We start from the raw sequence: 576,716 nt of genomic DNA, 5'->3' as shown, positions 1-576,716 counted from the left end.
ACTGTGTGTCTGTCAGTTGTGCAGGTTGTCAATTGCAACTTTCTATCCCCATAAAAGGAAATATACTTCCCCATTTTGAGTCAGTTGTCTTTGACAATATGGAAGGGCAGGGAGAACAGAGAGCATTCTAAAGCTGCCTGTGAACAGACTTGTAGCATACCAGAAAGTTACTTCCTGTCTGCATGCCTTTCTCATCTGTCCACCGTCATTTTTTTCATCTTTTTTCAACATCAATATTAGCCACAGTTTTTGTCATCACCAGTGTCTCACTCCTTGAAGTTCTAATTATAAACTCACCCAGTTCACCAGTTTAGGACGCACATCTGTAAATTAAGCTCATTAGAGAACAAAGCAGCAGCAGTTTTATTTAAATTAGTCAACAGAGAGCTGTAGTTTAAGGCTGATATTTATGAGGACATAATTAGCCCAGACTAGGCAAAGATTGCAAATCTCCAATCCTTTGGCAAACACTCTACACAAGTCTTCACAAACCAGATAAAGCTGTATTAACCACTATGTCATACTTTACCCTGCATTACACACTGTAGGGCATAAAAATATAAGGCATAGCCCAATTCTCAAATAATTTGCATCCCAGGTAAAGAGCAAGAACCTAAAGGGTTTATAGTGAACATTCAGGGGCAAAGGAACACTATGTAATCAAAAGTTAAAATTGCTTGTGTAAAGAAGGCAGGTAAGCAGATGATAGACATTCAGAGTTGTGATTGGTTTAATCAACTTATTAAATGAAGTATAACTGGCCTTAAAACTTAAAAACATAATTAAGTATTTAAAAAAAAAGATGAGAAGGCAAGGTGTAGCAAAGATGGAAGAAAAGAAGAAAAGAAATCAGAGCATACGATTATGGTATCTCCTTCCCCTGCCTACTAAGGATAATTCATTGATATCTTCTTGACCTTTCTCTTCAATTCTAGTACCTTTTAAGACGTGTTGCTAATTTGCTAGGTCTTGTGTTTTATTATGCAGCAGATGGAGGTATAAAGTTGGTAGGAAAGCTGCGGAGATTTATATTTGAAAACAGATTGCTTGCTGGAGAGAAAAATAAATATTCAAGAAAAGAAGAGAGAGAGAAATTAGAGAGAGACAGAAAGTGAAATCTTTGGAGAGATTGGAGAATTTGGAAGGGGAGAGGAGAGTCTTTGAGGCAGTTGGATCTCCATGAGAATATTAAGAGAAAGAGGAATGGAAAAATAATTTAAAGAAATTTGGATGTAATCCTCAGGTATTTTTCAGGGAGGGGGGTTTCAAAATACTTGTTTTGAGTGTTTTAAGACTATTTCCATGAGACTTTCTTCCCAGGTTTCTTCAATGGTATTGTATACGAGACATAAGTATAGCATACCTTCACGCATATAACCTCATCCTATATCCCCATGCACCCTGAGCTACTTTTAAGTCATAAGAAAATGGCTTTAGAAAGAATGCGTGAATTACACAAACACTTGGATCCTAATCTCAGAATTTTTCACTCCCCCTTACTATAACAGGGATGTGGCCGCAATGACACACAATTAAGAACAAATTTAAGTAGGGGTACCTGGGTGGCTCAGCCGGTTCGGTTGAGAGTCCGACTTGGGCTCAGGTCATGATCTCTGTGGTCTGTGAGTTCGAGCACCGCGTTGGGCTCTGTGCTGACAGCTCGGAGCTCGGAGCCTGGAGCCTGCTTGGGATTTTGTGTCTCCCTCTGTCTCTGCCCCTCCCCTGCTCGTGCTCTCTCTCTCTCTCTCTCTGTCAAAAAATAAACATTAAAAAAAAGAAAAAACTTTAAAAATAAAAAACAAATTTAAGTAGAAATCAAATCTCCTACTAGTTCTTCCCTACTAAAATAATTATTTGGTTCTTGAAGAATGTCTTAGAACAAAACGCAGTTTTATGTGAGATACAGCTTTGTGAGAAAGAGAGAGCAGAAAGAAGAGGGACAGGAATCATAAAATGATTACAAAGTAGCATTTTTCATCTGGAATTCTCTTTCTTTCAAAATTCCAGCTTTCTCAGCGCCTTTGTCTCATGGGATGACAGATCAAGCATCTATTATCACCCCAGCTCATTGCTCTTGTCTCCAATCAGATTGAGAAGGGTGTTAAATTTTTCAACTTTTACGACTAGCCTAAGAGAAGAAGAAGACAGAGACAAAGTAGGAAGAAAATAGGAATGGCAGCTGGGTAAAGATAGACAGATGAGTGGATAGTTGTAGGACCCTCCTCACTAGCTTGTGAGAAAAATCTAGCAACTCCTTTAACTTAATCTTTTGCCTTCTTTACTCAAAAGAAAGAACTGCCTTTAGCAACCTATTGTGGCTTCAAACCTGAAAATTTTAAGGCACTGAGAGAAGAGAATTGTAAACGGGGAAAATACCATCCTTTAAGAATCAACCTATGTAAGGCATTTTGGAAGACAATAAATGATTGAAAATGGTAACACCAGTCCTTTCACCCATTATGGAAACATAAAAGATTTATGACAAGTAAAAACAAAAGGAGTGCCATTGCATTGTTCTCTCTGTCCCTTCTAATAACATCCCTGATGTATCCAGGTGCATAATAATGATATTATTCATCAAATATTAGTCATCCTGGCTGAATTAGACCACTGCCTTTGCAGGCTGTCATCACTGCATGTGGATTTCTCTGATGCGGTTCACCTCCCTTTGCCATTTCTAGCACATTGCATGATATTCAGTGTATAGCTGGCAATACATTGATCTTAATCTAATCGCCAGATTTGACCTTTCATATTTTAAGGCATGAAAATGACTGCCATCTTTCATAAGAAGCACTTTAAAAGTTTTGGTGAGCTCAGCCTTCAGATTAGTTACACAAACACCCAGTAATTTGGAAAGCCATTCATTGAATTTTCCAGAGAACGAAAATGGTCTAATATCTGCATGCTTTTTATTATCTAAGAGGCAAGTGAATAAAGAAAGACAATTAATGGAGTGCCTTTACAGGTGTTACACTTTACTACCTCTTTATCTCACCTCTGTCTGGTGTTTTCAAAAACAAAGGACCCACAACTGAAAACATCTGGCCAAATGAATAACCCATTCTCATCTGAGTGTCTCACAGGTGCGATGTGGGAAAACAGAAGAAGGGAAGAAAGAAAACATAATGAGATATTTCATTTTGTCACTAATGGTTCTTTGAAGTCGCTCATTAATCTTTTAGACCATTTTGGCACGTTAATGTCCAACTCTAGAATATTAATATTGCTAAGCTAAGAAAAAGCGAAGTCATTGCCTTTAAAGTTCTTTCTGCATCCTAGCTCTGTGATAATTCTTCCTATTTGAGTCATATTTTAATTGACTCTGACTTTGAGTTTGCCAATCCCAGCAGTCTGACAGCTACTTTATTTTATACTCCCTGAATTTTTCAAGAAGAAGATGGGAGCAAGATATAATCTTGAAAACTTTTTAAGTCCTAAACTATCAAGAAAATTTTTCACAAAGAATGCTGGATGGGTTTGGATGGATGAGTATCCTTCCATGAGACCAAATGCCAGTCATGGAAGGGATATGTGTAAAGTAACAATCGCATGCCCACATGCACCATCGAGCTTGTTCTCTGTTCACCTAAAATCAAAGAATATCCTTTAGTAACTAATCTTGTATAGTTAATGCTTTTCGGGTCAACAGCTATAGCCTCAGTTTTGTTTTATTTTTTTAATGAAAGTGACTGATTATATCATATGAAATAAATTTCCAGGGTAAAGAATAAAGATTTAATCAGAGCGTTCTTTATTTTCTTGCTTATTAGTTTCCTGTCATTGCTGTTACAGAGGACCCAAAATTCAGTGGCTAAAAACAACACATATGTATTGTCTTATAGTCCTGGAGGTCAGAAGTCCTAGAAGCAAGATGCGGGCTAGGCTACATGCCTTTTGGATGCTCTCTTGCCTTTTTAACTTCCATAAGGTACCAGCATGCTTTGGTTTGTGGCTGTATCATACACCCTCTGTATCCTTTGTCACATGTCACATCACCTTCTCCAAATCTGCCTCTCTTATCTATCTCCCTTTTATAAGGACCGTTGTGATTACAATTATTACCCAGGTAATCCAGGGCAATCTCCCCATCCCAGGGTCCTCAGTTTGATCACATTTGCAAAGTCCCTTTTGCCATATAAGGCAACATATTAATAGGTTCTGGGAATTAAGGGGTCTTTCTGCCTGTACACTTAAAATCACACAAGCATTAATCTATTCACTTTAGGTCTCTCATCTCCAATTCCTCAAAAAGTAGGTGATGAAAAGATGTAAAAGCACCTTTTTCTACAGTATACCGGTTAGTTTTAGGGTAGTCCAAGGAGGTAGAAGAATGAATTCCAGAAGAGCCTCCCTTTCTCCTCCAGGTTCAAAGATTTCCCATTCATTGATTAATGAGTGATTTCTTGTCCATGCTAACAAATCCTTATAATTAGGATAAAGATTTTGAGTCAAATTATCATCAGCAGCAACAGAAGCACCACTGCAACCCATAAGAGGATTATCAATTGATGTAGAAACACAGGGACAAAAACAAAACAAAAAACTTGAGCAGAGAACACTTAGGTGTAGATAAAGTCTACCATTCATTCTCCAATAAGGTGGAAATGTTCTCAGTACAGCAACGCACGTTTTTAAACTTTCGTTTTAATTCAAACGGAGATTCAGTCGTTCCTAGTAAACTATATAAGTGTGTGTGTGTGTGTGTGTGTGTGTGTGCGCGCTTATCAAATCTTAAGCAAAAGATTCCCTTACATAATCAAATGGATCCAGCCTATAATTACCACTGAATGCTGAGTGTGCAGGGTAGGCAAACTGAGTCAGAATTAGCCCTTACAGAATGGGGCCTTAGCAGGATATAATCCTGTCTGACATGTTCACACACCAAAAAAATAATTTATGTCAATTCAGTATCTATTTTTTTTATTTTTCCAGGATTAGTGTCACCAACAATTTCCACTTTATATAATACCAGATTAACAAAAATCTTTTAATTTTGCCTTAAATCCTGATTTTTTTTAATTTTAATATTTTATTTTTTAAAATTTGCATCCAAATTAGTTAGCATATAGTGAAACAATGATTTCAGGAGTAGATTGCTTAATGCCCCTTACCCATTTAGCCCATCCCCCCCCCCCACAACCCCTCCAGCAACCCTCAGTTTGTTCTACATGTTTATGAGTCTCTTCTGTTTTGTCCCCCTCCCTGTTTTTATATTATTTTTGTTTCCTTTCCCTTATGTTCATCTGTTTTGTCTCTTAAAGTCCTCATATGAGTGAAGTCATATGATTTTTGTCTTTCTCTGACTAATTTCACTTAGTATAATACCCTCCAGTTCCATCCACATAGTTGCAAATGGCAAGATTCCATTCTTTTTGGTTGCCGGGTAATACTCCATTGTATATATATACCACTTCTTTATCCATTCATCCTTCGATGGACATTTGGGCTCTTTCCTTACTTTGGCTCTTGTCGATAGTGCTGCTAGAAACATGGGGGTGCATGTGTCCCTTCGAAACAGCACACCTGTATCCCTTGGATAAATGCCTAGTAGTGCAATTGCTGGGTCGTAGGGTAGTTCTATTTTTCGTTTTTTGAGGAAACTCCATACTGTTTTCCAGAGTGGCCGCACCAGCTTGCATTCCCACCAACAATGCAAAAGAGATCCTTTTTCTTCGCATCATCGCCAACATCTGTTGTTACCTGAGCTGTTAATGTTAGCCATTCTGACAGGTGTAAGGCTGATTTTTTTTTTTTTTTTACTGTAGTACTATAGCACATGCTGGGAAGTAAAACCTAGGTCACTGTAGTATTTTTATTTTTAAAAAAACTGTACAATAATCAGTAAACATCCATTGTAATTATCACTATAACTGTTATGTTTTAAAAAGTGAAGCTAATTAACGTTTATTCTAAAAATATTCATGCTAACATTCCATAATTGAATCATTTTTTTTTAACACCTGTTTCACTCAAACCTTTCTAAATCTCACCTGGGACAACTTGACACTGAAAACCTTCTGTAAAATGTAGAGGTGAGATGAATTTCTCAGGCACAGGGTCCATGTCTCATTCCTACTAATATTCCTAATATCTTCTGGAGTGTCTGTCACTTTGTAAATGCCCCCCAAATATTCACTGAATTGGGTTTTATTGTTTATAAGAATGAGCACTCACAAATTCACATGAACAAAAAAGTCTTTTAAGTGGTTGACAACTTAGAGGAGGCATTTACATTTAAACAGGCGCCTCGATCTTCTAATGGCTCAATGAAGTGGCATTTTTTTGTTTGTTTGTTTTATTTGTTCGGTGCCATGTTCTTCTATGGATTCTCAGTGTTTAAGAGCTCAAATATCTTTGTGCTTTTTAAAATCCTGGAACTTTAAAAGATAAGAATGTTAACCTCAGCACCTCTGCCAACCACTAATTGTCGATATGTATTCTGTCGATCTGAAGATACCTCCCACCCCCAGCTCCCACTAAGTGGAGAATTCTGTAGCAGTTGTGCAGCGTCCCTGCACTCCGTTAATCACTTGTCACGCTTCACCCAAGAGATGTCTGCGTTCCAGAAGCAGGCAATGCCACTGCTATAATAGGTATATCGTAAATTAGTTGTCAAAGTTTTTCAAGATGCCTTGAGACCCTTCTATTTGCAAGGCGATTTCTAAACACAGCATTATTATAATATTTCAGAAGTTGCTATCCGCAGCAGGCTACGTTGTACTTGATTGGAGCTATTGACCCACTGCTCGGTGAAAGGAATCAGATGCCGAGTAAAGAACACCAGTCCCATTCAGTGAAAAATGTAAGATTCTTTCTACTGTCGTTTCCCAGCTATGAAGACATCAAGTCACACAATGAGGTGTTTTGTCTTTTCGATAGTGTTTGATGAAGGCCAGTGTTCGCTGTACTACAGGGTGTATTCCTAATTAAAACTCTGTCACTTTCTTCATGTGTGTTTAAGGAACGGGTGCTAGCTTTTAAAAAGGTTTGTTTCCAAATTTCTTTAGGTTCATTTCATGTATGGTGTTTCTAATTGTCCAGTTCTTGTTGTGTAAGTCCAGCGATCACTACTAATAAGTTTCTCAATTTGTAGTGAATATGTAACATCAGCAAAGCCAGTTATGAAAAGGTTGAGCCTTAGACACTTAACCGCGAGGTGTTGATGACCAAGTTAAGAGAAAAGGGTGACATTAAATGCTTTTTAAAAGACTGGGGTTAAAAAAAATGGGGAAAGCCTGGGTTCATTGCTGTGTTGTTTATGCTTATGTTGTTAGAAACAGTAAAACTTTAATATTTGAAAAGGAGCTGCTGTCAGACCGTGAAAATATTCATTACAGATAATATTATAAATTCAGTTTTACAGCATTTTAGGATTAACAAAATTGTTTTTAAAATTGTAAAAACTAACTGTGACTAGTGTTTGGTTCTTTTAAATTATCGTGTAGCTCATTTTATATTAATAAATACATCCTATTTAAGATCAGTGCTATTAGGGGCACCTGGGTGGCTCAGTCAGTTAAGCGACTGACTCTTGATTTCAGCTCAGCTCATGGGTATCATGGATCATGAGTTCAAGCCCTGTGTCATGCTTCTCTCTCTCCCTCTCTAAATAAATAAACAAACAAACTTAAAAAATAATAAAATAAAATAAATGCATCTGTTTGTCCATAAAAATATCAACCAGCTGTAGTGATTAAAAACAGCTAAATTTGGGGCGCCTGGGTGGATCAGTCGGTTAAGCGTCCGACTTCGGCTCAGGTCACGATCTCGCGGTCCGCGGGTTCGAGCCCCACGTCGGGCTCTGGGCTGATGGCTCAGAGCCTGGAGCCTGCTTCAGATTCTGTGTTTTCCATTCTCTCTGCCCCTCCCCCGTTCATGCTGTGTCTCTCTCTGTCTGAAAAATAAATAAACGTTAAAAAAAATTAAAAAAAAAAAACAGCTAAATTTATTATTTGGTATAGCTGCTGATGTTGCAAAACAATCCCTCATGCGTCTCTCACATTTCTCCAAATTTTTGTGTGAGGCACTGAGTAGGTTTGTTCTGGACTATCTTTTCCAGGATGTTTGTATAGTAAACTGCGTTGGAAGGTAGAGATAGTACTTCCTGCAGGAGCAAAGGACAGGCATGTTTACTGCCCGTTAGAAAAGATTCATGTTCCCTAAGCTGCCAGATCAACCCCTGTATTGCAAACCACTGCCTGTGCAGCTACCCCTTTGCCTGTTTAGTGCTACCTCAGGGAACCATGGATTGGAGAACCAGCCCCAAAGTGTTGGTGTGTTGGCTACTGTTATTTCTGTGGATAATAAAGTGTAGCCTCTGACTTAGGAGTCATGTTCTCTCTCAGCATGTATGAAATGGTGACAAACTAACATGTTAATAAGTGGGATAACATCTCAGACCCATAAGATATATAGATACAGATATAGATAGATATAGATATATAGATATAGATATAGATATAGATATAGATATAGATATAGATATAGATAGATATTTTTTTCCAGGCTTGCCACTGATGAAGTGGCTACAGACACCACTATGTCTTTAGGATTCTTCCCCACATTCATCTTTCCACTTATGCTTATGCTCAGGTCTAAGCTTTGCCTCTTCAGAGAGCTGAATTAAGTTCTAGCATACACTTTCAAAAATGTTTCTCTGATACTACCACATTTTAGATTTAAAATTTTTAAACATATGTAAGGAGTTTCTTCAACACACTGACCTTTCCGTTGCTTGAATTCTTTCCCTCAACTCATCATGTCCTTTAGATTACTTCCCTCTATTTACCCCCATGGTGATAGGCTACATCATATTATTAACAATAAGTGCCATGCTTCCATGATTTTTATTTCATGAGTTATTTTTTAACCACCAGCTTCTGTTCCTCCAGTGAACTCCTTCTAGTATTCCAACTCCATCAACACCTCAACTCAGTTGGATTCTACAATCCATTGAACAAACAATCTGATGACTTTTTTTTTAGCATTCATCCACTTTATGGGTTCTCTTCTTTATGGCTTAAGTTTAAGTTGATTGTTTAATACTTGTAATGACTCCTCTATATATACTCTCAACACTGTCTCCTCTCACATATATATATAAATTTTATTAATTGTTATACCATGAAGGTTGTTAAAAAAAAAATCACACCAGACAAGATGAGCAGACAGAGGCTGATTTTATTCTGCTACTATTGCTAGCAATAGGTAAAAGAACGTAGATCAAATCTGGAGGCACAGAGTTCTCAAAGGGCTACAGAGTTCTCAAGAGCAGGAACGGGGTGGATAATAGGCCATATATGTTTGCTAATATTGCTGTTACCCAAAGGAAAAGTAAACTTTCCCCTATCTTCATGACTAGAGGTAGTTTCACAACTTCCCCCCCACCCCAATTTCATTTGCTACTCTCCCACAGAAACCGACAGATATGAACTCCATCTTCCTCAATGATCACATTTCCAAGAGATGGTTCACATTTCCTGGGTGGTAAAACTGGCAGGAGTTTAGGAAGGATTTACATACATTTCAAAAGGTCAGAGATGGTATTTTTACATTTTCAAAAGTAAACGCTCTAAGAAAAGGTAGGCACAGGGCCTCTAGTCAGGAAGAAGCTGTCTCAATTTCAGTCGATCTGAGGCGATCTTGAAGGCCTGGCATCCAGTAAGAATGCGATAAGTAATTGTTGGAAAACTAATATGATTTAAACATTAGCACTTAAAAAGCTAGAATTTTAACTCCAGTATTTTGAAAATCAGTAATTTTTTAATTCGTGTTCCACTACCTCTACCTAATTGTCAGATAGTTTCCATCAAGTGAACGTTGCATCTTGAGGTGAACGAGAGCCAACCTCTCTACCTGCAATCTTGTAGCCCCTTACTACATCCCTCCAGAATAATTATCTTGTAAAGATAATTGGATAGTTCTGTATTCCTCTCCGTGTCACAATTCCCATACACATCTGGTTTAAATTTTCCATTTTGTTCTGTCAGGGCTTAAGAGATATCGTCAAGCTCCTGTACCATGATCCATCAAACCCTGTATCATAGGTCCTAAATATCGATCCGAACTGCACTCTTGACATTGTCCTCACTGTACCACATTCTGGCTTTTTGAACTGTTGGCAAGAACTCAGACGTCTTGCTTTACTTGCCTTTGGGCCATTACATCTATTGTTTTTCATAATATTGTACAGTCGTTTGCTAATTTTAGAGTCACTGATGCTCTCTCGTCCTTAAGGAAGTCACCACAGCACCTTCCCTGTTCACCTTCTAAGTCTCCAATGGTAAAGTCAATTGCCCGTCTGTGCTGTCCCACCAGGCTTTTCTTTTCTCTCAATCACTAGGTTGCAATACATTACACTCTATTTTTTACTGTTTTTCTATTGGCTTATTTGGACCAGCTACTTCACTATAAACTCTAGAGGGCAAGGAATTCATTCTTTTTTAGTCTTTGTCCCTAGAATATCATAGAAGGGAAAAAAGTGGAAGAATATGGGGTTTGGAGACAACACGGAACTGGGCTTGAATCACAAACACTGGAATTTTGGCAAAATTAATTAACTGCTCATTCTTCAGTTTCCACGTTCACAAAGTGGAATTATAACATCTGTCCCATAGGATTGTTATGATGATAAAATGATCACACTTAAGGCAAATTACACATGCCTGGTGCCTAGTGACCACAATATACACTTCCAATGTCTATGACAGGGAACAAATTTGTTAAATCCTCCCATGTGTTTGAGCCAGAGGTACTTTAGAGAATATATATGTGTAATCAATTATCAGTGTTATAAGTTGATATTTGCGTGGTGTGTTTATCTCATTCAATTTCAAAATCCCAAAGGAAAAGGATATACTCTATGTATTATCCTTTTACCAAAAATATTTATCATAGATTGTGTTAAAAAATCTATGTTAAAATTACAATTATTATAAAATATTTACAACATGGATATTTCCTGTAGAATGTATTTATTACCTATTGACTGCTGAAAATGTAACAAAATATTTTTGAGTATTTCAATTTCTGCTGAAATGTTCAACTCTGTGTAATTTTTCAAACTCAAAAATTGCAGTATCCTATGACTAGTCAAACCCTGACTTCTCTACCTTTTTTTTTATTTTAGAGGAAAATAAAATATTCATAATCTCAAAAATCAATTTAACAGCAATTGTTCAATGTCATTTATTTTCAACAATTTATGCTGTGTTTCTCAGATGTTTTTTAAATGTGTGCTCTGCCAGAATACTGATTATTTATAAAGTACGTCTGTTTTGCATGAAAATTAGCTAAAAGACATTTCTTCACAGGGCATTTATTCAGAAACTTATTAAGTCATTCTTTCATAATTTAACTTAAGGCTTAAACTCTGGGAAAAGAGGGAAAAAATCTGAATGTTCAAATGATCTGAAGCTTCTTAAAACAGAGCTTTGGTAATAAAAGTGATGAAAAGTGTTACTATGTTAAAAAATTCCAGTCCTCATGTATATTAAAACTTTTAATCATTATTGACTTGAATTGGAGTTGAACCAATAAGTCAAAATGCCCCTTATTATATGCTTAGTTAAATGAATTTTTATCTCTTTATAATTATGAAAGAATAAGCAGAATTTTCTTAGTTTCTTAAGCAATTGTTAGTATACCCAACAATTTATGGCTATAACAGTGTCCCTACATTCATTTTGCAGGGACGCCTGGGTGGGTCAGTAGTTTAAATGTCTGACTTTGGCTGGAGTCGCGATCGCTCGGTTCAGGAGTTTGAGCCCCGCATAGGGCTCTGTGCTGACAGCGCGGAGCAGCGCGGAGCCTACAGCCTGCTTCTGATTCTGTGTCACCCCCCTCTCTCTTCCCCTTCCTGGCTTGCACTCTATGTATCTCCCTATCAAAAATAAATAAACATTAAAAAAATTAATAAAAAATTCATTTTGCATACCTTGTGAAAAGTACTCCATAATTAATCATTATTCCCAGGAAAAAAATTTATCTACCCATGAAAGAGTACGTTTTAACTAGAAACGAAACGCCTAAAGCATAAATTTATCTTACATTGTTTTGTTTTTCAATAAGTTATATTGAGTATAGTAAATACTTTCCATGTGTAAAGGAGGGGTTTTCTGCAACACAGAAAAAGCACGTTTTGAATAAAATTCTTCTCAAACTGATAGCTCTTATCATTTGCAAGAAGAAAATTAAGATGCCTCAAGGTTACGGTTATAATAAAACAATCCAAGAGAGACATACTAGGAAGGTACAGTACCTAATATTTCTGAATATATCTTTCCCTGACTATTTACTTCATTATTGTTCACTAATATACACTGATATATTTCAGTTAATCACATTGTAAATGCTTCTGAATTTTTTTTAAACTCTACATTTCTGCCAATAGTCTCATTGAAAATTTGGCACTATCTGTGGTGCTGCAGAGTAATTAGGGAATAGAAATAACTAAGGTTATCATGGAAATCTGTTTTGGCTTTATTTTTAAATTTGAAATGCAAATGGCTAATATAGTTCATTATAGGTAACTTCGGGATGTTTATGCTTAACATGAGGCAGGTTATCACATAATGTATATTAGAAAATTTTTGTTCCACCAACATTTATCCTGAATAATGCGATAAGTATCACTTTATCTTATACCTTTGTCAGAAAGAAAGAAAGAAAGAAAGAAAGAAAGAAAGAAAGAAAGAAAGAAAGAAATTTGGGCTCTGCTTTCCATGAGCTATCCTGATTTTTTGGATATGGTATTTTATTTTAAAATTTCACTAGTGCGAAAAAGAGATAGAAATGAACACAATAAAATTAACATAAAAATGAGTTCAGAAATTAACATGATGTCTTCTAAAAAATGAAACTATAATTATATCCTGAATATTCAATAATTGTATTTATTTGCATTGGCTCAATAAATTTATGATTGAGTAGAAAAGTAACCCAAATCCTAATGGCTTTCTTTTTCTATTTATGACATCTATTAGATTCTTCCATTTCACAGCCCTGATATTGTGAGACATCTTTAGAAGCTTAGCGAGACATCTTTTTTTTTGTATAATTGACATACAATAAACCTCACATATTTAACTTGTACCATTTGTAAAATTTTGCATATGTGTATCATTATCACAATCAAAATATTGAACATATCCATTACCATAAATGTTCCCTCATCCTCTTTTGCAATCTCTCCTACCCACTTCTCTTCCCTCCCTAGTCCACAGGCAACCTACTGAATTGCCTTGTGTCATAAACTAGTTTATATTTTCTAACATTTATAAAAATGGAACCATACAATATGTAACTTTTTGTGTAGCTTCTTTCATGCAGCATGAATATTTTGATATTTGTTTATGTATTTTGAGTGTAACAACCGTTCATTGATTTTTATTGCTGATTAATATTTCATTGTTTGGATATATCACAAATCGGTTATCCATTTACTTGCTGATGGACATTTAGCTTGCATCCAGTTTGAGGCCATTACAAATAAAGACTCGTAAACATTCATGTATAAATCTTTATATGAACATAAGTTTGCATTTCTCTTGGAGAAATATCGCTTGGATAAATTTGCTTGTAAGAAGCAAGATCAATACACAAAATCAGTTGTATTTCTACATAATAGCAATGAGAAATCAGAAAGGGAGATTTTAAAAATACCATTTATAATAAAATATTTGGGGGTAAATCTGACCAAAGATGTGCAAGACCTACAATGTACACTTTCAAATACAAAACATTGTTGAGAAAAATTAAAGAAGATAAACAAATAAAGAGATACACTGTTACAGTTCCAAAGATTCAATATTGGTAAGGTATCCCCACATTGGCCAGGCCAGTAGATTCAACAAAATTCCAGTGAAAATGTCAGTAGGCTTTTTATTTAGAAACCGACAATCTAAAACAATTTTGATAAAGGATCTTAAAATTAAAGGACCTACAGGATCTAATTGCAAGACTTACTGCAAAGCCACAGTAATCAAGACAGTGTAAAATCGCCATGAACATTGACAACTTGATAATAGAAGACAATGAAGAGACCAGAAATGGTGCCACATTTATGGTCACTGATTTTTTTTAATAGAGATGAAAAAGGCATTCAATTGGAAAAGATAACTGTTTCAACAAATGGTGTTGGGGCAATTGAATATTCATACAACTTCAACCCATACCTTGCAAAAATAACTCAAAATGGATTCCAGGTCTAAATATAACACTGAAAACTGTAAGATTTCTAGCTGAACATTGGGAAAAGTATTTGTAAATTTAACGACGTGAACATTTTTAGTTAGGGCACTGAAAGTATAATCCATAAAGAGAGACAAGTAAAAATTGTTGAAATTTAGTAAATTTAATTTAAAATCATCTATAAGGTATTGAGTGAAAGGGAGGGAAAAATGGAAGGAGGGAGGAAGCAAAGAAGAAACATTTAGATATTTTGAATATTTATAGACTTAATTTATAAAATGTAAATGGGATAATTAGAAATAAAGTTAAATTAAATTAGTTTAGTGGAAAAGTTACATCAGAGTAAAATTTAAAAGGGATTACACTATTTTAATTGCTGTAGAAATTTAGCTCCAGGATGGCCTGGGTGGCTCAGTCGGTTAAGCGTCTGACTCTCTGTTTTGGCTCAGGTCATGATCTCATGGATTTATGAGTTCAAGTTCCTCTTTGGGCTCTGTGGTAACAGTGCAGAACCTGCTAGGGATTCTCTCTCCCTCTCCCTGTCTCTTTGCTCCTTCCCTGTTCACTCTGTCTCTGTCTCAAATATAAATAAATAGACTTAAAGATTTAAAAAAAAAAAAAAAGAAATTTAACCCCTATGTCTTGAGTGAAAATATAGGTGCATTTTTTTAAACTTTATTGAAGTGTAATTGAAGTATCATAAACAGGGCATACTTAAATTTTATTATTTAAGCATTTGGCGCACAGATCTGGTAAATAATCACCACAATCAAGATAAAAATGATTTTAATCACTTCCAAAACTTTTCTCACGTCTTTTTGTAACTCTCCCTACCCCAAAACCTGTTCTTTCTTGAGACATTATTGTTTCACTTGCATTTAAAAATTGTAATAGTGAGAACATACAGCATGTACACTTGTTTTTGCCTGAATTCTTTTACTTGACATAATAACATTGAAGTTTATCCCACATGATTATGGGTACAGGTATTCATTTTCATTTTTTGAAAAGTAGTGCTCGATCATAAGATGTAATATGTTTACCTATTTATCTACTTGATGGACATTTGGGTAGTTTTCAGGTTTGGGCTATTACTAATAAAAATATGAACATTTTTGAACATGTCTTGGGTAAATGCCTATAAATAGAATGGCTAGGCAGTATGGAATATACGTTTTCTTTTCTTTTCTTTTCTCTTTTCTTTTCTTTTTTTCAAAATGCTGTCAAATAGTTTTCAAACGTGACTGTACCATTTATAATCCCATGAGGATGGTATGAGAACTCTAGTTGTTCTAGACCCTCACCAATACTTGGTATGGTCAGTGTCAACCTTTTTATTGTTAGCCAATCTAGCGAGTGTGTCTTATTGTGTTTAGTTGTAGTTTTAATGAGAATCACTCATTCTCTGAGTGATGATGGTAGGCATTCTTTTTGTGTTTGTTTGCTATGGATATATTTTCTCTTGCGAAGTGTTTGTTAATTACGCTGTTAGTCTTATTATTGAGATACGTTTTTCATAAATTCATAATATGTGTCTGTTTTGTGCTGCGAATATTTTCTTCTAGGTGTCACAGGATTTTCTTTTAATTTTTATAATTTTTTTAATGTTCATTTAATTTTTAGAGAGAGAGAGAGAGCATGAGCAGAGGAGGGACAAAGACAGAAGGAGACACAGAATCTTCCTTTTATAAGTTGCTTTGGTAATTCTAAATTTTGTGCAATCCCATATAACTTTCAGAGTCAGCTTGACAATTCCCACAAACGTACTACTGCAATTTTCATTGAGATTGTGTTATATCTACAGATCAAGTACCCAGTTATCTCTCGGTAATGTTAAGTCTTCCAACCCATGTACATGATATATCTCTCCATTTATTTAGATTTTCTTTAATTTCCCTCAGCACTGTTTTGTAGCCGTCAGTGAGAAAGTTGTGGACACATTTTCTTAGATTTATTCTTAGGTATATTTGGGACTTGGGAACTACTATAAACGGTTTAATTTTGTTTTCAAGGGTTTGCTGGAAATTGCTTTATAGATTGTCTAGCATGCTCCATATAAACAATAACATCATATGATGATTGGGGAAGTTTTAGGTGTTTCTTTTTGAATTGTATGCCTCTGCTTCTTTATCTGGTGTTACTACAATATGTAAGCTATCCAGAACCAGCATCCTTTCCTGGTTCCAGATGTCAGAGGAAATAGTTACGTCTTTCATCATCAAAAATGTTGTTAGCTCGAGGTTATTTTTACCTTCTCTTTTTCAATTTGAGAAAGTTTCCAAATATTTCAAGTTTGAGGAGTTTTTACTAATGGGTATTATTAAATATTTAAAATATGTTTGTTTCATCTATTAAAACTGTTATATTTTTTTCTCCTTTTTTGTATCAATATGGTAAATGACGTTGATTGATTTTCAGATGTTACACCAAACATACATTCTTAGGTTAAAACATACTTGGTCATTATTTATTATCCCATTGGATTTATCTTACTACCATTTTATTAAGGATTTTCATGTCGATATTCATGATGAGTATTGATTCATGATTTCCTTTTTTGTAATTTATTAGTTATGCACGGCATTAGGCTTATGCTGTTCTTCTAAGCCTGCTTAAACAAGTTGGACAGTGAGTCTTCCTTCTCTGTTTTCTGAACAGTTTGTATATGATTAATGCTATTTTGTTTTTTGATATTTGATAGAATTCACTGAAGAAACCACCTATGACTGGAATTTCTTTTGGAAAAAGGTTTTATTAACAAATTCAATATCTTTATTAAATATAGGGCTATTCAGAGTTCCTGTTTCTTCCTGTATCATATTTGATAAGATTATTTTTCAGGAAGTTTGTTCCTACCATTTAAACTGCCAAACTTGGCATAAATTTGTCAATGCTTTCCTCTCATTCTCTCAATACCTATGGAATCTGTGGCTATAATCTCTTTCTCATTCATGATATTGGTGATTTATGTTTTCTCGTTGTCTTATTCAGTATCGCTACAAATTTGTCAGTTATGGTGACCTTCCCCAATAACTAAATTTAGGCCTTGTCATTTTTCTCTTTATTGATTTTTTCGATTTTATTGATTTCCACTTTTTATTAGTTATTTTCTAGTATGTGCTTTGGTTTTCTTTATCCATCTTTTATCTGAAGGAAACTGACTTCATTGATTTTGCATATTTCTTTTTAGCGTAACCATTTAAGTCTACACCTTTCTCTGTAATAAGTGTCACAGGTGCAGCCCTTAAATTTTTATATGTTTTATTTTTATTGCCATTCAGTTCAAAATTAATCACCCATTATTTTTGTATTGGATTTGGGAATTATTTAGACATGGGTTGTTTCAATTCCATATATTGGGATCTTCATAAATGTCTATTATTGATTTCCCCCTTTCATTAGGGTCAGAGAATATACTCTGTAAAACTTCAATCACTTTGTGTTTATTGAGAATTGTTTTCTGGCCCAGTAAATGCTGTATCTTGGTGAATTTACCATGTACATGTTCAGCTCTTCTATAATTTTCCTGTTTTTTTTTCTTCTCTCAGTTTTAGAAAGAAGGATGTTAAATACACTATAACTATGAGCTTCTATAGTTCTCCCTTTACATCTATCAGTTTTTTCTTTATGTATTTTGAGGCATTATAATTAGGCATATACACATTTATTTTTGTTAATTCTTGTTAACACACTGTTCATTTTATTATTGTAAAAGTTCTTTTTGTCTAGCAAAATCCTTTGTCTTGAAGTCTGTTTCATCTGATACTAAAATAGTTACTGCAGAGTGCCTGGGTGGCTTAGTTTGTTAAGCGTCCGACTATTGATTTTGACTCAGGTCATGATCTTACAGTTCGTGAGGTTGAGTCCTGCATTGGGATCTGCACTGTCAGCATGGGGCCTCCTTGGGGTTCTCTCTCTCCCTCTCTCTCTCTGCCCCTCCCTTGCTCTCTCTCTCAAAAATAAATAAATAAACATTAATTTTTTTAAAAAAAGTTACTCCACCCTTCTTCTATTTACTTTTCATCGTATGTCCTTTTTAATCAATTTACGTTCAACCTATCTAAGCTTCATATTCATATTATTTTTATATTTAAAATGAGCACCGTGCAAGCAACATATAGTAGTCCACGTGCAAATATCTGTCTTTTCATTGAGATGTTTATACCATAATATTTAATGTAATTATTGTTATGGCTAGATTTAGCCAATATATATTTCTCCATCATTTCCTATTCAAAGGCAACTTCAGGATAATTTCATTGTGTGTCCCTTCAAACCAAGTTTTACTCCTTAAATATTTCTTTTTGAGGATTTTGTGTCTTTTCATCACTTGCTAACATATATTACAGTTTGTATATATTACCTTTAAAGTGAAGTCTTCAAAACTGAAGGGTTTGGAACAAGGGTTCCAATTTCTCTGCATCCTCACCAACACTTCTCTCTCGCTCTCTCTTTTTAATAATAGCCATCCTGACTATTGTGGGTTGATTATCACGTTATACTTTTGATTTGATTTCTCTGATGATTAAATAAGTTGAGCATCTTTTCATATACCTGTTGGCCATTTGTATGTCTTATTTGGAGAAACGTCTAATCAAGTCTTTGGCTCATTTTTTAAAAATCAGTTTATTATTGTGTTGTTGTTTGTGTGTTTGTTTACTATTGAGTTGTAGGAGTTCATTATATATTTGGGAAATCAAGCCTTTATCAGCTATATGGCTTGCAAATATTTTCTCCCATTCCGTGCATTGCCTTTCCCTCTGTTAATTGTGTCTTTTGCTGTGTAGAAGTATTTTAGTCTGATGCAGGTCCCACTTGTCTGTTTGCTTTTGTTGCCTATGCTTTTGGTGTCGTATGCATGAAACTATTGCCTAGACCAACGTCACAAAGCTTTCTCTTTACATTTTCTTCTAAGAGTTGTACAGGTTCAGTTTTTACATGTATGTCTTTAATCCATTTTAAGTTGGTTGCTGTGTGTGATGTCGAAGAAGAGTCCAATAATTTTTTTTGTTGCATACAGATATCGTTTCCCCCACACTATTTGTTGAAGAGACGATTCTTTTCTCAATTTATGTTCTGTAACGTCCTTGGTGAAGACCAGTTAACCACACATATGTAAATTTGTTTCTAGGCTCTCTATTCCGCACCAATGGTCCACATGTCTGTCTTAATGCCAGTATTATACTGTTTTAATTATTGTGTCTTTGTAATACATTTTGAAATCAGAAAGTGTGACATGTCAAGCTTTGTAGAAATTGGAACCGTGTTTTTGAGAATGCAAAATGCTATACCAGCATGGAAAATATATGGTGCAGCTGGTATAGAGGGTTCTCAAAAAAGTCAAAAATAAAACTGCCATAAAACGATAAACTCCACTTCTAGTATTATCAGGAAGAGTTGAAAACTCGTCCTCAAAGAGATATTAGCACCTCCATGTTTATTGCCGCATCATTTACCGTGGCCAAAGTGTGGGAACAACCTAAATATCCACCAAGGATGAACGGATAAAGAAAATGTGGTATATACATACAGTAGAATATTATTTAACCTTTAAAAAGAAGGAAATCTGCAATATGCAACAGCAAAGATCAACCTTGAGAACATTATTATAAGTAAAATGTCAGTCACAGAAAATCAAATACTTCATGATTCTCCTTGTATGAGGTTATCTAAAATAGTCAAATTTATAGGATCAAAGAGTAGAGGGGTAGTTGCCAGTGCCTGAGGGGAGGGGTCATGGAGATTTGCTAAACAATGGGCATAAACTTTCAGTCAAACAAGGTGCAAAACCTCTAGAGATCTGCTCTACAGCATTATACCTGTAGTTAACAAGCGTGTATCGTACGCATAAACATTTAATAGGGTAGATCTCATGTGTTCTAATCACAAAAAAAATAAAACCATGTAATTAACTGAGATTTAATTAATGCAACCCAAAGTATTATAACATGTTCTGGTTCTCGATATTATAATTGTGTTAATGCAGATCAAATTACATTGGCTTTTGTGGGGAGCACATCACGCTATTTTCTCACATTTAACATTCTGAACACTCAAACTTATAGTGGCCAACAGGTAACAAGCTATCTGATGTAGGCATTTGAAGGAGGTGCAGCAAATCCAAAATTCAGGTCATAGAGGCTTTTTACCTTTCTACTCTGTCATTGTTAGTTTTAGGGTTTCATTTTCATAGTTCATAGTCACAGTTAGCTCCTATATCTCTGACCATAGCATCTAAAACCAGCATCTAAAACCAGGGAGAAAGAAAGCAGATATGTCAAAATGTTCTCCTTGCCAGAATATTCCCCCATGATTTCATCCTTCATCTCATTGAATGTGCTTGCAAGCACTTCAAGCAATAATATTTTTACTACGTGCAATGTTTCCCACTGTGTGCTCATGCTCCTTAAGTGTTAGCTGATTGTGGGAAGTGACTTCCAGCTTAGAGCTGCCCACAATGTTCTGACACACTCCACCCGATTTGAAGAATGCTCTCCTATCTGTCTAGGTGCTTACAAAGCCTTTCTTTTAGTCTCTTCTATAGTCCGTGCTGTGTTCTCTGAGTTTTTATTTCAGAAACAAGAATATTTTTTTTATTCCAATCTACCATAACCTTTCCTGTCTTTTAGTTTCCTCGAGGATCATCATTACTACTTTTAAGTAATATGGGTGTGAAGTGATTTGTTATATACAGATAAATATCTGTTATGGAACATCTCATTGTTTTGAAATTATTATATTTTGGCAGCTTAAATACCAAGAAGCAAATCTCAACTTTTATTTTCTAGCCTGTTTTCTTCTGGAAGCAAGGAGAAATGAAACTCACATTTACTGTTTGGCTACAAAGATAAGGAATAATATGCTAGGCACTTAAAAAAAACTTACTCAATAGTAACATTGATTTGCGTTGAAATTTAAAATTAGACGTAATACAATGGATGAAAGAAAAATGGTTATCAACCTAGAAATCAGTGTTTTCTTTATGACTGCTTTTTAGGAGCACCTTTTTATGGTTCATCTGTATATATTCGTGCATAAAGTGCATTATGGCAATATTTGTGACTAAATTACTAGTATATTTGAGAAAATAAAATCCAACTTATCCAAAATTAATATATTCATAGGGATAAATGGGAGATATAGAAAGACCACCTAGAGTCTGACAGGGAAAAGACTCATGTTTTTTTTTCTGTATTTGTAGCAGTACAGTAATTACATTAATGAAATGATAGTATGAATCACAAAGTTATAGTATAATGACCTGCTTGAGAAAGTCACAAAACTATTAAGGATTCCTATCAATACAAACTCCAGAATAATGTTATTTCTGCTAAAATTTGAAAAGAGCTAGTAAGCATTGGTTTCGAGCAGAAAGCTGAAAGATCGAAATGAAGTAAATACATCCTGCAAAAAATGGTCATGAGTGTATTATTGTCTACTGATTTTCATCACGGCTATAAACTGCAAGATATCGACAGCAAATATTTCTATTACTTTATGACATTTGGCACAAAATTCATTTTTCTTCTTTATTGATAGGCAGAATTATTCAGTTTCTGAGACCAAAAGGAAAAGAAAATCCTTAACAAATACAAAGGATACAAAGATAAAATTAGTCCCTCTGGTAATGTTACTCAAATGCCTCTTTTCAGGAATTTATCTGGGCAAACACAATGCCATTTATTAAAAAACTTAAAACTCTTGATAAGCAAATACTATGTAAATGCAAACACTGCTATGGTTGTTATTTCTCTCAGAACTCTAGGCACAGTCTCCTTAGAAACATAATTAAAATTTGCATACTCTTATTAAATGAAACTATTTGAGGGCAGTCATTTGGTTGTTCTCAAAATAGAATTTTGTTTTCAGAAGTGGTTTATGAACTTTATTTAAGGCATCCCCAAGGCTTCAAAAGGAAAATGTTAAGGGACCTCCTGCAGGAGCCCTGCCTAAAATTCCCATGTGTCAGCATGGTTTTGCAAAGCGTGCTTTAAAATGGAGGAACATTTTGTAATTGGAAATCAACAACCTTAGGCCAATACAAGAGGACCCAAGAGGATCTGAATTGTATAAACTCTGTGTGTGTGTAAAATATATACTGGCCAAGCCAGCTACTTATGAGCTGAAGACAACTAAAAGCAAGATAAGTGACCTTAAATTGTCACCTTTCCCATACACCGGGGGCCAAACCGCAATATTGTGCAGTACGATAACCTGTTAAGAATGGACTCTTGACTTGGGAGCCAAATAAATAAAACAAAGGGGTAAGTGAGCACAATGATAGATAAACACAGTTCCAAGGTGGTTTCCAACTGTAAATCTTTATGTGGAAAAAAAATTGTTCAATATTGCAAACTGGAGGGTCATCATGGGTAACCTGGCCAGCAGAAAAGTTGCACTGATATAAAAGGACTATAAATATGGCGCCCTTTTCGATTTGAAAAGAATGAAAAGGAACTATTTTATCTTTAGCTAAGAAAAAGGTAGCCTAGTGAAATGGTTTTCCCCAATGTATTCCCTTATTGTAGAGTAGAAAAGTAGCATTACACATACAAAGAGAGAAGGAGCTTTGTCACTGCTTCAAAAACCTTTGGCAAAAGTGAAAAGAAAGGAAATAGAGAGAAATCAAGCTCTGCATAAGCACCCCCCGGGAGTTCCTGTAAGTTTCCCAAAGCAAGTAAATGTGTACATTAATTCGCTTGACAATTTAGGCAAACATGTAGCTATCAGTACATTTGCAGGATACTCGCTGGTTTTATTTCATAAACTTCACATCGGTGCCATTTAACTAAATCCTAAAAACAAAATATATGGAGGAATTTCAATGAGGTAAAGAGCAGGTAAAACGGGAGAGGAAAATCCACAATTTAGAAAACAGATGTAAAGGAATTAAGTTAATAAGGTATACAAAGATTTAGAATGTGAAAACTGATCCACAAGACAATCAGACTACTTAATGAAAATAATCTTTTTCAATTATGGTAATTCCACATATAAACAAACATAGGGTTTTCCAACTTCATAATGTCTCAGATTGCTCAGTTTGTATTTTTGTGTGCCGTACTTTGAAAAAGCCTAAAAAATGACTTTTCTATACACAGACAGTTATGTAATGACTCTTTCTGCCTCGTGAATATTTAAAAGTAGTAAAACAGAAGAGGAATCTGCTTAATCCTGTCTGATTTTCGAATCAAATATTATAAAAGAGGAAAACATCCATTCGTTGGCAATGCTGGCACAGCAGGATTCTCGAAGAGTCATGACACCCAGAAGTTTCTTTCCAGGAAGCAACTTTATTCGTGCCTGCATAGCTCAGTTGGGTTCCTAAGGAAGAACTGAGCCCCAAAAGCCATGTGACATAGTTGTGAACTGAACATCATGTTCTGTGTTAGTCAATAATATCCTCTTGTGGGAGAAGATATTTGGAGAGTTGACTTTTGCATCGCTATTCTAAAAAAGTTGTATGATGTTATTACAATAGATATTGATTAACGTTTTCTTGAATTGATTAACCTATACTTGATGGTATTCCCATCACTATAATAGTACTATTCTGTTCTCAAAGAGTGATGTTGGTATATATGTACTTAATATATATGTGTGTTAATTTTATCATGCACTTCTCTGGGAAGGCTAGAACTTTATGTTAGTTTAAACAACACATCTTTGCAGTGCCTGGGTAGCTCAGTGGGTTGAGAGTTGGACTTTGGCTCAGGTCCTGATCTCACTCACAGTTTGTCAGTTCGAATCCCGCACTGGGCTCTCTGCTGCCAGCACCAAGCCTGCTTCAGGACTTCTGTCCCCTTCTCTCTCTGCCCTCCCAGCTTGTGCTTTCTGTCTCTCTCTCAAAAATAAACATAAATAAATAAATAAATAATAACACATCTTCATCACGATATGCTATTGATTCTACCTGGAATACCCGTCTTTACCTCATCTCTGTTGTATTGTCCCTTTTTTTATTTATTGATAACTACCTCAAATTTTGTTTCTTCCACAGCAGATTTAGCATAATTGAGGGCATAGGCTCTGATGTCAGGCGATTTTTGTACAAAGCCTAGCTCTAAATCTACCTGGATGACCTTAGAAAAACTGCATAGCCTCCTGAAGTTGTACTTTATTATCTCTCAAGTAGAGATAATAAGAAAAAACAACTGACTAGTTTAGTTGTGGCCATTAATTAAACTAATATGCATAAAGCTCATCCCTTGGTAGTCTGAATATCCATGCTTGCAAATGCTTGTATTCTTATCATCTCCTCCTGTTGTCAACACCCCTATTTCCTGCTTTCTACAGCAGAATCGCCTACTCAAGTCTCCAGAACCAAGGTAACAGCATTGTAAACTGGTTGAGATCATGATACGATCTTGAGGATGAGATGATTGGGTTCATATCCATTTCTGTCTCCACCTGTCACATGATAATTTTACCAAAATTCAACTCTCTTCCCCAAAGCATAATGTGTTGGAGGAGGCAGTCAAAAGAACATGAACCCCAGCTGACCCGTGAGCTGTGAGCTGGACCCTTTCTTTGGACTCTCCCTACCCTCCGTGTACTGGGGCTAGTTTCAGATTTAGCCTGGGAAGAGCCAGAGTTTGCAAACCAACATGGTGATAATTACACCTACCTATTGGAAAATTAAGTGAGAAAATATATAAAAGTCTTTTTTAGTTGACTATCTTCCATATGATAATTTGAAATAAAGCAAATATTACTCTTCTAATTTTTGGTGCTAAACCTTTCTGCCAAGTTGACATAAATATCACATAAATTAAAATAGTGGTTTGTTTAACTTTATTCTGTGAATGACAAATATCTCAAACCAACCAATACGTGCAATTTATATCTTAAGTTAAAAAGCATTTTGTGAAGGAGTTATTTAAGATAGTGAGCTAGAATATTTCGTTCACATAAATTATGTTTCTAAAATATTACATCACAATAAAGTTTTTTACAACACACCACATGAAAGCCCCTTTCTAGTTTTTAATGGATATAAAATCAAGTGCTAAATGTTATTTGTTTTTCTGAGTTCTGCACTTTGGGATATCTGGCTCGTGTTCATAAAGGTTAGAAATGATACTGATCAAAATTAAGTCTATAGTATAGAGGAATACCTTAAGAAGTTATCTCCAAATTAAGGAAGAAGGAGGATGAGACCTAATACTAAACACAGAGCAAATCGCTAGCTCACAACATCTTTTACCAAATGTCTTCCAGAAAGTTTGAAACAATTTAAATTCCCTCTAGAATTAAATGGGAATAATAAATAGAAATAATACATTCATTGAACTCCTAACAACACTGATATTTTTTAATCTTGTTCAAAACAGAAAATGAAATGTCTCCGTTAGGAAGTGTTTCCCTTCTATGAGACATGATAAGTCATTTACATTAATCTATTGCTGATATATTTATTTTTTTCTTTCTTACTTATATTGTCTTGTTCATTGTGTTGTATGTCTAATGTCCTATTTTTATTTTTCTTGCCTTTATGTATTATATTGAGTGATATTGATATTTTTTTCTAGTAACAAAAAATTCTTTGAAAATTCACCTGTGTTTTTCTATCAATATTGTTTAATTAAAGCTATATAGAACACAAGAAATAAACCCCTGTGACTTCCTATTTATTTGCATTTAATAACCATATAACTTTGTAAAAAATCACAATGATAAATGTATTTACACTTAAAGGAAGGAAAATAAACTGCCCATAGAAAGCATCTGTAGATGTGGATGTACTAGCCAGGACCTTTTCAGTTGTATGTGACAAAAAGCAATCTCAAACTTGCTTAAGCAAAAAACAAACAACAAGCTAAGAGGGTGAGGGAAGGTGGGCTTAATTAGCTGAAATAACCGAAAATTTCAGTTATGTCATTTGCATAGTTTTCTTTCTTCTTTTGACTTCATTCTCAAACCCTATGTGTTGAAATCAAGAAAAGACTAAACTTTATTAGCTTAGTCTAGATTGAATGTTTGCTCCTCTAACATATAAAATGAGATGTGGGAAGTTATAATTTTCTATAAGAAAATCATTGAGCTGTTCCCAGAGGAAAAAAGCATTGGCTCCTGGACAGAATATCAACCAATGTGGGGTGCCTGGGGGGCTCAGTCAGTTAAGTGTCTGACTTTGGCTCAGATCATGATCTCATAATTCGTGAGTTCCAGCTCCGCATGGGGCTCTGTGCTAACAGCTCAGAGCCTGGAGCCTGCTCTGGAATCATATCTTCCTCAATCTCTGCTCCTTCCCCGCTTGCTCTCTCTCTCTCTCTCAAATTCATAAAACATCAAAAAAAAATTTTTTTAAAGAAAATCAACCAATGTATATCTTACAGTGAAATCATAGATATATTTAAAGTAATTACTTTTCCTTTATTTTTCAAAATGTTTAAAATGTGCACAAACTAACTTAAAATCAGAAAAACGGTATAAATGAAAAGATATATTATTAGTAGGTACACTGCAAGTTCTGTAACATATGCTGTAAAAAGAAGAACAGGCCCTGATGAAAAAATAGATATATGTGTGTGCTCCAGGCAAGGATTACTATTTCCTAGGTCCTCTCACTATGATATTTATTGATTTCACTGGATTCAGTATAATAATATACAGTATAATTCATATTGTTGAATTATATATATAATTTTTTAGTATATTTTAGAGATAATATCAAAAATTACACTAATTAGGAAATCGGACATCAAAGTATCTTGTTTTTTTGTGAATGTAGAAAATGTCCATGCGATATGTATATTTTGCTTGTATACGCCTCAAATATTTCTGTTATAACAATGTCTAGCGTCATAAAGGTGATCTATTCTAAATGGCATCAACTTTTTCTAGATTTATAGTCAAGATCTACCTAAAGAAAATATCATTGATGATGATTTCAAAGAAAGTTAAATACATTAAAAAATTTTCAGTGCAATAATTATTCACTGTTTTGTGTCTATTACTTTGCTAAAAATCTCTGGGAGAATTAAACTTTCTCAAAAGTTGATAACCTTGGATAAAATGAAAAATAGTTAAAAAATAAAGTCAAATTAAATTAATCTCAGGACTGTGTGTGTGTGTGTGTGTGTATATATATATATATATATATACATATATATATACACATCACAAAAACATTTTTTAAAAAATTATGTATCATTAGAATTTGCCAACTCTAAGCATTTCAAGTTTATTCTTTTTGTTTATAAAATTTTAATAGCTCAATAACATGTCATTTCGGAAACATTCTTTTTTTTAATATTTTTTTTTAAAGTTTATTTATTTTGAGAGAGAAAGTGGGGTGGGAGGAGCAGGAAGAGGGAGAGCGAGTCCTAAGCAGGCTCTGCACTGTCAGCACAGAGCCCAAGGTGGGGCTCGAACCCATGAACTATGAGATTTATGACCTGCACCAAAGTCGGACGCTTCACCGAGACACGCAGGTACCCCAGAAACATTCTTAATTGCTCATGTACCTTACTTCAAAAACTTTCCCTAGAAATTCCTCTGTCTACATTTAAATGAACTTAAATTCAGGGGCGCCTAGGTGGCTCAGTCAGTTGAGCCTCTGACTTCGGCTCAGGTCATGATCTCACGGGTTCATGAGTTCGAGCCCCATGGCCATGAGTTTGAGCCCTGCAGCCATGAGTTTCCAGCTCCGCGACGAGCTCTGTGCTGAGGACTGGGAGCCTGGAACCTGTGTCTCCCTCTCTTTCTGCCCCTCCCTCACTCGCACTGGGTCTCTATCTCTCTCAAAAATAAATAAACATTAAAATTTTTAAATAAAAAACATTAAACATCATAACATTATGTTTAAAACAAAACAAAATAAAAACATAAATTATTAATAGCATGATTAATAAATTATATACTGTAAATAAGTGTATACATATATATAAATGCATATGCCATCTCAGAAATATTTTTTATTTATTATGATGTGATCCTTTTCATTCCTTTTTATCAGCTTTATTTTCCCTGCAAAGTTCTTGGTTAGAAACTATTAAATATAGGTATATGATGTTAAAATTATTCCTAAAGGATGTAAGTAATAGACCAGAGTTTTCCTTGCTTCGAATCATTTAAGAAGTCATGAACAAAACTGCTCACTTCACCAACTAAAGCCAAGGTCTGATTGGGTTAATAAATATTATTGGAACACAGGCACACCCATTGTTTATACATTGTCTCTACAGAGTTGAATAGTTGTGACAGACCACATAGTCAACAAAACCCATATTATTTTATCTCTGGTCCTTTACAGAGTTGAAAGTTTGCTGATACTTGGCGTAGAGTGTTCTCTTACTTTTATACTACCAAAGGAATGGGTATCATTGATATTCTAAGATAATTAAATCATAAATTATATTTATCCTAGATACCTTTAAATAAACAGAAATGAAATCAGGTAAGCAGTAAGGAAAGCAGGAGTGACTGGAAACTAGAAGCTTTGATGAAGGTAAGTTTGCTTTTCTACAGTAGTATTTAACCAGTGATCAAAAGATATATTTCCTGTGTTTATTCTTGGCTTCCTTTTATGTTAGGCATATGAAATTTGTTGGCCACATTATCTCTGAAACATTTATTTATCTACAAAATGGAAATAACAATACCACTGTTCCTTCTTTTTTTTTTAACACATGTTGTCAGAATCATATTAAACATTGCAATGACTAGAGCACCATACAAATATGTAGCAACTGCTGTCTATTTCTAACTGAAAACATTGTAAGAATATCATATCTTGTGTATAGAAAGTTATCTACTGTAAGATAAATTCAATCTACTTAAGAAGGATCAGTCACCTGTTTCAAATTCAAAGTGTCAGGACCATTAGGCTTATTAACTCTTACAGAGCCAAATGAGATTTGCTGTAATTGTTGAAACAATACGGCCATCCCATCTTGGTACATGGTAAGTGTTTGGGTACAGCCACAGTGGAGATTGCCTCATTCAGTGAGGTGCACTCACCTGCCAAGTGGGTAGGTGGCTCCTAAAATAATAGACATAATCCAATCTGATTGTACTTCTAATAAAATGTTTTCTCTATATTGAACATGAATTTTTATTTCAATCTTGGCTTTACCAACCTCTGTTCTTTCATTCCCAGTACGAAAGTTTTGTTTATGCCCAGACTCTGCTTTTATCCTCTTACAGATTGAGGGACGTAGAGCTGTTTTGCTGATTTTAACCACTTACCCTTTATCTTCATGTCTGATTAGATGGCTCTCTCTATATGCATATTATTCACCAACCTCTCATCTCATAATTATCGTTCTCCATGGTAATGATTTTACATATAGACATTGATATATAGGTGGGGCTATGGATGTAGACATAATTTATAGTTTATAGATCTCTTCCATCATCTGGTCCCAGCTATGAGTTCAGCCCATCTTGCTTTTCCTTCACTTCTTGCCTCTGGCATTAAATGTAACCATCCACATGACACGGAATCAAAATTCTCATGACCTGATTACTGCAGTGTATCTTGAGATGAATTATTTAATTCAATTTTGGCCTACCCCAAATGAGAAGTTTAAAATATACTTTTCTGTAAGTCCATTTTTAAAGGGTTGAATTTAATTATATTTTCCCATCCACAAATAGGTCTATTTTTGTAACAATTGGTAGCTTAAGGTTCATCAAAGATAGGAAAGTGGATAGATTTTTGGATGATTTCATATTCCTATTCTCCGCAGGAAACCCAGCCCACAGTGGCTCCTACTATATTAAGGTGGCATGAGTTAAGGCTGTACGTAACCTCAGAAATCAAAAAGCAAGTATAAAAAAAGTTAATGTTCTGGGAAGAACAATGACGCCATACTAAGAACCTCTAAGTAAAGTTGCTTGCTCAAGAAAGTATTAGATTACAACTGAATAACCCATTTCCTGAAAATTTTCCTTTGTATATGTTAAAGCTAAAGAAATCATGTTGATGTTTCTAAATAAGAAGCAAATGTCATTAGAAGGTAATTAGGATCCTGATTGCGATTCTAGTGAAAGACAATGGTCTACAGACCAAGTAAGGTAAGAATCTTTTTGGGTAGCTTCAAGGGCACCAGAGAAGATCAAAAACACTAAAGAGTAGGATGTTCAGGCTCTCCCTCTTCTAAGAGATACACGTGCATTGGTGGTGAAACATCTCTTAAAATGATCCCCCTTCTAACCAATTAAAAGGAGAATATTTTTTACTTTAGAGAAAAGCTCCAATGTAATCTCTTTTCTAAACCTAGCAAAAGCAAAACCAAACTTAAAAATGTGACTTTAATTGTTTAACTCTTAATTGTTTAACTCAGTAATAAATGGTACTGATCTATAAGCTGAAAATTATTGTACTTGATTGTTTTTCTTAAGACAATTAAAAGGTGGCGTATCATTACTTCTTCCCAAATAATAAAATATATCTCAAAAGATTCGCTTTGTATATTTTATTTGTACTGAAGTTATCATGGTAATGTTTTTGATAAATATGTTTCTATTTTCTGTCAATGAAGTGAAATAGAAGAGATACATACATTACGAATGTGAGTTGGAAATAAAGTATGTAGCGCTGAAATTGTGAAATTCTCATAACTTTCTGATTCATATAATTGGTGGCAAATGATACTGTCTGTAACTCATTATTTTGAGACCTGTAAAAGGACTTCACAAAGGTGCATATTGCCTCATAAAGAATACGTTCCAATCTCATTCATCTAGCCCATAAATAATAAAAATCCTTATTCTTCAAATTGGATTATGTCGATACAAATGCTTACTGTTTCCATTACTGCACACATTACCTAAATATTATGCTCAATCAAAATGTGTTAGATGTCTTCAATGGTTTTTATAAACAATACCATGTGCTAGCATGGAATTTTTAAAAGGAAAGCAATATTTCTTTTCTCTGGGTAAGCTTCTCTTTCTGTGGAATCACAGTTAATAAAGATTTTTCAGAATAAAGTATTTGGGCAAAAGATTTTTTAGAACAGTTAGTGAGCCCTCTCTACTTTTCAAACCGTGACTGTCCAAAGTATGCCTTCACTTTCTCCTACGTGATTCTGGGCCAACTTCCTTTCACAGAGGTATATAAAGACATAAAGGAAGCAGAAAGGAGGACTGATGAGCTATCCACACATACAAGCGTCATGAAAAAATAAATTATGTCATTTCAATGATTCTGCATGTGAATTAAGTGCTCTTATGTATGCTTTTAAAACAGACATTGTGAAATACAAAGATGAACAGTAAGATCCATGTTATAATTTAAATGTTTAATTTTTCTTTATTCAGAATGACATCAAATTTAAAAAAAAATTAAAGCAACTGAATAATAAATCCTATTAGGTCAAGAGAGATTATTGGAAAAAAAGGTAAAATTGTATAGTTTGGGACCTTTAATGGAATTTTTTTTCACGTTTATTTATTTTTGAGAGAAAGAGAGACAGAGCGGGAGCAGGGGAGGGGCAGAGAGAGAGAGAAACACAGAATCCGAAGCAGGCTCCAGGCTCCTAGCCGTCAGCACAGAGCCCAAAGCTGGGCTTGAACTCACAAACCAAACCATAAGATCGTGACTTGAGCTGAAGTAGGACGCTTAACCGACTGAGTCACCCAGGGGCCCCTTTTTTATTTTTGAACGGGGGGCCCATATTTTTATTTGAGTGCCACAGATCTGTAGCTGGTCATGCTGTTGGGAAGAGAGGGAATAAAACAGGATGGGCAGAGGGAGAAGGCCAGTCAGCCAACTCCGCAGGACATCTCTAAGCGGTCATTGTCCCCTGTTTTCTGGTCATCGAAGGCAGGCTGTCCTGGACGGGCAGCTCTCCTGGACCGGGAGAGTTCCCAGGGATGTGCTCTGAGGCAAGCCCTGCGCCCACATCCCTCCCGCAGCTGGGGAATGCCAGCCTCAGCCCTGCAGGGGAGCTCTGGGCACAGCAGCACAGCATCCAGTTCAGTAAACAGTGAAGGTTGGACCCTGTGTCGGATGGTATCATGCTGTATGTCCCTACCTAGTTTCAAATTGTTTTAATTTTGTGCTATTTGTATGAGAGCCCCCGATGGAAAATTCCTTGCAACACGGTTTCTACCCTGCAAGAGAATAGCCCATCAAAGAGAAATTGGGAGGTATCAGACATCTGGCAGCTTGATATCCCAAAGAGGAAGCCTCCTAACTCAAAGCATATAGATCGTGGAATCTGAAAGTCGTTCACATAGGCATCCTTGGAGTGGACTCAGGAGAAAGAGGCTGGAAAATGAACACTTGATTAGGAACACAATCGTTTTGTGTCTGTCTGTTGTGTTTTGCCACGAGGGCTTTATCCCAAGTTAAGGTGGAGACACATAATCAAAGCTTTATAGCTCTGTCTGCATTAAAAAGAAAAAAAAAAAAAAAGAACATGAAGCAGGAGTCTGCTGGATACTCAGGTCGAGTGACTTTCTATTAGGGTATGTGTGCCTCTCAGAATCAGTTTGCCCAGTTTTATTTTTTTTTTTTTATTTTTTGTAACTTTTATTTATTTCTAAGCGACAGAGAGAGACAGAGAATGAGCAGGGGAGGAACACAGAGAGAGGGAGACACAGAATCCGAAGCAGACTCCAGGCTCTGAGCTGTCAGCACAGACCACGGGGCTTGAACTCAGAAACTGCGAGATCATGACCTGAGCTGAAGTCAGTTGCTTAACCGACTGAGCCATCCAGGAGCCCCAATTTGCCCAGTTTTAAATGAGTGTTTTAAAGTATTTTATTATTGTGATCATTTTTTTTAATGTTTATTTATTTATTTTGTGTGTGAGAAAGAGAGAGAGCAGAGGGGAAGAGCAGAGAGAGAGAGAGAGAGAGAGAGAGAGAGAGAATTCCAAGCAAGCTCCACGCTATCAGTGCAGAGCCCCAAGCAGGGCTCCATCACACAAACCGTGAGATCATGACCTGAGCCTAAAACAAGAGTTAGATGCTTAACCTAAACTGAACCATCCAGGCACCCCATAAAGTATTTTATTTTTTCAGTGAAACAAAGAACACTTTAAGAGTAGGTATAACCTTGGGGGGCGCCTGGGTGGCTCAGTCGGTTGAGCATCCCACCTCGGCTCAGGTCATGATCTCACAGTCTGTGAGTTCAAGCCCTCCATCAGGCTCTGTGCTGACAGCCCAGAGCCTGGAGCCTACTTCGGATTCTGTGTCTCCCTCTCTCTCTGCCCCTTCCCCGTTCATGCTCTGTCTCTCTCTGTCTCAAAAATAAATAAACAATAAAAAAAAAAAAAAGAGAGACAGAGTAGGCATAACCTTCAAACAGCTATTCCAAATATTTTCCATTTCTCTTCCTTTGATACATTAAAGCTGATTTACTTTTCCATTCTTTTCCCTTGGAATAAGGCTATGGTGGCATGAGTTTTGCAAATAATGCAGACGTGTTGATTAACGGCTGAGAAGCTCAGCAGTACCGAATGGCAGAAGTGGGAGGGAGGAGCCCACAGATTCTAATGAGCACTTGGCAGCAATAGCTCCTTCCTGTGGCCTTTGGCCAAACCCTGCAGCAGAATCTTACACATGCGTGTTTGCCTGGGCCCCTTCCTGTCTCACCTTCAGGGCTGGCTTCAAGGGTGCAACCCATGCAGTAACACCTACAAGGGCCCCAGACATGGTTTAGTACTTTACTGTCACTGTCCTGAAATTCTAATATTTTTCAAAAGGAAGCTCAGCACCTTGATCTTGCAGGGGCCCACCAAGTTATGTGGCTTCTCCTGCCCCATTTTCCAAAATCTCTGATAGGGTAAGAATGTTGAGAGACCAATCTCGGGCAAGTTTTGACATCTGGAAGCAAAATAGCACCCTCCTAAAAATAACAAAATACCCTGTCTGCATAAAAATGGTGAGAGTAGGGCTGCTCTGGCAGAAGAAGGGCAGAACCCTACCCCTTTGGTCTTAACCTTTAAATTAAGTCTGCAGGATCTTCGGAATCTGTGAAACAGGTTGGAAACCGTTGCCTTAGGATTTAGCCTAATGCCAACAGAAAAATAAGTACCCAGTTGGTAGTCACTCCACTAATTTAGCAACTAAAATTTGCCCATACTTTTTTTTTAAATAAACTATTTTGTTTGGAGGGGGGTTTTCTGTTGTTGTTAATTTTCTAAAATGTGTTTTTTTGGGACCCAGCCCCCGTGAGACGGCAAACAGAAGACACTAAAAGTGTTTGATGACTTAAGATAGTAACCAGTTAATGGTGTTTCCTCTCTATCATCCATCACACTCACCTCCTTTTCTGATTATATCATCGAACCCTCACGACTGAAGCCCAGAGAGGTGTCTGGTATTCTGCAACTAGACGATTACACAGCTGAAATGTGGTAAAGATGGGATTTCAACCCCAGATGATCTGACTCCAACATCCTTGAATTAAACATCCATAAAATATTGGAATTGATTATGTGTTTGAATATGCTCAAAACCTGTATTTGTTAGTGAACAGCTGTACTAAAACTAATTATGATTAGAAAGACATCATTGCACTGAGTAGCAAATGGGAGTCGTTTAAGATGTGTAAGAATATGAGACAGTCATTAGAAAAGAAAAGTAAGTGTCATGGATTAGTGCTAACATCTAACTCATATGCTTGGGCTTTTGAAAGCAATTCTTCCTCCTTTATAAGAGGGGAGAAGAATGTTAAGTAAATATCTTTAGAAATTTGGTCTGGGTCCAATGTTTGTTGGTTTTCATGAGCTGAGTAGAACAGAAAAAGAGATTAGAAGGAAATAAAAGGATATTGAAATGTCAGTGATGAAAATACATGAGGCAATTCCACAAGTGGACTCTTTATATAATGTAGAAGAGTCAATTTGCATGTGAAAACTGACTTTTCAGAGATATATAAATATTTTCTTCCGAAAACTCCGTCACCAAAAATAACTCTTCCCACTGAAATCATTATGCTTCTGGGAATTGGACAAGTCACATCACTTACAATTCATTTTCTTGAGTTCTTTCACAAGAAAGTAATCAATTCAGTTCAAGAAAACAAACCATCTTATGGTTGGCATCAGCTGCATGATCGAATGAGTCACTGCAGATTAGCAGTTCTGCCTCCTTTAAAAAAAAAAAAAAAAAAATATATATATATATATATATGTTAGACATATATATAAAGAATTATGCGATGAACTTAAATGGACAAATTATGTAAACAGACATTTTATTAAAAAAAGGAGAAAAGAAATAATGAATTACCATTCATTTTACTAATCCCAATGAAAATAAAGATAATACATTTTTTTGCCAAACAAATTGGCAAAGTTCTTATTTGCCTTTTTTTTTTTTTTTTTGAAAATACCTAAAGAGGAGAGATGAGAAGGTGCAGTGAAAAATCTGTTTTCATATAGAATTTGTAGAAGTAAAATTTAGGTCAATATCTTATAAAAGCAATTTGTAATGAATATTAAAATGTCATAAAAACACTTATTTCCTTTAAATCAATATTTCCATTTCTGGGAATGTATCTTTGGGAAATAATAAGAAATAAAACATTAAAGAAAAATTTTACCGTGAAGATATTCATGATGTCATTCTTATTAGGGAAAATCTAGAGGAAAATTGCATTCTATTATTAAAGAATGTCTTTGGGAAATTATGATACAGAAGTAATGGTTACATAGTCATTAAAACTGTTTTCAAAAGTAATCATTTACAGATATATTTCAATCTCAAATATATATATGAAAATATGTCCAGATCTAAATGTATAATTAACCTACCAAAGAATCCATATATAAATTGTAGTACATTCATAAATACAATATATAATGGTGAAAATGAATGACATATAGTCACAGATACCACACTGATAAAATTTATGAACATAAAATTGAGAGACAAAAGCAAGTTCAGAAAGATATGGTGTTGTTTCATCTATATAAAGTTCAAATTATGCAAAACCAAACAATCCTCTATAAGTTCACATGGGTGAATGGGGGTGGGGAAGTGGGACTGTAAGAACACAATACAGTGAGAAACACAGTATTTAGGATAGAATTATGTATGTACACACAGAGGGAGATAGGATCTGGGAAGGCCTAGGAAATTTCAAAGTTATTGGTAATTTTCTCTCTCTTAAGCATAGTGGTGAATACTCACATGTTTGGGTTTTTTCACACACGCACATTTTTCACACATGCATGTATGAAGGATGTATAGGGCTATGTCGAAATTGAATATAAAAGTTTTCTAAGAGTGAAAGGAAATAGAGCAAGCTGCTTATCATAAATGGTCTCAAATATTTTGACTAAGAATGATGTATTTTTCTCCTCTAAAATCCATCTAGGATTCAACTTTGTCATTATATTTAAGGTCAGGAAAACATCTGCTAATTAAGCCCAGAGGCAATTAACCAAAAAGTTTGGCCTTCAGAAATGGCTTGGTACCGGAATGTTTTCTCAAGAAGATGTATTATAAGTATTTCTAGTAGTCTCCGATTGTGCAAGTGAAAGCAAGATGGATTGTAGGTTGTTTGTTTGTCTGTTTATTTGTTTTTGGCAAATCACAATGTTTATCACAAAAGATTACTGAAAGGACCAAATCAAAGATACAGTATGCAAGCACATTTTGCAAGGTCACAGAGTATGAACCAAACATTAATTATTTCCATCACTCATTTTTTTTTCTACTGAGGAAGGCATTAGGAAGACTAAACTTAAAATTGTGTAGAAGAAATTTAGGAAAACTTTCCTAAGTATAAAGAGACCATGTAATATGTAACGAAAGATAATGTAATCAATTCTCATACAGTCATTTCAAACCTTACAATTTTATGCAAGGTGCTAACACAGAATATATGTATATATATATATATATATATATATATATATATGTATACATATGTATATATGTATACATGTATGTATATACATATGTATATATGTATACATATATACACATGTATATGTATACATATATACATATGTATATACATATATACGTATATACATATATGTACATATGTATATATGTACATATATACATGTGTATATACGTATATACGTATATACATATATGTATATATGTATACATCTATCTATATATATATGTATAGCAAGACAGCATGAGAAAACCAGCTGTTATAGGAAAAATCTTAGTATATATAGATTACATAATATTAACACTTTTTAATCAAAGGTAATTTGGACATTACCTAGTTGACTACTAATTCAATCTTTTTTATTTTATAAATGCAAAAATTAAAAGTTATCAAGGTCACAAAGAGTTGCAGAATCAAATGTCTTTAAATTATTATGGAAAGACACAAAGGTCAGGATGGCACAGACTTTGATCAATATATTTGCTTTAAATACAATAACCCAAATTATAATTCTAATTTTATAGTTTAAACGCCTCCTTTCTTTTGGCATCCTCTTAGGCTATATTCCAGGAGAGGACCGTTATATGTTGTCCAATCAGCAATTGTGTACTCAGTATAAGAAGTGGATTTAATTTAATTTAATCCACAGTTACAGATTGCCTGCTGGGAATAAAGCGTCAGTCTAAGCTCTGAAAGAGACAAGGAAGAGTATTTGCCCCCAAAGAGATTACGATGTGATGTGGTCTATGCCCCCTTTCTTCTGTAGAGATAATAAAAAGGTTAAGGCAATAATATGTATTGAGCAGCAAACATATGTGCAATCTGTTTGCAAGTTGCCATATAATCATCAAAATAGCCCTATAAGGTTGGTCTGTTGTCCCATATTTCTCTAACAAGATACTCATGGAAGCAGGCAAGTAACTTGCTAAGAACACCCACAGTTAGCATCTAGCAAAAATGGGATTGAACCAAGTTCTACGAGTTGTTGAAGCATGAATTCCTCCACTCATCTCTGTGAACTCCCACCTCATCCTATGGCCCAAGAAAGAATCTGAGAGGCCCACTAGCAGAAACACCTTCTTTTACTTTCTAACTACATGGAATCTATTCAAGTCCAGGACTCTAAGAAAAATATCCTCTCTCCAACTTGTTTAAAGTAGATGAGTGCCTCAAGTAAAAGGGACAAGAAAACTAGGAAATGTCCTTTGATTCCACTTCTTGCTCTGTATTTCCTCAGTTAATAACACTCTAGCTAAGTTTTCATATTTCCCAGGAAAAAATGGGCAACATACTTCCAGACACTAATAGATTTCTTTCAGGATCCCAAATAATTTTTAAATGAATTTCCTCAGTGCTGGATAGCACTTCAGCATGAAAAATATAATACTTCAACTTCACTTTCGTTTACAATCCTTCTTCCCATTTAACAAAAGCCGACTCATTAGTGGTATCTAAAAACAACTCTGCATTTTTGTCGGCGTATGAAATGCCAAAACTACCAACTTAAAAATTAAAAAAATAAACAAATTATGTAACATTACGTAGAATCATGCAGCCTACAAGGAAAGGTTCTTATTAAATTCAGCTACTTTTAAATAAATGAATTGGGTGATTTGGGTTATACGTAAGAACTTAGTTGTGTTCATTTTACATATGATAGCTACTGAAAAATTCTTTAACTTTCTTACATTGGGATAGAACTAAAAAACTCTCAAAAAAGAAGACACTTTTTAAAGTTTGGGTTTTCAGTTAAAGATGCTTCTGGATTGTAATACAGAAAACAAAAATTGATAGTCCCACACGTTTTTAACAGCTGTGCAAGTCTGGAAAGCAGATCTTAGAGTGTGTACTTGTAGTGATCAGACAATACAGAAATCTGGAAAGATAATCACCCTTTTAAAATATTGACTTAGTAGCCCTTAGTCTTTCTCTTAATTTCTTATTCTAGAACCCAGGTTAAGACAACCGGTCACTTCATCCTAGCTGCTCTCTGCAAGGACATTCAGGACCTTCCAATCTTGTCAGTCCCCAAGATGTGATTGAAATAGAGCTACGACAGAGAAATTCGATCTATGACAGAGATATTTCATTTACAAAATAGAAATCCTTGAGAAAAAGGCTAGAGTTAATATTGCATGTCTTAAAATGGTAAAGAACTTTCTCCAACAACTGAATTTTCACCAACGTAAGAGTCTTCATTAAATATCAAATCAAAGTAAATTACTTTGAAGACATCAGCTATGTGCTTGGAGGGAAAGGAGTGTGACACGTCTTTTTCTGATAATTCAACAAAATACAATATTTTTGTTAATGTCTGAATGTTGCCATTATAATCCAATTCTTGTGAGCTGTTACTTTGCAAGTTTTTTTTAAGTCTTTGAAAACTTAAGCCAAGACTAACTCCACATTGGAAAAAAAAAAAACAGATGTATATTACAGGAAATCATGGCAGGATCCCAGTCTTTATTATCGCATCATTAATGTTGCTGTCATTTTCCTATAATAGGCACATTGCGATAATTTGTTTTAATATGCAAAAAGTTGGCTAACAATAGTACTTAGAATTTCTCCTCTTTTAGCTTTTTATTTTAATTCTTGTTTGGGGAAATTATGCTTTCTCAAACATAAAATTTAAGCCTGAGTTCACACTTTATAATATTGATATTTTATATCAATATCAAGTTGACATTTGGCACTAGCTCAGATCAGAAAATATTAGCTTTCTTTCTTTAGACATAACCAGGAATAACTAAAGGAATTGGGAGGACAGGAAATTCTTAGCGATGCTAGAGAGATAGGATACAAACATTACAGTGTTCGAACTCCATCTTCTATGGCAACCCCCTGCTCCTGTGACTGAATGGCTCCCATCATAATATTTGGAACATTAGGTATCAGTTTTCCACAGAGCTCTTCGAAAACAGCATTACAACCACATTATTTGTATCTGGCGGGGAACTCTAATACCTAGATTAGATTTTTTTTTTAATTTTTTTAATATTCATTTATTTTTGAGAGACAGAGAGTACACCCGAAGAAGGGAAGGGGCAGAAGTAGTAAGAAGTAGACACGAGCAGGGAAGGGGCAGAGAGAGAGGGAGACACAGAATCCCAATAGGCTCCAGGCTCTGAGCCGTCAGCACGGAGCCCGACGCGGGGCTCGAACTCACAAACTGTGAGATCATGACCTGACCGAAGACAGACGCTTAACCAACTGAGCCACCCAGGTGCCCCTCCCTAGATTAGATTTTAACGATCGTCACCGTATAAGCCGTGATAACAGTGTCCTCCTTATTGTCCAGAAATATATTTTGAAGGATGTTTAGATGAATGAAAAATAAAGTTCAAAATAAAGTGTTCCAAGAAAAACAATCAATTTGTAATGGCCTCTGTAATGCATGGGATCATCTCTCAGGAATCAAACATTTACATTCTTTTCTTTCACCTCCCCTCGACTCCTCTTCAGAGCTCTTCACCTTTTGCACACGATGGGCATTTCCTTTCCAATTCATTACACAAAAGTTGCAGGAAGAATGATTGTCCACCACTCTCAAACTTTGGTCTCCTCCTGTTTGTCTTACAAGCATTCCAAAACAAAGGGCTTCTTCTGTTCTTAAGGGTTCAAAGGCTTTAATTCTTTGTATGGACAAGGGCTAATTCTGAGTAACCTACCTTGTGAGTGATGAAGGATTAATAAAATTTGATATTCATAAGCAAACAAACAAACAAAGACATAACCTTTAAGAAGGAACAAAAAGCTAGCGCACTTCTGGAAATATGGCTTACTGAGTCCTTCAGCCTGCAACTTCCGACAAAAAGGTAAAAATGTATTTTCTCAAATCATTCGTTGTAGATGCCCATGCCAGCTTCCCTTTTGGAAAATTGCCCTGTCTGTACACTTTGGAAGGGCACATTTATGTACTGTAGGATTCTACATCCTCAGCCATGATGAGATATACATCCAGCCCCAAATTAGACACCTATTGTCTTAGTAGTGACTCGTTTCAAGATTTAGAATTCAAAGACACAGTCAATAGTTAGCCAGTGTTGTCGGGCTTATGACATAAAATAAAATTGGGATTGAAACTGCCACATTTGGACATATGGAATACAAGTTACCCCAAGAAGCAGATAGACAGAGGGTAAAAGATGGAGACAAGGTCATAAGACATCTAGATGCGTGAAAAACCGTGCAACTCCCCTTGCAAGACAGAGCAAGAAGCTTTGATTCATGACCTTACGGCTCAGAGTTCAGTTGGACTTTATTTCTTCCCTATGAATGTTTGTGTTTATCTTATATTCCTTAATAAACCTCTTTCTTTTTTTTTTGTAAGTTTCTTTTTTTTTAATTATTTTTTTAACGTTTACTTATTTTTGAGACAGAGAGAGACAGAGCTTGAACGGGGGAGGGGCAGAGAGAGAGAGAGACACAGAATCCGAAGCAGGCTCCAGGCTCTGAGCTGTCAGCACAGAGCCCGACGCGGGGCTCAAACTCCCGGACCGCGAGATCGTGACCTGAGCTGAAGTCGGACGTTTAACCGACTGAGCCACCCAGGCGCCCCAATAAACCTCTTTCTTAAGCTCACTTGAGAATTTAGATCACAACTGTAAAACGCAGGTTCGTACAGGATAGATGACTTATTTCACAAATTAAGAAAGTAATTTGTCTGTCAGTCCCTAACTTTATCACCTTTCGGCTTCACTTCTCACTCTGGAAATTGTGCCTCATCTATTATCTTCATATTCCTATGTACATAACCACCTAACACATGCAAGAACTTTGCGTGGATATTGAAGTCAGCTGAAAGCCTGAGACAATTTCAAAAAATTGTTTCTCTGATGAACCGAATCTAGTTTTAAAGTGCATTTACAAACAATACACAGAATTTGTGATTTATAGAAATAAATGTAGGAGCTGTTTTAGAGTTGCTTTACAGGTGTACCTTCTTATGTATCAATTCTATCATTCGAAGCCATTTTGCTCTGAAAGGTTCAAATAAAGCTTTGTAACCTGAGAAAAGACAGAGCACATAGCTCTTGTGCGGTGCTTGAGAGAGTGTTAAAAATTGAATATCAGTGTCTGTAAGGACTACTGTCACTACAGCATGCCCCGTTTTATTGAATTTTCTGCTTTCCACCAAGAAGGAGGGATCTAGTTTAGTTGTTTTATTTAGTTGTGTTATTGTGTGCTGAAGTTATTTCATTTCTCTATGTCTCAGTTTTCTCAACAATAAAATGAGAATAATAATAATAATAATAATAATAACAACTCACCAATACCATAGGGTTGTTAGGATTGAGATTAACATCTGAAAGGCATCAAATATGCATACTGTATCTGGGATACCGGCTGGGACATATAAAACACTCAACACATATTAATTATACTTTTCACTAGATTAAACAATATCTTATGCAATGTGTCTGGAAAGAGGTTATTTTGAACATCTTTTTGAGACACAATTCATATAACGTACCATTCAATGTGTACAATTTAATGGATTTAACATAGTCACAGAATTGTGTAACCATCACCACAATCAATTTTAAGACATTTTCATCACCTCGGGAAAACATTGTATGCTTTAGCTATTATCCCCCAATCCTCCATCAACCCCAAACCTAAGCAAGTGTCATCAGTATTTTGCCATTGTATAGTTGCCTATTCTGAACATAAGCCATGAGGACTAGGCAAGAAATGCATAAAGAAAATTCAATTGTCACCCCAGTATTATATTTTTCTCAGTGAATCTAGAAATAGTGAACTTCAAGGGATTTCCTGGAATTCGTCAATTAAAGCATATAATAGTCTGTTTTTTTGCTTGTTTGTTTTGTTTTGTTTTTGGTTTTGTTTTTGCCCTTAGACTCCTCCCTCTTGACATAAAGACAGCAACAAACCCCAGGAACTTGAGCTGCCCCATGTGCCGCACATTGCCCTTTTGACCCGTATCCCGCATTGAGCTGATAATGCGACAATTAGGTCCTCAGTTTGTTTAAGATCAAGCTCACTCATATGTGTACAGTGCAAAAGGGGAAAAAAAAAAAAAGTAGAAAGCTCCTTTCTAAGAAACATGTTCAGGAAACCCAGTTACTGCGATCAACTGCAAAAATGGATTTTACGAGTGGTTTACAGGAACACATGTAAAATGGTAAAATCAGTTCAAATGTGACATTTGTATTGTTCCTATTCCAAGCCCGTACAGATGGGCCATTCGCTGCGTAAGTCATTCTCATGACTAAGATAACAAACCATCATGTTTTCCTTGGACAAACTACCTCACGCAGTAACAGTCTCGATCAGTTACATTTCACAAAGTTCCAAGCGCAGCCATGTTACATACAGTGCAAAGAATTGAAAATCTGGAAATAATGTTCTGATACTTCTTAAGACAGCTTCCTTAGTGTCTTACACTTCTCAGATTCACAGGCGGGATTATGACACCCTCCCACTCTATGATTTCGAAACTATATTTAGATAAGTTTTGTGTATGAGTGATATTTAGGCAACAGGATTCTCTGCAGCTATTTATTTCTTTAGATGTTTTGGAACTTGATAATGAAGAACTAAACCTGACATGTAAAGCCAAGCTGCGGGAAAAATATCCTAACCGTTCAGAAAAAGAAGAGCAGTGTAGGCTACAGAAATCGGCGTTGTTTTTGGTTTTTTGTTTTTTTCTTTCTAAACAGCAGAATCTAAATATATAAGCGACGTGGGGTTTTTGGTCTTGTTTTATTTTCGTGTTGCTTCCTAGATTTCCATAGTTAATCCATATGGCAGTTTTACAACCCATGAAGTCGGCCATTTGATTCAACAAATGTCTGCCCTTGTCACCAGATTCCTACCAATGCCACCACTAGGTGTGTGGTTTTCGGTTCCATCCAACTGTAAAGATAATTTCTCTAATAAGGGAGAACAGGGCATTTTTCAAGACCTTATACATTTTGTACATTAATATGGAGTGCGAATCGTATGTTATGACAGAGAAGAGATAGGAGGCTCCGTTTTATTTTACAGATCTTTCTTTACTGTATGGTGAATTGCCTATAAAATTGTCAGAAAGAATTACACAGAATTTGTTCAACTACTATGATAAATACGTATTTCGTGTGTCTACCAATTACTTAGATTTTTTTCCTGATACTATGTTACATGAGAATCTGTAAAGAAATTAGGGGCGCCTGGGTGGCTCAGTCGGTTAAGCGTCCCATGTCGGCTCTGGTCATGATCCCGCGGTCCGTGGGTTCGAGCCCCGCACGGTCCGTGGGTTCGAGCCCCGCATCGGGCTCTGTGCTGACAGCTCAGAGCCTGGAGCCTGTTTCAGATTCTGTGTCTCCCTCTTTCTCTGACCCTCCCCTGTTCATGCTCTCTCTCTGTCTCAAAAATAAATAAATGTTAACAATTTTTTTTAAATCTGTAAAGAAATTATAAATCATCGTCCCTCACCATAAGACACTCATTGTTTAACTGTCAATACAGGACTCAGAACTTTTGCAAAGTATGTCTATCTGTCTGTAGGTATATCTGCATGTACCTCTAGGCAGATAAATATTCATTTACCTATGGATAGAAGAACGAAAGAAAGAAAGAAAGGAGGGAGGGAGGAAGAAAGGAAGACAGAGGAAGGAAGGAAGAGAGAGGAAGGAAGGGAGAGGAAGGAAGGAAACATTGGCGTGGATGTATCAGTCATTCTGTTTACTTCAAAAACCAAATACCACAGCTATTGTTTGTGTGCTAAGTTGAGCATATTTAAATAACCAATGTGAATAGATCAATTTTTGCTATTTATTTGTGGATCCTTAAATCATCCTGATTATGAAAGTATTATAACTAAAAAATAATATATTCACTTCTAATCATTACATTTCTCTGTAATTTTAAAATTGGCCTTTTTCATTTGCACCAAGAACGTAAACATGGAAAAAATCTTTAAGGTTAACTGACGTTTGTGTCTTCTCTGAAAATAAAACTCTATTTCTTTTCAGTGACAGCATCTTGTGTTTAGCTGCCTGAGTAAATATGATGAGGTCAGTTCTCGCTACAACTGTCACTTCCTGGTCACAGAGAGTAAAACACTACCTATCTTAACCATCTGTGATAGGCAATCCTAAATTGTTAGCATTATCCAATTTTACCAATAAACAATCAGGAGAGAGAAGTTCTTGTCTCACTTTGCTCCTGTGAAGAACAAGAAATTCTGGTTTTACTTTCTTGACAAGGAAACAGATACTGCTGCCTTTGCTATCAATAAAATTTTGACGTGGACCCGCTGCACTCTGACCAGAAAAGGCAAAATACATTGCAAGTCAACTCTCAAAATTCAATTGCAAAGTGTCCTGTATCCATAAGCTCCTATAGATGCCATCACTTTGGATAGATGTTTCTACACGACTCTGTCGAGTCTATATCAGGGTTTATTAACCTCAGCATTATTAACATTTTGGCAAGATAAATGTTTGTTGGGGCCTGTCCTATGTATTTTAAGATATTTAGAAGCAAACCCAGCCTCTCCTCACTAGATGCCAATAGCATTCCTTTGAGTTGTGCAATTTTTGTACATCCTCAGCAATCCTTAGTACTGTTAGTCTAAAATTTTAGCCTGGTAGATATTCATTTCCCTGAATATATTTTTCTATTACTCCATTTAATTTAGTGTCTATATTACTTGGTTTTCAATCTTTCCATGTTCCTTACATTTTAGGTATAATTATGGGACTAACAAATTAACATTTATTTTATAAATTAACATTTATTGAATTGGGTTTAAAGTTTTAAAATATACTATAACAATTTCTATTTTTAAGTTGTTAGTTTAGTCCATTTACATTACTTGTGATTGCTAACATGCTTGGATTTTTTACATCCTCTTAATTAAATACAAAATTACATACACTTTGAGTAATCTGCTCCAACATTGCCTTTCCGATAAATCCTGTCGTGTGTGTGTGTGTGTGTGTGTGTGTGTGTGTGAATCTGTCTTGGACTTTATTTAAGTGGAATAATAGAGATATACAATTTTTTATTGTGATGATGAACATGTAACATGAAATTTACTTTAACCATGCCATCATTTTTCATGAAAAATTTGGTAAAACATAAAGTTTATTATCAAGTTATTACAAAAATACTTACACATTATTTGCAGGCTCGTTCATAATTGTAATGATGTATCATTTTTCTTCCATTGACTTAGTTGACCTGTATGATTTTATCTTAAAATAGTCTCTCGTAAACAATTTATAGCTGGATTTTAATTTTATATGATTAATATTATATATTCTACATTTATTGAAGTTAATGATGTAATTGTACCTATTTTATATTTTCTGTTCATCAGATATTTTCACTGCTTCTTCCTTTCTCCCCTTATACATGTTGGATTAATAATATTTTTAATTGTGCCTCTGTATCCTTCTAATAGTTTGGATACTACAAATATATTCCTCTTTGGTTTCTCCCAAATTTTTAAAACTTGGAGAAGACATTTTTTTAAACTGCACGCTTAGTTATACATATTTATTTATAAAACTCTTGAAGTTATCCATTTTTCCTAATGTTCTCTCAAAGACAACATGAATCTTAACAAATTTAAACTATGACATAACCCCACACTTTCCCAGTCTTTTTATTATTGCCTAAAGTTTTAGTTTTATTTATTTTTATACACAGATTATGTTGCTCCTTTTTTATAATGAATAGCCAACTAAATTTACCATCATGTTATACCTACCAATTGGTTTCTTTGCTTCCTGTTTCTTATATCCCATCCTTTCCCTCTGGGATTTTTTTTTTCTCCTTACCAAAGAAATATCCTGTTATATGTCAATTATATTTCAGTTTAAAAAAGGAAGAAAAGGAGAATTTGGCAGGATCCCCATCCTCCATGGAAGTTGTAAACAAATAAACAAGTAAACAATTTAAAAAGCCACCTTCCTTCCTGTTTGATTTGTCTAACAGTAGTATTTGCCTTATCTAATATGTATATTTTATACGCATAGATATAATTAGAGGTCTTGGCCTTGATACTCAGACATCACAAACATTCAGATCTACCCAAGTCTTTTGGAATGCTATTTAGCAAGTACTATGTATGGTCAGACACACACACACACACACACACACACACACTCAGAAACTTAAAAAGCTTCAAACAGATATGCCTCCCCAAGCAAACTCCTAGAGCCCCTCCCTGTCTACTTTATTTGCTGATGTTTCCAACTAAAAAAAAAAATCTTTTTTTTAATGTTTATTTTTGAGAGAAAGAATGAGAACAGGGAGGTTCAGAGAAAGAAGGGGCTAGAGGATCTGAAATTGGCTCATCACTGATAGCAGAGACCCCTACGCAGGGCTAGAACTCACTAATGGTGAGATCATGACTTGAGCTGAAGTCTGACCCTCAACAGATTAAGCCACTCGGGTGCCTCCCTCAAATCCTTTAATAAATCTTTTAGTGGTGATCTGCATGTGGTAAATCCTATGAATTTTTGAAACATCTAAAATATTTTAATTTTTTACTCTATTGAATGCTAATTTTGTTAAGTACGATTTCTGTTTTCATAAGTATTTTGTAGATATATCTGCTGCTATCCAACATATGTTGTTGCTGATGAGAAGTCTGCCAATATTCTACTTCTCATTCCTTAGTAGGAAATGACTGTGGTAGGTTTTGAGATTGTCTTTTTACCCTTGATGTTTGCAGTTTTGCTCAAATGGAACAAAAATGGGCTTATTTATTTTAATTGCTTGGTGGTTGGCATGCACCTTCATCTAAAAACTCAGGTCTTTTTACAATTCTGAAAAAATGTTATCTGCTACCTCTTTAGTTGTAACTTCTCTGCTATGTGTTCTGTTTTCTTTCCATGCAACTCTCATTCGTTGTATGCTGGGACTCTCAATCGTAGCCTCAATAACTCTTAATTTCTATGTGAATATATACACATTCATACACACATGTATCTTTATGCCTTGGAGGGGAATGCCACAGTATCACCTTCAAGTGTATTAACTCTCTTGTATCAACTAGTGTATAGGGTTTATAAGCCTATGGAGCTTAACTATCCAAATATATATTTATGTTCATTACATTATTGATATATTTTTGTTTTATTTCTCAATTTTTGGCTCATAAATTCATGTGTTTTACAACTTATATTACTATTTCTCATATCATTGAGAATCCTAACTATGGTTGCTTTCAATTAAAATGTCACAAATTTTAACACAAAGCCAATGGAATATGGAATGAAGTCATTTTTGTTATTGATTTTTTGCTCGTTGTCTTTCTCAACATTATTTTTTTTCCGTAAGTTTTGTAAGAACGGCTCATTTTGAACTTGAACCATTGGCTGATCCCCAAGGCTGTGTCTCTCTCAGTGGACAGAAAATTCTTTTGAGCTGCCCCTTTGAGACAAGATGACATTCACAACACTAATTGAAGTGTATTAGCTCTAGCCCCCTTCTCTAATGAAGGCACTGAACATTTTTATGACCATGCTCACCACCAGTATTAAACCACTAGTCACTGGTCTACAGGTTTATTCCTGCTCACTTTTTTTTTTAATATCGCTGTCCAATTTGTGCTCCATAAATAAGTTCATTTTGATCTTTTTCCAAATATAAGTTTTCTGCTCTCTTTATTTATTTATTTATTTATTTATTTATTTATTTTTCTCATGCTTAGGACTGACCAGAGAATGTGCTGGTTCTATTTTGTTAGCATTCCTCTCTTCTTAGCTTGATTATCTGCCCTTCTCTGTCCCTATACTTCAAAAGGGCTGAATCGTACACAGTCTGTTACCTAAGATCCTTGGATTTTTTCCAAGGCAGGCACAAGGAGATCAGAGAGCAAAACAGAAAGAATTTTTATCTTCCTTGTTCCCACTCTGCCCCGAACTGCATTGCTGTCAGGGGCTGTATCCCTCCATGACTAAGCCTCCGTCAGCTCCTGTCCAGAAGCCCCTCTTCACAGGCTTCCGTTTTCATGATTTCATTTCTTCCTCTCCTTCCTTTAGGATTGGGGTGGCAATAACTTCCCCTGCCTCAGTGTCTACAAGCAATTCCTTAATTTTAGTCTCTGTTTTGAATCTATCTGAACCGGATTCTGCTTCCTGACAGGACTGACACACAGAAGGTATGACAACATTTTCAAATAATATTCCATCTTGACAAGAAGCCCCTTGGTGTCACCCTTAACCACCTCCAAAGTGGCTGAGCACATTACTGTATTTGCTAGTTTATGAAGACACCCGTGTTACATAAGCCCGGCAGCATTTGACAAATATCTCAGTATTTGAGAGCATAAATACATACTTCTTTCTGTAACAACAGGGTCAGTTGTTACCAAAAATAAGCTTGGTTTGATCTGGCCCTGTTTGACTAAATGTGGCTTCCTCGCATATACAGTCCATATCCAATTTCAAATACAACCCCAAAGGAGGCACTGTTGAATCACTGCCACGCCACTCTTCTAATTATTACTGCTATTGTTCTGGGTAAGATATTTGGAAATCCGGGCACACTCTAAATTAGCTTTCCATGGGGTGAAGGATTAGAAAATTAAATGCCCAACAGACTCCCTACAAGAATTTCACCTTCTGAGGTGTTCCAGGAGTTTCCCTAACAAAATTGAAGAGTGTCAACATTTACCTCATGAAACGAATGTTCTATTTCTTAAAGCGCGGCTACATACTCTCCTGTTTGACACATTCATCAAATCCCATAAGGCCGTTGACGGCAAACAAAATTATAATGGCATCTTGTCATTTCACACCCATCACAAAATCAGAAACTGGCAGAAGGACAAAAAGATCTTTCCTGGGGTGCGTGGGTGATAATCAGCATGTCTAAAGATATCCCAGTTCCTGAGAGGTAACTCCTTGATTATACACATTCACATTTGCACAGCACACATACATGGTTACACGTTGTTTTGAATATCTAATTGCTCATCTTTGGTTCATTCTTATGTGAAAATTTCCGTATGGAAATAAGCCTAGTTAAGATTTAGCATGGGGAATAAAAACTTACAAGGAAAACAAGAGAATAGTTTTTCACCGAAGGGGAATGGATACCTTATTTGGGCACAAAACTGTTCTTTTTCTGATGCAACATCAGATGACAAATAGGGAAGGGGCTATGAAATGTATTCTGCCGCAGGCTTTTATTCAATTAGATCCAATCAATTTACTTTGAGTCCATATCTATGTCCACATACTGACGTAGGTCATGGAGATTCAAAGACAAGCAAATTCTAGTTCTGCCCTCAAGCAGTTTATGAATTGATGTACTGACTTCAAACTCTCATAGGCATTACAATACTACTTGAGAATAAATGGATATAATTAATTCTGATTAGAACCTTGAAGTTAAGATCCATATAAAAATTAACAGTGGTGACGGTCTTACGGTGTGAAATTATTTCAGTAGTAGAAAATGTCAGACTGAATATTGGTCCGAGACCAATTCTAGAGGCTAGTATACCTAAGGACATGGGGACATAACAGGACATCATGTGTCCTGGGAATAAAGAGCTAATTTGAACTTCAGTGTAGCATAGTGATTCGGTGCAGGCATATTGGGCTCAGACAGACACGGGTGCCAACATTGGTTCTCCCACTTATTATAAATGTAGTAAATCCCACACCCTGATCACTGTATCTGAAAATGCAGAAAAGAATACTATCTAACTTAGAGGGCTGCAATGAATATGGAATGGAATATTGCAAGTAGTGTGGTTAGCACAAAACATATATATACATATAAAATTCCATAATGTAAAATATTTCTAGGGCTTAGACTGCTTGGGTGGGTTTTGGGTCATAAAGTTGGATAACAAGTTGCAAAGTTAGCGTGGAGTCAGACAGGGAAACCTTAAAAGACCTCAGGATACTCATCTGTGCATGCACCCAGTTTAATTCAGTGCTAGAATATTTTATTGAATATAATCCCATAAATAATCAAAGATTTTATGTCTAGAGAATTCAATATCTTAATAATCTTCCCTACAGACATGAAGCTTCAAGAGAGAATATTTTTGTCTCTGTGCCACTGCATAACTGGCTAGGGAAATTCTGGAATAAATCAATAAATTTTCAAAAAAAAGAGTCTTTTTAAATAAAGAAAGAAAGCATCTTGTGTATAGAATAAGCAGAATAACAAACATTCTCTTATGCTCAAAAAGAATTAGCTTGCATATCTTGGGAAGTTCAAAGAATATCTATAGCCACTCTTCCTGGAATTACAAAATAAGTTGCTTGCAGTTAAAGGAATTTAAGGGGTGAGGGATAGGAGAGGAGGCATTTCATTTGCTAATAGGAGCACATGAGATATGCAAGCCACCTGATATAATAAGGACTCTGGAGGTTGGAAGGCACAGAGCACCCCCCATTACGAGTTATGCCTCAACTTCTCCTTGGGCAAAATGATCTAATTGCCTTGAAAAGCTGACATTTGATGATTCTCTATTCCCCTTCCTTTCAAAGATTCTTTTCTGCCAACAAGATTTTATAGAATTCTGGACCTCCACAGTGGCATATGTTCTCTGTATTGCTGTCGATGTTTGCTTTTCTACCAAGAGAAACAAGTAGAATCATTAGAATATTCCATCCTTCTCCACTTTCTCCAATGAGCACGCCCATATTCTGAGGGGGCACAGGTGGCCGTCTTTGTTGTAAGAACTAAGCATTTTTTGCCATGTTTTCCTGCCTCCCGCAAGGACAAAGATTTCAGTTTCTTCTGAAGCATTAGGTGGAACTCATAAGGTCTGTGGTTCCATGCCAAAGGGTTGATTCTTCATCATCATTTAAAGTAGAGCAACAAAAAATGTCAAGTCTTGACCATTCAAGGAAAATATATATTTTCCTATTCAAGCGAAACTTTTGGGAGACCATTACACTTTGAACAACCTATCTCTTTTTTTTTTAATAGATGTCTTTATTATTACTGGAATAATTAGCTTTAGGTTGTTGTTTAGTTTGTTTTTATCAAAGGAAGATAACAAAGAATTAATATGAGTGCAGTAAAGTTTGCCACACCCCCCTTCTTTCTGTTTGAAATGACACTAACTTAGGTAACATATCAGAAGGACTTTACAGAGTATCTGGGTATAACTGAAAGTGAGCTGAGATAGTATGTATAGAATAAAAGATGCTGTATGCAAAGAAATAAAATCTTATTAAAATAAAATTCTCCACTCTGAATGTTATCTTATTCCCTTAGTAAATTCTGCATCTTAATTTTCCAAGCCTAATATGACATATGTACTTATGAGCGTGCTGGAAAATATGGTTTGGAGTTAAATTATATATAGTGTAAATATTTTTGCATTAACTTGACCATTCAATTATTTATTAATTCTTTGCTCTGGGGAATGCATGCTCCCTGACCTCGCAAGGGAATGTGCCTCATTTTTCACATTCTGTGACCCAGCTAGGTTAAAACTAATTCCTGTATACATAAGCTTTGTACAGGAAGTGAGTAATTTTCATTTCATTTCTGTATAAGGAATTAGTCAGATATTGGCAATGAAACACAGTATGTCATCAGTATTTAAACTGTACAAGATTTCTAACTATAAAAAGCAAACTTCTATAATACAAGATCAGATCACAGCAAGCAAATTCCAGGTTAATACAATTTAATTGCTACACACTCTTTATTGTAAAGTATTAATACCTCAAAAATACTTATTAAGGGCAACCGGTTGACTCAGTTGCTAGAAAACACGACTCTTGATCTCAGGGTTGTGAGCTCAAGCCCCATGGTGTGTGGAGAGTTTACTTAAAAATATATATTTACTAGAATCTCACTATATGTACAGCTCCAATTAGCTACTAAGGCAATATGGGATGCAGGAATGAAGCAGAGAATGAAATTACTGGTGTGCTTACTCTAAATTTTTGGATAATTTATTTGAGTCTAAAATTCCTAAAGTGTAGAAATAGCATATTATATGGAGTTAAGAGCATGCCAAGTTTTAAAAGCTCCTTATTGCCTAGGGTTCTGGACACATTACTCAACTCTATTTCTTGATATATTCATCTGCAAAATGAAGGGAATAATAACACCTATACCTTAGGTTTTTGGAAGAATTAAATGAGAAGATCAGTGTAAAGCATTTAAAAAGTTTCAGATACATAGTAACCACTCAACAAATATTTGTTCTTACCTACTATATGTGTTTGCTCCAGCCCAGGGTATGAAAGGTATATAGCTCTATAAATGTATTTATTGTTCCATAAATAGTGAAGGAGCCATCGTAAGAAAAGAGACTAGGGGTGCCTAGGTGGCTCAGTTGGTTAAGCGTCCGACTTCATCTCAGTCATGATCTCATGGTTCATGGTTCGAGCCCTGCCTTGGGCTCTGTGCTGACAGCTCAGAGCCTGGAGCCTGCTTCCGATTCTGTGTGTGTCTCTCTCTCTCTCTCTCTGCCCTCCGCAACATGTACTTTGTCTCTTTCTCCCTCTCTCTCTCTTTCTCTTTCTCTCTCTCTTAAAAATAAATAAAACATAAAAAGAAAAAAAAAGTAAAGAGACTAGGAGGAAAAGAAAAATAAAGATCAAGAGGAAAAGGAGAAATATTAAAACATCCAAAAATGTTGGCCCTGCTCTCAAGTAATTTATATTCTCACTAAGGTAACAACGATACCTTAGTAGAATCAATTAAAATATAGTGAGGTAAGACATAATGGTACTCACTCTAAATATTAACAGTTCCAGAGAAAGGAAAGAACAAATGAGCTGGAATTGCCAGAAAAGACTTCTTGAAGAAGTTGACCCTAGTCAAGTTGACCCTATAATTTCCATGGGTAAGTGGCAGAATAGTGCTTGCTTTTCTGCATTTTCCACTTCTTCTGAGATACAGAATCAAAATATACTGAATTATATCACTCAACTGTTTTGACTTGGTTAAACCATCCAAAGATTTCTCTTCTTATTTGTAAATGGAAGTATTACATTGGTGGCGTAACTTCATAGAGAAAGAAGTAGGTTCCTGTTTTCTCAGAATCCCAACGAATGATAGTGTTGGATCCTTTGTGCCTCAGTGTAACAATAATTCTGCGCCCAAATTTTCAGTTTAAAACAGTAATGACTTCAAGTTGAAGGCAAGTGACACCCAGACAAGTTCCCCACGACCTCCAGAGATGAACCTTTACTTTCATTTTAGTATTTTAGTTTTCAACAGACGTGTGTGTGTGATTTTCTGCCACAGTAAACTTTTTTTTTTTTTAATTTTATTACTGTGCACTAAGTATTGTCTGCCCAGCTTTTCCTTGTTCTGGGAACTGCCCCTGCCTAAGCATATCCACTTGTGACAGGAGTGATTCTTGGCGGTCTTGCTCCTACAGCATGATCCTGCATCCTGCTTTCAGAGTGATGATTGAGCCAAAGATCCAAGGACGGCATCCATTTCCTTCCTAAGAATTTGAAATAGGGACCCAAAGAGACAATTTCTCTTTTAAGGTCTGTCACCTAACCTGCCATACGTTAACGCCATAGCTGTACTTGTCCTGTTTTTCACCACATGAACTTGACACTCACAAAGCTGGGAAGAGGGAGGTGGACGAAAATACAAGAGCAAATGAGAAACAAAAGAAAGTCCCCTTGTCTTGGGTTCATTTCCTTCTTCAGACTCAACCTCACCTTCCATTGCATTTGCTTAGGTGAGATGCCCCTGCCATTATGCTAACGGACTAAAGGAATTGTTTTTGTTGTCTATGCTATCTTGGATTAGCTTCTCTTGCTTGCAATTAAAAAACAATACAAAACAAAAAATGAATGTCAATGATAAGGAATACAAACTTAAGATTTTTTGCTTGTATATTCCAGCTTACTTCTGATTTGAACAATATATGAAGGTCAGAATTCCAATAAAACTTCTCTGTTGGCACAGTGCAGTGAACCTACAGCAATAGAGAGAGTCTCTCAGATCATCTGGAAGGTTTTATGGAATTAAGAGATACCAGGTGTAATAGAAATGAAGCTTGGACCTATTTAAAAAAAGAAGATTGAATCTAAGCTTCTACGGATAGTGACCAACTCATCCTGATTTGCCTGGGACTTTATGGGTTTCAGCATTGAATGTCCCATGTCTCAGAACTCCCAGGATCCCGGGCAAACTGGGACAGTGGTCACCATACTACCAAGATTTGACTAAAACCACATTTCCTTAAAAACAATTACCTGAGTGGCTCAGGCAGTTAAGTGTCTGACTCTTGATTTCAGCTCAGGTCATGATCTCAACAGTTCATGGAATTGAGCCCCAAGTCAGGATCTGTCCTGACAGTGAGGAGCCTGCTTGGGATTCTCTCCCCCTCTCTCTGCCCCTCCTCTGCCTGCATGCACACATGCTGTCTCTCTCCTAAATAAATAAGTAAACAAACAAACAAACTTAAAAACATTATCCTTGAAAACAATGGTCATTTCCCCCTCTTCTCTTCAATCTGGTGTTAGTTGAATTTAGAAGAGATTACTTTCTAGTCGCTCTCTTATTTTTTAGCGGCAGGAACTGAGGCTAAGAGAGTGCCTTGCTCAAGATTAGGGAGGAATCATATTCACTTGACTCCCCAGGGTTTTTTTAATGCTATTATAACATGTTACTTGATAAAAATAAAAAATAAAAAAAAAAAACACTCTCAAATAACTTGAAACCCTTTCTTCAGAACATTTTAAATCTTTTGAGGATGGGAGCTTGAATGTGCAAGCCAGCATTTCAGCCAGCGCAAATGTCAAGAGCACGGGCTTCTACAGCGTAAGACCCGTGACCTCGTCTGGGCTCCACTATCTCCGCCTAACCTGGAAAAGTCCCTTACACTCTCTTACGGTGACTTCCTTCACTAGTGAAATGAGATAAGCATAATCATACTTCATAGGGCTGTTGAGAGGTTTAAAAGTGACTGGGCATGGGAAAAAAATGTTCACCGCGGTACCTGGCCCCTGTGAGGCACCCAGTTAATGTTCGCTATTATGCATTATTTCATTCGGTCTGGTATTTACCATCACCCTGTGACGTAAGAAGAGCGTGACGCTACAACACTGGTCCGCAGTTTAGAAAATCAAGAATTAGGATGAATCGAGGGAACATACCTGGAAAGTGACGACAGCTCCTGTCCTTGAAATCCAATTCTTCTGACTTCAGGTTCAGCACCTGTTTCTCCACACTTTATGCCAATTTGCATAAAAGCTTAAGAGCCCTAAGTGTTTTGTTTGTTTTTATTTTTTAGGAAAATAAGACTTTAGTAATGGCCTTATTCAAAGAATGCCAAAGAAATGAAACCAAATGTAAAAAGAAATTCACCCAGTTTTTTTTTTTTTCATTAGATGCCACGATCTCTGAAAAGATTCATAAGATTGAATTTTTCACTTTTTAATCTCTGTTGGGAATTATGAGGAAATAGCTATTGTCACTTCAATTGCCAGGAATTATTCAAAATGAGTCACCATATGGACATAAAACATTATCTGGGAACCAAAGAATATGCTACTCAGAACAAACAAAATAAGTCATGATACTACTTATTAAAAACATATTCATTGAATTTATTTAATATAAAACCATGACTTTCAAGTGAACAAAATGTATACAAGTATTGTTTTGAGGAGATGACTGGTATAGGTGTTGAGTGTTCATTATCAGAATTCCACCCCCCCCAGAAAAGCTCACATTTCAGAAATCATTTAGAAAAATATAGAGGAAAGATAAAAACAAATTACATGGTAGGAATTCACATGTGTTTTTGGCTTTGTGATTTGACTGAGTGTATGGAAGAAATCTGATTTATGAATTTACAAGACCCAATCAATAGAGTTTATGCTGCCAGTAAATTTGTTTGTAACAGTTTTAATTGAGTGCTTTTTATCCTTCCATATAGCCCATACCATCTTTGGGACGACCAATATAAATCTTTCCAGCAAAACAGCAAGATAGAAGTATGCCAATATACAGGACATAGGAAAGCAAATCTTTTTTTCCCCTCACCCTATACAGAAAATAGTTTGCAATCATGTTATACATACAAAATAGATTATTTAGTTATGAAATCAGAGTAGTCATAATTCTTTATGAATAGTATGCTAGGAAAAAAACCTCCCTTTTATTTTGGAATAAAATTTTTTGATATGCATAGCTTTCATGTATTATCTTTTCTATTTCCCTAATCATCATCTACTTTGCCACCAATTTACTGTTTACATTTGCACCAAAAAAGCACGGAAGTCCTTAGTCATTGTGCAAGGACACGGCATTGTATCTTTAGTTCATTTTATTATTTTACAAATTTTATGTTGGGTTAAATCATTTCATTTTTATTTGAAAAATGTTGTTTCTTATATATATATATTAACTTTTTAAGTTCACAAATTTTTTTGGTTGCTTGTTTTTAATATCTCCTATGTAGATAGTGCTGTGTTAGGCATTGATAAGAGTGACTCAATCATTGTGTGATGGCATGGCTGGGCAGGTTAGAAGGTCGCATCTGCACATTGAATACTATCCGTAGATCTCTTTAATTTACTATCAGTAAGGGATCAAAGTGGCTTTATTTGCTGTAGATTTCTAATTATGTATCCATACATGATGTTAGCATGACATTTTATTTTATTTTAACTTTACTAATATGGTAAGCAAAAAGTAGTACCAAATTGATGCTTTTTAAAAAAATTTCTTTAATTGTTTTAAGGTTTATTTATTTTTGAGAGAGAGACAGACAGAAAGAATGCCAACAGGGGAGGAGCAGAGACAGGAGACACAGAATCCAAAGCAGGCTCCAGGCTCTGAGCTGTCAACACAGAGCACGACTCGGGGCTCAAACCCACAGACCACGAGATCATGACCTGAGCTGAAGTCGGACGCTTAACCGATGGAGCCACGCCCCTAAAAAAATTGTTTTTTTAACGTTTATTTATTTTTGAGAGAGAGACAGAATGCGAGTTGGGGAGGGGCAGAAAAGGTGGGAGACACAGAATCTGAAGCAGGTTCCAGGCTCTCAGCTGTCAGGACAAAGCCTGTTGCTTCCGAGGCTTGAACTTATAGACTGTAAGGTCATGATCTGAGCCACCCAAGGCACCACTGATGTGTGTTTTTTTTTTTTTTTTTTTTTTTTTGTCTATTTAAGTTTATTTATTTATTTTGAGAAAGACAGAGAGAGCAAGCAGGGGAGGGGCAGACAGGGAGGGTTAGAGAGAATCCTAAGCAGGCTCTGCACTGACAGCTGCACAGAGCCAGATGTGGGGTTTGAACTCATGAATCATCAGATCATGACCTGAGCCGAAACCAAGAGTCAGAAGCTTAACCGACTGAGCCACACGGCGCCCTGCCCCTGATGTTTTGTTTTTGTTTTTTGAGGTTTTTTGAGCTTTATTGAGGTATAATCGAAAAGATCGCATGTATTTAAAGTATACAGCTAATGAGTTGATATCTGTATACATTATGAAATGATTATGACAAACTAACACACTAGAACCTCACATAGTTAACAATTTTTTGTGTTTGGCAAGAACACTTTAAATTTACTCTCTTAGCAAATTTCAAGTGTACAATACAGTAATATTAACTATAATCACTATACTATACCTTAGATGCACAGAAATGACTAACCTAAAGCTAAAAGTCTATATCCTTGACCTACATCTCCCCATTTTCTCCACCACCCAGCCCCTGGCAACCACTATTCCACTCTACAATTAGATTGTTTTTTGTTTAATTTTATTATGTTAATTTTATATGTTTATTATTCACTTAATGCTCAATAAAGTTCAATTAGATCACACTTATTTGTATCAGACAGGATCTTGTAGTACCTAAACAAAAGTAAAACAACAAAAAACCCTCTTTACCTTCCTATTGCGGCTCCAGCTAATTCCGCCTTTTAGTGCTACCTTCCACACTGAAACTTCTCAAAATAAGTTCATTGATATTATCCAGCTCATCTTCCTCAATGCCTGTTCATTCTTAAATATGAAAACTAAGATTTGCCCCCTCGTTACATGAAAATACACTTGTGAAAATCACAAATGATTCCCCTGGTACTGAGTATAATATCCATTTCATCATGTTCAGCTTCCTCTGAGCAATATTTGCAAGTTTCCAACATGTAGGTTTTTGAAATTTTTTTCCATATTTTATGATATCACACTCTTTTGATTGGCCATCTATCTAACTGGCCACTCCTTCTAGAACTCTTTTGCTTTACTTCTAAGTGTTGGAACATTCCAGGGCTTGACTCAAACCCATGTTCTCTCTTTTTCTCTCTCTCTCTTTCTTTCTCTCTCCCTTCTCTCTTTATCTCTACTCTCTCTCTACTTCAGTTTCATGATTTTTAAATAGTCTTTCTGTGTAATAACTACCAACTTTATATCTCAACCTTAATTTGCTCACTCACCTACAGACTGGTATAAAACTATCTGTGGGATATCATTCCTTGAGTATCAAATAGGTATCTCAAACTTAAGATGTCTAAAGTAGAAATCTTAAAATTTCTTCACATTTCTTTTGTCCCTAAAGTCTTCTCGGTTTCAATTAAAATTCCTAGGAGATATCTAGTGACTCAGACCAAATCCTAGGAACACCTTTAATTCATGCCCATATACATTCCCACATCCAAGCCATCAGCTAGTTACCTCCAGCCTCCAAATTATGTCCTAAATAGATTGTACTGCAACCATCTCTCATAAGGACTAACTGGTAACTTTGTTTTCATCCTTTCTATGTACCTTTCACTTTCTGTGTAGTAACTAAAGTGATCCTTTAAAATGTAAGTGAAATAAAATTGTTCCTTACTTAAAATACTCCTTAGCTTGACTTTCTTTATCAAAAAGTTAATGATGACTTAATTCTCTGAACTTATCTGGCATCATTATGCCCAGACTCACTACACTATAATTATGCTGTTTTTTTCTTCCACAAAGTAGCTTCATTAAAGTTTCCCCAAGCAAACAACTCTGGTCTTTGTACTTTAATCATTTCAAAAATGACCCTTTGAACATCAGCTTCTGGTAATGGCATGGTTTGTACTAGACTAATTATTCTACAATTAACAATTTTAAATTCTGGAACAATATTTTTAAAAACATATTTGAAGCAGTTAGAGAGTAGCCAAAAGCAGACAGAAACTGGAGGGAGTCAATACTTACGGGAAATGCATTGGATGGGATTTGTGTTATGCAGCTTTTCACCAGATGGCACTCTCCCATAGATACTATGCTAGGTGGCTGAAGTTCAAGCAGAAAGCGGTGGCCTTACTAGCCTGAGAAGTCAGTGGATAAATTTTGTGGTTACCAGAGTGCGCAAAAAGAAGAAGAAGAAGAAGAAGAAGAAGAAGAAGAAGAAGAAGAAGAATATTCTAGAAAACCAAGAGATATATTGTATGAACCTCCAAAATCTATACATAAATCCTGACCTGATGCTGCACTGACCCCTGAACTTCATGCCCAGAGTTTCAATGGGAAGCAACTATTGGAAAGAATATAACACAAATTTCAGCCTCCCCTCTCCTGAAGAGACGTCATTTGGAACGTGTTTCCAGACAGGCTAACTGCCTTCTAGGACAAAAATTAATAATTTTCAGAAGATCGCAAAATCCATAGTTCCTACCAATATTCATCTCAATGTCTACAATACAATCTAAAATGACTAGAAAAAAATATGACCTGTAGTTAAAAAGAAAACAACAATTAGAAATCAACACTGAAATTACCTAAATATTGGAATTATCTATACAGTCTTGAAAAAATATTCAAAGACAGTAAAAAAAAATATGGTCCTAATGAGTGACCAAATGCTAAATCTCAATAATAATAAGGCAACATAATATAAATAAACACAGTAAATGCTGTACAATATGTACAATGTAAAATGTAAAGATATATATCATATCTGAAAAAAAACATTATTGGATGGGCTTAACCAAAGAATGAAGATAACCAAAGTAAGCATCACTGAACTTAAAATTAAATCAACAGAAGTTATCCAAAATGAAGGGAAGAGGTAAAAGAAAGCAAAGCCAAACAAGGTCTTGGTGACCTGTGTGACAGTATCAGAACATATAAATATGTGTAATTGGAGTCTGAAGTAAAAGGAAATAAAATGCTCCATGTAGAAAATCACAGTGAATCAAGAAAGAAAGAAAGAAAGAAAGAAAGAAAGAAAGAAAGAAAGAAAGAAAGAAAGAAAAAAGAAAGAACTTCAACCGAAATATCTCATACCTTACACACTAAAATTACTCTAAGTGGATCATAGGTGTGAATAGAAAATATAAAACCACAAAACTTTTGGCTAAAAAAATGAAAATATCTTCATGACCTGGGATTAGACACATGAATCTTAGATCTATAACCAAAAGTTCAACCCGCAAAATGAAAAAGAAAAGAAAAAAATAATAAAATGACTTATTAAAAGCAAAAAACATCTGCTCTGTGAAACACATTATTGAGAAAATGAAAATACAAGCTACAGACTGAAAATATTTGCAAACTATAAATCATTTAAGGACATCTCCTAAAACTATATAAAGCACTCTCAAAATAAGAAAGCATACAATATAATTTTTAAATGAGCAAAAGTCTTGAACAGATACCTTATCTAAGATTACAGGGATGGCTAGTGAGCACATGTAAAGTTGTTCAACATCATTAACTATTAATGCTAATAGTAAATAGATGTGCTAATTAAAACCCCTAGATGATAAAATTATACACATATTAGGTTGGTTCATCTGGATAATACCAAAGTATTGCTTGATAATATCAAGTACCGATGAGGATACAGAGGATACTAGAATGCTTATACATTGTTGGCCAACCAGCAATGATACCACTCCCTTAGAGCTAGTCTGGCAGTGTTTTATACAGTTAAAGACACCCTTACAAGATCACTGTTTTTGGGTATTTAGACTAGAGAAATGAAAACATGTTCACACAAAAATGGGCACATAAAATTTTAATAGCCACGCTATTTATAATCATCCCAAGCTGGAAACAACCCAAATGGGTTGAATGGGGGAAAAAAATGTGGTAAAGTCGTATGTAGAATGCTATTCATTTATAGAAAGGGATAAGGTATTGATACATCTCAAAGTCATTATGCTAGGTGAAAGAGACCAATCCCAAAAGGTCATATCTGTTTTACTCATTTATAAGTTTATTTGTATGACATTCTCAAAGAACACAGAAGTATAGAAAGAGGCTTAAGGGTAGACACATGGAGGGAAATGTCGCTATACCTAAGTAGCATGAAGGAGCTTTTGACGGTGATGTAAGAGTTTTGTCTCCGATTATGGTGGTTATACAAATCTATGCATGTATTAAAACTCATACAATTCTACATCAGAAAAAAAAGACCATTTTAAAGTATGACAATTTAAAAGTAAAATTTAAAAAAAAAGGAGGTGCCAGACCCCATCTCTTTGGGAATTTGTAGTTTTTGAATAGTCATGTTACTAGGGAAAAAAAAAAAAAAAACACTGCACACAATTCTTATGAAGTTATAAAATAGGCCTCAAAATATCTAAAAACATGACCTAAACAATGATAGATGTTCACTTGCCTAACATTCCCTTGTTTCAAAAAAACAGACTTATTTTATTTTGTTTCAAGCCATATCTTAAACAAACCTCCTAATATTAATTGTCTATTTCCCCAGGAAGGCTGAGACCACAACATATGAACATTTCCTCAAATCGTTTAAGCCCCTTCTGTTTTACTTTGCCAGAATTTCATAGTGCAGAAAGACCATTACTGATCCTGGTTATATTAGCTGGCATGGTACAAAGTCCTAGACAAGTTTCACTAATATTTGATTGTTGATACAAAAAACTTCTTGGACTGTTTAACAAAATACAGACTCAGTTACAAAGCCAATAGGAGATCCTTGGGAATTTTAAACGAGGATGTGCCTGTTTCATAAAATGAGGCTGATTCTGTGAATAATATTATTAAAGGTCAGTGCCACAGCTGTGCATTTGATGAGCAGCTGTATGAGCTACCAAGAACAATGGGCTATCTGATTGGCACCGGACTTGGCCGTGCCAGCAGTTAGGGTGGAAGGATTTTGAACGGATTTAGAACAAGTAGCTACTGGGCCCGGCTGTGGACACCCTAACTGTTGGAGAGTCTAAAGCAGGAGGAACATCTTTTGAGAATAATATAGACATCCTTTGGAGACCAGGGTTGAATTGAAGAAAGAAGAACAGAGAATGTTTCTAGAGGCAACACATACGGTCTTTGCAAAAACAGTAACCGAACTTAAATTTTTTAGGTTTAAGAATATCAAAGTGGAATGTTTTTGACAGCATTTATTGAAATGGTGGAAAAATTCACACAATCCCACTTTCAACTGGCAAGGTGACACTTCAATCCTATTTACTTAGATCTAGAATTTATCTTAGATTTTTATGAGCCCAGGGTAACATGGTAAAATTTCTTCTCAGGAGTATGATTGGAAAATAAAGGAACATATGATGTGTTGTTCAAGTAAAACAAGTGAATCAGCAGCCTAAAAAGCACGTGTGTGGTTCTTATTTATAAATAGCTTTTTTTTTAGTCGCATTTGTCATTATTTGTAAGACCACCGTGTGTGTATGTGTAATAATTTTAGCATTGTTCTTTAAATATATATAATACCAAATATGGAAAAAACCCTCTCACTGAGATGTTCTTAGGTTTCAATGCCAAAACTTACTGTTTCATCTTGCCTTGATTATAGACAGCTTTCCTTTTCTACAATTGTTTCTGTCAATTACATCACCACCATCTTTTTGCCTTTTTTTAAACTCATTTAACCCTTGTCATTATAACAGACACCTTTGCACTTGAACTGTACCATTGGTTCTTTCGGCTGGCTTACCTTACAGACTTTTGACATTCCAGCCTTTATAACTGCTTAAGCCAATTCCTTAAAATAAATCTCTGTCTGTCTCTTTGTCTCTCTATCTGTACATGCACACACACACACACACACACACACACACACACACACCCTAATGGTTCCATTTCTCTGGAGAACGTTGACCAAAACAGTTACCATTCTGTAAGAGATTGACTATGAATGTAGAAGAATGATCAACAAAATTAGTCAGCCATGCCCAAACAAGTTTGTTTTGAAAGATGTTAGATTCTATGGACAATGTGATTGAATATCTAACACCTTGAGTCTGCCCATAAGCACCTACCGGTAGTATGAGAACTTTAGATGGAACAGTCTTGGTGTAAACTTTCTTCAATAAATTCGAATTAAAGTGAATGAAAATACATATGTTTGGCATCCAAACAATAGTAATCTGTATTTTTGAAGGTAGAATGCAGAGAAATTTTCTTTATAACAGTATCTCTTGCACCAAAACATTAATTCTTTTTCACTGCTCCTTATGTCTGTTAAATAGCAAAACTTCCTTAATTCACTTACTATTGTTTCATATTTAGGCAAAAAACAAATGGCTCAATCTTCTTTCTTCCACTGTGTATCATTCCATTAAATGAAAACGTGTGTCCAACTGCAGAAACCAAGCACTGGGAATGTTTGTTTTCCGAAAGCCCTTCAGGACGTTGAGAAGGCAGAGTTACATCCAATCATACTTACAGATACATGCTTTGGTCTTTTAGTCTTCGCAAACCTTCTAGATTTCTCTTCTTTCCTTCCTCCTCACCTCCTCACACTCACACACACATACCCTCTAGATCATCTCCAGGACATTTTATGTCTCCAGATCATCTAAAAAGTGGGTAATAAGGCTGAACTTTACTTCTGCAGCCCAAATATCTCTTCAGCTGGCAAAACAAAAGGAGGGTCCTAGCCCTCCTTAATCTAGCCATAATCTTTACTAAGGCAAAAAGGATTTTATATCTTTATAACTTAATTTTCAGGTATAAAACATAAAGTTCTTAATCATTTGGTGAGTTTCCTGTGTTTTTTTTTTTCCTCTGGCCCTCTTCATCGAATGCCTGTATATTTCTGCTGGCTTCCCCAGGTTTTCTTAGCTTTCATATCAACTGATTATTTCTTGGGCCATATGATTTTTATACTTCAGAAATGTCTATTTTCTTCACTAGCATTTTATTATGTGCAGTCTGACAATTAATGTTATAGTAGTCAATGATCGGATTTTTTCCACTACCTACGTTGTCAGCATGTTTAATTTTTTATACTTTACAGTTATTCACACGTTTATTCTTTATAGAAATGGATAATATGCTACATAGTTTATTTCTGCCTCTTAAATCATTACAGCCTAATGCACTGGTGAGTAAAGCTTTCTTTTCAGCTTCTTAGGAGATTATTTTAAACACAGTTGGCTCCTGACCATCCTCCATTGTGAAGATTCGAACAAGAAGAAGACTGTCTCAGCCTGCAAGTGGAGTTCTCAGAGGCACAGGGCATTGGCATCTGTTGGGGACACAGACCATAAGCTAGAAATATGTCTGCTGGAGCTAAACTGGACGAGAATAGGAGTCAACTTTTAAGTTGGCTGATCATTACGATAAAAGAACTGACTTATATTTTTATTCTTTTGAGAAGAAGAATGAGCTGGGATCCTGGCCCACTTATCCTGAATGATTACATAATGCGCAGTTATCAGTGGTAATAGAGAATGAAGATGAAGAAATTCTCAGGAAATCTCTCTGCCTCATTTTAGGCATAATTTAAATGTCAATGATAAGAAATATTTAATCTAGTTTTACTAAAGTCTTTTCTTTGGAACATTAATTCTGTTTTATGTCCTAAAAAAAAAAAGAAAAGAAGAAGAAAAAAACTCTCTAGAGAAATAAGTTTGGGAAATGCTGGGTTCAACAGAGTTTAAAACAGTTTCTTTATTATAGGACAGCTAGAAGCCTTTAATACCCTAGTGTGCATTGTGAATTTCTAAGAAGGGGGATATGATATGCAACATTTCTCCAATGTATTGGGTTTAAACACCTTTTTTTCCCCCAAGAAGATTCTCAGAGAAGAATTTTATAGATGATACATTGATAAATTCTTTACCTTCCTTGATAAACCTGCCAAAAGAGCAAAATTCCTAAGGGCAAGTAAACATATGGGAGGAGAAATCAAAAGTTCTGGGTAATCAGTCTGCAAATGCTTCAGAATGAACCATACTTTTAGTAATAATTGGTCTCCAGATTGTTCTGCAAATATGCAGTTTACAGGAAATGTAAATCAGCTCATGCCCCTACCAAACACCTTCTTAAGTAAACTGCTACATTTCTTAAGCAGCAATACTTTCTTCTGTCTCTCCAAGCTAAGGGTGCCTTCCACCAGCATCCAGTCTGCTAGTGGCTGGGAAAGGGGCCAGCAGAACCATGGGTGAGCACTTCCTTACTCAAAGCGAGTGATCACATTGATTAGTAGCTGCTCTGTAGGAGCTGGGAGACAGATGCCTTGTTCTAATTACAGTTTTAGCACCTTCCACTCCATATTTCCCTGCTGCTGAGGGTGCTGTGAAGTCTTTGCAGATGCTTATCATTATCAGTTAAACTCCATTTTGAATACAAAGTAGTATTATTACCTCACAGGAACTCAAAGTACAGCATAAATTCACATGGTGCAGTCACAGATCTCACCTGAGTAATACAAAGGAGACTATTTGTTAGCCCCTTGTTGACGCAGAGACATTGAAGCCTCTGTTGGCTTCATTTACCTCATACGGCATCATGATGAGGACGAGGATCACACTTGAGATCCTTCCTAGCGTCTACATTCAGTGATCATGAGAAAGCAGAGGGATCAATGAGACAGGCTGAGTAGAGAGCTCTGGTCAGGGACCTAGAGTAAGCCCTGGCATTTCACGCAGAAAGCTCTTCTCAGTGGGCTTCCACTGGACCTCTTGTCTGGCTTTACAGTTTCATGTTTCCCTTTAACTTCTTGTGAAGGCTGGTGTTCTTTTTCTAAATCAATCACTCTTTCCCCCCTAAACACTCTCCACTGCAACTCTAATCCACTCCTGTAGCTCTAGCTGTCAACTCTAATTGGAGAGCTTACAAAATTGTGCCTAAACCCCTGGCTTCACTCATGAACTACAAAGTCATATTTTTATCTTCTTGGTGAACATCTTCACATGGATATTCAACTGATGACTCAGATCAGTACATTAAAAAAAAAAAAAAAATGTTTCCATCTCCACTCTCCTAAGCTCATCTTTTAAAGAAAAAGTCTTTATGTATTTCATGTATTTGTCCTGGACTAAAGATTATAAAGTAGACCACTTATTCAACAAATATTTATTGACAGCCAATTAAAGAGAAGAAATTGCCCTAGAGGTGGGAACATATCAGCGACAAAAACAGGAAAACAATCTCATCCCTCCTGAGCTTGTATTCTACTGGATTATGCCAGAAAACAAGCAAGTCAAATATATACTATGTCCTAATGTAATAAAGTTAAGGGAAAAAATTAAGCAAATGAAAAGACTCAAAGGTGAGCAAATGTTTGATACGTTTTACAAATAGCAAAGAAACCTAATGGGACTGAAGCAGAATGAACCAGGAGAACACATTAGTCCAAAGATATAGTGGGATCAGATGACGCGTTATGGTTGTTCTCAATCCAGGTGGCCCTTTAGACTTACTTAAGAAGATATTTTTTTTTAATATTCACTAAGACTTGTTAATTTGGGATCTCTGACTACGAGGCCCAGATAACTGGCCTTTTAATCTTTCAAGGTGATTTTAATACATAGCCTGTGTCAAGAACCACTAAAATGTGGGCTTGTTGTCTACTATAATGGCTTAATCTACTCTAGCTGAGCTAAAATGGTACGATCTTACTTTCATTTTTAAGAGATAACTGTCAGATTCATGGAAAACAAACTGTGGGTAACAGTGCCAAGGGCGTAAGTGGGGAGACAACTTGTGGGCTTTGACAATAATTCAGGTGAGAGGAGACGGCGGAGATATGTCCTTGAGTAGAAGCAAGGGAAAGACATCTGATGCATAAGAGAAGGGTCTGAACTTTTCTAAGATCAACAGTTTTCCAAGAAATACAGGGATAAGGACAGACAGTGGGATTACATGGAAAGTTTTTCTGATTGTGTACCACTAAATTTTGGAGTGTTTCTAATTTCCCTTCTTCCATGATGTAGCTCCTAGGTTAAGAAAAGTCTTGCCTTCCAAGATGGCTTTCAAATTCTTCTAGGTTAGATGGATATACTTTTTAATATTGTGACATCTTGCTTTTTTAGTGCCGAAGTAACTTATTTCTCCTTCCACTTGCTAAGTCATCCATATGTCTCATAATTTGGCAATTTGCTAACAATTATCCTTCAAAAATAGATGATACATTGTGAGAAATAACATCCTGTGTGAGTTTACCATGAGAAAACCATGAGTCAGATTTAATGAGTTTTCTCTCCCAGCCCAAGGGCCCTTACAAACATTCTGTCCCTTAATTCCCCAGTGCCCATTTTTCCAAGAGAGTTTTATCATCTGATTCCAACACACTTCAAGTTGAAGTAAATCTAAATAAAAGATAAAAGAATCATGCCTCCTGCTTTAACATGTGTTAGACTGATTATATCATTTCCAAAGGATCTACTAATAAAATCCAGATGGGACTATCCCTCATGTATAACATTTTATTAGTTCATAAAAAAGTGGAATTTATTAAACTACTGATTGGATGTATGTAACAGTCCCCGGAATACTGATATTTGTGATTACAGAAACTGTCTTCCATGTAGTGACTAAAAATAATATTTAACTAGTTTTTACATCATAAAACAACTTTTAGAAAATCCTAAAATTAAGGTTTTGTGTATCATTTTGTTGTGAAGGAAAATTTTTCAGTGCTTACATCTGATCGTATTATTCTTTCTCCGTGTCTGGTGTTACGGGATCAAATTAAAGAAGCCCAGATAGAAATATGGCTTCCACATTCCAGCAACCATGCAGCAGCGGGAATAGGAGAGAAGCACAAAAACCTAATGAGGTGAATGTAGCTGAAATAGTTACTGATAAAATTCCATTAATAATAAATGGAGCCATTGATAAAATTTCAGTAACACTGATAAAAGCGGTGTAAACAGGACTGTATCTGAGAAAATTCATTACGATATAAACCCCATATGGGAAACAGCTTTGAACTATTACTCTTTTAATGACTCAATACCTAAGTCAGTATCCGGCCCATGCCTCAATATATATTGTGAAGTGCATATTGAATAGTGAATGTGTAGATAATGTTTCCTGCTTACGTGCATTAGTCTCTGGTCTATAGTTATGACACACATGCCAAAGGCTGATATTTTTTTTTTCTAATTGGGGAAGCCATGTTTTCTAATCTCTCTCCTGTTTATTTGGTTTGGAATGATCATTGGCTGCCTATCTTCCAAGCCCACTTCTCCAAAGGATTCTCTGAGCTGCCCAGTATCCTCTTGACACATTCCTTTTTCTCTTAAATTTGTCAGAGATAATTTTTGCTGTTGAAAACTAGGAATCCTGACAGAGGATCCCTGTGCTCCTTGGAGCCCAGAGGAGGTTTCCTCCCAGGGATGCAGCTCGACTTACCAGCTGGGGGCCCTGCCTGTTCTTTATTGGAACTTTCTTCCCTTAGGGCAGACCTAAGGATTTGGGGAGAATAAATTGTGAATCTGATGCTAATAATAATTTATACTTTCCTTGCCACTTTTGTTCCCCACAGAGCTCAAAATGTTTTACAAACCCAGCATTTTGTTCTGTGGCTATTATTCCCAAGGATATTACACTTGAGGAGAATATGTATTTCTAGAAAAATTGCCAGTGAATTGTTACGTGTGAATAGAAACTGAAGAGAATCTTGCTTCTGACCCACAGCTAAAAGAACACTCTTTTGTTCGCTTGATGATATTAATAATCATGAGGGTGATACTTTAATGCTACATGTATGCATTAAAGAAGAAAAAGTTCTAGAACCAGACCTTTAGTTATTTCAACTACTTGGATCCTTACATGAGGAATGAAGGCAGGTCTATTTTTTGCTATGTGCTCTATTGTTTTGACATTCTGGGCTGTTAATAATCATTATTTCAATTTTTATTTTCTTTAAAGGATATAGTATCATAATACACAATGAAAATGGCCATCTATGTTATGCCTCTATATTTTTAGAAAAATACCACTTTTTAAAGCAAAATACAAAAAAAAAATCACCTAAATGTAAGCTGCAGGATTTGATCCATTTGGACAACCAAGCTAGGAAATTCATTTTGGCCTCCCCTGCCTGCCATCATGCTTTCCAAATCTCCATCTTTAATTGTGTGATAAACCATAGTGTTTATAAGTAACTAACAAACTATGGATTGAATGATTTCTATAGGAGGCAGCCTCCAAGGAGGTCCCCAGTGATTCCTTTCTCCTGGGTTCACACTCTTCTGTAGGTCCACTCTCTATCGCACTGTACGATGGCTAGTGTGACCAGTTACAGATGTTATAATACTTACAATGTTGTAAGTATTCCACTTCTGGGATTAGGTTAAAAGACTGCAGCTTCTTTTTCGAATACTCTTCCAGCCCTCCACCATGTTATAAAAAGCCCAGGTGGTGACAGTCTGCCACCTCTGACCCTCTGGCAGCATAGAACTGAGAAACCGAGGCCTGCCAACAGCCGCATGAGTATTTTGAGCCTTGTACTGATTGTGGTTCCAGTTAACAGTCTGACCACAACCTCGTGCGCCAGAACCACCCAGGTAAGCCACTACTGGGTTCCTGGCCCTCAGAAACTGTGAGCCTATATGCATTTGCTGTTTTCAGTTGCTAAATTTTGCAATAATTTTTCACACAACAATAGAGAGCTAATACCATCTCCATGGTGCTAATCTGATAGAAAAGTGTTATTGTAAAAATTAAAATTGTCCACGTACAGGGTGATTTGAATACAGGATACCAAACAGGAGATGCTTCATTAGTCACCATCGTCAATGATCAGTGCCTCTATCCTGAATTTCATTTACAATTTCTGTTTAGCTATTGGTGATATTGACTAAAAGTAAATCAGAAGAGAATGAAAGCAACTTTGAACATCACTTAAAGTCTTGCATGCATTTTTATTGACTGCCTTAAAAACATCTTTTGGATTTAAATGATCAAAATTATTTTAGTTTTCTATTGAAGTCTATGCTTCTAAGCAAAGACTTTGAGTGTTAAGGGAGTATCTCAGGGAAATCTAAAAGATGTTCTATCAAAATCTTCAGAGTCATTAATTCTTTTGTTTTATTATGCAACAAATTAAGTGTCTTCCATGAGGCAGATACTGTTCTAGGCAAAGGGAGTAAGACAGCAGTAAACAAAACAAAGCAAAACAAAACAAACAAAACAAAGCAATCTCTACCTTCAAGATGTTTACATTCTGGCAAATCCTACAAAGTATTCAGGACAGATGGGCAACAAACTCTTTAGTCAATGTCAGGACTATTACTCCCATAGTCATGCTTCTTCATAGGACAAAATATTTGTTTATATTGTACAGAAATCTGTCTTCCTATGAGTGACATTCCCTAGTTTTAGCTTTTTCCTCTAAATGCCACGCTGTGTATCTGCACCCTTTATCAAATGTCTGCCCTTCAAACAGCTGAAAGGTGGCTCTTAGATTTCCTTGCAGTATTTCACTCACTCCCTCATTTTTTAACCAGGCTACAACGTCAGTAACTTTATATGTTTTTGAAAATCCAAATATCTGAAATTTAAAGAACAGCAATTGCTTTAGGCTAAATGGATTTTTATGTTTGTACATTTTTGCTCTGTGATAAACTCTACAATATCCTAACATCTCATTATTAAGTTGTTCCCCTCATACATGTTTATATGGCATGAGCTATGCAGACAGTATCTGCTTTTAAATGTTTCATTATTGGAAAATGGAATTTTAATGCATTTTAAAGATGCAGATAAAATGCCCTCTTGTAGCTTTGCTTTGGTGGGCACAAGGTTAAAGTGCAGTTCTCATGATGCTGCCTTGTGAAGAGGCTGTTTGGAAATCTAGTAGAGTGAGGACTCATTCCCTCTGCCATGAAGACATAGAAACAATGAAAAGCTGCCCATCTTTATGCTTTATCAATGGTAATATACTGCACCTTGAAGAAAGAAAAAGATGTTAAGTATATGCAGCAAAAAAATGGTGAGCAGTGAGAGATGAACAGGACGGAAAGAAAAAGGATGGCTTGTGTTTAAAACATATTTATCATTTTGAATGGGATACCTGTTCTTGATGGCTGCATTCTTTGACAAGGAAGTAAAACTTGAGTATTTGGAAGTCATCGTCAGGGGAAAAAAAGGAGATTGATCACTTTTCTTCAAAATGCAAAGGAGCTCTGAGTGCATCATTTTGGAGCTTTCCATTGTCTGTCAGTGACTCACACTATATCCAACTGTAGCTCTGCATTTTCTCCAAATTTGAGAAGACAGTGTATGACTCATTGACAGACAATAGCAAATTCTTTGCAAGATAGCAGGGGGCATGAGAAACAAACATCTGGGAACTAAGTTGTAAAGAATTAATTTAAGAGTTAAGATGATGCTGTCCACCTCCATCTGTACATTTGTTCTGCAACATGTTTATTTGTTCTTCTTTAAATGGAGAAAACACACACACACACACACACACACACACATATATATATATATATATATATATATATGTATTGTGTCACAGTGGAAATAATAGCTTTAGATTGCTAGCACAGCTTTCTCAATGATGTATCACTGGGTTCACAAATTTTCCTATCATAGGCAAAGTTGAAATACCCTGAATTGTTTTTATTGTTGTTTTTAAGTCATGTACTTATATTATACATCTTTTTAAATTTAGGGATGTGGCAACTGAGTGGCTCAGTTGGTTGAATGTCCAACTTCCGCTCAGGTCATGATCTCGCAATTCTTGAGTTTGAGCCCCATATCAGGTTCAGTGCTGTAAGTGTAGAGTCCACTTTGGGATCCTCTGTCCCTGTCTCTGCACCTGCCCCACTTGCTCTCTCTCAAAAATAAATAAACATTTAAATAGATATATAGATGACAGATAGATAGATGATAGATAGATAGATAGATAGATAGAAAAATTAATTTAGGGATGAAAAAGAGCACTGGCAAAGAACTAAAATATAGTAGACATTTGGCCATACTGAAATACTGCTCTATAAAGACATCAAATTTTGAATTTTATCTAAATCTTAAGACTTCTATTTTTATGCAATTCTCTTTATGCTTATATGTTAGTGTTTATCTTAATACATATGATTTTCATTTGATCTCAACTGAAACCAAATATTAATGCAGTCTGTTTTCCCTTTTTATTTCAAACTTATTTTACACATTTCTGAGAGTTCCTTTTTTTCCATCTAGTTATCATATATATGCATATATGTATACATGTATGATATATATATCATATATATGTATATATATCATATATCATATATATATCATATTGATAAAATGCAATTAAAGAACCATAATTAACTAGCTTAATTCTTTTTGGAGGGTGTGAAGATAATCAATATACATAATATTTCTCTACCTCTAAATAAACTATTGGATTTTAGTAATTAAGCTCCTTAACATCTTCAGTTAGACAGGGGTGGAACATAGCCTGGAACTTAATGATTCAATGCTTCCAGTTAATACTTTTAAAAGTGGAAGATGAAGATCAAGCCACATGTCAGCTTGTGCACTGATTGCAAGGAGCCTGCTTGGGATTCTCTCTCTCCTTCTTTCTCTGCTCTTCCCCTGCTCACGCTGGCTCTCTCTCTCTCTCAAAATAAATAAATAAACATATTTTGAAAGTAAAAGATGAAGGGGCACCTGGGTGGCTCAGCCGGTTAAGCATCCAACTTCAGCTCAGGTCATGACCTCACAGTTCATGAGCTGGAGCCCCGCATCAAGCTCTGTGCTGACAGCTTAGAGCCTGGAGCCCGCTTCAGAGTCTGTATTTCCCTCTCTCTCTGCCCCTGCCCAGCCTGCACTCTGTCTCTATCTCTCTCTCTCTCCCAAAAAATAAATAAACATTAAAAAAGTTTTTTTAAAGTAAAAGATGAAGCTAATATATTAAATGTTTCATTTTAAGTTAGAGACACAGATATTTATCTATTTATGTATGTACGTACATATGTATGTATGTATGTATGTATACACACACTGACACACACACACACACACACACACACATATATATGTGCAATATATATATTGCACTCTACAGGTCTTTTATAAAAGTCCCAGTTTTTCTTAAGCAGTGGATAATAAGAATTTTTTATCTAATAATGTGTATTAACACAGTAAAAAAAAAAATGCCATTCATTTGTAAAGAACTTGTTCCAACTGTTTTACCATAGCAGTTAGTCAAGAGTGTCTAATGAAAACCTATATTCCATATCACATGATGCTTATCTTTTCCTTCAATGACTTTTCTCCACACACTAGGCAGAAAGCAATTGTTTCCAGTACAGATGACTTTATGAAAATTGTTGATCCTAATGATTTTCTATGGAGAGACCCTTTTGTTTTTGTTGTGGTTCTGAGTGTATGTTTATGTGTGAGTGTGTGTGTGTGTATGTGTAATCTGATTTTCTGAAATTACTGTGAAAACATAAAATCTTGTGTTTTGCTGGTGTTCTTGGAAGATTCCACATCCAGACTCATGTCAATATAACTAATTCCTCCAAGATCCCTGAAACACCAAAATCTACTTCCTGTACAAACACTGCTATTTTTTTACACTTAAAAAAAGACGTAGCATCAGCTATGTTCTAGGCATTGTCTTATTGCTATAGTTATCAGGATGAACACTGTGTGTGTTGGTTCCCAGAGAGCTCTTTCTCCTTGGAGAAATAAACCAATAAGCAAATAACTAGATAATAGTATCGTATGTATCAAAATGAAATCAAATCGATAGAGGCTAAGGATAGACTCTCTCTTCCTTGGAAAGTCAGAAAAGATTTTATAGGAGAAATAATATTTGAGATGGATTCCAAACAAGTTTTGCCAAGTGGCTGAAAAATAAAGGAGAGAATATAGTCCAAGTACGCGCAGGAGAAGTAGTATAAACGTTTACAAGTATGAGTTGCATGGCAATCCAAATAAATCAAGTTTACAGAACTTATATAAGATGCATGGAGTAATTGACAGGGCAAAAGAAGACACCTGAATTGTATTTCTCTCAGGAATGTGATGGGTTGCCATGTATATCAGGGGTTGAATGTTATCCTCTAAGTAAAATGAAACCACTGAAGATTTCCAAAGGAAAAGACATGCTCATATTTACATTTCAGAAAAAATTTTTGACAGCAAAGTGAAGGATGAACGTTAGGATAAGGAAACTTGAGACATGGATTTCAGTGCAAGTGAGAGATAACTAGGGTCTGTCTTCAACCTGGAGTGGAAGTTGGAGGGGGGAAGAGTGGGCAATAGAAAGAAACATGAACAAATTCAATCAAAGAAGTAAAGGCAACTATTCAAACATTATATGAAGAATCAAAAACTGCCTCACTATAAATTTAGTTATTAGCTGTGCCTTCTGCTCTGGGATTCCTACAAAAAAAAAAAAAAAAAAAAAAAAATATATATATATATATATCATATATATATATATCATATATATGTACATATACATGATATATATATATGATATATGTATATACATGATATGTATATCATGTATATACATATACATATATATGTTATATATAAGATATGCATCTTATATATAAATTTAGATATATATCATATATTATATATAAAATTAAGATATATATGAAATATGTTTTAAATCCAAAATTTTTAAGGCCAGATATATTTATTCTCTTTACTTATTTATAATATGTCATCATTTTTCCCTTATCATCTTGATGGCTGTCCTACAGATATGCTCAATTTCTCAAGGTTCTTCTTAAAATCTTACACTCAAATTTTTATTATTTAATTGATTCATGCTTCCTATTTATGTACTTGATATTGTATATTTCAATGTCCCATTGTCCCTGTTTCAAATAGACACACAAGGCTAACTTGTCTATTTTCTCTCTTCATCGTCCTCAGATTGTAAACCAGGGAATTAATATACAAAAGCAACTATGAGAAGGGTAGTTCTAGCAAATGAAATAGTCCATCTAAATGAAAGTTAACATACAGCCTCATATTGGTAAAGTGCAATTAAAGAGCCATAATTAATTAGATTAGTTCTATGAGAAAATATAAAGATAACCAAAATGTGTAGTATTTCTCTAATTCTAAATAAATTACTTGGATTTTAATAATATAGCTCCTTAACCTCTCTCTTCAGTTATACAGAGCCAGAAAATATCTTGGAACTCAATGATTCAATGTTTTCAGTTGATACTTCTAAAAGTAAAAAAAAGAAAAAAATGAAGCTAACATATTAAATGTTTCATTTCAACTTAAAGCAACCCAGTTAAACTCACAGAGTAGCATTTTTTTGCAGATAACTACCTATGTAGCAATTGTATGAATTTTTAAAAATTAATTTTAACTTATTTTTCCTCTGTATGTCTCCATTTTACGTTCCTTCCTAGGCCAAGACTACTCTACTTGGCATGATTTTTTTTTTGCTGGTCAATGACTGAAGCTGTATTTATCATATCTCCTCCTGACTTTTAAAAATTGATTCCTTACTTGGGAATACTGGACTGACTACTGCCTAGATAATTATCCAAGAGCACTGTTGCCTCTATATGCATCTGCAGTCCTTAGGCAAATGAGAAAATGTAAATGCAACTTTCAGAGTTTCGCTTAATATGGGCAGCTGACACTTCTGGGGAGAAAATATAATTGCTATCCTCATATACACTCATCATTAAACTAATAATACTGTTATCTCTCAATCGTTGTTGATAAAGATGACTGTACTAACATAGACGTGTAGTTTTTGTCTTTGATTATGGCTGCGAGAAAGGCACAGAAGTTTTCATTTCAAGGGAGCAATTAGAGAAATGCACGGAATCTTAATTTCTCAATGTGCTCAATAGCAAAGGAGGACATCTGGCTATAAGCAGACCAACATGCAATCAAATTAACATTATAAGAATACCACTGGCGATTCCTATTTTCTTCCCAACATAAACTATTTTTGAATTCTTTGTAGTTTAAAATATGACAATTTTATATAGATTTTCAGCCAAGAATTCATTTCCAAAGAGCATTAAAGTCTTAATCGTTTTTGAAAAGTGATCGTCTTTATTTCTCTCAACAGGTCCGGGTAGGATTGGCCTAGCAAAGTGCAGTTGTCATGCTGAGGCTTCTATAGCACTCTCTCTGGCTCTGTTTTCTCCAGAGGGACCACAGCCTGCTTGTCTTTAAGATAGGAAAGAGCAAGACTGTTCTTTCAAAAGGAGTGAGACCTTTAGCTTCCATGAGTCAGTGATACCCTACAATATTTTTGGCAGGTACTACCTCTGTATGGGATTAGACAGCTGGCTTTGAGGCTAGTCCCTGATGAATGAAAATAATAGCCAGTCAGAAATATAATCAATATTGAAAACAAATCTATATAATCACGTTTCAAAAAGATAAGTATATTGTTTTCTAAATAATGACCATTGATGTATTGATGTCCATGATTCAACTTTTGAGTAATGTAATCATGACTTTACAATTCATCAATTTCTTAACAATATTTGAACAATAAGTAACTCTGTGTGTGTGTGTGTGTGTGTGTGTGTGTATGCAATGTAAATACATTCTGGAAAACATGGTTTGCTCAGCAAACAAATGTGTTTTATGGCTATCTTGGTAGTTCTGTTATTGGTTAAGACACAAATTTGTGTATCTCATGTCATGTGCTGTTCAGTGATTTTCATCATTCATTATTCAAAAATAAAAACCAATTGTTTGCTTTATTATAACCAAGCCATTCAAATGGAAACAATGAAGGGTATGTAATAATAAATCTTCTCCCAGTCTAGACTCCAAGTCCCCTGCTCAAGAGAGTAACATTCTAAATAGTTTATTGTTTATTCTTCCAGAAATTTCCTATGCAGTTATAATTAGATATGGTATAATATCTTTATATTTTCTAATTTTAATTGTTAATAACGCTTCCAACATTTCGAAGATATTTTACTTTTATTGTGAAAATGATGAAAAAAATAGATTATTCCAATGGAAAATGATTACAATTAACTTAGCCACATTGTGTTTTTGCAAAACATTGTTGGATACAGTGCCAAGATATAAAATGAACATCAGGGTTTCAAGGGGAAAAGGAGAAAAAAATTAGATTAATTTCATTTTGATGACATGTTCTTCATATATCATATTTAAAAAATGCAAGTTGGGGCACCTGGGTGACTAAGTCGGTTAAGCGTCCAACTCTCGATTTCAGCTCAGGTCATGATCTCTCAGTTCATGAGTTTGAACTCCACATCAGGCTCCACACTTGGGATTCTCTCTCTCCTTCTTTCTCAGTCCCTCCCCCACTTGGGAGCGCTCTCACTCTCTCTCTCTCTCAAAATAAATACACATTAACAATTTTTTTAAAAAAATGAAAGTCTTATTTCAGAAAACTTTATATTAAGAAACCCAAAATCAAGGTGAACACTCCATCTTAAGTGTATATTGTCTTGCATGTAAAGAAATGCTATCAAAAACCGGCGGGGAAACAATCTCTATATAAGTTTATTATTTCCCAGAGGGGAAAACAATGAACAGCACTAAGAATATGTTGGGAATTTAGTAGTTGCTCCAAAGAACTGAATTTTAAGTATAAATGTGGTCATGTGCAGAACCAATCTTCTTGTTGGACACAGGGTAAGTTTATAGTCATTTGTGCCAAGATATTTTTTCAAAGATTTACATTGCTTGTTGGAGAGAAAATTCCAAATCAGGATCATGGGAAAAGCATAGAGAAGGAGAAAAGAAATGCAGGAGACAGAGGTATATTCAGAGTTGACAACATGAGATACTCAAAATGAAATAATGGGAAGCACAGATGAAATTATGGATAATGAAGTAACTTTCTTCCACTGTCATATTAGAATAAAGTTAGAAAGCAAGCAAGGTCTCTTCCCTGTTCTCCCAAATCCCAAAGGATGACAATGTCCTCCTTTAACATGGTCTCCCAGCTACTACCCTTATGAGCTAACAATTGTTCTCTGTTACAACATCTTAAGCGCTCCATCCAATATAATGATGATGATGATAAGCTGTACCAAAAAAATGTAAATGATTTATGTTCTAGCCTGTTAGGACTCTTGTTTTAGGATAAAAAATTCTTGAAAAGGCTAAGAGAAAATTTGATAGCCTTTTCATGCTAATCTGGTTTCATAATTCATTAACAGTCAAAATTACAACCACTGAATCAGTCAGTGGAAGAGAAGTACCCTTATCATATCTCTCACAAAATACTTGTGGTATGAACCCCGATTCAATTTTCAATCCATTAATCATGTCAGCAAGTAGGAATCCTGAAATGTCAGGGCATTCATTCCCATTTGCAAAAGAGAATAAGTATAAGGAAAGTTTTGCCTTATGGAAGAATTGTTAATAACAACAATATGGAAATATTACTATAAGATATTAAATAGTTAGGGAACTAAAGCATAATTAAATTATGAGGTAATTAGTTCAAGACTGGAGTATCGATAAAAGGAAAAGGGATTATGTGTGTGGTTACAACTAAGGAAAAATCGTATTATATTACATTTTGCATTATCTTTTATTTGTTCAATGTATTAGAATAAATATTGCAGATAATGAAAATAAACACACTCGTACAGGACGGAGTGTCACGTAAAATCAAGAGCCAATCTGAACAATGGAATAACAAAGAGTAAAATGAAAGAAGAAGAAAATTCCTCGTTAGGTTGGAAAGATTTTAAATTACAAAAAAAAAAAAAAAAAAAAAACCTGAAAGCCAGATTGGTAAAAAGAGAGAGCCAAGGAAAATGAAATAACAGGATATAATGAGATAAGAAAGTGTTATAAGGAAGAGAAAGCATGACATTCTACCAAAAAAAAATCATAATATAACAAAAATTCACGGGCAGATTTGGATGTATCTGCAAAGCTCCAGCAATCAATCAATCAGTGTATGTCAATAATACCCAAACTTTTAAATGTCAACGGAAATAATGTGTTTTCATGTTTGCCCATTCTTGGCTAACGAGGTAATTGCATAAAGCTTGTATTTGGAATGAACTGAATACACGAAAATGCATTTCAATTAGAATCTACTTCAACCAGGACTGATGTTACTGATTTAAAAGAAGCAATTTTAGCACATCTATTGTCACACTTTCCCCTGTTCATTTAAATGATGGTTGACTTGATAGATAGATTTTAGTATGAATATATTTGCTATTTAGCCATAAAGCTTTTATTTTTTTTTTTTATTTTTTTTTGGGGGGGGGGGACAGAGAGAGACAGAGCATGAACGGGGGAGGGGTAGAGAGAGAGGGAGACACAGAATCGGAAACACGCTCCAGGCTCCGAGCCATCAGCCCAGAGCCTGACGCGGGGCTCGAACTCACGGACCGCGAGATCGTGACCTGAGCTGAAGTCGGATGCTTAACCGACTGCGCCACCCAGGCGCCCCAGCCATAAAGCTTTTAAACTAAACAATCAAGAAAGTTCTTTTAGTGTTTCGTGCCCTCACAAAACATATGGGATATGTAATTAGGACTTGCAAAATACCAAAATATAAAAACTAAAACAACGTGATTTTGAGACTATGCGACATTTGCTAATTTTCTTCCTAAATTTCCTGTTGAAGGCACTATGTTAAAGGTCAGTAGTAGTAGAAAAAGGTTAATTTAGAAGTGGCTCCTTAGGATAACTAAAATAAACATTTATTGAGTCCTTTGGCCTGAAGCAGAATGACTGTTAAATTGCTTATGATACTGGTAGTTCTTATCTGAAATAAATAAGGAAAAATCCACATCTGTTCATGCTTAAACTGAAAATAATGAGCACATTGTTTAGTGATAGGGCCTCTGGAAGATAGCTCAGCAATCTTCCTTTTTTTCTTTTTTCTGAAACAAAATGTTAAATAGTCTCCTATATAAAGAATTTGACGAATTCATGAATCCTTTAGAGGATTGAAAAGAAAGAAGCAAAATGCATATGTTTAATAAAAAAATCTTCCAAGTTTAAAAAAATATTTTCCACTGGAGATATCCAAACTGATTTGGTAAAAACTGGAGCACTAAGTGTAAACGCACATTTTTGACTGCTGTTAACTACAAACAATAGCAAATTTTAAGATGTGGAACAGGCCCATGAGATGCCCGTGATTCCTGACGGCTCCAGTCTGGCAGTCAATGAATTCTTATTAATATACATGTGCGCAACCATTTTTTTGTCAAATGAAGATATAGTTACAGCTAAGTTGCATCTTGGGAAGGCATACTTAGGTTGGGCTCACCCACATAAAATAGCCAGACTTCAAGTTAGCAATTATTTTGTCTCTGTCATATACAAAAGTACAACATTAAGCGTTAAGCAGAGGGGACAGATTTCGAACAATATTAGAGAATTCGCAAACAGGTGTGTTATGGAAAAGAGAAATTTAAGAGCTTCTCGTGGCTTCACTGACCTTCACATCATTTCTGGATCCTGACAAGGAGCTTCAGATCACAGAAGGTTCAGCTTTTTTTTTTTTTTTTTTTTTCTTTCTCTGATAGAAAGACTGACTCTTTACCAGGCTAATGCCTCCTCCTGTCACTTTAGATCCCAACTTAAATGCTACTTCATTAGGCGTGGTTTCACTTATCCTTGAGATTAGGCCAGGTCCCAGAAATAGGTGCCATCCTGGCCATTTGCCTCTTCTTAATAGCACCCATCACAAATGTAGTAATTTATAATTATGTGATTAATACATTTTTTGCCAGCTAGACAAGCAGAGAATGAAAACCAATGACTCTCTTCCATTCTCAGATATGCTATGTTCACACGGTATATTCAAAAAAAATAAATATTCTATGTTGAGTGAATAGTTTATCCAAAAGAATTTTTACATTTATTTCACTTAAGTATATGCAGTGATCTCATTACCATCTATACTAGGAAGAAAGACATTCTACAGTTATTTGTTCATGATCAAATAATTATTAAGTGGTCTAGCATATATTCTATTCCAAAACCCATCCCTCTTTCACCACACATGTCGACTAAGGTTCTGCTAGCTTGATAATTATATAATAAATATCTTCATAAAGTAAACATTTCTCAGTTTTTGGTCCAGCATTTTTTGTACATCACCTCCTATTTACTGTATGGGTAATGTCACTTTTGCTAAACATAAACCGTCACCACTTTTAGAACTACAATAATGTCCCTCTTTGAAGAATCAATTTCAGTGTCTGGTTGAATAAGGCATTTACAATAGTCCAGTAGAAACTCTAGTCATGGAAATTTTACGTGTCTGAACCACATGTAAAATATTATTACTGTTTTATTAGGTTAATTCCTGTCACAATAGCAGATGTCGTTATCCATAGCAATCTAATATTAGCCATTAATGATTGCCATTCTAGAAGGGTATAGTTGTTGATGAGGACTTTAACTAAAACGAAAGTGATTACTCATCTCGTTTTTTTTATAAAATATTTGTCTCTGAAGTAAATTTATGTACTTAGCATTTTCAGTTGCAATCCAAAGCTCTTTGGGGAGGAAATGATAATCTGCATTCTCAAAAATGCATAAATTTTGTTTCATTAGAAGACATTGTGTTGATTCTAAGAAAACTAGTAAGCCTAAATTTAACTCTGAATATAACGGATCTTCTAACAAGAATAATGAATTATAACAATTGTACTAAAATAGGTGAAAATTGTCAGCATTCCAGAGCTCAACGTGAAAATTACTCAAAAAAAATTGAAATTAGAAGATCTCGAGCTCTTATTGTCGAAGACATGCCTTGACAACACATAATATATTGCACAGATCAACCCATTTTTTTAAAGCAATATTTTTTAGTGTGATCTTACGGTCATCAAGTGTAAGCTATTGAACAGGTGACGATTGAATGCTTAATTTACAAATATAAAGAAAACCACCCAGCATAACCTCAGCCATTCCATAGAAAAATATAAATTAAGTGAGAATTTGTAACTCATTACCTCACATTTATAAGAGGGAAGAGAGAAGCAAAAATACAGGGGCACCTGGGTGGTTCAGTCGGTTTAGCAACCAGCTTGGCTCAGGTCCTTATCTCTGTTTGTTCATTAGGTTAGTTCAGGCCCCACATTAGGCTCACTGCTGTCAGCCTGTCAGCGCAGAGCCCGCTTCAGATCCTCTGTCCCCCTCTCTCCGTCCCTCCCCCACTTGCACCCTCCCCCAAATTAATAAATATTTTAAAAATAAGAGGCAAAAATACAAAGTAACATTTAGAGAGATATAGCCCTGCCCACTCATGAATTTTTCTTACAGTGCCTGGACCCAATTCTCTTAATGCAATAGTTTTTCCCAGTCTAGATGAAATAGTTACTTGAGTCCAGTTAATACCCATTCTATATTTAAAAGCTCCAGGCTATTCATGACTTCATTACCTTTTTGTACAAACATGAGAAAGCAAAAAAGATGTGCTTGTGCAACAGTAAGGAAGAAGTAGGTTTACTGATGAAATAATAATTTGAAGAAAAATAAATAGAGCCATAAAAGTCAGAAGTAGCATATGAGCATGAAAGATATACATTCACACACCATGTCAAGTCATTTTCTCAAGGCTCCAAAAAGAAATTAGCAATAAGCAAGGAAAATGCAGCAAATCGGGTATTGTAATCTATTGGCTAGGGTTTTCAAAGAACAACCCAGGGGGACATTTTAGAACACAGCAAACGAGCTATATACAACCACATCTCAGCAATTTACCCTTCCAGAGGGCAAAAATTAAAGAGAGAAAAAAAATCAAGTGGAGAAGGTAAAGACGTGCTTTTACCTACACGTCTACAACTCTCATGCAGTGGAGTCAGATGCTTGGCATTTCTCTACGTACTCGACGCCACTCCAGTGTATTAGGACAATTCAGAAGAGCGGGCGCCGAGCAGGTTATGTGTAATGGCAGGGCACGCATGGCAGCCAAGCCTAGCTGTTGAGCACCGTGCACCACGCACGCACTTGGCATATAGAGTCACAATCTCTGAAAATGACCGGGAGGCTCATCAACTTAAAAGGAATGCGGAGAATTTAGACAGAGTTCAGGGTAGAATGACAACAATAATGGAGACCTCTAAGGAAACATTAAACAGAGTCATTAGCCTGGAGAAATCTGAGAAGCTGCGTATTTATCGATCTTTAAACAAATTATGGCTTATCCCTCAAAGGAAAGGAGTCTATACTTTTTACCCCATGGAGTACCAGAAAAAGGAAATGAATTTAAATTGCACCAGGAGATATTTAACTTAGACATAAAGAGATCTTTCCAGGTAGAGAGAGAAAGAGAGAGTGGTTTAAAAAATTAACTTTCTCCGGAGGTCATTAAATGTATGCCATCTTAATTGGGTTAAGCCTAATGCTGTCTCTAATTTTCTATCACATGTTTCCTTCAGCGCTGTTAAATTCCTGCCCCTGTTATTTTGGCAATATAACAAATTATATTTTTATTATGATGGTATCTATTCCCTTGACTGAATGTCTTTCACTCTTTATTTTTAATATGTACAGAAAAATACAAGGAATAAAATCAAAATGACTTGTGCCAGCCCAGTGCCTCTTTCTTTGTTCTTTCCCATAGAGATATTTTAGGGAATATTCTTATCTCCACATGGATTTCAATTTTAGAAAAGGTTAGGACAGCTTGACTGTTTCTAGGAATCTGGAACAAAATGAAAAATATTCCAAGTATTCATCAAGCTAGTGTTAAATAGAATTTGAAAACATTCCTCTACCCCCTGATGGGTGATATTGAGAAGAGGTTTGGGGAAGGCTCACAGCGCCGTGCCCTCCTATGACCAGAATGTCTGCAGTTTCTTTCCCTCAAGAGGCTATTCCTAGCAAGCCAGGTCACCACGCTTTCCGGGCAGAATTGCACCAAAGTATCTTTAACCTAAGGAATACTTTTTGAAGAAGTCAAAAAGGAATTGTTTTTAAGTTTAAGAATTTTAAACTCCATTTTTGGGAACTTTTGTCCCAGTCTTGTTGGTACTGACTCCAATCAGATAATTCAGGGGGAAAATAGAAAGCCTTCGACTATTCAAACAATTCAGTGAGCTCTGTCCTCCAAAACATTCTTGTTTCAATGTTCTAAAGCAAACTCTCCCTTTATTTATTTAATCCTCATGCAAGACTCTAAAAGGGAAATTTAAAATACAGGAGATGGATCCAATTGTTGCTCCTACATGATTTCAATTTTTAAAAGTGACTCACATGGGGCACCTGGGTGGCTCAGTCAGTTAAGCATCCGACTTTGGCTCAGGTCATGATCTCACAGTTCGTGGGTTCAAGCCCCGTGTTGGGCTCTGTGCTGACAGCTCAGCCTGGAACCTGCTTCAGATTCTGTGTCTCCCTCTCTCTCTCCCCCTCCCCTGCTTGTGCTCTGTCTCTCTCTGTCTCTCAAAAGTAAATAAATGTTAAAAATGTATTAAAAGTGACTCACATCTGTCAAGGTGGCAGTTATTTAAAACATTAGTTTGTCAAATTCTGAAAAAATACCTATACATGCATTAATGTAATAGCCAGTAGCCACATGTGGCTATTTAAATTTAAAAGAATTAAATTAAAATTAAATTAATTATATTTAAATTAAATTTAAAACCTAGTTACTTAGTCACACTAGCCACATTTCAAGTGCTCCACAGCTACATGGGGCTAGTGGCTACCATACTGAACAGGACAGATCCAGAACATTTTCATCATAACATAAGTTTCAAATTTTTTTTACCTTATTTTTTAAGATAATTTATTGTCAAGTTAGCAAACATACAACGTATACAGCGTGCTCTTGGTTTTGGGGGTAGATTCCCGTGATTCATTGCTTACATACAACACCCAGTGCTCATCCCAACAAGTGCCCTCTTCAAAGACCATCACCCATTTTCCTCCCTCCCCCGCCCCTCCATCAGCCCTCAGTTTGTTGTCTGTATTTCAGTGTCTCTTAGGGTTTTACCTCCCTCTCTGTGTGAAACTATTTTTCTCCTTCCCTTCACCCGTGGTCTTCTGTTAAGTTTCTCAAGTTCCACAAATGAGTGAAAATATATCTGTCTTTCTCTGACTGACTTATTTCACTTAGCATAACACCCTCCAGTTCCATCCATGTTGTTGCAAGTGGAAGGATTTCATTCTTTCTCATTGCCAAGTAGTATTCCATTGTACATATTAGCCACATCTTTTTTATCCATTCATCAGTTGATGGACATTTGGGCTCTTCCCATGATTTAGCTGTTGTTGATAGCACTGCTACAGACATTGGGGTACGAGTGCCCCTATGAATCATCACTCCTATATCCTTTGGATAAATTGCTAGCAGTGCTATTGCTGGGTCATAGGGTAGGTCTATTTTTAATTTTTTGAGGAACCTCCACACTGTTTTCCAGAGTGGCCGCACCAGTTTGCATTCCCACCAACAGTGCAAGAGGGTTCCCGTTTCTCCACATCTTCACCAACATCTATTGTTTCCTGAATTGTTAATTTTAGCCACTCTGACCAGTGTGAGGTAATATCTCAGTGTGGTTTTGATTTGTATTTCCCTGATGATGAGTGATGTTGAGCATCTTTTCATGTGTCTGTTGGCCATCTGGATGTCTTCTTTAGAAAAGTGTCTATTCATGTCTTCTGCCCATTTCTTCACCGGATTATTTGTTTTTCGGGTGTTGAGTTTGATAAGTTCTTTATAGATTTTGGATACTAACCCTTTATCCAATATGTCATTTGCAAACATCTTCTCCCATTCTGTTGGTTGCCTTTTAGTTTTTTTGATTGTGTCCTTTGCAGTGTAGAAGCTTTTTATCTTAATGAGGTCCCAATAGTTCATTTTTGCTTTTATTTCCCTTGCCTTTGGAGATGTGTTGATTAAGAAGTTGCTGTGGCTGAAGTCAGAGGCTGTTGCCTGTTTTCTCCTCTAGGATTTTGAGGGTTTCCTGTCTCACATTTAGGTCTTTCATCCATTTTGAGTTTATTTTTGTATATGGTGTAAGAAAATAGTCCAGGTTCATTTTTCTGCATGTTGCTGTCCGGTTCTCCCAGCACCATTTGCTAAAAAGCCTCTCTTTTCCCATTGAATATTCTTTCCTGTTTTGTCAAAGATTAGCTAGCCATACATTTGTGGGTCTGATTCTGGGTTCTCTATTCTATTCCATTGGTCTTTGTGTCTGTTCTTGTGCCAATACTATACTGTCTTGATGATTACAACTTTGTAGCAGAGGCTAAAGCCCGGGATTGTGGTGCCTCCCACTTTGGTTTTCTTTTTCAACATTACTTTGGCTATTCGGGGTTTTTGTGGTTCCATATAAAATTTAGGATTGTTTATTCTAGCTTTGAGGAGAATGCCAGTCCAGTTTTGATTGGGATAGTATTGAATGTATAGATTACTTTAGGAAGTATTGACATTTTAACAACATTTGTTCTTCTAATCCATGAGCATGGGATGTTTTTCCATTTCTTTGTGTCTTCTTGAATTTCTTTTATAAATTTTCTATAGTTTTCAGCCTACAGATTTTTTACATCTTTGGTTAGGTTTATTCCTGGGTATTTTATGGTTCCTAGTGCAACTGCAAATGGGATCGATTTCTTAATTTCTCTTTCTGTTGCTTCATTATTGGTGTATAGAAATCCAACCGATTCCTGTACATTGATTTTGTATCCTGTGACTTTGCTGAATTCATGGATCAGTTCTAGTAGCTTTTTGGTGGAGTCTTTCAGGCTTTCCATGTAGAGTATCATGTCATCTGTAAAAAGTGAAAGTTTGACTTCTTTGCCAATTGGGATGCCTTTTATTTCATTTCATTGTCTGATTCTTGTGTCTAGGACTTCCAACACTATGTTAAACAACAGTGATGAGAGTGGACATCCCTGTCGTGTTCCTAATCTCAGGCAGAAAGCTCTCAGTTTTTCCCCATTGAAGAATATATTAGCTGTACGCCCTTCATATATGATTTTTATGATGTTAAGTTATGTTCCTTCTATTCTGGCTGTCTTGAGAGTCTTTATCGAGAAAGGATGCTGTATTTTGTCAAATGCTTTTTCTGCATCTATTGACAAGATCATATGGTTCTTATCCTTTCTTCTATTAATGTGATATATCACATTGATTGATTTGCAAATGTTGAACCAGTCCTGCAGCCCAGGAATGAATGCCACTTGAACATGGTGAATAGTTCTTTTAACATACTGTTGAATTCGATTTGCTAGTATCTTGTTGAGAACTTTTGCATCCATGTTCATCAGGGATATTGGCCTCTAATTCTCCTTTTTAGTGAGGTCTCTGTCTGGTTTGGGAATCAAGGTAATGCTGGCTTCATAGATTGAGTCCAGAAGCTTTCTTTCTGTTTCTATTTTTTGGAACAGCTTGAGAAGGATAGGTATTAACTCTATTTAAATGTCTGATAGAATTCCTCTGGGAAGCCATCTGGCCCAAGAATCTTATTTGCTGGAAGATTTTTGATAACTGCTGCAATTTCTTCACTGGTTATGGGTCTGTTCAAATTTTCTATTTCTTCCTGTTTCAGTTTTGGTAGTGTGTGGGTATCTAGGAATTTGTCCATTTCTTTCCAGGTTGTCCAGTTTGTTGGCATAAATTTTTCATAGTATTCTCAAATAATTGCTTGTATTTCTGTGGTGTTGGTTGTGATCTCTCATTTTTCATTCATGATTTTATCTATTTGGGTTCTCTCTTCTCTTTTTGAGAAGTCTGGCTAGGGGTTTATCAATTTTGTTTATTTTTTCAAACAACCAGCTCGTACATTCATTGAGTTGTTCTACTGTTTTTTTTTATTCCATATTATTAATTTCTGCTTTAACCTTTATTATTTCTCTTCTTCTGCTGGCTTTGGGATTTCTTTGTTGCTCTGTTTCTAGTTCCTTTAAGTGTGAGGTTAGGTTTTGTATTTGGGGTTTTTCCTGTTTCTTGAGATAGGCCTGGATTGCAATGTATTTTCCTCTTAGGATGGCCTTTGCTACACCCCAAAGGATTTGGACTGTCGTGTTTTCATTTTCATTTGCTTCCATGTATTTCTTAATTTCTTCTTTAATTGCCTGGTTGACCCTCATCACATAAATTTCTATTGGATGGTGCTGATCTAGATAAATAAAGACATAAAGGCATTTTATATGCATATTTATGACATATGATACCTCCTTCCCACTTTATCATCCCAGAAGTAAATATAGAGACACAGTCTTTTATGACCTCAGAAGATGGCTTCATAAGATGGATACCTTCCCTTCCCTTGATAGCAAGCAGTAGTCAAATGTAACACAGCCTTTTTTGTTTCTTCTCTTCTCTCCTTGCTTCAATTTTCACTCCTTAGTCTCTTTTCCCTCACTCCTGCATCCCTCTATTGCACTTTATGTATATGGTAATACATAAAGGTTCATCTTAGGCTTTGCTTTCTGAGAAATCCTGGAAAATTTCCTAGAAAAAAAGCCTTGTAGGCAAGGGGATTTTTCAAGTCCTTGGGTCAGAAGCATGCTTGTAGTGTTGAGATATGGCTATGTTCTTGAACTTTGGCTTTCATGTCTATAAAATGTGCTAGTTGGGCAATGTATCAGTATTTACAAAAATATGAAACTCATATATTTACACATACAAATCCTGTGTATTTATAAGATTACATCAATGTTTATTGTCTTTTTCATTTATGCTAAGTTTCCCCTGCTTTTATAACTTTGCAATCTTATATGAGGGCATCTAATGGAGTCTCAGTGGAATTTTTATGTAAAATGATTGCTTAATAAGTCTTTAGTTGGTTAACTGCTCGTATACATCTACTTTTGAAATTCAAGTGAGATTTTTTTTCCCTCTTTCTCTGACCTAATAGGCCAGGATTTTTCAAGTCTTTGTGGGCATCTGCATCCTGTGGAAACTTTCCTAAATGCCTGCCTCCCATCTAAGATATTGTTTCAACTAATTTGGGAGGAAGCCCCATAATCTGCATTTTTCACCAGGATGAGAAGGCCTTCCCAATGAATACCCTTTTGACATTGTATTTTAACATTGTATGAACAACAAATGATAAGCCTCATGGTATTTGGGTGTTTTAGTGGTTTAGAACACTCGGTTATAAGCCAGCTCTTCCCATAAAAGGTTTATACTTCCGTGGCACAGACAGGTATAACATAAATAGCTATAAATTTTCAATTTAATACATTATTTATCCATAGAAACAATTCACACAACTTATAGAGAAGCAAACTTTAACTGACATGTCAAGGATGAAAACATTTTAGTTATTAATTGCATAGAGCTGCCTCTACTAAAATAATTCCGGGTATTAGTATTCAACAGATTTTCCTTGTGGTAAATGATAAATCCATTAAAATAATGATTTTTAAAGATGGATGATGGCAAACCAAAAACAGTAGGACCATTATTCTAGTAAAGTTTGGCATTCACTCTACTCAAGAGATGCAAATTTTCTTATATGAAGATGGAGGCATTAAATGTTAGTAGATGTTGTGATGTCTTAAAAATTATTGCTGAAAAATCTATAATTATTTTTAAATATTCAAGATACATGGGATATTCAGAATACTATGAATATTACGTTACCACATGACTTTCTTTTCCAAAATCTTTCAAGAATTCTTTCCCACTTGCTTGTGGAAGTAAGTCCATTCTTCTTAGCTTTTTCTTGTAAGCCTTCTGTGATCTGCTGCTGATTCAGTCTTTGGATTTTATCGCTTGAAATCGCCTAATAGTCCCACTCATGCACTCTATGCTTGTTTCCAAAAAGGTAGTGTTTCCCACAGGATGTCCCTGAAAGCACTAATTTGGGGAGACTAATAGGTGTTATATTTTAATTTAAAAAATCTCCAAAGTCAAATGCATCTGGGAATTGATATGATAAGCAAAGTTAATCAAGTTTCTTTTCTATATTCTCAGAGTCTTTAGGATGCTAGTGTGAATTAATAGCCACGGATTGGATGTAGAGTGAAATATTTCCCAAATGAATTTTTTCACAAAACACCTTCTTTACAGAGTACCTATTGAGAACAATGTTGAAGGACATAGTTCAGGAAAACTTGAGATGTTGAGAAGAGAACAGGGTTTGAAATCTAGCCTTGGGGTCAAATCCTCAATATTCACCAGTTGACCCTGGACAGGTAAATCTATTGACTTGTGTTTCTTGCCAGAAAAATTAGAATTATGTCTAACTTAAAAGTCATTGTAGTAATTAATAAGGAAACATATATTAAACACCTGATATTGACCTTTGTCATAGAGTATATGGTCAGTAAATATTAGTTTCATTGTTTTTCCTTAACTTCTCAGTTTCCTCGACTCTATGTAACTCTGATTCTGGAGGTGATAGAACTCTTTGGGAATCAATCATTTCTATGTGTCCCATTCTTTAAATAATAGTAATTAACAATAATGATAATGATGATGATAAGTAACACGTAACTTGTTTCTTCATGCGATTTTTGGCCTCTCCTACTGTTGTTACTCTTTCATCCTTCAAATTCACCTTCTGTATGAAGCCTTCTCTTTAATCCTCACACTAAAGCTAGTATCTTCTCTTGGATTCCTCTGGAAATATTTCTTGCACTACTATTTTGTACACCCTTAATTTTGTGGGAAATAGATCGTAATGAACTACTAAATTGTAAGTTCTGTGTATTCAGATGTCAACTATTATTTGACCAGCGCAAAATATTTAATTGAGTTGAATGTGTAAATGATCGAGAAATGGCTTATTTTCTCGGAAAATTACAAGCAGCAAGACTGTCTTCTTAATTAGGCGACAATGAAGTTTCAACGATTGCTGAAATCAACAATCTGCCTGTTGATGCCTGAGCCACCTTTTTAAAAATGAATTGAAAAATTTTCTATTGCTTTCAGTGTTCATTGGATGATGAAAAATTTCAGTTTATCCATGCCTCTTATTAGCATTTTCATGACCGTTGACCTAATATTCTCCTGCGAAATTTTGCTAATTTTTCTCTTGGGGTTCTCAAGAAATATCTAAGTTCTATACTTCCCTGGATTTAAGGTAAAATGTATTGGACTGCATTTAAAGGTTGTACATTAGTTCATAAAATTAAAATTCCTCTTCTTGTTTTCTGCTTAAATATCAGTGTTCAGAAGCTGCAGGGACACCTGGGTGGCTCAACATGTTAAGCGTTCCACTCTTGGTTTGCTCTCAGGTCATGAACTTGCAGTTCGTGGGTTTGAAACCTGCATCCACACTAGGTGTAGAGTTCTCCCTCTTGGAATGCTTGGAATTCTCCCTCTCTCCTTCGCTCTCTACCCCTCCCCCACTCGTGCTGTCTCTCTTTCTCTCTCTCTCTCTCTTTCAAAATAAATAAATAAAACTTAAAAAAAAAGAAGAAAGAAAGTGCATGACAGATTGGATGAAAAACATGGATTTTTAGCCAGATATTCTTGGCCTAAAATCTTGGGCTGGCCACTTATTTACATGTATGAACTTGAAGTTTGGAGAATTTAAGCACACTCCTAACTTTGTTGAAGGGAGATACTTCATAGGGTTTTTGTGAAGAGTTAATAAAATAATATATATGCAAATACTGTTTATTAGTAAATGAACATATTTTAGATATAATTAGATAGTGTATCTAAAGTTTATATAAACACTTGTTGTTAATAACATTTAATTTCAGTGCTCCAAAATACATGTGGAGTTATTTTCATATTCTTTACTTGCTTCAATATCATTAAACAAATAGGAAATTTGTTGATCCACATATGGATTGAGAATGGTTGGGAGTCCAGGGTATTCCTTAGTCTTCATCCCCAGATATCAGTACTCAGACTTTTAACAACCTTCGCACTAAGTACTAATTATATACTAAGTTACATTTCCCTGGAGGTAGCTCTTGCTTAATCTTATGCTTTAGTAGAAAGGCCCACTGAATCACACAGCAACCGAGAAGGAGTAAGTTCCACATCTGAAAGAGAAAGGAAGTTATGAGGGCATAAAGAATTATTAGGATTATGAGACAAAAATTATTTTAATGTACAGCCTGATGTGATATTTCACCACGTCAAGACACAGGGAGGCTGACGTAGCAAACGTGAATACTAGTGAGCCTCAGATTTACTGAGAAGGACACAGCTCACATCAAAAGTCACACTACCAGGCCTCTTGGAAAATTGCACTAATTTCACACCATCCTCCCCATTCCCATTCTCCTAGCTGTAGAAGTGGTTGCTGGTAAATTTGGATAAATTCATTTTTGATATTGGCTCCCTCTTGTTCTCTAAGTCACAAAGGCGTCCACAATTCCTGCCAATCAAAATTAATGTCTAGTTTTAATAGGTGTTTCAAGTGGTCTTTAATTAGAGGAGAATTATTCAAGGAAAAAAGGGAAGCATTATGCTTAATACTTCAGAGAAAGGAGGAAGAAAGTGCTATAAAATCAAAGGAGTGTAAAGATACTGAAAGGACTACAAAAACCTATTTATTCTGAGTGAGAAAATAACTTTTATCCCAAAACAGTTCTTATTGAAGATAATCAATTTGGGATTCTATTTCTACTGCTATTCTGCTCCTATCTCTGGGTATTCTTTTTTTTAAGTTTATTTATTTATTTATTTTGAGAGAGAGAGAGAGAGAGAGAGAAGCAGAGACAGAGCATCCCAAGCCGGCACTGTGCTGTCAGTGCAGAGTCCGATGTGGGGCTCGATCCAACGAACCGAGAGATCATGTCCTGAGCTGAAATCAAGATTTGGACACTCAATCATCTGAGCCTTCCAGGCACCCCTATGTTTTTATTTTATATAAAACAGAGGTCAAAGTTCTTAGAAAATATTAAATGAGGTCAAAAATACAATAGTCATAATAATGACTTGGCGTAAATTGTGTATTTTAAACTGACCCAAACATGCACATTTTTACTTGACATTTAATTTAAGTTCCCTTGGTATCTAGGAGAGAAAGATTATTCTTTCTATGTAAATAATTTTTCCCAGTGAAGAGTGAAATGTTCTATTTCTTTTGTCGTGTCCAAGTTCTTTGTGTTTCACAGACTTACCAGCAGAACAGTGCTCTCTGCCTCATGCCTGTAATAATCTTAAACCTTCTTCTCTTTTGGCTCAGATAACCTAAGTTGAGTACTCTTTTTTTCACAAGCACCCCAAGTCTTTCTTATTAGATCAATTCTGTCTTCCCAGGTTACACTAATCCTGGTATCTTCAGAAAAGAAGCATACATGGTTGTTGTTTTTGTTTTTGTTTTTTGTTTGTTTTTTTTTTTTTTTGCAGATACCAAATTATTTATGACAAAGGAAAAGAGCAGCCACACAGAAACCTCTAAAGATAGAGAAATTGGCAATGTGTTCTGAAGTGGAAACATGAAGAGGGAATAAAAATAATAGCATTTCCGGAAGAACTGACCCTGCTTGATTGGATTTGTACAGTGTTCCCACCAAACTAACTCGCTCACTGTCCCCAGGCACATTTTACACCTGCCCTCCTCCCTGCTGGTGCTCTTGTTCCCTCAGTTTTGTGCGGTTACCCAGCTGGATTGCATCCAGTCTTTAGCTATTTGATAATGCCTTACTTGTTCAGAAGCTGGGGCTGATCATTTTATTCTCTGAATAAGCTTATTATCTATTTTTATCAGTAGCTATTTTTCAGTTTCCTGGGACAGTTCTCCTTGTCTTATCGTGCAAGCTCCTTCCTTGCTTCCTGCTGAACTTTGTGATTCAAGTTGGACCTGGCTTCCTTTTCCAGATCCCACTGTCGGTCGGCCAATATGGAGCAACCAGTGTCAGCACCTGACCAACGTCAGGCCAATCATATTATCACACTCCCATGCCTGGCCAATTTACTCCCTTCTTGGTATTTTGTTAATTGGTGTATTTGTTTTATTGTGCTTTAACTCCGGACAAGAAATATCATTCAAAATCCATCTATTATAGTAAATCTAAGAAATGTGAACTTGGGGCCCATCTCCTAGTAGCCATGCTGAAGTGGCTAATATTACAGAATAAAATGAGAAAAGGGGTGTGTGCATAGACAAAGACAGTGATTAAGACTTTTGGAGTACAACTGCAAGCTCAGTTTTAATCATGTATGAGGTCTAGCTAGACCCTTGCTCCCTTGGGGTTTTTTCAAAATACATAAAATGATGTACCTTCTAGAAAATACGTAATGATGTACGTTTTAGAAATTAGAAGATAGCAAGTTAATATGCCAATATTTTTCTTTAAAGTTACAGGATATCATGATTTTATTGGTCTTTTATATATGGGGGGTTTCAAATTGCTTGGGAACAGCAACTATATTTTATGTTTTTTGCATCCTTTGCGGCAGCACCACAGCAGAAGGGACTCTGTGAGCGCTTGTCGATTGACCTGAGAAGACACAGTTGTAAGGCTTCTCCCACTCTTTCGAAGTTGTGTCTTGCCACTCTAGTCAAATCCTGGCATTAGTATTAACAAGCTAAGAGGGAAAACATCATAAATTACCTTGTATTCATTAAAAGCAATGTATTTGGTATTGGAATAGAACATTAACTTTTATATAAAGAGATAATAAAGGCCAACTCGTCTGTCTTCCAAATAAGGAAACTGAGACGCAAGAAATTTAAGTAACTTGCTCAGGTGCATGCAGATATAATCAGAATAAGGATTGAAAATCCAGTTCACCCAAACTCGGATTCCTCTGAATCACAATCACATCTTTACATCTCTTGTAATAGTTAAATGAGCTATTAAAATGAACTACTTGAACGTTCTATCAAAATGCATTTTCAGATAGCTGTCTTCATTACTGACATATATTTAGGTGTTCAGATATATTGCCATAAATCAGATAACATAAGCTAGTGGGTTCTGTGATTTTTTTTTATTTCCTACACAAAAAATAACATTGGTGTCCAATGCCTCCAAACTACCTCTTATTTATTTTATTTCTTAATCAGCCTTATATAAAACTTTATATTCCCATCAATAAAATAAAACAGGAAATGAGACATCAAATGAGACTAAGAACACCGGTGATAGTAGTATCCTAGAAACAAAAATCTATTCACTTAGCTTTTTCTTATTGTGATTTCTTTGGAATGGAATCATATAGTCAAGTTCACTTTTATCAAGTCAAAGTACTAAGTCATATTGATTACTCTTACTAGGATAAAAAGGCTTATCTCTGATTGCACACCTGGTCTTCTACAAAGTGTTATGACATTTCAGAATATGTGAAGTATACACAAAATTGGCTGTTTGATATTCTAATTTGTGAATCAAAAAAGACAGCTCTTCATTTGCTTCATTGATGGCGATTGTGTTGGGTGAGATCAGGAATAAAATTTTTGAATTTGGGAGTGATTTTAATAGTCTGAAGTATTTCTTTCACAAAGGTAATACAAAGTTGGAAAGGACTAGAAATTAAAAACTTTTATTGCCAGGCTAAAAATAGGAAAGTCAACAAAACACTAAAATTACTAGGTAGATAAGGATCTGTCCTATTATGTATTTCACCATCGGGAGGTCAATTACCCTTGGCTGTGTTTCCTCACAGGTGATATTCAGATATCTCCAGGAATCTTTCTTTATCTGAATTTCACTTTTTCTTCTCAATATCTGATTCTAACCTACTTAAGACTGACAAATACTTAATCACTCATTCATTTATTTGAAATTGAGGTTGAAACCACCACTGAGGCTTCATAGTGACTTACCTATAGATGTGGACGTAGTCACGCTTAAGAACATTACCAGTGCTTCTTAAAAGTATGCATGAAATTTCATTAGATATGTCATTATTTAAAGACTTCAGAATGATATATATATGTGTAAATGCATATCCATATGTATATATATAAATACATATCATATATACATATACATATACATATATATATATATATATATATATATATATCATGGTTGCACTAAACCCAGTCCAGTCATTCCTACTAAAATCCTAGAACAATGATCTGACTCCTAAGCAAAACAATCTACATGATAGATTCAATATGTAAATAAATAATTAGAAACAACTAACTGGGGCAGATTAGGTAGAGTAGCAATATTGTAATCTCATAGGACTGGATGGAGAAACAAAACAATAAAGGAGGGGCGGCTGGGTGGCTCATTCGGTTGAGCGAGCGCCTGACTGTTGATTTCAGCTCAGGTCATGATCTCCTGGTTGGTGAGTTAGAGCTATGCGTCAGGCACTGCCCTGACAGAGCGGAGCCTGCTTGGGGTTCCCTCTGTCCCTCTCCCCCACTCGTGCTCACTCTGTCGCTCTCTCTCTCAAAGGATAGATAAATAAAAAAGAAGATAGATTAAAAAAAAAGAAGAAACAAAACAATAAAGGCAACTGAGAAGAATCAGCTAGTGATGTAGAGGAAAAACCAGGCACATTATAAATAATCTATGTTAGCTTTCTTTTCTTCCTAAGTAATTGCTTTACAATATATACCATTCGTGTATAATACAGTGATCTCAGAGTAATGCTATCAATTATTTTTCTTTGTAATTTTACAAATCCCTTTAGATATTGCCATAAGAAACATCTAAAAATATATAATATATTATCAGCTTTTGTACAATGATCCTTAAGTCTTTTTAAGTTATTTTAGGGCAGATCATTCACGGTGAGAAATATCACTAACAGTTATAGGAGAGATATGTTTAGGAGACAGGCTAATATGTCATTAATAGTCAGGAGTATTTATTTAACAGAACATCATGTAATTCTTAATAATTGTACACATACTTGAGGTAACATAATGGGATAAAAAATATATTTTGGGGAAGTAATTGAAATCCCAGTTATTACACTTCATGTATTATTACTTTTCTGAGTTGCCCCCAAAGAATGAATTTTAGCAAATAATAATCTTGACCATGCAACTTTTTGCAAATAATTTTATTATTTATTGAGGTAAAAAAATTTGAAAATCTCTTGGTAGGTCATGATATGCTGTAAATACATTGCTTGCTTTTAACGTTTATTTATTTTTGAGACAGAGACAGAGCATGAACAGGGGAGGGGCAGAGAGAGAGGGAGACACAGAATCCGAAGCAGGCTCCAGGCTCCGGGCCATCAGCCCAGAGCCCGATGCGGGGCTCGACCTCACGGACCGTGAGATCATGACCTGAGCCGAAGTCAGACGCTTAACCGACTGAGCCACCCAGGCGCCCCCATTGCTTGCTTTTATATGAAAGGGTCCACAATATATGGTATTTATATATATTCTAGTGTAAATAGAATTATAACAATTCATTTAATAATTGAATTCCCACTTTCTTAAAAGTATATTTATTTAAGTAATCTCTAGACCCAACATGAGCTCAAACTCACAACCCTGAGATTAAGAGTCACAAGCTTTTCCAGGCATGAGCCAGGCATGAATTCCCAGGCACCCCTGAATTCCCAGAACTTTTGACTGATTGAAATTGAAGAAGCTTAAAAACTTACATTTGGAATTTGATTTGCATTTTTTTGTTTCTTTGTTATCTAGTATTTTTTTATTGGATTACAGGCATTATGCATTTATGTTGAGTGCTGTGTTATTTTGACATTCTTTTAAGTGATTAACTTTTTCTGGCAAGCACTAAAATTGCTTGCAGATTAACGTGATATTTGGATCCTTTCTTTTATAATATTTTAGGCTAGATCTAGAATGGCCCTTATTCTTGGGTTGAGTAAACCTTTTGTGTAAAACCTGGCCCTTTTAGGATAGTTACTGAATGCCCATGTATTAATAAGGTGAAAAGTAAAACAATACCCAACTGTATGTGCATTCTAGGAGTTTTCTGTAGTCCTACGGTAGTTTTTCTTTTGTCAGAAGTTGTGCTTGACTAGCCTCATGGTGTTTTTCCCTATGCATGTATAGAGTTGCTATTCAGCCAAACACTCAGGGAAACCTCTTTGCAGATTTCTAGAGCTCTCTCTCTCATTCTCTTCTTTCCTCTTAGATATTTCACACTGCAAATTTGAGCTCTCTTGACTTCCACAAACTCCAGTCTCTGTCTTTTCAACTAGTTTAAGTACCACCAGATTCGAACATGAAATGTCATTTCTTTTAATTAATGAAGAGATTGAAATATCAGATAATTAAGTTATAAACACATTGGCTTATTTTAATACTAACATTTTAAATAACAAGACAGAATAGAGGAGGATTTTTTTTTAGGAAAACCATAGGTCTGATGGGATTTAAGGATTAATAGTTTTCTCTTATTTATGGATATGACTTATAAAATAAGTGACTATAAATGTGATTGATGACCAAGAGTAATATAAGATGTTCCTAAACTGATAAGTCATATTCTAATGCAAAATTATTTGAATTAAAATGTAATTTTGGAAATCTGATGATTTTTACAAACCTTTACATTTTTATTCTTTTATTATTTTTTTAAGTTTATTTATTTATTTTAAGAGAGACATAGCATGAGTGGGGCAAGGACAGAGAGAGAGGGAGAGAGAGAGAATTCTAAACAGGCTTTATGCTGCCAACACAGAGCCCAATGCGGGGCTCAGACCCACGAAGCCACAAAATCATGACCTGAGCCAAAACCAAGAGTCCTACGCTTAACCAACTGAGCCACTCAGGTGCCTCAATAAACCTGTACATTTTTAGATTCAGGTTTTATGCCACCACTTACCACCTGTACAGGTGTTTCTTCCTCCTTCTATTTGTTTTTTTTTTAATTTTTTTAACGTTTATTTTATTTTTTAGACAGGGAGAGACAGCATGAATGGGGGAGGGTCAGAGAGAGAGGGAGACACAGAATCTGAAACAGGCTCCAGGCTCTGAGCTGTCAGCACAGAGCCCGACGCGGGGCTCGAACTCACGGACCGTGAGATCATGACCTGAGCCGAAGTCGGATGCTTAACTGACTGAGCCACCCAGGCACCCCTTCCTCCTTCTATTTGAAGTTCATGAATTTTCTATTTAATTACATAAGTACTACAATGTTGATTTATTAATTAATTTGCATTTCTCATTATTTTAATATCAGCAAAAAAGTTATTAAGTGACTTCCAGGAATATGATAAACAATAGAAATATGATGGAGGTCCATCACTGAAAAGTTCACAGACCAGATAAAATTTCAGAAATGTAACTAGGTAATTATAATTGAGCATCTTGCTGTCAGGGTATAGCAAAGACAACAAGTAAAGTGGCTTTGGAGAGGGGGCTGGACAACATTCTTCTTAAAGGTAACATGAAGATGGGATTTTGAAGAATGAATAGAAGTGGTGTATATATATATATATATATACCTACATATATATGTATATATATACATATATGTGTAGGTATATATCGTTGTATATATGTAGATTTATATTTATAAATTATATATTTATATATGTATGTATTTGTATATAGGCATTCATAATATATGATAATACCAATATATGTTATGTGTATATTTGTATATATAAATTTCAAAGAGACAGAGATCTATATAGATAAATATCTATTTCTATATGGATATGTGATAATGTTTGCTAAAAACATCTTGATAAAGTGGTGGTGCAAATACATAAGGATCCTTTGGAATTCAGAGTTTCACTTTAAGTATCCCAGACTTAAAAATCCATTTACTACCTAGTAGAGTGGTTCTGCCCATTGCAACATTTTTATAGTTACAAGAAAGTACGTGCTGTTTTCAAAGAGGTGCGATTTAAAAATAAAAATCTTTTTACCAAAACATTGGAGTCAGTGACAACTCTGGAAGCAGCTTCCAGAATTAATATAAATCTCATTAAGGTTAACTCACATTTGTTTTTCTCAACTGTCATGTGAAGGAAATACAGAATTACATTAAAAAGTCTAGATAAGTGATTAAAACTATAAAGAACGAAGGACAACCAGATAGTAAGTAAAAAGAAAAACCAAATCAGTTGACATAAAATATTTTCAAGAACTTCACAGGGTCGCCTAGGTGGCTTAGTCAGGTAAGCGTCTGACTCTTTATTTCAGCTCAGGTCATGAACTCACTGTTGGTGAGATAGATCCCTGAGTCGGGCTCTGCTCTCTCAGTGCAGATTCTGCTTGAGATTCTCTCTCTCTCCCTCTTTCTCTCTCTCTCTCTCTCTCTCCCCCTCCCCTGCTCTCTCTCCCTCTTTCAAAAATAAATAAACACTAAAAAAATAATGTTATAGTATTTTCAAGAATTTCATATTTTTTGAGAAGCATAGTTTCTGGCTTTGATAGATACACATGAGCTCTTAGCTCACAGTATCTGAAAGTTTTAATGTCTTTATTCACAAAACACAATAAAAATCATTGTCCAAAGAGTGCTTCAACCTTGGCCTGTATAAATGGCTTTATTCTGCTCTCATGCAATGGATGAATTGTAGTTTATATGATTAACAGAACTAGAGTGTGAAACAATGAATGAGTGTAACTGCATATCGTGGGGGAAAGCAACAACAAGATCAAGCCCACTGAAAACGCTTGTGTGATCTCAGAAAACATTGCAGTGGCACTCATCTGGGCTTTGTCACTGGGCCTGTGTGTGATCTGCTGCCCATCACTGAACTTACCTGGGAAAGTGCTATCTCATCTCAAAGCCAAGGGGGTAGGTCTATATCAGCTCTGTATTTCCTTTGGGCTCTAAAATTCTATGATGAAAAAAATTTTATTGCCTGATGAGTGAATATATGATCAATGCTCAGCAAAGTGCTGTGTGAGGTAACATGGAACATTTTTTAAATCTCTAATTAATACCCTAACCATCTTGAGAAATACTGAGAAAGACTCTCAAAGTATAAGCATATAAAATACATTTTTGGTAAATGAGAACCCAGGAGATTCTAAGTTATATCATACCTAATACAAGAGATATTCTGAGACTTAATTATAATGATTTACCCAGCAAGGAGAGAAATAACAGAAATCTTTTACAACCCACTAGTCAATAGCAAGACAGAAGTTTACAAATAGCTGCCAATAAATATAATCATAAATTTAACGACATATAATCTTTTCTTTCTCCCTTCTTAAGGAAGTAAACGATAACTGAGAATTAATTCAAGGATAATTCCAAAATAGTTTATTAAAGTATCCTTCTTATTACTGATGCCAGCTTTTAGCAAATTAAGTTTTTTTGTTGAAAAAGCATGTGCAAATAAAAAGGGATAGAAGCTCTAACCCAAAAAAGAATGCCTGTTAATTGCCTCCTAAAAAAATACAACAAAGGCCAAGTTACTGAATGTACAGCTGCAGTCAACACTCCATCATTGACCTATGATGGACAATACTGGTCCTGTACAGACTCAGGCTGCATTAATGCTGCTCGTTTTGTTTCTGAAGACAAAAAGAATTAAAAAAGGAAAAGAAAAAGAAAAAAGTATATGAAACAACTTCAGTTCTCACTAAGCCGAATCTGCGATCCCATCTGTTCAGATGTCATGCTTTTAGAAGAAAAAAGAAATCAGCCTCGAAAGCAAACCTCCTTCATCCTAATACGATTAAGATATTCAGCAGAAAAACTAGATAAAGTCTTTGGGTTTTTACTCAACTTGAGCAAGTGTAAGTAGTGAAGCCACCATTGTTTAGAAATATCTAGGGCAACTTGCTCTTCTCAGGAAGCGTGTGAATGACGCAGTGCGCTGGACCTATAAAAAGTGATGTCACCTCCTCTCCTTGGCACCATTTGAGCAGTGAACTACACATTTTCAGGGTAATAACTAAGAATCCTGCTAAGTTCTCCCATTTTATTAAAGGCAAAGGGGTGATTTATCTGAAACTATCCAATAGTAGCATCACGTTATTTTTTTTCCTTTTAATTTTTTTTCTTTTAATTTTTAAGAGAGGACACGTAAGTGCCCATCAAAACAATTTTACTGTGTCTCCTTTGTGTCTCAGCAGGACAGAAATTTGATATAAACACAAAATGCTATTTCCTGATGAAATGCTTACTAGAGAATAACTAATGGGCTAAACACAGTTTAATTGTAGACTTGATTAATTTTTTTTTAGTCCCTGTTTGTATTGGCTTCTCGAGGGCAATCAATATTGCATTGCTTTAGGATTTATAATATTGGTGAATAATCTGCTCCATAATTTAAAACACAGTCAAAGACACATTGTTCAGCTTTAGGAAAAAGCTTTAGATTCTGTAATTTCTCAGAATTAAGATTTATCTTATCATTATTGATTATGATAATTCTACATGTTCCAGTAAGGCTTAAAAACAGATGATATATTAATGATTTTGCACTTTATTAAATACAGCTAATTTTATGATACTCTTTTTGTATCAATCTGGGTATAAGAACTTATTATCTTAATGTTCCTATTATCATGACTCGGATATATTCTCCTTCGCAAAAGGAAATATACAAAGGAGACTGAAGGCCTAAAATCTCCATATTGGATACCAGGAATTGGGTAAAGGAGGAATCCAAAAACACTTACAATTGATTAAAACTACCTATGCAGACTCATTTAAAAATATGCTGAGTACATGGATCTTCTATTCTTTATGCTGGTTAATGAAAGGAATAATTACGACATTCTGTGATATGAATGAAATTAGAGAGTTTCTTTTTTAACATGTTCTTAAGTCTTTAAGTATTTTCTTTATAATAGATAGTGAACACTCATTATGTGCCAGACACTAGACAAAGTATTTTAGTGTTGTCTCTTATATGTTATTCAGTGTAATTTTCTTTACAACCTTCTTACTATTCTCATTTTTTACATATGAGAAATAAAAAAATAGAGACGTTAAGTAATTGGCACAAAGTCATACATCTACTAAGTGGTGGAACTTGGGATTCAAACCCAGTCTGTATAGAGTTTGATGTATACCCAAGGACCATAGAGTGGTTAAAGATTTTGTTCGAAATGTTTTTCATTAAATAGAGAAAAAAAAATCAGAAGCGTCTAAGTACATTGTATGCTAATTATTCCTCAATTCACTTTTTAACTGGTATTCAGGTCATGTAGACATTGGAGTCAATGGTCTTGATAATTCTCCAATTTAAAAAAAAATCTGTATGTCTACAATTACATTTGGGTAAGTTTCCTTGACTATAAATGATCAATGAAAAATTGAAGACTAGCATTTGAGGACAGCTACTATGGAAGTCTTCTGTTTGGGGAAAAGCTCAATAAATCTGTTAAATTTTAATTTTTTTCTCTAGGGCAATTTAATATGTAATAAATGTAAGCAGAGAAAAAGTTATATACTTATGTTATGCATTATAATCCTTAAAATAGAACATGGGATTGTTTGTAAAAGAGCAAAAATGAATAATTCAGGAAACAAAGCAAATAGAAGAAACTAAATTTACCTATTGCCATAGATATTACCTATAGCAATAGTTTAATGTGGAATATTTGCAATTTTGCTGTTTCGCCCTGGCAGCATTCTATGTGGGTTCAACAAACTTAATGATAAGATAAAAAAATAATGATTCAATATATAAAATATGGTCCAGCCTTTCTTTAGAATTTAGAGACATCTTTTGCATTGATGATCTCACTTGATAAGATGAAATAATGACTATGCTCTCTTATTTATCAGGCAAATGGGTATCAGGTGGAATTTTTCAATACAGACCCTGGAGAAATTCTTTATTACAAGGTTTTTTTCAATAGCTGGGGTCAGGTGGTGCAGTCTCTTCCTAATGGTAGAGTCATGATAGAATTTATTTTTATGGAAGGTTAATAGGATGACAGCACAAAAGCTGGAATGGTAAGAGTCAAGTTAGAAAAGCATTTAAGAGAAAAATTGGAGAAAATGATAGCGGGCGTTTTAACCATGTTGAAATTGATAATTGTACATCCACATCAAAATTTCCAAAAGGTGGTTAAAAATACACTTATTTGAAAATGATAAAAATGAAACCATCGATGTAGAATGTAGATATAAGAATCGTTCATTTAGTAGGAACAATTTAATCTTGAAACTAGAGGAAAATACCAGCCTGGAGCACAGAACCAAAAGGAGACAGGAAAGTGAAGGATCCAGTCAAGGATTACTTAAAGGTTGGGCATTTTGATTGCTCTATGCATATGCTGATCTACACTATAATAAATAAGCAATCTTTTTATTGTTCTCTTTGTTTACGAAAGAGAGTGACACTGCTATTATCACTGCGATTCTGTGTCCCACTGACAGCTACCTACTTTATACTTGTTATATTTCCCAAATAAAACAGTTTATTTTACTTCTATATTTCTAAGATTTACTTGCGGCATAGAACTGTTTTCCAGGAAATAAAATCTTGACAAGCCATACAGAAGGCGGTATCTTTGCCTCATAACTGTCCCTTTTACACAATTTACTCTCACCCCAGTGAAATTGTCCTTCATATGGCTGATTTTTATAACATCTCTTCATACGTAATTTCACTTATTTTTACCTGTAGCTTGAGGGTTGCTCCACCGAGGTCTTTAGCTTTGAATCTTAATCTTGTTATTTCTGTACTTGGATACAGCCTCAAGAGGACACAATGGTGCATTGAAACAGTGTTATGGGAAACAACCTTATGATGGCAGAGAATCAGTAGGTGAAGGAATAGACATGATTCTGCAACACAGTTGGTGTAATAAAAACTACTCTTTACCATTCCCTTGGATGGATGAAATATTTTGACCAGGACACACAGGTAACTTGGCATTAGGGGCAAAGATAAATTTATGGAGAGAACTTGGAGCCTACACGTGTTCTCCTGAGATATAAGACACATACTAAGAAGGGCCACTATCCTAACAGAAAGAACACTGAATTAATGGAAATGTCTAAATCTTTGTCTCTGCCGTTATCAATATGGTGAGTAACTTGACCTCTTTGAGCTTAAATGTCTCCATCTCTTATATAAAAGAACTATATTAGATTATCTTTGTGAATAATTCCATTGACTTCTAATAAGCTGTAACTGCTATAAACAGAGGTTAGAGAGTTAGTTTTATTACAGCATAAAAAAAATATATAGTCTATGTAAATAGCCATCACCAAAACTCATTTAGGTAGAGAACAGTACTGTTTAGAAAAATATATCAATAGGTGTTTGATTATAGAAGACCTTAAGAGTTATTATTATAAGTGAAATGGTTCTAAATAACACATGGGAAAACATTGTTTATGGCTCCTTGAAAGAAGAAAGATGAGAAAATGAAATTAAACAAGGAATATGGCAAAGGGAATTTATTTTAAGATGAGTCTCTTCTCAGTAACCTCCAAAAGCCATGGGAAAGCCCACTAGAACCATGAAATACTTAACTGTGTAGATTGCTTATAGAATAGATTCAGGGGTTGAATTGTAAATCCTCGCACTATGTCAGGGAGAAGCAGATACAATCCTCAAGAAGCCTGGAGCATAGAATCAGAAAGAAGCATAAAATAGTAAGCTTTTGAAATTCGCAGAAACTGTGGGGAAGGATTTGAATTCCATCACAGATGGAGGAATTGGAACTCAGGCCAAGCCAAACAAAATCTTCAAGAGCAAGAAACCATGATATGACATCTGGCTTACAATTTAAATTATGAGTTGCATCATTGCTCTGCTTTAAGTCTCTTCATTTACCCATTGTCCTGAGAAAAGCATACAAAATCAGTAACATGAATTATAAGGCTACACTTCACTTAGCCCTTGTCTACCAAAACATCATTGTTCACATTTTTCTAGCTATTGAATTCCTTTTACTAAGCCAGACTCTGTATAAATCGTGGCCCCAATATTTCATCTTTTCTATAGCAAAAATCTACCCCTCCCTGTTTCCATTTGACCCTGGATAACAAAGTCTCAGCTTCATTTTTTTTCCCTCCACTTGGACTTTCTTGACCCTCTAAACTAGGTTTGATCTCCATGTTTTATGCTGTCCCAAAATATTTTTTGGTTATAATTTTTTCATACTACTCCTCATACTTGATTTTAATTTTATCTTTGTCCTTCCTTTTAAACCATGAGGGCAGAGATCATGTCTATCTTTTTTACCATTTTTTCCACAATAGTTAAATATGAGCAAAATAAATTCGTACAGAATGACTGATTTATGAACATAATGAATGATTTCAGGTTCTAGGACAGGTTTGAAATCGTCCATGGGGCTCCTGGGTGGCTCAGTCGGTTGGGCGTCCGACTTCAGCTCAGGTCACGATGTCGCGGTCCGTGAGTTCGAGCCCCACGTAGGGCTCTGGGCTGATGGCTCAGAGCCTGGAGCCTGCTTCCTATTCTGTGTCTCCCTCTCTCTCTGCCCCTCCCCCGTTCATGCTCTCTCTCTGTCTCAAAAATAAATAAAACGTTAAAAAAAAAAAAAAAAAGAAAAAGAAATCGTCCTTACAAGTTCAGAGTTACACTGTGACAATACCGTTCTTCAATCACAGAGTGGTCACATTTGCTAAATGATAAAAGCATCAGGAATTATGCCACCTGCAAATATCAGTAATCCAAAGAGTAGAGTAGAGAAGCCACATTCCATCACTTATTACATGCACGATAATGTCATTAATCTGGTGATTACCCAAATGGATTCAAACATACCAGTTTCTAACCACCCATTCTCTGGTCATTTGTTATAGATTGCTTGATCAATCACTCCAGTTTTGTTTTTTTTTTTTTTTTTCAATCAGGAAAACTAAAGAAGCCCTATAACTGGCCTGCCTACTCGCTTAAAACCCAGTTTACATCCAGGAGCCACAGGGATCGTTTCAAAACATAAATCCAGTCTGGCTAGGCTGTGACTTAAACCCTTAAAAGCATTATACTCAGAAGTCAGTAAACCAAAATCCTTAACATGATTTACAAGACCATGCATAATCTGCAAGATTTGACTTATGCTTACCCTCCATAACTCCTATCATTCATTTGTTTGACAAACATTTATGACAGCAATATATGCTAGACATTGTTTTAGTTGCCGCGGATGCAGAATTCCTGCCCTCATAGAGTTTGCTTTGCCGGCCGGATGAAGCTAAATCAATCCCTTTACACTACCTCCCCACCCAACACCTTCTCTCTGGATCCCATTACTACTGCCCTTAGTAAGTCACAAATGAGTTGGGGCGCCTGGGCGACTCAGTTGGTTAAGCAGCGTCTGACTCTTGATTTCAGCTTAGATTATAATCTCAGGGTTCACAAATTCAAGCCCCCATCAGGCTGTGTGCTGACAGCACAGGGCCTGCCTGGGAATCTCTTTCTCTCCCTCTCTCTGCCTCTCTCTCTCTCTCTCTCTCTCTCTCTCAAAATAAATAAAATAAACTGAAAAAAAAAAGTCACCGGTGAACGTCACATTGAAAAATCAAGTGATACATTTTTAACCCTCATCTTGCCAAAGCCTGTGGCAAATCATCCACTCGCTCCCCCTGTAAACACTCATGTGTCATGACTTTTCCCTACCTAAACCATGACACCTTCTCCACCTCCTGTAAAAAGTCACCCAAGGCAAAGATGAGAAAAGTATGGAGAGAGAGAGAGAAGCCCCCAGAAACCCTAATATTTAAATGAGTGGATTAAGAAGAGAATGAATCACTGCCCAGGTCCCCAGATCAGATGGGTTTACTCTGTTGCACACCTCTTCATACTCAAATGCAGCAGGAGCCTGTGTTACTCCTCCACGGAAATGTTCAGAGTTACTTATTTGTGTAATTACTTATTTAATCTTTATCTTTCCCACTATATCCATTTCCCCATTGAACCCTCGCAAGTTTTCAATCTTGTCCCCTGTTGAATCCCCAGAGGTAGCTTGGGGTCTGATTCACAGTAAACATTTAAAATTGTGGAATAAATGAATGTACGATCCTACCTTATTGGTTCATCCATCTATATACTTTTCAGTGCGTAGCTGTGTGACTATGTATATGACACGCAGGTGGTGAAAAAAGATAGATTAATGCCCTTAAATGACTAGGAATAAATCAATATACTGATGTTGGAGTAGGTCATCGAGAGAATGTGATCACTGATTGACCCTTGAGCTGGATCTGGGCAGCTGGAGGCTCCTTCTCCTTTCCCTGTCTTTGGAATATATGTTTGCCCACCATTCCCACAGTAGGAACTGGTTTCAAGGATGCAGCCTTGAGAATACCAGGTGTTGTTGAGGCCACCTCAATGTGACCATTAAGGTCTCTGTATAACTTTTAAGATTCTAACAGGCTGGTGTGAATAATTACTTGCTTTGAAGCTGCCTAAGATAAGACTCGTGTAAATTCCCTCGCTGAAGGCTGCCCCCCTGCCAATCTGGGGTGATCTGCCTATTTCTGAGGCCATATACTTGCCTTCCACATATGGGGGCCACTTTGTGAACCAACAAATGCTGAGCCAGCCTAGAGATCAAAGAGATAGGCCTTGGGAAAGAAGTGTCCACAAGGGCAATCTGGAGTTGACCATCAACTTCTGTGTGGGGAAAGGTGGCCCGTGTGTTAGGTGCTTGTGGATGACTCCAAAATGCTGGCTGGTTTGATGTTCATCAGTTCTATTGATCTGAGGGAAACTGACAGATCTTAGGAGTGGGTACAGGCTATGGGAAAGGCTCTAGACAGAGAGGGATCTTGAGAAGTCAAAAGGTTCCTCCAACTGGCTCGTAAGTGTCCAGTAAAAGTAACTTGGGTATAGATGTAGTTTGACCTTATTGCTGTCAAGACCTCATCTAAAAAAATAGACTGGCAACCCAATGTTTTGTTGGTCAGCCTGTGGAAAACTTGCACAACAGTTCACATCTACACCATCTGCTTCTACTATCCCCGATGCCTTTCGTGCCCCTACCTAGGCCTTAGGGATACAGTCTTATTCCGGGTGGGTGCTTCCTATGCCCAGGGCATATCATGTAGGCCAAGATTGTCTCCAGGTGAGGGCCACTGGAAGTCATTGGAAGTCTCATGTTGAGATTACTATTCACTGGTCCCCCAGAAATAAACAAAAGGTGATGATTCTGGTTATGGTCAGGATAGTCCTTTTGAGGTTACAAATTGAGTGTTTTCCCCCATGAGAATATGAGGTTTTTATCTCTGAGATACTGGAGAACATATTAGGCATTGACATCCTACAAGGTCAAACCTACAAACTTCTCTTTTTAAGTATTTTCTTAAATTTCAGGGTAATATTAGTTTCAGGTGCACAATATAGTGATTTAACACTTCCATATGTTATACAGTGATCATCACAGCAAGTGTACTCCTTAATGCCCATCACCTATTTTACCCATCTCCCATTTTTCCCTACCCCCGCCCCTGCCCTCCCATCTGGTAACTATCAGTTTTTTCTCTATACTTAAGAGTCTGTTTCTTGGTTTGCTTCCCTCTCTCTTTCCCCTCCTTTGCTCATTGGGTTTGTTTCTTAAATGCCACATACGAATGAAATCATACGGTATTTGTCTGTCTCTGACTGATTTATTTTGCTTAGCATAATACTTACTCTCTAGCTCCATCCATGTCATTGCAAATGGCAAAATTTCATTCTTTTTTATGGATGAGTATTATTCCATTTTATTAATTTTTTTAATGTTTACTTTTGAGAGAGAGAGAAAGAGAGAGAGAGCACAAGTGGAGGAGGGGCAGAGAGAGAGGGAGACACAGAATCTGAAGCAGGCTCCAGGCTCTGAGCTGTCAGCACAGAGCCCGACGCAGGGCTCGAACTCACAGACCATGAGAGTGAGCTGAAGTCAGATGCTTAACCAACTGAGCCACCCAGGCATCCCCACCACATCTTCTTTTTCTATTCATCAGTCTATGGACACATGGGTTGTTTCCACAATTTAGTTATTGCAGATAATGTTGCTATAAACATCAGGATACATATGTAACCCTCTGAATTAGTATTTTTGTATTCTTTGGGTAAATACCTACTAGTGCAATTTCTGGATCATAGAATAGTTCTATTTTTTAACTTTTTGAGGAGACTCCATAGTGTTTTCCAGAGTGGCTGCACCAGTTTGCATTCCTGCCAAGAGTGGAAGAGGGCTCTATCAGTGAATTCTGTCTCTGGGTTAAGGTAGTCAAACCAGTGCTGAAAGGAAACACCAGCTGGGAACCAGTCTACCGACCCCTCACAGAGTTGTAACCATCAAATACAAACCGTCTGGGAGCATAAGGAGAGGAGAAACTAAGAATTGGACTTAATGGGTATTATAGGCCCTGCATATAGTGCTTTGAACAGCTCAGTATGGCCGGTAAAAAAGCCAGATGACTCACCGAGAATGATCATGGACTACTGAGAATTGAATAAGGTAGTATCCCCTCATCCACACAGCCGTGTCCAACATTGCCGCCATCTTAAATACCTTGGCCATGATCTTAGGAGTACTCTGCTGTACTGAACTTATCAAATGTGTGTGTGTGTGTGTGTGTGTGTGTGTGTGTGTGTGTGTGTGTTTTAATTCCAGTATACCTCTAGCATTTGCCTTCACGTGGAAAGGGCAAAAATGGACCTGTCAAGGTCCCCAAGGCTTCCCCAAGGCTACCTGCACAGCCGCACAATATGTCTTGGAATGGTAGCCTAAGAGCGGTCCCTGTTCTCTTTCCCCACACCCGTAAAATGGACCCAGTGTTGACGGTATAATGTTAACATGAGAAGACTTGCCTCTATTGCACAACACTCTGCAGACTTTGCTGGAATACCTATGAAGGAGAAGATGAGCAGTGAACCACAGAAAATTCAGGGCGCAGGCACTGCTCTAAGGGTTTTAGGAGTTGTCTGGTTAGGTAAAACAGCTGCAGGCTGGAACTGTTGAAAAGCATTGTCTGAAATGGGACACTCACCATGGAAAAAGGGGAGAAGCTAGCGGTCCTGGTCTGGCACATCCCTCCCCCAGTCCGTTCTCATGGCTGACAGGGCTGCTTCCTCAGATCAACATGAGTGGTATGCACAATCAGGTCAAATTCTTAAAGCTAAAGCCTCATTATCTAAGGTTCAGGACACATATGTAATTTTGATAGAAGGGGAATACCTTTCCATACAAATTTCTACTAAGATGGTTGATGGGGGGGGGGGGTGGGAGAGAGGGGAAAGTGGATGATGGGCACTGAGGAGGGCACCTGTTGGGATGAGCACTGGCTGTTTTATGGAAACCAATTTGACAATAAATTTCATATTAAAATAAATAAATAAGTAAATAAATAAATATCTGCCATTTAGACTTTAAATTTCTGTTGCATCTTATAGTACATATAGAAGCCCTTAGTAAATTTACCCAGAGAGACTTAAATGATAGCCAGTAAACCCTATGTTTTGCTAACGCTAAAATGTCTCTAATGAGAAAAGCTGTCCTCCAAAATAGAATGGACTTGGACATTAGTACTGTCTTTCCAGTATCCAAACAGAATGTTGTGTGTTCATACCTGATGAGTCTGCTAATGTATTATATTTATTAAAGCACATGATGGGGCATCTCGGTGGCTTAGTCAGTTAAGCGTCCAACTTTGGCTCAGGTCACGATCTCGAGGTTCGTGGGTCCGAGCCCCCATCGGGCTCTGTGCTGAAGCTCCGAGCCTGGAGCCTGCTTTGGATTCTGTGTCTCCCTCTGTCTCTCTGTCCCTCCCCTTCTTGTTCTGTCTCTCAAAAATAAACAAACGTTCAAAGATAATAATAATAAAGCACATGAAGACACAAGTGAATGCCCTGAATGACGTGACCCGCAGCCTAGAGGACTTAATGAATCAGCAGTTCAGATCATGGGGCTCTTGGTAAAAGAAAAAAAAAAATTGTCACTTCTTTTTAGAATCATTATCCTAATCTGTGTTTTCTCTCGCGTGTGTCTATACTGTTCCTGCAGTAGCTGCCTCCATCACACACAAATAACCGCCAACTAAGCCACCTCCATGCTAAACGAACAACAAACAAAACTCAAACCACACAAACAAACAAACAAAAAAACCCTTGCTCACTGTTCAGGACATATCCGAAAAGGGGAGCATGTAAGATTGGATGAGCCAGTCATGAGGAAGGAAGTGTTGGAGGAGGTCATCGAGAGAAGGTGGCCAGTAGTTGACCCTTGAGCTGGACCCACAGTTGGAGGGTCCTCACCCCCTCACTCATCCACAGAAGTTATATTCTCCCCATTATTCCCACGAGGGGAATTGGTTTCAAGACAACCACCCTGAGAGAGCAATATGTCATTGAGACCATCTGAACAGTTAAAGCCTCTACATAAGGGTGGGCCAAGGTGGAGATTTACTATCTCAAGGTCTCCCGAGACAAACCAAGACAAGCCTTGTGTAGGTTCCCTTGTCCATTATCTGGAGTGGCCTCTCTGCCTGCTTTTCTGGTCTGTGCTTATCTTCTATGCACAGAGCCAGTTTCAGATTTCACCCAGGGAACTCCCAAGGTGGCCACCCAATAACTGAAAATAAAAAGTATTCCTAAGTTATGGTTACTCCTGCAGCAACATAATTTTACCAAAGATCATTGATAAGGGATTTAAGTATTTCTGTTATTTTATTATTCTAATAATGTTTCCTAATTAAACCTTAACCTAGAAAGTAAAACCAGATAGTGATTAAAGGTTGCAGATAAGAGTATACAGAAGAGAAATGAAGCCGAAAGTTGAGAAAATTAAATACAAGACTCTGATAAGAGACCCAGATTGCATTATCACCTCCTTCTTGTTATAAGAGATGTTTCTTTGCTTTGTTTATTTTATCCTATCATAAATGCACCCATTGTTCTTGTAACCAGTAATGTGAATCGAGAAAAAATGTGCAGAGTATTATACTGAACAAAGGGAGTGAAGTTTTCTTCCATCTGTGTACTTGTCAGTAATAGCTGTCTAACTTAAGATTCTGAGATATAACTTATTCAGAGATAGAGAAATATTTTCAAAGTCATCATAATTTTAAAAAATGGTCTACAGGGGGCACCTGGGTGGCTCAATTGGGTAAGCACTGACTTCGGCTCAGGTCATGATCTCGCGGTTTGTGGATTCGAGCCCTGTGTGGGGCTCTGTACTGATAACTCAGAGCCTGGAGCCTGTTTCGGATTCTGTGTCTCCCTCTCTCTCTGCTCCTCCCTTGCTCACATTCTGTCTCTCTCTCAAAAATAAACATTAAACCAACTTTTAAAAAGTGTTCTACAAAATTCTTTTGGGAACACTGCTTTTTTTTGTTTTTAGTTAGAAATTTTACTTCTATGGAGAGTACTGGATAATGAAAGAAGTGGGACATTGATATCAACATACATGCTTTATAAGCTATACCAGTGTACATATGTTTGAAAAATATTCTTATCTAAGTTTAGACTGATATATATATACAAATATTAAAATAATCACAGTCATGTATACAAATATGTTCTTTGGTAATAAGATATGCATTCCACATAGTGTTTCTTCATATTTTATTTCACCTCCAATATTTCCCAATTTGAGATCTTTGGCAATTTAATAGAATTATCACACATATGATAGTTATGTATTATATAATAATAATATAATATAATTATAACCAGTTCATTAAACATATGCAACCAACTTCTTCAACTGAAGTTCTTGAAAGGGCTACTCTTTTTTTTTCTTTTAAATCAAAGAGTAGATCTATATAATAGAAACAGAAAGTGAACCAAATAATTTGGAAATAAACTGTTTCCCTACCAAACTGCTTCTTTTCTATAAAAATTGTTTATATAATGGTCAATAATAGAAAATGAATCATATAAAAGAGAGTGTTGGTCATGAATGGGTTCTGGAGGGGTTTTTTATTTCCCAAAACTACATTAAAAAATATTGTGGTATAAGCTGATGAGTATTTTTCTGGAAGAAGAACTTTATTTTTTAATTTTTTTTTAACGTTTATTTATTTTTGAGACAGAGAGAGACAAAGCATGAACGGGGGAGGGTCAGAGAGAGAGGGAGACACAGAATCTGAAACAGGCTCCAGGCTCTGAGCCATCAGCACAGAGCCTGACGCGGGGCTTGAACTCACAAACTGCGAGATCATGACCTGAGCCGAAGTCAGACACTTAACCGACTGAGCCACCCAGACGCCCCAAGAACCTTATTTTTTAACCACTTCTCAGTTATATGATTCTCTAAAATTAAATACTAATCATATATAGAAAAGGATCTATAAGTCCACAGTGAAATAGGTAGTGAAATTAATGAGACTTCAGAAGACTTTTTGTACCCAGCTGTCATCATCACACTAAACTAAGGAAAAGAATAAATTTAAGATTTATTTCATCTGTGAATTAACATTTAGACTTTCATGTGTTTAAGATTCATGATAAATGATTTTAAAATCAGGAATCTACAACTGAAACAACTTTAGGGATGTGCATAGAAGTCAGGTTTTAAAATGGTTGAAATGATTGATTGTCACATCATGTGCACAATTTCAGAGATATCAAAATGACAGATCAACTGATCTAAATTTGTCTTAAATCTTCTTCGACAGAAAGTAGAGTAAAAATAAATAACATTTAAGGATTGAACTGAAATCTTAGACGTTATATGGAGATGACCTATGTCTCCAGACAGATAACTTAATGCTTCTTAAATGTGCATTTTCACACAATGTAACTTTGTACAAAATAGTAATGCTCTTAATGTGTTTATATACAATGCAAATATATACTGCGCACCAAGATGAGGGCATTGTGTTGCAAGTCAATAAAAGCAGCAGCATCTAACCCTGTGCCTTCCAATCAGATGACAGTGGCAAGACAATATTTTATTAGAGAAATAGAACTTGTTAGAGAAATAGGTTACTGTTATGGAATGTAAGTCTATTAATGCCGTAAATTTATCTTCACATGTGTCATGTAAGATGCATTAGTACCCATTAGATGCAGGTAGAAGCAAAACATTAATGGAGCTATTGTTGACATCTTTTCACCGCAATATCCTCCCAGTCATGTGTGCAGTGCCTCCGAACAGAGCTTCCTTCTAAATGGTAGACCATTCTAAGTGATATGCAATTAAGAAATGTGCTATTCTACCGCATTAAAGCACAAGCCAAATGCACGTTATTAGCATCCATTTCCAGTACAACTTGACAAGTGAGAGAATGTGTGCAAGAAGGAAGTGATCACTTACTTTATAATAACAGTTTAAAAAAACGATACTTACTATCCATGTAGTCAGGCTAGAGAAGCTTTCTTTCAGTTCTTTGTAGTTATCTTGACAACTCGAGAAATAAGTTCATACTTAAAGAACATCGAATTTTAGGTTAGAAAACACTGGGTATGTCTTTCAGCATTAATTTCTAGTCCTCCAACATAGAAATAAAAAAATACCTATGTTGTAAGTATGATGGGAATTATTTAAACAGTTTGGTAAGAAGCAAGTACTTTGTAAATACTATTAACATTAGTACTAATACATAATTAAACAACTGACCTAAAAAAGTATATTTGGTCATAAAATTAACATTGGCTTTTCCCACATTCACCAATGACATTGTTTCTCCCATCTATTTATGGAATCATATATCACAAATATATTAAAGATGTAAAGTCAAATATAAAACTCTTAAAAAATATTAAAAACTTCTAAATTATTAAGTTTCATTTACTTAAGGAAAAATCTTACATCAAAATTTCCTAACAGTGATGGATTATGAAGAAAACACATTATGTTCTGCTTTAGACAAAATGATTTAGTTGTGTTTAAAGCACATAAGTCCTGGGGCGCCTGGGTGGCTCAGTTGGTTGAGCATCTGACTTCAGCTCAGGTCATGATCTCACTGTCTGTGAGTTTGAGCCCTGCATCAGGCTCTGTGCTGGCAGCTCAGAGCCTGGAGCCTGCTTTGGATTCTGTGTCTCCCTCTGTCTCTGCCCCTCCCCTGCTCATGCTCTGTCTCTCTTTGTCTCAAAAACAAATAAAAACATTTAAAATAAATAAATAAAGCACGTAAGTCCTGTCTTATAAAATTTTCTAGTTTTCTGGAATTAGTGAATTTAGTTCACATATAAAAACTGGAAGAAAATTTAGGTGCACATGGGTGGTTCGGTCAGTTAAGCATCAGACTCTTGGCTTCAGCTCAGATCATGGTCTCACGGTTCATGAAATCAAACCCCGTGTTGGGTTCTGTGCTGACAGCATGGAACCTGCTTGGGATTCTCTCTCCCTCCCTCTCTCTCTGCCCCTCCCCACTCACTCTCTCTGTCTCAAAATAAATAAACTTAAAAAAAATTGAAAATTCATTAATGAGATGATTTACAATATACTTAACTAATGGATCCAAATATGTACATTTTATTATATCTATCCCGCTCTTCCATTAGGAGTGATTTCCCAATCCAGAGTGTTGGGGGCTGACATGTCACCAGTAATTGTCATCGTTTCTGACTCAGACTTCAGCAGCAAAGACCAAATCACATAAACTTGCCTCTGTTTTGTACACACTTCAGCAAATAATACCTATTCTATTACAGAGACCCTTGTAGATTACAGATCTCATTTAATCCTCATATTGTAACTGTCACATTACATATATAAAAAGGGTATAAAGAGGATCAGTGAGATGAGGCTTCACAAGGCTTCAAGGGTCAGAACCAGAATTTGAAATTACATTCCAACTCAAATCCAGAGTCCTGGCCATTACCCTAAAGCCGCTTGCGTCACTGCTAATCCCTAGACAATTGTCTATGCAAGGGGGAAAGGTGTCATTTTTAAAGATTCCATAACTCAGACAAAGAATGATCTAGCTCTGTGAGAGGGAAGAGCTAAATCACTCTGTCTACACTGGTGTATCATGTTAAACACTGTCCTTTGTACATCTAACAGATGCAAATTTCTCTGTATGATATAATTAAACTTCCTTGGAAAGAGTTCAAAACCAGCTCACATTACACTGAATTTTATAATATGGCAACTAACATTACATTAAATTTGACCAGGGTCATCATGTACTATGACAGCAAATGGAAGAAAATCACCTTGTAAGAAATCCTGTCTAACTGTAACATTTGTGTCCAAGAATATCAGAATTAAATTTGAAAGGTATTTCTAATATTTCCAATATTGTACTCAGGTTAAATACATTCTTCGTGGAGAGTAGTTAAGAGGCAAAATGTAAGGCTCTGATTGGTTAGCTACCTCAGTATTTCCCTCTACAAGCACAGCTGTGCTGTGAGCGTGTCCTTTCGTTCCTTAATTGGGGGGACTGGGGTAACTACCTGTGTGGAAAAGACTATATCATATAACACTGCTGCATTAATTTCGATTTGAAAAGTAAAATAAGGCAAATGTCCATAAATAAGAACCTGAATAAATTGAGACATTCAACATGAAATTATACAAGCCAAATGAAGTAGATCTCCTTGTGTTTATTAGGTGAATGAAACAAGAAATAGGGGTGCCTGAGTGGCTCAATCGAGTAAGTGTCCGACTTCTGCTCAGGTCACCAACTCGCGGTATGTGAGTTGCAGAGCTGGCTTTGGATCCTGTGTCTCCCTCTCCCTCTCTGTCCCTCCCCTGCTTGCACTCTCTTTCTCTCAAAAGTAAATAAACATTAAAAAAAAATAAAGCAAGAAATGTAACAGTGTATATGGTTGAGAAACCATTTGCAAATCAAAAGGACACACATGCACGCACATATGAATACAGATAAATATATAAGATATTTATCTGTGTATTTATATGAGTGTGTATCCTTTTAATTCCTCTGTCTCATCTATCTATCATCTATCTATCTATCTATCTATCTATTCCATGGCATATTGATGTACTCAGCGCATTTTTAAATATGTCTCTATACATTTTATCTATGAGAGAGAGAGAAAATATGTCTGAATACATTTAGAAGGATTCTAAAAGACTAGTGGCAGCAGTTACCTTTATATAATGAGAAGACCTAGGAGCTGCGATGCCAGGATGACTCTATATCATCTCTTTATGTTTTGAATTGTTCATTGTGTATAGAGGTATGCATGCTCCCATATATATACTTATGTATACATTATATATCGTGCACATATGCATGCATGTGTGTGTCTATATATATATATATATACATAGATGTGGTTTGTGTGTGAGAGAGAGGCCCCCAAAATACCACCTGCTGCCTACCTTTCTCTCTTTTTGTTCATATCACTTGAAAACCACAAATTTGACAACAAGATAATTGTTATTTGTTTCATGGTCTGATGAATTGAGTGGCTGATCTCCTGGCCTGAAGCAACGGGAAATGCAAAGGTGGTAAAAAATAAAGGCACAGTTACAGGCTGGGACCAGAATAAAGTACTGCCCACAGGAGGTGCTGAGACTAACAGCTGCTCAGGAGGAAACACCTGGGTAGAAGAAGCGAGAAGTTCAAACCACTGCCCGATGCTGAGGCGCTCCCTGATGTGCTCTAACCGTCACCTTCTTAGTGCCAGCTTTTTACTCCAGAATAAGTCTTGCCTTTTAAAAGGTTCACGGAGAACTTCTAGGTTATTCCAAAGTGATTTCACTATCTTTCCTGGTAAAAGTGTAAATAGCTCCACTCTTTCTGGAATGTGTTCATTAATGTGCTTAGCTATAGCATAATTTAGTATCATCTGTTGACTGTCAACTATGTATAAAGCATTTTGCTACATCCTTAGACTATACATAGACAAAGAATGACGTCCCTGAGCTGAAATTAAAGATCTTTGAAATCCAATATTATTTGACTAATCATTGTGCATGGAAAGCAAATCTTATATATGAGTGTCAGGATTTATAAAAACATAAATAAATAAGAGAGTTTGCTGTCTAACTCCAGCGCCCCCTGTAGCTCACCAAGCTCCAAGCAAAGAAGAGGGAGCTAAGTAAGGTGGTCTCTATACCATGACTCCTAAAAAGCTGAAACTGCCCTCAAACCCAGCTGTGGTAAAGCACCCAGGAAGCAACTAGCTACAAAAACCGCTCTCAAGAGCGCGCCCTCTACTGGACGGATGGAGAAACCTCATCATTACAGGCTTGGTACCGTGGCCCTCCCTGAAATTAGATCTTACCAGAAGTCCACTGGACTTCTGATTCCCTAACTTCCTTTCCAGGGTGTGGTGCGAGAAATTGCTTCAGACTGATCTGTGCTTCCTCAGTGTAGCTATTGGTTCTTTGCAGAAGGCAAGTGAGGCCTATCTGGTGAGCTGTTTTTGAAGACACCACCCTGTATGCTTATCCATGTCAAATGTGTAACAATTATGCTGAAGGCATCCAGCTAGCATGCTGCGCCCGTGGAGAATGTGCTTAAGAAACCACTATGATGGAACATATTTCATTCTTTAAACAAAATTCTTGGGGCGCCTGGGTGGCTCAGTCGGTTAAGCGGCCGACTTCAGCTCAGGTCACGATCTCCAGGTCCCTGAGTTCGAGCCCCGCCTCAGGCTCTGGACTGATGGCTCAGAGCCTGGAGCCTGTTTCAGATTCTGTATCTCCCTCTCTCTCTACCCCTCTCCCGTTCATGCTCTGTCTCTCTCTGTCTCAAAAATAAATAAACGTTGAAAAAAATTAAAAAAAATTCTCTTCTTTTTGTGAGCCCCATGGGGTCAAAAAGTACCTACGTATATGGTTGCAAGTGGAAACACACAGGACAGAAATCAGGTCTTGGCAGTTTTTCCATTTTCACTTGTGTGTGAATTTTTAATATAAATGTTGGGACCTAACACATTAATGCAAGTCAAAATGAACAAGTCTTAGTAGTTCAACCCTATAACAATTATAAATAAACCCGTTAAATATTTTTGGACAATGCCAGCATTTGGATTTTCTTAAAACAAGTAAATTTTTTATTGACAGCAAGGAAAGAAAGAAGAAAGAAAGAAAGAAAGAAAGAAAGAAAGAAAGAAAGAAAGAGAAAGGGAAAAAATTTATATACACTAAAAAATAAACTAGTTTTATGGTTATTAAATAATTTGTCATGGAAACATCTCTTCTCCTTTATCAGATGTACTAAAATTTAAAATATAGGGGCACCTGGGTGGCTCAGTTGGTTAAGGGTCCGACTTCAACTTCGGCTCAGGTCAGGATCTAATGGTTTGTGGGTTTGAGCCCCACATCAGCTCTATGCTGACAGTTCAGAGCTTGGAGCCTGCTTCAGATCCTGTGTCTTCCCCTCTCTCTGCCCCTCCCCCAGTTGTGCTCTGTCTTTCTGTCTCTCTCAAAAATAAACATTAAAAAAAATTAAATATATACAATTGCACAATAATACATATATAATATTCAGCAACTAAATGCAATTTATAAACAGACATCTGAGATGGGGATGTTAGGATTGCAGAGAAAACTAGTCTATAGGGAGAAAGAATAATGGAAATAGCTAAAGTAACATTAAAGAAAAAAAAAAAAAAAGATGCTGCTGCCCCAGAAAGATGAAATGAACCTCTGCCTCTCTGGATGGCTTTCTATTTATAGAGTTTAGTCCTTCCTGTAACTTGCCTTCTTCCTCCTCTAGAGCCCCACATCACATTCTCTCTTTTCTTACACCAGGCTAAATTTCTTTTTGTTACTCAAGAAATAAAAATAACTCTGGACAATAGAAAATGGAGACTCAGAGAAACTAAGTAACTTCTCCATGGATGCCCAGCTTGTAAATGTCAGGTCAAAGATTCCAACTCCCATATGCACAGTTACCCTGTCATAAAGCTTTGCCCTGCCCTCATATCAGAAGCTCTAATAATAGCCAGTGAGGGGCTAAGTGTCGGATTTTCAGTGCAATGCAAAGCAGTAAGCATAGAGGTGTAAAGAAGTCAATTAAACTCTCTTTAAGGCCTTGCAAATGTTTCTATTTAAATACTTTTAGCATGTTCCACATGTGAACCACAGCTTTTCACAAAGTAGTGTTATCAGATACAATCTGCATCTTTTCCTATGTTAGAATCGCTGCTACGGAAATACCGCTATCTAATTTAGAATTTATGTAATAGAAAACCAAGGAAAAATTTTAAAGGTTGTGAATATTTATAATGCTTATAATGACAGGGAAAGTTGCATCAGAAAATAAGAGTTGCGGAATATTTACCCTACTGTGTGTGAGCTGGCTTTACTGCCGTTTCTGTGAAAGGAGAAGCCAGAGAAAATGACCAGCCTTATCTAACATGCTGACACAATTTTTTTTTAAAGCCTCATTCCTTTAAACTATTGTTTCTAATGGTGTAATAAATGGAAATCCATTGCCATAGTTTATTGCAGTGTTTTCTTGCTAAGAGGGATTCCATGATCAAATAATATTGGAAAACCCGAGTTCAATAAAGTTAAATAGGTGTTTAGTTTTATTTGATGTTGTTTTGGTTTGATTTTACTGCAGGGCTCCTCAGAGCCTTTAATATGCAAATGTGCATTGTGAAGCTAAGTAGAGTTTATCCGAAGCCTTTCCCAAATTTATTTTATGACAAAAGCTTCTCCACTTCAGTTTTTCTTTTTCTTCTTTTTGGGGGAGTAGGGAAGAGGAGGAAGAAACACTTATGTAGAAGAAGCAACAAAATGGTTGAGAATATTAGTTCCCAAGAGACCTGCTCTGCCACTGACACAAGTAAGTTGGGTAACAAACAAACAAAACCAAAGGAAACCAAACCAAACCCAAAAAGAAACAAAAAAACCCCAAAAACCCCACCTAAAACAGAGCAGTTTCACTCCAAACTGATTCAAGCTTCTGGTTCCACCTTACCTCCAGAGACTCAAAGTCATGGAGTAACGACTCCGCATCAGTGCTTTTTTTAACTCCCCAGGTGATCACAAGGTACCGTCATGACTGGGGCCCATTGCCATAAGAGGAAATACACTATTTCTCTAGCACTGTAATTATAAATCTAAACATAAACTATGAAAAATAATTAAGGGCACTGGAATCAATAAGGCATAGGAAAAGTTACATTATAAAATTATTTCTTTAAATCATGGCTTGTTATATATGCATCATTAAATAATTACAGCAAAGGGTGGAAAAATAGCAAATTTACTCTTGGTTAAAAAAGAATTCTGCCTGAAATGAAGATGACATCTCGGAAACACTGTGAATAGCATTTGATCTACAAATTAAACACGTGATGTATTAATATACTTGTTATTGATAATATAACATGTACTTTTTATAATAATAAATTTTAAATAGCTGAGGAAAAGCTATTGAAAGCTAAGGATATAATGATTTGTGTCTATATAATCGAGGTAGGCTAGAAAATAAGGTTTTGGGTTAGATATGAAAATGATACCATATTTCATTATTAATAATCAACATATTGTACACTCTAATATCACACATATATATCTTGGATATCATTAATTACTTTTAATTACATATTTTATATAAATTATTATATATAAATGTATACCTGACTATATACACATATTTATGTGTTCATTCATTCTGTATAGAGATTCACCCCACGGCCATTATCATTAAATCATATATTATATTTCCCTTAATTTTCAGAAGAACCCTTGGAGGTAGATATTACTATTACCTATATTTTACAAATGAGAAAACTGTTCACAGTCATGAAGCTACTAAGTCAGACATAGTAGAAGTTTACTGCATATTTGGTGAACATATGCATAAAGAAATTCAATACTTAATGGTAGATATAGAGACAGACATGAATGAAAGCTCATCTGTACACTGAGTATAAGCCTTTACGTTTTTTAAAAAAATGTTTAAGTAATCTATACACACGGCATGGGGCTCAAACTCATGACCACTGAGCCAGGCAAGCATCCCCCCACCCCCCGCCTCTCTTTTTAATTTTTATTTTTTTGAGTGTAAGCCTCTATCTTGTCTTAGAACCTTCTCTGCCAAAAGTCCTGTGAAAACCGAGGAAGAATCCATATATCCTTTCATTTGTTATATAGGTGTAGGTAGTACCTTAGTTCTTAAACAAGGAAGAATATTAAAATACAGATTCCATGGTCCAACTCCAAACTGAATTAACATCCTGCTAGTGAGACCTGGAATTTGTGTATTATTTATTTGTTTATTTATTTTTAATGTTTACTTATTTTTGAGAGAGAGAGAGAGACCACGGGGTGAGGGCAGAGAGAGAGAGAGAGACACAGAATCTGAAGCAGGCTCCAGGCTCTGAGCTGTCAGCACAGAGCCTGATGCAGGACTTGAACCCACGAACCAGGAGATCATGACCTGAACCAGTTGGACTCTTCACCAGCTGAACCACCCAGGTGCCCCTGGAATTTGTCTCCTTTTAAACAGCTTCTTAAGTAATTCATATGAGGTAATTAATAAGAATTGCAAGTATGAAATTTAATGTTTGGGTCTTACTGGTACTCCATAGGAAGGGCAAAGCAGCTGCATGGACAGAATGAATATGTTCCTAGTTAGTTTCCTTTCATAAAAGCTACGAGGTAGTAGTCATACCAGCAAGAAATGGTGATTTAAGTTTTGGGCTCTGACAGACAAAGCTGTGCTGAGTCCCAGCTGTGCCATTGACCGAGTTTGTTACAGTGGGCAAGCCCCTTGATGCTTTAAAAGCGATATGCCATTTTGGTTCTGGCATCTGGGTGACTCAGTGGGTTAAGTGCCCAACTCTTGATTTTGGCTCACATCATGATTTCAGGGTTCCTGACATCCAGTCCCATGCTGTGCTCTGTGCTGACAGCGTGGAGGTTGCTTGAGATTCTCTCCCTCCCTCTCTCCCCCTTCCCTCCCCCCTCTCAAAACAAATAAACATTTAAAAAAGAAACTATGTGCTTTTCTATAAAATGGAGATAAAGGAATGTCTTATCTCATAGGGGTTTTGCGGAGGCTTAAAAATGTGTTTCCTCCTGAAGGAAACAATGTCTGACACTTAATAAGCATACTATATATCTCACCATCATTGAAACATCAGAAAGTGTTAGAGATCGAAAGGAGATAGAGCTCTGATTGGCAGTATGTCTTGTTTTCCCAGATTTATTCATTTATCTTAAATGTTTCTTGTTCTGGAATAACTTTTTCTCCCTTCCCCCACCTGCACCCCCATTAAAACTCTGAGTAATTGCACCATTCTTAACAATGCCCTTTCCATGTAAGGGGAGAAAAAACTTTTAAAAAAATCTCTATGGAAAAAAAAATTCTGTTCTGTTTGTACTTAAAAATATGATAACTTGACTCTCACCCTCTGAGTCAATTCTAGAGTGTGTGTGCCATAAATAAACTGTTTTAGCTCAGGGATATTGAAAGTAAATATTCCGTACTCTTTGAAAATAAGAAATTTTGCAAATGCATGACAAGATTGGATTGTGTACCTAGTATTTATATAATGTACGATGCAAAATACAATTTGTAGACCTAGTTTTAAATTCAATTCTAATAAGGAAACCGATTTGACCTGTTGGGGGAAAAGTTGAAGCACTAATCCAATCACTAATCCAATCTTCATTGCCATAAAATGTAATTCCTGTCTATTTCTTTGGTACTAATGATGAGGCTAAATAACGTATATATTTGTATTTACATGTTCAGCGATCCTATGCTCTGTGCAGTGAGTGATGTTCTTCTGCCACTTGGTGGTGCCTGCCAGTTTCAGAATTTGTTTCTTGGTGGCACTTTAACACTAAGTACAAAGCAAGCTAAACAAAATCACAGCATTCCTATTGGAAAGGCTTTGCCTGAAACTGTTTAGTAATTTAAAGAACCTCTGTGCAAGTAACTGCATTTGTTAACCAGTCACAACCAGTAATTAACTCCTTTGGAGTTTTAAGTTACTTTGGGCAAAATGTCTTAGGAAGAGTACATATTAGTAGAAAGCATGCCAAAAATTTACTTAGCAGAGAATTCAATAACAGTTCTACTCTGCTAAGAGGTGCTGTAAAATTCTACTTATACAGCCAAGTACTGAATTCCTAGCAGGTCCCGTGTCATTATCATAATTACTGCATAAACACTTTTAAGGACTTTGCCTTTAGTTTTAAGCATGACTTATTTTCATAAGCCTGATTAGTTACCACACCAGCCTTGCTATGGAAAATGACATGCCCTCACTCTAAACTGGGAGTTGTTAAATCTTGATCTACATTAAGTGTATATTTATGTTGCCTTTTCTGCTGAAAGGGTGCAGCGAAAGACATCCCTGATTCCTTGTTTTTGCAATATCGGCTGGCAGCTGTAGCTAATGGGCATTCCGTTTCCTTAAAGAATTTAGCTGCGCTGTCTGGAAGCCGATTTTCTGATGCCTCCAACGTCTGGTCTAATTGATCTGTTTTAATGGAGTCTTTGTCGGTGAGAAGCGAGATGCCACCGACTAGAATGCTGGGATCTGCTACTTAATTGCTAGGAGTGAGAGACACTGAGGCTCAGAAATCTTTGGAAGTGGGCGAGGGTTGGGGGGTAATCTTGGGGCGGAGGCGGAGATGTAAGATAAAGGGATGGGTTTCACACAGGAAAAAAGATGAGATTTCTTTGAGGCTCTGAGGTGCTGCACGATCACATCTCTCAAAGGAGAAGTTAAAAAGCAAGGAAGTGGGAGGAGGTTGGAGGTTAAGGTACTTAAAAGGATAGCTCGGGCACAATTTGTTTTTCTGACGGTGCCTGCCAAAGATAGATAGTCCCTGCTTTCAAAGTGTACTGATGCCTCTTTTAAGTGATTGGGGATGGACGCTAATTGCCTGTGAGATACTATCAAACACGCTCTTCTAAATTCGGGGAACCAGAAGGAGAGGGGGAAAGGCGAGATTCTAAAAGAGAGAAACAGAGATGAGGGGAAAGAAAGAAAGAAAGAAAGAAAGAAAGAAAGAAAGAAAGAAAGAAAGGGAGGAAGGTTGGAAGGAAGGAAGGATGGAAGAAAGGAAGGAAGGGAAAAAAAAGAAAGGGAAGGAAGGAAGGGAAAGAGGAAGGAAGGAAGGAAGGAAGGAAGGAAGGAAGGAAGGAAGGGAGGTAAAAAGGAAGGTGGGAGGAGGCAGAGAAGAGAAAGAGGAAAGAAGGAGGGAGGGAGAGAGAAAGAGGGAGGGTGCTGCGAGAAAAAAAGAAAAAAAAAGAAAAAAAAATCCTGAATCACTAACAATCACACAGAAAAGAAAATTCTTCCTTGTAGGTCATCCAAAACACTGTGACCGCAATAACGACCCGGGTCACGACGGAAAAATCTTCCTCTCCATCCACGTCCCGGGAAGCTCTCGGTCCGGTTACTAGCGACTAAAATACCATTAGGCTAAAGAGTGTTTAACTGCGTGAAGAATGCAGCAGGCGGAAGGCGGGTCCCGCTACGCCTTTGCTCAGCGCCGGCTGGAGCGAAAGAAAGAAGGGCACCGAGCGAGATAGTCCAGTCGAGTTAGACCTTCTCGCCTCCCCGGGTCGCCGGCGATGGGGCGGAGAGATCCGCTAGAGCGCGCAGGGCCGCTCCCCGCGCCGCCCGAGTGAGCCGCTCTTCTGGGAAGCCGCTTCCCGGGGGCTGCGCCCGCAACCCACCCGTTGCTGCCGCGGAGGAGCCCTCCCCGCCTCTCCCCAACCACTTGTGCGGAGCCAATCTGACCTCCGGAACACACTTCCCCGCGCCTCCCGGGCAGCCGCACTAACACGCTCCCGGCTGGAGAGGAGCGAGTAACGAGAAGGCTCCAGAGTCTGGGCTCCCCGGGCTGCGTCGGAGCTGCAGGGGGCCAGGGAGGGGAGGGAGAGAGGGAGAGAGAAGGAAGAGGAGAGGGAGCCTGCAAGGCTGGCTGAGTCAGCTTGGCGAGCAGCCTCCGGGTCGCAGGCTCCGGGGGAAACTGCTGCTGCTTCCAGGCCGGCCAGAGCTGTTCTCACACCACCGCCTCTCACCCTCTCCTGGTCTCTGCCACCTCCCCAGAGAAAGGTTCCTGGGCTCGCGCGGCGATTTCCCCAGCTTGAATCCGGATACAGGCGGCGCGCTCCCGCACGCAGGAGCGCGGGGCGCCAGCAGGACACCCTCTCCTCTGGGCCCGCTCTCCCCTCTCTGCCCTGCTGCTCCCGCTTCTCCGCCACCTCAGCCCTCGCCGGCCGCAGCTCAGAGAGACGCCACCCAGCCGCGGCTGGCACTCGCAGCCCGGGGTCACGCACTGACGAGGGGAGCTAGATCGGGGAGCCCTAGACCGGACCCAAAGCTCAGGGGTGGGGGGGGGGATCGTGGGGCGGAAAGTGAAAGGGCAGGTGGTATATAAAGCTGTGAGAGTCGCCCACTCTGGAGCCCGCGCTTCTCCCCCGAGCCATCCCCGCCTAGCCGCACTCGGGCCAGCGCCTGGCGAGCTGGCCCATCTGTGGCATCCGCCGTCGCCTCCTCCTTGCACCTCCTCGCCGACCCCTCCCTCGCGGGACCTGCATCCCGCTCCGCCAATCAGCGCCCGCCTGCCTCTTCCCACGTGATCTCGGGCGGGCTAAGGACCTGCTGCTTCCCAAACGCCAGAGGGATGCGGGCGGCAGAGCGCGAGAGGCGGCTGCGGGGCTGTGGGGCGCTTTGACTCTCCTTCCACGCAGCCTCCTTGGACTCCTCTCCTCCGCCCTCCGGACTCCGGTCTCCTCGTGGTCCCCTGGCTTCCCAGATCCCCCTCCTTATGGCAGCAGCCCCCCGAGTCTCCGGCGCAGCTTCTCGGCGGACGACCCTCTCGCTCCCGGGGCTGGGCCGGGTCACTGGATGTTGCTGAAACTCCGGAGACCATGCGCGGGTTTGGCTGCTGCTTCCCCGTCGGGTGCCACTGCCGCCGCCGCCGCCTCTGCTGCCGCCGTCCGCGGGATGCCCAGTAGCCCGCTGCCCGGCCCCCGCGATCGCGTGTTCTTCGGAAGCCGTTTGCTACTGCAGAGTTGCGCGAACTAGTCATGGTGCTGTGGGAGTCCCCGCGGCAGTGCAGCAGCTGGACACTCTGCGAGGGCTTCTGCTGGCTGCTGCTGCTGCCGGTGATGCTACTCATCGTAGCCCGCCCGGTGAAGCTCGCGGCTTTCCCTACCTCCTTAAGTGACTGCCAAACGCCCACCGGTTGGAACTGCTCTGGTAAGTCCACAACCCCAGCGCCCGACCCCCTTCGGCCCCGCAGAGGGGACGCGTTTCCAGCGCATACCAAGCCCACCTTAGTGCGTCTCCTCAGCCCCGTGCCTCTTACTGCCCCAAACCTCTCGGACGACCGACCTCCACCCCGAGGAGCACTGGGAACCTTCCAGGCCGCTGCGGAAGCTGGGGCGGGGGGGTGGGGGGGGTGACGGGGTCTGGGGTGGGCAAAAAGTACACGTGTAGGAACCTTTTGCATCCTTGCCCTTAGAGCGGCGGATATTTTAAGAAATACTGGACGGGATGGTTTTGTGGATCCACCGAAATGAGCACCAGTCTTTGGGGGCTGGGGGGGGGGCGGGGTGGGGTGCGGGGTGGGGACTAAAACAGAACATTTCCATCATGAAAGGAAAAAGTCTGGCTAAAACGAGCGAGAAATAACTTTATGGGAAGGAACAAGCGAGAAAGCGATAAATCCAATAGTGACTGCAGGGGAATCACTGATTTCTGGCAAAAGTGCCATGGGGTGCCCTGGTCTTGCTTTCAAGATCAGGTCACACGGATTCTAAAGGAGCTTGGGGTTTAAGAGAATCAATATCTCTCTCTGTCTTCCCCTTTCTCTCTTCCTTTCCCTCTCTCCGTCTCTTCCTCTCTCCCACATCCTCCTTCAAAGACGTGTTTTTGCAGCCCAGAGATGCTTCTCTCTTGCCTCCCCAAGCTCCTGATGGGGAAGGGAAGTTGAGAAAAGAATCAGTCGTCGGTCTCCCAGGCCTGGGTGGGCATAGCCGAGGCAGGCAGGCTCCTGCGGGCGGGCGGAACCGACCCGGGCGGACGCGGACTCCATTCTGGGCAAGCTTCCTCCGAGTGGGTCCGGCGCTCTTCTTGCTTGCCGGGGTCCCTTCAGAGTCTGAACGCGAGAGCTTGGCAGGCTTTGCTCAGCCGAAGCCTCCTAAGTACATAGGGCCCGAGGATGGGAGTTGCTGTACTCCGGGCTGGCTTTGCATTTCAGTGTGACAGCCCAGAGTATACCCGGGCGGGATTGTGGTGTGATTTCATTGGCATTTTAAATTGCATTCACATGCCTGGGTATTGTCCCCTAGGTCTGGTCTGTTCTAGTTTTAGCAAGCGTGCATGTAATTTTTCATCTTCTGTAAATACAATTCTGCTGTAGTTAAATCTGGCTCTGAACAAAGTGGCTTCCAGGGATGTATGTAAGCTGAAGTGTGTGTAACTTTGGAGAGGTGGGAATGGCCAACTGTAACTCATAGGATGAAAGAACATGTAGTCCTAGGTTGTTACTGCCATGAGGAACATTATCATGCATCATGATAGTTTGTGCTTTTTTTAAAGACAGGTTGAGATTTGCACCCTGTTAGATTTGGGTCAATAGATTGCCTTTGTTCTGTTTTCGGCAATTTCTAACTTTGGTATTTTTGTAAAATTTAGCATGTCTTCTTTAACTTATTCCTGGTTCATGGGCGCATGTATGTTATTTTTGAAAAGCTAAGTTCCAGTTTTCAGGTGTCTGATCACTTTTTTAGGTGCTTTATCATAGGGCTATGAAACAACCTGTGCTTGAAATGAATGGTCACAGCTTTGTAGACCAACATGCCTGGTTTGCTTCATCCCAAGTACAGTATCGCTTTAGGAAATAACTAACTTAAATGGGAAATTGAGGTTGGCAATCAAGAGATGTACTATGAGCCGGATATCTTAAGGAGATTTGCAGAGACTAAAGAGAATAAACTTGTTTTCAAGGCAGATTTTCAAGAACCTGGCACCCCCCTCCACCCTGTTAACTTAGAGGTGATCAATCTTCATTTGAGCCAGACAGACCATCACAGAAAACACTGTGCCTGTTTATCTTTATTATTGGGGCTTTGTTTCCTCTTTGTCTGGAGAAATTCCAAATAAGGGGTTGCTTCAGACCTTAAGGCAAAAGAATGATTAAGGATGGAAAAATGGTAAAATGACATTCAGAGACCATCAACAGCTTTTTTCTAAAATGTAGGCTTGCGGGGGGGGGGGGGTCCATAAACTGTACTCTACTTAATGAGAAAAAAAAAATAAGGAAGCTGGGGATCAAGTTATAAACCTTCATTCACTGCTGCCAGTATTAACTCTGGCTAAAATAAAATAGCACAATCAAAAGAGAATATTAAAAGATAATTCACTAAAAAAGAATTGTGAAAAAAAAGAAATGAATATTGATCACTTAACTAGATTTTGGAGGTTATCAGTAGAGAATGACCTTGCAGTACAGCTGTGGTTAATGGAATAAAAATTTAGAGCAATTCTTTTAAAGCTGCAAGATAGTGCTTTTGTTGTGGTTGTTTTTAAAATCTGTAACATCTTTAAATGACTGGAATATTTTCTTTAAATTTGAGGTTATGATGACAGAGAAAACGATCTCTTCCTCTGTGACACCAACACCTGTAAATTTGATGGGGAATGTTTAAGAATTGGAGACACTGTGACTTGCGTCTGTCAGTTCAAGGTAAGAAGTCTGATATTTGCATCTTCTTCTTCATTGATGAGACTACAAAGAAGGGATCTCCCTTTACAAACCATCACTTGGCAATTTATAGCTGTGCAAGCTAAGAGGAAAGCTGGCACCAAGCAAAAGTGTTGTCCTGCCAAGAGAGCCAACGGATGTCAAAAAGACATAGCTTTTTGGAGAAATGTGTATGCCAGAGTTATAAATGCCACTGGAGGTAGAAAGCTTCAGGCTGTTCCTTTGATGTGTCAGAAGCAAATTAGGTTTATGTGTCCCATCGAGCAAGAATTTTATAATTCAACAACTGCTGGGGATAGTAGCTACAACAATCAATGGATAAGAAGTGTAGATTTGTACTTTTGTTCTTTTTGATTGGGGCTGTCATTTCTTTTTTTTTATCGTACTGTTCTGTTTTAATGGCCTTGGGTCTTATGATCCTGGCAATCCAGTTAAGTTTTTAAATAAACTCCTTATTAGCGTGACTTCAGAACTACTGTGCTAGTTTTGGAAATCTTGGAACTTACTAATATATATCAACTTTTCATGGGTATCACGTTGAATTACAGCTGGATCTCCCAAGAACCCCAAAGAGTGCAAATAGCTGCAGGCTATTTTATGAATGTCAGGAAGATGGAGTTTGCCTCATGTTAAAAGAATAAATAAAATAATTTTTTTGTAAGTAGAATGGGAGACTGTAGCACTTGTATCATCAAAACTACATTATGCGTATCTATTGAAGATAGAACTCATGTCATTATTACAGCCATCATCTACCAAATGCTTTATACCACGTAAATTATAAGCCCTCTTTTCTCTCAGAATGTTTATATAAGCATATGTACCCTCAACTACCACAGCTATTGTATTAATGTCTTATATTCACCTTTGAGTGTTGCTGAATTACTTTTGTAAGTACACATGAAATCTAACATAAGGTTCAACCAAGAACCTTTTGTGCAAAAACAAAACTATATAAGTGAGATCAGGTAAAACTTTTCCAAGACTGGGTAAGCAAAACTAAAAAAATAAGAAAAAAAATGTTACAGAACAAATGAAAACATTAAAGTGAAATTCAGGTCTAAAAACTTGTTATAGTATACAATATTTAGAATTGATGAAATTAAATATTTTGAATTGAATTCGACCTCCCAGTGAAAGAGATAAGGGAATTCAGATTTAAATATAGTTTGAATGGTTTGTAGATAAGTTAAAAGCTTCTTGCAAATTATTTTCTTCTTTCTGAGAAAAGCAATAAAACAACTAATATTTGCAAAGTGCACCACCTCCTGGTGGGTGAATATTGCTGTGACCACACTACAGTCTTTCAGACCATACTATAGTGTTAGAAACATATTTGTGCATATTTAATATGCACGTGACACGAACCTCTAAGGTCTCCAGCTGCACTGAACAATGTAATTATGTTTTTTCAATGAACTACATGGGAGAGGTAGAGCATGAAAACTCTCCAATTCATACTTTCCCCAAATGTTAACTCAGGGAAAAGTACATTTGGACAAATCAGTAATTAAAGGCCCAAAGGATTTTGTGGATTTTCCCCCTTACAGTTTGTGATTCCCATAAATTGGTCTTACTTGCATGACCCAGGGTAGGCATAAGAAGTGAATTAATGAAGAGTATAAAATGAACCAAAAAGAACGTTCGTCAAAGGAAAAACCATAATTCTAACAAGATTTCGACAAGAGAAAAATAATGGAGTTCACAAAATTCTAAATGGGTGCATGCTACTACAAGGAAATGTATAGTTTTGTTATTAAAGAAACTGTATTCAGTTTTCAGGTTCCACAAAGGGTTTTGGTAAAACGTTTTATCAACAAAAATATTTGTGCTTTTCATGTTTTGGTCAGCCAGTTACATTTGTCATTAATTTAAATAATTGTTCAGTGGAATTGATTGGGGAGAGGGCAATGAAAACAAGTTTGAATAAGAAAATAAATGTGTTTTTTTAATGCCTATAGTATTTAAATTTACTACTAGATTTTACTGCTATAAGCTTATGCTTTGTGATAGATGTCAGTCTGTCAAGAGAAAATAAACATTCCCTTCATGGAAAATTTAGACTCTACACATACTAAGACTGTAGAGTGGCTGATTTAGGTTCAAGATCAAAGAAAATGCACAAGTTGTGCAAAGAATAATAAGATATTTTAGGCTAAGAGTATCTTGATTCATTCCTTTCTAGTACATTCCAATGAATTTGAGGTTTTGGGGTGTGTGTGTGCGTGTGTGTGTGTGTGTGTGTGTGTGTGTGTGTGTGTGTGTGTTTTCCCTCCATATAAGGGAGATGTCTTGATAATCTGTTTTCCTATATCCTAGTCTAAACTAGCTGAGGTTATCTACTCCTAGTCTCCTGTATTTATGGATACAGTCACAAATTCTTTCATTCAAATTAGAATGTGAATGATGGTCATTCTGTCTGAGAGATAAATTTCAAAGGGAAGCGTGGGTGTGATCTGTAGTTTGCCAACTTGGATTATTATTGAAGCACTAAAGAGAACATATATTTGCCTTCACTTCTCTTAGATGATCTAAAATAAACATAGGGGCATCTGGGTGGCTCTGTTGGTCAAGCATCCAACTCTTGATCTCTGCTCAGGTCATGATCTCGCTGTTTGTGAAATGGACCCCCCACATTGGGCTTTGTGCTGACAGCGTGGAGCCTACTTGGGATTCTCCCTCTGCCTCCCTCCTTGTGCGCCTCTCCCCTGCTCCTGTGCATGCTCTCTCTTTTCTCTCCCTCTCTCTCTCAAAATAAATAGATAAACATTTGAAAAATTAAATTAAATTAAATTAAATTAAAATTAAATTAAATAAACACATTCTACCCTTTACTTGTCACAACTGAGTGAGTTAATTGTTTTATCCTCCTTTTACCGATGAAGTAATTCAGGCCCATTACCATTATTAAGTGGTGATCTTAAAGTAAGAACCTAGGTCCTTTGGCACCAAATCCAATTATTTCCCAGGACATTATACATGCAAAAATACATGAAAATATCAGTAACAGCAACAACAATACCAAATTATTGTAGACAATTCAGTATCACAGGTAGTACACCTGAGTTTTTGGTGATGATATGAGTTCCAGAAATGGTCTGCAGCCTCATTTCTATCTAAATACCAGATGACATGCTGATAAATCTTCTGATAAACCAGTTGTGGAGAGGAAAATTTAGAGACAGTTGGATGGATGGATAGGTGGATGGAAGGAAGGAAGGATAAAGTAAGAAGAGAAGGAAGGAAAAAGGAAAGGAGGGAAGGAGGGAGGAAGGACCATATGCAGTTTTTCATAGATAGCACTGGTCATACAATGACCAATTATCAGTTTGTAATTCAAAAATATGATGAAGTTATGCTTTTCAGATATTATTTAACTCCTATATTAAATGTTTTCATTTGATAACCACGTTTTAGATCTGCAGTTCTTCCACTTACTAGGACTGCATAACAAATTGCCCAGAACTTAGTGACTTAAAAATAATGAACAAAACAGATGGACATAAGGGAAGGGAAACAAAAATAATATAAAGACAGGGAGGGGGATAAAACAAAAGAGACTCATAAATATGGAGAACAAACTGAGGGTCGCTGGAGGGGTTGTGGGGAGGGGGATGGGCTAAATGGGTAAGGGGCACTAGGGAATCTACTCCTGAAATCATTGTTGCACTATATGCTAACTAATTTGGATGTAAATTTTTTAAAATAAAAAATAAAATAAAATAAATAAAAAATAAAATAAAAAATGAACTTTTTTTTTTTTTCTCATGAATCTACAATTGGACAGGGCTTGATGGAAATATGTCATCTCTGCTTCCCTTGGCATTAGCCGAGGAAGGGAGAGAACTCAAAGGCTTGGTCCTGTACTCTCCTCAGGGCTCTCACTCATAAGTCTGACTATCAACTGGAGACCTGGGTCCTCAATGTGGATCTCTCTGTGTGTGTTAGTTTGGCCTACCTCATACCACAATGGCTGGGTATTAAGGGCAAGTGTCCAGAAAGAGAGAGAGAGCCAGACAGAAGCTGTATCCTTTAATGACCTAGCCTGAGAAGTCACACAGAGTCACTTTCACCATAGCCACAGGCTTGCCCACCCTTAAAGTCGTATTTTCTTTCATTTAAAGAAATGTGGTTACAGAGAAGAGAAAGTTGCTTATTGAATGATCAAAGGATTGGGACATGTGCAGGTTTTTTATCTTTTTTCTTTTTTGGAAGAGAAACATACCATATCCTAAGCCATTATTCTTAAGCCTTTGACAACTGGGAATATAACAAGAATTCACTTAGCATCTGTGGAGTGCCTTCTACATGCCAGATTCCATGGAAAGTGCCAACAATCTAGAAAATGTAAGTTATACCTAGCTTCTAGATGCTGAAATCTCAGCTAAAAGAAATCTTCATTAACCAAATAAGCAATAAATCATATGAAAAAACTTCTCACATACATTTTTTGTTCATTTGTAGTAAAATGAATTCCATATATTCTAGAGTGTCAAGTCATTGAACCCACCAGTGTGATATGTAGCTACTTTCTTAAGCAATGTGGACACTTTGGAGCAAAACCATTCCACTGGAAAACACATATTTGGAAAACAAACTTAAGATTTTTACAACATCTTAAGAAAAATAGGATCACTGTTCCCCTGAGAGGAAGTTTGTACAACACATACATTTATGGGTCTAACCATCTGGGCCTGAGTCTTGTTTTTTTCCTCTTACCAGCCAACTATGTGGCCTTTAGCAAATCGCTTAACATCTGAATCTGTCCCTTCATCTGAAACTGAGCAGTATTATGATTACCACTAAAAAGTATTTCCAATAATTTGGCATATTTTAACATAGTACTTAGCCTATTTTTATGTACCAGGGTATCCTGTTTTCCTTTATTTCTTTAATTTTAGACACGTGTGTTTAGTATCAGCGTTAGACGGGGTGTCAGCTGTACTCAAAACAATACATACCATGAGAGACAAATAGTTAACGTTTCTTTTCCTACATGGATATTCCCAAGTATTTTAGAAACATGACTCTGTTAATCCTCCTAAATACCTTAGTTAACCACTTCAGATGGGGAAACCGAGCTATAAGCTTGTTAAATATTTAACTGTTGAGTGATGTCCACAAGGTGCTACACCAAGGCAGTGAGAGAAATTGGAGAAAGGACCAGACTTGGCACTCCTGAGGCTTAATGATTTAGAGTATGCTTCCTCCTTGCATTATTCATATTAATGAGTGCAAGTCGTGGTACTAAAGGCCAAAAACATCGTGCTGGTAATCTACAGTTGAGCTCTCTTCAGCTCCATACAAATCTCCCTTTTGGCTTGTGCATGGAACTTGGCAGCTCTGTTTTTAGCACTGTTCACATTTGGCTTACTGCGTCCTTCAGAAGTGGCATAGGAACACTTTATCAGTTTATTCCATATTTTAAGATGCGTATCAGCATTGTGTACTAGCACTTGTCAGAGATAATAAATACTTCCCACCCCTCACCCCCTGTCCGCTGACTACATCTGAGTATTCTGCAGAAGTAGATGAGAAAGATAAATAGAGAGGTTCCAGGGGTTGGAAAGAAGAAAATGTGGACCCAGAGTAATGGAAACAGGTTTGAAGATGGAGATTAACAGGTAGCCAAGGACAAGAATGCCAGAACTTGAGCATGAGAAGCCAACTAGTCCAGCCATCACACTAATTTTGACTACCTTCTGCCTACTGAAAGTGTCAGCAAGACTATGTCACCAGTTGTTCACTTCTCTCTGATCTCTCCTCCATGTGCTCAGATACCATTTTAATGTCAGTGGTTCCTAATAAATCCTCCCAGGCCATGTTTCTGACATGAGCACCATTTATGTGGTACTACGTCAATTCTGCTCACTGGAAGATTGACCTATGGTAGGTCAATTCTGAGATGTAAGTTAAAAAATCCACATATGTTGGCGCACCTGGATGACTCAGTCAGTTAAGCATCTGACTTCCGCTCAGGTCATGATCTCACTGTTTGTGGGTTGGTTAAGGTCTGCACTGACAGTGCGGAACCTGCTTGGAATTCTGACTCTCCCTCTCTCTCTGCCCCTCCCCTGCTCTCTCTCTCTCTCTCTCTCTCTCTCTCAAAAATATAAAAACATTTTGAAAAATGCGTATATATTTTAGAAAGCTTGTGGAAGGCAGCCCTTATATAGGTTATCACCTGATCAGAAGTGAATACCTATTTAAATATCCTCATTAGTAAAAGGTTCTAATCAAGTTTAAATATAATCACATAGGATAGGGGTGCCCGGGTGGCTCAGTCGCTTAAGTATCTGACTTTGGCTCAGGTCATGATCTTGCGGTCCGTGAGTTCGAGCCCCGAGTCGGGCTCTGTGCTGACAGCCTAGAGCCTGGAGCCTGCTTTGGATTCTATGTCACCCTCTCTCTCTGTCCCTTTCTCTTTCTTTCAAAAATAAATAAACATTAAAAAAAATCATTAAAAAATATAATCACATAGATAGACTGAGTCTGGAAGCCAACAGTATAACTGTGAAAAGGAATTACTGCATAGAGAGCTTCCAGAATATGTAGATTAGAAATTGTAGAAGTGCAGATTTCTAAAATATGTCATATTTAAAATATTTAAATGATTTTAATCACATGTAAGTAATTTCTAAATAGATGTGATTTAATACCTAAATCATCATGTTAGCAATTATGGAGATCATAATATGAGTGTCATACAATTTGGACTTACTATTGGGAGAAAAGTGTATCACTATTAATAAGTTCTATTTTAGTTTTTCAGTAACAGATACAGAGCAAGACTCATAAAATAAGACTTTTCATTTCAGAGAACATTGATTTATCCCATTTTATTTATAAATTACTAGGGTGATTAAACCATTGTTACATAAACAAAAAGAGCAAGAGTTAAATGGTTGATTGAGAGGGAGAAAGTACAGATATTCTAAGAAAATAGAGTAAAAAAATAAATTTCAGTTTTTTTATTATAAGATCGTAACCTTACTGAAAATCTGTTCTTTTTTTTTGGCATAAATCTTTGAGTCGAATTTAACTTATGATAGCGTTTCAGGTTTATTATCATATACATTAAAACTTTCCTAGCCACCTCACCAGATCATTGGTTAATTTTGTATGTACAAAATTATGTATGTACTTACAGCCATGAGAAATCCAAATCTTTTAGTAAGAACTAGAAACAGAAGAGTGTTTTCACATGCATATGTATGTATGATTTGCTTTACTTAGTTTCTAGCATGGTGGATATTTATAAGTAATCATCGTCGTTATTATGTTTGTTACAATTAAACAGTGAAGCATCAGTAGTAGTAATCATGAGATAATCACATCTCTAGTGTAATTAGCAGGTATAGGACACAGCCAAATATCTCTAATGCCTTAGAGTGTGATTATATTACAATGAGTATACCCTGTAGGTTGCCTCATTTACATTGTAAAATGTGTACTTTTTTGTAATGAGGTTGTTTTAAAAATGAACTTTTCTTTTTATGAAATATATATTAATAGTCATACTTTTCAATAATCAATCAAGTTTACATATATATGTTTTACATACTTATCAGTAAACTTTTCTTCAATAGTTATCGATTTTTCCCTTGTATTCCATTTGCTGTTTTTTTTCTTGCACTATATCTGTCCATATCTGATGATCTAAAGATACATGACAAATGAATTAGTAATCCAAATGTCTTACCCAAATATTTAGAAATGTGTGAAGATTAAAATTCAACAGAGAAAAAACATAGTAAGGCGTAACTGACTTCATTCGTATTGCAGCTATATACTTCTGCTCCAAACACGGATAGGCATTACTTATTTTTAATAATGTGAATGTTGTAGCGTGTTTTGATTCTTTCCACCAAGCCAGATGGACATATATCTGAAAAGCAGTATTAAATAATGTTGATACATTTTTTGCAATATCTTTGTACAATTGCTTGTCCAATCACTTCGTTGGAATTACCTGATCAATTCAGAAGCTTTTTTTCTCCCCCTCGCCCCCCATCTGAATCAAATGACTGATTGGCCCGACTTGACATTACTTTTGTGTATCTTTGAATGATGCCCTTGTAAGGTCAAAGACTTAATGGAAATGATGGGGATTACTGAAAATGAAAACAAGTACTTTCTTTTGCAAATGATTATTTCTGTTCAAGGTCTCAAAGGTATGCAGACTCCAGTAGTAACCATATGCTTATATCTGTGTGTTCCCCAGTGCAACAGTGACTATGTGCCTGTGTGTGGCTCCAATGGAGAGAGTTACCAGAATGAGTGCTACCTGCGACAGGCTGCATGCAAACAGCAGAGTGAGATACTTGTGGTGTCTGAAGGATCATGTGCCACAGGTATGTATATGATCCTAAAGACTCCCGAGACCTTTGGGAACCTTTGCTTTTCCTGTTATGTTATCTCCAGATAAATCATTCAGACTCTATACTGGCTGGATAAGCCTCTTATTCTTTTGCACAAGGCATGCATTATTCTTATTTTTGCCTCGTTTACATTTCGAATCACTTATGGAAGAAAGAGAAAATCTACCATAAGGATGTTGATTTTAATACATATGTTATTTAATGAAGTGCAGACAGTTGAATAATATAATTAGAGCTCTAGATTTACTGCCTATGTGCCAAATATAGAGAAACTTATCTAAGCACGGATAAAGTTGGTTTGTTTGTTTTGAACAATAGCGTCATCTGCCAGAGGGCAGTTTTGCAGATCTGGGTTTAAAAGTGAAAGTTTGGGTAACCTCAGCAGCACTAGAAAATATGAGCTTCCTTCAAAAGTGAAAATACAGAATCATGCCAGGAAAAGTCTATTTTAATGGAAAGATAACAACTATTGGGTAGATCACACGTATTTTGTAGATAACAGGTGTTTTTCTATTCTGGGGAACTTTGTACAAAGTCATGTGTATGATGGTTGGGTCAGGATGGTAAATGAGCAAGGAGAAAGTCTTGTATTCTTTAAAAGATTATCTTAAGTCTGTTGATGGCTAGTAATTGATTGTGTTCCACATTGTACCAGTGACTAGTAAAGTTCCTAAAAACTAGCAGAAGAGAATGATATTATTACTCACAGATGATGATGTAGGCTTTTTTGTTTTGGTTTTGGTTTTTAAGTAATCATTTCTGTTATATGATTCTTTGCCTCATTATGTGAACGTCCTTCCTGGTGCCCCACTTGCCTCTTATTTGCTAGAGCAAATAGATCATTGCCACTTCATCTAAGAAGTAACGAATGAAAATGACAGCAACATGTGAGAGGCATTGGACTTGCTTCCCCAGTAGGGAGGAAGGAGGGCCAGCATGGTACTATCATAGTAGAGATGGGGGAAACAGAAAGAAAGACAGGGAGCAAACTAAATATGAAAAATCAATCTGCCATACCTATGGAGAAAATTTAAAATGATATGTTAAGACGAATCAAATAGGGGGGAAAAAATGGAACCTCTGACTCTTAGAAGCCAAGAATGTTGGAGGCAAATACCAGAGAGTACTGAGAAAAGGGTTTATCTGTTCAAGATCATTTAGCTTATCAGTCTGTCTCTGACTAGCCAAATGAGAGTCAGTGGGCAGTTATAATAAAGAATCATTAAGTTATGGTATGGCTAGGAACATTTGGTGCCAAAATCTTTCTTTCTTACTTGCCAACCTCCAACTTCTTGTAGGCTCAGGCAAGCACATTCTCCTGATTCACACAAATCTTTACATTCTAGTTCCTAATGTATTGTTTATACTATGAAAATAAAGAGTGAGCCAAGTAGAAAATTTAATCGCAATTGAGTAATCCATACCTACCTGATTCGCATACTTAGATTTCTGTAGGATTTAATTAGTAAGCCAATCTTGCTGAATGTTTCCCATTGACTTAAAAACCTAAAAGGTTTTTGATCTGAATAATGATGGAGGGACCAAAGTAATTTTGATTAACCAGGTCTGACTGTAAATAAATTAGAGTTCTGACTTTTGATCTAAAAGAAATTTTCCTTCTTTGTAGATTTTCCATTTATTTTTAAAATGCTATTTGACACTGAATAGAGATGGCAAGTTGTGATCTCTAGGAATAAAAGGCAGTAGAAGATATAACTTTATTATATTTCATTGAACCTACAAATCTTTTTTTTTTTTTTTTGTCCAAAAAATGGTTTCCTATTAGGCAGTCTGCTCAATAGTCTCACTCTCAATTTTTTGTGTTATAAGAAGTGCATTGGCTAGGAGTTCAAATTTTCAAGTTCAACAGCATGACTTCTTAGGTGTTTTTGTCTCATCAGTAAGGATTTAGTAGACTACTTGTCTCTGGTTTGCCAAGATGGCTTATTTTATATTAGAGAAGCCTCAAAACTTTCCATCACTATTTCATAATGATGCCATAGGCCTGTGGTTATTTTTTCCATCTACTCCTCCTTTCTTCCCTACTTACTTGGTTTGGGTCTAATAAAACAAAAATTGTCTTAAAGATCACTATTTCATAATGATGCCATAGGCCTGTGGTTATTTTTTCCATCTACTCCTCCTTTCTTCCCTACTTACTTGGTTTGGGTCTAATAAAACAAAAATTGTCTTAAAGATCATGTCCCTTGACTTTTTAGGAAGATACATGGGAAATACAAGCCACTATACTGCTGCCATTTTTTTCTTTTCCCAAACCATGTGTATTTATTAGAAAGCCTATAAATGAATAGGCAAGATGTTTACTCAAAACCTTAATTTTTATGTTCCAGGCACAGTGATAAGCATTTAAAACATGCTATTATGCAGTAAGCCTCAAAACAACCCAACGACATAGACATTACTACACTCATTGAATAGAGGACAAATAAGCTTAAGAAGGTTACATAACATTCCTTATGCTATCAAATGAGTAATGTTTGGAGATTTGAATCTATAAGCTTTTACATATTTCCTCTTATGTGACTATAAGGATAAAAAGCCGAATAAGACATGGTTCTTGATTTTAAAAAGTTTACAGTCTTCAGAAGAAACAAGAAGCTGTACACATTTAACTAAAACATATAGAATATATTCGTGTTATAATATAACAACCTGTTAGGCTCTGATAGTTATAAGTAATACTGAATTAAGCTTTAAAATTAATTCAAATAAATTTACTTCAGATTTTAGCTGTGAAAGTATGTAAACATTGACCATTCAAGCACTGTCCTATCCAAAAGTGACGGGGCCATGAGTTCTGATTGTCAGTTCAGTTGACAGCACTATTCTACTATGGAGATGAATGCATCAGCCTTTGTTGATCTGTTACCATTAAACAGAGAAGGCATATGATTAAAATCCTTACTTGGTCATACATTTAGTAAGAAGGGTTTTTCTTATAAATTGTTTTACCAGTTAGCTTGCCTTAAGGAAAGACTCTGCTGGGCTAAAGACACAAGTTAATAAATGACTTGGCTTTCTGACTTCATACAGTGTTAGACTCTATGAATTTAGTGAATATGAGTCTCCACCAAGGCTGATTATTTAAACTACTACTCCTTCAGAAGTGCCATTTGATATCGTTCTTGAATCATTGAGATTTCCGTGTGAGATGAGGGCATTTCAGACAAAGAATACCAGTATTAGTCTTAATCCCCAGTATTAACATTAAAAATACATAACCAAATGTATTTAGAATGAAAAGAAGTGGAGCGCCTTGGTGGCTCAGTCGGTTAAGCGTCCCACTTTGTCTCAGGTCACGATCTTCCCGTATTTGAGTTCAAGTGAGCGTTGGGCTCTGTGCTGACAGCTCAGCTCGGAGCCTGGAGCCTGCTTTGGGTTCTGTGTCTCCCTTTCTCTCTGCCCTTCCCCTGCTTGTACTCTGTGTCTCTCTCTCTCTCTCAAAAATAAGTAAACATTAAAAAAAATTTTTTTAGAATGAAAAGAGTGGAGAGGCAAAAGGAAGATGATGTCCACATTTAAGAGATAGAACCAGATGGAAACTCAATGGTCTTGACTCCCACCTAGAAAACTGACTGTCCCTTGGAACTGAGCTGTCAGAAATTGACACCTTTGATCAACTGTAATTATGTAGGAGGGAGGGGAGATGGAGAAAGAGAAATGTCGAAGGCAGGGTATCATTTTTTTTTTCCTGCCAGCATCACTTAGGGTGTATCCAATTTTAAGCACAAAGACAAAAGTCACTCCTCTGTTGATTTTAAAAACAAAGGATGAAGTTGGTGGCAGATAAACTCATCCACAATTGTGGTATTTGGAAAACATATTAGCAATTACATGAAAAAATAATCATCTATAAACTGTTTTTTTTCTTTTTGTGTATATGTGATGTATAATAATATGCCTTAATTATGAGTTTATTTGCCACATGTCTTAGCCTGTTTAATTTCTGAATCTCACTCTTATAAGCATTTTGTTTTCCTTTTTTTTTTTTTTTTTTTTTTTTCAGTTAATGGCACCAAATTCATCCTGGTTAAAATAAAAATATGAGAGATTTTACATAGTCCATTTTAGGAATTGTATCAAAGCTAAATAATAGTTTTTCTTACAAAGTTTAAGAATGAAAATAATACAGGGGCGCCTGGGTGGCTCAGTCGGTTGGGCGGCCAACTTCGGCTCAGGTCATGATCTTGCGGTCCGTGAGTTCTAGCCCCGCGTCAGGCTCTGTGCTGACAGCTCAGAGCCTGGAGCCTGCTTCGTATTCTGTGTCTCCCTCTCTCTGACCCTCCCTTGTTCATGCTCTGTCTCTCCCTGTCTCAAAAATGAATAAACATTAAAAAAAAAAAAAGAATGAAAATAATACAGAATTTATTTTATAAGTTATATTATACAAATTAAATTAAATTGATGTGAATATATATTTTCAGGTTAAATATTAGTAATTTTCTCCATTATATGATTGTTTTAATGAAGAAAGTAAACATGAACTAAATAAAGTCATAAGTAGTTTTTGAATATGTTTTCAAACAAAAATAAAGTATTTCTTTTTCCCCCAGATGCAGGATCAGGATCTGGAGATGGCGGTAAGAGTTACCTTTTTATATATTTGAAGACTTACCTGTAGATATTATTTATGGGTATTAACTTATGTGTTTGCCATTACAGATGTCTGATACAAATTCACCTTTTTCATTTTAGGAAAAGGGAAAACAAAGTATCATTCTACTTATTACATAAATGTGTATACATGCAAATATTTTGATATATTTATGAATCATACTTAAGAACGTCTCATCTAATCTTTCTTGTTCATTCGTTTGTGCCTGAGTTATCGTTAAGAGAGATATGCATTTCAAAAATTCCTAAAGGAAGCCTCCAAGAACATTTAGCAGGGCAGAAAGAACTCATGAGGAAATTACTTAAATATTGAGATTTTAAAATATATAATATTGCCCTAAAATACCAGGTATTGGTATTAACACATACATAACTATCATGTAAACAAGATCTTATTTATTACATCAATAATTTGAAACTGAAGGAGCTTTAGTTCATAAAAAAAGGTAAAAAAGATAAACAAAATATAAGCCCATGAAAATAAGATATTAGGTTTACTTCTTTGGCTAAATTAATCTCTATTATTTTTACTAATGTAAGACGTGTCTTCATTATTAAATTATGTGTTTAAGGAAGTATGCAAAAGAGAGGTGGAAACTTTTAAATTTGACCTGATGTCAAATAAGCCTTTATTTATGAATTGAATATTCATTGTAAATATCCCAAAATGTTTTTTCAAATGAAATCCAAACAAAATTCCACCTTTATGCACAAGAAAAAAAAAAAAAAGGTATAATTTCAATAAGAATAATAAAAAGAGAATGTATAAAAACATACATTCTTGAGGCCTTGCTTAAGCTGTATAAAATGATCAAATGTATGATTCCAAGTCAATTTTAGTGTTTAAATGCAGAATTTGATGAAAGATAAAGAAAAGAAGGCCTTGGGTTCAAGAAAGATCTAACTTATCACAGTGTCTAGTTTGGGTAATACTTCAAAGATTTATCAAGTTGCTTTATGTAATGAAAGTCTTATTAGTTTAAGTACTACCCAGAGAACACAATTACAGCAAAATATTGGAGAGCACTTTTTCCCATAAAGGCTAAAACTGAACAGAAGTCAAGATTTAGTACCATGAGAGCGTTAAGATGTATTTAATGTCACATGACATTGAACAGTCATTTGATGTTAGGACAGTCTCTCACTACTTCTAAGAAATTGTTTTCCTGCCAGCCCCTCTGGCTGATTAATATAGTGTTCCTAAGAAAGCTTCTCTAATTATTTGGAAAGAAGAGCTTAGAACAACTTAAATGGTAAAGAAAAAAAGAAAGGAAAAAGTTGCTTGAGTAGATATTTCACCATTAGAATATTAAGGAATTAATCAGTTTTAAAAGTGTTGCTTTTGGAAGGAAGTAGTTCGTATGCAAAATTCTGTTTATTTCCCAGCTATATTTAGTCTTTATATATAGATTACCTACTTTTGCAGATAATTACATTGAGTTTCGACTGTTCCACTGTTCACGCAACAAGTCTTGTTAATTTTTTAACATCTTTAAAAACAACAAACTCGGGACGCCTGGTTGGCTCAGTCGGTTAAGTGGCTGACTGCAGTTCAAGTCATGATCTTGTGGGGTCCATGAGTTCTAGCCCGCGTTGGGCTCTGTGTTGACAGCTCGGAGCCTGGAGCCTGCTTCAGACTCTGTGACTCCCACGTCTCTGCCCCTCCCCCAATCACACTCTGTCTCTCAAAAATGAATAAATGTTAAGAAAAAATTTAAAAACAAAAACTGGACCACAGAAAATCTTCATTGGTCTTTCTTTTAAAATGCCACAATATACTTTTTTCCATTTGAGTCCCCTATCGTATCACACATCATTTCTTCATTTTAATTTATTTCTTAAGAAGACATGGTTTATGTTTCTGATGGTGGATTCCAGCTTTCATTCATTGTAATTAGCTCATGCATGTGGAAGTGAGGTCGACATCACTCTTCCTTGTTTCAGTCCGTATTGAGATCTTTGGTTCAGTGCGTTATCCAGTGATCTAAATAAGGTAGTATGTTTTAGGAAATAATTTCGATGCCGTGAATATGATGTTTATAACTTGAATTTTGTACATTCTTTAGAAACCACTCTCCTTTTCTTATTTTCACCTCCTTTTTGCTTTTTACTCTTCCTTTCAATTATTTGTGCTTTATAGTAACTTTGAGGAAAAAAAAAAACAAAGCAACTTCTTAAAAGATAATTGTTTTATAAAAAGGAAAGGACATATAACCCATTTAATTGTGAGTTGTACTCTTTTTTTCAATAGTTGTTGTTCTGAAAGTTGTGGTATTGAGTATTTACTCTGTGAAAACTATTTTTTTAAATCAAAGACCAAACATTTTTTTAAACTAAATTACTTTTTTTTTCTAGTCTTTGTCTTACTTTGCTCTGAAATACTAATAGTTTTAATTTTCTTTAATTTTTTTACTCTACTACAAGGTACCAAAAGAGCTGAGTTAATTAAACCTAAAGAGCTAGTTTAGGGTAACCTGAACAATTCCAATCCACATATCCATTGGATTGTACATAAAATATATTTGATTCACTACCCCTGCTATTAAAGAAGATAGTCTTGCCTCTGTATTCTGTCAGAGTTCCTGTTACCAAGCATCAAAGGAGCCAGAATCCGTTTCCTTTGAATTAACCAGAAGTGATTAAATTACCTGTGATTGTTTGGTTAATCCATCAATCCTAGCTAGTGATTGTTCTAACAGGTCTCCATAGGATATATTCTCAATAATGTGTATTTAGTTAATAATTGGGACATATTTGCAAGCACTTTGTATGGTTAATGGTTATTTTTCTAATTTCTTTTAACAAAAGCTAATATAATTCCCACCTGGAATGCATTGATCTGAATAGAGAAGTGAACAGATTTATTTGCAAAAACACGTTGTATGTGTAGCTATTATAAATGATATCATGAAACCTCCAAATCCAAAATCACTTCAAAATACATAAATTTTTATTTTTTTAAGATTTTCCTGTATTTTTTAAATTAATGAATTTTATATTAGCAATGAAGGTTAGAACTAATTATCTTAAAATAATTTAAGTTTAACCCATTTGCACAAGGGCATATCTGTCATTTACTACATTTGAGGGAACATTTTTACCACAATATGAAAGCGATATAAAGGTTTCATTACATTAGTATATATTTTATAGGGAATTTTGAAAATTTTAACTATTGATCTATTTATTCAGATGAAACAGTTCAAAGGGCTAACTTTACTTAGGTAAAACATGTTTACTAATCTCCAACATGATCTGCAAATATGCGTTCATTTATAAAAGTAACTTACAGTGTAATAGGAAACACTGCATACAAATCTTAAAGGTTGGGTTTTCCCATGCCAGTGACTGTGTCCTTTTAGTGTTCAAGAAAACTGACTAATGCAAGGAATAATTTTGTATTATTTGTTTTAAACATAAGACTTGCTGCTTATGGAATTCTGTTTTCAGACAAAAAGTTGGAAATGCATCTACCTCAAATACACTTTTTGGATAGTCTCACACTTGAAAAAAAAAATCAGGATAAACTACAATTAACTATAAATGTGTCCTATAGGAAGTTAATGTGTGGTAACGTGTGGACCAAAGTCCAAAGAATTTAAGAACATAGCTGAAAGAAAAGGGTTGGCGTTTCAAGTACTTATATATATGGAGATTTAATGTTGTAAATAAGAAAACGGGTGTGTGTAGGAGGGATAATAACATCTTATCCTCCCACAGACTTCCTTAAGCAACAAATACTGCAGTAAGAAAAAAAGTATTAAAGAAACCTCCTCTTAAAATCCAGGGGTGTGTGGGTGGTTAAAGAATAATTTTTAACCCCTGCTTTTCTGTCAAAGCCTTTTAGTCCTATTATAAAGACAAAGCCATGAATATTTTCCTTTATTCTCTTAAAAATATTTCTGGATTTACTGGATTTTTGATAGATTTCTAGAAATAAAAAATAATTCTGGTGAAATTGTTTTTTAACTGGTTAAAAATATTTTAACTATTAAAAGAATTATAAATGTATTATCCTGCTATAGGTCTTGAAAACTCCACAAGTCAATTTTAATAACATCTTACGGGAAGTTGTATGATAATATCTGTAGAAATCAAATGTTTCTAAGGTTAGATACAATTGGGTATATTTTCATTTTGTGAGGTAAAATGAAGCACTGGGCTTATTTATACAACTTATATAATTACCTAGCTTCAAAAAAATTAGTTAATAGATGGATATCAGATATGTATAGTAACAAATCAAGTTTACATCCATGACTAGTATCAAGACTGATTTTTAATATCCAGGCAATTGTTGAGATAACTTTACTGTATGAAACCAGTTATGATATATTTTTATTTAATGTAAAGTTGCCCTGTGAAAATTAACTTTGTATGGTATTACTCAGATGTCTAAAATTAGGATGTTTACTTTATATACATTTTGGGTTGAACAAGAGGTGTTTACAGTGCAACAAATTTTAGACCCTAGGCTGCTATTTCTGATTAATGTGGATTGCCAAAAATGGGGAAACAGTATTGTAAAAAGTTTGAGAACTTAAAAATTGTTTTTTAAAAATCGTTATGTTTCTAATATGAATTTGAGGATACTCAGGAATTTAGTTGAACAAGCCTGACAGAACCTAGGAATTGTGGCAAGGTTTCTGCAGCTGTAACAATGAATATGACACAGGTTTTTTTTTTTTTTTTTTTTTTTTTTTTTTTTTTTCTCAAAAGGAGATTACATGTAAATTCTCTTCTTAGCACACAATGGGAAAAATTATGATTCTAATTATCAAAAGAAAAATAATTCCCTGCAGAAATAAAATGTTAAATATACTGTAAATAACAAGGAGTTGAATATTCATTCCATAAAATGTTCTTGTGTAAGGCGAAGAAATTTTTCTCTTCTGTGTTCCTGTACACATTCCCTTTCCTGACCTCGATTTGTGTCTTCTCTACTTCACTGTCATGGTCAAGTTCCAGCAAACACAATATGCCTCACCATGCATTTTCTCCATGACAGCCAAAATCTGACGGGCATCACTTGTAAGCAGCTTCAGCTTAAATACTGATTCAATAAAGAAATTCTACCATGTATGCAAGGGCTGAGATTCTTTCAGGGCAATACACAGGGGGAGAAAGTGGAAACTTGCCTCACTTTAGCTGTCCTATGCCTGAGAGCTGCTCTTTTGCCTGGAGATGGGCGTATAGCCATCTGAACTGCAACTGAAATCTTATCCCAGCTTTTCCTGGGCTGCAATCCATTGTGCTTTCCCTTCATCTCAAAGAAAAGCAATATTGCAATGGAGTAATGAAATAGAGGTAGAATGAATGAGGAACACGTAATGGATAATAAAATTGGAAAAAATGCGGAAAGCAAACAGAAGAAGGGAACAAAGTGAGAATGATGGAAAATGAAAAAGGAGGAGAAAGGAACCTTTGTTATCAACTTGGCTATACTTTGTTTTCAACCTGATTACCATCTTAAACATAAAAATAACTTTTCACCCCAGTAGAATAGTAAGAGTTGTCTGAATTTCTAGAGAAGATTGCTTGAGAATGTGAAATGGATGGTACCAACTTTTGTCTGAATCATCTGTATGGGTTAAAAAAAAAAAAAAAACTAGGAAAAGAAATGCAGTCATTGTGTGTAGGGTGATAGAAATGCTTTGGATTACAAATCAGAAGATATGTATTCTAAATTTTTAATTGGCTCGAAGGCTGCCTATTTGATTTTTACCCTCGTCTCCTTGGAGAATCATTTATCTTATCAGTAAAAGAGAATAATATCTACTTATAGGAAAAATGATTATAACAAACTAATGCAAGGAACTTTGAACTCCAAAAAATTAAAAATGAAATTAAAAGAATATATATTACCTTTGCTCTTTATTCCCATTTATTCTAAGAATATAATTTCTCTGAAGAGTTTAATTAGAAGTTTGAATCTTTTAATCAGTTATTTTTAAATCCACGGTTTAAAGTATTGATGCTGAGATAATGAGAAGAACCCCACGAATCCCATCACAGTTTTCAGTATTTGGAAGAGGCAGCTTGCTCCATACCTTCAGGGGAAGTAAAATTAGGGTTGATGTCAGAGGAACTGGACTTACGCAAGATAGACAAGAAATGAGGAATAATGTTTAAAATTTCAGAACAGTAAATAATTGCTCTTGAAACTAAAATGGCAGGCATATTGCCTCCACAGAAAACCAAAAAAGAAGAAATGAGATTGATTCACAATATAAAGAATTCAGTACACTTACAAGGAAGAATGTACATTAGAGTTCCAAGCATTGAGAAGTTTTTCCAAGACTTGAGCTTCTTAGAAATTCTTTTAAAATAGGTGGAAAGATTTGATTATAGTTCCACTTGATATCAGAGCATACTTAGATAAATCTTTAAGGATGCTGATACTTAATACATAATTATTTGGGTTTTTTAAATTTATTTTTTATTTATTTTGAGAGAGAGGATGTCTGAGCAGGGGAGGGAGAGAGGGAGAGAGAATCCCAGTCAGGCTCCATGGTGTCAGCACAGAGCCTGATGTAGGGCTCAATCTCACGGACTGGGAGATCATGACCTGAGTCAAAATCAGGAGTCTGAGGCTTAACTGACTGAGCCACCCAGGTGCCCTTATAATTATTTGTAAAACATTCCATGGTTTGTAAAAAGCACTAAAATAACATTAATTTATTTATCCACAATAATAGCCTTTGGATGTGTGAATGATGACCATGAAGGATAAACAGCTTATCCTCAAACCCAAAAACGGTGCATATGATAACCAAGTCAGTCCTTGAACTCCAAGAATGAAGGAAACTATAGTGGCACAACTATACCTCTTGCGGTAGCTGTTTATAACAACTACACCAGACCCCATATTCTGTGGTTTATGTAAATCATAAATGCTATCAATACTCATATATGATTTCATTATCCCATCTTCTTACTCCCTTCTCACTCCCATTTTTATTTCTGAATTCATCTGTTCTATTCAATGTAGTACCCAAACGACTATGGGTTTTTGTTGTCTGTTATCTAAGTTAATCATACTCCAAGTCCATGGCACATTATGATTGCCACTTATTCTCCTCTATTCATTTTCTCCTTCATCCCCCATCCCTAATCCCATTCCTTTTTGTTCCCTAAGTATTCACTGTAAGGTATTCAGTATACTTTAAATTACTGTTGGTGGTAGGGGGCAGTATGGATATTGTGTAGCAGCAGCAGGAAGTAATGATTAAAAACACAGGTTCTGGGGTTGCCTGCATGGCTCAGTTGGTTAAGCGTTCAATCCTTGATTTCAGCTCAGGTCATGATCTCATGGTTCATGAGTTCAAGCCCCGTGTCAGGCTGTACACTGACAGCACGGAGCCTGCTTGGGATTCTCTCTCTCTCTTTCTGTCTGCCCCTCCAGCGCTTATGCTCTCTCTCTCTTTCTCTCTCTCAAAATAAATAAATAAACATTAAAAAGAATACATACATACATACATACATACACACACAGGTTCTGGATTTAGAGTCTGTAGGTTTGATCCCATCTCCACCACTTTCTAGCATTGTGACCATGGGCAGGTTACTTAGACTCTGTTTTTAGTTTCTTCATCTGTGATCCTGGCAGGGTTTCCGAAGAAGTAGACCTTGAGTTGAGATCTGTGCATTCAAAGTTTACTGAGTAGTAGTCTCAGGATCAACATCTGTGCAAGGGAGGAAAGTAGGACTGGGCAGAGGGAGAAGCTGAACTGGTGCAGTTTAAAAAAAGCCACAGCAATGTTCCTACAGAGCTCTTAAGATGGGAGGGCCCCTATTAATTGTACTGAATCACAACAAATGGGGCTGACCTTCACATCCCTCCATTGATACCCACTGATGTGGGCAACCCCAAAGAAGGAGTGTTGCCTTGGGCCAGGTGGCTCTCTTCTTCTGCACAATAGACCAGGAAAGAGACTCGGCAATGAGCTGTCTGTATGCAACACTCCCCAATAGCTGAGAAGGGGAAAATGTGAATATTGCACCCTGGCCTCCTTTATGATCTTTAAAATTTAAAACAAAGGGAAAAAACAGGCAAAATTTCTGATCTCGTAGAGCTTATTTCTTGTGAAGAGACCCAAACAGTAAACAAATAAACAAGGGAAAATATAGATTGTCACATGGTAATGACTTCTGTGTAGAGGGAAAAATGGGATAAGGAAAGGTTGGGGGAGGGGTGCTGCTAATTAGCACGGGATGATCCCGAAGGGCTGGACAAAGATAAGGAGGAAATGAAGGAGCAAACTGTGCAGATAAGCAAAGGGAGGGCATTCCAGGATAAGTGCAAAGTGTACTTGGGTGATCCAAGAAGATCAAGGATGCTAGTTGAACTAAAGCAGGGGAGAAGGTGCTTGGAGTTGAGGGAAGGAGGTGGGGTTGAGCCTGTAGACCTTCCTACAAGGTTTGGTTCTTTCTGTGAGTGAACTGGAAGCTGTGATCTGACTGGTGATTTTGTAAGATCTGTGTTGAGAATGCACTGTGTTGAAGTAAGGGAGGAAGTGGGGAAGAAAAGAGATAACGTTCTTTTGTCTGGTGGCTGTTGATTTGCAGGAATCTGTGGTATATTTTCTAAAGTATCTCTTGTTTGTCTTAGATCTGTCAGTTTGCTACCTATCTGAGGGACATTGTCTGTGGTCCTTTATTGAACAGATACTCTAGGTTTTGCTATAGTCTAATCCATTTTTTTCTCTTAAGGTACTTCTTATTTGGGGTTTTATTTAGGATGTCCTTCTTCTGTTTTGATATTTTTAAGCAAGCAGAAAATTTCACTTGTTACCAACACATAGGAATCCCTCTGTATGCCACAGTGCATGCCAAATTGCACAGAATTGGTTTCAAACTTGGATTTGAAAATATAGCTTTTTTTTCACCATACTAAATGTTCAATACATATTGTAGCATATGATTTTCCATGTGTACTTAACAAAGAGCAATTTCATTTTCTCTGGTAAATTACACAGTTGTTATAACTCTGGAATAGAGAAAAATCCAGGAATAAATAGAAAACAATGTTTAAATAATGTTAGCATCCTGGCTCAATGAGTCAAACCAAAAGAATTATTCCAGAGCTTGTCAGTTAGTAAACGGGTTCTGAAAAATCTTTTAGTTTTGTATTCCTTGCTGATCTCTTTGAGAAGAATAAAAGGGGAACTAACCGGATTTTAAATAAGGTCTGATGCTTCCAAAAACCTGTTCTACAGATGGATCATTTAAGCTGAATCCAGTCCTAATTAAATATTTCTTATAACCTTAATCTTTCCCCCAATTTTCTCATTTTCCAGCTGCTTTTCTCACTCCTTAATCCCATAGTTTGGCTGAATCGGTGGCTGTTTTGTCATTACCTTCTTTGGGTAAAGGCCACAAACAGAAAACTCATTATTATGAAATCAGTTAAAGAGGAAACCCATTTTTATGATGGCTTCTGTGTAAAATTGATGTGCTCTGCACATATTTGTTCCTGGCAAAATTGAGAAATTTCTCGATTTTGGAAGCACTACATTAGGACAAGAGTCATTCCAGATACACTGACTGTCCTCTCCGGAGACCATAGCACTAACAGAAAAACATGACCTTTGGCAAGTAGAATTTCTGACACATCGAGATTAGTGGGATTGGTGGAAACTTGGTGAAAAAATATGTTGAGCTAGAGAGCGTCATCTTTTCTCAACCCTCCGAGCTTTGCGATGCCTTTTGAGATTTTAAGGGTTGGAGAGTTTACAATGTTGAGGACTTATTCAGTTGCTCAAAAGACAACCATAATAGCAGCTTGGATGTGGTTGTCTTTGAAAGTAGGTGTTATTTTTAAATATAATTAAAGAGAAACACAGCTGGCAGTTTAGAAAAAGAAGGGAATTAGTAGTAAAGTTATTATACTGCAACTTAAATGGTGGGATGGTATGAAATGGTTATATTCTGGAAGCTCACACTCTCACTGCTTTTGAGGTCCATGCTGTCTAATGTTCAGACACTGATTAGAAAACTCCCTCGGCCTTTCACTAAGAGAGAGCTCCTGTATGCCGAGCTGTGCTTTGAAATGGAATGTGGCAGAGTTATAAAGCCAGTCCAGTCCTATAAATCAGCATGCTCTGTGGATTTTCCATTGTGGACAGTTCTCAAATCTATATCTCCAGACTATCCACCAATCCCCTATTTCAATCCCTAGGCATTCCTTGTCTATAACGTTGAAAAAAAGCCCCCTAACAGGTCTCCCTGCTTTCAGTCTTGTCATCCTAATTTTTTTCTTACTCACACAGTCAGAATGATTTATATTAAACACTTATCTGAGCATATCATTGCCCTGCTTACAACCCAACAATGGCTGTCCATCTTCCTTAGAATTAAAGTCAGTCTTCTAGTAGGAGAAACAGAGACCTCCAGAATTAGTCCAGTACCTGCCTCTCTATACTCATCACTAGTCTTCTTCACCTCAGACTTGCCACTCCAGTATACCTTTTCATTGACAGTAGTTCATTGGGATACAACACAATTGATTTCGTGCCTTTTTGCTTTGCTCATGCTCTTCATTCTTCCCCATGCTTTTGCCTAAATATTAGTCACCTTCCAAGACTAAATCAGGGATCAGACTCTACAGGAAGATTTCCCTCGATCTCCTGATTGGTCTAAATACCTCTCACCGATTCTCCTTTGTATCATCAAACTAATTCGTTGAAATAATCTGTTTGTATATTTGTCTGGAGGTAATTGTTATTAATACTCTTACATACACAGGCCACAAGGCCTGGTGCTTAGTAGGAGCTCATTAAATATTTGCTCGGCTGAACTAAGGCTCTGACACTAACAGAAAACAAGTGTGCTTGAATTTCAAAATGTTTCCTTCGCATTTGCAAACTACAGCTTAAGTTATTTGAAATCCAAAATAAAAGTTGAATGTGAAGGGCTTTATGTACTGAAAAAACCTGTAGAATTATCTTAATTTAATAGAAGAGGACTGAAAAACAACAGACCCCAAAATTAGAGCATGCCCCATCCCACCAAGAACAGGCGAGAAGATGATATTCATAAACCTAAGCACCCACTTATATATCCTTATGTATACAAAACTCAAAGAAAATAAAGGTAACCAAAGAGGATTCTGGTGAAAATAGGCTGCAAGCTTAATCTGAAAGGCTTTTCTCCGTTGCCTTTTCTTTGTTTTTGAAGAGCATCACCTGATACAAGTATATCGATGTGTTCACTTGTGATTTACCTCATTCTCCTAAAAGTCGTGTGTGAGAAAAAAAAAAAAATTGAAGTTATTTTAGGATTCTAGTTAGTTAGTTTGTAGGTAATTGAGGTAATTTTACCCTATGTGAGTACTTTATTTCACATCCAAATTACTTATTAAAATACCAAATGACTTTGGCCAGAGAACAGAATCATTTGGAAATCCACTTGATGCTTTCATTTATTTGACATTGAACTGGTGAAAAAAAGCCTGTCTTTTCTGAGTTTTCAAGGAATTACAATGATTACCCCACATAAAATGTACTTTAGCATCAAAGAATATTACTTGCAAAATAGAACACTGGGTATTTGTTCCTTCCATCTAGAAAGCTTCTTAACCTAATGAAATAAGAGCGGGACTCTGTGAGCTTCAGCTGTTATGAGATATGCAGCAATATAGGGAAGAGGGAAAAGGAGCCTCCACGTGATGCCACGAAGATTCTAGAGCAATGATTTTAGAGTATGTCACCTCACTGTTCGAGACTGAAAGTGAAGATACTACCAGCAGAATTCCACAGAACTGTGCCTGGCATGTATTTAGGCACTTAATAAATATTGGATAAAATAATGGGTGGATAAATGAGCTGACTGGGCAATGATATCCACTCCTACAATAGCAATTAATTGATGTGTATGTGAATACGGACTGATGTGCATGTGAATAGAGACATCATTCTTTAAGAAATGAGAAGAGAGTGATTATATTTATTTTATCAACTCCAAGCCACACCCCTCACCCACCCTTTCCACCCCATCTATTTCCCCCCATCCATGAAATAGGAACAATGTGCTAATGCTGTGCTCAGATATAAAAGAACAGATTTGTGAGGGATAAAAAGGAGAGTTTGGAGGAACAAGGCAGGAGGGCAGTCTGATGAGAGAGAAAAGGATGTTCCAATGCAAAATTTCAGAAGAGAGGAGAAAGCAGCGAGGTTTAATATTTTGTAGAAATAGAGTTTTAGTGTCCAAGTAAGAAACAAAACAGGTGGAATTTTAAATAGACTGGGTAGACTATTGTTTCTTATAGGTTCCAACTTTTAACATCTCTTTGCATTATTAACCCAAATGATATTTACTCATTTAATGCACTTCCCTCCTCGATTGTTTCTATACTCCCTACACATTTGTTTTGAGAAGAAACCGAGAAAAATGTGTCGCAGGCATAGATTTTCTTCCTAACTCTACCACGTATACATTTTCCTTTCCATCTAAAATAGCACTTAATGCTGCCGGCACATATTTCATTAGGAAAAAATCAGTTTCATTCTGGCCAGACAAGACAAAGGTGGAAATCAATGTTTAATACTGCTGAGTAGGAGAGCTGAAACCTTCCCCTCCGCTGGAACTTCTGAAAATGTGTTCTGTGGAACTTGAATGCTTCAAGATGCTATTATACCAGAGTCTCCAGGTAAGTGAGATTGGGAAATGCAGTATATTTTCGTTCCTTTTGAAGAGTCACATATTGGATGACGACCTTGTTTCCGTTTGCCCGAGACTTTTCTAGTTTTTTTTTTTTTTTTAAGATTTTGTTTTTAAATAATCTCCACACACAGCGTGGGCTCGAGCTCACAACCCCGAGATCAAGAGTTGCACACTCCAGCAACGCAGCCAGCCAGGCGCCCCAAGACTTTTCCAGCTTTAGCACAGAAAATTCAGCAAACTCCTCAGCCCTGTTAAAAGTGGGACCATTGGTCACCTTAGTCACATGCAAAAGACTGAAATATCTTCCAGTGAGAAGCAGGTTAAATTCTGTTTAAACCATGTTTTTCAAGAACTCCTGACCATGAAACATTTTTCTTAAACAAAGATATTAAAACTCAAAGGACTGGTCATCTGTGGTACACCTTGAACTCCAAATGATTGGCTGGATGAATTTATGAAAGGGACTTCTGTTATACTCAAGGAAGTATTGGGTTCAACAAAGAATTTTTTCTGAATTCAGAGATATTTTTCTCACTTTTTCTAAGTAGTTTTTAGCTCTAAATATCCGAGAATTAAAAAGTACTATTTCTGACATTTCTAGCACACGGTATTTACTGATAATGCTGAGGGAGCATTTCTTTTGACAAAGTTCCTAATTTTTGTACCTCTGGGACAAGGCCAAGCAGACGAAAAATTCAATAGCTGCATACTACTCCCGGAGCTTCCTGGAATGATAAGGAATAGACAGAAAAGTGCTTCAAATAGGGTGTGATTTTTAGGTATGCTGCTTTCCAACTGAGTAATAGTAATTAGCACCGATAAAGACACATCGGTGCTAATTTACAAAGATGTGTGTATGTATAGTTACATAAGCCACTAACATTCATATAGCTTCTCTTCTCTAATAATTAAGCCCAGTGTAACACTCTAAAGACTAATAGACTAATACTTTTATTAACAAACTTAATGAATGCCTGCTATGTGTCAGGTTTTTATAGCCAGGCAGTAAATACTTACTATAACTGTTCAAGAAAAGCATATCAGCACCGTTTTCCAATGAAGAAAATAAAAGACACAAAGTCTGAGTTACTTGTCCAGGACCGTGTAGTTAGTGGCACAGCCAGGGGCTTAAACTCAAGCCCCTGAAGGTCCTACTTGTCCCCTTTCTCTGGTGTTTCATGTGAAGTCTGCCATATATTTTAAAGTCAGGGATTTAAATTTAAAATCTATAATCTTTTATGTAAAATATATTAAACATCTATGAATTTGAAAGGGAAGTAGCTGTGAAGTAGGAAACTTGCACTAATTAGGGAAACATCTATGCTATTTATTTTGTGTGATGTGACCTGGGGTTGAACTTCTTGGTGTGTGCACACGTGCATGCACAAACACGCACACACACGCGCACACACACACAGATTTCTTATTCAAAGAATGTATTCCATGTGGTTTTTGTACTTATCCATATATTAGTACTTAGTACCATATATTAGTACATTAGTACTTATCCATATATTATACTGTATATTCTCCTAGTATGGATAATATAGCATCCTGCTATTATACTTTGTGCCAGCTGTGCTTTAGATGTTTGGGATACAGAAGAAGTCCCTGTTAACATGAAGCCTGATTCTCAAGGGAAGAAACAGACATAAAATAAGTAAATAAAGAGATAAGAACATTTCGTCGAGTGATCATTTCTTTTAATAAAGTAAAGCAAAGTGATGTAATACAAAGTGACTGCGTTTTGTGGGAAGAGAGAGATTTGCACTGAACTCCTGAATTATAGAAAAGAAAGGTGCTCCAAGATCCAGAGGCAAGGCATCTGAAGCAAAGAAAGAGCAAATGTGAATGCTCTAAGGGAGATCTTAGTGAAATCCAGAAACAGGAAGAAACTAAGTATAGCTTGAGCAAAACGATGAGCAGGAAGATGGGAAGCAGAGAGTGGAGAAGTGGTAAGGAATTGGATTGTATTCATAATGTCAGGGGAAGCCTTAGAAAGGGAGTAATATAATCTGGCTTATATTTTTGAAAGACTACTCTCTGCTGTGTGGACAATGAATTCTAGATGAAATAAGAGAGGAAGCAAAGAAACCAGTACAAAGGATTATTGTGGCAGGACAGGTAAAGATGACCTTGACCTGGCCAGGGTAGTGGCAACAAAGGTAAAGAGATGGTGACAGATGTACTGGTGCCCCGTATTTGCTCAAATCACTTTCCATCCCTTTCCATAATGACGCTGGTATGAGCAAAAGTGTTATATGCCAATGTAAAGAAGGATCTGGAAAGGGAAAGGAAAAAAGATAATCCCGTCACCTCATTTTGTAGTCCTCAAATTCTCCATTCACATTCCACATGAATGAAAAGAGAGCTTTACTTTAGGACATGAAAATGTTTCATAAAAAGTATCACTAAAACAACAACAACAAAAAGACTAAGCCCATGCATTGAGCCTATTATACTTATCTAAGGCAATTTTCTCAGACTTCAAGAGGAAAGCAGATTGATGTACTTTTGGGATTTTCAACCGGTGGCTTTTCAATAAAGCCTCCATATGATAATAGTGTTTTTGTTTTTCATTTACCATTTTTAATGTATACCACTTAAGCGTCACCACTGGTGTGGCAGTAAAAGGTAAAATATAAAACTACGCAGCTCTATAATTTGGCCTTTAAATGGCTTTATGTATTTATATTCTATGTAGGATATGTAACAGATTGTGATAACAGAATCCAATATAATCAAATTGCAGCCTTACGAATATAGCAAATATCATGAAACAGCTCCCTTCTGCTGACTCAAAGAGTGGGAGTTCCATTTCTTTCGTTATATTTTTTCTGTAACAGCTTATCACTAGCAACACCTTTGTGGCAGTTCCGCTCTGTCAATGCGAATGTCCCCACAGTAGCACTTTTACCTATATTTACCATGATTCTCACATTGAATTTTTTTTCCTCTGGAGACAACTAATTTGAGTGTCTTGAAACATAAAACTTACGGCTCCCACTTGTAGTTTCCCAGTTCACATAGGTATATATTAGAAGTCACTTTCAAACGCAAAAAAAAAAAAAAAAAACAACCCAAAAAACAAAAAAATCCCAAGGCCCTCGGATAGACTTTGTTCGACCTCCATGCTGCTACCGTATCTTATTTCTCTAAAGCCTGTAGCTTCTCACGTCTGCTGTTATAGGGCAAAATGATACATGGGCTGCTAGAGAGATATATGAACACCACTACATTTAAACTCTGCTTGTCGGTATGTTGAAATGCAAATGCAGACACCAGAACATCCTGAGAGTGGCATCATTTAATTCACTCTCTCCTGTCCAGTCTTGGGTGGGGATTTCAAAGGTGCTGTTAAATGTTTGTAAAGATGTCTTTGGCAGAGACTATTTTTGAATGAGTATGGTTGTTTTTCTGTTTTGTTTTGTCTAGGGTGGTTATTTGATTTTTTTAAAACTTGTTTAGCTTCTCCTCCTCTTTAACCGTAAATTGTGATTCTGTTATACTCTGGAACTCACAGGGGTCACCCTTACTGGATTCATGAAGTGGGAATAGTGTTGTACCAGTAGGGGGAGCTCATACCATGCCTATATTGTGGGTTGTAGCAAAGTTTCTTCTGTAGGTTTGTACAGTTAGGGTGGAGCTATTTAAACTCTAAAGCCAACAAAGATCATGGATTGGAATAAAAGTTATTTACCCCAGTTGAAAAGTTGTAATTTGCTAAAATTGTAAATCTCAACTACGGTAAAAGTTTAGGTGACGTTGGTGGATGAATCTGCATGCCATGGTTGAATTTTTTTCAGGTAGCTCAAATGTGGGGCTTTAAAACATGTGAAAAGATTTCTTCCCTGTCATATGTGTACTTTCCTCCGTAAGTAATAGACTCAACACCTAATGTGAAGGGTTTTTGTTTGTTAATGACTGTGGGTCAATGTAAACATGGCAGGTCCCAGAGGAAAGTGCCAGTGGATATAGGGTTGAATGGATACTGCTTTTACTTTTAGACTTGTTTTTCCTCATAAATGTGTCTTAAATAAGTTTACTAAGTTGGTGTCAAATATTGTCTGACAGTCACCGGGATCATTATTAGCTAACTTTCACCCAAATCACTGAGGACTCAGGGCTTGAAGCATCCTTCTCCCATTCTTTTTCCTTCCTCAAGGTTGTTATGGCCTTTGAGTTGTCAGCACCTTTCAAAATACTCTCTGCAATTTTAGACTCTCTAATATGGTGGACGTTGAGCACTTTGTTGTGAATGTAGTTTTTTCTTCTCCCCCAGTATTTAGTGTGTTCACAGGAGATGCTCATTTCTTACACTTTATTGAGCACCCATTTAATACCAGGCACTGAAGGAGAGACCCAAGGTTAAAAAATAAAAATGAACAAGACTGACTTCTCCCCACAACGAACTGATGATCTGGGCAATCCAGCACTAGCGTGCTGGGAAAAGAGTGGTTCCAAAGCCAAGTTTTCTCCATCAGAAGAAAAGGACACAGTCATCTTCAACCTAGTCTGAATGTTTGACTTTCAAATCATTTCTCACTCAAGCCACTTGTCTAGTTGCTTACATTATGTATAATAAATTTGAAAGTTTTTGCGTGTGAAAGTGCACAATGCCTACGTTTGGATGGACCTCACTTATGTCATCACTTCTGTCGTATAATTTTCACCCAAAGGAATGTGCTATTTCATTGGTAGAATCTGTGTGGAAACACTGGTGTGCCAGTGGCAGGATGGGAGACAGAGCAGAGAGGAATGTGAGGTGAAGTGGGAAGAGGAGACTGGAAAGTGGAAAAATGTTCCCGGGCATTGGCTCTTGCTTCCTCAGGGTGAGCCCCACAATTATCTAGCAGTTTTCTAGCAATAAAATAGCTGTCCTATGGTCGCTAAGCCTTTAGCATGACAGAGTGATGACCCTAGACTAGATTCTCAGATTTAAATACTTCCTTGACTCCCACAAAGCAAAACCTCTTTTCTCCTATCTCCCTTCAAAATAGACTTTCTTCTTTCTGCTGTCAGTGTTACTACTGTGCAGTGTTCCCACTTCAGTGCCTAATTACCATGGCATCATTGCTGCTACAGTGCCTTTCCCTGGTCTTCCCCCATTTCTTTTTCGATCTATTTTATGTTTCCTGACTTGGGTTTCCCTGAAAAAGCTGTTCTATAAGTATTGTCCGTCCTTCCTGAGCAGACTGACTATGGCGATGCGTAGAGGCCGCTCCTTGGGAAATGCTTGTAGCTGCAACTTCCGGGCCCCTTCTCGGCCTCCATATGTAATTGAGCATTTATAATATTGGGTTTTTTCTTAAAGGAGTTCCATTAAATGGTATATATTCAGGCTCTACAGAAACGTGGATCTGTCTCTATGAGTTTTAGTATTTAGATCTTTGGTTCACTTTTCAATTGTTGTGTTGTTATGTTGTTGTTTTGTGGTTCTGTAGGTAGGTTGTTGCTACGCCGGTTCTTTTCTTAATGAATGTTTTTAACTTGTTTATTTTTCTCCCAAGCGGCTTAGTCCACAGTTGTGTCAGAAGTCAGGTTTTCTAACAAAATTTCATGGATCTTTCAACTATTTTTATAAAACATGGTATTTAAATCTCTAACACTAGGTCTTACAGTATAGATATCCTATGACTCAACAAAGTATACAACATTTAATATAATGTAACATATAACATATGTTAATATATAACATATAATATAACATGTAATATAGATATCCTATGATTCAACAAAGTATACAACATTTGAGCCAAATGGTGATATACACCATTTGTATGATTCACCCAGAGACTCAAATTTCAGGATCAACAGTGACTTTGAAATGAGGCCCCTCGTGAAATCTACTGGATATTTAAATTCCATGCACCTCGACTTCCCCCCACCACACACACACACACACACACACACGCACACACTCTTGCTCCAAAGATCTAAGGCTATCAAAATTTTAGAAGGCAGTTCCAACAACTGTCCTTCCTAGGCAGTAACATCACAGTGGAAAATTTCCTGAGAATACTAAGCTTCTGGCAGTCATACAGTTTGTGTAACTCACTAAAGCAAATGGTGACCCAGTGATTCTTACTGCCCTTGTTACTTTTCACCGTTTGCTGTGGTCTCAGAGAAAACTTAAGTTCATGTCCTTGATTTAGACTTTCCTGTCTAGAACTGATAACGGCAAATGATTTTATTCATTCATTAAACATTTTATGTCTGAGGCACTTGTTCTGGGGGTATAGATGTGAAAAACAAACAATAATCATGTTAACATGGCAGTGACGTTTAATGGAGTAGGGCAATGAGGTGGGAGATATTGAAGGACGGAGAAAGCCTTTTTAATTATCTAGAGCATTTCCTTAAGGCAGATCCACAAACTTTCAATCCCAAGCAGTAAGAGTGGGCCATTGCTCAGAGGAACTGCTATGACAGTTCTTTGTATTACAGATTTTATTATGTGTGGGGTCCGTACAGAGGTGGAGCTATACAATGGCAGTAAACTGAACATGAAGTCATTAAAAATTAAGTTTTATGTTATTCTTTTGTGTGTCATGAGAGTAGCAAAATTAGCACATTCAGTTCCCAGAATCACAGCTTCATCATAAAGATGAGTCATGGTGAACTAAAGGGACTATATTTTAATGAACCAATCTGGTTACTGTAGCCCATCTATGCTCAGCAGCAGACTGCCTAGGGAACAGGAGACAATCTATTTTTCAAATGATGAATTAGTCCCCGATGCTGTTCTTTCTTGACTCCCCTCTCAAGACTATCTGCTCTGTTCCTCCTTGAACACACTCTTGCCTTGGGGGTTTTCCTTAACGACAAATAATAGTAGGGCAAAACAATCAAAATTGTTGTGGTTGCAATTCCCCATTTGGCATTTGTTAACAAACAGGAACCACCAAATATTTATTATGTATTTACTGTGTTTACAGCACAGTGGGGTTAAGTAGGAATCTTTATAAAATAATCTCTTCTCCTTGAGGAGGAGCCTGTAGTCCTTGAGGAGAGTGAAAGTATGCAGATTGGAAAGAATCAGACCCAAAACCATGATGTGCAGTCATTCAGAAAGGAATGATTGATCAAGCGGTAGAGAGAACCTCGGAAAGGAGATAAGACATGAGTTAAACTTTGAAAAGTAGTTTGGGGTTTGAAAAATTTGACATTTTTTAATCATTTCCCAATTTGATTTTTTTTTAATTCACAAACTAACCATTTCCTATTGACCAATGGATAGTGAACACTTATTTTTATTCCTGGTTTCAGCTGTTCATTTCGTGAGTACTTTTAGTTATTTACCTAGCTCTAGGAGAAATTCATACTAGAGATACTAACGTGCTGAGTAATACATTCCAATGTCAGAGAAACTTAGTGGAGACAAAAAGATAGGAAAGACTAGCAATTTCCAGTCTCCTCATTGTAACCATAGGCAATGTTTATGACTTGTGATATTCTGATACAAATATTTTAGGCAGATTTTGAATAGATTGTCTTCCACTAAGTATCACGCAGTATTATTTTGAAACGATGTTAATAGCGCCAATATGTGCCATGTAATGTACTTGACTGATAGTTAAAATGCTTGGCTAGTATCATATCTGTCTTGTTTTCACATTAAAAATAATAACTTTAGATGTCAAACTTCCTGACACACAATATATTAGAGGTATAATTTTCAAAGCATATATCCAAATAAGGGTTCTCCTTCAAATTTGATCCTTTGTGAACATATTATCACATTTGAACAATAGTGATACCATTAGTCAATGGATTTTCTGAGTCTGTTTCATTCTTTCTTAGACAGCCATTATATAACTGCACAAATACATTTCCTTACATTATTATGAGATCTAATTAAAACAAAAATGGCCCAGCTTGATCATCTTCCTCATTCATTCATGTGACACATATTTGCATGGCCCTCATATATGTTCCAGGCTCTGTGCCAGAGAGGCATGGATCCTGCCTCTGAGGAGCTTTGTTAGTACAAGAGGCCAGGCAAGAGGTTGGCAAAAGAACAAGAAGAAAAGGGCCATTTGAGACAAAGGAAATGGCATGTAGATACATGGAAGTGTGGAACAGCATGGCATTTTCAGGGAACAACAGATGGCTTCGCATGACTGGAATGTAAAATTCAAGGAGAGGAAGGAGGAAGGGTGCACATGATGCTAAAAGTGTTATTGTAAGCCAGACAACGAAAGATCTTTTTAAGCTTAAAAAGACTTTGTATTATCAAAGGTTTCATCTGTATTTTTTTTTTTTTTTACCATAGTCTAGAAGACGGTTCTGGTTGCTCAAGGATACTTTTACTAAAATTTGAGGGATTCAGGACAGGAAGAACAAATGGCGTAGCCAAGCCTAGGAGTATGTGTGGCCTCAAAGCGACGTCTACTTTTTGTGAGCTAATTATTTCTCCTTTTGAACCACAGAATGTACCGAAACTCAAGTTTTGTGCGTTTTTATTATTTTAGTGCTTAAAATGCATTGTCCTATTTAATTTATACAACAACCCAAGTAATAGACATTCATCTCTCCATTTTACAGAAGGGAAAACCAAGGCTCAGAAAAAAAAAAATCGCCCAAGATTTCCTAGTTACTAAGAGACAGAATCAAAATTCGAGCTCAGTTCTGTTTGACACCATGTGTAATGGTTTATACCGTGCTGCCGCTATCCCTTACGCAGGCCTCATCTATTTCATGTCTGAATGCGAACGCTATCCGTGCTGGAGAACACTTAAATCTTTTATTAAATTGTCCCAAGAGTCAGATAGGAAATGTTGATGCTGATTTCTTTAAATCACAACGTTCATATTAAACATTCCGGAAGTTGCCAGAGAGAGAATTTTATAGCTATCTTATCTTCAGCTTTCTATAGGAAGTGCATCTCGATCCGTTAATTCTCGAATTCGTTTAAAGAACAAGTGAGAAGTCTCTAAGTGAGCTGAAACTTTCAAGTGTGACCTGAAAAAAAAGAAAAAAAAAAACCTCTCTTGACCTCAGTTTCTCATCTCTGAAATGAAGGGTTTGGACCAACAATCCCAAAGGTCCCTTTTCTTGGTCTCAGGATTCTGCACACCCTCCAAAATAAATGGCATTTACTTCTATAGATACAGTAAAAGCTGGCGTCGAGGTGAGAGAACAACTTCAAGTGTAATTATTTATAAATGCCAAATTCAGAATCAGACTTCAGAACTGTGATTTTTGTGTTTATTTTTAAGTACTCTCATGGCCTGCATATTTCTGGCATATGTAGGATTTGTTACTGGTGATATACCCGGTTTATAAACAGAAAATTGTTCTTTAAAAACACAAAGTAGCAATGCGTTTCACATTTAAGTCAATAGAAACAAAATAATCAGGAATACCTACTTATGACATCGCGAGTGTTTGTTATCATGAGAGGCAGTAAGGTGGAGGGGCAGTAAGTCTGTGACCCGACTTTGGGTTCAGCCCTGGTGCTGCTACTTCCTAACGATGGAACTTTAAGCAAGTGCATTCCACGCTGTGTCTTCCTTTCCCCGTCTGTAAGACAGCTTCTGCCTTGAAGGGTTGCTGGGAGGATTAAACGTGACAATGTAGGTGGCACATTTACTACAACAGTGCCTGACCCATATGAACATTCATCAGATGTTACCTGTTGATCGCATCTTGGACGAGGCATCATTTATTTGAGTTAAAGAAACTATGGGGTGCCTGGGTGGCTCAGTCGATAAAGCGTCCGGCTTCGGCTCGGGTCGTGATCTTGCGGTTTGTGAGTTCGAGCCCCGCGTCGGGCTCTGTGCTGACAGCTCATAGCCTGGAGTCTGCTTGGGATTCTGTGTCTCCCTCTCTCTCTGCCCCTCCCCCGCTCATGCTCTGTCTCTCTGTCTCTCGAAAATAAATAAACATTTAAAAAAATTTTTTTTAAAGAAACTATAGAATTAGTCGATGAAGCAAAAAATGGTGAAGGTAAGCTCCAAGAGGACAGGGGTTTTATTTTTTTCTTTCATAGCTGTATCCTCAGTACCAACCTAAGTGCTTGGCTCAGGTTAGGTTTCTGTAGATATCTGTGGAATGAAAGAATCGATCAGGAGTAAATGGTGTTGAAAAAGAAAAAAAAGAGTAAGTAGTGTTGAAGGTTCTGTTTTCCTGTTTATTCTAAGCTTTCCCTTGTATTTTAATGTATCTTATATTCAAATGCATTATCCCGTATGCTATAAATCATATAATGAGCACTAACAGCTGTGGTCTCTAGCCCGATGCCTGTTCCAGTTTCTTACGATATTGCAAGCAGAGATATCTGAACATCTTAGGTATCATAGAAACAATTGTCAGGCTTCATCTTTTCAAAAAAAACAAAAACAAAAAACCCAAAAAACTCAGACCTCTTCTTATCGGGATGTTTCGTGGGTCTCGGCCGTCCTCTTCCTTATAACAGTAGCTGTATTGATACAACTGTTGCAGTTGCTACTTGGGCAGCTGCCCGCAGCACTGCCAACTGTTTCCGAGGGTTTTAAAGTGATTTCAGAGAGAAAGCCCACCCAGGAACTCCAGAAATCCTGACAGGCCTCCCCTTCCTTATTCAGTTGGAAGCTGTGACCTAGAGCCATAGATTCCAAATTTAAGAATCCTGCCCATCTGGATACAAACCCTTGCCTGTCTTGAACAGTCTACGTTTGATAAAAATCCTATGCACAGTCTCAGATCCAATAGCAGTATTTCAGAATTACTGAAATATGTATCCAAGTGTTTATAGGGTCTTCACAATCTTTATATTATTTTATTAAAAACCCGTGCTTTCTCCTCTTTATTCTTTCCTACACAGACATTGTCCCCAAGTCAGCGCTGATCTGCCAGAGTGACAAGGACAGTCACTTTAGTTAATGAAACTAAATTACTCCTCCCAGTAGGCTCAAAGTCAAAAACATGCTGATATTTAAGGTGCCTCCCAGCTTTCTACTATTTTAATATTTTAGTTGTCTAACTGATTTTATTGGAAGCAGAAGCTTTGAAAACAGAGTTATGTATCCTACCAAAATCTCATGGTTGTCTTCCAGTGAGGTACATCGGCCAATGGAAGAAAGTGTACTTTTTGTTACAGGAAGAGTAACAGGTACCCAATTTAATGTTTCTGGGAAGGGTATGGAAGATTTTGCGTTAAGATCTCATGGGCTTTCTGGGAGGAAAAAGACAAAAAAAACAATCAACCAACCAACCAAACGAACAAAAAACCAACGTGTAAAGCCATTCTTCTAAGATGCAATATTAGAGAAATCTATTAGAGTGGAGGCAGATGCTTTCCAAAGAGCATAGTGGGAAGAGCAAGGGAGCCTTTCAAATCAGCTGCGTGCAGATATATGGTGGCTGCACTGTGCCTCACCTCGCGAAGGTATTCCTACGGACTGTGGAGGTGGAATTCAAGTAGGACCACCCCTCCAGAGACTGCCTGAATACCCTGCAGCCAAAATAAGAGAACCTGACCACTATCAGCAGTATGGAAGCACAAATAATTTACTTAGATTATTCAGAAGAGATGCTACTATACCCATTGCCCCCAAACAATGAAATACATGATGAAAGTAAAATGATAGTACTTATTAAAGTTGATACAAAGCTCTGTCTGTCGTCCTCAGAGGAGACCTAGGCATCAAAGTAATTTCTAAATAGAAACTCTCCACCATTCTTGATCTGTGGAATCTGAGGAGTGAATATTAGTCAGGTCTATGTCAGAAATTTGACTTGGCATGCTCATCGTGCTAATGTGTAGAGTTTTCACGTTGCCATTATGTCCTCAAGCCATACCCTCAATCAGAACCATCTCTTTTACGTAAAGCTCTAACCAACCCTGCCCTATCCATTAGAGATCGTTGATAGTGTCCTATATTGTTTGGTATCCCCCCATCTCTGCCTATGCATACCTTCCACTTCTCTGTGGGACAAGTCACTGAAGTGTACCACTCCACGTCAGATCCCTTTCCCTTATGGTCTTCGACTTCTCTAAATTAAAGGAACCCAGGAGAGCCACTGGGAACACCCAGAGAACCTTCCCTATTTTCAAAAGCAACCATGTCTCTAATCAAAAACCAGCTAATGGAATTAGCATTGCATTTAATTTCCTCTGCCTTCAAATTTAAGATGCAGGCACTGTTTTGTATTCACCCCCTCCTTCCGCCCCCGTGAAAGAACATAAGCTGGTTTGGATAAAATTGTATCTAAAAATGAAAAAGCTGTTTTATGTTTATTTACTGATTGAACCCGTGCCAGCAGTTCTGGTGCATTCCCAAGTACGCACCAGCCACCTCATGCATATTTGAGCAGCATCAGCACTTTTACCTCCAGTCGAGTGTACAGTATTTCAAGTATTACAAGGTACACGCATCTGTGGCAGATCAGCATCTCTCAAAACAGAAAACAAACACTGCAGACAGTCGATAGTCTGCATTTTTCATACCGCAGGTGTTGGTTTCTCCCCTAGGAAACACCAGAATGGTAAATCAACAGATATTAGCCCTCATGAGTTATGATCTGCCTTCTGAGTGCCGATTTTAAATAGTCTAATTAGAATGGCAAATGGTTGGCAAAATACGTGATGGTCAGCCTGCCCCATAGTCGTTAGTTCATCACGGGCGGGGTGGAGCTGATGCCAGCACCTGGTCATTGGCCCACATCGGTGAGTCTGCACACAAGTGGCCGGGCATCAGCACATCATGCATTGCAAAACTGACAATGCATCCATACGTTGGCAGATACGAAGTGAGTATATGCCGGGAAGAAGTGCAGTGAAAAACTGGATGCAGAACCATCTGTGAAAATTCAGAATTTTTCCCAAACTTACCATTATCCAAGTAGATCATGCTGTATAAAATTCTTGCAAATTATTTGTAAGTGTTAGCATTAAAAGTTATATGAACACATAATTTGGTTTAGTCTCTACCTTTTCGTTATATCTAAAATCTATTTCTTTTACAAAGGTCGAAAGCATCTCAAGCAAATAAACTAATTCTTGGACTTATAATATTATCAAGAGCAATAATTTAAAAATTTGAAGGTAGACTCTCCACAGAGTGTTGAAGAATTTTCTTAAAATTAACACTATTATAAGTTTAAATGAAATACTAAATTAATATTTTTATGCCTAAGATTCTAAATTGTAGGGTTCTAATGGAGACTGACATATGACTGGTTCATTCTTACTATGCATGCAAATTAATTCACTGAAATAAGATTTTGATTAACTATATTCTTAGGATAGTTGTCTCTGCTTATAATAATAATTAGACAGCAGTTTTCTTTATTTCTCAACCTTTTTTTTTTTTTTTTTTTTTTTTGAGAGAGAGATAGAGACAGAGCATGAGCAGGGGAGAGGCAGAGAGAGAGGGAGACACAGAATCTGAAGCAGGCTCCAGGCTCTGAACTGTCAGCACAGAGCCCAACGCACACTTGAACTCACAGACTGTGAGATCGTGACCTCAGCCTAAGTCAGACGCTCAACTAACTGAGCCACCCAGGCACCCCTCTCAGCTTTTTATATTAATGGCTCATAGGTTATTCTGATATAGTTCTTTTGTACGTATCAGACAAATGCAATTGTTAAACAAATTGGAAATCATTAGTGAATCAAATGATTCTTTTAGAGAATTTTTTTTTACTAGTTTATGCTCACTTCTAATAAAATAAATATTTAGTAGCTATCAACTATGTGCAAGCACTGTACTAGCTACCCTCATAGCTGTTATATTTTGCAATTTTTACAACAACCCTCAAATAAGAAATTTTGCAATTGATGAGTATGACGCTGTTCGTGAGGCCATTCATTACTTTTACAGCAGTAGCAAATCTTGTTTGCATGACTCCTGTACTATTATGTGATGTCTTGGTCTCTCTCTTGCTTAATTGCCTTCCATGAGGTTGGAAATAATTACAACATCAATGGTGGCAAATACTTTGGTGCCTGTACAACAAAATGGAAGGAGATCTCTGATTCTAGGGCCGACTTTAGTCCTTTGAAAATGGTATAGATGTGGAAGGGAAGAGATCCTATGGCCAATTACCTTATCTTATTGTTGCAAGCTTCACATTTAGTGTTTAATAGTACAAATGACAGCTCTTCAGTCCCTCACAGGCACCTCAGTGTTGTCCTGAGCTGGACAGTATGGATTACTGAGTTATGTATGAGATAAAAATTGGCAGACGTCTTCGTGCACTCAGTTCTTGATTATGCATGAATGCATTCATTATTCTTTTGCGGGTAACACATGTTTCTTTGGATTACCACCCCCTAATTGCTATTATGGGACCTCCAGCCCTCTTCCTCCCTAAACAGATCTTTCCCAACCACTCTAGTGTCCCCTAAGGACATGACTCACAAGATTCCCAAGCAGTTACCCTCAGCCAGTGTGGAACATGTACCAATTTTCATCCTCCTGGGCCCGATTCTGATTGGTCCTATTGCTCAGGACACTGGGTGCAGGCCTGCCAGGAGTACAGCTTCAGTCCACTGGCGGTGTCACTTGTTCATGCTACCCCAAGGTCAGATTTCGTAGACACACATCACTAAAGCCCCTCCGCAGGAGTGGGGAGAAGAAGGAGGCCACGACATTGTGGTTCCTAACAAGTAGCACTTCCAAGTGTCAAAGTTTGTGTGAAAATAACAGTCTTTAGTTTCTGCTTATACTTCTGGCCTAGAGGACTAATCTTTGAAATTAGCCTGCAAGGGCACCTGGGTGGCTCAGTCAGTTCAGCATCTGGCTCTTGATTTGGGCTCATGGTTTGTGGTTTTGAGCCCCATGTCTGGCTCCTTGTTGTCTCTCTCTCTCCCTGTCTCTCTCCCTCTCCTTCTGCCCCTCCCCTTCTCTCTTTCTCAAAATAAAAAGAAAGAAAAGAAATGAAATGAACCTGCAAACTCCAATCACCTCTTCCTTGATTGTCACAAAAACAAAATCTTCCATTTCCCAGTTTTTCCCTGTAGTTCCTTAATCAGTGTATTTGCTTCTAGACTTGGGTTTCAGATATCTCACAATTAGCGTGTAAAAATAGAATGCTTGGTTTCTCTAAACTGTTCTCCATACTACAGCCATGGTGATCACCTTAAAATGATACTTGGGTCAGTGTTTCTTAAGTTTTGCTGGACGTTAGAATTGCCTGGAGAGCTTTTTTAAAAAACCTGGTGCCTGCATTCTTAACCTACGTAATAAGACATTTCTAGGGGAGAAAAACCTCTCAAAGGATATAATGAATGACCTACCCCATGTAGAACTTTCTAAAGAGAATTAAAATATAAATTCAAGTGGTGAGCACTGGGTGTTGTATGTAAGTGATGAATCACCAAATCCTACCCGTGAAACTAATATTATACTGTATGTTAACTAACTGGAATTTAAATAAAAACTTGGAAGAAAAAAATGTAAACCCCATGTGCTAAATTCAGCATTTTTCTCCAAGGCTATGGAATAGTAACAAGGACTTGAACCTGAAGACAAAAGAGAGGCTGATGAGGGGAAGTACGCTGAGTAGGCAGTTCTTTCCCCCAGCTCCACTTGTTCCCTAGGAAGTTATAATATCACCGAAGGTAAAAGGAAATTGTGAGGTACCTACTGTGTAGACCATAGAGCATGTGCTCAGGGATTACTTTGCAACGCCTTGAATGTGATACACTTTAGGGAAAGTCACCCAAATCAGAAGATAATGAGAATGGCGCAAAGAATTTAGGATGCAGTGTAACGGCAGGATATACTTGTTGGGCAGATCTCTGGGGAATAATTATGTATTGTAGGATACACGAAAATCACCCTGAAAATGATGAGTTTAGTTTCTGTTATTTAGATTTGGTTCTTAAACTTCGCAAAGCGCTTTCACCTGAACAGTGTAGGGCTGAGCAAGTGAGGGTTTTTCCAAGATGCTGAATCAAAGCTTAATTAAGACAAATGAAATTTCCTACAGTTGCCCTTATTCTCGGTGGCATGACTGACACCTGGCTGCTCCTTTTATCCTTTGGTTAGTGTAGGTCTACGTTGTATTGTCAATAACAACAATTCCTACCCCTCACTGTTCTTGTTTGTATACTTTTTAAAGGTACAGTTTGGTAGCTGAGTTTCCATTGAGAAAAAAAAAAACCCCACAAATTTATAAAAATAAAAAAGATAGTTTAGCTCATTCATATGCTCGCTAATTAATTTTTAAATTAATTTTGTAGCCATGTAAAATGAACAAGATATGTCTCAGAAATCACACATGGTACTTATATTTTTTGTGTTTGTTTATTTTGGGGAGATAGAGCATGAACAGGGGAGGGGCAGAGAGAGAGAGGAAGACACAGAATCTGAAGCAGACTCTGGGCTCTGAGCTGTCAGCACAGAGCCTGACACGGGGCTCGAACTCACAAGCCTTGAGATCATGACCTGAGCCAAAGTCGGATGCTTAACTGACTGGGCCACCCAGGTGCCCCTACATGGAACTTATTAATATCAACTATAAATACTGTGTGCCAACAAAACACTGGTTTTCGGAGCTTTATTTATTTTTTTGGCTTTTTAAGTTTTTATTTTAGTTCCAGTTAGTTAACATACAGTTTTATATTAGTTTCAGATGTATGATACAGTGATTCAACCATTTGGTTTTCAGAGCTTTAAATGGGGTTGTTCTATAATGGGTTTTCTGGAGCAAGTCAATACCAGGCAGAGGTTGTACTTAATAAAGCACCAGAATACTAATATATTGCCATTGAATGCTCCCCATGGGGTTATGTGATATCTTGTTTTCATTGGATTTTGTGTTTAGTCACTTTCTTCACCAATAAATTGTATAAAAGCATATGATGAGAAGGATAAGATACACTTCTTCTCTGATTGGAATGTATGATCATAATACATTTCACTGCAGGTTACTTACTGTTCTTCAGGGTACAGTAGTATAATCATTACTATCATTACTGTAAGTGCTAATTTTGAGTCCAGTTATATGGTGCAAGTGTAGAAAGAACTCTACCAACTAAGCTCTTACTCTGAGCTTCGTATCTGGGCAGTTTGTAGATTCAACGTACCTCTAAATATTTCTTTCCCATCTTCTCAGTTCAAAGCTCCATTTCTTCAAATATTAAAAACTCCCAGAAGAGTCTTTAATAAGCACTACTTTCTAATAAAGAAAAAGCCCAAATGAAGCTTGAAAGATGGAACAAGCATAATTTGAGCTTTCTCTTCAATTCCTTCTTTCTCTCCCTTCACTCGCTCGTCTCTCTCACTCTTGTATACACACCCACTCGTACATATTTTTGGAGGCAGAAGAGCACTGCTTGCTTTTTGTGCAAATTAAATTGCAAAAAGAAAAAAAAGTTGATGTGAAGCTGAAATTCACTCATCAGACTTACAAGTGCTTCTGGAAAAGCTTTCGCTGAATGCCATCCTGAAGAACGCAGTTCCCTTCCTCTAGAGGCCCTCCACATGAACCACGTGACTTCCCAATTCCCCCAGAGCCTGTAAGACAATAAACAGGATTTGAAGGCAAAATTAAGGCCTGAAAATTGTAATCACAAAGTGATTGGTAGATTGCAGTTTGTGGGGAAATGGGAGGGAAAAAAAATAAGCCATTCTCCTGTTTTTTCTCTCTTTGTGGTTTTCTTGTCATTCTCAAAAAGCTGGAAATGCTGTGGGACTTAGGGACTCCTGGACATAGAAGATAGACTAAAAATACATTTGTTTAAAATTTTAAAAAAAGTCAGCTCTTGAATTTGTCTTTTTTTGAGGTAATCTGTTACACAAGGCTGCTATAATTTGGCTTTCAGCAGTAACGACTAGTTATGCCAAAAACGGATCATAAATAAAGTCTAGACAAATGCAGTGTTTTTATTCCAGAGGCAGCCAGCAGATGCTTTGTATACCCCACACTCTCTTGCCGAAGAGATTAATTTTGCACCATGCTTTACTCTGTAATGCCTTGAAACAAAACAAATTTAAAATGTGTCCTTTGGCCATTTGGACTTCCTCAGATCACTCACTGCGGCATTCTTCAATAATAATGAAGAGTAAACTGTCTTTTTAAAGGCTCCTCTGATAGTCAATGACTTACTACACAGCTCCACATAGGCGAGGAGATCACAGGCAGAGTAATCAGTACTCCAGAGATGTTCTTCAATTGTCAAAATTCTGTAACATGTCAAGTGTGGGAAGAAGGACAAGGCAAGGAAACAGAAACCTAGGGGAACAGAAATCTCAAGTTTCTCCATGGACTGTCGATCAAGACTATGATTATAATTTCTGATAACCTCGTCTTCCCCTACTATGACATTCATTTTATAGTGGAAACTGAAACCTTTCAGATCTAGCACCTTCTCCTCAGAATACATGTTATATTTGGACAAATAACATAGCTGCTTTTCCAAATGGAATAGTAACAGGATCTTAAAAACCAGGCTTCTTTTCTTTTTGACTGAACCGAAGTATCACTGCTGATGAAAGGAACAAAAAGGTCAGTGGAACTTGTCCTTGAAATACAGCCCAAATTAATAACTCCATGCAACCTCCATGTAAGCATTAGCTGTAGTGATTTGTGGGGAACATGATGGAACTTTCCACTCATTACAAGCAATTCTCCTAAGCTCGATAGACAGACTTTCCTTAATTGAGGAACAGACATTACCAATGAATTTTTATGAGTTTATTTGTTCTGGAATTTTTTTTTCGTAATGCAGTCAGTTTATTATATTAAAAATGTATATCACAACTGAAGCAGTTTTGTAAAATAGGCATTAATACAGTACTGTATTTATTTGCATCATGGGGATGCAAGGAAAAAAAAAAAAAGCAAACTGCTTACTACGTGAAAAAACACAGCCATCTGATAACTAATGGCTGTGGGGCTGGAAGTCCCAGAAAATGCTTCCATTGGACCTCAGTCAAGTGTTTGGAATTGGTTATAATGAGATGGAAGGGTTAGTTTGGAAATCAGTCGAGATGTGAACACAGTTGGATGTTAATTATCTTTAACATTAGTCCAGCCCACAGTGCATACCTGAGTATATGTGTACCCACTGTGAGTTAGCCTTTACTCTGCTGTTAGATATCAGAGCATGTTTTCAATATATACACAAAAGTTCCTGCTCGTTTCTGTGATACCAGTAATACTAGAAAGAGAAATCTTAGAATGCTGAAACGAGCTATTTTAAAGGTGAAGGGTGCCCCCTAAAAGCAGCAGCCTAAAATAGAATCAGACTGTGATCTTTATATACCCATCATAGCTTAATGATGTCCCTTAATATGTTACCGTGGTTAAAAATAAAGCCTACACGTTAGGTCATGAAGATTAAAACTGAAATGCTTATATTTCCTTTATTGCGATTAAAGTTCTTCCTTTGAACTTTCCACATAAAAAATTCCCATGCAGCCTCATAGAGCATCAACCCTGCTTAGCTTTCACTAGCCTGTAAGTGGGGAAAGTTGTTCAAGGGTAATCACCGTACCGTTAATACATCATTGGATGCTCTTATGCAAGATTCTCTAGCCAATATTTTCCAACACTTTGTTGGAAGATCTTTTTTTATTTGAAAGAGTTGCTAGAAAATGTGCAATTGGAAAATAATTTACACATACAGACATACACAAAAATTACAGGCTGTCGCTATGGGGCTCTATAAAGCTTACAAATTCAGAAAATAGGATATTCACATTCTCTCAATGAATCAGAAATGTAACAGTCCACATGACTAAGCAGACACTCAGAGAAGAGCTTGCAAATCAGGCTGCAGGGAGAATGCTGTCATCAGACTCTAAAAATCTGACATAATTATCACTTAAGGAAAGTCAATGTGGAAAATTAATTAAAATATTTTTAGGCCATTAATTTTTCCAGTTCTCATACTCATTCCGCTTTCCATACCCAACCCTGTAGTGTCATAATCTAACCCAATATCAAAAAATACATTAAATGTCCGACTCTTTAAAAACCAAACATGGAGTCTCTGTTATTTTTTTCTCCACATTATTTTTTTTCTTTTGGCCAGTAGCCTGTATTCTAAGAATAATCTAGTTTTTCCTGACAATAAAGATTTTAAAAATTTTCCATAGTTGCTATAAGGATGGCACCTTGAAAGGGTTTCAGTTATTTTGTCTCGTGTGACATTTACATTTTTTCAAAGATCCTTTATGGCTATTTATATATCTTGCCCTAATGAGCTCATTCTTTTGGCTGTCTTGGGACAGTAAACACATAAGTAAACAAACTTTGTTTCACTCACCTGCTACCACTAGATGTGAGGGCTTTTCATTTAATCAGTTCACTTAAGTAACTGAAGTACTTTTCAGTTTTTTTCTTCAAAAGAGTTCCAATTTTTAGAAGTGCCGCATCGACATAATAGAATATATTTATATAGGATTTGCTATATCCTTCTATTTTAAGTTCTATAGTTAAACTAAAACATTTAATCGTTGCAGCAACCTTAAAACATTTAGATGAAAACTGAGGAACAGAGAAGTTTTCTGAGATTACATAGCTGGTAAATGGCCGAGTCAGGGTATGAACTTGAGCAAATTGTGTCTAGAATCTGACCTTAGTCACTATTCTGTTCTCCTTCATAGAGAAATTTACTTACGTTTTTTCTTTTTTATTATATATGAGGTACATCCCCCAAAAAGGTTACATAAGATGAATGGATATATTACGCTAAAAATATTAAATTATTATTGGGGCACCTGGGTGGCTCAGTCAGTTAAGTGTCTGACTTCAGCTCAGGTCATGATCTCACGGTTCATAGGTTCGAGCCCCAATCGGGCTCTGTGCTGACAACTCAGAGCTTGGAGCCTGCTGTGGGTTCTGTGTCTCCCTCTCTTTCTGCCCCTCCCCTGCTTGTTCTCTCTCTCTCTCTCTCTCTCAAAAATAAATAAAAACATTACAAAATATTTAAAAAATATTAAATTATTATTAATTGAAATCATTCTGATTCCTAGCATAATATAGACTTTAAAAATGTCACTATCTACTTTATCTAAAAATAAGGATCTTTTAATTTTTTTGTTTTATTTATTTTATTTTGTTTTTGAGAAAGAGAGAAAGCAGGCAGAGACAGAGAGAGGGAGAATCCCAAGCACCATTGGCACAGAGCCTGATGTGGGGCTCGAACTCAAAAACTGTGAAATCATGACCTGAGCTGAAATCAAGAGTCGGATGCTTAACTGACTGAGCCACCCAGGCGCTCCATAAATAAGGATCTTATTTTAAATAAAAATTGTATCTTAAAAGTTGCTGCTACGGGTTGTCACATTTTTCCTTATTGCTTCCCTTTTCAGCTAAAAATTTTACAGTACAAAATGTATGTATGCATATTTAAAGGTTCATGTGTGCAGTGATAAGATGCCATTCACTAGGTATTTTATAGAATGCACAAACAGAATTATAGATGCATAAATATACATTTTTCTAATGAAATTGTTCTTTAAAATGCATTGGTACCTTGCAAAAAAGGTCAAAATCAAATTCCTGTATTAAATAATGTTACTGTTAGGTGGCTCAGTTGGTTAAGCATCCAGCTCGGGGGTTTCGGTGCAGGTCATGATCTCAGGGTTCATGAATTCAAGACCCACATCAGGCTCCACGCTGACAGTGCTGAGCCTGCTTGGGATTCTCTCTTGCTGCCCTTTCCCAGCTTGTGCATGAGCGCAGATGCTCACACACTTTCTCTCTCTCAAAATAAATGAATTTTAAAATAAATAAATAATGTTAATGTTAAATAATAATATTAAATATTGTTAAATAATTTAATGTTCTATATACTGTGGCTAGCGCTATAGAACATCTACTTTTACATCCTTAGAAAATGAGTTTTGTTCTGTTAAAAATGTGTCTCCAGTTGTCCTTAGGGAAAGAGAAAATATTCCAAAACATAATACCCATTTGTTTCAAGTATGTCAGCTCATAATGATTACTCATGTGTATTATTGTTTTAATTAATTAAAGTTTGTATTTTTTAAAAATTCCAGAAAACTCTCAAATCTTAAACTAGTCATTATTTGGCCCTTAATTACTTTAATCTTAATACCAGAAGAGTTATCATTCACAAAGTCAACTTGGAAATAATCCCACAAGTAAATATGATATTTAATAGAGAAACTACAAATGTTAAACCACCTATTATCAAACTGTATAAGAGCACTATTTTCTCTTTGGATAAGATAACATAAAAATGAATGAAAGCAAAACAATTCTGCGTTTGACCTTATTTTATTTAAATAAGCCGTTTAACCTCTGGTCATTCACTTTCACTCTGGAATGAGATTCAAAGCATCGAATCAACCTTGATACACATGTGCACACATGCACGCACGCGCGCACACACACACACACACACACACACACACACACACAATTTATTTAGCCAATCGTAAGGCTGTTTACAAAACAGAGGACAGAATCAAATTAAAAGAAGTGTGGAAGACAATTCAGTAAAAACATTGCTGAAGGAAAGATGGGTAAACTGAAGAACTGACAACAGCTTCTGTCTCTGTTCCACTGCTATTGGGCAAAGAGAGTGGGATACTCAGAGAAAACAGAAAATGGAGTGGGAGCAGAAAGATGGAAATGTGTAGAGTCAATTTTTTAAAATAAACCTACTTATCTGTTCCCCAATCTCATGCCCTCGATAATTAGGAAAAATTAATTTTTCATACTAATCTTTCTTCAAATATAGAAAAAGGAGGCAAATTTTTCCCAAGTGATACTTAACAAATGAAATCAGAAAATGAGGAGAGTGATGTTGATGGTGACAATTTAGGAAGGAATGCAAACCCTTATGAATGTGTTTTCTTTGTTCTCCTCAATACACTTGAACAGAAATTTAAAACAGACAAACAAACAGGAATTATGTTTTTCATACTAGATAACTCAAGATTTATTATTTTGTGTTTCAATATCAACTGAGTTTTCAAAATAACTTAGTAACACATGCAATGTCATTTTTTAATGTGACTGCTTGTATAAACACATAACTAATAAATGTTTATGCAGAATTCAGACTGGCCTAAGAACAGGAAATTATGAAGTTAAAACTCAAGAGAAATCAACAGTTGTAATGCACGTATGATCTTTCTAAATTAAGGGTGACTATTACAGAAATATCACTAAGAAGAGACTGTAAATAGGTCTTACATCCTTCAAAGAAACTCACTTGATAAATGTAGAGAATAATACAGGAAGATGCACCTACTACTCAGAAATTAGCAAAAAGTTGTCATTGTCATGGGGATTCTTAAATTATAAAAGGAAATAAATCAAATGATTAATGTAATTAATTTTTCTTGAAGTTCAACTTATTCAAGGTAAAAGCATATTTATTATGTGAATGTCTAGCCACCTGTGATATTAAAAAAAAAGAATAAATACCAAATTTGCAATATATGTAAATTAGGCAAATTTTGTCATTGAAGTCCATAGCAAATACAATAAAGTATAGTTACTCACCGATGACTTTAATTTTCTCATATGAATTTGCATAAATACATGAATACACTTATAAAAATAAAGGCCTGAATTTTTGTTACTTTTTGCACTTTTTAATAGGAACAAAATAAATCAAAAAGTAAATGTAATAGCTATACACACCAGAAGTCATCTGATGTATAAAAATTGCTGTAATACTGATCAGTGGACCACACCTTCAGATGGAATTCAAGTAGCTTTCAAATGCCCAATTTTGCTGCTAACTGTAAGAAAAACAACAGATCCGGACTACATAAGAGAAATAGATCAGACACATAAGTGAATAATATGGGTGCTTAAAAAAACAAAAAAGCAAAGAAAGGATTGGTAGAGCCCACAGTAAACTAAAGAGTTCACACCTTGTCTAAATGAGCAAGTTAATTTCTCTAATGGTTGTTCTGTATGAATATGTACTCATACATGCTAGATCTGATTTTTCATGGGAAGCAGGAGATCTAGATTTTAATGCAAAAATTAACTTTTAAATATGGGCAAGTAATATAAAACCTTGACATCATTTAATGGATCACAAAAGAATAGCTGTTCAGTAACTAGTGTGTGCCCTTCCCAGAGGTCTTCAAGTAGAGTTGTCCTAAATAAGTAGGCTAAATCAATCAATTAGGGAATTTGCTGATTGGAATCTGGTTGGAATCTTGTTGCATTTTCTCAGCCACAGCTTTATGAATATAAAATAGCCCACTGTGTTTTATCAGTGGGGGCTTTTAATAAATGATAATTCTCTCAGTATGTAGGTATAAGTATGCATTTCATGAGGCCAGTGGATCTCAGGTGCACACCAAATAAATCCTGTCTATTAATTCTTGCTTTCCGATCATAATTTTTTTTTTATTAGTTACCAATCAGTTGTGATCAACAACAGAAGTTTAAATAGGTGCCAATCCAAAAGTTTACCAATTGCTACTCTCGTCATTTGTCGATCTTCAGACAGAATTTTTGCCTCAGTTGCGACAGGGAACCACTATCTTTGTGATACAAATTAATGTACTCTCCTCATTCATTCATGGCATTAGAATAAAAAAATAAAGGTGTTCAGTGTTGTAAAGTATATATGGTTTAAGTGAAAAGATACCACATTTGGCCCCCTGAGAAGTAACTCATTCGTCAGAATTATCTCTGTATGACAGATTAAGTTCACTGCTAATAGGAGAGCTCAAGTTTTCAATCTACATGTAACAAATTCATGGTACCCAACATTTATATTATGCTTAAATTTTAAATTTGCAAACTACATTCTCATATAAGATCCTAGATATAATAATTTGATTCTAAATATAATGAAAACCCACATGAAACTCTTACTTTTCCTTTCAGACTCCCCAAAGAGGGTCTTTCAAAAGTATTCTAATGAATTGCTTTCTTATGTTTCCTGAGAAGACGCCACCATTGCCTGAAAATTATGGCTATGTTTCTAGTTTATATTATCATAGTGTGATAACACTCACTTGAGTCTGTACCATTTTTGTAGTTATATTTATTCATATAAACTTTTGAGGATTAAGAGAGATGTTTTTATGTAAAGGATCTCACTTAGTGCTCTGAATTATAGATGGTATTCAATAAAATATAATAAAAAATAATAATAAATAATTCAATAAAATATCTTTAGTTGCCTCTATTTTGGCTACCTGTTTTCCAAATGCCGCTATGGCATTCAACTTATACACATATGCCAATTCCTAAAGTAAAATTCCAATTATGGTGATTCCACACTCTTTTGGATTCTTCTTGCCTCTAGAAGATGGGGCATAGCTTTCAAAGCCCTCTCTGAGCCTTATCTTTCCTTCCTTCCCTGTTACCATCAAACTTTACCCCAACTAAACAACTTTCTTTTTAGCCTTTCTCTCAGGGTGTTATCTTTACTATAATTTCCTGTTTACTTGAAATTATTTTACTACCTCTTTTCCTCACCAATTATAGCCTATAAAAATCTTACACATCCTTGGGGCCCTGTTCAGTGGGATATTTCTACACTACTTTCTTTCCTCTTCTTCCAGAGCACTGTGTGGTTTTTAAATCACTTATCTCTAAGTATTACAGTCTTAAAATTAATGAAGTACACACCTCAGCAACACTGACAAGACCATAGGTATGTTTAGGAGAGTCTTTATCCCATTTGCTTTTATATACTCCCAAAAGGGGAAGGTTGCCTTCCACATGGTAAATGTTCAATAAATATTTACTGAATTGATTTGGTAGGAACTATAGGAGTCATTAAGACCAGCTTCTTAAACCAACTTAGAAATCCCCTCTACACCTTCCCCACAGTCCTGCCTCTGGAAGAAACATGTGGAATCTCACTTCATTACATGGTATCTTTCCTTGTTGGAAAACTGAACTTATTAGAAAGTTCTTTCTCGTTTCAGGCGGAAATATTTTTCTCTTCATCTTTTCCTCAGCTCTTCCGGTGCAATTTAAATATTAGAAATTTTCCTTTTCCACATGGCAACCTTTTAAATATTAATATTGTGCTTACTGTAGTCATCCTCTTCTCCTGCCAAACCTCACCCACCCCTTAGCCCCACCATCTGTTTTCCTAACATGACATTATTTCAGTCACCCCTTCTAAAATGTTACTTACTTTACCAGTGTACTTCTTTTTGAAGAACTCCTAACTGGGCAAAACGCTCTGTGAATGATTTAACCAGGCCAGGATGAAATGGAAGTATTATCTCCCTTCGTGTGTGCGCCTTATTCCTGCAAGTCAGCCTACAACTTTAGCAACCAAATTATGTGGTTGCTTTGTAGTGAAATTCAACAAAACCCAGCTATTTGCCAGGCATCATAAGGCCCTTCCACATATGTTGTCTTGGTAAATTTGTAGTTGATTAAAGCTCTGAAGTCATTGTCACACCAATTGTTAATAGAAAGATCTTCTGCTTTCAACATGTACGATTGCTACCTGCACACAAATCTAGGATTGTTCATTTATCCTAGTTCAGTTTCATTATATTGGATTTGCCTCATCTCTTTAGTCCGTCGAGATCAATTTATATCCTGTTTCTGGTGTCAAAGATAATAGTTTCTCTAGCTTTGAGTCAACTACATATTTGATAGGAACACCATTTAGTTTTCAGTTAAGATATTTATAGAAAAAAAAGTTGAGCTGAATGGAGCAGAGCCAAGGAGGGAAGCTACCTCCTAAGAGTCCATTCTTCTGATTCGTAATTAGAGCCCCTAAGGAGAGCTCTTCTACAGAACTAATTCAATGTCTAACATTTGTTGCACATTCTCTGTCTTAGCTACAAAGGCATCTTGAAATTCCTGTGTTTTAATTAGAATCTGATAGAAATCTCATGAAATATGAAATCAGCTTTTCGTGTGCCTTGGTCAGAGTGTATTCTTGGTATTGTTTATACTTATTTATTCATTCATTTGTTTATTCAATTTTCATGTTCACCACTCACTAGAGGTTCCAAACTAATATTATGACAGCATTTTACAAACATTTTTAGGCTTTATTTATTTATTTATTTATTTATTTATTTTTAAGAGAGAGAGCATGTGTGTGTGCACAAGCACACAAGGGAGGGACAGAAGGAGAAGGAGAGAGAATCTGCTGACGCAGGTCTCGATCTCACCACTGTTAGATCATGACCTGAATTGAAATCAAGAGTCAGACATTTAACCCACTGAGCCACCCAGACAACCCCCAAAGTTTTTTAGTTTTAACAATTATCTGACAACTCTATAAATCCCATACTTTACTTCTATCCATTTTTGAAAATTGAGTTATTTTCCCATCTCTAATCTTCCGGGGTTTCCTCTATTCACCATCATTTCCTAGTGATTATGCAGAATGATTTGTTTCACAACCTTTCAAATGTAATTCATCTGTGTCTGGACTTGAGCATTCATTTAAAGAGGCTAAATGCTCTCATAATCTTTGCTTTTATTTTGTGCTTCAATTACCTCTTTATGATGCTATCATTCCTAATGTGAAGATAATTCTCCCAGTGGAGAGAAATAGAAGTAAACCACCATTTTATCACATTTAACAGTATATCATTTTCCTAAGCAGTGACTGTATCCATCATTTAAAAAATATTTTTAGTCTGATAGTGAATTTATAACATATACACACATATTTTATGCATATTAAAGAGAAAACTCTTTAGTGCACTTGGCATAAGTAAAAAATATTTTAGCCTCTTGGTCCTATTCTTAAAGATTGTTTCTTCTTTTTTGTATTCATCTTTGGTTATATGTTCTTCCCTTCATATTTTACACACGTCTCATTTAAATTAGAGCTCATCAGAAAGAGAGCCCTAAGCAACGACACTGGTTTCCTTGGATACTGATTCTTTATTTTCCTCATCAGTATCATTTGTGATTGTATTATCAGATTTTCAAATTTTATTCTCTATTTCCTTTAAATTTTCTGGCCATGGAACCCCAAGGGGAATATGATAGCTATTTCTTCTTAAGTTGTTTTTTAATATGATTTCCTAAAAATTAGGATGTGCTTTAGTAGCCTTTTCTCAACTATTAAAATAACATGTATGCTTCCTCTAAAAGTTTCCATTATATCAGATTCAGGACTAAGCTCTTCTTTGCTGGTAAAAATTAAATCAGGAATAGAAACTATCTTCATTGCTTTGTTTTCAACCTGAGGAATGCTGTTTCAGCAAGACAACACAGTTTTTTGATATTCTTGATTAGGACAAAGGGCATTCTAGTAAATATCTAGGTGTTTTAATTTCCCATAAGCTGTCACTTTTAACATTCTGTAACCTGTGTAATGAAATATCAGCGTCATATATGCACTTACTAGAAATGTGGATTCTGGGGGTGCCTGGGTGGCTCAGTCGGTTGGGCGTCCGACTTCGGCTCAGGTCACGATCTCGCGGTCCGTGAGTTCGAGCCCCGCGTCGGGCTCTGGGCTGATGGCTCGGAGCCTGGAGCCTGCTTCCGGTTCTGTGTCTCCCTCTCTCTCTGCCCCTCCCCCGTTCATGCTCTGTCTCTCTCTGTCTCAAAAATAAATAAACGTTTAAAAAAAAAAAAAAGAAAAAAGAAATGTGGATTCTGATCCTCAGCCTGTATCAGAAACTCTGAGGAGGGGTATCTCAACAATCTGCATTCCCACAAGCCCTTAGGGTAATTCTTCTGCCCACTGAAGTTTGAGAACTACTGTTGTTAAACATCATCTATATCTTCTGGCTGAGAATCAATGCAAAGTATCCCTTAGCTACTTATTCTGGCTCAGATATTGACTATTAATCTCACAGGTTTTAAGGACAGATACTTCTTATTACCACATAGTAGAATGTCCCTGCCTTTTCCTATTGACTTATTTCTTTTGAACAAGGAGTCCTCTATATCACAGATATAATTGCATCACCCAAAATAGTGTGATGCATGTAAGATAATTCAAGTTCTAATGTTAAATTTCCAGTGTTTTCAAAATATGTTACTCATCAGACTCTGTATAAGTATGTAACTGAGGCCTTTCATTTAGTCTGACTCATTCAGGATTATTTCCTCCTGAGAACTTCTTGGCACCCTCTCCCTTATTGTTCTTGCTCAGACTATAACAGCCAATCTATTTCTACTCTCTCTACTCCCAGACTCCCTTCATTCTGATACTCTGATCTGTTCTTCTATGAATTGATCTAAAGCACAGCCCAAATCCTGTCATTTCCTTGTTGGAAATTCTTTATTGGTTTTGGACTCCTCAAACTGGCATTTGAGGCTCTCTGTAATATCACTTCATCCATTTTCTCCAGAATTTTATTTCATGACCCCCTTCTTTATAACCAACACTCCAATTCAATGGGACTAAGTATTGTTTCTGGGACTTTCCTGCTCAGAGGCCTTTGTTCATGCTTGTCCTAACTCTTGGCATGCCATTTACCTTCATTCTCTTATTTCATATTCCCTGGGGTACAGCACCGTCATGAATCCTTTGCTATGTAACTTGATCAGATGGCATCTCTCCTCTTCTCCTCTGATGAACACCATAAAACCTGATGAAATACTACCAGGCACCTGGGTGGCTCAGCTGATTGCACATCTGCCTCTTGATTTCCGCTGAGGTCATGATCCCAGGAGTATGGGATTGAGCCCCTCGATGGGCTGTATGCTGAGCATGGAGCCTGCTTAATTTTCTGTCTCTCCTACCCCTCTGCCCCTCTCCCCAGCTCTCTCTAAAATTAAAAAAATAAAATAAAGAAAGAAATACTACCTTGTACAATGCATGATTGGGTACTTATCACATACTTCTATTAAGAAGGGACTTCTGGGGGCGCCTGGGTGGCTCAGTCAGTTAAGCGTCCGACTTCAGCTCAGATCATGATCTTACGGTCTGTGAGTTCGAGCCCCGCGTCAGGCTCTGTGCTGACAGCTCAGAGCCTGGAGCCTGCTTCAGATTCTGTGTCTTCCTCTCTCTCTGACCCTCCCCCATTTATTCTCTGTCTCTCTCTGTCTCAAAAATAAATAAACATTAAAAAAAATTAAAAAAAAAAAAAAAAAAAGAAGAAGGGACTTCTGGGCACCTGGGTGGCTCAGTCAGTTAAGCATCACAGTCTTTGTTTCAGTTCAGGTCATGATCTCACAGTTTGTGGGTTCGAGCCCTGCATCGGGCTGTGGAGACTGCTTGGGATTTTCTCTCTCTCCTCTCTCTGCCCCTCCCTTATGCTCTCTCACTCTCTCTTTCTCTTAAAATAAAGAAATATGCTTAAAAAAGAACAAGGGACTCCTGACATGTGCTTTATCCTTAACAGTATTTATGGAATTGAAGTAAATATCATCCTGTAGCAAACATGCTATCATTTCTTCTATGCATCTTTTTCTTCCCTTTTTATTCTTCTCCTAAAATTTTCTCAAATGATATAGTTAATTTCAAAGTGCCTAATAGGAAATCCAGGGCTTTGCTTCCAAATTATATAAACTCAGTGATTCAAAATACTAATGTATTATCTTTCTGAAGAAAGTATAATGAGCATAATGTTCTTTTGATAAGTGTAAAATTAATTGTTCACCATTGAATGACTTGTTTTGAATGGAAATAGGTTTAAAATATTAATTTTAAAAACTTGGTGTTAAAAAAACACAATAAATGTATATGTGTGGGGGGGGCGGGGAATAAGTAAAGGAAGAAAACAGGGAGAGAGAGAAGGAGAGAGAGAAGAAAAAAGAAACAATTCACCAAAACTGAATTGATCACAAAGGTCTTCAGTCTTTCTTTCTCCTCCTGTCAGTGATAATCACTGTCACAAACTGAACTTAAGTAGAAACATAACCTATTGGATGTAGGAAAAGAATTATTTTATCCACATTTGCATACAGGTAAGTGGTGGCTATATTGTAAGAATTATAGATTATAAAAAACTATTTATTGAAGATACCATGTATTTGGACAGTATGTTGTGGAGTTGAAAGGTTTTATGAACCATAAAAAAAAATAGCACAAGATAAGGAAGTTGACTTCATGAAAATAGAGGAAAAGGCTTAGCAATTAACCTTAGAATGAAGTATCTTTCCTTTCTTACCATGATCAACTCACATTTAAGTCTTTAAATGGAAAATGACTTGTATTTAACCTTTTATGATTCAGAGAGCCATTTAATTGTAATTATAGCTAATCCAATTAAAGATGGATTATAATAACTGCTGAATTAATAGGTCATGAAATACTGAGTTTAATTAGTAGATTCCTATGTATTTTGGAAGAATGAAAAACTACTCTTTGAAATATGTGAAAACTTTAAAATTTTACTATAAACTTAAAATTGTGGAGCTTGTATTATTAAAAGAAAAAAAAAGGAAGAAGCCCATGAAATAATGGCATAGCATGAAATTTGGGGGAAAAATCTAAGTTCCTAATTTTATATTTAGTGAATTTAATTATTATTCTGTACCCTCAATCATGAAAGAAAAGAATAGTAAATATTTTTAATTTCTTGTTTCTCTGGACAAATTAAGATTATTAATATATAATAAAAAATAATTGAAAATAGTAATAATATCACTATTGAATGACAATTTTACTTTTAAGATTACAAATCACAGTGCAACACAATTTAAATCAAGTGTAGACATTCTGTATCTGTTTGTTGCATACTTACCAAAAACCATGCAGTTTCAGTTAAATTAGGACAAGTGACCTATATTAGTATCAGATGGGCATTTTTTTAAAGAGCTATGGAAACATGAATAAAAGAGATTTTTTAAGAAAATTGGTGACTCTTGGTATGGCAAATAATTACACAAATAAAATTAAATAACTATTCTATTATGTACATAATGTAGATTATACAGTGTGGTGTGCTTCAGTCTTTCCAGCTACTTCTACATGCATATTGAAAAGGACTACTCTCTCATAGATGTACACATTAGGGTGCGATCCTTAGACTAGGTAGTTCTGGAGCAAAACAGACAAATCCCAAATCACAAGATCATATTTCCTTAATTCTGTGCTGCAGTATTTATATATTTTAACATTTTAAAAATCAGGATACATCTTAAAATTGAAATGTAAGAACACATATGAGGTCTTTAAACTTTTATCCCACCACATGGGGGATTTTTCAGGGTGACATGAGCTAAACTATTAAAATGTTTCCCTCTGAAAGTGTTCTTTTTCCTTCGATAGCACAAGGACTCCCTACTTCATGGCCGGAAAGCATTGCTCTGAAGATGACACTATTTACATAAAATAGCTGGCTGGTAAAAAGTGTCAGGATATTTCACATTTCCCCCTTATAAATCTACCACTGGGTTATGTTTTCAAGATGACTAGAGATGCACAAATGGGAGAATTGGTAGACTAAACAAACAAACAAAAAAGATCCAGAATATACAATTGGGGAACTCAAGAAGCAGATTCTCAGGCCTGCAGGATTATTGCAGGAGTCCTAGTAGTTTATTCAGCCTTGCCCACCTAGGTACACAGAAATATAAACTGGCACCAGAGCTAAAATACCTAATTTAAGAGCCCCAGGCCAGAACAGGTTAAGATTGCTCTGTGCACAACACTCACGCACAAGGGGCACCCAGGAATGTCCCAGAGGAAATATGTGGCTATTGAAAGATATACAGTGGCAATATATAGCAGATACACAAATTACCCAGAATGCACACACTCGAGAGTCCCACTACCTCTTGAGGGATGCCAGAATGTTCTGCTGCAGCACTTAGAATGGAAACACATTTTCTGAGAGCAACAACCTCCTATGAAGAAATTGCTTTCTCCTTTAGCATTTGGAAGCTGCTGAGAAATCCATAATCAGGGTTTTCTTAATGTTGTTTTAAACAGGCCCATTATCAGAGCTACATCTCCCTGAAAGCTTCAGACTTCATTACACTATTAGAAAAAAATTAACATATTGTACCTGATAAGCTCCTGGCATATTCAAAATATTACAGCCTTACTAATGCTGACTACCCCAGCACTTTCATTCTTATTAAAAGTGAGTTGTACAAGAATGAAAATATATGCTGTTTGTCTATATTTTTCTTGAGATAAGGCAGCAACAGTTAACTTGTTCTGAAGTTAATTTTCTACTTGTAAATTCAAGTATGCATTTTTAGCATATCCTTTCTTTTGTCAAAATATAATATCTGATTGTGCAAGAATTTAAGAAGGAAAACTAATGTGGCATATTTATAGTAGATGATATTAAAAGTAAATTTGAAGGTTAAGGTGATTTATTAGAATATCTGTCAGTAGTCTCGGTAAAAACTAAGAATACTATTATGCTATGCTAATGCTGGATTGCTTCTTGATATGTCAGTTCTGAAATATTTTTAAAATTGAGAGATTTGCGGGGCTCCTGGGTGGCTCAGTCGGTTGAGCGTCTGCCTTCGGGTCAGGTCATGATCTAGCAGTCTGTGAGTTTGAGCCCCACGTCTGGAGCCTGCTTCGGATTCTGTGTCTCCCTCTCTCTCTGCCCCTCCCCCACTCATGCTCGCTCTCTCTCTCTCTCTCTCTCTCTGTGAAAAATAAGTAAACGTTAAAAAAATTAAAAAAGAGAGATTTGAAGAAAAATGAAAAATATATATATAGGCATTGTGTAAAATAACATTTTTTTTAGCTTTTTCAAAATTGGTTTTTATCTGAAATGGAAACTGAAAAAATAATGTGACAGATGCAATTTATTTGGACTTAAGTTTAATCAGCGAAAGGCTAACCTTATGTAAAAGACTGAAAGTTGCAGGGATCAAAATCTAAGGTTGAGGTCGCAAATCAGTGTTGGAAATATGAGTCAGATCGCTATTCTGCACGGTAGAATTTTGTTTGCAGCTTTGCACTAAGAAATACTACCAAGTGGCCCACATCTTTAACGGGTTGTCAAAGAGTATGTACATACATCATCATTAAAATTAAGTTTCAACGGAGGTAGAAGTTTAAGTTGTGCTGGGTAACTTTTCTTCTAGTTTTAAGGGTTTTTACGAAGTTCAGACTTACCTTGAGGGGAAAGAATAACATAAAAATGTAAAGGAAGTATTACTTAAAATGCCCCAGACTCCTCAAACCAGCATATTTGGGACTTAAAAGGATTGGGCTTTTCAATTAATGTAACACAAAGTTGAAATTATAAATTTGGACAGCCGCCCATTTTTTGTTTTCATTTAAACCTAGTCAGCTCTGTTCTTGTCATGACTTAGCACATGCTTCAACGTTTCCCCTAGATAACGGTCCCGTGCCAGCAAGTCACAGACTTCTCCAAAATAAACAGGAGGACTTCTAATGCAGCTTAAACGAACGAAACGGCCTTATTGATCTCTCAGATGCTCCCTGTATGAATACTTCTTACATTTTGGATTTGAGGAAGGAAGGAGGGAGGAGAGAAGGCAGGAGGGGCAGCGCTTAAAGGCAGAAGGGAAACTCTCCTAACACCATTAAGAATTCACAGAGATAACAGCTGCGAATTAGGTGGCTTGTGGTATTTAATGAACCCTGTATAATTTGCTCTATTGTTAGTCAATACGTGGCTTTCTGTAAGCATTTACAAGATTATACCTTGATGAACAATAAGGGTCCGGTAGATTTTTCTTTCTCCTTGCTGATGGAGGGTCATTTGGAAATGGTCCGAGGCAATCGAGATGCCATTAGTACAGGAGATTCTCCTCAGACTGAGGAAGAAGCTCACACTCTTATCTGTCAGAAAGCTTGGTGGAGGCTAGAGTTGCTTGGCGATAATAATCTCATTCCTGTACTTAGCCTTATAGCTGTCAGAGCAAGAATGCCTCGCTGACATAACGTCTAACTAAATGCAGTAGTCCGAACTTGTTTGGCAAAACAACAAAATTTAGAAAACCAAACCAAGAATTACTTCTGTCCTCGTACAAAGAAATCGATAACTACAACAGGAAAAATGAATGAATGAGTTGCCTGAGTTTAAAAATAGGAGGCATTCTTTTAAAGCAGCCAAAGCTGCGTTACACACACGAAGTGTTTCTTTGTGGTTGGGAGCTAGCCCCACACAGTGTAAGAGGACAGGTATTAGGCGTAACCAGGGTGGGGTGTACCCAGCCTGTCTGAGCCTCGGTTTCCCTAATAGGACTGTGAGGAGAAGACACCACGGTGCTAAGTATAAAACACCAAGTAATGTAAGAAGTGTGAGTCGTTTTCCCTTCCTTCTAGTTGCAAGGGTGTCTTGTCTCTCTCAAATGTATTTGGCACAGCAAAATACACTAAAATGCACCAAGAAATACTACCAAGTGGCCCCCATCTCTGTATCTGAGAACTGTATCCAGGGTGCACCAAGCTGTGACATGAGACCTGAAAAATGCAGTCAGTATCTTCAGTTCGGGACTGGCAGTTTTAGTTTTCACCTTCTGTTCTCATACAAATCCCGGTGATTTTTTTTTTTTTCTGAAATATATCGTAGAGTATCATTATACAAATAATTGAATGTATTTGAGATACTTGAATAATTTATAGGACTTTCTGTTACCCAACCTGTCATATAGACTTGGCAAATGCATTCACAATTGACAACATTTCCATAGAAAAGAAATGGTAAATTATTCAGATTGTACTTTTCCCCCATCACCTAATTAATTAGCACAGCTTATTAAGAACTTATTTTATGCATAAAGCAGTATCCAACTGGATGTAATGAATGAAGATAAAAAATGTTTCAGAAAGTGCTTTACAAATACCTCACCTTTTTTGGTTGTTTCTTTCTCAAATATCTGAATGATAGACTGAATTTTTCCATTTCCACCTGGATTTTTGGTAGATGTGTCGATGTTTATTGGTATTTTTTTTAAACAAAACTTCATTAAACATTCTCTAAAATATTTTACTTTTGTCTAAATTTAAGTGAGATTAATAGTTAGCATACTTTAAGGATATTCTTGGTGAATTTAAAAATTAATCCTTTGAAGGGATGACTAAATGCAGCACTCAATACAATGCAACATTGATTTGAATACAAGAACGTTTATATTTCTGTAGTATTTATTTTAAAAAAATTACAAAGTATACTTTTTAAATTGAAGGTGTGGTGAATGACTTTTCTTTTTACTGCATAAATGGGCTTTCCTTATGTAATAACTGAAGAATAATTTCATGTTTTACTTATTTGCTTATCTCGCCCTGCTGCATATCTTTTAAGACCTGACTTCTAGGTTTTTTTTTTTTTTAACTTTTTTTTTTTTAATTTTTTTTTTTTTTTGACGTTTATTTTTGAGACAGAGAGAGACAGAGCATGAACGGGGGAGGGTCAGAGAGAGGGAGACACAGAATCTGAAACAGGCTCCAGGCTCTGAGCTGTCAGCACAGAACCCTACGCGGGGCTCGAACTCACGGACCGTGAGATCATGACCTGAGCCGAAGTCGGCCGCTTAACCGACTGAGCCACCCAGGCGCCCCCTGACTTCTAGTTTAAGATAATATTCAGCTGGAGCTAGGGCGCCCTGGTGGCTCAGTCGGTTGGGCGTCCGACTTCGGCTCAGGTCATGTTCTCTCAGTCCGTGAGGTCGAGCCCCGCGTCAGGCTCTGTGCTAACAGCTCAGAGCCTGGAGCCTGTTTCAGATTCTGTGTCTCCCTCTCTCTCTGCCCCTCTCCCCCGTTCATGCTCTGTCTCTCTCTGTCTCAAAAACATTAAAAAAAATAAATGAAGAAATAAAAACTACAAAGCAAGAATTTGAAAAAAAAAAAAACTTTACTAAGTCTATTGTAATCATTTAAGATTAGAAAATACAGGGACTCCTGGGTGGCTCGGTCGGTTAAGCGTCCGACTTCGGCTCAGGTCATGATCTCACGGTCTGTGAGTTTGAGCCCCGCGTCGGGATCTGTGCTGACAGCTCAGAGCCTGGAGTCTGCTTCAGATTCTGTGTTTCCCTCTCTCTCTGCCCCATCCCCACTCATGCTCTGTCTCTCTCTGTCTTAAAAAAAAAAAAAAAATTCAGTTAGAGCTAAGACAAAGAAGGTAATTTCTCAAACCTTAAAGACACAGTGGTTTCCAAATGTATTCGCTTCCCAATGAGAAAACTTTAAGAAAATGTTTCTATAGTATATACTCTCATACAAGTGCTGTTGTTTGGGACAGTAATGGGAACGGTTCTTTCATACTACGCTCTCCCAATTAATTAATGCCTCTTCTGTGAGAAGTTTCATCATAATAGCTTTTGAGAGAATATAAGACCCTACTAGCTAATGGGAAGGACTTAATTCTGTGAATATTATGGATAAACAATTTAAAAGGCACTACTATGCAAGAAGCAAAACAGTTTTAGAGTGACTAAGATCTAGTCCTCAGAAGGGATGTGCTTGTTGGGCAATGCGGATGGATTATGGGAAATAAGGGGGCATCCGTGACGTGTGACAAAGTTTGAAATACTGGAAGAATATATTTGTTTGCTCTTAGTTTTACAATCAATATGAATTACTCTTCTGTCCTTGCATGTTTAAACTTCATTTGCAAGATGTCAGCCAAGAAGCCCATTTTCTACTTGCTTATTCATGTTTTCTGTCATCTGAAAAGTTTTATGTGTTCAGTCTGGTTCTCTGAGGTTGACTGCATAAATTTGAAATACTTGCTGATCTTATCCATTCAGAAGATCGTGACATTTCGCAACTATGTAGGGGATCCTGATATTATTCTCGGGAGTCCTAATTTAACCCAGAGAAGGCACAAAGCATCCGGATCCACAGAAGGAAGAATGCAGCATCCATCACTTCTGCCGGTGTTTGTCAGGTGACCCACAGAGCCCCGTTAGAATGTCTTCAGTAGGGAAAAGCTTGACTGCATTCTCAGGTTAAGGAAAGGTGATGCAGTTTATAACTGCTGAGACAGGGGAGATGAGAAAGAGATGGATAAATCAGCTCAAATGAAGCCATAAATAGAAAAGAGCGTGAGCGCTTGCCCCTGTGGTACTGTACCCCACAACCCCTCCAAGTTGCAGACTAGACATTCATTTTCATAATGATTGCATTCATGCATGTTTATCTTAAAGTGGTGGAAGTCAGGTGATCCCATTAAAAGCTGCTGGATGAGATTTATTACTCAGCAGCACGGCAGGCTCAGTCGGCTTCAGTTAGGAAAGAGTGAAAGGTGCATTTAGAGGAGCAGCTGATCAGATCTTGGCAGGCAGGGTACTGCTGAAGTAACAATTCGCAGTAGTTTTACACTCCTGTCAGTGCCAGTTGGCAAACTAATGGAGATGACGGAATGAAAGAACAAAATGTCACAACAGAAAGGAGTGACTTGAAAATTCAAACATTTTCTTATTTCTCATAATCCTACTGAATCAAAATTAAATCAGTCTACAAATGAACCAGCTCAATATTGAATAAAAGGCAGCTATCTGCACAGTTTTTTTTTCCCCAAGTAGGAAAATCGATTAACGTTCTTGTGACCATTAGCTTGTTCAAAACATCATCATGATTTGTAATAACTCTGAGAACTAGTTTATCAACAAGCATATTGATTTTAAGAGAATAAGATTTACTTGGGAATAGCAATTGATACAGATTTTGAAGCCTTACAATAATGATTCCCTTGTAGTGGTGTAGTAGAAAATCAGTGCCACAGGAGAAAGGTCAATTTTAAACTATTACTTTCTAGCAGCAATAGAATATGTCCCCTCATTGTCATCCTAATAATGATCATGTGAATTTACTAAATATTTGCCTGTCACTACAGACGGCAGTAGGAAAGCCAATTCTGTATGCATGTTGTAGGTCATATTTTTAAACTTCAAAGATTTAATAAGTGTTGTTGACTTCCCACGATTCACTCGATTTTGAAGGTGTTTGTAACCCAGAGAAATTATCTCAGTTTTTGACTCTAGAAAAAACAAATATGTAAGTTCATTTATCAAACCAAGCAGGGGAAAATCAAATTAGCACATCATAACAGAAGTTCGGCACAGAGAAACTAAATGTGAAATAAAGATAATGCAAAACATCACGAATATTGCCTCAGTAAATACACTAAAGAACAAATCTTTAGTTCAGAAGAACTACAAAACAGCAGCCATTAGCCCATCAAGAATGAGCTACAAGTAACTTGCCAAAGGTTGAAAAGTAATTTTCTCCTTTAATATAATTTTACAGTGCAGCTATATGGTAGCTTATTCATTTCTCTACCATTTGGTATAAAGGAGAAGTTGTTTTAAAGTTCACATGGAAAAAGAGATAAATAGCTTTACCTATTGCACGGATGCTATAAGGCTCAGAGCCCAATTTGTGTGCCTTGTTGTACGTATACATCTTAATATGTGTGCCTTAATTTCGTTTCTGGGTTCCAGGCTGATTCTTACACCTTCACTTGACATTTTTTTGCCATTCTGTTATGTTTTTCTGTATTTGTAAAGATGAAACCACATTGAATAAGGCAAGCATATAATTCCATCAATTTACTAATACCTGATAGTATTCTCTTAAAACGTATAAAAATAAAGGATATTTTATTTATAGGTAATGTTTGTATGTATGTTCATTCTGTAAGGGTAGTCTGAACTTATTATTCTGCACTAAATTAGTCTTGGACCAAGTAGATGTATACAGTTAATTTCATACACTTGCTTGATTGCATTGCCTGTTGATCACTGCAGAAGCCATACAAGGAAGTACCATGCGCTGGGCTTTAAAGGACAGTAAAAATCACACGGTTCTTTGGCAGAACTAAGCCACTTCAAAAGGAGAAATGCTTGTCCCATTCTTAAGAAAATCCGCATAATTTACCATCTGATTTTTTTCTGAAGCCTTAAAATAAAGCTCCTATTTTGGCAGAGTCTAAGTTCCTCTGACATCAGTTTTAGCAGAGTGGAGGTTAGCTATTATATGCCAAAATATTTTTCTTGTATATATCCTGTTGGAATGAGTCCTGTTACTAAGTACTTTTTTTTAGCGCTAAGGAAATCAAATCCTGTTTTTGCTTTTTCACTGGAGAATAGAGGGGTTGGGATGGAGTGAGGCCAGATTTTATTATGGCTGCCTGATGAATATTTTTCAGGGAAACTCGGCTATTGCTACTTCGCTATTTTTATCAAGTCATTCCACCTAATTTACATATTTACCTGTTGAATGTTTTTACAATTTGTATCATCATTATCACATTTTACCACGGGCTTTCAGCGTTCCTCTCCTGAACACAAGTTTCTCTCAGCCACTCTCCCCATATCCTCATTCTCTTCTATATGTGTTCCATACTCCTTATAGCTTACAGTGTCTTTCTGAAATTCCAGAGTTTGACTGTGTTACTTCCCTGCTTAAAATCTCCACAGCACTGGATTCACTAGCAGAAGAGGGAAGAGAGCTCAAACCTTAGTGTCGTGTAGTCTTGCTATTCACGTTTGGGGGGGGTCCTCCAGCCAGCAGCATCACCACCCCTGGGATCTTGTTAGAATCTATACAGAGTGGAGGCCCCACCAACTGAATCGGCAGTTACATTTTATCCACATTGTCCAGATGATTTGTTTGGACTGTCAAAGCTTGTGAATCCCTGGTTCCACAGGCCACCTCAGTGACCTGCCTTGCCTCTCCAGCCACATCTTTCCCCCAACCCCTTCCTCTCCTTCCACTTTGCTCCCACTGGCTGTCATTTCTCTGGGGACACAGAATAATCTTTTCTTGCCCCCAGCCTTCTGGATACAAAGTAGTTTCTTTGTTCAAGAGTTCCCTTTCCTGACTTCTCTACTTAAGAAATTACTACAAATGCTTTATGACTAAGATCAAATACCTTCTCATCTGGCATCTGATTCGAAGTACAGCCTGATAAATCTGATAAATCATAAATAATTGGCTTTCTCTTCTTTGCTCCTATAGTACATTTAAGTATTTCTCTTTAACACTTACTATATTACGTTGGAATGTCTGCTGACATGTCTGTTTCCAACTTCTAGTTCTCTGACATCTAGTAGACTTCAAAATAACATTGTAGATCTTAACAAATGATTATTTAAGAAATTCATGAGAGAATAGCCACTATAAGGTTTTTTACATCTTGCTCAAGGCACATAAAAAAACAATAGATACTGTGGAATAATGTAAACCATTGCCTTTGGTATCCTTTAGAACAGGGGTCTGAAGCCTACAACCCAAGGCCAAGTCCAGCCCTCAGCCACTGTGATTTATGGCAAGTTTAGAAATTAATGTTTGTTGCAAATTTGATAATGTTTCTTAATAAATTCAAGTTAAAATTCCAAAGCAAACAGCATCTATATATGACACTTACACTGCTGTAAAGTAATTTTGAGAAAACTGATGTATGAATCACAAGTAATGTCAAGCTGTTTTAGACACTCTTGGCTACAGTCAAAATTAAATCAAGAAATGAGATCTCCATTCTCACACAAATCATAGCAGATATATTTTCTGGGCCCCAACTAGAGTCCCAAAGCACTTTTCTCTCTCTCTCTCTCTCTCTCTTTTTTATTTATCTTTGAGAGGGAGAGAGCGAATGAGCACAATCGGGGGAGGGGCAGAGACAGAGAGGGAGACAGAGGATCCAAAGCAGGCTCCAGGCTCTGAACTGTCAGCCCAGAGCCTGATGTAGGTCTCGAACCTGCAAACCATGAGATCATGACCTGATCCCAGGTCAGAATCTCAACCGACTGAACCACCCAGGCACTTTGCAAGCCTAGATGCAAGTGGAAGGGAAATTTGCATTTTTCAAAATACATTTTGCTGTGCAATTGAGGAGCTTCCATGTCATGTTCAATTGGAAGTCATTAATCTACAATTTTAAGAACCAGCTAAAAGGCAAATATCAAGATGATCCAATAGAATTCTGTAAATTCCTTCCAAGAGATAAATATACTTCATTAAAACCACGTGTGCCTGTGTTTCTGTCAGCATGTGGCACTACCCGCGTTGGTAAAAAATATATTCAAAGAATTAATATATGAAATCACAGTACAAAAAAAAAAAAAACATTTACGGTTATTTATGATGATGGGGAACGCTAACTGTAGACCACAATTAAGCAAAATGTTATCTTCCTCCCAAAGAGTAATTACATTTTCTCACTAGTAGATCTGTATTACACAAAACTGTACTCAATTCTTATTATATTTCATCAATAAAAAAAATATGGAAGCTTAGTTTCTGTCTTGTCATATAAGTACCTACATAATGTCCTTGATTTTGCCCCATGGTCCATGTTTCTAATATATTTACTGTCTGGCATCTTACAGAAAAAAATTTCTGACCTCTGCTCTAGAACCAAAGACAGAGAGATTAAACATTTAAAAGTGGGTAACATAGTTAATAAGTCTGGGACTAGTATGCAGACATTCTTGCCAAGTTAGAAGTTATATTATCACACATTCCCTAAGTAATCCTGGTAAAATCTATAATAATAAAAATGATATGTTTTTCAGAATGTATTTGAATTCTTTTCTGAGAAGAGTCATCATGATAAAGGGTTGTAAAAACTGTATGGAAAGCAAACATGGAAATAAACATAAAGAATTTCCGTATCTGAACAACTCAGGTCTAGATCAGACTTACTTTATAAACACTTTAAATCTATTACATAAAGAAACCTGGTCTTCAGAGAATTTATTTTTTCAGGCATAAATTGTTGTAATTTTTAAAACTAGAAAACAGCCTTCATATTTAGGTGTCCTGAAGAAGCTCTCAGTTTCTGTACAACTTATATAATTAAACTCAGCAAGTATCTCTGCACTGTTTACTGTGCATCTCATCATACAGAGGCATTACGGAACACACGCTGAGGGCTCTTCGAGCTGGAGAGAGAGGAAAGGCATTTTGTTCCACTGTAACTTGCATATATCCCTTAAACACAAAGCAATTTTCTGTGCTGAAACTTTGATTCTCTTAGAGCTATCATAGTGGAGGAGTTATGTCATTCCCAAAATCTTTACCACAGAGTGGATGCCTGCTAGAAATAGGATTCCCAGAGAAGTTGTTCAGAAACTAACCGTCATTCTAGGTAGTCAACTGAAGAGCCACCAAGGCATCTGATGGCACAGACTTCCGTTATGAAATGAGCTCTAATCTAAAATTCGTGGTACAAACCCTCCATTTTGATTAGAGCATGGTTGAGTTTGGAGAGTGGAGTCTGAAAATGTTCAGACTCTTTTGGATGAAAATCATAAAGGAATAAAAGCAAACTATTTTCTAGTAGATTAGATTTATTCCAATTCTGTTAATTTTATCAGTAGAAACCAAGAGCTTTCCACTTAAATACCGTTAACTCAGTCTTCCTTTCCTAATATTTTCGTTGGATCCTTGGCTTCCTTTTCAAAAAACTGTCATTCCTCCCCACTTTAAGAATCTGTCACTTCTACTTAGTAGTTAACCTATTATCAATGTTTTCATTTTTCTTATGACAAGTTTATTTGAGTATGTAACAATTTGATGTTAGGTAATTTTAAGTCTGCTTACATTGAGTTGATTATAGTTCTCAGAAATAAATTCTATATCATCTAGAGTTTATGAAAAATCTCTTAAATGTAGTCTTCATAACCTTGAGAAAGCACTGTATTTATAGGAGTTTTCTCAAACAAATATTTTTATCACCTTGAATTGCAGCTATTTTCTGATAGCCCCCATCCATTGGTAATTATATCTTAAGGTCTCGTTATAAAAAATAGTTAATTAAAAAAATCACAAATATGGGTGCCTGGGTGGCTCAGTCAGTTGAGCGTCTGACTTTGGCTCAGGCCATGATCTCACAGCTCGTGGGTTGGAGCCCCACATCAGGCTCTGTGCTGACAGCTCAGAACCTGGAGCCTGCTTTGGATTCTGTGTCTCCCTGTCTCTGTCCCTAACCCACTCTCATTCTGTCTCTGTCTCTCTCAGAAATAAGTAAACATTAAAAAAAAATTTTTTTTAAGATCACAAATATAAAAGCTAAGAAAAATAATGATTTTTTTAAACCACAAACCATCTATTGGGTATGTACATAGTAGCACTTCTTAAAATGGAACTGTTAGTGAATGAAGTGAGAAAAATACTTATTCTTTCAATAAACATAACTACAGATATAAAATCTTTGTTTTGAATTATTATTGAGCTAGAAATATTTGATCTCTTGCTTAAAAGGTTTACCAATTTGTGTAAGTAATCATAAATAACATGAAGCACTGAGATTTAACACTTTTAAGAATTCTCATCTTCAGGTGAGAATTGATTCCTTTATTTCTTACGTCAGAGTACTGGCAGTAATTTTAACTTATATCAAAATATTTCTAAAAGATAAGTCTCCCACAGATTCAGATCAGTTCTCAGGTAATACTTTCTTAGATAGAAGTTGTTACATTTGGAATAGAATCATGCTCTTTTGCCAGTCTGTTCAGATTGTTATCAACATCAGCAGAAATTACAAAATTATGTCCTTTATGGTAATACCCAATGGCTAATAACATCAACACATAATATTCTTTTGGTAACATACAGTAACTTATCTGTATATTCATTGAATTGATTCATTTGTTTATCTTCATTTTGCTTACTGAATAACACTCAGACTTCTATCAGGCAAGTCTTATGATTTGCCTTATTAAACATATTTATTAAATTGAACTTATATGTATTCTTATATTTTTAATTTTCATTTTATTTATTCCAAGTATACTTTCAGAATTCAAGACTAAACATTACACTGATAATGTAAAATTGTCTCCTACAAAAATAGATCATTACATGTAAATTTTATTTTCATGGAACTTAATATAACTCTTTTGGACTTAGGACTATATTCATGTTTTCCATAATCTGAATTGTTAATTTGATATTTGCTTTTGTGGTTTTTGTTTTTTTAATAAAAAATACCCCCAAACTTAGGATTGGTTAAGGACTATAATACACACACACACACACACACACACACACTTTCAAACCTTGATTCAATATTATTCTTAAGGAAAAAGGTAATGCTAAGAGGCCTCGTATCAGTTTTGGTTGTGAATGTTACTAAACCATGGAAGTTAAGAGCCAAGCTTTGAAGTCAGATCTAAATCCAAATGCCTGCTCTACTGCTTATCAGTGATGTACCCTCTCCGAGCTTCAGTTGCTGTCAGTGTATAGGGATAATAATACGACTTACCTCATTAGGAAGTTGTAGATAAACAATGAGATAAAGTGCCTAGTGAATACTAAGTACTTAGCAACTGTTAGCTACTATTAATGTCACTTACTTTTGAGTAACTGTTCATATTAAAATCACTCTTTCAGAACTTGTATTATGTTCGCTGTATAAGTTCATTATTTATTGAAAAATCTCTCATTTTAGTCTACTATTCTTAGAGATGCTAATTATATTTGCTATCATATGTATTCAAAACAATCTAAACAACTTATTAGAATTAATTTAATGTGGTTAAATGACATATTTATTTCATATCATTTATATCATTTCTATTAAGAGGAAAGAAATTTCTTAATGAAGAAATATCTAAAACAAAAATATGTTGTATAACCTGTACATCCATTTACTTTGCGTAATTGTAAGACTAGTATTAATTCATGTAAATTGGTTTTCTTGTTTCATGGTAACATATGATCTATGATAACTAAGACATTCAAAACTATGTGAAAAAGATTTGTCTTTCCTATAGAACACTGTAATTTACCTGAAAAATATCAAGATGAGTATTTCTTGTCTATTCACACTACCCAATTGTTAATCTTTTCATTATTAACAATCACTGGTAAAAATAAGAATACAACTGAAATAATCTTTCTAACATTTGCTACAGTGCTGGTATTTTTTCAATAGTACATAAGCCTAAGCATTTTGAAATCAACAAATACCTTTAATAAATGCCAATATTAATTTTAAGTGCTTTTATACAACTTTCGGCATTAGTGAAAGCAAGTTAAAGCACGTGAAATTGTGGAATATGTATTTACAGTTATTATCCAAGAAAAGCCATATGTATGCAGAATAATAGCCAAAGCATCTTTAAAAAAACTGATTCAGCTATGCTAGAAAGAAAACAAATGGGTTTTCAATAATTGAGAAATTAATACAAAGGGACGTGCAAGAATCCCAACAAATCGTAAAATTGTATGTTTATAATAAATTAGTATATAGTAAATGCTTAATAAATGCTGTATATCCTGAAGAAAGTAGACAGGTTGGGCAAGGGTTTAGTTTTGGACGGGAGGAGAGATGCTGTTTAGACAGAAAAGAAGAAAAAGTACAGTTAGATTTTTATTCTAAAGATGGAAGATACCAGCTAAAAGCAACCACCAAAATCGCCTCCCACCTCCAGGTAACAACTCCCGTTTCTCTCCTTGTTTAGAATTGTCTATACTCTCAAACTCAATTACTTCACTTCCTACTCACCATTCCGCCCACTTCAGTTTGGTTTTCTACCTGAACTTGCCACATAAACAGCTTTCTATAAAGTTACCAGTGACTTACGGGTTATGAAATGCAAAGGACATTTTCTAGTCCTCAAACTTGAGTGCTTAGAAGGAGGTGACTCCATTGACTTCTTAGTCTTCAGAAACCTTGTTTCTTCAGCTTCCATGACTTGCCTGGCCAAGTTTCCTCGTACAGCTCCAATAGTAACTTCTCTGCCTCTTTTGCTGGCTCATCCTCATCATCCAGGCATTAAATATTAAAGTTCCTCAGTGGAAGGTTGAAGATTGTCTACTATTCTTTACTCTCTTTTTTGTTTCATCTCCATGACTTATTCTAGAATTTCCCCAAGCCATATCACCTATACCTATGACTTTTATTATGATCTATAATTGTCATTAATGGCTTCTTAATTTATGTCTCTAGCACAGACTTCTTTGAGTTTCAAACTTGGAAATATAAGTGCCTACACAGTAAGCCCATTAAGTATATCTCAAAATTTCTTTAAAAACACCTACAACTTAAGATTTCCAAATCCAAATTAATCCTCTTCCCCCACACGTACGTGCAAACGTATTGCATATATCAGAATCTGGTTTTCCAGAATTTCCTATTTCTATCGAATTCTGTAAGCCAGAAACCTAGAAGTCATTATGATATCTGTCCTTCCCTCATACTTCCCTACCATGTATATTGTAACATTGCATAATATGGACCTGGCACTCAAAGTCTATCTTGAAGCTGTCTACTTCTTCCCTTCTTCGTTGTGTGTAATAGAGATAATAATATAAGAAGAGTGTTCATTAAGTCTACAGGCATCTTCAATAATGAAGCATTTATTATTGGTTAACAATTTAATATGTCCTGTTCAAGTAGAAGTGGTTAGAAGTAAATGCAATGAGGATCAATGCACTACAGAAAAAAAAATACCTTGAGGAGGTGGAAAATTGGTAAGAAGTGGCAACCAGCAATGCGTCAATATAACAGAAAGGGATTTGCAGAGATTTAGCCCGCAGTAGATTGCATATGAACCAACTATATGGCTCTATTGATTTTTTAAAAGCACGCTCTAGGATCCATAAATAAAAATATAGTACATGGACTCATACTAATTATTTACTACACATGGCTTTCATTGATGCATTCGTATATAAATGTAAACCATGTATAACATAAAATTTGCCATTTTAATCATTTTTAAGTATACAATCAGTGGCATTAATTACATTTACAAAATCATGCAGCCATTACCACTTTCTATTTCCAGAACATTCCCATCATCCTAAACAGGACATCTATCCATTAACAGTAACCCCCCCACTGGTGAATTCTAATCTGCTTTGTGTTCTATGAATTTACCTAGATATTCTGGATATTTCATGTAAGTGGAATGGTAATATTTGGCCTTTTGTGCCTGGCTCATTTCACTGGCATGTTTTCAAAGGTCCATCCATGTTGTAACATTTATCAGAGCTTCACTGCTTTTGTATAGCTAAATAACATTCTGTCTGTACCTATATGTCACATTGTGTTTATTTATTCATCAGTTGATGAGCAATTGGATTGTTTACACCTTTTGACCTTTGAGAATAATGTTGCAATGAACATGGTATACTAGTGTTTTTTTTTTTTAGTTTTTACTTTCCATTATTCCAGTTGTATACCAAAGAGTCAAAGTACTGGGGTGTATGATAATTAGGTTTAACTTTTTGAGGAATTTCTACAAACTATTTTCTACAGCAGCTGCACCATTTTACATTTGCATCTGTAATGGACAGTGTCCTTGTCACTGATGCTTTTTCAAGAATAGTGTTAGTTTAATGCTTAACAATTTAGGATTACCATAGAGAATTTGTTGCCATGGATTAACAAAGATTATTAAAGAATGTAAAAATGAAAGTTATGAGGCATAGCACAATGACCTGGAGAAATCTTTTAGTCTAGAAAAGGCTGTGGAATTATCTAGCATTCATTTTTATTACAAAAAGGTTTATATTTAAATAAAGTCCTGTTCTTCTTAGAAATAGATTATATTAACAACCTTTATGAGTACTATATGCAACTCAAACTGTTGCTAAGGTTATCAATTTTTGTTTTTAGCCACTTATTTTATTTGTTGTATCCAAGACCTTTTTAACCAAAAGTGCCCATTTTGAGCTTGTTGGCTAGGTTAGTAACCTGTTTGTTGAAATGAGCAGTTAATCACCTGCCAAGACCATCAATTTAAAATGTTGACCTGCTTGAACTAACAGATAATTGATCACTTTCAATAGAGGACTGGCTAACTATTTGCCTTTTTTTTTTCCATTTAATTCCAGAACAACAACAACAACAACAACAACAAAAGTGAGCTTACTTTATAACACAGGTCATTATGACATTATTAAACAGAAATTATGTCTTTTAATTATTTTCTAAAAAAAAAGATGTCGCATGGTTTTTTTGGTAGAGAATCAGACACAGGGTTTTATAAGGCAAACAGAAGATAAACAAGATGTTTGTTAATTTGTGATTCTTGCTGCCTTGTGATTCTTTGACTATCCAACACTACTCATATATTGAGGCAGTTCCCCTTGAGAAACAGAAATGGTGTTTTACTGCATGCAGCATATGCACTCAGGCTGACACATGTGCAGAAGTCATTTGAATTACTGTATTTGGGAAATTAACGGAGATCTCAGTGTCTTATAAACATAGAATAATTGTCTTGTGGATACATGCACATTTTCCAGGTTTACAAAAAACTTTGACCCTTGTTTTGATAGACTATTTTGTCAGCACATAATATTGTATCCTTTGGGCAGTTCTGCTTTTAAAAAGCTATTTTTTCCCAATTATGGTTCTTAAGTTTTCACAAATTACTGTAGCTAGTGTAAGTATTTGCACTGATATTCATGGTAAGATTTAGAATATTGTGTTAAGTCAGTTTAAGAATCTTAAAAAAAAAAAACTCTAGTAAGAGAATAATTTCCTCCGTAACTCAATTGAAATAAAGAAAGAAATTTTGAAGATTTTCCTTTTACTTTTGTACTGATCCATCAAGATATCAAGATTTTTATTTCATGTAATGCTGAAGCACTCAGAATCTATGACTCAGTTGATCTGTATATAACTTAATAGTCCCTTGATCCTAAGTATATGTAGCCTTAATATTACTTGTACTTAACATAGGTAATGTTTCTTTATTCAAAAGCTTTTAATAGCTCTCCAATCAATACATAATAAAATCTAAACACCTTAGCCTTTTTTTTCCAGAATGCTTAGACCTTGTTTTAACTCCCTTTACACTCTTATATTTCACTATTACTTATCAAATACTAGCTCTATAATACAAACCATACTATTTACTCTGTGTGATTCCCTCCAAAGTATTTCTCACATAACTCTTACTTACTGGAAATGCTAAACTCCTTGACTTCTTCTGTAAAAGTCCAACCCATTCAAGTCAAACATTGAGATCAAATGCCATCATCTCCATTAAACTTCTCTTGATTCAATTATTTGGAAATATTTTTCATCTCCCTGCTACTGTAAGACTTTTTATCACTATTGACATACTTCTTACATTTTGTCTGGAATTATAGTTAGGTTTTATGTGTTTTAGTTCTTCTACTTGTAAGTTTCATAGGAACTCCGACCATATACACTTCATCTTAGACTCTCCCAAACACTAAAAAATTTGTCGTGCAGACAGGGCGTGCCTAAAATAAGGTTTATTATTTTGAATGAATAGATTTCACATTCTTAAGTGTTGATTGTTTTTAAAAAGTCTTCATAAAAAGAGTATAATCCATTCTTCATTAAGATAATTAAAGAAATTAGTAAATGATGGACCTCTTTTGAAAATGATGTAATCTAAGCAGAGGCAGTGTTTCAGGAAAGGAAAACACATGAAATGGTAGCTTTCTTATAATACTCTTTTGGTTATATTGTCATTACCTGTTTATTGTATAAAATAATGAGAAAAAAAATCCCCCAAAACAAAATTACTTTTACCTGCATTACGAAAGACAACCCTCAAATATACCAAGATACATTTTTAAACCTCCAAAGAGGAGCACAATTTATATATTTTTCCATAGTTTGTGTTTTCCTAATAATGGTTTGTCATGACCTTATTTCTATATCAATGAATAGGCTTCTCAAACATCAAGTTTAATAAATGCCTAGCATTCCTTTATTGTTTATGTAACCCCTGTTCTTAGAGATTTCAGATCCTGGTTTTTCACTATGTCTAAATAACTTTAACCTTCATCTAGGGGATTTAATCTTTATGCTCATTTTAGGTACTTGGGATAAATTCCTAGAAACAGAATTGTCCCACTCAGGAGATATATATATATATATCTGTATATGTGTGTGTGTGTGTGTGTATATATATATATATATATATATATATATATATATCTGTATATGTGTATATCTGTACATGTATATATACATGAGATATGTATATATCTGTACATGTATATATATATATATATATACATATATATATATATAATCTGTTCATACGCATTAATAACTTGCCCTTCAAGCTTTTTTTTATTCATTTGCCAATTTCTATCGGTAGCAAGAGTATTTTAGAGTGCCCAGTATGACTTTCTTAAGCATCCCTTTTCTAACTCAAGCTGCATTTTCTAAAGTTTTCCTCAATATTGGGGTATAATTCTTATCTGGTTGGAAGACATTAGATGAAGTCCTTCCTGAAGAAAAAGCAATGGGGTTAAGGATGTAATAACTCAGATTCTCTTTAATCTTATAATTTCTACATATCTGAAAATACATGTTTTGTAGTTGCATCATGACACGGTAATGGCAGATAGTATATGGTGACTCAGTATTGCAATTTCAGAAATGACAACTGAATTAAAGAAGCATACCATTGTCTGCTAATAGCTCTTTTCTCTCATTTATGTATTCACAAAATAGAAACAACAAGGGCACTTTTTTGAAGGGTATTGTGAAAGCTGGGTGGGATAGTGATAGAAAGTGTATTGCCCAGTGCCTGCTATCTAGAAGATCTCTGCAAAATAGTAGCTGCTATTATTTTTACCTACACTATTTGGAAAATAGCTGCCTAAAACACAGGTTCATTACTTGATAGATACTTTCAGTAAATGGTTATATTTATTGTAAAATGGATTATGCTACTTAAGGGAGAGAGGGCCATGCAAAAAAAACAATATTACACTTTAGGTTCACTTCTGTAACAATTCATGGAATACATAAATGGTCAACTTCTATCTTGCGAACACTGAAGTATTTTGGTTAAAAAAATGTGTCATTTTGGAATAGGTCAAATGAAAAAAGTGTGTTGCTCGACGTTACAACATCAATTAGACTTCTTATGAATATTTAAAATATTCTGGTAATAATTCATGTGGTAAAATCCAACAACAGCCTTTTCAATAAATGAAACTTTCCAGGTCAAATCTCTTCACGATATTCACACATATTTCCTTGTCTTGAGTTAACATGAGGTAACAGTCAGGGTTACAATTTCACGTATAACTAACTTAAAGAAATAAGACAGGTATAAAGAAAAGAACTGCCTTTCATACCACAAATATAGAATTAAACTGTCAAGACTTGAATGTTCAATAAACTACATGTAGAATAAGATTTTTAAAATTCAAATAATTTTCTTTGAACATGATAGGAAATGAATGTATTGGCCAGAAAATTGTGACAATCAATTGCAGAATGGCTGAATTTTAATGAAAGGTTCTAAGAGAAAAATGATAAAATGAATGTGCTGTTTGCTTTTAAATCAGTTACAGTTGAATAATTTATGTTATCTTTAATTCATCCAGTTAAATTATCCAAGATGAATACAATATGAATAGAAGAGGTTTAAAATTGTCAGAATTTTGCATTAAAATGTTTGCCAATAACCACTGTCTGTTTTTTTATTACTATTTTAATGGTTTTATATATTGCAATATGAATTAGAAGACTAAGGTAAAGCACACAATATAATGAGTTTGCAGGGTTATAAATATTTGACCTATATCTTCAGACATTAAAATAAAATCTCATATAAGTAGGTTTATGTTCTCTCAAAGAAAACTAACCTAGCTGGAAATTATTCTGATAATCAACCTCCAAATTTGACCCACCTTATTCTCCAAATTTCTACGTCTAAGGGCATTCTCCAGTTGTCCATGCCAAAAATTTTGGAGTCTTGCCCGAAACCTTTCACTTCTTTCTTTCTCTCAAACTCTGTATCTTACCTATTAGTAAATCCTGCCAGAAGCTACATACAAAATATACATAGTATTCTCCCAAACACCTACAGCTACCCCCCTTTCCTAAGCCACCATAATTCTCTCCCTCCCTCGGCCTCTGTGCGTCTCTCACTCTCTTCTCTGATTCTGTCTTTGTCTCTTAAAGTAGCCTCTTGATGTTTCTCCCTTCTTTGACGTTGCTTTCTTACAGCCTCTTTCCAATAGAGCAGCCAGACTTGTAGAAATAGAAGTCAGAATGTGTCACTCCTCAACTCAAAACTTCCAATGGCTTTCCATCTCATTCAGGGTGAAATCCAAGTCATGTAATGAACTTCCCAACAATATAATGATCTAACCCCTGCTACATCTCTGATTTTATCTCCTACCACTCTCTTTCCTTTTTTCCTCAGCTCTTATTTAAGCATATCAAGTATGCTCTGATCTCAAAGTTACAGCAGCTCTGCATATACAACAAAGGCATACAATCTATTTTTATTCCCCTTCTACTGATGACCTCACCATTGATTTGATTTTCACCAAGAGAATCCTGGAATCCAACTCTAAATGCTCACAGACTGACTGCCTGATTCAATATACATAATAATTTATGATTTCTATAGCACTCTACCCGGTGTTTTACTTGCAGAATTGAAAGCAAGGCTACGTTCTTAAAAGCTTCTATTAAGAATTACATACTGAGTCACAATTAGGGTTTTGTGAATATATGATTGGCAAAGGAATTAGACAAGAAAAAAAGGTTAGAGCTGACCCCTCATGGAACTACAAGATTGCTACAGTTCTGAAATGGAAGCAAGATAGAGACCAGTTGTTCTAAAGACAAACACATGAGGACACATGTGTGAAGGTGAACCCAAAACCAATGGGTCCATATATCATCCAAGCTCCAAGCATAGGTTGGTGAAGGTACTTATTGGTTGGTTGATGCTGGCAAATGGGTATAAGGAAAGGAAATACAGACAGCAACTGTATTCATTTTGGCATACTGATGTTCAGGAAAGGGATATCCCTTGGAATCAGGAATAACCATCAGAAAACAGAGTTTTAGGAAAAACTAATATCCAGAAAGACCATATTCAATAAGAAATTGAGTTATAGGGCAATAAACATAGTTAATAGAATAATAAAATTCAATTTCTGAGTTTCTGGGCAACTAATTCTAAATGAATTGGATAACACTATTCCCATTACATAGGTTCAGAAGTGATCCTAGGGTTTAGGAGAAAACTCAAAGGAGACTCAGCTTTAATTTTCACACCACAGAATGCTCATAGAGAAAAGAAAAAGAGTTTCATTTTAGGAACACACTAAAGGTTGCAGTTTCCCATAGTATAGTTAAGAAAAGACTTATTGAAAAAGTGACATTAAAATAAAAACTTGGGGCGCCTGGGTGGCTCAGTCGCTTATGCAGCTGACTCTTGATTTTGGCTCAGGTTATGATGTCACGATTCTTGAGACTGAGTCCCTCGTACTGGGTTCTGTGCTGATAACACAGAGCCTGCTTGGGATTCTCTCTCTCCCTCTGTCTCTGTCCCTTCCCTGCTCACACATACACACACACTCTCTCTCCCTCTCTGTCAAAATAAGTAAATAAACCTAAAAAATAAAATAAAAACTTAAAGAGGTGAAGGAGAATGAGCCATGGAGATATCTGGGGGACAGAGCGTTCTAGGTCCTGTTTGAAGAATTATAAGGCTAGTGTAGCTGGAGCAGAGTGAAGAAGGAGAGAAACATGGAAAATGAGGCTGCGGTTGGGGCACATCCTGGGGGCCTTACATAGCACCATAGTGTAGGCTTTGCCATTTATTGTGAGGGAAATAGAATTCCATTAAGTGACTTTTAACAGAGAATACATGGTCTATGTAGTGGTGATAGGCTCATAAGCATGACCTTCATTCCTGGGCTAGCCATTGCAAAATGACTAACTAAAAGCTAAAAGAGAAGCAAATGACTTTAATTTTGTTTGTTCTTATCTTTTATGTGATAATAGTGTCTTACTATATAAGCTTCGGTAATTTGTGTGTTCTGTTTTATACACATCTCCCTGACATGCTCTTATTGCTTAACATTTCAATTCCTTCTATTTTTTTAATATCAGTTGCTCTAATGCTAAATTAAATTACATCCATTGAGTCTTTGTATGTACCAGATACTGTGCTATATGATTGACATGCAGAATCTCATTTATTCCTCCAACAACTTTAGAATAATCATTTCTTCATTATGTTGATAAGGAAACTGTAATGTGGAGAACTTTGGAATTTCACAGTATGTGTTTTGCCTAAGGTTGGCATAACTTGCTTTTGGGGATCTGAGTTCCTCTTCAGATGTGTTATTTAGATTCACCAATATTTAGTTAGGAGAAAGTATATCTGCCATGTTGTATTAGATCGCTAAGCAAGAAGACAGAGTCTGCTTGTTGCTTGTTACAGCCTGAGGTATTGCCTGGCATACAGTATAGTCTAGTGATATGGCATATGTGTATTTGAATCAGAACACGGGAGTTCCTACTCCAGATTGTTCATTTACCAGCTCTTCATGACTTCCCCAGTGTGTCTTTTTCTTCTTCTGTAAATTAATAGTACCTAAAGAACAACCCAAGCCTATAATTCTTTTATTGAATTATAATTTACATGCAATATTGTATTAGTTACAGGTGTATGTGATAGCGATTCAATATTTTTATACATTATGAAATTGTCCTCGGCAAAATATTAGCAAACCAAACTCAAATTCAACTTAAAACATTAAAAGGCTCATACACCAAAATAAAAAATTAAAAATAATAAAATAAAAAATAAAATAAATTTTAAAATTAAAAAAATTAAAGATAAGTTAATTAATTAATTCATAGAGAGACAAATAAAAGGATCGTGCACCATGACCAAGTGGGGTTCATTCCAGGGATGCAAGGATAGTTTAATATTTGTAAATCAATTAATGTGATAAACCACGGTAACAAAATGAAGGATGAAGATCATATGACCATCTTGATAGATGCAGAAAAAGCATTTAATAAAATTCAATATGCATTTATGATTAAACTGAAAAAAATGCATATAGAGGGAACACACCTCAACATAATAAGGGCTGTATATGACAAGCCCACAGCTAACCTCCTGTTCAACAGTGAAAAGCTGAAATCTTTTCTCTGAGATCAAGAACAAGACAAGGACACCCACTCTTGCCACTTTTATTCAACATAGTATTGGAAGTTCTAGCCAGAGCAGTTAGAAGAATAAAATAAAAGGTATCCACATCGTAAAGAAAGAAGTAAAATGGTCACTATTTGCAGATGACATTATACTATATATAGAAACTCTAAAATCTCTACAAAAAATATTAAAACTAATAAATAAATTCAATAAAGTTGCAGGAGATGAAATTCATATACAGATTTCTGATGTATTTCTATAAACTAATAAGGAACTATCAAAAAGAGAGATTAAGAAAACAGTCTCATTTGCAATAACATCAAAAAGAATAAAATACCTAGAAATAAATTTAACTAAGAAGGTGAAAGACCTGTATTCTGAAAACTATAAGACATTGATAAAAGAAATTGAAATGGAAAGATATACTGTACTTATGGGTTGGAAGAATTAATATTGCTAAAATTTCCATACAATTCAAAGTAATTTACAGATTCAATGTAATCCCTTTCAAGCCTGTAAGATGTTGAGTTCACATTTTAAGGGAAAGAAAAATTAGGTATAAAAGTGAATATTTATTTAGATGGAAAAAAGAAAACATAACAGAATGCAAATTTAAAATACCACAAATATAATAAACTAGAAAAAAATAGCAGTAGTTTTGTTTTATGCCTTAATAGTCAAAATGACAACTAAAAATTGTTGGAAAATAGCTGGAGTCAGACTCTCCTAGAAGCCCAGGGATGAGGCGGGTCTTTCTGAACAAAGGTTTCCAGTAGGCCACTAGTCCAACAAAACATCAAGAACAAAGTCAGTTTCTCAGTCTCGAAGCCAATCAAGAAATTACCCTAAAGTCTGCATGGCATACATTTTAAGTAAAACCAGTCTGCCATAGGCATTCTCTATATGTTGGTTTCATTGAATTAAACTTGAATTAAATTGGGTAAAGCAGGTTCCTTGGTATAATATGAAAAGGCTTATTGAATTTAAAACTTTTTTTTTCCATTTTAAAGAATTTACTAACTTTGAGAATAAAAATGTGAGCAGAACCATAACCCATTAACATTTGTTCTTTGAACGTTTTTCAGAAACTTCTGTCTATGAGATAGAGTGGTATATAAATTTATAATACACTTGAATAGGAGTAATGCTTATTAAAACAATTTGAAAAACTAAAAGTTGTCTACAGTTTTTCCATTAATTAACCTATTTTTATTCAGAAGCATTGTGGAACTAAATATACTGTTCCTCCTAAGCTGTAAAAAAAAAAAAAAAAAAAAAGTGATTCAGTTGTTACCATGTGGTATGGGAAGACCTAGGCATGGTAACAAGACTCTGACTTCTTATCCAAGCTTGATTTGTACTTGCTGATACAATTTTGAACAATTCACTAATGTTTTAGGACACAGATTCCTTAGAAGTAAAAGGAGCCAATGGGATTAGGTCTACCTAAGAATTTGGAAAAATAAATCTTGAAATGAACATACATGTCTATGTGCTTTTAGTGCATGAATCTGTTGGGTAGCAGCGTAGTCTGAGGCATATGATGCAATTCTGCGTGCCAAAATGAGAAAATTGAGTAGAAAACCTTTTTTCCTTTAAACAGCCTTTGAAGCTGCCAGTAATTAATTTGACATAGTTGTTAAAAAACTGAAGCCAATCTCTCTAAGTTGTAGGGATCTGTACATGAGCCATCTGGAACTATCAGATAATGGGGACAATTGGAGTCATGCTTACAAAACTGTGAATAAGGACACTCATTCTGGTCTTAGTTGAAAGGTTTCAGAACACAGGGCATTAGCCATCCAAGTGAAACACAATAGTAACAAGAGATGTATATGCAAAAATCCTTGGTTTGAATAAAAACATAGATCTGAAAGCCCTCAGAACCCCTAATGTTCCAAACTTCCCAAAGAATTAGTTCATGGACCTCTGTTCAAGGAGTAAAATCTAATCAGATATTACTCAAATACCAAACAAACCAATAATCAAAATCAGCAGGCACGTTGACTACTAAAGTACATAATTTAATTATGAATATTACTCAAGTTCTTTTGGTTCCTATTTCTAGTGTGAAGAAAAAAAATACCATTTGTTTGCTCTAAAGATTGAAATACAAACAACTGGAAAAGATGGAATAAGGCAAGGGAAAAGAAGGAAGGAAGTCTATATTGATTTTTCCTCAATTCACAATGTATGTGCCCTGTGGCTACTACCTGGCTGACTTTTGTGAATGTTAACCAAGTGCTAATGTAGTTTTGGAATGTTGACATTGTTGAGAATTTCAAAAATATAATACCCTTGGTTTTAAATACCAACTCTAAACACAGTTTCATGCAGGGTTTCTATCACTGAAATACTCTGAAAAATTCAAATCAATTCTTATTGAATAACTAAATGGACTACTATTTTACCAGTCTTGTTCAGTGCTTATTCTAAAAAAATTGTTTTTGCAATACTTACTCAGATACACATAATGAATTATGATGATCAGCTGGCAGAAAATATGCTTTTAGAGATCGTATTCTGCTGCCCTTCATAGGATTGCCATTTACCCAAAGAAAAAATCTTCAGGAATTACAGTTTTACTGAGCTGTCAATATAGCTAATTTGTCCTTATATTTCAAACTGTACTTTTCTCATCCAGTTGAGAGAAAAGCAGCAGACTACTTCTGCCTCTAGCTCGGCTGCCCTGCTGTACATGAAATTGGAAAACATGGTGGAACTTTGGTTCACCCTTGTTTCTAAAAATCTCCAGTCTCATCAGGAAGCATCTATAAGGAAACTTAGTGTTTCTTTAAGACTTCATTTCTTAGCACTTTGCCTACTGTGACTTCAGCACTTCTGGAGCAAATTATTTTAATTCTGAATGGCAAGAATTAATTTGAAAACATTGATATTCTATTGACCAAAAAGTTTTAAAATTACAAATAAATAAATTTTAAAAAATAAGTTGTTTCACCAAGGGTCAGTTTCCATTCAAATAAGATTTGGATTCAGAGTGTTTTGCTCAGCAGAATATGACATTACATTTCATACTATTCATTGGGTAAAATGACACTTTGTTTTTAAAGAATATATGTTAGTGTTTTATTTTATTCCACTATTATGGTTAAATTCAAGTTAGGTATTATTATTTGGGGGGGGTTACTTCCTACCCTAAAGCATTGTTAAATGATAGTATGGGCTATTAAATGGCAAGCGCAGAATTATATACAAGGGTGTGCAAGGGTGTATAATATACAAAATACAAGGGCGTATTTTGGTTAATTGAGGAAAATGTAATTGTAATTGACCAGATGCTTGTGACCTTCCTTTTCTTCATTTTTCTCTTCCTCAAAGCTGTTGTTTAAACAGAGAGTGTTATTACCACTTTGGCAAAGTCTAAATGTGGTAACATGTGTAACATACATGGAATCGTAGCCTGGCACCTTCTTCATTTCATTTAAAAGATTTTTGGGCTAACAGGAGTTCTGAATGGAAATATGTTTTGTCAATGATACATTTCCATAAGCCAATTAAATATAGATCATAAGAAATACTAATAATGGAGGTCAAAGAGCACAGTGAGGTACCATTGAGACATGATGACCTATAATCGTCGTCTTCTGTTACACCACAAGAACAAAAGGCAGTACTTAGAATTGCAATGAAAATGAAAAGGGACTATGTTAAAAATACATATATTCTTTATAAGCTTTGACTGGAGAGAAGATGATATGATATATGAATTAGGAAACGAATAAGCTGGAATTACAGATAAATCCACATAATTCTATTGTGAAATGTCCTTAACTTGCAACTCTTTGCAAAGCATGCTGTGCACACTGTGTTAGGTGTGCTTGTAATAAACAATTAAGGCAGCTTCTTACATGAAGAAATGTACAAGCAATTTTTAAAAAAATCATCTCAATAAATACCTAAGGTGAAGTCAACATGATTTTCTTAAGTTGTTTAAAACTGTGTGTGCTTATAACTATTCTGTCTGCAAAATTTAGTGTACACACAAATCTTATTATTCAATTCCTTATTAAAATTATATTTGTATATGCAAATAATAAAAAATAAGAGTAAAAATGATGCAAAAAATATATTTGTGTTTTTAGAATACTCAAAGATACATCCAAGTCTTAAAACATATTTTTCTTTTGACAATTTTGAAAATAATGAGTACATTTGTAGCCTGAAATTAAACATAGAAGACTAATTTGAAAGAAATCAGTCATGCAAGAAACATTTTCTTACATGCAGAATTTTTAAATGGCAAAGAATAAGCTCTTGGAATAATACTCCTTAAACCGTTAAAAAATTCACCTGTCTAATAAATACAGTCACATTTCTGTTGTTTTATATTAATGCTTATTAATGTATATAATATATACATATATATAATATAATATATATAATATAATATATATAATATAATATATATATAATGTATATAATATATAATGTATAATTAATGCTTATTAATGTATATAAAATTTTCAACTCTAGTTAAAAATATCTTCATGTAAGAAATGTCAGCTGTTCATTGGAATGAATTAGGCCCAATTAATATTCCATTGATTTCATTGTTAATAGATGAACAGCCAGGTCACAGCCCAAACAGAAGAGAAAGTTAAGGAATGTCAACTGCTTCCTCTTTCAAAGCAGTAGAACATCCATTCAAATTCTGTTTTCTGTGTTCTGTGGAACAATGTCTCCACATACTGTAATAACTCTTCTCCTCGTTATGAAAATCTCTTCATAGTTTACAGGGTGAGAACTGAAGACTAAGCCATGACCAAGTGTCCAAAGCAGCATTTAAGTTAGTCATATGACCTGTGGATATAAGTTAACCTCAAAGTATGGATTATGTCAAAGACGATGAAACGTATTTATCTTATATACATTTCATGTGTTGGTTGTGGCTTCTAAATGTTTTGACAATTTATTTATTTATTTTGTGTTTAAAGTAAGTTACAGAAGACTTTTATTACCAGCGTGCAGGAAGCACTAGGCTTGAATTAGAAGTCCTAAATTGAATACTCTGATAGTATCTGGCTTTGCCATTAGCTTCTCCCAGGATCATTATGGAAAGTCTTTTGTTCTTTGCCTCTAAAGTGAATTAGTGACAAGTCTCTATATCGATGCTATTTTCTATATTGTAAGGATTTGTGTTGTTATTATTGGTTCTTGTCCTTATTTTTATCTTAAAAAATTGTTTTCTATATTTCTTTTTCTGCAAAAAAAAGTGTTAGGTTTATTGAGTGTTAGAATTTATTTTCAAGGCAAGAAGAATAACTGAATTTTTTTCCTTATTGAATTCTATGATGTTGTTATTTCAAAACTTCCTCAAAGACTTCCTTAAGGATTCACCACCATGCCATATATATATAAGATAATACATGGGAGCACCCTGGAAAAAACATCTATCTAGTTGGATAGGTATATTTCTATTCATTTCTGTCCTTCATTGGGATCAATTTTTACTTCATCTATTTATATTTATACAGTTTTTCACTATCTCCAATAAATATGGAGCTGAAAGGAATTGAATTACATTCCTCTAAGCTGTTTGTTATTTAAAAGTTACTGTTGATCATTTAGGGTTTTGGCTCATCAGCAATATAAGCAGAAAGTTCTGAGTATAAATAGTAAACTGTGCATAATCAATTCTGCTCTTAGGGTTTTATTTGTAAAATATTGTCAGGCTAAAAACATGGACCTCTTTATAGCTTCAGCTGTGTCCCCTCATTCAAGTTACCTTCCAAGCTCCCATCTTTGTAAAATCTGAAGAGGGAGGCTTGAGGACTTTCCCATCTACAGAGAAATGAAAGCTGGCTATAGAAGAATCAGAATCATATGGCAAAAAAAAAAAAAAAGAAAAGAAAAAAAAATATGTGTGTGTGTGTGTGTGTGTGTGTGTGTGTGTGTGTAAATACATACACGCAGTGAAGGAAGACTAAGAAAACAATAGCAAACCTACCCAGGACATGACAAAGGCAAGAAAGAAATGATGAGGATGTTAATTTAAGTTGGTAGACCCATTAGGCATTATAGGGAACAATGTGTATTGGAGGCAAATTCAACTCCAATGTTTAACTTTTGTGATCAACTGTTATGCTTATTATAAATGTGCAAACTTCCTTACTCGAGTAAATTTATCGTGAGCTTTCAAGATACGAAAGGCAGTATAGATTCAGTTTTGAAACAGGTATACCCAATTAAAACTCAAACGAATGTGTTGGTAAAACTCAAAGGAATGTGGTGACTCATTTTTTAAGAGTCGTGCTTGGAAAGTCATTGGGTTCTAACCGAAAAGACTGTATATCCATTCTTGCTGCTAGTGGGATGCTAGAACACACATTTTCAAAAATTATTTAAAACAAAAAATGTTATTAATAATAGTGAATATGAAACTTGATTATTGGCAACTTAATTTCCCCCTCTCCAATAGATGCATTAACTAATGCCAACTGATGTCAACACAGATTATGAGCGTGCAAGGAAAACTAATTGTTCCACATTATTTTACAGTTATTATTGATTACCATGCCCTTTGCAACTCAAGACAGAAATAGAAAGTGTAATAATTCTTAAGGATAAATTTAACAGTTAGTAGAGGGGAGGAAGGATGTTTCAAAATATATTCTTAATTACATATTAAAATTATAGGATACATTTAAAGGGCTTCAGCTGACTATAAGTAATATCAGACTAAATGTTAGAACATGATGTCTAATCAAATATATATTAATATATATTGAGAATAGACTTTTCTTTTTAAGTCTGAACATTGTTTTTTCTTTGTATCAGAGTAACATCCTTTTCAGCCACAAAGAGCTTAAAGGCAACATAAAAAATTGAGACGGACATATCAATCCCTCCCCCCACAATTACTAAGAATGTTTTCCCCCTGGATGGGTATGCGGTAGAATTTTATTTCAAATGGTTATGTTCACATACCATTTGAAATATGTTTGGTGAGTGTCTATGGAACTTAGCCTTTTGTTACATTAAATGGAATACAGGTGGACTGAGAGGCTTCATTGCACATTAAAATGAGAATGAAAACAAAGTGACATGGAAAGCAATAGAATAGTATTCATATGATATGCAACTTTTATCTGTGTCCTGAGACCCAAATTTACTTGACCCTCTCAGTCTCAGCAGACCTAATAAACATCAACTAGAGTATAGTCTATCAACATTCCTCCTTTTCAATGGTAATTTAAATAATGAAGATAAAGAGGGCCTGGATAGCTCAATTTACTGAGCATCCAACTCTTGATTTCGGCTCAGGTCATGATCCCAGAGTTGTGGGATGGAGCTTCATGTTGGGCTCCATGCTGAGTGTGGAGCTTGCTTGAGATTCTGTCTCTCTTTCCCTCTGTCCCTCTCCCCTGCTCACATGCTCTCTCTCTCTCTCTTTAAAATACAAATAAAAAATAAATAAATACTGCAGACAATCTTGATTCAAGCCAAATTACTAGTAAGTACATTCAAAAGCAACTGCCTGGAATATCAAAGTTCAAGACATATGAATGTTCTATGTAGAGAATGTTCTGTGTAGAGAATTACCATGACCTACTGCTAATACCATGAGTTAAATGACAATCCAGAGCCCAAGAAAACAAAACAAAACAAAACAAAAACCTGGTTGTGGGCATAATCCTTGTGTCTATAAGACCAGCCCCTACGTATATGAAAACCCAGGACTTCCCTTCCTTATCTTTTTCTTTTCTTCTTTACTTTTTTGATTGTTCGTTTGTTTTGTCTATTCCTTCTAACTTTAGAGTTATTGGGGCTTAAATACAATCTGAAAGGCTTTCACCTTGGGTTTCAACTCTAAAATCACTGCAGTGGATCAGTAAATGACCAATAAGATCTGATTGGGCCTAGGTCTACATGTCATGAAATGTCAGATTTAACCTGGAAATTTCTGGCACAGGCTCTTGTCTGGTTCCCATCGAGCCACTGCTAAGGAAGAGAATCAAATGTTTACATGCTGTTGCGATTGAGACCTTGGAATTCAGATGTGGGACTTGCATCCAAATGATTTCTTGTACTGTTTTCTACATGCCCAGTTATGACTAGCTCTTACATGTGAGGTACACTTAGCCTTCCACTACCTGAAGAGTGGGGAGATGTTATTTTAAAAAAAGCAAACGTCTGTTGGGAAGGATCAAATGAATACTTCTCTATGGACAGATAATTGGTAATAACAAAGGAACAGAATTTGACATGTATTCTAGAAAAAAAGTTGCTAAACCAGATCAAATAATACTCCCTCCAAAATAAATAGCTAGGATTTAAACTTTGCCCTCCGTGTCTTTGTTTTGATTTTTTTTTTTACCACCTACTGTATACTGTACCTATTCATCCATTTATGTAGCATCTATTTCTTCCCAGGAAATTGTGAGCTCCATTAGAACAGGGACACACAGGAAAGGCACCTGCTATCAAATGATCCCTAGTCTATGAACAAAGCAGGGAAGGAATAAGGGCTCAACAAGCAGCAGCAACATGCATCTGCCCAAGAAAAGGGCAGCTGGAGAAAGTAACAAATATTCTCTCCTAAGTAAACCTTTTGTGTTCTGGGTTTATATTGGCTCTCTCTTTCTGAAGTAACAAAGTGCCACAAACTTAGTGGCTTAAAAACAACACTTTTTTTTTTTTTATCTTACAGATCTAGAGGTCAGAAATCCAAAATGAATCTTATGGGGCTAAGGTATGAGAAGGGCTGTGTGTCTTTTTTGTTTGTTTGTTTTGTTTTGTTTTTATTTATATATATTTATATTTTTATTTTTATTATATTTATTTTATTTATATTTATTTACTAATTTATTTATTTACTCATTTTCATTAATTTATTTTCAAGGTAGTTAACATACGGTGTATCTTGGCTTTAGGAGTAGAACCCAGTGATTCATCTCTTACATATGATACCCAGTGCTCACTCCAAAAAGTGCCCTCCTTAGTGTGCATCACCCATTTAACCCACCCTCCAGCAACCCTCAGTGTGTTCTCTGTACTTAAGAGTTTCTCATGGCTTCCCTCCCTCTCAGTTTTTATCTTATTTTTCCTTCCCTTCCCCTATGTTCATCTGTTGAGTTTCTCAAATTCCATGTATGAATGAAATCATATGATATTTGTCTTTCTCTGACTGACTTATTTTGCTTAGCATAATACTTTCCAGTTCCATCCACATTGTTGCAGATGGCAAGATTTCATTATTTTTCATCTCTGAGTAATATTCCATTATATATATATATATATATAATCTTCTTTATCCATTCATCAATTGTTGGACATTTGGGTTTTTTCCATAATTTGGCTATTCTTGATAGCGCTGCTATAAACATTGGGGTGCATTGTCTGAGAAGGGTTATGTGCCTTATTGATGCTCTAGAAGAGAATCTGTTTTCTTGCCTTTTCCAGCTTCAGAGGCCATCCACCTTTTCTGATTCATGGCCCTGCATCACATTGGCCTTTCACAGTTCCCATTGTCACATTGCCTTCTGCTCATTTGGTCTGCTGCCTCTCTCTTATAAGCATCTTTGTGATTACATTGGCCCCACCTGGATGATCGAGGATCTTGCCATCTCCTTAATCACATCTGCAAAGACCCTTTTACTGTGTAAGATAACACATTCACCAGTTCAGGAGAATAGGATATGAACATCTTGGGGGAGGGGGGCTTTGATTTGATTTGATTTGATTTGATTTGATTTGATTTTGCTTTGTTTATTTTATCTATTCTGTCACAGGATTCTATACAAACTTCTTTCCCAGTGAATCCCCAATCGCTGACAAAAATGTCCTTGGGAACACTGAAGACTTTTCTAAAACATGGAACATTCTCTTCTTGGCCATTTATAAAGTCTCCCAATTCTTTTTTGTAAGTTTTTATTCATTTTGAGAGGGAGGAGAGGTAGAGAGAGGGAGGGAAAGAGAATTCCAAGCAGTCTCCACACTGTCCACGCAAAGCCCGATGCAGGAATCAAACCCACAAACCATGAGATCATGACCTGAGCTGAAATCAAGAGTCTGATGCTTAACCAGCTGAGCCACCTAGGTGCTCAAATCCCCAATTCTTTTTAACCAGATGAATATCAATTATCTTTAAATACCACACATTTGATAAAAGTCAATTACCATATGGTAATATAAAAGAATATTATATATTTGAAAATAAATACACAGAACCCCACATATTTGAAAATAAAATGAAGAGCATTGAAGAGAATTTCTTCACTAGTACTTAGTAAAGTCAAACTTTATCATGACTCCATTTGTTTATACTGACTCGAGAAATAAAAGATAGCATCACGCAGAATACAACAAGAATTGTCATTACCAGTAAATAACTAGACCACAATCTGGGAATATTATTTCTTATAACTGAGCTTTAATAAGACCAGAAGAAATGGAATTGTAGGCTCAAAGCCTGGGTAAGTATCTGGACTTCAGATGTTTAAGTTTCTGATAAAGAAAGCAATCCACCTGTTTTTAAAACAAACTTTTAAGAGTAAGTAGTCACAATATCTTAAACAAGAAATCATTCTGAAGGAGTAACACACGCCTATTGCAAAGAGAGCAGAGTTGTAGGACATAGATATCACTGGACTTTAGAAATTTATCCCCATCTTCTTCTTTTTATCCCAGTTTTTGAATATTTGAACATAAAATACACATTTCATTTCATGGTTTTTAATGAGTTGGAGTTTTACATTGAAATTCAGTACTGTGATAATAACCTCCAAATTAATATTTTCCTTCAGAAAAATTGCATTTGAAAAAAAAATCTAATCTTATTGCCCATAAAGTCACATAATAAAACCAGAATGCCAGGTTTAGCAATGGAAGATTCTCCCAGCAAATGTTACAGAGATAGTCCACTTTCCAAATGTCCGCTCTTTGTGTTGAGCTATTAAGAGTTTAATCTAAAATGCATGCATAAACTTACTCAAGTGCAAATAAGCAAAGGAAGTTGTTTTCCTCTCTCTTTTAGGGAGCTAATACTCTATCTTTTCTTTCTTTTATGGATTTATAAGCTTAGTGGGTGCTGTAGGGGTGTGGAGGTGCGGGTAAGGCAGAGGACAAGGGTGTTGAGTGTAACTGCTCAGTAACTACTCCACTGTCCTAACAGTCTCTGTGGTTTTCCGGAAGTTGCCACTACTGTGTGACTTTTGCTTTGGCTGGGATTTGTAATTCCGCCATTCAGGAATAGGTGTTTGAAAGGAGCCATTAAACAACTCTCAAAGCCTCAAACAGCTACCCACACAGGAACCTACCACAAGCACTGCCGTGAACTGGCTGCAGAGACTCCCTAAGCCTTGCAGCAGGTGTGATACTACGTAGAGTAGGAGTCTGGGGAGCTGGGTGTTGACAACACGTCCAAAAGACTGGAGACGAGAGAGCATGCAGCTTGAGTGTAGGAGACAGATGCTGCTTCCTTGCTGCGCTCACCATCTCCCACGTGTGATATTCCAACACATTAACGGAGCATTAGAGTTCGTGGCATGCTTAGTGACAGGAATAGAACCATGAAATTGGTAATGTCTTGCCAGTTTTAAAAATGTAGATGAATAACTTCTTGTCAGAGCAATGAAGTCTTTCTTATCCTATAAAAAATCCATGTATAACTAATGAGACTCCCGGGCCATCATACCTGTTCGATTCAATTTCTTACACTAGTTTGGCTGTTCAACTACCTGTGGCACCTGGCCTGCAGAGGTAGACATTTTCTGAGTTGAGTAACACTATAATAAGTGAGTAGACAAACACCCATACTTACGTTGCCTCCTGGATGTAATGGGCGAATTTGATGTTACCATTTTTCAGCTATCCTTGCTGTTTCTACGTCAATTATCGGATTTCCTTGATCCTCCTTTATATAGAAAACATGTAAATTGTTTTATGTCACACACTGTGGAGGGAGAGCCTGGGGATGGCAAGGTGTCAGAGAACTGCCATTGTGACTGATTGTACTCCTGGCAACTTATTATGATAATAGATTGCTTTTTATTATATCACTGCATTTGGCTGTGATGATATTTAACTACAGAAGATTAAAGACATGTCATGATGCCAGAGAATTTTATGAATGGGCTAGTGCATTTTTGTCACGCTTAAAATTAGCAAGCCAGAACAGTAATAAACAGTTCTGGGAAACTTCAGAGTCATTCCACTGAAGAATTCACAATTTTTGTCTTTTGGCATTTTCTTTCAATTGTTGATAAATATATGTTTATTACTCTCTACGTGCTAGCACTGGGCTTAGCCCATGTAGAACACTTGACCATAAACATGGCCCTGTCCTTTAAAAATCTGGTAGTCAAGTTTATAGAAGGCAACATAAAAGGATACAAGATAATACACACTATTTCTAATTTACATGCTGCAGAAAATGAGCGATGCTTAGGGAAAAAGAGAAACAGATCGGTAAGGATAGACTTATATAGGACAGTCTGACAGTTAAGTGGTGGATGGTTGAATTTTGTTACGCAAAAGGAGAAAGGAAGGCAACTTAAGGAGATCTCTGCATGGAAGAAGAAAAGAATGTAGTTTTGCAGAGAACAGGTAAAACCCTTTCTTAAGCTTAAAGTTTACCTTGTTCTAGGCATTGTGTCACCCGATTTACAGGCCTTTTCTTGTTTAATCCTCTCAGTAAAGTAGACATTATCATCCCCATTGTTTAGATAAGGAAACAAAAAATTAGCAGTGTTCTATAAAGTCACACATCTGGGAAGCAGAATAAGTTGAGCTCAAACCCAGTCTATGCAGACAGCCTGAGGGGAGCACAGGGCACATAGTGTGTGCCTGCAGGCTCAGTCTAGGGTGGTGGCTATGAGAACACAGAAGTGGAACCGGATCACAGAGACTTTCTCTGGCAAGCGTTCAGGGCTATCTGGATATGGGAAAAGGCAAAGGGATGGTCAAAGAGGACTCTACGGATTGGAACCTACAAGTTGAATGTGGACCTTTAGACTCACTCAGAAAGAGAGGCGAGAGTCTCTTAGAGCCTATGCTCTTCCAAGTTATCAAAGAACTTCAAGGCAGGATTCTTTGCCACTTGGAGACCAATATTCAGTCGCCTTCACCTCTGGGAGAAGAAAAGGCTGAGGTGATTTGTCCCTAGACTGCTGACCTAGTTCTCCTATCAGAGTAACTAGGTCAAGCAGGAAAAAGAAGGGATGAGTGGGGGTGGGGAGAAAGGCCTTACCTGGGCCTAAAGATTTTAAAAAGAAAAGGAAAGGAGGTTAGGAAAGACCGTGCTGGAGTCCAGGGACCTGAGGTTTTGTCCAGATACCCTAAACTCAGTGGCAAATTGCAGCGATTGGTTGATTCAATCCCCAAATGCCATTTTTGTCTCAATGTGTTTGTTAAACAAAGATCTACTGAGCGTCTAGTGTGGTAAGTGGATTAAAAGGATACAAATATAATTTAGACACAGATCCTACCCTCACCGAGAATTATGAGACCACATACCCAGAATTAACCCTACAGCCCAGGTGAGCATGATTGACAGCCCACGTTAGGGCCTAAGTCTCCAGATTTCTGAAGAGAAAGACCTACTTCAGGAAAAAGGGGGCAAGGGTGGGTGGAAGGTTAAGCACAAAAGCTATTTTGACGGTGGTATTTGAGACGCGTGTAATAGATTTGGGGCATTCAGAGATGGGAGAAGAGAGAAAAACAGTTTTTGGCAAAAGGAATAGCATAAGTCAAAAGATTGCAAGATAGGAAGCATGAAATATGAATAAGATACAAACTGAGTACTTGAGTTCGCCTGGACAGCAAAGGGTGTATGAATATTTCAGAAACTATCAGGGTAATTGATTCAATTCTGTGCTACATTCTGCATATCTGTTGTTTCATTCAAAGCAGCTGATGCTGATACCACAAGTAACGTTATCAGGGTCAACTTGCCCTGACCCAAATGTCACTCACTGCTTCTGCCATCAGTTGGGACGAGATCCCACTCTTTTTATAAATTCTGCAGCCAGTGGTGGTCTGGGAAAAACGCAAGGACTCCATTAGCTAAAAATACATTAACTTTATATTCCTCTGACTGGTGGGCAAATAGACCCTGTAAATAGTTATGAGCCTCTCCTTTTCCACTACCTCTTCAATCTTCCATGGTTCTTCATGGACTCAGTCCCTTCTTCAGTATGGGCACAATTTAGCCCCTTTGGATGTGGTAGGGGAAAAAAAAATCTTATTTGCTTTGAACTAATAGAAAGTTTCTGGATACAGTGGAAAGGATTGAAGTCCCGACACCTATATTGCTTTGCAGAACCTCTCTAAAGAATCCGTTTTCTCATTGTTGAGCTACAGACAGAAAAATCCAACACTGAAGCACTACAGTTCCCTAGTGAATCAGATAGCTATAGGGATTGGAACCATGCTGGAAGGAGTTTGTCCTTTCTAAATCAATGTTTGGGTCAAGGTGAAGAACGGGAATGGATTGTACTAAATGTTGCCTCCCAGCATTTGCTTCTTCATTTTTTAAAAAAAAATTTTAATGTTTATTTAGTTTTGAGAGAGAGAGAGAGAGCATGAGCAGGGGAGGGCAGAGAGAGAGGGAGGCACAGAATCCGAAGGAGGCTCCAGGCTCCGAGCTGTCAGCACAGAGCCCGACGTGGGGCTTGAACTCATGAGCTGTGAGATCACGACCTGAGCCGAAGTCTGACGCTTAACCGACTGAGCCACCCAGGCACCCCAGCATTTGCTTCTTTATAAATAAATTTATTTTTTGGTGTATATGGAAGCTGTTTCTTCTTTGTGTTCAAACATACAACTAAAATATGTAATGTCGAAAGATCATGAGTGTTTGAAAATATAGTTTTATTAAGAAAGATGTTCACCGAGGGATTCAACAGATACCATACAGAGATTTGAGTCTGTCAGGGATGATATAAAGAACTTCCGCAGAAATATTGTCAGCAACTCACTCCTGTACATTAAACAGAAAAGTTTGTAATATCGTCTCTAGTCTCTTCCATTGCATCTAGTTATAATGGATCAGTTCCCTTTTCATTTCTTTTTTAATTTCACTGTGGTAACATGCTTGAGTGAACGCAGACATGGTACATTTAACCAATTTGGCACTATGCCTTAGGTTTATTAAACAAACAAAGATTTGATGGGCTGTCTCTCAACCCTAGCCCCTCAGGTCATTCCTGCAGCTGTAATATTACCCCTCAAGTGACTTTTCACTCTGCTGGTGCTGGGTGGGACTCCGGACACTGTGAAAGTGGAACCCACACACTTTGGGATCAATGTTTATATTTTAGATTTTTCTCCTTTTTCTTACCTGGATATTGTCTTCTATCTACCTAACAACTCCCACAACCCTGACACTTTACTGAATAGAATTATAGGTTGTTTTCTCTCAAGGTATTTCATATATGTCCTTAGAGTCGTCATGGTTGAGGATTAAATTTTTAATTTTTTTTTTCTTTAGAGAGACAAAGGGAGAGAGAGACAGAGACAGAAACAGAGTAGGGGCAAGGGCAGAGGGAGAGAGAGAGAGAAGCAAAATCCAAAGCAGGCTTCACACCCGGCATGGAGCCTGACACAGGGCTCAATTCCAGATCCTAGACCCTGGGATCATGACCTGAACCAAAATCAAGAGTCAGATGCTCAACTGACCGAGCCACCCAGGTGCCCTGGGGATTAAATACGTTGCGGTTAGGAAATAAATGAATGAATTACTTTTTGGTTTTTCCCAATGAACAGGCAAAGTCCTCCTCATTGATTAAATAGCTGGATTTTCCCCCTAGATTTCTTGCCCAGAGTGGGGTAAAAATATCTACCTATGAGCTTCCAGATTGAGTTTTATGTATAGTGTGATTTTTTTTAATGTCAAAAAGATATATATATATATATACCAATTCTTTCCTTCTCAAGTCCAATCTAGCAAATGAGGCCTAATTTTTATTACACATGTCATATTAAAAGAGAAAACTGGCTTCTAATATATTTTTTCTGCCGTGTATAGCAGCTAGGTAATAAATTGCAGCACTGTGTGTTAACAAAATACAAATATTTCAAGGCATGTGTCTTCAGAGATTGCACATGGGCCAAACACAATGGGAAGTATATTCCACAAGGAATGAGATGTGTGATCTTCAGGTTGCTTGCCCCTTGGTAGGAAATGTGTCTAATTCTCTATTAGTTTGGCACCTACCATGATAGAGATGGATCATAAATTTTGATCGTTACTATGAACATTTTATCTCCTCAGCGAACAGCCCTTTTCCTTTTCTGGAGTGTTACCAGGGCGGTACATACTACAGAGCATGCACTACTAAAAAAAGAATTGTAGTAGGAATATTTCATGGGCAACCAGATTGCAAGCAGTTTCCATAATCAGTGATTTGAAATAGTCTGCATAAACTTTTACTCAAGCAGACGCTTGTCAGAAGATGGTTTTTACCAAAAGAAAAAAAAAAAGATAAATTACAAGATAATTGAAATTGCCTTTAGTCATGTATGATCTTTGAAGGACCAAACAAAAAAAAAAAAAAAAAGCACTCTAAATGTACTTTAATGCAGTTTTCATGGCAGCTTACTGATATTGCATAATGATTATGAAGGCAAGACAAACGAACAAATAACTGAATGCACAAAACTTAAAGTCTCTTTCTTACTTGTGGAGAGGTGTCAATGAATTCAACAACCGATTACTTATTAAGTATTTCCTTTTTTGGTAGTGCTGAGGATTTATACTGGCCAAAGATGCAAACATTTCATTTGTCCTGTGTGAAGGCCTTTAACCTTCCCAATCTTTTTTGTGGAATTTGGTAGGGTCCCTTTTCCTGGTGAGGGAACTGACACACAAAAGAGCGAAAAACAATCTACCAAAGCCCACAGTAGCCATTTTAAAGTGGTTCTCTTCACACTTGGGAAATGGATCCTGCCCATATGAGCAAGTCCTTTGAAATGCAGGGCTGTCTGGAGTGCTAATTGCATGATGAGGCAATGCTGGGAGATAATGGTCAAAGTCTCTCTTAATAGCTTTGTGCCAGATTTGCACGTTTGCACATTTGACTTTCCCGATCCAGCTAGTTTACTGAATCCTGAAAGTACCTCCTTGGTGGGTCTTTGTTTTTTTATTTTTCCTGCTTCTATGAATTCACTTCCCTATCTCCGTAGATATGGATTTCCCCCTCATAATGCTTTTAAAAATAATGATTAGATATAAACTGCTGAGGATTCCATAGCAGAGCGAGAGAGAGAGAGCTGGAGCCAAACATACTGTGTCGAGGTCTGCATCCTCCCAATCTCCCTCTCCATAGACTGCCTGAGATGGGATTAGTCCCTCAACCTCTATGAGAAAAGCCTTTCAGCTGCTGTCAGTTTCACCGAAAGAACCCACAATGAGTGATGCCCGACTGCATGGTGCTGTGTTACGTGCACAAAATCCTAGGGTGCATAAGGAAGGTATAGCCCTGATGCCTTGTTTATCTCATTTTGGCCTCGCAGAATTGGTTCTCAGCGATGTGCTGCCTCTCTCTAGCACTCCATCTCAATTTACTGAGCAACTGTGAGCTCCAGTAACTTATCCAAAGTCACACATGAGTGGCTTACCAGAATTCATACCCCAGAACTGTCATGGTTCCTAAATCCTTTATTATGAGCATTATACCATACCATCTTCCAGGTCTCAGTATTAACATCATGTAAATTTATTCTCCAGCATGATTCATTAAAATGAAAATGGGCCATTTTCTCTGATTCTCCAAGCACTTCAGAAGAAGCGTTACATCCTGAATACAGATTTCATTTCTGAGCAGGAGACAAGAAAAGAAGTTAAACCTTTACTTGTATTGGAGGCTGGTTCATCTTAGAAGGACTTTTATTCCAGTTTTCAGTTTAAAATATTTAAAGGAAAACCAAGCACTATTAGGCTTAGAATAGCTACAACTGCATTTTTTAGCAGTAGGTGAGGCAAGGAAACTAAAAAGTGCCTGTAATTCAGTGACAAAGATCTAATGAATCGCCTCCAGATTAAACATTAATGTAAAACTAAAAAAAAAAAAAATCAACCTGTGCTAGACACCCACTCACACATTTTTAAATGCTTGCTGCTATCAAAAAGTACACAGCATCAATTCCCTCTTTTGGTGGAATCTCATTTTCTGGCTAAATAAAGAATCAAAACGATGATAGAGTAACCATGCGTATAGAGCTCTGGTATAAAATAATATCATAAGAAATAAAAACTCACTAAATGTGTTTAAGATTACAGTGAAGGGGTAGAAAGGTGAAAATAAAAGTGGAGAAATTATAAAATGGGACTTTTGTCTTTTTTTCTCTTTCAATAAAAGAATTCTTCTCCCCTGGATCCATTCTTCTTTCATTGTATTTTGTAAGTATAAAGAAATTTCATTGTCTTTCACACCAATACTTAGATTAACGGTTATCCTCAGTAAGAGGATTTTAAGTAAGATTCACTTAATAAGCACCCACTATGTGCAAGGCATCAGAATTGGCACTATTCGGATAATAGATATCACCTCCCCGCTCAAGGCAGTTATGATCTGGTTGTGGAACAGAGCATTCATTTAATGGTGCAAGCATACAGCTATGATGCAAGGAAAGGAATGCCAAATCAGTGGCGCCCACAGTAAATAATACAGGTGTTTAGACGAGAAGTAAATAATGTCAGAGCAAAACTTGAACCTTTCAGATCAGAGGCGTCGAAGAAAATGAATGGCAGTAAGAGCCTGACTTCAGGATGCCAATGGAGCTATCTGCTAATCCCTTCTCTACCACTGCTAGCTGTGTGCCTTTACGCAGGACTTTTAACGTCTCTGATTCTACATGCATATATAAGTGGGCTTGATTATGCCCACCCCATAGAGTTATTTTGAGTACTAAATTAGGAATTCATAATTACCTACTCCAGCATTTATCTCTAGGTAGGTGCAATTCAGTGATACAATGATTCTAGTGAGGGTGATATGAAGGGTGTTTTTAAAATGCTTGGGACCGGAATCTGGCATAGAAAAGGCCCCAAATAAAATTCACTTACCTTCCCTAAGCCCTCCCTTTACCTACAATACAACTTAGCTCTCTAATTGCTTGAGTTGAACCTAAAGGCAAAATAAATCTTAGAAGTTTAGAAATGGAGATAGACATCTCAGATGTGAAGAAAGAGTGAACATAGTCTGCAAGGTGAAAATATAATTAGGGCATTCAAGAAACAATATTGGATTTTTTTTTATTGCAGGGGAAGGAGGCGGTAAGTATTGATTATATAGAGAAGCACTATAATATCCATTTTGAGAGACGATGAGTTGTCTAAATACTACAGGTAGTAACTGCTGTGTAAAGAGTTTTTTCCTCCTACTTTTTGACTTCAAAACAACTCTTCTCCTATAACTCTACAAATCTTGCTAGTGTAGACATGTTCCAAAATGCAAGAAACATAACTGATACAACACAATGTTCTGTTTAGCATTTTGATGTCTTTTACTGCCTTCCATTTTTATTTACTTGAAAATATATTTTATGGCTAAAAATAAACCATGTTATTCAAAGTGATAAAAATTAGTTTTTAGGGATAATAGTTTGGGGAAAGGCACCAAAATAAATACCAGATGGAGAAAAGGTTACACAAATCTTAACTATCAAGGAAGGTCATTTATCTATAGAATCCCAGGAAATAGGTGAAACAATTTTAATGAAAATTCATTTCAGGGGACACTTGGGTGGCTCAGTTGGTTGAACATCAACTCTTGATTTTGGCTTAGGTCATGATCCCAGGGTTGTGGGATCGAGCCCCGCCTTGGGCTCTGAACTTAGTGTGGAGCCTGCTTAAGCTTAAGATATTATCTCTTTCCCTCCCATTGCCCCCTCTCCCCAGCTTGCCCCCCCTCTCTTTCTCTCTCAAAAAAAAAATTTCAGAGTAAAGGTAACTAGCAAATATACATATGTGAGAAAGTTCATCATCACATGTGAGACAAGGAATACAAATTCAATAGCTCTGATAAAAGTGAGAGAAAGTTTAAAAATGATAAAAAGTGGGGCACCTGGGTGGCTTAGTCCGTTAAGCATCGACTTCAGCTCAGGTCATGATCTCACAGTCTTTGAGTTCAAGCCCCGCGTGGGGCTCTGTGCTGACAGCTCAGGGCCTGGAGCCTGCTTCGGATTCTGTGTCTCCCTCCCTCTCTGCTCCTCCCCTGTTCACACTCTGTCTCTCTCGGTCTTTCAAAAATAAATAAAACATTAAAAAAATTTAATGATTAAAAAGTGATAAAATGTTAGCAAAGTTTCAGTGATGTTGCTAAATTCATTTATTTTTAGAAGCATTGAAATTTGGATGACTGTTTTAGAAAATCATAGGAGAAAGAAGATAGATAGATCATATTTGGCATGCTAACTCTGACTTTCTATATAATTATACCGGCTGTTTGGATCACAATGCTCTAAGAATTCTGAGCCACACAGGGTCTTAGAAAGAGCACTAGACTTGAATAGAAGTGTCTGCTGTGGGTAAGGACATAACAGGAAATAAAGACAGAAGATTTTCAAATTCTTTGATTAAAAAAACTCCACTCCTACACATATGTTTTAACACAAGACAAAACTGATGTATTTATGAAGGTGTTCATCACAGAACTAACTATAAGGACCAAAAACAGGTCCGGGGGTCAAGTTCAAAAACAAGTAAATAGGTTAATAAACTGTGATTCTCATTATTGAGTTTCATGCATTAAAGAGTATAGTTTTCCAGACCACGAAGAACACTCTAATACTTTCTCCATGATATTTTCTCTATATAACATGCCCATGGTAAGCAAACAAAATAATCACTGAGTTAATTCAAAAGCACTGAGACTTTTTTTGCCTCTGATAACAGTTTTATATCATTGCCCTCCCCCTTGGTATTTTTTGGTAATAGTTATGATTCCCTGATTCTTTAGAAAAGAAAGCTTGATATTTTATCACAGTTAATTCTGTAGAAATTAAATTTCAGGTATATGAATTTAATAAATTGGCACATCATCAAGCTGATTGCTCTATCTTTATTAAGTTAAAATTAATAACACTAGAAAGAAATGACTTCCATCTTGTACCTCTTTATGGTGAAATTTGCTAAATTAAACAAAACCTCAGACTACTTAGGAGAAAAACATATTTTTATGCCCTGCATTTATAGGCTTAGTATTAGAGTAGACCAGGTTCTTTGCAAAGACATTTTTCAGAGAAAGCTGCAAGGCTAAATTAGGAAGTATACTGCATTTTCTGCAGATTTGTGGTAAACCAATAAGCTATGCACCAAGAAGCTGTTAGAAGAACAGAGTTCCACTTTACTTTTCCAGTAATTTAAATGTTTTGAAATAGGTCCTAGTATTGCGTCTGAAAATACCTATTACAAGAAGCTCTTTTTTGCATTCTTCACCGTCTGTCATAACAAAATTTGCTTACTCTTACACATTCCTATACCATATTTCTAAATATCATTGCAACGAATGCTGGGTTTTTTAAATCTATTTTATTTTGGTGGCACAAATAAAATTATAAAAGATAGGGGGACTTGGGGGCACCTGGGTGGCTCAGTCAGTGTCCGACTCTTGATTTCAGCTCAGGTCATGATCTCACCGTTCATGAGATGGTGAGATTGAGCCCCGTGTCCGGCTCTGAGCTGTCGGTGTGGAACTTGCTTGGGGTTCTCTCTTTCCCTCTCTGCTCCTTCCCTGCTCACATGCGCAGACATGTATGCATGCGCTATCTCTCCTTCTCAAAATAGATAAATAAACATTTGGAAAAAAGACAGGGTTTTCTTGTTTGTTTGTTTGTTTTAAAGATTTGCTTTTAAATATCACACTTACTTGATCAAATATTCTTCAAAGAATTTTGTGGAATGAGAAGCAGATAAGAATTTGGCAAGCAAGTGAGATTTGGGGTATATAAAACAGTAGCCTGAATGAGCACATGTTTAGGATTTGGCAAAGGGATTATTTATATAATTCAATTCTTAATTGCTGTCAAAAAAAGAAAATCTGGGAGCAGTAAAACTGGCCATTTGAATTGATACATGTAAAATATGTTCAGTTGCTGTGTATCTGGAAATACCAAAATGACTTGCTTTCTCTACCTCAATACAAGGCTCACAAAAGTGTACAAAAAACCGTATGCTGTATAAATTCCTAAATGGCTGACTGTACAAAGCCCATATGATAGTAAATTATTTTGTCATAATATAGTGTAATTGATATGAGTTAGTAGACCCTATGTTTATAATAAATTACCCTCTAGCATATGCAGTCATTGTTTAGCCATTTGTAAAATTATCTTTGCTCCCCCAACCTCAATTACATCACTACCGTCATCATGTTTTTGGGTAAGGTAGAGTCCAGTTCTAGAAATAATGGTAAGGTATTTTGGATTAAGGGAAGTTACTAGACTTTATACTTCTGATGATATCTCAAGTTTACATATTTTTCTATCTTCCTAGACATGATATACAAGTAACAAGCATGAAAAATGCTTTAGGTTTTTAAAAACTAATAAACAAAATAAGAATTTACCCAAAAAAAAAAAAGAAAGCTGTTCACAGGTTAGATGAAGAAATGACTGTGTTATATAAAATTTGGGGAGGAAGGTAAACTTGTTTTAATCTTTAATCTTTTCTTTATTTGCACATGTGTTAATAGCCGTAACAGCTAGGCACAATAATACCGTGGCTCAGAAGAGAAAGAAGTGTCTCTCTCACATTACAGACCAGGCCTGCAGGACAGGTGAACAGTTTTGCTCCCCATGATCATTCAGAGACCCAGGCTTCATCTAACTTACTGATCTGTACTAAGCCAGGGGTCAGCAGTCTTTTCCATAAAAGGTCAAATAGTGTTTTAGGGTCGGTGGACCATATATGGTTTCTGTTACACGTTTTGCTTCTTTTTATTCTTTTAACAATGTTTAAAAAATGTGAAAACCATTTTTAGCTGACAGATTGTACGAAACAGTCCACAGGTTAGCTTTTGCCTGTGGGCAGCGATTTGTTGACCCCTTCTTTAAAGAAATTCCCTACGTATTAGAAGCTTGATCAGTGCCACATCAATGTGCCAACTTTCAGGAAGAGGAAAACAACAGAAGTGGAAGGCGAGTAATTTCCTCTTAAGGAATTGAAGCAGTACTTACACACATCACTTTCAGCCATGTTCCATTGCCAAGAACTTAGCCATATGGCCATATCTAGGCATAAGACGGGCTGGCAAATGAAGTCTCTATGTAGATTTCCACATACCCTTCTAAAACTCTAGTACCATATGTGTCCATTTGGTCCTCTGGGAAGTAGACACCAAGACAAATTTAGGAGTGTAAAAAGTTTACTGGAGGAGTGAACGAGAAAATGTAGAGGAAGCAAAATTGGGTTGGGAAATTCCTTAGACTGATTTTGATCTAATACCTGTAAAAGGGAAGAAGAAGGGAAGTAGGATTGGGCTGAGTAAACCTCAGACCAAGATGCAAATCTAGCAAAAATTAGGTCAACCCTATGTTAGTATTCAGAGAAAATATTGCCCATTAGAGGGAGTCTTACGTTGGGCCGGAATTGCCATAGCCTAATTCCCCCATTGTTCTTGGTCATTGGCTGTGGCTGCACAAGAATAAAGTGGCCTGGGCTTTTTAAAAGCTGAGTCATTGGGGCATCTGGGTGGCTCAGTTGGTTAAGCAACTGACTTGGGCTTAGGTCATGATCTCACAGTTCGTATGTTCGAGCCCACTGTCAGGCTCTGTACTAACAGCTCGGAGCCTGGAGCCTGCTTCAGATTCTGTGTCTCCCTCTCCTCTGTTCCTCCCCTGTTCATTCTCTGTCTTTTTCTGTCTCTCAAAAATAAATAAACGTTAAGAAAAAAAATTTTAAAGCTGAATCATAAAATTGCTAGCAACCTGAGATTCCCAGCTGACGACGTATCTTCCAGCTAAACGGCAAATTCTTTCTTAAAATGAGATCTGAGATGAGGACCTCCATAGCTGCTATATTATAAAATAAAAGGAGAATGTATTTAAGGAACACCACTAGTTGACACAGTACACACGCAAACACACACACACACACACACACACACACACACACACACACTTAGTAGAAATAGAATACGAAGAAGTATGGATTCAATCACTGGATGAACCCTGTTAAACCTACCAAGGAAAGAGCAGTGTAGCACCATACCTACTCTGAGCAGTGTTTATATTGTTCCTCTTTTAGACCAGAATTTATATAAGAGATTATAGGGTGCAACTTTGTTATCAAGTTTGCGATTTATTTTTTATTTATAAGCTGACACTACATAAAATATAATTGTCAGTTTGCATGAAGTGAGATTCAGCTGAAACACTGAGAAAGAGCTAATGAGGGCCGTATGCCTGAAGTCACCACACATAATTTGTAATATACGTATAGAGAACCAGCAAGGATAAATTGCGAATTTTTCTGATTCAGTTTAGGAAAAAATATTTGAATTATATTTTAAAATATATGTTTTGTTAAATCTCTTTCTTATAAGAAATCAGCAAGTTGTGCTTGTGTGCATGTGTGTGTGTGTGTGTGTGTGTGTGTGTGTGTGCGTGTGTGTGCGTGAATGTAGCCAGACTTGAAACATAAGCCTAAATATCCAGGATACCATTCTCTGTCTTCTCACATATCATTATATAATTGGCATTCCTCATTCTTGCCCTAATTATTGCCTGATCTAATGATCAAGAAGTAGAATAAAGACATCCTTGGAAGGTTAATAAGCCATCCAGAAAATTAGATTAGCATGATCAAACCTTAATGATTATTATTTCTCATTATATTAGATCACCTGAAAAGTTTGAAAAAGAAAAAAACAAATCGGCATCACTGGGCAATTATACTTGTAGTTTTCCACAGTAGGTTTTACAGATGATCACCAGTTATGAATTCTTTTCATATAGAAAACCAAAGATTTTTTATAAATTATTCTACCATTATTATAGTAATCAAAGCCCGTCTATTTGATCATCATCATAATGGAGCACTTGAGGCATTCTCTCCTTTGCTAATTGACAGTTGGTCAGTGAAGAGGTGCTTTTCACAAAGTCTTCCATAACCCTAAGGGTTTGAATTAGCTTCTAATAAATGCCTGAGAAGCTCCTCTAGATTCTTAAGTACATTTGCTACAACTCCCAACTGCTATTTTCCACTTTCTGGTCAAGAAATGTCTTTGATCTGCCATCTAGCTGCCTTTCTTGCTTATGTCAGATAGCCTTGCTTGCTTATGACAGATAGTCTCAAGCACTGTAACCCTACTCGTCAGTACAATGACACATTATCATTTAGATATCGTTTTCTGAAACCAGATTTCTCTGAGAACGAAAGGGTAGGGAAATGCGCAAACCGAAGCTTGTATTGCCCTTTTTGGAGGACTGTAAGGGGTGGTATGTGGTCGGAAGCCTGAGCCTTGAGTTTGATCCTTACTCCTACCCTGACTACACGCTGAGGCCCTTTCTGTGCAGGTTTTTTTGGCCCACCGGCTGCTCCCTGCTCACCCACATGACACTTCACCGTCCGTGGCGGGCCCCTCCAGGGCCCCTCCAGATTCCACAATATCAATGTATAGCTCTTCAAAACTGGCTCCTTCAGTTTCACTCTCCCATTGCTTCCTAATGAGATGGTTGTGGTGAGGTAGGGGGAGCGAACTGGACTCAAGAAGTACGTGTGCTCAGTGACTTTTGAAAACAAACTGTGTACAGTCCTGAATTATTCAGACCTGTTTAAAAATATTTCCTCGCAACCCTCTAATTTCCGTGATGACAGGAACTTTAGTTAGCTCGCTACTTTGTCCCCAGTGCTACCAGATAGAAGGTGTTCAGTGAGAGTTGGCAGAATGAATTAATATGGGTGATATCAGTGAATTAAGAATTCAATATCCAGTTTTATCTTCATGTCTTAGTGTCATCATATTTGTAAATAAATAAACATTTGAAGAAGGTATTTTTGTGGTGCAGACTTCCAAGATCCAGGATGTGATTGATTATCTGAAACTCTCATTGATAATCGAAGAAGGAGGAAAAGGAATGAGGAAAAGTAGAAAGAAGGGAGGGTGGGAGGAAAAGTGGTACACACTAGTTTTTCAAGTGTAAGAAAGCAATATATATATGTGTATATATATATATATATATATATATATATATATACACACACACACACACACACACACACACACATATACACACACATATTTGAGTAAGGAAACATTATAACTATAAATATATACCTGTAAATATTAAGTTTAAAAATGACTCTTTTTCTTGTCTCAGCCAAAACCTATTCTTTCTTTTATTCAGCAAATATTTCCTAAGTGCCTTGTCATGGACCAAGTAATGTGTGAATAGTAGGGCACAGAGCAAAATAAAGCGTTTCTTGCCCACAAAGAAACCAGAGAGGTAGTTCTTTCCTCCCCCACGTACAGAGTACAAAGTTAAAAGTATAAAGAATAAAATGACATCCTTAGCATCTCTCACACTGAATTAATTTAGAAAAGTTAACAATTGAAAATCTCCTTTTCACCGGCTAAGGTTAGCTTCCTCGGTGTGTTTTCTAGTGTTTAAAATAAGTATTTTGCAATTAGGGTGAAATATGTTAGTGACAGCTGCAGAAACCAAAGACTTCTATTTATTCAGCTACCCATTTATCTCTAAGATATCAAGGTAATGCCAGATCCCCAGCTTATCACTGCTTCTAGATGTGCACACAGAATTAAATCTCTATATGCCTTCATTCTGCTTTAATCTCCCTCCTCAAACTGCTAGTAATGAAAAGCCTGTTGGTGCCAGTTGGGAAGATAATTCTTCTGTAGGAAGTTTTTAGCCACCAAAAATCAAGCCTGCCCTATTACAAGTAATATACTGCTCAAGGCTCCCATGTTGTCTTGGCTTAAACTCACACAGCTAAGTTTATATATGGAAGAATTTGGCCCCCATGAGAAGGAAACATTTTTTCAAGGATCTGTGCTAAGCAATGTGTATATATAGACGCTGTAGTCCAGGCCCAATAATTAATCTTGGTGTAAGAGGTAGGCATGCTAACCCAAACTATAAATATAATTGCAAGTGTGGTAGCCAAAGCCTTGGACGGAAGAACAAAACGTATCTATTAAAACCACATTCACTCTGTCATGCCAGTTCTAATCTTCTGAGCTTGATGTCACAGTCACGGTCATACTCATCACCACGATGTTTAGAGACTGAATTAGACGATAGCTATGTTTTAAGCACTTGAGGAAGAGTAAGAAAACAAAGTTTGTTTTTCTAAGCTTATTTATTTTGAGAGAGAGAGAGCATGTGAGCAGGGGAAGGGCAGAGAGAGAGAGAAAGGGAGAGAATCCCAAGCAGAGCTCCGCTCTGGCAGCACAGAGCCCGATGCAGGGCTCAATCTCACAAACTGTGACATCAGGACTCGAGCAAAAATTAGGAGTCAGATGCTTAACTGACCGAGCCGCCCAGGATCCCCAGAAAACAAGGATTTATGAATTAAGAATTTCTATTGTGTTTATTAATCAAACGGATATGTATCTAACGTGGCATACACAGTCATACCATACATGTACGCATCATGGTAAGATATTATCTCCACCTCATAGGAAGATAAAAATGTCAGTCACACCGTCTCCTATCTTATATAGGTTGAAAGGCTCTAAAACAAAATTACTGAATTGGGAAAACTGATTCATGAATACAGTTTTATGATGTTTCAGAGTTACATCTTTCTAGAGCAGTGTTGTCCAATAGAACGTTTTGTGTGGAGGGAAATGTTCTGCATCTGTCTTGGCCAATGGAGGTAATCACTAGTTACATATTGCTATTAATTTCTTGAAATGTAGCTAGTGCAACTGAGAAAACTGGATGTTTATTTAGTTTCAATTAACATCCATTTAAACAGCTACAAGGGGCCACTGGCTACCATATTGAACAATATGATCCTATAGATCTGATTTCTAGTTTTTAAAAGACTCATTTTTATAGTAGTAATTCAAGATGCTGCTTTTAGTCAACTGTTATCCAAAAGGTTACATCAAATATAATTTTATCATCATTCAATAAATGTTTACAGAATATTTTAAGATCACCCCACTGAAGTGGATTTTCTATGTTTCAGTAAGATTCCTTCCAGATAGTTGGAGACAAAACTCAGTACATTTCCAGCCTTCTCACCACCGCCTTTTCTGCAACATATCAAGGTTTTGGAATTCGTGGTTTAAAATGTTAACAGTAAAATCTAGTCATTGCCTAGGTCAGTCACACCTTCTTAGAACTACTAGCTGCAACTTAAAGCAGGTTGATATTTAGGGTTGGATGTGCCAAGTTACATGTTAACTTCTCTGCTGGCTCCGTAGAAGAAAGATTTGATGTCTGAAAGCAAAGACATGAGAGTACCATGGGCGCCCACTCTTTTAGCCAGCCAACTATTTGATTTATTTGATGAATGATCTCAGACAACCCTTTCAGGCACTGAACCATCAGAGAGTTATGCTGCCGGGTGATAAGAAACCTTCAGAGATACCTAAATCTTTTACCCTGGGAGTTTCATCTGTTCTGGAATAAAGAACATTTTTATGTATGGTGTTTCTGTCTAGATTGCTATTGGAATATTCAGAAAAGATTCACAGACTTAATCAAATCCATCCTGACAAGGACCTTAAAACAGTACAATAATTACCAAGAGTCTGCTAGACAACGCTTCATTTTTATTTTATTTTATTTTATTTTTTTGTTTCCCAAAGGTTGAAGGAGTGGTTAATGTATTATACATTGAGAAGTCCATTAATCTTTTGATCAGCATTTGTTTTCCTGTGTTTTCCTTAGAGACAAACCAAGAAATGAGGAATGTTCTTAATTTGATCTCTGGAGTAATCATAGATATGGATATTGTATCATTTAACAGATGCACTAAACGAACTAGTCATTTTTTTTAATGTACATTTCTATGCACCAAGAATGCAACAACTGGCTTCTTAATTTTACTGAAATTGTGTTTCTAATCTAACATGGCTGTTTGTCGTATAGAGTCTTGGGCTTTTTAATAGTAGTCAAATCTAAGTAATTTGTCTTAAAAAAAAAAAAGTTGAAATCCTTGCCAGTTGTATTGAAGCTGATGTGAAACCTGCTTTTAAAAACGTATACTGTTGGGGCGCCTGGGTGGCTCAGTCGGTTGAGCGTCCGGCTTCAGCTCAGGTCACGATCTCGCGGTCCGTGAGTTCGAGCCCCGCGTTGGGCTCTGGGCTGACGGCTCAGAGCCTGGAGCCTGCTTCTGATTCTGTGTCTCCCTCTCTCTCTGTCCCTCCCCTGTTCATGCTCTGTCTCTCTCTGTCTCCAATAAATTAAATAAATAAATAAATAAATAAATAAATAAATAAATAAATAAATATAAAAAAATAAAAATGTATACTGTAAAAGTGACACTCTTGGCCGTTGTATCCCACACACAGATCTCTCTCAATATGCAGCAGTTTTCACTAAGAAGACTTCATTGTTTATAGTGCAGTCACCTTGCCCTGTGACTCTGCCAGGTGTCACTGCTATGTAATAGAAGCTGTCTTTAAAAGATACCTTCCCCATTTAGAAATTCTTCACCTGAATATTTTTCCATCCCTATGCACTAGCTCATCTGTACATAAACAAATCACTGCCTCAGCCATCTGACCCTCTTAGGCGTAAAGCTCAAGTACATGTTTTTCTGAAATCCCTTTTTAGGCAATCCTTTGTGTGTTTTGTCACCTTTCTCTGTGACCTGCTTGTCAGGCAGCGTGGGAGCAGAGGAGGTATGAAACTGTTGTCAGGAAAGACAGCCCATGTTTCTGACATGGATTTTACAACACAGGAATTGTCCCCTTCATTTTGATATTTGCATTTGATTTGAGTTGGTGGAAAGTATTTATATATGGAGGTGGCTTTTCTTAGAAAATGAATATAACGCAGTAAAGACCTGATTAGTCCCTGAGTACTACCTCATATTTAGGCATATCTTGAAAGAGATGGTGTTTAGTGCATTGAAATCCTTTTTCCATCCCCCTTCTCTTCCATTTAAAAATGCTGTCAATAACTGTGCTTGTACAGCTACAAAACTCCAGAAGAACGGTGCTTCAGATATACAAAGAAAAAGCAATTGAGTACAGAGACAAAATTAGTTGCTACATATCAATATTTCACAAGACTGTAAGCATTTCATTTAATTAACATTTTCTTTGAATCACACTACATATTTTTTCAGGGAAAGAAACTTCTATTCATTTTATCTGATCTAAAAATACGAATATGCATGAAGAAATCTAAGCAGCATTGGGGGAAAATGAAAGCAACAGTACAGAATGTTTTGTGGGTACGAATTTGAGCAGGAAGCAGAAAGTGTTTTGAGATAGGAAAAAAATGTTTTCCATTTGGGGATACCCCAAATCAGCCACAATCTGACCTTCGTGTCAAAGGGCGTTAAGGCATTAAAAGCATGCATGTGAACATAGCTTTTAAAATACCAATAATTGTTAGGAAATATTTCCTTTATGCTCTGTGAAAGTAAAATTGGGCCTAGTTAAGGATACAAGAACTTAGTATGTTCTGGGTGTGTGGTTTTTTTGTTTTTTGGTTTCTTGGTAGCTATTATCAATATTAGCTCTAGTGAAAAAAGTAAGGTTAAATTATCCTAAATGTTTTGATAATTTCCTTGTATATTCTCCCCAGTGATAGCATAATCTTCCTCCAAATCTTATTTCCTTCTCTACCTTTCCATGTAAGGCTAGGAAGAAGCCATATATTTCTGGCTTCATATCATCATCTTCAAACCGTCATCAAGGAAAGCTGATATCGTCACTCATTAAACTGCTTCTTATTCAAAACCCATGCTATTTGCTGATACTACTCTTTCCCATACTTTAGGTATAAGCTGCTGAACCCCACATCACTGCCTTTTTCCTCAATGAATCAGTGCTTGCTCACTTTTGTATGCTCTGTTCCAGGGTAACCATCAGTTAGGTACCTGGGAGTTGGTGAAATCAGCGCAATGGAACAGATTGCATTCATGCTTCTCAGCCGCATGTTCCAACATAATCAAGTTACGCTAGGTTATGCAAGGGTATTCAGTAGAAACAAACATCTCTTAAAAGAACCCAGGTTTGTTTGTTTGTTTGTTTGTTTATTTATTTATTATTTTTTTTATTCTCACCACACATTTACTACAGAGTGACTGGGTAACGTGCTAGGTGAGGGCAGCATTGCAATCACTCAGGGACCTCGGCAGATGGAATAGGTCTCTTGAATGTTGACTTTATACCTTCACCTAATCAATCAGCAGATCTGGTCCATCCTCTCTCCAAATTATGTGCCCACCTTCTATTATTTACTATCACTGTGCCATAGCCTTCTAATTTGGCTTCCATTCCCGCCCCTCTTGGGCATTCTTCAATAAAAGGGAAGATCTTCAACCAGCTATCACTTCCACTCAACAACTCACTGGCCAGAACTAGTTCCAGGGCCTATTTAATATCCAGGGAAAGGTAATCTCTCCCTGTGCCCAGACATTTTATGCACAACATGTAACTACCACAGAGTCTCTCTTCTATTTCTTTTCAATACTGGCCCCCATAGTTCCTCAGACTCCTCGACCTCATTTCAGCTGCCTGGAAATGTGGTCCTATCTTCTCATTACCTGGAACTGCTACAACACAAAAGACCTCAAATTCTGGAATTCCCCTCTCTGACCACTACTTCCCATCACCTCCCAAGCCCTGAGCTGAGAATAGATATAAGAGCAAATAAAGCATATGACTTGACCTTGAAGAACTCACAGGACATTGGGAGAATCGGTGAATCAACCCTACTTCTTCAATGTGCTACATACAAAGAATGTGTTGGGGACACACACCAAGAGCTCTACACATCCTGGGAATAAAGGACAAGGGCGGAAAGTGAGGGCATCTTTGCTGAACAGTGTGGGGCTACACCAGAGTCTTCAAGTTAGAGTCAGAATTGGCCATTAAACAGTAGAAACTGCACGTGTGAATCCCACCCAGGCAACCATGAGGAGCTATACCATTAGGAGCATGCTGGGTGTCTAGAGATGAAGACAGAGTGATAGGTTGGTGGTAATTCATAAATGACTTTATTTTATTTTCTTATTAACTATAATTTATTGTCAAATTGGTTTCCATGCAACACCCAGTGCTCATCCCAACAGGAGCCCTCCTCCAGTGCCCATCACCCACTTCCCCTCTCCCTCACCCCCCATCAGCCCGCAGTTCTCAGTATTTAAGAGTCTCTTATAGTTTGCCTCCCTCCCTCTCTGTAATTCTTTTTCCCCCTTCTTCTCCCCATGGTCTTCTGTTAAGTTTCCCAAGATCCACCTATGAGTGAAAACATATGGTATTTATCTTTCTCTGCCTGACTTCTTTCACTTAGCATAATACCCGCCAGTTCCATCCACGGTGCTGCAAACGACCAGATTTCATTCTTTCTCATTGCCAAGGAGTATTCCATTGTATATATAAACCACATCTTCTTTATCCATTCATCAGTTGATGGACATTTAGGCTCTTTCCATAATTTGGTTATTGTTGAAAGTGCTGCTGTAGACATTGGGGTACATGTGCCCGTATGCATCAGCACTCCTGTATCCCTTGGTATACAATGGTAAGGACTGTGGGTTTTTATCCTAAAGGTAATAAATAGGGAAACTTTAAACAGAGTTGTATTTATACTTAATATTTATATTTTTAAATATAATATGTATCATTCAAGTTTGCTTATTGACCAATATATTTCATACTCATTAGAAATACTTCCTTGATTTCTAAACTGACTTTAAAAAAAAAACTCATTAACTTCTAAACTGAAATTACAATCTTTTTTGAAGTTTATTTATTTTGAGAGAGAGAGAGATTATGAGTGGGGGAAGAGCACAGAGAGAGGGAAAGAGGGAATCCCAAGCAGACTCCTCACTGGCAGTGCAGAACCAGTAAGGTAGGGCTTGATCCCATGAACCACATGAGATCATGACTTGAGCCGAAATCAAGAGTCGGACATTTAACCGACTGAGCCACCCAGGCACCCCTAAACTGAACTACAATCTTTTTTTTTTTTTTAACGTTTATTTATTTTTGAGAGAGAGAGACAGAGCATGAACAGGGGAGGAGCAGAGAGAGAGGGAGACACAGAATCCGAAACAGGCTCCAGGCTCTGAGCTGTCAGCACAGAGCCTGATGCAGGGCTCGAACTCACGGACCGTGAGATCATGACCTGAGCCGAAGTCGGACGCTTAACCGACGAGCCACCCAGGCGCCCCTGAACTACAATCTTAAATTAGATGAACAACAGTAAAGCTCTACAAAAATAGAAGAGTAAAAAAAAAAAAAAAAAAAAAGTTTGCTACTAATTCCATCAGTATAACACTCAATGTAATAGTACAAATGTGTTGACCTTTTAAAATGTTTTCTTCTTGCATCTATTGTATTTATCAATGTGTTTTTATTTATTCACAAAGTTAAATCATATTTTTATGCCTGATAATTTTAGCATAGATGTATTTCAATACTGTAATTATTAAGACAAACATTAAGCAGAAGCAATAAGCTACAGTCCCTATTAAACCTAAATCTTCATGGCTTAGACAAAGGGCAACTTTCCCTAAAACCTGAAGATTTTTTTCCCTAAATCTATAAAAACAGAGAAATTAATTTATTTCCAATTATCTTACAATGCAGGCATAAGGTGTTCAAAATAAAAGGACCATTAATTTTGATGAAACTATAAATGAAAGTGGTCTGAGTTTAAAAATCTAAAGTTTAGAAAATTGGTGTCATTATGAATTCCCAATAGATCATTGCTAATATTAAAATTTTTTTATCACTTTCCATTCATCGCTGGATATCTTTGGCAATCTAATGGCAATAAAATTTTCTCTAAAATCCATGCAATTTTTAAAAAATCTAGACGTCTTTCCCACAATTATTTATTCTTTCCACTTGGCAGATTCAGACTGAGCTAATGGTTCTGTAAGTAGACATATTGATTAGCCAGAAGTCAATTTCCAAGCTAGTCCAGCATTCTAGCTTTCTTAGGCAATTTTGTGGGTTTTGTTTTGTTTTGTATTTTCTTTGTTTCCATTTTGTGGAAGACGTTCCTGTCTTCTTTCACACCTCAAATTGGGTAATCCTGCCCTTTCTATCCTTACACTTTTGAGAGTACATTTTTTTCTTGTCTTCTTTTGTTTATGTTGACTTGAAATAGTATATGTGCAAGCACTTCTTCTGGGGGGGAGTAAAACAGAAGACAGCAGGGCCTGCCTTACTTGGTTGCAAGTAGGGCTGATTCCAAAATGTATTTCACAAGAGAGGTCTTCAAGAGTACTAGGGAGTAGGCAATATGTTACCGATTTGAACCCCGAGCTTGAGAGACAGCTGTAAACTAGAAAAGGAAAACACAATAGTAACCGAACTCCACCAACTAGAGCCAGTAGGCAGTAGGGAAATTATAGAAATGAAACAGGTACTCTCAGTATGGAACAAGTGGGGGTGGAGGAAGATACGTTCCTAGATCGAGCACCAGACCGATCTGATCACAGACTTACCACAAACACTGAATTCCAGCCCTGACATTTTCCTATTATTTTAGTGTTTGTGATTCCCAGAATTAAAGACTGGACTTGAGATAGCAAAACTAGGCTGGAAAATATCACAGGCACTTCCGAAAAATTATTGCTTTAACTACCAGTTTTATGAAATGCTGTGACCTCTTAAAATTGGCTTCATTATTACTGCTGCTCTTTTATTTCATTGGCCTATTTATATCAATATGTTATATATTCAAACAAGTCTTGATCTTTATAAATTTCATTTTTAAGTCTCACTTGGAGGTGGGTGTCAAAACCAGACAGAATATGGTTTTTGGGCTTTTCGTGAAAGCCAAAGCCCATAGCAGGCAAGTGGGGGTAGGGGGTGGAGATAAAGCCTTATTGAATGAATTCTTACCTCCATCAATAAAAAAGAGAAAGAAAATGTCACTTTGGTGCTTTCTTTGTTCTGAGATCCCGTACACTAGAACAAAAAGGCTTGGAGCTTTGGACAATTTCTGAGAGTATCTATCAGGGACTTTCCATCCACTTCTCACCTGCACCTTCCTCAGTCCGTTTCCCTCCTTCACGTAAGACACTAAATGGGATATTGTGGTGCAAGACGTCCTCTGTAAGTTGCTCAGTATTTTTCTTTCTCCATTGTGTTATGTTGTTTGGGATTCTTATTTCCCTGCTCCCACAAAGACTCCTACTTCAGTATCAGTCCAAGGCCACTTACAAGGGCCAAAAATTCACGTTTGTGACACTCAGCCTTAGACATCCTTCAAAGAACCTTGTCGCCTGGAATAAGATAATGACTTTATTTCACCTTTAATACTTTCTTAATGCTCACACCTTAGGGTGGCAGAGCACGTTAAGAGGGTGCAAAACACTTTCACACATCCTTCCATTTAATCTTCCCCACCGCCTGGAAACTAAGCGAGGCAGCCTTCTCATTTTTCACATGAGAAATCGGGGGGATCAAGAGAGAATCTAGGCAACCCAAATCCAACCCTCCCGGCCCAAGGCCTGAATTCTGTATGTCATCCAGTTGCCTTTAGATTACTTCATGTCATTTTCTATTTTAAATGGCGTGATCAGATTTGCATTTCAATGAGATACATGGGAGATATATTTAAGAGAAGCAAGTTTGCAAGTACAGAGGTCAGGTAGCTAGAAGTTTAGGCAAAGCATGATGCAGATCGGAACTAGTTCAGTGGTGACAAGACGGAATGGGAAAATATTTAGGAGATAAACATGGCATGTAAATTGTTACCAGATTGTGAAGCCCCTTTAGCAAAACAAACATTAAGTAGGTTCGAGTTAACTCCGTTGCCAATTTAGTCGTTATCTGATGATTCAAAGGAAACTTTCAACATCACAAAATGCCTTTAAGTTCTCAACACCAAATGTCATGTACTAAATACATACAGAAGTGCAAGCTAATAAAGATACATCTTTATTCATCAGAGATTTGCTAATTAGGAGAATTAAGCACCAAGTTGGGAAGCAACAAATTAGTAGCAGAAAGACTTAGAAAGCCTTCTGTCTTCATTCACATTCACTCTCCTACAGTATTCCACCTCTTTTCCTTTCTTACCACGTCCTGCCAACCGATGGCCTTTCTCTTAAGTAGAGATACGATAGAGGTAATAAAGACACCCAGCGGAGACCTGTTTCATCTTTCCCTTTCCAGTGTCACCACCTCCATACGTCTGCACCCACATAATCTGCCATCCTTCCTGGGGTGGAAGACGCGTCCCTACCTCTGAGACCAACCACTACACCTGCGTCTAAACCCATCCCTCCTCAAGGACACTGCTTCCCTGATCGTCCTCTTTCTCTCTGCATACACTTGTTCCTCTCCACTCCCTCATGCTTGTCAGAATACGGTGATGCCTCAACGCCATCCTTCCATAAAAACCCTTTTCCTGACTATACATCCTTATCCCACGAATGCCTCATTCTGTGTTGTCCTCATCAGCAACTCTGTACTCCGCTGTCCCTCACATTTACTGTTTCCGCCTCCTAATCTTTTCTGTCTCCTCTCGTGAGGATTTGGTATTCACCGTGCTCTACAGCAACTCATTTAACCCAAGCCAATGTTCAGAATTCAATAAAAAAATAAATGTCTCATCGTTCAGGCATTTAGTAAGAAAAACATTTAAATTATTGATATGAATTTGTGTAAAATGATTCAAATCCATGATACTGAGGATAAGAAGAGTATTTTTGTTTGTAATTATCACATGATTGATATGATAGAGTTGCCTGAAGTCTGACGTAGTAACTTGCTTTCATGAATTCTGGTATGCATGATGTCAAACAAAGTAAACATTTTTCTTTTCTTATTTTATTTTTTCCATCCTTCCTTCCTTCCCTCATTTCTTCTTTCCTCATTTCATTTCTCTGTCGCTTCTTTTTTTTTAATCGGCTGAGTACCTTTGGTTCTAGCTCGATAGGACTGAATGAAATCAGTCAGACTTCAGTGATGGCAGTCGAATTGTGCATCAACATAGTAGCATCGTATTCATCTCTTAAATTATTTTCAGTTGTGCAGAAGATAAATTACGTGTGATTTCTAAAGGAACTTTGTCAAGCTCTAGCAAACTAGTTTAATTATGAAAAATTAAATTTTCTGTAATGATCTCTTCTTTTGAGTGTTTAATATAAAACTACATTTGCTCAGTCGTGAACTTAGGTCTTAGACTTTCAAGTGGTTTTTAGAATTTTAGATCATTATGCGTAAGTGTAATTGTAGCCTTCCTCTAGTTTTTGGCACTTAAATCACTTAAAAATTAAAAATTGTCGGTGGAACTGTACCTCTTTTAATTAAACTGAAGCAAAGATAATGGATTTCCTCCCTAAAATCTGAAACATCTTATTGCCTCGTGGAGCCAGTACATACACACGATGAATCTGGGTTAGTTTTGTAAAGAGCACGGCAAAATGCTACTTCTCTTGCTTCAGAATTTCAGTAATATGATGTAATGGTATAATTATTTTTCATATAACAAATATCCTTGCATTATAATATGAATAAAAGGAAAATATTTCTTATTCTTATTTTTCTTTAAAGTCATATTGGGGTTTCTAGGGAAATGTTGGGAAATGCAACAGAACATGACCAAGGCTTAGAATTATCTGAGCCTCTAAGAACTGTCAGCAGCTGCCATCTTTTAAATTCCACTTACATGGGAAAGGCATGTGAGAGGTAAAACTGGCATACAAAAGGCAAAATAGACAAGTCGTTCCAATTAAAGAAGAGTTCTGATTTAAAAACTTCCCATTGTCGGGGGACACCTGGGTGGCTCAGTCGGTTAAGCGTCTGACTTCGGCTCAGGTCATGATCTCATGGTCCGTGAGTTCGAGCCCCGCGTCGGGCTCTGTGCTGACAGCTCAGAGCCTGGAGCCTGCTTCAGATTCTGTGCCTGCCTCTCTCTCTGACCCTCCCCTGTTCATGCTCTGTCTCTCTCTGTCTCAAAAATAAATAAACATTAAAAAAAATTTTTTAAATAAAAAATAAAATAAAAACTTCCCATTGTTTAAGTGGAATTTTCCTTCATTGGAAGGTAAACTCAAAGTTCAGCTTTTCAGTGATAATGAAATAATAACTTCTGGAAGTAATTCAAAATGAAACATTGTTGTTCATAATTTAGTAATCAAAGTAATTTTAGTAACAACAGTTATATTGAATGTTATCACTGATTTAAATCTTTTTTCTATGTAAACAAAGCGGAAAAAGTTAAGTCTGCCAAGAATTACTTTGCCAGTCGACCTACCTAGGAAAGACACAACAACAGTAGCAACATTGAATACCTGATTGATAGGAACCATAAAACGGAAAAAGAAGAAGGCATTCTAGATTTAGCAAACATTCAGATTAAGGCCTACATAAAATGTATGGAATTTTTTTTCAACTGTAGAGTAATGGAAACGAGTTTAGAACCAATACATGTGGGTCACGTTTAAGCTCAGAAGTCTCATTCTTTTTGTGGACACAGTGATGTGCTAGGGATTGCCTGTTTCATTTCAGTCTTGGCGCATGTGGAGGCTTCTATTCATACATGCTTGTACTACGTTTAACGTTTATGCTATGCTTGATTTAAATGGGACACTGTATATATGTCAAGGAGATCTAGTGAGCTACATGATGAAGGCGATGGGAACCATCCACAGACTGGGATAGGTTCTGCTATGCTGTGAAAAAATAAAAATGTTAAAAAGAAACACACCTTAACTATTGCAGAATATGTGTTGCCGTAGAAAATAGATAGCAAAAAGTTTGAAGGCAGAGTTGCAGAAAATTAAAAGTAGATCTAGGGTTGTGTAGGTAAGTAATGCGACCGAAATCTGAGGTGTGGAAAACAAGTGTGAAAATACATTTCCTTAGCATTAACTGGTAACATTCATTGATATCTTATTAGTCATCTGTCACTGGGTAAATGTCGAGTTGCAAATGACTTCAAAATCTCAGAGGCTTGGGGCACCTGGGTGGCTCAGTTGGTTAAGCGTCTGACTCTTGATTTCGGCTCAGGTCATGACATTGTGGTTTGTGAGTTTGGGTCCTGTGTGGGGCTCTGTGCTGACAGTGTGGAGCCTACTTGGGATTCTCTCCCTCTCTCCCTCTCTCTCTCTCTCTCTCTCTCTCTCTCTCTGTCCCTCCCCACTCACATGCATGTGCTCCCTCTCTCTTTCTCTCAAAGTTAATTAAAAAAAAAAATCTCACAGGCTTATAACATCAGTGGTATAATTCTTGCTCTCATGGCTGCAGCTAACTGTGGCTGTGCTCTGAATATCATCTCATTCTGGGATTGGTTAAAGGAACCACTCCTGGGCCCCTGGGTGGCTCAGTCGGTTGGGCATCCGACATCGGCTCAGGTCATGATCTCACGGTTCGTGAGTTCGAGCCCCGTGTCGGGATCTGTGCTGACAGCTCAGAGCCTAGAGCCTGCTTTGGATTCTGGGTCTCCCTCCCTCTCTGCTCCTCCTCTGCTCACGCTCTGTGTCTCCCTCTCTCTTACAAAAATAAATAAACATTAAAAAAAATTTTTAAATAAATAAAGTAACCACTCCTATTCTTGAATATTCCTTTTTTAAGCAAAGGGAAAGAGCAAGAAAGTAGAAAGCCACATAATGGCTTTTATATAGCTTCTCATTTCCACCCACATTTCAGTGGCAAAAGCAAGTCACAAGACCAATAGTGGCACCATGGAACTCAATGGAAATATGGATGTGGAAAAGAATTATACAGTCCTTTAATTGGAAAGTGTAGAAACATAATGGGAAAAATAAAACAATCTACTATAAATGTCATATGTCAATAATGTTTTTCATGGTGAATGTGAGACTATAGATAAGTTTGAAAAGTTAGAGCAAATGTGTCACAAGTCGGTCATTTAACAATGACAGGCAGGAGTCTTCGTTAGTACAGAAATCTCTGGCCTTTGCCTTTGAAATTAACAAAAACAAGTAGGGCAGCTGTGTAAAGTAAAACTAATTTTAAAAAGGCAGAAGTGTGATACATGACAATAAATATGCGAAATGTAAACTACGGTAATTAAAAATATATTGTCATAAAGTTCTTAAATTGTTCGTGAAGTAATAAAGAGGCATGTTGTAATTCTTTTGTTGTTTTTTTGGGGAAGGCAGATCCAATTTTATTAGAAATATACTATTCCTGTAGATCTTTAAGTACTCTTCCCGAATTCTAGTATACTTGATGATACAGAAATCGAGTTTGCTTGTTTTTTTTTATTTAACGCATTTTATAATTCTTAAATCAACCACCAAAATAATAACATAAAAAGTATAACCAAAAAAATTAGAAGAGATAAGATAAAATGAACAAGATGGAATATTTGATTCACCTAAATGAAAGAAAACAATACGATAGAAAAGACAACAGAGGACCCCAAAAAGATAGGCCAAGTATGAATCAAGTACCAAGTTGATGGACTTAAAACCAAACATCTTGATTATTGCATTAAAGTAAATTCATGAAATGCCCTGATTAAATGCAGACATATTCGGCCTGGGTAAAAAAGAAAGATCCAACTGTATGTTGTTTTCAAGAAACACCCTTTAAACACGTAACAGACATGTTGGGTGTAAGTAAATAGAAACAGTAAGCAAACAAAAGCTGCTATGGCTATATACATTTCAGAACAAAGTTGATTTCAAGATGAATAGTGTTACCAGAGATTAAAAAGGGGCACTTCATAACAATAGAAGGGTCACTTATTTAAAAAGACATAAGACTGTTAAGTGTTTACACACCCAATATCAAAGCTTCCAAATACAGGACAAAAGAAAACAACACGGCAAAAGAGCTCTAAAAATAATTTTACTGTCACTGATAGAGATTTTAAATACCTTTCTCGGGAAAAGATAGAACAATTAAACAAAAGCTTAGTATAGTTATGGATGCTTCGAATAATATGAACCATCAACTTAAGCTCATTAACATTTATAGAAAACTACTCCTCAAAAAAAGTTACACCTTCTAAGATGCATATGGAATATTCAAAAAGATAGATCATGTTCTGAGCCATAAAACAAGTTTCAGTAATTTCAAAGAATTTAAATTAAACAGAATATGTTCTTCATCCATGATAGAATTATTAAAGATGAATAAAAATAAGATAGCCTGGAAAAGCCTCAAATAGTTTGAGGTTAAAAACATACTTACTAAAATAATCCATGGACCAGAGGGGAAAAAACCCAAAGGATATTACAATATATATTTTGAACATAAATACATGAAAACACACTATATCCATATTCATGGGATGCAGCTAAAACAGTCTTTAGAAGGAAATTTACAGATTTAAATGACTATCTTAGGAAATACGAAAGGTAGAAAATCAAGCTTCCATTTTGAGAAACTAGAAATACAATAGGGGTGTCTGAGTGGCTCAGTCGGTTGAATGTTTGGCTCTTGGTTTCTGCCCAGGTCATGATCTCAGGATCCATGGGATTGAGGCCTGCATTGGGCTCTGCACTGACAGTGTAGAGCTTGCTTGGGATTCTCTCTCTCTCTCTCTCTCTCTCTCTCTCAAAATAAATAAATATTTAAAAAAAGAAAAGAAAAATAATAAAGTAAACCCTGACTATATGGCAGAAAGGAAATAATAAGCATAAGGGCAGAAATCAATAAATAGAAAATGTAAATAGCCTTGTATAGCGAAGTCAAATGATAGTATCGTCATACACAAACTTTCTTAAAATAGAGAAAGTGGGAACACTTTCAATTCATATCATGAGACAGTTTTATTCCTGATACTAAGACCAAACAAGAACAATATAAGGGAAGAAAATCACTGCCAGTATATCCTATGAACACAGATTTTTAAAAATTGAACAAAATATCGTTAAATGAAATCCAGCATTATATAAAAGGATTAAGCTGGACTTGTCCCAACAATGGGAGGTTGGCTTAACATGAAGATCAATCAGCATATTTCACTACATCCACAGGTCAAGAGGAAAAAACCCTGTCCATAGGGGAAAAACAAAGAACCTCAGCCTCTACCTCACGACTTCTGACAGCGTTCACATCTGACAAAAATTGAAACCTAAATATATTCAAGATTCCTGCAACTTGAGAATAAAAAAGAGAAACAAGAATAATTTGTACTTGACACCCAGTTGTCCAAGAGATGTAAAAACTAACATGTGCAAAAAGTCTTTTACCAGCTTGATTAATAAATACTCAGTTATTGTTTCCAGCTAGTGACTGAAAACAACCATGTTTTGCAACAAGAAAATGGTACATTTTGATATATTCATTTAACTGAATACCAAGCAATAAAGAGAAATAAACTGCTGATACACATTGCTACCTGAATTAACCTCAAAAACTATGATGCTGAGTGACAAAGGTGAGCACAATAATTAAATACCGTGTGATTCCCTTGATGTGATTTTCTAGAATAGTTAAAACAGATTTCTGCGGTGACAGAAATCAGATCACTGATCTGCCTTATATAGAGACAGAGTGGAGGTAGGATGATGGCTGGGAAGGGGGCCCAAAGGAACCTTCTGGGATGATAGAGTTGTTCCTTGTCTTGATGGGCATTCCCCAAAACTGATGGAAAGATACACTTAAGATCTGAGCATTTCAATGAATATAAATGTTAGTGCAATTTTTGACAAAATAAGTGACATTGAATAACTGTTTGAACATTATTATTTCGTGATGTTTTCAGACATGGCATAACACAGGTTAGGCTAGCAAGAGACCCAGGAGACGCTACAGTGAGCCAGGAAGAGAATATGGCCCAGCAGGCGCATCCAATGTGAAGACCTGTGTTGGGCCAGAACAAGGTGGTGATAAACGAACTTTGGTAACCTCCAGATGAAACCACCAGGGGCAAGGAGAGTTGAGAGAGAAGTGACCTGATTATCTCTTACAATCCCCCAATTCAGAATCTCCGGGGATGAAAACAGGGCTAACTACAGGGCTCCACAATTGGTAAAATATGCTTGTAGGAGCACTGCCTCCTTCACCCCTCACATTTCCCTCAGTCAGTTGCTGAAATCTAAGTTTCTACAGAATAAAGGGAAATAATGATTTTACCTCACAAAATAAAAGGATTAAAATGCAAATGAATAGTTGAACTAATACTTTAGGATAAATGACTTTTATTCCCATGTAATCAGTGGACGAATGCAAATGATGAAGCACTGACCCTTCTCATTTCTGACAACGTAGAAAGAACGGGAAGAAGAAATAGTCCAATTCGATACACATTTACTGAGCATCTACCGTGTGCTAAATCAGTGGTTTTCAGGCTTTTATGACTGTGACCTTTAGTAAGAAATGAAATTTATATTGCAGCTCTGTGTAGATGTACATACGGATAACTAAAACAGTGTTGTAAAATAAAACCTATACTTGCTAAACGAGATGCACTCAGTGTTTTCTATTCTGGTATATTCTCTCTCATGTTTACAAAAACTTGGTAAGTGGCCCACTACCTTTTCACTACCCACTAATAAATTATGGATTGTGGGTTGAAAAACACAGTGCTACCCTTGCTACCCAGAATGTGGTCTGTGGACCCAGAGCATCGGCCTGTGGGGGCTTGTAAGAAAAGCATAACCTCGCACCTACTGAATCAGAACCTGCATTTTAATCAAACCTCCGGATGCTCCCTGTGGACTTCAATGCGTCACAAGTCCTGTGCTCAACAACGCAAGGAGAGAATGCTCGGGACAGACAAAGTCTTCTTGCTTAGGGCAGAGATTCTTAGGCAGGGATGGTCCGTTTTTTAGAATATACGTATCCAGGCATCAAGGCTACAACTCCAGTGTCTACAAGGATATCCTAGGCAGTTATGCCAAAAGCTAAAAATAAATGAACAAAATCTACCAGAGCTTCTGAGCCCCACCCTATTTAAGAACCACTGGTCTGCTTGCTTCAATGAAAACCACATACCAATTTATTACAAAGGTTCAGGTAATATGGAGCGATGTTACTTTAGTTTTCATTGTGGATGACTTCAAATACAATCACTTTATTCCCCAAATATTTATTGATGGAGGCATTGCCACTGCTACTTCTGAATCGGCCGCTTCATCCGTATGGGAGAATTTGCAGACATCTTCATTCTACCAATGACCGTCCGTTTATAGAAATGAAACATGACTTCGAGTAGAAATATTAGTAGTAGTTTTGCTGAGTTAGCACAACTCATCCCCTAGATTACTTCCAGTAGATCCGTAACCTCGGATCTCTACTGCAAAAGAAAACAGAGCTGCCCCTAAGTGGCCGTAACTGCTCATTAAGGACCTTCCCGTTGCGTTCGTATGTTTCCTGAGTGGTGGGAAGTTTTAGTCTGGAAGCTGCTAATCTTGCTAACACTAAAAGGCTCTCTCCCATTAGCAGCTTCTGTGTTGCATTAATAATAAGAAAGTAATAAAGAGGCCGCAGCTGTTCGTTCTCTCCTGAGGAGAGACCACAGCTTCCTTCTTATCCCCATGGTCCACTGTATTAAAGTAATAGAGTGGATAATAACTGCTGTCTATTCTATCAAAGTCTAAAATTCCTTCTTCTTTCTGGGGAGGAATACCTTTTCTCAAGTCTTCCAAATTTAAAACTATACCCTCCATACTTTTGTAATTGAACTTGTCTCTTTAATTCATAATTCTTTTGAAATGTGAGTGCAAACCATCAAGAACAGAGGGGGAAGAAAAGTTGCTTTGGAAAAACTAAATATTTCTACCTTTCCTGAAAAAAAACTATAAAACAGTGAACTCTTTCGGATATCTTCCTGTCTTTTTTTTTGGTAAATCAAATCACTTACGTGCACAGCAGTAAATTAAAGAAAAGCAAGGAATAAAGTCCTCTGCTTTTGTAAATGTTAAAAACTCTCTTGCTAATAGAGAATAAATGAGGAAAATATCATATTAAAACAAAATAAGCAGGATTGGACTTGTTAGTTTCCGTGTGCTTCTTAATACATTCTGTCTTTGTTAAAGACGATGTGATCTTATTAGGGTCCATAAAGATTGGAGAAATTTCCATACTTAATTGCTTATTTTCTTTTTCTATTGAAAATAGTTAACCTTTTGCAGAAGTGCACTTTTAAAGATCCTCTTGATTTATGGGGCGCCTGGGTGGTTCGGTCAGTTAAGAGCCCAACTCTTGGTTTCAGCTCAGGTCATGATCTCACACCTTCGTGGGTTGGAGTCCCACGTCTGGCTCTGTGCTGCCAGTGCAGGGCCTGCTTGGGATTCTCTCTCTCCTCTCTCTGCCTCTGCCCAACTTGCATTGTCTCCCATCTCTCTCAAAAATAAAATAAAAACAAAAATGTTTAAAACAAAAAGATCCTCTTGATTTACATCTGTCTGTTTTTTTTTAAGTATATGATCTGTCCACAGAATAAAATTATCTGTAGAGTAGTTAGGTTGTTGCAATTTGTCATCTATAACCAAAACTATTTTTACTTTCAACTGTATATTTTTTTAATTGGATAAATAGTAATCCATCATCTCAAAAGTGTTGCTCAGATTTTCATTCCTTGGAGTCAAAATATTTGAGTCCAACTTACACGACTGTGTCCTGATTTTGAAAAGTTAATTTTGTAATTAAGTTATATATTGCATAATTTATACTTGTAATTTATGGGAGAAAAAAAGACCAATATGAATAATTTTCATCAATGAGAATATGTATTTTTTAAATGAAATATATGTTCATAATCCTCCTGGAGGAAATCACTGTGATGGGCTCTGTGCAATATTTATATAAGATTCAAGAAATTACTGTATAAACCAGCTCAAAGTTTTTTTCTACAAACTTATAATCAACATATTTTCCTTATAAGTACTAAACATTTTGCAAAAAAAAAAAAAAGAGAGAAGACATATCTAATAAGTCAAGACTGCCCTTTTAAATGTTTTTAATTATGTATAAAAGTCTTTGAATGAAAAAGATTTATAATTTAGGAAAGAGAAAATGCAAAGTATTGTTTGTAAAGTAAACACGAGATATTTCCTCTAGGCAAGTAACAATCTAAATCCCTTTTAATTAATAACTCATATGGTCTACTTATTAACCAAGTCTTTTTGACAAATCCACTAAACCTCTTGTTTGTTGTTTCATTTTGTTTGTAAGAACCTCAAGTGTTTATTACATAGCAATGGCTGCATATTATTGCTAGAGTTTCCCCTAAATTTAGGGAAGAAAAGAGGTGAATAAGACATTCTTTGAAGGCCCAAAAAGCAAACTGGCCTTTTGGAAAAGTAGCCTTGATAAAATGGTCTTTGAGTGTGGGTAGTAAGCATACTTATCGGAATTCTTTCTGTTTCCCTTTTTCTGCTCTCCAGTTCATGAAGGCTCAGGAGAAACCAGTCAAAAGGAGACTTCCACCTGTGATATCTGCCAGTTTGGTGCAGAATGCGATGAAGACGCTGAGGATGTCTGGTAACGCATTCTTTTTATTCTTTAAACAAATCATGACAATAATTTCTTTTTATTCGCTCGACCATTTCCTAAAAGACATTTTCAGCACGTTTTCCAATCCAGTTCCTAAGGGGAAAATTAAGGGCTCTGATAACAGCAAGGAATTTCTGAGGCTGAATTAAGAGCTGGACTAGCCAGGCAGCTGTTAAGAACGTTCGTTACTTGATACGATACGCTAAGATATCTTTTAGACCCCCAGATACTGTCAATGTTAAAAGATGGATAGAAAAATCATACTTATCAGGACGTTTCTTAGGAACCATGGTCAATAAACAATGGATGGTTGCTAATCTGCTTTCTAAGATGGTGCATCTGAGTAATTGCAGAGAATTGAAGGGTTCTGCATATGCGCACCCATAGCCAAATTAAGAAGGCAGTAAAGCAAAGAATGATTTCTGGGCTTCTCTCTAGGATCAACTTCTCCCTTCATCCAAACAATACTCGACTCCTTCGGGAAACATGTTGAACAAATAATGAATAATATTCATTATTTTGAATGAGTCCCAAAATGTTAGTCCGCTGGGGCATCCACGTGTATTAGTCCTGCCTAAATCATCCCCAAAGGGAGCAACCCAAAGTTCAGCATGAGGTCTTTGTGGTGTTGATAGTGGAAAGAGGCAGGGTTCCCCCTCACTTATACACATAGCTTTCAGGAAAACAGCCAAGTGCCCTTTGTTGTCTTCATGGTACAGACTATGTTTGTCTAGAGGAGTTAACAATCATTTCGATCAAGGTGGCAAAGAGAGTAAATCTTAAATGTTCTTATCGCAAAAAAAGAAATGGTGATTGTGTGACATGATGGAGGTGTTAGCTAACAGTATGGTGGTAATCATATTGCAATATATAAGCATATCAAACACGTGCACATCTTAAATTTATACGATGTTATATGGCAATTATATCTCAGTAGAGCTGGAGGCAAACAACAGTAATTTGGATCAAATTTTTGTGGGTGGAGGGAGCCACTCATCCAAAGAACAAGAAGAAAAAAACTGAAGGCAAGATAATTTTGGCAAGAGTGAAACAGCCTGCACTTAAAATATTTACAGTTTTTTTGAATGAGGATTAAGTGGTGGATTGCAACAGAGCAAACTGGAGTTCTTAGGGTAAACTAATCAGGTACTTACAGGTAGACACTGTAGCCAGGTGAATTAGCCACCCACTAATAAATGCAGACAGCAGGAGAGTTTTCCATACCTGCCAAACATTTCTCACCAATGGGCAGCTAGCAGCCAGGTGAGAGCTTATGTACTGGTTTGACCGCCTTGAGGTAAATAAATGTGTAACTTCTTAAGAGCATTTTGGGCATCTTAATGGCTAATGGATTTATCGTTCCCAAACCTGGCTGATCATCACAATTACTCTGGAAACTTTTTAGACACACTGATTCTTTTGTTCCACCCCAAAACTAATAAATCAGAATTTCAGAGAAGTAGGGCTTAAATTTTTACTTATCTAAAACTCCCCCAAATGACTATGAAACACTGCTTTAAAATAAATGACTGACTCAAAGAATCATTTTGCTCTCTCAATGCTTTTGGACTCTATATAGTCATAGCCAATATATATATTAAGACACACTGATAGGAAAGACATCCTTTAAACATTACATTTTTAATGTTTCCTGGTGACTGCATCTGTAGTTCCACATCATTTTTAAAGCTGTTAATTATCTTGCTGTCAATTATTTTACTTAAAAAAAATTCACATGGGTTCCTAATTTTTTCTTAGAATTTCCATTCCCCTGGTTTCTCATCTCTTCAGTGGTCATCTTTAGGTAACACAGTTTGCTTTGCAGGTGCAAAGATTTAAGAAACCATATGAATACTATGGGTTTGATCCATCTGTGTACTTTTTCTTGTCGCTTATCTTTAACCCTAGGGGTAAATTCCACCATCCTTTCACCTTACAAAGAGGAAACTGAGTTTTGAAGTGTTTCAGTGGCCATCCACAATGAAGAGGTGAGGGGAAAGTAACTAGAGGGTGTTAGCCTAACAATTCAGCCAAAGATGCAATTAAAATAATATTTCTTTCCTGCCACGTCTGCAAGAATAAAAGAGCCAGATTGCCGGCAGCTTAGATGTAGTGACTCAAGACCTGCAGGATTCAAGCTGGTGACAAGGGAGATGCCTGCAGCAGGCAGTGGGAAAATGTCCAGGCAAGCAGTGTCACTCCTGGTATTCTAGCAAAAGTTCCAATCTATGGTATGAGGGCAGGTGGAATGAGCAGATACACACAGGGCTGGTGGCATCCGAAAAATTCAACAGGAGGTCATAGGTCCCAGCCATGCAACTGGAGCTAAGAAAAAGAAACCCAGTTATACAAAGGGAACAAGAAGGACAAAGCAGAACTTCAGCGATCAAGGAATTGGTTATCAATCAGGAAAAGAGAGACAGATCCGGGCAAGACTGGATAGATACCCACTTGCCGGAACTGGTGTAGAAAGCCAAGCCTTGGTTACAAGGGGCTGAGACGAGCGTCTAGATCTCAGAAATAAATTACAAGGTCAGAATGAAATCAGCAGCAAGGCTGACTGGATGCTGAATCAGTTAGCTTTTGGCTAGGACATCTTGTACGCCCCCAGCCTAGAGACAAGATTAGTTCCAAAATGCGGAATAAAGCTGAACCTCCAGATGGGGCTAAGTGGCTATAGCTGTGAAGATTAGAGGGATGCAGGGGGCAGGGAGCCAAGAAGATCATTATACTTCCCAGGCAAGAATGAAAAGTTGTTAGCATTTAAATAAAATGTACTTAAAATGTCCAATGTAAGCAAGAAGGAATGGTGCTGAAAGTGATAAGCGTATTGATTTTCATTTACATAAATACCTTTGTATGTTAACATTTTGTATTTAGTTATGACCATGAAGGGCAGATTGGGAACAGCTGAAGGACGCAAGAATAAAGCGATAAATGAAGTTAAATAGGCATGGAAGGAAAGAGGCTATAAAGTACACCAGAAGGCAGTTGGGGAGTGATCTGAGTCTCGTACTGGTCAACTGAAGCAGGGGAGTTTTGATGTGCTGTTGATTTTTTTTTTTAATTTTTTTTAATGTTTATTTTATTATTTTTGAGACAGAGAGAGACAGAGCATGAACGGGGGAGGGGCAGAGAGAGAGGGAGACACAGAATTGGAAGCAGGCTCCAGGCTCTGAGCCATCAGCCCAGAGCCCGACGCGGGGCTCGAACTCACGGACTGTGAGATCGTGACCTGAGCCAAAGTCGGATGCTTAACCGACTGAGCCACCCAGGTGCCCCAGTGTGCTGTTGATTTTAGATGAAACCACGACCAGGTCCTCTCGCAAACATAACGTATTGCATATGCTGTGTGGCAACAAGGAGTACAACTCAGTGTTCAATTTTATTTTTGCCTTTGATACTAACTAAACCCACCGTTTTATACATGCAAATTTCCTCAATCCTGCGTTATGAATAATAACAAGATGTGAATAATTATTACTGTATTTGTGATATGGGAACAAAGATGAGAAATTAATTCCTGGTCTTTCTTTAACCCTGGCCTAAGAAATTAATATTTTATATTTCATCACAAAAACTAAGTCTAGTTATCCAAAAATGCTTAGGTACTTTCCAAATGAGGACATATCTTTGTTAGAATTAAAAAGCCGGTTGGTCAGTTACAACCAATCACAATCACTTGATCTTTTCACAAATGAGTTTTGGAGTTAAACAAGTCACGCTGGGGGCGCCTGGGTGGCTCAGTCTGTTAAGTGTCCAACTTCAGCCCAGCTCATGATCCCCCACTTTGTGGGTTCAAGCCCCGCATCGGGCTCTGTGCTAACAGCTCAGAGCCTGGAGCCTGCTTCAGATTCTGTGTCTCTTTCTCTCTCTCTCTCTGCCCCTCCGCTGCTTACACTCTGTCTCTCTGTCTTCCAAAAATAAATAAACATTAAAAAATTAAAAAAACAAAAACAAGTCATGCTGGACATGGAGAACATAAATAACCAAATGAATGAATGAATGGTAGAGGGGTAAGGAAAATAGAGGAAGAGAACTAATAATAATTAGAGAATGGCACTGATAAACCATGATACTAAAGACATTACATTTTAATGCCTTTGAGAAAAACAGATGGTTTATAAGCTCATATAAACCCCTCACATACATTTTATGATTTCATTTCAAGGTTTTTCTCTTGCTTTTTCCTTCTTCTTATGGACAACATCAAGACTCTAGAAACCCGAAGATTTTCTCAATAGCAGAGAACCACCAATGCTACAGAAGATTCTTCAGTTACAGTAATTTTCCTATAGTGTAGGAAACAATTAAGCTTCCAAAAGAGAGAATTAAAAGTCCACATGGGAAGTGGTCCACACCACAGATCTATCCACTCTCATATCGGGGCATCCCTTTATTTAGGATGGACTTCAAACAAATGGAACACCTGTGCAAAGGGATGTGTAAGTTTGCTTATAGGGAAGGGGTTAAGAGGGGAAGGAAAGAAGGGCTTAAAAGATTGTTTCTCTTAATATCCAGACTGAAAAAAGTCAAAACTAATATGTTTATACATCAAAGAGACTCTCAAATGCCTCCTGCCAAATATAATTTATAAAGAAAAAGAATAGCTTATAAATAAGTCAAACATAAGAAAATTGACTCATTGCAGAGTAATAAAGCCAATCTGATAGCACTGGGAATACCAACTTATAATTTCAACAAATACTTCTGATACTTGGTTCGTTTTAGAAACAGGTTTATATTCCCTTAATTATCTTACCTGATAAATTATTTCTGTAAGTCCAAAGTAGGTCAATGGTAACTCTCTTTGCACTGGGAACTATTCCTAAGAAGTAATTAGCCTAGAACTTTCTGTTGGTCCTGTCAGTCAGAAGTAGTTCAGAGCCCCGGGGTTGATACTTGATTTAATATAAGAAAAAAGCAAGTTGATAGCTGAGTCTGATCATAGGAATGACTGGGTAAGAAATTGGCTGCCTGCCTAACATTTTCAGGGTGTCAGCATAGATCAAGGAAGGGAGCACAGGTGTAAAAGCAGATGTGGCTCGTGACAAATGATATAAAGGGGCAACTTAAATTATGTGTATTTGCTTCGTGTGTATGCTTTCTAGCTCCTATTTCCATTTTAACTTTGCTTTTGTATCCCACTCTACATGCTACTCAGGCTCCACTGGCAAAATCTTATTGACTAAAATTCTATTAATTCCTCAGTAGTCATTCATTTTGTCTTTGAAAGCATTGATAATGTGTTCCAGTTTTACTGTATAACATCCTTGAGTTTGGCTGCAATGGGAAGAAAGGGAAAAAGCAAAGTAGTTGCAGTAAAATGAGCTCAGAGAAACTGAATGAGCATCTCTGTTTTTCTTATTTCATTGGCGTTCCATAACTGAGACAGGGTGTGGGCTTTGACGTTGCTTTTGTGAGTGTCTCTTACAAAGACAGTTTAGTTTGAAGTCCTTAACATCTTGCTTCTTTGATCTGAGAAGGCTCCTTGTCACTAGGATGACTGTGTGTTGTTGGCATCATTCCCACCTTTAATGCATTTTGGACTGTGGAGAATCATGAATATTTGAAGCAGGACAATGGCCGTGGATGATCGTTGGCACTAGATTTCACCATACATAGTAGCAAATTAGGCATTAGGTCCTGCTGACTTTAGTGCTTTTGGATTACGAGTTTGAAAGGGAAAATTAAGACACCTCTGAGGAGAATACAGAAAATGATTTCTTTTAAAACTACTACCGGTCAACAAATGAACAAAAAGATTGTGTTACATTTGGAAAGTTTCCAGTTGTTTTCTACGAAGTAAAAAGATCAGTTAGGATTGTATACAGGATATTTCAAGAAGAGGATGCTGATTAGTCACAAAATCTTAGTGATTCAAGAGTTCATTCAGGCTCCTCTCAGGGTTTCCCTTTTATTGATTTCCTTTGCTCTCTTGCCTCAGAACTGTAAATGTGCTTACCATAATTAGGACTGACTTCTAATGAATTTACTCATGGAGAGAATGAAAACACACATAAAAAAAATAAAAATAGGTCTGCTCTTCAAAAATCCAAGGTTTTTGTTGGATATAAATATGACTTTATGAGAAAACCTTTCCAATCTCAAGATTCGTGGGCTTGGGATATTGCCTTCCTCAAATTGTCTCTTCTCCTCCACCATGAAGGCAGTGCGGTCACCTCTGAAAACTGCCATCGTATTTTCTGTTTGTGTAGATGGGTGGGGACTGAAGAGTAAAGACAAATCTCTTTCCTTCAATGCCTCCATTTGCCCAGAAAATTTTTCCAGAGACTGAAATATGCAGCTCTTGATTTGGGGTAGCACACCTATTTCCATTCCCACAATTCCAAGGGGAAATGCAGACATTTTTAGCAAATCCATAGACAAATGTAAAAGTTCATTTGATTTTATTTCTTTCTTATTATGCATTCCTCCAGTTATCTTAATCAAGAAAAAAATAACTTGTGTTTTTTTAATTCCACACAAAGAAATAAAATGTAGAATGCAATTGGAGTTAAAAAGGACTAGTATTTGTTACATGGTCTATACAACGATCTGTGCCAACAAACACCTGATCTGTGACCCAAACTTCCTTCTGTAGTAGCTGCCAGTAATAAATCTGCAAACTGAATCTAACATTTTGTCACTTTGAGAGATAAATGAATAACAATGCCACTTCAAATGAACAACAGGCAATCTCAGAAAACAAACAACAAATGAACAACTAACCCACCCACCAAAAATGGAACATTATACTTTGTGAAAAGTGAAACTTAAAAAATAAAACTGAGGGGCACCTGGGTGGCTCAGTCGGTTGGGCGTCCGACTTCGGCTCAGGTCATGATCTCACGGTCCGTGAGTTCGAGCCCCGTGTCGGGCTCTGTGCTGACAGCTCAGAGCCTGGAGCTTGTTTCAGATTCTGTGTCTCCCTCTCTGTCTGACCTTCCCCCGTTCATGCTCTGTCTCTCTCTGTCTCAAAAATGAATAAACGTTAAAAAAAAATTTAAAAATAAATAAATAAAATTGAAATTTGCAAATAAGCCATGGTCTTTAAAACAATGGCTTACCTCAGGTCTTCTGTGATACTGGGCTCCTTCAAAAGGAATTCGATTTTCACCTAAGTTCTTTTGAAATTTTTCACCTAAGTTCTTTTGAATTTTTCTCAGTAACTATGCCACAACTATGCTATCACATAATGATTGATGAAACTTAATTATGGTGTAACAGGTACAAACATAAATCTGGTGTGGACTACCAGGAAAAATAGGAATAAAGTATTCTAAACTTTCACATATGTTTTATATGCTTTTAATCATTTTTATTTAGCTTGTGCAATATAAATCATGTAACTTACGTTTTATATAAAAATAATGAAATACTGCACGAAAGCAGAACAAAGGAACAAAATTCCTAAGTACGTGTATTTCTACCACTAATTTAACTGTTTTTGTTACTTGTGTCTCTTTTTACTTGCTGTTTGAATCTTGTTTTGGGACTCTACCCTGCTAGTGGGGTTTGCCTTACTTTTGGTGTTCGTTCATCAAGCTCTCATTCTCAATTTCCTCTAGACTTGTCTGAGTCTCAGTTTCTAGTATACACTGAGTCAAAGATTGCTCCCCGCTAGAATTAGAGAACACCTATTCCATCTTCTCGTGTCCTACTGTAACACCCCAGTCTCAGACATGAAAGTATGATTCGCATAGTTATCAAAATATGACAGAACTTCCAAAAGTTTGTTTCCCATATGGCAGCTGCCATCATAACGTTTACGCTTATGGACCTATTTAATCCTCATAATCTCATGAAGTTAGATGCATTAATATTTTTCCATTATTATTAATATTTCCAAAGTTATTAATCCAGTATTAATATTTCCAAAATATTATGGAGCTATTTAATCCTTCTCATAATCTCATGAAGTTAGATGCGTTAATATTTTCCATTTTGAAGAAAGGAAACTGAGGCACAGAGTGGCTACACAAACTGCCCAAAGCCAGACAGTAAGCGGAAGAGCTAGGATTTGAACCCCAACAGACTGACTCAAGAGGCCACCACTCACTGTCTTCTCATATATTTAATGGCATAAATTGTGTGGGTGCATGTGTAGTATACATTATGTATATACACACACATATACTGAATTTCGTATCTTTTGTCTTGAAATAGAATATGAAAACAAAGACTTAAGTGAGGAAATCCACCATGAGCAGGTCCATATTGTCTATGATGACCTTGAAGTATTTTCTTTCTCACTAGGTACATACATTTCCTTAGAGACTGGATGGCTTTCCTTTGTTTTGTTTTGTTTGTTCTTCATGGAAGCATTGAATTATCTGTGGAGGATGTCATGACTATATGTGCCCAATTAGAGGAGGTTATTAGGTATAACGTTGCAAAGAACAGAATATCTTCACCAAAACCTGATTATTTTGAGCTGTTTCAACTTCAGCTTGCTGCTTTTGAAGTGACAGTAGCAACCTTCTTAATGAACCGGGGTGGGGGGGGGACATAATTTACATATTAACTAGGTAGGTTTTAGATCTTTTTATCCAGAAAGGAGGCATGTGAGAGATGAGCCATTCAACACTCCTCCTTCCTTTAATGCTGGTGTGCCACTATCAGCCACGTGTCACAGGGTGTGCAAGAAGCAGAGAACACTGAGGAACCCAGACGAACAAGGGCACTGTTCAGTAAGCCATTTGCTAAGTAACGTTGTCCTTACTATCTCTGGGAGTAGCTGATGGGCTGTGCGCCCCTTTCCAAGTAGCAAAAGAGAATTGATTACAAATGTGTATTCCGACCATAAGAATAGAAGTTATGGCATGTCAGAGAAAAAGGGGAAAATCGCTACATTCAATGGCAGCTGAATATGGCCCCTGTGCCAGTGGGTTTTAATCCCTGTGGTAGTGGCAGTGTGCTGCTGTGTCTTGCCGTTTGGCCCTTCAACATATCATGTCAAGCCTTTTATTTCCCAATCTCGTAGATCTTCTTGAAGGTTACATTAAAATAGGTTTTTTTCTGATTATAAAAGTGGCACCTGTTTATCGCAGAGAATTTGAAAAAACTAGAAGCATAAAAACTCTATTAAAATGGCATCTCCATCATCCCTCCATTCCAAGAAAACCACTGCAAAATTTGGAGGAATATACTCCCCCCACATCAGTGTTTATGTATGTGTGCATGCACATGCCTGTATATATTTTTAATGAAAATCAAGTCATTGTTTACACATCCATAGACCCCCCTCCCCAAAAGTTTTACTTAAGGTTAAGGATGAGTTTGGAGATTGTTAGGAATGTTAAATAAACTTATGAAGACCATATTCAGATTTGAACATAATTTCTGTGTTCTATTATAATTATGTTATAGTATATCATTTTCCTTTCAAAATTTGTGAACTTCTCAAGACGAATGGATTTGAGAGCACTGTCCCAACTTTTGAGATGTAAAAAACTTACCAAAACCTAATTCCCTTCTGAGTCCACCTTAGACATTTTTCTTGGTTAATTCCAAGAGACTGGATGGTTCATGAACTGTAAACATTTCGTTGTCTGTTTCCAGAGCATTCATAATAAATAGCTTTCTGAGGTATAAGCATTATTTACAGAGAAACTGTCCTCCCAAAGGTGTTTTAAATTGGGTAGAAACTATTGCTAGTCTTCAGTGGTTTACTTCCAAACAGTAATATATCGTGTGTGTTAGTTCATCTAAACAACAAATCAGCAACCCATCCTCCACAGCCAGCATCAGTCCGTTCCAGACACATCCCCCTACAAGCAGGATGTGTATTTTCTACTAAGTGATTGAACAAATTGTAAAATTACATGCAGCACCCCGTCGGACAATCAATATTCCTGAAGCTCTAAATGCTTATTGTAGTAAAGAAAAAAATAAATGAAGGAAAGGGAGGTCTGATTTTTCTAATCCCCCACCCAGTGCCAAGTAGAATCATTCAGGAGTGGATCCATTCTTCCCCTCACCACTAAGCTATGAATGAAACATAAGAAATCAGGATGATGCACTTGGGACGGATGATCTTCTAAAGATTGTTTACCACAGCTCTTTTTTATTCATTACAGTCTTTTTAAAGTCTTTGACATAGTAGTTTCCTCTATTCTCTGAGCTCATTCTAAAATGAGCTTTCTACAATCAAAATTGTACTATCCAGGGTAATAAAAGTAATGCAGACTACAAGTAGCCATAGTGACTATAATGAGCAGATATTAAAAGATATACACAACAAGTGGCACAAACGCAAAAATAATAAGTGAAATAAAATACTGTCTTCACATTAGCAAACATTAGTGATGTATTTCTGTAATAAACATAGATATCGGCATAAATGCAGCACTTTAAAACATTCAAATATAACACCAAATTATTAATTATGACAAAGAAATGAAAGAATATATTTGATTGAAGCATGCAGTTTAATTTTAATTGAATTTATTTTTGCTGAAGGAAAAAAAAAAAACCAACCAGACATGAGGAAGCACTTACTTTGTGCCCTGCACTCCTCTACGGGCTTTGTATTTATTAATTCATGTAATCCTCATTGACTAAAGGGTGTTATTACTATTGCAGTTTTAAATATGATGAAACTGAAGCACAAAGGTGTTAAATAACATGTCTAAATTTACTTAGCTATTAAGGTTCAAAGTCAAGATTCAAAGTCAGAGTCCACCCTGTGACCTATTTTGTAAACATTGTGCTCCAGAAAATTGGGGACACAATGGAGAACTTGCAAGACTCAGAGGAGTTTTACAGGTGTAGAGAAGGGGGTGACATTTCCCTGGGAAAACGGAGAGAGGAATGTATGTTTAATTAGCATGGAAGTCAAGTGTACCCTCCATAGAAGTCAAGTGAGCCATCTCTTCTAATCCTTTACAAAGTTGCAGTAAGTTAGGTCTTATTTTCCTCCACTTAGAGAAAGAAGGAAACCAAGTGTTGAGAGATCAATAACATGCCAAATATATGTTGCTATATCGGAGCAGTTCTTGAGTTCAACCTCAGATTTTTCTAAGTCCAAGGTGCATGCCCTCCCATTTTAGTGCATAATGCTAAAGAACAGATGTCAGGGTAGAATTAAGGTAGTTATAGAAACTGTCTTTTCAGAAGGAAGAATAGCTTATGAGATTGTGTGTAGTACTGAAGGGCTGGAAAAGTACCCATAGCCAAATGATGGAAGACTCAGTTGTCAAATATATTACTTCCCGCAACACCATTACTGGTGGGAGAGCCTGCATCGTGTAAATGGAGGTCTCCGTCCTTGGAATGCCCACAAGAAGATTTACGTGGGGATCCATGCTCAAATAAAGACAGCCAGAAGGAAAGTAGCAAGCACAAAGCAGTTTATTAAAGCAGAAGTACACTCTCAAGGTGTGACAGCCAGCGCGTTCCATGAAGCGGAATCAGCCCTTAGGTAGTTTTGACATTTGGTATTTATTGCGTCTCTCTGAGCTGGGAGGAACAGTGACTACAGTGGGGTGGTCTCTAATGGAGGTTGCTTCCAATCATTTGGGGAACTCCTCCCACAGGTTGCAAGGGGGATTTTTTGACCATACAAGGTTTGTACTGGAGTGGTCCTGGCAGCCTTTCTCTTTGGGGGGGGGGGGGGGGGGGGGAGGGGGCTGTTCCCACAATGCAAATGCATGATGATGAGGCTGAGGTTACCTTGGGACAGAGGTGAAAGAGGAGAGCACGTGCTTGGCACCTATGGCTCTCGATCTGTCAGCCCCAAGGTCTTGGAAGCCACAAGGTCAGGATGTTGTGTCCCTGGGCTTTAATGTGTAGTTTATTTATCACCGTTCTTGCCTCCATCTCATGCCTCCACCATTCCCCTTCAAGGAGTAAGGGTTCTGCCTTGGGGCGTTCCTTCCACTGCTCATGTCTAGCTTCTACCTAACAACACTAAACGTAATAACAGAGAAGTGTCAAATTCTCAGAGATATCACACACACACACACACACACACACACACACACACATACACACACTTATTTCTTGCTCTTATCACATTTCAAGTCAAGTGTTCCTAATCAGTCTTCACAAGGTCTTTTAGAAGCGTATCTCTTTCCATACCATGGGCCTGTGTTTCCCCAAATCATTGAGATTCTATTCACTCATTTAATAAAAAGCACAAAAAGAAGAAAAGATCATACATGGGAATTTTTATCAGCCAGTCTCGGAAGTGGCATTTCTCACTTCCACGTATATCCCTCCCTCCAGAACATGTGCTACATAGTAAAAGTAGCATTAAGGAGAAAGAACCCAGGAGTGAAAGTTTGATAATGGCCCTGAAAGAGAGATACTAGAATCGGGAAAGCTGTACACGAACAGTAGATGTTTACTTAGTATGTCTGATGGGTCATCTTCTCTCTGAGCCCCGGCGATACACTATTTGACATAGAACAAGTTCGAGCCTGTAATGAGCTTACATTTTGGGGAAGTTCTCATCTGAGGAGGTGACATAGATGCTAAGAAGAGGAGAGATGGAGGAGGAGGGGGTTAAGTGATAAAGAAAGAGAATAGTAAGCAAGCAAGATACTTTCAGATAATACAAGTTCTGAAAACAGGGTCCTGGGGGAAGGAGACACCACTCAAGATTGGGTATGTAGGGAATGCCTCTCTGAAGATTGCTGTGGATCCAAATAGGAGGCAAGGCAAGAGCCAGCCTCATAAAAATCTGTAGACCTAGAAATCTGAGCAGAGAGAACCTGTAGCCTAAAGGCACAAGAGTGCAGGGGAGCTTGGTGTGCTGAAGGAACTGATTGAAGCTTAGTGTGGCTAAGGTCTTAGATGAAGTTGAAAAGGGGCCTAATCATGAAGTTTCTAGAAGGCCTCAGTGACAAGTGTTGATTTTATTCTGTGTATACTGAGAAGCCTTCAGGTGTTCATCTGAAAGTGATTTGATTTAGTCATCTGCACTGTCCGTCCTCCTGAGCTTTACTAGACCACTCCAGAACATAGCCATTGCCCCCTTCTCCCTTATCCCATGGCACTTTCTCCCATTTCAATTTTGTCAGTACCTAGTGACCTGGAAGTGTATGTATGTGATTTCCCCAACTGAAACGTAACCTCCTGGAAAGCAGAGACTGGTATATAATTTGTGCCTTTGCCAGTAACAAGCACAGCTCCAAGAAAGCAGTTAGGGCCTGAGTAAGTACATGAATGCATGAATGATAAAGAAATAAATGAAGGAAAGAACAATAGTTAAAGGGATAAAGAGCAGTATCCTTTTGTATTTGGAGTCTGTAATGTGCTTTTTCACCTTCACTGTCATATGACCCACATGAGCACAATGGGTACACGCGGAAGAATGCGTAAATGGCACAATTATAAAAAACAAGAGTTTAGAGCAAGAGTCAAAGAGAAGGTAAAATTTTGAGGATGAGCACCAGGGAAGAATAGTGGTAATAGGGATCAGGAGGTAGAGTCAATTTGGAGCATGAGAGGGAGGTGATGAGAAAAAGTTACTTTCTGATTCAGCTGACAAAAGGCAGAAACGCACGGAATGCCCAGTAGGCAAATAATTAAAGGTTAAGTTGTGTGGTGCAGACAGGAAGAGCTGCAGGAGTTCAGAGAAATCTAATAAAGAAAGTGAATTTGGGGCTGAGCAATGAAAATAGACACTGGGAATAGCAAAAAGTTAGACTGTTGGGTAAAAAGGACCCAAAATATTTACAGAAAATAATATGGTATTGGAAGGAAAGGATAAACTAAGTAATGAAAATAGAAAGACATCAGTATATATTAATGACAGAAGTTAGAAGTAGACCAAATAAGAAAAATATGGAGGCGCTGCTGTCCTCCATTTGTTTAATTAAAAGATAAAATTACTGCCCAGGTGCTCACTAAATATTTCTGACTTCCTGCCTCCAAAGTAGGTAGGGAACACAAATCCTGCTGTGTTATTGGACTGTGCTTGAGGTTGGGGAAACTCATGTCTAGTTCAGTGCCTTGACCAGTGGCTGAGTATTTGATTGCTGATACAAAATTCTGCCAAGTTCTTTCCTTTTTCTGGAATAGTAACTGGCAACATTCAAGTAGGTGACTGCTTCCTGGGTCTTTGGGTGAAATGAAACATGAGTAATAAATAGATCTTTGTCATTTTAAGCCACTGAAATGTTGAAGTTGTTTATTACTACAGCATGTCTTGTCCAAACTGATAAACTTGACACTGGTGAGAAAACATAGATACGGAGTGAGATGGACTCTTGAAATAGAAAACAATGGAGAAATTAGGAGTCATTAGAGAAGACAGAGACTCAAAGTTGGCAAATGATACCGCCATGGTCTGAATGTTTGTTTCCTCCCTAAATCGTATGTTGAAACCTAACCTCCAAGGTGGTGGTAGTAGGACGTAGGGCCTTTGGGAGGTGGCTAGGTCATGAGAGTGGAGACTGCATGATCAGTGTCCATGTAAAAAAGAACCCAGAATGCCAGCTCACCCCTTCTCCTTGTGATGTCAGAGACCGCTATCTGTGAGGAAGTGGGCACCTCCAGACACCCGTGCCATGATCTTGGAGTTCTCCAGAACGGTGAGAAATAAATTAACTGTTTTATAAGCCACCCAGTTTATGGTGTTTTTGGCATAGCAGCACAAATGGATCAAAACATTGGCCAAGCTTCCAATGTGCTTATCCCCAAAGGCCTTGAAGTGGGTGGCCCTGAAAACTTAACTGCAGATGTGTCTACCTGCCCATCCATGCTCTACCCAGTGAGAAATGGACTAGTGAAGTCCTCCGGCTGGCTCGCTGTGCCACCTTCCCTGTCTCCTCTTCAGGGCTCACATGAATTAGGTTGACTGGCCTGAGGTTCAGAAAGTTAAGAGGCTGCCTAGGGGTGCCTCCAAATCTCCAGCACCACAATGCCTATGAAAAAGAAGAAAAAAGCATCAGAGATAAACAGAATCAGAAACATAAAGTAGGACAACTTATAAACAGGGGAGAACAAAATGTTTGATTGGCTTCTGATAAGAAGGATATATTTAGGAAGATAAAACTAAGCTTACAAGAATAAAGCAGAAATTAATTTTCCATGTGAGGCCTACAAATATAGGGACTAGTAAAAAGAAAAGAGAACAAAAAAAATAGGTAAAGTCATTTTTCTTCCTACAATGTGCAACATATTAGTGATTTTTTTTTTTCCCATGGAGGGATGAGGAGGAAGGTGGAAGGGGAAGGAAATGAATATCTTTTTTAGCTTAATCTTTGACTACTTGTAGTGACCTAATTTTAAATTTGGTGTATTATACTTAAAACTATATCTGAGAAACTTTACTCATTGGCCATGAATCAAGAGTTCAAATCCTACCGGTCTTATTTTAATAGACAAAAACATGCTTTGGTGGATGGATGGGTGGGTGGATAGATAGACAGGTGATTGTATGGGTAGATACATACTAGATAGATAGATAGATAGATAGATAGATAGATATAATGAGGCAGCTCAGGATCTGGAGAGACCATAGACTTTGTGTAAAACAGAAGGCAGAAGGCTGAACGAACAGAGGACCTTTGTGCTAAAATCAGTCTACTTAAGAGCTCAGATGCTAAAGTCAGACTGAGCTTAAATTTTGGTGTTGTCACTTACTTCTGTGTGGCCTTAGGCAAACTCCTTAACCTTACTGAGTCTCAGTGCCTTCATACATGTAAAGAGAATTTGAACACTTATAAGGGTATTAGAAAGATGCATCAGAGCATAATTCATTAACGAGTTTTCTTCAAACTTTTTATTCAAAAACATAGATCTCAAAAATATTTCTGTTTGCCTATATTATAATAAGTTATTGTTCAGACTGTGATTTGGAGAAATATTATTCATTCTCTCATTATTGGTGACCCGTGTGATGGCACCGTAGCATATCAGAAATTTCTGTCTCCAAAGCAGCTTTTTAGGTAGGTCTTGAATCTAGCACTTATCCTACTAAGGTGGGGGATGAAAGAGAGTGAAAACAATCAAACCAATTATTTGGGATTAAATAAATGAAATTAATGCTTTGAATTATTTTTTATGCTTCAAAACATAGCGTAGGTGTTAAGTAGATTAAAGAGTTTAAACCATGAAAAATCATACCATCCCAAATTCTTAGGAAAGTTATTTTTTGTTGTTAAAGGAAAAAAAAATTTAATTTACAATATAAAATAAATGGCAATTGTTCACACTACTGTTTATTGATTTTGTATTAAATCCAATGCTAATAGTTTGCAAAGCTGAGTATGTTTAATACGCAAAAGGATCCTATGAGTGTTTTATGTTCATTTCACCAGTGAGGAAACTGAGGCTTGTAGGGTTACAATAAACCCTATGTCATATATTGTGGCTACTAAGTGGAGTGAAGCAGGATTTAAATGTAGGCTGTCTGGTTCTAGAGCCCAGGACCCTCACTACGACACCAAATGGCCTTTCAAATAATCAGAGTGCGTTCAATCGGCTGGATGGGACCTTGGAGATCATATAATCCTGTCTCTTTGCATTACTGCCTGTAAATGTAAAGCAGAGAGATGTTAAATGATCTGCCCAAGGTTATACACTTTCAGCTTTCCTCAACATAATAACACACTCGTTTAAAACTCATCTCTAGGATTTATACAAACTAATGGCAAAGCCGTGACGTTTTTTAATTGAATACTCAATAAAAGAATCATGTTCATCTTGTTTTGCCATCTCATGTCCATGAACAAAATGTAAAAACATGTTGCAAAGCCAAGAGGCTTTATCTCCACTAATAGCCTGCTTTTTTTCATGGAAGGGGGAGAACCATCCTTAAGCTGAGTCTGTTTGGGATGAAATAAGCATGTAGTCATTTTCTTTGTGAAGCCCATCTCTGAGGCATTAAGGGAAAGGATGTCATGACTGACCTTCTAAGTCACATAACTTTAGCTTGCAACTGACATGTGACTTTAAGAGAAGTGTAATCTTCCCTATAATGCTAGTTGTCACACATTTTCTAAGGTCCTCCAGGTCACTTCACTACAGTTCTGGGTAGAAAACCAATGGGGTCACAAGTGCTCTGCCTCTTTAGACCAATTAATTTTAACTCTAAATGTTAATGTTTTTATTTGATCAATCTTTACCGTTGCCTTATTCAGATTTTAGAAGAGAGGTGTACGAATGTGTCTAGTTATCTGAATGATCTTCCGATTTCAGTTAGGAATTTTTTTTCCTGAAAGTTTACAAAGGGGTCACTTCTACTTTTTATAAAACCAGGAAGCAGGAGCAACTCCAGATCATTTTTTTTTAACTGTATACCATGGCGGAACACAATTTAAAACTGCATCCATTAGAGGTGAAATTTCTATTAAAGATCTACACAAGAGCTTATTCTGGTCTCTTACATAAAGGCCCAGCAACCTCACTAGTTTTGTGATGTTAGTTGAGTTACCTAAACCTGTCTAACCTCAGCTTCTCTATCTGTAAAGTGGGAGAGATACCTGTCCACCCACAGGATTTTTGTAAGGGTTAAGTGCTGAGATGTAGATAAAATGTTTAGGACAATCCTTAGACCTCAGCAAGTATCTGTTATTACCTTTGTGGGTTCAGTATCCAATTACGTTACATTTATCTAGTCCTGAGGCTTCAGTTGCCACCTTTAGGCGTATGATAGATAGATATTCTGCAGCTCTGACTCTCATGGTCTGAGCATTCATTTATCTGTTTAACACCTATTGGTTATCTGCTCTGTGTCAGGCATTGGTCTGGGTGCTGGAGTTACAGAAGTGAACAAAACAAATAAAAAGTTTCGTTACTAAGCTTACTTTCTATTAGGAAAACATGATAAATAAGTAAAAATATGTGTATTTTACTAGAGATAAGTGCACAGGTTTAAAAAAGAGCATGAAAGTAACATGGCACTTGATAGGACATGTTGGACACGTGTTAAAGAAGTGGGGAGTGAATATTAAAATTTTAGACAGAGTGTTCAGGAAGGCTTTCCTAAGAAGGCAACATTTTAGTAAAAGTATGGAGGATATGAGGAAACAAACTTTATAGATAATCAGATCTATTCTCTCCCATAGCACAGCGAACATTCTTTGAGCACCAACCATGTCCTGTGTATTTTAGGTTCTCTCCTTCACTCCATATGTCCAAATTTAATCCATCATCTTCCCCCCAAACCTGTTACATCTGCAGTGTTTCTGGAACCACTGTTCCAATCACTTAGGTAAGCAACTAACTGTGTCATTGTGGATCCTTCCTTTCCATCCCCCCGTCCATACATACAATGCCCATCTGCACAGCTGCCAAGTCCTACAGATTTTACTGCCACAATTCTTCCACCTCTATTATATTCTTGTTTGTTCCTGTTGATGCCAGTATATTTCAGACCCATATGACCCTCACCTGGACTGTGTTAATAGCTACCTACTTGGTACCTCTCAATCTATGGAATCAGTTCGGTCTTCATAGACATCAATGGGCTGTCAGTTCATAGTTTCAAAATCTCCAACAATCCAATGGCTTAACAATATCCAGGCTCTGGGTCAGCTCTCTAAAGTTCCCTTGGCCTTCTCATCATTATGTAGGATGGCTACAGCAAGCTCACGCATCATATTCTTACAGCACAGCATCCAAGGGCAGAAAGGAGCAAGCCTCTGTCTTGAAGAAAACTTACACGTTGCCATCACCACCGGCAATGGCAGACTTCTTTTCAATGCCACTTTGTGTCGCATATTTGGGCTTATAACAATCATGGAAAAGGCAGAAGGCCAATCAATACACCCCCCCCCAAAAAAAAAAAAAACGTGAGCTTTCAATACCTGAATAGAACCAAGAATTCTTTAACAAGGAAGGAGAGCAAGAGTGGCTTTTGGATTAACAACAAAGAATTTCTGCCAAACCCTCTACTGAATCAAATATTGGGCATGATACTCAAGCCTTCTGAGATCTATCTTCCTGAGACTTTTTTTTTCCCCTTCTGTAGCATCCATATGTTCTCTGAACTCTCCCATCTTCACACCTTAGATCAGTAGTTCCCAGTGTCTGGTCCAGGGACTAAGGTATTATCAGCCTTTTTCATTCTCATCCTCACACAAATGCACAGTGAGCTTTCTCTGGGCTACTTAATAATGTGTTAGTCAACAGGTTCAGTTAGAATCCAGCTTTCTTCTATTGAGTGAAACATTAATGGCACAATGTACACATCGCCATTCTTCTTGCTGAAGCTATTCTTAGAAAATATAGCATTTTATTAAAATGTTATTTATGTCAACATGTAATAAGTACATTATTGTTTTTAAATGAATTAATAAATAAAAATTTTTAAATACCTCAGCTTTAGTTTCTATTATGGTAAATATCAATAGGTATAATTTACATAATAAAAGTTCTTTAAGGCCCTCAACATTTTTTAAGACTATAAAGGGGCCTTGTGATCAAAAGATTTAAGAAGTGTTGCCCGAGCCTAGATTACATAGTCTCCTCTACCTGCAATGCCATTTCCTCCATCACTGAAGCCAGAATATTTCTATAACCTAATTTTGGAAGTGACATCCCATCATCATGGCCTGCCCTTTGCGGGGCCCAACACAAAAGGAAAAGTGATGCCCCTGGTTCAAAAAGCAAAGAAAAGTTCTATTAAAGGTTTTTTTCCTTTCTTTTGTTAGTCTCTCTTTCTTGAGTTGTCATGGTGATTTTTATTTGCTATGTCATTCTGACTAGAAAAAGATTAAAATTTAAAATTATTAGTATGTTTTTACTGTTAATTTTTGTATTGTACAAAGCCAAGTTTAAGTGCAAATATAAGACCATTTAATTTATATGCAGTCATTAAAATTGCACAATCATACTTTGTAGCGTATACATGCATATATATTTCATTCTTACTAGAACAGTGGAAATTGCTGCACAAAACTAACTCACCTGTTTTTGTTTTATTTTATTTCTTGATGCCCACACATTCTAGCAACACTCTCCACCTTGGGTTTACTGATAAGGAAGGAAGGACCAAAAAACAAACAAACAAACAAACAAACAAACAAACAAAAAACCAACGAACTATGGCTTGTCCTTTCTCTTTCCTTCTAAGTCATAATTTTTAGTGCAAGTAGTCAGTTAATCAAGGGAAGTAGCATGAATAAAAATATATATGTGATGGAGTTTCTTGGTCATTTGTGTTTCTTAAGATGCTATTTCCTTCTTCCTGTCTCTGAGCAAGTTATTTGGACAGAAGGGACGTCTTATGAGGCTGCCAGTGCCCCATTTACTCAATTGTAGAAGTAGACAGCTTACTTTGCCCTTGCTTTGAGTCTCACCGAATGCCCATAAATCAAGGCTCCACTGGAATTCTGTGCTCATGGGGCATTGCGAACACTTATATGGGAATAGGGTAGCCAAGAAAGGAGGCAGACACACATACTGAATCTCACTCTTCTGCTCATGTGCAAGCTCCATTGTGTCACTGAATTTCACTTATGAAATTCAAAGATAAAATTTCCAGTCGATGACAACAGAACACTAAACTGAGTACAGGGCCCTGTGTGGATAGGTCATATATCCATAACATCAGCCCTGCCCATCACTTTTACTGAGAAGAGCTACCGGGACCAGCCCCACCTTCAAGGCAGGGATGGGAAGTACATAAGGACCAGAATACCAGGAGGCTGGGTCATTAAGGGCCATGTGAGATGCTGCCTGCCACATTCCTATCATTCTTCTCTTTTGATTTGCTCCTTTTTCCCTTTTACTCTCTAGTTGGTTATATGCCTATTGTCTTCAGTACGGTACTCGATGGTAACCTCCTCAAGGACAGGGTTCCTCTCTGATATATATTCCAGCACCCCTTTGTCATATGTAAAATGCAACCCTGAGGAAGTGCTGATACCATGCTCAATGGAATGAGTGGTGAATGGGTGAATGAATAAATGATGTGGAAGCTTCATTTGTATTCTGGTGAGTGGTCTTTGTGAAAAACAATCAATAAGATAAATTGACCTTAATGTATTCCTCAAATGTTGCAAGATCTCATGACTGACTGCCTTTGTGATTTCAGATTCTTATCTTTCCACAAACTGCATATACTGGTTTCTTTTTTGACCCCCTTATCATTGGACTGTCTTCCCTTCACGCATGGGTTCTTTCTGACCTCTAAAAAGTCTTATTTAGGTTATTGTCATGAATGAATCATTGTACTTGAGAAAAGAGTTAATGATATAAAGGACAGCTGGAGCATAACTGGAGAAACCATTCCATTAGCATTTACATTTTTATTTTGGACATCAAAATGGCAGGGAAACTACGCCCTTTTAATGGTTTGCACATGTGGTCAGGCATTGTGTGAGCAAATAATGCTTCCAAGAACTTGTATTCAATTTTCAGAAAAAGAAAATAAAAATGAGCAGAAGCCTTTGTAGATCTAAGCATTTTCTTCAGTTTTCTTCATTGGTCTATCCCATAAAGCATAAGCTTTCACTTCCAGATCCGTTTCAAGGGTCTTTTGTATGACAGAAGCTAAGTCTTTGTTTCCACAGAGCAGAATACAAAATGCATCAGTGTGCCATTTAGGAAAAACTATTTTGTCCGTCTTGTTTATGCACTCAAGATAATACAGTGTTTTTAAAAAAGGCTGGACCCAGCCTCTGTCTGTTTATTCAGTATAAACAGAAGCATCCCTTTTGACGTTGTAAGGACAGGATGTGTGCTAATTTCACCAAGTAGAAGCCACTGCACTTGGCCTTATAAATCCTTGTCTAGAGCAACCTTACTCCCTCACAATATTGTGAAGGTGCACATAAAGTATAATATGATGATGCGCATCAAATATTAATGCCCATCGACACACTGTCATCTATTACAGCAGCAAAGTACCCACACTGACCCGCAATAGGGTTATGCCTTTCTTCACCTTTGTCTTCACACTTTGGCTTTCCCTCCTCCTCCCATGCCCAAACAAAACAATGCACACGGTACCCTAACCAACAATTCCAGGCAAATTCTGGCAGCAAAGTGACTGGTATCCTCACAGTGGTCTGTTTCCTTGCAATAGAATACCTAGTGGCAAATATGTGACCAAGAAAGGAATGATATATATTGTTTCAGATTTATGATAATGTGAAATGAGCCAAAGTGAGAGCCAGGCAGGGGCTTGCGGGGGGGGGGGGGGGGGGGGGGGGGGGTAGGTGGATTGCAGGGAAGAGATGGGATGGAAGGCAGAAGGTTACAAACAATGTGTGTTTATTTCTTTACTAGTTTCTTACCAGCATCTTAGCGATAAATGCATTGTATTTTTATCATGTTTCATATAAGAATATATGAATAACCGAGCAACAATTCAAGTCTGCAGTTTAGAAATAAATGTGTTGGTTAAATAGTTCAGTCGAGTATGTATTTTTCTCTTTGTACAAAGCTACAGAAGCATTTGAGCTGCCTTGGTGCGCTGCACTCAGCCACTGCGCACGCGCACACACACACACACACACACACACACACACACACACACACGCACACTGTTTATCACGCCCCCTCAAGCCAGCACCCATCCCGTATCCTGCTTCATTTTAAACTAGTACCACACCTAGAGAGGAAGGAAGCACTGGGAAATCTGTTTATGCATTTCTAAATCTCCCAATTTAAAAAGACATATGCCAGAAATCAAAGTATTGCTTCCAGACAGATTTTCTATTACTGTGGTACATTTTCAGATCTTTTCCTATAGAAAGTGCAGGTACCGAATTTTATACCATGATAACATGCTGAAGCAGAAATTTTGCTTTTCATTACACAGAAAAACATTTCTACCCTTTATAACTTGATGGCTGAGAGTTTCACCAACTTCTTGGATTTGAACTGTGCTGTTTTCTATGTCTTCCTCATCCAGCATGCTTTTTCCCCCCAACAAAAATCCTATATCACAGTGAAAGGCTTTTTTGTGTGTTGAATTTCTTCCTCAGATAATGCCTTTCCCAGCACCAACTTAACCAGTAACTTTACAACTTGATCGCAGGCCCATCATTATCCCCTGCTCAATAATTCAAAAGCTCAATAGAAAAGCTTTAAATTGAAATTGAGCCACCATTAACAGTCCTAGAAAAGTGGGCATCATTCAAACAAAACAACCATAGACACTCGCAGTCACCAACACAACACACATAACATGAAGTCTGGATTTCTCACTGACTGCCAATGCATTTTCTCCAGATCAGCTATTTAGTGCTGACTGAGTAAACTTCCTAGCCCCTCCCTGCGTGAGGATATTAGTCTTTCTCCTTTACATTAGGCAACAGTATACCTCATTCCTTCCCGCTTTGTGCAGGCCTCTCTGTTCCTCATTTCTTTTCTCCCAGTCGGCCAGCCAGCTCTGGCCCCCTGTGGTTACAGGAAATTATCCATGCAATGAGCTTAATTTAGAAAACTGTGCATAAAAAGCTGGCAACATTATTCTTCTCAGAGTCCAATATATGTTTATTTTTCATGCTACAGCCTTTCAGTGGTCACTGACATAGAAATAGATACTGAATTTAAAATGCGTTTGGAGAAACCACTGGGCAACTGGTAAATAAAGCTGAGGATAGACTGTAAATTAAGGGCTTGGAAAAATAAAACTCTGGCATCCATCTCCCTTATCCTTAAGGTAAAAGCAAAAAAACAAAATCTCCTCACAGGAAACACTGATCCTATACTCAGAGTGTCTATTTTAAAACGTGTGTCTTCCATATTAGAAAATATGTCTGCTGTACACAATTTACAACAGGTAAATTCTAACAAATTTTAAAATTGTATTGCAGAATAACTTCTAGAATTCCATTAACGAACTATCAATGTCTGACACAGCTCTGTGGTGTTTGACACTAACATAAGGAAGCATTCCACTTAATTTGATAAATTTCACAGCTTCTTTTTTATTTTACTCATGAAAAGACAAGAACCCACCGAATTTAAAAAACAAAACAAAAATAACAGTATACTGCAGGGCACTCATGAATTTTTTACAGACTACAATCTTATGCTATATTTAAATTGAAATAATGTGTTGGCTTATTGCAGCTTGTGTTGACTTAATGCAACATGTAACTAAATGAAGAACAGCAAGTAGCCATTAAATATAATTCCATTTCAGTATTTATGATAAATCAACTATGAAACACCTCATGTATGGGGAATATATTCAAAAATATTTCATGAATGAAGAAATATGGGACTATTGTGCTTTAGCAATAATAAATATGTTCATAAGGGAGATTTGTTGCAAATACACCCTTGAGCTGGTCCTGCTTTGCTCCCAAAGCCCTTCCCTCTACAGTGTTTTTTCAAAGAATTTCAGAGGGAAGACTCTATTTAGTGTTAATCTTGCTTTAACATGACTTTTAATCACTTTGAAACATATGATTATCTTTAATCAATGTGAATTGCTAAGCCTTCCTTCAACAAGTATAGTCTGTCCCAAATTCAAGTAATATTGAAGTAAGGAATCAAGTAAGGATAATGGAATGGAAACATCCCTAGAAAGGGGTATTATAGGTGTGGTGAGGAGAAAAATCTCCCAGTTTAATCTTGGGTCTGGCTAACAAACCTAATGAAACTTTTTCCTAGTAATAAAACAACTAAAAATGTAAGAGATAGAAATGATTGATAGATAGATAAATAGATAGATAGATAATTAAACAAAGAAAAAAACTACCCAAACCTGCAGGTATTTCACAAAGTAAAAGGCAAAAAACAAAAACAAAAACAAAACAAACAAACAAACAAACAAAACCTGTATTTAAAAATGTAGTAAATACCCACTAATTATTTTCCTGCAGAAACAAAGACTGCCCATCTGTATCACCAGCCTATTTTGAAAAACATAAAATAAAACGAGTCAGAAAATTGGGCAGACTTTTCTATATAGATAATGCTACTTTTGGAGAAAGTAAAAAATGCTTCTGTCCCCCTCCTCTTTCCCATTATCACACCTCTCTCTCTCAAAGTGCAGGCAGAAACTGCCTAGAATGGCAGGCAGAAAGTCCTTAGAATGTAGTTAGACAAGAAGGAGGACATCCCTGGTGTTGGTGTAGTCCCCCACCCCTTCAAACACACAAATGCTATAGGTGGGGGTAGGGGGTATAGAGAGATGCTGGGCATATCCATGATTGTTGATTTTTGTGTATTCAATCTATTCAATGTGTCTTAGAGGAAAAGTGGAAGGCTGGCCATTTTAGAAAAAAGCCAAAGCATTGGCCATTGGACTAGGAAATGTGGTCATTAATTTACCACTCAGATAAAGAAGGGAAAAAGATCATTAAGTTACCACTCATATAAAGAAGGGAAAAATTGGACAAATCATGATCCACATACCTTATATATTGACAAACTATAGGTAAATCAGGACCTATTCATAAATGAATAAGCAAGCCAAATACCAACCAAAAAAAATTCCCAACATCATCTCTATTTTTCATACTCATAATATTGGGAAATCCAACATAATACTTAACATGGTCATTGGGAGATGCCTATCTCCTAAGATTATTATCTAAATTACCTAAATTATCTCTGTCAAAAATAAATAAACATAAAAAAAAATTTAGAAATCTTCCCTTTCTAAACAACAACAAAAGGACTATAGAGCTTACATCAGTTTGGTACTGTCCTTGTTTGTAACGTGAACTTTTGTTTGTATAATATGAAGGCTTAGCTCTTTCCTTGGGTGTCACTTGCGAGCTATGTTGAAGCTCTTTTTCTCCAAGATTCAGATGGTTCACTGTCCACTGATGATAAATGAGAAATTCAGTCTCATTTTCTACAGCGTACGTTCACCTAACAGAAATATTCCTGAAATGGTGGTATCCTCCTGGCAAACTATTCTAGCTATTAAGTCTGGAATTCCCATGCCTTATACCGTTGCTTCCACTGGGGCTGACCCCTGCCCACTTGCGGCAGGCTATCAGAGGCCCTCGTGTCATCCTCTTTGCAGACCAGACTTTGAAAAACACTACTGGGAGAGCAGATTAATAGCATATTTGCTCACTGATCAACACACGGTAGGAACTGCTGAGTTTGCTTTTAAAAATGATAGTTCTCTGGGTGCCAAAAGTGTTTCATCTCTTTTATCTTTCAACCTTTCCTATAAATTTTCATTTTCCTTTCTTTTCAAAATTTATTCTGTTTCCTTTGTTAATTTCTACACTCCTTTAAAGGGGTGGAGAACTCCAGAACTTTTAATAATCAAAATTCCTTTTTCTTTCTTTGACATCCTGCTTCAGCCTATTTCTTCTAAGCATCCTGTGATCAGCCAGCCGTCCTAGGCAAGTGAGTGGTAAAATAAAAGGAAGTTCACTAAGCAACTGTTCCAATTCCAGAATGGAATTAGTGCGATAATTATAATGAAAGACAACACCTGTATTTGGAGAGATGCAGTGTCTAAGATGTGAATAAGGAATATGTATTCTTAAATTTTTCACCTTAATGCCTTTCCAACTATTCAAAATGCTTGTAAAGTAAGAAGACAAATGCTTCTAAGTACTATTTAATAGATACAGTTGGGTGTTACACATCGGAGAGGTTACTTTAAAATGGAACAAAAGTTAAAAAGTAAAACAAGACATTCACTTTGCCCTTAAAGTGTTCATACACAATTTAATATGCTGTTGAGAGCACAGGGATGGTTGCAAGTCAAATGAAGGTTATGTTATAATTGATACTCTGAATTGTTAAGGGGAAGCAAAGGTGAAATGGAATGCTTTTTATTATTATTTTTGTTGAAATCTTATTAAAAACTTTTAATGGAATGCAAACCAGAGACCATCTTCAAGGTCTTGAGTTAGATTAGATATGCAGCCAGTAATAGGGTCACTTAACATAAATCTTTTTGAAAATAACTTCCCCAACACAGACATGAGTTAATGTGTTTTCTAACTTGTTTGTATTTTCTTTGCTACTTCAGAGAAGATGTTCAGCTCAAACAATATGAAGTACTATCATCATACTTAAGCATGATTCTTTTTTCTTATTATGAAATGTATTGTCAAAATGGTTTCCATACAACCCCCAGTGCTCATCCCAACAGGTGCCCTCCTCAGTACCCATCACCCACTCACCCTCCCTCCCACCCCCCTCCCCCACCCCCACCCCCATCAACCCTCAGTTTATTCTCAGTTTTGAAGAGTCTCTTATGGTTTGGTTCCCTCCCTCTCTTTTTTTTTTTCCCTTCCCTTCCCCCATGGTCTTCTGGTAAGTTTCTCAGGATCCACATAAGAGTGAAAACATATGGTATCTGTCTTTCTGTGTATGACTTATTTCACTTAGCCTGATTCTTAAATATAGCTGGACACCTCTGGATTATAATTTATACTCAAAAAGTAAAAAAAAAACAAACAAAACAAAACAACTCATAAATAAATTTAGCTTTTTAATTCAGTGGTTCTAGGTTCTCAGTTGTGCTTAAGCACTTGAGCACCTGAACATTATCACATTCTCTACAGATTTCCATGAAATAATGGTATTTTAATTGATTGAGAGAACTAGGAGGAAAGTCACCTGCAGAAACATGACTGTTTTCATATGAATGCAAACCTCTACACATAAAGAATAATGATTCATGACATATATTTGAGAATTAATACATAAAAGATGTGTTTCTTTTCTTCTGTACCCTTGGTTCATTCGTTTCCTCATCATATAGCTGCACATGCCAATTACAGATTAAAGAACCAATGAAGCTGAAAAAAAAAAGTGGGTGAGAAAAGCTTACAAATCAGAAAAAAAATGCTGTTTCTCTGAGAGAATTGGAAAAAAAACTGTTATTATTTTATTTTAGCGGCAGAACATCTTGAATCTTGGTTGAGCTCCCAACAGAATCGTTTCCTAGAAGCATAGTATGAAACCTACTATTTTAGTGTGTATCTGCTTAGACACATTTCCAAAACGGAAAACTTTCTCTATATGAGCAAACAAAAATAGTATTATGGTAGTTTCTTCATATTATGAAACCTGAAAGCCTTTAAAATAATTCTCATCGTGCAAAACCAATTCTCCATGTAATGCTCTGATCATTTTGATATAGTTTATATATGTATTATTCTAATTATTTGACTAACCTTTTCTGTCCTCTTGAATTGCCATCTAGCAACTTCTAAATGCCTTTTATTCTCAGTAAAGAGAAATGTGCAAACTTTAATATAGATAAACCATCAGGAAAAATCAATATAAAATACAAGGACCCTAAAGATAAAAAACAGACAATATTTATAAATGCAATATCTTGTGCATGTTATAATCATCATTTCAGAGGAAGGAAGCAATTCTGAAAACAAATTTTCAAAGCTATTTTTATACTAACATTATTTTTTTTCTAAATGTGCACCCATTATGGTAGAGTTATCTTTTCCTTCCTTCAGCTCAGAATTGTCAGTTAATTTCCTGATATGCAGTGTGCATTTATTTTTTGTTATTTAAGTTGTTTAGCCAAAGTTAGATCAGAGTGCCCATTATTTAAACATTTGAGGGCACTGTGAGCTGAAAAGACAAATTCTACATAGCATATCAAGATGAAGATATTCCTAATACTTCTCAATGATTCTGTGTTCAATAATCTATTAACACCTTTTATGTTTAAGAGTTCCAATAATAGGGGAGCCTGGGTGGCTCAGTCCGTCAAGCATGCGACTTCTGCTCAGGGCATGATCTCCCAGTTTGTGAGTTCAAGCCCCACGTCGGGCTCTGTGCTGACAGCTTGAAGTCTGGAGCCTATTTCAAATTCTGTGTGTGTCTCTCTGCCCTCCCCCGCTTGTGCTCTGTCTCTCTCTATCAAAAATAAATAAATGTAAAAAAATAAAATAAAATAAAAAGAGTTGCAATAATAAGAGTAAAAAACTATATATGGTGTCATTTACTTTGATGACTCTCTTTTATTGAAATCAGGGGCACCTGGGTGGCTCAGTCAGTTAAGCGTCCAACTTCGGCTCAGGTCACGATCTCACAGTTGGTGGGTTCGAGCCCCGCATCAGGCTCTGTGCTGACAGCTCAGAGCCTGGAGCCTGCTTTTGATTCTGTGTCTCCCCCCTCTCTCTACCCCTCCCTGTTCATGCTTCTGTCTCTCTGTGTCTCAATAATAAATAAACATAAAAAAATAAAATAAAAAAAGAAGTCAATAAACATTTAAAAATTTTTTTAAATGGGGCCCCCACGGGGCTCAGTTGGTTAAGCATCCAACTTTGGCTCAGGTCATGATCTCGCAGTTCATGAGTTCGAGCCCCACGTCCGGCTCTGTGCTGACAGCTCAGAGCCTGGATCCTCCTCAGATTCTGTGTCTCCCTCTCTCTCTGCCCCTCCCCCACTCGCACTCTGTCTCCGTCTCAAAAATAAACATTAAAAAATTAAAAAAAAAAAAATCAAATAATTGGCAGGTAATCACTTATATAAAAAACCTCGTTCAACATAATATTTTGGGATAGTATTAGTAACCATCCAAATAGTGACAAGTAGTAAAATGTCAAACTTCTAGATATCTATTTACTTTTTGAATTTATACCAATAAACTTTGTTATAAATAAACAAAGTAAATAATAGCATAACAATTTCAGCAGAATTTTTCCTTCCAGGAGAGTTATTTCCAAGAATATTTTGCCTTAAAATAAATACTAAGAATTACAACAGATATTGTGTTATGGTGTGTAATAGAGTAACAATATTATGTAATAATGTTGTTGTGGTTAGAAGGAATTTGATTCCATAAGTGTAGTGAATTAAGATTAGGATTTTAGCATATCCTGGCTACTTCATAAATGCAGCAAAGTTAATTTTGCTACCTTGAAAAAATACTGCAAATAAACCAAAAACATAATTGGTCAAATTTCATGGAAGGACTATACTACTAAGTGGGTCAGTTTCACAGAGAAATCATGACAGGACTTGAGTGGGTAAGGGCAAGAGAGGGAAAAAAGGAACAAGAAGATCTAATGTCATTCCCAGCCAGTCCCCATCTGATACTGTCAACTACAGGACGCCAGTTCACTTGGACAAAGCCAATCAAGTCCCCTTTTAATGTTTATTTATTTTTGAGAGAGAGAGAGAGAGAGAGAGAGAGAGAGAGAGAGAGAGCAGAGGAGGTGCAGAGAGAGAGGAAGACACAGAATCCGAAACAGGCTCCAGGCTCTGAGCTGTCAGCCCAGAGCCCGACGCGGGGCTCGAACTCACATACCGCGAGATCATGACCTGAGCTGAAGTCAGGCGCTTAACTGACTGAGCCACCCAGGTGCCCCAATCAAATCCCCTTTTAAATAATGGTTGAATAAAATAAAATGAGAGAAAGACAAATACACTAGATTAAACGCCCAGAGTGTGAATAAGCGAAAAATGTTTGCAACACTGAGAAGTAATGAGGATCCGGAAGTGGTTATTTTTGGTATCTGAATGTGTAAGGGCTAAAAAAGAAAAAAAACTGTAATAAGGATAAGCTAAAGGCTTATAAGCAAAAGGAAAATATTGACCCACTTTCATTTTTTTTTTTTCCTGAGTAAAAACTCTAAAATATTTATGTAGAATTTTTTTCTGGCTATCTTTTTTTTTTTTAATTTTTTTTTTAAACGTTTTATTTTATTTTTGAGACAGAGAGAGACAGAGCATGAACGGGGAGGGTCAGAGAGAGAGGGAGACACAGAATCTGAAGCAGGCTCCAGGCTCTGAGCAGTCGGCACAGAGCCCGACTCGGGGCTCGAACTCACATACCGCGAGATCGTGACCTGAGCCGAAGTCGGACGCTTAACCGACTGAGCCACCCAGGCGCCCCTTTCTGGCAATCTTTAATGACTTTACCAATCAGAAAGAATATCTATTTATTGACAGAGTAGTGATCTGAGGCTCAGAGGAACTAAAATTGCCCCTAATAGGGTTTGCATTTCTTCAGACTTCGAAGGTACTTCTCATCCTCATAGAATCAAATAGTGAATTCCCCCAACCCCACAGCCCTGAGTCCCTTGCTCTCACTCTGCCAGCAAGCAGAGGTTTCGTCAACTCATGCCATCCTAGGTGGTAGTGGGGACAGTGAGGAGTAGATCTGGGGAGAGGTAAGAGAGGGAGGAAGCACCAACTCTGCCTCTAGGCTCTGGCTCGCCCGTGCGGCTGATGTCGGTGGGAAAACAGAAGAAGTAAATTTCTGGAAAAAGAACAAGAGTTTACCTTTTAGTATTAGTTTATGATGCCTGTGAGACACCCAGGTAGGAATGTCAAGTAGGCAGCTGGATGCCAGGGGTGGATTCTAGCGGATTCTGGGCTGGAAAAATAAATTTGAACCTGTAGACTGTGAATAGAAGAGATTTCCTAGAGAAAGATTATAAAAAGAGAAGAAAGGGGAAACTAGGACTGAGCTTTGGAGAACATCAACCTGTAGAGTGTGAGGGAGAAAAAAAGAAGTTAAACAGGCTGAGAAGAGGGAGCCAGAGAAGTACAAGAAAACCAGGAAAGAGTACTAACATAGAAAGTGAGAAGAGGAAAAGAAGAGTCAGTTGCTAACAGGGGTAATCCAATCATTCGGGCCTCATCATTCCTCCTCTGCGTGGGTGTGTGGCTTTTGAACTGGTCTCCTGCTTCCAGTCTCTGCCTCTCCAACCCATTCCCATTACCCTCGTCACTCTTCTGCTTCCATTCTTCAAAGATCTGGGAACTTCCCAGTAAAGTTTGAAGTCCCTCACCCATCGTAGATCTACCCATGATCTGGTCCCGCCTACCTCTTCAGCCTCAGTCTACTCCTTCCTTGGCACACAAGACCGTCAGGTCTACCAAACCACCTTACAGCTCCTTGAGCAGAAGCTTCATGCCTCTGTACTTGGGGGCAGTCTCTTCCCTCCAGCTTGCACGTTCATCTCCACTTCTGTGCCCAACCAAATGCTACTCAACTGTTCCTCCTCAAAGAAGCCTTGATCCTCTTCCACATCTAGACTCAGTTAACCTCTCAGCCTTGCCTGTGCCTCTAGAGAAGCACTCTCTAATTTTTTGTCCCTTGCTTTTAACTGTAGGTGCTTACTTGTTTGCCTTTGTATCTTCCCCCCCCCAAAAAAAACCCTGAAATTTCAAAATGAAAACAAAACAAAACAAAAACCAGTGCTGCTACCAGTTAGATGTTCAGCACAAATCTGTTGAGTAAATAACTGCACGAATGAGTACAGCAAGATTCTGCCTTTTGTAATTTTCCTTCTACAGCTTTCTGCTGTACTGCCTTATTATTACCCAGTGAAGATGTAATGTTTGGTAATGTTAAAGAAAATGTAACCTAGTTTTCTTTTCCTTCCTCCAGTTAAGGAAAACACCTTTTGGGTTCTGCATCTCATTCACTGGCTGAAATAGAGAAATGTCCAATTTCACTGAACCTGTAATGACCAGCTCCTAAAAGAGCATGTGTGAAAGTGTGAAAGGCCATGAGGTGAACTCATAGGGTCCTAGGTACATCTCGTCAATTGAGAGCAGGGTCTCAGACTGGGTGTATTAGTGTTTCACAGTTCACGTTTTAGCTGATGAGGCATGGGATTAAAATTATATTAGTTATTTGATTGAGTGCTTTATGCAGATAGTTGTCAACGAGTTTTGGGTTACTGTGGTCGAACAGTGGTGTTCAAAAAGATTGAAAGAGTAAATGGCCCTTGACTAATCTAATCTAATTATGAATTGTTAATAAACAAAGGTAGATGTATATTGGCTAATTAGTTTATGTTGAATGGAAATGAGAATCATCCTATTTAGTTCCCTGTAACCTAATACCTCTTTGCATATTTCCAATAATTTTTTAACAGAGCTAAGGTAATCATACCTCTCAATTCATGGGATTGTATCATCTTTGGTCCATATGCAAATTCTTTTTTATGATGTGGCCACCACTCCAAAAATTGGTACCATCATCATTGTCCATTGCAAGCAGTCTTTTAGAATTTAGTAAGTATTTAGTAGAATTTAGTAAGTATTCTCCTTTGTGACTCAAGACATGGTATATTGACTCATCTCTGTATAGACCTTATATTTAGCCAACATTCATTGTAAATGTCTCATCCTGTGAAACTTTTCATTATCTATGACTGCAAGCGTACAATGCAGTTAGGTTAGGCTGACACAGTGATTGCCTGAACTATGACACCATGCTGTGATCTAGTGAGACAACACCAACATTTTGTGACACCGGCATTATGCTTCAAGTAAAAGAGGACGGACCCTAGTCTCTCAAGCTACCTGACAGCTCTCGTACAACTTTCCTGAAAAAGATACCAAGAAAAATGCTGTGTACCGTTCATTGAAAGGAGCTGTCTCTTAAATGTCACACTTATTATTCATATGTTTTGTTCTGCTTATTAAACGATCACCATTGTTTCCTGCATATAGATTATTCTTTTAAAAACCTAATAAATATTTTACTTAGTATAGATTGTTTAAAGAAGATTCCTATAAAGTGTTTTAATAGGACCCGTGTTTCCTACTATTTCAAAACATTACCAAAAAGATGATCATTCTTTAGTCTTTAAAGAAATAGACTATAAATTGTACAGTTTTGCCTCGGTTTCAGCCTTTAATCATAGTGTTTCCAAAGAGCATGTATGTTGCAGAATACGTAGCCAAATGGACCACATTCAGAATTAACATCTAAAACTCTGTAACCCATTTTAGTCCTTACCAGCATGGCAAAAAAAAAAAAAAAAAAAAAAAAAAAAAAAATTGATGATAGCCTCTAGAATGCCATTCAAACATTTTAATGTCCGTCAACAAAAAAATTCCAATGACAAGTCAGAGTTATAATTTTTAGATTTAACTTTTGTAAATCATTTCTGTAGATAAAACTTTATATAGCAACACATAGTCCAGTCCCTAATACTCACTAAAGACCGCCCTGACAACATACTGTCTGCTGAGGCACAGCATATGTATCAGGAAAGTAGAACATCGCTGTTGCCTAAGAAATCTTGCAAAGCAAAGGGAGTATTGTTTGCTTTGCGTTTGCTTGCTTATTACCCACATTTGCTGCAGAGTGTACCCTCTGACTAGTAGTCTCCAGAAGCCATAGTCAAAATAATGTCACAATGTCTGTGAAAAGGCAAAGTCTTTCACTCCAAAATATTTATGCAGTATGGAACACGCTTCCTGATTCCAATTTGTGATTTAGTAATAGCTGCATATAATACCGGCAATACATTGATATGCATTTTTCTCCTTGTTCCATCTAAATTTTTGAACCTACGGAAAGCACTTGCAACCAGTACAAACCTAAGTTTACTTAGTTTTCAGTAGTTGCTGCTGAAGTCTTTGAAATGAAATAGATCTGTTGATAGGAGTATAATTGGAATTCAGATCAGAATGATCAAATTACTTACATTAGACAAATAAATTGAATCGCCTAAAGATGAAGAAACTGCTTGATTGGCAAAGGCTTATAGCAGACAGTAGCCTTTAATCATCCTCTCCTGCTGCAGTAAACACTGACTCATACTTTAAAGGATAGGTGATGTTAAGGATAGTAATAACAAAGGTTGGCACAAACTAAATTATCATTAAAAGGAAAAAGGTCGATTTGAGTTTTTAGTCAGAATAAGAAGATTCTGACAGATGGGGAGTCCAAACCGTTTTAAATACTGAATAGAAAAGGTTGAAGTTATATAATAAGGATTGCCAAAAATGTACATAGATAATGAAAAGGCTAATTGTATGCACTGCATGAAGCCTAAGGCTGTCAAACTGTGTGGACTTTTACCCCCACTGATTACTGAAGACTTACCCTTGGGACATGAAATCCATCAACATGTTTAAAATAACTTAATCCACCTAAGAGGGACATTTGTCCTTTTTTTTATATATATAATTAAATACCAATGTCTAATAACTTATACATGGTGGCACTCCATTTATTTAGCAAATATTTATTGCACATCCACTATGAGCTAAATCTTTAACAAATATTAATGTTTATTGTATATAAGAATGATGAATACTGTTCTTGATGATTCAAGCAAAATAATATGCATCGACCTAATTAACCATAGACTTCAAATCAAAACTTTGCCCAGATCACTAAAATATAAGTATATTTTATTTTAAAGTCAGAAGTATAGTATATTTATTCATTTATTCAACAAATATTTATTGAGTGCCTATTACATGCCAGATATTGTTCTAAGCCTGAAGAAAACAGCAGTTTTCTGCTGCTGAAGTCTGCAGCAGAAAACAAGGCAGACAAAGTCACTTTTTACACAAAGCATACACTGAAATGAAGAAAACAGACAGTTTTCCTTTTTTTTTTTTAACGTTTATTTATTTTTGACAGAGAGAGAGAGAGACAGCATGAGCAGGGGAGGGGCACAGAGAGGGAGACACAGAATCGGAAGCAGACTCCAGGCTCCTAGCTGTGAGCACAGAGCCCGACGCGGGGCTTGAACTCACAAACTGCGAGATCCTGACCTGAGCTGAAGTCGGACACTCAACCCACTGAGCCACACAGTGCCCCCCGCCCGCCCCTTTTTTTTTTTTACTTTTTTTTTTTTTTTAAAGAAAACAGACAATTTAAAAAATCATATATGCAATAATGTTAGGAGTCAGAGATGGAAGTGTTCTGACTTTGATAGGGTAGTCAGGGAAGGCTTCTCGGAAAAGGTCAGATTTGAGTCATGCAAATATCTGATGTAGGAACGTGCCAGGCAGAGGGGACAGAAAATGAAATATCCTGGTGACAGAAACATATATGGTGTGTCCAGAAAGCAGTAACACTCAAGTGTGGTTGGACCATGAAAAGGGTGGAGAAATGAAATTGGAGAGCTAGTCAAGGGCCAGATTATGCAGGGCCTCATCAACCATGGTAAGAACCACAGATTTTATTCTAAGGTTGATGGGCCGGCTTTGCTGGGTTTTAAGCAAGGAAATGATTTGATCTCATTTACATTTTAAAAGCGTCACCTGGGCTGTGCCGTGAACTGACTCAACAGAGGCAGAGGAGAGACAGCAATTCAGAGGCCCTTTCATTTCCCGATGACTTATAGCTCACAGTATGTGTATACATACCTTTAGCTGTTTTTTGATTCTGAACATCTTACTGTCCCAATTCTGGATTAGCCTCTGATTTTTTATCGATGTTCAGAAAGGAGAATTTTTAATTTGTATACACTTTTACTAATTTCTCTGTACTTTGGTATTCCAATTTATATACTGGCAATTTTCCCAGCACAATATTTTGAATCTCTTGTGATCCAAGTTACTCTCTGATCTATGCGAGTATGAATATAAAGCTAACATCATCCCCATTTCTTTCTAGATGTTTTATGCATTTTTTTAAGAGTGTGCTAGTGGGGAAGACGCAGAGGGAGAGAGAGAGAGAGAGAGACTTAAGCACACTCCACTCTCAGCATGGAGCCAGATACGGGGCTCGATCTCACAAGCGTGAGATCATGACCTGAGCCGAAATCAAGAGTCGGATGCTTAACCAACTGAGCCACCCACATGCCCCTAGATGTTTTATGTATTTTTAATTATATTACCTTGATTAGAACTTCACATTTAAAAAGTACTTTTTTCACTTTAGAAAAAACTAGAGAACAGAACAGATCATTTATTTAGGGCTAACATTAAGCTTAAACTCCAGCTCATGTCAAAGGAGCCACTGACCGATACAACATCACTTTAGAAAAAACTAGAGAACAGAACAGATCATTTATTTAGGGCTAACATTAAACTTAAACTCCAGCTCATGTCAAAGGAGCCACTGACCGATACAACATCCGGATGAGTAACGAGAGCATCCTGTATGCATTGTTGGCATTGGTCCTATTCGTGCCTTGATATGTATCTGATAATGATCTCAGCAAGCCCCAAGTCTGACTGCCTGACAACTGTCAAATCTCGGTAGATTATTTGTAAGTGAAAAAAGTATAGAATACATGCTATTCAACAGTACAAACAAAAGTTATTGCTCAATGATTTTAAATTAGAATCAACCATAGGCTGATTTACTTAAGTAGAATTTATCTATGTTTTATCCTATGTCCATTCACGGTGTGGCACTTAGAGGTACTTAGTTTGAAAAATATAAAAGATAATATGTGGTAAAAAAGAAGTATTGTTTTGAATTGAAAAAGTTTATAATATAGTTTGCTTGAGATAGAAGGTTGACAATTCGTGAAATGAATATATAGCATGGGTAAAAATAAATCAAATCCCTTATAGTACAACAAAGTTAAAATAATGAATCAATTTCCTGGTTTCAGGTAATAACTCTAGCATTTGTATAGTCAATAGATTATTGGTTTCATTAAAAGGATTTCTCCTCTTATAAGTAATTCAAAACACTGTCTTAAAAAAGCATGTTGTGTTCCTGCAGTGGCCATTTGCTATTACTAAAAGAAGGTCCACATTTGATTATTCAGCTTAAAAAGCCTTCTGAGATGAAACCAAGAACAGGACCATTTTGCACAGCCACACTTAAGAATAGGAATGCAGACATTTTAATTAGAATAAAAAGAATAGCACTATTAGCAAATAACTCTAGCATGAAAAAATGAATGAAAGCAAAAGAATTCAATGTGACTTTTTTCATGTTGCTCTGTATGTTATCTAAAATCTACAAATTGAGTTTGTTTCTACCACGTTTGAAAACAAGTAGATTCGTCTCTCATTTCATTTATATTGTCTCTGCAAATAAATACATTTATATCATCTTTATAGACAACATATTAAGAAAATGTTTTCCTATATTATTAGCAAGAACTTTAAACCTTTCCACGTTGTTAACAGTAAGCTTCTCTGCTCCATTGATGGTAAGCTCCATCAATGGCAGGAAATTTTTTTCGAAGTACTTCGACTGTGTACTTTGGAGAGAGCACAAGTAATAAAGACAGAAAGGTAAGGAAGAAGAGGACAGAGATAACAAGGGCTAGAAAAAAATAGGAGTGAAACAAACTTATTTTTAGCATTACTCAATATAGTGATAGTCTAAAATGTTATAAGAATTCTTTTTGAAGCAAAAAAAAGACAGTAATCTTTTTGTACTTCCAAATATGAGAGGAAAAAAACCCTCAATTTATAGATTTTAGAGAAATGTGCACAAGTAGTTCTTTCGTGCACATTGGGTCAAAGCTTATCTGCAGTTAATCAATTAAGTGTATGTGGAAAAATATTGTATTTGGTGCCCGTCTGGAATGGACTAGACCAGTTTAGTACAAGATGAAGAATGAACTATCCATGAGCAAGGGAAGCAGCAAAACAGCACAACCTGCGATGCACCAAATATCCCGTGAAGACGTTTCCATTTGTTCTCCATGTATACCCTCAGAAAAACCTTTGGAGGCAGGTGTTATTACGAGCCAGGAGTTATTTTCTACCCTTTACAGATGTGTCAAGCCATTTGCAGAATTAAGATATTAATTCAAGTCTATCATTTACTCATCAAGCATTTCTTAGCTATAAACAATGGGCTCAGGCCCTTATTACAAGATTCACGAGTCCATGTTCTTCCCACTCAACTGCAGAGACACGTAACGCAGGACAGGTTGAAGAGCAAGTGAGTAAGGCTGTCGATGATGAAAGGGCAGTAGACTCAGAAAGACTCAGTAGCAGGAACATCAACTCTAGGAAGGAAACATTCTGATGAGTGTCAGACTCATTTAGTAGAGGCTTTAGCAGAGATGAAGCAGCAAAGACTGTGAGGAAGATTGACAGGCAAGGATGTGCTGGATAAATAGAAATAATCGGTAATATGAGTATCAGGAAACAAAGTGTCAGAATTTTAGAACTGGTCGCCCCAGACATCATCGTCCCGGGCCAGCTTATCCTTCTGTATCCTGCAGCCAGAGATCCAGCATCTTGAGAATGAGAATGCCCATACCAGACAGCAGAGGCTTGACTTCTTTCAATGACCTGGTCTGACTTCCAGAAGTCTCTATGGCCCTGGGCCCCACACAGGACACATGTGCTCTCGTTTGTAATATAGAATGTGAGATAAGAGTTTTAGGGAAGGAGAAAAATGTTTTTGATGTATCACTTACTGTATAAACGAACACACAGGAGAAGCATCAACAGAGGAAAGAAAATGAGAAATGAACTGTTAGGGCGGAATCGGATTTCTGAGTCCTCTTGCTACAAGTCACCATGGAAACCACCTGTGGAAATTCTACTCCCACTTAAGCTTCTAGTTAAGAGTCACATTCTCTACGAAACCTTCCTAGACTCTCTAAGTAGAAGTCATTTTTCCTCCTCAGCACTCTCAAACATGTTGTTCACTCCAACAAAGTCCAACTCTGAGGACACCATTTTACGGATACTTGTTTTTCTCATTTAGTTGTGATCTCTGCCTCCAGTCGGCATCCCATGAGCCATCTTGATGTCTCTGTGTTTAGCCCAGTACCTAGCACCAAGTACGTGCTCAACTACACTGATGGGATTAGAATGAACTAAATGAGATCTGTGATAAATGAAAATGAATGTGCCTAAGAGAGGATAAAATAGAAAAAAGGACAGCAGTAATAGTGGCAACCCTCCCGACACCTTCAACAACAGGACCTTCCTCAAGAGTTTGCAGCAGGGTGGCAGTCACACAACCTTTCCTTTCTTACCTTTTAAGCTTAATATCTTTGATAAATTAAAGTATTCCTTTTTAAAAATGTTTATTTATCTATTTTTGAGCAGGGGAGGGGCAGAGAGAGAGGGAGACAGAGAATCCCAAGCAAGCTCCACGATGTCAACACCGAGCCCGATGCAAAGCTCGATCTCACAAACCACGAGATCGGAACCTGAGCTGAAATAAAGAGTCAGATGCTTAACTAACTGAGCCACCCAGGCGCCCTAAAGTAGTCTTATTTCAAGGCAAAATGCTAAAACATTTCTACTTAAAGTCCTTCATCCCAAGGGTTTCAGAATAGCTCATGACTATTCCTGGCCGACAGCACCGCCATACAGCCCTGTTTCAGAGCAATCAAAACTCACCGGCAGGAAGTCAATGAAGAATGCTGGCTTGGGCCTGTTAACTAAAATGCCACCATGTGTTCACAAGTTTAACATTTCAGTGGGCGAACAAGTAAGATGAAGAGGGAGGAAGAAACACAGAGATGAGTCCCTTCGTATAATAAACTCTGCTTGAGACTCATTTTTATACACACATAAGATCAATCTTAGTTATTCACAAAGAAATGTTATTTTATTCCACTGGGATGTCTCCATACACACACACACACACACACACACATGAATATATATTTAATTTTGTTTAAACAATTTAGAAATAAATTAAGTGGATCGAATCAATGCAAAAAATACGTACCAAGTTTGGTAATTTCATCATTTTCAGCAAAATGTCTGATCTAATATTCTTATTTTTAGTTATATTTTGAAACTATAAAAAATAATGTAACATATGGACATCCACCGCCTACTTTTAACAAAACAAACATTTAACCATATTTGCCTTTGATCATTTCTTAAGAACCATAACATTATAGATAAAGTTAGAACATCCTCGTTCCTATTTCCCACTTTCCCTTCTTAGGGTCCTATTCCCTATGAATATTTTTATTATATTTTTTTCATTATAACTTCAAATAATGAAGTTTTTGATCATGTTATCATAAATATTTAATGTCATCCTAAAAGCAAATTTAAATTACATTGACCCTACGAGTAATAAAGGAAAAAATACAGGATGACATATAGCAATAAGAGAGATCATTTGATACAAATTTTAATCATGAATGGAATTAATTCCCGCCAGGACCTGAAACCACCATCATGAAAACCACCTGAACAATGTAATGGACAATATTTTCAAACTAGCAGCTTTATCACAATGCAGAGCTATTATTCATCTACTGCTTTTTTATATCTTATGGATGAAATCCAAAGATATGATCTTCAATTGCAGTTTCGTGGAAAATCTAGACTGTAATGATGTTCATACATATTTACTCCTGAAAGTCCTTGGTCAGATGAAGGCATACCAGAGGGCCAGCTTGCAAAATATAAACGTGGAGCTGGCTGAAGTGAGTGTAGGAATCGAGGAAGGGAAGTGTCAAAACGTGCAACATGATCCTGACAGGAAGGAGCAAGAGGGAATTTTTAGTACATCTCGGGATTCAAATGCCGATTTCATTGTATTGTTTTAACTTCCAACTTCTCATTCTGGGGTTTTCACGCCTTTTGATTCTGCTCTGTAGTAAGGCCCGTCTAGTCAAAGCAGCCACACTTCTTAGCAATCACAGAGTCACTCTCGGTTATGGAATATGTTTTCCAGCTTAATGAGCAAGAGCGTACACATAATGCTAATGAAGGATTTTTGCTTCAAGATAGTTTTAAAAATGTATATGAGTAAGAAGAATTGTTTACTTTGATTATTTTAAGATGTAAATGCAGCTGCTTCAAAAGGGAAAAAATAATCATGGGAAAAATGCAAACATGATACGTGAACACGGATCTCAAGTTAAACCCCGTTTCGCCTATATCGTCTATATGGAAGAGGGGCGTGCGGCCACCCGCTGCTTGGAGGGCGCCTTGTTTGCTCTCTAAGGCAGCAAGCATTAATAGATACCTGCTGCCTGTTTTGTTGCAGTCATCTTCAGTCAGTCCCGGAACCAGGCAGGGTACACATGACTACAAAGAATCATTCTCCTTCAACTGCTGGTAAGGATGCTTACCTGATGTCGCTATCGTGATGGAACTGTTTGCCCTGCCCCGACAGCAAAGAAAGAAAACTCTCCCTACCAGGAAAGCATGCCTTCCTGAGTCCCACACACAGCTGCCAGGCTGCTCCTCTGGTCAGTTTCCTCTTTGGAACACAACGCAGGTCAGGAAAAAGGCAGGAAAGGGTAGAGCAGGAAGGGCATATTGGTGACATTTGTGCCTTAGAACCTCACTGTATGCCTCAAGTATGGAGCCACTAAGCCCCATTGGTTCTTCCTTTTCTTCATTGCAGCCAACACCCCTGCCCTAGGTTTTCCTTGCTAGCCCCCCAGTTTACAGCAATAGCCTGGTGATTAGTCCCCCTGCCTGCACTCCCCTGCAAGTGTAATCTTCCTAAAAGACCCCTTCCATCATGGTGACCTTCTCATCACCCTGTGCTCAGAAAGCTTTCAGTAGAAGATAAAGGCCACCCCTTAGATGGAATTGGGCCCCTTCACAATCTGTCTAGAGTCTTGTATCCTGCTACTTGGGATGAGAAGAGTTCATTCCAATCAGACTGATCTGTTTACAGCTGCCCAGCTCTCTGGTAGGGTCTGCCCCTGCACGTTTCCCTATCACATTTGCTCTATCACAGTTCTGTTAAATCTGACTCGCCTTTGGAGATAGTTCGGTTTCCACGTTTTCCTCCCAGTCTTGGGAACATTAAAGCTGGGAGCATGGTGGAAGTTGGAGCTAAGTGCCTGGCACACGGAGGCCCTCCATGGTTTCACATCCTCTCCCATTGCTCTCTCATGGTTTTGCTCGGCGCATCACTTCTGCTGACTGCACCACCAATGATGTTTTTTGTGTCAGTGCATTTAATCACCTGTCCCTGTCACCTGACACCACAAACGTTTCCCTTGTATGGCGTGGAGAAAAGCCTTTTAGTGCCTGTCCTTGAATCATTTACATGAAACAAGAATATTAAATTCCTTCTAATGGAATAAAGGGAAGAGAGACAAGGGTGGGACCGAAGCCAAAATAGTTGAGGTTGCTCAATAGGCGACGCCAGCTATCTGCTCTAGAAAGCGCGAAGGGATTTTCTGAGTCCTTCCCCAGACCCAGTGCATCAGAATTTCTCACGTGAATCATACAGATGCCAAATTAGAAAATCTCTTAGTCTTAGAGGGTGAGAAAGAGTATTTTCTGTATTGCAGCTCACCACATCTGCACATCGGAATCGCCTGCAGAGTGTTTGACAACTCCCCTCGGTTACTGCAGCCTCACATCAGGTCTCCTAAGTGTAAATCTCTGGGTGGGAGCCCAAGGTTGAAATATTCCACAGAAGATTTTTCTTTGCATCCAAGAGTAGAAAGAAACCACTAAGCCAAAAGTTAATGAGGACCAATATTTACTGGGTAACTACAACTTCTCAGAAACTTTATTAAGCAATGCACATGCATATTCCATTTAATCCCCACGATCCTGAATCAGTCTCTCCATTGTCACAAGCTCGGGGAGGTGAAGTAACTAGTTCAATGCCATACAGCTAGCACATGATCAAGCCTCAGTGAAACACAAGTCTATGTGATACGAAACTCCAGGTTCTAGTCACGTTCCCCATCTACCTTTATTGTATTTGATATTATTTAAATACATGGCCATCAGTCTTTTATCCAGAAATTGTGCCATCTGCTCAATATGTGATTCTGTTTTTGAAAGTTCTGACACCACCCCAAGGAAGGGTCTCTCAGCTCAGGTTTTCTTCATTCAGATACCCGTTGACTATTTGTTGCCCCAGGCTTTTTCTCAGTATTCCCAAGACCTTCCATCTAATAGACCAACTCCTATAGTTTACCTCCTTATAAAGAGGTATATATCAATGGTAACTAAGCTTTTCCATAAACAAGATAACCCTGGTCCCCCTTGAAAAACCTGACTGTAGTCCTTGGTAATTTGTCTGGAGAAGGGCCTTATTCCTTCCTCCTGGATTTCCAAACTAGAAAGACTGCCCTTCTCAAATTTGAAAATAAAAACAAACGAAACAGACAACAGCAACGAAACAAAAATTATCGGCCCAAGCTCACGTGTATCGCCTGAGTGACAAATAGTAGACTTACAACACTACCTTGCGGTCAGTGCTTTTCCACGCCCTGTATAGAGGGTTTTTGTTTCCAGCGCATTTTCATAGCTCTTATTTCATTTTTTCCCTCACAACCCAGTCCTTCCTGAATTGTAGTTTCTTTACAGATAAAATAATTATAATCGAGGAGTGACATGAGAGTTAATGAGTAAATGGGCTTAAAGTATCACAAGAGTCTTGAATGAAAAGTACACACTGTTTTCACTATCATTAATATAATGCAACTCATCCATTACAGTTCTGACCGGAGAGCATGGACAGTGGCTCTGACCTCATTTTCTGGCCAGGCCAGGAAGGGTCTGCATAATAGCCCCAGAGCCAGACAGGCACAAGGGAAAGAAACCAGTCAAGGTTCAGAACAACCCAGAAAGCCATCCTCACTGCAGTACAATTGGGTACTTTAAAACTGATTAGGGATGTTGTATGGACAAAATTTGGAATGGACGAGTCAAGGACCCGGGGAGAGGAACAAGTGACGGGCATGTTTAATAGATGAACCCAGATCTAGTGATATTAGAGGGCAGTCCCCAAGCAGACCCATGAATAAGGGATTTGCTACCTGGCAGGTTTTGGAGCCTCACGCTCTGGCCAACAGTGAGGCATTTCGAAACATAAGGGAAGGGTTTATTTAACTCATTGCAGAACACCCTGGAAGAGCCATTTCGAGAGAGACAAGGCACTAAATTAATGTTGGGGGCTTGAGCCCCCCCCCAAATATTCATGAGATAATTATAAATGCATGTGAGTCACCATAGACACCACTTTTTACTTCCTATAGTTTCGGTTCTTCACTCCTTCCAGAGGCCTTTTAAAATTATTGGATGTTTCTCTTCTTTCTTACCATTTGGAGAGCTAGGGTTTTCAGTCAATGTTAATTTTCTTTGAAGGATTTCAGAGGGTGGTATTTCCACATAGAGACCCTTAAAATTATTATTTTCAAGTAGGGCTGATGCTTTTTCTTTGCAACCTAGAAGAAAAGAGATCTATGTAATCGCAGTGTCAAAATGTCACAAGACTGAGATAGGTTGGAAAAAAGAAAAAAAGGAAAGAAAATACAAAAAAAAAAAAAAAAAAAAACTTAAAGGCATCCATACAGTCCTCAGCCTTATAAATCCTTGGCTCACATAAAATACTTGTGACACGCTGTAATTAACTAGTTACTCCTCTCAGAATGAATAATAATGCAATTATTTGCCAAAAGCAGTGAAGAAAGGAGAGTTTCTGTTTTTAAAAATATCTGCCTTACATTTCCGTAGAAAGAAAAACCCTGGATTAATTTACATAAGCTGCCACTGCACAGAGTGGCCTGCAATCTCACCATTACTCTGTATGATAACTCTGTCACCCGTTTATTAGAGCCTTATATTTTTCAATGGTTTGAAACAGCAATAAACTGACAAGTCACCACCATGGTTAAATTATCCTGGTTCTGAAAAATTTGCACCCAAATGCCGTAAAATAGAAGTAGTAACCTGCCTGGTGAAACGCGTCCTTTTCTCAACTGCACTTTGATGCCTTTAAGGCCCCTAAGGGCTAGTGCTCTGTCTCCTTTGTCTGTGGGGCACGAATTAAAGGAAGGAGGTAGGTAATCTTTTTCAAAGGCCAGATAGCCCAGAGTTGGGTGAGAGTTTATATGAACCTATCACTTGTTCTTTCTCCTACATGTTAATGTCTCCATAATGACTGTTCTCTTTTTTTTTTTTAATTTTTTTTAACCTTTATTTATTTTTGAGACAGAGAGAGACAGAGCACGAACGGGGGAGGGTCAGAGAGAGGGAGACACAGAATCTGAAACAGGCTCCAGGCTCCGAGCAGTCAGCACAGAGCCCGACGCGGGGCTCAAACCCACAGACCGTGAGATCACGACCTGAGCTGAAGTCGGACGCTTAACCGACTGAGCCACCCAGGCACCCCATGACTGTTCTCTTTAACTTCATCCAAGTCCATCCTGCCATTCTCTCAGTAAGTCATTCAACAGTCGTTACCGATGACCTTGCTATGATGCCCTCCACCAGGTTCCAGAAATCTGAAGGTAAAAAATACACATTGCCCTTAAGAAAGTTGTAGAAAGTGAAGGTATAAACTAATAAATTGGGACATCAACAATGCAGTAAATGCCACCAGAGTTCACTCTCCATACACATACACAAATTCATTTATTCATAACAACACACAAAATCTTTCTACCCTGTGAATCTGAACTTCCAAAAACTCCAAGCTCTTAAAAGTTTTGAAGCAGTGCCTTGGAGAAGATGTGGTTCTAAAATGTACAATTTCAGTAGTGTCATTTAGAGTGGATGTTTGTGTAGATGTGTGTGTGTCTGTCTACGTGTGTATTTTTATAAAAAGTAGAAACACCTTTAGATAGAATTTTGCCAAGGGTACAATAGTCTAAACAATTGATGCCTTCTGTAGCCAGACTGATTCAGTGCATATCAACTTGTTACTTGTTGTTATAACCAGATAATAGTTCAGAGTATCTTCAAATGAATGTTTACTGATACATCCTTACGATACTAAAAAGTCTGGATCACTTGTTTGGGAAGTCAGATACTAAAAGTCACTGTGATTTAAATTCATAAAATCATGATAAATATTCTAAGAGCAGACCTAATCTTATTTTGTTCACATCCTGTACATCCAAGGTATTCTGTTAAAGAGTAAATAGTAGGAATTTGGATCTGCTTTGTTTTTCATTGTACTGAACAATACGTAGAACAGTACAGGTTCTGATATCAAACTGTCGATACTGGAAACTAGGTTCTTCCCTGTACAAGCCATGTGACGTCTCCAAGCTTCAATTGTCTCATCTGTAAGATGGAGATAATAGTAACTACCTCATAGAGACAGACAGATGAAAGAGGTAGCTGCATATAAAGCACATAGCACTGGGGCGCCTGGGGGGGCTCAGTCGTTTGAGCATCTAACTCTTGATTTTGGCTCAGGGCATGATCCCAGGGTCATGGGCTCATGCTGAGCATGGATAACCTGCTTAAGAATCTCTCTCTCTCTCTCTCTCTCTCTCTCTCTCTGTCTCTCTCTCTCTCTCCCTCCCTCTGCTTCTCTCCCCACTCATGCTTGCTCTCTCTCACAAATAAAAATAAATAAATAAAATAAAAATAAAGCATATAGCACTGGGACAGGCCCTATCATTTTTTTTAATGTTTATTTATTTTTTGAGATAGAGAGAGACAGACAGAGCATGAGCAGGGGAGGGGCAGAGAGAGAGGGAGACACAGAATCTGAAGCAGGCTCCAGGCTCTGAGCTGTCAGCACAGAGCCCGATGCAGGGCTCAAACTCACTGACCACAAGATCATGACCTGAGCGGAAGTCGGACCCTTAACAGTCTGAGCCACTCAGATGCCCCATGGGACAGGGACTATCATTAAGTAAGATAGTATTATTTTTGTCATTATTTGATCTCAGAACATTTAATATCTGTCAAGAAATTATTTTGCTACCCTATGTCTGTGTTTATGGCAATATAGTAATGACAATTTGTATTAATTCTATAAGAATATAGAGTCATGTCACTGTATTCATTTCATTTATTTATCTATTAACTTGCAGTTATTGAATGATGAGTGTATTGGGTGGGGTAGGGAACACAAGGGTAATTTAACTACTACCAATAGAGTTTCAGACTATCGTCCTGGAATCCTGCATTGTTTTCTAACTAAGTTTAATAAACTCAGACACAAAAAATAACTTGAAGATACCTGCAAAGCCCTTGTTATATAATTTGCTCTTTAGATAGATGACAAAACATGATTTCTCTCTGTTATGCTGCCAGTAACAGATAATTATTTTGGTGTCTTTCAAGGAGATAATCCCCAGAATCTAACACAACAACAGTAAACTGGTTTGAAGGTAAATGGAACCAACTTTTAAAAAATAAACGTCAGTATCCTCCCCTCTTTATTTACCACAAACGGTTAAGGAGACCAAGGGTGATCTACAAAATTACTTTCCCAAATCCACTGTGAAAAGGACCAAAAGTTCTTTGAACATGTAGGCAGCTCCCAATCTCAGATTTTTCAGATGCCAAGAATCAGCCCAGGTCCCCATGTTGTGATCTCAGCAGCAACATCACAGCCGAGGTAGGAACTCCACTCCTCAGTGACTTAAGCATTTGGAGATGGTTACCATCTGTCCTAGCTATTTGTTCCTAAACAGGTGAAAGTAAAAATAACCAAGTGTTCCTAAAGCAATTCTCTTACAAAAAAAGAAAGAAAGAAAGAAAGAAAGAAAGAAAGAAAGAAAGAAGAAAAAGAAAAAAAAAGTTAAGTGCATTAGCACAATTTCTGCCGGCACTTTTAACAGAGATCTAGGTAGTTCTGATACAGATGGTCTAAGGACTACACTCTGAGCAGCCCTGGTGTGTAGACAAACCCTCTCTCACTTAATCAACACATGGATCAAGCAGTGATTCCCAGGAAGTAGATCCAGTGCCAGGCGGACTGCCTAAGAAGGCAGAATCGTAGTCTCTACCCCCAGAGTTACTGGGGCCCAGAAACCTGCTGATAATTCGTATATTTACAAGTTTTCTGGGAAAGTCTAACATACAGCCAATGGTGAGAGGAAAGGGGCTATATTTTACTTCAACACATCCGTGGGTGGTCCTTGTTCCACAATTTACTAGCTCTCTGACCTTATAATTGCTCCATCATTGATCTATAACATAGCTGTTGCAAAGATTAAATAAAGCAATGCATGTTAAGAACCCAGCATGTAGTAAGCTGATTATTATTGTTATCATTATATGCCCAGCTCTAAGTAAGATATATAGAAGTAAAATGTGTGCTTCACCACTTCAAGAAGCATATAACCTATTTAGAAAAATGATGTAAATATTAATAGGAATTTAAAATACAAGTTTAGGGGCGCCTGGGTGGCTCAGTCGGTTAAGCGGCCAACTTCAGCTCAGGTCACGATCTCACGGTCCGTGAGTTCGAGCCCCACGTCAGGCTCTGGGCTGATGGCTCAGAGCCTGGAGCCCGCTTCCAATTCTGTGTCTCCCTCTCTCTCTGCCCCTCCCCCGTTCATGCTCTGTCTCTCTCTGTCTCAAAAATAAATAAAACGTTAAAAAAAAAATTAAAAAAAAATAAAATAAAATACGAGTTTATATTCTAAAGCAATGACATATTTACACACATGTAAAACATAGTCTGAGTAACAAAGTAGATTGTAAAATACGGAGAATTATAATATAAGAACATAGGAAAAGTCATATGAAGTTTGCTTAAATAAATAAATAAATAAATAAATAAATAAATAAAACGTCCAATACTGGGGTGCCTGGGTGGCTCAGCTGGTTGAGCGTCCAACTCTTGATTTCGGCTCAGGTCATGATCTCATGATTCTTGGGATCAAGCTGCTATTGGGACACTGCATTGATAGCATGCAGCCTGCTTGGGACTGTCTCTCTCCCTCCCTCTCTGTCCTTCCCGTGCTCACACACACGTGCTTTCTCTCTGTCTCTCAAAAGTAAATAAATAAACTTTAAAAGAAATAACAAAATGTGTAATTCTGCTAATTCAGGCAATCTAATTCTCACTAATTCACCATTTTAAGGCATATTGTAGAAAAATATTAAAATCATGAGTGCTAATCAACTTCTACTTATTACTTACAAGAATTAGAAAAAGTATATATCTGGGAAAGGAGTCCATGGAGTAGGCATCAAGGAGCCCACAAAAACTCTGAAATTTCATGCAAAACATTGTTTTATGTGAGTATGAATATTTCTGAGGAGAGAGCAGTACCTTTCATTTGATTCTCAAAGGGTTTTCTGCTCCCTCCCGAAACGTTAAGGACCATCAAAGAGTCCTGTTTTAGTTCTCATCATGTGCATCCTTATGTATGCTGAAAAAATATAACTCCTGACTGCATTCCAAATAATCTCCTTGCTTACTTTCGTGTACATGTCCTTTGAATCATTTTCTTCACGCTCACACCATTCAAATATCCTGAGAATAGAAGTCACATGGTAAGATCTCATTTGAGGAAATTGTAAAGCAGACTTTCATGGCTACCTCAACCTATTCAAATCCTACAGGCATCAGCATGGAAGTTTATGTACCTGTTTTAAAAGTTCCAGTGGCAAGATTTACTGATGATTATATTCCCTTTTTATTATTATTTTTTATCCATTTCTCAATCTTTTGAATTATTTTCAATTAGTCCTGTGCTTCTTTTCGTCTCAGACAGAAAAGTGAAGGAACTTCCCTGGAAGGATACAATTCACTTTTGCCAACTTGTATGTTGCCAACCCAGCACTTAGCACTATTGATGTTACAGGTTTTTGATTAAGGTAAATTGGTGTATAACATTGTATAAGGTTCTGGTGTGCAACATTATAATTCGATATTTGTATGCACTTCAAAGCGATCACCATCCTAAACCTAGTTACTTACTGTCCATCAGCATACAATTAAGCCCCTTCACCCATTTTTATTTCTCTTATCCTACAGGTGTGTGTGCAACATCGACTGTTCTCAAACCAACTTCAATCCCCTCTGTGCTTCTGATGGGAAATCTTATGATAATGCATGTCAAATCAAAGAAGCATCATGTCAGAAACAGGAGAAAATTGAAGTCATGTCGTTGGGTCGATGTCAAGGTAATGTTCGTACCAAAATTCATTTCAAAGCATGTTTTTAGTCTTCGTGTAGAAGTGAAGAGTGAAGATAACTCCTTATTAGGCAAGCTATTTCATTTCCGAAAAACAGTTCTGATTTATAATGGATAGCAGAGTCTACTGTAGAATTTTGGTGATTATAGGAGTCTCAGGGTCTGTCAGCAACAGTCCGTATCTTTTTTCTATATAATGGGACTGTGTCTTCATAATGCCGTAAACACAGAAGCCTGTATTCAGCAGACAGTCTCGTTGCAGAGGGAAAAAAGGGCCAAAGTCATTTTTAGCAAAGAAGCTGAGGATTTATTAGCAAGCCTTGAACTTAAAAACAAATGGCACCATTTTTATGTGTTGATTTCAATAGAAGTGTTTCAAGTACATTTTTTTAAAGCACAATGTACTAGAAAGTTCTGTTTTGTTTCTTATTCAAAAACAAACGTTTCCTGGCTTTTTGACTTGTTATTCTTTTATCCACCTTATCTCAGTTGTAATTGTGAACCTACTCTGCCCCAAACTTCAGAAAGCTGATATCATTCTACTATTCGCTCTCAAGCAAATTGACATAAATCTGTCTTTGTGTACAGGTTGCTTAGAACTATAGTGGTAAAACTTCCTTAATTGTCATGAAGGTACTATCGGAGGAGTAATGTAAATTTGACATTAGATGTTTAGGATGCATTTGATCAATCTTTTAATTGTTAATTTTTTTTTAACACAGATAACACAACTACAACTACTAAATCTGAAGATGGGCATTATGCAAGAACAGATTATGCAGGTACTTATAATGTTCTCTACTACAGAATATGAGCGCTTCTTTAAGAGAGTTCTGAAAGAATAATTTTTACCGTTGAACCTTAGTTGAATCTTCCAAGACTTCTGACATGTGCTGATCTTCTCTCGCTTAGTTCAAACCTTCAATAAGCAATAGTGAATTTTTGTTGAAGCAAATAAAATACTTTTTTTTTTTTTGCCAGAGTTAAAGCAATTGTCAAAATGTCAGCAAGATATAACTAACTTGTTTTGACAGTGCAAACGGTACAAATGACAAAACATTTATCAAATTAATGGGCGTCAATGGAAATTAATGCAGTTTTTGGCAGCATATCGTGATGAATGCAAAAGTTCTTGCTTGAATTTTCATTAAAGTCAACAAGAAAAAGCTTTGCTAGTCTCTAAAAACACTAGAAAGGACAGCTATAGATAATAATACAGCCGATCTCTCTTTCATGCAAAGTTAAAAAGGTAGGTGTAAACTATTTTCAAAATAATAAAGTTCTTTAAAACTACAATGTAGCTTCTGACGTCTGCAGAATTATCAAGCATTTATATAAAAACATACATTTTATTAGCAATTATAGAATGCTATTTTGAGAACTATTTCTATCTAATGTAATGCTTCTAGAGTGAGAGATAGTTGATGGGCACGCAAATAGCAGATCATAAAATTTTATAAAATTTTGGATTGAAATATAAAAATAAATTATTGATGATAACGATATGTAGAGTTTTTTTTTTATTTTTTAAAGAGTTTTTCATTTAACTATCAAACAGTAGTGACTAAATTTAGTCAATCGAAAGTGCTTCTATCTGTATTATCATTCATTTTTTTCAGTTATTGCATTTTCTTTAACAGTATTTATGAAGTTATATTCATATACAAAATTAATCTCAATGAAACTGAAGAAAGGTAATCAGATATTGTACTATGGATACCTCATACCGGATTTGGATTTGGAAGTAACAAAATAATTTTTTTTTAATTTTTCATTTTTATTTTAATGATTTTCAACATGTAAAACCTTTTATGTGCTAGAAGCCCAGAATCATCATGAGCAATAATACATGAAAAAACATTAGTTCTGCTATTGTATAGGTGTTCCCAAATGTCCAGCAAAGATATTAGCAAGTATTCCTTAAAAAAAAGTTGTCTGTGGTCAATAAGTTTGGGAAGAGCCTAGGTAAACAAATGACTTTCTTACCCAGAGCACCTCAGAGCTCTTTATGTGCACTGTAAAATTTTTAAGAGATATGAATCTTTTATTAGTTAATTTATTTAATTCTTGTTCCAATACATACACAATGCACACAAATGTAGGCTGGATAGTATAATGAACCGATATGTATTCATCACTCAAATGTAATAACCTGGTCCCATCCCAAACTCCATCCCGTTTCAGCATTTTCAAAATATGTGGAAAGAAATCCCAGAAATTACATCATTTTATTCATAAATACTTTAGCCTGCAACCCTAAATGATCAACACTTTTTAAATAAAATCTCATTATTATCACACCTAAAATGATTATGAATAATCCCTTATAATATATAGCTTTTATCAAACTTATTTGATAAATAACACATATTTTGGGGGCGCTTTTACAGCACTCATGTTCCCAAGAATGCACTTTGAAATATGCTGATCCACAGGAAAATATTAAAAGTAATAGAAGATTATGAAAAATCGAGGTCTGAAGCTAATAATATACATTTTAAATATTAAATGAAATCAAATTTAAATTCTATATTTTATTCTAAACAATAGCTATATCTTGAAGGTATTATAAGCTGCTACCTGGCATATTTAATTTTACTGTAGCCTAAAGTATTTGAAGATTTCATAAAGATTTCACTTTCACGTAAAGAGTAACTAACTGTGCTTAAAATACCTTTATACCTGTTTTGCAAACTAATTCTCTTGGGAAAAAAAAATCTTCAGAAAGTTAATATTATATGAAAGTGTTCTCTATTGAACCATCCATCATTGAACTCATAGGAAAATCAAGCCTCTCCCTGAAACAAAGAACTTTTCAAGTTGATTAGCATCAATATGCCTATATGTGTGAGTTTCCGAAATTGTACATTAAATATCATAATGGAGTTTACCGCTCTCTCGTTGTCATTCATATTACATATTTACAGTTTGCCCATTTTCAAAGAGTTTGGGAGTTGAAATATTGTTCCAAAAAAATTCATATTTGAATTTGGCTTCAAACAAATAATTTCTGACCTTCAATGTCAATGCTTTCAGTTGGCATTATTTCCTATCTTATCACTTTATTGAACATGAGAAGGAAAGAGAATGTGTTTTTAAATCCATGCAAATGGAAACTATTCAGACCCTCCACGTTGTCCAAGGTCTTCTAGTTTGACACGAGATTTATTTAATAATTTCCGATGAAAAATTTTTAAGATAAAATTAATGTTTAAAAATACATGTTTGTTGAAATCCACATTTAAGACAGGAACAAAGATAATGTCAATTGAAGCTTGCAGTTTCTAATTAACCATTGATTGCATACTTTAAAACTCCCATGGAATTTAATTTAGATGTCTTTATTTTCATTGGCAATCTTATTAAAATACGATGTATACCCCTCGTTAGACATTATTTAAATAATAGCCATGTCCCTCAACATTTCCAGGTTCCCAACAGTATTTGCATTTTTATAAATTTGGGGATAAAACATTGGGAAAATAAAAGGAACCAAACAGAGACTCAGTATGTCATTGTCCTCTTAATTTCTGTTTCATATTTTCAAAACTCCCCAAGGAGGGAAGATGGACACTGTGTGACTCACATTCCTAGAAGTTTGCTGTGTGTTCACAAGCTCATTCAATGTCACAGTCACTTCCCCTGTTTGACAAACATCCATGGATGCTCCCACTGAAGGGAAATACCAGTCTTAACACACTCTCATTTTCTTCTTACATGTCCTCAATACTATATGTGAAAAACCTTTAGCAACACACCGTAGTTTCCCCTTTGAGCCTACCTTAAATACAAGAACACACATTTCTGATTAAAAAAATGAAAATATAATTTAAAGAGAGCCTAAACCTAAAAATAAATATCTTGTGTCTCATATTTAATATCATTTAAAAGAAAGAGACTGCAGTAAGGACCCGCAAGAGCCGATTTGCAAACAAATAAATGCAAACTAAGAGAGCCATGCCTCCAACAACACTAAGCAGAGGTAGACTACAGTGTGACTGGACTTGTGCAGAGCTGTGAATTCTGAGACCTCACAGGCGTATACCTGAAATAGAGATGAGGAAAACAAAGAATTTGCCAGATCATCCCAGCCACCACTGCTTTCTGGTTGTACCTGACTTGGGTCTCTCTTCTGCCCTCTCTCTTTTAATGAGACTCAAGACGTTAGTGAGTCCTGAATCAAGAGCTCTGGCTCTGTGTTTCAAGACAGAGTGACAAGACCCCTGTCTGATAAACTAAATGGGCCACTTAGTGTTATTCTTCTTCATCAGTCTAAGACTCGGGCTTCGATTTAGGTCTTTCTATTTACTTGCAGAAAGTCTCCGAGAACAAAAAGCTCCACAGAGCTGGAGCTTTTGAGGGTTTCCATTGTTTGAAAATGTTAATATTAAACTTTCCTTCTGGAAGTTTTTGTAAATAGCATATTTTATAAATAGCAAATGTTTTACACCTCTTGAAATCTGCAACATTTTCTTTTTAAAAAAATTTCCCTCGTGTCTTGACGAAAAAAAGGAAGCCCAACTATTGTGTTTTTCTTCATCTGGCATATATATTTTCTGATTATATTGCTTTTCTATCTGAAAGTCTGATCATGCCTCAGAAGAACTAGCTACATGATCTTCCAGGGAAAATTTACTTGGTTTTATGTTTGTAAAATATACACATATACATAAAGATGCGCAAAAAGCAAAGCAAACCATGAATTTAAACTGTTTTGTCTTTTACCATCTAGAAAATAAAATGAATTTTGTTTCATGACATTTTGTACCAGTTTCCAAAATAATCTGTGGTGGCTTACAATTAAAGCATATTCAATGAGATCGTTAAAAGAGAAAGTGAAAACACAAAGCATAACTGTAGAGGAAAATAAATATATCAGCAACATGGACTACTACAGTTACTGCATTTAGCCCTAAGCTTCCTTGCAGCCAGTGTATAAAGAGGAAATGTGATGAATTCGTTCATTCAGCAAATATTTAGAGGCCCTGCTCTCTGCACTCCACGGGCTTTACAAGGGTGAACACATCATTCTAAGTCTCTGCTAAAATGCAGCCTAGGCTTTCAGTGTCTGATAATAAATAAATAAATAATCAGGTCAGGAACCAAACAACTAATTTCTCTAATGCTAAGTTCTAAAAGAATATTTGGCATAGATCTTACAAGCCATCACTGGAAAACATAGAATGGATGATATCTTTAACAATGATTTTTATGAAATTTGCCTGTAGGCTTTTCATATGGCTGGGGAGATTTTTTTTTTGGTAATAATTTCCTATAAATTCTAGACCACAGAATTAGAATACGTGTAACTCAATGATAGTCTCTCTGGGGCAGATTAAAAAATCAGTTATGTTTATGTATATTTCCAAATTGGAAAAAAAATAAATCCCAGAATACTAAGGGAAATGGCTGTTGAGAGAATGTGTTCGGCTTATCTTCCTTGTGTGTCTACAGATTTGACGGGAACTGGATTAACAGAAGAGTCAGAAGGCCCAAGTAAAGATAAAGAATATGGTAAATTATAATGTGTATATGGGGAAAAGAAATTTCCCCTGCTTGTATTAGCAGTTAATGAAAAAAGTTAACCCTGAGTCATCTCCAGTCTTGGGAGGAAGCCAGGGTCTTCCCAGCTCTGAGTTTAGGTACAGGTATGCATGGAGTCTATTTGTCTTCTTATCGTGCATTACACTGTGGCCTTTCACCGTTTCTTGTAACATTTAGAGAAGATTAATTCTTTTTAGGCAAGTTTCTCTTTAGAAACCTCTCCCTTATCTTTAAGCAATGCTTTAGATATGAAGTTTGGGTCTAATTTAGATACTAAGCTCAGGTCTAAAAGATGAAAGGAAGAAGCCAGAAGTATACATTTAACCAAATTCCATACATCCTACTATTATTCCATTGACTCATTTGTTCACCCTGAGAGGAAACTGACATCTTGAAAGGGTATCTAGTCTAAGTGAATTGTCATAACTTGTTCTCTGTAGAAGCCTTGGCAATTTACAAAGGCTTTTCACGTATATTGTCTCCTTCAGTCTCGATGACAGAAATGTGAGGGAGATATTATATGCATTTGACAGGTGAGAAATGGAGGTTCAGGGAGATTAACTAAAAAGGGTATGCGATAGAGCTAAGGTTCAAACCATCATCGCTAATTCCAGAGTCCAGCAAAGTGTGAATGGTATGGGACCAGAGGAGACGTGTCACTACTTAACATTCTTAGACTTTGGGACCCTCCTCTGCACCTTAGAGGTTAACTCCTTGAGAGTTCCAGACTCAAAAATGTTTCACCATGATACCTACATTGTTGTGAAATGCTACGAAGAGTTCCTCCTCTCTTCGAATCTGTCTCTGTCTCATAAACATCCTACAAGCTCTGTCTTCTTTGATTTTTAAATTTTACTCTTCTGTTTTCTATTTCCTCACATAGACAAGAGAAACCAAAGAGAACAGTTTTTGCTACCAAGTAATCCTACATTAATAGAAAAAGTGTGTGTGATACTTTCTAGGTTTACAGAGATCCATTCCCATTACCTTATTCGCTCTCATGTCAATTCAATAAAACACAGTTACAAATACTAGGGGGAATAAAATTGTGGCTCAGAAAACCTAAGTGGTTGACCCAGAACTGGACACAGTATTTTGACACATTGACCAGCCACCCATGCGAATACAGCACTTGCTTGATTAATCTACTATTTGCCTCGATTCCTCTTCCACTATATGTATATCGACATGAATATCAAGTGGTTACATATCATATTTATAACATGAATTAATTCAGTCATGTGGAAAAAAATCTGCATTTAAAATGGAAGCTTTTTCCGTTTGCTCATGAACACAAAGAGCACTTCACCGGAAAGCATGTTATGTCTAGGCCAATAATTTGATCTGTAGGAAATAAATAAATAGCAGCAAATGCAGGCAGCAGCGTGTAGCACAAATATTGGTATCAACAGTGAAATAAATAAAAACGTTTGCCCAGGCTATTACAGTGCCACCAGACTAGCCTAGAATATTTAAGCTCGGGAAATGAATTAAGATGTCAAGATTTTCTCAAGATTTCTGAGGGAAAGTATCTCAATTCAAGTATTTTCCCCTCTGGGATTTACATTAGACTGCTGCAAAATTCATAAAGCTTTCTATGAACTCTAGCTCACAATTTTTCCTGCTCTCTTGAACTTCTGTGCTTTCATTGTTTTCTCCATAAAATCATGTAGCCAGTCATCTGTAATATTATGTTATGTTCATGGTTATAGATAAACACAGAAATGGTATTTGCAATACAGATGAACGTTTCCTACTGAAGAGTTGCCTTGGGCCCTGGTAGACTCTGGAAAACTTTGTGTTTATGCCCCAGTTCATAAATGCATCCTGCATCATTTATGTGCTCTTTTTCCGATTTGAAATGCTCCTTTCTGAAACAAATTGTTCACTTTGAGGTGTTACTCATGTACCTTTCTCTTCCATAAAGGTGTGGCAGGCAGATTAGTGGTTAAGGCCACTAAAAATCAGGGCCGAGTTTAAACACTGGCCATGCTTTTGATTATTTAACCTGGAGCCAATTAATTGACCTTTCTGAGCCTCAGTTTCCTCATCTGTTCGATGGAGATAATAAGCCTCCTTCCTTAGGGGTAAAGTTTGAATATAAGGGGCACCTGAGTGGCTCAGTCAGTTAAGCATCCCACTGGGACTCTTGATGTCGGCTCAGTGTGTGAGTTCAAGCCCCACAGTGGGCTTTGTGCAAACAGTGTGGGGCCTGGTTGGGATTCTCTCTCTCCCTCTCTTTGCCTCTCCCCTACTTGCTCTCTCTCTCAAAAAATAAACTAAAAGAAAATTAAAGTTTGAAATTAAAAAGACATTATCTAACATATTAGCAAGAAACTAGCCAAGCCAGCTATTTGTTATTATTTTCCTTCTTGTCTGACAATTGAAAATTTATTAATGGACAGTATAACACACTGTATGGGCTGTGGTCCAGCCATATGATATATATTCAGAGTTTTTGTACAAATACTTTCATTTCTGGACTCCTACAATTACAAGGGGTTTCTTTTTTTCCTACTCAAGTCGTACAATAATTTGTCGCAAGAGATTTTGGCAGACTTTTTAATTCATCTGTAAAGAAGTATTTATTGAGCACCTACCATTTGTAAGTCTCCAGCACGTTGATATGTCTAAATTTTCACATGGCTAACTTTTCAGTTTGCCTCCAGGCACAATTCTATGTACAATATAGTTTGATCGCTTTAAAATAATATGATCACCCGATTATTAAAACATGAGGTTCAAGGGGCGCCTGGGTGGCGCAGTCGGTTAAGCGTCCGACTTCAGCCAGGTCACGATCTCGCGGTCCGTGAGTTCGAGCCCCGCGTCAGGCTCTGGGCTGATGGCTCGGAGCCTGGAGCCTATTTCCGATTCTGTGTCTCCCTCTCTCTCTGCCCCTCCCCCGTTCATGCTCTGTCTTTCTCTGTCCCAAAAATAAATAAAAAACGTTGAAAAAAAAATAAAAACAAAACAAAACAAAACATGAGATTCAAATAAAAATTTAGTAAAAGGACGTAAGGCTTGACAGAATTGCAAGATCGTGATACCGCTTACATTTCTTTTCTTCCTGACCTTTAAAGTTAGTCGTTTGTATCCCAGGGTGTTTGTATGAAAGAACTGCACATTCATTCTTTAAAAGAAGCCTGTGTAATGGGTGACCATAGTGATGGGAAAGTATCAAGCAGAAATAACAGGAATGTCATATATAAGAAGTTATGCCCATTATGCGAAACATTCTTTCTACTGAGAAAAGTTAGTGTTTGTACATCATCAACCAGCAGACACACAGATACACACACACCTTAAAGAGTCAGAGCATCAAGGTCAGAACAAATGCGTGCAACAAAAGCTAAGCGTCAAGGAAAAGAGTTGCATTTCCTTGCTGATTAGCCTTTGTTGCTTTGTTTAACACAGGAGGCAAAGAGGAAAGGCTGGTTGAACGTGAACATCTAGATACCACGAGTGAAAGTGACACAGTTCTCCACCTTAATTTACCCTTTTACCTCAAGCCTGTTATTTCCATTCCTGGGAAAAGTGGCATAAATATGGGTAGAACGTGAGAAACCGAAAGAAGACGAGGATATGTCCAAATGCTCTGCATAATTTCAAGACACGCTGTTTTCCATAAAACTAATAAATAGAATTCAAGCAGTTTCAAAAAAAAAACCCCAAAATATCCAGACCACTTTGATTGCTGCTTTTGTTAATGAGTCTGATATGCTTCACATATATGAACCCACATTATCAAGCACATTGAAAATTCAGTTCTCACATCTTGATGATTTGAGATTGTGTACACATATAATCAACTAAAAATGTTTTTAAATGTCTTTGAAACTAAAATCCCTCGGAAATATTGTGTTTCTAAACACTGTTCCTTGTTTCATGGGTCATAGCTTGTTCCCTTTAAGCTGTTCATTTGGAAATTGCTCAGACTTTTGGTTTGAACTCAAATGTAATTAAGAGAAATCTAACTGGTGAGCCAAACTCCAGGCATAACAATGTATGAAAATCAGTGATAAGGCTTGAGGGAAGTGGGGTGGTCCAATAACATGAAAATACTAATGAGGACCAGGGAGGTTAGCACCCACACCCACGTCTGAGTCCTGAAACACAGGAAAAGAGGGTAGAGAAAATGGCCATCTTGTGAGAAGACTAAAAGCATGTGGTATTCTAGGAGAAACCTAGTACTTCAGGATGCAAGAAGGGAGATGAGAATTTCAGTGAAACTTCTGAAGATGTGGGGTGAGGAATTTGCTGATTATGGAGCACAGTTTCTGGTGAGCTTTGGGAAGTGGATGGAAACTGGGGACAAAAAGATAGGCTTAGTCAAAGATGGAGAACCAAAACCAGCAGCACATTGTGGACATGGTGATTCAGTGGAGGTGGGCAACTGGGACAGGACAGGGCAGGAATCGGATATTGACTAAATTCGGTATAAAAGCTCTTGGACCTGTAGACTTAGAAATCTAAATTTTCAGCACACCAGGAGTAAGCTGTTGTTCAGCAGTGAACTCAAATTAATCAGATTCAATGTCTGTGTGTTGATTTGCAATGAGAAAGCATTACCTGCAGGACTCGGGTCCCCTGACCAATGCGTTCTCTTCTTAGACTTGAATTCTCTGAGAAGCCCAGCAGGATGAGGTCACTTAGTGAGCTTGAATAGAGGATATATTCTTCAGATATTTAAGGTAACAAGCTAAGATACAAATGTCTACACTCTAAAGATACCTACCACTACCCTCAGATCGAGATAGGGAAGTGCCTTTGGCCAGGACATGCTCTCCCATGGTCAGAGCTTACCTGACACTGTTGACCTGTGTTATTCTCCTTTGTCTGAGTTGCCATTTCTGCCTAATTCTTGTCCAGTCTACCTCTTTTCCTAGATATAATACATTTAGTCAGGGTGACGTTGAGGCCTGTTCTCCCTGAAGCATTTCATGACTTTAAGGCATTCTGGTGCTCTGGTAAAGTACAGAGCAATCTTGTTATCCTTACTTTTGAATCCCTCTGGGATCTCACTCAATAACCCTAGAAATGACAATATTAGTACAGAATGTCAGCATTAACCATATTGGATTGGTAGGTCCTCCTTCACTGTGAATCCTGTAAGAGTTTTTACACAACATTAATTTCCATGGCCATTCTTTAACACGTAATCCAAAGACATCCGACCAATAACAAAGAAGAATGAATAAATCTTAGAAAGCAAGTTTAATTTTTTTGGTATTTACTAAGACTTTTATTCTTAGCATTTATGCTAACAAATACCCTTTATGGTGATAATGTTAATGTTTTGTTTCATAAAACAATGAATTTATTAATTATCCCACACAGAATGAGATGGAGAGTTCTCCAAAGAGTTGTGAACGCATTACCAATGTTTGATAGTGTTACATAATAATGCCTAAAAAATATATACCAGGCCATTAAAAAACCCACTGTTTTTCCACTTTCTCTTACATTTTCTGAGATTCAAAGCTGTGTGTGCTATCCAGAAAACTCCCTCTCGAGAGTATTTCATTAAAAATTTCATTTAATACTGGAAATAAAGGTCTAACAAAAAAAAACGTTAATAAATTTTTAAAAATCACTCAGAAAATGAAGCTGAAAAACAAGCGCCATTTGTCCTCCAGAAATTAAGTATTCCAGAAAGGGCATGTTATTAGTCTACAGAGTTTAAACCAACAAGCAATTAGTGTTTTGTCAGGCAGCACACATCCAAATTCACTTCTGCAGATTGACTGTTCACGTACAGTCACAATTATTTTACAAATCTTGCACCACTGGTTTTTTTCCTCTTGATTTTTCTGTTATTTAAAGAACCCCAAGGAAGTTGGGGGTTTCCAGTTGCTTGAAATAATCTCTGAGCGAATCCCACTCCTGTCCCCACATCCCTGGCTACTCACCCCTCCTCACAGTTGGCACATATACCTCTGTTCTCAGATTCTGGTTTTTAATGAAATGTAGCTGTGGGAGCGTGAGGAAGAACTTACCGGGTAGGCCAGGTAAGCTTATCTCTGTGGTAGTTTTAGTAGAGTATTCACATTGTCTTCTACAATTCGAACAATCAATAGGAAGCATAATATCCCATCAGCAACGATAAGCAACCATTAACTCTCAGTCTTCTCAGTAGATTATCAGGCCTGTATTCTAGCTTTCAAGCTGGCTGCATTCTGCAACTTAGCATGTTTCTTAGCTGTTTACTTTGACCATGAATCGGTATATGCTTAGGAAATAGAGCTAATTATAATGTTACCCTAAGAAAACTGTTGCCATCTTCATTGTCCTCATTATCATTATCATCATCATCAGGAAAATAATACCACTGTAATAAGATAACTTAGTTTATTCCAAAATCAGTTAGAAAGTGTGTTATCTATTGTTTTGAATTTTCTGCAAAACTATTCTCCAATGATACGTGCAGTCATATTTATTTCTTAATTCCATTTGAATTTCAGAGCCCATGACTTACAAATAGCGTTTTGTAGGGGCGCCTGGGTGGCTCAGTCGGTTAAGCGGCCGACTTCGGCTCAGGTCATGATCTCGCGGTTCGTGAGTTCGAGCCCCGCGTCGGGCTCTGTGCTGACTGCTCGGAGCCTGGAGCCTGTTTCAGATTCTGTGTCTCCCTCTCTCTGACCCTCCCCTGTTCATGCTCCGTCTCTCTCTGTCTCAAAAATAAATAAACGTTAAAAAAAAAAAAAAAAGATTAAAAAAAAAAACAAATAGCATTTTGTAGAAGAAAGAGGCGGGAATAGGACTGCAGAAACTTTTGCTTCTTTTTTTCTCTAGTCTAAGCTAACTTGAAACTTAAATAGGTATTTAACCTCTCAGAACCTAAGTTTTCCCATGAGTAAAATTTGGTAATAATATTAGATTATATTTTTTTCCGAGATTTATGATGTTGTAACCAAGTACATAGCTTTAGTGCAGAAATCATGAATTTGAGGGAAAGTTGCTGACCATGACCTTATGACCGAGGTTTTCAAATAGGGTGACATATGACAATGTCTAGGGACATTTTTGATTGTCTGGAAGAGAGTGGATACTACTTGCGTCTAATGGTTGGAGGTCAGGGATGCTGTTAAACATCCTGTGATGTACAGGACAGGGCTCCACAACAAAGAATTATCTAACCAAAATGCCGATAATGCCAAGGTTTGTAAATCCTGCTTTATGGTGTTAGAAATTATGGTAAAGCACGTATGACATTGGTTCTACAAATTAAGTGACCTATGAAATCCAGAGCTGGGTTTCCTGAGCATTTTCAATTCTCCTGTGCCACAAAAGGAGATACAATCCCAGAAACGAGGATCATTGGCTGGGTCCAAACTTTTTATCTCACTGCTTCACACACACGTGTTCTTTTTCTAAAATGATGGTTGTCCCATTAACGGAAATGTGTTTTAAGGTTTCACAAATAAGAGAGAAGATCTGTTTCTGAAAAGGCTTATCAGAATAATAAAAATTCATCTGTCTAAAAAAGAAGATATATTCTTAGCTATTGTAAGTAATTGAAGAAAGCCCCAGTCATAATTGGACTCCTTATCTTACTCACTATCCTGAAGTAGTATTTTAATAACCTGGGTCCCTGCCCTGCTTCTGTTCGAAGCTGTGTCATCTTTTAGTTCACATTAGCTGCTCCTTACAAATTTTGACCAAATTGCAGACCTGTTTGAAAGATCATTAATGATATTCTTTGAGAAGTCAAAAGCAACCATTTCTTTATATTATCAGGCACTTTTACAGTATAAATCTTTGTAAACCTTGCTTCGTAAGAATCTATTTAAAATCAACTGGCTAAATTCTATTGAAGCGTCCAACAGCAATGCTTAAGACTAAAATTGTGTTGTTCACGGAACTAAATGCTTGGTATGTATAACATTAGATCTCAGGGATTCATGAAAAACCTTCATAAGTGAAACAGAAGGGGAAGCTGAAGATGTCTCTTAAATGCAACTTAGCGGTCAACTAGACTGTGCCACACTCCTCAGGGAAGGACGCTAACGGACAATACTGTTTAGAAGCTCCCAGGCGTAGACCCTCCTTGGAACAGGGAATAAACCTTGCTGCCTCGGTTGGCTGTCGTAAAATAAAGTTATTGGTTTTGTAACAAGGACAATGAGGATATTTGTTTAAAAAGACAACTTAAAAAATAGCAGAGACAAAGGGGAATGATAAATGAGCAAGTCTTTGCTACAGTAATTACTTTAGTATTGAAACAAATGAATAACTTTCACAGCAATGCTATTTTCTGTCTCAGATTATACTACTACCAATTCGTATAGTATGTGTACCGTTGACCTTTATACTGGAACAAAAAAGTACCTAAGAAAGAGGTGTTGGTAAATAAATTGTCTGAGAGATCTGTGTTAATGTTTTGAAAAATTTATGATATTCTTTTTGGAAACAGACTATCTCTGAAAGGTGGGACAATTTTTTTTTTTCCATCTACACTAGCTTCATGCCAAAAGTGAATCATTGAAAGAAAAAAATGAAGTCAATCTTTCTGGCATAGATAAATGAAATAACATACAAGTAGCCATTTATTGAAATCCATTTATTGAAAGTTATTCTCTATATAGCTTGTTAATTCCCTACTGAGATGTTTTGATTTTGTGGAAAACACACTGGACAGGTTATCAAAAGACCTAAATTCTAAACCCAGCTGCTCAATTTACAAATGTTACATAATCTGGGGAAGTCTCCTGCCTTCTCTGAGAATCTTTAAAATGAAAATGATATGTCTTCTACATTTTTCACATGTTTTAGAAATGAAAGCCCTTTGTGAGATGTGACTCACTATGCAGTTACTGGGAATTATTGTTGGCACAAATTGTTGGCACAAACCTATTCTAACATGTTTTCCATATTGTCATTAAAGTTGTAATTATTTTTCAGGTTGAAATAATTATTTAATGTGGATAGCATAATTTGATCTAATTTTTAAAAAATTCAAACTGAAGAGTTTTAGGTTCTAAGTTTCCATTTTTTCTATTCCTGCATATGAATATATTAATTGGGTGATATAAAAAAATAAACGACAAGGCTGTTTGACTCAGTCTTCTTTTGCCTATATCTAAAGCTTTGAATGTATGCCCCAGGTAGTTCTGTTCCCTGCTGGTTGGCTTATGCCTTGTTCAGACTCCCTTTTCCAAAAGCTCCAAAGCCATTTGGAGCAGCCATTCATATTGTTACAATGTTTTTTCCCCTCAATGTGTTCCCAAGGAATGGAAGAGTTCATTTCCGCAACATGTGTAGAATGCTTCAGAACTCGAGTAAAAATTGTATTATTCTAAGGTAATGTTATTTAGCCCTGTTAAGAGAACTCTATTACAGAACTTGACTGTGGCAGTATACCAATTAAAATTATGAGTTAGAAATGTGAAGAGCCTATTCCAGATAAGACACACTCCATCATTCCCACATTTTGGTTATAGTTTACCTACTGAGAATTTCATCAGTAAATCCATAAATATTTCCAGTAAGGCAAAGGAGGGATTTTAAGTTGTAACTCTTGTCCTCTCTCTTCCTGGGTAAACAGAAAATAAAGAAACAATCTAGTCCCTTGTGTTCATGAAGATTAAATTTTCACCCCTTCCCCTCATATAAATAAGTCTGTATTCTGTATTTAAATTTCTTTGAAGATATAAATTGTCTGCTTTCATAATCACCTAAATGTATTAGCTAATAAGTCTCAGTATAAAAAAGAAAATTATTTCTTTGAATAAACAAGTTTTCCTCCTCATTGGGACTCGAGTTCCATGGTTGCCCTTTATTCCTTGAAAAGAAAAAGAAAAAAAATCTGTAGTTTACCTCCTTAATTTATATTTGCCATTACCTTACCATGATATTTTTAGTAGATGGGCTACCCAAGGTTTAGCCGTATATACCTACAAACTATTATTAGACTTTGTATTTAATTTTGAGCCTTGAAATAGCATGGTTCATTCACTGCTCTATGTGACATTTTAAAAACCTGAGCAAACAGTATTATTCTTGGGAAAGAAAAGCTCTTTCTCACTAGGTTCAGGATTTAGAAACAATATTGAATTGATTTGAATCAGAAAATTGTCTCTGGAAACCTGAAGTGAATACAAACGTTAGGAAGATGATCTCACCTCTTACTTCCTGCCTTGGCCCTGCGCCGTTTCTTTTGAGTGGTTCTTAATATTCGTTCAAACACGTATGTGATCAGATCCATCCCAGAGCCACAGTTCGCTTTCGTTTTTGTCTGAGCCTAGGCTTACTGGGCTCCATGCTTCACATCTGCGTGAGCCTTCTCTGCCCTGGGATGGAACCCTGTTAATAAGAAGCTCGTTATAATTATCCTACCAGGGACTATCATCTCAGACGCCAAGACCCGCTTGTGTATTTTACTACCGTTCCTTCACCCCCCAAAAAAGAAATTGGTGCTTTTAGGTGAACAAAACTCTCCTGCCTTCCCCTTCAGGCAGAATTCTTACATTCCTTAGGGTGACAAAAGTGTGTATCCCTTTCTGCCCCTAGGAGGAAAAAAAAAAAAAAAAAAGACTAAGACGCGTCATTAATCATGCAAACTGTCTACTACAACAGTGCCAAGAAAATGATCATTCCCATACCAACCATCAATATTCCTGACACCTGTCTAAAAACACGGGTCATGCATATCCATCTGCCTTTAAAGAAGTGTCAATGTGCAAACATCCCTTCACTATTTTTAGGGTCATGTTAAAATTATTCATCACCTACCTGTCAGTTCATCCAATTTGTCATATTATCCTGATCTGCCGATGTCTATTACTGGCCATGTGCATTGTGTTTTTAGAGCATTAAGGGATAGGATGTTTTTGAAACGGTCAAACATATAAGAGGCAGTGATATCTTGCTGCAGGCCAGAGTTCTTAACAAGAAATTACTGTGCTCAGTGTCCCCCTCCCCACGCTTAGTGGTAAATGCAGATATTTGGGATTGCTGTGACTACTTCAAGTTCTACTGGCATCTAGTTTCTGGTAAATGAATTCTGGTTTCTAATGGCTCTCGTTTATATTTCTGTCTTGGAAAATGATTCCAGTGGGTTAAAAACACCCCTTACAAATGAAACAAACCTTTTAAAATTAAATGGCTGAAGAAAAGTTCTTCTGAGAAAACCTTCCACATTCACATGCCTCGAAATACCATGTTCTATGAAAAATTCAAAATTACATTAAAATTTTAGTAGGAAAATATGATTCAGCATCAGAAACTTAAACAATATAATGGTGTACCGCATCTGTTATTCTTAATATAAAAGTCATAATCTCTAAAATGCGTGAGTCCAGTTTTTCACTGATCTTACATCATTTTAGCCTTCTTATTTTATACGTAACATACTTTTAAAACTGGTATTATCTCTGTCCCCACCCTCTTTACCCTTTTCCCCCCTTTTACCTGTTTCCATTATCTCCTGTGAAATGGGTTACAGTATCTTTGAATAACAGAGGCACTTCCCTCCAGGTGGGGAAATCTCAGGATTGAGATGTAATGCCCCTTGGATCTCATCATTGCTGCACAGTAGTCCCCAGGGAGACCTGTGTTAGCTCCTGCATGTGGTCATAACCTTCTGAGCCTTGGTGTCCTTATATGTAAATCACAGGCCTTGAATACGTGATCTCCATGTCCTCAGGTAGTAGTGTCATCTATTAACCTAAAAATGATGACAGGGGCGCCTGGGTGGCTCAGTCGGTTGAGCGTCCGACTTCGGCTCAGGTCACGATCTCACAGTCCGTGAGTTTGAGCCCCGCATCGGGCTCTGGGCTGATGGCTCAGAGCCTGGAGCCTGCTTCCGATTCTGTGTCTCCCTCTCTCTCTGCCCCTCCCCCATTCATGCTCTGTCTCTCTCTGTCTCAAAAATAAATAAAAACGTTAAAAATAAAATAAAATAAAATAAAAATGATGACATACAAAGCCACTGAAGACTGAAGTGACTGAAGTGGTCAGCCCTTGCTAAACAGTGACTTTCCCCTGAATTTGCATAAATCTGTTGAAATCCCGAAAATGATTAGCAAATTCGTCCATTGTCTCTTCACGATTATTCTTGCTATAGTCAACACCGCTGCCCCAAGTTCATCAAAATAAATCCTAAGCCTAGAAGAGTGCCATTTTCAGACACTATCAAGTGGCATAAGTTCAACCGTGACACCCTTGAAGTAAAGTGTCCTGGTCCTCAGGTTGGTGGTTCCCAAGACTTCAAAGTGGCACACATAACAAAACAACCTGAGACCCACAAAGTTTGCTCATGTGGAAGATGCAATGCCTTAGAGAGACTGTGATTAGTGAATTGGATGCAGAATTTTAATTAGTGAACATCTTATGATCAGTGCCTCACTAATGCTGATAATGTTTTTTTTTCTTTTTATTTACTTGTTTGTTTAGGAAATAAGGAATTCAGAGGCAAACTACACCCAAGCCTCTCCCTAACTTTAAGTTCAGAGAGGCATGTTACTCTAACAAGCACTCTTATCCTAAATGATAATTATTCAAATAGCTTTTTTTTTTAATTTTTTAACGTTTATTTATTTTTTTTAATATTTTTTTAATGTTTATTTATTTTTGAGACAGAGAGAGACACAGCATGAGCAGGGAAGGGGCAGAGAGAGACGGAGATACAGAATGTGAAGCAGGCTCCAGGCTCTGAGCTGTCAGCACAGAGCCCGACGCGGGGCTTGAACTCACGGACCGTGAGATCATGACCTGAGCCGAAGTCAGATGCTTAACCGACTGAGCCACCCAGGCACCCCGACGTTTATTTATTTTTGAGACAGAAAGAGACAGAGCATTAACGGGGAGGAGCAGAGAGAGAGGGAGACACAGAATCCGAAACAGGCTCCAGGCTCTGAGCTGTCAGCACAGAGCCCGACGGTTGGGCTCGACCGCAAGACCATGACCTGAGCTGAAGTCAGCCGCTCAACCAACTGAGCCATGCAGGCGCCCCTCAAATAGCTTTTTCACAGCAAATAGGAGATAAGGTATTCGGAGTGTTGAAGTAGAAACAAAATAATAGAAAACCATATTTATTTTTATTTACTTTGTGTCATCTATTGTATATAGAACACACTAGTTGTCTCCTCACAACCTGCCTGGGGAGGAGGAATAATGAGTCCTTTCTAGAACTAAATACAGCTCAGAGATGCCTGTGTAATAGAGCAGAGATTCAAGCTGATGAAGTAACTATGACTAGAAATACAAGAGGTCAGGGTGTCACAGAGAAGCTGGGACTTCCATTGGGTTTACCTGACAGAGAAGAGAAAGGATCTTTATAAACATAGGGAACAGCATTGGTAAAGGCAAAGAGGCTTTGATGAGCAGGCATTTTTAGAGGATGTGAATGGTTTGGAGTGGCTGAAGCATGGACTGAGGAAGGGGAACATACGGACTAAAATAGAAATATGGTTTGGAGCATCAAACGAGGCTCTTTTCTCGTTTTCAAGGAAAGTAGAAATTTACCCTCTGCTCAATAGGGGTACACTGAGGTATCTTAAATGATGTCATATTTTATTTAAAAAATAAAACAAAACAGGGGTGCCTGAGTGGCTCAGTTGGTTCAGTGTCCAACATGGGCTCAGGCCATGATCTCACGGTCCGTGAGTAGGAGCCCCCCGTCGGGCTCTGTGCTTCACAGCTCAGAGCCTGGAACCTGCTTCAGATTCTGTGTCTCCTTCTCTCTCTGCCCCTATCCCACTTGCTCTCTCTCTCTCTGTCTCAAAAATAAAAAAAAAAAAAAATTTAATTTAAAAATAATAACACAAAACAGGACAAACAAACAAACACTGGCAACAAAGTGAATAGGTTAGAGAGGAAGGACCCTAGGCAAGATGAGGTAGCAGGATACGATACTAACCAAACAGACGACAATGAAGTTTGAATGTTGTAGATAGTGATGGCAGCAGAGAAGAAGAAACAGACTCTGTGTGGATTCAGAAGATAAAATCAGCCGCTTTGCTAAGTGACCAGATATGAATGCCAAGGGAAGGGGAGAGTCAATGTGAAGTTGGCTCAGTATGGGGAAGAGGAGAATCTTTAGTCTGTTTTTCCTCCGCTTTGCTTGAGGGCATCGACATCGAAATGAGCAGATGAGGCTGAAAAATCTGGAGGGAAGTAGAAATCAAAAGAATCGTTTCGTAATCCTCAAGTAGAAGCTGCGTCTGGGGGGTGCCGGGATCTCAGGTAGAAGGAAAAGCAAAGCTGACCAAGAATGAAACCCTGGCGAGCAGTGGGACCTGCTCCCGTAACAGGGAGCTCTGGAAGCAAATGGAAACGTGGAAACGCTCAATAGCTTCTCTCCTTTTTTTTTTTTTCTTTCTTCCTTCCTCCTTCATGTTTCTTCAAACTTTAAAGTCCACATAACCATTTCACTTTGAGAGATGCATTTAAAAATGTCCTTCTTGTTGCAGAACTTGTGATTCTGGACTGTCATGTCTACCCCAGGCTTTTCTGTGCTCTCAGGGATGCCCTTGCCCCTCCTCTTCCCCCAGCAGGACCCTTGGCACCATTCAGAAGAAAGCCTCCTTGCCTGCCCTATTTGAGGCCCATCTGCACCCTGTGCATTCTTTGTGGCAGTATTATGTTTGATTTTCTTCACGGTGTTAAGTGAGAACAGACCTGTATCTGCGCTTTTACCTTTAAGCTTTCTGTCTTCTTTTGGTACAATATAAACTTCCTGAGGGCAGGGAGTTTCTCTGGTTTCCCCCGCTGTAAATGCCTTGTCTGGCAAAAATGCCTGGCGTATAGTAGACATTAAATAATTACTTGTTGAATAAATAAATCAGACTGACAGTCATCTTTCTAGAAACAAAACCACATGAATTTTTAAAGGAAGCTCCATATCAAACTAATGTCACGTTTGCTTTCTTCTTAAGACATTTTGACCGTATTCGTATTGTTTCATTTTCGAAGACTTTCAGTGCAAAACGACAGAAACAGAAGGTGCCAAAAGATGTATATAAATTGTCACCCCCAAAAAGCGTATTCCAGTTTGAGGGTTTAATTTTTTTATCTCTACTGGGCATTTAAAAAACATTTTAAGGAAGGACCTGTATAGAAAATATAATTCTAAACATTGCTTTGGAAGTAATAGCAAAGACTGTTTACTAAAAGGGGAAGAAAGAGACCTTCATATGCAAATGTATGGCATTTGAAAATGTCATATAGCTACATCTACATATAAATAAGCTGCTCTCTGAATTCCGGGAAGGGAGACTTTGTATAGTATCCGCCAGTTTCTATATCAAAATAAAATAAACTGATAGAGTAGCAATGAGTCAAGATATGGAAGAACACATCTTTACTACCTCTGAATACATTTGTGGTACTTCAGGTCACAGACCACCTGGCCAAATTGAGACCAAAAGGAAATTAAAACCCACAGTACTTGACTAGTAACAGAAATGAACCAGCTAGAAGAAAAGGGACTCACAGATTAAAAAAAAAAAAAAAAAGGACATAAAAAGAAAAAAGAAGACAACTTCCCATCAATTATTTGCTTTCTTCTAAACGTTGACACAGAAGTCAAGGGCCTCATGATGTCTTCTACACTTAACCTCTATGCCAGGGATTGTTTTCCGCGTGAAATTTTAAAGGCTGTGCTAAAAAAAAAAACCAAGACTTCAATTATTACCTCTTTCCTATTTCGTTATTTGTTCCCGGGACTCGGTACAAAATGGTCACTTTGGAAAAATCCCTCTGGTAAACCACAGTATGTAAACTACCAGATGGGGATAAATAACTCCTTTATGTTAAATGAATTATCCTTCCAGGACACCAGGGTACCACTCTATAAAGCACATTTTTTTTCTGCACTCTTAGGATGCTCTTTGCTTCTGGAAAAGTACATCATCCAATGATGTACCCCATTCGTGGGGACCCGATACCCAGGTATTATTTTTACAATAGGTCATTTTTCCTTTCCAAGTTAAGATGATAGAATTCATCACAGGGAAAAAAAATTAATAAATTATTTTATGCAACTTTGACTAGCCATTTTATGGAGTCCATTGGGGGAATTGTTTCCCTACCAGGAAGAGCTACCTGCAATCTGTCAGGTAGTGTCTGCGCCACAATTTCATCTTGGGTGTTGAAAAGCATAACAAAGCCTGCCCTCATCCTTGCACAGCATATTTATGAGGGTGCTGGGGCTAACAGAATAAGCTTCTAAAATGATTACTGAAGGGAAACACTTGAATTCTAGAAAAAGTCAATTAATAGGCTTAAGGTATCAATGGGGAAGAAAAGGGAAAATGTGATAGTCAAAGGAACCTAAGAAATCAGAATGGTCTTCAGATGAATAATATAATTGCTGCCTTTTATTGAAGATGGCTGGATGCTTGGCATTTTATTAGTGCTTCTCTTTGAAATGATTCTGCAATGAAAGAATTACTATCACCCTTGTAAAGATAAAGAAATTTAGGCCCAGGAAGTTTAAACAATTTTCCCAAGGTCACCTAGCTGAGAAGCCGAGAAAATGTATAAACTGATACCTCTTTGACCACAAAGCTGGCTGATCTCTCTCCATTACATCAGCCGGCCTGTTGGTATATAGAGTAATAGGGAAAAGGGTAGCAAGATGCATGTTCGCTGCATTTGAACTAGGCAGTCAGTCTCTTGTGGCAGATATTAAGGAAACCAGAAGCAAATCCTTTATGAGGATTAAAAATATCGTTATCAAAGAACATGTTCAGAAAACTAAAAAAGGAAAAAGAAGTAGACAAAATTTTGTTGACTTTTTGCTAAAATGTGCTGACATTTGGAGATATTTATGTTTTTCCGAACATCTGGTGGATATTAGTATGTTTTTATTCACAATCTTCCATTATTAATGATAAAAGGAAGCTGAGTAATTATGATATACTGCCACAATGAATGAACATTATGCATGTTTTTTCCAATGTATTACAGAATCTCACTCCATCAAATATAAAAACATGAAGTTATTTTTAAAATGAGGAATATGGATGTTATCTTTTGTAACAAACTTGTTCCCATCAGAATAGATCATATTGAGTCAGCAACTCTTGTATCTGAGAGATAAGAATACATTTCAAGCCTTAAGATTTGTCATTTTAAGTGATTCAAATTACACTATTAATATTGCCTTTAGTTTGAAAAATGACCTAAAAGCGTTACATTTTTTGGTCTGGTTTTGCCACGAGATAATTCCACGTCTTTTATAAGACCTCATGGAAAGAGAGATTACTTTATTAGAGATAGAGAGACACCATGGTTTTTTCTCCTTTGTAGATTGTCAAAATGTAGTCTGCCTTTACTGACTCTAGAATCCTACCCCCTGGCTTTTATCAAGGGCTCCTTCATCTCCTCGGGGCTCTCTCAAGACTCAACTACTGAATGTAACTGAATCTCTTCCGCGTAACACCAGCAGCACCGTATCCGCAAGGGCTGGCTAAGACCAGCATCGCAGTGGGAGCTGCAGTTCCTCCTGATGGAGAGACTGTCTCCCCAGGAGTGCAGTCCTGCACGTACATGCTTGTGCCAGTTCATGGGTGCCTACAGTAGGGTGGTATATAGAATCGCTTTTATGGCACATATTGCACTCCTTAATCCATTCCCTCTACTCTCATCTCCTTATCTTTATGCTCTAGAAACTGCCAGTGTCCCTACAAACCATGCTGTGTCTCCCATCTGGGTTTTTGTATATATTGTTCCAACTTAGAATACTCACGTCTCTTTCATTTGTTTAACTCTTATTTATTCTTCATGTTTCAGCTTAGATAACCTTCCTCTGAGAATGATGATGATTATAGCAGCCGCTTTCATTTATTGAGCACTTACTATGGGCCAGGCACTCTGTTTAATAAACACTTCTTTACATTTAAAAGCTCACTTATGCATGCACATATTAGGCAAAAATAACTATAATTTAGTGAGCACTTACCGTGTGCCAGATATTGTTATAAATGTTTTAAACACATGCATAAAGGTTAAATAACCTGGTTGCGGTCACAGTTGGGGAGGGTGGTGTGGGGCGGGACCAAACTGGACCTCGACAGTTAGGCTCCCAAGCCTGCGATCTTCTTGCCTCACAAGTGTTAACAGGTAGGACCATTATTTCAACCATTTTAAAAATGAAGCAGCAGAGGCCGATTGCTCCCCGCCTTTACCCTCAAGTCTGGACAAAGGTTCTTCCACATGCTCTTTCCTCTATCCTCACCCAGGCATCACGTCACGTTGTATTTGCCAATTTGCTTTCCTGTTCCCTTCTTTCTCGATGAGGAAAGTGAAGCAACTTGCCAAAAGACCATTAACCAAATCAAATGTCCATGCTGAGATTTTGCTCTCTCTGATCCAAAGTCTGCATTTTTTCCTCTGCTGAACAATCTCTTAGGGGTTTTTGTTTGCTTGGTTTTGTTTTTAAGTTTTTATTTAAATTCTAGTTAGTTAACATATAGTGTAGTATTGGTTTGAGTAGAATTTAGTGAATCGTCACTTACACATAACACCCAGCGCTCATCCCAACAAATGCCCTTCTTAATACTCATCGCCCCTTTAACTCATCCCCCACCTACCTCCCCTCCAGCAACCTTCACTTTGTTCTCTGTATTTAAGAGTCTCTTATGGTTTGCCTCCCTCTCTTTTTTTTTCCCACCTTTCCCTATGTTCATCTGTTTTGTTTCTTAAATTTCACTATTAGTGAAATCATATGTTGTCTTTCTCTGACTGACTTATTTTGCTTAGCCTAATACACTCTAGCTCCATACAAGTCCTTGCAAATGGCAAGAGTTCATTCTTTTTGATCATTATGTGTGTGTGTGTGTGTGTATATATATATATACATACACGTGTATATATATATATATATGTGTATATATATATATATATATACACACGTATATATATATACACACATATATATATATACGTGTATATATATACACACACACACACACACACACACACACATAATATATATATATATTACACACGTATATATATATGTATATATATATATCCATTTCTTTATATATCCATTCTTTATCCATTCATCAGTTGATGGACATTTAGACTCTTTCCATAATTTGGCTAGTGCTGCTGTAAACATCTTGGTGTATGTACCCCTTTGAATCTGTATTTTTGTATCCTTTGGGTAAATACCTAGTAGAGCAATTGCTAGATCACCAGGTGGTTCTATTTTTACCTTTTCGAGGAAGCTTCATACTGTTTTCCAGAGTGGCTGCACCCGTTTGCATTCCCACCAATAAGGTAAGAGTGTTCCTCTTTTCTGCATCTTCATCAACATTTGTTGTTTGCTGTGTTAATTTTAGTCATTCTGACAGGTGTGAGGTGGTATCTCATCATGATTTTGATTTTTATGTCTTTGACAATAGGTGATGTTGAGTGTCTTTTCATGTGTCTGTTGGCCATCTGGATGTCTTCTTTGGAAAAATATCTATTCATGTCTTCTGCCCATTTCTTAACTGGGTTCTTTGTTTTTTTTGTTATTGAGTTTGATGAGTTCTTTATAGATTTTGGATACTAACCCTTTATCAGATACGGCATTTGCAAATATTTTCTCCCATTCTATAGGCTGCCTTTTAGTTGTGTTGTTTCCTTCACTGTGCAGAAGCTTTTTATCTTGATAAAATCTCAATAGTTCATGTTTGCTTGTTTTCCTTGCCTCCAGAGATGCGTCTAGTAAGAAGTTGTTCTGACTGAGGTCAAAGAGGTTGCTGCCTGTGTTCTCTAGGATTTTGATGCTTTCCTGTCTCACATTTAGGTCTTTCATCCATTTAAAATTTGTTTTTGTGTATGGTGTGAGGAAGTGGTCCAGTTTCATTCTTCTTCATGTTGCTATCCAGTTTTCTCAATACTGTTTGTTGAAGAGACTGTATTTTTTCTATTGGATATTATTTCCTGCTTTGTTGAAGATTAATTGACCATATAGTTGTGGATCCATTTCTGAGTTTTCTATTCTGTTCCATTGATCTGTGTGTCTGTTTTTATGCCAGTACCATACTGTCTTGATGACTACAACTTTGTAACGTAGCTTGAGGTTCAGAATTATGATGCTTCCAGCTGTGCTTTTCTTTTTCAAGATTGCTTTGGCTATTCGGAGTCTTTTGTGGTTCGATACAACAAACATTCTCCTGCAAATGTGAGCCAGGGAATCTCTCCACAGATGTGCATTCCCATAAAAACAAAAGCAGAGTAACTTAAAGGGATACAGAGAATATTTCTAGGTCTATTGCTTCATTTTTGTCTGGTTCCTTTAGATATGTTTTAAAACATGACTGTGAGGACATGTGATGACAATAATAACTAAAGCATTATTAAGTGCTCACTACTTGTTGGCTTTCGTTCGGAGCGTTTCATGTGGATGTTCTCATTTATTCCTCACAATAACCCCGTGATGCAAACACTGTTATCATTCCTATTTTTACAGATGAGAAAACTGATCCGTAGAGGGGTATGTGACTTGCTTTGAATCCACAACTTGTAGGTGCAGAAATTAGATCTTGAACTTAACTTGACACAACTTCTCATTTGTAGGAGAAATGAGATTATTTTCAGTGTTAACAAAAATCCACTGTCAGTTACCAAAACTATTTGACTCCTATAACATATCAATTGTATATTAGGAGACTAACAGCAAATGTGCCTTATGTTCAATACCCCTCAGAGAATACTGAGAAATACTTAGAGAATAAGAATGAAATGAGTGTACCTAAAGCCCTTCCTGCTCATATCTTGCGCCTAATTTCTTTGGAATGACCTAGCTTGAAAAGATGATAAAGGGTCTGTGTGGGTCCAACTTTGTTTAGCACAAAGACAGATGGGATCTTGAGACTCTGCAAAGCTGTTCCTCCGCTGGGCATACTTCCTCTTCTCTGTATAAACTGATCTTCCTTAATTGGTGTGAAAGATTCATTGTTCTGACTCTCAGACCAGGATTCCCACACTGTATGTGTTTAAGTCTGGCAGGGCTCTGAAAGGACAGTCTTGTCATGTCTAACCACAGTCAGGACACGGTAGCAGTTCTTCCAGTGACCTGAGACCAATAAAAAAAAAACATAGAGAGATATGAAGGAAGTTCGGACACTCAAAAACAATTATTTCATCCCTGGCAGTCCTAACTATGAAAGAAAAGATTGTGGAGCTCCAAGGGTGTGGGAATACACTCAGTCAGGTTTGGGAACTAGAGAATCTGTTTTCTGCAAACAGTATGAGGACATGAAGACAAGGAATATTAAAGCTTTCATAAGCTAAGGGAACTATGATTTCACATTTCTACTGCGAGAGATTGTTAATATTGTTCATTTAAATCTAAACTAATCAAGTAAGAGAAAATTCTTAAGTTCAAAGACCAAATCATTCCTTTTTAGTCTCCCCACACAAAAAAAGGGAAGAATCACTTGATACTCTTATTTTTTAATTGGTGTATTTTTATCAAAATAAAGTACATTTATTATAAGAAATTATCTCTACTACCCAGAGATAATCACTGATAAAATAACTCAAAATGTTGGTAATTTCTTTCCAAATTTTTATTTTTTCCACGCATTACATATTTTAGTATCCTACTCATTTTTCTATGCCATCAAAATTCTTCATAATTTTTTCTATGGCATAATGTTTCTTGTTGAATTATATTTTACCATGTAGTTACACTACGACTTACTTAACTATATTATACTCTTGCTGAAAATGTGGGTAGTTTCTCAGTTTCCTTTTTTATAAAAGATGCTGTAATTGACTTATTTACAACATGACTCTTGGCTTTTGAGTCTCTTGGTATATAATACTATATTAGTTTTTAAAAGTTGGTACCATTTTCTTTTCCACCAATGGTCTCTTAAATTCTAGTCTCTGCACTATCTACTACTGCCCAGCTAACATAAGCTGTGGATTTCCAATTAGAACGGTTCTTGTCCAGATAGACTAACTGCCCTACTTATCAGATACCATGCTCAACAATTGAACCGTCCTGCTATTTGCTATCAGCTTTTAGACACAACCTGATACAAAGCTTAAAAAAAAAACCAGAATATCCCGTGTATTATCTAATCTAAGTAAACAGACACAAACAATACATGTAGTAAAAAGACTAGAAGTAAATAAATTAAATGTGGATAATGGTGTTCTGTAGGTTGTAAACAATGAAGACTTTCTATCCTTTTACTTTCTATATTTCCTACTATCCTTAAATCAATGTGAATTGCCTTTAGAATGAAAAATACCCAATATACTTTATTTTTAAGAAAAGAAATATAGAAACTAAGCAATTTAGCCTTCTCAAAACCCCACATTCTTCACATTGAATGATACACAGTTTCCTATTAGTAAGTGAAACACCTATAGTCATAGCTATACCTGCAAATTCAAGTGGAGAAGGAAGGCAATCATAGGGATCTCTCCAGGCAAAAAAAAAAAACATTTCTGTCTCAATTATCTATATCTTTCAGACAAAATTGTTTTCTGGCTTGGAATTATCCAGGTGACTGCCTCTTTCATTTTTTCCCCTATCTCTACATGTATAACTCTAAGACAATCCTTTACCATTGAAAAAGTGTGAGGAAAACACCATATTAAAAAGGAAAAGATACAGAAAAATTGGGTTGTGGGTATATGAGAATTCTTTGTACCATCTTTGAAACTTTTCTATAAATGTGAACTATTCTTTAAAAAGAAAGTTCATTAAAATAAATGAGAACACATGACCTCTGGAGCTAGCTTTCCGCCTTTGAGCTGCTGTATCACATTAGAGAATAATTGAATATTTCTGGCCTCTACCTCCTAGTATATCAAGGATAAAAATGCATACACACACACACACACACACACACACACACACAAACATCCATGTCCTTATATTTACCCAATATTTAGGGGTATTGCAGTCTCATATAAAATAATAGCTACAAAAAAATTTTATGTAAATAACTAAACAAAGTGAAATAACATAATTTAATAATCTTTTGGCCAAAATAGAACCTATTTTATAAAATGGTAACTGAAGACAGCGAATCTACAAACTTATCTTTAAATAATTTATATTTTCTTGTAATATTTTTTTCAAAAAGAGAGAAAAGTGCTTTGCTTAAAAACATTCCTCAGTGATGTTTTTGCGCAGTCTAATTTTTCCCTTTCATTTCATGATATTTTTTATCTTGCTTTTAAATTTGCATCTTCAAATCCCTTGTAGACCATTATAAATGTCCTTCCTCCTACTTTAAATGTCCTTCCTCCTACTGAAGATTTCCACTTAATAATCATAAATTTGCTTAATGTGATTAACAGACATCTCACCCCTTAATAATTTTCTTACTAAACTATGGATTTACTACCTTTAACATCAATTATGTTGTTGCATACCCAAACATAAACATAGAAGTTTCGATGCAGTCTCAAAAATCATAACCAGACATCTGTCATGTGTATACCTCAGAGCTTAATAGATTCTCCTCAAGTCTTCTCCATTATACAAAAAGACACTACCCAGATGTTCAAGCCAAAAACCAAGTCATCTGATTTGTTCCTTCCATGTTACAACACATAAACAAGTCATACTCAGTCTACTTTTTTTGCTTTGTTTTGTTTTCTCCCTCCATTGCCGCTACCCAGGTCCAAGACTTGGACATTGTCTTTCAGTCACACTACTATGATGGTCTCCTATTTGTTCTCTCTCTTTTCTCTTTTGCCTCAATGATTCATTTTTCATATTAGTCAGATCTACTTGACACTATCCAAATGGTAGGTTTCCCATTGCCCTTGAAACTGGTACTCCTTAACATGGCTTACAAGGTTCTACATAAAAAGGAACTCACTGATTCTCTAACTCATCCTGGGCCTCTCTCTACTCTACTTGGCATCCTCTGCTGTAGCCACTTTGCTGGTTCCTGGAACGTCTCTTTCCTATATTTCAGGCTTTTTCCATTTGTGCCATTTACTAAAGCTAGGGGTCTTCCCAAGACTCTTCTCTTGACCAGCTCTTTCTCATCCTTCCTTCCTCTATATGCCTTCCCTTACTCTCTAAAGAGGCCTCCCACCCTATTCTGCTATATCTGAATACTCTATTTTTCCCCTGGAACATTTCTAATTGAGATGTTAGATTTTTGTTTGTTTTTTATTTTCTAGACTGCTCGTCTCACTCTAATATGTGTGCCCTTCAGGAGAGAAAGTTGCCCTGTTTGATTCACCACTGTATAGCCTGTACTTGTAGTACTTGGCACATAGGAGGGAATCAGTCAATATTTTTAAGTGAATAAATAGGTTGATGAATTAATTAGGCAAAAGTAGGACCAAGATCTAGTAAATTTCAAAACCTCATAAGATAAAACCTGCTTCTTATCTTCTGTGAATCCAAAGGTCTACACAGCCCCATACCAAGAACCCCCCAAAGTTGTGGGTTGATATGGATAGCATTCATTACAGAAACACTGAGGTGCTTTGTTCAAATTGGCTATGTCCACTACTGTCTCTGGAATAGACATTTTGTGCTCGTTCTATTTCAAAATACATTCTATTTCCTTAGAAGCTCTAATTCTAAATGTCAGCTGCTTTATTTCTAATGGATAAAATAGGTGTTTGACTTTCTTCAAATTCAAATTTGTACATGTTTTATAATCCCTATTGATTTCTTGAGTGGTTAACCATGTACTTGGAGACTGTAAATTATACAGTGGGAGTGTGTTAGACCTGTTAAAAGGTAAACTAATACTTGAGACCATAAGTACCATTTAGTTAATAACCAATATCAAGCCCTAAATGCTGTCCAACTGGAAAGAAACTAAGATCCACACCTCAGCCTTAACTATTTGTAGAGCAGTTTTTTTGTACCCAGAGTTATCGCTAAGTAGAAATTAAGGTAGTATGAGAAGCAAATCAGTTGTTCAAAATTGGGAAGAGAGACAGAGAGAGAGAGAGAGAGAACCCATAGCTATTTAGAATATTTGGGGAATGAATTGTCCTAGATTAAAAATATTTGCATTTAACTGAAGGATACCACTTGAAAGAAAATTTAATGTTCAAATTTTCTTAATAGAGTACTATAAACTCCTATCCTTCTTAAACAACAAATGCTAAAAAAACTATCATTTTCTTAATGAGTCAGAATCCCATAAAGCATTAGCTATTCAGGCATTCTGAAAATGCAGATAGAGATAATGTGGGAGATCACATGCCACATATAACCTGTGAATCTTATTGTTGAAAGGTCATTGATATCAGTTTGATTCTTGGTCATTTGCTTCTTTCTACTAAAGGTGAAATGCAGGGAAGGGTGGGTGATGGGTATTGAGGAGGGCACCTTTTGGGATGAGCACTGGGTGTTGTATGGAAACCAATTTGACAATAAACTCCATATATTGAAAAAAATAAATAAAAAATAAAAAAAAATAAAAAAAGTGAAAGCAAAAAAGAAAAATAAAGGCAAAATGCAGCATCATTTGTTATATGACAAAATGATCATGTAAGATAACTGTCTTTCTTACAAAATGAATTAATAAATCAAAAACAAATGTAGCCCCTTCCGTGAAGTTTTCTATCATCTCAAAAATTCTTCTTAACTGGGATTATTAGCATTTTTTGACATATCAGCACCTTAAAACATAGTTTGTGTGTGTGTGCGTGTGTGTTGGGAATGTAATGAACCACAGATATTTCAACCTAAATTTAAACTAAAGTAATCATATAATTTACCACCCAAACTAGGAGACTTTTAAGAGTAAAAGCATGCTGGCAAAATAAACATAAACCAAGGCCATCCAGGTCACATACTAGCTTAAACCAATCTTTATTTTCACTGATTCCATGTGGATTATTAAAAAATATATTTAATAAAATAAATAAAAAGCATACCTGGGTGGCTCAGTTGGTTAAGCTGACTTCAGCTGAATTCGACATCAGCTCAGGTCATGTTCTTGTGGTTGGTGAGTTCGAGCCCCGCGTCAGGCTCTGTGCTGACCGCTCAGAGCCCAGAGCCTCCTTCGGATTCTGTGTCTCCTTCTCTCTCTCTGCCCCTCCCCCACTCACACTCTGTCTCTGTCTCTCTCAAAAATAAACAAACATTAAAAAAATTTTTTTAAGAAATAAAAGATGCAAAATAAAAAGAAATTATTAGTGTAACCGTTTGGTTGCTAAACTGTAACTGTATTAGATTGCTAGGGCTTTCATAATAAAGTACCACAAACTGGGTGACTTAAAACAACAGAAGTTTATAGTCTCCTAGCTCTGGAGACCAGAAGTGTGAAATCAAGGTGTTGGCAGTGCTACACTCCCTCCGAGGTCTCAAAGAGGGAATCCTTCCTTGCCTCTTCCAGCTTCTGGTGGCTCCCGCATTTCTTGGCTTGTAGCAAAATAGCTCCAATCTGCGTCCATCTCCACGTGGCCCTCTACGTGTGTGTCTTCATAGAACCTTCTTCTAAGAGTGGTCATTGGATTTAGAGTTCAGCCTAACTCAGTATGAACTCATCTGAACTGATAACTTATTACCAAATAATGTCACATTCTGAAGCTCCAGGTGGGCATGAGTTTGGGGGGAACACATTATTCAGCCCAGTACAGTACCTAATGATAACCTATTTGGCTATTATATTACCAAATAATCATTAGACATAAAGTTTTAGTGAGGGTAAAAAAAAAAAAAAAAAAAAAAAAAAAAACAGTGTATATGAGCCATGATAAAAAGCTGTGCATTTGTATTATCATGTCTCCAGAACAGGATAAATGGAGAAACTACATGGAAATAAATCTGTGATGAATTATCACATCACTAACAGTTTTATTTTAGGAAACAATACCACCTTTACTAGCTGTCTTATTCTGCTTAAACACAAAAATACTCGATTTGTAGACATAGACTAAGATATCATTGAGAAATACCATCAAAACAGAATAACTTTTCAATGCCATTAAACTGTTCAGGGGCTATGCTATGTTCCGAAATTACTTCGTAGAAAAACTATAAAATTCTGCTTAGAAGTGACTCCATGACTTTTTTATTATCAGTTTTATTTAGAATGCTAATTTGAAATGTTAAGCCAACTTTCAGAAACACCCACAGCACAATCAGCTCCATTTGTTTCTTAAAATTATGTCTCATCACCAAATATTGGAAAAGATGGTGTGCCTTCTAACCCTTTCAATGAGAATCACTTACATTAATTTGGTCAGGTACTAACGAATGGCAGTACTCCAACTTTGCAAATGAATCCAAATCTACACTGTAATTTCTCTAATTGCCCTTTTTGGGCCATGACATCATACGGGAGAAAAGTGCAAACTCATCAACCCATCAATTGCCCATACTTGCACTTTCAAGTCATTTATTAGGTGTCTTTTTTGTCCTTTATGGTTAGCAACACATTTTTGCTCTCCAGCCTTTGGCCTTTCACTGACAAAGACGGAGGGGCATAGCAGATATGCTTTTACCTGTGCGTCTACTCCTGTCACACTGAATATATACATTCTATTGAGTGTATTACAGTTCTCCACCACATTGCACCTTATCTTGCCGCTTAAAGTAGGGATTATCTGTGCCTTTGAGGACACATTATCCAAGTGTGGCTGACTCTTTGATGCAAACAGCTAAGAGGCACTAGTCTTTTGAAAGTTGCCACACCAAGGTACGTGTGGCTTCCACTTACATTGCCTATTCCTATACTATTTATTCATTCATTCATACTACTTACTGCACACCCATTTTGTGCCAGTCCTTATACTACACCCTGGAGATGTTACAGTAAACAGTACACAGCCTTTGACCTAAGAGAAAGTATAGTCCAGTGCAAAGTTTTCTTATGTGCCCCGAATGAGTAACAGGTGTATTGACTCATCAATCCACCTTAGCCTTCAGGAGCCTCGGGTGGCTAAAGCCCCCGGCGAGTGGTCTCCTTCTTTTACCTAACACCTAAAACGTTTCCCATTTTCTATGTTTGCGGCTATGTGAAAAATCTACAGATGCCACGGTCCAATGCAATGTTTCCCAGAACGGAGGATCGTGAAAGAGTCCCACAAAATGTTACTATAAAGAAGAGAGAGGGTCCCGACGCAAATAAATTTAAGATGAATAATGCGTGTCCTTTCTTGTCACCTCACAATACAGGTTAGCCTTGTAAGGACTCATAAAAGGTGATCTGGGCTGAGTAATCACAATTTGGAGGTCAGAGGCATTTAGGTTGCAAAAGAAGCCCTGAGTTAGGATGGGCTCCCGGGGGAGATTGGTTAAAGTATAAAAAGAGAACTTTAGGAAAGCATCAATACTTAAGGAATCAGTTGGAAAAGAGACACCTACAAAATAGGTACAAAAAAAAAAAAAAAGAATACCTAAATATAGAAAGAATAACCAAAACAAAACAAAAACAAAAAACCCAAGAGGTACATAGTGTATTAGCCTTGGGAAGAGAAAACACAGGAGGAAGTGGAGGAAGTGGTCAGCTGTATCAAATTACTGACAGATCGGGACAGCTGACATCTGAGAAGAGACTATTAGTTTTATCAAGAAAGGTGTTGTGGTTCCGGGTGCTTGCGTGGCTCAGTTGGTTAAGTGGCAGACTCTTGATTTCAGCTCAGGTCATGATCTTGCAGTTCGTGAGGTCAAGCCCCACATTGGGCTCCACACTGACAGTGCACAGAGCCTGCTTCTGATTCTCTCTCCCTCTCTCTCTTTGCTCTCCCCCACTTGTACTTGCTCTCTCTCAAAATAAATAGACTTAAATTTTTGTCTTAAAATGAAAAAAGGATATTGTGGGTCGACTGTGGTGCCAGCAGTTTCTCTGCAGGGGTGACCAGAGAGCAGTGGGTAGTGAATGGGGTTTAGTGCAGGAAGTAAAGAATAGGAGTGGAGACAACACTTTCATGAAGTTTATCTTCTTAAGAAGAGGAGAAAGGAGACAAGAGACCTATGAGGGGACATGCATTAAGAGAAGTCTGTGACATTTTTTTAAATGTTTATTTATTTTGAGGGAGAGAGCAGTGCAGAGCCCCACTCAGGTCTCGATCTCACAACCATGAGATCATGACCTGCACCAAAATCAAGAGTCAGATTCTTAACCAACTGAGCCACCCAGGCACCCAGCATTTTGTAAATTTGTAAGAAGGAAGACATTCAAAAATGTTTAAATGCTAGTGGCAAGGAGCAAAGAACGGAGGAGGGTTGAAGATACAGGAGAGAAAGATCAGTGATGGAGAGGGCCCTTGACGAGGATGGAGAGGTTGGGACTCATGATGGTCTGGCCTTGGACAAGATATCTTTTCCAGGATAGAAGGAAGAAGAAAAGAAAAGAACCAGTTTTCAGAGCAGCAGCAGGATCCACGTGGGATAGTCAGGAATCATAAAGGGCAAACAATAAGTAAGATATGGAAGCCAGATACTGTCTTCTGTCTTAATGAGTTCTTGACTACCTGCTCTGCATGTTACACTGGCGAGAGCCCTGGCTTTGACCCCAGGTCTGCCCATCAATTGTGCAAATTTCTAAGATAAGCAATTAAACCTATTTGAGCTTGCATTTCCTCATTTATACAAAATGGGATTTTTATAAATCTACCTTAAAGAGCGGTGATAGAGAATACATTTTTATCATATTAAGTGTTAACACAATGTTGGGCATGTGGTAGATTGTCCAGTAAATGTAGATGTACTATCATCACCTTGTCTGCGGATCGGTTTTCTTGGCTGTGTTTAGAAGACGACAAACAAAATCATGGGGAGACGACCAATGGATACAGTATGTTACCTACGGCACATAGCACAGACACATAGCAAGTGCTCAAGAAATATTCATGTAACAGATTAACACAAGCCATTTTTTCGTCCTGTTTACATTATTAAAACCCTTTTTTCTGCTGCATTTCAGTGCATGCTCCACCCTAAATCCTCCTCGCTCTCTATTGGTTAGCAACTTCAGTGTCACAGAGGAAAACAAACGTGTCACCTGGGAAGGTCTATCAGAACCCCTTAATCTGCAGGGAAACCCCTGTATCTGCAGGGAAAAACAGCTTGACTCGCATAGCCCAGAAGGCAGAAGTAGACAGGACCTGAGCCCTCTGTCACTTACACCGTCATTTTTGGCATTGTCGCCAAACAGGCTCGCTAAGAAAGGATGCCCAGTTGGCCACTTAGCAAATAAATTCGGCCAGATGTGCATAGGTTTAGTTTAAGACAAAAGAAAGAAGGGGAGGGGGGTATTCTTGGCATAAAATGGCTTCCCGTACTTTTTTTTTTCTTTCTCTGAAGTTTGTAGTAAACTTTGTCTTCCAAGAGCAGCTTGGAAGCAAGAAGGGTTGCTGCAGCAAAAGCTCAGTGGGGAGAGCTATATAGCAAATTGCCCCAGATAAGCTTAAGGCAACTCTGGACTCCTGAGAGGTTAATGATCCCTACCTCTTCTCAAGGCCTGATATTTATGAAGTGTTGTCAAAGACATCTAAAGTTACATGAAATACTGTATTTTGAAAAGGTCTTCAAGCTAAATCCTCTAAACCTATAGGAGTTACCCACTTGCTGAGAGTTAATAGGCTCTTGACTGAATGGTGAAGTTTGAAAAAGGACCATTAGAGGCAGGGTACGCTTTCTCCCAGTAACCTGCTCCCTTCATGCTTTGGAGGGCTGTGCCACCGAAGCCAGGCAAGGCATTTCTGAGGCAGAAGACAGACCAAATGGCTCAAAATCTGCTTACTTTTCTTTTAATAATAAACGTGTGTGTGTGTGTGTGTGTGTGTGTGTGTGTGTGTGTCTGTGTTTTGGAGGTCCGGAATTTATAGCTAAATCTGTGATTTAGCCTTGGGATGCTAAATGTAATAACTGTATTTGGATGTCATAAGTTAAAATGTTTACGTACAAGTTTCTTTCCCGAGATTTCACAGACTTCCCCACTTTTACCTATGGAAATATATTACCAGTAGACACTGAGATAATAAACCCCATGCAGATAATCATGCAACATTGTTGCATTTCAATCACTCCAGTCCCCAAATTACTATGTCTATTTCAGATGCTGGTACTTTTTCCAATTTAAATTCAAGCAATTCTTGAATAACGTCATTAAGGCTGTGCCTGAGAATGTAGTAACATGAAAATTTGTTTTCTTCCACTTTATTTTAGTTTTTTAATGTCTAATAAGAATATTTATATATGCAAGTGGTAATATGGATAACCACATTTCACATTTTATATTAGTGCCTGATCAATGTAGGGTAAGAAAGAATTTCTCTGGGGTGCCTGGGTGGCTCAGTCAGTTGAGCATCTAACTCTTGATTTCAGCTCAGGTCATGATCCCAGGATCTTGGGATTGAGCCCCAGGTGGGGCTCCGCACTAAGCGTGGAGCCTGCCTAAGATATTCTCTCTCTCTCTCTCTCTCTCTCTCTCTCTCTGTCTCTCTCCCTACCTCTCTCTCTCTCTCTCCCCCCCCCCATTCTGGCCCTCTCTATCTCTCTCCTTCTCTAAAACAAAAAAAAAAAGAAAAGAAAAGAATTTCTCTCTGTCTCTACCCATCCTATTCCCAACCCAGACCACTGTCTAACTGGCAAAATTGTGGATCCAAATAGTTTCCATTATTCTTCTGAAAAAAATAGGTTCCACTGGTAGAAGAAATGTTGAATTGGTAGCAAAGGACTTGGTTTCTGTTTTGAAGTTATTTTTCCAAATCTTTAACAGACATTAAATAACTAGGAAGATTGGGACTGCTCTTTACAAAACTTGAGAATCGATTGTGTCTTTAAATGCCTTCATGTCCCTTGCCCTAGCTGTCGCTTTTAGCTAGGATTCTCATTTGAGTCTCTGTCTTAGAGGCTTTAAAAAAGGAGAGACTCTTCTCATCTACTCATCTATGCCTTGAAGAAACCATGACAGCAGGTGAAGCTATAATAGAATTTGTTAAGAAGAACAAATACAAGTTGCAAGACCTCCTATTGCATTACATTCAGAACCTGTTCAATAGGAACACTTTTCTGGTCTTTAAAAACCCTCGACTATAATTCAAGCTCGTATTCAAGATATGAGGCTTCACTGCCACCTCATATGTTTATACGTGATAAAGATAAGGACACGAAATCCTAAGAATTACATATTTTCTCTGAAACCAACTCTAATCAACAACAGGGACAGTCATGACTTTACTTCTAAATTCATAATTTGGTTCTGTCCCAGACACGATATAAATATAATAGAAATAAAGACAATTTTTCTTTTTCATGTTCGTTAAATAAAACTATTTTCAAACTGCTTTAGAGCTCTGGCAGGAAGTAGGGGACAGGTAAAATCTAGTAATCACAACAGGTGTGCAAGTATATGACTACTTCGGTGCTGGGCTTTCCTTGTGCCATTATTAAATGTGAAAAACGAAAGTATTATATAAATATCTTCACAATGGAAGACTTCGTTTGTTGGAAAGGTGTGGCACATTGTGTGTGCCCATAGGAAAAGCTTGTTAAAAAAGGTAGTAAATGAAATGGTGTTACACGTATGTCTGCACTTGTCAAAGATAATTTATGATGTGAAAGCATGCTGTTAAATATTGAATTTAAGGAGCGCCTGGGTGGCTCAGTCGGTTAAGCATCCAACTTCAGCTCAGGTTATGATCTCACGGTTCATGAGTTTGAGCCCCACATCAAGCTCTCAGCTGTCAGTGCAGAGCCTGCTTCCGACTGGCTGTCTCTCTCTCTCTCTGCCCCTCCCCTGCTTGTGCTCTTGCCCTCTCTGTCAAAAATAAATAAACATTTAAAAAAAATAATTAAATTTAAATCCACAAGCGTACTTTTCTCCAAAAGGAAGATAATGCATAGGGGAGTTCACTTTAGGCTAGAACGTCTGAATTATGGGCATTGTAAATATTTAAGATATTTTATACCCTTTGATAAAGTAAAATGTTCCCATAATTCAGGCAAAGTGATTTCCTCTATTTACTATACCTAAATAATGTCCCTATTTGTCTAATTCTTTTTCCCAGCGTATCAAAAGTAATAATATTTCACATTAAATATTAGTAAATATTTATTGGTAATTTATTTTAAGTAACTATTAGCAATAGAAACAAATATTACTCTTAGAATTCAAAGAACATAGAAGTCTGAAACAAGTAACACTACACTTTTGTTACTACAAAACAGTAACACTGCAAAATCTGCACAAGGGTAAGAAGGCTTTTTTTTTTTTTAACACCACCAGAAACCCACTACTCCTCATTCACTTACTGAACAAGTTCTAGTTGCTTAAAAATGTGCAGTGGAAATCTGGTTCCCGAAAACATCCACTGAATCCTCGATGTTACCTCTGGTTTAGGATCTTTCCAACTTACTCGGAAATCCTTACACAGAAGCAGACCACTCCTAGAGAATCAGTGACATAAGGGATTTGTATAGATTCGAAAAAAAAAAAAAAAAAAAAAAAAAGGCCTGATTAAAGCAAAACAGGGCTATCTCCAGAGAAATATCATCTGATCAGCCCCCAAAAGGCCTCCCAGATTGCAGTGCACTATGGGTAGGGCTTGTAGCTACAGAACTTTGATCTTACAAAATACCCAAAGTGAGTGGGCTGGAGAAAGCTGACTCACCCTCCCCCCCCGGCCCCCCAAAAAATACACAGAAAAGTCAGAAGCAGTCAGTTCAATTCATATGAAATATAATTGTCAAATGGATGAGAAACCCAAGGTGGTACAGTTAAAGCCATTCCCAATTTGTAGGCTGCACGGAAGTCAAATTGTTTTGAGACTGTTCAGAGAACAGAGCATCAGAACAAGAGAAATGGGTTGACTGAGTGAATACTTAATAGCATCAGACACTAATAGTTTTGTGCATCCATTTCTGCAACTGGGACTCTAGGTTTGCAAGTTCAGGTTGGCTTCTCAGGGCACCCCACCCTGGAGAGTACTTGAATAGAGACCATGAAGCTCCTTTTGCCACTCTCTAACCTTTGTCCAAGGAAATATGGTTTCTTCGGAGATGTGGATAGTTTTAGTCCAGTTTTACACTCTCATATTTATGCCTCAGTCCATAATGTGTTTCTTTGCCAGATGAATTCTCTAAACAAATTATTCCCAGCTGTGGGGGAAGAGGAAGGCAGGAATAACGCTGAACACACCCACACATACACACACTCCAGGTTATATAGATTTAAGTCTCGGAACTGCTTGGCCTGGCTCTGCGCCTTTTCTAACTACTTCCCTTACTTGCCTTGTGGTAAGGTAGAAACTTTCCCTGTCTCTTTCCACCACCCCCCCCCCACCCATCTCTTTCTCTGAAAGCACAAGGACACAAATGATACATGTAGCTGTGCTTTAGAGCAACCCACCTCTATAGCTCTTGGCTAGAGCGTTGACTAGCAATAGGTATGAAGCCCTGTTAACTGCTACAGGTAACTCAGATTATACCAGAAATTGTTTCTTAAAAGGGTCCGGATCTCTTTCAGCATAAATCATTTGTAAACAATTGGGTGGGAAATCAGTTAAGGATTTTAAACAAAAACACGAAGAGTTTCCACGTTGTCACTATCTCTTTTAGCAGAAAGAACACAACCTTTACATCAAACCTCTTTTTCAGTGGAGGAGAGAGAAATTGACGTCTAAATTGTCAGCCACTGTAGGAAACATATGGACTGCCAAAGCGTAATTGTTATATTTTTTGAATCTTGAAATGCTTCTGTGGGCATAAACATCAGGATCACCAATATTATCATCCATACACATATTTGTTTGGAATATTAGATTTCTGTGTCCCTATTCTTCTTCATATACTTAAATCTCATTTCTAAAATATGTCTATTGCATTACTAGAAGTGGTTATACATTCAGGTTTTCAATCAACTGGTTTACTTGGTTGGATTGACTATAAATTTGTTGACATATATTGATGATTCCTCATTTTCTTGCTCAGGGATCATTTCTTCTACTCATTTATTTTCAATCTCTCTAACTTTCTCATTTGACAGTATCCTATGAGTAGCATAACAGAGCACTCCAAGCTCATAAGGAATGGTGTAAACTAATTAGCAGATTTTATGGTAGAAACTATTCCCCTCACACGTGATCATCCTATCTGGGTAATAAACTTTGTGAAAGTATCTGGTTCTTACTACACGAAGGCAACAGTCTAACTCAAACAAGCTCTTACTTTGCCCTTGGACTTTGGTTCATAACTGTGGATATGGTATCAATCCAGAAACAAAAGCAGAATGGGGTGAGGGACGGAGTTGAAAATAAAATAGCCTAAAAATGGATTTGGAGTTAAGAAAATTCTTGATCTTCTTCAGCAACTGACAAAAAGAAAAATAGTCCTAATAAGATGTGTTCAAAAAATAGGCTGGAAATCACAACGTATAACTGAAATTTAGGGACGTTACAGAAAATTCCCCTCCGTGCAGGTGTGCAGAAGCACTGAAGAGTTACTAACAAACACTGAATAGAAGTGTTGAATAGTCTGTCATGGGGAGAAGATCCAGAACTAAGAATGAGAATCAGTGCTGGTTCGTTACATAAGCAGTGGGGCTGGCTGGCAAAGCCCGCTGTGAAAGTCGCCTTTAAACAGCAGGTGCATGGTTTGACCACTGCAGTTTGTAGCCTCCTGGCAGCATCAGCAAATGAGCCTAATCTTCTCTATGGATTTATGAATGACCACAAGCCATTCCCAAGGTACATCGAAATACCATGATTGGCCTGCTTCTAGTTTAATCACATATTCCCATGTTGGAAATTGCACCCAACATTACTTATTTCACTTTTTTGTGTGTTTGCTCACTGAGGCTCTAATTTGTGTGCCCAAAACACCATGACACAATTCCAAAGTAGCTTGGGAAAATGGGAGAAGACAAAAGAGAAAGTTTTGTGTATTCTTCGTCTTTTCCATGGAAGCGGTTCATTAATTTTAACTATATTCACCGAAGTAGAAATATTAGAGATATAGTCAAACAAAATATCACCTAAGTAGATAAAGAGACACAAATATAGAACAAATGAATGATTTAAATGTCATCTTCAGTCTCTCTAGCAGCTTATGACAAATCCTTTATTAATTTGAGTATGTGATTTGAAATACTACCCATCATTCAAATGTACACAAATATTCCCACGCAAGAAAACACTTAACATATTTGACGATATACTTCAAACTTGAAAGTTATGCAGATGACACCTAGACCTTAAAAGGTATAGATATTTTACAGCTCTGCTTAAACATAAATAATGCATTTGTCTGATTCACCAATATCGAAGGTATTTTTTCTCCTGATGAATATACGCATCATCTGTGATCGTCAATACAAAACTATAAGGATGCACTGTAATAAAAGCTATACCTCTACGTGAAATAATAGGAAATAATCTATTTCATGAAAATAGTAATTCATTCTTAATCTTCCATTACCGCTGCTCCCATTACTTCTATGCCAGTGGGATGGAAGAGTGTCTTAGACTGAGTCAAAAGTTCTGGTTTTCATGTGCTTAGGTAACAATTTTAAGGTCTGTCAGGTCAGGTCACAGATTACAGAAAAGACTCAAAAAAGACAAAACTTTGTATTAAAAAGTGAACATATTCCAAAGATTATTTAGAGATGGTATTACAAATAGCAAGCAAATGTATTGGGGCTAACGGTCAGAAAAAGTATTTTAATGTCTTCGTAGAAACGTTAAGAAAACAAAACTCGTTAATGATAGAGGAAAGGGTTCGTTTTAGAACACAAACTTTTTCTTTATTGTAAGTTTAACTTTCACATAACGTTGTTAACACAGGCCAGCTACCATGCATTGGAATACACTCACAGCATTCAATATGTACTATGTTAGTATCTACATAAATGATTCTGAAATAACGTTTGTTCTTTCGATAGCTTTATTTTGGCAATAAGAAAATGTATGGATGCTAGTAAAATGCACATTCACGGTAAATGAAAAAAGCCTGAAAGAATACATTTGTTGCAATTTGCATTGGTTTGGGGAAAGGTCTGTTTAACAACTGAACACAGCCATATTTTGACTTTTAAGCTCCCACACTGAGAAAGTATCCAGGTACGGCAGCAATTTACTCTTAGGGACATTATGCTGGGCTTTGAAATTCAAAAAATAGGATAGTTCTTCTTGAATTAGTTTATGATCAATGTACAGTCTCTACACAAGGAAAATTAAAGCTGTCTGACAACTCATAGAAACATCACTGGCTATTAAAGATGGAAGAAATTGCATAAAAGCATGAAAAGCATTGGGTAATTTTGCAGTTTCATCTCGAAACACAATTGTAAAGATGTCTGTCTTTCAGTGCTTTCTCCCTCGTTCTTCTGAAGCTTAGCCTTTTAGTTCTTGCCCTTTTAAATATTTTTGCCTACTATAGCTTTGCGTCTTAATGTCCTGGTTGGTCTTACTGGGCTAAGAAAGTATTTACAAGGGGTGCCTGCTTTTATCTGTATTCACAGAGAATGCTAACAAGTTAGAAGAAAGTGCAAGAGAGCACCACATACCTTGCCCAGAACATTACAATGGTTTCTGCATGCATGGAAAGTGTGAACATTCTATCAATATGCAGGAGCCATCTTGCAGGTAATGTTTTCACTCTTCAACGATTAAAATGTGGAAAGTAAAAATATAAAACTAAATTCTGGATGTTTGCAGAGAATTGGATGGCACTCTGTCTGACTGAGTGATCCTCAGCAAAACTTTTCGCTGCCTCTCCCCCTCACCCCCCACACAGACCCACTAGAAAACCCTGAAATGGGTGTGCCTTACACACGGGAGTACTATGTAACATATTATTATGTACACTCTTCTAGTAGAATTTTAAATTGTACTTTTGGCATTACAAGCTTCTTAAAAACTCAACCTCCTCCTCTGGTTTATTCACCACTCTTTCCCATGGACATAGAATAGCTCTTGACACATAATAGGTGCTCAGTAAGTATTTCTGAAATGAATGGATGAAGACTGACTATACATTAAGAGAACATGATCGCTTCTGGGAGGTCTTTTCCAGAGTCCTTCAGGTGTTCTAATAAATATTATCAATCTTGGTTTTGCTAGACACATACTCTTTTCTGCGGATCTGCTGTCCAGAAGCCTTGTATAGTGAGATTATTAGCTGTACCTCCCCAGATTCTAAGTAGGCTGATACCCAAAGAAATTCCTTGTCTGGATTTACTTAATAAATATAAGTATCTGCTGAATATTCATGAATAGAACATAATTATTTCAGAGATGGTAAAGCCAAACTTAAAAAACAAATGTATTTTATAAAGGAAGATACAAGTGGCATATGATGAAATAGGTTGTGTATTGCTATACAGTGAGAGGACTTTCTCTCTCTTCTCTCTTCCTCTTCCCTCTCCTCCTTCTTCTCCTCCTCCTCTTTTTCTGTGTCTCTTTCTTCCCCCCCCCCTCAAGAACTGTCTTCCTTTTACGTTTTCCTTAACTGAACACACTAACACCTACCTTCCAGTGAAGCCAGGTAGAGTGAACAAAACTGAGATTTGTTCCTGCTGCTCTCTTATCCTTACCAGGGTCCCCATTACTGAACCCTTCTGAGGCAGAAGGAAAGACCTCAGGATGTAGAAATTACATGTGACGTACTAAAATAATTGCACAAAGCCAATGACAAGTTGATCCTCGTTGGTATTGTTATGTGAACTGTTTCTTCATTCCATTGTCAACTGCTAGTTGCAACCCAAAGATGGTCTACTGGAGCTTTCTGATGAGGGCTGAGTAAGTGAGAAGCAGCGTTCATTCTCAGATGAATAGCGCATGGGTTTATTTTACAGAACTATATTGCCTACACCATACTTTTCTTCCTACTGAAATTTAACTAACATACGTAGACAACTTTATGATCAACAGATTAAAGACATTGTTTGTTGTACTTCTGGTCTAAACATTTTTCAACAATCATTCTCACAGTAGCATAGAGAATGCTTTATCCAAAAATAAATAAATAAATAGCCCTTGTTTGTTACCCCTATCCTCCGAAACAAACCTTTTCTCAAGATAATCAATCATGTTGACTTAGGTTGACTAAAGAGCAAGCTACAGAAAATGTGAGGCTCACTTGAACAAAAATATATAGAAAGAACAATTACCTCTGGACATCTCTTATTTCTCGCATGATCATCACAAACTACCTACCAACCCTCCTATCTTCAAACTCTTATTATGAGTATAAAAGAAAAACCTCATGTTTTTGAAACCGAAAACACACGGAGGTCTTGTTGAAAATAAGTAGTAGAAAACCATATCTACAAAGTAGCATTTTTTTTTCGAGAAACAAGAAGATAAATGGGTATGGGCCAACTATAAAAATGAGTCTCCCAGCTGTAGGTAACCGGACACTTCATTTCTTCCAGGTGCGATGCTGGTTATACTGGTCAACACTGTGAAAAAAAGGACTACAGTGTACTGTATGTTGTCCCCGGCCCTGTACGATTTCAGTATGTCTTAATCGCAGCTGTGATTGGAACCATTCAGATTGCTGTCATCTGCGTGGTGGTCCTCTGCATCACCAGGTCAGTACCTGTGCTCAATGGCCACCCAGATAAAGGAATATGTTGTTTCTCCTTGCCTGAAACAGTTCACTCTAGTTGTGAGTCCCTTCGTGGCCTCTGTGGTCATCCATTCTCTGGAGTCCAATTTCCTCATCATAACAGCATATGAATAGCATCGCTTTTCATGCTGGAGTAGTACAAATTATTTTCCTTATTTTTTCATGTTGATGAAGATTATTTATTTCTGAAGCAAAGATACTTTTTTCTTTAAAGCATAATGCCAATCTTTGTTTAAACCTGCTCTTCTCTTTTAGCTATAAAAAGTCAGTCCTCATTCAAACTACAAACAGACTAATTAAATGACCAGTGTTTCCTTCTTTACTCAGATCAGTATGCCAAAAGAGGTCAGAATAGATTGGTTACAAGGCCTAGAAACGTGGTAATGTATAGCTCTCATTTGTGGTACTTATATTTCCAAGTGTAACTCACAGATATAATCATTTTTAACATATTTGATGTAAACAAGTACATTTTTGTCTTAAGTTAATGAAATAGCTTTTAATCACAAAATTCAAAGAAAGCGGCTACAATTTAAAAAGATTATGTTGCAGTACATGAAAACCTTTGGTATAGGGAACAGGCAGCAAATATGACGATAAGCATTTATATCAAACTCCAGGACAATCAAATGGTAATTGTTTCCTGGAGAGTTAGACTGAGAGAGATCCCTCTGGATCCAGTTTCAACAGGAGAGAAAAATCTGGTTAATTAGTGATGTTTGACATTGTGCTTGAGGTAAAGGAGGTAAGGCCAGGTATTTACTTGCTTAATTTTATCAGTGTGTCAATTCATGGCAACCAAACTCATATTATTTACGCCCTGTCTAACCAGCCATATGATTGAAGATACTTCTTTCTGACCCGATTTCATCCTCCTTGAGATAAAAGTTCCAAGAAAGTTTTTCAAGGTTTTTGCCAAATTCACAAGACATTTAAACTTTCATTCATTTATACAGCTCTATAGTAAATCAGAATGTTTCCTCCAAAATTATTTTTCTACAGACAGGAAAATAAAATAAAGCATCATATCTTTAGAAAATAAAGGCCATAATACATCTCTGTAGCTGTATTGCACTATCTTCTTTGAGGACAAGTGTGGCATTTGCTCTTGAAAAAGACAAAATATGGTTCATAAATCCTTTCTGGGCCTAAAAGCTTAAGGGAAGATCATCGACTGGAGCTTTGTGCTGCTCGAAGCCAAGTTGAGCTCATCAACTAGACTCTCACGTTTAGATGCCAAGTGAGTCAATGGATTATGTTAAAATAGATTCTAGGGAACATAAAGATAACTCAGGAAACCAAAAATACTGAGTACAAAGGAAAGATAGAAAAGAATCTAAAACACAAGAAATGGTGCCATGTTACTCTAAGGGGCTTGAGCCTTCTGATATCTACACAATGTACACCAGCAACCAAATTCATATTAATAGGTCTGATCTCATAACTGTTGGATTTGCTACTTCCTGTACTGACAAAAATGCAAAGCTTTCAATATTTTAGCATATGTCCTCGAGTTTGGTATTAGCCACAGTCCTGTTCCCATACATAATAAGAACAGCTGGAATGCCCAGGGTGTGCACATATGCGTGTGTGTGTGTATGTATCATACACACACACACACACGCGCGCGCGCGCACACACATATTTAATAACATGAGAAAGGAACAGGTATCCCCGTTTTCAAAACAGAGGCTCTGAGGTGTGAGAAGCTAGCAAATTGCTAAGTTTGCACATGAGCAATAAAGACAGCTCTGGAGTCCAGGCTGCCTGGTGCAAGAGTCTGCGCCCTTAACCACTGCTCATCCTGCCCCTCAGCTGGTCATGACGTTGTGCGTTCTGATGCTCACGGCAGCCTAAACTGAGCTCCAAATTAGAGGAAGCCATTTTTTCCAGGCAAATGGCCGTTTTCATTTTCCATGTTAAAACAAAACAAAACCTATTCTCTGTTTACTTCTGAGGAGGAGTACGTGAGCTAAGTTACCGTTATTGTAACACATTTTATAAACCTGTCCTGGGATGTCCTAGTCTTCCAGAGTCTTTCCAGGAGTCATACTAGTCAACAAGCCGCACTTTTCCCAGTGTGGATTCATTTCATTCTCATGGGAACATTCTGCTCCAAAACCAGATTTTCCAGCAAGGCCATCTGCCCATCACCCAAACCCTCCCTTTTTCTGGCCACCTTGACCATGCTTGTCTGTCAAGACCCATTCCAACATACCCAGTTGCTAAAATATTTATAAAATTGCACCAAGCAGAGGTCTGCTCATTCTCTTCAATTGTCTTTTAATTTCTCCATCACCTGGTCTCTCCTGTTTTTTCTCTCTTCTCCTCCTCCCGCTTTCTTTTTTTCTAATTGCTTCCCCTTGTTTTTATTATGTTAGTCAAACATCTGTCCTCCTTCTAAATACAACATGTGTCCTAAAATTATAGACATCCAGAGACATGTTCTGGAATGAAAAGAGTTGCCCTGTTAGGAAGATGGATTTTTAATCTTTTTATCTCTAGCTCCGACTGGCTGGGAATGTGACTTTCGGCTCCACGTTCATTTTGACAGATCTGCCACACCCCTGGAAAAAATATAAATATATATTCTGAAATATTTATTCACGTATGAACATACATACGAATATCTAATCCCCGATGCCCATCTTACTATAATAGGATTTGATATGAACTTTACATCGTTGTTCTTATTTGCATCGTCAAAGCATTCTTTTGTTACAAGAGAAAAGACACCAGACAGATCAGAGCTTTTCAGATAATTTGACTAAATTTAGCTTTTTATAGAAGCTAAATAACGGGTCCCAATTTGTGTCTCTAGTTTAGAGTATTAATATGTAAAAGTGATATTAGGCTGGACCGGAACAATATCTCTTTTCAGTACATATCAGATATTAACAGTTGGCTCATTCTCTGGTGGGATAGAATTTAAACTTGTAGCACTGAAATGTCAATATAACATTCATCCTTAGGACATTTAAAATACAAAATTGTTGAAGACCTTTAAAGTGAGAGGAGATGAGCTCACAACTTGCTTGATCGCATTGTGCTGAGTCATTCTTCTGCCTTACTGAGTGAGCAGCGCAAGACTAGGTAACCGCGTTCCTCCCCGACTTCTGCCTCTGTTCCTCAGTTCTCCTCAACAAATGCTTAAACGCAGTGGCAAGGAGAAGCAAACAGGAAAAGTCTTCCAACATAATCCCAGCTTCTGCTACTAATAAATTCTTTGGTCTGAAATATTTCGACAGTTTGCTTAATCCATGACTTCACTCTGTAATTGTAGGACCAAATTTTAGGTATAGCACTGGACTAAGATCTGTGAACTTTCCAACCTTCTAGGAAATGCCCCAGAAGCAACAGAATTCACAGACAGAAGCAAAATACAGGGCACTACAGTTCAGACAACACAACAAGAGCATCCACGAGGTTAATCTAAAGGGAGCATGTTGCACAGTGGCCGGACTACCAAGAGCTGGGACTACACAATACAGTATTATAGACAAAAGAATAAGACAAGAGATCTACACATGTTGCCTTGCATTTGTGGTAATCTACACCAATGAAAACATGTACTACAGCTATATTTGATTATGTATGGATATATTTGAAATAGTATACATTGTCTTGATGTTTTTTCTGTAATGTAAATAAACTATTTATATCACACAATATAGTTTTTTCTTTCCCATGTATTTGTTATATATAATAAATACTCAGTGATGAGAAAAAATTGGCATTCTTAAATGTGCGGTATCTCATGACTGTAAATATAATCAAGCTAGTACAATCTGTACAGGTACAGTAGTTCATCTTTCCCCACATCTTGAGACAGAGCATTAGTTTATACAGGACTCAGTGGCCAGGTTTTGAGTGATTCCAAGATCGAGGGAAATGATGGTTATTGGAAAAGAGAAAAAATAATTTTCTTTGTATCGAGTGAGGATAAAATATTTCAGATCTCCGAATCATCTCTATTTCATCAACTTCCCCGGTCTTCCATTTTCATCCCCAGAGCTGAAAAATCTCTGGCATATAAACTAAATCAAAGAAAAAAGGGAGGGAAAGTGTTTTATAACTCATAAAAAAGGGGGAAAGAAGATATTGGTTTTTATTTGGAAGACATCTTAGACTCCCCCCGTTAAGTGCATATACCTGAAGGATCTGGAACGAGACACATATCAGGAATACACACGGCACAAAATCTATTCCATTTAGGCGAGTGGAATTAACAACTTGGAGAAAAATTTAATAACACCGTTAGAAGGGAAACACCAGAGTCATGGATTCTCAGAAGCACCTTGTTGCATTTATATTATAGAGTTCTTTAAAGAGAAGTTAGAATCCCCACCAAATTTCTTACGAATGGCCTTACAGCTAATGCAGCGCCATTATTTGAAGTGAAACCAGATTGATGATGATTATTTTATGAAAACACAGAAACATGTTTTAAGTATATTTATATGCTGATATAAGAAAGCAAATTAATCCTGGGGTGCCTGGGTGGCTCAGTCAGTTGAGTGTCCGACTCTTGATTTTTGGGTCAGGTCATGATCTCGTGCTTAGTGAGTTCGAGCCCTACACAGGGCTCCATGCTGACAGTGTGGAGCCTGCTTAGGATCCTCTGTCTCCCTCTCTCTCTGCCCCTCCCCCACTCGTGCTGTCTCTGACTCTCTCAAAATAAGTAAATAAACTTAAAAAAAAATCAATCCCATAGCATCTGAAAGAATTTAGTGGGAAGCTGATAGGGATTTTTCAGTATGTAAATAGGTATGACTGGAAAGAAATAAGATGTGAGTATTCTCTGAGAGTAAGAAGTAAATAATGAATCAAATAATTGCCTTATTATGACTCCATTCTCCCCAGCTTTCTGTGGCTAATGTAGTACATCTAAATAGAGCTTTCTCTGTCTCCTTTAAATGACCTCTGCATGGAGTAAGAGGAACGCCGCTTCTGTGTCCAAAAAAAAAAAGATAAATATCAAATTAATACCTTCTGGATATAAAATATTCGGTGAAAAATAAGTTTCTTGAAGTGATACTTAAGATATTTGTTAAAACACTTAAAGGGGGGACAATCTAAATAGGATTTAGGTCTCTGTGAAAAACCTGGTTTTCTAGGTTAATCAGCCCTCTGAAAAGTGTGAAACTATGGGCGTGACCATCACACAAGTATTTCCAGAAATCGGCCTTGTGCTGCTTGTACAAAACAAACTCCATTTAAACTTGTACACGGAGCTTTAGTTTGATCAAAAAGCACAGAGATGTACTAGCGGTGATCTCCTTTGTAAGACAGTAGGTGATGGCAGACAAACCCTTCCTCCCAAGGGAAGAGCAACGATACAATACTACAGAACTTAGAGTTTAAGCGAAACAGTTCCACTGACCTTTCCCTGTTAAGAGTATGAAATGACTTGCTTTGCTAAGTATCGGTATGCTACTTTGCAGGAATGTTTATCAAAGAATCATAAACCTGAGTGTTGGAAAAGTCCTTGGAGTTAATAACACAATGCATTCCTCTTCACCTCCATGATCACCTATCCGATGAAGGAAATCCTTTTAAAAGAAACGTAGTGAATCATAAGTGACCATATACTATGTGCCAAGCGCTATGCAAAATCTTAGGAAAATATAAGTAAAACACGATCTTGACTCTAAAGCAACTCACAATCTAGTCCTGACAGAAAATCATCCAGCCTCTGCTTGCACATTTCTTATAACTTGGAATTTCATTCTTAGACAATTCTAATTTTGAGACCTGTTTTTCTCATATTGAGCTGAATTTTACTTCTCTGTGGTTTCTGCCCATGGCTCTTATTTTTCCTTACTGGAGCAAAAGAATAAAGACTTATGAATTTAAGACTTTAAAAACAGATACCATGTTTTCTCCACTCACTGCATGGCCCCTTTGCAAGTGCTTTCTTCTCCTGGTGAAATATCCTTCATGTTCTCATCTGATCTTCATGTGATATAGTTTCCCCTACCCCCTGACATCTGCATCATCCTTCCTTGGACAAATTCTACTTTGTCTATTCGTTTCTTTAAGCGTAGAGTTCAGAATTACACGGTTGTGGTCTGGCCAGAAGAGAATATAGTTGAACTTGTAAAAAGCAAATTTAACTGAGAGCCACGATCTCTAAATTCAAGTTCCTACTTCGATCACAAGTTTGTTGTAGAATCTTAAGCAAGTCATTTCAAATCACCGGCCTTATTTTCCTCATTATTTCGATCTCTGTAGCTCTAAGCTTCTAGATCTCCAGAAATCCGATACTATACTTTTGTTATTGCTACCCAAGACCACACTATTTTTGCTGTTTGTGCTCAACTTAAATCTAAAACTCTTTAAATAAACTGCTATTAAGCCATGTCATTCTCCCATTCATTCATTATACATTTATTTTACATTATACAGGTACTGAGGGCCACCAATTACCAGCACCACACGAAGCACTGAGACTACAAAGATAAATAAGGCGGAATCCCTGCCTGAAAGGAGCTCACTGTCCGATTGTCCTGGTTCCTTGCATCAAAGATCTCACAGCCCTGCTGGGAGACTGAGAGCTAAATAAAAATTTATAAAGCATGCGACAAAGGCTATGATAATGGTCAGTTCAGAGAGCTTGGGGCCCCTGCAGGAAGACTCTCAAGGCCAGGTAGATGTGCCTCTTTGCAGTGAGATACACAGGATGACTTCCTCATGCTCCATACAAACTCTCACTTCTTGCTTCTGAGATTTTATCCACTTCTCACTGCTCTCTTTATACCCTTCTTCTACCCACAGTACCCAGAGCAAAGAGCAGCTCATCAGTGAAGCTTCCATGTTTCCTTTGGCAGTGTTTCTAATTCTGCTGTAGCATTTTCCACGTTATTCCTTACTCGTCCCTGCAAATCTGTCTTTCCCTTAGCCTGGGAGCAATCAGAAAGCAGAAAATTAACACCTTGCCAATTGTTCCCATTTGTTCAACGAGCATTTATTGGGCACCTATACCGTGCCAGAGACTATTCTAGGTGCTATTACGTAGTGATGAAGTAGATAACAGGTCTCTGCACCCAGGCTGACCTTCTAGCAAAGGAGATAGAGGCGAGGATTAATTAAACAGTAAACAAAGACAACAACACAATCATAAAGTTTAAGTTCTATTCAAAGAAGGAAAGTTAGAATGAGGTGACTCGGGGTGACTGGATGGTGAGTGGGGATTGGGTCCCTCCAAGGAGAGTATGGTCTTTAAAACTTGGCCTCTGACTCAAGACAGAAATGGGTCCTAGGCGAAGTTCCACTTTACTAACTACTCAACCTTGAGCAAGTTGCCTCAGTTCCATATCCCTTGTATTTAAAACGGAGAGAAAAATGTCTTCCCATCCTCAATAATACTACTATGACAAGTAACTAAGACAATCCATGCTGTGCTTGGAACAATGACGTGTACAGAGTAAACTTCGGACACATGGAACTTTTTTTCAGGGATATAATACATATTTGCTGTAAGAGTCATCAAGACGAAAAAAACATAGTTCATCAGTTAAGTGAAACGTAAAAGGAATCAGATGGTTAAAGCTGGGAAGCATCAAGCTATCACACTTACTCAAAGGATTGTCTCTGTGGAGACAAGAGAGCTGGTTCTGGAAAAATGAGGCAATATAGAGTTAAGAAACAATACAGCTCCTCTATTTTTTTTTTTCCAAATGGGTTCACTGGCATCATGTCTGAACAAAAGGAGGGATCATTCTTTCATGTTAAAAGAGGTCTATTCTGATAAAGCCCATACTGTTAAACCTCTTGTGTGCGTTCCCAGGCACAGGATGAGTGAGTCAATATTGCAGGGACTTTGCAGGGCTGAATTCTTTACTTTCATGAATCCTTGAGGAGAAGTCAGTGCAGACTATCAAAATATGACGGAGATTATCTCAGAGTCATATTAGTCTCTCAGCTAATGTTTATCCTCAGATGCTGCCTCCCTTCTCCAAAGTCATGCACACCTGTGCCAGCTGTTACCGTTCCTCAATTACAGTAGCCACCTAGGTTATATAATTAATCATCTGGATATCAATAACAAAAACCTTTTCCCTTAATTAACTGCTATCTTTATACGAGCATTCCCATTATATGAAGGATGAAGGATTACACAGAGTAATGGCATCAGCTTTATAACTGATGCGTAAATATACAAATGAATATGACCCTTTGAAATCAGCGTCAGGAAGGTATGGCTGATGTGCAGCCCACCTGATCACATTCACACCTCCGTCCACCCTCGTTCTGGACAAAAATCTGCTTTATTGGTCCACCCACTCTAGGAAGGTGACCTTCATCGATACCTACCTCCGGTAACACTAAATGAGCTATTTTAACTTAGGTTTCGCATTTGCTCTTAACTTTCGAATTATTTTTTGTTATTTACCTTGCATCAGATCAGAAAAGAAGGAAATAATGCTTTCCATTATTTCCCAAACCAAATTCAATTCAGCCCAAGAACCTCAACTCAAGAGTTAATGAGAAGCCCCAAAGCAGGTGTTACGGGGGAGAGAGGACAGGGACAAGAACCGGTCCTCTGTTCCTAGTGATTCCATTGCCACTGGTAAGCTTGGATCCACAAGGCGTTTAGTCAGAGTGATCTCCTGAGGCAGCCATTCTCCAGACCCACGCAGTCAACCCATTCCGCCGGGCATTTTGAGAGGGCTGTTTGCCCTCCCTCTCTGTGAGGGTCTCCTCTTGCGGGGCTTTCTCCCCTTCTTAATGTCCTCACCACCTTTTTCCTTCTCCTCATGAAGACTTCATCCTCCGCGACAGCCCATCTTTGCCGCAATCCAGCCTAATTCTCCTCCGGGGAGTTAAGTGTTGAAGACGCAGGCCTCTTTAGGAGTCCAGCTCTGAAAACGAAGCACAGAATAATGTCCCAAGTTGTCGCCACAGTGCACCAAATGACAAGTAAACGTGTTACCTAAATCACATGTAACCAAAATTAGAAAACGCCGATAAGCCAGAAACATAAAACAATCCACCAAGAGATAAACACCGTAGTGTTTGTGTATATCCTTTCAGATAATGTCTATGAATGCATGTTGAGGATGTTAGAAGACAATAAAACAATTTTTAATAAACCAAATCCTCACCAAAGGGTAAGCTACAGAGAATCATAGTCAGTATTAACCTATCCGTGTACACGGTGCAGTCCTTGTTTAACCCCTCTCCGTCATGACTCAGTGAGGCCCTCACAGTTCAGCCTAGGGTCTCCAAGTGCCCCCTTTTATCTTTCTCTTTGTCTCCCCTTAGCACTAATTTCCACCGTCTCCCATACTCCTTGCAAGGGGCCTTCTGCTGTCAGCGCACTTACAGCACTGGCCAGGAGTTCTCAGTCTCGTGGTCTACAGCTGCCCAGACTTTGCCCACAAAGGATGGGGCCAGATCTACAAGTTCTCCTTAATTGTCCGTGTGCCTAACTTGCATCTGCCTAGATCCAGGGCTGCTTAGCCAGCTCTACCCTCCACTCACCATGAGGCCATTCTGGGTCTCTTTTCACTCTGGAGAGGCCTCTCTCTGAGCCCCGGGCCACGTAACCATATCGTGCCCACGATGTGCCTGTACCAATGCCGTCATTCCGCCAAGGGTTTGTGCTTAAGTCAAACTCAGCCCATCATGGGGCCCACCTCTGCCTTGAGGTGTTTCCCTTCCCTGCCTTGATTGTTATGAGTAAAAGGCCATTTGTTGGCATTAATTGAGGCATTTGATTTGATTCAGAACCAGGAGTTTGTATAAGTAGTGTAACGTTAAATAACAATAACGATGACATTAAGAAATGTGCATATTTTTACTTTTATTTACCCAAAAATGTATTATGTGATTCCTTCTTTTTTTTTTTAAATGTTTATTTATTTTTGAGAGACAGAGAGAGACAGAGTGTGAGCGGGGGAGGGGCAGAGAGAGAGGGAGACACAGAATCTGAAACAGGCTCCAGGCTCTGAGCTGTCAGCACAGAGCCTGACGCGGGGCTCGAACCCACAGACCGCGAGATCATGACCTGAGCCGAAGCCGGACGCTCAACTGACTGAGCCACCCAGGTGCCCTTATGTGATTCTTTTCAAAAATACTTGAGCCAATTTCAAACTTGAACACAATATAAAGTTGAATAATTAAAAGTACCGTAAGAATGTTATATTACTTAGGGGCGCCCGGGTGGCTCAGTCAGTGGAGCGTCCAACTCTTGATTTTGGCTCACGTCATGATCTCACTCACAGTTTGTGAGATCAAGCCTCGTGTCTGGCTCTGTGCTGACAGCAAGGGGCCAGCTTGGGATTCCCTGTCTCCCTCTCTCTCTACCCCTCTCCTGCTCTCTCTCTCTCTCTCTCTCTCAAAAATAAATAAATAAACATTAAAAAAATAAAAGAATGTATCTTACTTAGAGTAATGCACAAACAGCTGCCACCCATCACCTGAGCTGAAGTTAGCTGCTATAAAAGGACAGAGAATTTTCCTCGTTGAACTCATCCAGTAAAGACAGTCTATTCTTCTAATGGGCTTTCTTACGCGTTGCTTCAAGGAGTCTCTTTACAAAACAAAGATGAAAACACTGTGGTCTCCAAGGGACACGCTTACCTCTTTACTACTTACTTGAAAGAAACAATGATAACTAGAAGTGATTTCACCTGTTCATATCCATAACCTCTGGACCAATGGCATTTCCAGAAAGTACCCTCAGAAGGCCAACTGACAAAATGAGGGATGGGGGAGAAGAAAGCGAGTGAGAGAGAGCTGAATCCAGGGCCCCGGAGGGTGAGAGGAACTGAGACAACAGATAATTGGCTTGGGGGAGAAGGGGATGGGTATGGGAAGAGGAATTTAAAGATGGTTCCTTCAAATGGCGCTTCGAGAAGTGTGGCCAAAGCATGTAAGCGGGATTGCAAGAGTACAGAAGGGCCGCGAGAAAACAGGAAGGAGGCGGGGGACACCCCAGCCGGCCTCTGGCCCTGAAGTCTTGGAAGGCCAACGTGCTGCATGCACAGGTTGGTGGGCGAGGAGCTAGCCTGCAAGCTGGGCAGAACGAGGCCAGGGCCCAGCTCTAAAAATGACTTTTCAGGCCTCTGGGTGAGGAAGTGAATGTGTTTAAAATACAAAGTTTTGTCACGTGCCCATTTTCTTCCTCACCACTCTTGACCTCAAGATATGCAGATTGGATCCTTTATATTCTGCAGAACCACCTGGTCCCAAAGCCCTGAATCTTTCTAGATGGAGAATAAAGGAACAGCTCATCCTCCACCCAGAGGCTAGCCCTCCCTCTCAGGCTGGGGAGGCCGAGCGGCGGTCACAACCGCAACCCGCCGGGTAGCAATCGGATCTGGCTACGCTTGGAAAACAAAATCCTGGGGCCTGAAAGCAGCCCCGAGCAGCTTTCAGAAAAGACCTGCTAAAACAAAAGGAAGCCCACTCGCCCCGGCTGAGCGAAGACAAATCCATCTGTGGTCCGCCTGGGGAAACACGGGTCAGAACTGCCGCGCAAAGCAAACCACGGGGAAGTATTGTTCAGGTTTGAAAAGACGAGGAGCCCGAGCAAAACGACGTCTCTGTAAGCGGAGGCCAAGAAAGGACTGGGGACGAGGCAGGCCCCAGCGTTCTACCTCTCAGCCCTTCCAAAGGCACGGAGCTCTGTTCTTCGAAGGGCAGAGGAGTTAGTTGGAGGGATCCGCGATTAAGCTCACACACCGGAGCCTTGTTAACAGCCGGTGACGTCGCCAACGTCCCCCCAGAGGGTTGAGACTTCGCACCAGCATCCACGTAGTGACATTACATTTCCCTTTTCAACAAGATGTACATGAATGTTCACTTGCGCCCAATTACAGTAATGCATGATTTACATACAATTAACTCTTCCTGCTTAATTGCAGCCACGCAGGGATTAAGGAGAAAGGGCTTTTACTTTGTAAACATTATACGCTTCAACACTTAGCCTCTGTACGACATATTTCTGGCCCAGGCGCAAATGAAAATGAGTTCTGCAGTCACTGGGTTTCACCCTCCGTGCTCTTCTCTCAGGATGATGTATCAGTGGAGTCACCGGAGTCCTTATCTAGCCAGAGCAAAGGAATCTAATTTTTCCGAAATGCGAATGTATGAACCGGAGTACTTTGTAGCAAGGATCTCGAGTTCCGAAGTGTTGCATGCAGTGAGGAGTTTAACATTCTGGGCGAGGAATCCGCAAAGGGCAGGAGAATGGGTCTCTAGTTTTCCAGAAGCAGCAAGGAAAATGCTGTCTTCAAAGGGCCATCCAAAGCTGCTTTGACAACAACATGATTAAAGGCTGCCTCTGCTCTCATCGTACATCTGTCGCTTTTCTGCCTTCCTTTTGGCCACAAACACGAACACGATTTTTCTCTGAATAAGACTTCAGATTGCACATTAACGGGGAATTGGAAGTGAAGTTCGCTGCCACTCACACCGAAAGAATTTTTTTTTCCTAGCCGGTGCCAGACCTGGTGCCAGAACAGTGGGGTTGAAGGCAAATCACCGAGCTGGCACAATAAGAAGATGATTGAAGGTAACAGGGACGGAGTGTCACCGTTATCAGTTCAGTGGGGACGTGGAAATGCTTCTCTGAAAAGCCGCACAAAAACCCCTCAAGGGGACCGAACGCTCACCGCACCGGCTCACCACAAAAGACGGCGATTTCATCTTGCCACATCGTCAACCCTCTTTTCGCCCGGTACACAGAAAAGCCGGATATCCTAAGAAAAGGTTTTGAAGGGGCAAAAGAGACACCAGATAACCCGTGAGCTCCTAGAAAAATTCATGGGAGAGCAAGATCTTATGCTCAGAACAGATTGCATTTGCAAGAAAAAGACTGTACATTGAAATTAGGCAGATTGGATTTCATTTTCAGAAAATTGAAAAATAGAGAAACACACTCCTGAGTTCATTTCTTGAGCAATCCTTGTGAACGCTTTGCCTAATAAACCAGCTACCTGCATCGTACCAAGGACTTCGATAAAAAGGCCATTAACCCTGCATTTAATACGTAGAAGCACCTGGTATACTATACAAAATTATTTTACTTCATAATCCCTGCCTATTTATCTGGCAGCAACACGTAAGTGAAGAGGCCTTCCCCAGGTCCTCGTATCAGGAGGGCTCCTGTGTGGGAGATTTTCAAAGACGTCTCTGGAAAGGCTGGAAATAGTGAGCAGTCTCCGGTCTGTGTGGGGAAAATTGGTCTAGTCATCTGTATTTTGCTCCCTTCTTTTCATCATTGCAAATTTTTCTGTCAGGATCCGAGGCATTAGAGAGATTAAGTTGTTGATTCTTTTCTTTTCTTTCTTTCTTTGAAATTAAGGTCTTTCTGTTCTCTTGAGTTTCCATTGCCCTGGCACTCACTGCTTCACATTACGCCCCGTGTTCTAAGACATCCTTACTTTAAAATTCATGAATCAACCTTGAATTTTCCATCCTTTGATCCTTCATTGAGTTGTTGTTTCGCAATATCAAAAAACCTCAAAAGCTAACTTGAATAGTGGCCGTACTCAAAGGAACACTATGCCGGAATTGATCCTGAAGACACAGAACCAAACTTTTTCCATTTCAGACATAACCCCGTGTTTGACCTGATCGGAAGGAAGGAAACTCCTTAAAGAACTGACTTTTTCTTTCTATGTTGGAGGATTTTAAGAATTGATACTATGGCTTATTGATTGTGATAATGTATGATGTCTATAAAATTATCTTTTCTGACTAAGGATAAAAGCAGGAGCCTCATGTATTAAATTCCTACTCATCTTTTATAGGAGAGGTATTGTTTGGGGCACTTTATGAGTAGTATTTCACTTATTTCTTATAATGGGCCTCTGAGACAATTCACGATTATAGCCATTTCACGATGAAGTAGCTGTAAAGTAACTCATAGAGTTGTAGATAATTTGGCCAAGGTCACAGAGCCAGGATAAACCACCATCAATATTTGAATCCAGATCAAAGCAGGATTCAGTCTGTTCCGCTATATCATGTGGTTTCTATTACTTTTTATTTTACGCGAGCAGGTCAGAGATTGTATAGCTTTCAGGGTTACCTATTGGCCGGCCAGATGCTTGTTCCAGGTGCCATTGCTCTGATTATTCTGAAATTTTGCTATGGAAATTATCCTCAGACACGACGTATGAGCCACACCAGAACACCTGTTTCAACACATTAAAAGGATGCTGTCTTTGGGTTTCTGCCGCTCTCTCCTTTCACCCCCTCCTCCTTGTTATCTCCGTTTTGATGAACTCCGCTGTCCACATAGCTCTTTCTACCTAAAGCACGAGTGCCAGGGGAAACAGTTGAACAAGGTTATTTCAGATTTCTATAAGTGATATCATATCAGACATCATCTGGTTCATGTACATGTTTACTTGTTTTCCTGTCTTTTTTCCATCTCTGGCCTCTCTACCCCAAAGCATGTTAAGCTAAATGAGATCAGGAAGCCTGTCTTGTTTATATGATCTCAGTGCTTAGAACACTTCTTGGAACAACGTAGCTACTCAATTAATACTTGTTGAATGAATGAATGAACGAAGGAAGGAACAAATGGAATTAAAGTCATCTCTGAGCTTCTGCCAAGCTACCTGGAATGACTATGTAAATCACGAGCATAACTGTGTTATTATGGCATAAATCGGCAGAAGTCGAATAAGATACATTTGATTTAAAAGTTACTCGTCCCTGAAAGAGGCCTCGAAGTCTCAGCTAACCACACAGGGGCTGCTAAAAGGGTCTTGGGGTGTTTTCCCCTCTCTTCCTTCCAACCCTCCAAAAGACTAGTAGCTTTCAGGCAGCCCCCTGGTGGGGCAGAGGGTAGTATGGAGCTGGTATGCTATAAATTACAGTCATTACAACATGTCAGCAGCCCCCCAGCTGAGACCCTTAACGCGTTGCTAGGAGAGCTTTCAAGGGCATACACTTTCAAGAAGGTTTAGGAGTATTAAATGCCTTTTGCAACCCACCGGGGTTGTTTTAACTCATGTGAATCTGACACGTATTGGGTGCATTTTATCTCACAATCAATTTAATTAGAAGCTGTCAGTTTAAAAATGAGCTGTGGCTCAGTTAAGCATCTGATTCTTGATTTCAGTTCAGGTCATGATCTCACGGTTTGTGAGATCGAGCTCCATATTGGGCTGTGCGATGATAGCACGGAGCCTGTTTGGGATTCTCTCCCTCTCTCTCTCTGCCGTCTCCCGCTCATGCATGTGCACGCCCATGCACACTCTTTCTCTCTCAAAATAAATGAATAAACACTTAAAAAAAACCCAAAAAGTAAAAATGAGCTATTCTTCTGAAGGGCATTGGAACTCTCAGATCCACTTGTAAGGTTGTTTTCTGCCTCGTCTCTCATCCTGTCCTTTCAGCACCTGGTACAAAGCAGCATAATGCCCTGTGGCCACCGTGACCGCTAAATAGAGATGCATTTAAAAAGATCACTAAGAAAACGAGTGAACACTAAGTCATTATTGGAATCTGCAGATGGCATACACGCACCCTTTAACTAGTCAAAATGGAAACGTGCTTTTTTTTAAATTTCTGATTAACATCACTTATTTCTGACCTGTTTTCAAAGAAGGGGAACGTTTTTAATGGCTCCGCGTGGCAGAGTTCAGCATGGCCAAAAAGCGAACTGATATGTAGGATAAAACTCAAACACAAATCTAGGCAGGAATAAAGGAGCAAGGGGCACCGAGTCTGATTTCATTTGTTCAAGACATGGGTCTCGATTCTTTCATTAGCCGTTCAAGAGAAGGGATGCCAAGTAAAAAAGAAAAATGTGAGCCACCGGAGAACAGTACTTCCAAAGCTACTGAGGTAGAAACTGTAAAATGAACCCTGCTTTCCATGAGGTCAGCTGTAAATGAAAGAGATGTATTCAGAATAAATTACCACCAGCAAAGGCAAACAGAGACTCTCCCGTGAGGTGAGCGGGCACCTTTGGAAGTTACCCACCAAACCTTGTCATCTGGAAGATCTGAGAGTGAGGAGGGGGAAAGCTATTGTTTGTGACCTAATCCTAAGGATCTACCCTGCTCTCCCTGCCTGTTTTAGAAATTGAAGTAAAAAGAACCTGCTTGGTTAATGGTTAATAGAAATGATTAGCAGGTAGAAGACACTGAATCTGTCAGACCCAAAATGTACTGGAGAGAAAAATCTATAAGATACTATAGGAGATTAAACTTTTTTAATTGCATACATTGCTAATATGTGTTTGCACATTTATTATTAAAATTTGATTACTCCTTCCCTCCTTGGGATAAGAAAAGTAAACTGGACATCCAGTGAGATTTAATGGTGTTATATTTGTTATCTGAATTGGGTCTACTCGAATCTGTCCTGGGGCCAATGAACTATTCCAAGAAGAGGCTATAGGGACAGAACTATATTAGGAGCAACAAATTCAGTGCAAGGACAGCCTTAGATAACTATAAAGGGATTTACTGCAAGGACCTCCATATGGAATATGTGGGAACCAAGGCAAAATGTTAGCAATGCACTTTCACTCTCTGTGTAGAGACTTTCTCTAAAAACCAATCGCAAGGAGATCTGTGAGTCCAAACGGCCTATGAATAATGCACATTGGGTCCTTTTAAAAAGAAAAACAAAATCAAAAACAAACATCATGACAATTTTCCAGTTGAAAAACAATGAAACTCTCAGAGCGAATAATCTCTAACTGATTGTATACGTTTACAGTTTAGCATTTTCTTGTGTTTTCCGTTCTTGGTTTCATTTTTGAGAAGTGGGGCGTTCTGGGGGGGAAGGGGTCAGGAGGGCCAAGTCTGAGAGCATAAATACGGGCTACGGAAAGGTGGATGTTTTGCACGTCCTTTGAAAAGCCTTGCCTGGGCTCTGTGATGGCCGCAGCCACTGCAGCCAAGGACTATGCCACACTGGCATTTTGGCAGCAGGGTGCCTTGGCAGTGAAGGAAAATCCTTAGTGAAGCACAATCTGCCTGGCTTTATGTGGTTTTTCATAATCAGTTGCGTGTCATAATCACTTTTTCAGGGGTGCTGTGGTTTAGGAAACAAAGAGAACTGAGGACGTAGTAAATAATAATAGAAGCTTGCCAAGTGGTGAGAAGAGGCCAAAGCATGATGCCTAATGTTCTGGATAGTGTTTACATTTCCTAGGAGAAATGTCCACTCTGTGAATTACCCGAGATGCTCATACATCAGACAATCAAATCCGGAGCGTGACTGAGTCTATGAAGCCCTAAATAGTACAAACCTGTTGAAACCGAGGCTGCCTGCTGCCCTGTGTCTCATTAAAGGCACGACGAACAGCGGGATTAGACTTGCTGACCATCCTGATGAACACTTGAAAGAGAAGAAAAGAAACCAAGAAACTCTCCCTCAGGAATCTCTTTCCCCAGACCTTTGCAGTGTTTTTAAAGTCTTCAGGAGGGGATTAGAAAATGTTTCCCTTGATATGGGGTTCTTAATTTTGTGCACTGTTGCTCGGATGATATAACTTAGATTAAAAGGCATCCTCCACTCATTTAGGATTAAAACAGTACCAATTTGGTTGGACCATCTTTGTTACAAGCTATGGTAAAAGGCAGCAGTGTAGGAGGACGGTCACTGGCCACATTATGAGGGTGTGTGTGTGTGTGTGTGTGTGTGTGCGTGTGTGTGTGCACGTGTAGGTGACCAATCAGGCCCCCCAGCTGTCAAAATGACTGGTGGGCTCAAAATGACTGTAAGGGCCTTTCGAAGGTAACTTCTGAAAGTGACACACTCTTAAGATTGAAGAACGGTTCAGATCTTTGAAAAATTAAAACAACAAGTGAAGTTCAGGATGAGAGTTCAATAGGAATGAGAAATAATTCATGTAGGTACAAAAGACTCAAGAAGGTTACCTCAGATTTTAACTCTCCTGGCATTATTAATTTAATTTCTAGTCATTATGATAATACCAAGCATTTAGAATGCATTTAGTGTTTATGGAGATGGAATCAGTCCGTCTCAAAATCACGATTTTGACTTAATACGCTATTAAAAATGTCACTAGAAAGTGCTTTTATTATTCTGCCAGTAGAGTAACTGTTCCCGGTTTCTTTTTATAAACGAAATTTCAGAATTTATTTTTTGATCGTCCTTAGATTTTGAAAACTGTAATGTTTCTGTTTAAGAATTCTCCTTATGCCACATTAGTGCCAGGTTCTTTGACAGCATAAAAAAAATATGCAAATATAGCCTTTTTAATGGTGATTTTCATTTTGTGACTGTCATTTAACTAAAAAACAACTGATGATGTTTCAACTTATCACTTACAACAGTGAAGTTACTGAATTGATATTTATGTTCAGAGCAGATGACACAGAAACAAATATGTTGGAAATACCATCTGCACTGTGTTGATTTCGTCCTTAAAGGCACAATGGAGTTGCCGTAGTGGAGCCTTAGAGGGAAAATCAGATTCAGGGGCAGAGACGGCACATCACTGGCCAAGAAAAATGGGTAAATGAGGTTTGCTGGATTTGGAGACGGGCTGTGGAGAAGAAGGGGCAGAAGGGGAACGTGCGAGTGTGAAATCTGCAAGTTCACAGGAATCTTTCCATTTTGGCAACAAGAGCTCTCTCTGCTTTTTGGCCCTCCGTCTCCCAGACTGCCCACTTGGCTCCGTGCCTCACTGCCTACCTCTCCTTGCAGCCTCTACTCAGTATTACACAGCTTCTCCATCTGTTGCTGGTTGCCAACCTGCTGCTCAGGAAACCCCAGAATACTCTGAATTACGTGGGAGTGGCACCTTTCACAGCTATTTGAACCGAGAGAGAAGCAGGCAGCTGGGTGGGAGGAAAGTTGGATGGAAGAGCTTTGCTGAAGCAACATGTCCTGCTGAGCAAGACCGACTCTCAGAGGTGGAGCTGAAGGCTTAGCTCGGGAGTTGCTGTTAGATGTCGTGTGGGAAGCTTCCTTGATATTCCAAGATGGTTCCAAAACGAAGAGGAGAACTCCTCTTCATGGGCCGGTGGGTAGACTATCATACCGAATGAGATCTGTCTCCTAACTTGACCTAGCTAAATGATGCTGGGCAATTCAGTAAACTCCACTGTGCTTGCATTTCTTAATGCTGGGATAGCTAGACCTCCTCTTCGTGGGGAGAAAACTTTAGGTTTCTTTGAAATCACTCTGCCCTCTCCCGCACACACATTCTATCCAGCGTATCTCCACTTATATCTCCCATTAGCAGGCAACAATTATAATAATAATAGTTCGCATTAATTGGGCACTTCCTCTCGGAAGTAACTGGTGTTAATTAAGCTTTCCATGCTATGCTGCATCATTTCCATGTGCCTTTCAGAGCTACTCTGTACCTGTCCCCACCCTGCTCCGTGCCCCTTTCTGTGCCCTGGAAGGCTGATCCTTCTGGACCACATGTTTAGGCTCCCTTGCCTTTGGCTTCTGGATGCGTTCTGCTTACATGTACAAGTAACTGGCAGCAGCTGGGTGGAAGGGAGAAAAATGAGGTCAGGGTATTATTTCTTTTCTGCACTGTCACAGCAGGTCAGCTGTGTCCTTCTCTGAAGATCCCCAACCAGCAGCCATCCCCGATGCCTACAGATTCCTCCCGTTGCCCCTTAAAGCCTAGAAGTGGTAACTATTCTGTTTCACCATCCTCTGTTCTTTCCCTAACCCTGCCCACATCTTTGTACACATTCCCTTTATTGGGGCGCCTGGGTGGCTCAGTCAGTTAAGCGTCTGACTTTGGCTCAGGTCACGATCTCACAGGTTGTGAGTTTGAGCCCTGCATCGGGCTCTGTGCTGACAGCTCAGAGCCTGGAGCCTGCTTCGAATTCTGTGATTCCCTCTCTCTCTGTCCCTCCCTTGCTCGCACTCTCTTTCTCTCTCTCATTCTCTCTCAAAAATAAATAAACATTAAAAAAAACTAACAAACAAAAAAACCATTCCCTTTATTAAACTCTTCTCAGCCACTTGACTTGGGTGGACCATGTTTTCCCTACTGGGACCCTGAATGATACATATGCATAGAATCCCCTCAACAGCCCCATGAGGTAGGTACCCTTCTATAGGTGAGGAAACTATGACTTCAGTTTTTTAGAACCTGCCCAGTCCATGTATCTAGTAAACACAATGACCAAAATGCACACCCATTTTTCTAACTCTGAACCAGTGCCCAGTGTTGCCAAGATGATGAATTCTAAATTCATAATATTTTGTTAGTGGAAAAAATGGTACTTATTTGAATTAGTCTGTCTCTTGCCCTTATGATTGCAAAACCCCAAACTCTTGCTTAGATTATTGCAATCCTATAATATTAGAGAAAATCTACTTGCTTATTTATATAACAGAATACTTATTTACATAACAAAATTTACTTATTTATATAACAGAAAACAATTCAAATTAACATACAGAAAAAAAAAAAAAAAAGAAAGTTAATCTAAGGTTATGGTGGGAAGCTTCAAATAGCCCCCATGATCCCTACCTCCTGGTATTTATGCTTTTGTCAAATCCTTTCCCCTTGAGTGTTGACCAAATTTATTCACTTCTAATAAATAGACTGTGGCAGATGTGATAGGATGTCACTTCCAATATTGGGTCTTAAAAAAAAATGGCTTCTATCTTGGATACTTGGATCACTCTGTCTGGGAAAAGCCAGATACCCTGTGGAAAGGCCCATGTAGCAAGGAAATAAGGCCTCCCAATAGCTATAAGAGGAAGCTCAGAAATGGATCCCTCCCTAGTTGACCCTTCAGATGACTATAGCCCCAGTCAATATTTGCAGCCTTGTGAGAGATTCTGAACCAGAATCTCCCAGTTAAGCAGCTCTGAGGTTTTGGAGCCACAGAAATTATGAATTAATAAATGTCTGTTGTTTTTAGCCACCAAGCTCAACCAACATTTGTTTATTCTCAGCTATCAAGTTTTGGGATAATGTATTATGTAACGATAGATGACTTCGATTTTGATTCTGGGAGTGGTTCCAGTGGAACAGAATCTTAAGGGTGAGTTCTCCGAATTGGTTCTGGGTACTGCGAATCACGCAGGGAAGCTAGAGGCAGAAAGGAAGCAGCCGCCATTTTGTAGCACTCACGTGTCACTGCTGATCCGCTATCTCACCAGCCAGCCTGCAGCTGCTGTGCCTGCCCCTGGTTCTTCCCTGAATCTTGGGCCAGTGCGTGTGCTTAGTCCATAGCCTTATAGAGACTGCTTACTCGGACACTTCGGTTGTGAGGGTCAAAAGCCTTGAACATCATAAATTTAAGAAAGGGTTTAACGAAAAGCCTAGGAAAGTCAGGAGCCAGAGTATTCAACACCTGGAGTTTATTGAGCTTTCTTCTCCAGCTCTGCCCTGAAGCCAGCTGTGGCCCACCAGCTCTTCTCAGGTCTTCCAGCTCAAAAATGCCATATTCTTGAGAGGCATTCTAGTTGATCCAGCTGGGATCAGCTGTCTTCCCCATGACCAATATGCTGGAAGTTGGTAGTATAATATGGTGAAAAATATAGACAGACACACTTTCCAAGAGAGGAGAGCAAGACCAATAGCCCAATAGTCCACCACATCTTCCCAAAAGGTCTCCCTGCCTCCTCTGATTTATCCTACCCCCTGGGGTCACACGTTCCCACCAAGTACTCAGGGCTCGTCTCAACATGGTCTAAAACTACTGTTTGAAGTTCAGCTGACTCACCAGTATGGTCCATAATCTACACCTAACGAGCACAAGCCACTCTAAAACCCTATAAAGCTATATTTGTGCAAAATTCATGACAGTTCTCACCTTGTCTTTTGTTATCATTACTTGTGGGCTTCAAATTTGAGTTCAGCTTTTAAATGCGCCGCATGGCCGTCTCACTTTTATTCAGTAATACTCACCATCATCACACTTTGGTCACAGCACCATAAGTAGAAAGGCCACCTGGGGATGCTTTCTGACATTACATTTACATTTCTATGTACATTTAACGAGGTTTTTTGAAATTAGATTCTTACCCTTTCACTATCGGTAATGTTCGTTGCCTCAGCGAATGACTGCATGATAAGGAAGAAGCTGTAATACCCTAATAATATCCTTTGCCAAATAAGGGCAAGCACAACAGCGATGACAAAGACTTAAACATACATCTGCAGGCACTGAATGGCCTTCGTTAACACAAGTCATTAGGGACACAAAGGGGAACCCTGTACATTTGCTTGACTATGTAGGACACATTCGTGGGGTTGTGCTAAAAGGATGTTCGCTAAGTGGCATTGTGTTTACATTTTCTAAAAATGATATCTGGAAACTAGAACTGGATCTCGATATTTTGTGCACATGAGAATGCCCTGAAGAAATGCTGTTGAGCTCCACGACTATCAATTCAGATTCAGCTGACCCAGAATGGACCTGGGAATTTAAATATTTAATAAGCACCCCCAGGTAATTCTGGCACAGGACATCTGCCTGTCCACGCCTGGAAATAAACACTGAAGTAAACCCAGAATTTAAACCAGTCATTCTTCACCGAATGAACACCAAAACACCCTCCGAATTCTCATGAACCCAGTCATGTCACCAGGCCATCCCAGAGCCCAAAGGAATTTCTTCTGACCTGACCTGCAGGCTTGCACTGAGTGAAAAGGTGAGTCAGCCATAGGGTCAAACTAGCAAAGAAAACTCCAGGAAGGAGAAAAGGTCAGAATGAGCAGGAGCTCCTTTTAGCCCAGGTTTCTGAGCATCTTGATAATAAGGCCAGTGAAGCTCGGTGGGAGCTGAGGAAAAGTGTTCTAAATTCTCATGAAATGAGAAAACAGTTTTAAGACACACTTTCTGTTTAGAATGTTTAGAAAAGCCACTCGTAATAGCATCCTTTTATTGGTATCAACTCTGGAGATTTGGTTGCTTTTAGAATGGTGTTATCAAACAACTTCCCTTAAAACCCGCAGCCCTGTTGCCTTTGCTGTGTGTCAGGCACAATTTAACCTTCATTATGTTCTCAGCAGAGGTGTATATATGAGACATTGTGATCTCCATGCATTGCTTCCTCTTTTTGTTCTTCCACAGCAGCAAATACCAGGTGCTTTTTTAAAAAAGCCAGTGGTTAGTACAACTAACCTATCTGTTTTACCCAAGCCCACCCTGAGGGTGATGGCTTGCGATGGCTGTGTAGGTTTGGAGAATGACCGAGTGGCAAAAAATGCTAAAAGGGAGTTGACTGCACTGAATGACAGATGGTGGGTTCTTGGCCAAGCAGACAAGGAAACTCAAGGATTAAGGGAAGGGTGAGGGCGGGGGGCAGGGGAAGATGGAAAGATAAGACAGAGATATGGTCTGGAGCAAGGTCAGAGGCCAAGGGCTCCACATTGGAAGAAGTGTGAACTCTTGTCCCACTTACACAAAAAATGAACAAGTAATCATAGTCAAGAGAGTCAAGGTCAATTACCAGAGTAGTTGAAAAGGTAGCGAGACAAAAAATAAAACCTTCCACACTAGTCACTGCGAAAGCCAAGGAGTCAAGACTTGAGAGTCTTGGTGGTCTTTCTGCTAAAGTTGGCATTGTTTCCCAAAGTGAGGTCTCTGTGTTACTGACTTCATCCAGAGCATTGACTACAACCGCAGAATCGTTTGCTTCTACAAGGGGGTACTAAATGAGACTCTCCAAGAGTGGGGTTAAACTCCCACAGCTGGCTCTGTGAATACCTACTATAGCTGGAGACCCACTGTGTACGTGGCTCCTGCAATGGGCTTCATTCTCCCTTCCCATCCCCTTCTATCTCATTTAATACCATTAGATGTCCGTGTCTTTATCACAGGACTCTCGTCTCTTTCCTTTGAAAATTAAATCTAGCTGAGTTGAGGTTCTCAAGGGAATATAGATTGTTTATTGAATATCCTCATAGACCAAAAGTTACAAGACAAAATATTACAAGCCAGTGATGTCATAATGCCTAGAAAGAAAACATTTATGCACATTTCCAGAGGATGTTGTTTTCTTAACAGAGTATTAGGGCCTTACCACATTAGTCTCTTGGATTAATGTAGCAACTTTTCCCTAATGAGCTCTAAACTGTTCCATTAGGATGTATGTAAAAATAAGGCAAGAGAAAGTAAATAGAGTCCTCCAAAGTGGGTATTAACCATTAGTAAAGGGAGGAATAGAATCCAGTTCTCCTAACCCTTAGCAAATTATTGCTATATCTATTTAATATCAAGGTGGAAAATTAGATAGAACAGTGGAGTCCCCCTCCCCCAGTATCGCTTTCTGTCATATGAAAGGAAAATGAGAACAGTAGCAATACAGATAACAAAATAATACTTACTGGCTATACGTAGCTCGTCTACTAGAGAAAAGCAACGAATAAATATACACGCGTGCAATCAATGACCTGAAAAAGAGAAAGAATGAATAACTGTAGTTTTCCCACACACTGCTTCGTAAAATGATAATAAAATTCCCAAACCACTTGTGCTGAGTTCCCAACTTGTGCACGCACAGCCATCACCCCCTGGTAGGAATGGCAGCCAAGTCACGTTATCGCTGAAGCCAAGGACAATTACTGGAACACACTAGTAACTCCTGCTTTCCTCCCTTTTGCACCCCCACCCCATGTGTGGCTTTTGAGTCTTGTCTCACAGTAAACAAAACTGTACTTGTACATGCTGCCAATGAAGAATTTTATAATTCCTCAGATTCACGGAGGACCGTGAGTCCCTTCAAGTTAAAGTAACCTTGCAAGTCTTCCAATTCTGCCATTCTTTAAGGAGTTCCTATTAAGTCTTAAATGCTTCAGAGATTAAAAGGGTATATTAACGTTATTGGAGACTTGAGATAAAATGCCATGCCTTGCAGGGTATCTTAGCACTTAATGAAAACATTTTCATCACATTCTGAGTCTATTATGCCAGATCGTCATTTCATAAGTTGTAAGATAATCTTATTTTAATTAGAAGAGATATACCAAGTATATTAGAGTAATACAGTTAAATGCATTCATCAACTTTCTTCTTGTCAGGTAAAATGGCTCCTTCAGAGTTTGTTATACTGGTGTGCTGCCACACGTGTAAGTAAAAAAGACAAAAACAAAAACAAAACAAAACCATATATATATATATATATGTGTATGTATATATATGTATATATACATACACATATATGTAATATATATACACATATATATGTATATATATATACACATACATATATATATACACATACACATATATATATAATATATATAATTCTGAATCATCTGTAGAACAATATGTGAGTGTTTTTTCAGATGGACCCTATATAAGGCTGTGCTGTCCAATATGGTGGCCACTGTCACAAGTGGCTATTGAGTACGTGAAAAATGGCTAGCTCAGATTGAAATGTGCTGTACGTATGAAGTACACGTTGGATTTCAAAAACTGTAGCACACAATATATAAAATATATCAATAATGTATATACTGATTCCTTGCTGAAATAATTATATTTTGGCTATTTGGGCTAAATAAACCGTACTGTTAAAATTAATCTCATTTGTTGCTTTTTACCTTTTTAAATATGGTTACCAGAAGATTCGAAGTTTTAGGAGTTACCTGGGTGGCTCAGTCAGTTAGGCGTCTGACTTTGGCTCAGGTCACGTTGCCACGTTTCGTAGGTTTGAGCCCCACGTTGGGCTCTGTGCTGACAGCTCAGAGCCTGGAGCTGCTTTAGATTCTGTGTCTCCCTCTCTCTGCCCCTTCCCCACTCGCACTCTCTCTTGCTCTCAAAGAAAAAAGACAAGTCAAGACAAGAGAATTCCAAGCTTTATATGTTACTCGTGTTACATTTCTACTGGACACTGTTGCTCTATATCATCTAAACAATATGTAAGTTTAAATCTTAATTATCTGCAGAATATTATCCATTTTGTTAAATAATGAATGTAAATGATAAAAGATAGATGTCAAGTTGTCTCCACCTAAATGCCGAACAAATTTCCAATTACCTTTCCCCACTGTCCAGTTAAATGAATGAATGGAGAAGCTAGTCTTTATAGCAGTGTGAGGGAAATGCTAGCAGGCACGTCAGTGACTGCAGAAGAAAGTTGGAAAGCACTTTCCAGAAGCAGATGCAGATCACCTGATCTCAGGAGTGGATTGTAAAATGAAGCCGGAAGTATCTTGTGGGAGAACCAGTCTTTAACAACAATCACACTTATGATCCAGACATTCAAGTGGAACAAAGAAAGCTTCAAATTCCATCTTGTGTTTTTGCAATTCTTGCAGGACAGGAAAAGAGAGAAGGCACATGTTTGGATAGGAAAAGTTTTCAAACTAAACAAGATGGTGTTAAAACACCTTGTTAGAAGGCCAGGAAAAATGTGAGCACCGATCAAAATAGATAGCACTTAGACAAAAGCCACTCAAGCCGAGCTGGTAACCTAAGAAGGCCAGACAAATATGTTTAAGTGTAAAACTTGCCACTCTTGAAGGAAAGGAATGTAGAGCAGGTCAGAGGCAAACTAAAAACAACTGGTCCACAGAGAAATCAGTAGAGCAGCTCACAAGAAATTCCAAAGCACGAAACAAGAAGTTCCAAAGGAACCCCTTTAAGTACAGCAGCTATAAGAGGTGAAGGTCACGCAGGGGTGAATAAGTGATGGCAACGAGAACCAATGAATTATTTGCCTCAGGCTTTAATGAAGGAAACATGAGACAGAATCTCACTTCCCTCTTGTATTTGGTAAAAAAGAAAAGAACAATCCTCAAATGGAGGTTTGCCCCCCTAACAGCAAAACAAGACTCAATTACAATTTCAACCTGTCCCAGGAATGTGACCTTCTAATAGTCTGAAATTTTCTGATCAGCACTAGTGAAATAATCTGCATGATAAAACCCCTGCAGGACCCCCCCCCCAAAAAAGATAGTGTCCTCCCCTCAAGCCATTCTTTCTTTCCTTTGGCCAATCACTTCTTGCCCCACCTGCTTTCCTATAAAAACCTTCCATTTTGTACAGCTTCTCAGAGTCTCTCTCCACCAGCCACATGGGACGCCACATGCTCATTTCATGAATCACTTAATAACCCAATTAGATCTTCTGATTTACTCAACTGAATTTTGTTTTTAACACTTTGAAGCAGACAAGTGCGAGGTATCAGAACAAACCTTGGGAAATGGGATTTTCCTAGACTTAACTTAAAATCTAAATGTAAATAAATCACCGGGACCAGACGGCATCCACCCAAGACTTTCAAAGGAACTCAAGGGTGAAATAAGCAACTGTTGGCCAAAATGTGTAACCTGTTGTTATTACCTACCACTGCAGGAGAAGAATGGCAGCTCGCCAGCATGATTCGAACTCTTAGATGGGACTCCAAGGGAGATTCAGGAAACAAAAGCCTTTCAGGCTGATTTCTATATTTGATAAGGTGATAGCTTCTACATAAACCTTAAAAATCCAAGAACCAGAGGAGTTGCAGTTTTTATGAGGAATTGCCTAGCCAACTATGAAGGACATGTTTCAGATGATTTACGAAACATGAACCAGATACTAAGAAATTCTCGGTTTTGTTGAGTTTTTCCTTAAAGATTGCTTACCTGTTAGAAATCAAGGTAAGTATTTATGACTAAAATTACATAATATCTGGGATTTGCTTTAAAAAAGCCCAAAAGAAAAAAATTAGGAAAAAGAACAGATGTCACAAGAAAGAAAGCAGACTACTGATAGATGGGCACACAGTGGTTTATTACCCTTTTCTTTCTACATTTGTGCGTTTGAAAATCTCCAAAATAAAACTAAAACTTAGTTAAGGGGAGAACATAAAAATATATAAACACAAGTCTAAAGGGAAACCAACGAGTACTATTCATTTGCACTTTTGAATACGTTTTGACAAATTTCCATACCAACATTTTATATGCACACGTGTGCACGTGAGCACACACTCACATCATACACACACACGCAAAGTAGGTTTTTTTCAGTTGTAATTGAAGTTTTACACAGAGAGAGAATCACCCTAGAGACAAGGGCAAAAGGGAAAACTTAGTGGGAATTTCTCTGGATGATAAAGTGATAATAGTGGTATCCTTGATAAACCAGTTTTATATAGAATCCTAAAAAAAAAAAAAAAAAAGGACCAAATGAAAAAATCAAGTTTGTAGGTAATATGAAACTGATCTCAGCAGTGAGATATCTAAACTTATATGGATAAATAAACAAACAAACAAACACCATCCAAGGCTGCCTAAATAGAAAGAAAAATGGTAGATGATCTTTAATGTGTACCAATATTAAAAGATAAAATTTAGAAAATAGTATAAATATCGGGGTGCCTGGATGGGTCAGTTGGTTAAGCGTCCGACTCTTGGTTTCGGCTCAGGTCATGATCTCACAGTTTCATGAATTCAAACCCTGAGCCTGAGCTGCGTTTCCAAATCCCAACGCAGAGCCTGCTTGGGATTCTCTCTCTCCTTCTGTCTGCTCCTCCCCCACTCACAGTGTCTCTGTCTTTCTCCAAATAATAAATAAACTTTAAAAAATACTTAAAAAATAAAGTAGTAAATAGAATATATATATATATATATATATATATATATATATATGAATGTATAAGATATGAGATCCCACCAGTTACTAAAATTCTAGAAAATTGTTTAGGTAGAACTAGGAACTATTCCTCCTAAAATCAGGATATTTTATTTCTGTGACTAGAGAAACACAATGCTGGAGACTCCTGGGATTGTTTCAGAAATAAAACATTTTCAAGACTAGACAGGTCTAAGGCAGCCAAGTGTCTGCCTTTTCCTGTTAATGACAATTAACTAAACTGAATGAAGTTTAGCGAACAACCTCGAAAATCAGTAAGGGGAGTTGAGTAGACTGTATCGTAATAGGTTTAAACTTTAGAACTTTTTTGGCTTAGAATCACAAGGCTTGAGTGGTATTGTATAATCAATGTTCATTGAATAAAAAGCATGTAAATAGACTGATTAGGGCTTCATTCACTGATGGATAGAATTAAGAGCTACTCCTTGAAATGTGAAAGCTTTAGTTCTTAAACAAATAAAACTTGGAACATAGTATACACTGAGAGCAAACTGAAAACATATGCGACGCCCAAGAATGGGTGGAAACAAAAAATACAAAGGGATTGAAGGAAACTGTAAATTCATGTCCAGTGTACTGAGCAGCAGTCACAGATATTTAGGGAAAATAATCTACATTTTATCAAAAAAAGAAGGAACTAAAAAGGGCAAAATAATTACTACAATATCTTTCGGAGCCCCTCTCGATGTTGGAATAGTGGTAAACTACACGGACAATAATACAAGTCTTATTGCACTAACTTCATCCTTGATTTATTTGTGTTACTTCTGCTTTCATTATAATTAAAAATCAACTCTAATGATACAAACATTTCAGTTATATAATTCAGTTATTATAAAGCATACCTTTACTAATTATGAAGACACAGTCTGCTACAACTCACACAACAAAAAGGGCCCACTAAAAGTCCCCAATATTTATATTACGATTTGTTATATTATTTTTATATAGTTAAATTCACCACTGATTAGAAAATTAGTAAATTATTTTCTTTAGTTTTTCCTTAAAAGCTATATTAATTTTATAAACACTAGTCGGTTAAATGTTTTGCCCACCCTAAAAGGCCCACCCTAATAAGACATTATTGTGTCACTATGTTACTCATATTGCATCTTTTAAATCCCAAGAAGCTGGTTGTGAAATGGTGAACTCATTTTATTAAATACCCAAGAATGGTTTTTTACAGACAGGGAAGCTAGTGTAAAATAGAGACAAAAATGACAATAGGAATGCTGTCCATCAAGATGTTTGCTAATTTGATCCTTCTCTAAAGCTATTGCAATACTTTTCCATCTTGTCCTAATCTATACTAAAAAATCAGCTAATCATCACATTCCACAACACATTTGTCCAACTTATCACGGTGTCCATGATCCAACTTTCGGACTCAACTCTGTATTATTTGGTAGATGTTAGGTAAATAGCAAAAAAATGTGAAACCCTCATCATTATGACCAATATTAACCCTTGCCTGATAACCTTTGCCTGCTTGGGGTGCTGAGAAGAAAATTATTCAGTTACAACAGCTGATTAGCTACGTTATTAACAATGGTGGTCTTTGGTTAGTGGTTTTATTGGCAATTTTAATTTCCTTGTTTATGTTTTTTTTTAATTTTTCTACTTGCTTTTAATACAAATTAATTGATTTATAATCAGGAAAAGAATTAGGAGTATTTTAAAATAAATGTCACAATTTGCCATTTATGTAATCTGTCAGGAATATTTAGTGTCAATGATGTCTCACTGGCAAACAAGTTTTTGGAACTGGAGTCTTACCTAATGACTCCCCATTTCCTGTAAAATAGAAAAGGCACTTGATCTCCATCCATGTAGAAGTTGTGAATCAAAGTCCTTTATAAGAAAAACAAACTGAAATGATTTATGGGGCTCCATTTTAATTTTTGATGAAGACGTATCATCTTATCCATCATCCCTGTGTCTGAGAGAAACACCCTGAAAGATGGACCCACCTGTGACAGCATACAGAAGATGCCACTATTCCTTAATCCAAGGGACTCTGCGGTATTCTGGATCATGAGAGGGGGCTTGAAATTTTGGAGTAAAATGCCAAAGACTCTCAACATAAGACTTTGAGAATGTTCACTGTCTAACATACAAAAACATCTTCCCCCCCCCCTCGCCCCTTAGCCAAAGGAACTAAGTGGGAATTTCACTTTACCTCATTCACTTAAGGAATCTCAATCAGTTGCTCCCCAAATAGCAAAGTACAGACTCAGCAAAATGACCCAAGAATTATATCACACATTGTTTATGGCTGAGTGAGCTTACAGAGTGCTGGTATATGCTGAGCACACAGCTATTTGTCATAAAGCCATCAATCAAATTCAGTTGATAATAGAAATCCCTAAATAAATGAATTATAGAAATCAATGAGTCTGCTATTCTTCCAGAGTTTAAAATCACTGAAAAATTTACCATGGATTTAGAAGGCAATTAAATAGGGGGGCATCAATATTCTCTTATTCATTTCACAGTTCTTTCAGGCCTAACTGCCCTGTTTATCAAAGACCCAAAGAGATTGCTGAAGACACTTCCGCTGGGGTTCTCCCAGGAATAACAGGAATGAAGGCAGCAGTCAAGTTGTTACCTATTCTGTGAGCTCCTAATTACAAAATAAGTGAAGGCTCTTGGGTCCCATCCAGTTGCACCTGCCATCGTAGGCCCGGATCTCACTTGCCTCTCGCCTACTCTCTCAGTTAGTGGGGCCCGAGGGAGAAGAAAGGAAATCCCATGACAAAACGCTCTCACATTAGCTTAAGTTTACCCTCACTCCCCTCTTCCCAGCATGCTACTAAGAATAACAGTGACTTTTTGAGTCACCTATTTTCCTTTGTTCCATTACAAAGCATTATCAATGCCTAAAAGTCCCAGGTATCACCTAGTAAAGGAGAGAAACAAAAGGCACGGATAATTATAAATTTGATAACATGCCCTGCAGTGTGTTGGATCAATGTGTCTGTTGGTACAACGCCTAGACTGGCGAATGCAGTTTAGTTCTGGGGAAAAGCAGAGCGCACATACACAGATATAACAAAAAAGCTTCATTCCTTTCTTTCTTTCTTAACGATACTGTTGCAACAGTTTCCCGCCTCACCCCCAGGACGGTGGAGGCTGCTTCCTGCATGCCTGGCAACTTGTTAGGCATTAAAAACACAAACAGGGACAAATGATGGGTCCTTTCCCAAAGAAGCCCCAGGATGATGGGGAAGAAAGATATAGAAAGCAATCATCGCCATGTAAGTATAAAAAGCATGATACTGTATCAGATACAAGCAGCAGAACAGAGTTATTAACTATTTTCAGGGATAGGGGCCCAGAGAGTGCCCACAGGAGGTGACCATCTGAGCTTTAGTGGCTGAGATGTGGAATAAATGAAATGTGGCCAACAAGCCAGGGATGGAGGGCATTAAATTAAATTCATTTATTTAGGGATTTCTATTACAACAAGCCAGGGATGGAGGGCAATCCGTGTAAAGGTCAGAGTGTGTGCACAGGTAGAGAGTGTGGAGTAGCCTGGTATTTGGGGAACCGTGAATCATTTGGGGTGGTTGCAATGGAAAGCGACAATAGTAAGAGCCTCTGTCCTTCACGTGTATATATCATCCATCAATCGATCCGTCCTCTACCTGGGGTCTGTTTACTGAGATGAGTCAGCTTGGGTTGTACAATTGTACAGTTTTAGTCCAAATGGAAGTTTCGATTATCATTCCACATTCATGTGGTCTTGTTGTTCCTGGTCATCAACAGCCACGTTGCACGACTGAACTTCTAGTTGGGCTGTGTGATAACCTCTGCTCACCTTGCTTGCAAACACTTAAAAAGAAAACTGACACCGAGGGAGCCAATGACTTTTTATGGAAATATAATTACTAACAGAGCTTTACTGCTGAAAATATAAATTAAGTTCTTTCCTCCTCCCCTTATCCCTATCCATCTTCCTCCTCCACTCTCCAGTCAAAGACGCATTCTTAGCATGCACCAAAAAATTCAGTTTTGTCTTTTTGAATACCCTTTGATTATAGGGATTGTGTTGTATTTATAACCGTTCCTAGGTAGTTGGCAGAGGACCTTGCCTTCAAATGATTGATGAACAGAACAATCAATCAATCAGTTCGTCTGATTGCTGCATTGATGGCAAGTGTGGAAGCGTGTGCCATGTAGAGCCAGCCAAGTGAAGCAAAGGAAAATATTGTACATCGTCTGCGATTTTAATGATCTAAGAAAATAAGACATATGAGAAATCATACACATTTGTCTTTGCTTAAATCCTACGTAAAAGTAAAATAATGCCAGGTAATATCACTCATGGTGTCTTGGCTACGAGAAATGGAAAGTTTAATGCCTGACAATAAGGAAAATGTACTATCTCACATCAGAAGAATCCCCAAGTTCAACCAGTAGTTCAACATGACATCTTTTTTATCGGCTGTCTTCCGGTTTGCCTCCTTCATGGTTTTAATTTGGTACGGCAGCTTCAAACATCACATGATCACATGCTATCCAATGGCCAGATTGCGAAATTAGAGCATATCTTTTTCTTGTTTTTTTCTCCTATCTTTTTGCCCAGAATCGCATCAACATGCCCTAAGCCAACGGCAGTCAACAGGACTGGAATTTATTGTGATTGGCTCAGCCACAAGACTAATCAAGATCCACTTTGCTGAGAGGCTGGGGAGAGCGTCCCAGTCTCCTCCAGGCAATGAGAGAAAGCAGGGTTCTGAAGCAAGAACTTAGGCTTGGGAAACACAAGAAGGATTTGTTGTTAGATAAACAACCAATAGTGTCTACGATAGCCGATGATCAATCCAGCTTCATTTTATTGCATTCATTCACCTTCCAGATGTTCAAATAAACAACAGGTCAATCATATTTCCCACAAAAAGAGGCACAGCTATATTTACTTTTGATACAGAAGAAACAAATAAATAATGCTTCAACAACAATGAAAAATAAGCAAAGGAAAGTAAAGTAAAATGAGAAGTTCATAAAAAATTTTAAGCACCATAATCCTTCTGAGTGGAAAAATATGTTCGATTATTGTGGACTGCCTCTCCAAAATAAATATTAAAATTTCAGTGCTGCATCTAATATAGTAAGTCAAAGTTCCTCCATGTATTTCTACTATTGACAGTAAAGATTGAAAGTGATCTTACTTAATACAAGAGACAATAAACTAAAATGAGAACAGGCAGAGACCAAACTTCCAGATACAGCTCTTACAATGCTATGTCGGCCATCTTTTACCCAGAAATGTGCAGGTTTTCACCAAGTCTTTGAGGATAAGGCTAATTAATTTGTTAATGTATTCAAAAGTTATTTCGGTGGGTAGAATAATTTAGCTCTAACCACAAGTCAATACAGTTTTAAGGAACCTTTCTGGAATTCAGTGCCTGTCACACATTCAGCGTTAATACCATGTTGCAATATTTAAAAGTTTATTAACATAAAGCATTTCAAGCTATACATTTTTAAATTAATCTCAAACTAAATTGAAGATTACACCCATTAAGCGTACCTTTAAGAGGTGAATATTGGGCATAACAATCACTGCTGGTTGCCTAGCAACCCTGGGCCCAGCTCTTACAGTAAGTTTATCCCAAACATTAATGGAAAATCAGCGATGAATATATATCCACTTCAAACCTGTTTGTTAGAAAAATGCACTCTCTCTGTGGTTGATGATTCTGTAGTTTGCTATCCTGGGGAATCGGATTTCAACGTAAGGGTTGAGAAGGGGAGTCCTTATCACTACACTCTCATCCACTCTCAACAAACTGTCCTAAGACTGATGCCCCTGTTCTTAAAGCAGTGACGCCAGTCAACTTTGGGTCACCATGGTCAACGTGAAATCAACCTCAGATGAACCCCTCAAGCCATTTTCTCTTAAGTCCTGTGAAAAGCACACCTTGCTTCCACACATTCTAATTTCCGCAAAGAATCTAGGATCAGAGGACGAGCGCCTTGGGGCACTCTCAAGGCTACCCTACTCTTTCCAACGCCTGGGGGAGGCCCACGGTCAAACAACGCCGTCTCTCGGGCCGTTTTCCCCTGCTCGAGGACACGGGAACAGATCACCTTTCTCATTCTGCCTACGCTCCCACGTCTGCGCGTTTACATGGTCGGGGGCTCCGGTGCCGCGATTGCCAAAGAGCTCTCTGAAGCACGGTGGCTGAGCCCTGCCAACCGCGTTTGGCTGCCCAGCTCCTTCTGGGCTCCCAAAGCTGGCAAGCTCAGATGCTAATAGAATTCATTAGCCTGGGCTTTGACAGACAGTTAAAGCAGGACTGCACATCAGCACTCCAGCACCGCACGCCCATTATGCCGTTTCAGGAGGCGCAGCTAATTCAAAGAAGATGATAACAGGGTCTGCAATCAGGGAACATTAGAGTGTCGGGTAGCGGAGAGGCCGAACATGCTAGGCAGGCAGTACGGCCAGCAAACCTGATTTGATTTCTGGCACTGCTAGCAGGCCTGGGGGAAAAAAAAAAAAACAAAAAAACGGACGTAATGAGATAAACTGAAATACCAGGCACCAGGACTGGTCTTTGAAGTAATTATTCTCTGGGGTAACAAGGGACACGACGAAAGGCTTTCAGGGACAGGCAGTGGGCACCCGTGGGACCCACTCTCCATTATGGCATGACACTCTGCCGAGCGACTCTCTCTCTGCTGGAGAGAGCAGGGTACTAAATAGGCTGTCAAGAGGGAGGGGAGACTGGAAAGGGCCTGGGAAAGGAAACAAAGCTGGAGAAAGAGAGAGGCAAGATAGAGAGATTGTCAGAGCCCTGCAAGGGAGCCAGAATTAAGTGGGGGGTTTCAGAGTCTCTGTCGGCAGCAGTGATAACTTCCGTGGCTTTCCTCAATTAGTCCTCACGTTCAGCACACTCAGGGGAGAATGGGAAGGGACAAGGCAAAGGACACTTCCGGCCACAGAAGCCCCAAGAGCAGGAAAATCCCTTAAGATGTTGGTCGAAAACAGATAAGGCTTTGGCATTTCCCCTTTGGGGCTCTTGGCTCTGTCAGGTTGAGGACCTGAGTGAAATGATTAAGAGAGCACTTTCTGGAAGTTCAAGCCTCTAAGCCTCTGCATATAATCAGGCTCACCAGGCAATTCTTTATGTAGGAGCAGGCCCAAGGCTAAAGTTGAACCAGAAATGAATCGTTTCTCATTCCGCAGTGACTACTACTTCTGAATCAAATTGGAGGTCGCTGGCTAAACAAACTGGGACGCATGCATGTTACAAACCAGGAGAATGTCTCCGTGGGCACCGAGCGGGAGCTTTAGCATGTTTTTATCTTTACAAGAGCAAACAACCCCAGCTGCGGATAAATACCACACCAGGACTGACAACTGGAAACATGGACAGATCGTGTCACCTTTGTCCTGCTTGGTTTAAAGAGTAGAACCCAGGATATTTGACTACACACACACACACACAGGTTGTGACTCCAGAGAAGCTGCATAGTTCATTGCTGCACCTTTGATTTACGATTCCTGCGTATAACAAAACCTACCCTGTATGTTTATCAGGCATTCCTCTTATATGTTTTGTCCAAAGAGCTCCCCGGGCCCTTTCTCTATTGTTTTTACACTTATTATTTAGGAACAGCATCCCATTCATGCCTGCAATTTTAACTATCACCTGTATATAGCAACGACTGTCAACCTCTCTCTAAAACTCATCTATAAACCCCAGGCCCACATTTTCACTGGCCTTTTGGACGATACTAATGTACACAAAGCTGGAAAGCAATATACTTTGGCTTTCTACTACCAGTTCAAATTCCACTTGTGCAAAACTCTTCCTCTTATGCTCCCGTTTCCACGAAAAACATCATTATCTCTTTATTCTCCAGTCTAACACCTGGGAATCCTGTCTCCCCCACCCAATTTGACGCGAACGTCATTAACTCTCTCACATCTCTTGCACTGATCTCTGAAGGTGACCCCACCATGCTTTTCTAATTTAGGAAATTATAAATTATACTGTACTTTGTGCATAAAATGGGAACATGACCACTGGAATATTATTTCATCCAGAAAGTGCATTCTATGGACTTACCAACCGACCAACTGCAACTCAGCCCTGACTCCAAATTTCTATCCAGTCAGTTCCAAATCTGGTGACACTGCCTCCATTTCTCCTATATTTGATACCTGAGGGTAGAGTCCTGCTAGCATCCTAATTTCCGCCCTTGGACTTGTCACCCAGGGCTTTGTAAGAGCCTCCCATTCAGTCTTCGTTACGTACCAATCGTGACGTACCACTACTCAAAAACTTTTGTCGTGTTTCTGTCTCAACAATGGTTAACCTGGCACTGAAGCCTCCTTGTGCTATAGCTGGGGCCTATTACTGTGATCTTGTCGCCTTCCATACTTGTTCTAATATCCCTACCACTCAATATGGTTTTCTCTTGCCGAACAAAAGGTATATGCTTTTCAAAACAACTACTTTGGGGTAGAATGCACTAACATCCCAGTTATGCGTTTTTCTGTCACATCCTACACAACCTCTAAACTGTTGAAATCCTAGATCCTTCAGGAGCTGTTATCAATATCTTTCCCCACCGTGGAAACTGACTACTAACTCAGCTACCCTGTAAATGAATGTTAGTTAGCTTAACATTCATAATTTTTGCCAGTATCCTTCCTTTGAAAGTAAGATTGCAGGGTTTGTGTCTGAGATCATTTTGTGAAACATAACCCATGCAGATAGGCATGAAGTTATGATTCTTCCCTATGATATAAATGAAAAGTAAGTATCTCACGATTAGCTTAGATACTAAGCTCAGTATTAGCTTAGTCTGTTAGAGAGACATAACTTGCACAGCTGATGAACCCCAGCGTTCTCCAAAGGGGTCTCCTGCATGGGTTCCACCACGTGGTCTTTATGTCCATCCAAACTATCTTGAGTTAGAGATTAGTTGGAAAACTGATGCTTTCCCCATGTGCCTCCCTCCTGACTCCTCTACCCTGATTGTGCAGAAATCCTGGTGATTTCCTTGATTTTCCTCAGCTGACATTTACAGGACTCCCAGGTGATCAAAGGCGATCATTCAGTAAGAAATCATAATTTACAACCGGAAGAGGCTGGCAGGAACGTTTTGTTTTCGTTTTCGTTTTTGTTTTTGTTTTCATTGATAGTGAGGTGTAAATCAAATTCACTATGAAGTGAGCCCCTCCTTAAGATTTCTCATCTGTATCCTGGAGAGGGTGGAAAATCACCCTTGGTGAGAAATGCTACCATCACGAGCACTGTTCCTGCCTTTAGTATATCACACCATTCAGGCATTTGGAGGAAGACAAAAATTTTTTTTAGAACCTCTGGTTTAGGTCATGCTGATTATCGCACTCCCCATATCACAGGGTTGTTAATGATAACAAATACGAGAATGCTTTCCTAGAAAAAACAAGCTCTAAATGTGACATTTTAGGTAACCTAAATATGTCTATCTTCCCAGTATGGAATAATTTGTTATTGATGACCCATCAGGTTGTCTCTGCCAGCGTGGATTCATTGAAGTGGCTCTTCTGCCAGATTTTACTTACCCAACACAACGTTGGACTGAGCCATGTAAGCTGGGTCGGGGAGGAGACGATCAGTCTGGCTCCAGTTTCTGTATCTGTCATGTTAACTGGTTGTTTTCATATCTCCACATCACCCTAAGCTTGGTGGTCTATTTTTGTGAGAGAAGTGGAGATACACAATCACACAGAACATAATTAGAATCATAGAAGAATTTTCTAGCTGGAAGAGACCACAGAGATCATAACCGAGACTGAAGTTTATTTGGGAATTATGATTTGATTTTTCCCCTTCGTGAGTTACATGACCAGTACAATCTGCTCCAGATTGCTGTGTCCCTTCTCCAAAGTAAATTAACTGTCTCTTCTAAACAAGGAAATTCTTTCCTCTTCGCGCATATTTTAAGTGGCAGTTAACTGGTACCTTTTAGAATGTTTTCTTTGTCTCTTACTGCTGTCCCCGCCAGAAATGCAGTCTGGCATCCAACTTCTCGATGAACATTCTAATTACAATATGCCCCCTTTTCCAAATGGTCTCGCGATGAGGGAAAGAAGCAGGCGTGTAAAGAAACGCCATAATGAACAACTTCGATGACACAGGGGAAATTATGATGATGCAAGAAAATGTCCTCATGCATTCCTTGACAAAATCTTCAGAAAAGCAAATGAATCCTTTAAGTATAGCTTTAATGCTAAGTAAAATACAGTGGGCACAAGAATGGTGAAGTCAAAATTACAAAAGGAAAAGAGAATCAGAAGATCTGAATTCTAATCCTAGCTGTACATGCACACACAATGGCGGGTACATCAGATAATCTGGGAGGAAGTGATTGACAAATTGTTAAAAAAAAAAAGTTAAAAAGCATGCAGCATAAAGGTGTTTTTAACCACTGTGGTTTGTACATTCAACTATTATCTGCCTCATCAGATAAGGTAACCCCTGATGTTTACCCCATCCAGTAAACCCCTGGATGTCAGCAACCTATTTTTTGTTGTTGTTGTTGTTTTATGGGGTTTTTTTGAGGAGGGCAGGATCAATGATCCTACATTGCATCTTGTACGTTAAGAGATGCATAATAGATGTGTGTTGAATAAAAGAACACATGAATAAAGAATACAAGAATCACAGAATGATTAGGTTATTGAATAATATGTTAAAAGAAAGGGGAGGGGCACCTGGATGGCTCAGTTGGTTGAGTGTCCGACTTCGGCTCAGGTCGTGATCTCATGGTTTGTGGGTTAGAGACCTGCGTCGGGCTCTGTGCTGACAGCTCAGAGCCTGGAGCCTGCTTCGGATTCTGTCTCTCTCTCTCTGTCCCTCCCCCACTCACGCTCTATCTCTTTTTCTGTCTCAAAAAAATTAAAAAAGAAAAAAAAGAAAGAAAGAAGAGACAACAAAGCCATAAACGGACCATGAACACCCTGATAGGTTGGAGTGGTTGAATGGCATTCTAATGCGACCCACAAAATCCTTTCTCTCTGTAGCACATAAAAGACTATTAATCTAAGGTGTTTCTTTACCTGCTTACAGAGGAATAACATTTCAAAACGCTGTCACCGTTCAGACTGTCTTTTCAGATAGGGGCAGGCCAGACTGCACCCACACTAGGACGGGAATTAGAAGGGCTATTCTTCGGCAAGTTTCAGGACATAAACTGATCACCAGCTGGGGTCAGGAAGAAATTACGGAGTCTCCTAAAAGCTTCCTCCAGAGCGTGCCGCGGTGTTCGGTGTTCGCTGCTGGAGCCACAATACCAATGCTAAAATGAAACTCAACTGTTATTTTTCTTTACAGAGTAGCAATTCAAAACGAGGAGAGAACCCAACAAAGAAATCCGCTCAAACGGCAACGGCCAGGTCTGCTGTTCTGGCTTCCAAACAAAATGCAGGCAGCGGGTGTTAAAAGTAGGGAAGCCTGTGACATTGTTGATCTAAGATCCAAAGCGTCTTCCCTGGGTGAGGGACCACAATATTTCACCGAAGGACCGGGAAAATGACATAACTTTCTCCGGAGAAAGCGCACCACACGCAAAGGCAAATATTTCATCTTTAAGGTCAACAGCTCCATCACCGTCAGTTTCTTCATCGAAAAGCCATTCTGGATGTAAAAGAAATGTCCTCTTCAAACATAAAGCTTTTGGGCCCAGGCAGGTAATTTCATTAAGTGAAAATGGTTTCGTGAGATCATTTCACCTGAGAAAATAAACAGGATATGCAGGAGATGAAACTCCTTTCAAGGACGCGATGCTTCAAGAACACACGGGAGACAGCTGCTGGTGGCAGAGCTGCTGGGGTTTATTTGAGGAAAAACACAATTGTCAGACATCGGTCCCTATAGCTGGATTCCCAGGAATCCTGGATGGCATATTCAAAACAGGCTCTGCTCTTGGCTGGTCTGCGCACTTCTCAGACCGGCTTGCTGATGCAAATGCAGGTGAAGCTGCCTTAAAGCATTTGCAAAAGCCACCAAAGTCCTTAACCCTGTCCAAGCTCTTCACTCCTACAGGGAGCAGCGGGGGGGCTTTGTGCTGTGCCCAGAGTCAAAAGTTCACTCTATCTCGGGGATGTTGGCAGCCAGGGCCCCCGAAGAGAACAACCCCACAGTCTGCAAAGTCAAAACGTTTCGCCAGATCCTTGCTGTTTTCCCAGAGATGTCAGGGAGAATGCCGTGAAAAGACTGCCAGCCAGATGACTCTGCCTGTCTTCGGATTAATAGTGCCCTGAATATGCTAGAATACAGTATACCTCAGGTAACTAGAATGACTTGGTGGTGCTGAGCTATTAAAAAAAAAAAAAATTGAACACATTTATCTCCCATGCAGCTCTCCCAGAAATTGTAAACTCACGCAGGTAATAAATATGTGTTGAATGCCTACTCTGCGTGCAGGAGATAGGAATACAATACTGAACAAGATGTGGCCCTTGTCCTTTAAGTGTTGAAGGAATGCATTCAATAAATACGTTCTTCTTCTTCTTCCAAGTTCTTCCCAGGTCTCGACCCTCTGTGAGGGAAATAGGAGAACATGTCACTTAAACCAGATGTGACTCTCTCCGCGTGGGCCTCCAGAGGAGCAGGGGCCATGGTGGCAGTGGTGCAAGTCACGTCATCAGGGAGAAAGGGGAATGGGCAGGACCCGGAGCAGGAGGGGCATCGTTTAGCAAAGTCCGGTGGTGAATTACATCCACACAGAGGAAGCCCAAGCCGGTTACGGGTAGGAAATGGAGAGAGCTGAATTGCCCAGCCTAGACAAGTATGAGACAGTATTAGTTTTCCTTCGGGAGTGGCTGAAAGGTGCAGAGAGGAGAGAGGGGGCCGAAAAGCATGGCGGGCATCTGGAACTTCGGTTCGGAGAACCGGCCCAGGGGTTTTTGAAGAGCTCACCGTTCAGTTCTTAGAAAATCTGACTGTGGAATGCCATAGAACGTCTCTCGCCACTCCCCATCTCTTCAGTAAAATGCGGCCACGTCCAGCTGCTTCTCAGAATGATATTTCAGGAGCATGAGGGAAAGAATCATGGAGAAGAAAGGTGTTCTACCTCCGGGTTGCAGCCAGGGCAGAGATAAAGGGAGAACCACCAAACAAACAACGAAAACGCAGCATCAGTAAGAAACCAGAGCCTAAAAGGACGAGATGAAGCCGAATTCCCCGGATTGGCAAACCCCCTGGGACAGATATTGGTATTTCCTGTAGGGTGTCTGGCGGAGGTTCTTAGGAGCAGCAGGTGACATCTGGATCGTTCTTCTGCAGGGCAGGACCATGGCTTTGTGTCTGTGTATCACATCACGCCTCTACGGGCTCTAGTACAAACCTCCCAGGAAGAACTTGTGAACGTTTGTTGAATAATTTATAACAGCGAGATGAAATCTCAACACCTAACTGCCAAACAGGGAATCAGGGGCTCCCCAGGGGCCTTCATATCTGAAACACAGGAACTGCTCTGTACGGAAGGGAACAAGTAACTACCCCAAGACCCTGACTTCAGGGGCTCCTGCTCGGGAAATGTCGTCTTTACCAGTCAGCGCAAGAGTGAGATTCCCACCACGCAGGATCTTGGGAGGGACTTACGACAACAGATTCCATAATGCTATATGCCAAGTATGCCTCAATGAAAAAATTAAAAAAGGGGATAACAGATTCAAGAGCAATGCCTCCACGCCTGGTTCTCACACCCCGCCCAGAGGAAGCCTCATCATGTTCTGAAAAGGTCTCCAGACACACACTCTTAGAAGATGCACTGGTTCATTCCTGTTGCCTGAATTGGAAAGCGGACAGACCAAGCTAGTAATTCTTTGGGTCATGAGTGGGGTTTGAGGTCGAGCCACTACCAAGTCAGAAGAAAAAAGAGAAGAAACAAATGTTGTTTTTCAAAGAGGTGAATGTGTTCTTCCACGGAATTATTCCTGCCCGAGTGAGCTGATGCCTCAGGGGGAAAAATTGAGGTTCCTGACACTGAGTCGTTCTCTGATTTACTGAGCACATACTCTGCCAGGCACAGAGGATAATACCACGGCTTGGCTAGTAGCCTCGGCCTTTATGACGATAGCATTACAGCAGGAGACACAGAAAGTAAAGGGGAGATTGTGACACAGAATGGCAGGTGCCGAGCTGGGTACAGTGTGCCTCGAGAGGGCGTATGCGGGGGCCCAGCCCTTGAGAAGAACTACCGTGTAACTTGAGACCTAAATGAGGAAACCCCCTTTGGCTCAGAAAGAGGCAGTGAGAAGGGGAAGAGTATTCTAGAAAGAGGGAAAAGCAGGCACTGGATCAAAATCAAAAACGCAGACTAAGTCTGGGGTAATTGCCAACAAAGCAGAAACAACCACACCTCTCTTTTTTTTTTTTCAATCTATTTTCAAAAGGAATCAAAGTAGCAACCATTGGGTGGTGGCGGCGGGGGCGGGAAGCACAGCTTTGTGAGGTTCGCTTATTGTCTAAATGCGCCTCACAGTCTGAAGTTGTTTTTACTTTGAATCCCAGATGTGAAGTCAACACAGTCTTTGCAGTGTTTAGGGCCGGTGGTAACGATAGAGGCTCGCATTTATTGAATGCCAATTATGCCCCAGCAGAGCCCGGAGTATTTTACTCGCAGCTGATTTACTTAAGCCTCCCAGTAATTCAATTATCATCCCATTTTACTGCTGGGAAAACTGACACAGAGAAGTTGAGGAACTTGCCTGAGGTCAAACATCAGTATCAAAGTTGGAATTTGGACCTCAACAGTCTGGTACCAAAGTCTGCTCCTAAGTATGGATTTTGTGCCTGTATTTTGGGATTTACTTTTGGAAGTAAAGGGACTTCCCTTTGGCTTAATAAATTTTAGCCTTAAAAAAAATGAGGCTAAAAGGGAAAATGAAAATGAGATCATGGAGTTTTCTAAGCCATATCAAAGAGTTTTAACTTCTTCATGAGGGGATTGGGAAGTCTTTGAAGGTTTTTAAGCATGGAAATGACATAATCTGATTTGCTTTGTACCATGATCTCTCTGGCTGCAGAGAACAAATGAGGGAGAACAAGGCTTCTGGGCGGGGAGATAGGAGGAGGGATCGGTAACCCAGGTGAGAAACCATACTTGCTTGAGGGTGGATGAGGGTAGGAAAGAGACAGCTGTGCACCTTTGAGGGTATGGAGGAGGCGGGAATAACAGAGCATAGGGATTGACTGGAGATGGGGTTGATGGGGAAGGAGAAGTTGGGGAAGACGCCCACATTTCGGGGTGGATGGTAGGAGCAAACCACAGGACCGGCCAGGACGTGCTGTGTCTAGGGGGCCTGATGTTTACCCAGCAGGTGATATCCAGTAGGCAGGTGGGGGTGAAAATCTCAAGTTCAGGAGAAAGACAGAGCAATTAAAAGTATGGGAGTAGAGGGGAGCCCCACGGCAAGTATGAAATTAAAACAAGGACAGGGAGAGGATTCCCCAAATTTAAGAGATTGGCAGAAGAGAAGTCCACCGTAGAGACAGAACAGCCATTAGAGTGCTAGAAAGTTAGAAGAGCAATGCATCCTGGAGCAAAGGGAAAAAGGCATCAAGAGGGAGCAGAGGTCTAATGCTACAGAGGCCAGAAGAGAAGGTTCTGGAGGCTCCACAGGATGGAACAACAAGGACGTTATCAGTGACTTTGGCGAGAGCTGTTTTCATGCAGAGTGGAGGGAGAGGCCAGACAGCTGCAAAGGGAAAGTGAAAGGGTGGAAATGAGCTGTCAATGTCTAGAGGTTGGGCTGGGAGAGGGAAGAAGAAACTGGGCAGAAGAGTACAGTGGTCACTGTCCTTGTCATCACCTTCACAACTGTTGCTTTTCACAAAGATGTGAGCACAACAACTGATGGAAAGGAGCAGGGAGTCACGAGTTGCAAAGACAGATCCTTGGAGAAGGCAGGATCGAGCTCCCAGGCAGAGAGGAATCCCCGGGTCCACAAGAATGGAGGTGTTAAATTAATGAGCAAAGGAGGCCGCAAAGCTGAGGTGGCTTCTATGCCAAAGCATCCCAAGGCCCACATAATCTAAGCCTGTGAATGCATCACAGTCATGAACTTGAACCCTCAGCACAACCCATCACAACCACCTAGGCTCTAAGCTGTAGCCAGTCAAATCATTTCCTTGCTTTGTGTCCACCTTTTCTCTAGAGAAGTCTTTCCCTACTTGTGGAGTTTTCCTAATTCCTTCTGGTTTGGCCCTGCCTGATATGAATCGAGTTTTGCTCAGATAAACTCTTGAAATGCTTAATATGCCCTGGTTTGTCTTTTAACAGAGGCAAGGAACAAGGACGGACAGCCCTCACTTGGTAGAGGCCGAGCGAGAAGCAGAGACCATGTCTGAGTAACAGCTTCTACTTCGTACGAGCCAGGGGCAAGGTTATCTGCCGAGAGTGAGAAAAAGACATAGAGGAGGTTAGAGAAGATTGTTCCTCTCCCTTGACCATTTGGGTGGGTAGCTCAGTTCCGTGCCTGAAGTTGCCAGTTCACGAACAGTAGCCCTTCGTGTCCTTCTTGCTTTATTATTTTAGAAGAGATAGTTCAATTAAATATCATGGATGGAATTATGCTAGACAGATGGAGTTATAGAAGCAGATAATGGAGGCTGTCACGGAAAAAAAAAAATAAAGAAATTATCCTAACATAAAGAACCTCTTCTGTTGAAATGATGAAAATGTTTTACATAGAATGGATTTTCGAACCTTCCAGTACCTTCGTTTTTGTCTCTTGGCTTTGTCTATTTCTCTCATATTGGACATTGGGGTCTCTGCAATATCTATATGGAGCATTATTTCATAAATGGCCCATTTATGAAATAATTCTTCACTAAATATTTGTGAGGTTGCAAAGTCTTTTTATCGCCTGTAGGCTGTAACAGAATAGTACAATTTTCAGAATTGAGTCAAATTTCTATTTCACATTCCTTCATTTTTTATGACTGTCATCGAAAATACAGTGCATTACGTTGCTTAGATATCCCTTTATCAGATCCTATGTATTAAATGTCATTCAGAATCAAATGCTAAAACTATCTCTTTTGAAGAATTGATATGCTCCCTCTCTCCTTCCTGATAACAAAGATTATGCAACTTACTAAGTCTCTTTCTTTGACACGGCTAGAGGGAAATTCTTGCGTCTCATCAGAGCAACTATATTTACCCTTGTGGTTAGCATATGCCGCCTTTGAATTTTTTCTCATTTGTTAGCCTGAACTGATGCGTAGCACTGGACACAAACCTTTTGGGATACGTGATACAAATAAATTCCTTAAAAGACCAACTTATTCTTGTGGATAGTTGAGAACAATTCACCTTCTCCATGAACACTCATGTGTTTCACCTGGTCTTCATGGCACATAATAAATCCGTTATCAACTCACTACTCAGCCTTGAAAAATTCTCACAATTTAGATTGAATTATGTCCAAATCCTCTAAGTGGCATTCGAACCTCTTATTAAACCACATAGCAACGTACGAAGAAAACAAACAGAAGTAAGATTCATCCATGTTCAAAAAAATTGGGGGGTGGGGGGAACCCAGTGTTTTACCAGATATTTTCGTGCCCATTCCACCTGGCTGTCTTCCAGAAAGTGCCATCCTAATTTTTCTGAGGATAGTTGTAGCTCTGCTTACTCGGTGGTTTTTATTCTTCCGAGTGATTTGTTTTACTCGGTTTATACCATTCGCATGCCTCGTGTTCTTTTCCAGGAGCCAGCCCGTGCTATTGAGAGACGCTTCACATCTGGTACCTTTAAAACTAGCATCTGCATTGCCTGCAATAATTAGCATTTTGCTTTATGGTGCGTCCTGCTTTGCATTTATACTGCACCCTGAATCCAACGACTTGAAGACCCTGACTTGGTTCAGCTATACAACCCTGCTATCTCGCCCAGTATCTCAGAAAGATCTGAAGAAATTTCGTTCAAATTTCACCTAGAAAATGGGTGAAAGTGAAATTAGGCAAGCAAGGCGATAAAGCAGGAACCTAAAATAAGAACACCTGGAGACGAAAACCCTAGTGCTGCAGCTCTAAGCCGCTCTACTTCCCTAAGAATTCCTGAGCACTAATGAGAGCAATTAACACTGCACACAGCTTGCGTCTCCCCGTATCCCGCCTGCTGGTGGACTCTCGGTGACCTGCAGGTCTTCTCCATGCTAGCTTCAGAATAAAGCAAAAATTATTTGTAAGACAACAAAAGGCAGCTATCCTGTTGTCCTACAAAGTTTCCTCTACACTGACTGACACAGGTATTTCAAAAATTGTTCAAGAATACCGCCTTGTCTCCCCAGTAAGCGGCGAACGTTTAAAAGCAATTTTTACAAATGATTCCTACGGTTATATTGTAAGTATTCTGCTTCGCTTCTATAAAAGTCTAACTCCCCTCCCCTCCCATATACCTATACGCCGGGGGATGGGAAAGGAATATATATAAACCCTGTCCCGATCTCAATAGATGGAATTTGGCAACGTGCTTTGCTCTGGCATAGGAACAAGTTATTTCTCTGTTGAAGTTGTGGGTTTAGTCAGAACCCAAAGTGCATCTTCAATCTCATCAGCTTTTCTAGGATGCGGGGCTGTTGTGATGCATTTTAGAATTTTTCCTGCGTTTATACGATGATTCACAACTTGCGGTTTAAAATAAATGAGTTGTTCCAACATCCCCCTTTCCCCAGTAGGTTAAGACTGCGCCCTTATCATGTACAAAATCTCCATGATCTGTTGGAGTCTATTTCTGAACTTCCTATTTATTCCTCTGGTCTGTCTAGCTATGCACCGGAAGAGTGTTGCATTACATTCTGTGGCTCTGTAATAGGTTTAATATCTGGTCTCTGTTCAGTGTTGTTTCTCAGAATTTCATGAGCTCTTTCTGTTTATTTTTCTACAAATCCATTTGCACCAACATGCATATTTTAAAAATTTGCTTGTAATCCTTTTATTGACCTGCCAATTTATAAGTTAGTTTGGTAAGAATGATCTTGTTACTATTACTGTAAGACATAGTATTCAATTTGTTCAGCAAATTTTTGGTACCTCTTAACAGTGTTCTAAACATTATACAGATCATGTATATACTTTATTAAATGTATTCCTAGGTATTTTATTTTTTTGCTGCTACTATGTATAGAATTTTTACAAATTATTTTAGCTCTTAAAACTGATTGTTATTTATAAATGAAACTATTGGTTTATATGGATAAATGTTTACCATGCTAGTTATTTAATCTCTTATTTTTAGTATTTTCTTTTCAGTTAGTTCTTGTGTTTTCCAGGTATATAATAATATCACCAAATAACAGTGATTTTTTTAACTTCCTTAAAATTTCTGTGACTGTATTAGCTTTCTTTAATAGTATAATTACATAGATTAATACCTCCAGTGACAGGATGAATAAAAGTGATGAGAATGAGAATTGATACCTTGTTTCTGCTTAGAGGAGGTAGCCAACTAGAAAAAAAAATATATATATATATATCCATAACTTGTACTTAATACATTATACAATTCATAAACTCAAGAACAACTCGAAATCCATCAAAAATATCCATGTGCACAATTAAATCATAGGATAAAATATGGGAGAATTTCTTCATAAACCTCATTTCAAAGATTTTTTTTCAAAATATTCTTCAAAATCCAGGAGCCATAAAAGGAAATACTGATAATTGTTTACATTAAAAAAGATTTCTACCTGGAAAATACAATAAAAACAAAAGCAAAAGATAAAAAATAAATGGGCAACAACAAAAAAAATCTTTACAATTCATATAATAGAGAAACAACTACGTTAATGTATAAAATGCTCCTCAAAATAATTTAAATAATTAAAAACCAATAACCGAAGAGGAAAAAAATGATATAAACAGAGCTCACAGAAGTGAAATACAAATGTCTTATATAGTCTTATGAAAAGATGCTCAGACCCAATCTCACAATAAGAGAAATGCAAATTAAATGACACTAATACCCTGTCTCACCTATCATGTATCATGAATACAATCTAAAAGCTTGATAATACACTATTCTAGCAAGTCTAGAGGGAAATATTTTCAGACTTTATTCATAGAAATATAAATGGCTGAAATCTTTTTTAAAAATTTTTTTTTAATGTTTATTTTTGAGACAGAGAGAGACAGAGCACGAACCGGGGAGGGTCAGAGAGAGGAAGACACAGAATCCGAAGCAGGCTCCAGGCTCTGAGCCGTCAGCACAGAACCCCATGCGGGCTCAAACTCACGAACTGTAAGATCATGACCTGAGCCGAAGTCAGAGGCTCAACTGACTGAGCCACCCAGGCGCCCCTAAATGGCTGAAATCTTACGAATGGTAATTTGACAATATATATAAACATCATAAATCCAAATACCACTGGACTCAGTGGACCTTATGGACCTTCTGCTTCTGGGTATTTATCCTACTGACATATTTGCCCATGTGTAAAATGAATAATGTACAAGATTATTCATTATATAAAGAATATATATATATATATATATATATGTGCACACACACACACACACACACACACAATGGAATATTACTCAGCCATAAGAAAGGATGATATCTTGCCATTTGCAACAACATGGATGGAGCTAGAGAGGATTATGCTAAATGAAACTAGTCAGTCAGAGAAAGACAAATAACATATGATTGCACTCATATGTGGAATTTAAGAAACAAAGCAAACAAAAGGAAAAAAAGAGACAAACTAAAAATCAGACTGTTACCTACAGAGACTAAACCGATGGTTCCCAGAGGGGAGGTGGGTCCGGGGATGGAGAAAATAGGTGAAGAGGGTTAAGAGTACATGTGTAGTAATGAACACTGTGATTTATATGGAACTCTTGAATCACTATGTTATACACTTGAATATAATGCTGTATGTTAAGTACACTGGAATTTTAAAAAAGATTCTTCATTATAGTACATTATAAGGACAAATGATTCTTAAGAGCAATCATTCTTAAGAACAAACGATTGGAAACATCCCTAACGTTTATCTAGAACAGACTGGTTGAATGCTTATCTGTGCAATGGAATATGCAGCTAGATAAAAGAATGAAGAACTTCAGTGTCCAAATCTGGAAAGTTTTTGAAGATATGGGTTAGATGAAAACAAAAATATTAATGGAGGCATTATAGTATACCGTTTCTTTTTAAAAGAATAATGAGGAAATAATAAAGAACCTGTATTTGTATTTGCTTTTGTATACGTGAACAAATTGTAGAAGGGAGCACAATAAACTATGAACAATGGCAGTGGAGTAAGAACTCGACAAATTGGGGACAGGGATGGGAGAAAGGTATTCCATGTTATATATTTTCTCTTTCTTTCTTTCTTTCTTTCTTTCTTTCTTTCTTCATTCACTTATTCATTCATTCATACATTCATTCATCCATTCAAGTTTTACAACCAATTAATTTTTTTTTTTTACATAAAGCAGTGATTGTCAGGGGGTTGACTACAGAAAAGTAGGCCAAAATTCCCCTTCCATATCAATTGAAAAGTAAGCAAAGTATGTCAAGGAATTTCTCCCAGAGGTGGCCTAGATAGACTGAGATTGAAGCAAATCACCAAGAGCTAATTGGTAATCTTCTTTCCAAGAAAGCACACAGCCCACAAATTCACCTAATGTTGTAAGAGCTATTAATAGCCCATGCTAAATTTTTGTGCAAACTAGAAATAAGCCTTCCCCCCTCCCACCTTTCAGGAAGACTCAGGTCCCCCAGCCTGGGCAAGTAACAAGGTATTTATGATAATTTTTAGATAACGCCTCTTACTCTTAGTGGAAGCAGTCCTGCTCAAGGTTACACAGCTCAGCCAGCAAGAATCTAGATTGCAGCCCCCACTTAGCCAAGTGCCCTCACCCAACCAATAAGAGTTGTAAGAAATTGAGGCAAGAAACAGAAAGGGACTTGACTTGGACTTCTTGCACCACTACACCAGCATCATGGGAGCAGGCCACCTCAAGTAGAGATAAATCAGGATTTTTGCTGACCCCAATTTCCTGTTACGGATTCCCCTTTCCCAGTGATGAAATAGTTGTATAAATTAAAGGAGAATTTTTCCCAAAAAGAGAGAGAGAGGGGGAGGAAGGAAGGAAGGAAAGAAGGAAAAGGAGAGAAAGATGGATGCAAAGAGGAGGAAGGAAGAGAGGGAAGGAAAAAGGAAGGAAGGGATTATAGAAAAATTAGGAACTCCTCGCCCTAGAGTCAGTTTCAGGCTGCATGAAAACACTCCAAGGCAGAAGCACTGAGCTGAAGAAATACGTGAAACCACACCAAAGGGAGCACAGACAGGCAGCTTCTCCCCAACTGACAAATTCATCCTGACTCTGAGGCATTTCCCTAAAACAGAAGGACATTTGCCCAGATTGGCAGGAAGATAACAGGATATGATGTCATGTGCCTAAAAGCTATCACTAGGTTAAAAGGAAGATCAGATATGGAAACCTGGGAGCTGGGTTCAACAAGTATGTAAATTGCTGTTCTCCTTCTGGGACTGCCCATGCCATGATTTTCTTCATTCCATGTCTTCCTGTCTGCCTAATAACCAAACTATTAATATGAATCTATATTATCTCTTTTTTTTATCTTAAGATATAAGGATATAAAAGTAGGAGTAAAAATATCAAGCCAAACAGTGAGCAGTCCCAAAGAGAATGTGCCTCTTAAATTTTGTTCAAGTAACAGGTCAAAATAGAGCTGCCTTCTATCAAAGATAAGTATACAAAAAAATAAAGTGTTTAGCCCTTGAAAAATTTTGGCAAGAAAGTAAAGATAACATGATAAAGCTGGAAGAGTGTGTTTTTACAAAGATTTGTTCCAAGGAACAAACATTTTAGAACATTGTTTTCATAATATTTAAAATAGAAGATAAGATAGAGGAAGATAAATTTGAAGGGAAGGTGACTGCACTTGGGGAAAAAAAATGTAAAGAATATAAGGTAATTAATCATGTCATGGCAGTATTTAAAATATCACTTACAGCCATGAGGAACTAAATTGCCACGCAAAACATTAAATCTTCTGGGTAGGTATCCAAAGAAAACAAAGTCACTGTCAAAGAGATATCTGGACTCCCAAGTTCACTATGGTATTGTTCACAACAGCCAGGGCATGAAACAACCTAAATATCCATCAACAGGTGAATGGATTACATATATATTATATATATGTATATATATACATATATGTATATGTATACATATATGTATATATACATAATACATAATATATACATATATATACATATATACATATGTATATATATTATGTATATATAATATATATATATTATATGTGTGTGTATATGTGTATATAATGGATATATATGTATATTTGTGTGTATCCATGTGTAGCAACAGAGATGGATCTTGAGGGCATTATGCTCAGTGAAATCAGTCAGGCAAAAGAAAGAGAAGAGAAAGAAAACAAATATTGACAGTTAAAGCAAATACTTCAGAGAAAGAAAACAAATACTGTATGATCTCATTTATATGTGAATCTAAAAAACACTCGTAGAAAAAGAGATCAGATTTGTGGTTATAGCAGGGGGAGGGAGGGAACTGGAGGAAGGTGGTCAAAAGGTAGAAACCTCAAGTAAGTTACCAGATACATAAGCAGGGGGATGTAATATACAACATGATGATGACAGTTAACACTACTCTATGGTATATTGGACAGTTTCTAACAGAGTAGATCCTAAAAGTTCTCATCTCATCTCATGATAACTGTATGAAGATATGGGTATTAACTAAACTTAGGGGGTGGCAATTATTTCACAATATATGTAATATACACAAGCCAAGACATTACGGTGTATACCTTAAACTTATACAGTGCTGTAATGTCAACTCTATCTCAATAAAGCTAAAAGAAAACATATCTGGGATATGGAGACAGATTTGACATGTTTCTCCAGAAAACAAAGGTAAAGGAAAAAGAAATGAAAAGTCAGAGAAAAACGATAAAATAGAGGAGCAAGCAGCAGAAATCTGACATCTAGATAATTGATCTTCCTGGAAGAGAAAATAGAACACCCCAGTCCACAGCCATTTGAGAAATAGGGCTTTAAACTTCCAGCATTCTCCTCCAGGTTATTCTTGCTAAAAACAGAATGCTAGCTCGAATGTGCCATGCATTGACCTCCTTGCCTAGATTGTGGGTTGTTTTCCTTAGGAGCCAAATATGAGGATAGCAACCCCAATTTTTTATCTTAAAAAAGAATAACTGTATTTATTAGGTAAAAATAAGAAAGACAGTGCTAAAATATACTGATTTGGATATTGACTAGTAACAATCAGAATGATAATAACAACTTAGATATATTAAATATTTTCTATTTATCAGAGACAAAGCAAACATCATTTAATCTAATAATCACTGCAGTCCTATTTGGAAAGTATTATAATCGTCACCGTCTTACTGATTAGCAACCTAAAGCTTAGCAGAATTAACTGATTGGTCAAAGATCACCCAGTCAGAAGGAAGAGCAGAGATTTGAGCCTAGTTTATCTTTCTTTGCAATCCACCCTCTTAACCACCGTGTCATTGCCATGTGACAATGGTTCCGAAAGTCCAGGTTATCCTAGACTGTGATGTTCATTCCCAAGATGTTCCCTTTCCGCTGGCTCTAGAGCCTGTATTTCCAGGTGCAGCCAATGAAGAATCAGGACAGACTGAGCCTCTAGTGTGAGCAAATCAGCCCCCTAAGGTCTTTGCCTGTTAAGTTGTGATTATTTTTATAATATGTACATTTATAGCTCCTAATTGGCCACAGCCCAGAGCTATATTCATCATTGAATAAACCGTGGTACTGGGTGTAAGTGAAATCCTGGACTGCTCCAAATGACATAACAAAAGAGACACGGGGTAGGAGGAGACAGAGGGTAGACATAGACTCTGAGAGTAAAAGTAGCTTTCCAATTAACCACACAGGTTGCAAAGGATCTGGCACTTCCAGCAGCTTGGACAGCACTATCTGCATCAAAGAGGTCATAAATCCAGAGGACAATATCCAGAGGACAATAAAAATAACCAGAGGACAATAAAATTGTCTCCAGATTTGGCCTTACTGATGGTATATCCCATAATCACTAACTTGGTTCTAAGAGCCTGCTGCTTTTTATGTAAAATGTCACATGAACTGACTGAGTCAATTTATAAATTGAAAGGAAAATGTTGATTTCTCCCAGACCAATAGAATAGAATAGAAAATTGTATCAATAATATAATAGGGGAGGCTGCGTCTCGGTGGCACAGTCAGATAAATGTCTGACGTCAGCTCAAGTCATGATTTCACAGTTCGTGAGTTTGAACCCGTGTCGGGCTCTGTGCTGACAACTCAGAGCTTGGAGCCTGCTTCAGATTCTGTGTGTGTCTCTCTCTCTGCCTCTCCCCCACTCATGCTTTGTCCCTCTGTCTCTTTCAAAAATAAACGAACATTAAAAATATACATGTGTATATATCCGTGTGTGTATATACACATATGTGTGTGTGTGTGTATACACATAAAATAGGAAAAAAAATCCCTGAAAAGAATAAAATAAATAAACCTGCAGAATTATAGGACACACCTGTATGTCAATCAAAACAATGAAAATGACCAACACTTTGACATATCCCTCCCCAAATTATTGAATTTCTAGGATGAGAAGGAAACTCACAAGAATCCAGGCAGGAAAAGAAGGTGACCTAGAATGAGTAAGAAAACGTCAGGCTGACCTCAGACTTCTCCCCTGAAACATTAGATTCTAGTTGGAAATGAAGCAGCGTCTATACCCTATATACAATATTCTTCTCCTGAAGTTTGAGTGCACATTGGCATGAGAAAGCTCCACTGAGTCCTGCTATGCATGTGGGAAAAATGATCAAACATTAAGTTGTTTACACATATTATCCGACTTCTCATAGCCTCCATGAGGGTGATGTTATTATTGTTTTACAATAGAGGACGCTGAAGCACAGGGAACCTGGTAAAGCGCCTGAGGTCACTTATCTGGAAAGTAACAGATGCTATGATTTGCACTCAGGCCCTCCAGCTCCAAAATCGGTACATTTAGCCCTTATGCTAAAATCACTGAAAAGAAAAGATAATGTACAAGTACCGTACCAGTCATAGTCCTACAATCAGTCCGTTTTGGATGGCCCCCACTCAGATCTTAGGTTTTACCTGAAATGTAAGTCTGTCAGGGAAATCTCTATGACCTCTTCAGACCAGGGCTACCAGTCAGGGCATAACTAGGAAATAAGAGCTCTCTAGGTATTTCAAACAAAAGGGATTTAATACAAAGAACTGGTTACAAAGGTGGTGAAAAAACTGTGAAGCTAAATAGGGAAGAGTGAGGCAAGAGACGAGTAACAGAATAGCAGCGGGAAGTTACCATGGTCTCCATGGAATAAAGGGCAATGTCAACAAGCAGTGTCTCAGAGACCATGGCTATTCAGAGGAAGCGAGGGCCACTAGGTGAGGGACTTTCTGATGGGATCTGGACACCCAGAGAGGATGCAGCTATTGCTGGAGAGACCAGAAGAGGCGGATACAGAAGGGGAGAAACACGCTGGATTCTCCTCCTCTCTGCTTTCCAGTCTCCTGCCCAGTGTCTCCCACTGGCTGAACCTGTCTGAAAGGCATAGATAAGGAAAGCTGGGCAACCTTGCTCCCTGTGACACAGGGCAGAGCAGGGCAAGAATAGCGACTGCCATTAAACTTACCCTCTATACCACCAAATACCCACATAAAATCCCTAATAAGGGATAAGGGATCACCTTATCCTTATATAAGGATAAGGGGACACCTTATCCTTATAACCATTTGTTCAGTGTTTGCCTTCACGGCAATGGCCATGACCATGAACCTTTTAGATCACCCTTCTGAAAAGAACTTGTCCATTTAGCTGACAGACCCCAGCCTCCATACCTATTGGATCCACCGTGGCATTCACACCAAGGCCATACTTTTCCAAGGTTGCTCTGAGCCAATGACCAAACACAATAGAGGTATTACAGCTGGGCCATTCCTGGCCAATGTGACCAATATGACTCCTATAATGAGTAAGTTTTGCTCCGGGTTCCCCATCAGGTGAGCTGAGACTTTCACAAATCTACCCTGCGGACTTAGGTTCTTCCCACCTTATCCTCTCTTCTTGTGATATTGTCAGATTCACTCATGTTCTGAGGCTGTTCTCATCTACCCCTACTCCCTTCTCCACGATCCATTCGTTACAGGTCTTTTCTCCCATCTCTTTCCTTTCTAATTCCGTCTTGGCATATGCTTTCCTGAAAACCCACCAAACTATAATCTTCTGGAGAGAAGAGAATGTGTACATCTCCTTCACTGCTAAAGTCCCATGACCCAGTATAATACCTGGTACCTAGCTGGCACTCAACACGTATCTAATGAAAACCTGCTAAATGTTTGAAGGACTGAAATGGCACCACACAATAAATCTTTAGCAATAAGTATTAATCACGAACAGATTTGAAACAAGTAGTAAATAACTCGCCTTCCAATGAGGATTGGAAGTCATCTTGCCATTTGCATCTTGCTCCCATATAAAAAAGAATTCCGTATCAATCATTAAAGCCAATAATACCCAAACATTCCTAGACTTGACATAGGGGATAACTCTTAGAATTCATTCTTGGTTTCCAAGTAAAGCAAATAACTTTTAAGTTGGTATTTCAAAATCCTTAGATTTTCACTGTTCGCTGAAAGATATGTGTATTCAACAGCTAGAGAACAAAGGATCCAGACTACATAAGGTCAGAAGACAAGATTATTAATAGAATTATTCCTATAGTCAGGGAACTAAACAGTACAGAATCCAATTTAACTGCCCCTCACCCCACTGGCCCCTTATTTGAGTCTCACTCTTTTTTTTTCCACTTTTTCAGAGAGGCAAACATTTAAAATATCTGAATCAAAGCTGAGATTACTAAAACCAAGCACACAGTGTTACAGAGTGCTAGCAATTTTCTTTCATCTTATTCCACAAAACCAAGAGAAAGATAAGAAGATAGGATGTCGAGAGAAATAATAGGCATCATGTTAAGTGCCAAACTCTTTTTAAAAAGCCTCCTTTGCCACAAAGATTAACCCCTTCCTAAGACAAGAATTTGAACTAGGCAAACATTTTTGTGCTTTTGTTTGGAATTTCTGGAAAAAAAAAATCTGGGCTTACTTTGCACAATGAATATACATTCATTCACAGGTTCAATGTCTGTCATCTTTCCAAAATTAATTGTATAAATTAAGTTAAAAAAATACACACTCATTCCCTTTGACCTGTACTTCTCGTTAATTGGTCAGTAAATCTACAGACTTAGTGAGATTCAGGTTTTATTTTTTGGGCAAGAATATTTCAAAGGTGGTGCTGTGAACTTCCATTGAGGGGCACATAATGTCTGGTCACTGTCCATTTTACCACGGTAGCAGACAATGATTCCCAATGTCCAGCTCCATCAGGTCAGTGGGAGTTACAAAATGTGACTGTAATATTATTTTTGTCTTTATTTATTAACTGGAATGCTTTGTAAAGGGAAACCATCTCATTAATAATCTGGTTATCTCCATTACGATCAGTATAGGAAAAGCAGGATAAAAGCTTGATTCTATTAATTTACTTACCAGCTTTCAAAATAATAAAATTGGAGCCATACAATCCTCCGAAGGTGACTGATGAATTTTTCTTTCTTTTTTATTTTAGTGTCATTATGAAATCATTTCTTTAAATATATTTGATACGTTTAAATTGGTTTAATTCATTACAACTGTTATCTTTATTCATGCACAAATTAGTTCATCTTTAGTCAGTGACAACCCACTCAAGTTGGTTCCTGAGTCTTTTTAAAACAACCCTTGCATTGTAAATCAGCAGTATAGGCATGGAATCAGAAAAAAGAAGATTATGGAAAAACAGAGCCATCTTATACCCTTAAAAAAAAAAGAACAAGAGGAATACAGAGATAGAAACAGAGAAATGGACAAGAGATTTATTGAATAAAAGACAATGAAAACACACCTATTAGGATGGCTATTACAACACACACACACACACACACACACATATGCACATACATACCATCCATAGAGATTGATATTCACAAACAGACCTGACCCCTCTTCTCCCCCTACCCCTTGGAGCCCAGTATTTTAGATAACTTGATCTTATGTAATTTTTCATTTCAGATTTTAAAAATAAAATTCTATTGATCATCTTAAAAAAAAAAAACAAACAGCAAAAAAGGGGAGCCTGGGTGGCTCAGTCGGTTAAGCATCAGACTTTTGATTTTGCCTCAGATCACCATCTCACAGTTTGTGAGATCAAGCCCACATCAGGCTCTGTGCTGACAGTGTGGAGTCTGCTTGGGATTCTCTTTCTCCCTGTCTCTCTGCCTCTCCCCCACTCGTGCTCTCTTTCTATCTCCGTCTCTCAAAATAAATAAACTTTAAAAAAATCACATATTGGTGAGGATGTAAAGAAACTCTTTTGCATTGTTGAACTGAAGGCAAGGTCTCTAAGAGATATTCGTACACCCATATTCATAGCAGCATGATCCACAACGGCCAATCGAAGCAGCAATTCAAGCGTCCATCAATGGATGGACGGATAAACAAAATGTGATATATACATGCGATGGAATAGTATTCAGCATTAAAGAAGAAGGAGGTTCTGACACATGCCACAATGCGAATGAAACTTGAGGACATTGCGCTAAGTGAAATAGGCAAATTACAAAAAAAAAAAAAAAAAAGAAAAGAAAAAGAAAAGCAAATACTCTATGCTCTGCCTATACGAGGCACCGAGGGTACTCAAATTCATAGGAGGAGGTAGAATGGGGTTGCCAGGACCCGAGAGGAAGGCGGAAGGGGGAATTGGTGTTTAATGAGTACAGAGTCTCATTTATGCAAGGTGAAATGAGTTGTGCAGAATGGTGCTGATGGGTGCACGTGGTGAATGTACTTAATACCACTGAACCGTACTCTTAAAAATGGTTAAGATGGCAAACTTTATGTTACATGTTTTTTACCACGATTTAAAAAAAGACCTGTGGGATGCAACAAATTGCATTATTATTTGGATCTGGATTCAAACCACGTGAAAAAAAAAAAAAAAGAAAGAAAGAAAGAAAAGAAAAGGAGAGCGTAGCATAGTTTGCATTCCCCACGGGCTTGAGATTCTACTCCAGGAAACAGAATCGTGGGAACAGGGAAGTATTACTGGGAAGGAGGAAAAGCCGATAGGAACGTACATTGGGAGGTGGCTACGCACAGGGGCTGATTTTGCCAGGGCCTCTGAAAAGCGCGTGGCAGGCTGCCGACAATTGTCTTCTTGCAGGACAGGAGGTGGAATCCTCCTCCACAGAGTCCTCCCGGGTAGTGTAATGTCACCCTGGGTTTTTATGACCTGCCCTGTGGGGCCACAGTGTGCACCCAATGGTGTGGTGACTCCTTTGGTGCAGAAGGACATGGGACTCGGACTTAGAGTAAGACCGCCAGCGAGACGGAGCTTCAGCTGCCATCAAACTCTGAGGCTGAAATCAGAGAGGGCTCAGACAGTGTGGTAGAAGACCCTAAGGGCTTTCCCATGGGAAGAGCAGGCAGGAAGGAAGGATCCAGAGTGCATATTGTGCATATTGACAATGCAGAAGAATGATCATTAACTTTTTTTAGATCGGATCATTATATGGCGGTGTGTTTAAGAGACAAAAGAAAATTCTTGTTTTATAAATACATTCTGAAATGCTTACAGATGAATTAGTAAGATATCTGGGACTTGCTCCAAAATAAATAGAGAGGGAATACTTTTCTCTGTCAATGGGGAAAACAGAAATGAAAGTGACCATTAGTTAATACTTGTTGAAGCAAAGTCGTAAGTACATAAGAGTTTACTATCTTTCTATCGGTGCATTAAATGTTTCCATAGTAAAAACTTTTAATGTAATGGCTTCACAACATTTATAAAGATAGCCTCCTAAATTCACTGAGCTCAAAATGTATAACTTTCTGTTTACTGTTTTTATTGATCAGTCATGAAAATTATTTTCCATTCCCAAATTCTAAAAGATTTCTTAGGTGTGGGTCTCAGGTTTTTTTTTTTTAATATTTAAAAAAAATTTTTTAAATGTCTATTTATTTTTGAGAGAGACAGAGACAGAATGCGAGTGGGCTAGGAGCAGAGAGAGAGGGAGACAGAACCCAGAGCAGGCTCCAGGTTCTGAGCTGTCAGCACAGAGCCTGACGCGGGACTCGAACTCACAAACTGTGAGGTCATGACCTGAGCCTGAAGTCGGACGCTCAACCGACTGAGCCACCCAGGCGCCCCTGTGGGTCTCATGTTCTGAAAAAGATAATTTCCATCCACAAAGTTGGAAAATGTTTGCAATTAAAATCACAGCTAGAGAGAACTAGACAGACCGTAAAATGTTAATTGCTCATGCAGTGTAATTCTTGACTACTTATATTTTTGTATTGTTCCCTGCTGCCCCAAAATACTGTGAGATTCAAAATGGACTCTTAGGCCACCGTATCTTTCACTATAGATCGATATTATAAATCCTCAAATTAGAGAGACAACAAGCAAGTCTTTGTTGCACTGTGGCTGCAAGTTCCAGAAACTAAGTGAGATGGGAACCCGAAATTACTATAATGAACCGCAGGTGTTGTTTCCTCAGAAAACGTGAAGACGTGTCCCCAAAGGCAAATAGATGCCTTGCGTTACCTTTTCTGGACAATTTACTTTTCTGAATGATGGCATTTCACCTATCTCTACATTGATTACAGTTCTTTGGTGGCACAGCAGCAGGAACCCGCTGTTGCCAACCTAATCTAGAAAGGAAATGATTTGAGGGACACAGGAAAACTTCCAGTATAAGGAGAGGCTGACAAAAGCCACCGACAAAAGGCAGAGACCTGAGCAACATCAGATACCGTGGTGGCAGGAACAAATGGATGCTGACTCAGGGCACCACCACCAGGGTGAATGGCCTAGAACGATCCCCAAGCTTTTACCCCTCTTAGGCTCAAGATTTTTTCTCCCCCAGAAGTCTCCGTGGTGTAGTTTGGGCTGGGGTCCCTGCCTTGGTCTGGATGGACCATCCTTGTATGGCTGTATCTGTAAGGAGGAGTATTTCCCCAAAGCAAAACAGGACCGAAAAAGGAGATTTGAGGGTACAGGCTGGGCAGGCAAAGCAGCAGAGGCCTTGTCCCATCTCCCTCACTGGACTGCAGGAGGCCCCTTCCTCTCACTAGCCCCAGAACACGGCTCAGTGCCTGGTTATGGCATGTGCCTAGTGGATGTTAACCCTGGGCCACAGTGGATACCGCCAAAAGCACGGACCCGAGGACGTGGAGAGGCGGTGCTCTCCCATACAACTTGACAAAATCAGATGCGTTAGAAGACAACAGATAAACCCAAGCAGCTTAGAGCCAAACAGAAATAGCAGGGGAGGAAGAAACAAGACAGAAGTACATTTTAGGTAGAAAGTAATCGGAGGGAGCACATCCTTTAAACAAAGTTTTGCTAAAATGAAAGACCAAGGGGCTGAGTGTACCCATTTATCAATTAGGCAATTTCTTGATTGACGACTCGGGGTCCGCACATTGACTTATTTGTGGAACCCCAACTTCAAGATAAAATTACAATGTGGGACTTCCCCACTCGTGACTACAGTACCTCCTACAGTGAACTATTGATCACGTATTGATCTGGAAGATACATTCCTACATATCTTTGTCAGTATTATCGTTTCCAAACATGAAGGACAGCAATATTTAGCCATCAGTATGAGGGACTACTATATATTGAGGAAGCACAATTAGACAAGAAGCATTCTCTATTGAAATTGAGAATGTTATGTGAACAATTATATAAAATATGTCACTGCCTAGCCATTTGTAAATCAACATTGTAGTCCATTAATATGAATATGCAATTTATGAAAGGCTGTGAGTACAAAGGTCTTTTTAAAAGTAGGTCACTTCAATAGCAACATACATGCAGGAGTAAATATTGTCTCACATTCCATTCGTGCAAACATGAATATATGCGATGCAGTCAAATAATTTTGCACCAGAATATACATGAAAAATAAGTCACTGAAATAATGTTCAGATTCTGAGGTAAGCATCCATAAAAATGCTGGCTAATTCTAAAACAACCAAAATGTGCTTTCCCTGTACAGACACAGAACCACCCAAACGCTAAGGAGAAGGTTGGATTATCTATTATCCATCACTGGCTTGTTCTGAAAAGTTTAAATACTCCTGCACTTTTCTAATTATTTCTGTTTCTCTACAAAGATGCCTGATCAACCAGTTAAGTCTAAGTTGTTCAATAACAGCCCTCTTCTATATAAAGATGCTGGCTGGAGAGACCCATGTTCCAAAGTACATCCCTTCTCTGCTAATTGTGTTTTATTTGAAAATGGCTTCATGGTCTCAGTTGAGAGGAGTCCTAAATGTCAATTCTTCAATTCAAGCCAATCTTCCAAAGAAAAATTTTTCTTTAGAAACGAGAGGAATAAAAGCAGAAAGAAAATCTTTCTCACATAAAATATGTTCAAAAAATGGTTGTTGAGTGAACAGTGTCAGGGATCCCAACGTGAGCCTACAGTGCTACCGCATTCTAGAAAATTCTGTCTGGACATCTCAGGGCAACTGGCCAGGAGGACCTGATAGAAATTTATTTACTTCAAGGGATGATGAACTTCCCAGACAAAGTCATCCTAAGAGACTAAAAACTGCCTCAAATCGGTGACTTAGTTGCTCAGGAGAGGATCCAAGTGCTGGCACTTATCTCTTTCCATTCCTCGTCTGGCACCCTGGAGGAGAGAAGATTCCAGGTCAAACCCCAATGTCCCATTTCATACACCTCCATATAAATAAAGTTACCAGCAGTGCCATATCCGTATACTCTCAAAGATTGGGAGAGAGGTCCCACCCCCCACGTTGCCTCAGAGGTCCTGCAGTTGGGCCACTGAGAGGGCTCTGTCTTGTCCCTTGTATGTCAATCAGGGGGATGCAGTGCCCAACGGGGAGAACAGAACAGCCATGAGGCTGGGTGTCTGGCAGGCACTTGTGAAAATCCCTGGAATTAGCATTTCAGAGGAGCACAGCTCGTGGCTTGAACAGGTGCTAGTGACAGCCTGCAAATTCAGGATATTAATGACAGAGTGACTCCACTGCACCTACAGATTAACAAGCCTGAGTCAACTCAGGGACCAAATAAATGAGCAAGCTCTAGTCACTTTCAAACACTCTTCCCTTCACAAGATTTGACTTCAGTCAAAATCAGAAGACTGTGATGTATCAGGATACAGGACAACAATGGGAAATATCTGGGTTTATCCTGGTCAATGGTCTGTGGCAATTACCATTTTTTTCTTTAAATCCGGCTGCAGTAAATCAATCTAAGCAACTTCTAAGCTCCTTAGAGATCTGCTTGATTTTTAGTTTTAAATATGCATTCTGGATCATTTCTTTCAATCGTTTTAATGTCATCTTGTCCCATCGTATCTGATAAGCAAAAAAAATGAACTCGGGCTGACATCCTCCGTACCAGAGATGCAGAGCTATTGAGTTAACTAAAGATGGTTCTAAATGCCAGCCTTTAAATGATAACTGATCGGCAAAAAGCAAGCATTGTTTCTGACGGACCATGTCACATTTCTAACTCTTCACTCTGCATTGTGCTACAGCCTGCAACGTCAGCTAACATGGAAAGCGTCAGTACACAACATGACGGGGTGACTTAAAATTGAATGAAAGTCACTATTCAGCCTGAGTAGCCATTCTATGCCATCCATTAGGAGAAATATAAGGGCAAAGAATGAAAGGTTATTTTCAGAAACCGTTGTTTAAAATAAGCTACGCTTTCTTGAACGCTTACATAAAACGCGTCTCTCTTCTCTGTATCTTTACTCCATAATTTATTATCGAGAAAGCCAATGTAAAAGATAAATCCTATTCCATTTCCCTAATCAACTTACACTTACCCGTGCCGTCACCCCCATTCCATAATACAGTTTTTGGCTTGGAATCACGGGCCTTTGAAAATCCTGGAGTTGGCGAGGACCTGGGAGATAATAAAGGTCAACCCATTTACCGTGCTGATGAGGAAACGGAGCCAGGATTGTAAAAAGATTTGTCCAAAGTCACATTGCTGATTAGCGGAAAGCTCCTGCTAGAACCTGCACCCCCTTTCAGTCAGTGCCTTTCAATTACACCCTGTGGGGTGTGAGCTGCTGTGATGGAATGCAGTGGGCAGGAGGGCACCTTGCGATTCTTTAGAGCGGCCCAAACAGCAGACAATTAGACCTAACATGCTCTGATCGAATTTCTGCTTTATTTTCATTTCTTGTCACGTTGCGGCAATTTAAAAGAGTTTGCTGTTCACTTAGAGTGGTCAAGAAGCAAACTCCTGTGAATCTGATAAGGAATGCTGTGTAATCAGCCAAGAATTAAATGAATGGGGAGCCCAAGAATAGACCAAAGAAAACAAGGGAGAGGGCAAGAAATCTGGAGAGAGAGAGAGAGAGAGAGAGAGAGCATCGGTCACCACTTGCCGTTGTTCCCATTTCTGAGATGAGAAAAACAGGGGTCAGAGCCATCAGCTTGTCCAAGGTGACCGGGAAGCAAACATTTACCAAATCTCGTCCGAGCCGCCTTTCCGACAGTCGATAACCAAACCTTTCACAACTTCTTCTCAATTGCCTTTCCAATCTAGATGACCCTTGCGTCAGAGTTACCAGTTCAAGTCAGCCGGTGAGAAATGGTAAGAAGGAAGAAGCACAGAGGGTAGAGTCACACCCTAGAAAGGTACTTCTGAGAGCTGGCTGTATCTCAGGGCTGGGAGAGACCTGCAGGGAGGATTTCAGGAGAGCCACAATGTCTCCCCATCTACCACCAAGGCTTGAAACAACAATGGCTGCTTTGTGTTAAGGCTCGTTGCTCTTCGTGCACAGATTGCTCACCCTGCGGTGAGTGCGTGGTATCTCCCATGTTGCCCTCATTAACACATTCAACCAAATGCAGTTTCTCTTCGCCACTCTGCTAGACTCCCTTAGTTCTGCGACTGTCGCACTCATCTCCAACTTTGCTTCCCTTTGTGAATGTGCATCAGTCAGTTGCTACATAAGATACCCTCCCTTTTTGAAAATGGAGATGCGTACCCGGTTCGGGACAGCTGGCCTTTCCCCCATGGTCTCTGCTCCCTCAAGGGCTGCCTCTCAGCGATTCACGTCTCCATAGGAACTGGACCAAAGTGTCGAGACCTGAAAATCTGAACAGTGCTCTCTGATGACCTTTTTCTGTATCTCGGCCTTCCAATTCTCTTCCGGGTTGTCCTTCCACCCTTCCTCGGCTGAAAAACATTCTGCCTGACCCGGGAGACGGAGGCAAAGAAGACCGGCAAGAGTGGGATGTTTTGTTGTTGTTGGTTGACCTCACAACCTCACTCCCACTCAACGCCCCACACTGATGTGAACTTCAAAAGCATCCTGTTCTCTTTGGCATTTTTCAAAAGCTTTCATTCTTTCTGAGTCTTAACCTTTCTAACTCTCCTCATGAAGTTTCCTGTGCATATTTCATGTTTATACTAGGTCATTTACTTATTCTTCCTTTCTTTGAGCACAGCTGTTTAAACCTGAGACAGCCCAACTGGCTGGTCCTCAGCCAGCCTTAGAGCCTCCATGATACCGCCCTTTCTATCTCTTCATGAGGACAGGTATATTTACTTCAGAAGTATACTTTTCAGAATTACATTTTTAGAGCCTCTTTTTTTCTCTCCTGAGTCACCTTGCCTATTAGAGTCTTGGCGTTGCAGAGTCCTGAGGCAGAAGGGACCATTGCTTATTCCAGGAACTAAGAGATGACATTGAAGCAGTTAAGGCGAAGGTTAGGGATTTTGGCACCTTTAACCTTCAGCCTTTGGCCATTAGCCCGAATCACAATTAGAATGACATCACCGCCTCTTCTCTCTGCTGAACACCTCAGGGCCACTTCACTACCTGTAGGGGAAGGAAGAGTAGAGGGAACTCAGGACTCTTAGGGGTAGCCATCCTTAACACACCTGATAGAAGCCATTGTGAGGAAAACCAATGGTGGCTACAGGGAGACCTAAAATGCTCTGCAGGCTCTGAGCAGCTAACAAACCCTTTCTCGCCACCGGCGTGAGTTTTCACACCGCAGGAAAGAGTGCAACTAATCCTATATGGGGAAAGGCACCTATGGTTTCCCTTCTGCCATTCATGGGGGCCCCAACGTGCACTAAAATTTGCCCCAACCCCAAGCCCCATTTGGACCCAATGATTCCTTGGCTGCTGAGATGTGGCCAGCAAGCAACAGCAACCTGAAGACGCTCTCTGCCCGCCTGTGAGTCATACCTTCTGTCACTAGGCATCATGGGGCCTCTCTTCACTGACTAACCACGGCCAGTAGTGGAGCTTCCAGCCAAGACAGGTGTTCCCGCTGCTCCTTTTGATGTCACAGTGCCCCAGACAGCTGCCAGAAATGAATGACTGAGTACCTCAGGCCTTCTCCCTCCCACCCTCAACCTCCACCTTCCCAGAATCCATTTCCTTACCGGAAAATTGGAGAGCTCTGGGAACACTCCAGAGAGTCCTCAGGTAGGGTTCTCACCACTTCAGTAGACACCACTCCGGGAAGCCAGCCTGGTACCTCTGAGAGAGAGTAAATGGCAATGGCGAGCTTCTGCTCGCGTTAGGTGCTGGGGCCCGACACATAAGAGCAAGACTGGGAACGCAGTTTCCATTGTCAGAATTTTCCATAATCTGCCAACCAGTGCTTTTGCCGTATTCATAATTCCAGTCCTTGGATGCGGAGGCCCGTACCGATCTGCGTGGCTGCTTTTTTAAAGACGAAACGCAAAAGGTATATGTATGCTCCAACATGGCCGCAATTTTAGCTGTTCAGAGAACACAGCAAGATAAATAACCATGCCATGAGAAATTACAGCATTATGTACTGCAATAAATATGACAAATGATAGGCCAGATATTCATTGGCTCATAACAGTTGGCAGGCATAACCATCTGTGGATCCAAAGTTCGAACTATTTGTTTTCTCTCCTTCAGCTGCCTTGATCTTTGTCTACCTTAGCTGGAAGCTCTGATCTTTAAGGTAGCCTGGACAAGCTTGCAAAACCTCTGACTTTATTGGGTTTTAATTAAGAAATACAGGTATTGCCACAGAAAAGTCCAACCTTTCCATGTGTATGAGAAAGAAAACACAACAAGAGATCTCGTGCCCCTTTCTTAATGTGGAGAAGCTTTTTACTTGCAAAGAATCTGAAGGCAGGAGAGGCAGACCTAAGGATAATTAAGAAAAATGATGGTGTTTGTTGCCACAGAAGAAATAAATCTTCTGTGTCTCTCGTTTATTTATTGATTAAACAAGGAACCCTACAATGGATTGAAGCTCCTGCTTTGGTCACTAGAAAGGTAACACGGAAGTCCATTATTTCATTATGTGAAATGCTAATCTATATTTCTCATTTAGAACCTAAATCCTCTGCTCGGTTGAAATCTCAGCTTACACCCCTGATAAGAGAAAGCCTAATGAGCCCTAATGTCGCCACAGCCAAACTTGCCCAATTAGACAAGCTGCTCCACAAAAAAAAAGTACACTGTGAACTTCTAATGCAGAATCTTGACAGTTAGAGTTGAAAAATCCATGCTAAGAAAAAGCAGATTTTTAAACAGGTGTCTTTCTAAGCAGATACTTCCTGCCTTGATTCTGATTCTCCCTTCTTAGCCCTGTAGTAGGGTATCAGGCAGGGTTTCACCAGAATGTCAGACAAAAGGATTTTCCGGGCAGTGAAAGGTGCGAACAGAGTTCCCTGTAATAGATCTACCCCCCCCCCCCCCGACTCCAACTATTCCGACCTGGGTATGAGACCACTGAGCAGAACAACTGATTTCCTGATCGTTAGGCTTTTGTCTTCTATATGAATGTTCCCCTTTCGGCACTCATTAAAATAAAGCAAAATGACCGTACCCAAGAGCTAAATTCTTTCTACCTTCCTCGCACACAAAACACCAAACTAAATAGATCTTGAGGGCAGATTTTGGAAAAACAAAACCGCAGGGTTATGAGAGCCCTTTGCTACCTCTTCTTATCCAGGTAGGGCACCGTCAGATACATTGCTACAGTGACGTAAATCTATTCAGTAATATTTATTGACCAAATGTGCACTGAGTACATTCTACGTACACAGCAGGATGTAGAGTTTTTTGGGGGGGAGGGGAGAACGGCATAAAAGTAAAGTGGACATGGCCCGCTCTTTAGAGCTTCCAGTCCATGAAGACAGATCATTCAATTAGAGGGCAGAGAGGACTTCAGTTGTTCACAAGGGACACAGGTGGCACCGGGGGATCAGAGGTGAGAGACACTCAGCTCAGAGAACAAACCAGGGGAGGTTTCCTGGAGGAGATCGTACTTGAAGAAAGGGACCACTTCAACACGGTGACATGGGGAAGTAGAAGGGCACCCCAGACAGAGGAAGAAACATGAAAACACAAAAGCGGGAAAGTAGAAAAGTACTTTGGAGCCAAGTAGAGTCAGAAAATGAACAAACTACCAGGCACGGAAGCAAGCGTGGAAAGTTGTTCACTCATAAATACTAACTGGACATCTCTCTTAGTCTATTTCTGGCACGCTTCAGGGCACCGAGCGGACAGTAGTGAACGAAACAAACAAAATCCCTGCTCCCACCGTTATTTCCTAGCTGGGGAAGATATGTACAACTATCTAATGTATCAGATGTTTTTTTTTTTTAAACTTATGTGAGTTACGTGTATGTTTTCACATTATGAGATGATGGAAAGCCAGGAGTTACAGAAGGTGTTCAGGAGAATTTTTCTCATAAGGTAACTCTTGGGCAGAAACCTACAGGGGAGGGTAAATTAAGGGTCTACTTTGGAAAAGAGAAGTCCCAGCTAGAATGTCAACCTCTCCAAGCCAGATGAGGAGTGAATTGCAAACGTGTTCCAGCTAATTCGACTGAGAGCATTGACGAGGCTGTCAAAGTGGACTTCCTTCACCCGGGGCTTTGGGACTCTGATTCTCCCTATTCACAGCTAAAATGTGTGGAGGTTAGAAAGCCCACCTGCACTCCCCTACTTCTCTGGCTGATGTGAACTATAAAAAGTAATAATGTGGTCTTTGTGTCTAACAGCCACATCTTCTTTCCTAGTAAATTCAGCATAAACCTTCTCTGAGATGATAGATCAAGAAATGTGTGATAGCAGGTGCTGTTCCTGCTGTCGGGCAGCCGGGAAGGAGCAGGGAGTGACTGATGGCCATTTCCTCCCCATAACGAGTGCTGCTCACATCTTTCCTGTGACTTAGGGACCTGGCCCTGCTTGGTTAGTCCTAGCACCCTCACCCTCTCCCTGCACCCTTCAGGCACCACTCTGATTTCCATTTTTCCCACATCACCTATCACGGCTTCAGTGTATTATTAACACAAGTTATCATGTCATGGGAGAGGTGCTCTCTTGATGGCTTGGGTATCTCAACAGTGTCTCAGTTGATAAGCTCTTACAACCACCCAGGTAAGAACGGCTGCACAGCACAGCCTTGGATCGAACTGAACAGACAAGAAAGACCGCATTTCCAGATGCCTGCAGCAACCTTTAGATCAGTTTCCGTCTCTGACCCAAGAATAGAAAGAGGCAGGAAAAGAATCCACCAGCGTTAATGTGACGAGAAATGCAAGGTGATGTGTCAGAAATAACAATGCAGGTCAAGCTGGCGTTTGTTGTTACTGAAAGTGACGAGCCATATGCCTTCCCCTATAACTGCTTTTGCTCCTCCAGGAAAAATAACTTTGTGTCAGTCATTATCTTTCCAGGGCAGCAGAATATGAAGATTTTTCCTATTATGAAACGATGGCCCCATCATCTCTCCTGGTATGCGGCATTGTTTTTTAAAAACAGTAATTATTCACATAACTCCATTCTCAAAAAGCACTTGATAGGATTTTCAAGCTTTAAGGTACATATAAATCACCTGAACCTTGCTAAAAATTAGATTCTGGTTCAGGGGGCCTGGGGTGTGGCCTAAATTTTGATTACTGACTACTCCTGGGTAAAAGTCTGTTGGACTGCCAACCACATTTCATGTAGCACGACATTAAACAGTATCTTCAGAATTATATTTTTGATTACTCTATTTCGTTCTGCTTTATAGAAGATGCCAATTTTCCTACTAAATTTGGATTTTGATCAGGGCCCATGCTCTTCCAGGGCAAGCAAGTTCTCTGATGGCAGCATTTGAATATCTTGACTTTTTAACAATTATGGTTGGTCATGTATTACTGTTCCCAGTGTTAGCTGGAGTCTTTACAATTCATGCTCTGCATTTTATTAATGTGTAGACACTATGCTGATGAGTTGAAGTGCAGAAGTTTTCTTTCTTAACTTTTGAGAAAGCTAGTGACTAAATCCTTGAGAAACCCAGTAAGCAGGAATCTGTTTGTTTAAGAAATACTCTATTTCCTTGGAAAATATTAAAAGCATATCACCTTTCTGGAGGCAAAAAAAAAAAATGCTATTTTACTCGTTTCTCGGTAGAGCGAGAACTGTGAAAAATCATGGAAGGGAACTGAGAATAAAAATAATTGTATTTTACATTTTGATTCAGATCCTGTAATTTCAAAGAAAGCCTTTGAAGACAGATTGATTTTGATAATTTCCTGCATTCCACTTAACATCACCTGGAGCCAATCAAGAGAAATCAGAATATCTTGCTCTGACATTTGGGTGTGAAGCGAAAACAACACCTTTATATTTTAAACATCGCTGTTTCTCATAGTGAGAGGTTGAGAGGCTGAGAGGTTGGAAGTTCTGGCTTCAGCCATGCGCAGAAGAAGGGGACACAGCATTTGGCCCACAGATAAATTCAAATTAGATTTGCTAAGCTGGTAGTTCTGTCTGAAACCCTCTTAAGTAGAATCTGTTGATCAAGCCAAAGTGTATCCTGTAGTTCGTTTTGCATACAAACATCCCCTAAAGTCTGTGGTTGAGAATATTTTATTTCCTTAAAACCCATGCCAATTTTAAGATTGTCAATTTATTTTCAAATTGCAGAGTTGGGATGGTATTTGAGTATGCAGGAGGATATATTGCTCGATTGTCATTTAACCATAGATTAAATGTCTGCATAAAAAGGAATGCATTTTACAATTTTCAAATTGATGAAAGTTTTATGGGAAGATGTAATGAGAATAAGGATGTATTTTATGCAGGAGGAAATGCTGTCTGGCACTGAGAACGATAGACAAGGATTTAAGAGTCTAGGAATGAATTGGTGGCATCGCAAAAGATGCCTTCGGGCAAAGATGCTCCAAGATAGGTCATAAGAGCATCAACTGAATCTTAGAGGCCCGCAGCTTGCTTTGTAACCTCAAAGGCTTTCAGGCTCCCAGGTGAAAGGAGAGGGTAGGATCGCCTCAGATCTGGCTGTGTGAGGTTGGACGCAGAATTGAAAGCAGTGTAACATAGAGCAGAGAGGGCATAACGTGGTGGTCAGAGGCATGGATTCCCCAACCAGATTGCCCGCGTCTGAGTCCACTTTCTAGCTGTGTGACTTTGGGCAGGTTACTTGACTTCCTAGTGCCTCAGTTTCTGAGCTATAAAAATGAAAATCAAAATAGTGTCTACCTCAAAAGGTTGCTATGAGGATTGAGTGAGTGATAGTGGCATGATGCTCAGATCCACCCCCGGTGTAAGTGTCAGTACTTTGCGTTTGTCAAACAAATGAATGAGCAATAGAGCAAAGTGGTTTAGGCATACGTTCTCTAGATTCAGATTGCCTAGTTTCAAATAGCTCTGCCGCTCAACTGGGTAAGTTATTAGTCTAGCTGCAGAGTAGGTTACTCGTACCCAAGTCTACCATTACTTGAGTGGTCTTGGGCAAGTTCGTAGCCTATCTGAAGCTTGGCTTATTCCTGTAGCAGTATACTCCCTAAGATTGATGTATATCCGTTCTCTCCCCCATACCAGTCTTGTCAGCAGATTCGGTAAGTGCGTCTTTAACTCACTGGAAAACAGTAAACAAGAAGGGGCCAAGGAAAGAAAACAATGCAAAAACCCTGTGGTGTTACACTAACGATACTCTTCCAGGTTAGCATCCATGCATTAATCAACCCTCTCTGGGCATAGTTGTTCATCAATTACGACTCCACATCACAGTGCTGTCAGGCAGCCCAAGTTCACAGAAAATAATCTCTTTTTCCTGCGTGTTTTCTAACACACAGCACATGATGAGAACACCTTCCATCTATATAGCACGCTACTGTTTTGCAAAGCCTTTCACATCCAGTATTTTATTTAACTAGACATATTGTAAGAAAGCCATTTGTCTTTGAAGAAGCAGCTTTGAGGAAATTTCCAAACTTAATTTAAAACCATACTTTCTCTACCAGCAGAAGTTATCATTGAAAACAGTATTTCCATTTATGGTTCCTTTTGGGTGATAGACCACAGACAGTTCATCGCTGGATGTTGGCTGCAGACGGCAAAGCCACCCCAACATTAAAATAGCTCTTGGTGTTCTCACCTCTCCTCTTCGCCCTGCTTCTGTCCCAATCCCATATTGCCTATTATTTTGAAAACATCTCAGGTTACATTAAAAGTATATTCTGTGTTTTCACTCGCTCAAAATCTCTACACACTTATCATTATAGCAGGTCCGTCTGTAACTATCTTTCCTTGCGCTCAGTACCTCAAGATAACGTGTATGCTGCCTTAGCCACAATTAGTTTGCATCATCTAAACAGTAGTGGTCCCCCAACATCCCTGAATTCACGTCCTGTTACTCCTGACCATGACCTCCCGGCCCAAGACGTACTTAATTATTTACGACTTGGACTTCTCTTTGACTTCATTAAATGAGTCCATAGACAGCTCAGCCACTTTCCTGGGGCATCTAAGGTGATTCCAAAACACATGAGAGATTGGGGAGTTAAAAGGAACAGCAGAGATGGGCTGCCATGGTCTCACTCTTGCTGCTTCCCAGCTTCTTGTCGTCCTTTTCACTCACATTCCACGCGTGGAAATCAGTCACTTCCCTTCGATAATTATGGTCTTCATCTCACTCTGTGCAGTGAATGAATGCAAACTCTGTGGGCCACACAATCTTCTCAAGACCCGTTTTCTCCCCTCTCCCCCACCCAGAATCCTCCATTTCGGACAAACAAGCCCCTGGAGATTCCATGCGCCTGGCTCTCTCTCCCCGGACTTCCTATCTTTCCCAAGAAGTTTATTTTATTTACTTAACAGACATTTATATCAAGTTCTTCGTCTGTGTCGGTCCTGTTCGAAGTGCCTTAGGCAGGTTAGCCCATTTAATGCTCATAACAACACTCATGGGTAAAATTATTATCAGCTTACAAATGAGAAAACTAAAAGAGAGAGAAGTTAAGTGGTTTACATAACAATTTCAAGCCGAGTGGCAGAGAGAGGATGGGATGTGGGCAACTGGGTCTAGAATCTGTGCTTAACTGGACTCTGCCTCCCCACGCGTCTGTCTGTGATGCGTATTGATCTGCCTGAGGCTCACTTAAGCTCCGTCAAGGTCGGAGCACGGCTCCTCTTATATCCCGAGCATCTCTGAAGCAGTTGTGTTTCTCCAACACAGGCTTCGGTAGCTGGTGACCCACTCGCATGGGAAAATAAATAATAACTCGAATTTATTGAGATGAGTTTCATGGACCCTAGTATTGCTGTATTCCGTGAAGAATGTAATTTTTACACCGATACTCCTGAACAGCATCTGAATTTAGAGATGTGAATGCATTGTTTCAATGTGAAAGGAAATAAAGAAGAAACCAAAATAGCACTACAAGCCAGACTTGTAACTTCTTTTTCTTGTGGGGAAAAAGCATAACCCGTGTAGGAAAATACAGAGGGAGACAATTTTACAAGAAATGAAAATGTCCACGTCCACTTCATAACCACGTTCTTCTCTTACACTAACCTCTGGTAGTAAAACCCTAGAAAGCACCCAACAATTATACAGACCTTCTATTTTGCCAGTCCAAGTATTTTCAGCTCTAGACTCTTACATTGTTTTTAGTATTTCATCTTGCCTAATAAATTACCAGCAATGTACTGGCCTAAAATATTTATAATCAGGAGCACGGAAAGGATGGCAAATTTCTGTCAAAATAACTCACCCCCATCGATTTTGCATGAAACCAGGCCTTGCCTATTATTATCTGGCTCTGAAAGAAAAAAAAAAAAAAAAAAGAGAAATTTTTAATCTTCCCCAGTGTCTCTATTCCACCCACCAACAACCACTGCCTGTTTCTCAAGGAAATCCTCCTTACCTTCACCACTGTCGCAAAAAAAAAAAAAAAAAAAAAAAAAGCATTGTGCCACTCAAGAAGCAAATTTTCTCCAAATGAGTAGGAACTGAATATTAAAGCAGGTTACTTCACACCCAAAAAATGTAGCTTAAGTTTTCACCTCTCAGAGACTCAAAAAGTTAAAAACGCAAGATTGGTGAACAAAACGTGATATATTTCACCTTCATCATTTAAGTATTTTCCTAAATGTTGGCAAATATTTTTTGTTGAATTGCTGGAGCATATGTTTGAGTTATAGCAGTTGTCGTGTCATTTAATTTCTTCTTATCAATAGATGAAATGAAATACTTCTCATATATCTTATGCCAGTCCTTAAGAGATAAGATCGATAAGACGCAGCCTGTATCCAAGGTATGGTTGTCATTCAGTAATGCAATTGCGAAGGAAGGAAAGGATACACCTCAAACACTTAATTTTATAGACACTGTAAAGTACATTCGTACATGATCAAGAAAGAACCACAAATAATTGCGCGAGAAAGGGCTCACTCTCTGTTGGACAAACTGGCTACACAGGGAGAGGAAATATCTCTGCCTATGTCCCATATCAAAATGTACACATATTTCCCAATGCACAAAGGGGTTATATTCCAATAAACGCATCCTAGGTGAAAACAAAAATGCGCTTAATACACCCAACCTCCTGAATATGACAGCTTAGCCTCACCCATCTTAAGTGTGCTCATAACACCTCCATTTGCCTATAGTTGGGCAAAATCATCTAACACAAAGCCTATTTTTATAACAAAGTGTTGGATATCTCACGTAATTTATTGAACATCTCATGTAATTTATTGAACACTGTGCCGAAGTGAAAAATAGAATTGTCGTACGGATACAGAATGATTATAAATGCATCCGTTGGTGACCCTCATGACCATGTGGTTGACTGGGAGCTGAAGCTCACTGCCACCCGCCCAGCATCATAAGACAGTACCTTACCGCATAGCACTAGCCCAAGTAAAGATCAAAATTCAAAATCCTATGTATGGTTTCTGTTAAATGCATATGACTTTTGTGCCACTATAGTCAAAAATTGTAACTTGAACCATTGTAGATTGGAGACCATCTATATTTAGAAATACACATTTTAAAAATTAAATGTAAGAATGTTAAAAATATATAAAACACCCCCAAAAAATATAATAAATACTTAACCCCTGAGTAGGCAAGAAATTCATAGCAACAGAAACAAATATGGATAGTAGTTAATCATTTTACTAAATTACTTTTAATCTTCAAATGTTTAAAACTACCATTAGCATCCTAAGAATAATATATTGGAAAAAATAATAATATATCTGACAAAATTCTTGTATACAAAATGTTACATGGAGACTATTGAGAAAGCTTTTCTTGAGTAAGAAAAATAATAAAAATATTACTAAGACAATGAGCAAAGAACATGAATAAATATTCATAAAAGAATAAATACAAGTGACCAGTTGACACAAAAGAAAATATCTCCTTCTCACTAAGAATCAGAAATACTTAGTAAAATATGTTTGTCAATTGTCTTACTAAAGGATTTTAAAAATTAAAAAACTCAATTGTAAGGACTATGTGGGGAGAAAGCGATCTCAAAGACTGTGCCATGTGTATAAATTGCTGTCATCTTTTCTTGAAAGCAATTCGTCAAGAGAGATCAAGGACTTTGAAAACAATTAAACATTTTAGCCCAGTAATCCTCCCAATAAGAATCTAGCTAAAGGCATTAAAAGACACTTATATGCCAGATTGTTTGGTGTAATAGTACTTTGTAACCAATTTTCTGAAAACAAAGGAATAGTTTTAGAATTTAGAATTCTAGTTTTAGAATATCTATGATAAAATACTATGCAACTATGTTTAAATTTATAATTTAAAGGAATATTTCGTAACTTGAAGTAATGTTTTCAATATATGAATGAGCCAAACTAGCAAGATATTACACTGTACATAAAGTGATCTCAATTTTACATAAAAAATAAACACATATTAAGGCATTTAAAAGGCCAGTATTTTAATAGAGATTACCCATTAGTGATTAGATTGTAAATAATTTTTATATTTTTCTTTATACTTTCCTGAATTTTCTATACTTACTATGAGGAAAAAATAAGATCTTATGTATACATTTATTGATAGAAATATACTTAAAGGAAGAAGACTAGCTCTCTGGGATGATTTGGAAAACTGAAGACAGACCCTAGCATAAATAAAGTACATGATTGCCTCTAGTAAGGCTAAAAATTTGCCAGAAACAAGTTCCTGAAATGATGTCTCCCAGTCCTATTGATCTGCAGTTATTGTTGAGAGACAAATCTCCCTGGGTCTCTCATGTTTTAGCAGGTGTTTATTCTTGCCTATCTTCTTAACTATGTTTGCTTAGTGAAAAGCCTTAGAATATACAGTGTCTCCATCCAGAGGAAACAGCAGACACACCTACTGCCCATTATAAAAGATTTGGGTTCACTATGTTCTGGATTCCCCTCCTGTAACACAACCCACTATATGTGCAGGTGTCACCTGACCCCCTTCCCGCCACTCTGTGAGAATTACGACCCATATCTGGCTAGTAATACTACTGTGAGTAATAAACAGCCCTTTGTCACTGACCCTAGTGTTTCGTATCTTCTGCCAGCATCCACGAAACTGACAGGCTAACATGTTAGTTTGTAAGTAGGGTAAAGTCTCAGACTTTTCACAGATCTTCACAATTATCGGATTAAAGATGAGTATCTTTGGTTTTAAATTTTTTCTATTAAAATGAACATACATTTATGAAGATAGTACTTAAATTTCTTCATCATTTATAACCTATTAATATGAAAGAATTTATAACATTCTTTGTTATAAACAAGATTCACAGAGAGGAGGATACGGTAAGAATGTATCATGCATCATTAATAGTTGAGCTCAGTAGATAATGGTACACACAAAACAGGAGAACTCTTTTGAAGGGGAAATAAGGAGAAGCAGACAACCAGGGAATAAGGTGATCATGTAATTTATTGTCACTTTGGAGTATGAAAAGGGTGTTACAGAACAATAGAAAAGGGTATTAGATTTAGAGCATATAATAAACTACAAAATCACTAAAAAGGGTGTTCAGGCTACTCTGTACCCCATGCCTACTTTCCCACACCTAGAGCGCTTTCAACAGTGCAACAGCACAATGTCAAGTTCAATAACACTGATTGATTGACAAATGTGGGACTTTGGGGCAACCTACCACAGAGACTGGAAAGATTGTTTTTTATAGTCTTTGACAGGATGGTTTGGAACTGGTCACAATTTGGATTTTTTTTTTTTTCAAGGAGGACAGAATATGTTTTGAGTAGAAGGTTTTTCCCAGTGGAGAAATTTACAAGAAAAAGTAATAAGGTCGACTTGAAAGCAAATCCAGCTCCACTTTTGTTTTCCAAGACTGAATGCTCTCTGTGGCACACAGCCCCACCTAGAGAGCCCTAGGACCACGCCTATGACGATTTCCAGCTCAGCCTTAACCAAGATTGATGGTAGACATGATTCCCATGAAATGCTCTTGCAGTCTGCTTCCCTAACCTATGAATTGTTTTCAGTTAAATTGTTGTCTAGGAGAGAAAAAAAAAATCAATAAATGGATTGAGTTTTTTATTAAAAACTCTCCAAGAAATCAGATTCAAATGATGAAAGAGTTAAAAAGAAATAAAGTAGCCCATTCAAATGCTTGTATCATAGAGGAGTCATATTATTGTTAAGTGGTGACAAGTGGATACAAAGGTAGCAAGACACGTGAAGACTGAAAATCTCAATTCTTCAAAACTCTACAGGCTTCTCACCTTTCTGTAGTCTTCAGATAAGGGAAACTTGGGACCACTGCTTCTAAGAGAATTCTGCACTTCAGAAAAACTAATAAGTAAAATCAAATTTAATCTTGATGAAAATGACCTCTATTTGGATAGAAAAAACGTTAGCTCATGGGACCAGAGGAGTCTATTAAAACATGTGGAAAACATCCTTCAGTTAGTACTGTTTTAACTGTAGTGCTCTATCTGCATAATCTTGGATAAAGCCAGTTATGATGCTGGATTTCCCTAACCCACACTGAAGCTAGCTAGCTCTATTTTCTCTCATCTCTGCTTCAAGGGAAAAAAAAAAGTAAAAGAAAATAGGAAAAGCTCCTAGATTTCTTACATGATGTGTGAATCCACTTAACACAATTATAATGCCCAATTAATCTTAGCAACATGAGTGATGAATCATTTCTCCAGGTGTCTCTCCAAAAGAGAGTAAATTTAGTTCCAACATTTGACTATTGTTTTAAACCAACTGTAATCATGCCATATTAATCAGGAAACTAATCATTGAACTCAAATCCATATTTGAAAATACTCTCTCCCCAGGTACCAGCATAACAGCACCCTCACTAACTGTGGATACCAATCTTTCCAGGTAATACAAGGAACAATAACTGAATTCTATCGTTTGCTTCCTTTTTTTCATCTTGATTTGATGGAATCTCCTGCCATCTACTGATAGATAAAAATAGATAAAAACAACTTTTCTGAATCATTTTGCCATCACACCATAGATGATCAATTGCCATGTTTTGCTTGAATGTGAAAAATCACCTAATCTCAACACCTGGATTTTTATATCCAGAAACTAGAATAGGTTTGTTTCTAGTGGAAAAAGCTTTGATTGCATTCACAACATTTTGCATTTAAGATAATTATCACGTAAGAAATAGTATCTCTGGCTCTGGGCTCTTGTGTTAGTTAGCCCATCCTGGGGCGCAGACCTGATCTCCTCAACCTAGCTTCCTTATTCTAAAATTACGTTGGCAAGGGTGTTGGGGGGCAGGAGACACTTCTTTCCAGCTTCAAAATGCTCAAAGTCTTACAGGGCATTTGAGTTCCTGATAAACACACCTCCAAAGAACAGATCACTCACAGTTTTATATAAGGCTCAACTAAAAACGCCAGATTGCCAACTCCCTGTCATGGTCACAGTGTACCTCAGCCACCATACCAGAAGGCTCTCGCCCATTTTGCCGATTACATCCAAACACCTCACTTCCAGCCTGCTCCCAGTAGGTAGCATCTTTAGGAGCTGTCTGCTGTCCTTCTTGATGCTGAAACACCACCTTCTCTATGAAAGACTCCTCTGTATTCACTCAGACCAAGTCAGCATGGGAATAGCGATTATGCCGTTGACTTTAAATGGCTTTGCCACCTACTCTGCAGCTCACTCCAACTCCCAATTGGGCAATAGATATATTTGATTGTTTTTCTAACCTTTGAAGAACGGTCAGTCCTATGACTCCTTGTTTATCTGAGTTCACTCATCTGGTGACTTCAAATGTCTAAGACACAACTGGGCAACAAAGATGGACAAAAAAAGGTCCCCTGAGAAATGTCTTTAACAGTCTCAAGAAGCTAAAATGCATGTCACCAAACTCATCTCACTAAAACTGATGCACTTGACTCGAGTGCATGTGTCGTCAAGACTTCCAAGCTTATCCATGTTGACTTTGTAGCCATTGCCATTTAAAAGCAGCAAATGAAACATTTGGAGAAAGTCTATTAGAAGCAGAATGGCAGGCATGAAAAGTGACAGCCAAGCATCTGACAGTAAACAGAAAAAATGAAAACATTACATTATCTTAACTGAATCTTTAAAGAAGGCAAAGAAGTGTGTAATTCATTTTGGGAAGATTAGCATTAAAATGTGTTAAAATAAAAAATGATTAAAAGCCTTAAAGGTGTAAGTTTTAAATAAGAAAAATTCTTGGGGCACCTGGGTGGCTCAGTTGGTTAAGCGTCCGACTTTGGCTCAGGTCATGATCTCACGGTTTGTGAGTTCGAGCCCCGCATCAGGCTCTGTGCTGACAGCTCAGAGTCTGGAGCCTGCTTCGAATTCTGCTCCTCCCCTGTTCATGCTCTGTCTCTCTCTGTCTCTTTCTCTCCTTCAAAAATAAATAAAAACACTGAAAAAAATTTTTTAATAAAAAAAAGAAAGAAAAATTCTCTGTATAGTTCTCTGCATTTCTAAATGACTTTTTACAAGAGGAAGTATTTTGGGGCACCTGGGTGGCTCAGTTGGTTGAGCGTCCTTTTTGGCTCAGGTCACGATCTCACGGTTTGTGAGTTTGAGCCCCGCATCAGACTCTGCGATGACAGAGCAGATCCTGCTTAGGATTCTCTATCTGTATCTCTATCTATCTCTATTTCTCTCTCTGCCACCCTCCTGCTTGTGCTCACACACACACACACACACTCTCTCTTTCTCAAAATAAATAAACGTTAAAAAAAAAATTTTAAAAGATGAAGTATTCCTGTAGAATTGAAACAAGAGGGCTAACACTTTTGGGTTCTTCCATGGCCAAATTCTTTTATTCAAACTTAATTTCTCAGTGAATCTTCCCAACTGGCTCTCTTCCCCCACACCCCAATTTCTAGATTCTTAAGATCATAGTGTATGCAACATAAACTTCTCTTGAGAGTTCAGATTCTTCTCTATTGACATCACTGGTCAAACCACGATGCCCTCAGGCTGCCAGAGTTGGAGAATTGTGTGGCCCTCTGTAGAATGGCCCTAGGCCAGAGCACTTGTGCAGTAGCTTTGCCTGTTTTGTTCTGGTTTGTCCAATCAAGTCCAAGTTTGCTAAATGACTGGGATTTACAATTTAGACTGCGGCCTTCTTCCCTGTGGGGGCCTCTCCTATCACAAGTAATTTTGCAAATCCTCAGCAAGACCTTCTTCCCCTTCTCAACCATCCTAATTCTAGCAGGAGTCTGGGTTTACCCCACCTGAGTTTGAACAGTCATGCAAGGCAGGCCAGGCAAGTGTCTCATCACTCTTGACCTTAGTTTCCACCATTAGTACTGTCATGTGAAGCAAAGTGTGTCAAAAAACAATAATGTGTAACAGATTGCAAGAAAAAATATGAATATGCTTTTGCCTCCCTCGGATTTGCCCTTTTACTGTCATGCACTGGGGTGTGAAGAAGCACAGCTTGGGAGGAATTTGACCTACTCAGTAAAGGTCATAAAAGTTTCCAACAGAAAGTGATGACTCATGTTCCATACATCCTGATATTTCAGAGTGTTCAGGAAAAATGCAATCTAGTCCAACACGCCCGTTCTTTCCATCATTTTCTTGCCAGCTCACTGTACTTGTGAATTTCACTACAAAAGGAAGTTCAACAGCCAAGGTGAGGGAAATTGCTTAATGTGAACAAAAGTTCAAAAGCAGGGCAAGAGGAGTGAGTCCTCTCTGTGCCTTGTGTTTATGAAAGAGACAGGTTTCATCCAAACACACAGATCTTTCCCATACAAATATGTGGCTCAGTGTTTTGGCATCTTTCAAAGCAAAGTTTTAGAAGCTGCCTTTCCTCCCCAGTTCTGTACACACACATATGCACGCACACACAAACACCAGCTTTGAAATCGGCTGGTATTGTCTCAGAACTTGAAACACATCCAGCATTTGACCTTAACTTTCCAGCACTTCAGGAAGCCGGAATTCTCACACCCTAAGGCCTCTAGTTAAATGAGCCCACAGAAATCTCTCCCCAGAAATGCTTAATTGTACACACTGCGTATAAATCATTTTCCCTTCTCATTGAAAACACGCAAGGTCATACTCCAAATCTTGATTTAAATTCCTCATTTCACAATCAAGCAATATGGCTACATAACAAACATACACAACTTGTGAGATCAAATTGCCATCTGCATGTGGATCTAGGAAACAGGAACTAAAAGACTTTTCCTTCACGGTGCCCTGTAGTGAAACAATCAGCTCCAACTGTTCTCAATGCTTGTACCATTGTACTCAACACTCAAATTCCCAGGACAGAGTCTGATTGGCCAACTGCGGGTCAGTCCCCGCCCCTTTGCCTGGAAAAGCAAAGGATCTGTGATTGAGGGAAACACCAAGACTGCATGCAGTGGGAAGGTGGACAATCAGAGAAAATGGGAGTGGATACTGAGTGGGCAAAATCCACAGGTCAGCTCCACGTAGGGGAGTATCAAGACACCAAAGCTCACTTAAAAATCTTAGAAGGTTATTCAGGCTAGAATGAGGACCCACGGATACTTAGCGGATGTGGTAAGTTTTCCTTAATATAGGATTATGTACTCCAAAAAAAGAAAATAACTCAAAAAAGGGGGGGACGGGGGATATAAAACCAACTTTATTAAAGCCATGGAATAGCTTAGTTGGCTCAATTATCTTATCCTATTAAGGGATACAGGAAGAAAAAAAGAGAGACCTTTCAAGCCTTTATCAATCCTCTGTCAAAATGAAAACTGAACAAGAAGCTTCTAGTTCGGAATGCCATAGAAAAGGAATCTTCATAGGTCTGACCTAACCACTCTCAGCGCAGAAACTCTCTACAAGCTTCTGTAGCCTTTGTGTGCACGTATATATTCCACCATTGCATAACTCTAAAAAGTAGAATGGTCTTCCTTATATAGAATAAAAATCCATTTACTCATGAATCCCACGTACCGACTCTCGTTCTGCCGACTGGACCCACACGTGAAAAGAAAAAATAATTTGCCTTTCAGGCATCTAAATCACGGCCACTACCCCCCTCCCCCATGAAGTAAGTAGATAAATAATGGTTCCCTCTACGCCGAGCACCTCCAGTTCTCTAAACAGTTCCTCATAGTGCTTTGCTGACCTCACCATTCTTGGAGCCCTCTTCTGCGCAGTGACTGGTGACGCACACGTGAACGTAATTATTTTTTTCTCCTACCATGTTCCAAGAAATATTTCTGGTGGCTGAGTTCCAGTGTCAGTACCCCTTTAAAAAATATGATGCCCAAAACGCAACACAGTGCTCCAGAGTCAGAAAGCAAATGTACTCCGTTCGGCACACTTCACAGATAGGCTGCCATATGTCACCGAGTGTTTCGGGATCTGCTGTCATTGAGGAGGAGGAAGCACAAGACTGCAGGGGAGTTAAGACAGAGTCCTGGGTTGTGTTCCAGTATCATTCAGTGTGAAATATACCCTATATAAGGAAAACAACAGATGTAATGGGCTGCTTGTCATACAAAACTCTTCCAACATGGGAATATCTTACCACAGTCACAATCTAATGTTGCCTCACACCCCCTAGGGGAAATTCCCCTGGGATGTGTTAGAAGAGGAAACTGCCTTGAAAGAAATTTTTCGGGCACATTAGAGCTGACAGAAATCAGTTCCGATGTCAGGACTAGGGATGGGTAGGGGTCTAACCAGGAACACAGCCCAGGTGCACTCGATGAGCCATCACAGCCTATATCGAAAACCACCTCCCAGATGCTCCTGGCTCTGAGCATTTTGACAATAGCTAATACAGGGGTAAGAAGGGAAAAGGGGAGTTTGGGAGGTAGGAGGTTGTCACCGAAGGCAGATTTTGTTAATGGGTTATCAAAAGCACATTTCACAAGTTCAACACATTCCCCATGCCTGCTAGAACAAACAACATAGAGGAGCCTCCTTTGATTTGCAGACAATTGTAAACTGTTTCTGTGTGATTTTACAACTGCTTCAGCTAATTCAAGAGATTTTGAAATCCAGTCCCGGGAGCATCTTTGTACATTTATGAAGCATCTGACAAATTACTCATTCTGGAGCCAGAAGATACCTTACATTTTTTCCAACTGTTGACTCACATTTGTTCTGTTCCCTAAGACACACACACACACACACACGCACGCACACATACACACTGCTGTGTGTGTCCATGCTGATCAATGTCCTGTGTGTGTCAATGGTCTTCCTTTAATCCAAGCGTAGTGATTTACTTTTCAAATTTCCTACTGAACAAATTCAATTCTCTATGCTTTTTGTAAAGCCTCCTCCTCAACTTGTTCTTACCACTGAAAATAGTAAAATAGTAGTTACAAATTTGGGAAATGTTACAGAGACCTATGTTTTATTTAGCTGTTTTGAACTCTGTAGTGTCAACAGAAAAAGAAAGGAAGACTCTGCACGGCGGCCCCGGCTAAGCTGACGACACATTGCTTATACAAATGCGAGTCGGGATTGTAGCATCTCACAACCAATGGCACAACCCTGCTCAAGGTGAAAGGTTTGTCACACTGGGTCTCTGGAAGAGCGTGGAAAGCTATCTTGCACACGCATTTCAAGAGGAGCCTGCCAAAGCCCGTTCTGTTTAAAAAGTCACCCTGTGGCATGACTGGCACTTTTTTGGGAGGCGCGCAATTTCATATCTGACACAAACTGCTGTATCCCAAAGGCAAACTGCAGAGGTATCTGTAGGATGCAGGCAGGCACAGAAATCCACCTGCATTTTTATGTCAATGTGCTAAATGGAAAATAAGCCCCATGTTGTTTGTTTGTTTGTTTGTTTGTTTGTTTTTAGTCTGCCTTGCTGACTGATTTATCCCAAGCATCTGGAACAGTGCCTGGCACATATTTGTTGAATAAGTGATATGAGTGAGAATGACCATTCTAAGTTCAAGTGTGAGAACATACTCTTCCTGGACCCCGTACTCTGCTCATAAATACTCAGAAGTAAATACTCTCATGCTGGCAAATATCAGCATTTGGACTAACGTGACGATAGGCATCACATGAGGAGCAGCCTTGGTAGAAGATAATATCTGAATCCATGTAGATATTTTTTAAAAATTGTTTTCATGGGGTGCCTGGATGGCTCAGTCAGTTAAGCCCCTGACTTCGGCTCAGGTCATGAACTCACAGTTTGTGAGTTCGAGCCCTGCATTGGGCTCTCTGCTGTCAGCACAGAGCCAGCTTACGATCTTGTCCCTTCTCTTTCTGCATATCTTACCCACCCCCCACCCCCCGCCCCCACTCCCGCTGGCATGCAATCGTGCATGATCTCTCTCTGTCTCAAAAATAAATATTTTTTTTAATTTTAAAAATAAAATAAAAATTGTTTTCATGTTTTAGTGACCAAAAAACCATTCTTCACGTCTTTCTATATTATAAAAAAAAAGAGTTTATAAAGAAAAGACTGGCAGTCCTCATGATCAGGTGATCTCTTATGTCTACAAGAATGTAAAATGTTAATAACTCTTTTGACTCAAGAGATTACAAGGTGATGGGGCGCCTGGGTGGTTCAGTCAGTTAAGCGTCCGACTTTGGCTCATGATCTCCAGGTCTGTGAGTTCAAGTCCCACATGGGGCTCTGTGCTGACAGCTCAGAGCCTGGAGCCTGCTTCCGATTCTGTGTCTCCCTCTCTCTATGCCCCTCCCCTCCTCGTGCTCTGTCTGTCTGTCTCTCTCTCCCTCTCTCAAAAATAAATAAACATTTTTTACAAACAGATATTACAAGGTGCTAAAACAAAGAATAGAGCCGATAAGTTGAGCCCTGAGGTGAGTGAGAATCTCTGCTAAATAGGGTGGGGCCAAAAAGGAATTTGGCTGGAAACAAGGACCCAGGATGCCGAGGACCAAGTGCAGGCAGGGATGTGAGACTGACTTTGAAGAATGCAGGTGTGGCTGCCAGACTGCAGTGGAGCAGAGGGCCTGCAGGTGGTAAGTGAATAAGGCACAATGCCCAGCAGCCTCTCCGTTGCCTACCTTGAAGGAGGGAGAGGGGAGAGTTTCCTTAGCAGATGTGCTGCGTGTCCCTGTATTTCTCCTAGCTGTCCTTGTTTACTGTATACTCTTAGCTGTTTAACGAATAGCAGATCAGGTAGATGGGCCGGGTGTCTTTATGAAGACCCTTCGAGAACAAATTAGCATCGGTTTGCCAGTCAACACCAACAACGTTACTTCTAATAGATGTATTAATAATGATAATACTAAGAGTCATTAGATATCTATAACCTCCTTGTGAATAAGTGACATCTTTCCCCTAGGAACTTCCAAAACCTTATTTTATTACTTGTACATAAATAAGAACGACAGGTTAAATAACCCCTATGCTTACTGCAGCCAGTACCAGGGCCAGAAAATCCATGCTAATCCATGTCCTAAGCATTCGTAGATTCTATTAAATTCTCACATAGCTGGTTTTGATGGTTTTACAAAAATTCTATAATTGTGCCATATTTGAAAATGAGAGAAGTGAGAAAAATATTTACTGCAGGATTGTAATATATATATATATATATATATATATTTTTTTTTTTTTTCCAGTCAGACACAGAGGCCAAAGATTCAGAGCTGTGAGTCAGATATTGCCTATGTACTAATTTGAAGTACTAATTAGTACTAAAATGCACTAACTTTAAGGACCAACATCTTTGGAGTTAATAACAATCATTCTTAGCCTGCCCAGCCCTGAGGAGCAAGCCAGAATATACATGGAGGGTTACTGTGGAGGGTTAACAGGAGGGGGAAGTCAGGTACATTGGAGTCAACATTATCTGGGTTTTAAAAGTGTCAAAACCAGCTCGGAGGCCCAGAGTGCTGGCAGAGTCAGGATAACGTGGGAAGATTCTCACGTATGTGGGGCTGTGAGAGGAATGGGGCAGAGCCAGCGCCTGTCCTCCCGTACATGTTTCCAAGGGGCAGGTCACAGCCCTCGGGACTGACTTCTCAGACCTTTCCCAGGAAAATCGAAAGTCCCTGACAAAATCTGCGCATGTGGGAACTTAGGAATCACTCCCCGATGAGATTACACAGAAACATCTTTGTTTCTAAGTCATTATTTCATCCCACATGGAGATGGAAACAGCGTCCGATAAAAGAAAAAAAAATTGGACTTAATGAACGTAGCGTTTGACTTCACTGAACTTTACTCCCATTAGATGTACATACAAGTGAAAATAAGGCTTAAATTCAACCAAATTAATATCTGCTATTTAGACCTCTTTTGTTCTGTAATAGCCACAGAGTAGATATTGGAGGTGAAGATTATGACTATGCCAATATACTCTTTAGCAGTACAAAAGACCATCTCTATAGAGTCGAGGGAAGAGCACAGACCGGGAGTCAAGAGAAATTACTCTGCCCTGCCTCCCGGCTAACTGGTTGCGTGATGCAGGGCAAGTCACAAAACAGTTTTTGTCTATCTCCTCATCTGTAAAATGAAGGGGCTGAATCACGATGATGACAGTGACAATAACGATCAAGGTTGCAGTAGCTGACAAGGAAAGCTTGTTAGTTACAATTTAATCCCGTCAACATCCCTCTGATTTAAATATAATAATTATCTCCATTTTACATTTGAGGAAAGCGAGGCTCAGAGAACTTTAGTAATTTGCTCAGCCATATGGCAAGCAGAAGTGAATTTGCCGCGAAAGTAATGACGTTGAAGCTTCAGAACCCCTTATTCTCATAGGCTCCTTCCAAGACTCTGTACCTAATTTTGCATTTTCTGTCTTGAAGAGACAAGGGAGCCTGGGTGGCTCAGTTGGTTGAGTGTCTGACTTCGGCTCAGGTCATGACCTTGCGGGTTCATGAGTTCGAGCCCCGCACGGAGCCCCACATAGGGGCTCACCGCTGTCAGTGCAGAACCCGCTTCAGATCCTCCCCTCGCTCTGCCCCTCCCCCATTTGTACTCTCTCACAAATAAATAACATTTTCAAAAATTGTATGTATAATTTCCAGGCCCCACAAAAATTGGATTTGCCCCTGATGCAAGCAAGAGGTAGGGTCGGAATTCAAAGGCAGGTGATCCAAATCTGAAACCTGAGATCCTACTCACTCTGAGCTGGCCCCCTTTTCCTCCATAACTTCCTAGGCTACCTGTTATGAGCAGGATTCTGCCCCCTCCAAAAATTCATATGTTGAAGACCTAATTGCTCCCCACGCACTGTGCGACAGTATTTGGAGATGGGGCTGGTAGGGAGGGAATTAGGTTAAATGGGGTCTTAAGGGCTGGGCCTTCATTGGTGTCTCTATGAGAAGTGGAAGAGAGGGAGTTCCTGGCCCTCTCTCCCCAAGCGCGTGTTCCGAGGAACGGCCATGTGAAGGCATAGCAAGAGGGTGGCAGTCTGCAAATCAGGGAGAAACAGAATTTGCTGGCACCTTGATCACGGGCTTCCAGCGGCCAGAACTGCGAGGAAATAAATGTCTGTTGTTTAAGCGGCCCAGTCTGGTGTTTTGTTATGGCAGTCGGAGAAGCCTAATACTGTATTCTACGCCTGCCTTATCTTTGCGCTTTATGTCTCATATAACAGGACTGCTGGCATTTCTTTAAAATGGTCATTCCACAAAATAATATCTTGGATGCAGCCAGAACAACATTTTTCTGAACGTGATTTTAAATTGTTCCTCCTAGAAATGAAAATACTTTCTTCTTCTCTGATTTTGGGGAAGCAGCGCGGTATTAAACGTGGGACAGCAGACAGCAAAAGTCCGAGTTCTAATCTCAGTTATTCCTGATTTGCCCATGACATGCTGGGGTTCAATGTCCAAGCCATTTTAGCATCGTTAGGTTTGATGACTTCATCTATATAGGACTGCTGGGCAGAATAATTCATCAAGATTATACTACAGACACTTTGCTAACATAATATAATACAATGAACACCATTTGCTTTCCCCTTACATTGTGTAATAGTCCCAAGCCCCTCAGTGAGGAAAGTGAATTAAATGGAAAATCAAATCACATGATTGTTTTGAACTCAATATAAGATACTAAACATAAAGCCAATAGTTTATTTTACCTTCTCACTGACTTACTTCTTCTACTGGCATTTATTCATTTATTCATCCACAACTATGTATTAAATATCTACTAAGTACTACATGCTCCTCTAAGCCTTGAGACTATAACAGTGTGGTAGGCAGAATTATAAACTGGCCTCTAGTATCCCCATCCCTGGTGTACCTGCCCTGTATAATCCCCTCCCCTTGAGTATGGGCAGCCCATGGGAATATGATGAGATCTCACTCCTCTGATTAACTTACGTTACATGGCAAAGGTGAAGAGATTTGGGGGATGTAATTAGAGTCCCCTGATCAGTTGACTCTGAGTTAATCAAAACATTGTCCTAGGTGGGCCTGATCTAATCAGGCGAGCTTTTAAAAGAAGGTCTAGAGTTCAGAGAGTCTCCTGCTGAGAAAAATATTCTTCTCCTAGAATAGAAATAGAAAGAAAAGGACTTTCTTCCTTGAAGAAATAAATTGCCATGTTGTGGGAAAGTCTCATGACTGGAACCCTGGGCAGCTGCTGGAAGCTGAGAACACCTCACCAGATGATAGAAAATAAAAGGGGGGGGGCGGTGGGGACTTAGGTCCTAGGACCCTAAGAAACTAAATTCTGCAAGAAACCTGAATAAGCCTGAAAGAGGACCCTGAATCCCAGATGAACTTGCAGCTCGGCCAACACCTTGATTTCCGCCCAGTGAAGCCCTGAGCAGAGGACCCAGCTAGCCCATGCATGGACTCTGGACCCCCAGAAACTGATACATAATAAATGTGTGTTATCTTAGCTTCTCAATTTAAATGGAAAAGTAATACGGACAGTGAATGGTATAGACAAGGTCCCCACTCTCGGAGCTTTAGATCTAAGGGGGGAGGTGAGCGGTGAGAAGCTCACAAAGAAACAGTATTATGCCAACTAGTGGCCTTTTAAATTTGGCTCTTCCTCAACCTTTGCCAGGCAGAAATTTGCTTTATAGGACACAGTATACTTAGTGCATAATGAAATTCAAGAGGACAGTCATTGGAGTGAATTCAACTTTATTTAAAGTTTCGTGTTTGTTTGATTCTTTGGGGGGTGGGGTGGGGAGAACGTTGTTCCCTCTCAGGAAAAAGGATAGCAGGGTATTAAATTGTGATTTACCCGAGACCTTTGATGATGAACCAACGAATCTCAATTAATACATTAGAGAGACTATACCCAGCGGACACATACAAAATGGGGACACACGGATAATTTTGGCTATCTGGCAGGTAGTTATATATGTGATGTCACTGAATCTGTCAAGCATTGAACAACACGATAGCAATTAGTCGTAGCAGTAGTATCATCATCGTGACAATTTTTTAATGAAGAAACTGAGGCCCAGAACCATTAAGTAATCTTCCCAGTATTACACAACCGGTAAGAGAGAATCCAGCCTGCGAGTCGCTAGCTGTATGGCAATTGGCAATAATGACTAAAATTTATTGTTTACCACATGCCAGGCTAAGCACGTTGCATATATAAACTCATTCAATCCTCATAGTGACATTACAAAGTAGATATCCTCAGCGTTTCTCATTTCATAGCTGAGTCTCAGAGGGCTAAGAAATTTGTCCAAGGTCACTTAACCTCTCCGGGGCTCTGTCCCCTCATCCTGAAATGGAACATCAATAGTTCCTACGGTGAACGGCAGAGGACGGGTCTGATCCCAGCCAGTCTGGCATCACAGCCACACGTGAACCATCGCATAACACTGCCACACCAGCACCAACCTACGACCCAAACCAAGCTAATAACGACAAAACGTATCTGGCAGACAGACATAGACGAACCAACTATATCTGGAAATTTTAACTTATTCTTAATCATTCATTTCTGTAGTGAGTCTGAGTTGCCCTTTCTCCTTTCCTCTGGACTCTCCTACATTCCTTGGTCAGTGTTTGAGGGCTAGAGCAAGGTACCCCTTCCTGCACTCCCCACATCTTGAATTTGAGTAGCAACAAAAATGCCGTACTGTGCAGTAGAGGTGAATAGAGTCAGCGACAACAGATGTGAATCATTAGTCTGCAGAATAACCTAGTGTAAGATGTATTTTGTAAATGTGGGGCTCATAAGACCAGGGGACTTCTGTGTTATGAAAAAAAAGACCAATGTGACCTCTAAATCCAAAAGAAATAGAGGCTATTTCTCAATCTCAGCAAAGTGGCAAGAGACCATCCTAAGAACAAGGATATAACTAACATGAAGAAAACTCTTATTTAATCAGTTGGATTGTCACCTTTCCTGGGCAACAAATGTGCAACAGGAGGGATGTGATCTGAGTGGAATCTAGAAAAGGAGATCCAAAAAGGAAACACCTGTCAGTGTTTATTCGCTATGTCCCGGACAAAAGGGCTCTGAGTCTAGAGCAGTGTTTTTCAAATTGTGGGCTGTAAAATTGAATCGTTGCATATCAACTGACATGTTAAACAGGATAGAATAGACCAGAGTGTATTGCATGAGGTGAAGTTAATTATTGTTTTGTGAAACTTTTATTTCTATTGTAAATATTTGTATATACATATTCATGTGCGTGTGAGTTGCATGTAAGCATGTGTTTCTCTCTGTGCATCTTGATCAAAAGTCTAAAAGCCACCGGTATACAGGTCTTATTTCAGCTTTCTAAACCAGTGATTCTCAAACTTTGGGATTTCATGGAACCATAAGTCAGCCTCCAGGAAAGGAAAAATAGGGAACTGTCAGAGAGTTGCCAATATTTTCATTCTGCCAAATTAAAAAAAAAAAATTTACATAGGATTATAATTCCCTAAAATCAAAATATTTTCCATTAAAAACAACCAGGACATAATCACAGAATACAGCATACTCTTTTAACTTAAATGCAATTGGGTTTGGGTATGTCAGTTTCACTCCCTCTTTTGTCTCCACCTTACTGAAGATTTGTGAAACCAGCCTCATGATCGTTGACCTTGGACAATAGACTGAGACATGCTCAAAATGTGAAAAGGCAGTACCTACAGTTATTCTCACCTGAATAAAACATTTTTGGGGGGTGCCTGTCTTCCTCTGCTCTGTGGCAGCACATCCTGACCTACCGCGTGTTCGTTACGTGATTTTGGACCTGAGGAGGTACTACCTCCAGGACAGGGTGCCAGGATGAAGGGAATGACCACTGTTTGTTATGTGGGGTAGCTCTCTCCTCATTCATGAATACACATGCCTTCCAAATCACTGTCTCATGCCTTTGAAGGGCATGAGTCAATTTCCCCCAAAACTTATCACCTAAGAGCGGATAAAAATAAATCTCAGGACCTAGAAACTGGAGACCTGAATGTTGTAGACCACATGACTCTGGTGTCAGGGTGGAAGTTCAGCTCATGGCCATTCCTACCTTTTTAATGGCACCATGATAAGTTTCCGAAGGTGCCCCCAGCTGTTTACGGTGTGGCCCACATCTTCAGATGCTCTTGGAGAACACTGCCCAGTCGCTCTTCGCTCCGGCTGATCCTTCATCCAGACATCCTCTTTCAGGATGCTGTTCAAACTTTCCATCTCAGCACCTTAGCCCTTGCCTTCATAGGACCTCCTTCTTTCCTGACCAATAGCCAAGCTTGAGCAGACTCTGCGAGGAACTTGCCTTACTACTTTGTTTTACTTCCATCTTCCCAATGTCTGTCAATGTTTTTGTGCCCAAGAAGAGTTTCCAGAAGCTCGTCAGTCACGCCCTTCGCTATGCCATGGCATATGACAGCTTGAAGCAGCCAGCTGGCCTCCCTCTGTGATATCTCTTTTAGCAACAACTTTTTAGAGATAACAGTTTCAGATCTGATTGTAATAAAATTGCACAGTGTCTAGTAAACAGAAACCAAAGTGAGACAGCATTTGCTCAGACTCTACTAATTCATAAACTTTTAAAAGCCAAAAGTATACTGGACTCCAGTTTACCTCTGACCCGTTTACATGAAAAGGCGGGGCGGGTGACAGGGGCGGCTGGGGGGGCGGGGGGGAGGGAGGTCATTAAACAAATGAGCAGCATGAATAAAATTTAAAAAGCTTGATGAGTCATTTTATTTTAAACATGTTAACACACGAATTATACGTATACAGTCCTGACAAATCCAAAGTTACGTATTCATTAAAAAGAAGAATCCAATAGCGCTTTCACTTAGAAACGCTTTTCCAGCAATTAGTTCAACTTACCACACATACTTGACAATAATATAATTGCATGTCTTTTTTTAAAAAAATCCTGTAATTCAGATTACATTTTTCTCTAATTTCGATGGGGCTTCCTTCCATTTAAACTAAATTAGTTCAATCTTATGTCAGGGAGATTTACACCAGTTCCCTCTACTGGCTTCATTACCCTCTCTCTGCCCTGATTCTTTTAAAGGTCAATCCATGAACTGGAAAAACTCCATCTTCCCACGTTTTCATTTCTCTCACACCCTGCAGAGGAGTGCAATTAGCAGTGCAAGATGGACATACCTAATCACCATCGTAGATTGTGGTTCCCGTAGCAGCTGCAGTGAACTCTATACGCTAGTTACAGTGTCCAAAATGCAGACCAAGTACAACTTTCATTGAAAGGGTCTTCCGCCATAGGTGAACATCAGCTTTCATAACACCCGAAAACCCAAAAGCCCATCGTGCCTCCTCTGTGCTCCTAAAGCTTTGTGATTTCTTTTTCCTTTTTTGTTTTTCTATTACAACGCTTAGCTCTGTCTTTCTTCCTGTTGAGAGCTTCTCCATGTCTCTATCTTTGGACTTTTCCCAACTTCAGCCTCATGCCTTATTGAGAGCTCTCAAATGTGGGAAACCATTAATAAATGTCTGCTGAATTGAATTAGATCATCCAGTCAAACCCTTCACGTTACACACGAGGAAACTCAGTCCCACCAGGTTGAGGGCTCAACGTCAACCAGTGTCCGAGCCGAAAATCAAGTTCGGTTCTTTTGACTTAATCCACTCAAATGCTACATTTGGTCAGACAATCTTGGCTGTGAGCCGAGGTGAGACCCAGTGACTAAAGGATGCTGGGTTGTTTCTGATTTCTAATCATATTTTATTTTTGTATCTTCTTTGTTGTTGTTGTTTTACTTAACTGGCTTTTATTAAATACAAGGAACAGAGGGAGAAGAGGGCCTATGGTATCTTGGACTATGAGGGACAGCCATGGCCCTCCCCTCCCTCTGTTCAAATTCCATTGCATGCTAAGCTTGAGGTATAAACTGGGCAGGGAAGGCAGTTGGGAGTGCTGGGAGAAGTCAGAGGTCTGTACCCGACCCAGGAAGACTCACGGGCAAGGAGGGAGGCTCCCGGACCCCAAATGTAGCTCATCCCAAGGGCCAAGGGCTGGGGGTAGCGGAACCAGGGCCTGGGCTCCAGGCCACAAAGTGAGACCTCAGTCCTGACCCCGGCCCCTTCCCATCCCAGGAGAAGGAAGGGGTAACAATGTCCACCAGTTGGAGGGTACAGGCCCCTCACTTGTGGATGTCCCAGATCCATGAGTTTGTTTGTTTATCTGTATTGTTTTTAAAGCTGAGAATCTGAGACAATGCTAGTAAAATTACTCTGCAAAAATGTTAAAGCGTTCATTAAACTGCAAAGTGTTATCACTAGAAAAGGCCTCAGAAATCAAGCAGACAAGTTTTACAAATGAGGAAAGTCAGGCCTGAAGACACAAAGTCCCTTTTGCATTGTAATACATTCCATCAGGTTTGCCATTAATCAGGCCTGATATTATGGCTGTTGTCTATGCAACAGCCTAAAATGTTTTAGAAAGAGATACTGCCAAATATGTTTCAATAAAGCAGTCACGCTCATGAGGGCAACCAGCCAGACCCTTCCTGTCTCTGCTCTTGTCACCTACCTTTGTTACCTGGATTTCGGGCTCACTCAGTATTTATTCTTTTCAGTTGGAACAGAGTCATAGCTTCAACTAAAACAACACTTCTTTGAGGCCAACAAATGTGAGCCCGAAGAGATAGGAATTTGGAATCACACATTTTTAGCATTCAGAGATTATTCAAGATAGTTCGAGCACTTTCCGAGGGTTGAACCACCAGGCAAGTACTTATTTCTACCACCTTTCATCTGTAAAAATATTTTAGTGCTAAGACATGTTGCATTGCCAAACTATTTTTGAGAAAAAGCATTTTTACCAATGGGTGCTATATAGAAACAGCCTCAATTTAATCCGGGCTCCTAAATTTTAACGTGAACGTGTAGAAATTACAAAACTATGATTAATAGGTAATTTGTAGAAATCCATTATGTTGATGTTCATTAACTCAAAAAATAGAACGGAATGAGAGGAAATGGTTTTATATTTCTACGACAGGGATTTACATTATCTATGAAAAAGAGTTTCCTGACAAATACCAGACTTGGTTACCAAAATGGTTTTGGAATTTCCTTCTTTACAGCTCTCAAATTAATATAACTTCCTTTTACGGCAGGGTAAGGAGTTTTTGTTGTTGTCCTCGGTCTTTGTTTGTTTGCTGAACAGAGAACAAAATTGTATGACTTCTTAATGTCTCTTGGTCATAATGCTTCAAGAAACAAATTCACAAAATCGACTTCAACTCACTGAAAAATAAGCCCTATTAAACCCTGAAACAGGTGAGGACCAGAACCTCCAGGATTCCCTTCACAGGCGGGGAGGCGGGGGTGGGGGTGGGGGTGAAAATTAAGATTCCACTAACTGCAGCAGGAAGGAAGAGAGGGAAATGGAGGAGGAGGAGGTGATCTATCTAGTTGAGGAAGGAAGAGTGTCACATAAATCTGTTCACCTCACAGTTCTGTCCCGAGCACTGGGCCTCCCCAAATATCAGTTAGGTCAGAAAAAAATAGTGGAACCCCTGCCCACTTCCTTTAAGCATTGTTTTTCAAGGTCTTACAGTACCTTGAGACAACATACATGAAAAGCTCTGTACTACAAGCATTATTATTACTAAGTTACTCTTCTAATTTAAATCTCTTTGCCTCAGTTCCTGTTTGCTTTAGGGCTCTGTAATGAGAAAAGCAAACGCTAAGGTTTTGTGAGGTTAAGGGGTTTCCTGAGATTGAGAAGGGACAACTTCATTGCTGCATTAGGCATTTGCCTCGTATTGTCTTCCACTCGCTTCTTGTGCGTAAATCTTGCTTTTCCCCAAACGCTGAACTTCTCCATGATAAAAAACCTTGATAGATATTTTCTTGTGCTGTCTGAGTCTGTGCTGAGCGTGTAGCAACTCACTTGAAGTAGTCAGTCCATTGTTCTGTGGGGAAGGCTGGGGCATCCGCACGTACTTCCTTTGGACGTACCACAAAGCGCTCTGTGAATGAGCAAGTCAGAAAGGGGCCCAGAGCAAGTATTAATATGGAATATTTTGAATTTTGAATATGGCATTTGCAACACAAAACATGAACATATTTTTGGAAACAAAAATGAAATCACATCTTCGAAGCCACAAGGCGAAACTAGACTGTTACATTAAGAGTTTTTACTTATTCGATGCATATATTTCACACATACGTTGCTAACCATATTACAGGCACTGGTCCAAGCAGTTCGCAAATGTGAACTTATTTAATCCTTATAAGAACCTACAACAATTAAGATAAGAATTATTATTATTTGCATTTTATAATAAAAACTTGAGGCCTAGGAAGGAAACGTGATTTGGCCAAAGTCACAGAACCTTGGTGGAATTTGAGCCTGGGAGGCGTGGTCTGAGTGTCCACGCTCTTGACCGTTATTCTGTTTGCAAGCTAATCAGCTGCGCAGGGGCAGAGAGAGAGAGAAGGAGAGAGGGAGGGGGAGAGCTATGAGAGAGCAAGAAAGAGCAAGACGAGCTGCCATCTTCCATTCTCAATACATTCATTTCCATTTCTGCCCCCAAGTCAATTTTGTCACCTCCTAAGTAAAGTACGGGGCGGGGGGGAAGAGGGGTAAGGATCAGTGAAGCGCACGTCCAATCCTCCGAAGGGCAGCATTTGGAAATGGCCCATATCACTTCTGCTTACATCCACTGCTGTAATGGCACATTACACAGAAGAAGGCTCTCTCCTCTCACCTGGATTCCCGCAACATATCTCTGCTCGAATGACCCTGTAACAAAGACTTTCTTGACCACGCTATCTAAGGTAGTGCCCTTGTCACCCTCTGGTCCCTCATTCTGCTTTATTTTTCATCATAGTACTTACCACTGTCTGACATTACCCTGAATTTTTATCACCTGTCTCCACTCCCCCCTCAGAGCATGAGCACCATATAAACAGAGACTTGTCTCTTGTTTGCTGTTATATTCTTCGTACCTACCTGCTACTCAGTAATATTTGTCGATCGGATGAACGAATGATGAATAAACAATGTGCTAAGGCATCCCCCTGCCTCTGACCTTGACAACAAAACAAGATGGGAAAAAAAGTTTGGTTATCTTAACTGGCACCAGAATTCTTCTCAGGAAGGTAGGAAACTATTTTTTATGATAATAACAATATACCTCTTTGAGGTAAAGGGTAAAACCCAAGAGCCAGTGTTTGAGTAAAATTTCCCTTCATGAAATAGAATATGGAGGTAAGGAGAAGACGGGAAGGCATAAAACTGGGAAGAGAAGAAGCAATAAGATGTCAGAATCCTCCTGACAGGGACCCTGAAGTTGCATTAACATTCACTACACTCGTGAATGCTTTGTGTAGGCAAGTTCTGTGATGCTGAGGGAAGGGCTGAGGTTCGTGACCGGGCAGGTATGGAGTCATACAGAAATGGCACATTGGGAAATGGGAGTCCAAGAGGCAGAGAAGGCCTTGAGAATGCAAAACCTCCAGGATTTCCAAAACTTGCGGCATTCCCTAAATGGCAGCTCAGGGGAGTGAAGTAGAATCTACCTTTTATGTCAACGTTATATATTATTTAGGCTTCATCACTCATTTATACAGGATTCCCTTATATGTTGCTGTATTTCACAGCGACATCACTGATAGGTTATACGGGGACTTTGGTTGGGAGAGATTAGGGTTATGTAAAATTATGCTTTTCATCATTAATATTTCCAGTGAAAGTGAACATTTAATTCCTCTCCATTGCCTCAGCAAAGGGTAAAAGGACCTGCAGGCCTTCTACAAACTACACCTTTGCTTTTATCTGCACCCACTACAAGATGCAGTGCAGAGGGAAGCCGGATATGGTCAAATGATCATTCACCTTCCCCAAAAAAAAGTTAACCTGCCACAGTCTCATGGCAGAAGGTACGTGACTCCTGGCTCAGAGACAAAGACTTTATTATTCAGGGCCCAGGACGCAAATAAATGTCATGTTCGCATCAGTTCCCTTTCCCTCCCCTCTTCAAGTCACACGGGGGTGATGCAGAGAGGCACATCGGTAGATCCTGCACATGTCATGGATTCATAGCCCATGTGAAGAACCTCAAGTTTAGGAAACTCCAATCTTTTATAAAAAGCTACAATCTGGGGCACCCGGCTGGCTCAGTCAGCTGAGCATCCAACTTCAGCTCAGGTCATGATCTCACTGCTCATGGGTTCGAGCCCCGCATCAGGCTCTGTGCTGACAGCTCGGAGCCTGGAGCCTGCTTTGGATTCTGTGTGTGTCTCTATCTGCCCCTCCCCCTCTCGCACTCTGTCTCTTCCTACCCCCCCCCTCAAAAATAAATAAACTTTTAAAAAAAAGCTACAGTCTGCCTGACCTTTGCCCAAGAATCTGCCCACCCCTTGCTTTATTATACTGAACATTAAATAATCTTACCCTCTGCTCCTTCTCCATCCTTTGCTACTATCTCTGTTTTCCAAGGTTATTCACTCTTCATTCTTGAAAATATAGTCCAGAACAAAAGACTGTCAGTATAGCTGCTCAAAAGACATTCATAAATATAAAAGATCAATGGAGAATTGCTTCTTAGCCAGGAGCTACCCACATAAAGGAGACGTCACAAGTATATGGTAGGTGGTAGAAAGAGTTTTCATCAAGAAGAATAAAAAGGTGAAAATATTCCTCTTCCTCCTAGAAGACACCTTCCTTTTCTTTTCTTTTCCTTCTCTCCTCTTCTTTCCTTGAGAAAAAAACCAACATGTCATCAGGTTCTTTCTTTTCATCATGTTAATAGAATCATACGACCTCCTGCTCAAGAGGCAACTCAGCCTTTGAAAGGCTTTGAATACCACTATGGAGTTCAAAGGAGAAGATATACAGAGTGGCCAGCTTAGCTTCTCTGATTCTTTAGCCATTGAGGAGAAGGGCTTTCTTTTCTGTGGGATCATCATTCTTGGACTCTTATGGTTGTCACAGTAGTAAGATCAAGAATGAAGGATTCTTGGCCTTAAGAGTTTAAATGGAAAAGGCCATATGAGTTTAAATGGAAAAGGCCAACCAAGAAGGCCATTGAGCTGCCTCTGGCACAGAGTTTATGCTAAAAGATTAACCAAACCTTACTGAGTCAGTTGGAGGATTTAGATCCCTAATCATACCCTGTTGTGACTCACGGTACCCCATTCCAGCCCCAAACCTAATGTCCATACCCCATATTTGTCTACCTGCCTAATTTGCTGTCGCACCAATTCTTCTTAAACAGGTCCCTTTCACATGTTCAGATACCTCTAGGAGACTTCTATATGCCATTGTATCAAGTCTATTTTTTTAAGTTTATTTATTTATTTTGAGAGTGAGAGCGTGTGCGCTCACGTCGGGGAGGGGCGGAGAGAGAGAATCCCAAGCAGGCTCTGCACTGTCAGAGCTGAGCCCAACACGGGCTCAATCTCACCAATGGAACCATGAAATCATGACCTGAGCAGAAATCAAGAGTCTGACGGTTAACTGACTGAGCCATCCACGCGCCCCTCCATTTTATCAAGGCTAACGTCTCATACCTAATTTCTAAGGAACACATTAGTATGTAATGAGTAGACTTAATTTTTCAAAAATGTCTTCCAAGAGTTGATTGCTAAATGTCACTATTTTCTCCCAGACAGAAATAGGGCTTAACTTAGGTCAACTAAACGGTGAGTGTGGCTACTCAGGGTTACCTCAAATTCTAACCTATCACCAGTGCTTTCCTTTATTGCCTTTGTTTTTCCCTTGTACAAACTTTTGATGCCCTTAGAATTTGTGTCAAAGTCATTATGTACTTCCATGCCATTTTGCACAGGACAGGTCCCCATTACACAGCTCCTCATAGTCGCCATTGCTTATAAAGTTGTACGAGAAAGCAAATTACATCACAACATAAAACTATTCACTTGTGATCACATATAAATATAATTTCCAAAAGATATACTCCAAATCCATAAAGATGATTACTTCTGATAAGAGGTGAAAGCGAATGGGATGAAAATGGTGATGGAAAGGGCCCTCAGCTTTACTCATAACAGAATTTTGAAAGAAGAATGTATTCTTGTTGAGGTGGATTGTTTCCAAAGATGGCTACAACAATCTGTCCCATGAGGCTTAGCCTTTATCCTGGGCCTCTGCTGTTCCTCTCATAGAGAGGGGGTGTCTATTTCCTATCTCCTTGAATCTGAGCTTGGTCTGTGACCTACCTACTTGGACCAATAGAATGCGGTAGAAATGACAAGGGAAGAGTTCCACAACCTAGCCTTGAGAGGTCCTGAAGATTTTGCTTCCACTCCCTGGGAATCCTGAGGCACCATGTAAACAAGTTTGGCTTCCCTACTAGAGAGACTAGGGGGAGAGTCCCTGGAGGCTGAAAGATGGAGGAGAGAGAAATCCCAGCATTCTAGTCAACCCAGCTAAGGAGTCAGACATGTGACTGAGACCATCCTGGGATCCATTACAGGTGAACGAGCGTGTCTAACCAGATGACCCATTCTAACTGTGCCCTGCCACATCAATCACAGAACCACGAGGACATAAAAGTCAATTGTCGTTTTCAGCCACTGAATTTCAGGCTGGTTTGTTACATAGCAATAGACAACTGTTATGTTACTTGTGTTATGCAAAATTACTTTTAAAAAAGTAAGTCCACATGCAAACCTTTCTTCCTATCTAACAAGGAGCCTCTCTCCTCTCCCCACCTCAACTTCATGTGTCTAGTGTTTCCACTCATCTAACTGATGACACCATGTCTAACAATGCAGTGCAAAATCAATGCAAATCAATGCAAAATCAGGGCAAAGTGATTATAATGTGAAACTGAAAATCTTTCAGAACACGTAAGAAATCACGAAGTTGATGAGGGTAATGTTAAAGAAACCCCTGAATCATGGACAACTCCTCTGACAAACGAGAGTCTGCAGCTGGAAATAGTTCACATTTAAAGAAGAAGAAACAAAATCCATGCAGATGATGAAACAATAAGTGCTTCAAAAGGGAGTGTTTTGAATGTCAAAATTTAAGAGAGGCTCTCGGAAAACTGATGAAGCCCTCAAATATTTTTGCAATAATGACCCTTTTTATATTTGTCCACAGAAGTCAAATGGGAAGGGACATTGTATCATGATACTGTATAATTTTGTTAGAAAATCATGCTTCTCAAAGTCAACATTTTAAAAAAAATTTTTTTTAATGTTTATTTATTTCTGAGACAGAGAGGGACAGAGCATGAGCGAGGGAGGAGCAGAGAGAGAGGGAGGCAGAATCGGAAGCAGGCTCCAGGCTCTGAGCTGTCGTCACAGAGCCCGATGAGAGGCTCGAACTCACGGACCTTGAAATCTTGACCTGAGCCAAAGTCGGACGCTTAACTGACTGAGCCACGCAGGCGCCTCTTATTGTCCCAATTTTAAAAGTGGATTTGGGGTACCCATTATCTGAGGAAATTGGGGTCTCTGTAAATATCTTCATCTCCCTAACTAGCAGATGTAGTCTTAGAGAATGCTTTACTAATGTCCCCTGGATAGTTCATCAAACCTAGAACTAAGCAGATAGCGGGGACTCAAAAATTCAATAAATGTGATGACAAATGACCTGCCGATTGATTGGCTGACCTATAGATTTTGCCACCAAAGAACAGCACTTTTCCATTATCAATCCCTGACCCAGTATGAGCTGGCATTTGTTCCTCTCAAAACTGTTCATAGAAGGCCTATTACAAACTTCCTGCTGAAAGCACTTTCAAAGGCTGGATACATTTAAAACCAATTCAAGCATGTAAAGTCGTTTTAGGAAATAAGCCCCACGTCCCAAGGGCTCAGCTGAGGAGGGCCATGTTTCAGAACAGGTGTGCCACTTGACTGAACAGGAATTTGGAAATGTCAAACATTAGAAGCACTTCAGAAACTCCAACTCAAGCTGCCCGACGTTGCACTTCTGGGCACGTGTCAATAAGTGACTTGCACAGATAGGTATTTGAGAAAATCTCTCAGTGCAGATCCAGAATTAGCTAAACCAAATTGGCATGGTAGGTTCTTAAAGAGACCATACTTTGGCTTGTTTGTTTGTTTTTCCTTTTGCAATTTTACTTCTCCAAAGAAACTCTGTGTTTTAAAAACTAGTCATTCAAGGGGCGCCTGGGTGGCTCAGTCGGTTAAGCCTCCGACTTCGGCTCAGGTCACGATCTCACAGTCTGTGAGTTCGAGCCCCGCGTCGGACTCTGGGCTGATGGCTCAGAGCCTGGAGCCTGCTTCCGATTCTGTGTGTGTGTCTCTCTCTCTGCCCCTCCCCCATTCATGCTCTGTCTCTCTCTGTCTCAAAAATAAATAAAAACGTTAAAAAAAATTAAAAAAAAAAACCTAGTCATTCAAAAATTCACCTTCTACTACATGATAACCGTCCGTAACAGCATGACATATTTGAATATTCCTTAAGTTCAGGCACTTGCAACTTCTTTTGCACCCCCAACCGCAAGAGTCATAAGAATTGGGCTACTTTCCTTGCTCTTATCAGGGTTACTTCCATCCACCTGAAAATTAAAAATTAACAGTGCAAGCTTGTCTGCAAGTACCTTTTAAACTTGGCCCCTCCCTGTAGGACACCATTCCTTCTGCAGCCCACCAGTCCTTCTAGGGCAAGTGTAAACAATACTTTCCGTTACAATAACTTGTATGCAGGAACACACACACACACACACACACACACACACACACACACACACACACGAAGCAGTGTTTCATCTGTAGCAAAGCAGCCAGAGAAAAGTTTACTGGCTCTAGCCAATTGGAGGCTGTGGAGCTGAGCCAAATTAGCATGTTTTTCTCCGCCTCTAGATGAAGTCATGATTGAAACATGGCCTTGAACTTCTTTCATAAAGGGATAGAAGAGTAGGAAAGAAAAGCTAAACCTGCAGGAAAGTGCCCCGTGCCGAGGAGAACGCGGTTAGGAAGTGTGCGCCTGCTTCTGAACCCTGAGTGGTTCTCAGTTCTGTAACCTTCGCCTCCCACTGGGTGGAGTAGGGCTTTTAAGAGCAGCTGGAATGCAGTTCCCCTGATCAGTGTAGCCAGTTGTTGCCTGTCTGAACCTCTGCCAGTCCTGGAGAGCGGTGCTCTGAGCTCAAGCCAGCAGGCCTCTTTCTGCCCGCTCGCTGCCGTCCTTCTTGCCGGAGAAGAACGTTCCCACCTGTCCAGCCATGGGGGAGGACGCCGCCCAAGCTGAGAAGTTTCAGCACCCGGGGTCTGCCGTGTGGCAGGAGAAGCCAGCCAGCCCCAGCCTCGTGCCCTCTTCCACGCCGAGCCCCAGCCTGAACCTGGGGAGCGCGGAGGAGGCCATCCGGGACAACTCGCAGGTGAACGCCGTCACGGTGCTCACGCTCCTGGACAAGCTGGTGAACATGCTGGATGCCGTGCAGGAGAACCAGCACAATATGGAGCAGCGGCAGATCAGCCTAGAGGGCTCCGTGAAGGGCATCCAGAACGACCTCACCAAGCTCTCCAAATACCAGGCCTCCACCAGCAACACGGTGAGCAAGCTGCTGGAGAAGTCCCGCAAGGTCAGCGCCCACACTCGCGCGGTCAAGGAGCGCATGGACAGGCAGAGCGCGCAGGTGAAGCGGCTGGAGAACAACCACGCCCAGCTCCTCAGGCGCAACCATTTCAAAGTGCTCATCTTCCAGGTCAGTGCCCCCTCCTCCTCCTCCCGCCCAGCTGGGATTCCTCAGCCTTCGTGGTCTCAGTCAGCCTGGCTCTCACAGCCACTTCTACATCTGTCCTGCCTGTCAGGGATCCCACACACACCAGGCGTTGTCCCCATCCGCCTTCAGCAGGAGTGTGACCTCCGCACCCGGGGGTGGGAATTTCTCAGGTCACGGCAGCCTAAACCCAAGGCAGTTGCCCCAGAGGTTAGTACGCCAGGCTCATTTGTTAGGGAGCACCTGGACGCACTCCATGCAGGTTGGGACGGTGAGCAGGTGCGTGCACCCGAGTCAGATTCATGTGTCTCCTTGCATTATGAACTTGGGGCTCTGACTGCAGCTGTTAGCTGGACAGGGCATATTAATTCAGTGCCTGTTGATTAACTCTTTGTGGAAATGAGATAATCATCTGATTTTTTTTTTAATCAAGAAGTCAAATTCATGACTGCTTCTCTGTCTAAAGGCTGCGAATGTTTGAGAAGCTAACCAAGTACTGAAGACTGATTGCATTAGAATTGAACTAGTCTCTTCCTTTAAGATTCTTGTCACTAAAGCAATCTTTGTTATTTTCTGGCAAATAATGCACTAAAAATACAGAGCATAACTCTTTACAGATACAAGAGGTATGCTTCTTATTGCTCAGAGAAGCCACAACTGTAAAATAAAAGCAGTGTTATCAGTTTTAGTTGCAAAGGCTAGTCTCAAATATTTTCTCTTTCCGATGGTTGCCTTAGAATAAAAAGGCCACTTAATTTTTTTTAATGCATCAATGATGCAGTTAATGTAGCAAGAGGGTATCTGGGGACAGGGAGGTTGCGTGGGGCTGTTGTTCCGCCAAGTGGTGGGCATTTGTGAATCCAAGGGTAGCCCTGCCCAAGGCTGGAAGTCCTTCCGCCCAATGGAACGCAGCCAACACAGAGCCCAGGAAGCAATTGCCATGCCTGCCCTAGGGCTGTCTCCTTGTGACCATGTGAATAGGAGAGGATTTCAAAGCCATGGAGGGGAGAGGCTATAACCAACTGTTTGATTGTGAAAGGCACACAAGAAGAGCCTTCATCTCCCAAGGGAGATTTAGAAATTGGAATTTAAGCCGAGGGAGCCTTCTTTTTTCTAAATGAATCTGCTCCGCCAAGTTAGAACCTAAGCCTCTTTCCCTCCTTAAAAGGAAAGACTCATCTGGCTGTTTTTTTGTCCTCCCCAAATTGCACTTGATGTAAAGCTTCAGGCAGCTGATGTCCTCCTATACCTTGCAGGCTTTTGCAGCCCAGACATTTTTTAGCCTTTAATGCAAATGGAATAGCTTTTCATGCACCAGATGAACTGAAAAGAGATACGGTGACTGCGCCTTTCTTAAGCCATATAAGATCCTTTACTTTATTAGCCTAAAAGATATTAGAAATCTCAGCTCTCAAGGCATTTCTAAATTAAATACTGATCTCCAAACAAAACCAAACATGTGCAGACATGTTTAAATCTGAGTCATCAAAGGAAATTTTCCTCCCTCCAGTATGAATCAGGGAGATTATCTCTTGTCCTCTATCCTTAGTTAAGGGAGGAAGAAGTATCTAGTAGAGGAAGATCATAATTTGTCGGGATCGGTTTATGTTTCATTTTGCCGCGGATGTTCTGTAGTTGTTGGAGGCAGGGACGGAAGAGATATGTGAGTAAAAATTCAAGAGAATTGTAAATCTGACATTTGAAAAAAACAACAGGTGGGGAACTTAAAGACTCAGGCTGCTGTTGAGCCATACCCCGGTCTCCTCTTTTGTCACATTGGATTGACAGGTGTGAAATTGCAGCCAGAAGTGGTCGGAATTCTCCATAGAGTGAGTAAAAGGTGAAACAGGGGTGCGCAAGACCAAGGTGGAAGCTAAGAGGATCCAAAGCAACATATTCAGGCTCCATTCTGCGCCTCTTAACAAGCCGCCCCCAAGGACCTTTTTTTTTTTTTTTTAAAGAGCAGGTTAGGAAGCAAGGACCTAAAGGCAAGGAACTGGAGCTTTCTTAAGCCATGTAAGATCCTTTCGTAGCCTGAAGGATATTAGAAATCTCAACTCTCAAGACATCGTAAGGTGGTTATTTTGCAAAAACAAATGTGGGTGCAGTCTCTTCATGGAGAGTTGTTCTTTCTCTTAAAGTAGGGGCTCGCAGGGTAGCAGTCATGCCAGTGGATGGAATACTAACTTGTGCTGGAGAGTGCTCCAGTCGAGGGGTTGGGGTTGAGAAGATCTATTTTGTCACATAGACACTGGTTCAAATGCTAGTTTCACCGCTTGCCAACTATGTGATCTTGTGCACATTTTGCAGCTTCTCCAAGCTTCTGTTTTCTCATCTGTACACTGAGGATATGAATAGGAGCAAAACATTTGTCAGCTCTTTTAGTAAGCCCTGCATGCTCTAAGTATCCTTCTGTGCATTCTCTCATTTGCCCTCAACTTACAGATGAGGAGGCTGCAATTCGAAGGTATCTATATCTTGTTTGAAGTTATTTAGTAACGTCAAGCAGTGAGGCTGGGATTTGAACTCACATATAATTGATTCCATGCTCTTAAACATGGATGCTTTTCCCTTTGTATCTCTCACAGGGTGAGGAATAAATGCAATAACCTGTTTAAAATGGTTAGTGAGTTACATGGTGTAAGAACTCAAGGAATGGAAGCTATTCCTGGGTGGATCTGACATGCATTTACACAGTGAAGGTTATACTTTAGCTTATTTAGAAACATGGCTGCTGAGTGAAAACTGACCCCACCCTACTCGAGATCTGACAACAGCCAGGCCTATGCTTTTTAGATGGGACTCATTAAAAGCTACATACCCACGCACGCACACACACACTCTCTTCCATTCCCTGCCATACATCATATGGCAACTACCATGTCGAAATCAATATTATATCCCCGATACACCATGAGAGCAAAGGACTCTGCCCAAAGGGCCTACCCAAAATAGCCCCTTCTAGTGGCAGGCTTTACTGTGTGGCTGAGAGCGGGTGGGTGAGAGAGTAAGAAGGCAGAGGATACACGAGTTGCCACTCCATAGGTCATTTGTTGTTTTCAATCCCCTTGAATCCTATGCCAGACTTTCCTCTTCTAAATTCATTGGTTTTCTAATTCAAGACAAAAAAATGGGTGTGAAAATTTTATGTTCTTAATGTGTATTTATTTTTTAGAGACAGCGAGAGTGCAAATAGGGAAGGGGCACAGAGAGAGAGAGGGGGACAGAGGATCTGAAGCAGGCTCTCTGCTGATAGCAGTGACCCCAAATGCGGGGCTCGAACCCACGAACCGTGAGATCGTGACCTGAGCCGAAGTCAGACGCTGAACCAACTGAGCCACCCAGGCGCCCCTATGTGAAAAATTTTAAGACGAGAAAGTGAGGAAAGCAAATCTGTCACCTGGGCAGATGTAGCACTGTCATGTTTAGAAGATGAGGTTTCCAGTTTGTAAGGTCCTGTCGTGTCCTCCAGAATCTGCAGGTGCTTTTTGGTTGTTGGTTGCTCGGTTGGTTTGTCTACTAGACACTTCAACGTTCGCATTTTATTTTTAATTCCAACTTTTGTCCTTAATTTGTCCTATTTAAAATGTGCTATTTATGTATTTCAATGTGTGCTGAACTTACAAGGTTGTTGTGGCTTTAAAGCCCCCTCCTACCTTTAGCAGTTACTTCAAATTATAGCCACTGGCACCTAAAACTCGAGAATAGTCACCTCTCTTTGAGTGATGAAGCAAATTGTAAAATCCTTGTTAAACTTAGCAGGTTTTCTTTTTATATATAGTTTTTAGGATAGCCTAAGATCAATGTTTGAACTCAAAATACTGTGACAGGACCCAGTGTAAATGACATAAGACTGAAAGGGGTTGGTGATCAAAAAGCAAATGCTAAAAACTAACAAGACTCATGCTTTGCCCGTAAGCATGGCTATCTTTAACTAAAAATAGAGTTTACGCAGAAAATCAGTGCATTTACCATTAAAAGGAAATTTTCTCTGTTGATTCATGACCCTAGCGTTTCACAGCTAACTGGCCCTGAGGGTGTGGCGCCCACCTATGCCTTAAGGTTCTAGTGATGATTATCCCGAAAAAGCGGTGTGGGAATGGCTTCGAATCCAGGGAACAAAATGAGACTCCGCCTGGACAGCTTACACTTTCGTCCACATAAAATTGTGAAATTGGGTGAAAAGAGTAGAGGTTGGGTGTTTGCTGTGGATACATTCGTAGAGAATCAGGCCTATAAATGTGTTCAAATAGTCATCATTTGGCTTCCTTCAATGAGATCAGAATTTTAGAACAGTGCTAAAAGTATAACATCTTCAGACTATTTTCAAGTTGATTTTTTTTTAAAGACTGTACTTTCTCTATCCAAAACCACTGCTCTGAAAACTGTTAAATTATTACAGATGTAGAAGAAATGGCAACATAGGAAATCAAAGACACCTTAATATGACAACTCGCCATGTTCATGTCCCATTGATTAATGTTCCCATAATGGGATATTGGTTTTGATGCGCTCCTTATCCAGTGCCCTTTTAGTTTCTAAGACCAAATACTTGCTCTTATTGTTATTATTTACACTTATTGAATGTCAGCGCAGCCTCGGGCCTGTTAAGTGAATAACTGATTATTGTTTCTTCAAAAGAATCCTTACTTTTTCTCATTTGTTAAAAAACTGGACTGTTTGTCAGATGCAGTCCTTCCAGGTAAATGTGGCCCCTTCCCTTGTTTTGCAAATCTGTGTCTGTTGGAATTGAGTGAAAAGCATTGTCCGGTGCAGCTCAGGTCCTGTGGTTTGAATCCTTGTACGAAACAAAGCATGTTTGGTGTTAGTGCTTTAGGAGATCGCGTCTGCGATTTTTTAGTTATTGTTCATGGGATTTACATTAATATCACAAAATCAAATATCTTGGAGCTGGAAAGTACCTTAATAATCATTGAGCTTAACTTCATTTTATATCAAAGAAACAGACGCCCAGAGAAAGTGATTAGCAAGGTTTCATTTTATTAATAGGAATTATAGAGGTGAACTCTAAAATGAGTAAAAACAAACACTGTATTCCCACTATGGCAAAGTTCATGCTTACTGGGTTTTCTGCGTCAGCTATTAAATAATTCAGAATGATTTGTTTTGTTTTGGTTTTTGTTTTGTGTTTTTTTGCTTTTTTTTTTTTTTTGTGGGTAGCAAAGAATACCTAACCGGTGTGATCTTAAAAAAGAATTGAACCCTTGGTAACACTGAAAAATAATGAAACTTTTAAATCCTCCACAATGTGAAAGACTGCTCAGGGATTATAACTAATGCATTTTATTCTTATGACTTGCTGATTCTACCGACAGCTGCCTTAGGGGTGCAGTTCTAATCAATGGCTTTATCCACTTGGCAATCTATACCTCAGAAACACAAATTGGAGAAAACCATCAGTGTGTAAAAGAGACCTATAAATCAGAATGTCAGGTGGGCATAGTTCCATTTTAATAACTAGTATTTAGAGATTATTGGATAAAGCATCCCGTGGACACAAATTTATGGTCCTCCTATCCCTCCAGGATGCCACCACATCCCTCTGGGTCTATGACAGGCTTCGCTCTTTTCGTCTAACAACAGGGATGATAAGTCTGTGACCCAAGAACACACTGCTGGCTTCTCTCCCCTTAGTCAAGCTTTTAATGTCGGCTTCCTTTTCTAACGCGAGTCATAGAATCTCCTTTAAAGCGTATGCATCTATATATGTGCAAAGATTTGCTTCCGCGAACTCCAACACAAGAAGTGCTCAGCGTGTTGGCAGACTTCTCTGTGCTGGTATCTACATGCGCGACTGGGACAGCCAGTTCACGAGAATCAATAGAAATAGCAAACAAGCTGAAGTGTAAGGAAAAACGCCACTTCTGGAGAGTTCTTTCCTTCCTTTTCTCTTTAGTGCTGCAAGCACATCATTCATATAGGTTTGAAGTGTGCCGTTTAATTCTCCCTTCCTTTGAAAAACTCCTAAGGGTTCTTGTGAAAGGTCAGAACCCAGAGCAGCTGTGTCAGTGGCAGCCGAGTATCTTTTGGAAAATAAATCTGTAGAGCAAACTGTCAGCTGCTTCTGGGGGGCCTCTGCCGGGTAGAAGGGCCCCAGAAGTCAGCGCCAGCCCACGAGGGATTCTTGGTGCCCTGTTAGGGAGTCACAGGCCCTAAGCAGATCTATGAGTCACTAGCCCAGGTAAGCGGTGATAGAATGGAGGACGTAGAGTTGATCCTCCCCCTTGAAAGAGCTGTCAAGATTGGAATCTGTAAGAGAAAGCAGATCAGAACCATTACGACAGGAGGCTGAAGCGGACGGAAGTGTCCCTTTCCCCGTAGACAGGTGAAGTCTCAAGTGTTTCCATGAGGCCTGTGTGAGAGGACTGAGCAGAGCACGTGCACAGGTCAGATTGGGTGCCTGTGGACCGTGTTGGTATAGAGGACGTACCGCCATGACATGCCAGTTGAATATCCGCCAGCAAAGCGCTTACGTTGTAGCCCGACACGACGCGTACGTTCAGTTGAAACAAAAATGGAGATTTTTGAAGGGTGTCGGTATTTTGTTGCTTCTAAAAAAAAACAAAAACAAACAAACAAAAAAAACAGAGAGGAAAGGTAAGGCCTCCGTGTGCTTAGACATCCACCATTCCTGTGTGACAGGAAGGGGCTTGCCCTCAGACTGGATGCCATGAGCAGCCACAAAATAGACACTGTCCAGTAGACAGAACACAACGAACTGCTCGAGCAATTAAAATGACAGCAGAAGCATAAAGCAGTTAGCCAAAAAAAGAGATATCTCACTCGTTCCCACTTTTGTAAAGACACAGCCAGCTCGTCTGGATTGTGTCTGTTCCCACTGGGTTTATTTTCATAGCCGGCGTTGAGAGCCCTCGTGTAAACGTCCCAGGCGTTGGATAGAAGAGTTCGGTGGTTTCCCACCGTCCCTCAGCTGCCCTCACGCGTGTGGTATCTACCACACAAGGCCGCTGCCTCCCCTGACAGTGCGCTCTCCTCAAACCTGTCCTTGACGGACATGTGCCGAGAGAGAGGGACAGGAGTCTCCCGCTCAACAGTAGCTGTGCTTTTGTAATAACAGACTTTACATTTAAGAAAAAAAACGCAGGATTGCTGAATTCTTTCGGAAGCACGGTCAATATGTCTACCTTTTTGTTAAGGCTGAAGAAAGGGACGTTAGCAGGGTATTCCTGTGATTACCCGGAGAGATTAAGGCATACGAGTTGTACCTTTTCTCTGGGAACCAAGGCTTATTTTTGTAGTTTCCCCTGAATTTCTGCTTCCTTCACTGAGGACTTAACTTTTCACTGAGTTCTCAGTTTCTTCCTTTCCTGCAGGCAGCTCCTGTCAAACCCTCCCAAGCCTTTTGTCAAACCCCAGGAGTAATTTTGCTTCTGGACCAAGCATCAGGGCCTTAGCTGTTGCTGTAGTCGGCCTCCCTGTCAGTGATGCTCATCCACTGAGAATAACCTCCTTCCTTAGAAACGGAAACCGCAGCGTCCCTTAGGCCTCGGTTCTCATTTCCCAGTGGCAGCAGCAGTCACCAAACTTCCTTAGAAGAGCGAAACCCGTTCTTTTGTAGTCCTCAGGCCTACCCAGCGGAGGGGCAATTTCTATTCCGGCCACTCTCTCCAGGCTTTCTTAGAAAGCCACCTTAACCACCATGTGTTCATTCAATAAATAGCTGTTGACCTGCCAGGAACTATTGTGACGGGGGCACAACAGTGAACAAGAGACCCAAATTGCCACCCTCATGGGGAGTACGTGCCAGCAAGATAGAGGCAAGTTGAGACTTGAAACATGGGAAAGTTGCTCTCTGGAAAAGTCGAGGTCATAAATGACTCGTGGGAATGCCATGTTTCTTTCCGATTTTTTTTACTTGGTCCATCGTACTATGTTCCTGACCGTCTTTATGACATTAAAAATGGGTGGTTGTGGAGAGGGCTTTGGGAAACAGAATCTGTGATTTCTTTACTCTAACAAAGGTTCTATATAACCAGATTTTCTATTAACCTCTATCCAAGATTTTATCCCTTGTTTCTAACCAATTTATGGAATGGACTGTGGTATGAGTGTATGTGCAAAAGAGGGAGACACGGGGCTGTATTTTTTCCAGAATAGCGTAACTATTCTGTTCAGTGGTTAATAAGGAGAGGGACTTCTAGGTTTCTCTGTATCAAAACTTTGTTCATTTAGTTTCTATAGGCAAAAAGTTAAAAAATATGCAGGTACACTCTTAGAATATGTGTTTGACCCTAACCCCAATGTCATTGACTTTTCGATCAATTAAAAGAAGGGAAATTCTTACTGTTAACATGAACCTCACCTGAAGTCTAGATCCCAGACAGACTTGTAAATGCACAAAATCCAGTTATGTTTCAAACTGGGAATTTACTGGGCAGTCCACCGTATAATCTGGTAAGGTTGAAGCTAAGGAGGAAGTGGGGCTCTGAAGCCTGGCCCACCTTGGCATTCCTACAGAACCCCGAGTGTCCCTGGGAGTGTGGTTTGAAAGTTGCTAATCGAGGTCAAGTCCTCTTGTTCATATTTGGGAGAAACTGAGACCCAAGGAGATCAAATAATTTGCTGAAAGCCACACAGGCACTCAGCAGTACAGTAAAGACTGAGACTCAGGCTTCTGTTACACGTTCTTTCCACTGTGCTGGTTCTTTCGATGAAAATGTGAAGACACCTTGCTGGCCAGCTCTCATTTTCCAATATTCAAAGAAAAATTTTAAAAAAGAAAGGGATTCCTTGGGCCCCTGGGTGGCTCAGTCAGTTAAGTGTCCAACTTTGGCTCAGGTCACGATCTCACAGCTCATGAGTTCGAGCCCCGCGTGGGGTTCTGTTCTGACAGCTCAGAGCCTGGAACCTGCTTCGGATTCTGTGTCTCCCTCTGTTTCTGCCCCTCCCCTGCTCACATTCTCTCTTTCTCTCTCTCTCAAAAATAAATACACAGTAAAAAAAATTAAAAATTAAAATTAAAAAGAAAGGGATTGCTGTTCTGTGTGACCCAAGCTACCTGAAAGCAAATCCACCCGCTTAGAAGAAGTGGAACACCATTGCCCTTGAACTCTGGAGGCCAGTTCTCAGGCTCTGCTCCCTGAGACACAGAGAGGGTCAGACCTTTGCCTCTGTGTCCACAGACTGAGGGAAGAGGTATGCTGGGAATAGTGCAGGGAAAGGGACAGATTCCTGAGCTTCTGTCCTCACTCTTAGCTCCAGGTGGGGGATCTAAGTATTCTTGTCCAAGGAAGCCCTGTTTAACAAGAGAGCCTTGATAAGCTGCTTCAGAGACCTCCCTCGCTCCTCTAAGAATGGCCATGGTATGCGTCCTGTCCTTATTAATGCCCACATAGGATATCCTGAACCGCAGGGCTTCATGGGTGGGCCCCCAGTGAGGCTGGCCCTGCCTTCTCTTACTCTAAAATCATGTCATCAGAAAAATTAGTGTGCACTTCTGAATAGATACCAAGGTTGACCACACTTTTCCTTCTGATTCCTAGCGGGGGAGGAAACCTGATCAAGGCTTTACATGGTGCCTGACTCTTGAGGACTTCCCAGTTCTCTCCTTTGCCCCCATCGTTTATCTTCTAACTCCACCTCCAGTGGGATTTTGGCAGGAGCAGAGCCACCTGACATTAAAGGAAGATGGGAGACAGAGGCCTCTTGGGTTCACAGTAACTTACTTTAGCTCCTTTATCTAGGCAACTTCCTGGTCTGTCAGAGCCACAACCCACTTCCTCCCCTGCCCGTCACTGATAGAGCCCTTGTCATCTGCCCTCATAATATTCCCAATAAGCATCCCTTGCCCTTATCCAGCCTCGGGGGAATGACTTGACCAGTTTAGAATTCACTCTTCATATTCTAGAAAACTGAAGCCACAAACATGTGGTTTCTGTCATCCCCATGTGCCAGAAAGATACACACTGCAAATGACAGCAGCTCAGGACCGTTTGTAACATCTGTTATTAACATGAAATCTATCTACATTGTCCATCTTTTCAGGAAGAAAACGAGATCCCTGCCAGTGTGTTTGTGAAAGAGCCAGTTTCCAGCCCAGCGGAAGAGAAGGAGGAGCTTGCTGATGAAAACAAGTCCTTGGAGGAAACCTTGCACACGGTGGACCTCTCATCAGATGATGAATTGCCCCACGATGAGGAGACCCTGGAAGACAGTGCAGAGGAAAAGATGGAAGAAAGCAGGGCAGAGAAAATAAAAAGATCCAGCCTCCGGAAAGTAGATAGCCTCAAGAAAGCGTTTTCTCGCCAGAACATCGAGAAAAAAATGAACAAGCTGGGGACAAAGATCGTGTCTGTAGAGAGGAGAGAGAAGATTAAGAAATCTCTCACTTCCAATCACCAGAAAATATCCTCAGGGAAAAGCTCCCCCTTCAAGGTTTCTCCCCTCACTTTTGGCCGGAAGAAAGTCCGAGAGGGAGAAGGCCCTGCAGAAAACGAGACCAAGTCAGAAGACACGCCTAGCAGCGAGCAGATGCCAGATGACCACGAGGAGAGCTCGTTTGCAGAGGGTCTTTCTGAAGCGTCCCTCACCGGTGCCCTGGTGGAAGGCAAGAGCAAGGAGGAGGATGCAGAGAGGGAGGCCTCCAGAGGGAGTAACTCGGGCAGGGATAGCAACATCGACTTGACAATCGTGGAAGATGAAGAGGAGGAGTCGGTGGCCCTGGAACAAGCGCAGAAGGTTCGCTACGAGGGAGGCTACCTGCTGACCTCTGAGGATGCAGAGCAGTCGGATGCAAGCCCGGGCCAGCCTGCCGTGCTCCAGGTGGACCAGACCGCCTAAACGCACAGCCTGCCGGGCCCGGCCTGTGCTTCCGTTCCGGCGGGTAACCAGAGTCTGGAAACAAAGCCCTGCACGTGTCCGCACTACCCACTCACTACCGTGTTGTTGTCCAAGCAGCCCTCACTCACTCCATAGGAGCAGCGCACAGACGGACCAAGATCTATGAAGGCGACCTGTCAGGAGCGTCGCTTCCAACTTGTTCTTCGGTTCTATTTTTGTAGAATTTCTCCAAGATGGCATGGAAGAAGAGAAGGGGCAGCTGCAAAACGCTGACCAATCTGGCTTAGTTAGAAAAACCAGAGGCTACTTGAGATACTAGTCATGAGATGGGATTCATTTCTTGTCATTCCATAGGCTTGCCGAATAGTGTACCAGCGCTATATTGAATTTCCACTGAACTCTGTGAAGCTAATTATTGTATTTCGAGTGTGCGATATATAATATACATATGTATTTAAGCTAAGGACATACCTACTTTATATTATAAGAAAAAAACACACACTTTTTAAAAGAGGTAGAAGAGACAGTCTGGTCGCTTATTCACTTAATAGAAACCAATGTTTTAACTTCAAATGAAAACATTGAAAGACTGTAATATTCAGCTAATCAAGTAAGATCTAGGAAAGTCAGGACTATCAGAAAAAGACAACTAAGAGGGAGAAGTTGGAAAATAAGAGAAACGGGAAAGAAGGAATGCCAAAGAGAATGAAGGCCTAGAAAAGCCATGTGCTTAGAAGTAAAATATTTACTGTATTAACTCAAGTACTCTTTTCCTTAAATAACAATTCTAAAGAGTTTCGTATGTCCTTGAACAACATGTTATATCTTCACAATATTTTTATCTTCTAATATTTTCAAATAATATAAAAATATAGTTTACTGTGTTAAAGCTGCATTTTGCTTAATAAATAAAAGACATTACAGATCTTTCACCAAGGACGTTTAAAAGGATGCCGTGTCTTTAACACCGGAACGAACGTAAATCTCTGAAATTAATATGTACTGGCTTTTGTAGGGAGTTCGATCAGACGACTCTTTCATGCTTTCCAAATTTAAAATGACCTTTACACTCCAAATGATGTAATGTAGGTGTGTAAGATGTTAAAAGCAACAGGTTTGAGAAGGGAAGGGTTGTTTTTCCTTTTGTATATGATGGTAATTTCATTCTAGGTCATATTTTATTTATATATTAATTTCACAGAATATTAATAGGATTCTTCCAAAAGCATGCTAGTGTTTATGTATCTGTGCACCCTTATTCGGCCGGGATAATTTTTACTCCGGTCTAATGTTATACTAAAACATTGCTTTCTCTATTTTTGATTACAGAATGCTAATGTTTTGAGAACACGACTAAATTATAGTGTAGAGGCAATTGTGCCAGGGAACAAATTCCCTACCTTTAGTGTGTACCACTCACTATAAGTAACCTGACAAATATAAGTAACCCAAGACAGTATTAACAAACAATGCTTTGTTTCCTAAAAGGAAAAAACAGGCTCAAGGTATTGATAGCCTAACCTATACAGCTGTGTCCCTATTTGCCGTAATGTACCTCAAACATTAGATTGTTGAACTAACGATGGCTGTGTTAAAGAAGACTAAATAAACCAGAGCATGAAAAGTGTGTAACGATGTCCGTTTTTTCGGCAGAGCAATTTTAGAACAAGCAGAAAGAATTGATTTGTAAACTCTCCCCCAAACGTAGCTGTGATGTCGATTGTCTCGGTCTTGATGTCCCCTATTAACTCTGCTTTCTTTTCCCCCTGATCTCATTTAGAAATCCAGGTCTCGTTCTTCAAGTTTAACTTTCTTGACATCACCTTGCCAGCTCTGGAGAGCATCTGAATTTATTGCGGCAGCTTGATAAATTTGATAGTTCCATCTGCATTTTTATTGTTTGGTACCAGATCTTATAATACCTTAAGTAGCCCTGCAAACATGAGTTTATTGAACTGTGCATTCAGTTTATTCACACAGATAAACCTTTGTCTTCGGCAGAACCGTGGACTGGGTAGAAGACTTAATTTCACTCCGGGACCTAAACATGCCTGTTTAACCTTTATGAAGTTACTGTCACTTCTTGCAGTCAGAGTTGGGGGATCCAGGGCTAATGTGATGTTTACATCTCCTTTCCAAAAATGCTGCTGCCATTTGTTCCTATAAACTATCTGCATGTCAGTGAAAAGCTACCCTTAAATCTTTTTAGATTTTACTGACAAACGTTTATTCTGTGTTCCAAATTCAAAGCATTACGATTCTAAGCAATAAAGCAGTGAATGAGGCCAGATCATTGTTGGAAAACACATACTATAGGGATTAGAGGAAGCAGCAGTTGAGGAAATGGAAGCTATTTATTCTGAATTATTGTTGAATTATTTGCATACCGGTGAGGCTAAAAAGTCCCCAAATTCGATATGTCTTCTTTCCACCCACCCAATAACCCATCCCTAACTTTATGTGCCTGGAGCTCAAGAGCTGGATTAGTTTTCCCCCAAAGATTGGTTATGCATTAATAAGCACTGAGATCCATATCTCGGAAATATAATTCAGGAGTAAGAAGCGTCTATTACATGGATCACAAATCTCACAGAGATATAGCAAAGATGTCACTTTACTACAAGATTTTATTTTTAAAATATACAGACATATATATTCCAACAGGAATATTTTCCTCTTTCCACTTAGGCATCTAGTACATGGCTGAATTTCATCTTATACGTGAAAAGACCCACACTGAGGCCAGTTGTGCACAAAATAAAAACTTTTCACATGCATTGTGTGATAACCCAAAATGCTCCTGGTTTTGGCACTGCTCGTGCATTTGAGTCCACTATCAAGAGACTAGGGGCTCCTTCAATATAGCCAAGCTCCTAGTGTAAGTAAAGGTTATAATGAAAGTCATTTCCTGCATTAAGACACGAATGCCCAAGCCCAGTTAATTCTTGCTTGAAAGTTTGTTTACTGCCCTACAGCCCAGGTCTAAATGATTTTATGTTGGAGACTGGGAGTCTGAGGGATCGAGGTACAGGTAGCAATCATTATTAACAGTTCCATAGCAACCACGAATCTTTTTCTAAAAACCAAGGTTGTGACACTGCAGAGCAAGTTTCCAAAGACACTGGCATTGTGACCTTTGTATTCTGCCCGATCTGGGCATCCACATAAAGACTTGTGCAGCCAGGAACTCATTCCTAAAGAGAACAGGCAGTAACTCACATTATTACATTATTACATCCTTAAGATGCATCCTTCTTATTTTTGTTTTAACCACCGCATCATCCTGCAGTATTCGAAACTACAATTATTTTTAATTCTTCACACAAACTGCCCCAATTAAGAAGCCACACTTTTAGCAAAACAACTTGACATTCATCCCTGTCAAGACTTTGCACCGTAAGGTTGATTCATTAAATACATACTGGGCAATGCAACTATTTGCTACAACTCTTAGTGTCCAAAGCAGTAAGGCACAAGCATCAGGGAGAGGGAGCCAACATTTCTACCAGCTCACTTTAATGCCAGGCTAGGTACTCGTGGGGTCAGCAGTGCTGTGCCCCGACCACATGCTGAGCACAAGCACCCTCTCATTTAATCACACAAATCCTATTAGGACGGTACCGTTGGTTTGTTTTTTTTTGTTTTGTTTTGTTTTGTTTTTTTTTTGCAGCTGAAACTCTTCAATTTAATTTACTCCAACGAGTAAGATGGAGGGAGGGGGGATCTCCAGAGTCCGTAACAGCCCTAAGTTCTCACTCGTGTTAGAATTTATTTTTCCTTTGAAGTTCACAAAATTAAAAGACTTGTGCAAGTTTATGTAACTTCTGAATGTCAGAATCGGTGCTTCACCCCAGTCTGAAATCTATGCTGCTGCCAAGACAGATGCCTAACGATATCACCCAACTGTGCTTAATTATGAATCACTTTACAAGCGCTCAGATGGTATAGTATTAACTTCATTTATCGTCCCTTATACGGCATCAGGTACAGCTGCACTTTATAAATGATTTTGGTGATTGTCATTCCGAGGCTAAGGAAAAAACAGCTCCGGTTCCCGGGGAGCTGTGGAGAGACTATTATTCAGGTCTGCTGAGGCCACAGAGGGGCTCCTAAGCTCCTTGGTATCGACCATTGTCAGTAGCCGCAAGGCTCACTTTGGGCATGGTTTAATAAGGGCAAGCTGTCAACAAAGATAGGTACTGGAATCAGCTTATTCAAAGACGGCACAACAAGTCTGCCTCAAAATCTTTAAGTAAAAGCAGTCGTATCCCTGTGCCCGGCTAGAGAAATTGCTAGCATCGTCCCTGCCTGGACACATCCTCTCATAGGCTGAAGAAATGAGCAAATATCCGATCAGCATGGGGCGTTGGGGGAGTGTGGAGGTTCAAGAAATAGGGTGAATCTTGAGGACATAGAAACCTAGCCTCTGAATATAACGCCTACAAAATCATCTTCTTGAGGAAAACAGGAGCTAGGCCACACAAATGTTGGCGTCTCCATTTCTGCGGGCAAGCAAACAAGGAAAACCCCCCAGGCCAGCTCTCAGTCACCAAGATGTATGCTGCAGGCGGGAGCTTCTTCCAATGGCTTTGAAAGTGGGCACAAACTCAAATGCCCATGGGGCTCACGCATGAGTAAAATGGTTCGAGGTGGTGGCACCAGTTGAGGCAAACTTGTCACCTGTGGGCATGATGGGGCACCCTTATCGTATGTCCAGAGGCAGTCAAGAAAGGCCCAAATTCTGCTATCCTTTTATCATGAAAACCTGCTGGCTTTTCACTGTTGGCAACGCGCTCAAATCATTTTAAGTATCGTGCGAGCCAGTCACGACTGTCCGCTGCCTGGATGCAGTGTAGACACAGACCATCAGTTTCTGACTCCTGCCCCACAGAGAGACACTCTATGTGCCCGACTCCTGTCCCTGTCCTGAGGCACACACAGAATAGAAAGCTAGTAGTAACTGGATTGGATTTGCCTCGAGAAGAAGCACAAAAACCTTCTTAGGGAAATACAAAACACAAAAATCACCTCGCCAGAACATGTAAGGAGTGTTTTCTGGCTTCCTAGTGAGTGTGTGGAAAGATCGCCCCGATGCTGCGTAGTTAATGTAACAAGGAGACAGTCGCCAATCACACTGAAAGATGGCTATACGTTCTCTAATGGGAAAGCACCACTTCTTGTTCTCCGAGTTGCTAGCTACCTGTGGGCTACCTGCAGACCTCTTGGGTGTCTAACGGGTTTAGTATTTTTGGTAAAATAAGCATAGGATATGAGTATCCCATTTCTAAGTTCCATTTAAAGAATACCTACTCCTGTCAATAACCCGAACTTTCTGCAGGTGACAAAAGGCAAGTTTGCACCCTGCAATGCCAAACATCATGGCAAAATTGCCAGCCCACACCCCGATTCTTCAACGCTTTGTTGCCAGTAATGAGGTACTAAAGGGAAAAAAAAACAGGGCTCAATCTTTTTGGATTCTAAACTCAGCCTTCAGAGCTCAGGGTTGGGGGTAAAAACTGGAACAGATTTAGCACAAGGGGCAAGACGTCCTTTGTTAAGGAGAAACCTGCTTGTAACCACTTGAAGCTCTGAGAAAGCAGAGGCATTAGCTATGTTCCCTGAGGTCCACTGCATGCTAATTATCTCTGAAACCTCAGTGACATGCGGAGAAAAACAGTGTATTCTGGTGAGTGTGCCCTTATTTGAAAAATAAAATTTCCTAAGGACTTTAAATCAATAATTTCAAATTGCTACATAAAAAAGCCCCCTTCCAGGATGGATGGGGGAGAGCAATATCTTAGTTTATGGGGTTGCCCCTGAAATTAACCAGAGAAAGGGAGACTGCTGGATATTGGGTGTAATTTCACTATGATCTACAGTTCTCCTTTTTCCTACCATCACTCTTTTTATTGTCAGACATCAAAAGATCCTTCCCAGCTACCAGGTAGCTATATTTTCAGAAATTTAATAAAAACCGTTAGATCTGAATTATCCAATAACCACAGGGAGGTTTTTTTTTTCTAAAAGAAACATTTAAAACTAATTATATAAAATCAACGTACAGAAATCTGTTGCATTTCTATACATCAATAATGAAGCAGTAGAAAAAGAAATCAAGGAATTGATCCCATTGACAATTGCATCAAAAACTATAAGATACCTAGGAATAAACCTAACCAAAGGGGTAAAATATCTGTACTCTGAAAACTATAGAAAACTTATGAAGGAAATTGAAGAGGACACACAAAAAAATGGGAAAATATTCCATTCTCCTGGATTGGAAGGACAAATATTGTTAAAGTGTCTATACTACCCAAAGCAATCTACATATTTAATGCAATCCCTATCAAAATGCCACCAGCATTTTTCCCAGAACTAGAAAAAAAAATCCTAAAATTTGTATGGAACCACAAAAGACCCCAAGTATCCAAAGCAATCTTGAAAATGAAAGGAAAGCGTCACAATTCCAGACTTCAAGCTATACTACAAAGCTGTAATCACCAAGACAGTATGGTATTGGCACAGAAACAGACATATAGATCAATGGAACAGAACAGAGAACTCAGAAATGGACCCACAGCTATGTGGTCAACTAATCTTCGACAAAGCAGGAAAGAATACCCAATGGAAAAAAGACAGTCTCTTCAACAAATGGTGTTGGGAAAACTGGACAGCGACATGCAGAAGAATGAAACTGGACCAGTTTCTGATGCCATAAACAAAAATAAACTCAAAACAGATGAAAGACCTAAGCCAACAGGAAACCAACAAAACCCTAGAGGAGAACATAAGCAACAACTTTGACCATAGCCATAGCAACTTCTTACTAGACACATCTCTGGAGGCAGGGAAACAAAAAGCAAACGTGAACTATTGGGACTTTATCAAGATAAAAGCAAAGGAAACGATAAACAAAACTAAATGGCTGCCTATGGAATAGAAGATATTTGTAAATGCTGTATCTTATAAAGGTTTAGTACCCAAAATCAATAAAGAACTCATCAAACTCAACATCCAAAAAACAAAAAATCAAGTGAAGAAATGGGCAGAAGTCCTGAATAGATACTTTTCAAAGAAGACATCCAGGTGGCTAATATGAAAAAATGCTCAATATCACTCATCATCAGGGAAATACAAATCAAAACCACAATGAGATACTACCTCACACTTGTTAGAATGACTAAAATTAACAACACAAGAAACAACAGGTGTTGGTGAGAGCGTGGAGAAAGGGGAACCCTCTTGTACTCTTGGTTGGAATACAAACTGCTGCAGCCATTCTGGAAACCAGTATGGAGGTTCCTCAAAAAGTTAAAGTAGAACCAGCCTACAACCCAGCAATTGAGCTACTAGGTCTTTACCCAAAGGATACAAACATACAGATTTGAAGGGGTACTTTTACCCTAATGTTTGTAGCAGCACTATCAACAATAGCGAAACTATGGAAAAAGCCCAAATGTCCATCGACTAATGAAAGGGTAAAGAAGATATGCTGTGTGTGTGTGTGTATGTGTGTGTGTTGTGTGTATATATATACATATATATATACACACAACACACACATATATATACACATATAATGTGTATATATACACATATACATATACAATATGTATATACACATATACAATATATATATAATAGAGTGTATTATGCTAAGCAAAATAAGTCAGTCTGAGGAAGATAAATACTGTATGATTTCACTCATGTGTGGAATTTAAGAAACAAAATAGATGAACATATGGGAGACGGAAAACAAAAAGAGAGAAGGAAACAAACCATAAGAGACTCTTAAAGATAGAGAACAAACTGAGAGTTGATGGAGGAAACTGGGTGGGGGATGGGCTAGATGGGTGATGGGTACTAAGGAGGGCACTTGTAATGATGAGCACTGGGTGTTGCATATAAGTAATGAATCACTGAATTCTACTCCCGAAAGGCAATATTTCACCTTATGTTAGCTAATTAGAATTTAAATAAAAATTTGGGGAAAAAAATAATCATCTTGTTTCATTAACATAATGCATTTATTGGGCATCTATATATGCCAGGCCACGTGCTGGGTCCATGGATACGAGAAAAGAATAAGAGAAGAGTCTTTGTCTATTGAGAAAGGGGAAAGCACTGAGATAAAGAATTTGAACTTACAGTAGCAAAGCAAGAGGGAACCAATAATTGGAGAGAAAAATAAATCTTCAGCCTTAAAGAAATTGTTATTTGAGAATTGGTCACTCAAGATAGCAAATGGAGATACGGTAGCTTGGCTGGCTAACGTATCATAAATGTCCGGGATAGAGATGGAAGGAAGCTAAACTGTGGATGGTATGGACTGAAAGAATACACGGGAATGGGGATTTCTCTGCTCTAAAGTACAAAACAAAATGGTAGAGGGGAAACTGAGTGGAAGAAAATCTATAGCCTTTAAAATGCAACATTGACAGCAAGCACATTCATTTGTTTTGATTAACAAGTAAATATTGAACACACACTGTGCTAACCCCTGTGAGAGGCCCTGGGCTCACTAAATAGATGGGAACAAACCCAACAGACATGCTCTCCCCCTCCTGCCCCAGCGCGCCCCGCAATAAACAGTTTGCTTAGCCACTGTCTGGCCAAAACCAAATTGGTTTTGGTTTTGGTTTTGTTTGTTTAATTTAGGGAATTTTTCCTCCTGAAAACACATTACTAATGTATAATGTTACATAATATCTTTTCTAGGATGAAGCAGGGATGAATAAATAAAAAATACGATGAAAATCAATGAGAAGCTTTGACTTAGGTACAGTAACTTAACGTGCAACTTAAAAAGCACATGTTATCCTTACAATAAGGGTTGGGGTTTTTAATAGCATTTATTAAGTTTCTTCATTTAATTAAAAATATAATTAAGCAGGGAAAAAATGGCCCACAAGCCTAGGGGCCAGATAACCTCTGAGGTAACGGTTCATTTTCTTAAAAACATTACAGAAAACTAACAGGTTTTTGTCACCATGTAATAAATGACCACAAACTTAGCAGCATTTAACAGCACCCATTCATTAGCTCACGGTCCCGCAGGTCAGAAACCCAGCACTGTATGGCTGAGTTCTATGCTTAGTGTATCCAAGGCTAAAATCAAGGTATCAGCTGAGTCCCTGTCTGGAGGTTCTGGGGAAAATCTGCTGGCTATCAATCAGGGATTGCTCTCAGCTCCTAGAGGCCACATCCCTTACCATGTAGTCCCCCCATCTTCAAGCCAGCAGTGGCACATTCAGTCCTTCATGTCCTTTGAATCTCTGACTTCATCCTTTTGTTCTTCTTCTCCCCCTCTCCTTCCACTTCTCCTCCACCTCCTGCCCCTCCTTCTCCTCCATCCCCCTCTCCTTCTCCTTCTCTCTCTTCTTCCTCCAGCCAAAGAAAACTCTGCCTTTAAAGGGCTCCTGTGATTAGATCAGGAACACCTGGATAATCTCTCTTAAAGTAAGTTACATCATATGACATAAATAAAATCACAAAGGTGAAAACCATCACACTCACAGATCTTGCAGATCGCATGTATTCCAGGAAAGTGGGAAATCTTGGATCTCTCTTAGGGTTTTGCCTACCACATAATGAAACATGGGGAGGAAATTCAAATGATGTGAAAAGGTCCATATTACAGGGAAATTGAAGCTAGCCCTTTCCCACTTCTTCCAACATCATACTCTGCTGCTAACCACGGTCTACGGTTTTCCTACATATCCTTCTAGGAAAAAATATAAGAGATATATATGCATGTCTATATTTACTCTGTATATTCAAGTATCCAGGATCTTGTTGCTCCTAGCTGTTCTCACGTACTCTCTCTCAGCACTACTTTCTTGGTGGTAAATGTGGATCTACATTATTCTTTTTCAGCTACATAGGAGATTTTTCTTTTCTTTAGTAATTACATAAAATAAGCAAAGGGATCAGCAGTGAATCATCCCTAAGGCCAAGACAGATTATTTATTATCCCAAGGATTTTTAAACCGTAGAGACAGTTTGCGTAAGATCCATTGTTGTGCCTGAAACGCTTTCTTTTCTTAGAGCAGATGGGTTCTCCTGGAGTCCCTGTTTTGGAAGAGAGTCAACTAATTTCTCTCCAAAGTAAATTTAAATAATCACTTCTGGAGGAAATGATCTGTTAAGACACAAAAGAATTTTAACAGAATTTTCTCAAATGTAAAGGAAAGGCCCAAAAAAAGAAGAACAAAGATGAGGAGGGAAAGGAAGGGAAGAGGGAAGGAAGAATGGGGGAGGGAGAGAGGAGAAAGAGGAAGAGAAGGAATAGAAAAGCAGAATAAATCAGTTGGTTTTAAACTGAAGTTGGGAGTTCGTCCATGCTTCAGGACAGGAATAGAGTTCCACCCTCTGACCATTACCTGCTCTTTTCTCCACAGCAACACCAAAGAAAGAAAAGACTGTTGTATTTCTTTTGCCTGCAAAAGATGTATTTCTTTCTAATTATTGTCATTCTAAAGTTCTTAAACTACAATGTTTGATCTATGGCTTTAGAATACCAATTGTTCATATCTGTTTCTTCTAAGCACAAAGAGACAAAGAGACTTCCACTACCTTTCATTGTTCTTTGAATGGGACTAGACATTAAAAAAAAGAGATTTACATTACTAGTCATAACTTGCAACTCCTGAAGTGCCCACAAAACTCACATATTCAATTTTTCTACTGAAGTGACAAGTCGCTCTGCTTTCATCAATTTCACTGAAAACGCAGTAAGCAATAATAATGGCCCCGATTTCCATGAGCATTTTCTCTGTGGAGGGAATCCATGAGCTAAAAGTTTCTCTTCAGGCCTTGGCCCACTGCTCTGAAATGAAGATAGACCTCTAAACATAACATGAACCCTTGTGAATTTGTGTTAATACTTGGAAAATGTGTGATTTGCTCTTAAAATCAGAATTCCTCATCTCCACTCGAGAGAGATGTCCTATAAGCACATCACTAAAGGTTGCCTACCGGGACATGGAAGAGGGCACTTTCATAGTAACTTGGCAGCAATTTTCGAACAAGCCCCAAGATCGTCTCAGGCAATTGCTAGTGAGATGAATTACAGCAGAGAAGCTATGAATAAATTCCATACTGCGCTTAGACCCAGGCAAGAAGGGACCCTGTCCTCTGCCTGTTCCTCAGGGAGCCCCATGCCCTAAAGTAACTTCTAAAATCTTTCTAAGTTCCCCTCTGGTGTTTGGGACAAGCCAGGACTGGGGTCATCAGACAAGAAAACTCAGATAAGATCAGGGCCCTTGTAGGCCCCAGTCTCCATTTTTACCTTTCAGAGTACTAAACCTCTATCCCATCCAAGGGGTAAACCAGATGCCCCAAAGGCCTTCAGGAAGGAAATTGGCAGAGCATTTATTTTACGAAGGCAGGAGCGTCCTCTGGAGATTGGTCCTCTGGATTAGTGCTGACATGCTAACTTAAGGAAATTCACATTTCTAAGGGATACAGACAAGTTCGGGGCTCTGGAATATGGATGATACCACCAATCCCTGGGCCTGAGCCACCTGCGTGAGCTGGTACAAGAGTTCTTCAAACAGAGATGCCACCTCCAGTCTGTAGCACCAAGAAACCAAGATGGCAGCAGGTGTCCTTTACCCAGAGTCATCATTCCACTTCCTCCTCAGGTTCCACATCATGTATCAGGCTGTTTGCCCAGGGTTGTCTCATTTGTCTCCTCCAAGACCTTTGGAGACCTTTGTTCCCCTGTGTCCAGTGATTCCCCTGAGCCATGTTCTCTCTTGCTTTATATCATGTGTTGGTGTTGTTCCCTGCCAGGCTGGTCTTAAGGCATGCTAAATGAAGGATGGACATATCCTGTTCAAATGGGACCACTCTCCTTGTCCCTATGGATCTCACTTCTCCTCTCCACGAGGTGGAAGTGACAGAAGGCAGGAATACAGACAAAATTGAAAGAGATCATACTCTAGGAAAGCTGTGGTCACCTTCTAAGAGTTCAAGATAAGACATAATTGGAAGATGTTTCATTCTATATTTATGCTATAAAATTTTGAACACTAATTTTTTTAAGTTTACTTAATATTATTTATTTTTGAGAGAGAGTGAGAGTGCAGGGGAGGGGCAGAGAGAGAGGGAGACAGAGAATCGCAAGCAGACTTTGCACTGTCAGCACAGAGCCCCCTGTGCGACTCGGACCCACAAGCCATGGGGTCATGACCTGAGCTGAAACCAAGAGTCAGATGCTTAACCAGCTGAGCCACCCAGGCATCCTTTGAACACTAAATTTGACATAACCATAAAAAACAACTTATCATTCACATTTTCCTGCATGTAACCAGATAAAACTTGAATTTGTGGTCATCATCAACAAAGCACAATAACAACCTTTGAGACAGTCAGGGGAAACCAGTGTTCATATCATGATGAATGATATAGAATCATGAGTAATGATGTAACCAGCATTAAATAAACGATATTAGAAAGTACAAAGGCAAGAAGATCTATATTGCTTCAATTCAGACAGGATCTGAAGAGTCATGGCATTGTGAATAACAGCTTTACTACCTTTTTCTCAAATGGTGAAAGATATGAAATTAGCCAGGAATCATTCATTTGACAACAAAAAACAAGATACAGCACATAGCTACAATGAAGAATATTTATAGACAACGATTAGACAGAAAAACAAGTGTGTAAATAACTCTACTTCATCCATTATTCTGAAGGTTTATTGAAAATTACTGTCATTTACATAGGCCCATGAATTTTATAACACTTTTTTAAATCAAGTTTTTTTATGTAGACAGAGACCCTACAAAAAAGATTTGCCTGGGACCTTTTACATCCTAAAGATGGCCTTGAGGAAAATTCCTGAGGAAAGGTAGGAGGTAATTTACCAACATACAATTTCATCTTTTTTCTCAGTACGGATATAGTAGGTTTCACATCACATGGTTTGGGATTCTGCATGTTGTAATTTAGCAAATATTTTATATACACAATGAGATCATTGCCATTAAGCAGTACAAAGACTTGGGGATTTTTGCAATTTTTTGTAGCTACATACTTTTGTATTTTTCCTGCTGGAAAGTAATTCTCAATTACCCAGTTTGGGTTTATTCACTTAGTAAATTAACTGCATCAAATAAACACTTTATTTCTAGATTATCTGATCTCCAACCTTGAGTACTCTTAGATGCCTTCACTATATCATTAGTTGGTAGGAACCCAGAGAACGTAAATTAAACATTTTAACTATGGAAGGAAATTTGCTCTAACAATCAGATAAATGCATGCTAACATATCAGATTATTTCTGAAATATCAATCACTTGGATTATCTTTGCCTTTTTAATGAACATTTCTAATTGAGGTTTAACCATTTTAAGGCTTACTATATATCAATGGTATGTTTTCCTATACATGCCTCATATTTGTACCTATAAAAAAATTACGTATTCACAGGTGATTAACAGTTAATCTGATCAATTATTTGGCCAAACTCCTAAAAGAGGTTGATAGTGGAAGTTCTAGTTACAGTTGAAGAAATCATGGTTTATTTCTAGAAATGGGCAAGAAAAAATTAGGAAGAGAAAATCAAAGGATAACATTAAATTTTAAACCAATATACTAAACCAACTCAAGAGATGACATAGTCATTCCATAAGCATGTGTCTTTTCTCTTACTAATGTTTTACCCCACCATATTCTGACTTAGAAAACTGCTACTAGAAATGCTTTAGTTAGTCAAAGTCAAAGTTTTATTCTTATGGAATTTTAAAATTTAAAATTCCATTGAATTTCCTTTCAGTGAGTCTTACAAATATATAAAAAGAACAAAACATTCTAAGAACTCAGCACCTTAAAATGTAAAATTTGAAGTTCATTTTTACATTCCAAAGTTGTGTCTAGTATAAAACTTAAAGACATTTTATCGGTGCCACCATTCTTGTTTTCAAAAATTAAACAGGTTTTTCATTTAGATAGAGATGATTATAAAATGCATGAGGGCCGTGGAGAAAATAGTAGGGCAGAATTCAGATTTTCTGGAGTAATTCTTTTTCTTTTGACTCACCAAGTCTTGCCTCCCTCCTTCTATCAGACAGGATACAAAATACCTATCTATCCATTTCAAGCGGCATGACAATCATATGGTGAGTGAGGAAAGAATTTTTAATAAGGACATTAGCGGCCACAATAATTCCATCTACTTTCTTTGTAATGAGCAGCAAGTTCCAAGCTTTTTTGTTTGGAAATTCAAAAACAACAAAATGTGTTTATACTTTCTTAAAAAGCAGTGGGTTTCGGGGAACGGAATCCCTGGGAAATAGCTTAAAATGTGAAAGTCTGTGATCTTCACAAATAAACCATAAGTCGTCTTGTATTAAAACCAATTACCTGACTTTTCGGTCCTGACATGCAAGGGGATGCATCCCAAAGATTAAATGCTAATGACTTTCCATCCTCCAAATCCAGCAAAAATCCCCTGTGACCATGAAGAAGTTGAACCAAAATAATGTCTACATAGAAAATAGCAAGCACCTGCTTGCTTTAAAAGACTGTTTTAGATTTAATGAGAAGATATTGATTATAAATAAGCAATAACATCATGGAAACAAAGAGCCAATTTCTTTAGACCAAAATATTGTGTTGAGAATCAATAATATTCAATTGGGTACATCAGTCAGCCTTTTTAGACATTATGTTTGGTTCAAAGCAAACATATGTTTGGGGTCTGTGAAGGATTGAAACTTCCCCTGTGGAGTCACCTATCTTTGCCCCACCCAACAGAAATAATTCCTTGAAAACATTTCAGTTCCTGGGTCTTTTTTCATCACCTGTATGTACGCTCTGCTTTTCTAAGCAGCAGGGTCAACCTGGCATTTCCTGGAGGACTGAGCCTGTGAGCTAGAGTCACCATTCTTCCAGCTGCTGAATCCGCCCGTCTTGGTACCACTGGCTGGTAGAAATGACAAGGAGACCTTCCAAATTTGCAAGGTTGTTGTCTTGACTGGAACGGGTTCTAGGCCAACTTCTTTAAAACCGGTACAGATTTTCAGACATTTACACAATCACGTTTCTAATGACAAAGAACTCTGAAAATACCTGTCATTTCAGACATGGATGGACTACTTGATTCCAAGTGAAAATCTTTTCTTGTGTCACCCAGGTGACACCCATGCACGAAGGCCCTAATGGCTATTCCTGTTGGGGCAGCACATGATTCCAACATGAAAAGCCACACTTTTAGAAGGAGCACTATAAATAGAGTTAATATTAGATGAACCTACCAAAATGGGAAGAAAGGAGTAGGAATAAGTCACTGAGTTCAAATTTCCAACCTCTGTGGCTTTGACGGTCTGCCAACCATGCTTCTTTCGTGTAAGCTAATGGATAAAGGTCGCGCAGAAAACAGTGCCAAACTGAAGGAATTTTTCTTCTGCTGCTGCAAAGGCTTATTAAGGGATCAACAGAACAGGCTTCAACAATCTGGAGACAATAGTTTGTTTTCAGAGGAATTCTGGTTAATAATGATATTGGATTGGCTAATTTATCATGACAAAATAAGTTAAATCATATGGGCAAACTCCGTGTCGTAGGTCTGGACGCCCTACAATCAAAGCCTAAGACAGTAGTTCGGTGCGTGTTTATTGAAGAGTGTTTCTTCAAGAAAAACTCTTCAGGCGAGGGTATGATAAGCAGGAGAGGAATGATGAGAGGGCTGAGCAAGGGTGAGGTCCCATATACAGGCTAGTCTTGACCTGATTTATGGGATCACACCACAAAGTGGATCAGCACTCTCTCTTTGATGCAAGGGGGCCAACCATTTGCAGCCCATCTCCGTCATTTATTGGCTGCTCCTGGTTGGAAGATCATAACCCTTTGGGAGATGCAGCTGCCAACAGCAATTCTCAGGAGGTGGGGGTGACAGCTATGGATCATTAGCTGCCAAAACTCACAACAGTGAGAAGGGTGCAAGAACCTGGTAAAGGAATACAGGGGAGGGGGGGCCCATGGCATCTACTACACTCACTGACTGTGATCCACTCCGAGGTTAGAAAAATACCTAGGACTCTGGCAAATTATACTCAGACTGGAAAGGGTCACCTCTGGTATCAACAGGTGAAGTCATCGGGATGGAACAGCTGGCAATCTTACCCAGCCCCTTTAATTGTATTATACCCTATGACTTGTGCTTCCTTTGCTTGTTAACAATCTACAGCCTCTGACATAATGTATCCTTAACCGGTTTTGGTGCTCTTAATTCAGAATTATTCCTTCTTCCCGCATGAAAGAAAAGCTGCCAAGTTTTGAGAATATCCATTAAGTTGAGGGCACAAGGCAGAATGTTAACATTCGACTCAAAGAAAAAAGCCATAAGACTCTATAAATCACAAAACACCATTCTTTTTTTAATGGAAGGATGAAGTTTTCGATTGAGAGATTTGGGAGGAATAGAAAGACGTTTCCTTCCCTCAGGTATAAGTTGTATTTGCATTCCATGAGTCCTGTTAACATGGACATCCTTCACCCAGTAAGAAATGTACACTTTTGCTGTGGCTTGTGACCCCCCATTTTTCAATTACGGGCACTAGAAATTCCAAACATGCTGTGAGTCATTTTTACCTTCTTTCTTCCTAGATATTGTGCTGGAGATGGAGTGACTTGCATTTTCATTGTTGCCCTGCGGTGTATTGAAACAGTCAAAACAAATCTAAGTCTTTATTATCCAACAAGCAGATAGGAAATAAGAATCCAAAGGCCGGATAGCAACACATTTGGCAGTCTTTCCTCAGATGGGTTTTTGAAAGCACACATACACACACACACACACACACACACAAAACCCTCAAATGTATTATTTTGTCCTTCCAACTTTTCTCCACTCCGTTTTGAGGTGATTAATTTCATCTGGATGTCTAGAGAACAGACGGCTTTATATTTGAGTCCATTATAAAAAGAGAGAAAGAAAGAAAAGATTTGCCTATCTCTATAGGAAAGTCTATCTCTTTCTCTATTGACCTAATCAATAAGAGAAGGTATTACATATAATAGTTTCAAAATCTTAACTAGAAATGCCGGTTTGGCCACAGAAGTCTTTGTTAAAAGGGCATGTGGGAATTCACGGGGAAGGTCATCAGTATAATAATCCATCCAGGATGGTTTGCTTTCTGTACCTCTGAGTCCGGATATTTGTACTGGATTCTGCAGCCAGCCAAGTCAGTGGGAAATTTTTTTCTGAAGCAAACAAATCTCCCTGTTTCATACTGATCCAACCTAATTCTAGCCACCCAGCCTACACATTATATATTTCCTATTTTGAGAAAAACATTCCTGGAACAAGGAGTGGGCAGTGGACTCAATTCTATTTTCCACTAAATTAAGACACCTTACAGATAAGGAAAGTCACATTTTCTGTGGCAGGGAGGAGGCAGAATACTTGCTGCGGTGAAAAAAAAATCACAAACCGAGAATCAGAGGATAAGAGGAAAATGGCAGATTGACTTCCGGTTAAAGGACAGCTGTAAGCTATCGCAAGGCTCTCTCTGGCATCCCTCCCTCATTCCTCGGCTCCACCCATATCCATAAAGAAATAATTTCCCAAAAGTAAAATGAAATTCCAGCTTTACAAGGGCTTCTAACCCCGGCCTCATACCATCAAGACAAGACCCTCAAATTATAATTAGCTTTCATTGCCCCTTCTTCAAACATCTTTTAGCCTGGGAGCAACAAACGCGGTCAGTCAGCACGACCAAGTCGCTGCTATTTTTATCAGCGCTCAGGGGCCATTCTTGTGGCCACAATCGTGTTTTCTGACCTTCTCTAGATGGGGAATACTGAGGATCAGCATAGTTTTGTTCATACTCCGATCCAGTTGATATGTGATGTTTGGGGATTCGAATCCTGACTTGACGAGTAAATGGCAGCCTTTGGCTTTATTATTGGACCACAAGAATAAGATTTTATTTTTAATATTTGTTATTTCGTGGGGGATCAGTGGCCACATTTATGAAATGTAGTCATAAAATAAGTAACAAGGAGAGGAATATGGAGAAGAAGAAGTAAAGGAGTAAAAACTTCTCATTAAAATTTTGCAGAGTTTACAGGAGGCTAAGATTAGACCAGTTTTCTGAATTAGCACTAAGACAAATTTACCTCTTTAATGAGCCAGAGCTCAGTCTCACAACAGAAAATTTTACCTCTTCAGAAATTCAACTGGGGAAAATGCAAGTTAGGTGGACACAAGTGCTACAGCCAGAGGAACTGCCTCTTTGCTAATAGAATGAACTGACATTTATTTCGTTTTTAAAGGTGTCAGGCAATGTTCAGAGTTCAGTGCTAGTATGAAGTGTTATCACTTCCAGAACAAAAACTAGTCAGTGGAATTAAAGCCCAGCTGGAACATATACTAGCAGTGGGCCCCCAGAAAATGTATTTTTGGGTTTTTCTCCATGTTTTGTTTTTCACTTGTAAAATGGGTGTTGGAAATAATCCCCATGTCACAGGTTGTCATAAGGTTAAAGGAGTTAGTACATGTAAACCATTCGGCATAGAATCTGGCACATGGAAAGAGTTTAAATGAATGTTGGCTATTACGATTAATCACTTACTAAAGACAAAAAAAAAGTGAAAGTTTAAAGGTTCAGTAACTTTCTCAAGGTCACACAGTGAATAATGAGCAAAACTCCGATTTGAATTCAGATGATCCATCCCCAAAGTCCACGTGTTTATATAATAAACCTTCACACCTCCCTGACAAGCATATTCCCCAGGACCCAGTGTGATTTGAACTCAGCCCTTTCTGACAAGGCAAGAGCCACACAGCCATAAGATGATGATGGATTCTTTTGGCCAAGAGCTTATGGCAGATCGGGAGTCTAAGTATAGAACTATTCGTCACTACAAAGCAGACAATACCACAAATTTGAAGGCAGTGTTAATTCCTCAATGGAGGAAGGGTCAATGCAGGAAAATTTGTTGGCTGAAACTAGATTTCTCAAGCATTATCATGAAAGTAAAATATATCATGAATTCATAGCTTCAGTGAGGGCATAATGTTTCACCCAAAGTGAATAGAAATTACCTTTTGTGGTAGAAAGGTACGCAAGTTCCAAACTAGGAAATGCGTTGTATATTCATACTGTGCTAGACACTTTCTCGTAAGGTATCTCACTCAGTCTCCGCCAAAACTTCATGAGTTAGAAATTATAAGCTTTGTTTTATGGATGAAAAAATAGAGAGGTTAAATGACAAGGTCACAAAATGGCAGCCCTAGAATTTGGAACCCTGTCTCCAGAACCTAGTGTTTTAACCATGAAACAGACACTGCTTTGTTGCTTGTTCTGTGATGATCTGTTTGTGTCTAAAAGTTGCAAGTAAGAAGTGTTATAAACGAGGGTCTCTCCTTATACAATAGTGTTGCCTCAGCATGGCTTGTCCCACAGCTGAAAGGCTTAAGAAATGTTATTTTTCTTCCTAACCACATACTTGTATAGCACTTTGGAATTTTAAAAGACTTGTGCTTCTTTTGTAAAAAGTAGAGCTAGGGAAGGCATTACTATACCCACTTTACTGATTGAAATACTAAGACTTGTAAAGAGTAACTCTCTCCACTCAGAACGTTTTTTAAGAGGTGCCAAGGGCCTCGCCCTCTGGGCTTTTTGCTGTACCCCTTCCCTACTTTTGGCAACACTGTCCCAAATATGTGACCAAAGGATCTAAATATACAATTGTTTCTACAGATATAAATGATTTTTATCACAAGGCAAATAGTTCAGATGTCTGTACAGCCATACTAAAAACATTTCCGTGGAGACAGAGGTTTGAATGTATGAGTCTCCTAAGATTGGTCGATCTTTGGGATCTAACTAAAGCTATTGACTGATATCTCTGGGCTCTCGTTCTCCTAGAGCAACCACAGAAATCATGTGGTTTACAGGATCAAGACACCTTAGTGACCGAAAGTGCCTGTAAGCTCTTGGTGGGACGCCATGAGGCATAAAAGAGTGACGGTGGTTGTAGGAGGTGTGGTAATAGAAACAACGCATTCTTTTTCTCTTGGCTATGAAGAGATTAAAGGAAAAGAAAAAAAAAAAGAAAGAAAGAAGAAAGAAGAAAGAAAGAAAGAAAGAAAGAAAGAAAGAAAGAAAGAAGAAAGGAGAAGAAAAATGAAAGGACCAATGTCTGCCGCACAGCACCCAACAGCAATCACCTTAGAGGAGCTAGTTGTATGGACATCAGCCTTAGCTCCAAATTGAACTTCAAGATCAAGAAAGGGGAAAGACTAGATTGCAGAAAGAAAAAAAAAAAATAGTTTTGATCGTCCACACACATTTATTTATGCAGGAAGGAAAATGTCTTGGCTGCCATCTCTGGATGGAAGAGCGCCATGTGCCAGTTGAGACCTCCCGTCTCATAATGGGCACTCAAGAAAGGCTTCTTGGATGAGGAGCCTGGGGCTCTCAAAGTGATGGAGATGACATCAGACCTATCCTGGAGGGACTTGCAATTCAAGACTTCTGACATTAACGCAGACAAAAATGGACAGGCAATCCAGATAATGCACTGAGAACTTGGAGCAATCAAATAAATATGCAGCTTGATGTTTGGTTGTTTTTTTTATTTTTTACATCACGTTGTAGTCGCACACTGCTCAATTCCCAACCACCCCACGAGCAGCCTTAGTTCAGACTATTAAAATGAGGTCACAATCCATTTTGAACAGCGGCCTTCAGTAATGTAAACATGAAGCCATTTTTGACTGGAGATGAGTAGAATGTTTTTAAAGAACCATCAGAAGACATTTGTGAGCGAATCTTGCATAAGATTTTCCTTTCAATTTTTCTGAAAGGTAGGCAAGAGCTGCAGTTAAACTAGATTTCACTTGGATATAAATTTGATTATTCTGGCTAGCTCAGAAGAGATCTAATGATTCTAATGGGTTCTTAAACTTCCCTAAGTAGTTCTCCACACTTGACTATTTCTACGGTCACAACAGATTCAATCATGTGCATATGGAAAGGGAGTCAAGTTGGGGGTGGAAATACCCCCATTATTTTGCTTCCTGGCATTCCCCATGAGCTGATGTTATACCTAATGCGCCTTTATGGCCCTCTATGTTAACTTTCTGTAATTTCTCATTCTTCTACAGCCTTTATATGACACCTTTCAATGGAAACCCACAGCACAATCACTCAAGATTATTTTCTATTGTCTGAAACTCTTCTTGTGAACGTCTTCTGGGACGGCTGTACAGGGCCTCCTTACATCTCAGCGCAAAACCCTAAAACACGAGAAGAGAAATGAGGTTGTAAATGCAGCCTGGAGAGGCCAGACTAAATATTTTGTTAAAGGGGGTCTCAGGAGTGATATTTGTTCATGAGGCAGACATGCACATTTCCACTAAGAATCAATAGTGAACCCATTTGTACTACGCTTAGTGTTCAAAGTGTTTCTGTGCATTTATCCCACCTTGTGCACTTTCTCTCTATAAATAAATGCCGGTGGCTGTCTGAGTTTCAGGATGCTTCTGCGGGTTGTGTTGTTATCCTTGCCTGAGAGAGGAGCTGAAAAGACCAACGCATCATTACCCATCCTCCACACCCTGTATTCAAGCAAAGATCTTCCCAGTATGGCAGTACTAACTGCGTTTTGTTTCTCTGCCTTTAACTCCACGGTCTGTCTGCTGCCCTGAAGCCTTTGCTCAGAACAAGCCACCCCATTTCTGTGGGCTAAACCTTCAGGCCATGCCTGCTGATTTTGTTTTCCAGCATTCCAAAGCTCTGCCGACCATGTGATGGGACCCCTCAGGGCCTAATATATTATGCCTTCTGCCTGGCTCCTTTACATCTGTGATGCTCCCAGCACAAATCGTGGGATTGCTGCCTCTCTCTCTCTTCCATCCCTGTTCTAGCCAATGGAACAGTGTTAGAGCAAACAATGCTTCAATAGAGAGGGTGCAGGGCAAAGTGGGAAGATCACGGACAGACTTTTGTTAAACTCCAGGGTTGGCTATTTACCAGGCACGTTAATCAACCTATTTAAGCCTCGGTTATCTTATATGTAGAAAGAGTATCAAAATGTCTACCTTGAATAAATGTTATAAAGGTTGAAAGAACACCGGGCCAAAGCCTGGCTCATACTGAGTATACTATGACAGAGTCATTGTTACCCAGTTCTGATAAAAAGGAACAAATTCTAGGAACAGGTATCACATTACTGAGGAAGCTACGGTAACAAACATTCAGTAGACCCCAGATAATTTGGCAGGGATCTTACACCCATGCTCACTCTGTCCACCCAACATGTGAAAAACAGACTGGCCTTTTTTGTTGGCTTTTGGGGTTTCTCCCTGTCCCTTAGTACATCCCTGGACAGTGTGTTAGCTGCTAGTAGAAGCCGTGACAGATTTATGACAGTGTGCTGCCGATGGAATTCTTTGACTGGGGCAAGATGGAATATGACCCCTTTCTCCTTCAAGTTGAACATCAATCAATGGTCCTCTGCCAGCCCTATAAAGAGGATCTTCCTTTTTGCCCTTACGCTTCAAGAAAAGATTAGGCAGCAATCAAGTTTTTGCCCAGAAAGTTCACAAGGACTTTACAGCACCTGGAACAAGAGCAGGCACCTGGTAGGCACTCCATAAGCCTTAGATGCAAAGGAGAAAGAAGGATGACTTTGTGTGATACTTTATGTCCTAGTGAAAGAATTTCCTATGGACCTGGAACTTGAGTTGCCCAAAAGTCCCTCTTTGCATTTTCACGTGTTTGAACGTAACTCCGTAAGATAATATTGGAACTCAGTCTAGCTCCATTTCACTCCATTGACAGGTCACTGTCGATACTTGCATGAATGATAGCACCTGAGTCAATGTCAAGACACTCGCATTTCAAACTGAATTGGGGCCTTAGTGGTTTGCCCTCACCTATTTTTCCTGCATACCTACAGTACTGGCCACGTAGCAAAGCTCACATCAACTTTTCCACATTTCATTCTAAAGACATATTGTTTCCCATGTGCCTTTAAGGAATCATTCTTGATCTCAGCCATAAAATTGGAAAGCTGAATAACTGACAAGATGATCCCCGAAGGCAGCTGAAACATGGGGTAGATTGAAACCGACAGTTAATTTGTAGCAGTAAAAAATAATGATATCACCATAAAACAAGTTTCAGATTAGACCGGCCTCAAACACTCTGTGCCCACAGAATATATAGATGGGTATGGTCAAGCTTAAATAACAAAGCAAAACAAACCTGAACCTCCCAGCATCACCAAGCCCAATTTATTTGCTTTTTCATGGTACGCTATCACCATCTGCTGGCTGCAGCTGATAAAATGCCTAGCATTCCTTAAGTCCTGGAATATTCTAGTGTGCAGCTACTGTTGTTAATTACTATGCACCAGAAAACATATTTTTTAACCTAACAATATCATTGCAATGGCACAAATAAATCAGATCTTCCTAGCACACCAAACAAATGAAAGAGCCCAGAAAGCTTGTTACTGCCAAAGGCATCCTGGTCCGCTACGCCTAAAAGCTGCATTTGCTGAGTGCGTAAGTCCCAGCACATTCCTTTTTTATTCCAGAGCTTCCTCCTGACACACATTCACTTTCTGACTTCCTCCTCCCCAGCTGCCTTCTCTACCAGGCATCCTACACAGCACTGCAGTGATAGGCAAAGCAGCAGCTCTCAGCTAAAAACAGCCTCCTCCTGGAGATCTCAAAGGAAGAAAACCACTGACACTTGGCTTCTTTAAGGAAAGCAAAGCTCCAGTGGGCCTCGGCAAGAAAGAAAGGATATTGTTGGCTCCCAAGACTTTGAGAGCACTATTTTTAGCATGGTTTCCTTAGGGTTACGTGTCTGCGTTGTGCGCATCTTCCTAACTCAGCAACAAGTTTGCAGGGAGAAAGAACAGAGTCTATATAAGCGAATAAAATCTAGCAAGCTCTGGGGAGCCTGGGTGGCTCAGTCGGTTAAGTGTCCGACTTCGGCTTCGGTCATCATCTCACAGTTCACGAGTTTGAGGCTCTGCTCAGGCTCTGCTGACAGCTCAGAGCCTGCAGCCCGCTGCGGATTCTGTGTCTCCCTCTCTCTCTGCCCCTCCCCTGCTCATGCTCTGTCTCTCTCTCTCTCTCTCTCTCTCAAAAATAAATAAACATTAAAAAAATTTGTTTTAATCTAACAAGCTCTAAAACCCTGCACATTTTATCTAACGTGTTCAGTCTTACCATTCCAGGCCCTCGGTTATGTAACATCCCAGGCCTCTGACTTCTCAACCATCCTGAGAATAAAGAAGGCTTTAGGAAATAGTGCTTCTTCATCCTGACTTGTCTCTGTCTTCTTTTATTTGGCTTATCCGAATTTAAAATTTTTATTCAATAAGCAAGCAGGAGTTGTGTATTATAACCACTTACAAAAATCCTTCAAATGTCCATCTACTTACGAAGTTTTTGTGACGCTCTCATTTTTCTAATTATGATGCAATAATTGTTCTCTGACAAAAGAGCCAGTTCTGACCGAGCAATGATGCGACTGCATCACAAGATGCTTTCCTGCAGAGGACACCACACCCTAGTGCGACAGCAACAAGTGACCCCCTGCAGCTCTGACATGCACCCACGTAGGACCAGGCTATCCCAGATAAAAGGCCATAACGACTCTCTACATGAGCCACACTGGCCTGAATTAAGTACCTCTTGAACATAATCATCCTTGAATTTATCTAAACAGTTACCTCCCTCTCCTAAACATTCTAAGATGTAAACTTCAACTCAAAGGCATTCTACGTTTTCTTCCCGATGCTGCAATTTTAGAAAGGTACCACTTATGGGTTAGGTGGTTTCTATACAACAAAGTTAAGCCCAAAAGCAATATATCCTTAACAAAATTATCCCCTGAAGTGTTTTTCTTTTGTACACATGACCAGGAAATATAGTTTAAAAGGTCCAATGTCCTCAAAATATTTAACCTCAAATTACCTTAAAATAAAATTTTAATTTTGTTGTTAGCAAATGTTTTTCTTACTAAATAGCAAAGGATTTTTAACAAATAATAATACCCATTGTGGTCAAGGAACAGGAAAAGTTACTCTACACACTGTTTTCATGAGTGCAATTTGGTACAACCGTTCCAGAGGGTAACTTGGCATTGGAAAGCCCTTAAAAAAAAATACATACTCTGTGGTTTATACATTACAACACTAGAAGTTTACCCTGAAAGAATAATCATTTCTGATGACAGTTTTTAGTATTCAGATATGGTAGGCTGTATAACGTCTTCCCCAAAGATGTCCGTGTCTTTATTCCCAGAACCTCTGAATATGTTACTGTACATGGTGAGAAAGACTTTGCAGATATGACTAAGGATCTTGAGATTATCCTGGACTATCTGAATGAGCCCATTGTAATCATGAGATACCTTATAAAAGGGAGGCAAAATGAGCCAATAATATAGAAGGTAATGGGGTAATGAATGCAGGGGTTGGAGTGATGCTCTTCGAAAATAGAGGAAGGAGCCATGAACCGAGGAAAGTGGTGATCTCTAGAAGCTGGAAAAGCCTGGGAAACAAACTCTTCTCCATAGCTTGCAAAAGGAACATAGCTGAGCTGACACCATAATTTTAAGACTTCTGATGTCTAATATTACAAGATTTAAAAAATTGTGTTCTTTTAAAACACGAAGTTTGTAGTAATTTGTTATAGCAGCAAATAGAAAAAGAATATACCAGATATCAAGCAATAGAGAATATGGCCAACTTAGGTTTCCAAAAGCTTTATATTCGAGGGTCTGAGTTATGAAAGAAGTTTTTTTTTTTTTTTAATCTTCTGTTTTTATTTTGGTGGTAATCTAAAAAATGTCAATGTAAAGATATTCTGGGCCATCTGGTAGACTAACTTATAACTCACAGCTAAGCTATGATTTCAGTGTCCAAGTGTGTGTTCGTTTTACAGTCACATTGGTAGTGACGGTGAAGGCTAACTCCATAGAGTACTCTAAGAACAAAGATGGCGGGGCAGTTCCGAGAGGAAAGGTGGGAGGGCTGGGTTATCACCTGGCAAACAGCCGTCACCATCACGCTCACACTGTGAGGAGCTCTCTTTGTGTATAACAGGAATAAGTGTAGTAGCAAAGAATTTTTGTTTAAACTTTTGTTGATATCATATTTTGAGGTGCACCATTAAATTGATTGGCCCATGATAATAATAGATCTCTGGTTTAAAATAGGTTTATTATTAGAAGGAAAAATAACGATGATGATAATCAAGATGATTCAGATGATGGTCCATCAGGCTCAAAATCAAATGAACCATGTCAAGAAAGAAAATATAAAGCATTTATCATCCTACTATTAAACGTCAACTATCCCCTTAAATGACTGTTGGCATTTTAATTATATTGATTTTATATCTAAATTTAAATGTAAATTTGTGTTGGGTTTATAGGTGTTTGCAAGTGAGGATCATGAAGGATTAATCCTAGTTTTATATTTCTTCATAGATGACTAACAACATAATAAAAATAATCTAAGTCAACCCTGAGGGGAGCCTAAGAATTTATTTTTCTTTTGAAAAGGATCCATATATTTACTCAAGTCTGAGAAATGTATAATTAATTATGGTACCTCCCTCCAGTGGAATACTATTCAATCATTAGAAATAATGTTGTAGAATAACATTTAATGAAATGGGGAAATGATCAGATGTATTGATGAAATTTAAAAATAGTTATCAACAGTAATAGTCAAATTCCAATGTTAAAAAAAAAGAAAGTAATTTCTATACATAGAGAAATGCATAGAAGGATATACAACTAGGTGGAAATATATTGCTAATTGTATTTTCCTTATCCTTTTTGATATTTTCAAATTTTTCTACCACAAACACTTTTATAGAGAGAAAATAGACCTTTAAGTAGTATAACCAGAGTTAAAACACTATTCTCTTGGTCTGACTTCAGAACGTTTAAAAATTGAAATGACAGATGTTTCGCAACACTTGAAAGACAACTTTGCAGAAGATAGCCTATGTTCCCCTAAAAGAGAAGAGTGTCAATAAAACAACTCAATGAATCCATCATTTGTCCCCTGAACAACTGTGAGAAATAGACACACACACACACACACACACACACACACACACACACACATACATTATCATTCTCCAAGAAACCTGTTTACTTAATGTTTAAAGTACTTAGCGCTAAATCATCTCCCTAGTGAGAAGTCTGGAAAACTTTCATTCCTTGGGCTGCCACACATTCTCTTCTTATTATCAGCTAATTATTTTCAATCCATGAGCTTTTGAGAAACAATGTATCCCTTCTCATATTTTTCAGTTGACTTCTAGAACTTTTACTGTAAGTTTATTGCAGAGGACGTATTTACCTACATATTTTACATTGACACATGCTTTAAACATATATTTGTCAAAACTATGGAGTCAAAATTTAACTTCTTAAATTTATAGAAAATGTCTGCCATAGAACTGATTGGCAAAGGTTGTCCTCACTGTCAAACCAATCTACTAAATCAAACTTACTTTCTAACAAAAAATGTCTGATTTCCTTGCTTATTTTAATGAACACATGAAATCACATCCATGTCTTACATCTCCTATAAATTCAAATTCATTGTGAAGTAAACTGAGACAGGAAGACATGAGTTTGTTGCCGAAATAATGTGGAAATAGGCTGCAGCATGCATCTGTAATTCTTATCAAAGTCTGCTCTGCTTCTCTCTTACAGAAGCCTTCCTCAGGAGCCAGGCAGTCTCAAATATCACTGTTCTGCAGTACAATAAGATTAGAGATGGGTCAGACGCATGCTTTTCTTTATAGAATAAAGGAGAGTGATCGTGAAGGGCAGTGAAGAAGGATAACTGGCTTACCACAGCCATTCTCTCTGGGAGATTCGTTTTAGGAAAGAGGCAATGTGGAGACTGAGGATCAGGAAATTGATTCCCTTAAAGGTTTCCTTGACCTTGTAGCTTCCACAATGTCTTATGTACTTCCAGGTTGGTATGGACTGTTACTTGAAAACTGCTATTTTAAATCCAAATAAAATAAATAAAAATTTTCAATTCAACCAAAACCAGGAAGGGATTCATTAAGTCAGAACACTGGCCTTGCTACTGGAACATAAGAATGTGTAGGAGCAGGGTGCCTGGGTGGCTCAGTTGGTTAGGCGACTTCGGCTCAGGTCGTGATCTCGCAGTTTGTGAGTTTGAGCCCCGCGTCGGGCTCTGTGCTGACAGCTCAGAGCCTGGAGCCTACTTCAGATTCTGTTCTCCCCCTCTCTCTACCCCTCCCCTGCTCACACTCTGTGTCTCTCTGTCTCTCAATAATAATAAATAAACGTTAAAAACAATTTTTTTAAAAAAGAATGTGTAGGAGCACCTCTTTAGTGACTTTGAAGTGTTTTTCAGATGAGATGCACCTTTTGAAGGTAAATCATGCAGACAAAATTCTTACAATCATAAATTCTTAGGGTTTAACATCAAAAAATGCTTCTGAACTATCCCAAAATTCCAGTAATTCTTTAAAAAAAAAAAACAAAAACAATTGCATTGAATGTGTAAATTGCTTTGGATAGTATTGACATTTTAACAATATTTATTATTCCAGTCCATGACCAGAGAATATTTTCCCATTTTTTTTTCATGTCGTAAGTTTATTTACAAACATATTGAGTATGAGGAATTCAAGACTTTGATCCATTTTTCAAAGAGACTGCACCTCTTAAAATGCTCCTTTTCACATCTGTTTAATGGATTAATTAAAACATCCTTATTTCTTCAGCAGTTGGTGCCTTACTATAAAAAAAAAAAAAGGTGCAGCAAATCCAGATCCAAAGTACATAGTCATCATAATTAGTAACCGCCACTTGTTTTCCACTGAAAATGGCAAATTCTTCCCTGGGCCCTCCTCATGATGGCTCCTATGGACCACAGAGGTTGTGAACTTCTGGATGCTCTGTCCCAACATAACACTGTTGGAAGTTCTGTGAAAGGCGCAGAGACCCCAGACTGTAGAAACGACAGCACCACGCCAAATCCTCTTTCCATGACCTTGTTCCCCGGTCAATCCCAATCAAAATTGCACTAGCATTCTTCTCGAAGCTAGAACAAACAATCCTAAAATTTCTATGGAACCACAAAAGACCCCGAATAGCCAAAGTTATGTAGAAAAAGAAAACCAAAGCGGGAGGCATCACAATCCCGGACTTTAGCCTTTACTACAAGGCTGTAATCATCAAGACAGTATGGTATTGGCACAAGAACAGACACATAGACCAATGGAATAGAATAGAGAACCTGGAATTGGACCCACACATGTAGGGCCAGCTAATCTTTGACAAAGCAGGAAAGAGTATCCACTGGAAAAAAGACAGTTTCTTTAGCAAATCATGCTGGGAGAACTGGACAGCAAAATGCAGAAGAATGAAACTGGACCCCTTTCTCACACCATACACTCAAAATGAATGAACTCAAAAATAAACTCAAAATGAATGAAAGACCTACATGTGAGACAGGAAACCATCAAAACCTTAAAGGAGGAAACAGGCAACAACCTCTTTGACCTCAGCTGCAGCAATTTCTTGCTTGACACATCTCCAAAGGCAAGGGAATTAAAAGCAAAAATGAACTATTGGGAGACCTCATCAAAATACAAAGCACTGCAAACTAAAAGGCAACTGACAGAATGGGAGAAGATATTTGTAAATGACATATCAGTTAAAGGGTTAGTATACAAAATCTATAAAGAACTTACCAAACTCAACACCCGAAAAACAAATAACCCAGTGAAGAGATGGGCAGAAGACATGAATAGACACTTTTCCAAAGAAGACATCCAGATGGCCAACAGACACATGAAAAGATGCTCAACATCAGTCATCACCAAGGAAATACAAATCAAAACCACATTGAGATACCACCTCACACCGGTCAGAGTGGCTAAAATTAACAACTCAGGAAACAACAGATGTTGGTGAGGATGTGGAGAAATGGGAACCCTCTTACACTGTTGGTGGGAATGCAAACTGGTGCAGCCACTCTGGAAAACAGTGTGGAGGTTCCTCAAAAAATTAAAAATAGAACTACCCTATGACCCAGCAATAGTGCTACTAGGAATTTATGCAAAGGATACAGGAGCGCTGATGCATAGGGGCACATGTACCCCAGTGTTTACAGCAACACTCTCAACAACAGCCAAATTATGGAAAAAGCCCAAATTTCCATCAACTGATAAATGGATAAAGAAGACATGGTTCATATATATAATGAAATACTACTTGGCAATGACAAAGAATGAAGTCCTGCCATTTGCAACAACGTGGATAGAACTGGAGGGTATTATGCTAAGTGAAATAAGTCAGTCAGAGAAAGACAGATATATGTTTTCCCTCATATGTGGAACTTGAGAAACTTCGCAGAAGACCATGGGGGGAGGGAAGGGGAAAAAATAGTTTCAAACAGAGAGGGAGGCAAACCATAAGAGATTCTTAAATACAGAGAACAAACTGAGAGTTGATGGGGGAGGGGGTGGGAAATGGGTGATAGGCATTGAGAAGGGCACTTGTTGGGATGAGCACTGGGTGTTGTATGTAAGCGACGAATCATGGGAATCTACCCCCAAAACCAAGAGCACACCGTATACACTGTATGTTAGCTAACTTGACAATAAATTAGATATAGATAGATAGATAGATAGATATAAAGGATATCATAAATTTGAATTAGTGAAGCTTTATGATAAGTTATGAAATAAGTAACTCTGCAGTATCTTCCTAAAATATTATGACATGTAATGGGAATTTGGGGGGAATTAGAGAATGAGTAGAGATAAATGCAAGAGTTACAAAAGAAAAAAGAAAAAAAAAGTGTTCTCCAGGACTTAGGCAACTCAGCTTTTGAGATGCACATGTAAGTTATGCTGTTATGACCCCCATTTGTCTCCTCCATCCCTGTGCTTAGATTTCCATCACGCATGTAAGGTCTTCATTTGGTTGTAGTCTATAGGGTAGTAATTATTGTGATTAAACTAGTCTTAATTTACCAGCAATTTTTTTAGTGCGTACTCCAGGCAGGCATTGTGCTAAATTGTAAGAAATACATTATCTAATCACTCCTTATGCTCATGAAATAGAGAAAGTAACTGGATGTGGGGAAACCAATGGTGCATTGGTATTTCATGATAGTGTGTTACTTCATTTGAACTTAGAATGTTATAACAAACTACTCTCATTCCGTAAATTTGTCTAATGTTAGCCTAACTTCGAAAAACATTTATCTAATGCTTCCTCCCACCCTCCGCCCCACTCTTTAGACTAGAAGCAGAGAGTGTCTCTCTGAATTTGGTAGAAACCACCAGAGGATTCTCTCTCTGTCTCTTTGTACCTGCCTTTCTCAACTACCCTGCCTATAATCTTATCACTCTTGCTACTCTCGACACTCTCTGTAGTCCAGCCAAAATGGCCTTCTTCCTCCCCAGTCCCAGACATTCTCACAGACTGACCACTTTCTGGAATGAGCCTCTCCCTCCCATTCCCCTCCAACATTCTCCTCTCCCCTCAGATCCCAGCACGGACCAAAAGCGCCCCACCCCCCATCCTGTGCTCTTGCAGAGCCTTGAACTTCCAATCTCAGTTTGTAATCATATGATTGTCTCTTCTATTATTTGATTATGTCTGCCTCTCTCACTAGCCTCGAAACTACACGAGGGCAGAGTCTTTGGATACTTTGCCTCCATAGTCTCTTCGGTTCTGGAAGCTAGAAGAAGCTAAAAAAAAAACAAAACGGTTAGCTATTTGTATGAATGGTCTAACCCTGTTTGAGATACTCCAGACCTGGATCCTCAAAATATATTCAAAAGGACAAATCTCTGGAGTATGGTCTTCAGCCCCAACCCTTGCCTTGCTAGGTCCAGGGAACATATGAGGTATATACAACGTTCTGGAGACTTTTTCGGACACCTGCCTGGTATAGGGAGCCAATGAAACAGAAACTAAGAACTGGGCTTCCCTAGTGGTTAGTGCTACCCCTGCACTCTCCTGGCCTCAAGGTGATCCTCTCTCCGGGTCCTCTCCAACTGGGTCTGAGTTTCACCCACCTGGTTCACTCCTGGACCTCCAGCACCTAGCAGACTGCCGGTCACACCGCTGGTCACCAGTAGATATTTATGGAATAAATCAGTGAACGAATCCGTCCTTGACCTAAGCTTCCCCTGAAGTGCAAAGCCCCCTGAAACTGCCCAGTAGCATACGTGTTTGGCACCTACATGTTGCTGGACATCTTTCTGTATTAATCTCACTCCTTTGTTTAAAACGTGCCCATTTAGTTTTCTCTCTGATTCGTCAATTTCCGCACACAAACTGCCAATTCACTCGGAGAGGCAGGCAGCAAAATAACTAAAGTTGACCAAAAAAACTGTCTTTTTCTCATAACCCAAAAAAGCAAGGATGAAACCAGTTGTCCCACTCTTTTCTCAGCCAAATGTGCCTTGAAAGATTTGATTTTTGAGCTCAGAAGCCAGCTCTCTAATTATCTAAACAATTCTAAAAGTACAAAACACCATATTTACATATGCAAAGCAAGAATGAGGAATTAGAATACTTAATTTATTCACCCAGTTGAATGTTGAAACAGCTACGGATTCAGATGCTGGGGTTTTTTTTTTTACAAATTCGCAACTCCAAAGTGGCTTTATAGTCTGCTTTTTTACGTGGCGTCAGGGTCCTCAATATCTCATCTCGGAACAATTGATATGTTAAGAATTTAAGTTTTTAGGTAAATATTTGGAACATGTTTGCAAATTAAGGTTCCATAAGCAAGATTGTTGGCCTACAGGCCTCTCTTGAAAATGAGGTCCTTGGTCTGCAAACATTTTGTTTTAATACCTAGGTGAAGAACAGGGAGGAGGCTGCATTGATGGCTTAATAGCTTTTTCTTCCTGGGTAGACTCATTTAGGATGAAAGTGATTATTTTGAAATCCATTTCATTCTAAGCAAATGTCTCTACCCTGGAAAAATAAAACAGAGCCACTGCTGGCTAGCTCCTGAGAAACTGGTGCCATTTTATTCAGTGTTCTTCCTTATTACTCCCAGTTGTTTAAATGAATACCTATAATGGCCCCATCCCCCTTGTGGTCCCATATAAAAGTGAACTCGCTCAAGGGAAAAAAAAAAAAAAGATATTCTAATGAATTTATAACCTTACATAAGTCTTTCTAGGTCAACAATAATGCCCTCCTTTTCTAATTTTATTCCAGTTCACAGCAGAGTTAAGGTCCAGCTCCATCCCGGAATGACACATTTTCCTCTCGGTGGTCTTCCTGCTGTTTCATGCTGAGCATCATTCCTGGAGGGATGTCTCCCGTGGGAGCACCTCTCAGTCCATAAACACCCTAACGAGTACTCCAGCCTGTCCTGATCTACCTTCTCATGGCACGTGAAGTGAAATTATCTGTAAAATAAGTAGAGAGAAGGAATTGAGAGCTGGGAAAGTTTTACTAAATGGAAACATTAAAATATAATAATTAACATAATGCTTGGACCTTTGAGTTCTTTTATTTTCCCTAGTTTCACTTTTTCCTGACTATCTAAGAATCAAAGCTTCTTTATTTCACTAAGATTGGCTTAAGAGCTTAAATTCTCCTTTCTGCTAGTTATCTAGGGAACCCAAGAAATAGCTAATTGAAAGATTTCACATTCTTTGTTATTCTTTTTTTTTCCAACTGGTTGCATCATTTTACCCTTGTTCAAGGACTAGCCTCTGAGAGCACAAAGTCAGATGCGACAGTGTGTTGTGTAGCACAAGCAGACAAAGGCAGTATTCCATATGGGTTTGGGGGAAGGAAGAGGCAGAAGTCATTATTTACCTGGCCTGCATAGTCTGAGGCAGGAATTTTGAATACAGTTCTCAAGTGTGTCAACTTTGACAAGATACCTAGCTATAAAAATATCTGGAAAATTAAAAAAAAAAATAAGTCGCAGCAACTTCCTACTTGATGTGTCTCTAAAGGCAAAGGAAACAAAAGCAAAAATGAACTATTGGGACCTCATCAAGACGAAAAGCTTTTACACAGAAAAGGGAAAAATCAGCAAAACTAAAAATCAACCAATGGAAGGGGAGAAGGTATTTGCAAATGACATATCAGATAAAGGGTTAGTATCTAAAATGTATAAAGAAGTTATCAAAATCAACAACCCAAAACAAATAATCCAGGGAAGAAATGGGCAGAAGACATGACCAGACACTTTTCCAAAGAAGACATCCAGATGGCTAACAGACACATGAAAAAATTCTCACCACTCATCATCAGGGAAATAGAAATCAAAACCACAATGAGATATCACTTCACACCAGTCAGAATGGCTAAAATTAATAACTCAGGAAACAACAGATGTTGGTGAGGATGTGGAGAAAGACGAACACTTTTGCACTGCTGGTGGGAATGCAAACTGATGAGACACTCTGGAAAGTAGTATGGAATTTCCAGAAAAAATTAAAACTAGAACTACCCTATGACCCAGCAATTGCACTACTAAGCATTTATCCAAGGGACACAGGTATGTTGTTTCGAAGGGGCATGTGCCTCCCAATGTTTACAGCAGCACTATCTACAATAACCAAAGAATGGAAAGAGCCCAAACGTCCATTGATGGATGAACGGACAAAGAAGATGTGGTATGTATATACGACGGAATATTACTCAGTGATCAAAAAGAATGAAATCTTGCCATTTGCAACTACATGGATGGAACTGGAGGGCGTTATGCTAAGTGAAATAAGTCAGTCAGAGAAAAACAAACATCATATGACTTCACTCATATGTGGAATTTAAGATACAAAACAGATGAGCATAGGGGAAAGGCAGGAAAAAATAACAAACTGAGGGTTGATGGAAGGGTGTTGGGTAGAGGGATGGCCTAGATGACCAAGGGGCATTACACTTGTCGGGATGAGCACTGAGTGTTCCATGTAAGTGATGAATCATTAAATTCTATTCCTGAAATCATTCTTACACTATGTTACCTAGCTTGGATTTAAATTTAAAAAAATAATAAGAATAAGTAAAAAATTCAAAAAATAAAAAACAAATAAAGATACCTGAAGATATTCATTATTGTAACCCTTCAGGAAGATAACAACAAGTTTTATTGGGAATCACTCAGCCTGCCCTAAAGAAGAAGATCAACAGGTTGGTGATCATGCAGCTGATTACAAATAGCATATTCAAAATAACAGAAGTGGTCCCAACACATATTTTAAATTCTCTTTTGCTAGGAATTAGCAAGCACCTGAACCATGGCACCAAATGAAGCATTTCTTCTCCCTCCTCAAAATACCTTCTTGTACTTTGAAAATTGTGCTGATTGCCCTGTGAGGCCCCATCCCAAGATGGCCACTGTCCTCTATGGGTCCTAAGCACATAAATTGCCTCTCTTAAATGTATTTGAAGGAGATGTGGTTTCAACCAGAAGCTCTACTAAACTCTGGACCTTCCATCAGTTACCTGTTTCCCAGGTTAATGATGTCACTCTACAGCTGTCCACACCTGAGTCGTCCATAAGACGGTCACCCAGATTTTCAGAATTTGTCTGATTCTTCTTTTTTGGGTTATCACCTCCGTGGGTAACTGAGGGAATTGGTAAAGGAGGCAGGGGTCTATTTACTCAGTCCTTTCGAGTTGCTTTGATAAAATACGAGATTCCGAAATGTGAATTCTGCGATCTCCCTCCCCCTTTCCTCACAACCATCATGCCCTAAAAATGTTGCTACACTTTAACACATAAATTCCGTTTTTGTGAATGTACCCTAGAGAAATAATTTAAAATATGCAAAAAACCTATATGCCCAAAGACACTAGTAAAAATTCATTGTAATAGAAAAAAATAGAAATATTCTAAATAGCCAACAATAAAAGAATGATTAAATAAACTATGAGGTATCCGTTACAAATTTGTTTGCAAAAGTTGAAAACAACATGTAGGTGTGTATTATAACATCTGATATAACATAAGAAATTTTAAAATCTGGGTGTGCATACTGTATTAACTTCCCATTGCTGCTGTAAAAAGTTACCATGAATTTAACGGCTTAGATAATATGAGTGGATTATCTCAGCCGGAGAGGTCGAATGCCTGAGATGCATCTCAGTGGCCTCCACTCAGGGCATCTGCAGGACTGCATTCCTCCGGGGTGTTCCAGGGGAGGATCCATTCCCTGCTTTTTCCAGCTTCTAGAGGCCATCTGCAGGCCTTGGCACAGGGTCCTCTTCTCCAGCAGGCTACCATGTTTCTGGCTTTCTTTTCTGCCCCCTTCTTCTACTTTTAAGGACCCGCATTGTTACATTGGGCACACCTAAATAATCTAGGAGAATCTCCCTTCTTTAAGGTCTGCTGATTGGCAACTCAATTACATCTGCAGTTTTAATTCCCCTTTGTCATGTAATTTCACATATTAGAAGTAAGATGTGGATACCTTTGGGCTGGGTTTGGGCAGGGATATTATTCGACCTACACACACTGTGCAAGAGAAACAAACCAAACAACCAAACAAAACTAAAAACAAAGACGAACAATGACACAACTAAGCGTAGAAACTCCAGATGAAAATATACCAAAATGTTTGCATTGCTCGGTGTGGTGTGGGTTATTGTTTTAGTCTCCTTGCTTTTCTACGATTTCCAGTTTTTCCTGTGATTTATTATTTTCTAAATATTAATAAAATTCTTATTTTGATCATGGGAAAAATAAGTCTCATCAAAAAAAAAATTTTTTTTTAAGCCCTGTGGCTATAGCGGCCTGGAATTTTACTCTTTTATCTTTTCACATGAATTTTCTGACTTGCAAATCAACTAGTTAAAGGGAATGAAAGAATGGTAAGTGCAAATAGTTATTGATCAGTACAATTCACCCTGAAAATATATAATAACACCAACCCCGTCGACTTAAGAGAGGTCAGAATTGCCCGTCAACTTGTGGTTATGTCTTATCTCTACAATTAAAAACCAAACAATTTAAGAGCAAGTATCAATCACATTTTTTATTGTCAAACTGCTAAAGAGACTGTTTAAAAGAGGGTATAATCTGATCCTCATACAAATATAAAATAAACCCGTCAAAGATTTTAACTCGATAATTAATGAGGGGACCAGTAAGATGTTACAACCTGTCCAGAGGAGAATTTAAAGGACCATACATATATGTAATCAGATAAGGAATTCTGAAATAAATTCACAACGGGATGCCAAACAGGTATATTCACAGGGTTATAATCAATTTCTTTCCACCAGACACAATTAACCTAAATTTCCATGGACAAGACCAGTATTACATTATTATTTACATTATTATCAATTCTCTACAACTTAGAGAGTTGCAAAAATAGCCAAAAGACAATGAAAATCAGAGAGAACCCAGAAGGTCATGTTAGACAAGACATTCAAAATTCCTGGGTTTTTTGTTTCTTTTCCTTTTTCCTTTCTGTTTTTGGCCCATTTCAGTATTCTTCCTCAATTTTTTCTGACAAAAGAATACCTCACATTGTACCTTGTATGTAGTGGGCACTTGCTATAAATTTGGGTTTTGAATGTTTGATTGAAAGTTCAATTCTGCACTCATTGTCCTAATTGTACTTGGAATGCCAATCATCCTATTCTTTTTTTTTTCTTTGTCTGAGGCCCCTAGATCGTTGCTCTTCTTGCCTAGCTATGCTTAACCTATAAGAAGAAAAACGTTTCGGTTAAGCTCACGGACCGTGAGATCGTGACCTGAGCTGAAGTCGGAAGCTTAACCGACTGAGCCACCCAGGCGCCCCAATAACAATTGTATTTTAAAAGGCGATGTATTTTTAAAAGGTGATGTATAGAGAGATATCAATACAATCTTATAACCAGTATCAGTCCTCTATTACCCTTGGATGCACAGAAAACCAGATCAAACCAAACAAGGTGAGATACCCTACATCTTTCCAATTAAAACCCTGAACAATTTAGGGGCACCTGGGTGGCTCAGTCGGTTAAGCTTCCAACTCTTGATTTCAGCCCAGGTCATGATCTCAGGGTTCGAGATCCCAGGGAGAAAGCCCTGGGTTGGGCTCTGGGCTGACAGTGTAGTGCGTAGCCTAATTAAGTTTCTCTCTCTCCCTCTCTCTCTGCCCCTCCCTCACTCATGCATTCTCTCTCTCTCTCTCTCTCTCTCTCTCTCAAAATAAACTTAAAAAAAATAAAACCCTGAACAGTTTGGTTTTTTGTTTTTTTTTTTTAAATCGTTCATCATTTTTTTTTTCTTTTTTTTTTTGGGACAGAGAGAGACAGAGCATGAACGGTGGAGGGGCAGAGAGAGAGGGAGACACAGAATGGGAAACAGGCTCCAGGCTCCGAGCCATCAGCCCAGAGCCTGACGCGGGGCTCAAACTCATGGACCGCGAGATCGTGACCTGACTGAAGTCGGACGCTTAACCGACTGCGCCACCCAGGCACCCCAAACCCTGAACAGTTTAAAGTACAGAATGATCTAGCCACATTCAAAACAAAACAAAACTCTTCCATAATCATTTATAATTGCCCCTCAATCAAATCAATCTGTGATTTGAAAGAATACATACAAGGAAGAAACAAGTTTGGCACGGCACCAACAATCGGCCAACACCTTGGCATCCGTTCGTAGAGAATCCACCACTAACGGTCATAGTAATTCTTCTCATTACGGTGTTTGCATGCACATAAATCAGATTCAGGTGAATTTACAACGTGCCACGAACTGTCAGACTTAGAGCAGCCAGCAGATTGTCTTAAGTGATACAGGATTCATGCCTTTGAGCAGCACATCGCTCTCAGAGCTATTGGATTACATTCCAGATGTACCTTCCTCAGTATTTTTCCATTTCCATAAACTGATGAGTTTATGTGTGACATTTTAAACTTTGATTTTTTTTGCTGTTGCCTGATTTTCATTCTAAGTGAATCTTGAAACTTAGATCGGGGGAGGAAACCACATGCAGTCTTTTTAAATGAGATCTGATTTTTTTTTCTTTTAAGACCAAAGCACCCTTGGTGCAGAGGCAGCATGTGGCCATGTTCCCTTAGAGTGTCGCCCATTTAACACTTCAAGCTGCCGTCTCTGCAGGCATTTGAGCTTTTTCTCTTCCTCCTGAGCTTACAATTTCCAGGTGCACTTCAAACAGACTGAGAAAGATAGCCCCTTGACTGCATGCATTTCAAGCCTATCTTTCACATAGGATCTAAGCAGCTGCCACATTAAACAGGAAACCCATGGGTCAAAATCCAAACTGAGAGGGAAGAGGTAACAAGCAGACCTGAGCCAGAGGTAATTTATGATTAAGTTAATGAAATTCTAATTAGCCTTATAAAGCCCCGAAGTGTTTCCTGCAATGGCTTGTCATGAAGCCTTTATTCAAGGAAAGCCAGAGTGCGTTAGATGTGGGTCATGTAGCATATCGTCACATAGATTCATTGTTTATATTCTCTCTTTAACACCCAAGCAAACTCTTAAAGGCAGAAAGGTAATATGAAGCACTGAAGGGAAAAAAAAAAAAAAAAAAAAAAAAGCAGCAATCTGTTCAGACCCAATGTGACCCTTGCTCGGGGACATCTGGGTAATTGTTCAATTTCTCCTGATTTACAAAACAGATTGTTATCAGCCTAAATAATGTTTAATAAATTCACCAAAGAGCACTTCTGGCCTGCTGTCCAGGTCCTTTTAAGAGTGGAATTGTCATTAGAATTAAGAACATCTCAGGATCAAAAATAGAATGTTATTAACAGTAAGAACCCTTAGTTAATTAAGCATGTCTACTCACAGGCATTGAGCAGTGCCCTCTGCAGAGCAGAGGGAGGGATGAAGATCTTCTAGCAAGTTGCCTGTGTGGGAGTGAGTCCCCGTTAATCAGGCGTGCCCGGATCAGGCCTGCGCCAGCGATGGGAGGCGTTGCAGTGTTAATGGAGGGAGCCTGCGCAATCTAGTCTGAAGTGTTATAGCTGGGAAATATATCTCAAGAGAGAGAGAGGAACAGAGAGTAACTGTGCTTATTTAAAAAAGAAGACAAGAGTCAAAGATAAGCCCATGTTCAGACTCACTTTCACACTTTTAGATTTAATTAGCTTATTAGGATAAAATCATATTCAAAAGGCAACCGCTGAAAAAATCGTTGGAGGCCAACATTCAGGATCCTAGCTCTCCGACTTGGACCTTCCTTGATCTGATTTACTGGTGTCCCATTACTTTGATAATTATCCAAACAGTTTGTGCAGGACCTGTGCAGGTAGGCTGATATGCCGGCCTGCAAAAACTGACCCTTGGGATCTTGGGTTTCGTGTCCTTTGCAACTCTGGCCTACATCCAACTGCTTTCCTTTGATTCCGTCACTGGAGAAGATTTCCAGGGTCATCGATTCCCTCCTATTTCTCGGCTCTAGTGCAGTGGTTGCAACATGAGTTTGTTGCGGAGAAAAACAATTTCCTCTGTCCAAATTTCTTCTAGATGGACTAAGAATTAAATTTACATGAGACAGATTAACCAGAGAACATCAAACTTAGTTTTATATGTACAGGGAATCCACACGGACATGAAATTCCAAAGACAGGCAAAATGAGGTGTATATATGTCATCCACAGCTAAGGAGCAGGGTAGGAGTCCCGGATACAAAAGGGAAGAAGGTCATTAGCAAGCAGGTGAGGAGAGATGTTTGGAAAACCAAGGTGCCCTGGTGTGCAGATCAGTTTCTTAGGTAAAAGGTAATCTCTGAATAGCTGTCTTCCTGGTACACTTCTTCTTCTAATCTTTTTAGGCAGTTAGGAGGGGAAGGTCAAAGTTTCTTCCTGAGTCTTTTGGTCCTTGATTGGTTTCAGCTCAAAATAATCTACATGCCTTTGAGACCGTGCATGTTGGGGTGGTCTGCCCTTGGCCCCCAGAAATTAAACTTGAAAAAAAAACCTTTCATAATGGTACCTAATAATATTTATCTTTCATGCAGCACTACATAAAACATAATTACTTCTAATAAATTGTTTCATTTAATTCTTTTAGGTATCCTTTGAGGAAAGTATCGTTTGTACCTCCATTTTCCAGACGGGAACACTGAAGCATAGAGACTAATAATTTTTCAGGGCTATGTAGTGGGACCAACATTTAAACAAAGGTATTTTGTTTTTAACGTCTTCACTGACGCCCCATAACTCACTATGCTATGTCTGCCTCTCCATTTTCTATGAATTTGAGATGCTCATTTAACTGTTGAACAATAAATAATTTTTACACACCCTGCCCTGGAAATATTACTATCGCCCAGGATCCCCAAGTGCTTAATGTATTTATAACAAGAACAATGACAAATGATGATAATGCAGACTTGCATAGAAAGGACAAATTGTTCTAAGTTGCAGGATGCGTTCATCAACCAGCATGATTAAACTGTCCCCACTTAAAATAATTCAAGTTTTCATTCCTTCATACTCATGCCCACTGTCCCCAACTGTAACCAACATCTGAAAGAGCACCTCCAGTTTAACAAACTCAGGGTTTCCCTGGAAGAAAACTTCCCATGAAAATACCTTACAGGAAGTCAAAGAAAACACACGCTATTTTTTAGGACCATGACTGGTCTTTTTCAAATCACGGGGGCATGTGTTCATCTGTTCTATCAAGTGTCCTGAAAAATAGATGGTAAGGTATTAGTAAAAAAAATGTGTGTGTGTGTGTGTGTGTGTGTGTGTGTGTGTGTGTGTGATATGCACACACATATGGGTAAGAGTACTACTTCAACTGTGATTGATAAATTAAAATTATTGTTAATCACTTAAATCTAAATTGCGTTGGAGCTGTCAGAATAAATACCCTGGATTGAGGCTAAGAAATCTAGAGCATGTTTAAATTGGGATTTTATTTTTGTTATTTGGGCTTTGAGTTCTTTTGTAGAGTGGAGAGGATCACTCTCCACGAATGTCACTAGCGAAAAACAAAAGGCAAAGTGAAAACCAAGAAATAGATTATCCCTAGACAATATGTTACAGCCCAACTCCACCATTTCCTGGACAATTCCCTGAGATGTGATTAGCCTCGTTTCACAGACGAAGGGATTCAGACTTGGACTGGTTAAGCAATTTCCCAAGGATACTCAGACAGAAGGAAATGAGTAAAGATTTCAACCACACTGTTCTTGCTTCCTCTTCTGTACCTGCTAGCACTTCTCCCCAGAAAGATCTTGATGCCTTCTCCCCATCTCTCCCTCTGCCTGATTCATTCTTACTGGTCCTTCAGGACTCATCTTAGATGTTACTTTCTATAGAAAGCCTTCCCTGGAACCCGTGTCTGGATTGAGCACCTCTTGTGTGTGTTCCCATAATACTCTAGGCACACCATCCCCATCACCTCATCTGCATGGTATAATGTAGCTGCCTATTTTCTTACGGGACTTTCCCCTTCCGTCCCCAACCACTGACTAAAGGTACCTTAATTACTATGGACTATGGTTTATTCAGTGTTCCATCCTCTGGGTTTAGCATAATGTCTAGCACACCACAGGCACCCCAGTGTTTACTTCAGAATAAAAACATCCGTGGTCGGGGGCACCTTGGTTGGCTGAGTCAGTTAAGCGTGCAGCTTCTGCTGAGGTCATTATCTTGCAGTTTGTGAGTTCCAGCCCCCCATCAGGCTCTGCACTGACATCTCGGAGCCTGCTTAGAACTCTCTCTCTCTTCTCTCTTTCTGCCCTTCCCCCCTATTTGCTCTCCCTAAATAAATACATAAAATTTAAAAAAAATCAATAGTTGAATGAATGGATGTAGACTCCCAAGCCACATACCTTGCTGCCACGGGTTAAGTGGCTTCTCAGCCAGCAACGCGCTGCCTCGCAGATCAAGCGTGTGGCAGCACTGAGCACAGGGCCCGAGGGGAAATCGGCACTCAGTAAGCATTCTCAATAGTTAAATCCAGGTAGAGCACCCAAGGGCCTAAGCCAATTATATCAGAGAAGGGCCTGAGCTTTCTCATATTTCAAATCAATTAAGACTTTGTCAATAGCACAGCAGTTTCGTCCTGGTATTGAAAACACAATTATTTCCTCATTATTTAAGTGGTGGCAAAGGATGAACTGCATGTGGCTCACTTAGCAGAAGTACAACTACGATGCTATTTTGTAAAATTCAGGCTGAGTAGACAGGACTAAAGACCGCAAAGACCAAACAAATGAAAATAAGCTCTCCTTTGGCTTTTTTTTTTTTGAAATCCCAGGGCTTTGCAAGGCCACAGGTGAGAACAAACGAAATAAAATCACTTTGTTTTCTGTGAGCAATGCCACCAGAGTTCAAGTCTTGTTTGAGAAGACACGCAAGAGTGGTTAAAAGGGGGAGGAAAGCATGGTATTCCAAGGGAATTAGCCCTGATACTGAGAAGAGAATGAACAGAAAGGGGAATGTGGGAGAGGAAAACAAGATGATAGAAACTAAGAAAATCTTACTTTTCAGTCCTCTGGGCTTACTCTCTCTCTGTCTCTCTGTCTCTCTCTCTGTCCTTCTGCGTGGGTGTGTGTGGGTGTGTCTCATTCTCTCTTTCCTCCCCCCCCGCCCCCAACATTCCCTTGGGAATATAAAAGAAGAAATAGAATTACTACCTCTAGGTGAACACACAGGTGGTAGGCAGAATAATGCACCCCCCCCCCAAAGATGCCTATGTCCTAATCACCAGAACCAAGAATAGATCACTTACGTGGCTAAAGGGATTTTCCAGCATGTGGATCTTCTGGGTGGATGCAATGTATTTGCAAGGATCCTTGTAAGTAAAAGAGGGTGACAGGAGAGTAACAGAACTATTTGAAGACGCTGCGCTTCTTGCTTTGAACACGGTAGAAGGGTCCACAAAGGATGCAGACAGCATCTAGCAACTCGAAAAAGCAAGCAAACAGATTGTTCCTCCACAGGTCTGCCAGCACTTGATTTTGGCCTAGTGAGACCCATTTCAGACTTCTGGCTTCTAGAGCTGTAAGGGAATAAGTTTGTGTTGCTTGATGCCACTGAGTTTGGAGTAATTTTTTACAGCACCTAGAGGAGACGAATACATCTCCCAAATTTGCTTCATGAACCTGAGCCTCTGACATCTGGGATTGTTTGCCCCTGACAATCCTAATTCAACGTGTCCAAAACTAAATTTAGCATCTTCTCCCCAACTATCCTGCATCTCCCAAACTATCCTGCACGGTCTGGTACCCTGCCTTTCTTCCAGGTTGGGGCTAGATGCCTCTGATGTTTTTATTTCCTTCTCCCCTGTTTCCAATCTGTCTCCGCTCTCGTCAATTCCTCTTGATAAAAGTCTACCAAATAACAACGTTTTCTATCCCCATTGTCATAATTCCAAAGAGGATTCTAATTCCTTAAACAATTGTATTCTCAAAAGAATTTCATGTGAATTGTATAGGAAGACGTAGGAATTTATATATCATATATACTTATATATCATCATACATATTCACAATGGGAATAATGAAAGAAGAAAAGGTAAGAGAGAAAAGAATCGGGGGAGGACCCTTGATGTCTCCCTCATTAACAGTCCCTGACTCAATCATCAGGCAGAAAGAAGGGATTTTCCCACAAGCAGTGAGTGTTCATCAGATAAACTACTCTAAGAATCTTCCAAATCTGAAAATACATAGTTCTTATGGTTAAAGAAAGTGAGGAGGACTTGTAGAGATAAGGGAGTGAAACAAAGTCCTTCCAAAAGCATTCCCTAAATGCAGTTTTCCTTCATCTCGCCTCAAGCTTTTGCTTGAGACACAACCATGATTTTCACAAGGCCCCTATCCAGGATGTGAGCGTGCCATACCTGAGGATTCTCCATCATTCCAGAGCATTCAGAACCAGGTTCCTGGATCCCATCAACCCCTAAGATAAAAGGACTCAGCATGTAAGAGTCAGTTCGTGGACAGGCCAGCTGACCTAGTTAAGGTAATATTTTACCTTGTGAAAGTGGGAGGGAGAATAGAATATGTCACCAAAAGTTTAGTTAGATACAGAAACTCTCTAAAAAGCCAAACTCCTAGAAACCAGTAAAAGAGAACAGTTCACTTTCTAATGACAGCTTGTCACTTTCCAAGAGAAATGAGAGGACACTACATACTGAGTCTGTCCTGACATGTCCTCTAAGTTACTCAATTCTGGGTTTTAGAAAACTGTATATGTAGAGACATATATTCTCTTGTGATCTTTGTAAATATTTTGTTATTTATGAAAGCCGTCTGGATATGTGATTTCCCAAGACAGATGAAAACAACGAACCATCTCACAAGAGTCGATCTCCAATAGAAGACCACTGCAGTGGGCATCCCCCAAACCTTGGAAGCACTACCCAAATTTACGCTGTAGTCACTGGATCCTGATGAACATCCACAGACCCAGAAGGCAGTAACCAATGCCGTGCTACAGTTCTGGGCCCCAAGCCTTATGGGAAAACCTGGTGAAGACCTGCCCACCGGAACATCACTCATCCTAGATTAGATTCTAACTTGAGCCCACTTCTCTTGCCATTTTAGCAACGGCAATGTACAACACTTTCTGAAGTCAAGTAATATTTGGAATTTGATCGTATAAATCATAGTTCAGCTTTATAAATTTAACTGTTGGAAAAGCGTGCAAATTAACGTTCTAATAGTAAAATATCTGCCTTTCTCCACCTTCCTTGCCCTTTCCTTCTTGTTCTTTGTAAGAAAGAATAGGAAACAGACTAAGAAATGGATCTAACCATGCTTGTTACTATCCTGCCCAGGCAAACATTAGGTGAACACAAATTTAAGCAACTCAGCAGGATTGTTATCCAAAATTTCAGTGCTCTTATCCCCTCTAAATGGCTATCCAGAAAGTGGTCCCATCTCAGCCCAAGATGGGGTGTTCTTTCTGGTTCTGCAACTAAAACTTCTTCAATAAATAAAAAACACTAATGAAGAATACCACTGACATTCTATATATTATACCCAGTAACATTTGAAAAAACAGGACCCACGCTGATTATAGGAATTATGGGAAGAACTCTTCCCTTCTTGTAAGAAAATCAAAACCAAAGAAAATGTTTCATTAACTAAACCCCATTCAGGAGATTTTCTTTCTTGAGAGTATACTTCTGATTGCTTCTATCCCAATCTTAATTTTAATTGTTGAGATTAAAGTCTTTGGAAAATCAGGACAAGAGAAATTATCATTTCAAAAACATAATGTTCACTTGTAGACGAAATGTCTGAAACTAGGGCAGTGAGCGAGTTTGCTAAGACGTAAGAGAAGATAGGCTACCATCAGGCTGAAGCAGACAGAATACAGAAATCCTCAGGGACTCACCCGGTGCAATCTTGGTTTGTAAACAGCCATTAAAATGACCAAATAAAGAGTTGTCAAAGACATACCCTCAGCTAAATATTCTGTAAAAACGTGACTCTCGGGGTTGGCCTGTGTACATGGATCATAGACATTTAAAGAGATATAAATAACTTCCAGTTATACCATATGTGGCTGATTCATTTTGTTTCGTTTTGCTGAAAAATGTTATACTCCATTTTATGGGCTTTTTCCCCCTTTGAGGCAGTTTTTCCCTGGTGAGAAAAAGTGGTCTTCTTCTTCCTTAATTCCTGACCATTCTTCTCTCCATGTGGTTTTTATCTTGCGGCCTATTGACATAGCAGTTCGCATTAATTCATTGTCTCGTGTTAAAACAATGTCATGGACGCATGCATTGTTACTTTTTAAATGAAGGTAATTTGAAATTGGGTCTAGTCTATGAACATAGGGAAATATTCACAGCATCCTTTAGATAGCTGCCTTAATTAAAACAAACAAAAACAGTAAGGCAATTAAAGAAGAAATGTTTGATCTAATCAGATGTCTTGTTGTTTGGGGGTTTTCTGTTTTGTTTTGGGCTTTGGTTTTGGTTTTAAGTACAACTTAAAGAGATGCTCCTGTGTGTCACAGAACTTGACATCAGTAGGTGCTACAGTTGCTTTCCTTACCTGAAATTGAGACCTTATTGAGACTATTCACTAGACAAATAGTCTCAGCATAATATAATTGCAGCCAGTCTATGGGCACCTATAGGAACCGAGTCTATAACCACACCAACAGAAGCGGGAAAAATAAGACAACATCTTTCTAAATACAAGCAAATACACTTGAAACGTCAAGGGTTGAGAAAATACTTCACGGTGAGCCAGATTCTTTGCAGGCATTAAGTCACTCTCACAGAGTGTAATGGGTAGACACTGAGAAGGCCCCAGGTATATGAATGCTATCGGAAGACCAGGGTACATTTTCCAAACTTTGCACCAAAGAGCGATAGTCTCTCTAAGATATTACAGGTGTTTCTTAAAAATTCATCTCAGTAGTCATAGAATAGAACCTCAGGAAATTCTTGCTTGACTAAAGGACTTTGCCTTGGCTATGCTAATGTGTGCTGGGGCGAAGAGTGAATCATATTATATACAGCCCTCTCCAGACTTATTCGACCCCAAGGAAGCTTTTCACAGAATATCTATTAGCATCTCACGGGGTCCCTAGTGCTTCGACGAACATGGTTTGGAAACTGTTGCATTTGTATAATGTGACAAAGCCCTTGGAGTTCTAGCTATAAATTAAGAGTGGAGAGATGGTCATTCTAAAGCAGTCCCAGTACCGGTGATATCGCCACAGGTAATATATGCCACACAACGACATTAGGTATTTTATTACAGCAACTCTCAGACTTCTAGCAGTCATCAGAAGTGGCAGGTTCGAGCCAAGTGACAAACAATTGTATTCTGTAACACCATTCGGGAGTATTTCTCAAGATCCCTTCACGTCCTGTTCCTCAAATTTTATGCAATTGTACATTCTTGATGCCAGGACTCTCTGGCTGTACATTTAATTTTCGGTTTTGTTTCAGAGCCTTGTCATTTCATCAATCAGAGCTATTCCATCTGCTGAAATGCTGACAAATCCAGCTGCTTTGTCACTTCTAATCAATTTCATTAATGTTTCCACGTTCTATTTCAATTAGCAGCCTATTCTTTGGACTGTTTGATGACTTGATATTACCTACTGTCTGCAGATTAAAAATCAAATTACAAATTGCTTTGTCCTTGACATGAAAAATCCTTCCTTCTTTACTGAATCATTTCTCTTTGGCACATTTACCCCTCTTAAGTTAAATTACACTCTACCATGCTGTGAAGTAAGGAGTTCAATTGTTATACAAGGAATGGATCCATACTGGGATGTTCATCTTGACATTCACTTAATCCTTATGCCCTCATTCAGAATTCAATCTTCTTTCATCTAAGGCTTTTCATTGTTGTGAATTTTTCCAGCCCATTAAACACCTACTTGAAATGTTATTTACTTGGCCAAAACCCTCATGCATTTTTTTAATTCATCAGACACAATACCTGTATTGTCTGCTGTCTACAATTCTTGACTTTGAAAACCATTGAAGAGGACCAGTTGGACAGATTCATCCTTGTTACTGATTCCACTACCACATAAACCCAAGCAATGATGAAGTAGTCATTTGAATGCGTTTCTTCAAGTAGATCTAACTTATCTTCCCTGCCTTTCTCCTCTTTCTTAACGTCGTGAAAATCCTTCTGCACTGACTTATTTTAATTGTATAGAAATGTACAGACTTTTATTTTTGTAGCCAAATGCAGAAATAGCACAGAATTTTGACTGTCCTTCCCCATGCCTCATGTCACAACTAACAGCATGGAGCTTTAGTAGCCTAAAGCTATACAGCAACAGCGCTGTGGGTCATATTTTTAACTTTAATGACAATCTGTAATTGCCTGCAGCCTGCCTTATTTCTGGCCCTGCTGATTTCTTGAGGACCTGTGATAACACAGCTCCAACTTGGCCCTCTAATCTGGCTCGTGCCCTCTTTTATGTGTTTTTTTTTTTATATTTTTTCAGGGTTATCGGGTCTTACAGGAAAGTAGTCAAGAGTCTACAGCTCACCCTCCTTCTTCAGGGCATTCCAAGGAATTAGAATTTCCTTCCAGCCTGCAAGCTTTCATAACTGTCTGCCTTTTCCTGTGGCTGGAGTGGTGAAGGCTTGAATAGCAGAAGCTTTGCTTCAAATTGAACTGCCTGATACCGGCCTTGAAATCCCCTTTAGCTTTAATCTTTTTTAGACATTTGAAATTTTCAAAATACCACTTGTCAGGATAAGTTCTCTTTTCCTCTAGCATAACTGAATCACCTTTTGATTGTACTTAAGAGATGTTGTTATTTCATTCCTCCTAGAAATGTTACCTTCATTAAATGTTTGCAATGAACATCCATGCGTCCATTTATTAGACAAACAAGGACTGAATACCAATCGAGTGTTAAGCACTGTCTTGGAAGTTACTAGAATTCAACAGGAAACAAAGAAAACATTGTCCCTGTCCTTCCCAAGGAGCTTACACTCTAGCGGGGGCCTACAATGGTTAGTGAGAGAGACATGATTGCTAGAGAGAAAGAGACAGAGAGAGGAGGGGGCTGTGATATTACCATCGAACAAAGAATGACAATAAAGAGAGAGGCAGCATATCACCATGGTAAAGAGGATAGACACAAGAGCCAGAACATGGGGTTCAAATCCTGCCATCCCAATGAAGAGCTGTGACCCTGAGCAAGTGATTTAACTCATTGTGCCTCGTTTGTCTCATCGGTGCACTGGGGCAGTCATAGTTCTGCCTCAAAGGTTTGTTGTGAAAATCAAATCAGTTGCTACTGTAAGGCGTTTAAAACAGTGTCCAGCACATACAAGATTGCCACCGGCTTACTTGTCAAATTAAAATTAAATAACAGATCGTAGGAAAACACTATGATCTGGGAAGTGTATATTGCTCTGAGAGCCTACCGCAGGGCTGCCTAAGTTAGTCTGGGAGAAGTCACGGAAGGCTTCTTAGAGCAAGTTGAGATCTGAAGCCGGACAGAAGTAGCACCTCGAGGGTGGAAGAAAAGGGAACAGATCGGTATCTATACAGGGAGAACCTGCGTGTCCATTAAGGACAGCTAAAAATAGCAAGGTGACAGTTTAGGGGCCAACTTGAAAAACTTTGGACTTAAAGTTCCAGAAAGCCAGAGGTCAAGAAGGTATATAATAATTATAATGGAGAAAAGTATAAGCATTGTGGGTAAAACAGGACAATAGCCCCAGATGCTAAAATTCAGAAGGTCCTTTAGATACTTGAAAGAGTAAACATAGAGCCAATAAAAGGTAGCGCCGCTGCTTCCCTGATTGTGAACCTCGGGGGCTAATTTCCCCATGAAGTGACACAGATTCAAAAGAAACAGCGGCTTCTTGGGGAAAAGCTAGGACATTCTGGAGGGACATCCCTACTTCCAACGCTGGGGCCACCTCCCCCAGCCCCACAAACACAAACACAAAACAAACACAGCGTCGGGCGGGACTAGCTGGAGCAAGGGCTCATTCTTGGGTCAGTAACTCTTTCCATCAAGCCCTCTTTTGCAGGTTCCGGGAACTGACCACGACTTTGCGGTTCACGCAAGCCACGCTCCCTGCAGGGAGATGGATGTCGATGGCTTAAACGCTGCCCTTCCCGTGACCCGAAATAGACTTCAGGTTCCACCCCAGCACATTACTCTACTTCGATCACGCAGAATCATATGAAGTAACCATTTATGTAAGTCCAAAATGATGGAGTACCTGCAGTTTCATATGGTTAAACCCAATATATGCTAGGGGGAATTTTTAGTTTGTTTCAGCGTTTCGCTGAAGGTTAAGCCACCAGGACCGCAAGTGGCTTCTTGGGCTCTCGGTGAACAGTTAAGTAGCGCAGAGCCTTCCCTGCATAGTGAAAGTCTCTTTATACACATACTCTAGGTGTTGGAAAAATTTGTCTTCTTTTAGAGAGCCAAATGTACCTTTTTATAAATTCCACGCGTCGGTACCAGTTCTTTTCCTCTGAAGCTACCTGGAACAAATCATCTTCGCCTCCCACCAGAAAGTCCCGGACATCCCACGCATTCTCCAGTCTTCCTAGCTGCGTATCATCAGCGGGTTTGCCTAGGATGTCTCCCCTACTTTAACTTTAATCCACGAAACAGCACTCTGGATACCGTGTTTCAGCTTGTTGAGAGCCCCCCCCCCCCCCCCCCCCCCCCCCCGCTATGCACTGAGACAGGCTACATAGCTTCTTCTAACTCCTTAGCCCTGAGATACCATACCCAGAGGTGGAGTGTTTACCAAAAAAAGTCTTCTGGTTTCAAGAAAGGCATTATGGTTTTAGGGCCATGATTCTGTGATGACATTGTTGTAAGTCCCTGTCACCGTTGAATCAAGCGGTTGATGGAATAGTGATTTGGGAGGAGTAGTCACTGTGTCTGTGACTGCGAACAACAGAAAACAAGACAGAGGGTGGCTGGACAATAAAGATTTTTTTTATTATTTGAGAGAGAGAGAGAGAGAGAGCAGGGGAGAGGGGCAGAGTGAGAGAGAGAGAATCTTCAGCAGGCTCCATGCTCAGCGTGGAGTCCCACACAGGGCTTAATCCCAAGACCCCGACCCCCCCGGATCCTGACCTGAGCCAAGATCAAGAGTCAGATGCCTCACGAAAAGATGCTCAACGTCGCTCCTCATCAGGGAAATACAAATCAAAACCACACTCAGATATCACCTCACGCCAGTCAGAGTGGCTAAAATGAACAAATCAGGAGACTATAGATGCTGGCGAGGATGTGGAGAAATGGGAACCCTCTTGCACTGTTGGTGGGAATGCAAACTGGTGCAGCCGCTCTGGAAAACAGTGTGGAGGATCCTCAAAAAATTAAAAATAGACCTACCCTATGACCCAGCAATAGCACTGCTAGGAATTTACCCGAGGATACAGGAGTGCTGATGCATAGGGGCACTTGTACCCCAATGTTTATAGCAGCACTCTCAACAATAGCCAAATTGTGGAAAGAGCCTAAATGTCCATCAACTGATGAATGGATAAAAAATTGTGGTTTATATACACAATGGAGTACTACGTGGCAATGAGAAAGAACGAAATATGGCCCTTTGTAGCAACGTGGATGGAACTGGAGAGTGTGATGCTAAGTGAAATAAGCCATACAGAGAAAGACAGATACCATATGGTTTCACTCTTAGGTGGATCCTGAGAAACTTAACAGAAACCCATGGGGGAGGGGAAGGGAAAAAAAAAAAAAAGAGGTTAGAGTGGGAGAGAGCCAAAGCATAAAAGACTCTTAAAAACTGAGAACAAATTGAGGGCTGATGGGGGTGGGAGGGAGGGGAGGGTGGGTGATGGGCATTGAGGAGGGCATCTTTTGGGATGAGCACTGGGTGTTGTATGGAAACCAATTTGACAATAAATTTCATATATTGAAAAAAATAAAAAAATAAAAATAAATAAAAAATAGAGTCAACACAGAAAAAAAAAAGTCAGATGCCTAACCAGCTGAGCCACCCAAGCGCCCCTTGGCAATAAAGACTTTAAAAATTATTTTACACAACAAGACCACGGAGGTAGGTGTTTCGGGGGCTTTGTAATTCAGAATGTGGAAAGGCATCTCTGAAATTTTCCTGTTTTCCTTTGTCACCAGATGGCAAGCTCCGACAACCTTGACCTTACGTGACAGCATCCAAAGGAGAAAGCAAGGAGATGGAGGAGGGAGAGAAACAAATAATGCTTTTTTACCTGATGGCTGCTTATCGGGAAGGACCAGCTTTCCCAGGTGTCCTTATAGCTTACTGATCAAAATGGGTCACACGCCTATCAGCTATGCCACTGCTTCTCCAAGCGGTGGAAACTGCTTCTCAAAATGTGGTCTTCAGACCAGCAGCATTGGCATCACCTGGACACGTAAAAAATACGAACTCTCAGGCCCCATGCCACGCCTGCTAAATCAGAAATTCCAGAGTCAGGGCCTGAGATTCTGGGTTAGAACAAGTTCTCCAGGTGATTTTGATTCATGCTAGGGTTTGACAGCCACGGCCCCAGTCACTGGCAAAGGAAAATCAGATGCTTCACCAACCACTTTTCATCCATTAAAACTGGGCACATCGGGGCCTGAATTAAAACTGGGCTTGTGGTGGCCGAAAGGGAGGAGAGGAGGGCAGAGGTGAGGAGTGAAAGTGGAGAAAAAAATGGGAGGAGGAGGAAGAGGAGCAAGAGAGCCCCAGTCCTCGCGGAAATGGGGACTGGAGGTAGATCTCAACTCAAACTGAGCCTGTTGCTGGAAAAGCGTGTAAAATCATTGATTTTTGCAGTTTACAGGGAGCCAATGCAACTAATACAAAGCTGGAGGAAATCAGTTTTCTAATGAAAAATAGACTTGATTACTCTACTTCAAATGTAATTTGGGAGAGTGATAAGTACTATACCGTGCGCATTTGCCAAGAAGTGATACACGCTGCAAAAATCAGCAGTTAATTAGAACTTCAGTGAAGTGCCAGTTTTCATAGGGAGTACAAGATAGGGGAAGGGATGCCATTTAGCAAAATGAAAATTAATGGCTTTGTGCCTCTTCCTACTTTTGAAGAACTGGCTTTACATCTACCAAACGGTATTAGAAAATGTGCAAAGTAGGGGGGCCTGGGTGGCTCAATCGGTTAAACGTCTGACCGGCTCAGGTCATGATCTCACGGTCCATGAGTTCGAGCCCCGTGTCTGTGCTCTGTGCTGATGGCTTGGAGCCTGCTTCGGATTCTGTGTCTCCCTCGCTCTCTGCCCCTCCCCCATTCACACGGTGTCTCCCTCTCAAAATTAAGTAAACATTTTTAAAAATTTTAATAAAGAAGACAATGTGCCAAGTTTACTTTCCAATCGTCTGTGGCCACGCTGCCCGTATGGTAGCCGCTAGGAACATGTGGCTGTTGAGTATATGAAATGCGACTAGTGCTAACTGAGATGTCCTGTAAGTATGAAAGGCACCCCAGATTTCAAACGCTTAAAACAAAAATAAGAATGTAAAAAAAAAAATCTCATTAACAGTTTTTATATTGATAGCATGTTGAAAGGATAATATTATGATATATTGGGTTTAATAAAATGCATTAATATTAACTTTACCATGTTTCTTTTCCCTTTTTTTGTGCAACTGCTATAACACTGAGAATTAAATATGTTGTCTGCCTTACATTTGGATTAAGTAGTAGCACTGAGAGTTTACATATTTGATGTAGTAAATCTACTTCAGTCAAACTCATGGAAACTTTTTTTCAAATATCAACCAAGCCAGTCAAAAGGAAATAGGGGGAATTTGTAGTTGCCCATGACATAGGATCTGAGAAACTCCAGTCAAAAAAACATTCCCATCCACAAGTCCTTTATTACCTCCAAGAGTTCATGTCTTCCAATTAACCACGTTTTCCTTTTTCCTTAACTGTCTTCACTTACTACATAAATATACTTATGAGACGACTAATATACTAAATATACATAAACTGGGAATGAGAAAAGACTTTTGGAGATCTTCAATTTCCATTTCTTCCCTTTCCTAAAAAAAAAAAAATCATCTGCTCAAGATCAAGTGCAGTCAAGATGTTGACCCAGTTCTGGGTTCTCACTTCTCTTACTTCTTTTCACTTTACAGTAAATAAATAAATAAACATGTACTTCTCACCCACCACAAATATTCCAATGGTGCATTTCCTGGGGTGGCATTCAGGGGAGATCTAACAGTGGATCTATTTGGTGTTAGTTTTGAGAAAGTGAATGATTCAGTGAATGAATAAGAAATTCTTTTCCAAGTTACTCAGGTAGTTTTTTTTGTTTCCAACAATATTGAAGGAAGAATCAGTTTTCCACTGATATTTATTAATGTTTCTCAGAAGAAATTGCTGAGTACTTTGCTATTTGCATACAATTCAGAAGCAGTTAAAAAAAAGTGATTGACATTGTGATAACAGCATTCTTTCTTTTTTTTAAGTTTATTTGTTTATATTGAGAGAGAGAGAGAGAGGGAGAGAGAGAATCCCAGGCAGACTCCAAGCTATCAGCACAGAGCCCAATGCAGAGCTTGAACCCATGAACATTGAGATCATGACCTGAGCTGAAATCAAAAGTCTGATGCTTAACCAACTGAGCCACCCAGGTGCCCAACAATATCTTTCTAATAGCAATCTCTTTGTTCACGTGAACAAGGTTTGTCAGCATTTGCATCTATAAAATTAACAAATGGGGTGTTACTGGTGCTGAACCCTGTTTCATTTTTATCACTAAACATTATACATTAAAGGATACTGAAGTGTCCCTTGGTGGCTCAGTCAGTTGAGCATCCGACTTCGGCTCAGGTCATGATCGCACGGTCTGTGGGTTCGAGCCCTGTGTCAGGTTCTGTGCCGACAGCTCGGAGCCTGGGGCCTGCTTCAGATTCTGTGTCTCCCTCTCTTTCTACCCCTCCCCTGCTTGTGTTCTATCTCTCAAAAATAAATAAACATTAAAAAAAAGGGATACTAAGCTAACTGACTTCTTTAAAGCTCCATACATTGCATTTAAAAATTCATTGCTGATAAAATCATACTTTGAAGTTTAATAATTATCAAAATCTATAATATATTTATGTCAACTCCATGCTAATAGTACTTTTAAAGATAATTCAGCAGTGGGGAAGGATAATTTCAACTTGAAGCCTTTTGAAATTTTTTAAATGTTAAATTTCAGTTGACAACTATTTTCTTGTTGCAGAGAATTATGATGAAATAATCAATAAGCCTAAATTTCTGTGACAGAAATAGAATGGAAGTCAGAGTTCAAGGAAGCAAAGGAAATAATTAGAATTTCCAACTTTTAAAAGAGGGCTTGTTCATCTGTTTCTTAAATGGATAATGGTAGATAGGAATCAAAGCCCATAGTCTTTGGTTTCATTGGACTCATGGAATAATTTCTTCTCTTTATTTTAAAATAATCAATGTTTGGGGCTCCTGGGTGGCTCAGTCGGTTGAGTGTCCGACTTCGGCTCAGGTCCTGATCTCACGGTCTGTGAGTTTGAGCCCCGCGTCGGGCTCTGTGCTGACAGCTCAGAGCCTGGAGCCTGCTTCAGATTCTGTGTCTCCCTCTCTCTCTGACCCTCCCCCGTTCATGCACTGTCTCTCTCTGTCTCAAAAACTAAATAAGTATTAAAAATACAAAAATAAAATAAAATAAAATAATCAATGTTTGTAATATATACAAAAGTATGTTATTTGAAGCTACTGTTTAAACTTATGTCAAACAGTTTAGATATCAACTTTAAAATGTGCAAAGTGAAACAGAATTTTTCAAAATTATGTTCAAGGGTATAAGGGAGAAAGTTTGAAGACCACTCAGCTCTCAACCCTGCCTGCACCAAAGCCATAAATGGCCAGACTCCACCCAGGAAAAATGAAGTCAGAATCTCTGGGAGCATCCTCCCTACCCTGCCTAAACTCATTATAGTCACTTGAGCCAGAGTTGAAAACCACTGTCATGGAGTGAATTAGCTTTTCCTCTCACCTTCCTCTGGGACAGAAAGGGTCTGGAAAAGCACATGGAATGGGTTCAGAACAAGGAAAGGAGAAAATCAAAAGAGGAGATAGGGACACCTAGGTGGCTCAGTTGGTTGGGTGTCCAACTCTTGATTTCAGCTCAGGTCATGATCTCACAGCTCATGAGTCCAAGCCCTGCATTGGGGCCTGCTTGGGATTCTCTCTCTGTCTCTCTGTCTCTCTTTCCCTGCCCCTCCTCCGCTCATTCTCTTCCTCTCTCTCTCTCTTTCCCTCTCTCAAAATAAATAAATAAACTTAAAAAAAAAAGAGGGGAAAGAAGCAGGGGGTGGTGGGGGAAAGCAGGAAACAGAAAGCATTGAAAGTCATCCCATCCCACTCCATCCAACTTTGCCAAAGAATAACCCCGCCTCTAATCAATAATGATTGAGTCAGTACCAGTGACTCTTGGGAAGTACATTTGTCCTTTTTTATTTTTTTGTATCATTGTAATATTTTACAAAATAAATGTTCAGTAAAAGTCATTTAGATGAATTCTTGTTGTTTATCTGATAATGAAACCTCTTTTATCTAATGAATATTGATTCTCACCCATCTTATGCCAGTTCCTTCTCCATCATCTTCTCAATATTCAGTCCAAAAAGAATGGCTTCATCCTTGTTTGGGGTTTAATGTTGCAAACACCAAGGACTAGGGAATAAACACTGTTCTCTAGCTGTTAGAAAATGCCTACTACTTTGCTATGGGATATTTCACTTGAGAAGTCCTCCGTGATGCTTCTCGTACATATGGTTTCATCCATCTTTCTTTTTTTTTTTTTTTTTAACCATCTTGTAAGCGATAAATTCCATACCTCCTCTGTTCTGACATCACTGGATTCTGACTGTCCATAGGTAATCGGTACTGTTTTGATGCCTCTGCTGTTGACACTCGTGGCAATTTCTTTAAACAGTAGTCACCTGTGGGAACCAAATTATTCTACATGATCTTCAAAGGCTGTCAGAAGATGCTTTCTTGAAATTTTATCACTTCGTGAACAAATGTGAAATCCTTGGTAAAGCCATGGGTTTCTTTATATTTATGATGTTGGAAGCCCTTCTCAACCTGACTACCTACAGTACATACTTGCTGTGAATGTTTTCTTTCAGTTCATATAAGCACAATGCTGGACAGCAGCCAAATTATTTCCTCACTCGGGGAAAACAATGTATTGTTACGCACATTTTATTGATTTCATACAACATTTTTCAAGTCAAGAAAGAAAGAAGTAGGATTCCCGAAAAGCGAACACCATAGTCCTCCTCCTCATCACAACCCCCAGCTAGGCAAATGCTTGAAAGAAATGCCTTAAATATTTTAAATCCAGCTGTGTGAACTTGTCACGTGGAAGGCCCCTCCAAATCATTAAGCAAACTGTCTGAGGCATAGCTGACACTTTTAGCCCTCACCTGACAAATCTGACAAGAGTCACTGTGTTAACTAACCCCTAACTCATCCTCTGGAGCCCTTCCTCTTCTCTATGAATGGCTCCTGCATTCAAGGCTCCTGGAAAGTTTTCTTCAACCACGATAATCTGGGGATAATCTCAAGCTGTTGGCTTTGTCCGGCTTTTGCCTGTAAAGGCTAACATTTTATGCTGGACTTCACCAGTGAGGGATAGATTAAACAGAAGTAGCAAATTGTTGAAAGGTTTTTAAGGACCCTGAGTTTGATAGGTAACTGTGACCCCAGGCCCCTCACGTCCATCTTCTGCATTCTCTACGTCAAACTGTGGCCAAATCTAATTGAGTTTATTCATCACCTTCTACTCCCATGGCCACTGCCCCCTCAGCCCAGGCTCTGCCTCCCTCACCTAGGTTTTTGTGACAACTGCTAACAGATCTCTTTGCCCTGGGCTTTTCCTCTCTCTAATTTGATCTCCATATGGTTGCTTATGTTATCTTCAGCAAGCACAGCTCTGATCACAAACTTCCTTTTTCACAACGTTTTGAAGGCTCCTCGTTGCACACAGAACCAAACCCAAACTTTCTCACTTGGCTTTTAAAACCACGCACGCTCACCAGATCCAACATTTCTAAAGGGCGTCGCTTTCCAGGCACTCATGTAAATACCAAAGGTTATAAAAAGCAACAAGAATATTAAGCATTTGTTGGTAGTAAGAGATAAAAAAGAATCAAACACGGTTCTTACCAGCAGAAGTTCTCTTCTACCTGGGACACAAGCAAATCCTAAGAGAGAGGCTTATTGTATTCCACTGCTAATTCCCACACACAGTTCCACCCGTTTGTCCCCCACACACTGTTGGCAGGAATCCTCTCCTCCAGCCATTCAGGAAAACGCCTAATCCTTAAAGACACACAACACTCCACTACCTCTGCATGTTCGCTCATTTGGTCCTCTCCATCTGGAAGCCTTCTGCCTCCACGTCCTTCCCGGGGGGCATCCATCGTGCCAGCTCTCCTCCAATTCAAACGATTCCTTAGGGCTCTCTCAGAGCCCCTCAGCCAGATTGATACCCCCTCGCCTTCCCCCACGGTGTGTCTGGTGACATTAAACACCTATCGTAATAGGTTGTATTATAGGGCACCTGGGTGGCTCAGTCAGTTAAGCGTCCAACTCTTGATTTTGGCTCACGTCCTGATCTCACAACTGTGGGATGGAGCCCTGAGTTGGGTCCCCGCCTGGGCAGGGAGCCTGCTCACGATTCTTTCCCTCTCCCTCTGCCCCTGTTCAGCTCTCACGTGCAGCTGCTCTCTCTTTTAAATAAACAAACAAACAAATAAATAAAGTGTTACATTACTACTTCTTGTCCACTAAATTTGAAAGACCTTAAAAGCATGGATTTTATCTTTTTTTTTCCCCACTATGTCTCCCAAGGTACCCAGAGCCTTACATATAGATAATCCCCAACAAATAGTTGATAATTGGCAGTAAATTCTTTAGCAAGGGTCCTTGACAAGGTTGTACTTGATATATTGCTTCCTCTTGTTGAAATTCGACGCCACTGTTTTCCACGTCGTATTAAGATTTAGCTGCAAATACCCACTAAAGTTTTTTATAGCTTCTTTAACCAGATTGCGAGGCAATTCTTTTTTAGCCAGCAACATAATGTGGGGAAAGACAATGTTCCTTTTCTTTAATGAGTTCTGCAATCACAGATTTCCTTGGCTATGCCTTTCTTTCGTGATCCTTGATCCACATGGTGATGCTGTAACCATGGTAGACAGAGCCACAAAGCGGTCCCAATTCTAAATATTGGTTGGCCAAAACAAAACAAAAGTTCTCATCAAATTAAAAGTTCTAATTAAATGGCGCGGGTAAATTCCAGGTTTATGAACTGTTACCATCTTCTGCTTTGGATAGAGTTACTTTTGGGCTCCATAACACAAAAGCCATGCCTGTGCAATGACAAAATAGTCATCAATGACGTTTTTAAAAAATCAATTCTCAAACCTGGCGGGGGGGGGGGGAGGGGCGGTGGTGATGAAATAACCAAAGGAGTTTTTCTTATCTCATATAGACAGTATGGTTGGCTAAAGTGTGATTTTCTGCTCTTCACTTCACTATTTTGTTACCTTGTACATAAGAAACATTTTTGGATAAAAAAGTACCATATTAAGCTTTGCTCAGTGGCAGTATCGTAGCCAATGAGGTTTATCCGAGGCGCGATTATTGCTAATTGAAAAAAGTACCATATTAAACTCTCTGGTGGGTATAAGAAAGATAAGCTGAGATCTTCAGCCTTCAAAATTACTCAGTATTTGGGAAGACAAGATAAATCCATGCAAAAAAAGTGAATTCATTGTTGTCAAATATAACAACAAAGCAAAGAGGTCACAAAAGAGCATCAGACTGATTGATTTCTAGGTATGCTCCATAATTAGGACTGTATACTCAGCTAATGGGAAGGTCACTAAGAATTGGGGTGGCCCAGAGGGCTAATGGGAAGGCTAGTTTAACTGAACAAGAAACTTTAAATGGGATACTAATTTTAAGAATGAAAATAAGCTTATATCTATAATTATTGAAAATGAAGTCACAGATGCTAAGGGTCTAGGTTACTTCAAGATTCCGTAAGCCCTACAGAGTCTGGAAAGACATGCAGGTACAGTCTGTAGCTACAAAGGAAATAGTCTTAACTGTCCTATGATCACAAACACTCATGGGGTACCGATGATGGCACGCAGGATGTTTCTTTGTTTCTCCCAGCTGTTGCCATCAGACCACACCAGCCGCCTCACTGAGCATCCCTTTACTCTTCCTCTTCCTCTTCGCGTTCAGCCTCTCCCACCACACACACAGGCTTTTTTTCCTCTATTTCCTCCCCATCAGGTGTCAGTTTTCAAAGTACTGAGTTTTGTTTCTAGCTGCACCGTGGATGAGCCAGAGCAGAGCTGTTTAATGGGCCTTGGAGGAGACTTCACTTAGGAAGTTACAAAGTATGCCCACCCCCAGCCTGAAACAAACCTACAAATACATTTCACTTTGGAAATGTAGTGTAGGAATTTCTTTTAATTAATTTCTATCTTTTTAAAATTAGGAAATTTTCAGATTCTTCCCTTAAAGAAACCCAGAATATCCACAATGCCGCAGTTGAGGAATGACTGCTCGCTTTTAGGTGGAGATAAGCTTTTTAGTTTTCCCTGTTCCTCAAAGCTCCCCACTATTTACATTTCCTGTGGTCTTATAAACCTTTTTCTTGGGCATCCCTGCTTCTCAGACGAGAGCATCTATGTGAACAACAAAACTTTCTTTTGTTATTATCAACCACTCTTAATATTATAATGTAGACTCATTATGCTAAAAAAAAAAAAAAAATCTGTGTCTCTATTCTGTGTATCTGAAGATGTTCCCAAGATCTGATTCCACGGTAGTTATAAAGTGGACAACTTTCTAAGAGGCACTTATCTGTCAAATCACTAGGGTACCGCAGAGTGCTCATTATGTAAGGTACTAATCAATTACCAAAGGTGTGTTAAAAAAAAAAAAAAAAAAGTATCTTCCACAGGAAAAAAAACAGATCAAAGCATAGCCACTGGAAAATTCTAAATCCATAAATAATTTCACTCTTCTGTTACCTCCAGAATAAATTTCAAATTCTCAGACTGAGAGAATGTGAAGCCCTGCACTCTGTGACTCCCTGTCTTTCCAGAATTAGCTCGCATCTCCCCACTGCCTCCCCAGTCTGAGGCCGCATCATCTGCTGCCTGTTTGCTGCAATAAACTCCCAGAGATTTCTCTCCTTTCCGTCCTGACCCCCCCATACTCCACAGTCCTTTTCCACACAGCAGCCTTAGTGTTCTTCACCACTGGTCATGACTCTTTAGCCACTCTGGCCTTTGTGTTCATCAAACAAGCCTCCCTAGGCCTTCAAAAGGCTTTTCCTTATTCTGGTCTCACATCAAATTTCCCCTCTTCAAAGAAGCCTTCCTGCCCGACCCCCTCGAAAGTAACTTCTCCTCCCAACACTGTCACTTGCCATTTTATTATTTTATTTTGATTGTATAGAATCTCTCCCGTTAGATTACCTCATTCGTTTACTTAGATACATTCTGTTTCTACCCACTAGCTGTGCATGTTCCATTGAGCTTGGCCACCCATCAGCTCATTCAGCTTTTATCTTCAGGGTCTAGAGCAGCCCTGGGGTGCTGGATAATATGTTTTCTCCCTAAAAATGTCTCCTGCTCTTTCCCATCTCTCCATTTTACCTTTGCCAATTTCTCTTATTGTCTAAATTCTACCTGTCCTTCAATATCCAACTCAAATATTATTTAATTCATGAAAATGGTGCTAACTTTGCTGCTTCTCTCCTCCAAATCTTTGTGGGACTCTTTCTGATATGCCATTTAGGAAATTGTCATATATTCGAATTATCCTTATGTCGTCTTATCCCTTCCACAAAATGGCGAGCTCCTGAAGGCCCAGAATCCTGTTTAATCTATTTTTGCACCCTGGCACCTAGGACACTGTTTTGCCTTCCATGAAGTAGACACCCAATACAGGTTTTAGAAAAAATAAATTGAACAAATTGATAACGTATCCGTGAATTCCTACCACTAGAAACATACTATGAGAAATGGAAAAGAAACCCAATCACCAAGTTCCTTTTCAAGCAAATGGGCCCTCCTCAGCATTTTCTTGGAAGATTGAGAGTATAAATAATTCCCTCCAGATTTTTCTATCACTGACTTTAGTCACCTTATTTGTAATTTTGAGTGCTTAGAAGCCAGGAAGCTTTTGTGTTCTAGTTCCAAAAAAGAAATTCCTTTTTAAAAAAAAATTAGCAAATGACTCATTCAAATGTCATTTAAAAAAATAAAAAAGAAAAAACTCACAGAGCTGTCTCAGTGGATGGAGCCAATAGCAATTCACTGAACTAAATCAACTGAGCTATATTGAAGTAGTCAGTCAAAGATCTGCATTTTGTCTTGGCACAAGAACAAAAATATGGAACGCAATATCCAGATGGTAAGTAAACAACATTATTGCCATTTTCAAGCAGGAGAAGTATGAGTTGGTTTCTATAAAACAAGGGAAATATTGGGGAGGAAGGAAACTTTATAGATAACTTTGACCTCAAACCATAACCCACATGTTACAGAAAACATAAGATATTGGATCAGTGTCCAACACTGAATTCATCATTTACTAATAACAACAACTAAATTACAAAGTGGGGCACCTGGCTGGCTCAGTGGGTAGAGCCTGTGACTCTTGATCTTGGGGTTGTGAGTTTGAGCCCCACATCGGGTGTAGACATTACTTAAAAATAAAATCTTTAGGGGCGCCTGGGTGGCTCCGTCGGTTGGGCATCCGACTTCGGCTCAGGTCATGATCTCGCGGTCCCTGAGTTCGAGCCCGGCGTTGGGCTCTGTACTGACAGCTCAGAGCCTGGAGCCTGCTTCGGATTCTGTGTCTCCCCGTCTCTCGGCCCCTCCCCTGCTCATGCTCTGTCTCTCTCTGTCTCTCGATAATAAATAAAGGTTAAAAAAAATTTTTTTAATAAAATAAAAAAATAGAATCTTTAAAAGCATGAAAATTTTTAAAGATAAATTACGAAGTACTTCATATGTGCCAAGGGGAGTTCTAAGCCCTTTACATATACCAACTAATTTTATCAGTACAACCTTGTATTATTACTGTCATTATTGTTTTAGTATTATCATCGTATGCTACATCGCTAGATAGATATTGTCACATTACCATCATCTCCATTTAGTGGATGAAGAAATGAGGCACCGAAAGGTTCAGCCCCTGCCCAAGATCACCTAGCTGGCCACCAGTGGCTCTGGGATGTGAATCTAGTCAACCTGGCTCCAGAGTCCATACCCCTAACAAGTTCACTGTCCTTCCTCTCCAGGTTGTTCTTTTTTTTCCCAAAATATCCTGTTCATGTGAAGCAAACCAAACTCTTTTGATAGGATAATGGATTTGCTAAATCCACCGAAGAAAGTTCTCTATAGAAAACGTCTTTCCCTTCTGACTCAAGACACCATCGGAACCACCCTGGGCAGCAAATCTCAGCACCATGATTCGCTTGAGAACATCCCAGAAGCAGGGGAGCGGCACATATACCTCAGGTTCCCTCCCCCCGCCTCCAGTTTTACTCTGACCAACTTTCCAGCAGCATAGGAAGAGTCTGTGAATATGAACAGAGCCCAGTGATATCATTCTCTTCTGTAGGGTCTTTTTCCAGAAGGGAGAGCAAACTTAAGCCTAATAAGAAAGGTTTTTGGAGAAAAAATATAATACTGTGTCTTAGAGAAACTACATTTCGACCTGAAGAAAGAATGTTTCTTTGGCAACTGCAGAGAGATGCTGACTTCGGCCTGGTGGGTCTTTAGCCCTTTAACAGACTAGCAGCCCTAAAGGTGAGGCCTTGGGCTTCAGAGGCGGGGGTTTCATACAAAAGAACACAGTCAAACTAGTTTAGGGGGCTCCTGCGGACTTTTCCTAGGTCCCATCTCTTTCTTCCTCGCCAGCCCTTCTCCATTTTCATCTAGACACCCCCACACACTCTGATCTTTGCGCTGGCCTCCCGCGGGATGACCCCATTTCCAAGCACCCTGGCCTTGCTTCTAACTTCAATCCCCCAGCTCCTCGCCTGCTTCCCTCCTCTTCAGCATAAGCAAGGGCAAGGTCTTTTAAATCACACTTGACATGTACATCTTTATCTTTTTCTCTTTGATCAGAAATAAAAATGCTTTTCTACTTTGTTTCTCCAGGGTTTTCTACTCCTTCTCTCTTAAAAAAAGAAAGAAAGAAAACAAGAAAAGGGAAAGAAGGAAAGGAAAGAAAACACTATGTACCCGGTTATTTTCTTGTAGTTTTCAGCCACAAGTATATCACCACTCTGAGAAATATTTTCTTAAACTTAAGAGTTTAACAAAGTGTAAGTGGCTGCCTTGAACTTTAGATGAAATTTTATTACTCTGAGAGAAGTATGCAAATTTCAGTAACAACTCAAGAGAAAAGGAAAATGAAAAAAAGCCAGTATTTTTTCAATTATTCCAAAGCAGCTCATATCAAAGTCACTTTGATTTATAAACTTCAAAGACACGTAGATTCCATTTATTGAAGGGCCAAACAGCAACATTGATAAAACCATCCAGTTATTCTTGAGAACAGATTAACCCTGGATTTTAACTACCCTACAATTTCTTAGCATGAACTTGGTTCATATTTGTCATCAATTGGCAATTCCTTTGCTCTTGGATATTATATGCTAACTAATATGAATAGCGCTTTATTCTGACTTGAACATATCATTCTGAGAGTAGGCTCCATCTAGTTTAATTGATCTGAACCTCTCCTAACAACCATATTCTGTTCAATTTGATGAATGTACATAGGTCAGTATAGTTAATATTTTTCAGAGAAAGCCTAAAATTTGCCCCTCTACTGAAACCTCTTTCCCTGTATAACTTCTTTTTGCCTTTCCCTACACACCTTCAAGCATAATCCAATGTTTATACTAAACAAAAACTTTCCTAGCATTACCGTCATTATCGTTACCGGCATTCGTGTTATTGTTCATTAACCCTGTTTTCCTTCTTTCAAGCAGCACATGTTTCTCTTTTTGCTGCCCAACTAATCCAACGTGCCGTTTTATACCTACTGGCTTCGATTCCCAGATACCACTTCCCATCTCCGTTGTCGCTTACATGCTTTGAATTTATTCTCCAATCATCTCTAAAACTCTGCTGGAGCTCCATAGGCCCCTGTCCTCTGCTCTTCTCTATCTGCAGTTAACTTCCTCATAGGTTCATCCAAGTCCATTGTTCTGGTCCCAAACCTCTATATCCCCTACTGCTCTGCACCCCAGCCAACCACAGCCACTCTCTGAGTGGATGTCCAGCCATACCCTCAAACTCAAGAAGTCTAAAATTCCAGTATACATCACATTACTTCTCAAATAGGGTCCCTGTGTGACCATCCTGTCTCAAATATTGGAGAACCAATACTGAGAGACGTCTTTAGTCTTTCCCTGTCTTTCTCTGATTTTCCATCTGTCACCTCTCAGGACCACCCTTTCATTTGGTATTCTATTAGTCACTAAATTCACATACCTAAACACCTATGACTTCTTCCCTGATTTTCAGATTCAATCCCGCCTGAATACTACTGCCAACCTGACCGCGTGAAAAGGATGCTTTCACCAGGCACTCCTTCTTCAAGAAGCTTCAATGGCTCCCCCATCATTTACTGCACTAAGGAACCAACTGTGCTGCCTTATGAAGGTTCTCCATAAGCCTGACATGCTGGGGGAAATGATCAACACATTCTCTACTTATCCACAATCTACACTCTCATCGCCGTTAGGCTCTCTCCACACTGCACTCCAAATTAGTGAAGTTTATTGCTGACCCCTTCACCTTTTCCTCCTTTCAGACCCAGCTTACCTTCTGCCATTTCAGAACGTCTTCTCTGTGTATTCCAGATCCTGACTATGATCTTTCTCCTTTGAATGGCTACTACAAACTTAGTTTGCTTTTGCAATGACAGGCTCAAAAGTGGCACAGCTCCTGTTGTGTATTTCGCGTTGCCCCTTGGACAGCGCTCCACATGTAGCATTCATGGTGGACCCTCCACAAAGATCTTATAACCAAGGAATGAGTTAATCAGCACAGATTGTCTTTACAAGACAGTGCATTCTGGGCAGACTGTAGAGTAAAACTGTCCACAGAGTATATAATGTTTTCCTACCTCTACAAGCCACTAACACCCAGTGATAGCTATTCAAAATAAAGTCTCTGTTTTTGCATTGATGGCCCACCCTTATCCTAACTATAACAGCCTTTGGAGCTGAGATCTCTACCTATCCCTGCCTCATCCTTCACCTTAGCCATTCAGCTCCAGTGTTCTTATTATCCCCTTTGAAATGAGTTAGCTACTCAAATCAAATCATTAAGAAGAGTCCAACAAAAGAAACCTAATAAAATCTGATGAAAGGAAACAGTAAGGCTGAAAGCATATATGACCAAATTAATAAACAGAATCATATTAAAATCATAAATAAAATCCAAGAGCTGGCTCTTTGGGGAAAAAAATTAAAACAAATCTAAAAAGATTTAATCCACATGTAAGTAAATATAAGAAGGAGAGATAGACTGTAAAAACAGATGAGGAGGTTCTTACAGTTATTTTAATGTGTTATGTTAACTCTATTCCAGCCCTTTTCAACCAGTTTCCAGGAAAGAATTAAGCTGTAAGGCATCCAATGCCGATAATAAATTCACTTCTCTCCTTGGCATCTGGAATGGTAGACATTATGCGCCACCTTGGGAGAACTGAACACGGTCATCCAAATCATTCTTTGGAAGCCCAATTCATTGAGATCTCCATGAAAGGACAATTCTGTGAAAAGCAATATAAGTTACTGAAAATGACTAATGTAGAAGAAACTCGGTTAGAGGAAATCATAAAAGATTATGGAACAACTTTAAAAAATTTACCTCCAAAGTGATCCAGAGCAGTTAGTTTTATGGGTGACGTCTTTCAAATCCTTATGCAATATATGCTTCAGGAAATAGGAAAAAAAAACTGTAATACACCAACAATACTTTTGGAAAGCTATCTGCTGCCCCCGTGCCAAAATCTGATCGAGGAACATATTAAAACCGCAGCCTTGTCTCATTTGTAACTTTAGATTCCAATAATCCTAACCAACAAACCATCTAGTCAACTAAAGTCTATAGTATAATACAAAGAATGTCCAATAAGCAACATAGCATATCCTAGAAACACAAATCGAGTTTATTCTGCAGTAAACAACTCATCTAATATATTAGTTCAATAGATCCAGTTAGAAAAATGAACACTCAGAAATTTAAATCCATGTTGTAACCAAGAAAGGGAATAGGTCCTTATCATGAAAAAGAAGGCCATTCTTAACCTAATAGCCAGAGCCACACTAAATTTGAACTACTTGAGACATTAAGGTTAGAAGATGAATAAAATGAAGACACACCATGTTACTGTGAACACTGGACACAGATCTGGAAGTTCTAGTTAATACTTCAAAAATTTGAAATCAAAAAAAGGTAAACTTTTAGGATGTAGGAGATAAAATCAGCAGCATTTGCCTGTGATACAATTATATACATAAAAACCCAAAGAGAATCAACTGAAAGAGTCATAATTAGTAAAGTTCAGCAAAGCTGAAGATATGTATACAAAAATAGAGAGCTTTCCAAGACATCAGCTAAAATTAGTTAGTAAATACTGTGGGAAAACATTCCAATTCCCATAGTAACAAAACATACAAAATGCCTAAAACTAATCTTATTGAATAACATCTAAGATTACATCAATAAATCTATAATACTGTATACCAATATATATTTTTAAGGCGCCTGGGTGGCTCAGTCGGTTCAGCTTCCAACTTCAGCTCAGGTCATGATCTCCAGGTTTGTGAATTCAAGACCCACGTAGGGCTCTGTGCTGACAGCTCAGAGCCTGGAGCCTGCTTCAGATTCTGTGTCTCCCTCTCTCTCTGCCACTGCAGTGCTCACACTCTCTTTCTCTGTCTCTCTCTCTCAAATATAAATAAACATTAATATGCATATATATATTTTTTTATTTTTATAGATTAAAAAAATAGCATGTTCTTCCCTGATAAGAGCTTACGGAGGCATTAGCAGCATGCTGTTCTTTCCAAATTAATTTACAGATTTATTGTAAACTTCAAATCCAAACACCCATGAAATTTTTTAACTTGTCTAAACGATTCTAAGAGTCATCTTGAAAAGTGACATGTTGAGACCAGCTTTAAAAAAATGTTAAGAAAAAGAGTAATGAATGAGTACTTGGCTTACTAGATATAAAAACTTTTATGAAACTACAATAATTTAGATGGTGTGGTAATAGCACAGAACTTGACAGATTAATGAAACAGTCAAGATAGCCCTGAAATAGGATGAAAAATATATAAAAACTTAATGAAGAATGATAAATGAAAAATCACATACCATAAAAATGCTGGAGGTAACATTGGTGAATATAAAACTGATTTAAAAGCAATAGAATATATCACCCAGGAAAAGATACATAGATTTGACTGCATAATTTTTAAAATTTGTATACCACTGAAATAAAGCTTATCCTATGTAACATCAATAATATTTTAAAAGTTAAGAACAAAACTCTATCAGAAAATACTATAAAAATATTTACAAGCAAACTGCACCCTGGGAAAAATATTTGTAACATATATGACAAGTTAAGAACTTTATTGTATAAAAGAGAATTTACATATCAATAAGAAAAATGAGAACACACTTTGTATTCCTTCCCTGCTGCTCCAACAGACTACTGCAAACTTAGTAGCTGAAAATAACCCAAATTTATTTTCTTACGTTTCTGGAGGCCAGACGTCCAAAGTCAGTTTCACTGGGCTGAAGTCAAGATGTCCTAAGAGCTCATTCTTTCTAGAGGCTCTAGAAGAGAACCCCTTCTCTGCCTTTTCCAGCTTCTGGAGGCCACCTGCATTCCTTGTCTCATGGCCCCTACCTCCACTTTCAAAGCCTGCAATGTGATATCTTCAAGTTTCTCTTTTTTGCTGACCTCTTCTTCCATGATCATGCCTACTTTGACTCCAATCCTTTGTCTCCTACCTGGATAATCCAAACTAATCTGCCCAGCTCAGGGCCATTAATTTAATCATATCATCAAACATTCCTTTTGCCGTGTAAGATAACATACGTTTTGTAAATTAGATTATGGACATCCTTGGAAGGCCATTATCAGTGTATTACACATCAAAAGAAAAATAGATAAAGAAGCAGAGACAATATCCAGAATAAAAAAAACAAACGGCGACAAAGCATGTGAAACACATATTCAATCTCACTAGAATTCTAACAACTGGAAAATAAGACAATAATGAGATACTTCTTTTGCCTAACACAGTGACAGATTTTTCTAAATCATGGGTACATGATTCGAGTGCAAGTACAGTTTCTGAGTCATTCTAGACAATAATCAGGTGATATGTATGAGGAGTCTTAAAATGTTCATGTCATTTAATCCAGTAACTTTACTTCTCGAAATTTTTCTTATGAACTTACTTCAGGTAGGTATTTGAAATGTACAATGAGTCTATTACTCACAATATTGTAAAAGAGTAATAAATTAGAAACTGTGTCCAACAATAAGGCATGGCTAAATAAATTATGGTAAAGCTACACAATTAAAGATTATGCAGCCATTAAATGATATCTTAAGAGATTTTCAATAACATCCCGGATATTCCCACAATATACTGCTGAGAACAAAAACAGAATACAAAACTGCGTATGTTACAAAATATATGCAAAAGAGGAGGTTGATAATGGTTAACTCAGAGTCATAGGATTATAGGATATTTTTATTTTCTTCATTATACTTTATTTTAATAATAAATATTATTACTGTTATAATCATAAAAAAAGACAATTTAAAATTCCAAAGTGAACGATGACAGATGTTGGACATTGAGCCTCAGAATTCTAAGCAGGATGGAAAATAGAGTGTTATACGCCCCCAAATGGCAGTCCCCACACATCACTGGAGACCAGCCATGCACATTATTCCTTTCAGAAACAAAGCCAGCCAGCACCATGTGCAAATCGGCACCTCACAGATAGGCACGGCTGCCAGTTAGAGGAGCGATACAGAACAAGTTCAAGCACAGACCCCAGATTCCGAGTAGAAATGGGTCTTCGCCCCTGCAGTTGGGCCTATAAAGGATTACGGGCATATTGCAGAATCCACCAGAGTCAGAGGGAAGAATTAAGCAATATGAGTTGTAATTCGATTCTAACATAGGAAGAAGAAACTAATTGGAATTGCTGAAGATTGCATCAGACAGACACATTAGACAGAGCACAGTTCACAATATCCCTTTTTTTCACTTGGCAAAAAAATATAACATTTTGTGATAGGCTCTTAGAAGGAATACTCATTTCAAAGGGTGAGTTAGGGCTACCTGAGGCTAACTTGTCAAGCAGCTCATGGAAAGTTAGCTTTACGACAGCAAAGATGTTTTGTTCATTGCTACGTGTCTGGTGCCTAAAACGGCACCTGGTACCCAGTAGGTACTCAATAGATCATTGTTAGATTACATTTGGAGCGGTAGAATTACTATAAACCTTTATATTCTACCTTTAGGTTAAATGGCTTATCACTTTTACAGGACTTGAACTCTCTGACCAGTGCCAGTATTGGGGAATTAATAAATACACCCTATACACACCTTAGACAGGGGTATTTATTATTTTAAGGGAAATCCTATTCAGCATCTGGAACGGAACGGAAACCTCTTCAAATTCAGGTCCTTCCACTTACCACGAGAGAATAAACAGCTCTTTATTGGAAGGACACACTTCTGACAGCAGAACACAAGTGAAAGGGTCATTCTTCTCCCTTGTCCACCCTCAACGCAAGCTTCAGATGCTGCCACATGAGTGATTTGGCAAGTGGAGGCATGTTCCATTGGGCCAGCTCTATGGCTCCTACTTCTCTTCCCACAAAATATGACCACCCGCCATATTACCCTACACTGTCTACACCCAGCACCCGCCATTTTTATATCACTAACTCTAAAACTCACTGTGGGGTGACATTACTTCTCTCAAGACTAATGGCAGAGATCCTTTTTCAAATCAGTTGCCAAGTGATTTTGAAATCGGCTCAAGGAACGTCACGTCTGAGGACGCCGAACACTGCAAGCCCAATAGACTTCCTGCTCCTTGTAATTGTGCTGTTCATCCTTGAAGTTTCCGTATTTGACATTTTGCCATTGTCGGCTCATTAAATAAATTACTTATTAAAATAAAAGAGCATCCCTGCAGTAAGTGCCTGGCCTGCTGACATCCAGCTGAAGAACGATGTCCATAGGTTTTCAGCTTTGTCTGATTGTAGCAAGTCAGCTAGACTGAAGTCGCCATCCCCTGAGCAAAGAGGTTGGGGGCACCCAGAAGAGGGACACACAGAACCAAGGCCCGGGGTGCATGGCAAGGCCATCTGTGTTTACAGCGAAGGGAGGTACTTTTACACACCGGGGGCCAAAATCATACTGTGATGGCATTGCAGGCCACTTACTCTTCTCAGTGAACCTCTGTGATTTACGGATTACTTTTTTTTATATTCAATAAGAAGAGTGAGGCAGGAAGATTGCTCAGGTCACTCACAGAAGGATGTTGACAGTAGACCCCCAGAGGTGGACACAGGGACAACACCATTGTGAACAAACCTCAAGGCAAAAGACAGCCCTGGATTCTCCCACCTCAAAACTTTTTTCCGAAACTAAAATTCAAGCAGTAAACATAATACATGAAAAATGAGATCCCTCCCAGTTAGCCTCCCTTCAGACTTTCGCCTGTTGCCCTGGAAAGTGAAGCAGCAAATGTAGATTTCTGTGATTCTGTGCGAGGAAAATTGGAACAGATAAGGTCTTAGCTGAGCTGGGAAGATGATAAATATTTTCATGGACTGTTGAGTCCCACTAATTGGATACTTTAATGAAACTTGAGCTTTCTCTTCAGAACTTCTAACACCCCTTTAACCCTTAACAACTGGTATGGGCAATTTTTTAAACAAAAGGAAGTATGACCCTGGAGAATCCTTTCTTTTTCTTTTCAAGCAGATGACCCAGTGGTAATTGATAATGGCTTCTAATAGAGGAAGGACCACTGTGGTTTTTTTTTTTCCTGCTGCCTTCAGTACCGCTAATGAAGAGAATTTCTTTCCAGTATTCATCCCAAGTGAAATTAACATTAATTGAACACTGAGTACTAAGGAAACGCCCACTAGAACTTTCAGGCTTCTCCCCCACCATCCTCACTCTAACAATTCTTCTGCTAACATACTAGGTGGAAAGATGTCTCTTCCTATTGTACCTAAACAAATCAGTGTACAGGGAAGTGATTTATCATTCATGAAAAGCAATCAGATTGCTTGGGGCTGACAGCTGTTCCCAAAATGCAGCTGAGAAACAGACCTTTGGCAAAGTGTAAAATTTGGAGCAAAACCATATTACTGTACTTCAGCTGGCAACAAAAGAGGCTGATAGTGAGCTTAATAAACAAAATACCATGCAGCCTAAAATGTATTAGCTAGTCTACATTTATGGACAAAAATGGTCATTTTCCCCATTTTTCCTAAGTCCCTTTCAATCACACAAAACACCTAATAAAAGTAAAAAATTCTCTTTAGGATTTTTTTTTTTAGGATTTTGACACATTTTTGGTAAGGACTATTTTTTTTCACACAGTTCATTATGGGAAATGAACCAGAAAAAAATGCTGAAACATGTACAGAGGTTAAAGAGGGACACAGCTTTTACTAGAAAAGGAAGAATTCCAGTACATTCTGGCCTCTGAGCCATAACTCATTTCATTTCCCATGTTGAGAATGCTTTCCCATATCCCTCTGCTTCTCTAAGATCTAACTGTCCTTTCAAACAAAATCCTCATCAAACCTCCAAAATGCTACAATTCTTACATGATTTTCCTCACTGTTCTGATCCTCGGTGGTGTCACCTTCCACCCTTTCTTCTCTCCTTCCCGTGTCGTGTCCCCTCATCCCCTCTAACTTCTTTCTTGCCCTGTCCCACCCCCCATTCAATTGCTCCGAACCCCTTGCCCTATCTAAAGCAAAATATGTTCATTTCATACCTCCGTGTTTCCCTAAGCTCAGAGCCTAGAGCAAGCTTCCGATTCTGTGTCTCCCTCTTTCTCTGCCTCTCCCCCACTTGTATTCGGTCTGTCTCTCAAAAATAAATAAAACATTAAAAAAAATTTTTTAAACAAACATTGAATAAGCGCCTATGATGATTCTTGCTCTAAACTAGTGACTAAGGGTAAAGCCATGAAAAACAACAACCACCTCCATCCTAAAGACACAAATGCTTGGTATTAGAAACCCACGTCCCTAACCTCTTCTAAAAGTTACCATGTAATGTGACCCCTGATCTGTCACTCATCCCTTATGTCCTTGGGCTCCAGCCACATCAGCTTTCTCTCGGTTGCTCAAACTTCCCATGCTCTTTCCAAACTCAGGACTTTACACATCTCATTTCCTCCGGTCATGCACTTATCTTTGACCAGCTAAGCCCTGCTCTGTTTTATGTCTCAGCCCCCACGTCCCTTTTTCAGGGACATCTTCTTCAAGTCTGTGGAAAGGCCTGATTCTCCTATAAAATGCTCCTAGAGCACTGTATGTCTTCTGCAAAATCATGATAGCAGTCCGAGTTTTACAATTGACGTTTTTCTTCTTTGTTTAATGTTTGCTTCTTCCACAAGGCTATAAGCCCCATTTGGTACAAACATTGTGTCATTTTACCAGTAAATTCTCAGGAGTTATAACAGTTTCCGTACATGTTAATATTCAATAGGTGTTTCTGGAATAAATGACAAAAAAATGGATGTGTGAAATAAAAAATCCAGTTGGTAAGTGAACAACAAAGTCCTTGATCATGCAATAGAATGCATGATGGAGGGAGTGCCCATGATACAGGACCCCAAAGAGGGTCAGAAATAGGAGGAGGCCGTTGATCATTCTCATGAAAACTATTTCTTTTTTTTTAATTTTTTTTAATGTTTATTTATTTCTGAGAGAGAGAGTGACAGAAAGACAGAGCATGAGTGGGGGAGGGGGAGAGAGCGAGAGCGAGAGCGAGAGAGAGAGAGAGAGACAGACAGAATCCAAAGCTGGCTCCAGGCTCTGAGCTGTTAGCAAAGAGCCCGACGTGAGGCTCCAACTTGTGAACTATGAGATCATGACCCTAGCCGAAGTCAGACCCCCAACCGACTGAGCCACCAAGGTGCCCCTGAAAATGATTTCTTCTGACCATAAGACAGTGAAGTAAGATTGAAATCAAGGGGTGAATGGCCAGTGAAGCAGGCCACACAGTAAGTGCAGGATCTCCTTTCAGGAAGTTTAGTTGTAGGCTGGCTATCCAAGATCTTGGATAAAGAGGATAATAGTTTTTTAATGAGAGACTAAAAAATATGTATGTGCTGATAGAAAAGAGTTAGATGTAAAGACTGGAAAATGGGAAATCTAGGTTCCTGAAGAAGTGGAGAGGAGAGGAATTGGAATGGAGGTAAGAGGAACATCCTTAGCAGGAACAAGGACCTCTTTTTTATCAGATAGGAGAGAAGGATGTTAAAAAGGTGTAGGGGGGGCGCCTGGGTGGCGCAGTCGGTGAAGCGTCCGACTTCAGCCAGGTCACGATCTCGCGGTCCGTGAGTTCGAGCCTCGCGTCAGGCTCTGGGCTGATGGCTCGGAGCCTGGAGCCTGTTTCCGATTCTGTGTCTCCCTCTCTCTCTGACCCTCCCCCGTTCATGCTCTGTCTCTCTCTGTCCCAAAAATAAATAAAAAACGTTGAAAAAAAAAAAAAAAGGTGTAGGAACGTAGCATTCATTCCCCAAGTATTTATCGAGCATGCACAGGTAAGGGGAATAAAGTATTTCTGCGGAGGGAGTGGAAAGGGATTCTACATAGGGCAACCCTTATAGAGGTGACAAATAAACAAAGACATTAAAACAACCAGAAATTGATGGTCTTGCATACGAATGGTTTCTAAATTTTCTTTGGAGGCAAAGAAAGTTATCTGCTGGCAGAGGAGCTGAGGCTGGGTTGAGAAGAGTAGTAAAAGTTGGTATCAGCTGCTACTGAGAATAGAAGAGGGAGCTTATGTGGGATCTGGCAGCACTGGAGATCGGAGAACAGAGTTGGAAGCCCATGCATTTGCCCTGGCACCACTCCTGTCCCGTGGTCCAGTCCTAAGAGCTAGTAAGGCAAAAAGGTAAAAGTGATCCAAAGAGACGACAAAAATCCCAAGAAATTGGTGAAAGGATGATTCCTGTGAGTGATGCCAAAAATAGAACAGATGAACTTAGTAAAACGGGGAAAATCTTCTTGCTTCCACAAAATCTCCCGAAGAGCTAGTCACTCCCCCTTCTGCTTCCATGGCAAGGTCCACGTACCTTCAACTGCAATGTTAATTACTTTGCACTAGAGTATACAGAGTATATAGAGAGTATATATAGAGACAGTATATGTGTAAGAACGTCTTACTTTGCTTTGTACCTGCCCCACGGCTTTGCCCGATGCCTGACCAAGAATAGGAGCCTAGTATGCGCTCATTGACTTCAATAATTAATTACATAATATATATCCATGTTTTGTTACCTTTTATAATTAATTATCTCCCCGCGTATAGGATCGATTTTCTTTCCTTTATTATGTGGGTTAAGAGCAGGAGTTATGCCTGTACTTTTTGTTTACCTAGGAGTGTGCCCTAGAAATAGAAGTAAGTCAATAATTTTTTTTTGTTATTGCTGTTGAAGGGAAAAAAATGAAAAAGATGGTAAAACAAGGTCAATTTCTGGATTTCTCTCTCCCTGAAGCAGTCATAAAGTTGTAGTTGAGTAATTGTAAAATTTTGAGACTAGAGCAGAAAAAATGACGTGACCAGAAGAGCTGTGGTGACAAGTGTTGAAAAAGATGACTCCTTGTGTCTCCAACACCACCAAGTACTTCTACAAACTTACTTTCTGGGATAAAATCATCCCCAGGGTTAAGAATGGTATTTTACAAAATTATCACAGTTTGATGGAGCTACCCTTCACAACAATGATTCTCCAGTCATGGTATGAATACCCTCAGGAGAACTGAAGGTGATACTGTAGATATGAGGAGCCCCGAGGTAGGCATGGTGCCTCTAAATAGGACGAAATAGGACTAAATGTCAAATTAAAACATCCTATTAAAATCAAGAGAATCGCAGGTATGCCATGAGATAAAATGTAAATTTTGAGGGAATTTTAATAAATATGAACGTAATTTGCATTCTCCTCCTAGACCCAGTACACGACAGTCAGATCAGAATTGGAGGGGTAGGAGATGATATTTACGTTCCTTGGTTATTCCACCATTCGGGTGAATTTAGGAAGTGCTGCAGTGTTGTTACCAGCTCCTTGCTGATCTCATGAAACATCAAGGAACTTCTTAATCGCTTGAATTTTTAGTGGGTCTTCTAACCAGAGAGAAAGTGCCTGTGAAGATAACTTTCTCATTCCCAGGCCAACCATATCCCTTTTGAGAAATTCACGAATTGTCCCCCCAGGTACAGTACAATCTTAGGCAGGTACAAGCAGCGCTAATCAAATAAATACACAAAAACATTCATTTGCCTTAAAAAAAAAAAAAAAAAGTTATTTCCATTCGGTTGGATTTCCCCCCCAAGAGCTTTAAGTAAAATGTTCATTTTTTTGACACAGTGTAGATCTATCCCTCCAACCACAAATTCACCCAACTGAAAAAGAATGGCTAGATTTCATGCTCTAGCATGAATATTACCAGGGTATTAACCCAAGTTTTCCGTAGCCTTCTTCTCTCCTTCACTCATTGATTTTCTACTTCTGTGTTTACAGTCTTATGGTAAATGTGCCCTCTGTTGTAATCTTAAATCGTACTCAGCAGCAGGCATTTATAAATTATGAATTAAAATAGAAATTGAAAAGTTGGATCTTTGAGGCGGTGAATAAAAGGGGACATGGACAGTTCTCTTCCTTCTCTCTCTCTCTCTCTCTTTTTAACATTTATTCATTTTTGAGAGACAGAGACAAAGCGTGAGTGAGAGAGGGGCAGAGAGAGGGAGGCACAGAATGCCGAAGCAGGCTCCAGGCTCTGAGCTGTCAGCACAGAGCCCGATGCAGGGCTCGAACCCATGAACCGTGAGATCATGACCTGAACCCAAGGTAGGCCCTCAACCGACTGAGCCACTCAGGCGCCCCTCTTCCTTCTTCACAAATTCGTGCTACCCAAATTATCCATGGCTACCTTCAAGACTCTCCCATCCATAGTCTCCAGGAGAAGCACACATTCTCAAGTGGTTTTGCCCATTCAGAGTAAGAAAACATATAAAGAAAACAAAAAAGAATGAGAGAGATTTATAGTACTATCTTTATGCAATGCTCAAAAGCCAGAAGTAAAGAATAAAGGATACCTGGGGATAACTTCTTAGAAACTTATAATTAATTTACCGGGTTTACTCTCAAACTCCTGCCTTCTCCCTAAAATATATACATCATTAAAATTCAATATTCAAACATATACGTGGATTTTATTTAAAGTAAATTAAATTTAGATGAGTTTGCATTTATGTTTCATTAATCCACTTACGTATTTATTGTTTGATCATCAGAACATTAGCTAATGATTTCTAAAAATTGGACTGTACAGGTAGGCTTTTTATAAATCTCATAGTTTTTTTCTTACCATCTTGACTATTTGAATGTTAGTCATTTTAATCAAATTACCTTATTCAATTGCCAAATGAGCCATTTTTATGGAAAGAGCTGAAATGTACTTAAAGGAAACCACAATAAACTTAAAAATTATTCTCATTGGTCTTAATATGGAAACAATTTAAAGCCAATTTGGTGTTGGTTTAGATACTATTCAATCAGCAGGATTAAGCTAAATTATTCAGCAACAAATACCCAGAAAGTTTTTTCCCTGTACAATTATACACGTTAAGCCATCAAGGCACACAGTCCCAGGGAGGGAATCTCCTATCCAATTTAGCCTAAGATTTGGTTTCTGAAAGGCCACTTCCTTTCACGCTTTTTCTCCCTCAAAAGCCCACAGCGTATTTTTCAAGGATTTTCACTGCCAACTGCCTTTCCTTAAAGTACCTGTCTATATGGAGTACTTACTAGTATTTCCCTCCATTATCTCTCCCTATTTCAGGTGTACCTAGAGGGGTTTACTACCAGATATCCTTCTTCCTAGACGAACACAACATAACCCTAACAGCTGTCCCAAGAGTCCAGTGAAAGCCCAAGGTGTTCCGAAAGTGCGTGTTCAGAGTGTTTTGATTTACAGTCTTTGGCTTTGATTCTCTACTCTCTACACAGCACCAAATAAAAAGAGACAGGTAGAAAGCACCCATTTAAGCTAACCTTTTCTATGTAATTTCACTTGAATTATTTCAAATTGGATTTCTATTTTAGCATGCATTTGCATATTTATTATTGGGCCCAGAAGTCAAGTATTGAAGCTGTCTCTGAACTCCCTTTACTCATCATAAAGGAAAGAGTAAAATAAAATTAGATTTTGACACAGATGAATTTATTTGCGTTTATTAAGGCATAATCTGAAATGGATGCAAAAGATTCCGCCAATTAGGATTTATATGTCAAACATAAAGCCTATTTACGTGTCATATGTGCAATGTGCTGTAATTTCAATCCACTCAGCCTGTTCTGTCCCAGCCTACACTAGCAGGTCCTGGTCAGTTGTGGTCCTAAAGCACCAGGACAGACAGGAAATTAGTTGTCCCTCCTTCCCTCTGCCTGGCAAAGATTGGATATGGACACCTTCAAGGGGGCCCAAGAGATGTGCAGAGTGTCTAATGGAGAAACTAAGTGGGACAGAAGAGGAAAAAGAACAAGCTTTCTTTATCTTTCCCCATTTCTCCTTTCCTGTATAACACACGTATCTACACAGTATGCCTTTACTTAATGGGGTGAACAGTAAATGCCAACTTAGCAAAATAAGCAGCAAAGTAAAAGAAGAATGACCCTCAGACTCAGGTAAGAGGGGCCCCAACTTTAGGGGATACACAGTTCAGAGGGGTCCTCACTCTGGCACCCCTCTAGCCGTACCCCTTCTCTTGGGGACAGAGGGGACGTGCCCCACAGAAATCTGTACCCATCCTCTACCCTGGCCATGCTTTGGGAGTGGAAGACCTTAAAATTCCCTGTCCAAATCGCCCTAAGCCACTTCCTGTGCCTACCTACACCTCCCCCCCAGGGCCCCCCATCCCCAGGGCTAACCAAAATGGTATACACACTTCCGGGGTGGCCAAGAAGCAGCTGACTGGCAGGAGTAAGGGGATGGACTTGGGCAGAGTTTGGACCTGCAAATTCCATAACCTGCAGGTATGTGAGGCCCCTCCAAGAGCCAGAGGAGCCAGAGGTGGGGAAAGAAAAGGAGGGATCCAGGTGCAGGGTACCAGGAGTAGACCCTCCCAGAACACCATATGTTAGCCCAAAACTCCTCAGAAAAACTCCTTGGAATTCTAAAGTGGAGTACTTCTTTACCAGTATAGAGTACATTTGTCTGAGGACAAAAACTGCTTTAACAGTTTGTAGGCTTTGTTTTATGGTTTTTAAATACTCATAGACACATAGTAGATAGACACCCCATTTGCACTCTTACCAAAGGCTCAACAAATGTTGGAGGCAGGTTTACATGGGAGATGGAAAGAAAGGCGGGAAGAACAATGGGGCAACAAAAGGAGAGCAAAAGTAACAATGAACTGCTCATGAAACGAGGATTAGGCGTTTTATCATGATGCGTTCTACTCAGCGCCCAGTAAAAAAATGCCAGAAACTTCTCAGGTGTTTCATATAAATTTGTTGAGTGAACAGATAATCAATCAATCAGTCAACCATTCGATAATGAAGAAACCAGGCTAACGTTGCTGCAGACATAGTTAGGACAAAACTAGGCATCACAAACCTTTCCAATATGACCTGCCAACTCTTTATTCAGGTACCTGTTTCCACCCTCAAACATAAAGAAGATAAAATTAGTAACTGATCTGTTGTGCCTATGGAACTCTCCTGACAGATCTACAAAACCTCTCTCCGGAGGATGAATTGACCCCCAGGGAAGCATCCTCCCATCCTAGGCTTCAGACAAACCAAATAATCAAAACAAGCGGAAAGGTCAGTTTCAGGACTTCTGAAATTGTACCCGTGCAAGATGAAAACCTGAAATATGGCAAGGATAATGAAGCGAAGAAGAAGGGTTCGGATGTAAGAGTATTTCAAAGAAATATTTCAAATATTTCCAAATCAGTTTGGACACTGAATGTGATTAGTAACATTATTCATTCAGATGTACTTGCTTAGACATTTAAAATTTCTATTTTTGTACACAAGTGTAACTGAGTAAGAAAGCGTGTTAATGTTTCTCTCCTCCCATCTTCTGTACCCACCTGCATTTACCTACACAGTGGTTCTCAATCCTCGTTCACAAACCTAGAATGACGTGGAGGTATTTTAAAAATATCAGTGCCTGGGCCCCACATGTAAAACTTCTTATTTAACTGGAAATGGGGTCTGGGCATTGGTATTTTTGAGAATGGTTCCACGGTTATCTAACGAGTGACCTAGGATGGGAATGACTGAGCCCTAGGGAGTATAGCTATTTGGTTCATTAACCTGATAACAGTACTCTTTTCCTGGAGGAAAAGGAAAATCTAGGAAGGACTGAAGATCCTCTGAGGAGGCCATGTGGAAAGTCCCAATGTAAGGAGATGGCTATTATTACACCATTGTTTGGTTTCCAAATACATCTCCTTACTTACATCATTGAAATTTATTCTGTGTTTGAATGACTCACTTCCAAATTTTTCAAAATTATTAATTCATATTTTAATTTTCCAGAATAATAACCATCCCTTCATATTTAGACTCATCTGGGTATTTAATGGCATTTCCATTTCTTTGAGCCATATTCACAGTAAGAAAGTTTATTAGGTATTGAATAATATCACTCTTCTCTGCAGATCTCAAACTTCAGTAAGCATAGGAATCTCCAGGGTGTTTGCTAAAACCACATTCTAAGCTCCACCCAGAAGCTTCCCATTCAGTAAGTCTGCAAGGGGACTTGGGGGTTGCATTTTTAACAAGTTCTTCAGATAATTCTGCTATTGGTGATTAGCAGGCAACCTTTCGGAGAAATAGTGCTCTTGGGGCACCCAGCTCTATACATAATCACTAGACGTGGGAGATTTCTTCTCTTTCGCCCATACCTTGCATTTTGTAAAACAAGGACAGAATTATTCCAATTCCATCCATTATAAGAAATTCATTTCAAATGGCTTGATTTCCTTTGCTTTTGACAATGGAGAGAATACCAACTGTTTCAGATTCCATGGCATACTCAAATCAACTCAAGAAATCTTGGTGAATTGATTCAACCTTATATGAAATCCATTATCATTTTTTAATAAGGGCATACAATACAGTACATTACCAAATAACTAAGGATAATCACACATACACCAAAAATAAGCATGATACTAGGAGTTGTGAGCGACTCAGCTTACATTATTGTCTTGACAATCTTGCAGGATTCCACTGTCATTTCCTTATCTTTGGGGGCTGTTCCTCAATTATGGAGGCTAATAAAATGGCGAAGTACCATCTGATCCTCTTACGTATATGGGTTGTTTCCCAGCCTGTTGGTTCTTTTAAATCGTTGCTACTTAATTGCTTGATGATTTTTTTTTCCACTTGCTTCCCAGGTATCAGTGGAAATGGATACTCTGCTTGCGATCTTGCAGTGACTTGTCCTTTAAGATTTCTCAAGAGCCAAGTGTCGCAGCTGTGCAATGACATCTACAATTGCCGAATATGCCATAGGCCCAAATAGCGCTTCATTATTTTTTTCATGTACTCTGAACAATCCTATGCGGTAGCAATATTATCTCCATTTCACAGGTATGGAGAGCAAGGTTCAGAGGCCTTGTTTTCCCAAGGTCACTTGATTAGGAAGTTGAGCCTAGAACCCAGGTGTTCTGAATATTCATCCAATTCTCTTTCCACTGCATTACCCTGCCAATCACCCGGCCCTGCTAATTCAACCGTACCCAGACATTCCAGGTACTCTTTAATTACTTCTTTCCCAGTCCTAGTTGGCCTGCCAATCTCCCCGCACAGCTGAGACTCATTTTAGCCAAGTGTTCACATCTGACCGTTTCTATTAAAGGCAGAAACGAAAACTACATTGAAAACTTCTGCCATCTCACTGTCTTCTATTATAACCTTTTCTTTCCCCATCTATCAAGGGGTGGTATTTTCCCGGTCATCATCTTTTGTCCATTATTTTCATCATCTTTGCGTATTAGAATTGGCCGCAACGATGTGGTTGGCACCATACTAGGTGCTACCATGGTCACACGACAAAATGACAGTCTCAGAGTGCCAAACTCACACTGGCAGCAGCTGATAAACAGGAGGGGGAGTAGATGTGGGCAGGAGGAGCTGGGCCAAAATTCACTCGAGTAAGTGTGTGCTTTGACAAGGACCAGGTGCAGGATGGATGGGGGAGAAGAGGAGACAGGGGATTCTGCTCTCCTAGTCCCCAAAGCCTGCCTGCTACCTGCACCATCCCTAGAAGGGGAGACGGAGGCTCATAAATGTGACTACTACCTGTGCTACCGATCAACAGACAGTAATGGCCACCGAGATGGGCACCCGCTCTGGGCTTCTTGGGGAAAGCCCTTTCTGGCTCACCTTGGATACCTTGGAATCAGTCTTCCCCTGGCTTCACCAACTACCTTCCCTCTCGACAACCACATGTATTAATTTTAACCGTTTGTGGACTGTATTTTATGTCCATTTGTTGAAGCTCATTCCTAGCGAGACCTCATCATTTGAAGACAAGTACAATTTTAGCCGACAAATTATTTACTCAATAAATAGATATTGTGCATCCATAATATGTGTGGAAGTCACCATGCTTGGGGCTAAAGGAAGAGAGGTGACAAGACATAGATGTGTCCCACCCTTATGGAGCTGACATTCTAGCTATCTTGGAATTCTAGCTATTGTTTACAGAGAAGCTTTCACATAATTGTGTAATCCGTTTCCCATCAATGTATAGTGTGGAATTACATGTCTAGTGAAATGGAAGTTTTACTTTAGTATTCCAAAGCTCAGGCCCCAAAGAGTCTGCATTAATGGGTCTTGGGGGTAAACACTGATGTATTTAAAAACTCCCCTAGATAACTGAATATGTCACAGGGATTGAGAACCAGCTCTGGTCCAGTGTTTCCTACCCCTGCTGAATCCTAAGAATCACATGGGGATATGATTAAAAGTGGGCCCCAGATCCACTACATTAGAATAAGAGGGCTGGAAGGTTGTATTTTTAACAAACATCCCAGTAATGTTTATAATCGGACCAATTTGGAAAGTACTGATTGTCGTCAAAAATAAAATCTATTAAATGAAATGTGAATTAATTTATCATAAATTCTAACTTTTAAGTTGAATTCAAAAAATTTGTAATCAGTTTTTCATTATTAACGAGCCAGAATTTGCCTTTCTTATAAACGTCATGCTACCATTTCATGAAATGTCAGAATGAAGTAGAATTAAAATAAATATGGCCTTATATGTTGTTGGCTTTGAAAAGACCACATAAAAAAATGGACTTTGTCTTGGCATTAACACAATTACAAATCAGTTTGTTAAAATATGTTTGGATTAGGAACATCTGATTTCTTGTTCACAAACTAACCTAAACATTTCTCGTTAAATGAAATTTAGTCATGACTTAAAATATTTGAAGAAAAGCAGTCATCCAGAAAATTAAGGTCAACCAAAAACAGATGGCATCTATGAAATAGGGTGTTGGATTCTCTGTTATGCCAAGTAAAAAAATAAAACAAAATCTGTGTCAAAAGATAGTCCTTGTGAAATCTCTATGTCTTATCTCAGGATGCATATATATTTTGTAATAACCCACAACTTTTTAAATAGTAGCAGACCTTTCATGTTTATTTCCAAGACTTCTGTTATTTGACGATAAAGTTCCAGGAAGCATGATTTTTGGAGGAAATACATTTTTATGTCACAAACCGGTTAGGTCTTCTCAGGGCCCATTACATATACTACATTTCCATTTGCATCCATTAGAAAGAAAACATCTTTTTGCTTCCTTACTGCACCCTTTTAAAGCACCAGCCTAGTGCTACTTTTGGAGAGAAACTTTTCCCAATGATGATGCATGGGGGTGGGGGGTGGAAAGCATGTTCTCAAGTCTCAGGTGACTAACCCCTCTAGACCCTCAGAAAAAGGAAGGGAGAATAAATGACACTGGAAAGGGAACCAAATGGTTTTTGGTGAAGACAAAAATAACAGATCCTATTCTCGGGTAGCGAACACAATGAAGCAAATGGTTGCTGTTGTAGAGCTTTTTCATCAGGCATTTCCACTAGCCTTTCTATCTTTCAGATATAATGAGCAACCCAGATTTTTTTCATTTACGAATGAAGAAAACCTCTTTCTAGGGCACTGGAATGTGAAAGGCATGAATAAAGATGAAGAAATGGGCATTTTCATTTTGATTGGAGCTAAGTAGTTTAAAAAATGATAATAGGATTGAAATGTATTTAATAAAAAATTATGCTGTGAATAATAAATCAGGTATTGTAATTCTGACATTAAATCATTTTCTAGAATATCTCCGTTTTTCAGTAGCATATGAGTTCAAAACTAAGAACTAGAAAGTACATTAGACATTTCTTATCCTGAAGGACATATTTTTTCTTCTTTGTAGAAAAAAAGTAAGGGCAAAACCATGCCCTAAATTGATATTTGTGGATGATGTAGTGTATAGTTTTAAAATTAAATATATTGTGAAATGCTTCACAAATATTAATTCATTAATCAAGACTAAGTTCCTTTGTAGAATATGGCAAAAATGCTATTAAAAGAAATCATATCCTTGTCCTGCTATCCAAATGGCTTTTCCTGTACCAAACTCTATTATGAAGAGCTGTATATTTCATGATTATTCAAGTTCCTGGGAAGAATTTGGTCTTTTTCTGACTAATGATACCATTTGTTCCAAACATCTGATTTCCAAGTTACAGAATAAATGATTCACAGTATGGATTTATTCCAACATAACTTGCTCTCAAACCGCATTTTCTGACATCTCACTGAAATCTAATGATGTGAAAAGATATTCATGTTATGTTGTTAAATAAAATAATTTATCAAGTAACTACATGGTACCAAAATGTATAAACATATGCCTATAGCTATAGCTGTCAATATGTCTAAGAGGAATTATAGTTTATTCACATTTTTTCCGCAATGAACATGGCTTCCTATTGTAATTTAAATGGTTTTATTTTATTTACTTATCTTATTTTACTTATGGTATATGGCTAGGAATAGCCTTAGTCAGTGTGATAAGAGATAAAGTAATTGTCAAGATTATGACACTTAATACTTAAGTACATTCTCAAATAAATAGAAAGTATCAAGACCACAAAACTAGAGTTAGACTTGTCATTATAATTTCCAAACTGCTGATTAAGTCTTTTATCCTCCGTTCTCTCAACGCCTGGGCTCCCTCGTCTTCTTACAGACATTCGAGACTACCCAATGCTCTTCTGGATGTGCATTGGATATCTGGAAGCACCCAAGATTTCCCACAACATGGGCAAACCAAACCTGGATCCCACCCTCAGGGGGTTTAGAAGAAAAGAGAAGCCATGTTCACAAATAGCAACCATTAAATAATATAGGATAAGTTCCTTGAAGGGAATAAAACCATGTTGTTATGAAATTTTAACACCTTCCATTGCCCACCATTTCCCCCTTGGGTATCTTCATTGTCTCTTCCCTTGCACCTTTGATCTCTGCTGGCTCCTCCCTTCAATTGTGATACCCTTTCTAATTTTGTTCTGCTCTCTCCCTTTCATATCAACAAATTCCTGTCTTCCCTTTCTGAACACAAACATGCATATTTCCTGTCTCATTGTCTTGCTCCTTTCCAACATCGTTTGGAACTGCCCTCTGGGATGTAGGCATCTACGTAGAGCTGCATTCAATAGATTCCCTCTGTGCTAAGGCCCCAGCCTAGAGTCAGGCTAAGACTTCACCCTGGGAAGAGTCAGCCAGGACCCTACCTTCCGAACACTTCTCATGACTTTTGCCAAGGAACTGCATATAGCAAAACATGTGAAACAGGCAATGTTGAGGAAACAGTGTTAGGAATGGAATAAAGGTTGGTAGCAACCAATATTTCTTATGCCGAGTCTGAGTTCTAAATCTGTATTTGACTGTGTCTGAGTCTATGTGACAGAACTAAAAATATTAATATATTCAGCACCTTTCTTCTTCTGCCAGTTTCAGGAGATGGCTTGCTGGCTGCTCACTTCCAGGATTTTCCTTATACTGACATGGGGTACTCGATAAAGGAAAAGAGCCAAGAAGGAAAGAGCTGCAGACCAATGAATAATAGATCTGGAAGACTGAAGGAGGGCAGAGGAGCTGGCAAACCCAGGAGGAGGTGGGGTTCTGACTGACTAAGAGAGAGAAAAGAGAGTTGGGGGTGGGGGGGGGGGGATGGGGCAGTACTGTAGCCATGTGGGTAATGGGAAAGTTTGCCATGTGACGTAATTCCAGGTTGTCATTTCCTCCAAATACTTCAGCAAAAGCACACAGGGATTCTGAAGCCATCTGAGGTATTGTGTGAGTTTCTTTTAAATCTGACAGAATCAGAAAGACCTAGATCTAATCGGGTTTCAGCGCGTGTGTGATGTCAGGGATAGTGAGGGGTGTGAGGAAGGAGAGTAGGCAAAAGAGAAAGATACACAGTAAGTTCATGGTGTCAGTAAGACCACACAGAACATAGTCCTTTAGTCTCCAAGGCTTTAAGAGGAACTCCATTTGGGAGCGATTTTACCCCTATTTTTGCTAGACACTTATTGACGCCAGTTTTTCCCCACTAACAAGAAATGTTTTACAGTGTCACACCAATATATTTAAAAACCAGAGAACCAGAGAACCGTGAAAATTCTGCACAAAAAATCCCAAACCCATGACGAAACAAACAGCAATGTGTGTGCTGCTGTATCGAGGTCCTTTAAAAGCTGTCAATGTTCATTATAAAACATTAAATGACTGAAGAAATGTTAGCACAGATTCTTTTTTACTTTTTAATTTCACTGGAGTTAGGGACTAAAGGGGCAGCAGGAACTCCGTTTCACTGGTGTGAATGACTCATTTTGTCCTAAGTAAACTCCTACACAACCAAGTTTATTATACCCCTGTGTATCATCTGTTTTGTGTAAAAAAAAAAAAAAAAAAAATTAAACTAAATTAAGTTAAATTAAATTAAAAATCTGGTAATAAGGTACAAATTCTAAAAATTAATGTTGCATATTAAAAATGTTATCAGACTATAAAATTAGTTCATTCTGGCATTAAGGAATTACGTAAACTCAAATAAACCCAAGAGAGACAGAGAGAAAGAATAAAAATTTTAAAAAGGACACTATGAATCTTTTGGTTTATCTTACCCGCCAGAGAATTTTGATAGAATTAACCCTAGTCTGACTTAGCTGCACTTTTGCTGTGTCAGAAGTCAATAGTAAAACTCAATGTTAAAGGACACATCCCATGCACAGGCAGCTGAACTTTGCCTTTCTCTGATTCATTAGGCTCATTTGTTACCAGATTTTAACTTCACAAATCCAGAACTTTCTGTATCTCTTGCCAAAGGAATTCATATGGACACCAATCTGTCCAGCCGTTCCTCTGTGGGATACGTCTGCATAATACCCTCTGTTCACTGTAAAGTTTTATTCCTCTGGAAGTTGAAGGTCTTCTGAATCATTATGAAAATGTCTGCTGAATGACCTCTCCTTTAGAAACTTCTAGAAAAGCTTTAGCATGGCCTGTCATTTCCAAATGGGTGGCCAAAGGAGTACATACACTCACACTGAGTTTCCCGGAGTTTCGATATTATTGCAGTCCTAATTCCTGCACCTCCCTAAATTCCTTCTATCCAGCTGACTTTAGTCCTTCCAACGATTATTTCCTTCAATCTTTCACTATAATTTAGAATCCTGTACTAATCCTAGGAAAAATGGAGAAATATGGTCAGGCCATATGTATTTTTACTGGGAAAAATAAATAGTTGATGAGGTAGGCCTATTTTCACTCTACTTAGCACAGGTAGAAAAAAAATCATGCTTCTATTATTTTGTTCTTTGCATGTGCCCTGTTTACCCTTGAAACACAAAGACAATATTGTGCTTCCTTCAAGTTTTACCCACTACTTTCCAGAATCGTTCATCAAGAAGGCAGTTGTATTGGGCAAAAGATTGGAGTTAGCATTGGAAGGAAGAAAAGGCAAAAGTAGGCTCAGCTAAATAAACAGTCCCAGACAAGGTGTATTAGGAGACTAGAGGAGGTGGTGACGAATGAAGGGAGATCAAAGCTGAAGAAGGTTTAGGTACACAGAGGTCACTCAGTGTTCCAAAGCTAGATGAGTGTGATATACCCATTAAGTTTCCTTCTTGTTTTGGCTGTCCAAAGGCTGAGAATTACATATTTATTGTTGACTCGCCATAAATCTCTCTGTATGATCTCCCTTCCCAGGTGCACAGGGTATGTGGTTGTGGCCACGAACAGAAATTGCTGTGCGTCTTGAAGGCCTGAACCGAGCATTGGAATATGGAATTTCATGCTCATGATTGCCATTCAGGAAGCCAAGAGGCAAAGGCAGCCTTGTCTGAGGTTGTTGTCTGCGTACTGAAAACCAAAAGATAAACATTAATAAACAGGGAACCCAAAAGACCTCATGTACGGAGCAGGGAAAACAGGTGCTAGTCACCTCTAGTGTGAGCATTTTGGCAACACGCTAAGGTGCTAAAGACGTTAAAGGTTGCAAGCCGTCCGTTCTGAGACACTAACTCTCCCCCACCTACCTGGAAATTTTGCTCATCTATGCCATGCTTTACCAGAGAGCACGGGGGACTTCCGTGCACACACGTGGCAATTTGCAGCATGTGGCAGATCCTGCTGGCTCTCACATCATGCCCCTGCTGGTCCTTGCTCATGTACCATTTGAGCAGTTTTTCTCTCCTAGTGACAAGCTTCCTGAGGGTTCCAATACCTCCATTTTTCAAAACCCTTTATCATCAACCTTAACAGAAAGTCAAAATTTTCACCTCAATACCAGAGACTTGACTCTCCCCAGATTAGTTTTGGCAATTTTCCTCTCCACTGTTTCTTTATGGATGTATTTGCACTTACCTTTAACCTAAAGTCCCATGATACTATTGGGCCCTACAATAAATATTTACTGCTGATGAGAATATGAGATGCTCTATAACCTAGAACTTAAAGGTTGTGAAGCCACAATCTGGACGACGCTCTTTTGAACTAAATTTGGTCATTGGTAACTAATTCAATCATAATCACAAATATCTACATGATGTTTTATATTTTATGAAATATTTTAGCATGCCCATTATGTCATTTGAACCATACAACTAACCAAAATAGTAGAGTAGAAATTCTTGTGGCTCCCTATTTACAGATGGGGAAATTGAGGCTCTGGGGGATCATATGACTTGCTCAAGAGGAACAAGTTTTAACTGTCAGAGCAGTGACTCAGAACCACGACTTATGACTCCAAGTCAAATATTCATTCCACCCTTCTATGATGGTGGCCGTTTCCTGTCTTGAGCCTACATTAGAATTAAAATCTCCAGTGAAAGGGCACTAACCATTTTCTGGCATAACTGAGCAGCTGAATGTCACTGCTGATGCTTTCGGTCTTGCATATGTCTAGCTGTCTCATGACCACCTGGTCTTTATATTTCCTAATGCTTTTTGTACATAGCAAATGTCAGAGACAGTGGTTGGTCGTTGTCATTTCCCTCTTAATGATTTGATGGAGAATGTACAAGTGGCCTGTGCATACTCTATTCAGAGGTCAACTTGAAGCAATGAGTCGCTATAAAGATAAGCATGTAGCCATTACATTCATTCAGTTTAGGCAAGGATGCTACTTTATCATTTACCCTTTCTTCCTTGGAGCTGATAAAGAAAGGGATAACTCTTCTGACTGCTAATTATCATGACAGAGGGAGATAGCATCTCTTTTGCCAGGAATAAGAGCTCTAGTTATGCTTGAGGGACCATGGATAAGCTACCTACCCCAGAACAGGCCCCAAACAGGTCCCTGGGACCATCTCCCTTTATGTTTATTTAAGCTGAGAATGATGTTGGGCCACCCTCTGCGAAGGCCAGGGTGAAGACGCTTTATTTTACACCAGACTTGTACACTCAGAGCTCATAGTAACTCCAGTTTCTTCCAGTGCAAAATAAAATGGAATATGTTGGGAATACCCAGAACGGCCCTCTGCACAACTCCCCCTCACTGTCACGCATGTCCTTCTTTCCTCCAAAGCAGCTTCCCTCCAGGCTAGAGGGATGAGACAACATCATTCTTTTTTAAATACAAAGACTGATTTTCAATGTTTAAAAAAAAACCCTCCCATGTGACAATAATTGTTATTTCATTATCTGTTAAGAAAATACAGAATAAAAAAAAGGCTTTGTTGAAATCAATGTTTGAGAAGAAAACTTTGGGGATTTTATGTTTTGTTTTTTTGTGGGTTTTTTATTTTAATTTAGAGAGAGAGAGAGTAGGAGAGGGGCAGAGGAGAGAGAGAGAGAGAGAGAGAGAGAATCTTAAGCAGGCTTCATGCTCAGTGCAGAGCCCAACATGGGGCTCAATCCCACAACCCTGAAATCATGACCTGAGCCCAAATCAAGAGTCTGACGCTCAACCAGCTGAGCCACCCAGGTGCCCAGAAAACTTTGTTTTTTATTTACCATGGTATTATCAATACCCTTTGGGGGGAAGAAGTTGTATATGTATGCAAGACATATTTATGTCTCATCTGCACATGAACTCAGAACCATTCTCCTACCCACACATCCTTCTACAAGTGATACAGAACTTTTGCTTCTCAGACTATCCCATCATCTGAAGTCTCCATAGCCCAATTTTTCCAAGGAAAGAGATTGGACTTTACACACAAACAGCAAGGGGCATCTACCTGGTGTGAATTCATTCACCCCATCAGCAAACATTTCTTGAGCACCTCCTCTCCCACTGCCATGCAAGACCCAGGTTTGTGTGATTCCTGAGGACTTCCCCACTCGTTGATATCCAAAATGGCGCTAGTCAGAGCTGCATTCCTTTCCTCTAAAGCTTGGATTTCCCAACATTCAAATTTCCCTGAGCAAGATAAGACTTCTAAGTTGTCCATTGCTTCTCAATCCTCCCTATACGGCAAAATCACCTGGAGGACTTTCAAAAGATGACCAATGCCTGATCCCACCCCAAGCCAATTAGAGTACATAGAAGAGGGAAAGCCAGACACTTTTTTTTTTTCATTTTTATTTGTTTTTTTTTTTTAAGTTTCCAGATGATTTAATATGTTGCCAAGTAGAAACTATTGGCTTCTCAATGTTTCTAAAGGACCTAAAGGAGAAGAAAAGCAAGGAGACTTATGTGGGGAAACACCTCTGAATGTACCCCTGCCTGGAGTTTGTATCAGTAGAGGAGGGGGAAGAAGGAAGACAAGTTTCTTGAACCTCCTAACTCTGCCTTCGACTTGTGCTGACCCCTCTCGTATACTGCACATGTTACTGAGGATTTTCTCATCCAAAACACTTTTCTATTGGCCCTGGGAGGAAGACCACTCTGGCACTTCTATGTCCATCATTAAAGGTGAAGACAGATCTCCAGAAACCTCTTCCTCTTCACCACCATACACACGCTCTCACCACCACCATCTTGATAACCATCTTTTATGCATTTATCCTCAGTATGTCAGCTGCCACAAAACCTCCCAGATTCCTCCTCATCTCCACACATTAATCCCCTTCAAGCCCCCTACGTACTTCATTCTGGCACCTTCTCCCTTCTTTCCACCAGTCCTGAAACCCATCCATTATGCCTTCTGAAATCCATGACCCTCGTTTGCAAAAACCCCCTTTGATTAGTTATCAATAGATTTTCTGCAGAGCAAACAACTCTAAAAATTAGTAGCCTTCAAAAAATCACTTATTATATAGCATTAGTCTTGCCATATTGGATATTAGATCATGTCTTGAATAGACAGTTTTAGTTTGGAGTCTCTTGTGAGGCTGCCATCAGTTGTCAGCTGGAGCTACAGTCATCTGAAGCTTTGGGAAGGAAAGATCTCTTCCAATGTGGTTCACTCATATGCTGGCAAGTGGCTTCTAGTTGTTGGAGGGAGGGCTCTCTTCATCTCCACAAGGATCTCTGCACAGGACTGCTTGAGTGTCCTCATGGCTGGTGGCTGGATTCACCAAGAGCCAGTGCTCTAAGAGAGCAAAGCAGACTCTGCAGTGCCTTTTATGACCTTGCCCCCAAAGTACACGTCATCATTTCTGCAGTATCCTATTGGTCACACAGCTCAGCCAGATTCAATAAGCCAGAAGACTTTCAAAAAGGCTTCTTTGCCAGAAGGTGAGAATCATCGGGTACCATCTTGGGGGCTGGTTGCCACATCTTATTTTCGCGAACATTTCTCTGAAAACTCTCTACTCTTTTCCCTCACCCAAACCTGACTTTCTCCTGAGAACATCCCCTGAGCCTCCCAGTTGAAGACTGATTTTCCTGTTGTAGATCTCAGTTCTTCAAGCCTAGGGATAGGTAGATGTCATGTTTGCTCCTTATTTCTTTCAGACTTCTCTTTCCCTCTTCCCTAAAAATGCCAGCTTAGATCTCACATCATCATATATCACACTCCAGTGATGCTTCTGCCATCCTCCACATTTGTCTAGATTCTAGTTCCTGGCTCATAATCATACTCTTTAATACAGCTCTTATCTTAATTCCTGAAGCTATGGACACACAAGTAGATTATCATGCCCACACCCTCAATTCCTTAAATTTCTCCATGCCAACCATTCTACCACAGACTTAAATTCCATGGTCATATTCCTAGACCACATCATCAACAATAAATGCAAATCTTTTTTATGTTAATTTCATGTATTCTACCCTCTGACCACCACCTCCAATCCATCCAGCTCACTTCTTCTATGATTCTATCCCCTGATCAGCTTTTAAACTAATTGGGACCATTAATTTATTTATCTACCACCATTCCACTGTCCCTCACTCCTTAATTTGACCATCCCCCATACATATCAAGCTTAAATTCAATAACTAATCTTTATCATTGTTTCTTTATATATACCCTTGACTCCTTTGCCTCTCTTCAGAGTTATCACACTTACTTGAAAGACCAGGGTCTTGGTTAAAATCCAACTTTCTTCCCTATGCCCAGTCTCCCCCGAACAACTGAATGTGACTGGAGAAAAACAGAGTCATGCTGAATGGTCTCATTTTAAATTTATGAGCTCATTCTCAAATACACTCTTGGTACTCTTTTTATGTTTTTTATTTTGAGAGAGAGAGAGCATATGCACACAAGAAGGGGAGGGACAGAGAAAGAGGGAGAAAGAATTTCAAGCAGGCCTCCACACTGTCAGCACAGAGCCCAGCGTGGGGCTTTGATCCCACAAACCATGAGATCATGACCTGATGGAATCAAGAGTTGGACACTTAACTGACTGAGCCACCCAGGCGCCCATGCTCTTAATGCTTTTAATGCTGTCATAACTTAATTTACCTGTGTTGACTGCACAGAGCCTGCTTGGGATTCTCTCTCTTCTCTCTCCCTCTGCCCCTCCCCCAGCTTGCTATAAATAAATAAATATAGGGGCACCTGGGTGGCTCAGTCGGTTAAGCGGCCGACTTCAGCTCAGGTCATGATCTCACAGTCCGTGAGTTCGAGCCCCACGTCGGGCTCTGTGCTGACAGCTCAGAGCCTGGACCCTGTTTCAGACTCTGTGACTCCCTCTCTCTGACCCTCCCCTGTTCATGCTCTGTCTCTCCCTGTCTCAAAAATAAATAAAACGTTAAAAAAAAATTTAAAAACAAAATAAATAAATATATATATATATATATATATATATATATATAAATAAATAAATAAGCAAGCTGGGGAAAAAAAAAACATTTCAGTCAGACTTTTGCCTCACTACTCCACCGAAACTACCCTTAACAATGTGAACAATATCCGCCATGTTGCCAAATCCAGGAGCCAGTTGCTGGCCCTATCAGCAGCATTCGGCACAGTTGAACATTCCCTCCTTCTTGACACACTTGCTTCACCTGGCTTCCAGGACACCACATTCTCCTGTTTTCCTCCTGTATCACTGGCTTCTTCATCCTAATCTCCTTTGTCGGCCCTTTTTCTTCTCTTCAACCCTTTAAGGCTGCAATGGCCCAGGGCTCATTCCTTAGTCCTGTTGTCTTCTCTAACTACACTGATTCTCTTGGTGATCACAGCAGTATCATAGATCTAAATTCCACTCATATGTTGGTGACCTCCCTAATGTATATCTCCAACTCCAACTCCAGATTTATATGTCCTTGGATGCCAAAATAAACATCTTCACACAACATGCCCGAATCTGAATTCCTGCTCTCACTACCAAACCTGCTCTACCCTCAATGGCACTCCCAACTTCCCATTCAACAGATAAAAATCCCTGACATTCTCTTTGACTTTTCTCTTTCTTTTACAGCCTACGTCGGATCCAGCCACAGATCTTGCTGGCTGTACTTTCAAAATATATTTAGAATCTGAATGTTTTTCACCACTTTTTCTGCTGCCACCTGATCCAAGCCATCATCTCTCACATGGCTACTGCAATAACCTCTTAACAGTTCTCCCACTGCCCCCATCCCTTTAGAAGTTAGTCTCAGCATGGCAGCCAGAGAGATATTTTTAACACATTCTGATATCACTCTTCTGCTCAAAATCCCCAATTGTCTCCCTATTGGCACAGAGTAGAAGACAATGGCTCTCTAGACCTTATAGGACTGACAATCCATATCACTTACCTCTCTGACGGCATCTCTAACTACTCTCCCCCTTAACTGCTCTACTCCAGCCACACTGGTCCCTCCCTATTCCTAGAACGTGAGCCGGACAACCTCCCATCTGACCACCTATACTTTAGTTATTTCTTCTGTGTAGATGTTACTCCCAGCTTGGTTAACTCCCCCACCTTTTTCATGTCTTTGCTCAAATGTTATATCACAGATGCTTACCTTCACCACCTTATTTATTACTGCAACAACACAACTGCACACACACACACACACACACACACACCCTGCCAACCCTCACTCTGTTCCATTTCTTTCTATTTTCTGTGTCATTAATCATATTCTAAAGTACTTGATCACTTATTTATCTTTTTATAGCCTATTCACTATCTTCTCCTTGTCCCTACCTCCCCCTCCTATAATGCAAAATGAAAATTCTTTGAGGACAGGGATCTTTGCAACATTTACTAATCTATCCCAAACCTACCACTTCGTGTAACATATTCAATAAATCAGTAGACAATGTCCTCCTGGCGTTTACAACCCAGAGATTGTAGGTATTGTTTCTATAGCCAATTAGTAGAAAAGCCAAAATTTAAACTCAGACATTATGAACACAAGTTGAAAGAAACAATCCTCTCTCAAACCCTTGGAACATCAATACTATTTAAGTTTTGACCACGAAATAAGAATAAATATGTTACTTTAATTAACTAGATTATTAGGACAGATAAAGATTTTTCATTTTTCTTTGCTGAATTAGCTGTGAATTTTCAATGTATTTCACACCTCCAAAACTTCTGTTCTGTGGCTTAGAATCATTGTGTTCTTAGCTTTCCTGACTTTCTCTTTATTACCATTAGCAACACTAACAGATGATTTTCTTTTATAGCCCATTTTACACAAATAAACTAAGTTTTTATCACTGTAGGGGAGTTTGTGTGCATGCTAATGAGCATAGAACAAGACTGCCAAGTAAAAACTCAGAGGCTGTCCTGGACCCTTCCTTCCTCTGTGAGTCACTCCAGCACATTAGTGTTGCAAAGCCTGCAACCAAACTTCATTCCTCAGCACAACTGCAAATCAGTACATGTTACGTTGTTTGAAATAGTCAAAAGCACAAATGGTTAAGCCTCAAATCCCCGTCCTGTAATTGGATTCAATCATTACAACAGACACCATGAAGTAGGGGTAGGACACAGATGAAAAAGGGAAAAGGATGAAAATCCAAATAGCTAGGAGCTCAGTATTTCCAACTAGAACTTTTCCTCTTCCAGGTGGTGGCAGCAGGAAGGTAGCAAATGCAACAACGAACTGTCAAAGTAAAAATGTCTTAATGTTACAACTGTGACTCTTTAAGATATAAAGTGTGTCGAAATTTACATAACTCATTAATGAGGAAATCAGCAGAATGATAAAGCTGGTTCAGAGAGTATTTATAGGGGCGCCTGGCTCAGTTGGTTAAGCATCAGACTTTGGCTCAGGTCGTCATCTCACAGTTTGTGGGTTTGAGCCCCGTGTCAGGCTTTGTGCTTGCTGACAGCTCAGATCGTGGAGCCTGCTTCAGATCCTTGTTTTCCCTCTGGCTCTGACTCTCCCATGCTCTCTCTCTCTCTCTCTCTCTCTGCCTTTCAAAATGTAAATAAACTTAAAGAAAAAAGAATATTTAGATAACTGAGCAGGTATAGAAATTGAAGACAGTATCTTGGAATAAGACTACTGCATTAGATTCAAAACTGATGGATATTCTACAAAGCAATAAAAATGTAACCTTAGGAGTTATACTTTCTAGTAGACAGAAATCTTTGCATCTCTACCAGATAAAACTCTATGCATGGACATGTAACTTCACAGAATTCAAGCCCTAATTAATAGCAAATGATATGCCAAACAAAAGGATATTCCCCCAAAGAATTAAGTAATCCTTGGATGGGCCTCGATGACACTGCAAGGACACATAGCCATCCCTTTGTCTTATTTTTAAGTTTTTTGGTATACATTTTTTTGTAACAAAACTTAGAAGAGCCTTCTCTTAGCCACCTTTAGAGAAGCACTCTATTCCATTACAATAAAAATGTATCTGGTCTGCTTTGCAAAAACAAACAACAACAACAACAGCAGCAACAACAACAAAAACCTTCCAGTTCCAAACTCTAAAAAGATTCCTTCAGACTACAGCCTATTTTAGTCATAGAGTATTTTCGTTGGATAATGTATTTCGCCTATAAACAAGAACATAATTAATGAATGAATGAATCCCGTATTTCAGTTTGATTTATATATTCTCTGTATGCAAAGAATTCATTTAGAATTCTTTTTAGAAATGCAAAAGCACCTTGGCGAGGTGATCTTAGAGTCAAATGATGTCCAGAGAGGTTAAGCAATTTACCTGAGGTCACACTATGACTCTGAAACTGAGCTCACAGAGAAACTTAAAGTTGCACAGAAGAACATATGGGGCTCTAACAGGTGAATTTCTAACTTCCTGTGATTGGTCTATTGACAACCCCATCTCTGACCCTCAAATCATGCGGCTGTGGCAGAAAACAGGCTTTTTATCAAGGAGCTCATGTTTAAGGACTATGAGGACTTTTTAACTATTAATAATCTTCTCCAGTAAGATGCACAGCAAAATAAACAGGTTAATTCAGCTGCAGAAAAAGAAAAGATGAAAGCTTAGACACAGCACCATTTACATTGGCTAGTCAATTTATTTCGCTTTTTACAATTCAATCCTCTTCATTGCTAATTTTTTTTCTTCCAAGTATTTTTTCTTCCAAAGACAAATCTGCCTCACTGATGAACACTTAAATTGTAGAAAATAAAGCTGTATTGTTAAAGTAATCAGGTTTTACAAAAGATAGAGTATATTACAAAAGGAAAAAAAAAAACAAGGGAATTTGACTACTGAATAACCTTGATGGCAGATTAGAACGCATGCCATTTCTCATCTTCTTTTTAATTCTCCTTATCTTCATATTGAATTTTTGAGTACAGGATGGGCTGACAGTATTGAGAGAGTTTCGTTGCTTACTTTGAAGTATTTATGTCAGCCATAGTAATTATGCTTGAGCAATAGTAGTCTTTCATCATGAATTTGTAGAAGACCAATTTTTCCCCATCAAAATTATTCACTTAAAATGAGAGATTTGGCATTGGCAGATAAAGCTCAATGAGTGTTAAAATTGGGTGCTAATTGCCACCTTGACTCTGCAATCCCTGAAGTTTCTTTGAACGATAGGTTTTACACAATTTTAAGTTAATTCAAACCTATATTAATTGAAAATACATATGCATGCCACAGTGGCATTTTTGCATTGATGGAGACAAAGAAATCTGTCAGAAAAATAGAATAACCAAACTGGAATGTCAAAATCTGAAAAGTTTAGGAAGAAGTGTAATATCAAGAATACACCTTTTCAGTTGCATTTCAAGTTTTAACCCCATAGTATCCTGTAATTATCTTAAATTCTAAGGGTGGGCTTAATATTTACCATCCAACCTGGACAATTGAAAATATCTTTTTTATTGAAATACTCTTAAGTATACTATTCAGGGGCGCCTGGGCGGCTCAGTCGGTTGAGCGTCCGACTTCGGCTCAGGTCATGATCTCGCGTCTGTGAGTTCGAGCCCCGCGTCGGGCTCTGGGCTGACAGCTCAGAGCCTGGAGCCTGCTTCATATTCTGGGTCTCCCTCTCTCTCTCTCTGCCCTCTCCCGCTCATGCTGTCTCTCTCTGTCTCTCAAAAATAAATAAACACTAAAAAAAAAAAATTAAAAAAAGTATACCATTCAAAGTGACTTAGTAGAAATCTTTTAAAAAAAATTTGAGAGAGAGAGAGGAGAGAGAGTGAGTGAGCACAAGCGGGGGAGCAGTAGAGGGAGAGAATCTTAAGTGCGTGGGGCTCATGGGGCTCATGGGGCTAGGTGTCACAAACCGTGAGATCATGACCTGAGCCAAAATCAAGAGTCTGAGGACGCTTAACCGACTGAGCCACCCAGGCATCCCTGAAAAGAAATCTTTTTAAATGGAAGCTGATGATTCTTATTCAGCTTTCTCAAGGTTGTTAATAAACATTCCTTTTTAAATTAAATGAGTATATCCAAATATAGAACAGATGTATCAATAAAATTTGGACAGCTTAAGCTGCCCAAAGCAGTGCTTCCTAATAGTTTTCTTGGCACATTCAAACAATTTCATATTCTCCTGTTCCAGCTAAATGTAAACTAAAAAGGAGAAGTATGACTGGTTTCACACAAGTGACCAGAATGGGGCCCTTGGGGGTGCCAATCCTAGGCTATGACGTGACAAATTGGAGCCGTAAAAGACCAGAGATCCTTTATGACCCAGAAACCAGCCCCTGAAGGCTGGGGAAACATCCACGGTCCCATTCCCCCAGGGGAAAAAATAAAAAGTTCCTAATTGTTCTTAAAAATACAGTGCAGGGGTGCCTGGGTGGCTCAGTCGGTTGAGCGTCCGACTTCAGCTCAGGTCACAATCTCACGGTTCGTGAGTTCGAGCCCCGCATCAGGCTCTGGACTGATGGCTCAGAGCCTGGAGCCTGCTTCCGATTCTGCGTCTCCCTCTCTCTCTGTCCCTCCCCCATTCATGCTCTGTCTCTCTCTGTCTCAAAAATAAATAAACATTTTAAAAAAAATTTAAAAAAATACAGTGCAAAGACAATGACGCTGTCCATTTTGGGTTTTTGGTTTTTTGTTTTTTTTTTTTTTTTTCCCCAGCATCTGAATTAGATGTATGTGAAGGGGCACGCCTTGGGGGAAGAGGGAGCTGAAAATCTCCAGGATCCTAAAACAGAGAAACTTTTTATTTTGTTAAGTGAAAGTCACAAGTCCAAAAGGGTCCTCTGGCCATTGAATCATGTCTTGTGTTCCAGGTGACCCCTCCCACCCCCTTTTTTTTTTTTAATTTTTTTAACGTTTATTTATTTTTGAGACAGAGAGAGACAGAGCATGAACGGGGGAGGGTCACAGAGAGAGGGAGACACAGAATCTGAAACAAGCTCCAGGCTCTGAGCTGTCAGCACAGAGCCTGATGTGGGGCTCGAACTCATGAATCGCGAGATCATGACCTGAGCCAAAGTCAGACGCTCAACTGACTGAGCCACCCAGGCGCCCCCGAAATGTACCATTTTAAAAATAAAATTCCTTCCTGGAACTCAGATACAAAGTCACGAAGGTCACACTTTGACCTATTCTAGTGAATTGATAGATGGGGACTGGACTGTAACAAGCTGCTACTGTTCCGATTCCTTGAATTCCGGCATCAGGTGCGTATTCACAGAGATTGAATGGGAAAGGCGTGGACATTAGCTATGATTTTTGTGCCCAGGGCATGAAAGATGCTACCTAAGTGTTACCTTACAAGGTTTTGTTTGTCTACCAACTTCACAGGTGATGGGATAGAAAAGGGAAAAAAATTGTTGTTGTTGTTAGATAAAGAAAAAAAGCCTCAAACTAAAAATGTCAAAGATAATCTAACCAAAGGAGATATTCTAAAGCCAGTGGTGACATCATTGCCTTCCACCTTACCATAACAAACACCGTATACTTTTACTGGAATTACATTAAAGTATGTTCATGCAATTCTAAAAGAATGAAATATCACGATCTCAAGAGATGATATTATTTCCCAAGGTATACATGCCCTTAGGGATTTTAGATTAGAATATGATATGTGCATTACATATATAAACAAGGTAAAAAAAGGTTGTACTTAATGATAAAATTGAGCAAATACACTGGGAGCATGACGTACCGTAAAGTTATCATTTATAATGAAAACAAAAGTAATCTGGGAATAAAGACTTTGAAAAGGCAGGAGAAATAAATTCACAATCTTGTAGACAGTCAGCGTGAAGCTAGAAATTGAATTTACTAACGTGTTCTATGCCATTAGTAATAAGTTTCAGAAGTCCCTAGGTTTTCCTATGCTATGTTCAGTCTTTTTGTTGTTGTTTCCAGCTGTTGTTTTAATAAATGGAAACATTTCATATGTAAAAGAAATGACATATTAATGACTAGAACCTACTACAATGTTATTGGTAGCATATGTTCAAGACATAAAATAAATCATTTAATATATGTTTAAGTTACTCAAATCCCAATTTTTAAAAAATGAGCCACATCAAGGAAAACACCTAATCAAATGGCTCCTTAGCCAGGCAGCCAGATCTCATTTTCCCCTCAGCCTCTCAAGCTTGGTAGGTCTATGTTGCATTTTCCCTGGTAAGGACTGGTATTTTCCTTTTTATAGTTCCTATGTAGCAAGGTCAAGCTTGAATCTACTTGACTTTTTCTCTTTGTAAGCAATAAGTCTCCTGTAACCAAGGCAACCGATATTGGCTCCGATTACCTATTCCATATTGGTGAACAGTCCAAGATTATATTCACAGCCATAATGAATATGTTTGACAGCTTCAGAGTTCCAGCTAATATAGACAATCTTGGGAAGAACTTTTCTAAATAAAGGGAGATACTTGCATTTTCCTTGTTTTTTTCTTTTTTAATTAAACCAACTTTTTATTTTGGAATTATTTTAGATTTACGGTAAAGTAGAAAAGATAATACAGAGAGTATACCATTCACCTATTAACATCTTACATTGCCATAATACATTTGTCAAAGCCAAACAAACAAAAACAAAAAGATAAAAATCCCACAGAATACAAAAATAAACCCAATACAATCCTTGGTACATTGCTATTAACTAATCTTTAGATTTATTTGTATTTCATCAGGTTTTCTATAAATATTCTCTTTCTGTCCCTGTGATTCAATTCAGGGTACTATATTTCATTTATTTTTCATGTCTCTCTAGTCTCCTCTGGTCTATGACAGTTTCCCAGTATTTCTTGGGACAATTTCCCAATATTCGCCAGCTTTCTCCACTGTAAGTTCTAATTCTCCCTTCCTATAGTCTATTATTTGGAATGTAGTCACTAAGTCTAGCCCACCTTCAAGGCAAGAAAGTTTCCATCATCTGAAGGGGAGAGTATCTGTAAATACAAAATGGAATTCTTTTGTAAGGAAGATCTGTCTCTCTGCCATTTATTCATTCATTTATCCATCCATCCATCCATCCATCCATTCATTCATTTTGTTGTTCAAATGATTCCAGCTCTTTCAGGTTGGCTCCTATGTTACTCTAACATGAGCCCATTCTTTTGTTTTTCTCTCCTAGGTTTTTGGAGCTCCTTTTCTTTAAACTATATCACTTACTTCCTCGGGTATCTCATCTAGTCTCTTGGCTTTAAATAATACCAGTATGCTAATAATGTCTCTCAAATTTGTAGCATTAGCTCAGCCTTCGCTTCTGAATTCTAGACTTGTATAGTCTTCTGCTTCCTCCTCATCTCCACTTGGGTAGCTGACAGGCATTCCATCTCAACAAGTTCAAATCAGAACTTTTAATCTTCCTCTCCCACCCGCCCCCAATCCTCATCTTCCCATGTCAGCCAATGATAATTCCATATTTCTTGTTGCTCAGGTCATATCTTACATCCTTCTTTCCATCCATTCATCCTCTCACTCAGAATCTCACTATCTCTTATCAACTCCACTGCTATCAGCCTGGTCCAATTCACAGCCATCATTTCCTTGGCTTATTGAAAGAGCCTCTGCACTGGTCTCTTTATTTCTTCCGCTCAAGTCCTTCTCCAACCCATTCTCACACTGCTGTCAGGATAATCTTTTTAAACATAAATTAGATCATGTTATTCTCCTCCTCTAAACTCTTTATTGGTACTCACAGTAATGATCAAATTCCTTAGCCTAAATTCTTGTAGCCCACAACTCTCCATAAATCTTCTGTGCTTCCGCACTACCACCTACACCACACGCACACACACACACACACACACACACACACTCCCAGTGTCACTCTCTGAGTCCTTCTCCTAACAGTCTCTCCCACGTTCACTGTGTGCCAACTACACAGGCTCCTATGCTACTGACCAGTCTACCAGGGGTGCCCCTGCCTTAGGGTGTTTGCACTTACTGTTTCATCTGTCCAGAATGCTTTTTCCCCACCCACCCACATGGCTCATTCCTTCACCTCCTTCAGGTCTTTCCTGAAATGTTATACACTTAGTGAGGCCTTCCTTAGCAATGTGCCCTCCAATCACTGCCCACCACCTTCTTTCTTAACACTACTTATTCCTTTGCCTGATTTAATCTTTTCCATAGCACATCATCAACCACGCTATGTATTGTATCTTTTTATTGTCTAGATTCCCCCTTGAGAATAGTTAGCTTCTAAAAGCAATGTGTTTATTTCTTATATTGATTACTGTACCCTCAACCCCTAGAACCATCTCTGCCCTTTGTAGGAACCCCCAGTGCTGCCACAACCTAACACTGCAATTATATGTCATCACTGACAATATTATAGCACTTCCTAATGTTGGCAATGGAAACGATTTTGTGCCAGAAGTTCATGTCCTGTCCAGCAGATGTCGAATGTTGCTGTGTTTCACTCAAAAATATAAAATATCCCACCGCATCTCTGTTCAATAGCCTTGGAAAAATGCCTGAGTCCAAGTCCAAGGCAGAATATATACAAGATAAGCGTCAGACATTTTTTCACACTCATAGGGGAAGGGAAAAAACATCTTGAAAACTACTAGAGTCATGTCAGAGGGATTCTGGAACCAGCTTGAAGAGATTCTCATTGGCCAAGGAAGGGTGAGTTTGAGCATGATAAGAATAATAGCTTTAATGGATTTAAACACATCGATATGTTTAAATCCATGTGTTAACAATGATGCCCAAAAAATCTAAACGATCATATTGTAGATACATTAAGTCATTATTTTGAAAACTGGTAAATAAAGAGAAGTAATCTAATGTTTAGCCTCCCTTTCTGTATGAACTTGACCATTAATAACCAAATAGTACATGAGAGGTATTTTTCTTTATACAAGTATTTCAGCTAGCTAATAAGTAAAAAAGAATGACATAGTAATAGGATATTACCATTTTGTAATATCTAATAAATTATGAAGTCTAGATATCAGTTATCAATGGCTGATGGCATCACAAGAAAGAGAGAGAGAGAGACCCAGACACCATCTTCCTGCTGACAGAACACTACAATATTCTATGAAATAACCCTGCCCCCCAAAAAATCCAAATCACCTCATGAATCCAATCAACCTTCAAGATCTAATCAATAATTTGCAGGAAAGATAGAGGACAGCAGAGCATACTAAGAGACACTAAACAGACACAATCAACAAATCCAGGTTTGCAGAAACTCAAAAACTCGGTTTTTTCCACAAATAAATTTCAAGTACAAAAGAAGGGGGCAGGGAAACCATAGGAATTTAGAGTGTAGTTAAGGTGGCATGTCACATCTTTATGGAAAATGCAGATTATTTAACATGGGATATTAGAATTCCTGACAGGATTTTGAAAAAAAATGAAAGTAAATTACTTATACTGAAATAAGCACAGGAATATAAAACATTTTATACATCAGTGATTTGTTTTTTATGATATTGAGATACAGAGGGTCCATCTAAGCAAGGTGGCAAACCAAAATCCATGATAGAAAGTAATCATAATTTTGACAACACTAATTTCAAACTTTTGTAGAGAAAAACACCACAAAATATGTCAAATATAAACAGCAAATTGGGAAAAAATATTTGCGACATGCATATCAGAGAATGAGGTATTTTTTTAACATTTAAAGACCTCATTTTAATTTTAATTTTTTTTGAGAGAGAGAGACAGGGTGTGCACATAAGTGGGGGAAAGGCATGGGGAGAGACAGAGAATCTGAAGCAGGATCCGTACTCAGCCCAGAGCCCAACACGTTCCCCAATCCTGGGATCAAGACCTGAGCTGAAATCAAAAGTCAGACACTCAACCGACTGAGCCACCCAGGTGCCCCAATGTTTAAAGATCTCTTAAAAATCCATTTGGAAAAAACACAAACCCTCCAATAAAAAATAGACGAGGACATGAAGCACCAATTCCCAGAAAAATAAGACAAGGAGATTCACTGCAGTCTTGTTCATAATAGTCAAGTCTTAGGAATACATGTTCATCAGTGATGAAAATAAAAAATAAAAATTAAAGGGGAACATATAAATTAAAATAAAATTAAAAGACATATCAACTGGGGCACCTGGGTGGCTCAGTCAGTTAAGCAACCAACCTCAGCTCAGGTCATGATCTCGGGGTTTGTGGGTTCGAGCCCTGCATCAGGCTCTGTACTGACAGCTCAGAGCCTGGAACCTGCTTTGGATTCTGTGTCTCCCTCTCTCTGCCCCTCCCCAGATTGTGCTCTCTCTATCTCTCTCTCTCAAAATAAATAAACATTTAAAAAACATCACAATGTGTGGACACTATTTGAGTCATAACTCAAATTAAAATCTTTTCCTAAAGGAATGATATTTATGAAATAAATGGAAATTTGAATATTGACTGAGTATTTGATATCAAGATATTGTCAATTTTTTGGCTTGATATGTTTTAAAAAGTTCCTATCTTTTAGACTGTCATACTGAAATAACTATGAATGAAATTATAGGATGTCTGAGATTTCCTTCAAAATAAATAAGGAAAAAAGAGATAGGAAAGACCATAAGGTGATAGTTGGTAGAGTTGGGTGTTGAGTACACGTTGGTTCATAGAATTATTATATCTACTTTATTGCACAAAGTTCTCATAATAAAGTGGACGCTTTTTAAATTTTTATTTTGTAAAAGAAGAGACAGCATAGCTTGGTTTTAAGATCATGGGCTTCATAGTCAACTGCCTAAATTTAAATTTTAGCTCAAGCAATTACTTGAATAGCTTCTCTCTCAGTTTTCTGACATGGAAACTGGAGGTAATAATACCCACCTCTAAATAAATAAATAAATAAATAAAAATGCAAAACAAAACGAAACAGAATAATACTACCCACCTCATTGGACCGCCACAAAGATGACTTTGCAGTAACACCCGAAAATTGGCAAACAAAATGCCTTTGACTTTGATTTCCGAAAATCATGCCATAGATGTAATTCTTCCTGTTGCATGCGGTATTACTTCTAAATTTTTCTCACACCGCCCCCATCAGTCCAAGTAAGTAGACTACCAGAATCCCAAGACAAGAGGTGATTTTAGAAAATTCCACAGTCTCTCGTTTACTTGCTACCGGGGATCACGTTCCCGCCAGACCGTTACTCAAACGGTTTCTCAGAGATGCTCACCTGGCAAGACGCCGACAACCAACACCAACTTGCGAACCATGTGAGTGAGCCAATTTGGAAGTGGATCACCAATCCCCAGCTCGGCCTTCACATGGCTACCACCCCAGTCAACAACTGACCCAACCTCATGAGAAACCCTGAGCCAGAACCGCCCGGCCAAGGCACTCCTGAATTCCTGACCCACAAAAATAAGGAACACTGTAAGAGACAATGAATGTTATTTAAAGCCCCTAAGGTTTGGAGTAATTGGTTACACAGTAACAGAAAACTAATAGACATAAAAATATGTGAACATTAAAATTCACTGGTAAATATAAATCTAGCTGTAAAATGCTACGCTGGTTTGCATAATTCTCAGAAAAATGTTCTTGAATGAACTTCAGAGAAGTTCCTCTACAAAATCAGTGCTGTTCATGGTTAATACATGGATTAATTAATACAAAAGATTTAGTACTGACCAAAAAAAAAAAAAAAATGAATTTGCTTTCTTGGGTACATTATCCACTTGTTTGAAAACAAAGTATATTCTTGAAAAATAAATATTTGATTAAAAACTATCTAATGTAAAGCATGAGATGTAATATAGATTGTCAGCAACAAACTGTTCCTCATGGCATGTGTAATTTTGGTTTGCGGTCAATTTTTTTTTTTTTTTCTCGAGTGATCTTAGTATTTTTGTTGGAACCATCTGGCAATACTATTTCCAAACATGCATTGGAAGTTCCAGTATGGAACTCTGCGTGGAGCTATGCAAATAAGGTCAGGGATAGTTAGAGCTATAAACTATAATTGACGAAGATGTTAGTTGAACAGAAGGTCCTCTATTTGCCAAGCACTGTGCTAGATGCTTGAAACAGAAAACTCAGTCGAGTGTAGATTTTAAAAAGCTCAAAGAGTCTGAGAGCTCTTTTAAGCATTAAAGGCACTGATACAAGGGACGATCAATTCAAAACGGAGGGGAAGAGGACAATAATGAAAATCATGGGCCATAAAGAACTAAGAGGATTGAAGAAAATAAAGGCTGGCCAAGAGTTATAAAACTTCCATTGCAGAGATACTGGAGGTTCGGCTAACACCATCACAATGTCTAGTAGCTTTAGATTTTCTCTGATATAATTATTATATCAAATGTTGAACTGATAGGGAAGGTCATTGAAAAACCGTGACTTCCGGTTACCTACGAGCTGGATCCTCTCAGGCAGAGGCTGTCCTCCTGTCGCTGGACTGTGGGTTCCACTTGCCTTTCCAGCTCCCAGAGTCGGCTCCAGACGCACAGTCTTGAGATGATGATGTGATATTGAAAATACCTGCACAGTATACACGATTGAATCCCGGGTTAGGCCACTTTTTTAC

The 576,716-nt window shown here is 38.4% G+C and overlaps 3 protein-coding genes, 3 long non-coding RNA genes and 1 other non-coding gene across 12 annotated transcripts; 3 read left to right on the top strand and 4 right to left on the bottom strand.

Moving 5' to 3' along the window:
* The first annotated feature begins 128,595 nt into the window (after positions 1-128,595).
* On the top strand, positions 128,596-360,871 carry TMEFF2 (transmembrane protein with EGF like and two follistatin like domains 2). 5 transcript variants are annotated; one of them, XR_006220864.1, is made up of 12 exons: positions 128,596-128,767; positions 131,149-131,258; positions 139,501-139,630; positions 144,232-144,258; positions 258,945-259,041; positions 309,194-309,342; positions 310,076-310,135; positions 314,808-314,867; positions 352,253-352,376; positions 354,167-354,325; positions 357,336-357,456; positions 357,703-357,791. XR_006220864.1 is itself a non-coding variant. In XM_042994951.1 (11 exons), exons 1-11 carry the CDS (start codon positions 128,596-128,598, stop codon positions 360,776-360,778), a joined length of 1,095 nt encoding a protein of 364 aa, XP_042850885.1. In that variant the 3' UTR covers positions 360,779-360,871. The 5 variants fall into 5 exon arrangements, 4 of the variants coding, with proteins under 4 accessions (XP_042850885.1, XP_042850882.1, XP_042850883.1 ...); XM_042994951.1 differs by lacking the exons at positions 357,336-357,456; positions 357,703-357,791 and adding an exon at positions 360,772-360,871; XM_042994948.1 differs by lacking the exon at positions 357,336-357,456 and having other exon boundaries at positions 357,703-358,034.
* LOC122240986 lies at positions 297,343-298,186 on the bottom strand. The gene is made up of 2 exons (XR_006220865.1): positions 297,975-298,186; positions 297,343-297,557 (listed from the first exon to the last, which is right to left on the bottom strand). It is a non-coding gene; the product is annotated as an uncharacterized LOC122240986 (long non-coding RNA).
* A 55,706-nt stretch (positions 360,872-416,577) lies between the features above and the next one.
* Positions 416,578-419,813, bottom strand: LOC122241398. Its single transcript, XR_006221509.1, has 3 exons — positions 419,082-419,813; positions 417,906-417,985; positions 416,578-416,732 (listed from the first exon to the last, which is right to left on the bottom strand). It is a non-coding gene; the product is annotated as an uncharacterized LOC122241398 (long non-coding RNA).
* A 37,226-nt stretch (positions 419,814-457,039) lies between these two features.
* CAVIN2 (caveolae associated protein 2) lies at positions 457,040-470,296 on the top strand. The gene is made up of 2 exons (XM_007094704.3): positions 457,040-457,833; positions 467,875-470,296. Exons 1-2 carry the CDS (start codon positions 457,351-457,353, stop codon positions 468,667-468,669), a joined length of 1,278 nt encoding a protein of 425 aa, XP_007094766.2. The 5' UTR covers positions 457,040-457,350; the 3' UTR covers positions 468,670-470,296.
* On the bottom strand, positions 461,727-487,872 carry LOC122240985. Of its 2 annotated transcripts, none has more exons than XR_006220863.1 (3): positions 487,732-487,872; positions 464,300-464,420; positions 461,727-464,118 (listed from the first exon to the last, which is right to left on the bottom strand). It is a non-coding gene; the product is annotated as an uncharacterized LOC122240985 (long non-coding RNA). The 2 variants fall into 2 exon arrangements; XR_006220862.1 differs by lacking the exon at positions 487,732-487,872 and adding an exon at positions 464,653-464,948.
* A 9,561-nt stretch (positions 487,873-497,433) lies between these two features.
* LOC102955661 (cytochrome c oxidase subunit 7C, mitochondrial-like) lies at positions 497,434-497,631 on the bottom strand. Its single transcript, XM_042998000.1, has one exon. The coding sequence runs from the start codon at positions 497,629-497,631 to the stop codon at positions 497,434-497,436; it is 198 nt and encodes a 65-aa protein (XP_042853934.1).
* Positions 497,632-528,707: 31,076 nt separating this feature from the next.
* LOC122241592 lies at positions 528,708-528,853 on the top strand. The gene has a single exon (XR_006221842.1). It is a non-coding gene; the product is annotated as a U4 spliceosomal RNA (small nuclear RNA).
* Positions 528,854-576,716: the final 47,863 nt, after the last annotated feature.

Source organism: Panthera tigris, chromosome C1 (assembly GCF_018350195.1).
Source record: "Panthera tigris isolate Pti1 chromosome C1, P.tigris_Pti1_mat1.1, whole genome shotgun sequence".
NCBI classification, from domain to species: Eukaryota; Metazoa; Chordata; class Mammalia; order Carnivora; family Felidae; genus Panthera; species Panthera tigris.
Note: the sequence above shows the minus strand (reverse complement) of the source record. Positions and strands in the feature narration are given on the sequence as shown.

Excerpts from the sequence above, each read along its gene's own strand:
- CAVIN2 (XM_007094704.3), top strand. The coding sequence starts at position 457,351 with ATGGGGGAGGACGCCGCCCAAGCTGAGAAGTTTCAGCACCCGGGGTCT. Across the intron at positions 457,834-467,874 it reads TCAAAGTGCTCATCTTCCAG|GAAGAAAACGAGATCCCTGC; the intron begins GTCAGTGCCCCC and ends CCATCTTTTCAG.
- LOC102955661 (XM_042998000.1), bottom strand. The coding sequence starts at position 497,631 with ATGTTGGGACAGAGCATCCAGAAGTTCACAACCTCTGTGGTCCATAGG.
- TMEFF2 (XM_042994948.1), top strand. The coding sequence starts at position 128,596 with ATGGTGCTGTGGGAGTCCCCGCGGCAGTGCAGCAGCTGGACACTCTGC. Across the intron at positions 128,768-131,148 it reads CACCGGTTGGAACTGCTCTG|GTTATGATGACAGAGAAAAC; the intron begins GTAAGTCCACAA and ends TTTAAATTTGAG. Across the intron at positions 139,631-144,231 it reads TGAAGGATCATGTGCCACAG|ATGCAGGATCAGGATCTGGA; the intron begins GTATGTATATGA and ends TTTTTCCCCCAG.